At 39.1% G+C, this 576,716-nt stretch overlaps 1 protein-coding gene and 1 non-coding gene across 5 annotated transcripts; one reads left to right on the top strand and one right to left on the bottom strand.

Moving 5' to 3' along the window:
- Positions 1 to 152,626: 152,626 nt before the first annotated feature.
- Positions 152,627 to 562,146, top strand: MID1 (midline 1). Of its 4 annotated transcripts, none has more exons than XM_030934192.1 (10): positions 152,627 to 153,046; positions 429,351 to 430,066; positions 474,012 to 474,107; positions 501,553 to 501,660; positions 514,976 to 515,124; positions 522,530 to 522,657; positions 527,427 to 527,570; positions 537,531 to 537,692; positions 553,588 to 553,795; positions 557,969 to 562,146. In XM_030934192.1, the coding sequence occupies exons 2-10, from the start codon at positions 429,407 to 429,409 to the stop codon at positions 558,315 to 558,317; spliced, it is 2,004 nt and encodes a 667-aa protein (XP_030790052.1). In that variant the 5' UTR covers positions 152,627 to 153,046; positions 429,351 to 429,406; the 3' UTR covers positions 558,318 to 562,146. The 4 variants fall into 4 exon arrangements, with proteins under 4 accessions (XP_030790052.1, XP_030790054.1, XP_030790050.1 ...); XM_030934194.1 differs by lacking the exon at positions 152,627 to 153,046 and adding an exon at positions 379,152 to 379,494 and having other exon boundaries at positions 429,351 to 429,952; XM_030934190.1 differs by lacking the exon at positions 152,627 to 153,046 and adding an exon at positions 379,152 to 379,494.
- LOC115898830 lies at positions 412,176 to 412,278 on the bottom strand. Its single transcript, XR_004058495.1, has one exon. It is a non-coding gene; the product is annotated as a U6 spliceosomal RNA (small nuclear RNA).
- Positions 562,147 to 576,716: the final 14,570 nt, after the last annotated feature.

The following is a 576,716-nucleotide window of genomic DNA, read 5'->3' as shown; positions in this document are numbered from 1 at the left end:
TTTCAGCTTTGGTGAATCTGACAATTATGTGTCTTGGAGTTGCTCTTCTCGAGGAGTATCTTTGTGGCGTTCTCTGTATTTCCTGAATTTGAATGTTGACCTGCCTTACTAGGTTGGGAAAGTTCTCCTGGATGATATCCTGCAGAGTGTTTTCCAACTCTGTTCCATTTTCCCCATCACTTTCAGGCATACCAATCAGACGTAGATTTGGTCTTTTCACATAATCCCATATTTCTTGAAGGCTTTGTTCATTTCTTTTTACTCTTTTTTCTCTACAGTTCTCTTCTCACTTCATTTCATTCATTTGATCTTCAATCACTGATACTCTTTCTTCCAGTTGATCGAGTCGGTTACTGATGCTTGTGCATTTTTCATGTAGTTCTCGTGTCATGGTTTTCATCTCTATCAGTTCTTTTATGGATTTCTCTGCATTGATTATTCTAGTTATCCATTCATCCATTCTTTTTTCAAGGTTTTTAGTTTCTTTGCACTGGGTACGTAGTTCCTCCTTTAGGTCTGAGAAGTTTGATTAACTGAAGCCTTCTTCTCTCAACTCGTCAAAGTCATTCTCTGTCCAGCTTTGTTCCATTGCTGGCGATGAGCTGTGTTCCTCTGGAGGGGGAGATGCGCTCTGATTTTTTGGATTTCCAGCTTGTCTGCACTGCTTTTTCGCCATCTTTGTGGTTTTATCTGCCTTTGGTCTTTGACGATGGTGACGTACTGATGGGGTTTTGGTGTGGGTGTCCTTTCTGTTTGTTAGTTTTCCTTCTAACAGTCAGGACCCTCAGCCCTCAGCTGTAGGTCTGTTGGAGTTTGCTTGAGGTCCACTCCAGACCCTGTTTGCCTGGGTATCAGCAGCGGAGGCTGCAGAAGATAGAACATTGCTGAACAGCAAGTGTTGCTGGGAGATCTACTGCTCTCTTCAAAGCTATCAGACAGGGGCATTTACCTCTGCCGAGGTTTCTGCTGCTTTTTGTTTAGCTATGCCCTGTCACCAGAGGAGGAGTCTACAGAGGCAGGCCCACCTCCTTGATCTGCGGTGGGTTCCACCCAATTTGAGCTTCCTGGTGGCTTTGTTTACTCAAAGCCATTACTTAAGCCTCAGCAATGGCGGGCACCCCTCCCCCAGCCTCACTGCCCTCCTTGCAGTTAGATCTCAGACTGCTGTGCTAGCAATGAGGGAGGCTCCGTGGGTGTGGGACCCTCTGCGCCAGGCATGGGATATAATCTCCTGGTGTGCCGTTTGCTAAGACCCTTGGTAAAGCACAGTATTGGGGTGGGAGTTACCCGCTTTTCCAGGTGTTGTGTGTCTCAGTTTCCCTTGGCTAGGAAAAGGAATTCCCTTCCCCTTTGAGCTTCCCAGGTGAGGCGATGCCTCACCCTGCTTCAGCTCTCGCTGGTCGGGCTGCACCGGCTGACCAGCACTGACTGTTCGACACACCCAGTGAGATGAACCTGGTACCTCAGTTGAAAATGCAGAAATCACCCATCTTCTGTGTCGCTCACGCTGGGAGGTGGAGGCTAGAGCTGTTCCTATTTGGCCATCTTGGGCGCCCCCTATGAATGCATTACACTTGTTAGTTATTACTCAGCTACATTCTCTCCAACCCAAAGCTAAAAGAAAGCTAGAACTAAATTTTCTTAAGGGTCTGAGAAAAGCTTTCTGTTTTTAAGAGACTGGATAAGAAGAATCCCTCCCAGAAATCTGAAGTCTATTATTGTTTCCTGTAGTCGCACTTGCCCAAAGGAAGTTCTTGTTTGATTGACTCTGTCTGCTGCTCCATAGTGACTTTCCAGCTCTTTCCAGCTCTCAGGCCTGATCCAAGAAGCTGCTGAGTATGCCCATCAAGAGCTATGTGGGACCATGGGGGCGGGCCTGGGTTTTATGTGAAGCAATGGCTTTTCAAGCCTGGCGTGACAGTTCGCAGTCCAGCATGGCAACCAGCAGCCCAGCATGAAGGAGGCAGACAGTTGAATAGATTATTTTTATGGTTTACTTAAAGAAATAGTTTTGATGTCAAATCCATTTAGGTTTCAAATGGGAAAATCAGAGTTAACCTCTCTGTACTATTCAGAAAAATCAGCTGAAAAATACAAAAACCAAATTGGTTTGCCAACTGGTTGTCATCATGCCAGAGAGCAGTATGACCAATGCTCTCCTCTTTGCATTCCCTTCATCCCAGTTGACTAATTGTTTAGATCCAATTAACTTTCAATTGTTAGATGTTGCATAAACTGGAGTTTACAACTAGGTATAAGAAGAACAAGGAGGAAAGAGTATCTTCTTTCTATTGAATTATGTCTCATTTTTCACAAGATAGTTCATATCTCCCTTTAAATGTCATATGTGATATATACCTCTTTAAATTTTGTGATTGCTTGAAATTGTGAAAAAAATTAAAATTATTGAAATGTTAATTATTTCAGAGGATAATTTTTAGCACAATGATATTTTTTATCCTTCCTGGTGGTGGTTTTGTCAGCATAACCACATTCTCCATTTTTTTCTGTCTTAAAAAGGCAATAAAACAACAAAAATAAACAGAAATTAAAAAAAAAAAAAAAAAAAAAAAAACAAGCATCTGTTCCTATTCCTTCAAGCCTTGAACTCTTCCCCAAAATTCACTGTTCACTTAAAGCTTATATTTTGGAGGTCACCCGTAATTTCCTAGTATGAAAGTCATGGTGTTTCCTTAGTGCTCATTCAGCACTGCTGCTCCATAGCATTCAACCTTGCTGACCAAGTCTTCCTCAGAATTGTCTCCCTCCTTATTTTTGTGACACTCTGTTTTCCTTGTCTTCCTATTTCTCTGATCACTTGGTTTTTGCCTCTACTTTTTGATCCTTCTTTCTGTTACTTTAATATAGTTTAATATAGACATTTGTCAAACCTCTTTCTTTCCTGATCCCTCTCCCTGTCTCACAACAATCCTGTACTAACATGGCTTTCATTAATTGTCCTAAATGGAGAACCCCATATCTTTATTCATTACTGACCCACCTCTCCAGATCCACCTAAACCAGGATTTTTCAAACTTGGCACTATTGTCATTTGGAAGCTGGACAATTATCTGTAGAGGGGACTGTCCTGTGCCTTGTATGAAGTTCAGCAGCACCCCTGGCCTCTACCCACTAGATTGACTAGCACGCCTCCAGTTGTGACAGTCAAAAATGTCTCCAGTCATGGCCAAATGTGCCCTAGGAGGCAAAATCTCCCCTGGCTGAGAACTACTGAAATAAATATTGATCAGCAGTGGGTAGCAAGAGGTGCTTAGAAGGTCTTAGAAGAGGAGAGATGATGTTAAAAATAAGTAGATTTTACCCAACAACTAGATTAATTTGTAGGGTTTTTCTCAATATTAATTAATTTAACTTTTCCAAAAAATTAGGTAGGAAAAATATTTCTGCTTTTTCTCATAGAATGTAGTCAATTTTGAAATGTTTTTGTTTTCACACAAAGTACTTAGCTATATAGAGCTAAATGATAATAAGAGAAATGGTGTTCTTAGAACTTTCATCTTAATTCTTTATTAAAGACCACTTATTTGACCCTTTTCCCCATGTAATAACATTAAACTCTTTTAGAAACGCTCTGGAACATACCCAATACCAAAAGGAAAAACTGTATGGTTAAGGGTTAGATAAAGTGCAGAGTTAACCTTTAGACATTTCAACTAGACAAGGCAAACATTCCCCTTTAAGCCAAGTGTCTGTCTCTTTAGAGTCTATCAATTTAATTTTTATCAGTTTTAACCAACTTCTTAAGAATGAAAGAAACCATGTTTATATCCTGGAATTTTAGTATTAAGGGAAGGCTCTAGATTTAGGAGACAGAGAACATTGGGATAATAAGCCTGCCATTCAAGTTTTACTAGAAAGATTTGCTTCTCTGGGGATTTTTGTCAAAATTACAATTTTCAGACTAAAATTATTAAGCGTAGGTATGCAAAACAAAATTTAAAAACTACCATGGCCTTTTGACTGGATAAGTTATGTCACTGAGAAACTAGCCTTACTTTCAATTATCTTAGCATGGTCTGTTTGGTTTTCCACTAGCTTCCAATCTTTATTTATAATAAGAAGAAAAATAATACAGCTAGGTATGTATTAGTTTCCTATTGCTGCTGCAACATATTACCACAAATGTAGCAACTTAAAACAACACAAAATCCCACTGCCCTGTAAGTCAGAAGTCGAGTTGGCTTGGCTGGTTTCTCTGCTCAGGGTCTCACAAGGCTGAAGTCAATGTGTCAGCCAACTAGGCACTCCTCGGGAGACTGAGAAAAATCCACTTCCAAGTTCTTTGGAGTTGTTGGCCAATTCAATTCCATGCGGTTGTAGGCTTGAGGTCCCTGTGTCCTTGCTGGCTGTCAGTCAGACCACTCTGCTTCCAGCAGCTGCCTACATTCTTTCTCTTGCTTTCCCCTGGCCCCTGCAGACAGTGGTGGGTTGAGCCCCTCTTACCCTTAGAATCTCTCCAGTTTCCCCTTCCCTCTTTGCTATAAACTGAATATTTGTATACCTCCAAAATTCATATATTTAAATGTAATAACAATGTGATGGTATTTGAAGGTGGAGACTTTGAGAGGTGATTAGGTGATGAGGGCAGAGCCTCATGAATGGTGTTGGTGCCCTTATAAAAGAGATGCCAGGGAGCTTCCTCACCTCTTCCACCATATGAGGACAGAACGAGAAGGCTCTATGAACCAGTAAGCAGGCCTTCCTCAGACATCAATCAGCCAGTGCCTTGATCTTAGACTTCCTAACCTTCAGAATTTTAAGAAATAAATTTCTATTATTTATGAATTACCCAGTCTAAGGTATTGGGTTTTAGCAGCCCGAACAGACTAAAATAACTTTCTATAGGTTCTTTATACATATATAAAATATATCCTAGTTTACTTCTTTCTTTTACAAAAAGAATATGAAATTCTATTTATATAAAAAGTACAGAATAGGTAAATCCATACAGACAGAAAGTAGTGGTTGCCTAAGACTGAGGGTGGAGTGTTGTAAGGAGTAACTGCTAAAAAGTATGGGGTTTACTTTTAGAGGGATAAAAATGTTCTCAAATTAGACAGTGGTGATAGTTGCACAACATCATGAATGTACCAAAAACTACTGAACTATATAGTTTAAAAGGGCAAGTTGTATGATATATGATGTATCTTAAGAAAAAGAAATCTAGGTCTAATCCTTCCTTTTTCTGTGACATGGGCAAATGATCTGTTGAAACTGGTTGAACCCCAAATGTCTCTCTTCTGAAAATGAAGGAGGGGCTCCCAGCAGGAATGCTGGAAGGGTGAAAGTTGATGATGTTTGTGAAGCCCCTGCACATGGTCTGCCCTCTATAAATTGGGATGTGCTGACTCTTTCGCTCACTCCCCAAATCCTAGAGAGGGGCCCCATGAGGATGCTAGAGGACTGGTTGGTACCTGCAGGGGGAATGAGGAGCACCAAGGAGAAGAGGCAGGGACTGCCCAGGGTGATTAGAGTCTAACCACCCTTTCCTGATTGGGCTCTTTTTTCACGAGCTTGTTCTGGTCTTGGGAAAGCCACCTTGGAGTAAAATCAGGAATAGCTGTTGGGAAAAATAACATGTTTATCAAAGGTCAAGTGCATAAAACCTTCTGAAGCAATACAATGGCTAAAATGATGTGTTTTCCTTTTCCTTAAATTTTGGCATCTCTTTTCTTTTTAGCCACTTGATTGCCAAGCCCCATAGAAGACAGATAATTTACAAGAAACTCATAGAGACTCAAAATGTAAAGTTCTCTGAAAGAAATTGAGGTGTAGTTCTTAGGTTAAGGGAAATGATTAACTTGATTGATCTGTGAAGGTTTTTTCTCAGTGTGGAGGAAAATAGGTAATGTGCATTGCCAAGTGATTTGCAAGACATTGATTGACTTAGTAAACATTTGTTGAATATCTACTTTGTTTAAAGCATTGTGTTGGGCACTCTTGGGGGAAAATTAGATACAGTTCTTAAACAGAAGGAAGAAAAGAAATCCATGTTTTTGGAAAGGCTGTGACTCATTTAAGCTCCATAACATCGAGGATGATGAGAATTACAATATTATTATATGTAATTTTTGGTATTAATGGGATTGAACTTATGAAATAATACATAGTGAGTGATAAAGGTTCAAATCCAGGTTGAATTAGCTCAAACATGTACTTTCTTCTCAGTCCTCCATATTGCTTTTCTTATTTAAATGTCTTCATAATTTCTTTAAGATATTTTCATAAATTGGGATTTAAAATGTATTCTGGTACTATCATTGAAATGGTTTATATATTTCATATATATGTAAATTCACAGATTGAAAATATAAATTTTGAGAAGGTTAGTATATGTAATATACTTTTTAAATATAGGTCTGTGTGCTTTACATACACATGCAATTAATTTAAGTAAAAAGAAAATAGCTATATGAAAAAATCTATATCTTTTTCAAAAGGATTATATTTCTCCAAGAGCTTGGTTCTTTATTTATTTGGCTAGAATAATGTTAGACATTTTAAAATAAGCAATATTTTCCCCCCCAAATGTTGACATCTTTAACATCGACATAATGTCAGTTATTATGTATTTATATACACACACATATATATACACAACTGTTCCCTTTTATGCTTCTTTCTCTTCATCCATGGGCTTCAATTGCCAACAAAAATTTTTGGAACTATTACATGACATTTTTGAAGCCTATAACAAGCATATATCAGTGTCAGCAGTAGAAAGCACATAATTCTGTTTTCACAGTGGGAAGCCACATGGTAAAGGTTATACACTGATGAAAATATTATTTTGTAACAAATTTATGGGGACAGAGATGGAGAGATTCTTACCTGAAGGCAAATCTAGCTGTTTCGGTTAAGAGTCCAATGCCCATGATGATGAAGTTCATGAAAAATGTCCATTTCAATGAGCTGTTTTGAATATTTAATTCAATAAATATTTAGTGAGTGTCTATTACACAAAAGACACAATTCTTTAGGTATCATGGGAAGAGTGACCCTAATTTCCAAAACAAAACAAAACAAAACAAAACAAAACAAATGGATCATTTTGTATTTATGGAGACAATGGTATAGAATATTTGCAATCCACTTGATCTTAGATAATTCCTATTAATGTCATTGTGTCTATTATTTTTCCTGTGTGTCTCCAAAAGGCGAAATAATAGAATGCTCTCTTCAACTTGAGAAAGTCTCTAGATTTAAGGCAAGAAAATATGGTAAGAGGAAACAAGCTATGGATCTAGCTTTGGGGACCTTGAGAAACAACTTGAGAATGACTTTTATCTTGGATGGCTTAGGTAGTGCTTCCCTGAACCTGAGAGTGGAGCTCCCAGTGCATTAGACTCCTTATGCACCTCAGTGATTGAAGCTAATAGATGGTGTGAGACCCAGGAAGATGCAGAATGGCATGGGATCTAGGGGATATGGAGAGGACGTACATAGAACTGAGAAGGAAAAGGGGCACTGAATTTGAGACAAGAGGGAAGAAAAGAGGCAGTTAAAAGCAGAAGGAGATGTATGTGATATTTTGATACATGTATACAATGTGTAATGATCAAATCAGGGTAATTGGAATATCTATACCTCAAACATTTATCTTTTCTTTGTGTTGGGAACATTCCAATCTTCTCTTCTAACTATTTTGTGTACATCTATCAAAATATCATGTGTACTCTAAAAACATGTACAACTATTATATATCAATTAAAAAGAAAAAATAAATTATATTTTTAAAAACAGTTCTAAAAAAAAGATAGAAGAAAAGTTGAAAGGTTGTAGATTATCTAAATTTTGTCAGAGAAGGTGGGTTCATTCAAGACTGAAATGGGTGGAAGTGGATTTGGTAACCCAGACAGAGTAGAAATATTTTCAGCATCTGCTACTGAGCCACTGGTGAGAAATCTTCAAGGAAAAAGAAGGTTTATATAATTCAGAAATTCATAAATTATCCTAATTAACTAATTTAAGGTCTGCTCTAACATCACTCAAAAACGGATGTGTAGGAATGAAAAGTTCCATAATTGTAATAGAAGTCAGTTGAGAATTGGCAAGAAGAAGTCTAGGGTGAAGGGAAAAACAAATTATTGACCATTGGCTCTTTCAGAACTGAATCAAGAGGCCACTCAGCTATGGTTGTATATTAGTTTCCTATGGCTGCTGTAACAAATTACCACCTACTTGATGGCTTATACAGCACTTACTATCTTAGAGTTATGGAGGCCAGAAATCCAAAATGAGTTTCACTGGGTTGAAATCAAGGTGTCAGTGCTAGGTCTCCCCTACTTCCCCAGGATAAATCTTTCTTGCCTTTCCCAGCTTCTAAAGGCTGCTGACTTTCTTTGGTTCATAGCTGCGTACTCCAGTCTTTGCTTCCATCCTCATATCACCTTGTGTGACTTTGATCCTCCTGCCTCCCTCTTATAAGAATCCTTGTGATTACTTTGGGCTCCTGGAAAATCACCTCATCTCAAGATCCTAAACTTAATAACATCTGTAAATCCCTTTTGCCATGTAAGGTAACATATTCACAGGTTCTAGGGATTAAGATGTGGAAACCTTTGGGAGGGTCATTATTCATTGGACCACAGTTGGCAATCCACTAGAAAAGTAGGGAGGGATCCAGGAAGTGGATGCTATCATGAGGAAGGAGAAGCAGGAATCAGGATTTGAAAGCATAGGAAGTTCAAGAGGTTGTGGTCTATTAGAGGGATCTCACAGTGTGAGATCTTAGTCACATGAAATGGTCAAGTATATTGTAATGCTTCCTTAGAGGGGAAGTACCAAAGAGATGAGTTCTTAGTGCACTGAAGGACAAGAATCTGTGAACTGTGGTGTCAGAAGGGGCATCATTACGGTTGTCAGTGCCTTGGAGGATGATGTCTTTGGAAAGAAAGACAGCAGTGGATGCCTAGTGTCTTAAAAGACCTGGCAATGTGTCTCAGAATGGAACAACAATAAATGGCAAAGGAGAGATGTGTAAATATATGACAAAAGTCTTAAAACCTGGGAACAGAGCCAGGCTCAGTGCTCATGCCTATAATCCCATTACTTTGGGAGGCCAAGACAGGAGAATCTCTTGAGCCCAGGAGCTTGAGACCAACCTGGGAAATATAGTGAGACCCCATCTCTACAAAATTTACAAAATTAGCTGGGCATGTTGGTATGCACCTGTGGTCCCAGTTACTCAGGAAGCTAAGATGGGAGGATCACTTGAGCCTGGGAGATCAAAGCTGCAGTGACCCATGGTCACACCATTGTGCTCCAGTTTGGGTGACAGAGCACGACCCTGTCTCAACAAAACAAAACAACCCCCACCCCCGCAAACTAGGAACATTATAGCATGTTGATGTTGGGGCAGAAACCTAAAAGCTACAGAAGAAAGTAGGGAATATTCCATCTCCTCCTAGTCATTCTACTCCCATCCCCAAGTCATGGGAAGTATGAGAAGGAGCAATCAAACTTCCTTTGGAAAGGCTGGGAAGGGAGATAGAGCCTTGAGGATAAGGCAAGGGGCAGAGACATTAGAGAATATGAAGGCATATGGATATGTTATCAGTAGACTATGGGCTGCAAAATAGTAGGAGTAGAGTTACTTTCTTGAGAGCAGGCCTGGGATAGTTCTGAAATGTGAGAAGGAGAGTTTTCTGGAGTTCAGAGTGGGAAGACATTTGTAATTACAGCAGTGAATGCTGATACCTGAGACAGTGCTCTTTCTTCCTAGTGGGAGAAGAGGAAAGTCAGTGCATTCTTTTGCCAGATATTTTATGTCACAAAGATGCCTCTGAATAAAAATCACCTATGTGTAGCCTCTTGGCACTTACAAAGCTTCTTCACAAAACTACCATATATTTGAATCCTCCACTTGTGTAGGTATTTGTATCATTGTTTTATAGATGAGCCCAGTAGGCTCAGAGGCACAGGTCACATGTATAATAAATGATAGAGTTGAGGCCAATCCCAAATTTCCTAATTCAAGTCCAGTTTTTTGTTTTTTTCTCCTTGCCCCCTGCATTTAGAAAGAAGAGTAGCCTGAAAAATACTAGCACCATTGAAGAGAGTGTGGAAAAATAAGAGAAGTTTATTAAACCACCAGATAATTTAAAAATTGGTGTTCAACAGGAAAAGGGAGGGGGTGGTTAAGATAATTTTTCAAACTTAGAAGTTAATATGAAAATGGTACCACGAAACCTTGGAGGAAAAATTTATTGCCTTGTAAACCACCATTGTGTTGACTTGTTCATATTGTGGTGAATCCTGAAAGTGTTGGCCTACAAATTTTCCATGTGGTGTGGACACTGCAATTTTGGCTTCTGAAATGACCATATCATTTTGAAATTTCAAGTGACAGAAAGAACAAACTCCTAAGCAAAACAAAGCTGAAGTCATCCTAACAATTTCCTGAATGGGTAAAAGTACAGAGTGATTGAGTAGCATATGTGTGTTGGGGACCAGGTGGGCAGTGTGTTCCTCAGGGCTGTTTATTTTTATTTCCAACTTTGATTTTAAGTTCAGGGGTACATGTACAGGATGTGCAGGTTTGTTATATAGGTAGCTACGTGCCATGGTGGTTTGCTGCACAGATCATTCCATCACCCAGATGTTAAGCCAGCATCCAACAGCTATCCTTTCTGATGCTCTTCCTCCTCCCACCCTTCAACAGGCCCTAGTTTGTGTTGTTCCTCTCTGCCCCCACACCATGTGTCCATGTGTTCTCATCATTCAGCTACCACTTGTAAGTGAGAACACACAGTATTTGGTTTTCTGTTCCTGTGTTAGTTTGCTAAGGATAATGGCCTCCAGGTCTATCCATGTCCCTACAAAGGACATGATCTCATTCCTTTTTATGGCTGCATAATACTCCATTGTGTATATGTAACAATTTTTTTTTTAATCCAGTCGATCATTGGTGGGCATTTAGGTTGATTCCATGTCTTTGCTATTGTAAGTAGTGCTGCAATGGACATATGCATGCATGTATCTTTATAACAGAATGATTTATATTCCTTTGAGTATATACCCAGTAATGGGATTGCTGGGTTGAATGATATTTCTGCCTCTAGGTCTTTCAGGAATTGCCACACTGTCTTCCAAAATGGTTGAACTAATTTACACTCCCATCAACAGTATAAAAGCATTCCTTTTTCTCCACAACCCCCCAACATCTGTTGTTCTTGACTTTTAAGTAATAGCTATTCTGACTGGTGTGAGATGGTATCTCATTGTGGTTTTGATTTGCATTTCTCTAATGATCTGTGATGATGAGCTTTTTTCATATGATTGTTGGCTGCATATATGTCTTCTTTTGCGAAGTGTCTGTTCATGTCCTTTGCCCACTTTTTAGTGGGCTTGTCTTTTTTTTCTTGTTAATTTGTTTCAGTTCCATATAGATGCTGGACATTGGACCTTTGTCAGATGGATAGTTTGCAAAAATTTTCTCCTATTGTGTAGGTTGTCTGTTTACTCTGTTGATAGTTTCTTTTTCTGTGCAGAAACTCTTTAGTTTAATTATATCCCATTTGTCAATGTTTGCTTTTGTTTCTATTGCTTTTGTTGTCTTTGTCATGAAATCTTTGCCTGTGCCTATGTCCTGAATGGTATTGCCTAGGTTTTCCTCTAGGTTTTTTATAGTTGTGGGTTTTACATTTAAGTCTTTAATCCATCTTCAGTTGATTTTTGTATATGGTGTAAGGAAGGGGTCCAGTTTTAATTTTATGCATGTGGCTAGCCAGTTCTCCCAGCACCATTTATTAAATAAGGAATCCTTTCCCCATTACTTGTTTTTGTCAGGTTTGTCAAAGATCAGATGGTTGTAGATATGCAGTCTTATTTCTGGGTTCTCTATTCTGTTCCATTGGTCTATGTATCTGTTCTTATACCAGTGCCACACTGTTTTGGTTACTGTAGCCCTATAATATAGTTCGAAGTCAGGTAGCATGATGCCTCTAGCTTTGCTCTTTTTGCTTAGGATTGCTTGAATATTTGGGCTGTCTTTTTTGTTCCATATGAATTTTTAAATAGTTTTTTCTAATTTTGTGAAGAAGGTCAATGTCAGTTTTATGGGAATAGTATAGAATCTATAAATTGCTTTGGACAGTATGTACATTTTCACAATATTGATTCTCCCTATCCATGAACATGGAATTTTTTTCCATTTGTTTGTGTCATCTCTGATTTCTTTGAGCAGTGGTTTGTAGTTCTCCTTGAATAGGTCCTTCACTTCCCTTGTTAGCTATAGTCCCAAGTATTTTATTCTTTTTGTGGCAATTGTGAATGGGAGTTCATTTGTGATTTGGTTCTCAGATTGCCTGTTAGTGTATAAGAATGCTAGCAATTTTTGCACATTGATTTTGTATTCTGCGAATTTGCTGAATTTGCTTATCAGCTTAAGAAGCTTTTGGGCTGAGATGGGGTTTTATAGGTATAGGATTGTGTCATCTGCAAACAAAGATAGTTTGACTTTCTCTCATCCTATTTGAATATGATTTATTTCTTTCTCTTACATTATTGTCCTGGCCAGGACTTCAAATACTATGTTGAATAGGAATGGTGAGAGTGAGCAACCTTGTCTTGTGCCAGTTTTTAAGGGGAATGATTCTAGTTTTTGCCCATTCAGTATGATATTGGTTGTGGGTTTGTCATATATGGCTCTTATTACTTTGAGGTACATTCCTTCAAAACCTAGTTTATTGAGAATTTTTAACATGAAGGGATGTTGAATTTTATCAAAGGCCTTTTTCTGCATCTATTGCGATAATCATGTGGTTTTTGTCTTCATTTATGTGATGAATCACATTTATTGATTTACATATGTTGAACCAGTCTTGCATTCCAGGGATGAAGCCTACTTTATTGTGGTGAATAAGCTTTTTGATGTGCTGCTGGACTTGGTTTGTCAGCATTTTGTGCAGGATTTTTCTATCAGTGTTTATCAAGGACATTGGCCTGAAGTTTTCTTTTTTTGTTGTATCTATGCCAGGTTTTGGCCTCATAGAATGAGTTAGGGAGCAGTCCCTCCTTTTCATTTTTTTTTTTTTGGAATGGTTTCAGTAGGAATGGTACCAGCTCTTCTTTGTATCTCTAGTAGAATTCAGCTGTGAATCCATTTGGTGGTGGCTTTTTTTTTTTTTTTTTTTTTTTGGTTGGTAGGCTATTTATTACTGCCTCAATTTCAGAACTGGTTATTGCTCTATTCAGGGATTCAATTTCTTCCTAGTTCCGTCTTGAGAAAGAAAGTGTGTGTGTCTGGGAATTTATCCATTCCTTCCTTGTAAATTTTCTAGTTTATGTGCACAGAGGTGTTTATAGTATTCTCTGATGGGGGTTTGTATTTCTGTGGGGTCAGAAATCAGTGATTTCTTATTGTGTTTATTTGAATCTTCTCTCTTTTCTTTGGTATTAGTCTAGCTAGTGGTCTATCTATTTTATTAATTTTTTTCAAAAAACCAGCTCCTGGATTCATTGACTTTTTGGAAGGGTTTTTCATGTCTCTATCTCCTTCACTTCAGCTCTGATTTTGGTGATTTCTTGTCTTTTGCTAGCTTTGGGGTTTGTTTGCTGGTTCTCTAATTCTTTTAGTTGTGATGTTAGGTTGCTAACTTGAGATCTTTCTAGCTTTTTGATGTGGATATTTAGTGCTATAAATTTCCCTCTCAACACTGTGTTAGCTGTGTCCCAGAGATTCTGGTATATTGTATCTTTTTTCTCATTAGTTTCAAAGAACTTCTTGATTTTTGCCTTAATTTCATTATTTACCCAAAAGTCATTCAGGAGCAGGTTGTTCAATTTCCATATACTTGTGTGATTTTGAGTTAATTTCTTAATCTTGAGTTCTAATTTGATTGTGTTGTGATCCAAGAGACTGTTTGTTATGATTTCAGTTCTTTTGCATTTGCTGAGGAGTGTTTTACTTCCGACTGTGTGATCAATTTTAGAGTAAGTGCTGTGTGGTGATGAGAAGAATGTATATTCTGTTGTTTTTGGGTGGAGAGTTCTGTAGATATTTATCAGGTCCACTTGATACTGAGCTGAGTTCAGGTCCTGAATATCTTTGTTAATTTTTTGCCTTGATGATCTGTCTAATATTGTGGGATGTTAAAGTCTCCCACTATTATTGTGTGGGAGTCTAAGTTTCTTTGAAAATCTCTAAGAACTTGTTTTATGAATCTGGGTGTTCCTATATTGGGTGCATACATATTTAGGATAGTTAGCTCTTCTTGTTGAATTTAACCCTTTACCATTATGTAATACCCTTCTTTGTCTTTTTTGATCTTTGTTGGTTTAAAGTCTGTTTTGTCAGAATCTAAGATTGCAGCCCCTGCTTTTTTCTTTTTTCCATTCGCTTGGTGAGTTTTCCTCTATCCCCTTATTTTGAGCCTATGTGTATCTTTGCGTGTGAGGTGGGTCTCTTGAAGACAGCATACTGATGGATCTTGGTTCTTTATCCAGCTTGCCATTCTATGTCTTTTAATTGGGGCATTTAGTCCATTTACATTTAAGGTTAGTATCATTATGTGTGAATTTGGCCCTGTCATCATGATGCTAGCTGATTATTTTGCAGACTTGTTTATGTGGTTGCTTCATAGTGTCACTGGTCTGTGTACTTCAGTGTGTTTTTGTAGTGGCTGGTGAAGGTTTTTCCTTTTCATATGTAGTGCTTCCTTCAGGATCTCTTGTAAGGCAGGTCTGGTGGTAACAAATTCCCTCAGCATTTTCTTCTCTGGAAAGGATCTTATTTCTCCTTTGCTTATGAAGCTTAGTTTGGCCAGATATGAAATTCTGGGTTGGAAATTCTTTCCTTTAAGAATGTTAAATATTGGCCCCCAATCTCTTCTGGCTAGAAGGGTTTCCACTGAGAGTTTTGCTGTAAGTCTGATAGGCTTTCCTTTGTAGGTGACCTGGCCTTTCTCTCTGACTGCCCTTAACATTTTTTCTTCCATTTTGACATTGGAAAATCTGATGATTATGTGTCTTGATCTTCTCATGGAGTATCTTACTGGGGTTCTCTGCATTTCCTGACTTTGAATGTTGGCCTGTTTTGCTAGGTTGGGGAAATTCTCCTAGATGATATCCTGAAGTATGTCTTCCAAATTGGTTCCATTTTCCCTGTCTCTTTCAGGCACCCCAATCAGTCATAGATTTGGTCTCTTTACATAATCCCATATTTCTCAGAGGTTTTGTTCATCTCTTTTTATTCTTTTTTTCTCTATTCTTGTTTGCCTGTCTTATTTCTGAAAGACAGTCTTCAAGCTCTGCGATTCTTTCCTCTGCTTGCTCTTTTCTGCTATTAATACTTGTGATTACATTGTGAAGTTCTTGTAGTATGTTTTTCAGCTCTATCATGTTGGTTATGTTCCTCTCTAAACTGGCTATTTGACTGTCAGCTCCTGCACTGTTTTATCATGATTCTTAGCTTCCTTGCAGTGGCTTACAGCATGCTCCTTTAGGTCAGTGAAGTTTGATTTATCCATATTCTGAAGCCTACTTCTGTCATTTCAGCCATCTCAGCTTCAACCCAGTTCTGAGCCCTTGCTGGAGAGGTGTGGTCATTTGGAGGGAAAGGGGCACCCTGGCTTTTTGAATTTTCAGTGTTTTGGAGTTGATTCTTCCTCATCTTTGTGGGCTTATCTACCTTATATCTTTGAGGTTGCTGACCTTTGGATGGGGTTTTTATGGTTTGTTGCTGTTGTTTTTCTGCTTGTTTGATTTTCTTTTAACAGTCTGGCCACTCTTCCATAGGACTGCTGTGGTTTGCTGGGGGTCCACTCCAGACCCTAGTCACCTTGGTTTTTCCCTTACTTGGAAGTATCACCAGTGAAGTCTGCAAAACAGCAAACATGGCAGCCTGCCCCTTCCTCTGGAAACTCCATCCCAGGGGTACTGACCTGTTGCCAGCCCAAATGTACTTGTAGGAGGTGACTGGAGACCCCTGTTGGGAGGTCTCACCCAGTCAAGAGGAATGGGATCAGGGACCCACTTGAAGTAGTCTGGCTGCTTTTTTGGTAGAGCAGCTGTGCTGTGTTGGGGATCCCTTCAGCACGTAATCAGTTTTGGCTCTCCAAGGCCTACAGGCTGGACCAGCTGAGACGCCCAAACAACTGAGGTGGCAGCCTGCCCTACTGCTTGGGCATTCAGTCCCAGGGTGAAGTGAGAACTCTGTCTGCTTTAGAACATGGGCAGGGATGGCCAGACGCCCTGGCTGGGAGGACCCACCTAAGAGGAGGAGTGGACCAGGGTCCAGCTGAAAGAAGCAGTCTGGCTATGCTTAACAAAACAGCCATGTCATGCTGGGGAACTGCCTCTGCCTCTGTCAGCTTAGGCTCTCCAAAGCCCACAGGCTGGAATGGCTGAGTCTACCAAACAGCAGAGATGGTGGTCTGCCCCTCCCACTGAGGGAACTGTCCCATCTCAGGCAGACTTCATGCTGTTGCCAGTGGCAGGCTGGAATTCCAAGCCAGTGGGTCTTATCTTAGAGGTGCAGTGGAAGTGGAGTCTGCGGACTGATGCGGCTCAGCTCCCTGGATTCAGTCCCCTTCCTAGGGATATGTATGGACCTCTTGACTTGCCTGAGTTGCAGACATGTTTGTTGGGGATCCTGGACCCAGAGTATGTAAAGTTCCTGGGTCTCTGTGTGTTCCTGAGCAGTTGCCCTGCTGAGACTCCATACAGCTCTGTGTGTTGGACCCAAGGCCTTAGTGGCAGGGGATCACGAGGGGATCTCCTGATCAATGGGTTGCAAACATCTGTGGGAGAAATGGTGGTTTCCCAGGGTTGCACAATCACTCACTGCTTCCCTTGGCCGGGGGTAGGGGTTCCCTTGGCTCCGTGTCAATCCTGGGAGGGCCGTCACCCTACCCTGCTTTTCTTCATTCTCTGTGGGTAGTTGTTTCCCTGATCACTCCCAATGTGAGTGCACCTGGATATTTCAGTTGAAGGTGCTATATTCACTCGCGCCTTTCATTCTTCTCCATAAGTGCCTCACTCCATAGCTGCTTCTAATAGACCATTTTTGGCCTCTCCCTAAGGCTATTTAATTAGGAAACCAGAAATCACTATTCTCACCAAATTAATGTGCCCTGGTTACAAAGTCTTGAGGATAATCGAGTCTGTTCTTGGGTCAACTGAAAAGAAAACTCAGATGGACAAAACGGAAATGTAACACTCTCCCTTTCTAGAATTTAAACTGAGAAATTGTGAATACTGAGTATATGAATGATTTATTGTAGCCAGATCTGGAGAGACTATCAGTTAGCTAAAAGTGTAAACATTTTTCTAATGTTTTTATTCCCAGTTTCTGGTAAAGACATAGAAAGAGAAGTGAGGTAAAGAAGAGCTAAAAGAAAAGAGGATTTTACATGAAAGTGAATTTTTTGGTAATTATGAAGAAAATTAAACAACATCAGAGATTAGGGGAAAAAAAATTCCTTCAGGTGACATTTTTTGACCTTTCAACAAAATGTTTTACCTCAACTCAATTATTCTGCTGATGTTTATGTGAAGTACTGTGGAGGAATTTCAGATTTTGTTTCTGCCAGTAATTTAATTATATGTTATAAGAGTTAGTTTATTTTAGCTCAACTAGTGATGAATACTTTCAGCTTTGGAATAAATCAGAGTTAAAATATTGTGGAATGGGGGGATTACTTGGTTAGAACATTTTCAACTTTTTCCTGTGTCAGATTTAGAACATGTACCTCCAAAGGAGACCAAATGCAGTAAGCACCTGTAGTGGATTTTAAGCATGAAGAAAAATAACTCTGTGTTGCTGGAGGAAATTAGGAACCCTGTGGAATGGTTGCAAATCATATTCATGTTGTATTTTCATGTTCAGACAGAAATTCTGCTTGACAAACAACCAGAGATTATTACAAAACACTTTAAACCTGCAATTCTTAGTGAATGCATGGATATTCTCTTTAATGGAAAAATAATGCACCAATTGCCAAGAGACTGGTTTCTAGAAATACATTTTCCAATTGCTAAAGGGATGAAATGGCATATTTCATAGAAGACAAGCTGCTAGGAGGGAGGGAAGGATATCATGCTACACATTCCAAAAGGAATGTGGAACTATTACATGGGGAATAACTTTTCAGGCTTGGAAATAAGAAGACTACATAAAACATTGTCAGACACTCAAACCAATCTGAATGATAATGCTATTCTCCAACAGAGAGAGAGAGAGAGAGAGAGAGAGAGAGAGAGAGAGAGAGAGAGAGAGAGGAAGGAACGAAGGAAGGAAGGAAGGAAGGAAGGAAGGGAGGGAGGGAGGGAGGGAGGAAGGAAGGAAGGAAGGAAGGAAGGAAAAAGAAAAGAAGAGAAAAAAGAAAAGAAGAGCTTCCTCAGTTCAGTGGGTAACTGCAATGAACCCGAAAGAACTGATGCAAACTGATTGGTTCTCTTTTAGGTTTGCAAATACAGATTACAATGTCGAATAGCCTACAGTCTTGCAAACTGATCTTTTCTGCATTCTTCCTTATCTTCCCCTTGACGTCGTCATCTTAGCTCAACAAATACTGCAATTTGGCGATCTGAGCTATTCTCTTTCCTCCAGTGATATAGCTGTGGTTAGAAAAGCCCAGGTTCTAAGGGCTCCTTCTCCATGCACTATTTGTGGGAGCTTTGGCATTGTACATAAACCACTTCAGTCTCAATTTATTTTTTCTGAAAAGGCAGAAAACATTGACTCTGCAGAGTTGTCATGAGCAGAAAATGAGGTAAAGGAACGTAAACTGCCAACCATAGAGGCTAGCATATTTGATCAGTAATATCTGCTAACATTGAAATTTCAAACGCTGTCAAGAAAAACAGTCTCCCTTCTGCTTTTTTTTATGCTTGCTCTCCTTTAACATTTATGTTGAGGTTATTCCCAACACACTTATCTGCCAGTTCCTCAATCTCCAGCACTTTCTGGGCCTCCATTTTCACCTCACCCCTGATACTTGTCCCTGCCACCACCATTAGTAATCAAAGCTTTCCAAACTTCAAGATCTCCAGTTCGGAAAGACTATTTCCCTTCTTCCACCTCTCCCATATGCTACATATATTAACTTGCTTAATCCTCACAATGACACACAGGGCACTGTTGCTTTGCTGTTTTAGAAAGAAGGAAACTGAGGCACAGGAAGACGATGTGATTTGTCCAAGGTCATACAGCCTGGAAGTCACAGAGACAGAATTCCAAATCAGGTTAATGGTGGCAGAGGCTGGGATCTTAACCATGGCATCATACTTCCTCTGCTGGAGCAAGGCACTCTTGGGACGTATTCTCCATTGTTGAATGTGAATCACAGACCTGTGGTTCCCAATTTATCCCCATTCTAGGTCTCTTTCTGTCCTGACTGTCTCATTCAGTACCTTAATCTGGGCTCCACAGCCTCTTCCAAGGCCTGAGAACCTCCAAGCACATTAGTTCTTCTGTGTGGTTGCTCCCTGTCTAGTCTCTTGCCCTTCACTTTGCTCTCCTTCCCATCTGCCTTACCCCCTCAGTGATCTCTCTAAATGTGGCATCACTGACCTCCACATTTGTGTTATCCATACCCCACTGCTCCTCAAATCCAACAGAACCCCACCTAACTCCCAAAAGAAGCCAAGCGATCCTCCACATTTTTAAAAGTCACCTACTTTAAAGCCTTAACCATCTTTGCTTCCAGTATTGAATGTGTTTCCAACCGAATAGTGCTCTCATTTTCTCCTCACCTCTGCCCCAAGCCTGTCCATTCTGTTGCTATCACCTGAGATCCAATTACCTCTCCATTTCCTCATTTTCCAGGCCTCCTGGTGATTCTCCTCCACAGCAGTACCCCTGCCCGCATTTGTCCTCTTCGCTCCTCACCCGTTAATCTTCTAGAGCCAACTGTACTCAGACACGCAGATTTTCCCAGCTCCTCTCCTTCAGGAGAGACAGAATGTTGTGCTGAGGAACCATGCAGGGTATGATAGGACCTGGAATCAATTCACAGAGGTGGGCACTCAGTTCTGCTCCAGAGACAAGTGCGCCTCATGGCTTCAGAAAGAGCTCAAGAGTCAGAAATGACTCTCTCAGTGAACTATAAGCAATAGAAAGAAAAATGAATCTCCATACATATACTATTTATATAACTAGAGGTTTACTTTTTCAGATATGTATTTTAATAGGTAATCGGAAAACCAATATTTAGAATAGATGAGAGAGAAAGTCATGCATAGAGTGGGATCAGATAAAATTATTTTCGTAGCATGTGCTCAAAAACAAGTTTGTAGATATCCTATTTAAACTGGCACATGAGTGTTTTTGTATTAACATAAAATATTTTGTATTTAACATAAAATGTCAAGTAGAAATCCTTCTGGCTCAAATATGGAGTGAGTGATTCAGGAAAGCTCCAATGTATATATACAATGAATATGCTAATTTCATGACATACTAGAATATGCAAATATAATTCTTTAATGTCAGAGACAGAAAGTGGATTCAGTGATTAACTTCTCTTTGTCCTAAGGACTTGGTTCAAGGGTCCACTTTCCTTGGATGTATTTCCTTATCCTGCCCTCTAGCCCCAGACTGAATTACTTAGGCACTGTTCCCCTGGATTCCTACTTTTTAGAGCCAGATGCATCTCTTTTTGTGGTACAGATCATAGTATATCATCACCTTTGATTTTCTTGTCTGCATTACCATCTAGACTGTACTATCCAATATGGAAACCACTAGGTACATGTGACTATTTATATTAAAATTAAATTTAGTTAAACATTCTGTTCCTAAGTTGCAATAGCGACATTTTAAGTAGTCTTTAGCCACAGGTGACTAGGGCTACTGTACTGCACAGTACAGATATAGAACATTTCCATCATTGCAGAAAGGTTTACTGTACTGGACTCCGATAGCCTCTGATTCCCTTAAAGGATTGATTTTTGCCCTTTTTATTTCTATATTCTGTACACTTAGCACAAAATAGGAGCTCAATAAATATTTATGGGATGAATGAGTACAGGAAGTTCAAATGCTGAGCTAAGAGAAATAATTTATAACCTATATCATTTTAAAGCCATAAATTTAAGTTTTTCTCATTTATTTGGTTGCTCTGGTGAACATTTGATTGTACTTCGAAACGATGAATTAAAACCAAAATTTTGAGTTGTGTACAAGATTGGCAAATATGCGTGCATTCAAGTAGTCTGAACTCCAAAGACATTGCTTTCCCTAAGGATTAATGGTATTACTTCTGGATATATTGCCATCCAGCTGTGAGATTTGTCTGTAGAAATTTGTTAATAAAGAACATGTCTCTTCTAAAATCTTCAAAATGCCAGACTACTTGCATTCCTTGTGAAGCCTCAGGTTACCAAATGTAGCAAATATGCTACTCCATGCTGTACTTTGGCTTCAGGAGCATGCTTTTGGAACCAAGACATTCTCAATCAAATTGACTTGAACCAGAAGGAGAGGTATTAACTCACATAAAGAAATATCCATAGATGGAGCATGTTCAGGGTGGTTGATTGCATGACATAATGATGTCAACAAGGATCCAAGTTCTTGATACCACTTGCCCCATGGCCACCTTTATTATCAGATTAACTTTAGGCAAGATGATGGATCTTGGCATCGCCTACAGAGACAATGCTTTCCAAAGAAAGAAGAGAGGCAGTCTCTCCTGTTGCCCTCTCAAAAGAATTAGGAAACCTGTCCCAGAAGCCCTATGTGACTTCCTGTCATCTCTCATTGGCCAGAATAAGGTGACATACCCGTTTTCTATCCAATCACAAGTGAGAAGATGTACGTTATTTCTACATCAATCAGGTCCACAAGTAGAGCTGAGCATAGGTTCACCTCACATGAAACACATGATGGCCTAGGAGCAAGAAATCTCTGAATGATATAGGGATCCCTTAGCAAGCAAGGAAGGAAATGGATGTTGTACAATCAATCAATAATTCCTGCTCATATGAATTAGTATCCCAATCTTTTAGAATATGTGACATAGAAATCTTCTAAACCTCAGTGGAAAGATAGGTAGCTTGATGACCACCCTAAGATATTTTAAAAAGTCAGTAAATTCACAAATATCAGTATAAATCAATTTTATCATGTCCATTAAATCCTGAAGTCACACTTTGACTAACATGTCTCTCATATTCAATGAAAAATAATGAATTATGGTATTTAGATTCATATTTAAGCCACCAAGCCTAGGAGGATGGAGTAAACAAACCCACACCACGTGTCTCATATATCTGACTTAAAATATATATAATCTTTGCACTCTCTTCATCTTGTTTCAACTTCTGGGATGCTGGAAGACTATTCAGACTCTAGGCTGGTGATTCTCAGTTGGTGGTAACATTGGGCATGGTCATCAGAATCTCTTTGGGGAGCTTCTTCATATACCTTCTTTACCCCTCTTTCGATCCCCTTTTAAATATGTTCCTTCTCCTCTTTGATTGTGAGAGTAAATTTTAGTAAAATGTATATATTTTCCTAAGACTTCAGTTTTTTCCAATATTTTACATGAAGTGTAAAAGGGCACATCTTAAAATAATAAAAGTCTGTAGGTGGTGGAATCAGTATCAAGCAATTACCATGTGCCAACTGTGGTGCCAGGCCATTTCATCCTCATTTAACCCACATAGAAATTCCCTGTGGGGAATCTCATATCTGGGTTATTAATGAAGGCACTCAGACACAGAGGGTTTGAAGGAACTGCTTCTGCTAATAAGTGGCAGAGCTGGGACTGAAAACCATGGCTCTCTCTGTCTAAAGGCAGCCCTCTTCCCCTTAAATGATTGATATGTTATTCTGGAGCAATGTTTTAAGCTTGTTGAGAATAAAGCACAGCATGTCCAAGACAGAGAGAGAGCTGGTAGTGGGACCACAGCAGGCCAGTGGGCAGAACAGCAGGATCCTGGCCTTGATTTTGTTATTGATGAATGATGAGGTCTTTAACATCTCCAGACATCTCTTTCCATAGAAATCTTATACTAGATCAGGGGTTGGTAAACCATGGCCCTTGGGCCAAATCTGGCCCATCACCTGCTTTTGTAAATAAAATTTTATTGGAACACAGCCATGCCCATTTGTTTATATACTGTCTAAGGCTGCTTTTGCCATGGAACAGCACAGTTGAGTAGTTGTGGCAGAGACCGAATGGTCAGCAAAGACTAAAATATTTACTATCTGGCCCTTTGCAGAAAACATGTGCCAACCCTTGTACTAGATCAGTGATTCTCAACTTTGGTGGTACCTTGGAATATTTAAATATTGCCGATGTCTGAGTCCCACTCCCAGAAATTTTTATTTAATTGGTCTGGGTGAAGCCCAAGAATAGCTACATTTTTTTTAAAAAATGTACTTCAGGTATATCTCATGTCGAGCCAGAAATTTCCCAAGTGTGTTCTTTGAGTCCATGAAGATGTAGATGTTCAGAGAAAGTTCTGTCTTAAGTAGTAATAAGCCCAATGACTTAAGCTAGAATTTTACTCAGATCTACATGGCTCCAAAGCTTAGGCCCTTTACCCAATTACTTACTAGCCAACCCAGTTCACGTCTCTGAACGTCTGTTCTTTCATCTACAAAACAAGGATAGTAAAATATTTCTTGCCTGCCTCAATGATCACATTGGGATGGAGCATCCAAATGTAACTTAAAAACTGTGAAGTGCTAAATAAATGTAAATATATTCTTGGAAACATTTTCTAGAATCACTGGAAGATTTTTAAAAGAAGAGATATTAATATATTTTCTAAACTCTGGTAGGAAAATTTGGATCCAATATGTATTTTCCAAATATCATTCTATTTTATATTTTCAAATCTTCAGATAAAATGAACAGCACATACCTCTTTCTGCAGCTTGTGCAGCATTCTTACATAAATGCTTTCACGTGTCCCCTATAGTTTTCCTTTATTCCACCCTGTTTCATAGCCTGTAGCCTTTTTAATCATGCTGCAACTGTTCGCCTCCCGAGCTGCCTTTCTGGCTGCATGCTTCTGAATGCACTCCAGCAACTACGAAGGCTTTCCAATGTTTTTGGACATTTTTTTTCCATTTTCTCTTTAATGAAGTGCCTGGACCTGTCTACATTTTTCCAAGTACGATCTCATCAGCATATTCTAGAGAGAGGATCATCTTTTCACAATCATGGAGTGAAGCTCGGGAGTGTGGCCTAAACCAGGATATGGACGTTGGCATTGCTGCTATTTGGTTTTTCTTTTGTTATTCTTATTATTGTTTCATTTTTTATACATATGAATTTTCACTCCGGTGTTCTGGATTCTTTTTAACATTGATTTTTTTTTCTGTTTATTTGTTTTTACTTTTAACAGCAACTCTGATTTTCTTGGTACTAACTATGATCTACATGCTGTATTAGCATTTGGTAAACTGTGGCCTAAGGACCAAATCCAATGGCTGCTTATTATTTAAAATAAAGTTTTATTGATACAGGCACACCCATTTGTTTATGTATTATGTATTGCTGCTTTTGTGCTACAAGCACAGAGTTGAGTAATTGAGACAGAGACCATATGGCCCACAAAGCCTAAAATATTTATTTAGTGGTCCTTTACAGAAAAAAAAATGCTAACCCCTGTATTAAGTGAATTCACTGATATAGACATTAACCAGATAGTTTGGGAAAGGAAATAACTATGATATATTTGTATTTCTCTTTCATTTGATACATTTTAATAATAAAATACCTTTATAATATATCTTTCATTAATGATTTCTTCATCACCACCACATGTCATGCACAACTCTGGGGGGATAGAGAAGGGAGTAAGATATTCAAATTGCTTCTCTTGTGGGTTTACATGCTAGTGATGACACAGACAAACAAGCAAATGGAGGCAGGCATCAAGATCACTTCAGATGCTAAGTGTGGTGAAGAAAATAAGACCCAGTAATGTGATAATAAAATGTGATATTCAGACTGGTTTTGTGGTCATCAGGAAAGCACCTCTCGAGAATTTAACATTTGCATTATTTCTGAATGCATGAAAGAGCAAACCATGTGAAAATCTAGGGAAGAGCTTTTGAGACAGAGGGAAGAGCAAGTGCTAAGACCCAGAGGAGTAAATAAGCCTGGTGTGTTCCAGAAATAGAGAGATGACCAGAGTGCTTAAAGTAGAATTGAGAGAAAGAAAGGGAGTTGGAAGCTGAGGCAGTGTTCAGATCTTGTAGGGTCATGTGGGTTAGAGCAGGGGTCCCCAGTCCCTGGACCATGGACCAGTACTGGTTCCTGGCCTGTTAGGAACCTGGCCACACAGCAGGAGGTGAATGGTGGGCGGGTGAGTGAGGGAAGCTTCATCTCTATTTACAGCCATTCCCCATCGCTTGCATTAGCGCCTGAGCTCTGCCTCCTGTCAGATCAGGGGCTGGATCAGATTCTCATAGGAGTGTGAACTCTGCATGCAAAGGATCTGAGTTTCATGCTCCTTATGAGAATCTAATGCCTGATGATCTGTCACTGTCTCCCATCACCCCCAGCTGGGACCATTTAGTTGCAGAAAAACAAGCTCAGGGTGCCCACTGATTCTACATTCTGGTGAGTTGTATAATTATTTCATTATGTATTATAATGTTATAATGATAGAAATAAAGAGCACACTAAATGTAATGCGCAAGAATCATACCCACTCCCTGGTCCATGGAAAAATAGTCTTCCATGGAACTGGTCCCTGGTGCCAAAAAGGTTGGGGACCTCTGGGTTAGGCATAGGAGTCTGAGTCTGGACTTATGCTAAATGTGATGAAAAGTCTTGGGAGGATGGTGGGTATGTGACAGACCTGCTCTGATGTCTGTTTGTGAGAGATCACTCTAGCTGTTCTCTGAAGAATGGATTACCAGGGTCACGAGAAAAGGCAGCCATCCCAGTTATTAGCTATAAACACAGTACTGCCTTTGATTACAGATGAAACTTAGTAAAACTTAATGGAGCCCACACTTCCACTTGGAAAGGAAGATCCAGTTTAGCAAACTGAGAGGTAAAGATGAGGAAACTACCATCTAATCTCCAACTGAGGAGGTTAGCCAAGGAGAACATTCATATGTGTTGTCTATTCTGCTAATGATATCTCAGTTACTCGTCATTTTTCTTTTTTTTTCCCTTGCCAGCAAGAAGCTCAGAGTTAAACTTGTTTAGTGCCATCAAATATGCCGGTATACATTTTCTTTCTACTTCATTCCATGACCTCACTTCCCTATTTTTTTTTTTTTTTTTTTTGGAATTTATATACTAACTTGTAAGCCGTATCAAATCCTACTTTGAAAGAACTGGCCAACCCATAAAATAGTGATGGAATCTGTAATTTACAAGTCTACTGAAAGTTTTTTTTCCCTTTGCTCCAATGGTAGCATATTGGTTTATGCTGGCTGTGGAAAGACCTCTTCATAAGAGTTTGTTATATAAATGATGAACTGACAGTTACAGTTAGCACCAAGCTCTCAAACAATTGTCCCCGATTGTTCAAGGATGCCATGGACACTTCTCATTCCCACTGAACTCAGAGTATTTTGTAAAATTAACTCACTCTCATATATGAATATAAATATAAACATAAACAAGAAGGTCTAATTAGTTTGTTAGTGGAAAAGAACTCTGGCTGTGACAGATTTCCTTACTATTGTTACTACCCTGAGCTACATAATTAATTAAGAGAAGAATTCAGGGGGAAATAGAATGTTTGAACAACACTTTCGTTCATTGGTTCATGGAATGCTGGGCTCATGTAAGGGATACCTCTTTCTCAAAAGAAGCGCCATTCTGTTTGAAGTGCAGTTAGCTGTTAGATACTAAATACAAGGCTGAAATGCTGAATTTCTTTCTGGTAAATTTACAGTCTCAGGCTGCACTAGAGAGGCAGTAGAATAAACAACCTCAGAAAACTGAGATCTGCAGTCAGATTTGCTGGACTGGACACAACAGCACTATTCACTCATATATGTGATATAACAAAGACAACAGCTGCTTGCACAAGATTGCACTCTTAAGACAGAGTTTATTTCTTCTCACTCCCATTGTTTTCAGGTCCCAGAATGGCATGGTAGCAATGCTGAAAGGTTATTTGTTGAATCAGCGAATGAATGAATGATTCTCTAAGGATGGGGAATGTGTACCTACATAACTATGATTTAGGCTAGGATTTGTTGAATTCCCTAAGAGAGTTTTAAACAACAACCTAAGGTAACAGACAAGGCCTCATGGGACAGTGGATAGGGGAGGGTAATGGCATACTAACTGGGACTTGGAAGGTGGCCAGGATTTGGCAAATTGGAGATACTGGAAAGAGTCATCCTATGCTGGGAGTAAAGAATGGACAAATGCAGGGTCTGCACCCTACATGTAGTTCTACTTGGTCAGACCTACAAACCCCAACAATCAGGAAATAACAGAATCCTTTCATGGCCGTATATTGCTTTTCACATGCCCATAGGAATTTTAAAAATTACATAATTTTTCACAGTATAAATTAACTACTTTCAAGTAGAATTATTTAACTTTATATAAATATTTATTTTAATATTTTGATGGTTAATAACTTTTAAAATTATATATAAAGACAAATTTTGGCTTTTCCCACTTAATACCTTCTTGTTTAGCAGTCATTAACAACTTACTAACTTACTTGAAAAATACCTAAGGTCTATGGGGAAAAAAGGGGAGGGGAAAAGAGGTGATTTGTTGACACATAAATTAATAGTGGTGGGACACTGAGCTGATTGTTTACTGTTCACCACGACCTCATCTGCACACAGAGGCCATACTGCCTAGTCCATAGAACTGTCATATGCATAAAATATTAGAAGACATTTTAGCAGTTATAAGTTGCCATACAAATACAATACTGGATGGGGAGTTTGGAAACATCTCTCTACCAGTTTGAAGCCTACTGCATAGTCTAAATAAAAGAGAAAGAAGGCTGAACTAGTAGTAGTAATTTGGAGATGATCCAATGGGCATGAACATCATTTCAGAAGCAGTATGAACCCAATTCAGTGGTTAATTAAATGAGCAAAGTTCACAGGAGGAGGAGGATATGAAAATGGCTAAAATCTTGAACCTACATGATTAGCCAAGTGATGATATTAGCACACATACTCACATATAAATACACTCTCATACACACAGATATATGCATGTGTGTATATGTGTATGTGTGTGTGTATTTTTTAAAAGGTGGGAATGGAAATTAGATTCCAGAGAATGTCCTTCATCTGATTTCATGCATCAAGAAAAATCTGTTTCTTTGGTGCTTTTGCCAAGGGGTTGTGGTTGGACTTGATACATCCAGGGAAATGGCCACCATCCCTCCAGTGCCTTTTGAATGCTTGCACAAGATAGAGGGTATGATTGAGATTGAGTTTCCTAGTAGTGAAATGTAATTCAACTCCGAAACAAGGTAATAAGGAAGATTTGAAGACTCTTTTACTGGGGTTTGTAAAGATAGGGGAGCTGTCATTCATCTAACAGATGCAGCTTTCAGACTGATGACAAATAGCAGACTAGGTGCCCTCTCTGGTTTACGTATCTACAGATTCCCATGATCATATGTGAAAAGGTGATTGGAATCGTAGAGAAGATAGAAAGATAAAAACTGAGCTGAATGACCAAATCTGGTGATCACTGCTTCAATGAGTCATTCTGCAAATATTTATGGAGTGCACGCATGTGCCAGACCCTGTACCTAGTCAAGCCCAGGGCAACATCAAGGAACAACCTGACTACCATTCTTAAGGTAACCATTGTGTAGTGGAGGATGAAAGGATTGCTACTATTTGTAATTCATAAACCCTGAAAAATGCAGTTAAAATTCTGTCTGCTTTCTGCATTGCCTATTGTGTAGTTCATTATCCCTGAAATCATTGCTGTCACTCCTAGATGTGTGACAATGTGACTGTGTCACAGGGAACTCTATTATCAGACTGAAACTGGCAACCACTTGTGTGGTGGGCCCTGATATGTGCCAATAGCTCTGCTTATTTAAAAATAGCTTCCCCTGCAGCCTGCCTGTACTACTTGAGACTCATGCCACTGGGATATAGTATTAGATCTTGAAAGGTTCCTTTACACCATTAACATTAGCAGTATTTCCCAAAATGAGTTTTATGGTCTATTTTTTCTATAGGACTCTCAGGGGGAAAATAGGAAAATATTTAAACATTTTTTAAAAATCTGTACTTTGCTATCCCATCTAATATATTTAAAATGAACAATAACATGGAAACTCCTGGGCATAAAAGGTTTTGAGAAGTTCTGACTTCCTATGCTTTTAACCACGGAACCCGTCTTTTCATGGGACTCTTGCTAACAGCTGCTAAAACGCACATCTTTGGGAAATGCTGGTTCATCAGACTGGGTGGCATCAATGAGAGCAGAGAGTTGAGCCTCAAGGGAATGGAATACAAGACAAGCAAATTTAGATGGAGGAGGAGGAGGAGAAGATTCTGGACCACGTGTTCTCTCACCAGCTGTCTGCCTGCAGTGTTGGCCTTGTTCGTGCTACAAGAAATGGAGCAAAATCTCACTCGCAGTCGCCTTGTTGCTCAAGGAATTTTTAAGAGACAAGGGTGAAGGATTCCAACTGCAAACATATATACATGTGGGTGTAAGAAACATAAACAGAAGAGAGCACTTATGGGTAACAGAAGTGCCAGCTGGGACTTTAGAGCTGGGTGGTTTGTGTTTGCAAAGTTTTTTTTTTTTTTTTTTTTTTTTTTTTTTTTTTTTTTTTTTTTTTTTAGTCGAGAGTAGCTCTTAGAGTACATAATCCATATGGTGTGTTTAAAATAGACCACATAGTCCGAAAATGGAGCTCCTGAGAAATTCGCAGATAACAATCTCAACTGCTATTTTCATATGTTAAAGCTGAAATCATCTCGTAAAGATAATTCAGGATGAAATATTTTCATTTCCATTTGAATGCAGAATTATTTAGTTTTCATTGCAAAAAGCTCCAGCCAGAGCCTCCTAATAAAGTCACATGCCTGACTCCAGGCATTTTTGAAGTGTCTGTTACAATACTGTGGTATCTAGCTTGTAGGAAAAGATAAAAAGAGAAGATATGCAAAGAGAGTAAAAGATCTGGAATCAAATGTTTTAATAATTAATTCTACTAGGGAACAGGGAGTGGCAACCTGTAGAGTTATAACTGTGGAGAGTGCTTGAGTACTTGGCTTTATGATAAAAATCCCAAATCACTTTCAGTTTTATTATTTGATTTTTTTTTTATTATTTGATTTTTATTTTTTAATTCATTACTGAAGACCATGAAATAAAAAATTTTACTAATTAGATTAAATGGATACTAAATAGATAAATACGTAAGTAGATTTTGTACCTATAAATATAAATGTTATGAAGATCTATTGAGTCATTTTGTTCTGACTCGTTTTCTTTCCCAACTTCCGAATCTTTAGGAGCTCATGGTTGCATTGTATTCAGAATACACTTACAAATAGTTATAGTGCTGAAAAAAATATATACTTTGGGGGCAATATTAAGGTGTGTCTCAAAAATGTGGAAATGGCACATGTGGCCAACAGCCATCAACCAGTTTATCCTTCTTGCTTAGCTTAAAAACCAAGCAAAATCCTTTGAGTTCATTCAAGCATGGTAGACATAAAACTTGTTTCATATTACTGTATTCTCTTACTAAAAATTGTTGTGTCAAGTAAATTGGTGAAGATATCTTTGTCTAAATTAATAATGTTGACATATCACTTCTTTTCGTTTATTTAGTGTGTTTTGGGGTGAAAAAATTGACATCTGGGAAGAAAGTATTGTTCTAAAAGTGGTAGAATTCCTCAAAAGTCATTATGAGAAAAAAATCATTAACTGTACCGTATTATATATTAAGTATTATGTATCACACATTGCACTTATAAAGCTTGAATTACATAACACTTTTCAGCTCACCTCAGAGAAGAGAGCATTGTGCTGTGTGCCTAGTGGAAGATTTTCATTTCAGACAAAAGGATGGGAATAAGTAACTTACTCAGGGACTTATACCAAGTTTATAGACTCACAATAAATTAGCCAACACAACTTTATGCAGCAGTTATGGAAAGTTTGATTCCAAATAAGTTAAACAAAGAAAAATTAGCTTGTTGGAATAATCCCAGAATATTTTAACAGAAGAGGAGCTCTTGTTCAGGATTGGCCAATAACCAGCTCTGTGGCCTTGGAAAAGTCTCATATCCTCTGGGATCCTCTCCTTCCTCATTTGTAATAAAAAGGAGTGGTTGCACTAGATCTTCATTAAAGTCCATTAAGTATCCACATTCTGGGAAGCTAATGTTTTACTTAACCTCTTAAAGTAGAGAACACAATAGATGTGAGATTTTTAATTTAATATGGCCTCAGTGGTTACAGGGTTACACCTATACCTATACCTATGTTTATACATGTAATAGGGAGAGATTGATTTGAATGTTTTGAAATAAAAGCATTCTAAGTCATATCACACCATGTTCATTTATAGAAATTGTGGGACCCTATTAGACCCAAAAAGGATTTGAATGCTATATCAGGTTGATAAATGTAGGCACTAACAAATCATCCAGAAACTTGTATTTCAAACACATCCTGAACTGGAGTCAAGACATCACCAGATATTTCCCCCACACACTATATGCAATGTATTATGCTTCATGCTTCTCTATTTATCTCCAGGTTATCTGTTTGGTACCAGATCAGTGTTTCAGGAAATTAGTTGTTACTGAGTTTTTCTCATAGTAGTTCCAAAAGTCAGTTTAGTGTTACATGGGTTACTTTAAAGATGACATATGTTAATTTAAATAATATTATCTGAGATGAAAATGTAAAAGCTATGACTTCAATGAAAGGTATCAAAAGTCTGGAAACCAGAAGTCTACTTATAAAATGTAAATCTTTTAAAATTAGACTTATCTCCCATGGTCCCATGGAGAAATGGATGTTGTAACTTCAAAGCTGATTTTCTAAAACTTGACACTTGTGATATTTTGGGCCAGGTAGTTCTTTGTGATGGGAGACTGCCCTCTGCACTGTAGGATGTTTAGAACCATTCCTGGCCTCTACTCACTAGATGCCACTAGCAATCCTCCATCACCATGCAACAACCAAAAACGTGTCCAGTTATTGCCAAATGTGCCCTGGGAGACAAAATAGCCCCAAGGTGAAAATCACTGCCTTATGGAAAGATAAGTTGGCAATTATATTATATCACAATTTTGTTTTCTTAAAAATGATAGTGGTGTAATTATACATTTGGCAAGAAAAAAAATAGTTTGCGGCTACTTGAACCCTGATTTAAGTTTTTGGTGCTGTAATGCTGACCTCTGTTTGTGAGTAGGTTCAGTAGAGTTAATTTACTGTCCTTTTAAATACTTAGGCAACATGGAGCTAATTCACATATATGGAATAGAAGCTGGACAGGGTTTTAGAAGTTAGTCCATATATTAAAATGGATGGAGGAAGATTACTATCGAAATTGCACAAAGAAGAATTTGTTCCTTTCTCTTGGAGCAGACCTAAGGAACTTAATTTATGTTGATTTTTTTTTTCCTTAAGGATTGGAAACAAGGAAAATAAAGCCAGAAACAAGCACATTTGAGAGTGAATAAATTAAAGTCGTTTCTTCCATATTTATTTCATCTGAGAGTATTCTCGCCAGCTGATAATGGATACATTTCAACTTCTCCTGGAAGGTCATAATGCTTTTGCCTAAGAAATCTTTTATAATCAGAAGCAGGCTAACAGTTTGTGAAAACATCCAAAAAGACAGAGTCCTGAGGAGTTGATGTTGGGGTGTATGTGTGTGTGTGTGTGTGTGTGTGTGTCTTTTTGTGTTTTATAACCCAACTTTGGCAGAAGCAGAGAAACCAGTCAGGGGACCATTGTGATAATCCAGAAAAGAGTAACAGTAGTGTGGACCTGGGTGGTCCAAGTGGAGGTGATGAGAGCAGGTGATAGGATTTGCTAATGGATCAAATGTGAATACAGGACGAATCAAGGGTGTCTCTAAGTACTTTGGCCAAAGCATACAGATGGATGGAGTTTTCATTAACTGAGATGGGGAAGACTGGGAGAAGCAGGATTGGTAGTAAATGGTAGGTGGGAGAATATAAAAAGTATCATTTTAGACATGTTGCATTTGACATGCTTATTAAACACCCAACAATGGATGCTGAGCAGGCAGTTAAATATAAGAGTATATTTAACTGGGAGAGAGGTCTGAGCTGGAGATATACAGCATTCAGATATCACATAAAATCATGCAACGGGAGTAGATCCACTAAAGAGTGATATGGAAAGGAAAACAGAGAGAAGAGGTGGGAGGACTAAGCCCCAGAGCATGCTGATATTAACAAGTCAGGGGCAAAATAGCACAAAATTAAACAACCCAAATGTCTATCAACAGAAGAAATAAATTATGATCTATCTATACAGTAGAATAGTCTTCATTCATAAAGGAATGAAGTACTGACACATAGGACAACATGGATGTACCTTAAAAACCTTGTGCTAAGTGAAAGAAGCCAAACACAAAAGACATATGATTCTATTTATATGAATAACCAGAATAATAAAATCCATAGAAACAGAAAGCAGATTAGTGGTTACCAGGGGTTGGGTGGAGGGGAGATTCTTGAGTGACCTTTTTATGGATACAGGATCTCCTCTTGGAGTAGTAACAATGTTTTGGAACTAGATAGAGGTGGGTGGCTGGACAACATTGTGTATGTACTAAATGCCATATAATTGTTCACTTTGAAATGGTTTCTTTTGTGTTATGTGAATTTCACCTTAATTTGAAAAAAAAAGGGAACAAGAAAGGAAGAGGAGAAGGGACCAGTGAAGCAGGCTCAGGAGAAACAGGGGCAGAATGAAAACCAAGATGGTTTTCCTGTGCCTATCCTGACAGTCAAGAATAGGAAATGTTTCTTCTTTTTCTTTCTTTCTTTTTTGTTTGTTTGTTTGCTTTAGACAGAGTCTTGCTCTGTCATTCGAGTTGGAGTGCAGTGGTGTGATCTCAGCTCAGTACAGTCTTGTCCTCCCAGGCTCAAGCAATTCTCATACCTCAGTCTCCTAAGTAGCTGGGATTACAGGCACGTGCCACCATGCCTGGCTAATTTTTGTGTATTTAGTAGAGACAAGGCTTCACCATGTTGGCCAGACTGGTGGCCAGACTCGAACTCCTGGCCTCAAGTGATCCTCCTGCATCGACCTCCCAAAGTGCTGGAATCACAGGTGTGAGCCACCATGCCCAGCCTAGAAAGTGTTTCAGGGACAGTGATGAGCTTTGTAAAGTGCTGCCCATGAGCCACGCCTGATGTGGACTGAGAACTAATGTTAGATGTAGTAATGTTGAAGTAACTAGTGATCCTTCATTAAAACAGCTTTGGTGACTGCAATGACTTGAAAAGAGAAGGTTCACAAGACTGGGAGGCAGGAAAGTGGAAAGAGGAAATAGAAACAACACTTGAAAGGAATCTCCTTGTAAAAGGAAGTTGAGAAATGTGTCACTATCTGGAGAAAAATTGGGAGATGAGAGAAATAGCTGCATATTTTGAAGGTGATTTTAAAGCTTTGACTTATTCCCTCCCTACCCTATAATTACTCAAAAGTTGCTTGCAGGGCTTACTATTGGAGAGTGAATACACTTCCAAATCAATCAATCACCCTAGCCTACAGTTATCATTAAGGAAGCAACACATTCAGTGAGCATAATTATAGAAGTGCAAGATGACTAAGTGACATTTGTGTTCTTAAAGGGTACACAGCACACATATGTATACATACTCTATTTATGGGCCCTGACTAAAATGGGTGGAAACACAGTATTTTAATTGTGTGTCATGACAAGTTTTTTGGCATCATACCAGATTTGTAGATTTGTTGATAATAGAAAATGCTGCTGCCTGCAAATAATAACTGACAATAGATTAATATTTGTGCTGCAGAATGAAGTTGTAGACAGTGTTTTACTGTGATTTTATTGGCCTATTTAAGGACCCACCAAGGAAGAGCATAGCAATGAGCTAGTACAGGAAGCCAGCTTGCACTGATGCACAAGCTGATTACAGCATGGTCCTAAAATTAGAGAGTAGAGGACTGGAAAGAAAATGAAATTAGCTGAAAAACAGAGCTGATTTGTTTTATGTTTGGGAAGTTTTCATGTAAATGAGTTTTATAGTGACATAAACAAATTGAAGTAGCATAAAATGCATGGGAAAAGAGAAATTGGCTTCAGGGAGTCCAGATAATTTTTCAAAAGTTTTGTTATAAATGACAGGAAATAAAGGATGGACTAACTTGAGAGGGACAGGAATAAATATGTTTTTATTTTAAGATAGAAGACTTAGTAGGATATTTGTAAAGGTGAGATTTAAAAGTTTAACCCATTCCTATTTCTGCTCATAATTTTTCAAAAATTACTATTAATTGGTGGCTGCACTAACAAGTCAATATCCATTATCCTCACTTAATAGCACCATGTTAGGGAAACAACCTTCACCCTTTCATTTCCCCTTCATATGAAAGGTTAAAATAATTGGCATTTATTTCCCAAAAGAGTAAATAAGAACATAGCTTTAAAATCTGCATTTCACAGATTCGTAAGCTTTTTCACAATTCCTCAAATAAGAAGGGGTATACTGCTGTGTTCATTGGCTGGGACGATGGCTGGGAGAAGGGATAACCAATATGGTGGTGCCTGATGGATTCACTGGATAACCAATTAGTTTCACAGGTTTGTATAACAGCAAACTGCATGGACGTGTTGATGAGTACGTAGGCCCAGCATGTCAGGGATGTCCTGAATCCACTCCCGTCTCTCTAAGAGGAAACACACAAAGAGTGGGATGCATGGGGAGGCGACCCGCCAAACATCTGTGTTTAATTTTTCAATAGCAGTGACCACCCAGGGGGCAGCGGCTTCTTCCCAGGGAAACTCGATTACACCAGCATGAGGTGCCTTCACTTCCTGGAGGAAAAATTATACCTTTGGTCAAGCAGAAAAATCTGCTTTGGAAAGAGTTTCCTAAAGTGTTGTCCCTGCTTCGGTTTAAAAAGGAACTTTGGAAAGATTTTTAAGAAGAAAATGTTCTGAGCCCAGTAGTTTCCGCTCTCCTGTCACTGGCAAGTTTTGAAAGAGGTAGGGGAGGTGAGTAGGGGTGTGGGGGTTCACACTGGGGCAAGTCAGTCAGTCGGGAGCTGATGGGTCATGTGTTTTGTGCCCAGTCTGCCAAAGTCATTAAGGCCAGAGTGTGTGAATTGGGTATGTTCTTGGAAGAATTTGTAACTATCTTCCTTTAGTTCTTCTCTTGGTCAGCCAGAGAGCTCTTTGAGGCTGTCTTCCAGGTGCTACTATGTACTGACAACATCCTTCAACATTCCAAGAGAAGTCTTGATGTATTTTGTGGGCTCTTGTGTTTGTGATTTTAGAGACAAGGTCTTGCTCTATCACCCAGGCTGGAGTGCAGTGGTGTGATCATAGCTCACTGCAGCCTCCAACTCCTGGGTTTAAGTGATCCTCCTACCTCAACCTCTCAAGAAGCCAGGACTACAGATATGCACCACCACATCTGGCTATTTTTTTTATTTTTTGTAGAAGTGGGGGTCTCTGTATTGCCCAGGCTGGCCTTGAACTCCTGGGCTCGAGCAGCCCTCCCGCCTCTGCCTCCCAACGTGTTGGGATTACAGGCGCCTGGACCCTGAAGGATTTTGATAGAGACCCAAGTCATGTTCATAGTGCCTCCAGGTGGCATTTGCCAGCCCTGTAAGCTTGTCCTGCCTCTGCTCCATTTCACTCTTCATATCAAGTTGCGTCCCCTTTCGATTGGTATCAAATATCTCCAACTTTCTCCCATTTGCGTAATAACCTATTCTTTACGAATCTTTCCTCACTTATTCATTTTAAGATTAATTTTTGTTAGGTTCAATGCTCAGTCTAAATTTTCTTTCCATAATATTGAACAAATTTTTTTAATGGAATGTTTCCTGTTCTTACAGCATTCTCTCTTGTTAGACCTTGAGCACCCAGAAGGCAGGGTCCATGTCTTATTATTCCATTTGCATCTTAGTCAAATGGCAGCCTGCCCACTGCCCTGCCCACACCATTACCTTAAGGATAGAACTCAAGGGCCTTGTCTGTTTTATCCTCAAGTCTACTACCATCCCTGCCATATAGTAGCATTCCATGAATATGTGCTGAATGAATGAATGAACGAGTGAATAAATGAATGGAATGAACTAGCAAAGTCAGTCACGATCTCATGCATGCTCTGCGTAACTGCCTGGTAGAATTAAACTGTGTACTCTGGCTCCAGGCTGCCTGGGTTTGTATCCTAGCTTTATACTTTACTGGGCACTCTGACCTCTCTCTGCCTTAATTTCCTCATCTCTAAATAATAGTACCTATCTCCCAGGAGTTGTGAGGATTAACAACCAGTTATTAAGCAGGAAGAACTATGAGTGGCATGTAGCAAGACTATATATGGATTAGCCATTTTATATCTCTTCACTCCATGTCCCACAGTCTGTGCTCAGATCACATCTACTTTCACAGATGATGCTTTGGGGATGCCCTCCCACCTCCTGGTATGCAGTTGTCACTGTTTACTCATCATGGCCCACAACCTCCAAAATAAAATATTCCTTGGCCTCCACAGTCTGTGCAAGCTTCCTCAATCATGAGTTTGAGCAGCACCACATACTGTACCTCTATTGGAATGCCTATATTATTTTTTAACTGGCTGTTGTCTGTTCTTCCCACAAAAATGTGAGCTCCTGTGGGGCGGGGACACTCTTTCATCTGTAGATCCTCAGTGGGGGGCGTGCACAAAAAAAATGGACCTCCCAAAACGTTGGACATTGAGGAGCTCCTGGACCACAATGACATTTTTGGGGTAAGAATCTATATCCCCGTGTTTGACTACGTTTTTGAGGCATTAAATGGATAAAACACTAAAGCAGTTTTTCTCTAGGAGTAACTAGAAGATTTGAAGAATTGAAAGCTGAAAGATAATATGTGAATTACTAGGATGCAAAAGAATGTGAAAGCTAGCCAGGAACTTATCAAATTCCAAATGCAGTAAATTAAATAAAACCAGAGGCTACTACTGAGAGAGATGGTTTTGAAACTGATATGGTTTGGTCAGTGGAAGGAGATGGCAGCTGAGGCTGCACTGTGCTGTTAAACTTCTAGCAAGCTTTTCAACCTTCAAAAGTCCTCCCAGACTCAGGATGATATAATTGTGTATGGTACATTATAGAACCCCCATTCTCAGACCAGAAAAGAATCATTAAATATATCCATCATGGGGACAGGGAAAATATATCTTGTGCTCTAGGGTCAGGTTCCCAACAGAGGTTTGGAAGACAGAACATCTGAAATTTTCTGATATCAGTACTTATTTTCTTAATGCCTTTAGCCAGATTTCAAAGTCTTTGGTTCATTTCTCACCAGAGTGTTTCATTTTGGTTTTGGTCATATAGAGTACTATGTTTCGTGATTATTTTTTCAGTAATTAAGATGAATAAAGTTAAAGTTGTTTATTAGAAGAGAGTCAATATCACAGATTTTTGTTAAAGTTGTTTATTAGAATAGAGTCAATATCACACATCAGTTATAACTGAGAACTCTGGAGTTGGATGCCTGCAGTTTGAATTCTAGCTCCACCGCTTGAGGACCTTGGGCAAGGGGTTCAAACTCTCCAAGCTTTAGCATTTTCATCTATAAAATGGGGATCATGACAATCACTGTCTCAGAGGGTTATCGCAAGGTTCACAGACAATAATGTTATCTCAGAAGTTAGGAAAAGTAATGGGCCCTTACCTTCATGGATGCACACTAGGCACCAAGGGGCCTGCCGGCCTACCATAGCCTCACCATGCTTCAAAGGCAAATCTAACGCTCAAAGACATATGCATCTTTACTCTGTTAAAATATCATGTGGCCAAGAAAGGGGAAACACCTTCCCAGAGTGGTTTAGCCTGTTATTTCTCTTTATCAACAGTAGGGAGACTGACCTCAACTGAAAGGTCCATAGATCTGGAATGCATAAAGTGGAATGCTATGATTCTCCACCTTGGCTTCCCAGTAGGACCCACTCAGGGCTTTGAACAAACACCAGTGTCTAAGCCCCACCTTAGACCAATTAAATCAGAATCTTTTGCACAGGGGACACCTGGGCTTCAGGGTGTTTTCAAAGGTCTCCAAGTGCTTAGAATGTGCAACAAAGATTGAGGGAGGTTGTAATAATTGTTTGATGTGGTGGAAAGAACACAGACATATTTTGGTTCAAAACTAGGTCTGTTGGAAGTTCTCCAAAAAGTTAAACATAGAGTTACCATATGACCCAGCAATTCAACTCCTAAGGTATATAGCCAAGGGAAAGGAAAACATATATCAATACAAAAACTTGTACATGAATGTTCATAACAGCATTATTCATAAGAGCCAAAATGGTGGAAACAACCCAAATGTTTGTCAATTGATAAACAGATAATTAAAACCACTTTTACTTATGGAATATTATTAAGGCATAAACAGGAATGAAGTAGGGATTCATGCTACAACATAGATAAACCTTGAAAATGTTTATGTTAAGTGAAAGAAGCCAGATAACAAAAAACATGTATGACTCCATTTATATGAAATGTCTAAAATAGGCAAGTCCATGGAAACAGAAGGTAAATAAGTGGTTGCCAGGAGCCAAGGAAAGGGAAGAATGAGGAGTGACTAGGCAAATCCATGGAAACAGAAGGTAAATAAGTGGTTGCCAGGAGCCAAGGAAAGGGAGGAATGAGGAGTGACTGCTAAAGGGTATGGGATTTCTTTTAGGGATGATATAAATGTTCTGGAATTCGATAGGGGTGATGGTTGCATGTTATGAATATACTAAAAACCACTGAACTGTATACTTTGAAAGGGTGAATTCTCTAATATCTGAATTGTATCTTTAAGAAAAGACTAGCTCTCGTCCTTACTTTTTCTGTGACATGGGCATATGAATTATTGAAACTGGTTCAATGCCAAATGTTTCTCTTCTGAAAATGGAAGAAGTGCTCCCAGCAGGGATGTTGGAAGGGTGAAAGTTGATGTCTGTGAAGCCCCTGCACATGGTCTGCCCTCTGTACATGGGAATGTGCTGCCCCCTTCAGTTGCTCCCCAAATCCCAGAGAGAGGCCCCCATGAGGACCCTAAGGGACTGGTACCTGGGGGAATAAGGGGCACCAAGGAGAAGTAGTAGGAACTGCCCAGTTATGCTTACCTGATTGGACTCTTCTCATGAGCTGGTTCTGGTCTCAAGAAAGCCTTGTCAGATGTTATGAACCAAATGTTTTTGGCCTCCACCCCAGGTTCTCATGTTGAAGCCCTACAACCCAACAGGATGGTATTTGAGATGGCGTCCTTGGGAGATAATTAGAGTTAGGTGAGGTAGTGACAGTAGGGCCCTCGTGATGAAATCAGTGATGTTATAAGAAAGGACCTCGGAGAGATACCAGAAACCCTACTGGCCAGTGCCTTGATGTTGAACTCCCCAACCTCTAGAGCTGTGAGAAATAAATTTATGTTGTTTAAGCCACTTAGTCCATGGTATTTTGTTATGGCAGCCTGAGCAGACTAAGACACTGGAGTAAAATTGGGAATAGCTCTTTAGAGAGATGATATGTTAATCAGAGGTCAAGTATATGAAAATTTCGGCAGCAGCCGGGCACGGTGGCTCAAGCCTGTAATCCCAGCACTTTGGGAGGCCGAGACGGGTGGATCACAAGGTCAGGAGATCGAGACCATCCTGGCTAACACGGTGAAACCCCGTCTCTACTAAAAAATACAAAAAAACTAGCCGGGCGAGATGGCGGGCGCCTGTAGTCCCAGCTACTTGGGAGGCTGAGACAGGAGAATGGCGTGAACCCGAAAGGCGAAGCTTGCAGTGAGCTGAGATCCGGCCACTGCATTCCAGTTTGGGCAACAGAGCAAGACTCCGTCTCAAAAAAAAAAAGAAAAGAAAAGAAAATTTCGGCAGCAATAGCGTGGCTATAGTGGTATGTTTTTCTTTTTAGTTGTAATATCACTTTTAATTTTAGCCATGTTGTTGCCAAGCCCTATAGAGGACAAATATTTAAACTGTATTGATCTTTTCCTAAGTTGGGAAAATTCGCAATTGAAATTTGCATGGTGTAATTATTTTCCTTATTCTGAAGAAGCAGTTAAATTAGGCTCACAGCACTGAGATTAAAGTTTATGTTGGCTAAGGGGATTGAGTTCTGATCGGATAAAAGTGAAAACAGCAGTCTTATTTTAGTCATCATCCTTTCCCTAATTAATCCTGGAGAATTCCCAAGCTTTATCTCACAGTATTTCTAGTCTTCAAGACTTAGAATGAGATATTGGCATTCTTGGAAATTTCACAAATTATTCTAAGTCATATGTTATTTTTTAAATACTTCCACCATTCTTCATATCTTATTATTATGAACATTAAAATGATTTAAAAAAATAAGGAATTTTCAGTTTACAATTTTTTTTTACCAAGAATTATGTTTTATAACAAATATTCAAACACTGAAAAATGCTGACAAATATTATTGGGTAAATATAAATAACCTCACATTCAGATCTCCTAATAAAATTAACATCACGTCTCAGAGTCACATGTGGAAACTGCCAGTTAAAGGACTTATTTTGCTTCAAAAACTTGTTATTTTTTTGGAATAGCAATCATATGATTTGTATAAAGTATATTATGCATATAAACTTATTAATATTTACTTTATCTGCAACAAACACACACATATAACATGGCAGCAGCTGCAAGAAAGGCTGACTAATTAGCTCATGACCACTGTTCTGTACTCCTGTCATGGTTCTGGAAATGCCAACCTTGATCTTTGACTCCATGTCAGAGTTTCCTGCTCTTTTGACTTGTCAGTGGCTTCCATCAAACCAGTTATGTCTTTATGTTGATTGTTCAGTTTTAACTTTTTGAGGAGAATCAAAACATTTTTTCTTATTTCCTCAATGTTTCAATGATTTTTTTTCTTGTAGTTCAGGTTTTAGAAGTCCATATAAATTTCTGGAGAAATGCCAGGAAGGAATTCACACATGAAAATGCTACTCATGATAAGGCCTGACCTGGCTGTCTGTTGACTCCAGCCAGATAAAGCAGGCTAGGAGAGACTGGGACCTGAAGGTAAAACAGTATGTTTGTAGAGTGAGACTAGTACCTTGGGGTACAGACCCAGCTTTGGGTGCTGGAAGAAAGTCCAAACTGACAAGTTGTGAAGGTCATGAGCATGCACCTGGCACACCTGTGACTACAAGGGTTGTAATTGACTGAAACTCCATCTAGTGCACTCTGGAATCTATCAGTGGGTGTGTGCCAAGGTCCCTTTCCCACAGGCTGTTCTCTACCGATGGCTAAATGTGATTGGGGTTGAGGGTGTTCTGAGGCAGGTCCTTTCCTGAGAGACGCAGTACCTCTTTGATGGATGACTTTGACTAAGATGCCCTTGGTGGTTTTCCCAACCCTTCCTAAGATGGAAGGACAGTCTAGGAGCTTCCATCTTTTCCTCCTGTCTCCTTCACTGGAAGTCAATTTGCATCACAAACTGAATGCTCTCCTGGCCTACTCCATTCCCCTCCTAGTTCCTTTCATGTAGGCATGTCCCCTAATGAAATACTTGCACACTTCACCTTGTCTTGACATCCGCTTCTTGGAGAATATGAACTAATACATAGATAGATCACAGTATCCAGCCACTGTGGCTACAGAAAACAGGGGCTAGAATATCCCAGTGGAGTGTCTGACAACTGGAAGGAGCATGTTGGCAAACAATCCCAGTAGCAGGCAGGCAAAAGATTTCAGGAAGGTTCTTCCCTGGGTCTAGAAACTAGCACAAGATTGAACTTTCAGTCATGAAGAAAGACTTTTTGTAGAAATAAAACGGCTCAGTCGCAGGAGAAAATGGAGCTATTGAGGGACCTGAAGCGTGGGATAAACATTCATATGGCCTGGAAAACAGGGCCACTGATATGGTTTGGCTTTATGCCCCCGCTCAAATCTCACCTCAAACTGTAATCCCCACGTGTTGAGGGAGGGACCTGGTGGGAGGCAATTTGATCATGGGGGCAGTTTCCCCCATGATGCTCTCGTGATAGTGAATGAGTTCTCATGCGATCTGATGGTTTAAAGGTATACTACTTCCTCTCTATTTCTCCTACCACCATGTAAAATGTGCCTTGCTTCCCCGTCCATCATGATTGTAAGTTTCCTGAGGCCTCCCAGCCATGTGAACTATGAGTCGATTTAACCTGCTTTTCTTTATAAATGACCCAGTCTCAGGTATTTCTCTATAGCAGTGTGAAAACAGCCACCCACTGAAGTCACCCTGGCACAGTCACTTTACTTTAATCTCATGCTAGTTTCTAGACCCAACCTTTATCTTTGTTGGGGGTAATATAAGGAATTCTGGTTTAATACCCAGAATATCCTCTTATGCCCACCTGTCTGCCATTTTGGCTCTGATCTTGCCCCTGGTTCATATAACTGGAGTTCTTCTTTGTTCCCAGGACAGCCACCTCAATTTGTAGCGTACTGGCTCTTCTCTTGAGTTCAATCTGAATCTCAGCAAATCAGAATCAGCTCAGCCTCCTTAGGGCCATACCATCTTCATCCCTTCTAGTTTTCCTACAATGGTGGAGGGCTGTATTTTCTTGCTCCCCACCAGCTTGGGGAAGAACCTTCCTGAAATCTCTTGTCTGCCTGCTAATGGGATTGTTTGCCAATATGCTCCTTCCAGTTGTTAGACACTCCACTGGGATATTCTAGCCCCTGTTTTCTGTAGCCACAGTGACTGAATACTGTGATCAACCTGACTATTCCTAGGAGCTGGGCTGGCCTATAAGAACATAGACCTGGGGACCAGAGAGATGCCAAAAGACTGAAAATGATGAGTAGTTTGAACTGCATTTTACAATTGGAAGTATGCCATTTTAAAATTATCTAGGTGACAGTCTGGCCTTAACATATTTTGGCTGATGGATATAGAGAAATATTTATAGAACTATTCATTCTTTTCAAAAAATTCACTGGATAGCTATGCACAAAGCAAATATAGAAAGATGCTCAATTATAAAAATATTTATATCAATGTTGTAACATATCAATTATTTGTACCTGAAAAGTACATTTGTTTTTTTTTGAAAGCCTCAAGAAACCGTGAAAACTTAAGTGTTGAAATAGCCCAATATAATCCAAGATTATCAGAATTTAAAGTAATGAGAGTATATAGTAAATGTAAAGCTCTTCAATGGGCAAGTTTATTCATTTATTTGAGTATTTGTATAAGTAAAACCAAAGATTTTTGCATATTTCTCCCAAGAAATATGGGGTATTGGCAGCATTAAATCCAAATTTGTTCTCCAAAGAAATCTGGAGCCCAATATTTCTATAACTTACCCCACTGTCGTCATGGATGATCAAATTTGGCATAGCTATTCTGGAAACAGAGCTTGTCAGAAATTAAAGCAGTGCAAAAGCCAGGAGAAAATTGGAAGTAAAATCTCCTAAATACAAACTGAAAATATCAGCCAAATTATGAAAGCCCACATTTTTAGGTCACTCATCCTCCCTGCTGCTGGCAACATTGTCACTAATAAGAGAAAGAAGTGGTGTAATTGAAAGGTCAATGAGCATTTTTGCTATCAGACTTCTTAAAAATATTTAAGCTGAGTGAAATAACTTGAGAACTTTCCCCACTGTCATTGCAAACTTATCAGTGGAGATACAAAGATATTTTATGAGCTTTGAGAAAAGTCACTCCCCTGGTGTCAAGGCGGAAGTTAATCTTGTTAATGGGTTACTGGCTGGTAGTCTCTATGGTCTTCACCATATGAGGTTAAAAAAAAAAAAAAAAAAAAAAACAAACAAACAACTGCATGCACGCATCATCATGTTCTGGCTTCAACATAAACCTGCCCTTGGAACTGCAGATACATGTGGGTTATGGTGAGCACCTTCAGTGTCTCAATGATATTACCAAATGTTATGCCCAAACCGATGGCCTAATGTTGCGTTCTGGAAGGCAAGCCTGATTTACTGCCATGTCTGAAACTTTTATTGGACCAGGATACTGTGTTTTCTTTCCAATGACTGCACAAGAACTATATGCTCTCTCAGAGGTGTCTTAGCCCAAGATACCTATAAAGCTACTTTCAAGTGTTTATAAGATTGGAATCAAAACATAAGATCATGGATCTTTGGCTGCAAATATCATTATTTAAATGTGATTTTCTGTCATATTACAATATCAGGAAACCACTCTTCATGTGTTCACTAACAACACAATTGAAATCAGAAAAACCAGGCTCAAAATCTTCCCAGCTTACATGTCTGTTGGTTTCACTTAATTGAAAGGTTGGAAAAAGGAAAAAAGAATCCCAAGTCCTTATCTTATGCTGATTTATCTTGCTAGATGATAGCTTTATTATTTTCTATCAATATTTATTGGACACCTGCCACATACAAAGATAGCATAAAGGACATCGGAAACAAAGACATACTCTGTTCTTAATGAGCTCCCACAGTTGAGTGGGGAGTAAAGTACCCCATTGACTTTGGAGCAAAACATAAGATTAGAGACAAGCGTCACCAAGCAGGTGCAAAGTACACCTGTCCATGTGACTGCCTAGAGATAACATCTTCTCCAACATGACCCATGGCTTGACTCTGCCATGAGCACTAATACAGCAAGCACATTTGGCTCCAATAAAACTGGCATCAGGAAGTAGCTGATGACTCAGCACATCACACATCATTTAGTTCTTTTCATGCATAATAGTCTTTCTGGAATGTTCCCTCCTTGGCATCCCCTCCCCCTCTCCACTCCAATCATATTATTCATTTGGCATATCTAATTCCTGTTTATTTCTAATTTTTCAAAACAATGTCAATTGCTTTAAGAATCTCCCCTTACCCATTCCCAAAGGGGCTCCCTTCTCTGTGCTCCATGTCACCCTATAATTCTTATATTATAGTACCTAACATGCTTTCATCATGAATGCTTCCTTAATTCTTTGACCCTCCTAATGTTATATTAACCCCATGAGGACAGAGACTTCATTACTTTAGCTCACCAGGATCTAGCACGGAGCCTGACATATGATCAGCACCCAATAAACACTTAATTACATGAACAAATAACCCATGATAATTATATAGAAATCTTACTGTTATGTCTGTCATGAGCAGTTGAGCAGGTTGTACACTGTACAACTCCAGGGAACACTATTCACATCAAGGACTTTATGAATGACTTTTCCTGTAGTTATGCAATGTACAACTAGTATGGTCTTATATGATGGTCTTGCCTCTTATCTGCTGTGTATTGCACCCCAATTTTCCTTTGCTGATTTATTTGAAAGACAGAATTTTAGTGTGTAATAAAAGCCAGAAATTGCATTTTAGCCTGCATGTCCAATGAAACTCGATTAAAAATTCCTTAGAAAACTGCTTATGACTTACAAATCTAACATTTGCGTGGCCATTCACAAGGATTAAAGTCTTGAAATATGGTACAGCAGGAAATTGTTTGTCATTAGAGAAGGCATTTTGGTGGTGGTGAAGAAATATGTTAAAATGAAGGAAATTAGGACAACCTTGAGTGAGCCAATATTGTTCTTTATCTGCTTTATCTAGTTAAGAAACAGCGAACCCCTTCATCTCCAATCTTGGAGGAGGAGGAGTAGCAAGAAGGGGAGGAGAAGGAGGAGAGGAGAAATAAAAGGAGGGAGGAAGGAAGTATTTGCAATATCTTAGAATAGATGGACAAGAAATAAACCAAGGATGAGGATGAAAAAGTTAAAATTTAAATACTTATGTGCTTTTCAGGCTACAATGGGATTGAAGTCAACCACAAACTTAGTATTGATTTTTCTGGTTTTGCCCAGCCACAGGAGAGGTGTCCATCACACTGACCCAAGTCAATCAGCCATCGATGTGAAAGCCATTACTGCCAAGGAATAGGCTAGGAGATATCTATGGACAATATGTGGTCAGAAAGGTACTCATTTCTCACCTGATAAATGCAGCATCTTTGTACATAATTTTACCAGCTACTCTCAGTTTTATGTATTGTATCCTAAGGAATGCTTCCCTGTATTCCAAAAGTGTTCTATTTATCTATAAAGAGGGTGTTCTTCCCTTAAGGATTGCTGCTCTACCTATACTAATTAATAGCTTGATAAGTGTCACAAATGACTCATCTGTCCCCAAAGGATTGTCTATATTGTCTTCTGGTTTGGCTTCAGTCCCTTGAGTAATTCTGGTGACTTCAGGACTTGGTTTCCCTTTTATCCCATTCAGATCTCACTAATGCCTGAGTTCATTTTCCTACTCAAGGATTTAAATTGTTCTTTTGACATTTGAAGATTCAAACATGAATCATAATCAGCCATTTTGACCATAGTCACTAGTTAAGTTGCTGAAGTGGTTTGATCAACAGCACACAAATATCTGTGCCAAAGCCAGTTTATAAATCCTTTTTCTCTTGACCTCCACACTAATGCCCATTCCCTTGTACTGTCCTGCCTCCTTAAACCCACCAGCCATCTTACAGATGTCTGCATCCATAAAGAAGGTACATGCTTGATGCTGGAAGCTTCTCTCAGAGCCAACAAATACACCTGTCTGGGGATGATGCTGAAGCATCTGTATTTTTAACAAGGCAATTATATGCACAGCAAGACTAAAGACCCACACCTTATTTTATACCCCTCCCAATGTACCTATTTTTCTTATCTTGTATTATAATTATGTCCTAGTCTTACATGCTCTGTCAAATATGTCCCTGGAAAACAGGGACTATATTCTATGTATCTTTACTCTTCAGGTGGTGCTCAGGGTAGTATCTTGCCCAGAGCAAGCATCCAAGTTAACACTTGGTATGTTGAATTGTGTTGAATATATGCTTGAGAGATGTGTAGACAAACAAACCAGACCATGTGTACACTGAATTTCAGGGAAAATTCTGATTCATCAGCTAAGCAAAATTACTTGCATCCCTGGACATTAACCTTTTAGTTTTCCATATTCTGTGGATTTAGATACCCCTGGAAGGACAGGGAAAAGTACAAGTTTGATCTTAAAGTAAGTTCTATAGGAGCACCGTCCAATCCAACTTTCTATGATGATGGGAGTGTTCTAATCTGTGCTGTTTAATATGGTAGCGACATGTGGCTATAGAACAATTGAAATGTGTCTTGTGTAATGGAGGAACTGAATTTTTAATTTTATGTAATTTTAATTGATTTTAATGTAAATAGCCTCATATGACTAGCAGCTTCCTTCATGGACAGAGCAATTCTAAAGAATAAGTAGACAGCCGTTAGCATGTAAGATGGTTGGCATTTTTATTCTTCTCTTTTTTTTCCTTCTCTACGTAGTATCTGGCATTTTTCATTTGTTTATTATTTGTTTTTTGTTAACCCTAATTGACAAGTTTTTACTCTTTTTTTTCTTTCTTTGTGCTCTTCTTGTTTTTGTTTTTACTGTTGTTGTTTTACTACATTTAAAAATATATTTTCCTTCCTATGTCTTAGGTCTTTCCCATTGGTCCTAATGGTGATCCTTATGGATAAAACATAATCTAACCCAGGATACAAGACTTCCTATCTCCCTGAACTTGAAAGGAATTTAAGAATATACAACTTCCTCAGGTGAAAGAATCAGTAAATACCCACTGAAGGTTCTGGATGATTTCTACATGGCTCTTCACTGTCCTTATCCAACAGGAGGCTTTGATCTTAAGTCCCATATGGAATGGTCATACATTTTAAATGTCACTTCCTCTCCCCTTGGCCAAACCTGAGGCTTAACACCTTTGCTAATTCAACTCTCCCACAAAGTAAATTGTCATGCCAAGATAGGTACAGAGATCAACCCATCTGATTAAAAATCCAGCCATAAAGTTTAAAATGTCAGACTGTTAAAATGCAGAACTAAATGAAGCAAGTAATCCAGTGATTTCCTAGCCAGGCATACCAGATGCACACACCTGGAGACCGTTTGTAGATATTGACAGTAGTGCTCATTTGTAATCCTTTCCAGCTGAGTCCTCTTGTAATGGACTGTGTTGGACAGTCTTTAGTTTGGATGGTTAACTTGAATGACATCAAGGAGAAGGAGAACATACAGATCTCAACTTTCAGGGATGTTTAATAGATGCACCATCTCGTCTAAAATATGACTTAAGCTCTTTGCAGGGAGGGGCATTTCAAATATTATGGCAGTGGTTCTCAACTTGAGCATGCCCCAGAGGGCTTATTAAACACAGATGCTGGGCCCCTCTTCCAGAGTTTCTGAGTTGGGAGTGAAGTAGGGTGGGTTTCCCTGCTGATAATTTGCATTTCTAACAAGCTCCCAGGTGATGCTGCTGGTCCAGAGACAACACTTTGAGAAACACTCTTTTAAGAGATATATATTTACGAAGATGGCCGAATAGGAACAACTCCAGTCTCCAACTCCCAGCGCGAGCGACACAGAAGACCGGTGATTTCTGCATTTTCAACTGAGGTACTGGGGTCATCTCACTAGGGAGTGCCGGACAATCGGTGCTGGTCAGCTGCTGCAGCCTGACCAGCGAGAGCTGAAGCAGGGCGAGGCATCGCCTCACCTGGAAGCGCAAGGGGGAAGGGGATCCGTTTTCCTAGCCAGGGGAACTGAGACACACAACACCTGGAAAATCGGGTAACTCCCACCCCAATACTGCGCTGTAAGCATACAGGCATTCCAGGAGAATATATCCCACACCTGGCCGGGAGGGTCCCACGCCCACGAAGCCTCCCTCACTGCTAACACAGCAGTCTGCCGCGATCTATCCGCAAGGCAGCAGCGAGGCTGGGGGAGGGGCGCCCGCCATTGCTGAGGCTTAAGTAGGTAAACAAAGCCGCTGGGAAGCTCGAACTGGGTGGAGCTCACAGCAGCTCAAGGAAGCCTGCCTGTCTCTGTAGTCTCCACCTCTGGGGACAGCGCACAGCTGAAGACCAACAGGGGAAGTAGCGGGAGCCGGTGCAGACGCGAACGACTCTGTCTGACAGCTTTGGGGAGAGCCGCGGATCTCCCAACGCGGAGGTTGAGATCTGAGAACGGACAGACTGCCTGCTCAGGTGTGTCCCTGACCCCTGAGTAGCCTAGCTGGGAGAAATCCCCCACTAGGGGCAGTCTGACACCCCACACCTCACAGGGTGGAGTACACCCCTGAGAGGACACTTCCAAAGGAAGAATCAGACAGGTACACTCGCTGTTCAGCAATATTCTATCTTCGGCAACCTCTGCTGCTGATACCCAGGCAAACAGGGTCTGGAGTGGACCTCAAGCAATCTCCAACAGACCAACAGAGAGTCCTTCTGACTGTCAGAAGGAAAACTATCAAACAGGAAGGACACCTATACCAAAACCCCATCAGTTCGTCACCACCATCAAAGACCAGAGACAGATAAAACCACAAAGATGGGGAAGAAGCAGGGCAGAAAAGCTGGAAATTCAAAAAATAAGAGCGCATCTCCCCCTGCAAAGGAGCGCAGCCCATCACCAGCAATGGATCAAAGCTGGTCAGAGAATGACTTGGACGAGAGGAGAGAAGAAGGCTTCAGTCCATCAAACTTATCAGAGCTAAAGGAGGAATTACGTACCCAGCGCAAAGAAACTAAAAATCTTGAAAAAAGAGTGGAAGAATTGACAGCTAGACTCATTAATGCAGAGAAGATCATAAACGAAATGACAGAGATGAAAACCATGACACGAGAAATACGTGACAAATGCACAAGCTTCAGTAACCGACTCGATCAACTGGAAGAAAGAGTATCAGCGATTGAAGATCAAATGAATGAAATGAAGCGAGAAGAGAAACCAAAAGAAAAAAGAAGAAAAAGAAATGAGCAAAGCCTGCAAGAAGTATGGGATTACGTAAAAAGACCAAATCTACGTCTGATTGGGGTGCCTGAAAGTGAGGGGGAAAATGGAACCAAGTTGGAAAACACTCTTCAGGATATCATCCAGGAGAACTTCCCCAACCTAGTAGGGCAGGCCAACATTCAAATTCAGGAAATACAGAGAACGCCACAAAGATACTCCTCCAGAAGAGCAACTCCAAGACACATAATTGCCAGATTCACCAAAGTTGAAATGAAGGAAAAAATCTTAAGGGCAGCCAGAGAGAAAGGTCGGGTCACCCACAAAGGGAAGCCCATCAGACTAACAGCAGATCTCTCGGCAGAAACTCTACAAGCCAGAAGAGAGTGGGGGCCAATATTCAACGTTCTTAAAGAAAAGAATTTTAAACCCAGAATTTCATATCCAGCCAAACTAAGTTTCATAAGTGAAGGAGAAATAAAATCCTTTACAGATAAGCAAATGCTTAGAGATTTTGTCACCACCAGGCCTGCCTTACAAGAGACCCTGAAGGAAGCCCTAAACATGGAAAGGAACAACCGGTACCAGCCATCGCAAAAACTTGGCAAAATGTAAAGACCATCGAGGCTAGGAAGAAACTGCATCAACTAACGAGCAAAATAACCAGTTAATATCATAATGGCAGGATCAAGTTCACACATAACAATATTAACCTTAAATGTTAATGGACTAAATGCTCCAATTAAAAGACACAGACTGGCAAACTGGATAAAGAGTCAAGACCCATCAGTCTGCTGTATTCAGGAGACCCATCTCACATGCAGAGACACACATAGGCTCAAAATAAAGGGATGGAGGAAGATCTACCAAGCAAATGGAGAACAAAAAAAAGCAGGGGTTGCAATCCTAGTCTCTGATAAAACAGACTTTAAACCATCAAAGATCAAAAGAGACAAAGAAGGCCATTACATAATGGTAAAGGGATCAATTCAACAGGAAGAGCTAACTCTCCTAAATATATATGCACCCAATACAGGAGCACCCAGATTCATAAAGCAAGTCCTTAGAGACTTACAAAGAGACTTAGACTCCCATACAATAATAATGGGAGACTTCAACACTCCGCTGTCAACATTAGACAGATCAACGAGACAGAAAGTTAACAAGGATATCCAGGAATTGAACTCATCTCTGCACCAAGCGGACCTAATAGACATCTATAGAACTCTCCACCCCAAATCAACAGAATATACATTCTTCTCAGCACCACATCGCACTTATTCCAAAATTGACCACATAATTGGAAGTAAAGTACTCCTCAGCAAATGTAAAAGAACAGAAATTATAACAAACTGTCTCTCAGACCACAGTGCAATCAAACTAGAACTCAGGACTAAGAAACTCAATCAAAACCGCTCAACTACATGGAAACTGAACAACCTGCTCCTGAATGACTACTGGGTACATAACGAAATGAAAGCGGAAATAAAGATGTTCTTTGAAACCAATGAGAACAAAGATACAACATACCAGAATCTCTGGGACACATTTAAAGCAGTGTGTAGAGGGAAATTTATAGCACTAAATGCCCACAAGAGAAAGCAGGAAAGATCTAAAATTGACACTCTAACATCACAATTAAAAGAACTAGAGAGGCAAGAGCAATCACATTCAAAAGCTAGCAGAAGGCAAGAAATAACTAAGATCAGAGCAGAACTGAAGGAGATAGAGACACAAAAAACCCTCCAAAACATCAATGAATCCAGGAGTTGGTTTTTTGAAAAGATCAACAAAATTGACAGACCGCTAGCAAGGCTAATAAAGAAAAAAAGAGAGAGGAATCAAATAGATGCAATAAAAAATGATAAAGGGGATATCACCACTGACCCCACAGAAATACAAACTACCATCAGAGAATACTATAAACGCCTCTACGCAAATCAACTAGAAAATCTAGAAGAAATGGATAATTTCCTGGACACTTACACTCTCCCAAGGCTAAACCAGGAAGAAGTTGAATCCCTGAATAGACCAATAGCAGGCTCTGAAATTGAGGCAACAATTAATAGCCTACCCACCAAAAAAAGTCCAGGACCAGATGGATTCACAGCTGAATTCTACCAGAGGTACAAGGAGGAGCTGGTACCATTCCTTCTGAAACTATTCCAATCAATAGAAAAAGAGGGAATCCTCCCTAACTCATTTTATGAGGCCAACATCATCCTGATACCAAAGCCTGGCAGAGACACAACAAAAAAAGAGAATTTTAGACCAATATCCCTGATGAACATTGATGCAAAAATCCTCAATAAAATACTGGCAAACCGGATTCAGCAGCACATCAAAAAGCTTATCCACCATGATCAAGTGGGCTTCATCCCTGGGATGCAAGGCTGGTTCAACATTCGCAAATCAATAAACGTAATCCAGCATATAAACAGAACCAAAGACAAGAACCACATGATTGTCTCAATAGATGCAGAAAAGGCTTTTGACAAAATTCAACAGCCCTTCATGCTAAAAACGCTCAATAAATTCGGTATTGATGGAACGTACCTCAAAATAATAAGAGCTATTTATGACAAACCCACAGCTAATATCATACTGAATGGGCAAAAACTGGAAAAATTCCCTTTGAAAACTGGCACAAGACAGGGATGCCCTCTCTCACCACTCCTATTCAACATAGTGTTGGAAGTTCTGGCTAGAGCAGTCAGGCAAGAGAAAGAAATCAAGGGTATCCAGTTAGGAAAAGAAGAAGTCAAATTGTCCCTGTTTGCAGATGACATGATTGTATATTTAGAAAACCCCATCGTCTCAGCCCAAAATCTCCTTAAGCTGATAAGCAACTTCAGCAAAGTCTCAGGATACAAAATCAATGTGCAAAAATCACAAGCATTCTTATACACCAGTAACAGACAAGCAGAGAGCCAAATCAGGAATGAACTTCCATTCACAATTGCTTCAAAGAGAATAAAATATCTAGGAATCCAGCTTACAAGGGATGTAAAGGACCTCTTCAAGGAGAACTACAAACCACTGCTCAGTGAAATCAAAGAGGACACAAACAAATGGAAGAACATACCATGCTCATGGATAGGAAGAATCAATATCGTGAAAATGGCCATACTCCCCAAGGTTATTTATAGATTCAATGCCATCCCCATCAAGCTACCAATGACTTTCTTCACAGAATTGGAAAAAACTGCTTTAAAGTTCATATGGAACCAAAAAAGAGCCCGCATTGCCAAGACAATCCTAAGTCAAAAGGACAAAGCTGGAGGCGTCACGCTACCTGACTTCAAACTATACTACAAGGCTACAGTAACCAAAACAGCATGGTACTGGTACCAAAACAGAGATATAGACCAATGGAACAGAACAGAGTCCTCAGAAATAATACCGCACATCTACAGCCATCTGATCTTTGACAAACCTGAGAGAAACAAGAAATGGGGAAAGGATTCCCTATTTAATAAATGGTGCTGGGAAAATTGGCTAGCCATAAGTAGAAAGCTGAAACTGGATCCTTTCCTTACCCCTTATACGAAGATTAATTCAAGATGGATTAGAGACTTAAATGTTAGACCTAATACCATAAAAACCCTAGAAGAAAATCTAGGTAGTACCATTCAGGACATAGGCATGGGCAAGGACTTCATGTCTAAAACACCAAAAGCAACGGCAGCAAAAGCCAAAATTGACAAATGGGATCTAATTAAACTAAAGAGCTTTTGCACAGCAAAAGAAACTACCATCAGAGTGAACAGGCAACCTACAGAATGGGAGAAAATTTTTGCAACCTACTCATCTGACAAAGGGCTAATATCCAGAATCTACAAAGAACTCAAACAAATATACGAGAAAAAAACAAACAACCCCATCAAAAAGTGGGGAAAGGATATGAACAGACATTTCTCAAAAGAAGATATTCATACAGCCAACAGACACATGAAAAAATGCTCATCATCACTCGCCATCAGAGAAATGCAAATCAAAACCACAATGAGATACCATCTCACACCAGTTAGAATGGCAATCATTAAGAAGTCAGGAAACAACAGGTGTTGGAGAGGATGTGGAGAAATAGGAACACTTTTACACTGTTGGTGGGATTGTAAACTAGTTCAACCATTATGGAAAACAGTATGGCAATTCCTCAAGGATCTAGAACTAGATGTACCATATGACCCAGCCATCCCACTACTGGGTATATACCCAAAGGATTATAAATTAGTCTACTACAAAGACACATGTACACGTATGTTTATTGCGGCACTATTCACAATAGCAAAGACTTGGAATCAACCCAAATGTCCATCTGTGACAGACTGGATTAAGAAAATGTGGCACATATACACCATGGAATACTATGCAGCCATAAAAAAGGATGAGTTTGCGTCCTTTGTAGGGACATGGATGCAGCTGGAAACCATCATTCTTAGCAAACTATCACAAGAAGAGAAAACCAAACACCGCATGTTCTCACTCATAGGTGGGAACTGAACAATGAGATCACTTGGACTCGGGAAGGGGAACATCACACACTGGGGTCTATCATGGGGAGGGGGGAGGGGGGAGGAGGGAGGGATTGCATTGGGGAGTTATACATGATATAAATGATGAATTGATGGGTGCTGACGAGTTGATGGGTGCAGCACACCAACATGGCATAAGTATACATATGTAACAAACCTGCACGTTATGCACATGTACCCTAGAACTTAAAGTATAATTAAAAAAAAAAAAAAAAAAAAAAAGAGATATATATTTACTATATATAGCCAACATAAATCCTGAATTTTCCAGGATAGTTCCTATATCTTTTCATTTTATTATTTACAGTAAAGCTTATTTTTTAAAATCTGTGGCTTGATTGATGTACATTTATCAGACGTTTTATGTAAATACACAAATTAATTCATATGACAGTAATTTCCCACTGTATGCCAGACACTATACTAACTTCTGGAGATGCAGGCAAGAGCCAGACAGACCATCTCTTACTGAGATTGTAATAGTGGGTGTGGGCAAGGAGTACACCACAAAGTGAACAAGTAAATATAGTAGCGATAAGGTGCTAGGAGAGATTGAGCACATGGAGTACCTGGAACTTGGGTGCTTGAAGGTCTTCCTGAAGGAGGCGAAATTTGAGATCTAGTGAATAGTAAGTTAGGTGAACATAAGAGAAAACAGAGGAGGTGGGAGAGTGGAGAGAATAACAACGTGGAGGACGGGGGAGGAACTACATGTTGGTGCTCTGCCAGAAGTGAAGGGTTCTCCCTGTGGCTGAAGCATAGAATTTAAAGAAGAGAATGTTACATGACTAGGAGGGATAAGCAGGCTCAGGACCACACTGAGCCTTATGAGCAGTGGTAAGGAATTTGGATTCATTCTCATAGCCTCAAGCCAAGCTTTCTGTCTGCCATATCCTTCATCACATTTTTCACTGTGGAAAATATGGTCTACCCTGGAAAATAAGAAAAGATACATGTAGGTCAAATAAGCACAGCCAATGCTACAATCAAAATGTAGCTTTATTTCTTATCTGCTACATTCCTGATAAAATTTTATTTGAAAGGGTTGAATGCACCCTTCCCCAAGATGAAAAAATTTCTGTTCTTTCTCAGGTAACATGTAGGTTTTATGGTTATAGAAAGTTGCAAATAGTCTCAGCTCTCAAATCATTGTCTAATCCAAGATATAGATGAAAACAGAAAGCTTGATTTAAAGGCAGCACTTTATCCCTTTCCCAGACTTGAATCCTCCAGTGAAGAAATGGGCATGAACTTGGGTTTCTCCTCTTCCCCAACCCCCTAGCATGTTGGGCAGACCACTCAAGAGTTTGGGCATAAGGAGGAGTGGGAAAGGGAAGGGAAAGGGAATGGAGTTGGTCCCTTCTGAGTTGCCTTCATTTTCTTTATGCTTGGCAGATGTATAAAGGTGGTCCTTTGTCATGTGAACCTTTTTTGAGGGCCCCTTGGAGGATCTCTGCTTGAACTCTCTGATTTTGACCCCCTTGAACTAGGTAGGTGGTTCTCTCTTCTGCTTAGCCACTTGTGTCACCTCCTTCCACCACCCTGTGTAGCAGATACTCATGGTATCTTTTACTATGTGCTCTTACCTAACTGATCTCCCTGCATCTTGGATGGACATTCCATGCATACTGCCAACATGTCATATCTCAGTCTTGGCATATCATTGCTTAATTGCTCAGGACTTTCCCCAAAGCAGAGGGAGACCCTTTAGGCCTTGAACAGCCACTCCCCTGAAGTATGACGGGGATGTTGATGCCCCAAGAGTAACCAATGAGAAGCAATGAGAGTCAATAGATAAATGACTTCACTCCCATTTAGTTTGATGTAACAATTCTGAGATCTATTCTACTAGTTCCCCAGATGGCACTGATTGAGCTTGAGCCCCCATTGCCCACGCTATTTACCAACTTAATAACTCACTATTTTGTGACTTTTTCTCCTTTCCCTGTCTCACTGTCCTCAGTCACTCACTTCTGTTTCTGGGTATGACTTTCCAAATCAACTCCAAAGTGAGATACCCGGGCAATCCAGGTTATCTCTCATTTCTTGTTGCTGGGGTCCTTCTACCCTATAAAAAAGCTAATTAGCTAGAACCTCAAACCATGCCCCACTTACTATTTCTCCTGTGTTGCCCACATCTTAGCTAAAGGAATTACTGACACCACTTGACCTATAGAACTCTGGGAGTGTGGAAGATCCCAATCAACCAATCTTGCTCTGCCTCCATAACCCAGCCTTAGTTTTCATATCAGACAATTATTTCTTCCCAGTCCTTGTAATAAGGCTAGAAGTCTTATTCCATGCATACATTGAACTAGAGAGACTTGGGACTAGGGGTGATACCTGGTACATGTTAAGGTGAAGGTAAGGGTGAAGTGCAAGTATACATAGAAAATGATGGGAACCCCACTCTCCACTCCCACCCAATCTCCTGTCCCTGTATTGTTCTCAGAAAATCAGAGCCAAGTGGAGAATTCATGACTCATAATTGGAGCTCATCCAGTGAAGAAGCCAGTGGCCCATGCAACTGTTTTACAGGAAGCTCACTAGTTGCTCCCTGACCCACATGGAGCTTTCAGTCAGACTTCTAGTGCTTCAGTCTAAAGAAGTATCACAGCCCTGTATCATTAAGACATTGTGAAATAGCTTCCAATACACATACAAAAAGGAAATGAATGATATAAAAATCAGGAAATAATTTAAAGCTATAATTGTTATCCTCAGAGATAAGACTATTGAGTTAATCGAACATGAACTATATACTATAAAATATACTATAAAAGAAGAATCAAAGAAAATATTCTTGGAAATTAAAAAAAATATGATAGCCCTCTCCCTCTCCATCCCCCCCCCCAAAGTTTTTCAATAAGATAGTTGAAAGAAGTTATCAAATCAAACTCACCAAAAGTGGGGAAAAAAGGCCAAAGAGATGGATAGGATGTGAGAAAATGTAAGAAATTAGAATATTAATCTAGGAAGTCGAATATCTCACTGATCAACACTGCAGAAATCTGGGAACAGAGAAAGCAGTTGGTAGGATGTTTCAAAAAATATATCAGTCAGGGAACACTGACTACTATAACAAACCTTTAAACATCAGTGGCTTCACAAAGTACTTTTCTCACTCACATAACAGATGAATGCCCATGGTTACTGGCTACTAAGCTGCTTGTCTCGTTGTGATGACTAAGGGACCCATGATCCTTCTACCTTGTGGCTCTACCATCCTAGCACCTTGACATTTGCTGCATCCATCTGGCAAATGGGAAGAAAGAGAGTAGAGGAAGCCACCTACCTCTACAATGCCTTAGCTTACATGTCACTTCTCCTATTATTGGTGAGAACTTATCATCTGGCCTACCTGGATGTAAGGAGAACAGGGGTTGGGGGTGGACTCTGGAAGGAGAAAAACTAAATTCCAACGAGAAGTTTAGTTGTTCTGCCACATAATTCAAAAGGGATTTCCAGAACTCAAGTACCTGAGTCTCAAGATTGAAAAGACCTCCTGAGAGTATAATTCAAAGAATTTAGAAAACCCACATGATGGTACACAATTGTGAAACTGCAGAATACAGATGATTAGGAGAATATCATAAAATATTCCAGAGATAAAAATCAGGTCCCATATGAAAGATCAGGAATAAAAACAGTGTTTGACCTACCAACTCTAGTAGCTAGAAGAAAATAGATCAATGACTTCCAAAAATTCTAGGTGAAAATAATTTTCAACTTAGAATGCTATATCAGCCAACCTACTCGTTGAGAGTGAAAGTAAAACAATTCTTTTTTTAAAAGGTATCTCTCATGTATCTTTTCTTAGGAAGTCTCTAGAGCATAAGCCACACCACAGTAAATCCAGAAAGAAGTAGTGAGGTCCTTAGAAAGGAGATCTGACACAGGAAAGAGGAAAAGGGAATCCCCAGATTGATGGCAAAGAGAAGTTCCCAGAAGACAACTGTCAGAAGTCCAAGAAAGTAATTGGCCTTGATGGACATGAAGATGGAGAGTCAGAAAGTCAGAAAGGAGGAAAGTCAGAAAGGAGAAAAAGGTAACTGATAAATGAACTGAGATATTTGACTGCATGGAAATCTCTATTACCCATAATAAGATATGGGAAGAATTAGCCATAGATAAAAAGATAACTAACCCCAGGAAAATGAGACAGTTATGAGCACTAGGGGAATAGAAGGTTAGAAGAAAATTTAGTGATAGTACACATTTGGCTTATATTCACCCAATAATACTGAATAACAAAGTTACTTGGATGATGGGTTGATGTGAAGGGGGATGTAAGAAAACTACGTAATTATATGTCCAAATTGCTAAGAAATACATTATGTTAATGAAAAACTGGTTCTTTAATGAAGTTAACCTAGTCTGAGCTTTTTGCAGCTTGTTATGTTATATAAACTACTCCCCACAAGTGTCTCCAAAGGTGTTTAAGTAAAATTTAGACTTTCCATTAAGATAGCCCAGCAAGTTCATGTTTTGGTGCACAGTTTCTGCTCCCAACACATAGTAATGAGATATCAAAAATATTTTAAAAGCTTGTGATAGGCCAGGCACGGTGGCTCACGCCTGTAATCCCAACACTTTGGGAGGCGGAGAAGGGCTGATCATGAGGTCAAGAGATCGAGACCATCCTGGCCAACATATTGCTGTGGTCAAAAGAAAGAATAACAGAAACGTGAAACCCAGCAGCCTCTCACAACCTGAGTCTAACAGAAGACAGTTGGGCTTCAAGGTAAGCGAGACTAACATGCCCTCTGGTTCTCCATCTCCACTTCGGATGCACTGGGCCAAACTCATTGCTTAAAGCTAGGGCTGAAGTGGGGCTTCCTCTTTCCCCACCAGTGAAAACAGACTGAAAAATCTGCTGCCACTCACTGAGTTCATAGTTACCTACAGGCCAAACCAGTGGAAGAACTCAGAGATAGCTGATCCACTAGGAACTTAGCTAGGTCACCAAATGCCTTGGGGTTCAGATCTGTGATAACTGTAGCTCACTGAAAAAAAGCAAGGACCCTGAATTACATTTTAAACCTGGTTCTAGAATTGAAGTCTAGTGTCTTGAGAAAGAAATCATGAAATGACTAGAAAAAGACAATGGATCACTGAAAGAGAGAGAGAGAGAGAAATAAAGCAAAACCTCTTTCTCAAAATGCGCTTGAAAACCAAAATGCAAAATCAGGCAAAGAAATCTAATGTGAGGAACATAGCCAAAAATATTGATAATTAAATCATTATTTAAGTTCTTCCTACTTAAAAACTAATTTATAGAGGAGTCTGACAAATACTTTAAAATACATAGGCTTTGCTTCTAGGAAGATGGAGTAGACATGCTTTTTCCTATTTTTCCAGCTAAGTACCACAAAAAATCCTGAACATTAAACATAAAACAAATATAACAAGCCTCTGAAAGGTGGAGAAAAGAAGGTAGACCGGCTAGGGACCTTAGGACCTGAGGTTTTCTTTTTACATCATATATTCCAGACTGCATACCTGGAAATGCCAATAGGTACAGACAAAAAAAAAAAACCTGAGAAAAGCCAGATATCTCTAGTCAAAAAAACAGGAAAAGGGCAACTGGCAATATAAAGAACGTTTAGACGCTAACCACTCTACTCCAGTCAAACTCCACAAAAAAAAAGAAAAGAAAAGAAAAGAAAAAGAACAAATTGCAGCTGCACTTCTACCCCAGCCAGCAAAGGCAGAGTGCAGAGCTTAGACTTCCATTCTGGCCAGGCTGTAATGAGATGCCCCAAACCACCACTTTGACTGTGTTGGAGTGGCATCAGAGAAGTGGGGCACCAAGAATGGAGGAAATGACTGTTATTATAGCTGGAAAATACCTAAATTGGAGAAGACATGAGTCTTCAATTTAAAAGAATGCCCCAAGTACCAAGGAGGATAAATGGAAATAAATCCACACCTTGACACTTGTAATGAAACTACAGAACATTAAGGGTAACATACAAAAAGGGTAACATACAAAATATCTTAAGAGCTGCCAGAGAGAAAAGACAGAGAACTGAATCCTGTTGGTTATATTTCCAGTGCATTTCTTTGTAATTGGAAATGAATGCCAGAATATAATGGATTAATAACCTCAAAATGTTGACAGTAAATGCCAACACTGGATTTTGTACCGAGTTAACTATCATTCTAAAGCAAAAGCAAAGACAAGACATTTTCAGTTACTCAAAGCCAGAAACACTCACTAAAGTTACAAGGAGTGAGGGGCTTCTGAATGAAGAAATGGAAACCCAGAAGAAAATGTGGGGTACAAGAAGCAATTGGGAGCCTAAAATTAATAAAATATGTAAATAAACATAAATAACTCTGATAAAAAGGTTTTTTTTGAAAGAGATAAGAGTAAAATTATAGACATGAATAACAAGAGAATGGGAAGTTTCTTTTTTTTTTTTTTTTTTTTTTTGAGGCGGAGTCTCGCTCTGTCGCCCGGACTGGAGTGCAGTGGCCAGATCTCAGCTCACTGCAAGCTCCGCCTCCCGAGTTTACGCCATTCTCCTGCCTCAGCCTCCCGAGTAGCTGGGACTACAGGCGCCCGCCACTTCGCCCAGCTAGTTTTTGTATTTTTAGTAGAGACGGGGTTTCACCGTGTTAGCCAGGATGGTCTCGATCTCCTGACCTGGTGATCCGCCCGTCTCGGCCTCCCAAAGTGCTGGGATTACAGGCTTGAGCCACCGCGCCCGGCCGAGAATGGGAAGTTTCTATGGCTATTTAAAGCATTATAGCTCTTGCTGTGTCCTGGAGGAGGGTGGGACTACCAAATAACCTTAAAGCTGTTAGATAAATTTAAACTTGCTGTGTATGCTAACATGTATGAATACCACTAAAGTAATACAAATGCAAACCTTATCTTATTAAAAGAAGAATCGTTTAAAAAGTTATTCATCCCACAGATGTTAGAAAGGGAAAATAAAAATAGTAGCAAATCAAAAGATAATAAAGAAAAAGGAAAAAAAGACAGCATAAATAATTTTATCACGTCAGTAAAAATATACACAAAAAGATTAATAAAACCATTAAACATGGAGATTATCAGGGGCAGCTACTCGGGAGGCTGAGGCAGGAGAATGGTGTAAACCCGGGAGGCGGAGCTTGCAGTGAGCCGAGATCGCGCCACTGCACTCCAGCCTGGGCGATAGAGCGAGACTCCGTCTCAAAAAAAAAAATTAAATGTACCCATATGCTGCCCACAAGAGAAACACATAAAACAAAGTGACACGAACTGTTTTTAAATAGTTTGAGAGAGTAAAAAATATATATCCAGAGAAAGGCCAATTACCAAAACAAAACAGGTATATAAAGTAGAGAAGAATTTAAGAAAAATATATTTAAATAGAAAGAAAAGAGATACTAAAAGATTGGGTAAGAAAAAAAGTAATGATCTTATAAGATTATTAAAAAGTTTTGGTATTGGTAAAATGTGTTTGACTAGGAGATGATTGCATCAAGAATCTCTAGGATTTCTGTATATTTCAAGTATTTCATTAACAAAAGAATTTTAAAAAGAGAAAGGATCAATATCCAGATTAAGAGGCACTATTTATTTAAAAAGAGATAGTGTAGTCACTAAGTAACAAAGGATGAAGAGCATGCTTTTCTCTGTTTTACAATTTCCAGATTATCACAAAACAAGGTGATTAGGCTGGATAGTAATAATGCAGTCAGGTTTATTAAGCTGTTAGCTTCCATTTTTAATGTCTACCGATAAATACAAGTCTTCTAGAAGAAAAAAATCAATTTTCTAATTTTCTCTGAAAAAAAATTAGAATGTGTAAATATTAGAACATGGAAAGATATTTAAAAGGCTACTTACTATGTAATTGATGAGGAAATAAATGCTTATATTGTACCAATATTGAAGATTTTTATATAGATATAATTAGTTTGACCTGGGGATTGGATATATCAAGAGTCACGTTTTCAAGGGTAAGTTACAGAAAAGGTATGACAGCAAATTGACTGCATGAGTATGGATGATTGTATTAGTGATACTTTTTTTTTTTTTTTAAGAACACTGATAGTCATTCTTAAGTATTATCATACATATGCTCACTTTCCCAATCTACAGTTGTAAGTACACCTTGAAAATAACCAAGGAGAGTTGTTCTTGTTGTCACAAAATTTTTTATAACTTGTCATTTTCATATCCAAAGATTCACACATTATTAGGCCTTACACATTAATTTTGTGCAGGTTTGATTGCTTTACAAAACTCCTGTCAGTGTTAATACAGCCTCAAATGCAGATATTATCAATCCAAATGCCCCACTGAGAAAAGGATGGTTAAGTAAATTGAGGCAATGTCACTCGGTGGAATAAGCAACCTAATTTTTTTTTTATTTTTTATTTTATTATTATTATTATTATTATTATTATTATACTTTAAGTTCTAGGGTACATGTGCACAACGTGCAGGTTTGTTACATATGTATACATGTGCCATGTTGGTGTGCTGCACCCATTAACTTGTCATTTACATTAGGTATATCTCCTAATGCTATCCCTTCCCCCTACCCCTTCCCCACAATAGGACCCGGTGTGTGATGTTTGCCTTCCTGTGTCCAAGTGATCTCATTGTTCAATTCCCACCTATGAGTGAGAACATGCAGTATTTGGTTTTCTGTTCTTGTGATAGTTTGCTGAGAATGATGGTTTCCAGCTGCATCCATGTCCCTACAAAGGACACAAACTCATCCTTTTTTATGGCTGCATCGTATTCCATGGTGTATATGTGCCACATTTTCTTAATCCAGTCTGTCACTGATGGACATTTGGGTTGACTCCAAGTCTTTGCTATTGTGAATAGTGCCGCAATAAACATACGTGTGCATGTGTCTTTATAGCGGCATGCCTTATAATCCTTTGGGTATATACCCAGTAATGGGATGGCTGAGTCAGATGGTATTTCTAGTTCTAGATCCTTGAGAAATCGCCACACTGTTTTCCACAATGGTTGAACTAGTTTACAGTCCCACCAACAGTGTAAAAGTGTTCCTATTTCTCCACATCCTCTCCAGCACCTGTTGTTTCCTGATTTTTTTAATGATTGCCATTCTAACTGGTGTGAGATGGCACCACATTATGGTTTTGATTTGCATTTCCCTGATGGCCAGTGATGATGAGCATTTTTTCATGTGTCTGTTGGCTGTATGAATGTCTTCTTTTGAGAAGTGTCTGTTCATATCCTTCGCCCACTTTTTGATGGGGTTGTTTTTTTCTTGTAAATTTGATTGAGTTCTTTATAGGTGCTGGATATTAGCCCTTTGTCAGATGAGTAGATTGCAAAAATGTTCTCCCATTCTGTGGGTTGCCTGTTCACTCTGATGGTAGTTTCAATTGCTATGCAGAAGCTCTTTAGTTTAATTAGATCCCATTTGTCAATTTTGGCTTTTGTTGCCATTGTTTTTGGTGTTTTCGACATGAAGTCCTTGCCCATGCCTATGTCCTGAATGGTATTACCTAGGTTTTCTTCTAGGGCTTGATGGTTTTAGGTCTAACATTAAAGTCTCTAATCCATCTTGAATTAATTTTCATATAAGGAGTAAGGAAAGGATCCAGTTTCAGCTTTCTACGTATGACTAGCCAATTTTCCCAGCACCATTTATTAAATAGGGATTCCTTTCCCCATTTCTTGTTTTTCTCAGGTTTGTCAAAGATCAGATGGCTGTAGATGTGTGGTACTATTTCTGAGGGCTCTGTTCTGTTCCATTGGTGTATATCTCTGTTTTGGTACCAGTACCATGCTGTTCTGGTTACTGTAGCCTTGTAGTATAGTTTGAAGTCAGGTAGCGTGATGCCTCCAGCTTTGTTCTTTAGACTTAGGATTGTCTTGGCAATGCGGGCTCTTTGTTGGTTCCATATGAACTTTAAAGCAGTTTTTTCCAATTCTGTGAAGAAACTCATTGGTAGTTTGATGTGGATGGCACTGAATCTATAAATTACCTTATATTTGGGCAGTATGGCCATTTTCACGATATTGATTCTTCCTATCCATGAGCATGGTATGTTCTTCCATTTGTTTGTGTCCTCTTTTATTTCACTGAGCAGTGGTTTGTAGTTCTCCTTGAAGAGGTCCTTGACATCCCTTGTAAGTTGGATTCCTAGGTATTTTATTCTCTTTGAAGCAATTATGAATGGGAGTTCATTCATGATTTGGCTCTCTGTTTGTCTGTTACTGGTGTATAAGAATGCTTGTGATTTTGGCACATTAATTTTGTATCCTGAGACTTTGCTGAAGTTGCTTATCAGCTTAAGGAGATTTTGGGCTGAGACAATGGGGTTTTCTAAATATACAATCATGTCATCTGCAAACAGGGACAATTTGACTTCTTCTTTTCCTAACTGAATACCCTTGATTTCTTTCTCTTGCCTGATTGCCCTAGCCAGAACTTCCAACACTATGTTGAATAGGAGTGGTGAGAGAGGGCATCCCTGTCTTGTGCTGGTTTTCAAAGGGAATTTTTCCAGTTTTTGCCCATTCAGTATGATATTAGCTGTGGGTTTGTCATAAATAGCTCTTATTATTTTGAGATACGTTCCATCAATACCGAATTTTTTGAGAGTTTGAGCATGAAGGGCTGTTGAATTTTGTCAAAGGCCTTTTCTGCGTCTGTTGAAGTAATCATGTGGCTTTTGTCTTTGGTTCTGTTTACATGCTGAATTACGTTTATTGATTTGCGTATGTTGAACCAGTCTTGCATCCCAGGGATGAAGCCCACTTGATCATGGTGGATAAGCTTTTTGTGCTGCTGGATTCGGTTTGCCAGTATTTTATTGAGGATTTTTGCATCAATGTTCATCAGGGATATTGGTCTAAAATTCTCTTTTTTTGTTGTGTCTCTGCCAGGCTTTGGTATCAGGATGATGTTGGCCTCATAAAATGAGTTAGGGAGGATTCCCTCTTTTTCTATTGATTGGAATAGTTTCAGAAGGAATGGTACCAGCTCCTCCTGGTACCTCTGGTAGAATTCAGCTGTGAATCCATCTGGTCCTGGACTTTTTTTGGTGGGTAGGCTATTAATTATTGCCTCAATTTCAGAGCCTGCTATTGGTCTCTTCAGGGATTCAGCTTCTTCCTGGTTTAGTCTTGGGAGAGTGTAAGTGTCCAGGAAATTATCCATTTCTTCTAGATTTTCTAGTTGATTTGCGTAGAGGTGTTTATAGTATTCTCTGATGGTAGTTTATATTTCTGTGGGGTCGGTGGTGATATCTCCTTTATCATTTTTTATTGCGTCTGTTTGATTCTTCTCTCTTTTCTTCTTTATTAATCTTGCTGGCAGTCTATCAATTTTGTTGATCTTTTCAAAAAACCGACTCCTGGATTCATTGATTTTTTGGAGGGTTTTTTGTATCTCTATCTCCTTCAGTTCTGCTCTGATCTTAGTTATTTCTTGCCTTCTGCTAGCTTTTGAATGTGTTTGCTCTTGCTCCTCTCGTTCTTTTAATTGTGATGTTACAGTGTCAGTTTTAGATCTTTCCAGCTTTCTCTTGTGGGCATTTAGTGCTATAAATTTCCCTCTACACACTGCTTTAAATGTGTCCCAGAGATTCTGGTATGTTGTATCTTTGGTCTCATTGGTTTCAAAGAACATCTTTATTTCTGCCCTCATTTCATTAATTACCCAGTAGTCATTCAGGAGCAGGTTATTCAGTTTCCATGTAGTTGAGCGGTTTTGATTGAGTTCCTTAGTCCTGAGTTCTAGTTTGATTGCACTGTGGTCTGAGAGACAGTTTGTTATAATTTCTGTTCTTGTACATTTGCTGAGGAGTGCTTTACTTCCAATTATGTGGTCAATTTTGGAATAAGTGCAATGTGGTGGAGAGTTCTGTAGATGTCTATTAGGTCTGCTTGCTGCAGAGATGAGTTCAATTCCTGGATATCCTCGTTAACTTTCTGTCTTGTTGATCTGTCTAATGTTGACAGTGGGGTGTTGAAGTCTCCCATTATTATTGTGTGGGAGTCTACGTCTCTTTGTATGTCTCTGAGGACTTGCTTTATGAATCTGGGTGCTCCTGTATTGGGTGCATATATATTTTAGATAGTTAGCTCTTCCTGTTGAATTGATCCCTTTACCATTATGTAATGGCCTTCTTTGTCTCCTTTGATCTTTGATGGTTTAAAAAGTCTGTTTTATCAGAGACTAGGATTGCAACCCCTGCTTTTCTTTGTTCTCCATTTGCTTGGTACATCTTCCTCCATCCCTTTATTTTGAGCCTATGTATGTCTCTGCATGTGAGATGGGTCTCCTGAATACAGCAGACTGATGGGTCTTGACTCTTTATCCAGTTTGCTAGTCTGTGTCTTTTAATTGGACCATTTAGTGCATTTACATTTATGGTTAATATTGTTATGTGTGAACTTGATCCTGCCATTATGATATTAACTGGTTATTTTGCTCGTTAGATGATGCAATTTCTTCCTAGCCTCGATGGTCTTTACATTTTGACATGTTTTTGCAATGGCTGGTACTGGTTGTTCCTTTCCATGTTTAGTGCTTCCTTCAGGGTCTCTTGTAAGGCAGGCCTGGTGGTGACAAAATCTCTAAGCATTTGCTTTGTAAAGGATTTTATTTCTCCTTCAGTTATGAAATTTAGTTTGGCTGGATATGAAATTCTGGGTTTAAAATTCTTTTCTTTAAGAATGTTGAATATTGGCCCCCACTCTCTTCTGGCTTCTAGAGTTTCTGCCGACAGATCTGCTGTTAGTCTGATGGGCTTCCCTTTGTCTATAACCCAACCTTTCTCTCTTGCTGCCCTTAACATTTTTTCCTTCATTTCAACTTTGGTGAATCTGACAATTATGTTTCTTGGAGTTGCTCTTCTCGAGGAGTATCTTTGTGGTGTTCTCTGTATTTCCTGAATTTGAATGTTGGCCTGCCCTACTAGGTTGGGGAAGTTCTCCTGGATGATATCCTGAAGAGTGTTTTCCAACTTGGTTCCATTTTCCCCCTCGCTTTCAGGCACCCCAATCAGACGTAAATTTTGTCTTTTTCATAATCCCATACTTCTTGCAGGCTTTGTTCATTTCTTTTTCTTCTTTTTTCTTTTGGTTTCTCTTCTCGCTTCATTTCATTCATTTGATCCTCAATTGCTGATACTCTTTCTTCCAGTTGATCGAGTCGGTTACTGAAGCTTGTGCATTTGTCACGTATTTCTCATGTCATGGTTTTCATCTCTGTCATTTCGTTTATGGCCTTCTCTGCATTAGTTATTCTAGTTATCAATTCTTCCACTCTTTTTTCAAGATTTTTAGTTTCTTTGCGCTGGGTACGTAATTCCTCCTTTATCTCTGAGAAGTTGGATGGACTGAAGCCTTCTTCTCTCATCTCGTCAAAGTCATTCTTCGTCCAGCTTTGATCTGTTGCTGGCAATGAGCTGCGTTCCTTTGCAGGGGGAGATGCGCTCTTATTTTTTGAATTTCCAGCTTTTCTGCCCTGCTTTTTCCCCATCTTTGTGGTTTTATCTGCCTCTGATCTTTGATGATGGTGACGTACTGATGGGATTTTGGTGTGGGTGTCCTTCCTGTTTGATAGTTTTCCTTCTAACAGTCAGGACCCTCAGCTGTAGGTCTGTTGGAGATTGCTTGAGGTCCACTCCAGACGCTGTTTGCCTGGGTGTCAGCAGCAGAGGCTGCAGAAGATAGAATATTGCTGAACAGCGAGTGTACCTGTCTGATTCTTGCTTTGGAAGCTTCCTCTCAGGGGTGTACTCCACCTTGTGAGGTGTGGGGTGTCAGTCTGCCCCTAGTGGGGGATGTCTCCCAGTTAGGCTACTCAGGGATCAGGGACCCACTTGAGCAGGCAGTCTGTCCGTTCTCAGATCTCAACCTCCGTGTTGGAAGATCCACTGCTCTCTTCAAAACTGTCAGACAGGGACTTTTACATCTGCAGAGGTTTCTGCTCCTTGTTTTTGTTTTTGTTTTTGTTTTTGTTTTTGTTGTTGTTGTTATTTAGCTGTGCCCTGTCCCCAGAGATGGAGTCTACAGAGACAGGCAGGCCTCTTTGAGCTGCTGTGAGCTCCACCCAGTTCGAGCTTCCCAGCGGCTTTATTTACCTACTTAAGCCTCAGCAATTGCGGGCGCCCCTCCCCCAGCCTGGCTGCTGTCTTGCCATTAGATCGCAGACTGCTGTGCTAGCAGTGAGGGGGGCTCCGTGAGCGTGGGACCCTCCCAGCCAGGTGTGGGATGCCCGTTTTCTAAGACCCTTGGTAAAGCGCAGTATTGGGGTGGGAGTTACCTGATTTTCCAGGTGTTGTGTGTCTCAGTTCCCCTGGCTAGGAAAGGGGATTCCCTTCCCCCTTGCACTTACCAGGTGAGGCGATGCCTCGCCCTGCTTCAGCTCTCCCTGATCTGGCTGCAGCAGCTGACCAGCACCGATTGTCCGGCACTCCCTAGTGAGATGTACCCAGTACCTCAGTTGAAAATGCAGAAATCACGTGTCTTCTGTGTCACTCCCGCTGGGAGCTGGAGACTGGAGCGGTTCCTATTCAGCCATCTTGCTCCACTCCCCCACCTGGATTTCTTCCTGTGTCTTTTAATTGGACCATTTAGTCCATTTACATTTAAGGTTAATATTGTTATGTGTGAACTTGATCCTGTCATTATGATATTACCTGGTTATTTTGCTCGCTACTTGATGCAGTTTCTTCCTAGCATCAATGGACTTTACATTTTGACATATTTTTGCAATGGCTAGTACCTGTTGTTCCTTTCCATGTTTAGTGCTTCCATCAGGATCTCTTGTAGGGCAGGCCTGGTGGTGACAAAATCTCTAAGCATTCACTTGTCTGTAAAGGATTTTATTTCTCCTTCACTTATGAAATTTAGTTTGGCTGGATATGAAATACTGGGTTGAAAATTCTTTTCTTTAAGAATGTTGAATATTGGCCCCCACTCTCTTCTGGCTTGTAGAGTTTCTGTTGAGAGATCTACTGTTAGTCTGATGGGCTTCCCTTTGTGTATAACCCGACCTTTCTCTCTGGCTGCCCTTAACATTTTTTCCTTCATTTCAACTTTGGTGAATCTGACAATTATGTGTCTTGGAGTTGCTCTTCTCGAGGAGTATCTTTGTGGCGTTCTCTGTATTTCCTGAATTTGAATGTTGGCCTGCCTTGCTAGGTTGGGGAAGTTCTCCTGGATGATATCCTGAAGAGTGTTTTCCAACTTGGTTCTGTTTTCCCCATCACTTTCAGGTACACCAATCAGACATAGATTTGGTTTTTCACATAATCCCATATTTCTTGGAGACTTTGTTCATTTCTTTTTACTCTTTTTTCTCTACACTTCTCACTTCATTTCTTTCATTTGATCTTCAATCGCTGATACTCTTTCTTCCAGTTGATCGAGTCGGTTACTGATGCTTGTGCATTTTTCTTGTAGTTCTCGTGTCATGGTTTTCATCTCTATCAGTTCTTTTATGGCTTTCTCTGCATTGATTATTGTAATTATCAATTCATCCATTCTTTTTTCAAGGTTTTAGTTTCTTTGCGCTGGTTATGTAGTTCCTCCTTTAGCTCTGAGAAGTTTGATTAACTGAAGCCTTCTTCTCTCAACTCGTCAAAGTCATTCTCTGTCCAGCTTTGTTCCATTGCTGGCGATGAGCTGCGTTCCTTTGGAGGGGGAGATGCACTCTGATTTTTTGAATTTCCAGCTTTTCTGCACTGCTTTTTCCCCATCTTTGTGGTGTCATGTGCCTTTGGTCTTTGATGCTGGTGACGTACTGATGGGGTGTTCGTGTTGGTGTCCTTCCTGTTTGATAGTTTTCCTTCTAACAGTCAGGACCCTCAGCTGTAGGTCTGCTTGAGGTCCACTCCAGACACTGTTTGCTTGGATATCAGCAGCAGAGCCTGCAGAAGATAGAATATTGCTGAACAGCAAGTGTTGCTGTCTGATTCTCGCTCTGAAAGCTTCATCTCAGGGGTGTACCCCACTGTGTTAGGTGCGAGGTGTGAGGTGTCAGTCTGCACCTAGTGGGGGATGTCTCCTAGTTAGGGTACTCAGGGGTCAGGGACCCACTTGAGCAGGCAGTCTGTCTGTTCTCAGATCTCAACCTCCATGCTGGGAGATGCACTGCTCTCTTCAAACCTGTCAGAGGGGGGCATTTACCTCTGCTGAGGTATCTGCTGCTTTCTGTTTAGCTATGCCCTGTCTCCAGAGGAGGATTCTACAGAGGCAGGTGGACCTCCTTGAGCTGTGGTGGGCTCCACCCAATTCGAGCTTCCTGGTGGCTTTGTTTACCTACTTAAGCCTCTGCAATGGCGGGCGCCCCTCCCGCAGCCTCACTGCCACCTTGCAGTTAGATCTCAGACTGCTGTGCTAGCAATGAGGGAGGCTCCGTGGGTGTGGGACCCTCTGGGCCAGGTGTGGGATATAATCTCCTGGTGTGCCATTTGCTAAGACCCTTGGTAAAGCGCAGTATTAGGGTGGGAGTTACCTGATTTTCCACGTGTTGTGTGTCTCAATTTCCTTTGGCTAGGAAAAGGAATTCCCTTCCCCCTTACGCTTCCCAGGTGAGTTGATGCCTCGCCCTGCTTCAGCCCTCCCTGGTCGGGCTGCACCCGAGGACCAGCACCTACTGTCCGATATGACACACCCCAGTGAGATGAACCCAGTACCTCAGTTGAAAATGCAGAAATCACCCACCTTCTGTGTCGCTCATGCTGGGAGCTGCAGGGTGGAGCTGTTCCTATTCGGCCATCTTGGGTGCGCCCCAGCAATCTAATTATTACAAAGCAGAATTAGTGAACATGAAATCATATTGATTGGATAATGTGGCATGAAAGACATTCGGAGCAGAATTCTATGCATGCTCTGATACTATGGAAAATACAACACATATTGAAAGAGAATAAATCAGGAGCTACTGCAATTGGACAGTAAAATTATAAATGATTTTCTCATCTTTTCCAAAAATAGATTATTACTTCTATAATTAAATTATTTTGTATAAATCCAATATGAGTGTAGCTTAAATTTTTGAATAAGAGTAGAAAAAGACAATAACTTCAAGAAGCTGAAAAATATATCAAAGAAAGGAGAATGAGCACAGCATTACAAAGGATGTTCACAATCGCCCATTTGGTGGTAAAAAGAGGGAGGGAGTTTAGGCCAAGAAACAAATCAAATACCAATGTCCAGAAAAAAAGCAACACTTGACAGTTAAGCACTTCAGATTTTTTTATTAGCTCTTAGCAAATAAAGTAAGATTAAAGGAAAGCATCGGAGACAGCCAAGAAATCTTCACTCCTCACCCTCCTCTTAGTCTTGGCGGTAAGGACAAAATAACTAAATAAAGACCATATGTTTTCTTACTTTACCTGGCCAGCAGGCTTTAGGGTTTTGAAGGAAAATAAAATAAGGATACCTTCCCAGAATATTCAGGTACACAGTTCAGTTTGGGAGACTGAACTTTGCATTCACTGGAAGTAGCCACTTAAGGCAACCAAGAGTAGACAGTGCTGGAACAGAATCATGCACAACTTGATTTTTCATGGGGTGTAAGAATTCTACTCATGACTGCCTGCAGCCCTGGCTTGGCCTTTTTCTCTCTTCAAAGAATGCTATAGATACCCATCATTTACCTAACCTAATCTCCATTCTGCCTCTGAAGTTGATTTCAGATGTAGAGGAGACTGAGACCAGCCGGTATATTTCCTAAATTTGAAATGGGAGTGGAATCAGAATAGGATTTTCTAGGTAACATCCCTGACCAAGGGTTGCATTTAGTAACAGGTTCCTCAAAAACTCTGATCTGCTTTTTTGGGTTTTTTAAACTTCTAGGTTAAATATAAGTGAAAAATAAGTGCTTTGTCAGGAATGCTATGTAGAACCTATTAACTTTCCGTGTACCACCTTTCCCCAGCCCCAGGGTGGAGAGGGAGGTTCATCCCACTGACATTCACTGTCTAGCCTGCACAGGGCATGGTGAGATGGCTCATTCATCTGTTTCCAGTCCTGAGTCTCAGCTTCCTGAACTTTTCCTTTCGAGCTGGTATCCAAGAGCAGACCATGTCATTCAACTGGAATGAATAATCACATCACTTTTATTACTTAACATGGAGTCCAACCAGAGTCCAGAGGGGAAGCAACACAGTAGCAGCCAGTTAAAAGTAACTTTTAATATTGTTCTATTTAATGACATCAAATCCAAGTTGCTGTTCAAGACTTTGTCAAGGTGGAGCTAACCAGATGATGTATTGCTCCACCCCCAATTACTGTTCTCCTCTTTAGCACATTAATTTCTCTATAATGTTATTGAAATAAGGCAGAGGTCTTAGTTCCTGGGCAATCAGGAGTGCAAAATGTGCAGAGCAGCTGTGGCATCAACGTTTACAATATCTAGTCAATTTCCCATAATTCTCTTGATTCCTTGATTGCTTATGTTTAAAGAATGCAAACCATGGCACAGCTTTGCCTGTTTTTTCTCCCTGTATTGTCTTTCTCTTGCCCAAAAGTTTGGCTGGCCTATACAGTGTCCATTGAATTTAACGGGTTAACTTTTGTAGCTGATCTTGAGTCTTTCCCCCTCATCCTACACAACAGAGGCCTCTTGTTTTTGAGATGGAGTCTTGTTCTGTCGTCCAGGTTGGAGTGCAGTAGCACAATCTGGGCTCACTGCATCCTTCACCTCCTGCATTCAAGTGATTTTCCTGCCTCAGCCTCTTGAGTAGCTGAGATTACAGGCACACATAAACATGCCTGGCTAATTTTTATTTTTTGTATTTTTTTAGTACAGACAGGGTTTCACCATGTTGGCCAGGCTGGTCTCGAACTCCTGACCTCAAGTGATCCACCCTCCTTGGCCTCCCAAAGTGCTGGGATTACAAGCATGAGCCACCATGACCAACTACAACAAAGGCCTCTTGATCATTTTCACTAAACAATATTTTTTAATAAAGATTGGCATTATCTATTTAATTCTAGACTAAAGCTTGCAATTATAAGGACCCTTAAATATATTATTTGCCTCCGGCTCATTACCACAGATTTAGGAATGGCATTAGAATTTCTTCTAAAACTGCTAACCTTCTTGGTTTCAACAAGAAATTTTCTTAGTTACAACCGATAATTATCGGATTTCAATAAGCAAGATTGCTATGATCTAGAATGGGGTTGATAATTGTCATGAACTATTCATCTCTTTCTCCTCAGTGATTTCCTTGCAATCTGTGGCACTCATCACAGAAAAGCAATAAAATTACCTTTGGCAATTCTGATCACATCCAAGAAAATCCAAAGCAAAAGTGCCAGCCAAATTTGCCTGTCAGATAGTTTAGCATTTCAAAGATCTTTGCTGAGAAAGCAACTAGAGCCAAAGAAAACTCAACAACCATTATACTGTAAATTCATCATTGCTAAGTTTTTTTAGCTGGGAACCACAGACCCCATGGTCTATGGAAATATTCTTTTGAGTCTGCAAGTTCTTCTATGAAATTTTAAAATTTATTTGTTTTCATGTCAGTGACAATCTAAAAATAATATAAACTTATTCTTGATCACAAGGATGATAATATAACCAAGAATTTCTTATTCCAAATCCCTGAAAAAAGATGTATTTCAGAATTCACAGTTTTTCAAATTTTAAGAATATTACATGCTACATATACTGTGTGTCACCCACATTGAAGACTAGGGCAGCCCCAAGAGATAAATCACATGAATATTTCTGTAGTGAAACATATGAATATTCACTAAGTGTGATGAATATTGAATTTAAATAGACCATATTCTGGGCCATAAAATAAACCTCAGCAAACTGAAAAGAATTGAAAATATGCACAAATACTAGTAAATCAAATTCAACAGCACATCAAAAAGATTATATACCATGATCAAGTGAGATTTTTCTCTGGGATGCAAGGAGAGTTTGACATGTAAATCAATAAATGTGATATACCACATTTACAAAATGAAATATAAAAATCATATGAGCATCTCAACAGAGGCAGAAAAAGCATTTGACAAAATTCAACATTTTTTCATAATAAAAGCTCTCAACAAATTGGGTATAGATGTATACCTCAACATAATAAAGGCCATATATAACAAACCCACCTCTAACATTATACTCAATAGTGGGAAGCTGAATTCTTTTTCTCTAAGATCAGGAACAAGACAAGGATGCCCACTCTCACCACTTCTATTCAACATACTACTAGAAGTCCTATACAGAGCAATTAAGCAAGAAAAAGAAATAAAAGACATCCCAATCAGAAAAAGTAAGATTTTCTCTGTTTGAAGATGACACAATCTTATATCAAGAGAACCCTAAAGACTCCACCAGAAAAACTGTTAGAACTAATAAATGAATTCAATAAAGTTGCAGAATACAAAATCAACCTATGAAAAATTATTTGCATTTTTATTCATTAACAATGAATTATCTAAAAAAGAAAGAAAACAATCCTATTTATAACAGCATCAGAAACAATAAAATACTTAGGAATAAATTTAACCAAAGAGATGAAAGATCTGTAAACTGAAAACTATAACACATTGATGAAAGAAACTGAATACACACAAAAAATGGAAACATATCCTGTGCTCATAGATCAGAAGAATTAGTATTGTTAAAATATCCATGCTGCCCAAAGTGATCTTTAGACTCATTGCAACCTCTAAAAACATTCCATTGGCATTTTTCACAGAAATAGAAAAAAAATTCTAAAATTCCTATGGAACCGCAAAAGACCCAGAATAGCCAAGGCAATCTTGAGAATGTAGAAGAAAGCAGGAGGCATCACACTTCCTAATTCAAACTATATTACAAATCTTTAGTAATCAAAACAGTATGGTACTGGCATGAAAACAGACACATAGACCACTGGAAAGGAACAGAGAGGCCAGAAATAAGCCCGCACATATATGGTCAACTAATATTTGACAAGAGTGCCAAGAATACACAATGGGAAAAGGATAGTCTTTCTAATAAATGGTGGTGGGAAGCTAGTCACACGCAAAAGAACAAAATTGGGTTCCTATCTTTCACCATTCATAAAAATTATTTACTTCAATGTAAAACCTGAAACCATAAAATTCCTAGAAAACAAAACAGGGGAAAGCTCCCTAACATTTATTTTAGCAATTAGTTTTTGGATATGACGCCAAAAGCACAACCAACAAAAGCAAAAATAAACAAGTGAGACTACATCAAACGAAGCAAAGGAAACAATCAACAAAATTAAAAGGCAGTTTACAGAATGGGAGAAAATATTTGCAAACCATGTATCTGACAAAAAGTTAACATACAAAATATATAAGGAAAAAACCAAATGACTGTTCTAATCCTTTTGATATTTAAAGATATGAATAAATACTCCTAAAATTGTCAAATTAATGTCGTCCTTTAAAATCTCCCCTGATTTGTCATAGCAGCAAACCTAATCTCCATAGACAATACAAATATAATAACTAAAAACAGTTTGTGAAAAGATAGAGATGCCCAGTGGGAGACTTAAATGGAGAAACATGTCACTTGAATTGTTAAGAGGATATTATGGAAATGAAAATGTATTAAAGGTGACCAAATCACTTAATTCTTCAGACATGTTCCCTTTAGGTAGAGCTGGGAGTGTTGAATGGAAGCAGTTACTCATTCTGTTTTCATAGTAGCTGTGCTTCAGCAGATGAAGAGGGATATATTATTACAGCAAGATCTTCATATTCTACCACTTTCTAAAGTGAACTCCTCTTATGGATAACAAAGGGTAGTATTTTGTAATGAAGCTCGTTTGTTAAAAGTAGAGAAAAATGAAAAGTGTTTTAGGAAAAGCTTGAACAAGATCAGAGATCTCAGTTGTGAAAGGATGATCTTGGCAATGATTTTTTATACGTATATATGTATATATATACACACACATATATATGTATATGTATATATGCATAAAAGGCTCAGAGGGCAATGAGCTGCTAATCAGAAATCTCTTGGCATTTCCCATGGAGGCTTTCTAAATGATTAGGAGCAATGTTTAGAAGCACAGTCTTGGCAAAGACCAAGAAGATATAAACCAATTTCTGTGAAAGAGAATTTACAATATAGAACTTGGCTGGATTGCTTTAAAATGTGGCCATGTTATGCCTTTCTTTCAATATTTAATTTTTAAATATTTTCCATTTGAAAACAAAGACCCTTCTTTAGCCCCATTTCCCCCTCCAACTTTCAGGATTATATGGGTGCAGGAGCTCTGTCCCTTTTATACTCACTGTCTCCACTTCACCCTCTCCCAATCTCTCCTGCACCCATTCTAATCAGGCTTTTGTCCCCATCACTCCACTGAATTGTCTCTTGTCAGGTTATGAATAACCTCAGTGTTTTCAAATCCACTGGTTAATTGTCTGCCCATAATTGATCTGACAGCACCATTCGATACAGTTGATCACTTATTCCTTGAAACACCGTCCTGGTTTGGCTTCTAGAATATCACAATTTCCTGGTTCTCATTCCTGTCACTACATGATTCTTTTCAGTCTCCTTACTGGACATCCAAGTGTTGGGATGCCTAAGAGCTCATCCCACTAAATGTTCTTCTCTCCCCACATATCAAACACCCTAACTGTAAAATCCATCTATATGCCAGTGGCTTCTTGAGGCATATAGGGAACAAGTTGACTTATTAACACTCATTCCAAACCGTTCTAGCTCGCCTTCCAATATTACAGAAACTGCAAAGCTAAAACTGTATGTTTTTCTTATAGCTAGAGTGGAGACATGACATCAAATGTACAGGTACAAGATTTGGGCACAATTGTGACTAGGAGAGATAATAGGATTATCTAGTATGAAGGCTAAGACACCTGCTTGGTCTGAGGCAAATTGAGTACATCTCCAATTTCCAGTCCCTAAAGTCATAGTGGATAGTAGCAACAGTGGTGTTTTTACCAGAACTTTCCTATGGTGTGGCTGGATGTGTACCCTGGCTGTATTGTTTCTGACCAAATAACATCAGGTCTTGTTCCATCCTACCCAGAGATTATTGGAACTACGTAACATCCCCTTTTGATTTAAACTGGCTAGAATGGACTGTTGTCTGCAATTAAGAATCCTGTGCAATACCACCCTCAACTTTATATTTGCAGCCAAACATGTAACTTTAGATTCACGTTTCTAAGATTTATATTTATAGAGTGCTACTTGGGATCTACAGTTAGATAGCTAGCAAGTTCTCAAGGTTAACATGTTCAAAAATGAATTTTTGATATCTTCCCAAACTGGCTACTCTCCCTAAATTCCTCAGCTCAATAGTTCATGCCAGAAAACTTGGAGTCATTCTTGAGTCATCTCTTATACTAAATTTATCTACAAATTCTATTAATGTGGTCTTCACAGTGTATCCCCAATCTGACCACTTTCCGGTCTCTACCCCTGACACCTGAGTCTAATGCAGTTGGCTCCTACTTTTACCCCGCTTTACCCTGGCCCCACCACAGTCTGTTCTCTTCATAATGGTAGAGGTATCTTGTAAACAGGCACTGTTGACATTTTGGCCCAGAAAATTCTTTGCTGTGTGCGTTGGTGGTGGGAATGGGCAGTGGTAAGGGAAAGGGGTTGTCCTTTGCATTGTAGGACATTTAACAACATCGCTAATCTCTGCTCACTGGAGACCAGGAGCACTTCTCCCCAGCTGTGACAACCAAAATGTCTCCAGACATTCATTCCCCAATGTACCCTGGGGACAAAAATTATCCCTGGTTGACAACCACTGCTGGAAACTCTGAATCAGATTGTGTCATCGTCTACTCAAAACACTCTCAATTTCTTCCCATCATATTTGGGGAGAAAACCCTGATGTCCTTTCCATGGTCTACAAAGCCCTTAATAAACTAGCTCTTACTCCCTTTTGACTTCCTTTCCTTCCCCTGTCACTCATTCTGCTCCAGCCACTTGGCCTCACTGATGTTTACCTAAGGGGCAAGCACTCCTCCTTTTCAGGACCATTGCACCTGCTGTTTCGTTTGCTCAGAATAGTCTTCTCTAGTACACTGCATAGCCTGCTTCCTGCTTTCCTTCTAGTCTCCTCACATGTCACTTCACTGATCAAAAATAACATCACTGATCAAAAATAACATCTCAATCACCTTCAATCCTATTATAGTGCCATAGTTGTCTTCATTGGACTTACTACCACATGATTTATTACATAGTCATTTCTTTATATGTTTATTATCTGTCTCCCCTATTAGAATGTAAACTCCAAGAGGAAAAGAACAAGGACTTTATTTTATAAACCCCTTTATTCTCAGTGCCCAGAAAAGTGGTCTGACATATATGAGACACTCAATATTCATTTACTTAAAAATTAGTGCTTGAGATGATTCTGCACATTATATAACTACTGGAAGATTACTAATAAGGAGGATATCATTTATATAATTGGCATTTCTAAAAATACTACAATTTAAGGAAAGCTTCACTTGTCAGCCGCTTTTTTCACATTGAGGAAAGAGAAATGTGGTGAGGTGAACTGAGTGGTGAATAATGCCATGTGAGGCTTCACTTACATCATCTGGGGAGCCCAGATTTATTGATTCTGATTTCAGGCCTCTTGTATTCATATTGCATTGCTTTTTACAGCATTGTTTACATGTGATATTGTTAAAAAAGTGAATCATCCTACCTCCTGTTTGGTTGCTCTTAGTTTACAGCTAGACTTAATGTAAGAATAGAAAAGTCATAAGAATATTACTTTCAAATGAGGAAAGTTACATGAAGAATGATGGCCTCGGTATATCAGGATATCTTTTATTCATCTCAATACCTATATTTGTATTTAATGGAGAAACCACATTTTCATATCTACACATACTGAACTTGAGTCCTTTGACTCAATTTCTCTGTAATGATCATTTCCTCTTCCAAAATCTTATCTATTTTTCTTTGAAATGGCTCTCCTTTTTGATCCTTTGTTCCCCATTGACATTGCTGCTATTCTGCTACTGTACTTTACTGATCCATAGGAGGAATATAAAATCATTTTATTATCTTTTTGGCTTCATGCTGTCCCCTCTCCAAATCTTCCCAGCACCATGACACATGGATATTACTAAGTAATCAGCCATGTCATTCCCATACTAAGAGAAATTGTCTCCAAACTCTTTAGTTTGGCTGCCAAGATGCTCCAAAATAATCAACCGAACCATTCATCCAGGCAGCCAGCCAAATCCACCTTATGGAGGGTGCTAATCATTAAAAATAAGAAAATGATGAACTGTACACAATGTCTATAAACTGGGCAGTAGATAATCAATGGCACAAATCTAATACCCTGGAAGAGTTCAAAAGAGAATGGAATCACCCTGTTTGAGTGCCTACTGAGGCTACACAGGTGCTCTGATTTGGGGATTCAGGGTCAAATAGGCAGGTCATGAGCCAATGCAAGGTGTGAGTTTACAAATGGGTCCTGTCCTACACTGACCTGATTCTTGACTCTTGCCAGGGAGATGTTAAGAATGAGGTTAGATTGTGAGCTTCCTAGGCTAACTCATAAGCTTTGTGAAAACAAGCCGTGTGCAAGGATCATATCCAATAGTCCCTCATGTCTAGCACCACCCCTTACACAGAAGCCGACTGTGGAACGTATTAATTAATAAATAATTCAAAAGACTGAGGATGAGTACCTGTCTTGCTGTTTATAAAACTCGTTCTCAACAGGGGGCAGTTTTGCTCCCCATGGGGTACTTGGCATGTTTGAAGACATTTGTGGTGGTCATGACTTGCGAGGGGTTTTCTATTGGAACAGTGGGTAGAGGTCAGGGATGCTGGTAAGCATTCTATAGTGCACAAGACAGTCCCCACCTCCAACAAAGAATTGCCTAACCTTAAATGTTCATAGTAGCAAGTCACCTGATTATAAAAGATCGCTTGAAGTATCTTTGTTTCTCTCATCTGGCATTAAAAACAACAAATCTAATAGGTGGAAGGAAGCGATTACTTTGCCAACATGTGTGATCTAAGGAATTTGGCAAGTAACATGATAATCTGATTGGCTTTGGCATATAGGTGCATTATGCTAATGAAATACCTGGCATTTTCCTTCCATTGGTAAAGATCTAAAAAGACATTCTAAATATCAAAAGAAGAATTTGGCAGAAACCAAATGTAACCATGAAATAAATGCGCTGGGAGAAACCTACCATGAGCACAGAGAACTAAGTAGAAACTTAGATCTTCAGGTTCTAATGGTAACTAATTGAATCCATAAGAGGCTGGTTGTATATGCATCTCAAGTCCCCTAGTGCTTAAAATACTGTCTTCTAGAGTTGCCTTGAGAGTGAAACTACAGAATTCTTTGAAGTTGGAAGCAATATAGCGGTCTAATTTTATGAAATAGAACATAAATAAAAATGTTTACTTTTTAGCTACCATGAAAGGCGAATGTGTGGACTGCCAAATTGCACTATGGTTCAATGAGAGAGATGAGTATTCTCCATAATGCAAACCCATTGTTGCCTTCATGAAGGGGACATTCCCCATGATGACTCAGTGTTCCTAAGTACTCTGACAATTGATGGAATACATTCCAGTGTAATACATAGTCCTTTCAAGCCTCCCTTGGGTTTTCCAAGTTTTCTTTATGTCAACTTTGCCCCCGGAAATAAAACGCACATACCCTGGCTCAGGTCACTCCATAAAGGCAAAACAAAACAAAACAAAAAAACCAAAAACCCTTTTTGGAAAGGTTCCTCCTGGATCCCAAAAGCAAGGGTTGTAGAGTGAATTGGATTCAAAACCAATGCATTTTTCAGACACAAATTTAAAAGTGTACCTTTGTTCCTGCCACATAAAAGAAAAGAAAAGCTTTGTTTAATGGTTAACAATTTTTGGCAGCTACTATCTTTTAAACCACTCCAAGGCCAAGATGACTATCTGGAGAGGCAAATTACAGATCATTTATACAGGAGATTATGCCATGTTGACCTGTTCTGAAGTTTGATTTTAAACAGTGATTATATTCTTATTGTGCAGGTTACATTTACTTGAACCTTCTTATCTGTACTAAACGGTAATAGAGCAAGCAAATACATTTGTGCAAATGTTGAAAAAGAGCTCAAGGCTGTAGGAATCCATATAGGTTTGGATTGAAGAAAAAGGCTTGTTCCAATCTGGAATCTAAACTGAACCATATACTTAAAAAAATCAGAACAGAAATCACCAAGATGCTGATCTTCAAATCTAAATATTAATTACTTTTATATAACTCGGCTGTGAACTAAACCACAGTTTAAAAAGATAAAAGCAACAATGGAACAAATTCAAAATAAAGTCTTTTCTATTTACTAACTAAAGTGAAAGAAAGAAAAAATTATTTTAAACAAAATAAAACCAAAATTGTATTTGGATGAAACCTCTGGGACAACACACACACACATACACACACACACACACACACACACACACACACACACACACACCTCTTGATAGTGTTTTATCAATTCCATAGTTGTGCTAGGGGCCCACTATGAACAAACCTTATTTGTAACAATGCCAGGTGAGAGAAGTGAGCCCTTCTGTCTGTTGGCCAAATAAAGAATCCCTTCCAATTCCCCTACCACCACATTTGTCCTCTCCCCGCTACCCTAGGCTGGTAATGCCAACCCATATATTCACTGCCAACAGAATCAATTGACTGTACTGTCCATTAGTGGCAGGCATCTTTTAACTGTTTTGATCTGTGAGTTAAATGATATGCCAATTCAATGTTCTTAATATTTGCCTTATAATTCCCAATTGCTGTTGTATAACAAAAATATAATTTGAATAGATAAACTATAGCTCAGTAAAATCTGAACTGACTTCAAACTATTTCTGAAAATTGAGTGGAACCACAATTATTTGAAAAAAAGTAGGACCTTGGATTTTATAGCTTCCTCTTCATGTCATAAGCAAATTAAATGTAAACAAAGCAATTTTTTAAAGGACATGCTTGAGGAAATTGAGGATATTTGAAAATAGACTGATTATTAGGGGATATTAAAGAATCATTGCTAATTTTGTTATACATGATTACCTTTGCTTTATTTTTGAAGTTCCTCAAGGAATTCATATTGAAATATTGACTAATGAAATAAAGTATGAAATTTGCTTTAAAGGACTCCAGAAACAAACAAAATTGATGGTAGTGACTGATGAAAAGAAATGGCAAATACTGACAATCATTGAAGCTAGGTGATCAGTTCACACAGATTTATTATACTCTTCTGTCTAATTCTGCACAAGTTTTTTTTTTTTTTTTTTTTAATGCTGGGAAACCAAAAAGAAACAATAACAACAAAACAGGTTACCTGCTAGATTTTAAAAAACAAGTTTAAAAAAATACAGTCGAGGATAATTTAGGGCATCAAAACTTAAAGGGATGCAATGAGATATCACTACACAGAATGGCTAAAACTAAAAGAAACAAACCAGAAAGCCTGGCAGTATTAAATGTTAACAAGTATGCAAAACAACTGGAACTCTCATATATTGCTGATGAGAAGCCAAAACACTGGGATCGGTTTGAAGAGAGCTTAGCAGTCTCTTATAAAGTTAAACACAGAATTGTCATACAATGCTACAATCCTACTCCTAGGTAATAACCCAAGAGAAATTAAAATGTATATTCGCACAAAAACCTGTATGTGAATGTTTATAGTGGCTTTATTTATAATTGCCAAAAGCTAGAAACTACCCAAACATCGATTGGTGTGAAACTATCCAAACATACAATTGGTGAGTGAATAAACAAACAGTGGCATTTCCATTCAGTGGGATAGTATTCAACAATAAAAGGAACAGACTACAGATACATGAAACAGCTTGGATGAATCTGAAATTCATTATGCTATGTGAAAAAAGCCAGACTCAATATTCCACTTATTTGACATTCTGAAAAGGCAAAATTGTAGAGACAGAAAAGTGGTCAGTGGTTGTCTTTGGGTGGAAAGAAGAGCTAACTACACAGAGTCAGCATGAGTGAAATTTTTGGGAGTGAAGGAATTGCTGTGCCTTGATTGCTGTGGTGGTTATACAAGCTTATGTGTTTGTCAAAATTCAGAACAATACACAAAAAGGAGTTAATTTCCCTGTATGTAAATGATACCCCAACAGAATTTTTAAAAACTTAACTGGGTTTTATATGCTCCAGTAAAAATTGTTGCAATTGATTCAAACTATATCATTCTTATGTAGCATATTATAATACTTTTTTCTTCTCTTATATCTCCTTCCCTCCCTCCCTCCTTACTTCCCTCCTTTCATTTTGCATCCCCTTCCTTTTTCCTTTCGCCTTTCCTTTCCCCTTCCTTTTTCCTCCCGCTTCCTTTTTTATTTTCCTTCCCTTCTCACTCGCTTTCTCCCTTCTCCCTTCCCTTTCCCCTTCCTCCTTCCCTTCCCTTTTCCCTTTTTGAAAATAGTGGGACTAAAGGATTAAGTACATGAAATATTATGCCTATATTGCAGTGGGAAAGGGTGTGTGACAACGTAGTATTCTTCTTGGACTCACTTCTTAGCCTTACCTTAGAGCGGGGATCCCCAAACCCCAGGCGGCAGACCACTACAGGGCCACACAGCAGGAGGTGAGTGGCAGGCTTACCTCCTGAGTTCAGCCTACTGTCAGATAGTGGCATTAGATTCTTAGAGGAGCGCAAATGCTATTGTGAATTGAGCATGTGAGGGATCTAAGTTGCGCACCCCTTATGAGACTCTAATGCCTGGTGATCTGAGGTGGAACAATTTCATCCTGAAACCTATCCCCAAATCCGAGGAAAAAAATTATCTTCCAGGAAACCGGTTCTTCTTGCCAAAAAGGTTGGGGACCACTGCCGAAGAGGGATCACCACTTCCTAGGTGTCTCAATGCTGGCTGCACATTAAACCCACCTGGGAACTAAAATAATCAAATGAAATACTGATGCCCAACCTCCAACTCCTAAGAGATTCTGCTTTAATTGGTCTGTTCTGGGGTGGGACACAGGGATCATATTTTTTAAAAGCACTCTAGGTAAAATCTAATGTGCAACTAGGGTTGGGAATCTTACATTAATTCACTTAAGATATTTTTCTATGTTAATTCACTTAGGATAATGGCCTCCAGCTGCATCTATGTTGCTGCAAAGGACATGATTTCATTCTTTTTTATGGCTGCATAGTATTTTATGGTATATATGAACCACATTTTCTTTATCCAGTCCACCACTGATGGGCACTTAGGTTGTTGATTCCATGTCTTTGCTATCGTGAATAATGCCAAAGTGAACATAAAAGTATATGTGTCTTTTTGGTAGAATGATATATTTTCCTTTGAGTATATACCCAGTAATGGGATTGCTGGGTCAAATGGTACTTCTGTGTTGAGTTCTTTTAGAAGTCTCCAAACTGCTTTCCATGGTGGCTGAATTAATTTACATTCCCACCAACAGTGTATAAATGTCCCCTTTTCTCTACAGCCTTGCCAGTGTCTGCTGTTTTTTTACTTTTTACTCATAGCCATTCTGACTGGTGTGAGATGGTATCTCATTGTGGTTTTGATTTGCATTTCTCTGTTGATGAGTGATGTGGAGCATTTTTTCATGTTTGTTGGATGCTTGTATGTCTTCTTTTCAAAAGTGTCTGTTCATGTCTTTTGCCCATTTTTTGATAGGGTTATTTATTTTTTCCTCTTTCAATTGTTTAAGTTCCTTATAGGTTCTGGATATTAGACCTTTGTCTCATGTACAGTTTGCAAATATTTTCTCCCATTTTGTAGGTTGTCTGTTTACTCTGTTAATAGTTTCTTTTGCTGTGCAGCTCTTCAGTTTAATTAGGTCCCACTTGGCAATTTTTGTTTTTGTTGCAACTGGTTTTTGAGGACTTAGTTATAAATTCATTCCCAAGGTCCATGTCCAGAATGGTATTTTCCAGGGTTCTTATAGTTTTAGGTCTTACATTTAAGTTTTTAATCCATCTTGAGCTAATTTTTGTATATGGTGAAAAGTAGTGGTCCAATTTCATTCATCTGCTTATGGCTAGCCAGCTATCCCAGCACCATTTATTGAATAAGGAATCCTTTCACCTGGGGATCTTGTTAAAATGAGATTCTGATTCGATAAGACTCTCCATTTCTAAAAAGCTTCCAGGAGATGCAGTGCTAGAGATTCTCAGGAATCAACTTTGAGTTGCAAAGACTAAACCAGTGTTCCCTGAACTTGGCTAATGATTAGAATCACTTGGGAGGCTTGTTTAAATATAGAGATCTTCACCCTACTTCCCTGGAGATTCAAATTTAGTATGCCTGATTTGGGGCCCATGAATATGTCCTGTAGCAAAGGACATAGTGACTTATCTTCAGAATAATTAGGGAATATAAGAATCCTGATTTATGGATTTATAATAAGCCACTTGCTGTCTTTGGCACTGTGTTAGCTGCCTTTTTCACCCTTACTTTTCTTTTTTCTAAGTTGATCCTGTCAAAGGAAGACATTCACACAAAAACATGTCCACAAACGTTCATATTAACATTATTTATAATAGCCAAAAAATATAAACAATGCAGATGTCCATCAGCAAATGAATGATTAAAATGTAGTCCATCCACTCAATGACATATTTTTCAACTCTAAAGAGGGAAGAAGTACTGATTCCTGCTGCAACATAGATGAAACTCAAATCATTATGCTGAGTAAAACGAGTCCATCACAAAAGACTATGTATTATATAATTACATTGATATGAAATGTCCAGAATAGACAAATCCATAGAGACCAAGAGCAGATGTGTGGTCCCAGGTACTAGGGGAAGGAGGGAATAGCTAGTGACAGCTTAGAGGGTACAGAGTTTCTAATTCAGGTGATGAAAATTGAGTTAGATAGTTGTGACAATTGCACAACTCTATAAGTATACTAAAAGCCACTGAATCATTCACTTGAAAATGGCAAATTTTATGGTGCATGAATTATATCTTGATTTAAGTAAAAAGACTGAAGTTTCACCAATTAAAAAAAAGGAATACTTTCTTTTGTTTTTTATTTATTTATTTATTTATTTTTTAATTAATTTTTTTTAATTATACTTTAAGTTCTAGGGTACATGTGCATAACATGTAGGTTTGTTACATATGTATACTTGTGCCATGTTGGTGTGCTGCACCCATCAACTCGTCAGCACCCATCAGTTCATCATTTATATCAGGTATAACTCCCAATGCAATCCCTCCCCACTCCCCCCTCCCCATGATAGGCCCCAGTGTGTGATGTTCCCCTTCCCGAGTCCAAGTGATCTCATTGTTCAGTTCCCACCTATGAGTGAGAACATGCGGTGTTTGGTTTTCTGTTCTTGTGATAGTTTGCTAAGAATGATGGTTTCCAGCTGCATCCATGTCCCTACAGAGGACGCAAACTCATCCTTTTTTTATGGCTGCATAGTATTCCATGGTGTATATGTGCCACATTTTCTTAATCCAGTCTGTCACAGATGGACATTTGGGTTGATTCCAAGTCTTTGCTATTGTGAATAGTGCCGCAATAAACATACGTGTGCATGTGTCTTTATAGCAGCATGATTTATAATCCTTTGGGTATATACCCAGTAGTGGGATGGCTGGGTCATATGGTACATCTAGTTCTAGATCCTTGAGGAATTGCCATACTGTTTTCCATAATGGTTGAACTAGTTTACAATCCCACCAACAGTGTAAAAGTGTTCCTAGTTCTCCACATCCTCTCCAACACCTGTTGTTTCCTGACTTTTTAATGATTGCCATTCTAACTGGTGTGAGATGGTATCTCATTGTGGTTTTGATTTGCATTTCTCTGATGGCGAGTGATGATGAGCATTTTTTCATGTGTCTGTTGGCTGTATGAATGTCTTCTTTTGAGAAATGTCTGTTCATATCCTTTGCCCACTTTTTGATGGGGTTGTTTGTTTTTTTCTTGTATATTTGTTTGAGTTCTTTGTAGATTCTGGATATTAGCCCTTTGTCAGATGAGTAGATTGCAAAAATTTTCTCCCATTCTGTAGGTTGCCTGTTCACTCTGATGGTAGTTTCTTTTGCTGTGCAGAAGCTCTTTAGTTTAATTAGATCCCATTTGTCAATTTTGGCTTTTGCTGCCATTGCTTTTGGTGTTTTAGACATGAAGTCCTTGCCCATGCCTATGTCCTGAATGGTACTACCTAGATTTTCTTCTAGGGTTTTTATGGTATTAGGTCTAACATTTAAGTCTCTAATCCATCTTGAATTAATCTTCGTATAAGGAGTAAGGAAAGGATCCAGTTTCAGCTTTCTACTTATGGCTAGCCAATTTTCCCAGCACCATTTATTAAATAGGGAATCCTTTCCCCATTTCTTGTTTTTCTCAGGTTTGTCAAAGATCAGATGGCTGTAGATGTGTGGTATTATTTCTGAGGACTCTGTTCTGTTCCATTGGTCTATATCTCTGTTTTGGTACCAGTACCATGCTGTTTTGGTTACTGTAGCCTTGTAGTATAGTTTGAAGTCAGGTAGCGTGACGCCTCCAGCTTTGTCCTTTTGACTTAGGATTGTCTTGGCAATGCGGGCTCTTTGTTGGTTCCATATGAACTTTAAAGCAGTTTTTTCCAATTCTGTGAAGAAACTCATTGGTAGTTTGATGGGGATGGCACTGAATCTATAAATTACCTTGGGCAGTATGGCCATTTTCACGATATTGATTCTTCCTATCCATGAGCATGGTATGTTCTTCCATTTGTTTGTGTCCTCTTTTATTTCACTGAGCAGTGGTTTGTAGTTCTCCTTGAAGAGGTCCTTTACATCCCTTGTAAGCTGGATTCCTAGGTATTTTATTCTCTTTGAAGCAATTGTGAATGGAAGTTCATTCCTGATTTGGCTCTCTGCTTGTCTGTTGCTGGTGTATAAGAATGCTTGTGATTTTTGAACATTAATTTTGTATCCTGAGACTTTGCTGAAGTTGCTTATCAGCTTAAGGAGATTTTGGGCTGAGACGATGGGGTTTTCTAAATATACAATCATGTCATCTGCAAACAGGGACAATTTGACTTCTTCTTTTCCTAACTGAATACCCTTGATTTCTTTCTCTTGCCTGATTGCCCTAGCCAGAACTTCCAACACTATGTTGAATAGGAGTGGTGAGAGAGGGCATCCCTGTCTTGTGCTGGTTTTCAAAGGGAATTTTTCCAATTTTTGCCCATTCAGTATGATATTAGCTGTGGGTTTGTCATAAATAGCTCTTATTATTTTGAGGTATGTTCCATCAATACCGAATTTATTGAGCGTTTTTAGCATGAAGGGCTGTTGAATTTTGTCAAAAGCCTTTTCTGCATCTATTGAGATAATCATGTGGTTCTTGTCTTTGGTTCTGTTTATATGCTGGATTATGTTTATTGATTTGCAAATGTTGAATCAGCCTTGCATCCCAGGGATGAAGCCCACTTGATCATGGTGGATAAGCTTTTTGATGTGCTGCTGAATCCGGTTTGCCAGTATTTTATTGAGGATTTTTGCATCGATGTTCATCAGGGATATTGGTCTAAAATTCTCCTTTTTTGTTGTGGGGAATACTTTCTTTTGATTCCCATATTCTGTAGACCAAGTACCAGGTTTTTGTCTTCAAGGTAACTTGTATATGCAGTTGATCTCAGCCTTATGTGTTGATATTATTGTTCTAATTGTTGGGGTTCTGAATATTTGCTCTCACTTATACGAATTGCCTTTAGAATAACAGTCATTTGCCATTTTTTATGAAGATACAAAATTATTGATCTTTTATGTTATGAGTAGGGATCAGTGTTAATGAGCTTTGTATCCTGATGCCTGGCATGTAGAAGGATTTTATATTCATTAATGTTTACTGAATGGAACATTCTTTTAGATGAAAGCAAGTTCTGTTTAGTTTGAAGAGACTGTCAAACTTCCTTTCCTGAGTTATTCACTTCTTTTATTAAAATTTTTTCTACCTGTAGGTTCCTCCACTTTGGACTAAAAAGCCTACATTAGAACTTTTAAACCTTAAAACTATTTCCGAGTTGCATGCAACTCTGTGAATTCCTTCCAGCTAAATATTCCATCACTCTTTTGTTCGTTAAAAGAAATGTATTCCAGCAGCTCAACTTTGTAAACAACTTTGCAATAAAAAAACAAGTGTTCACATACAATGAATGAAAACAATTTTAGACAGGAAATAAGCTTCAGGTTCCAAACTCAGTGCCTATGTTCCAACTAGGAATGTGATTAGGAAAATATTGAATTGGGGATTGGGAAGTCTTTTCTCTAAATAATTAACTGAAGACTTTTCTGTTCCTTCAAAGTTGAAAGGAATAATGGATTTCAAAACGCTTCCTTTTCTGTGGTCAAGAAAGGATTCTTATATTAGGTATTTATATTAAAAAAATTTTTAAATCTCGTTATTATCCTTTATTTTGTGGAATGAGAAAAGATTTTGAAACTACTACTGTCCATTGAATACTTTCTCAGGCAGCTGATGGGGAGTGGAAATAATAAATCTGGACTAAGAAACTCTGAGTTCTCATCTCAGTTATTTTGCTTTCCTATGATGTTACCTTGGAACTTTAGCAAATTAGGATAATATTGCCTAACTGGAAAAGTCATTGTGAAGTTTAATTGATAAAAAGTAGAGGAAACACACTGTGTAGGGTCTAATAACTCCAGATGTAATCAATCAAACTAAAATGTTTATTGAGCTCCTATATTATTTACAAACTACCATACTAGTGTTGATGACACCCTGAAGGATAAATGCTTAATGTCCTTACCCTCACAGAGATTATAATCTAGTGAGAGAAAACAGACAACTTCATAGGCAATTGAAACAGTAATTTTATTCTTCCTGGTCTTCATTTATCTATATGAGTGAGTTCAGTGAGGTTTTGTGTGGTCATTTTCAAGGACACTACAAGTAAACAGGAACATTTAAAAATAAATATTGTCATGATTGGGCAACCAAAGAGTTCTGACTAATAAAACCATAAGTGATACTCTGAATATTCCACGGGAAAGTAAGTGAAAAATTGGAACATCTTAAAAGGCTCTGAGGGCTAAGTATTCCACCAACTAGGAATTATCCCCCAGGTGGGGAAACAGCACTCATTGAGGATCACTGCAATCCTGCCTTATTGTAGAGGTAGGTTTCCCTTGCAACTTTTTAGCATATTAATTTCATCAGCATTTCCTGTTTTATGGAAATGTTAGATTGTAACTCAACGAGTTTCATAATGAGTTTCACAGGTTCTAAAACCATTGAGGAAGTATGTCAGCATTTTTCAGATTTTCTTTTATTTTACAAAGAAAAATCTGGAAATACACTTTCCTCTCACAGTCAAGGAATTAGAGTGGGAAGTTTTGATCTAGATGAAAGTAGTACTGCTGGTCTGACTCAATTTTTTATTAACTCAAACCTTTGAAGCATGAGGTTGACTAATGTGTTTCTGAAGCTCCTTTGTCTCTGTTCTCGTGGGTGTCTAGGTACTTACTTGGTTCCCGTGCGTTTCAGGATTTTATGAAATTTCTCAATGTACACATGGATAATGTTATTCAAATCCACAGCCCAGGAAATGATTGTAGCTATGATATTTCCTTTAAAATCTTAGAACACTTCAATAATACCACATTTACTTGAAAATGCACATATTTTACTAATCAGAGAATATACTGTTCAAATAATTTACTCAAATATTGAGGTGATCTTTCAAAGTGAATGCCTCCCATGAAGGCTTCTAATTTTTACACCAAGAAAAGCCCCAGAATATCTTGAGGTCAACAAAAAGAAACTGAAATAGGAGTCATTGCATGTGCTGAAAACCTTTCTCAGCTCATGACTTGCAGATTTGTAAAAATACTGCAATTTGAAATATTCCTGATTCACATTGTTGCTTATGTGAGACAACTGAATATTTCTGTATCCCAAGACCAATATGATGGTAAATCTACCCATTTTCTGTTGGAAATTCCAGGTTTTTAAATCAAAACCTCAGAATGGAGTCCTCAAATTGCTTAGTGGTGAATATTTTTCAGTGGACCCGTATCTTACAACCACATCTGCTGAACCATAAGGTTTGTAAAGCTGTGGTCATTCTACAAAACTGTCCCATGGCCTACTTAATTTATACGCAAAGGAAAGCATGAATATAACAATTGGAATTTCTATAGCCCTAAAACCCAAATGATTCTATAGTCTGTCTACTGGTATGGGGGTATGAAACTATTATTTTTTTCACAAGGTAAAAGCAAATTGCTGAAAAACTTCTTAGATGAAAAATAATTTGCATATTTTAATTCCAAATGTTACAAAATAGTAGATTGTGACATGGATCCTGTATGTCTTATACCAATATTCAGTCTAGTGAAATTTAAAATGTGAAAACATCTTTTTGATATTTTACTGAAATTTATTCCTTTACTTCACATTAAATCTGTAAAGTATGACATGTGTTTGAAATTAAATTTCCAGGGAACTAATAGAACATTATGGAAACTGAAAATATTGAAAGGTAATTTTTCTTTTTATTCATCTCCCAGGTGAATGGTCATGCATTTTGTCTATCTGGCATTATATTTGTGTCCATTTAAGTTCCAAGGCTGTCAAAATTGTAAAATATCATAAAATTAAGTTAACAAAGAATTCTAAAGTGTTTTTATGCTACTTGAGAATAAATATGCAGAAGTATTTTCACAGAGATTCCAGTTATAGGGAAAGGATTTCAAAGATGCAAGAAAAGCCCAGAGGGTACAAGGAAAATAGAATTGATATCTCACTCCCAAAAGGATTCGTTTAACATTTTCTATATATTTTAACCCTCCTAGAGTGAAATGATTTGAAGTTCTCCCCTGGTTCATCCTCCTCTATTTAGTCACTATTATGCTTTAAAAGCTTATATTTCAAAGGTATAATGTTTAAGGAGAACATTAAACAAACCACCAGGCCAGAGATGAATCAAAGGATGGAGAAAATGTTAGCATTTCCTTTATTTCAACTTACTGAAATAATTCAAGGCAAGAACTTGGTTCAAATTACTCATATAATAAAATTTCAAGTTAAGAGGTCATTTAATAATAACAGTGACTTATATTCAATTTTGATTCAAAAAAAATCTCAAGAAACTTCAACATAATGTACTTCTAAACTCTAATTACCAAATAAAAGTATGTAATGTATCTAATTTGGGGAAATGTATTATAAATAACTAGCTTGGTTAATTTCCAAAGTAATGCTTACCCCTCTAAGTAAAGTAACTCATTAGCAAGATTCTCTCATTAGCAAGAATTCGTAAAATTGTTATGCCTCATTTTAAGTGACTATAGTCATTTTTTAGTTCTCTGCCCCTTGGGAAATTTTTAAGTCAAGACAGGACTGATCAAGAGGTAAATTATATAGTGCTCAAATTGCACTCTGGCTACTACTGCAAGTCAAATTTTGCCATGGCCATTCCTTTACGTAATATATATTGTCATGTTCATGTGATAGCAGCAGAGTTGAGTTGTTGAACAGAGACCATACAGCCTATAAAGCCTAAAATATTTTCTTTCTGGCCATTCACAGAGAGCAATTCTGATGATACCAGCTAATCTTTTTGTTTTCTGGGTCTATTACATTTGTCTGGATTCCCTGCTGTCATACAAAGTCCTCTGTGTTCAGTTTTAAGCCTCATGAAATTTTGGCCTATTTTCCTTATGGAATTTTGTCACTGGCCCTGCCACCTTTTGCTTGGATTCTTTTTATATTGGCTGGTGTTATAACCAAGCATCAATTGCCACTCACCTGTTCAGCCTTTTCTGCCTTTATACTCTCTGAACCTCAGAAATACTTTTGTTCCTGGCTAGTGTTTCATCTTCTTCAGATGGACACCACCAGGAACAACCCCCTCCTCATATCATCTCCACCCTGCTCCACCCTAAACCTGGAGTTTAGGTTTAAACTCCAGAACTTTTCACGTCCTGTGAATGGTTTTTTGTTGTTGTTGATTTTTTTTTTCTTTGAGACAGAGTCTCACTCTGTCACCCAGGCTAGAGTGCAGTGCACGATCTTGCCTCAGTGCAACCTCCGCCTCCTGGGTTCGAGCGATTCTCCTGCCTCAGCCTCCTGAGTAGCTGGGATTACAGCTGTACGCCACCATGCCTGGCTAATTTTGTTTTTAGTGGAGACAGAGTTCACCATGTTGGACACACTGGTCTCGAAATTCTGACCTAAAGTGATCCACCTGCCTCGGCCTCCCAAAGTGCTGGGATTGCAGGTGTGAGCAACTGTGCCCAGCCCTGTGCATGTTTTGCTTGTCTTTAGAGTAGAATACTATCAGTGGATGGTGGTCCAGTATCATATTCTTAAGATCCAATCAACTATGCATGCTGTTCTACCAGTCTACCTCAAATTATATACCCTGTTTCCATCCTTTCAATATTTTGTCTTAAATGGAGGAGAAGCAACAACTGTACCTTACAAAGAATTCCAATGAATAAAAGTAAAAAGAATGATGGAAATAAAATAATAGAACTTCTAAATTGAGTAGTTCAAAAATAGAATTAGTAAACTATAGTGGTAATTGTCTCAGGAAAAATCCACCAATGAATGTTAAAATGAGTGGGTGATAGTCTAGGCAATAACAGGATATTTGTTTAGATAGTATCTCTCCCAACATATTTAATAATTACAAAAAGAAAATGTAAGTTTATTGTAGAGAATTCTGGCAGATACCAGCTTAGCTAGATGATCTAGGAGTATTATTTCCCCAAAGGTGAAACCTCAGTCTAAACCATGAGAAAACATCAGACAAACCCAAACTGAATGACATTCTACAAAAGAAGTAACCAGTACTCCTCAAAAGTGTCAAAGTCCTAAAAGACAAGGAAAGAAAGAGAAACTCACAGAATAGGTGAGACTAAGGAAATGTGATAAGTTAATGCAATGTGGAATCCTCAATGAATGCCTGCAACAACAACAAAAAGACGTGTCTTGATTTAAAAACCTCTCAAGGGACAGGATTTCTTTTTCATCAGTGTGAAAACTGAGGAAATATGAATAAGTCCTGTACTCTGGTTAATAGTATTAGGCTAAAGTCAATGTCTTAGTTTTAATAAAAATTTGATGGTTATATAAGATGTGGAGGATAGGAAAAGCTAGGTGAAGGATATATGAGAACTCTCTGTACTATCTTTGAAACTCTTCTGTAAGTCTAAAATTTATCTCCCAGGAAAGATGAACTGTTAAGAAGAAATTGCGTCTTAAGGGGATGAGGGATAAGAGACAACAAACTGAGTTCAGTGTGTACTGCTCAGTGATGGGTGCACCAAAATCTCACAAATCACCACTAAAGAACTTACTCATGTAACCAGATACCACCTATTTCCCCACAAACCTACGGAGATATAAAAATTTTTTTTACAAATGAAATTACGTCTTAATTCCTCAGAGGTGTCTTGTTGTAGGAATCATGTTAACAAAATTAGTTCCAGAAGTTCTCTTTTAATTCTTTCTCACTTCCTTCTGCCATTTGTGCTAATTCTTCAAATGAGAGTTTCTCCGGGCTGACAATATGATTAGCTAGTTTTGTAATTGTCTTGAGATTGCCTCTTCTTTCTAGCATGAGGTGTCCAGAGTCTAATAGCTGGTGATGAGTCTCCTCCTTTACAGCAGGACTCACACATTTCCCACTCAGAAGGCCGTGTCTCCCTGTGGAGAGCTTGTTCTATATATATTCAGGCTCATGGTTGGGGGCACAAAACAGAAATGAAAATACATTGGGAAAACATATCACTAGTCAGAAAACTGCCTGGTAATGTTTGGGGAGGTATCTCATGTCCTGAAGAAAACCTATGGAGCTATTTTCCACTGTAGAAAATACTGGAAGGTAAAGTGGAATGATCACATCTTCTCAAGAAAAGCCTATTGGTCAGACCACACTGGGAAATTTTGGACGAATTCCCTGCTCTCAACTCAGCCTATTTTCAGAGAAAAGTATTTATTTTCAGGTGTTACTTTTGACATTCCTTCCTTACTCATTCAGTATGTATTTGGGCTCCTCCCATTTAGGGTGCCATGCTGGTCACTACCTCATGACCAGTATTAAGTGGTTCAATGAAAGAAACCTGGGACTTCAAATTGGAGAAGCTGGTTTCCAATTTCATCCCTAGCTGTCAGTATGTCTCTGGGGTATGGTATAGAGCTGTGGCTCCCCTCAAAAACTGACTCTGAATTTCTTAGACATTTAAAAATACAGATACCCATTCCACTTTTGGAGATTCTGATGCAGTGGGTTTTGTTTAGAATTCTAGTATTTGGGAAAAAAATAAAACATGTAATATGAAGCCAAGTTTGAATTTCCAAAAGATGCTTGATCATAAGCCTCACTAGGAGAGCATTTCAAAACACATGGCCTCCCAACTGGAGACTCTGCAGGGCTGGTGGAGCTCAAGAATCATGATTTTTCCCAAGTTCCATTGGTGATTATTATGATCCTAAAGTTTGGGAAACACTAATCAAGAAACTAAATTGTAATGCAGGCTTAAATGACTATGGAAAGCACAATACAAATAAAGGTTGTGTTATCTTGCAGTATCCACTGATGATGTGTTCAGCATAACGCACATCCAGAATAAGTGATGCCCTTGAATGAAACCAGTACTACATTCATCTTTTTAAGAATTTGATATTTCTCAGCTTATAGGTGCAGGAGGAACCTACACAGGGAGTAGTACAAGTGAAAAAAAAACACCATTCCATCCAGTAAAATCATCAGAATCAGCCCTGGGAATCAGGATACTGATGTTTTGTAGCTATCATTGCTTTATATGCAGACCACCTAAGTAGAAAAGTGACTGTGTTCTAATGAGATGGTGACCCCCACTTTCCAGGATAAAATCAGTAGATTTCAGGTCATCCCTTGAACATAGAATGTCCCAAAGTGCCTACCATGGAGCATTACTGCTGTATGAGGGTCATAGTTCTGTGAGAGAGGTAATTCCACGAAAAAGGAATTGTGTGGACAAGTAACCTGTTGGAACACAGCATTTCATTTTATATTCATCTCTTGGAGATCCACAGCACATATTAGCATTTTTATGACTGATAAGTCCTGCATGCCTGATTAGCATTAATTCAGCATTTTCAAATTAACTTTAATATGGTATTTTTAAAAATAGGGACATCTGAAGAATATGCTTCTTGGAGATATCGTGAGGAACGTTATTCTGAGGTGCTAATATTGTGCTGGGCTCCAGAAGGACTATTTATGGAATTTAATACTAATGACAAGGAACAGGTGTTTACTTTGTTCTAAGAAGATGAATTTTTAAAACTGACTACACTGGGAGAAAACATTTTTTAAAATAACTGATGAAAATAACCACATAGGAAAAAAGACAAGAAAACAATTTTGTTTTATAGGTCACCAATTATATTGTGTGACTTAGGAAATCAAACAAACAATAGAGTCCTAATTTGTAAATCAAACAACAGGTATTTAATAAATACTGTTTTTACTCTTTGCCCTGTTGCTGTGCATACTACAAAGACATATGGGGCACAGAGCTTATGATAAATTTATGATATTAATAGTGAATATCTATTGAGTCCATAATATGTGCTAGGATTCAGTCCAGTGTTTTACATGTATTAGCTCACTATACCTACAACAGCCATATATGGTAAGTACTGCCATTATGCCCATTTTGTCTGAGATCTGGTCCAGGACCTTTTCTAAGTTACACTGATAGTTGGTGGTGAAGCTGCTATCTAAGGCCAGAAGGTTTCACTCCAGAAACTCCAAGCTTGACCATTATACTACACAGCTATCAAGCTACATACATGGGTCTTCGCTAACTAGGCATGTGGTAGAGAAGATTACCAGGCTTGGGAACTCATTAAAAAATGTATCGCTTGCTGCAGCTTTACTTTAAAAATCTCAGCTTTGCTTAACTTCAAATATGTGTGTGTATGTGTGTGTGTGTACACATACATATGTGGCATGTGTTCTTTGGTTTAATCAACCAATATACGTCCATAGTATCCCATACATTTGGTTGCACATTCCTATCTCTTCAAAGAAGTTTCTATTCCCTGTTTTTGTAGGAGCTCTTTGTATTTATTAAAAAAAAAAAAAAACGGCTTGGCTGACTTCATTTTTATGATCCCACTTCAATGGCAGGCCGCATGTGAAATTTCAGTCTTGTTTGGGCTCTGCATATGGACAGATTTCATAGTCTGTCATTATTTCCCAGTGACATGGAATTAAAGGCCTTTCCTTGTGTTTGTTGGCAACTTTTGGTTCCTTGGTCATATTGGGGTACTATAAGCATGAAGCAACCCTGCTGGGTTACCAGAAATTTTAGTTTAGCATGCCAGATATTATTTCAGGCAAACCCTATTTGTTCATTTTCTTTTGGTTGACTTTGGTCTTTGGACTTCTATCTTTGGTTATTTATTTGTGCTTCTGTTGTTTTAGAATGCAAGTTTCCCTGTTCTATAGTATCCTTTCAAACTATTAAGTCGACCATGAAGACAACAAAACATCCTTATTGCACTATCTTTTCTTGTGTCGCCTTATCCCCACAGTTTCTTGGTCGGGGGCTAGGGTAAGACTTGCTACTGACTGGGTGCCAAGCTGTTCACCATATCATGTCTGTTAACTGTACACATGGTGAGAGCTCATGTGCAGGGTGAGGGGCATCCTTGGATAAGCCCTTTCCCTTCCAAATCCCTTCTAGAATGACTTTCCCATTTCCTGTCCCGCTGATCGCACCCTTGGAGGGGATTTGAAGTCTGGAGTGTCTTTGATGTTTTCTTCTGGCCATGCCAAAGCCTCTCCAGGGGACAACAGCCTCTCTCAAGCCCATGCAAAAGGGTTTTTAACTCAGAAGTGTCTGCCAAGTGGCTGCGTTTCATCCCTCTCTGTTTGATGTCCATCTAGCATCGTGCCTTGTAGGCCTCACCCAGTGCCTGGCATGTGGTGAGACCTTATTACCATTGGCTTACTACGGAAACTTGTGTAGAAAATATTTCTGGAACTCTCCCTCCTCCTATAGCAAGTTGATTTCCATATTCCCATTTCATCTCTTTCCCTCTCCCCTCTACTGTGTAGACATTTGCCAGATGTGATCAAACTTCAGTAAAATTGAAACAAAGCAAAACAAACAAATAAGTAAACCCAGGATGTAATAAGAACAGCTTCCTTTAAGTGACAGACTGCAGGGTTGGAATACATTTGAGTGTCACTTAGTGAGAATCTATGGTTTCAAGGCTTCATATCTTCCAACAAGGCTTTGGACTCATTCAATAAGCCCAGCTTACATATATTCTGTTCTTGTTCTTTCTGAGGTTTGAGAAAGGTATTTATGGCGAAGCTGATCCAAAAATGAGGTGTTAACAGATTGGACAATCCCCTTCATCACCTTTTGACACATACATGGATATCTACTGACAACTTCCACCACATTTTTAAATTTTATGCTTACTAGTTGGTTTCTAAATGAAATATTTTCTTTTTAACATGGTGAAACTAGTGAAACAAAACACAAGGGGTCACCTTTGAAGGATGATCTGTCAGGGCCGAGTGCGGTGGCTCACACCTGTAATTCCAGCACTTTGGGAGGCCGAGTCAGATCACAAGGTCAGAAGTTCGAGACCAGCCTGGCCAACATGGTGAAACCCCACCTCTACTAAAAATACAAAAATTAGCAGGGAATGGTGGCATGTGCCTGTAATCCCAGCTACTCGGGAGGCTGAAGCAGGAGAATCGCTCCTGGGAGACAGAGGTTGCAGTGGGCAGAGATCATAGCACTGAACTCCAGCCTGAGCAACAGAGCAAGACTCCGTCTCAAAAAACAAAAAAAAAAAAAAACAAAAAAAAAGGATGCTCTGTCAGATTTAGAGTTTGATAAGGCACTGATATCATTCAAAAAATACATACATATACTTCAATTCATAGACTTTTAGAACTAAAAGGACAGCAGAATTTTCCAGTGTAATTCTACCATTATACAAAGAAGTATACTGAGACGTGGAGAGGTTATAGGACTTGAGTCCATGGCCATTCATTGAGCCATTTTCCCTCTTGAGAATTTCTTTGAGCATTCTCTTCTCTTTCTTACTGACTGATAGTCAGAAATCTCTGCTGTGTTTTGGCTCATCTTGGTTGATATCTCAAACGAATGACTTGCCAATTGTAGATTAAGACTAGCCTAGCCTTGGCAGACTCTAGTCCTGGGAGTATTTCTCAAGGGGCAAGTCAGGCTGCCCTATGACCAACACAACCAACTTCCTGAGTGGAAGAAGCATTTGTCTATGATAAAAATCATAGAAAATAAGAAAGAATTAAGGAATCCATTGAACCAAATGTCCAACAAACAAAAAGTGTTGCCCTAAACACACAATTTTTCAAATTCTTTATAAGTATTTATGGAAATGTTGTAAGGTGTCTTTAATTGTTTTACATATACTGGTGTCTAAGAAATAAATGTAAGAAATTATATTTACAAACAAAGGATTTACTATTTTAAAAACAAACTCTGCATTGGGCCCACAGGTAGCATTAAACATAAATGTTGAAAGAATGCATATTGAGTTAAAATTATGTTGATCATAAGAAATAAAGAAATGCTTCATCTTCATGTAATGCCAGAACCAAATATATAAAATTATTACCACAATACCTTTGGTTTAACCCAATTTAATGTCCTTTCCTTTCTTTTCTTATGGCTTCATAGAATGAAGAAATACTTCCTGGCTGGATAGAGTTATGGAAATTATGTCCCTTTTTCATCTGTAAACATGAGACTTGTGGTTCTTTATCCTTAATAATGCACAATAGGGTTTGAAAAAATGTCATTTTTTTACCCTGGCTTGACAGTTTTAGGAAGATAAATGATAGGCTTCTTGAGCTGTGGCAGATGATATTCCAATGGCTTAAATGTTAACAAGAATCTAGGAGACACAGCAAATATTGAGTGCAGAATGGATATCATAGAAATGATACATGGCTGGGAATGTGAAAGACATGACAAGAAGCTGGAGCCTGTGGAAAGACAGTTCATGAGAAATTCCAAGATTGGGGGGTGAACAAAGTATTTTAAGGCAGAGATGCTAAAGATTCAGTTTCATATCATTTGGTATATAACAGGGTGAATGCTATCCTTTGCCTCCAGCATTCAATGAAAAACTGCTATACATAGAACTTTGTGTCATTGATACTTTGAGTGGTGTCTAGCACAGGTCAATAAGAAAAATCTGTGTGTCAATTTGGCTCCTGTAAGAAGCACATATGCAGATGGAGAAAGTGTCAGTGAAAGATAAGCAGGAGGAGTCAGGGAGAGTCATTAATCCACGATGCAACTCTGACACCTGTGAGGGGAAAGAAGAAAGGAAGGAAGATTGGGACAGAAAACTAACCTGCAGTGCAGCTCCAAGAACATCTTAGCCTGGCTAATGGGGAGCCCTTGAACAAAGCTTGCCCATTAGAGGAATCCACATCAGACAGGGGTCTGTCTCTAGTCCTCTGCTGTGCTCAGTCATTGGCTGGGAGTGACGTCAGGGCATAAATGCCACAGGGGAGCTGTATGCACAAGAGCTGGTGGCTGTCTGCTAACCATACTCCTGGCAGCAAGTTCTCATAAAGGGAGATCTGAGTGGCGCAAGCTTATGGTCACCAAAAGACAATAAACTCAGTGAGGTAAGGTGATCGAGACAACAGTCTAATTCATCAGAAGCAGAAATTTGAGTCAGAAACAACTAGAAGAAACCCAAGCCCCACCTACCTCCATGAATCCATGGAGGACCTCCATTGTATTGGGATGGAGATACTAACCAACTTAATGACAATCAAAAGGGAAAGCATGGCTCAGCTGACATCTGAGTTATACCCTGGCTCATCTTATAGAATGAAAAGGAGAAAGTTAGGCCAAGCCCCTCTTGTCTTTCGTCTGTGCATATTGTCTAGCAGTGTAATCAACTCAAAAGTAGATGGAAAAGTTCTCAACCAGAATGCTTTCCTAAACCAATGTTCTGGTCGAGAACTTGTTCACAATGGCCAGTTGTGAACAAGAGATAAGAGAGGTGTCTAGTCATTTTAAAAGCACTTAATATTTTATCTGTGAGCATAAATATCTTCTTTTCAGAGGTTTTTGCTTTACACAAAATGCATTTCAATATGGTCCCCAATTCTGGACATAGCTGAATGTAGGCAACAGTGGCAAATTCAAGTATAGCTTTTTTGGGACTTGCCACTAGAATATTAGCTGCTGGTGACTTTTTCACATAAAATGGGCATCCTATTATCTTAGAGAACTCAATGCTTATGATAATAAAAGAAGCTACTTTCTAAATTGCCTTCTTAACATAATATTGCATTTTAACCATATATAAACATTTCTTTCCCTCATGGCAAACCACTAAGTTGATGTTCATTTTAGACTTGACACTTATCTTATGGAGAGTTGGTTTTCTTTAATTGAATTTTAGAAAATGTTTTGTTTATATCAACAGCCTGACTATTCTGGAGAAATCAAACTACAAAAGGCCTTCACTATAGCCTTTTACAACATTTAAGATTTTATTGTGGTTTCAGGATTTTTTCTTCCATCTAGACACTGTGAATATTTCCAGGGATGATCTCAGTTCTGGGCACTTGAAGGACAGTCATGTGTTCCAATATCAAACTCAGATGGGTGCAATTTGTAACACCCATGACAGGTTTCCCTGCTCTATGCTAACCAACTCATTGTGGTTTGCCCAGGAAAATCCTGAGCACTGAAAGTCTCACATCTTGGGAACCTCCCCAGTCCCAAGCAAATGGAATGGTTGGTCACCCCACCATGCTCTCACTCTCAAACAAAATGGCAGAGTGGCTATGCTTGACAGACAAATTACATTCCCCTTTATTTTCAAAGGTAGTAAAAGTGTAAGACCCTTTAAACTTCTTGAATTGCTGTCATATTATTTCAAACATTTAAGAGTCACATTGATGTAGGGTGTCTAGTGGATTTACCAGAGTTACTGATTTGACAGAATATATTCTTCTTAAATTTAAATATTGAACAAACTGAAATAATACTTATTTTCCAGAAGCAGTGAAGGGATGGAAACAATTATGTTCTCAACAATCTACATATATATATTTTGTTCTCTCTCTTAAATTTGCTTTTATTCAGCTTCTCACTCCTCAGAGCTACTCTATATGAATAAATCAAATTAACAGTAAGCTCAACTGTGCATGCAACTCTTACTTTATTTTAACTTCAGTTGTGCATATGCACACACATATATAGTACATATATACATGTATACAATATATGTATAACTATATTTCTGTATTTCCTGGTACATCTTGAAAATCAGTAAATCATAAAGGAGAAAAATGCAAAAGTGGTGGTTTATTCCTCAAAGCAAATTCAGTACAACTGAATTACTATTTCAGTTCACAATGTGAAAAAGCCAATTGGAAATGTTTCAGATGTGGAAGATGTAAAAATGCCAACTTTATTAAAATGTAAGCCAACGCAAAATTACAGTCTAAAATGGAAATAGGATTGAGAAAAATGCTGATTTTTGTTTGGCATGTACTGTAAAATTCTAATTTCATGTAGGTTAAAAAAATGAAATTCCCACCGTTATATAGCCATCGAGGGAGAGATAAGCCCACAGTAAGCAGACTGTCCATAGTTCTTAGATTTTTGGGTTAATAATAATTTAAATTTTTGATAACATTTTAAGTTCAATTGATAATGGCATTGAAAGATTTCATAAACTAAAACAAATTGTTTTAGTAGAGACCACCAAAAGGGAGACAAAATTTGATCTTGGGAGACCAACTTGGCCCTACCACATATCTGTATGTATACTACAGATGGAGTCATAGAGGAGCCATATTTTTAGAAAAGATTGGAAATATGAATACAGCCTTTCCAAAAACTGAAGAAAGCCAGTGTTTTCAGTGCTTTAGGCATGATTTCTCTAGAAGGATGATCCACATATCTGTTTATAACCTATAGATGAAGCCGTAGGGAGCCACAATTTCACAAAGAAAAAATGAAGAAAGTGTCTTCTCTGTGACTTCAGGTATGATTTCCCTTAGGAAGATGATCTAAATACTGTGCACACCAATTAACTGAGAAGGCATATAATCAGTAAGGCATAAAGTACTTTGATAAATAGAAAGATTGTGAGGTTTGGAGTCAGGTGGACCTGGGTTCAAATCCCAGCATAACTTACTAGCTGGATAAACTTGGGAAAATTAATTAAGCTCTCTGGACAGCACTGTCCTCATCCACAAAATGAGGGTGATAATACCTACCTAATGGTGTTGTCTGGATAATAATTACAGGTAACATTTCTTGGGTGCTTAGTGTGTACTAGAAGAGTCGCTGTGCACTGCATGATCTTGTTCAATCATCACAATCACCTGATGACATGGGAACTCATGTTTATCCCATTTAATAGAAAAAATATTGAAGTTTATTGAGGGAAGTTAGCTCCCCCAGGGTCATCTAACGCAGGGTGTAGAGGAGCTGGGACTTGAGTCCAGAACAATCTGATTGCACTGGCCTTTCCTCTTAATACATATTTACAAAATAATAAGCATAGCGCTTTGCAAATAGTTGCTAATACTCTAATTATATCATCTGTCTTAGGCTTTTCCACTACGTGGTTCCTGGAGGGTAATGGTAAACACACAAAAAAATGTTAGTCCGATATTCTGCAAGTAAGAGAGTATGTGGGGCACAATGGCTTAAATAAGTTCAGGTTTACTTTTCTCACCTAATTAGAAGTTTAAAGCTATGTGGCTTCTGTTTTGGTGGCTCAGTGCTTCCATTATCTGTTGTGGTTCTCTTGACCTTTCCCTCTCACTGTGGCAAGATGCATACCACAGCACCAGGAACCATGTCTGCATTCAAGTCAGTAAGGAGCAAGGAGGGAGAGAGGAAGTAGTGCTGACACATCTCTTCCTGTATTAGGTAAATAAAAGCTTACCTAGATAGGTCCCAGCAGACTTTGGTTTATACCCTACTGGCTGGAACTGTGATATAATCCAACACTCATAGATACAGGGGAGACTGAGAATGTGTTAGCTTAATGCAGAGAGGCAAGAAAGAAAGGGGGTGGGAACAGACGTTGGTTTAAACAACCAACAACATTGCATCTGATACACATTTGGAGCACGATATTTATCAAAATCTACATCCCAACGGACTATATCATGTATTGGAAAAGATTTGGAGCAACTGGAACTCTCGTACACAGCTGTGAATATAAAATGGCATGATCACTTTGTAAAACCATTTGGCCGTTTATTACAAAGTTAAACACACACCCAGAAATTACGTGCCTGGGTGTTTTCCTAAGAGAAATGTACACCTGTGGCCCTGAAAGATATTTTCAAGAATATTTGTAGCAGCAATATTTGTAATAGCCCACAACAAGAAAGAATTCAAATGTCTATCAAAGATGAATGGATTAACAAATTGTGGTATATTCATACAATGGAATAGTACTCAGCAATAAAAAATAAACTATTGATAACAAAACAACATGAATGAATTTCAAAACTCTCCTGAGAAACAGAAACCAGGCACAAAACTGCGCACACTGTATGATCCCATTTGTAAAATTCTAGAACAAGCAAAAAACTATGTTGATAAAAAGCAAGTAAGTGGTTGCCTAGAGCTAGGGTTTGGGGAGGGATTTTCTGCAAACAGTTGTGAGGGAACGTCTGTGGTGATGAAATTTGTGTTAAGCATGTTTGTACCATCTGTAAATTTGATGCTTTAACATCTGCCCTGCATGCATATGCCGAACACACCTTGCTCTGGACAACCCAGTGAAATACCTAAGTCACTTTAAATACAAACCAACCAATCCAGAGTCTACATTCCCTTCTCTAACAACCAAAGGTCATTTCTCCTCCCTTGTGCTTCCTCCAGAAACCATGATAAAGCCTTAGACCCACAGTTCCTCTTTCTCTTGCCCACTGGCTTCATTACCTTACCCTCAGTGATTCCCCAGGTGACTCCCCGGTAGTGTGAAGTGTACTCCCTCTCTTGAAAACTGTGAGTATAATAAACTGTCTTTTGAATGGCAGTCATTTCCTGCTCTGTCAGCCTTTACCATACCTAAGTAATAATAAAGCCTATTAAAACACAAATATTCTATATCTGAATTGTGTTGAGGGTAACATGGACATACACAAACTGCACACTTAAAGAGGATGCATTTGATTGTATATAAAGATTATTCAAAGTAAACAAAAATATACATACCTTTTATTTCAGCACTTGATTGCTAAGACTTTATTTTTATCTTATTTTTACTTATTTATTTTTTGAGACGGAGTCACGCTCTTGTTGCCAAGGCTGGAGTGCAGTGGCATGATCTCAGCTCACTGCAACCTCCACCTCCCAGGTTCCAGCTATCCTCCTGCCTCAACCTCCCTAGTAGCTGCAACTACAGGCATGCACCACACTACACCCAGTTAATTTTTTTTTTTTTTTTTTTTTTTTTTGTATTTTGAGTAGGGACGGGGTTTCACCATGTTGGACAGACTGGTCTCAAACTCCTGACCTCGAGTGATCCACCCACCTCAGCCTTCCAAAGTGCTGTGATTACAGACGTGAGCCACCATGCCTGGCCTATTCTTTAGGTATACTTGCACATGTATACAAAGGTAGAGCAAGATCTTCGTGGCATTGTCTGCAATAGTCTCAGACTGAAAAAAAGCATAAATGTCTGTCATCTGGGGATTGTTTGTTAATGTAGCATAACTGTGCTATCAAAATGGGTATCGTGCATGCTATAATTTTGAGCCAGACCCACCTACAGCTTTCCAGCTTGGCCATCTGCACCATAAGCCAGGTCCCAAATGTACAATGAAATATTATTTAGCCATTAAAAAGAATGGATAAATCTATATAGACAAAAGAGGAGCAATGACCAAGATAACATTGTTAAGTTTTAAAACTCAAGGTTAAGTAAGCAAGGTCAAGAATACTGTGCACATTCTCTCCAATTTATGTTGATAAATATGGTAAGGGTAGGTTTTAAACATTGTACGTATCACATATTATACTTGTATATGCATATAATGTGTAATGGTAGTAAGGATTGCTTCTGGGAGGACCGGAACCTGAATGCCTGGAGTGGAAATGAAATGTGGTTATCCCTGCATATCCTTTATAAGCTTAATTATTATCTTAGTCCATTTTCTGTTGCTTATAACAAAATACCTGAAATTCAGTAATTTATTTTTTTAAAAAGGAATTTATTTCTACAGTTATGGAGGTTGAGAAGTCCCAGGTTGGGTAGCCACATCTGGTGAGGGCCTTCTTGCTGGTGGGGACTCTGCAGAGTCCCAAGGCATACTTCAAGAGGACACATTTGATTGTTTATAAAGTCACATGGCAAGGTGACTGAGCATGCTAGCTCAGGCCTCTCTTCCTCTTCTTATAAAGCCACCAGTCCCATTCCCACAAAAACCTGTTAATCAGTTAACCCTTTAATCCATTAATTCACAAATGAATTAATCCATTCATGAGGGCAGAGCCCTTGTAATCCAATCATCTCTTAAAAACCCCACCTATCAACACTGCCATGTTGGGAGTTAAGTTTCAACATGAGTTTTGAGAGGGGCAAATTTTCTAACTATAGCAATTATTATTGTAACATTGCATAAACATATTACTATTTTAATAAAAAGTGGCCATTGCTTTATAAACAAAATAATAAAATGTTAAAAATTAAAGCATTTAGAATTTGCAGAAACACAATATTTTGTTACCCTCTCAAGTTGATAAAAGAATTATCCTCTTACTGGATTAGCTGCTATTCTTAAATCAGTAAATAAGTGTAACAAGTCCATGTTTCACTACCTACTGCTGGGGCCAAATATCTCAATGGAGAAATAGCATCCAAACGGCTTTAGCATGTAACAAATGTCAGAAAATAGAAAATAGATTCCACCATCTTCCAAAGGTCTATAGTGTTCCAGACCACTCCGTTGAATGGAGTGCCTCTTTCTTTTTTCTTCTTTTTTTTTTTTTTTTATTATACTTTAAGTTCTAGGGCACATGTGCACAACATGCAGGTTTGATACATAGCTATGCAAGTGCCATGTTGGTTTGCTGCACCCATCAACTCATCGTTTACATTAGGTATTTCTCCTAATGCTATCCCTCCCCCAGCCCCCACCTCCCAACAGCCCCTGGTGTGTGATGTTCCCTGCCCTGTGTCCAAGTGATCTCATTGTTCAATTCCCACCTATGAGTGAGAACATGCAGTGTTTGGTTTTCTGTCCTTGTGATAGTTTGCTGAGAATGATGGTTTCCAGCTTCATCCATGTCCCTGCAAAGAACATGAACTCATCCTTTTTTTATGGCTACATAGTATTCTGTGGTGTATATGTGCCACATTTTCTTAATCCATTCTATCATTGATGGATATTTGGGTTGGTTCCAAGTCTTTGCTATTGTGAATAGTGCCACAATAAACATACCTGTACATGTGTCTTAATAGTAGCATGATTCATAATCCTTTGGGTGTATACCCAGTAATGGGATAGCTGGGTCAAATGGCAATTCTAGTTCTAGATCCTTGAGGAATTGCCACACTGTCTTCCACAATGGTTGAACTAATTTACACTCCCACCAACAGTGTAAAAACATTCTTATTTCTCCACATCCTCTCCAGCATCTGTTGTTTCCTGACTTTTTAATGATTACCATTCTAACTGGCATGAGATGGTATCTCGTTGTGGTTTTGATTTACATTTCTCTGATGGCCAGTGATGATGAGCATGTTTTCATGTGTCTGTTGGCTGCATAGATGTCTTCTTTTGAGAAGTGTCTGCTTATATAATTTGCCCACTTTTTGATGGGGTTGTTTGTTTTTATCTTGTAAATTTGTTTGAGTTCTTTGTAGATTCTGGATATTAGCCCTTTGTCAGATGGGTAAATTGCAAAAATATTCTCCCATTCTGTAGGTTGCCTGTTCACTCTGATGGTGGTTTCTTTTGCTGTGCAGAAGCTCTTTAGATTAATTAAATCCCATTTATCAATTTTGGCTTTTGTTGCCATTGCTTTTGGTGTTTTAGTCATGAAGTCCTTGCCCATGCCTATGTCCTGAATGGTGTTGCCTAGGTTTTCTTCTAGGGCTTTTATGGTTTTAGGTCTAACATTTAAGTCTTTAATCCATCTTGAATTAATTCTTTTGTATAAGGTGTAAGGAAGGGATCCAGTTTCAGCTTTCTACATATGGCTAGCCAGTTTTCCCAGCACCGTTTATTAAATAGGGAATCCTTTCCCCATTTCTTGTTTTTCTCAGGTTTGTCAAAGATCAGATGGTTGTAGATGTGTGGTGTTATTTCTGAGGGCTCTGTTCTGTTCCATTGGTCTATATCTCTGTTTTGGTACCAGTACCATGCTGTTTTGGTTACTGTAGCCTTGTAGTATAGTTTGAAGTCAGGTAGCATGATGCCTCCAACTTCATTCTTTTTGCTTAGGGTTGTTTTGGAAGTGTGGGCTCTCTTTTTGGTTCCATATGAACTTTAAAGTAGTTTTTTTTTTTTCCCAATTCTGTGAAGAAAGTCATTGGTAACTTGATGGGGATGGCATTGAATCTATAAATTACTTTGGGCAGTATGGCCATTTTCATGATATTGATTCTCCCTATCCATGAGCATGGAATATTCTTCCGTTTGTGTCCTCTTTTATTTCCTTGAACAATGGTTTGTCGTTCTCCTTGAGGAGGTCCTTTACATCCCTTGTAAGTTGGATTCCTAGGTATTTTATTCTCTTTGTAGAAACTGTGAACGGGAGTTCACTCCTGATTTGGCTCTCTGTTTGTCTGTTATTGGTGTATAGGAATGCTTGTTATTTTTGCACATTGATTTTATATCCTGAGACTTTGCTGAAGTTGCTTATCAGCTTAAGGAGATTTTGGGCAGAGACAATGGGGTCTTTTTAATATACAATCATGTCATCTGCAAACAGGGACAATTTGACTTCCTCTTTTCCTAATTGAATACCCTTTATTTCTTTCTCTTGCCTGATTACCCTGCACTGAACTTCCAACACTATGTTGAATAGGAGTGGTGAGAGAGGGCATCCTTGTCTTGTACCAGTTTTCAAAGGGTATGCATCCAGTTTTTGCCCATTCAGTGTGATATTGGCTGTGGGTTTGTCATAAACAGTTCTTATTATTTTGAGATACATTCCATGAAAACTTAGTTTATGGAGAGTTTTTAGCATGAAAAGTTGTTGAATTTTGTGAAAGGCCTTTTCTGCATCTATTGAGATAATAATCTGGTTTTGGTTGTTGGTTCTGTTTATGTGATGAATTACATTTATTGATTTGCATATGTTGAACCAGCCTTGCATCCCAGGGATGAAACCAACTTGATCATGGTGGATAAGGTTTTTGATGTGCTGCTGGATTTGGTTTGCCAATATTTTATTGAGGATTTTTGCATCGATGTTCACAGGGATATTGGTCTAAAATTATCTTTTTTTGTTGTGTCTCTGCCAGGCTTTGGTGTCAAGATGATGCTGGCCTCATAAAATGAGTTAAGGAGGATTCCCTCTTTTTCTATTGATTGGAATGGTTTCAGAAGGAATGGTACCAGCTCCTCTTTGTACCTCTGGTAGAATTGAGCTCTGAATTCTTCTGGTCCCGGACTTTTTTTGGTTGGTAGGCTATTAATTTTTGCCTCAATTTCAGGGCCTGTTATTGGTCTATTTAGAGATTCAACTTCTTCCTGGTTTAGTCTTGGGAGGGTATATGTGTCCAGGAATGTATCCATTTCTTCTAGATTTTCTAGTTTATTTGCATAGAGGTGTTTATAATATTCTCTGATGGTAGTTTGTATTTCTGTGGGATCAGTGATGATATCCCCTTATCATTTTTTATTGCATCTATTTGATTCTTCTCTCTTTTCTTCTTTATTAGTCTTGCTAGTGGGCTATCAATTTTGTTGATCTTTTCAAAAAACCAGCTCCTAGATTCATTGATTTTTTGAAAGGTTTTTTGTGTCTCTATCAACTTCAGTTCTTCTCTGATCTTAGTTATTTCTTGCCTTCTGCTAGCTTTTGAATTTGTTTGCTCTTGCTTCTCTAGTTCTTTAAATTGTGATGTTAGGGTGTCACTTTTAGATCTTTCCTGCTTTCTCTTTTGGGCATTTAGTGCTATAAATTTCCCTCTACACACTGCTTTAAATGTGTCCCAGAGATTCTGGTACATTATGTCTTTGTTATCATTGGTTTCAAATAACTTATTTATTCTGCTTTCATTTGTTAATTACCCAGTAGTCATTCAGGAGCAAGTTGTTTAGTTTCCATCTAATTGTGTGGTTTTGAGTGAGTTTCTTAATCCTGAGTTCTAATTTGATTGTACTGTGGTCTGAGAGACAGTTTGTTGTGATTTCTGTTCTTTTACATTTGCTGAGGAGTGCTTTACTTCCAATTATGTGATCAATTTTACAATAAGTGTGATGTGGTGCTGAGAAGAATGTATATTGTATTGATTTGGTGTGGAGAGTTCTGTAGATGTCTATTAGGTCTGCCGGTTGCAGAGCTGAGTTCAGGTCCTGGATATCCTTGTTAACCTTCTGTCTCATTGATCTGTCTAATATTGACAGTGGGGTGTTAAAGTCTCCCATTATTATTGTGTGGGAGTCTAAGTCTCTTTGTAGGTCTCTACGGACTTGCTTTATGAATTTGGGTGCTCCTGTATTGGGTGCATATATATTTAGGATAGTTATCTCTTCTTATCGAATTGATTCCTTTACTGTTATGTAATGTCCTTCTTTGTCTCTTTTGATCTTTGTTGGTTTAAAGTCTGTTTTATCAGAGACTAGGATTGCAACCCCTGCTTTTTTGTGCTTTCCATTTGCTTGGTAGATCTTCCTCCATCCCTTTGTTTTGAGCCTATGTACGTCTTTGCACATGAGATGGGTCTGCTGAATATAGCACACTGATGGTCTTGACTCTTTATCCAATTTGCCAGTCTGTGTCTTTTAATTGGGGCATTTAGCCAATTTACATTTAAGGTTAATATTGTTATGTGTGAATTTGATCCTGTCATTATGATGTTAGCTGGTTATTTTGCCCGTTAATTGATGCAGTTTCTTCCTAGCATCGATGGTCTTTACAATTTGGCCTGTTTTTGCAGTGGCTGGTACCGGTTGTTTCTTTCCATGTTTAGGGCTTCCTTCAGGAGCTCTTGTAAGGCAGGGCTGGTGGTGACAAAATCTCTCAGCATTTGCTTGTCTATAAAGGATTTTATTTCTCCTTCACTTATGAAGCTTAGTTTGGCTGGATATGAAATTCTGGGTTGAAAATACTTTTCTTTAAGAACGTTGAATATTGGCCCCAACTCTCTTCTGGATTGTAGGGTTTCTGCCGAGAGATCTGCTGTTAGTCTGATGGGCTTCCCTTTGTGGGTAGCTTGACCTTTCTCTCTGGTTGCCCTTAACACTTTTCCCTTCATTTCAACCTTCATGAATCTGACAATTATGTGTCTTGGGGTTGCTCTTCTCGAGGAGTATCTTTTTGTTGACCTGCCTTGCTATGTTGGGGAAGTTCTCCTGGATAATATCCTGAAGAGTGTTTTCCAACTTGGTTCCATTGTCCCCATCACTTTCAGGTACACCAATCAAACGTAGATTTGGTCTTTTCACATAGTCCCATATTTCTTGGAGCCATTATTCGTTTCTTTTTACTCTGTTTTCTCTAACCTTGTCTTCTCACTTTATTTCATTAATTTGATCTTCAATCACTGATAGCCTTTCTTCCGCTTGATGGAATCAGCTATTGAAGCTTGTGCATGCATCACGAAGTTCTTGTGCCATGGTTTTCAGCTCCATCCGGTCATTTAAGGTCTTCTCTACACTGTTTATTCTAGTTAACCATTTGTCTAATCTTTTTCCAAAGTTTTTAGCTTCCTTGCAATGGGTTCAAACATCCTCCTTTAGCTCGGAGCAGTTTGTTATTACCAACTTTCTGAAGCCTACTTCTGTCACCTGGTCAAAGTCATTCTCTGTCCAGCTTTGTTCCATTGCTGGTGAGTAACTGTGATCCTTTGCAGGAGAAGAAGTGCTCTGATTTTTACATTTTCAGCTTATCTGCTCTGATTTCTCCCCATCTTTGTGGTTTTATCTACCTTTGGTCTTTGATGTTGGTGACCTACAGATGGGGTTTTGGTGTAGATGACCTTTTTGTTGATGTTGATGCTATTCCTTTCTGTTTGTTAGTTTTCCTTCTAACAGTCAGATCCCTCGGCTGCAGATCTGTTGGAGATTGCTGGAGTTCCGCTGCAGACCCTGTTTACCTGGGTATCACCAGTGGAGGCTGCAGAACAGCACATATTGCAGAACAGAAAATATTGCTGCCTGATCCTTCCTCTGGAAGCTTTGTCTCAGAGGGGCAGCTGCCTATATGAGGTGTCTCTCGGCCCCTCCTGGAAGGTGTCTCCCAGTTAGGCTACACGGGGTTTAGGGACCCACTTAAGGAGGCAGTCTGTTTGTTCTCAGAGCTCAAAAACCATGCTGGGAGAACCACTGCTCTCTTCAGAGCTGTCAGACAGGGACGTTTAAGTCTGCAGAAGTTGTCTGCTGCCTTTTGTTCAGCTATGCCCTGCCCACAGAGGTGGAGTCTAGAGGCAGTAGGCCTTGTTGAGCTGTGGTGGGCTCCGCCCAGTTTGAGCTTCCCAACCACTTTGTTTACCTACTCAAGCCTCAGCAATGGCAGACACCCCTCCCCTAGCCAGGCTGCCATCTCGCAGATCGATCTCAGGCTGCCGCATTAGCAGTGAGCAAGGCTCCATGGGTGTGGGAGCCACTGAGCCAGGCACAGGAGAGAATCACCTTGTCTGCCAGTTGCTAAGACCTTGAGAAAAGCACAGTATTTGGGCGAGAGTGTCCCATTTTTCCAGGTAGTCTGTCACAGCTTCCCTTGGCTAGGTAAGGGAAATCCGCCAATCCCTCGAGCTTTCCAGGTGAGGCGATGCCCACCCTGCTTCACCTCGCCCTCCATGGGCTGCACCCACTGTCCAACCAGTCCCAATGAGATGAACCAGGTACTTCAGTTGGAAATGCAGAAATCACTCGCCTTCTGCGTCGGTCACACAGGGAGCTGCAGACTGGAGCTGTTCCTATTTGGCCATCTTGGGAAGTTCTGGAGTGCCTTTTTTCACTCCAGAACTTTATGCAAAATACACAACACTTTCCCTAATATCCTCTTAGTTATACCCAACCCCCCAACCACACATTATCATAGCCACATTGGGAAATATCACTCTTGTCTTTGTTTTACAGAGTAGCAAAAGGAAACCCAAGGCAACAGTGATTTGCTCAAGTTATAAAGAGGCATAGGAACTCTGAGTATGTATATGTTCTTATAAGTTAAATTTTAGCTAGTTGACTCTATGTCAAATAATCCTCTTTTGAGAGAGATATAAAGAAAATCATAGTAATATTTGGTTTGCTAATAGCTTTATATATTAATGTGAGACTCAGAGAGAAAAAAAAAATGAGGCTTTTGCCTCCCTTCACTAAGCATCAAATAAGCACAAAGATGCTGATGAATGTGACGTATGTGATCAAAATGATGCAGGTAGTCAAACCAGAGGACCATAGTTGAGCCAAGCTTAAAATCATGAGATGAGTCAGGTTAGTGCAGGTTAAGCTGCATTAACAATCAACACCAAAATCTTAGTCACATAACGCAGTGAAGTTTATTTTTGTATTATGCCTCATAAATAGCAGATGCCCATGAAGGGTGTTATTTTATGTTATCCTGCCTCTGGGACCTGGGTTAATAGAAATAACAACATGTGAAACATCACTGGCCATAACATCAGTGGGAAGAGTGCTGTAAGGTCTCACAATAGCGATAAAGTTTCCCAATTAGGAAATGATGCAAGTTACTTCGGCCCACAGCCTATTGACCGTTACTAGTCACATCCCTCTGTCCAATGGCAAGGGGATTGGTTAAGTATGTGTCCTCCCATAGTTCCAGGAAAGAAGAAGTCCAGATATGGGTAAACAGGCGTAGCCCCTACCACCAAAATGAAAGCAAAGGCAGTGAAGAAGAATGGTGAGCTGGGATGCTATGGCATGGCAGCCCATCTGATCTCTTCACCTGGAGTCATCTCTAGGATCTCCTAAAGGTTTGTGTCTTGGGCTAAGTTTTTGGCTAAGAGAGCAATCCTTACAAGAACTTTGGTATTCCTAGAACACTCAGACTAGACCCATAGGTTGACATAGAGCTCTATTCCTTTTCTCATACTCTGCCAAACTACAAGAAGGAAATGCATGGGAAATAAACGTGTGTAGGGGAACCAGAACCAATGATATGTATTGTGTATATCAGTTAGACTGAAAGCTTAGAGATCCTAGAGGGAGTGTAGACAGCAGTAAGGTTAAAGATGCTACACCATGGCCTTGATTTCATTATGATCATTAGGGGATCCAGAGACTACTTAGGGCAGATCCACAAGAAAACATTGACCAAGTGTAGATCTGTACTCCAAATGCAAGATGATGCCATTTCCAAGAGTGACAAGTTTAAAATAATGTGAAAGCCATAGTTTAGAACTATTATAGTGGTTGACTACAGAAGTATAAATATGATATTCATAAGTAAAATTGCCAAGCAATATTATTTGTTACCTATGACCACAAGCTGCTATCCCAAAAGGACCACATGAATGAATATAAAGAGGATTTTTTGCTTTTAAATAACTGAATGAAGACAGATATGTGCTTAGTATATGTACAGGCTACTGAAGAAGTCCATTTCTCTTGTACCAGAGTTACTGCCAAAGACCCAAAGGTCAAACTGAATGGCAGTGAAAGGAAAGACTTCTTAAAACTCTCTCCTTTATAGGAGAAATGAGAACACTAGCAAAACATCTTCAGAATCAACTTTTTTCAGAACTATGGAAATTAACCAAAAATCTTGCAGAAATCCAGAAAGCATTTATTCAAAAAAAAAATGACTGCATCTCAGTAAGAAAAGCAAGACTTGTGGCATCTTAATTTGTACTATTTCTATCCTTGCCTCCCAAGTCTGTGGTGGCCTTGAAAACCAACAGTCCATAATCGTGGTGAAAATCAGCAGCTTAGCAGCCACTGGAAGGGAAAGATCAGAGTTAGATCTCCCTCAGAGCTTCATGCCCATAGAACTGTCTACTTGACCTATCTGATGGTTCCCTGGAAGACCCCATTCACGAGACTGTCTTTATTTGACCTGACTCAGAGCTCACACCGTGCAAACAGCATTTTCCCTGGAGTGTTTGTCTAAAACAATTAGAGGTGATTGTTAAACATCTCAGCTAACTCAGGCAGTAGATAACAGTTAGGGCAAATAATAGGCTAACCAAAAAAACTTAAAAGAAAAAGCTAAAGAATGAGATATACATAGAGAGATTTGAAAGACTCTGACACACTTCTGAGAATCTGGACAGCTACACACATGTGTAAGGCTGTGTGCATGCCCAAGGCTGTGCACATGCTCAAAAAAGACATAAGAAGGCACCAAGTTCTGACCTCTGTCTAACCTTGGGGCTCTGTGCAGGCAGGAAGTAAAGGCTAAGGCCAAGTTGTAAGCTGCTTTGCTGAGTGTTGAAGGTATGACCCAACATGCACAAAATGCCCCTCAGCAAAGACTGGAAGACTTATTAATTCCAGACATTAAAAAAATCTGTCTAGTTATTAGCTGACCACTAAACTGAGCAAAGATTTTAGTGTTCATGCATGACAAAGAATACAGACTGTACATAATTAGTTCAGGAAAGTCACTAAACGAACAACAAAACAACAAGTAGCAATAACAACAAATCTTAGAGAAGAGAAAGAATCTGATTTCCAGAGTTGCCATGTTACATTATTTCAAACATCTAGTTTTCAACAAAAAATTATGGACACATTAAGAAATAATAAAGTGTGGCCCATACACTGTGGTGGGGTGGGGGTGGTAAGCAGTCAACAGAAACTGTCTGTACCTGAGGAAGCCCAGATTTGAGCCTCACTAGACAATTTCTTTGAATCAGTGATTTTGAATATATTCAAAGAATTAAAAGAAATCATGTGTAAAGAACCAAAATTTCACTAAATAGAGAACATTTAATGAAAGGATGGGAATTATTGAAAAAAAGTCAAATAGGTATTCTGAGGTTGAAAAGTACAATAACCAAAATAAAAAACTCACCAGCAGGACTCAACAGCACATTTGAGCAGATAAAGACACCCGGGTGAAAATAACAGGCGTCTTGTATTCCCACACTCTGTTCACAAACTCTGCAGAACTTGATTAGAGTTGGGAGGTCCCAAACAACTGCAATCTCCTCACCAGCTTCCTCAGCCTTTACAAGCAGAAGTCTGAAAATGCACTGGAGAATCATCAGAGAACACCTACATTTTAAGTCAAGTGATGAGAAAGTTTCAGTAATGGAGGGTGGAATGTTATTCCATAGTTAGCTGTTTGCTTACATAACAGATTTGCTGGTTTCTTCTCTGGATGTAGGGGCAAGACAATCACTGGAGAGGGAGAAGGCAGAGACCAATGAGCACACATTCTGGATGTGTCCAGGATGTTTGAGTTTCCCATGAGTCCAATGGACATAAAGAAAGGTACTTGGGTTTGGGCTATTGCCCCACCCATCATGGCTGCCTACTGGGTGAGGGGTCCCTGACAGCAAGAGGTTGTGTGGTCCACCACCAAAGACAGTCTTTGAAGTTGGATCAAACTGAAGTGCATCTTTCACATTTGAGAACTGTGTAGTGGAAAGACCCATCCCAAGGGACTTCTGAAAAAATACTTCCACGAACTGTAGGACAGAGCGGGCATTTTATTTATATATGCACAGGGCCTCCGGGGAAGAGCAGCAATAGTCAACAGAGAGTTGACTACAAAGGTACCTATTTTATCAGAGTTGTCTGCCCCCAGGCACCCCCAACCCTGTTCCCTCTCCCTAAGCCCTGACACCAAGTAAAAAGAAAGAACCTGGAAGAGAACATTGTGAAAGAAGTGGAAAAAGCTCTCTCCCTATCTAAAACCCCTCAAGCCAAGGCCTAGCACTGGAGCCCAGAGGAGTTCCTACTAAGCTGAATATGGGACCGAAGTTTTATAATGGACTGAGATGGTCAATTTCAAATAGAAAATAAGCAATCAATAGAAGGATCTGCCTGGGATATCTTTGGGGAAGAAACTGGCAGCCAGACAGAAAATGTTTGAAGGCAGAGGTTTGGAGAAAAAATAATCTTGTCATGTTCTATAAACAGGTTCCACATAGATATCATGGAAAATATTACAGTGAGTACACAGTCCAAACAATTGTTTGTGTTACTGTTTTGTATCTTAAAGATACATCCATTGTGTAACCATGAGAAATGTTGAGTTATCTTTCCTATGCCTCGGATCACTCATCCAGAAAAATGAACTGGTTTTACCAAATATTCCCTAAGAAGTAACTCAGTAACTCTTTGCTCTTTCTTCAACACAGTATGCAATCATTGTATATCAATAAGTAATTCAAGTAATCCAATTCTTACAAGTACCCTGTGAGTAGGTAGGGGAGATATTCTTGGTGCCTTTTAAGATTAGGAGGATCAGGAGGCTTACAGAGGTCAAGTGACTTGCCCAAGTTGCACCAGCTGGTGAATGGCAGGGTGAGGACCATGAATCAAGCCTCCTAACTCAACAGTATCTCCTCTTCCTAGTAAACTACAGTATTTCATGCTTAGTTAAATTCGTGTGTATGCCATCCAAAATATTTTCCAAAATGGCATTTTTATCTCTTAGTATTTTGTGTATTGTGAGGGGATTATACTTGTGAGCAAAAAAAGAACATTCTGCAAAGGCTTCCTAAGTGCTGGAACAGGTCCCTGGTCATGATAGAGGGGACAGTGCTGCATGTTTTTCCTGTCTGAAGAGCCTGAAGATGTGCATCTAGACTAGCCAAAAAAAAAAGTCAATGAGCTTCAGGAACATGAGACACCTGCAAAAGTTATCTAAGAAGTTTCCTCCAGTTGGGCTAACATCAGAGGAAAGTGAGTTGGTCGATGACCTAACAGCAAGATCAAGAAGAGAAATGCCAGAATCTTTCTTGAATTTACCTTCATAAAAAACAGCCCCTCCAGTGATTTCTAGGTTTAAATTTTGTCCACATAGATGGTGTTGGAGGATGACAGACCTCCAGGCTTTTCATGTGACAATATTTGTATAAAAGCATTTGGAATCATGTTTATTATGCTGAAAATGACATCCTGGGGGAAAGTGCATGTTTCTTTGGATTTTAGATCTACAAGCATCTACCATTATGTGAGACCAGCTCTTATTTACACAAAGGATTGCTTTCCAACCTTCTGTCCACTCAGAATTCTTGAAGCACTCCATTACATTATTTTATCATGTGGTCATGTGTTTTGGGTTACCCTCATCATAAACTGCAGCTGCATGAAAGAACTGTGTACCCATCTACTTTAAACTTAATAAAATCTTCCACATGTAAAATAAATTAAACCATCCTATTGTGGTACATGTTTATTGTAATGATAAGAGGTGGGTGGGAGTCTTGAGTTTCTGTGTTTTTAGTTTAGGACAGCAGGCTTTGGAAAATTCCTGGGAAGTTGTCCTCTCCAAAGAAAAATTTACTAGGACCTTGATATGGAAAGATTGAAATGATTAAGTGGGTCTCTGGAGAGAAGAAAGAAGAGACCAAACTGATCATGAGGCTCCATCCCCACCCTTTCCTTCCCACTGCTGATGAAATCTGCCAGGTGCCTCTCTGCACTGACTGCCTCACCCAGATAGGGGCTAGCTTGTCACTTATCCCCGAGTTGCTCAGAACTGGAAATGTTTTTATTAAAATAGATTTGGAGCTCATAGATTCCCTGAACCTTCTATCCAGGATCTACCTTTAGGGCATTTGGTAAAAATAAGAAAGGGATAGAAAAGATTTTCCAGGGAACAAATAATCAGGTCCAAATGTACAGTTTTCTTGGATCATTCAAGCCACTTTCATAAGTTTCATGTGCCTGGTATGGAACATGAGGTAGTATTTGATTAGTAATTTAAGTGGTTTCCAACCTGTCTTCTTTCCCACAGTATGGGAAAGATGGTTTTCTATGAAAGCCTATTCCTTCAACCTCTGCCAACACGCATGCACACACACACACACACACACACACACCATTACCAACAGCAACACCAACACCAACACAGATAAATGCCTGAAGCAGCGACTTCCTTAGAACGCTCCCATAAATTTATCTGTCTCCTCAGAAAGATAGGGCACCATTATCTGAGCACAGATATATTTGCCTATACAATATACTTTTATTAAAATTCTTTATGTGGCATTACACTTCAAAGAATGGCATGGTATAGATGTAGATGAACAATGGGAATGAAATGAACCAAATCTCTGAAAATGCTGATGACTGGCTGAGACTTCAGTAACTCTAGCCTGCTTGTGTTTCTGGGATGAGTCAGTCTGTGTTCTTAGAAGTGGATGTGTGTGCCTACCTGAAGAGGGGACTAAGGGAGCAGAAAGACTGAACAGGAGAAAAATCCTTTCATAGGACAGTTATTACTTTGATAAATGTGAGGTATAGGACATGGAACCTTCAGGCACCTTTGCAGCTCCCTTTTCTCCTGGGAAAGAGAAAAGCATCCCAATCTAGTCACCAGGAAATCCTTAAATGTTACCAGTTGCTATTTACCACAGACAATTGATAACATGAAAGCATCTGAAAATTTGCTGCATTGAATGCCTATACTTAAGGACAAACAAAATTGAAAATTATTTCATCAATGCCACTTAGAGTAAAATATATACACATACTTTAAAATACATTTAACTCTTAATTATATTCATAGTCAGCATTCTAGATTTTCTTGGCTATAGACCAAAGAAAGTTAACAACCACTTTTTTACAAAATAGTTTATCCAATGTTAAAATAAGACAAATATCAAAACACCTCAAAGGTGATGAAATCACAAGGAGCCCAAGGGAAGACTGGTTGGTGTCACTTTGGTGTATGTTTGTGCCTGCATGCAGGCACACATACACACTCGCTCATACAAAATTTGCTGATGATGGGACCTGTATAGACTCATGGAACTCTTATTTCTGGGGGACAAATATGCAGAGAAATCTTGACCCTCACCATATATATGAACTAAAGACACAGAAATTACAGCATTGCCTTAGGGATTAGCACAGATGCCTTGAAGCTTCTAGTTGGAATTAGAATGTGCCTTCCAAAGCACCAGGAAATTGCCACTTCACCTAGATTCTGTTGGATTATGTGATTTTTGGCACCTTAATTATGCTGAAAACTTCATACCATCTTTGAAAATCAGTTTCAGAATTCAGAGATGGGTTGCCCTATATATAGTTGCTGAGAGTCTTTGACAAGGGCTGTAGCTATCAAATAGTTTAGAGCAACGATTGAAAAGTATATTTGATTATGCATGTGTAGAAGTAACAATAAATGCACATGTATTCTAAATATGTATATATATATATATATATTTATAAATTACATACATGAACCAGACACCAATGCATGTTGTGTCTTATAAAACGTACATAATGGAATAAAGATGACGTAAATAGATAATATTTTGAAACGTGATGCTCACCATGATAACATCATCCTATGGGAAGGCACAATTCCCTCTTAGGGTACAGTTTGTATAGAATGGAAGTAATTGTTAATACATGCTGTATATTAATTTCTTGATAATACTAAATATTTGTGACTGAGTTATCTTCGACTCTGAATAAGGAGTCATAATGTGGCTGATGATGGCCTACTTGGAGTAGGAAAAGAGTTGCTTCTGACATTTTCTTATCACTGAATTAAGATTGCAATAGTAGTACTTCCTCAACCTGTGGCTTCCTTATAGAAAACTTTCAAAGCCCTTGGTCCATTATGTGAGGGTTATTCAAGTTAAAATTAGATAATATAACAGTGCAATACATTGCAATACTCCAGAGTGGGGGTGACTATCTGATACATGGGCCACATATAGAGTTTCAATGTAAAAATGTAAATATTAGTGATGGGGTTCAGGACACACTACCCCAAAATATGGCACCTTGAAATTTGGAAAAACAGCAGAAACAGGGAGGACACTCTCATCTTCCCTTCACAGTTCTCCCGTGAAGCAAGTTGTAAGACCCTAGTGTGAGAGGTTTCCTCCCTGTAGGAAAGGAACTATACCTGAAGGAAAGGAACATCCTTTTATCTGAAGACACAGGGATGCAGAGAAAAATCTGAACAAACAAGTCTTGCTAAATTCCCCCCAGTTTATTACCATTAGATCATATCCTTTCATCCTCCAATCATACTTCTCCGTGACTATCCATTCTTTATCAATCTTAAGTATACAAATATGCAAGTTTACCTATTCTGAGCCTTCATTTCTGAAGGCCCCTGTGTTAAATAAAACTTATATTAAATAAATTTCTATGTTTTTTCTTGTTAATAATCTAGTTTTTGTTATAGAAAACTGGCCACAAACCTAGTGATGGAAATTTTTTCCTTCCCTATGTTAGCAAAGTTTAATTTCTTTCTTGTTTTCTAAATAAAAATAAATACAAACAGAGGTTCTCATCTTTTTTCCCGAAACTCCAGTAGATTCTTTTGCTTGCCTTTGGTAGTGCACATACTCCATTTTGGAGATCAGGGATTTGGGTTTTTAAGGACTTACAGGATGTGCTGTTTATCATCAAATGACAGCTCAAATGTCCACTCCCCAGAGACATTTTCCCTTACAGTAGCCTCCCCTCTGGCACAGACACAACCTAGCATATCACTATCACTATAACATTTCCCATTCTCTGGATTTACATTGTTTGTATATTGGCTCACCTTCCTATTGGTGTATTGTTTCTCTCTCATTCGCCATTAGAATGTAAGTACCACAAAAGCAGGTGCCTTATCTGTCTGTGTCACCCCTGTTCCTTGACCTGACAGGTAGTTATCTTTTTGATTACTGTACGTTTTGTTGGCGGCCATTTACTTCATTGTCCTCGGTAGAGTGGCATGGTGATGACACTGTATGATGCTAAGAAGTACAACCTGGATGTCTTCAAACTTTGCAATTATCTTCTCAGTTGCTGAAATGAAGAATCATACATCATAGTTGGCTTGTGAATTAGGGGGAGAATTCCTAGCTTCCACCACAGAAACCAAAAATTTTTCTAGTTCCTATCTTGTAAAGAACCAAACCCAAAGCTACTTAAGTAAAAAATATACATAGGTTAAAAAATGTGTTTGCTCTTTATTAATTTTGAAGATGAGATGATATGAACTATGAAATTATTTCATAGAGCTTTCCAAATCACAAAACGACATCTGAAACCTAAACAATTATAATCATTACTACTGAAATATTCCTTTTGCTTAACTTAGGGAAAATAATATGTATTACAAAATGGTATGCAATGAATAGAGGACTATTTTTGAGCACATTCTCTACTTCAGTAATTTTACCTGTATTAGCCATTTTAAATTCAAAAAATTTAAGTCCTTTGAAGTGCTTGTGTTTATTTCCATTTAAAGACATCAAGGTAACAATGTTTCTCAGTTTTTTTATGGCCTCAGGAGAAAATTGAAAACACCCATAGAATGCTTTTTAGTTTTTAGTTTTTATTTCCATCATTTTTAATTATTTATAACAGCAAAGACAAAGGTTTTTAATTTTTTTTTTTTTTTTTTTTGAGACAGAGTCTCGCTCTGTCGCCCAGGCTGGAGTGCATTGGCCAGATCTCAGCTCACTGCAAGCTCCGCCTCCCGGGTTTACGCCATTCTCCTGCCTCAGCCTCCGGAGTAGCTGGGACTACAGGCGCCCGCCATCTCACCCGGCTAATTTTTTTTTTGTATTTTTTAGTAGAGACAGGGTTTCACCGTGTTAGCCATGATGGTCTCGATCTCCTGACCTCGTGATCCACCCGTCTCGGCCTCCCAAAGTGCTGGGATTACAGGCTTGAGCCACCGCGCCCAGCCAGGTTTTTAAATTTTTAAATAATTATTTAATAGGTGTGGTAGGTAGAATAATGGCCCCCAAAGATTGGAGTAGGCCCAAATAAAGGCCTCCCATCCTGATCTCTGAAGCTTATGATTATGTTACTTTACATGGCAAAAAGGAATTTGAAGATGTGATTTAGTTAAGGATTTTGAGATGGGGAAGTTATCCTGGATTATCCAGGTGGGCATGGTATAATTAAAAGGGTCCTTGTAAGTGAAAGAGGGAGACAAGATAGTCAGAGGCAGCAGTATGAGGATGGAAGCAGTGTCAAAGTGATGCAGTGTGAGAAAGACTCAACCAGCATTGCTGGCTTTGAAGATGGAGGAAGGGGCCATGAGTCAAGGAATGTGGGCAGCCTCAAGCAGCTGGAAGAGCTGAGGAAACTGATTATCCCCTAGTACTTCCTGAAAGTGCACAGCCCTGCTGACATGTTGATTTTAGCCCAGTGACATCCATTTGAACTTGTGACCTCCATAGTTATAAAATAATAAATTTGCTTTGTTTAAGCCACTAAATTTGTGGTAACTTCTTACAACAGCTATAGGACACAAATATAACCATAATTTTAGAATATGTACTTTAAAAAACCCATCAATTCCTCAGTATAGCCTCTCACATTTAGCTCTAGACAAATTTTAATGGCTACAAAGTAATCGAGTTAGAACTCTTGAAATCTGAGCTTTACTAATCAAAGAATCATTTTAAATTATGCAAACTGGATAATAATGCCAAGGCCTTGTGTGTGCTGTTTATAACTCCAAGTTCATATGCAAGAAGACCACCTATTTGACACAAAGCAATAGTTATATCATAAAATACCTGAAGGGTCAGTTCAAGCCTCCTGTCTCTTGGAAACTAAGCAAATAGGATCAGGCTCTGTAAGGAGTGTGTGCTTGATAAACGTCAACAGACTAACACAAGAGACATAGATATCCAGGAGGTGGTCTTTGAACCTATATGTCTTTCCTGGTTTCAGAGTCTGATGCTTGGCTGTCTGAAACCTATTCCTGTAATGAAAATTATGAGCTCACATATCCAGCATTGTTTCTCAAATAGAACTAGAAATAATAGCCTAAGAAATGTACCATCAGCTGGAACTGGAAAGAATTGTGATACCTGAAGAGACTTAGCACTTGGTGGACTATGATTTTCTATCAATCAAGTCAAGCACTGCTACCAAGTCTTCACTACAGAGTGCACCGGAAAGAATGATCCAACAGTAAAATGCTTTATGAACTATCCATATGGAAACCATTGGCAATAACATATCCTGGCATATGGCAAGTGACGTATATACACATAAAAATAAGAACTGTAAACATTGCAAGCTATTTAATAGTGAAATCATATTCTACCCCACCGCTGTCTCTCCAACAAAACTCACAAAGAGTTCCCCCACTCTCTGCCACCTGAGACCCCTAGCAGGAATGGCTATGCTCAGTGATTGTTATTATTCAGGGTCTCAAAACAAAGCAGATGGCACACTCAAATGAGTTTACATGGAGAGAGAATAGTGAACTTTTTACAGGTGGTTGGACAGGGCTAAAAGACTGATGAGGAATGGTAGAGCACCATGGGATTAGCAATAACAGGAAGCTGCAGCTGCCACTCCTAGGTCTGAGTGGGCAAGAGAAGGGAATGTCTGTAATGGCACCAGAAAGAGCTAGAACTCTGGAAGTGGGATGTCTTAACAGGAGCCATAGCTATAGCAGAATGCAGTCACTGGCAGAATCACAGCAGGGAGGAGGTGGAAAGGATAATTACCATGACCTCTTCCTCAGCCCACTCATCTATCTCTTGCCAGAGCTTCCTCTTGGCCAAACCCAACCTAACTATTTACCATAGCTGATATGTAGTCTAGATGATACATTTCATGTAGGTATCTCTGAGAGAGACAATTGGGCAAAGGTGGGTGGGAATGAATGGAACACAGAGACTATCTAATACAGTTTTTCTCAATTTAGCAAATATTTTAATGAGCATTTATTGTGAGCCATGCTCTCTGTTAGATGCTGAAGACGGAAGTACTCTGGTTTGCCTTACAAAACTCAGAGACTACCAGGAGAAGATGGATAAGTAAACTGGCAATAACAATATGACACAACAAGAACAGAGTATTATGGAAACACTGAAAGGAGCTAGCCCATACTTAAGGTTTCTAGAAGAAAGTTAAATCTAAGCCAAAAAAAAATGAAGAATTCATTGGCCATCACTAACTTGTATTGAGGACTGTTTAAAACGCTTTGCACATTGTAACACATTTCATCCTTCCAAGGATCCTATGAGTCAAGATCTGTTATTAATCCTCGATTTAAAGATGGGGAATTTGACATACAGAGACATGACTTGCCCAAAGTCATATGGCTTTTCATTGGTGAATTCAGGTGTCTAACTCCAGAGCTGCCCTTTTAACCACTACCCTAAAGGGAAGGAGATTTCTAGATAGAGGGAACAGCCCAAGATAAGGCCTTAAAGGAGCACAGTCTGTACCGAAAACTAGAATTTAGTCTGATTGATACAGAGAAGATTAAGGAGCCAGGTGAAGTGGAGGAATAAGATTAGAGGCTGCAGAATGAAAACAGATCATACAAGGCCCCGCAAACAGTGTTGCAAAGTTTTGATTTTAACTCGAGGACAATAGGAAGCCCCTGGAACATTTTTAAGCAGGCAAAATGACATGGGAATTTTCAGTTTCAAAAGATCATTTTACAATGTGTAATGAAAAAATCAGGACAGTCACATGCATCAAAATATCACTCTGTACCCCCATACATATGTATAATTATTATGTGGCCATTACAATAATTTTTTAAAAAGAAGTATGAAAGATCATACCTTAGGAATAAAGACATTTCAACAAGAAAAAAAGACCATTCTAGCCACAGTAAGAAGAAGGTCTTGAAGTGGGCCCAGATGTGAGACAAGTAGAAGAGTTCAGAGACTGTGACATAAATCTACATGACCCAGCAATTCTAATCCTAAAGTGAAACATTGAAAAGATTTGTATGTGTGTATTCACACCAACATTAGTCATAATAGCCAAAAAATGAAAACAACCCCAAATGTCCAGTGGGTAAACTGATAAATAAAATGTGGTCCATCCATACAATGGAGTATTATTCAGGCATAAAGAGGAATGAAGTACTGATTCATGCTGTAACGTGGATGAACCTTGAAAACATTATGTTACATGAAAAAAAGCCAGTCACAAAAGGTCACATATTATATGATTCCATTTACATGAAATATCTAAAAAGGCAAATCTAGAGAGACAGAAAGTAGATTAGTGACTGCCTGCAGCCTGAGGAAGGGAGAAATGGAGATTAACTGTAAATGGACATGAGAAATCTCTTTGAAGGTGCGCAAATGTTCTAAAACTGGATTAAGGTGATAGTTGTACAAGTCAGTGAATTTACTAAAAATCATTGAAATGTACACATAGAGGGGGTAAACCTTATGATATGTAAATCACACCCCAACAACCTTTACCAAAACAAAAACAAGACAAAAACAAAAAGGCTATTGCAGTACTGTAGGGAAGACAGGATGGTAGCTTGAACCAAAGAAAGGGCAATAGAGATGAAAAGTAAAGAAGTGATTGAAACTGGTAATGCCACTTGTGTTTGTAATAATCACTAAAATATTTCCCACCTTGACCAAGAGGCTTTGAGAAAAGGACTGTGGTTCTTTGCCATTCTGGTGTTGGATGTTTGTTTCGTTGGAAGACAGATTTCCGCCTTTGGAAGAGAGGTTATTCCAGCAGGCAATGACTTCAGATTGAGCAGTGGCATTCTGCTGATGATAATGCATAGAATTCTTGCATAAATATTTTCTGGCATCAGAAGGGAGGCTTTGAGAATTAGCTCAATATTTTGTACTAAACTTTAAGAAGGCGCTAAGAACAAGTGTAGCATGATATTTATGTCAAATATGACTGTCTTCATATTTGTCAATCAATTTTCCAAAACAAGAATAAGAATATCTGGGTTCTTGAGTTAATATGCTTTTCCACATCAAGTACAGTGATATTTGGTATCCCTTGAGGAATGTCTGGGTTGCAAGGTTCCCCTAAGGTAGCTTTGGAGCCAAGAAAATGTCAATGATCTTTCTGCTTTCCCCTCGAGCCACAATAAAATCCAGGCTCTGATTAGTTGTTTGGGTGACACCTAGTCTTGTTTTGATGGAGTTTGGTAAAACAAGTAAGAAGATCCGTTTTTCCCAGGCCCGTGAAATGCATGCAGTGGTAAGAAAATTGTGTTAGACTGTGTTTCCCCTGCCAGGACATAGAGTTCTCCATGTAGTTTGATATCCCCTAAGGGATGGTCGAACCTTTCAGCATATGGTTAGTTAATCTATCTTATGCTAGGTTATCAGTGGGGCAGCTGAAAGGTCAGAAGCCACAACAAGAACACGAGAAGTCTGAGCTTGGAGCCCTGAATTGTAGGGTGACTGTTAAGAATTTGGGACGGGGGTGAGACACGTCTTGGGGACAGTAAAAAGGGGAACACTCCTAAGATATTTTTCTTCCCTGCTCTATTTTGGCAGCTTTTCTCTTTGTCTGCCTGTGTCAGAATTATCTGCCTTTCTGATATAAAATTCACTCTGTGTACTTACATTTCTGCCACCTGGTAGGCAGATGTAGTGGAGTACTGTCCCTAAGAAATGTTCTCAGTACATCACCAATTTTAAACTGAGACCTGGGACAATTGATTTAAAGCGAGATATTTCTTCTGGTTAAAATATCGTGAGCCAACAATCTAAGCTAAGAATTTTGTATAGAGAGGAACAAATATTTGCCAGCACTCTAATATAGTTTAGCTATGAGGCTTAATAACACAGGCAAGTTGGGGCGGCAAGAAAGAAGCTTTTGCATCAACTGCTGATCAACACATCCTCTCGGTCGCGTCGCATGATATTCCTGTACCCTTCAGAGTCATCCATGGAGCACCTGAGAAAATTCCTTATTTATGAAAGTTGTTTTAAGTTCTACTTTCAATATTTTGTATTGAAAACAGTCATATTCTGTTGCCCTTTAAATAAAGAAAACTGAGAGATGACATATTAAATTTAATAGAGCCTCATTTTCTTTCTTATCCTTTTAATTCCTTATAAGTCTTCATATGGCATTGTTTTCTTTGACAATAACAAGACATATTTTTAGCCCGGGCACTTGGGAATCAAATGAGCAAACTGAATTCCGTACCTCCTGATAGAGCACTGAGTTGAATGCAAACTAAAATTGGATTACTGGATTGTTATTAAGAGAAAAGAATTAAGAGGCAGATGGGAGCCAACCCAGATTTCTCATGCTGGGTTTGAAGACCTTGCAGCTTGAAATAACATATCTTGGTTCCAAATAAACCTATTAGGAAATTACCAAGAGTAGATAAGCATAAAATGTTATGTTCAGAGGACTTTGTCGACAACAACATTTGAAAATTTGGACACAGGAACTTACAGAAACTTGAATCACAATGAGGAAGCACTTGAGAGTGACTTGGAGAACTCTTCTGTTTGTGTAGAGGCATAATTACTTATATTCCTTTGTTTAAACGATGACTGCCCATTTACTACATAATGCATTTACTTTATGGAATTTCAGACATGATTTAACTAACAGGGAGCATCAGTGAAAATATATTTTTGGTAGCAAATTCAGGAGTAGACTCTATTTGTTTCAAAGGATAAGAGAGGTTCTTCATTTTAACTCTGGGCTGAAACACTAACCTTTAGTGTTTGTAATTAACTGCTTTTCTTAAACAGTAGGATGTTTGTGGAAGCCTAATTTTTCCTGAGGAAAAATGATTGATTCCTATAGTAATGAAAATAAAAGGTAAATATTGCTGCAAATTTTATGGAGATCTTAATGAAATATTATTAAAACTTCATCTAAGTATAGACAAAAGAGATTGTTTACTTGAGAAATTCTGTTGAGAAAGAAGATACATGTAAACATGTATGCTAGTCAGATTATTTTTTAATAGCTGTCAGATGTCAGCAAAGTGAAATGCATGAAGTTTAATATCTGTTCCTGTCTAAATAATTTTAAAAGTAGCCTATATAAGAGCACATTCTTTTTGAAGTAGATCTGCTAGATCCCAAGAGAGTTTAGTGAGAATTGAACTTTAAACTTTAGTTATTCTGATGGAGGGAAATAGTTCTAGCCACATGGCCAGAATTTAAACTGGATGGAGAAATTGGACAAGGTCATTGGTTAGTTTCAGGATACCTTCTAAAGAAGAGGCCCAGAGCCAACTAAGAATCAAAAGGAAAGTCAACATCCTGAATCTCACCGAGATAAAAGTTGAAAGCTGCAACGGAGTCCAGATCATGGGTTACAGTTCCCTGCTGAAGGCCCTGATCTCTCAAATGTGCTCCTGCATTTTCTACACTAGTGGTTCTATACTAGGGGTGATTGGGCCCCCCAGGGGACACGTGGCAATGAATGGAGACATTTTCAGTTGTCACAATTAAGGCAGAGACTACTGGCATCTGGTGGATAGAGTCCAGGGATGCTGCTCAGCAAAGAATGATCCTGCTCCAAATGTCAATAATGCCAAGGTTGAGAAATCCTGTTACATAACCAAGAACATGAGGGGCTTGTGAGTGATATGGCATCAGTATAACGAAATTCTAGAAATGTAACGAAAGTGTTGTTTAGAAAATTGAAAGTCAAATCAAGACCTCATTATTTACCCCCTAAGCTGGGAAATATGCAACCATGACCCATACAGAATTTAATTCATAATATCAACCAAACTGCCAAGATGTTTATCATCAGTTAACTGATGTGACATTGTGTAACTTAACAATCACCTCATATGTGTGGAAAATGGTGTTGTGTAATATATCTTGTTTTAGTTTTACTCTGGAAAATCCATGGTATATACTTCATAGCCTTAATTATCATACAGGTTTAATAATGTGCATTCTCATATCAGTAATTCATTCATTTGTTCATTCATTCATTCAGTAAATAAGTTATCATTAGTTGAATACCAGCTAAGAAAATGTTCTGCCCAAGTCCTGACTATTTTTACCAAATTTTTTATAGCTGGTTTAGGAGATGATATTCCAAAGCTTTATATATATATATATACACACACATATATATATGTATATATATGTATATATGTATATATATGTATGTATATGTATGTATATATATGTATATATGTGTGTGTATATATATGTATATATGTGTGTGTATATATATGTATATATGTATATATATATACACACACACACACATATGTGCATGCCAAGTTAAAGATATTTTTAAACTATATAAAAAACCTTAAGAACTGTACTTTAAAATATTATTGTACATATTGCATAAATCCCACAGACTGAATTTGTTATATGAGATGGCATGAATTTTTTTTAAAAGCAGGCATTTCAAATACAGCATTATAATGAATTCTAGAAATAATTATTAATATTATTTTATAAACCACAGCACAACCTCATCTTATATAGTCTGTTGGCTTTTTCTATTGGCATGATGTGGAAAGTGTATATTTCTAGCCCTTTGCAAAACATTTCAAATATGTACTGTACTGAATTTATTAGAAGCTACCCTGAAAGAAGTTAACATCTAGAACTTCGAGCAGACCAACTTTCATAGATTTGTGAAGCCAGAATGGGTTTCCACCTCTGTCACTGGCTTTGTGTCCTTGGCCAAGTCAATATATCTCCTTGAAAACTCTATTCCTTACACACACACACATGCACACAAATACATGGTTTAAACCCTATTCAGTGCATACACATATACATACATACATGGTTTACATTCTATTAAATGCACATACACATGTACGTATAAACATTGTTGACAGTCTATTATATGCATACAGCACGTGCATAAATATATATGGTTTAAATTCTCAACTCTCAAGCACTTGTGGTTTAAAGTCTATTCATTATACATACATATGTATACATGGTTTAAATACTATTCAATGCACATGTATATTTCTATATGTTTTAAAATCTATTCATTATACACACGCGCGCACACACACACACACACACACAACTTAATAGTATTGCCTTTGGAATTAAACTTGCCTCCTAATCCCAGTTCTCCCCACATATTAGCTGTGTGGAAGCTTACTACGCTGAGATTCATTTTTGTCATCAGCGCATGTCAACATAATCCAGATACTTTACCTCAGACATTTAAATAAAAGTACATAAAACATGATGTATGATGAGTACAGGGCCTCACACATATTAAATGACATTTTTTCCCCTTTTAAAAATGAAAGTCTTGGAGTTTTGCAAAAGACAGGCTGGTACCTTAATGGCACAGGTTAGTGTATTAATGTAGAAATAAGAAAATGTTTGAGTAGTCCCCGAACTCTCAAGGGGAAGCTAGCGTTCCACTACAGGGTGTCTAAATAGTGTAACCAACCTATGCTTGGACCAGGCTGGCATCAGGATGAAGACTCTGTAGTCTAGTGGGATGGGGCACAGGTTGTCAGCAGGTGGTCATCATTTCAATTTAGATTGGTGGGAGTGTGGCAATTCAGGGCAAGCCGTCCCCTTAGAATCAGTGTCTGAGTCAGAATAGTGGGCCTGGCCTGTCATACAGACTCACTGAGAAAGAGCTCAATTTCCACAGATAGAGAATTGACATCTAGAATGATCCATACTAATGTATAGTTTAGAGAAAAAGAACACAAAGGGAATATGCACATCAACATCACCCCTATGAACTATACTATTACATGTCCCTCTACACTAAGCATGTGACTTCCATTCTGCAGAAGAAAACAACACAACTGTTACTTAGGGTAATGTCAGCTGCTGTAATGAATAGTGACATCACAGCACAATTGTTCATTTCTTGCTCACATTTCACTCCTGTGCAGTTGGCCAATAAGAGTGGAGGAGAAGTCCACATAGTTGCCTGGGGCCCCAGGCTCCTTCAGTTCAGAGACTCCTTTAGTCCTGTGCCATCACGAGGGCCTCAGAGGCCTTTTCTGTGTTCTCAAACATCCAGCCAAGGATGAGTGAAGAGAGAGTTTCAGGGACCATGAGGGAGGCTTCAGCAGCCAGGCCACTTGCCACAAGCTGACTCTATTCCCTGGCCTCACTTAACTGCAAGGGGCTGGGAAATGTTTAGTGTTGTGCCCAGGAGGGCTTGGCAAGTACATGCCAATGTTTCTGCCAGAATAACGTTTCAATATCTGAGGAAAATGTGATGGAGCTTGAAATAGGATAGTATTTAAAATCAGCTGTGTAAATTGTGAAATGGATTCTCTTTATATTGTGATAGGGCAAAATTTACATTTTTTGAGAAGAAACTAAAAATAATCAGAACTCATGAATTCCACAGAGACCCACTCTTACCATGCCAATTTACCCTCCCTCTTTCCTACCAACTTTTCCCACAAAGTGGCTCCCCTGAGATGTTGAGGTCAACTTGGGGATAGGGAGCAATTGACTAGAGGCAGAGAGGGCCCTGAAAGTAGTGATAATGGCTATCTCCAAGTTCCAGACACTATGCTAACTTACAGCATTTGTTATGAAAAGGACACAACGGAGACATCACCAGAGCCCACAGTCTTGAATTGTTTCACATCCATTTCCTGTCAAAAACCCAGCTGGAATGGTTGATTCCTTCTATTAATTATTATCCTAAGTTAGTACTTCACAACTTGGTCATACACAAAAATCATCTGGGATGCTGTTAGGTCAATTAGAAGCAACCTAACAGCATCCCAGATAATGATTCCCATTGATCTCTTCCTCCTAGTATTCTCTCCATTGTGTAATCCCTTCCTTTGAATGTGAATGGGATCTATGACTTGCTTCTAACCAATAGAATATAGCAAAGGTAATGGCATACACTTCCCTGATTACATTATTAAGATTGTAAGCCCTATCTTGCTAGTAGACTCTCTCTTGCTGGCTTTGATAAGGCAAGCTACCATGTTGGAGAGACTCACCTGATAAGGAACTAAAGACAGTCTCCAACCACTAACCAGCCAGGAACCTAGGCCCTCAGTCAAAAAGCCTTTAAATAAGAGGGGTAAAAGACAACAAATATGGTGCAGTATATACGGCTCAGTTGATGGGTGTACCAAAGTTTCACAAATGAACACTTAAGAACTTACTCATGTAACCAAATACCACCTGTACCCCAATAACCTATGGAAAAATAAAAAAAATAGAAAGAGGGAAAAAGCCCTTAAATAACTGAATTCTACCAACAACATGAATGAGCTTAGTAGGAGATCCTTCCCCAGCTAAACCTTCAGATGAGACTCTAGCCCCAACTGGCTACTTAACTGTAGCATTATAAGATCCTGAAGCAGAGGAACCAGCTAAGGTTTGCCTAGATTTCTGACCCACAGAAACTGAAATAATAAATGTATGTGTTTCAAGCTATTACATTTGTGGTAATTTGTATACAGAAATGATAACTATTACACCTGCTTGTTAAAAATCCAGATTCCTGGGTCCTAGCCACAGAGTCTGTTTAGCAGGACTGGAGAAGGACTTGGGGATCTGAATTGTTCACCATCTCTTCAGATAATTCTCATGTACCGGGTTTCTTACATCTAGACAGCCTTGCCAGAACATTACATAAATCAGCCATATTATTTTTAGTCCCAACAGAAGTGATCTAAGTTATATTTTAGTGATTTTTTTCTTAGTCTATTATAAAACAGATCTATATTTGTTTTCTCTTGCTGCTATAACAAAGTATCACAAATCTAGTGGCTTAAAACAACATAAATTTTTTATCTGATAATTCTGGAGGTCAGAATTCTGAAAATGGTTCTCACTAGGCTAAAATCAAGGTTTCGGCAAGGCTGATTCTTTCTGGAGACTCTAGGGAAGAATCTGTTTCCTTGCCTTTCTCAGCTTTTAGAGGCTGCCCATCTTGCCTGGCTCATGGTCCCCTTCCAGCAATCATCTGCTTCTATCATCATGTCTCCTTCTCTGACTCTGACCCTCCTGCCTATTTCTTTCCTATGCAAAGACTCTTGTGATTACGTTGGGCCCACCATGATAATTTAAGATCATCTTTCCATCTCAAGATCCTTAACTTGATAATATTTGCAAAGTCCCTTTTGTCATGTGAGGAAACATTCCCACAGATCTGGTGATTAGGACATCTTTGGGGGAGGGGGAAAGCATTCTTCTGCCTACCACATGACCCATTGAATAAAATACCTGTATTTTTAAATTTTTTTAAGAGACAGGGTCTCACTATATTACCCAACTTGGACTTGAAGCGCTGGGTTCAATGATCCTTCCACCTCAGCCTCCCGAGTAGCTAGGACTACAGACATGGACCATCGTGCTTGGCTAAAATATCTATCTCTTGGTGCTAGTAAAATGGTTTCCTCTTTCTTTGTATCATGCAAACTATGTAATTAGTCTCGTTTTTCTTCCTGCCTTGGCTCCCATGGCTCCTGCAGCTAATCATTGTGTTCAGTTCTAATGACTCTGCTGTACTTGCTTTCTAAGCAACTGCTTCTCTCTTGGTTTATTATGTTGTTCTTACTTTTTTATCCTTATTTTAGTGGTTCTGTTTAGTTTGTGTCACTTATTATAAATTGATTTTGAAACATAACTAGAATATACAAATCCCCACATTTAGGCTTAACCCCTAAGTCCCTGATTCCTAATCTCTTACTTTCCAAGGCTGCTTGTCAATGAAACATTTTCTCCACTTGGTACCTGGACTTCCTTTCTTCTATATTTCACTCTACCTCTCCTTCTCTGTCCTTCTCACAACCATCCCTAGCCCTACAAGCCATTCAGTCATTCACCAATCTAGTTGTCAATTTCCCTCAAGGGACTGTGGGTGAGGAGTTCACCTTCCACCCATTGGGTAGATTCTGCTAAGGTCTCTTATGCTGTGATGGAGAAACTGGTCTCTGAACCCTTGGTCAGCCTGCCCATGGAAGAAAGATCTTCTGAACTGATTTCAAATACACTGGGCTTATTAAAGTACTTAAACAAATTGCCCTAGAAACTCCCATAGTAGCCACACAGTTCAGGGAGACAAACAATATTATCCATATGTTAAAAGAAAAATACTGACCGAGTCAAAGAACACAGAGAGAGAGCTATAGATTATATTTCTCTGAGAAAATTATCTTAGTTTTGGGGTTTTAGATGACTTAGATGGATGAATCCGAATCCTGGCTTTCCGTTTCATCAGTACACCCCAATTATTGTTAGAAGTGGTTTGACAAAATAATTTTGTTAACCTAATTAAAATATATATTTCAGATGCCACATTTTGGAATGGTCAGAGGAGCAGAGAATGTAGTACAAAGTTAAGAAACATGATGATTAAAGTGCCTGTCAACATTTTTTTAAGTTAAGCATATATGTGTAGTTTAACAAATTTTTATGAAATGAATAACTGTATTGGCACTCTCTCCTTATACCCAAATATTATCTGTGCCCAAAAACCACCTCACATGCCCTTCAGCAAAGATTTGCATGAGCCCCTTATCTGTCATCTTTTTTCATCAAATTCTAAAAACATCTGAGTTGGATTCTTCTTATGTCATTTATCATCTGTATTACATATATACACTTGTACACCACACATACATATATATAATTGAATATTAGTAGTACAAGCAGGCATCTAAATGTAATACATTTGTAGCATTAGTTATCTGTGTGTAATTATTTTCTTCCTTCCCCTTCAGGCTCTGAGATGTGTAAAGGCACAGTGAATTCCTGAATCATCCTTTGATCATCCACAAGACTCAGTATCACTGATTAACTACAATTTGAATATAGTTCATCACTGAAGGAATGAGTGAGTGAATGAGAAAGTCAGCAAATGAGGCCATGGAGGTCACTTAAACCCGGGATCAGGTTCATAGAGGTCACGCAACACAAGATGGAATAGTCAAGTAAACCAAGTTTAGGGAGTTAGATAAAATTTCATAAGGCAAGGTCAACAAAGGCAGCTCTGACAAACTGTTCAGTCCTGACTGTAGGCTGATGCTGGTCTCCACTCTGTCTGCCTCCTGAGAGTAGGTGGCCTGGGAGCCCTTAAATAATTGCTAGTGTTAAAAGAGAGTTCAATATTTTCAAGTATACCCAGCTCCTGTTTGAAGAGATACAGGGTAGAAGAATTACTTGGAAGGGGTAGGGCACACACTGCCACCTCCATTGCTGTAATGTTTTACTCTTGTCAACAGACTTTCACATATATGCTCTTGAGTCAAGCACAGGAAGAAATAAATTTTGCTACTGAATTTGAAGCCATTGGCTATGGAAGCCAGTCTCCAGGGGCATTAAAACAAATGCCTAACAAAAGTTTATTGTAAGGCACTTGCTCTGACTGAACTCATTTCATCCTCAGAAAAAGCCTAAGAAGTAAAAATTAATATGTTTTCCTTTTTACAAGATGATGGAATCAAAGAGCCTTAACAAGTTTTAATGGCCTGCCCAGGGTCATTTGTCAACTTCTGAGTCTAATGTCTATGTTCTACTCATGACACGGCAGTTGTGGTATAGAGGGGTCTGATACATCACGAAAATATAAACCCACAGATTTTGATTCTAAGAAACTGACCCAAGTTGTGCTCATTATGGTTTTGCTTAAAATTAAATTGAAATGATACCAGTTATATGTTCTTAAAAACCTGCCACGATTTACTTTAGATGATAATGATTGAGGACCTACTGCGTGCAAGCCACTGGGATGAACATTTTATATATAGTTTTTTATTTCATCCCTGTAGTTATCCTAGAGACAGGCATGATTCCCTTCTTCTTACAAGCGAAGAAGCTAAGGCTCAGAAGCATTGAGTGACTTGCTCCAAATCATAAAATGAGTGGTGGAGAGAAAATTTAAAGACAGGTTATCTGGTTCTGGAATCTACACTTTTACTAACTGCTCTCAATGGCCTCTCCTTAGTATTTGTGCCTTCATTCAACAAAATGCTTTGAAAACTTCCAGTGTACCAAGTACTCTTTTAGGTGCTGAAGATATAAATATAAAAATGTGAGTCATCTTTTGAATATGTTATTCTTCAACATTTTTGGACTTAGCTATTTTAATAAGTTCTATGCTTGTAGGAAGTTTAAAACTTACAGTCACATCATTAAGAAGCAAAAGTACATTATATCTCTATAACTAAACTCAATTGAAGCCACTGTTTCCACTTAGCGTAAGAATTCTTTGTTAATTCAATGAAAAAGGTCACTTCTGGTTCGAAGTGTGGTTTATTCAGAGCTTAAATCCAGCCAGCTTGAGAATTTCTCTTCTACTGGCCTCTGTAGTTATCCTAGGAAGGGTAGTCTGAGTGTGGGGAGGCAGTGAGGGAAGGCTATTTCATTGGCAAAGCATGGGTAGAGGTGGGGTAGACAACACACTTGATCTTCATCCCTGCTAATTTGTTTCCCACCCAGGCCCTGCAATTCAGCCTCATCCTTTCACTGGCCCCAGACTGAAATGTCCCACTCATAGCAGCCTCTGGGATGGGACCCTTTGTCTAGAGTAACACTACACACACCTCTTAGCAGGTTCCCAGCTCTCAAGTGCCAACCACTCTATCCACACCACTTATTGTGACACATGAACACCTCCAATTACCTTCTCATCAAGGAGTAGCCATGGAAAACTTGGAGCCAGCCAGCTAAGACCTTTTCTTCATTTCTGCTCTGGTCTGGCTGCACCCTATAGGGGCAGGGCATCCCACAAAGCTATCTCTTCCCAGTCTTCCAGTTGGGACATAGAGCACAATTCTCTTTGCTTTCAGAAACCAAATCTTGTTGGTCCATTTTTTAAAATTCCTAAATCAGCTGGGGTTCTGACTGTTGATATTTAAAGAAACACTTTTTAAATTCAAGAAAATCCCATTTCTCCCTCAAAAAATCCTACTTCTTGTATACCAAACAAGTTTTAGTTTTGGGATTATTATGATCTGCTATGGATTTACTGACTTAATTCAGTGAAACAATTAAATGTTGTCTGTTAATTTATGACATATTCTAAGCAGTATCTGAAAGCAGTGTTCACAGAAAAAGTTGGTTGTCACCAAGGATAATAGGTAGAAGACATATTCTCCCCTAGAGAATATGTATTTATTACATATTATTATAGTTTATTATTATGTTATACATACTGCTATAGGTAATGAATGCTACCAGCATCTAGTGGGTAGTAGTGAGAGTCCAGGGATGCTGCTTAGCATCCTACAGTACACAGGGCAGCCCCCACCCCCTCACGCAAACACACACAACAAAGAATTATCTAAAATGTCAGTAGTGCTGAGGTTGGGAAAATTTGAGATAGTTAAATGATAAATATACATGGATAGGTGATAGATACATAGATGCATAAAAATAAAGCTAGATATGGTCTAAGTCTCAAACACAGTGATAGGCAGAAAATAACCAGGGCATCCCTCATTGACAGTTTAACTTAACCTAAAGTCATTATGTGTCTTCAAAACTCAAAATTTCAGCCCTGTTTTCAGCCTATGTGCAAACCCAATTCTTTATCAGGAAAAATGAGGTTTGGCTTCTCCCAGGATTTATTGCTTTTCTAGCCAGCCTGCTTTTTTTTTGTGGGGGCGAGGGGTGGTGTAAAACCACCAAAACATGCATTTCTAGGTGAAGTTAATTTTCTGGACAGAATACATAGTTCCTAGCACTGATAACAAATTCAGCAAGCTTAATCAGATTCAGATTTGGTATGCTGTTTCAGTGGAAAAGGAAAACAAATCTAAGAGGGCACTTTAGACCTTTGGCTCTTATTAAAGAGTTTATGTAATTTGCCACATTAAAGTTTAAATACAAGCTCATGAGAACTTCACATTTAAGATATGAAACTAATTCAAGAGGAAATATGCATCCCCCTGAGATGTCTTCCAGATCTATCTCCCTACTCTCCCAGTTCCAACCCAACAACCATTATCAAAATCTCAATCAGTTTCTAAATAGAGATTTCTTTCCTGTAATATAGTATGTGGATTCTCTGATAAATATCAATAAAAGATTTTGAGACCTGGGTATAAGTATCCCATCCATGAAGTACATATTTGGACTGACTTAGAGCACACACTAATCAAATATCTTTGATTGGCTGTTAGTACCTCATATGTAGTTAATAGTGTTTCAAGTCACTTTTTCGAAAACACCATAGAAAATGTAAGTGAGTACGCACTGTCTGCAGAAATGCCTAGCATATGTTAATTGCAGTTAACTGTGGGGTTCAATGATCAGGGAATCTTCTGTGAAATACTGGGACTCCTTTCAAGAGGAGACCTTCTGAAGATTTTATATATACAACTGTGAAAACTTAAACTAAACCTTACAGATTTTTTTTTAGAGTTAAGTAAAATAGACTATCCTTTTACTCTTTTTTTTTTTTTTTTTTTTTTTATACTTCAAGTTCTAGGGTACATGTGCACAACGCGCAGGTTTTTTACATATGTATACTTGTGCCATGTTGGTGTGCTGCACCCATCAACTCGTCAGCACCCATCAACTTGTCATTTACATCAGGTATAACTCCCAATGCCATCCCTCCCCCTGCCCCCTCCCCATGATAGGCCCCGGTGTGTGATGTTCCCCTTCCAGAGTCCAAGTGATCTCATTGTTCAATTCCCACCTATGAGTGAGAACATGCGGTGTTTGGTTTTCTGTTCTTGCGATAGGTTGCTGAGAATGATGGTTTCCAGCTGCGTCCATGTCCCTACGAAGGACACGAACTCATCCTTTTTTATGGCCGCATAGTATTCCATGGTGTATATGTGCCACATTTTCTTAATCCAGTCTGTCACTGATGGACATTTGGGTTGATTCCAAGTCTTTTTATTGTGGCACTATGCACAATAACCTTACAGATTTTTAAAACAATTTTTTAATTTGCTTCCCATTATATCTATTCCAAGGTAGACCAAAAACTAGATTGATTTCTAAACAGAAGTGTCTATTAGGAAGAAATCAAGGCCAATTCTAAATGTATCCTTCTGGCATTGGGACACTAGACAGTATGGGTTTCTCAAATAACAACTCCATAGCACATGATAGCTTTCTGTGTCAAAAGTTTGGTGGTCAGTCTTTGCCAAGGCTCCTGAAAAACTTGCTAACCCAAAGCTATTCATTTACACATGCACAAACCCTTCCGAATCACATAGAAAAAAATACCTGACATTTAAAAATATAAAAAGGCAGAAAAGTTTCTATACTCTAATGTATGTTTCCAACGTATGTCAAGTTTCTGATTTCTTTTAAAGAATCATCCTTTTCTCTGATTTCTATAGCCTGAGAGAATAGCAGTCACATAACAAGGCCATTGAGCTCTAACACCTTCCTGGAAACCTCCAGTCTATTTCTGCATCTGTCTGTTTCTTTTTGCAGGTCCCTGTCTCTGTGCCTCTGTCCTTGCTTTCAATGTGTCTTTTCTCCATCTTATTTTTCTTTATCTTGCCACAAGGTAAAACTAACGTGGTATACTGTTTGGTTGTTCTTGTGGGATTTTTTTTAATAACCTTTTAATTTTTGAATAATTTTAGGTTAATGAAAAAGTTACAAAGAAAATACCGAGAGATCCTGCATACCTTCAATTGACTACCCTTAGCTTACATTATGTGGTACATTGGTCACCTTAAGATAGAACTTCAATACATTACATTAAAAACTCCAGACTTTATTTGGATTTCTCCAGTTTTTTCCATAAATGCCCTCTCTTTCCCTTCCTTCCTTCCTTCCTTCCTTCCTTCCTTCCTTCCTTCCTTCCTTCCTTCCTTCCTTCCTTCCTTCCTTCCTTCCTTCCTTCCTTCCTTTCTTTCTTCTTTCTTTCTTTCTTTCTTTCTTTCTTTCTTTCTTTCTTTCTTTCTTTCTTTCTTTCTTTCTTTCTTTCTTTCTTTCTTTCTTTCTTTCTTTCTCTCTCTTTCTTTCTTTCTTCCTTTTTTATTTCGTGTGTGTGACACAAAATGTCACTTTGTCTCCCAGGCTGGAGTGCAGTAGCACAATCACAGCTTACTGCAGCCTCTACCTCCTGGGCTCAAGGCATTCTCCCACCTCAGCCTATCCAGTAGCTGGGACTACAGGCACGTGCCACCATGCTTAGCTAATTTTTGTATTTTTTGTAGCGATGAAGTGCTGGGATTATAGACATGAGCCACCGTGCCCAGCATGCAAATGTCCTTTTTCTGTTCTAAGATTTCATCAAAGGTACCACATTGCATTTAGTTATCATGTCTCCTTAGGCTCCCCCTGAGATGTGACAGTTTCTTTGTCTTTTCATTTTCAAGACTTTGGCAGTTTTGAGGAGGAATAGTCAGGTATTTTGTAGAATTTCCCTCCGATGCAGGTTAATCTGTTGTTTTCACATGATTAAACTGAAGGTATAGGTTTGAGACAAAAAAAACTGGTGGCGAAGGGCCCTTCTCATCACATCTAACAAGGGTATATGCTACCAACATCACTTATCACTGGTGATGTGTTCTTGTTTTTTAGTATCACTAAATGCCATTGTTTTTAATTTTAAAATGAGGCCAGGTGCGGTGGTTCACGCTGTAATCCTAGCACTTTGGGAAGGCAGGGCAGGCAGATCACTTGAGCTCAGGAGTTCAAGACCAGCCTGGGCAACATGGCAAAACCCCGTTTCTACAAAAAGGTACAAAAATTAGCAGGGAGTATTAGCACACATCTGTATCCCCAGCTACTAAAGAGGCTGAGGTGGGATGATTGATTGCTTGAGTCTGGGAGGTCAAGGCTGCAGTAAGCCGTGATCGTACCACTGCACTGACACCAGTGCGGGTAACAGAGTTGGAGCTTGTCTCAAAAAAAAAGAGAAAGTGGAATGTTTTCTATGTTTCACTAAAACATAAATTTGAAACTCTTCCAACTTTTAAGTAAGTTGCTTTTATCTACTCTAATATATGAATGTGTCTCTGACACATAGAATTTACCCAGTATTATTTGTTGAATGAATATCTCTATATCTGTCTCCATCCTCATCTATACCATGGATCAAGCAGAGTCCATGAGTGGGAAACAGAAATTGTAGGCTGCCTAGGTGATAAACCATTTGAGAGTCCAACCACTGTTATCAATTTGGGCTTTAAAAAGTTCATTGAAAATAACTTTGGAAAACTGCAATATATTTTCATCTTCCTAAAAGACCATTCTAAGTTTTCATTTGGTTTTGATATTCAACTCTGATGTTTTAAACAGTTCTAATGAAGTGAGAAGTAAGCATGTAAGAGTTAATAAATACAGACCGTGGGAAACGGGGTGGTGCTTTGGAATTATTATTGGAAAATTGCTCATTTTCATTGCTCTTTGAAGATTTTTTGACCACGTGGTTATGTGCCATCTCATTAAATAAGAAACGCCCAACGACATCATCTTAGGCCATTTGGCCTAGCCAAATGGAAAGAGGCAGCCATTTAGGAGATTTGTTTTATTTTCTCTGTATCTTGATGAGTTTTCATGCTTTACCCAAAGCAGTGAGTTTTACATTGCTGACAGACACAATTCAAAGATGCAAAGTAAAGTGAACTGTTTAAAAATTCAACTTGCTTTATTTTGCAGAATGTGCATTCATTCAAAGCTAAGTGTAAAAGGCCAAAATAATTGCTAGCCTGTGCCGATGGCACTGGCGGCTTTGAGAGTGTTGTGCAGGTAAGTCAGCCTTTCTTGTGCCACTCATACAGAAAACGTATTGGCCACTGCAGGGAGATGAGGGAATCAAGGCTGACCTGAGGGAATAAGAATTTCTTTTACTTTCTATTTCTTCTACATTATTGTTAATTATTTTAAACTATGTGGGCATTTTGCTAGTAATTAAAGGCCAAAAATCCCTTTTGGGGGATTTTGCCTTTTTTTGTGGAGAAAGAGGGAAAATCTGTAATGCTAGTCTTTTGTTTTGAGAACTAACGTTCTTCCCTAAAAAGGTACAAAATACCTTCTCTCCAAGGCTGACAATGGGTCCAGAATACAGATAATAGGTCTGTGAGGGAAATATGAACAATTTCTTGCCTTTGCTCCTCTTTGGGTTCAAAAAGATATTAAGAAAACCGTGACATGAAGGGCTTTTGCAAGGAATCAAACACCTAAAAATCACTGTAAAATAGCATTTCAAAAATAAACTCCTCAGGACAATTCAGATACTAAAGCAGATTTGGTGTTTGGGTTCTTGCACACTGAATTGCAAAGGAAAGGTTTCTTAAGATAAGCATTTGTGTTTCGAATTTCCCCCACTTGGCTCTTTATGATAACAGCTTTCGTAAATAGCATAGCAGTTGAAACATTTATTATTGGAACAGAAATGCAATTACATGCAGATGTTGTCCTGTGATTCATTGCTTTGTGCTACATACATTTTCAAGCTGGAGAAAGAACAAGCAGGTCATCAAGTAAATGCTGTAGGCTGAGCTCCACTTATTCTCCTGACTTGAGTTATCTAATCTCTTTTGTGAGTGTTGCCACAATCTAGGCCTCCGTGGCCCTCCTTGGCAGCCTGTTTCATTGTGCAATTACTCCAACTACCGTCAAAAATTTCTTTTCATCCAACACAAATGTTCTTTACTTAATCCAAACCTGGTTCTTCCTCCAACATTCCTGATCCAAGGCGTATAAAATGACTGCCACATTTGTTTTGTTTTTCAAGTTTGTCATTGTTTTCTACTTTTCATCTAGGTGAAATTTGGCTGTTTGGTTTTGTTTTTTTTTTTGGCAATAAATGAACTCTGTTAGTGCCAGATAGTGATAAGAGCTATGAAGGAAGTAAAATGGGTAAAGTGATGTGGAACTACTGCAGGTGGGATGGATGGCGAGGTCAGCAATGTCAGTCATGGTTGTCACGGGCAGCCTCCTACCAGAGAAGACGTTTGCATAGACTCTGAGGACTGAGGCACTAGCAGTGAAGATAGCAGGTATATTTGTTTTCTATGGCTGTTGTAAAAAATTGTCACAAATTTGGTGGCCTAAAACAGGCCCAATTTATTTTCTTACTGTTTTGGGGGTCAGAAGTACAACACAAGCCTAACTGAGCTAAAATCAAACTGTTAGCAGGGCTATGTTTTTTCTGGAGGTTCCAGGAGAGATTCTGATCCCTTTCATTTACCAGTTTCTAAAGGTGGTCCACATTCCTTAGATCATGGCCCCTTCCTCTATCTTCAAAGCCAGCAATGGCTGCTGGAGTCTTTCTCATATCACATCACTCTGAAACTGATTCTTCTGCCCGTTCCCCTTCTACATTGTAACAACCTTGTGATGACATTGGGACCCCACAGATAATCCGGTATAATCTTCTTATGAAGTCAGTTTATTAGCAACCTTAATTCCATCTACAACCTTAATTTACCATTGCCATGTAACATTACATATTCACAGGGTCCAGGGATTAGAATATGGACACCTTTGGGAGGTAATGATTCTACCTACCACACCAGGGAGAGCATTTCAGGCAGTGGGAAGGACATGTGCAAAGGTCCTGCTGTCTGAACAAAATGGTTATGTTGGAGACAGAGAAGGAAGGTGGTGGCTGGACACAGTGCTATAAGATTAGTTTGGAGGGGCTGGCAGAGGTCAGATTATGGGGAGCTTTCTGGGCAATGGGAAGAAAACTAGATTACATTCTAATTGTAGGAGGATACCACTCAAGGTTTTAGCAAAGAAGTAGCATGATCTAATAAATATTTATTTATTTATTTTTATTTTAATAGGTTTTTCGGGAGCAGGTGGTGTTTGGTTACATGAATAAGTTCTTTAGTGGTGATTTCTGAGATTGTGGTGCACCCATCACCCAAGAAGTGTACGCTGTACTCAATGTGTGCTCTTTTATCCCTCACTTTTCTCCCACCCTTCCCCACCGAGTCCCCAGAGTACATTGTATCATTCTTATGCCTTTGTCTCCCTATAGCTTAGCTCCCACTTATGAGTGAGAACATATGATGTCTGGCTTTCCATTCCTGAGTTACTTCACTTAGAATAATAGTCTCCAACTCCATCCAGGTTGCTGTGAATGCCATTATTTCTTTCTTTTTTATGGCTGAATAGTATTCCATGGTGTGTGTGTGTGTGTGTGTGTGTGTGTGTGTGTGTGTGTGTGTATCACATGATAAATAGTTTTTAAAGGTGACTTTGGCAGTTCTGTGAAGAATAGACTGTAGCAAGGCAAAAGCAGAAGTAGGGAAGACAATTAAAAAGCTATTGTAGCAATCCAGCTCATAAGTTCTCACTCAGAGTCGATTTTGACCACTAGGGGACATTGGGCAATGTCTGAAGATAACTTTTGGTTGTCTCAACTTTAGGTGGGGGTATAATTGGATTGTTATCTAGTGAGTAGAGACCAGGGATGCTGCTAAGCATACTACAATGCACAGGACAGCAACCCCCACAACAGAGAATGATCCATTCTAACACAGTTGAGGTTAAGAAACTTGTCTAGGCAGGAGTCGATGCTATCTTGGACTAGGATGGGGTGGAGGTGATGATAAGTGGTTGGAATCAAGATTCAGGAGCATTTGGACCAACTCACCCATAACTATGATTCAGCTTTCTGACCTTTATCTAAGGAGGGAGATGCTATGGGATTGGCTGCAAACCAGATTGGATTGGAGAATGTAAGGCTATGGGAACACCTGGGGAAGGGAAGGAGAAATGACATATAGAGTGCTGGGCTTTCCTTGAGGCAATCCAAAAGACACACCACAGGACTTCCATGTATGGGCTATGATATTGTGTTTGTTACTCCATTCATCCTTACTTTTCTAACGAATACCTCCAGGCATTGCATTCCTGTGTGCTTCTTTTTCCCAGCTCCTTTGTACTTTGTGTTTGTCATGACCTAGGACTGTGAACGCCAGGAACCTGGGTCCTATTTTCTTCTCCATCACCACTAGCTTGGTGACATTACAGAATTGACCTAACCTTTCGTCTTTTTCATTTTTACCTATGTCTAATGAAGGCAACATTTGCTTTATTGACTTCGGCTAGTATTGTGACTTTTCTTCCCTTTAATTTCATTATTGTAATTATTCTCTAGGTTCTATTATATTTTTTTCATCATTAATATATTTCCCAAAAAGACAATATAGTTGAGAAATATTTGAAAAATTGAGATGGTAAGTTATGTTTCAGATGTATTTCCATGACATTTTCAAGAAGTACATATTCCAATTCTTTTGGAATATTTAATAAGGAGACTGGTGTATTAACATTTTTTGTTAATTTAATTTAATTTCATTCACTACTTTATTCACCAGCACCTGTGTGGAAACAATATTAAAGGAATCTGAGCAATAGAAAAATGACCAAAATAAGGCCTTTCCTGCCTTCTAGGCAGTTTCAGTCAGTTTGAGTCCCTTACCATTCTGAGACACTTTGTATAATGTAGAGAGCAGGGGTCTGCAAAGGATGGCCCAGGTCAGCTGTTTAGTTTGATAAAGTTTTATTGGAATACAGCCATCCCCATTCATGTATGCATTGTTTATGGGTGCTTTGGATCACAACAGCAGAGTTGAACAGCTGCAACAAAGACATAATGACTGGCAAAGTTGAAAATATTTACTCTCTGGCCCTTTGCAGAAAAAGTTTGCTGACCCCTGATCTAGAGCACTTAGTCTTTAGGAAAATTCTCTTTTCACTTCTGAATGTGCTCTGATTTCTTATTTCTTAAAATGTGGATCCCCAATGAAGCAGTATTCTGAGAAGCACCTATTTTCCAGTGCATCCAAGATTAAGACCACCATATTTTAAAATATATCCCGACAGCCTTTATAAGTAAAAGTGCTAAACTGCCAGCCTATATTCAACTTGCAGGCTGTTACCTCAATATAGTTATTTTCTTCTAACATATATTTTCTATACTTTTAATTCCAACCCTTTATTTATCTCTGTTGAACATAAGCTCCTTTCTTAATGTCATTTTAATCCTACTCTTCAAGGTCATTTTGAATTATAATAGAATCCTCTGAGGTGTTAGTTATCCAATTTGGCACCGTCTGCAAATTAAATCAACTTGTCTTTTATTTCATCACCCAAGTCACTAACAGAAAGGGTCAATTAAGCAGGCAGACTCAATACCCCTTATGGCATAATGACTGGCATTTTAAGTTCAGAAATGACTGATTAGATCCAATTTCCCTAAGAGCAGAGACCTAAAGGTGGACTCAAAGATTATCAGTGGTTCTGATGGAATCTTGAAGGAAATAGTAATATTCAGAAAGGATGTCCTGGACAGCCCACTTTGGGCTAGACTTTGCAGAACCTTGCTCTCTCTTGACATTATAAGTGTCCCAGAAGAGTAAGGTACTCAAATTGACTGTAAGGCCCTTTTATAGTGCTTTCCACACAGGTGCTAGTGGATAAATTGGTGAAATAAAATTAACTTAGCCAAAATGTTACTCTTCTTCAGCTGGCTGATTTGTCATAGCTGTCAGGTAATCATTTGTCATGTATATTGATTCTCCTGTCTTTCTCTGAAGTTAAGCAGAGCCAGAGGACTTGCTTTGGCCAACAAGAGGATAGTGGATGTTTAAGGGTCACTTATGGGGTAAAGTTTTGAAAATCCAGCACATGATTCACCAAATCCCTGTTTCCTGTATCAGCAACAGTGAAAGTACATGTTAAAAAGAACCTTCAGCAGCCTGGGTTCCTGAGTGGCTATGGATAGGTGCGCCCTCCCTGTTGGCCTATGTAAACATGCGGCATGAGCGACAGATTCACTTTTGTTCTAAGCCACTGAGATTTGGAGCTTGCTTGTTACCAGAGCATATCCTTATTTATTCTGACTGACACAGCTACTGGACATTGGAACATTTTTTCTAGAAAGCATTTTTATTAAAGCCAGGGATCATTCTTTATCTCCGTGTATCTTTTTCTATGTCTATCTTGCACAGAACCTCATTCATAGTATGACCAATTAAATGTTTCTTGCACAGAAGTGAATTAACAATAGATTGACTATCTGATAACTGATTACAATATTTAGGAAATTTTTCTTATGCTTTTCCGTCACTTCTTTATGTGCAGAATTAATAATAAAAATCACTCCATTGTCCATCCGGCTTCCTGAGCATCTTCAAGATGCTTTCAAGTTGCATGTAATTGTCCTCCTCAATTGTTAGATAAAAGGACATTGTCATGATATGGCTGATGCATCAAGTTTTACTTTTCCCCAGTATTTATCTGATTTGGCTCAGCCCAGGTCTACCCAGTCTAATCATGGTAAGGTCCACCTCAGGTTAGTAAGAGTAACTTGCACTAACTACAGTGAAAGCTGTTGCTTGGACAACATTCATTTATTAATATTGCTTATTTATATGGAACTTCAGCTAGACATTCTTGTGTTGTGAGAAATTTAGGGAAACATTTGATTTTCACATCCCATAATATAGATATACACAGTCTTTTCTGTAAGACTGTAAGCTCCCTGAGGGTGGGGAACATGCCAAGCTTGTTTATGGCTTTACTCTTAGGATGTAGCAGAATGCCTGGACCATAAGCAACGTCAACAGATATATGAAGAATGATTGAAAAGAAATCTCCTTAGGTACTTTCAGTAATCTAATATGTTGAGCCATTTTCACTTCCACTTTGGAGGTGAAGCTCAGAAGCATGTATCCAAGGTCACACATCCAACTGGAATTGAAATATCTTTGGACTCTAAGGCATCTGCTCTTTTTTGGCTACTGTGGTACACTCGGGGTGTGTAGAAATAGTAAGCTTTCTGGAGTCTGATGGAGTGAGCTTTAAATTGTAGCTCAACTACTCATTAGTTATATATCATTAGGAATTTCTAAACTCTATCCCCTGATGTTTTCTTTAAACCACAATGATATTTTCTCTCCTTCAAATAAGTCTTGTATTTTATTTAGTTTTCCGTAAGTGCTATTTTTTGGCATGGTGTAATTATTTAGCTGTAAGTACTCTTTCACTAGGGTCCTCTATGGTTAGGTTGAATTCATGTTGCTTCAGTGATCCAGACTTTCCCAAACCATTTCTTGAGGCCTCTAAAATGCATTTAGCCAAGGATTGTATTTCCTCTTTGAAATATGCTATTTTGAGATCCAAATTTCATTTTAACCTTCCAATTCAACAATTATAGCCTATGATATTTTGTGTTTAAAGCCTAAATGATTTGCTTAGAATTATAAGAACAGGCCAGGCGCAGTGGCTCATGCCTGTAATCCCAGCACTTTGGTAGGCCGAGGCGGGAGGATCACCTGAGGTCAGGAGTTTGAGACCAGCCTGGCCAACACGGTGAAACCCCATCTCTACTAAAAATACAAAAAGTAGCTGGGTGTTGTGGCAGGTGCCTGTAATAACAGCTACTAGGGAGGCTGAGGCAGGAGAATTGCTTGACCCCAGGAGGCAGAGGTTGCTATGAGCCGAGATCATGCCACTGCACTCCAGCCTGAATGACAGAGCAAGATTCCATCTCAAAAAAAAAAAAAAAAAAAAAAAAAGAAAAAGAAAAAGAATTCTAAGAACAAATTTGGAGACCAGCTTAAGGCATTTAGAGGTTTAGCCTGTCCTGGGGAAAAAAAAAAATGCATTCTTTGTCTTGCAACAACATGTTAATAAAGTCTAAAGTTTCTACATAAACAGAACTTGCTTCAGTGGGAATTATGAGGACACAAAGGGTGCAGATCATAAATGGACTATATTAGTGAAAGCCATTTACCTAGCATGGTACAGAGTTTCATTTAAGATTAATGAAAACCCAGTAAGTAGAAAACACTGATATTCTTTCCAGTGGAGGAATCAGGATGAGTCTTAACTTGATACAATAGAAATGTGAGTACTGTGAACAGAAAAATGTGTGCAATATTTGCCAAGTTATATTTTCATAATATTTTATAACCCAAATTTATATTCAATAAAAATACACTCTCTATCTCATTTTATGATCTTTCTGGAGACATTTAAAGGGAGTCATGTTAGCAGTAAGTTATGACTTTATAAAAAGTATTTTAATAAGTTTGTATATTGCATTTAAATTCTCTGGACATATGATTATTAAAAATTATATTTGAACATGGAAAATTGCCATTTTAATGTTCTTCTGTCTCTTAAAGTTGATTCTATTTTGGGAAATGCTATTGGAGTTAAATTCTTTATCTGGGGTTTTGGATTTGCCAAAAACTGATCATGAGACTTTGGACCAATCACTTTATCTCTGTAAGCCAACTTTATTATTGTGAAGAGGAAATACTACACACTTCACAGTGTTCCTACAGAGATAAGAAGAGAAATTGTATGCACAAGTCTTTGCCCAGTGGAAATTGCTATTCAAAAATAGTTACCCTTCCTGGCAGTGCAATTTTTGTTCCTTACTCATCTCAGCAGAAGCTCTTTGACATTGGTTTGTGTTGGTGCTCGCTGAGGTGGCATCTGAAGATTCATTCTCTCGCTTGTCCTAAGCAGAGACCTAAAACAGCCTTGAGCTATTTTTAATAATGTTGTCACTACTCAAGGAGCAGTCAACCCATGGACGAAATAAAAACAAGTGTTTTGTTTTGAGATAGGTCCTTTTTAGCAGACAATCTTCATCTCCAGTACATAGGAAAGTCTCAAGTCTCTATATTGTCTTCAGTGGAATTGGCTAGAATTTTTTAAAATTATTACTTTACTAGGTGGTAGTATGTAAAATGTAAGGGGAAGAGCTATAGAGTTCTTTTAAAGATATATTTTCTTGTCTTCTTAAATCAAGGAAGTTGTTTAAAAATGTTTACATCCAAGTATGCAAATTCGCAAGTCTTAGATTTCTTTCCTGAAACCATCAAATAACACATCAGCATGTGGGCTTAGGAGGGTTGTTACTGGAATAGATGTCATTATCTATCATTTTGCCCATCAAAAAATACAGTAGCGATTACTGCATTGTAAAGGGAGAAAACTCAAAATGATTGTTTTGCATTATCCACCAAAGGCCTGGGAAAGTTGAATAACTGTTCGTTACTATGCTCAAATAAGGCATTTGAGCCTTACTTGATGGAGGTTTATTCACATTCTCTTTCTGTCACATGTTCTATTCACTTCTTTGAAAATAATCTCAAGTTCAATTACTCTGGTTTTAAAAACATGAAAGACAACTTATAAAATGCTACACTTTTTTCCCCTACAATGCCTTCAGATAATATAAGGCTGGTCACAGCCCATGATATAAAATACTAGCTGTTGACTCACAGTTACACTACAAGGGCCAATTTTACAGACTGCCAGGATAAAGATGATTTTAATTAAATTGCACAAATCCTTTTGTACTGCAACCAAACCCCTACGCAGGCTGACCGACTCTGAGCCATTCTGGCGTGTGTAGAGTTAACCAGGTTACCAGGATTCCTAGTTAACTTCTTTCACCAGGAATGCAATTCATGTTTACCTATATAAGGAAACCTGTTAGACTGACCTGAGTTTGGCGGATTTTTGCGCTGACTGAGAGGCGTGTAAGCACACACCCTGGAGAGGGGGAGTGATTCTGAGCTGGACAGAGCAAGCTTCCTGAACGCCCCAGCCATTCAGCTGATCCGAGGCAAAGAGCCGGCACTTGCCCCAGACCAGCCTGCTTGGAGGACCTACAGGTTTGTCTCTTCCAGATCACAGAGGAACAAAAACCCCCGTCCTGGGAAAAATGGGGAAGCCGGTGAGTCTTACCACTCTCTCTCTGCTTGTTTCTGCTAAGTGGCACGCCTGTCTGCTCTCACCCAGGAAGCAAAGTAAGAGGCGTTGCTCAGCCTCTAACCCCACAACTCCTTCCTGAACAAATACAATGCTTTGCGAATACCTCCAGACAACTTTTTCTGCCTGTTTTGCACACCAAGAATCCACAGAGGGAATGATTTTTAGCACTTTAGACATTCCAGAGAGTGTTTTTCCTAGGCAAGCGTTTCTATACTATCGTGATGAGCAAACTTTCTCATCTTTGTTACACTCTAAAACAGTGGAAATTAGCCTTGGGGTGCTTTGTGAGGAAGGCTGAGTCCCCATGGAAGTGATAGTAAATCTGAATGGGGTTCTTAAAACCACAGGCAGTATGATGGTCTGCAAAAGCCTAATTTGTCACTAAAAAGGCAGTCTGAAGGTATAATTTTTCATTCACACAGCAGCAAAATCCTTGTGTCCTGCATATGTAATAAAGGACACCTTCTGAGACACTGAGGAAAAATAGAAGCCGAGCTGGCCTCTTTGTTCTAGACAATGTAAAGAAGCTCGCTCTTGTGTTTTGACAAGGAGCGTATGTCTATTTTTATATATGGCAAGAACGGTGTATAAAGGCTTTATGTCAAAGGTATTGTGGTCAGTTGAGTCAAAATCTGGCTATATTCTCTATGTGTACAAAAATCTCAATCTGAATGTAATTAAACACGGAAATGTGAAATTGTTTGACAGACTTGCAGGGAAATTTTAGTTATATTTGGGAATAGCCAATGATAAGAGATAACTGGGAAAGGAAAAAAATTGTTTCAACTGAGTTCTGGGGCATAGGTAAAACTTTTGCAAAGAAAGTCAATTTTTTGTAGCTGTCAAAAGTGATTTGGAATCAGGTAAAAGTTTTTATTTTTATTTTTTCATGGTGATGTTTTTTGAGTTGAATTAACTTGGATAATTGTGTTGAATGATTTGACTGCTCGTCTTTCAAAGGAATACTGTTGTTTTCTGTCATATACGGACTTAATCCTGAGTTTGGGGAGCAGGTTTGTGCTACTGACTGCAACAAGTGGCACAAAGACTCAATTTCAGATTTCTGATATTATGAAATTAATTACTTAAGTTAATTTAAAGAAAAGTAATCAGTGCAAATAAGCAGATTTGAGAAAATGACCACCTTTTTAAAAAATGCAAGTGATAGTCCATTCCCTAGTGAGACTATTGATTTCATACAGGCATTGGCAACTGCCTAGTCATAGGGACAAAAGCTATGGCCAATTTTCTCTAGGATCTTTGACTCTAGAAAGCATAACTTTCGCAAGGACACAGTTTAAATGAAACTTCTTCACTTCCGTGAGAATGAAACATAGAAAAGCACCGTGTATAATACAATGGACATTTTAGTAAATAAAATTCTTAACAGCACAAGCAGCAGAACAGAAGGGACAATGCAAATGTTTTAAAGTTTATCTCCTCAGTGCTGCTCACAAAAATATGAGTCTTGACATTCTGTTGCTGTCAATGAGAGTCAGCAACCCAGGAGACACAAAACACTATTTTAGAATATACAGTTAATAACAGATGGTTTAATACCAGGTTGTCTCACCCTGCCGATGAGATGGCCCCAAGCCAAATCAGCCAGCACGTCTGCCGTTTTTCCTGTGAGTTGATATGTACATAGTTATTATACACTAATTACACTAACAGCCAAGGGAATATATAACCAGAAAGACAGATAAGTCTCCTGAGGTAGGGAGAGCAAGGGGGCGGTGTATGCATAGGGTTTTTAGATCTCATGTTTAGAATTATCCTTGCCAGTGGCCTATGAATTATTGCAGATGACTGGGAGTCTCACGGCTAGAATCTACTCATCCCTGGCTCCTCAGCAGCCTGTTTGGGGGTAATAATATTGTTTATGGTATTTAACACTTTAGTGTTAACAAAGTTCCAGGAGGATTCCTTCTTAAAGATTAAAGTTTTTCCAGTGTCTGAACTAATCCTCCAATTAAAGACAGTTAGGACCTATATTGTTGCATTGACCCTTTTCGAGTCACAGTACTGTGTGCTTGCATGGAAGGTTTAACGATTCAGCAGCCTCCTTAGATCTGCAAGATGTTATTAGGTGCCCTGGTTAAAAGAGGTTGGAAAATACTGGAGAAAAAAAAAACAAACAATGGGAAATAGGTCTTCTCAGAGCCTTAATATGTTCATTTACTAATATGTGTTTTGACTCCCTGAGAAAAGTATAGTGTGCACCATATGAAATATGGTTTGCTGCAAACTTACTTGACGGCTCGTTTCTAGGGTGATCATTCTGAGAAATGATCTGATATTATGAAATTAATTAGCTTCTCAATGTATGGACCATAGAGCACTGGTAAATGATGAGTGGGTTGCAGACATACCCAGTTGTTGACCCCTCTTGGCACATGGGCCATCAGGCTGTGGCTGGCCTGAGCTGATCCCTGGAAGGTTATTTCTGGATCACATAGCTTCCTCAGTTTACCTCCATATATGGTGCAGATTGCATCAATTTCTCTGTCATGATGTTTTAAAGTTAGGAAACTGCCTTTGACAATCTAGGTCCAGAATATTGATCAAACCAATCAAAATACCTCAACACTGTATTAACTTGGGCCTGGGGGCTCAATGAAAGGAAAAATATCGTAATGTTTATCACCTTTCATGCAATCACGAGAGTGTTAGGACCCTCTGCATATTATCCAGTTTGTCCTCTTTATTTTATAAAGAATTTAATGATGTGTTCTATAGTGTGTGTATGTGTATGTGTATGTGTATGTGTATGTGTATGTGTGTGTGCTATTCTATTCTTAGAGGTTTCCTGAACAACTGATGACAAAGTGCTTCACAGAATCCTTTCTAACATTTGGTTATTGTTTATACTTCCCTTTCTCAAACTGCTGTCAGGGTTTGTTTGGCTGGGATTCTCCCACCACTAATATGGCTTAGTCCAGGGGTGATGGACATAAAAGAACCTGGCTTTAAAGGTTATTTGTTAAATGCAAATCCTTTTTTTTGGGCATTGTACCAAATTGTACGCAGCATTTCTATCACTGGTGAACTTTCTCTGGCTTCCTCTGCCTACCATTTGACATCAATTATCTTTCAAAAACATTTTTTTGCGTTATTAATTCCTGTTACATTCATTCAGCAAATATTTATTGAATGCCTTTTGAAGTCCTATGCTAAACACTCTGGAGGAAAAGCGGGTATATAAGAGACAGATGAATTTAAACCAAGTCTTCATGCAATGGGTAGCATTTCTGCAAAGAGAAATCTCATTACCTGAATGGTGCAGGATGTGAAACATGATTTGCTGCAAACTTACTTGATCACTCACTCCTTTGTTAATCATTCTCTAAATCAGAGCTTCCCAACTGGTGGCCACAAAACACTGGTGGGCAGTGAACAAGTAACTGATATGTCAAGATATTCATGCTTTCACTGACCAGATGATTTCCATGTCAGATAATGGCAGGTGGATGCCAATAAACTTGGTGTGCTTATAGAGGAAAGACCACTTGATTCTCCCTGCAGTGCATCTATAAATAACTGAGAGTTGGATGATGCCACTTTATATTTTGTTAACGTAATTTTCAAAACCACTCCCTTTGGGGTTGTCAAGTTTTCCTGGGGTGCCACATGGATAAGAGCTATTTCCAGAGTTCTAGGTAACTTGAGAGCTTTTATAATGGCTTATAATCACTGGAAATTATTAACGTACAAGTTTCAGTAACAATTCTTATAAAGCAGGCAAGAGCAGCTGCCATTACTTCTAAGGTCATACGTGTAAGGCTTAGAATTGGGGACTATGAATTAATAATTAGTTTGCACCAGTAGGATTTTCCAAATACCTAGGGCATTAGTAAAACCAATTTAAAATATATTTATATTTGAGGAAAGGTTAGCTGGTGAGGTGATAGTCAGGACTATGACTTCTAGTTAAATGTAAAAGTACGTTTACATTTTTAAATTAATTGCTTGCAATCACATATAAGGGAATCTTCTGTGAACGAACCTTTCAAAGACATTGAATTACTATAAATATTAATGTCAATGGTTCATTTAATGTTATTTTTATTTTAAAAGAAAATAAAAATGGATTGCTGTGCTTTGGGGAATATAGCATTCTCAGAAATGCATGGTACGTGATAGCTGAAGCTGCATAAAGAATGGTTCTAACTGTGTGAGTTGAGTGTACTCACACTCTCTTGTGAGTTGCTCTTCACTTGTCTAAACTTGAGACAAAATTGAAATTAAGCAGAACCTCCTCAAATTGACAGTTTGAGTTTTAACATGTGACAGAATTGGAATTTTGGTCAAAGAGCTTGAGCCAGAAAAGGCTGAATTATTTATAGCTATTGTTCTGCAACAGAGGCCTTGATTATTTTAACCAAAATTATTTCTCCCCCTGAGTATCTAATTGTGCAGTTATTTATATCTATAGTGACACACTCATCATGTATTGCCTTGGGGGAACAAAACAGCATATAAACTACCAGAGAACAGATAACAAGTTTACTCAAACTGATATCCTTGGCTCAAAGTTAAGAAACAAAAGAATGGTAGTGCTTCCCAAGTTTCTTCCAGAGCAATGAATGGTGGGTTTGGCCAAGACATTTTAAACTTCTAGGGGATTCAATTTCCTCATCTATCGATGGAGACATAAATACACACTTCATTGGACGGTTAATGAGTATTGAAAATGGTCCTGTCTGTGAACGCACCTGGCACAATGCTGGGCATGAGGCCAATCAATAAATATTGGCTAGATCTGAAATGGGTGGAGATAAGTTAGGCACACTGTCAAGTAAACAATTCAGGTGTTGAAGAAGTAGAAGCAGATGCACACTGGTGGCCCTTATGTAATTTTGCCCACTCAATGATTTAAAATTTGTGTTTCAATGAAGCATGATATACCTTCTAATGTCTTACAGCATGTCCTCTTTGCTTATTGGTGTTACCTGTTTGTCCCTTGTAGGTTTTTGTGTTTGACACCCTTGTTCTAAAGACTTCTTTCTTCTGTAGCAATCTACATCTTCTCAATGTAGATTTTCCCCTTTTAAGGTGTTTTTTTTTTTGAAAGTACCGTGTTTTATAAAGCAAAAAATACTCACTTCATACTTATTAATTTAACAGCTTGAAATCTTTTTCACCAGCAATGGTGGGAGGAACTGGGCTAGCAAATTCATTGATAAAAGCCACTTGCCCCCCTGGATTACCCTCAGACCCCAGTCTTTTTCTCTAATTCCACATCCTCCAACACCCCACCCCAGCAGAATGTAACACTTAATCTGATGTGGCACCCAAGATGTGGAGAGAATGTATCCCATGCGGTAACATGTCTTGGCAAGAGTTCACTCTTTGCTAAGGCAAGTGGGGGCCATATGGTGTTTGTGTAATGAGGAAGCAGCACAGCTTTATCAAAGTGTAGATCAAATGGCTCTCTATTTCTGACTTATTTTTATTGAATCTCATATATGATCGATTATAAGATTCACCGCTAAGAAAGAAAGAATTCTTCCAATTAATCGATAACACAATGTTTTCTTAGCACTTAAGTATTTTATGCTAAATTTATTGAAATAACTCTCTAACAGAGAGTTATTCTCTTTTAGAGAGAAATAACTCTCTAACAGAGAGTTATTCTCTTTTAGAGAGAAATAACTCTCTAACAGAGAGTTATTCACTTTTAGAGAGAAATAACTCTCTAAAAGAAAGTTATTGGCTGATTCTTATTTAGACTGATTATTTAAAACTCATATGTCTCCCCCCTGTGCATAAGTAATATGGAAGATATAGGTGAGATAAACTTTTAAAAAGCTTTAACTTTTCAACTGAGTCGTCGTATCTGTGCTTTTCTGCATCATGCCAACATACTTTGGGCCAAAATGCAGCATTTTTAAATAAAGAACTTCTCGCTCTGCATTTCTACTAGAAGGTGATGATCAAGACTATATTCTTTCCACAAATGGGCCTACAAGAGAATGCAGTTGTCCATTCATAACCCAAGGAATGCCCATCAAGTTGCTACACATCTCAGTGAGCTAATTATTTAATGCTTTAAACATATGCCTACAAATGCATTAAGATCTAGCATGCTTGGTGGGGTCCATAAGTCTCTTGGGTCCAGACAACTTTCTGCCAGTACTACCTGAGCCTTGAAAGGATCTCTCTCTCTCTCTTTCTCTCTCTTGGACTGGCGGGGGTGGGGGGGGGGGAAATCTTTCCTCCTTCCTTTTTCTTTGAGTGGTTTTGCCAGGTGTGCAACTTCTCTTCTCCTAACAGGCAAAGCTTGTTTTAAAATAATGCCTATAGCTCAAGTGAACTGACAACAGTAAGAACTGCTATGATCAAGACAGTTCATGGGCAGGCATTGACAATTATATCACAACTGCAGCCTGAGCAGCTACAAATGTATGATACCTCCCAATATCAACTGGGTTAAACTGGGAAAGCATTTCCCCGGAGAACTCATGAAATAGGGTGTATCTTCCCCATCTCATGAGAACAGCTAAAACATCAGCTTTAGAGAATTATTTTGTTGTCTTTTAAGGCATCAAGAGTGTCCTAGTTGAAATTAAATGGCTTTAGGGAGAACAACATTTGTAGTTGCCATATTTACTGCTTTGGCACAGATTTCTTTTCAATGAAGACTAAGTAAGAGAGCAAAGTCCCATGAAGATGGGACAGGAAAGGAATAAGGATGAGAGTAGAGGAATGGAGAGAGGGCAGGCAAAAGAGAAAAAGAAGAAAGAGAAGCTCTACATTTGTTCAATAATATTTGTCAAATGCTTTCTCTGAACCAGGCATCACCCTATGTACTAAGGCTAAAGTGGAACCTGCATTCAAGTAACAGTCAAGTGTAGGAGGCAAACATTGATGAAATATCACACAGACATGAGTAAAAGTTCACCTGGAATAAAAGCTATAAAATGGAGATATATGTTGCCATGAGATTGTACTGGGAAGATGTAGCTGATCTGCTACAGAGGAAGGCAGAGAAAGGCAGAGGGCATTGCTTGAGCTGAGAGCTAGATGGAAAGGACTTGAGGCAGTGTGTTTGCAGGGGTAGGAAATGGCCAGACTCTATGAGGGAGTTTTCAGCAAGCGGTGACAGTGGTCTTTTGAAAAGTTCATATTGGCAGCAACCTGGAAAATATTAGGTTGTTGCAAAAGTAATTGCGTATTTTGCAATTAAAAGTAATTACAAAAACCATGATTACTTTTGCATCAACATAGTAGATCAGATTGGAGGGCCATCAGAGTCAATGTAGGTGAACCAAACAGGAGCCTTGGAAAGCAAAAATAATATCTGCTTGTACGAATATCATGGTGGTAGAGATGAAGAGAAGTGGATGGATTTCATTTCTATTTTAGAGAGGTGAAATCAAAAGGAGTGGATGATGCGTGGGGCAAGGGAAATGATGAGGGACTAGGAGGTGTAAAAGCAGACTCTCAGGAATTTGATTCACATATCTAGAAGGATGGCGGTGTAGGGGACAATGAAAGTTGGCCTGGTTTAGCGGAAGGGAGTAACCTGATTGAGTGGAAAAATGCATGAGCTTTGAGGCGGAAAGTCATGGTGTGAGTTCAAGTCTTAGCTCATCCATTTAGTAGCTGTGTGATACTAAGTTTTTCTGAACCTTAGTTTCCTCATCTTTAAAAATTAGGTAATAAACATTAACCTCAAGAATTTTGGGGACAATCAGATGAGGTCTGCATGAATGAAAATCACTTCATGCATGGTCACATGTCCTACATGTGAGATACTATTATAACCCACAAATTCACCAGCAATAAAGCCTGGAGGGAGAAGAACTTTTTCAATAACTTCCTGGAGTGGGATATGAGGGTCTTGACAGCCAAGATCTCAACACTCTGTAAGTTTACCTAAGTGAAGTTTTCTCCTTGTTGATAATGTACAGGACAGCTATTAACTTCAGTTGTCTGGTGAATTCTTTCTATTTCATTCCAACCCCCTTACCCCCTCCCCTCAACCTGGATTAAGGGATCCCAAATAGGAATAAGCTACATTGCTTTTCTCAGCTGAGATCCCTTATCATTTGTAAGAGGACTATAGGATTTAGAAAACTGTAACCTGAGAGTTTTCACTAACAGATGAGCACACTCCATTAACTCCACGCTCCCAATAGGGTTTGGGTGAAGGTTTTGCCATTCTGTTTTTCTAGCATCAATTTAGCAAGAGCATTTTATGTGACATGTGTAATTCCACTACCCTTGAGTGACCTCAGCGAATTCCTTTCTGGCTTCCAAATAGTCTCCCATTAAGGGGAGTCATTAGGCAGTGAAAGCTGCAGCCATAGGGTTAGGAAAACCTTGGAATGGGCAGGTGATGGGGAGGAAGAGGTTAAACCTTGTGGAATCAAGGTATTAGCTTCCCATTGTTCAGGTGTTGTTGCATTGTAGGATCTAAGTCACTACCAAAATTTATATCTCCTTGCATTGTTCCATTTCTTTCCATTTGTTCTTGGCACACATTATGTAAGTCTCTTTATTTTAGAACTGAACTGTATATCTACGGTTTGAGCATATGTATGTATTAATAAAACCACATTTATCTTTCACTGAATTCTTAAGAAGCTTAAATTTCCCATCAAGATCCTATTCAGTTATCCAAACGCTTATGTTCCTATAGAAAAACATGTGGAAGAGAGTGGGAGGCATCCCATTTTGTCATTTCACTTGTGTAATATTTGGGTGGAAGACTGAGAAGCGTTTGTATGAACTTTCAGATAACTAGATTGCACTTGCTTCTTAATGTGCATATTTAAGATTTTACTGTGTGTACCCAGATTGGGATTTGGGTATATGGGAGGAGTGAGGATGGAAGTGGAGTGGAAGCTGTTATCTGAAAAAAAAAAAAAAAAAAAAAAAAAAAAATCCTAGCCATGTAAAGACCTTTCTCTTTTCATTGCCTTCGTAATTTTTCCTCTACATGACCCATGTTAGCACAAATGGATTTCAAGACAGAAGTGCAATTTTTTTAAAGTCCATTTTAAATCTGAATAGTATCTCCCAAAGGGACTGCCATTTTCACTGTGGCTTTGCTGAGTTCAAAGCAGGAGCACTCCATAGAAACTTCTGGTTAATATGTGCAATAGTAGTTGCTGCAAGCGTGGGTATTTTTGGAGTCACAGTGCAATAGAAGAAAGTGAGAGCTACAGTGTCAAACCAGAGAATGAGTTCACTTTGTCTATGAATATAGTTACCTGTCAATAAATCATTTGCCAATAGTTTGAAGATAATGAAGGAACCTGGCAGAATGATCCAGAGTGAAGGTCTCAGCAAAGAAAAAACACATCAAACATTACAATCAATGGAAAATGGTGAGAATTTCTGTTTGCAGACCCCCAAATAAAGCTCTTGCAGAGATAAAGATGTGAGATTTGCACACCATCAAGCCTTCTGGTCTGTTTTTCCTGTTCAGAAAGACTGAAATTAGGGAGGAGGAAGGCCTCTGCCAACAGACTGTAGGTCATAAATTAGTTAATAAAATCTGTCCTGTGTTATCTCTAAAAGAGTCTATTTTATATATACTTGTCCATTTGTTTTATTTGTTTCTCTGCTTACCTAGGCTGTATTTTGGTAGCATAAGTTAATATATGAGTTTTAGACTATGCAAAAGTTTATTTATAAATGACCTGCCTGTGAATAAAATAATAGGGTGTGTATATGTGTGTGTTGCATATAATGTATTGCTGTTGATCAATGTTAAATTTAAATTTAAATACATAATACTAATGAATCCAATGAAATGTTTATATTGCTATATTCCAAAATAAAAGAATTAATCTGTGTTGATGCTTCCAAGACCATTTCAGGGCTTGTGTAGTTCTAGTAGGTTATTTCCACGTATTGACGTTAGTACAGCCAGTTCTTGTTTTATTTACTAGGGTCACTATCAATGATAAAGCAACACTGTACGTATTTATATACATTTCTATGTACATTTTATTTATATATTATGTATGTATTATACACACACACACATACACACACACACAACTGTATGTGTCCATTTGAACGTTTTTCTATTTTAAGGAGGGTAAGCTTTAATTCGTTTTTACTCTTTTCAAAGTTAGATGAAAGATATAAGAAAATAAAATGTCATTTTTTTTTATCTTTAATTTTTATTTGAAGTTCAGGGGTATATGTGCAGGATGTGCAGGTTTGTTACTAGGTAAACATGTGCCATAATGGTTTGCTACACAGATCAACCCATCACCTAGGTATTAAGCCCAGCATGCATCAGCTATTCTTCTTGATGCTCTCCATCCCCCCACCTCCCCAACAGGCCCCAGTGTGTGTTGTTCCCACCCATATGTCCATGTGTTCTCATCATTTAGCTCCCATGTATAAGTGAAAACATGCAGTGTTTGGTTTTCTGTTCCTGCATTAGTTTGCTGAGGATAATGGCTTCCAGCTCCATCCATGTCCCTGCAAAGGACATGATCTCATTCCTTTTTATGGCTGCATAGTATTCTATGGTGTATATGTACCACATTTTCTTTATCTAGTCTCTCATTGATGGGCATTTGAATTGACTCCATGTCTTTTCCATGTGAATAGTGCTGCAATGAACATAAGCGTGCACGTATCTTTGTAACAGAATTATTTATATTCCTTTGGTTATATACCCAATAATGGGATTGCCGGCTCAAATGGTATTTCTGCCTCTAGATCTTTGAGGAATTGCCACACTGTCTTCCATGATGGTTGAACTAATTTACACTCCTACCAACAGTGTAAAAGTGTTCTTTTTTCTCTACAACCTCGCCAGCATCTGTTGTTCTTTGACTTTTTAATAGTTGTCATTCTGACTGGCATGAGATGATATCTCATTATGGTTTTAATATGCATTTCTCTATTGATTAGTGATGTTGAGCTTTTTTTCATATGTTTGTTGGCCACATGTATGTCTTTTTTTGAGAAGTGTCTATTCATGTCCTTTGCTTACTTTGTTTTTTTCTTGTAAATTTGTTTAAGTTCCTTGTAGACTCTGAGTATTAGACCTTTGTAGGATGGGCAGAATGCACAAATTTTCTCTTATTCTGTAGGCTGTCTGTTCACTCTGATGATAGATTCTTTTGCTGTGCAGAAGTTCTTTAATTGGATGTCATTTGTCAATTTTTGCTTTTGTTACAATTGCTTTTGTCATCTTCATCATGAAATCTTTGCCCGTTCCTATTTCCTGAATGGTATTGCCTAGATTTTCTTCTAGAGTTTTTATAGTTTTGAGATTTACATTTAAGTCTTTAATTCATCTTGAGTTGATTTTTGTACAAGATATAAGGAAGGGGTCCAGTTTCAGTTTTCTGCATATGGCTAGCCAGTTCTCCCAGCACCATTTATTAAATAGAAAATCCTTTCCCCATTGCTTGTTTTTGTCAGGTTTGTGAAAGATCAGATGATTGCAGGTGTGTGGCCTTATTTCCGAGTTCTCTATTGTGTTCCATTGGTCTATGTGTCTGTTTTTGTACCAGTGCCATGCTGTTTTGGTTACTGTGAAAATGTCATAATTTTTTAAGACCAAGTATAATGATTTACAAGATCAGTGGAAGACCAGAGAGGTTGGGGGGAAAAGAAAGGAAAAAAATGAGAAAAGAAAAGATCAGCAAGAGATGTTAGAGGAAGGGAGGTCCCAAAGCAACAAAAACCTACTGCCTTCTCCAGCCAAGCCCATCCCCCATATATAAACAAAAGCCCAGCAAACAAACAGATGCAGGACTAAGGGATCAAGAAGAGGCAAGCCACACATTGCTGGAAAATACTGGAGACCAAAAAAGAGAAAGAGAGAGAAAGGAAGAAAACAAAAGAAAGGGTGAGAAATATTTATGGGGAAATGCTTGCAAGTTAAAGAAATCAGCAAAAAGGGTAAATAAAGAAGAAAAGTAAGAAATGAAAAGTTAACATTAACAAATCAAGAAATAAGAAATGAGACAAACACGGGCATTGTGTTTGAGCTGGTGGATGCTTAAAATATATTGTTCTCTAGGTATCTTTATGAAAGGAGGAGCAAACAGCACAGAAATGAAAGTGGGCAATTAGAAGAAAGCAAGAATAAGACAAAGGGAGTGTTGTTAGTCCACATGCCAAAACAGCCAGCCAAGGGTTGAGTGACTTAGTACTAGTGTCCTGGTAGGGTCCATCCCAGTGGAACTAACCCCTGAAGATGACAAGGCTGTTCTAATCTTTGTGATTAGTCCTATTCTGCAATAGTAGTGCAAATGCAATTTTCTTTTTAAATGTTCCCACTTGAAAAGGCTTAATTGGCAAGAATCTGGGGCTTCTAAGCTGTGAGATGTTCCAGAGGAGACTGGCTCTTCCTACCTTAATAAAGATTATTCTTAGGCAGTGAATGATAGCTTGGTGGCCTAAAGAGTTAATCCCCCAAATGTCTTCTATACTCCCAGGAGTCATTTATTGAATGAGCAGTATCTGGCTTAGTATTTATAAAAATGCTTTAAATTTCTGCAGAAGAAAAAGTAAAAGGCTGTAGTATCTGGATCCATTCCTACTGTTAAGCTTTACAGAGTACCCAGCACTTGACTTGGTAACTGCCAGGCTTACAGCCTACACTTGAAATTTCAAATCCAGTCTCTTATGAGTTTGGTCTTGCTCATTTATTTTTACTGTAATTTTGCTCATAATAACTTATGTTTACCATTCAGCAACACGAGGAATTGTTTTTATGGCCAATTTTCATGTTACAGTCAATCACACATTTCAGGCCCATTTCAGAAAATGGGTTTGACACGGCATGTTAGTGATGAATTATTAATTCTTACCTGCAGCAAAGAATGATGCTCAGAGTGGTCGGGGAATGCTTACCAGTTGTTGACTCAAAGTTATACCGCTGTATTTAAAACTCCAGTGGGCAATTCTGAAGATGGCAAACTTTACTTTGATACAGTGCCATAGCACCTCCATTAGTGCCCTGGTTAAAATGCAACCATCTACTTGCTTTTATTGTCCATGTGTTACTTAAGATGGTCTGTTTCTTTATGACGTAAATCATTGGAATCTACTGACTATTTTTTAAGTCTCTTTTAGTGTTTCCCTGAAATGATCACTTTATATGATTGTTTAATAGATAATTGACCCTGTAGGTACACAAAAATTATAAAGATCATATTTTCTGCTTTCCTGACCTTTTCCATAGATGACATTATAACAGAAGTTCCTGGGCCTGCTGCAAAACTTGTTGTCTTTTGGGACTGTGTGAATCATAGGTTCACATTAACACATTAGGTCAAAAGAAACTTCACATTTCCAGTGACTGAATATGAGACTGCTGTTGTTTGTTCACTGGCTGTAGCTTTATGGATTTGCCCAGTTCGGTTTGTCGTGCCAGGGTCTGCTCATTCCTTCACTGCCTATTTATCTCTCCCCGGCAAGCTGCTGAGCAATCCGTTTGCCCTCCAGGCTGTGTACGTGTCCAGCACAGATAAGCTTTAGAACAGCAAAGACTATCACTTTAATTCCAATGGACTGCATTTTAGGACTCCTTGATGGGTGATATTATCTTACTGTTAGGGTAAGTAAGGGCTTGAGGCCAATGGGGCTGCTCAAGAACATGAGAGCCATGAAACAAAAGCTCGACCTATGGAAAAAAGAAAACCCATCAATTATGATCCCAGATTTGAGAAGGGATTGGCATATGGTATAATGAATAGAACAATGGCTCTCCTTAGCCCACTGATTAGAAAGGCTTGGGGGGACATGCCTATATATACTGAGTCCCCTGTAACTTACGGAATGTTACAAAATAAGCCATCTGGAAGATTACTCTCATAGTCTACAAAATATGGCTCTTATTCAGGTGCTAGGATTGCATATTGGCAGGAAGTTTCCAGGGAACTCCCAAGAGAAGAATATTGGAAGATGATAATTTGAAGATTGTGAGGGTTCCTGAAATTTGCCAGAAAATTAGGAGAATAACTAATTGGGAGACTTTGAGACCAGAAAGAACAAATATGGAAGTGTCAGGAAGTAATGTTTTCATTCCACATAACATCTATTTGTTTCTTGCTCTCTCTAGGTACTGACTATTGAATTTATGAAAATTGAAGGAAGTAGTGTGTACCAAAGGGAAACAATTAGGGGGAGGTGAGGATAAAGAACATCCACTGCCTCATGACTGAGGAGATAAAAATATGCAATAGAGAAATGTGATGTCATTGGTTGCAATAAATTTAACAATTGCAATGCAGCAATTAAGAATATAGTCTTTCTTAAGTTGCAAATAGATGGGTATGCATAAGGGAGATAAGTGATAATACAAATTAATTTCATTTAATTAGTAGAAGAGACTAGATGAGTGGTCTTCAAACTTTTAATACTTCTAAGTATTATTTCTCTCTCTCTCTCTCTCTCTCTCTCTCTCTCTCTCTCTCACTGTCTCTGTCTTTCTCACACATATGCACAGAGAGAAAGAGAGACACACACAGAAAGAGGGAGGAGGGAGAGAGGGAGGGAGACAGAGAGAGAGAGAGAGAGAGAGAGAGAGAGAGAGAGAGAGTACACATGCACACACAATGCAAATTATCCCTTCATAAATAAACCAAAATAAAATCAATGTATATGTGTGTTGCTTCCCATCCTAGCTAAGGAAAGGTATAGAAAAGAACTCTGGTTTTCACACCCCTCAATTTGCCATGGCCACCATCACTAGCTATTGAATGCCCTGTGATGACCTGCAGAATGGCACAGAGGTTAGGAGGATAAACTTTTGAGCTACACAGATCTAACTTAGAATCTCTGCCGTGTCACTTGTTAGCTGTACTTCCTACTCCTAACACTTAAACTTCCTAGCCTTGGTTTCTTTCACCACCTGCCTCCCAGAGTCATTTGATAAGACTAAATTAGAAGAAGTATGTGTAGTATTCTAAACAGAGGAAGCACTCAATAAATGCTGGCTAATATCATCCCCTCCAAGCTCTTTGAGGGTGATGGCCTAGTATTTGATAAACCTGTGAACCATGGAACTGTCACTCTGAAGGACAAATCTGGCAAAACACACCACCTCTAGGAGAGACGATGCCCACCAAAAGGCTTTTGAATTTGTTGCCTAGTACTGCTTCTACTCCAAATCACTCAAAGTTGTTTAGACTTCCTTCAGAGGCCTGTGGACTTAGGCAGGACTTCAGATGTCTTTGTTAATACAGCTAATGAAAAACACTGAAAGCATGTAGAAACAATGACCTGCCAGAGTTGAAGGTAGACATTTACTTTCCATCACCTTGTCCATTTAGTTCACAATTGACAGCTTTATGCCTTCAAAGAATCATTCTGAGACTGGATGAGTCTGAAGCTTTGCATGTGAAATACTGCGCAAATGAATTTGAATTAACAATACTGAAATATTTAGTCATTTCAGGCAACCATTGTAACATGTGTTGACTCAAAACTAACTTTTAAGAGTTTTGTCTGGAGACAAATTCTGTGAAAAATGCTTAAACAAATTAAACACAAAGTTAACATTTATTTGGAAGATAATGTTATGCTCAGTCCAGTTTTGGATGTCCTCTTGGATCAGAAGCATGTTAGTCATTTAAGAAATATACATGTCCTGAAGGTGTTATTATTTCAATAGAGCAAAAACCCTAATCAACAACAAAATCTTATTCTTATAAATATACAAAAATAGCAGCAATATAGAATGAAAGAAATTAATATTCATAGCCATTTTCTCTTCTTGTCATTCTTAAGGAAATGTCATTTTGATGGAAATGAAAATCATGTTGGCCAGGTGTGGTGACTCATGCCTGTTATCCCAGCACTTTGGGAGGCCAAGGCAGGCAAATCACCTGAGGTCAGGAGTTCGAGACCAGCCTGGCCAACATGGTGGAACCCCCGTCTCTACTAAAACTACAAAAATAGCCAGGCATAGTGGTGCACGCCTGTATTCCCAGCTACTCAGGCTACTGAAGCTCGAGAATCACTTTAACCCAGGAGGCAGAGGTAGCAGTGAGCCAAGATCACACCACTGGACTCCAGTCTGGATGACGAAGTGAGACTCTGTCAAAAAAAAAAAAAAAAAAAAGAGAGAGAGAGAGAGCGAGAAAGAAAGAAAATCATGTTGAAGTCATCCTAGGGTTGACTGTAGGGGTTTTCCAAACTCCTACTTCATTGCTGAAGTCTACCTATCATGAACATACCTAATTTTGCTTTATGTTCCTCTTAGATTCCAAAGCACAGACAAATGATTTATTTGTTTGTTTTACTGAAAGGTAGATTATAAAACTTGTATCCCTCTGTAATGTTTTATAACTAAGACCACTGAGGAAAACACTTAGCATTTCCCATCCTTCATATGGTATATATAAAAATTAAAGAGCACAGATCATCCTTGCTAAGTTATATTTGGTTCTTGAGCACAGACACTGTGTTTTTCCTTCACACATATCTAATCCTTCAAAGGTGCTTATTTGTCATTTCCACCTTTCTGTGGAAGTGCCAGATACTCTCATTCATAGAGAATAACTAACAAGGCAGATAAACCTAAAAGTTCAACATCAAAGGGCTTGAAATATCCTACCTTAATGTTGGAATTTGGATCATCTAGTGAGCCTGTGTAGTTTGGTTTCTTAGCTAGAAAATTTCAGTAAAAAAGCTGGGGCCCCCTGGCTCACCTGGCTGAGTATCATTGCCTCTTTTCTAATTCATTGTTCCATGACAAACCCTTTCGGAAGGAGGTACGTCTGTCACAGTTACCTTTGTTCACCCACAAATCTCCCCAAGCATGCTCTCAAGCTCCATTTTATAGGTAATGATGTTTCTTAAACAGTATTCAAAATGGCACATACTAAATTAATTTTTCCCACATGTACATGGAAATAATGTCCATAGTAAAATTATTTGGAGTCTATGCAGTAACACTAAAGGTGCAATTTAGTTGGTTGTTGTTGTACATCCAACAACTTTTGTGAACCTATTGTATTCAGAGAAGTCAGCTACATACGTAGGAATAGTGAGAAAATCATCGAGAATCCAGCACAAACAAAACCCTCGTCTTCTCCAACCTGTAAGTGCACTGTTTAGTGGAGGGCAAAGCAACTGTAATATAAAACACAATCCATTCATTTGTTAAACAACCATTTATTAGACACCTATTTATTAGGCTATGGAGACACACGTTTCCTGCCTTCGAGGAAATTACAGTTTGATAAAGAATTTTAAATAGGTGCTAAGTAGAAGCACAAACTGAGCATTTTCATTAGAAACAACTTAAACAGTGCATGCGTGAAGAAAGTTACAATCTGCTGAATGTCAGAAATAACAACTCTGGTTTATGCTTATATCAATATTGACCTCATAAAGACTGTGTAATTGACAGAAAGGGGCTGGAACTATTTTGTTGGTTGAGCCTTTATTATTTATTTATTTAAAAGCTATGACTTATATTTCTGTTGTATACTTGAAATTAATTGTAAACTGGTTTAGTGGGCTTCAGAATCTCCGAGTGAGAGCTAGGAAAACATATTGGTGGGCCTCAGTCACAGAAATTCATTCAACCATTCTGAGGATGAAGCCTGAGAGTCTGCACATCTAATAAGTCAGCAGGTGATGCTGATGCTGCTGATCCACAGACCACACTCTCCTGCATTGGTTAAAGATATGGACGGATTGTTGTAATGGCTCCTAGATTCTGAGGAGAGAGTGAAAGATGGTAGGATTCCTGCACTTCTTGCTCATGGCCAGTAGACTGAAGAAACTAATTGCTAAGTCTAATGTAGAAATGAAATAAACTCTTCTTTGGACCATTCAGGAAATGTGTCAGGAAAGGCTTTAGATTTGAGGAATTGTAATTTATCAATACTAGTTCAACCCTCTCTAATCAGTATAGTCAACTTGTTAACCACACAGCTGCATAACCCCCAGGGGCCTGATGAAAAGTGTCACAGAGCTTTAGGGTTTCCAGTTCCCATAGTCACACTGGAGAAATATTAAACATTGTTTGCATGTTTGCACTTTGCTATTCCTCATCACTTGCCCATGCTGTGAGGCAGTCTCAAGTTTTGAGTGAAGAAGCCACCAGAAGCCACAATGGAGTCTGTGGACTCCATTGAGGAAGGCTGTAGCTAGGACAGGCCATTGGATGTGAGCTCATGACATCCCTAAGAGCCAAGTAAACCATTTTCTTTCTTCCATAATGAGAAACACCATGTGGTTGGCTGCTTCTGTCTGTAATTTCACTGGTGCAGCATGTTTAGATGTCAGCACCAATGGGAGACAAGGAAGAAGTTATTTCTTGTCCTGGCTCAGCTTGCACTGACCATTCTGTGACTTATGACTGACCCTTTGGGGTCAGTTAAGTTCTCTAGTGTTGAGTTTCTGCGTCTATAAAATGAGAATGCAAGATGGCAGGGAATTTTTAAAGAGCTGTTACCACGGTGTCATGTGTTATGGGGTATGTTTTTGTAGTAATGTTAAAAAGGCATATTTTAAAATATGTGCAAAAGGAATATTTAAAAAGTAACAAGTATGAAAGTACCATATAGACCAGAAATTGCACTTTTGGGCATTTATCTCAGAGACATGAAATGTTCACACAAAAACCTGCACACAAACATTCAGAGATGCTTTATTCATGTTAGCCTGAACCTAGAAACAATCCAAATGTCCTTCAGCAAACGAAGGATTAAACAAACAGCGGTAATTTTTACCATGGAATGCTATGCAGGAATAAAAAGGAATTAACTTCTGATACATGCAACAACCTGGATGAATCTCCAGGGGAATATTCTGAATGAAAAGTCAATCTCAAAAAGTTACATACTGTATGATTCCATTTGTGTAGCATTCTTGAAATGACCAAATTTTAGAAATAAAGAACAGATTAGTGGTTGCCAGGAGCTAGGGATAGGGAGGCAGGAGGAGGTGGATATAGTTATGAAAGGGCAACACAGGGATCTTTGCAGTGATATAACTAAATATGTGCATGCATGCGCACACACACACACCAGTACAAGCAAAACTGAAGAAATCTGGACAAAATTGGTAGATCATTTTGTAAAATGTTACCATAGGGGGAACCTGGGTGAAGGGTGCAAGGGGCCTCTATATATTATTTCTTACAAGTGCGTATGAATCTACAATTATTTCAAATAAAATTTCAATTGAAAGGAAGGTTTTTAAAAAAAGTAATAAGGAATTTTGTTTACTGTGAGTCATCCTGGTGGCCAAAAATTGGTGTTAATAGGATTTAAAATGTCAAGCTATATTCAGTAGTTTTTCACTAATTAATTATCAACAGATCTACTTGTCTACTTTTGTAAACCTTCTGAGAGTAAACCATCTAACATATGGGGAAAAATAAAATAAAATATGATCCTCTGGAGCAGGGATTGGCAAACTATGGCCTGTGGGCTAAATCCACACTGCCCACCTCTTTTGTATGGCCTGTGAGCTACGAATGGTTTTTACATGTTTAAATTTGAAAAAATTTTTAGAAGGAAATAACATTTTGTGACAAGTGAAAATTATACAAAATTCAAGCTTGAGTGACCTTAAAGGTTTATTGGAGCACAGCCACACTCATTCATTTATGAATTATTGTCTGCAGCAGCTTTTGAGCTACAACAGCAGAGTTGAGTAGTTGCAACAGAGATTTTTCTGACTCATGAAGCCAAAAACATTGACTATCTGACACTTTAAAGAAAAAGTTTGCCAACCTGTGCATGAGAGGGGTAATTTCCCAGAATTTTCTAGGTTAAGAGAGTCTCCCTTGCCACTTGGGCTTCCTAAGGTAGTTCTGATGAGCAATTATCTTGGTTTCCAGGCATTCCCTGAGAAAAATGAGAAAATGATGCTAGTAGGTCCAGCATAAACTCCACAGGAAAACGCCCTGAGTACCACTGCCTGGATCAATAGCATGTGTCTTGGGTTATTCTGCTTGTATACTCTGCACTTCTAGCAGAGGCATCGATCACACTTACAAACTCAGCCTTTGGAGCACAGGAAAGGATGTGGTCTCAGAGTGAGACAGACTTGGGTTCAGGTTCAAATTATCACTTGGGTATTTGCCAGCTATATGACCTGGGCCAAGTTACCCATCTTTCTGGACTTTGTTTTCTCTTCTTTAGAAAAATAGAGATAATTATACCTATTTGCAGTGACATTGAGAAGATGTAATGAACTCCTATGTCAAGTGCCTGGCATGTAGTAGGCAGGGCCCAGCAAATGCAAGTTACAGGATGGGAGCCCAATCATTACACTATTTTTGTGTCTGGGCTCTCCATATTTCACATCCCTCAATCTACCTCAGGAATCTGCAAAGAGGCATTGGAATTCTTTCATAAACATCACTCAGGCTCCATTTTTGCACTTTCTCTATGGAGCATTTTTTTTTTCAAAATTCCAGTGTGTTTTTTTCAAAACTCCAGTATGGAGCTCCAGTGTCTATGGAGCATTTTTTTTTCAAAACTAGACCATCTCCCTGCTGCCTAGACCTCTCCTCCGAGAGACCTGAGTGGAGGCTCTGACACAATGGAGTATAAATCAAATTATTTTCCAATTATAGGATGAAATATGTCTTCAGTGCTGGGAAAAACCTGCAGATTGATGTTATCCCAATAGACTCAGCACTAGTCTCCGAGAATAGGCCAATTCAGGTTTCAAAATGTTTCTAGGTCTTCAGGTTCTAAGACAACCTTTGCACTGAAATCATGCAGTCTGAAGGGAAACACACAGGGAGAGTGGCTTGCCAGTTTATCATAGATGAACGTTCAACCCAAAGTGCCCTAACTTGTGATTAGCTCTCCACATTGGTTCGGTGGAGACTTGTGCATGCTTCTCATCCAACTTCTCTCAGGCCAAGTCAGACTGGCAGCCAGAAGGACAGTATTTCATGCTGTACACTCTCTGGAACGGACATAAAATCCAGTCTCAGATGTCTTCTCAGTCTGGGTCAGGCAGAGCAAGAATGGAATGACTAGAATGCTGATGAAGACATGTGTCCCTGAACATGACTTTGATCCCTCATAAAGATGCTTGGATTTTTAGGATGCTGATGTTCATCTAGTTTCTGATCTAGGAGGATGTCATGACTGAAAGAGAGAGAGAGACCAAGGGAGAGAGAAAGAGAGAGAGGAAAAGTGATGAATACTTTTTTCATCAGGTTGAGTGGGTAATTTTAGAGTCTGTCAATCTTTTTGCTTAACAACCTTGGCGTAAATTAGTTTCTTTGTCATTTCTCCTTCCTTTCCAGCTGTCTTAAATATGTGGCAGCCTATCAACCAGCAGAACATAAGCACATTTATGTAATGAGTTAATACGTTTTTTTCTGTGTGGCCACCCAAGTTTTGTTGCCTAGAGGTAAATGAGACTTATGCATCCCCACCATAGCCTGCCTCCCACCGCATCACCCTGCCAAAACTTCCCCCAAATAATGTGGCTGATGACCTCCTCATGGCCAAATCTATTCAGCACTTTAGCTCTTACTGTACTTGACCTCTCACTGATATTTTATATTGCTTTGTTCTGACATTTCTTATGGCATTGATTCCCAGATTTTCAAATTTCGGGGACTAATGTTATTTTTTAATGGCAGAAGTTAATATGGGTTGCCAACTTTACATTAACCATTAATGACATAACAAAAAACCTTCTTACCTCCAAAATATCAAAAGAATGTACATTTTGCCATCAAAAAATAAAGAAAGATGTAATCTTGGAACAAAGGACAACCTTTGTAAATTAATTTAGCTTTATGAAAAAAGCATATAAAATTGCCTACGTTTTCTTCATTTCACTACACCTTGTTGGAAATTTCATCATGAATCAGTCCTACTCTGATCTTACATGATTCTGAAGCCCAATCCTGGCAAGGCTTTCCTTCTCCATCCAGCTCTTGTCTACCTTCTCAGCCATATTTCTCACTACTCACCTTCATGAATCCTGGGCATCAGAATCACTATCAATGAACATTTCTCTCTTCTTCTGGACCTGACTCATTAATAAGCACAAGAACTGTATCTTTGTCTTGTACCCAGCATATGGTCAATCTTCAAAAAACATTTGTTGACCTTTCAACTCAGTGCTTGAGAAACAGACAGCCTGAGTTTGAATCCCAGCTTCTCTACTTACACACTGTGTTACCAGACAGAAGTGTCTTAACTTCTCTGGTTTCAATTCTTCATCCGTAAAACAGGAATTAAATGGAGTCAATGTGTTAGTATTTATGCAATGCTTACAACAGTCTTTGGCTCACAGCAACTACTATAAAAAGTGATGGTTAAATAAAAAAGCAAAAATGAGTGTAAAACCAAATTATGCAGTTAAAGGCAGCAACCCAAACTGCACTCAGTAATTTTTTCATGGACTATGCCACTGGCCATGGAGAAGGACAGATATAGAAGGTGTCTGAACGAGTCAATACAAATATATCTCAGATGCTGGAAGAACAGCTCAAAGCCACACTGAAAAGATGATGACATTGTTGTCATAAGCTAGAGTCATAAGTGACCTCAGAAATCTCTTTAACAGCAACCCTGACTGCTGGCCATCTTGCCTTTGTTTGAATGCCCTCAGGAAAGGGAGCTCATCCCAGAAGGATAGCTCATTCTACTGATAGGGGGACCATACAGGAGGCAAAAACGCAGAGGGGCATTACAACAAGGGGAATAGAGAGGGTCATCATAGAGAGGAGCACCACTGACAGGGACACCATAGAGAGGGTCGGTATTACAAAAAATAATAATAATAGAGAGGGATACCAAACAGGAGTGTCAGAGAGCAGTGCATCATAGACAGGAACATCACAGAGAAAAGCATCTTAAAGAATGGCTTCCAAACAAGCCCACAATGAGCTACCACTTCACATCCATTGGCATGGCTATTATCAAACACACACACACACATAGAAAACAGCAAGCATTGGTGAGAACATGAAGTAATTAGAACCCTCATGCATTGATTGTGGGAATATAAAATGGTACAGCCACTATGGAAAACAGTTTTGTGGTTCTTCAAAATGTAAATATAAAATTACCAGATAATCCAGCAATTCCACTCCTAGGTACACACCCAAAAGAATAGAAAGCAGGGAGCAGAGACTCAAACATACACTTGTACACCACTGTTCACAGCAACATTATTCACAATAGAAAAAAAGTGAAAGCAACCCAAGTGTCCATTGACATATAAATGGATAAATAAAATGTGGTATACCCATACAATGGAATTGTATTCAGGGCTTTTAAAAGAAATGAAAGTCTGACACATGCTACAACATGCTATAAAACTTGAAGACATTATGCTAAGTGAAAGAAGTCAGACAGAAAAGGACAAATACTGTACGATTCCACTTATAAAAGGTCCCTAGAATAGGCAAATTCATAGAGACAGAAAGTAGAACAGAGATTACCAGGAGCTGGGGGAAGGAAGAATGGGAAGTTCTTGTCTAATGAATACAGAGTTTCTGTTTGGGATGACAAGAAACTTCCAGAAATACCTAATGATGGTTATACAACATTGTGAATGTACTTAATGTCATTGAATTGTACACTTTAAAAGGGCTAAATGGTAAATTTTACGTTATGAATATTTTACCACAACTTTAAAAATACCTAAAGAAAAAGATTGAGAGGAGTTTCTTAAAGCCAGCCTCTTAGAGGATGGCTTCCTAGAGATAGATATAATGAAAAGGAGCACCATAGGGAGGTGTGCCATAGAGAGGGGTGCCATAGGGAGGTGTGCCATAGAGAGGGGTGCCATAGAGAGGAGCACCATAGAGAGAGGCACCAGAGAGACAGGCGCCATAGAAAGGAGTGCCATAATGAGGAGCACCACAGAGAGGGGTGCTAGAGAGACAAGTGCCATAGAGGGGGACAGCATAGACAGAGGCATCACAGATTAAATGCATCATAGGCTCATCACAGATAAGGGCATCATACAAAGGGGCATCATAGAGGACCATTACAGAGAGGAACATCATAGGAGGAGATTCGATGGTTATCATATATCATTTAATCATGGAGAAGGACAGCATAGGATCATCCTAGAGAAGTCTATCAGACAGGGACATCTTAGAGGCTTTCACCTCGGCCTCTCCTGTCTGGACATGAGATTGTGAGCTCCCTGAGAACAGAAATGGGTCTTATTTATCTTTGTATTTCCAACATCTGACACACGTGTTGGCACCTGACAGGAACCCAGTCTTGTTTGTGGAGTGAATGCATGTATAAGCATTTCTTCTACATGCAGTCTTTGAAGAATGTAGAACCTGTTACCCCTTTCTTCTGTTCTGCAGACTGAAGCACCCTAGTTCTTGTTAAAGTGTCCAATGTCCTGAATGTTTCTGGCTTCTCCCTATCCTAAGAGACCGGGATACCCACTGGTAGTAGGCAGAAGTTCTGGGATATCCCTCCAAAGATGTTCCACCTGAATCCCTGGAACCTTTGAATGTTATGAGATAGTACTCCCATGATTATGTTAAGGTATACAGCACAGTTGACCTTAAAATAGGGAGATTATCTGGTTAGATACGATCTGGTCTCGAGAGCCCGTAAAAGCAGAGAACATTCTCTGGCTGATGGCAGAAGGGGAAGTCATAGAGATTCAAAGCATGAGAAAGATTTGATGTACCATTTCTGGCTTTGAAAGTGGAAGGTGTCATGTGCAAGGATCGAAAAGCAACCTGCAGGAGCTGAGCAACCCTCCACAAACAGAAACAAGGAAATGAAGACCTCAGTCCTACACCTCAAGGAGCTAAATTTAGTCAAAAACCTGAGTGATCTTGGAAGTGGATTCTTTCCCAGAGCCTCCAGGTAAGAGCCCAGGATGATCAATATTTTAATTTTAGCCTTGTGAAACCCTCAGCATAGAACCCAGTTGAGCCTATCCAGACTTCAAGCCTATAGAACTGTGAGCTAATAGAAAGTGTTTTATTTTGCTAAATTTGTTATTCAGCAACAGAAAACCAACATACTATTTGTCATTGTCTTTATTTAAGAGTTCCCAGAACTATTTTTTTTTTTTTTTTTTTTTTTTTTTTTTTTTTTTTTTTTTTTTTGAAACAGAGAATTGCTCTGTCACCCAGGCTGGAGTGCAATATCATGATCTCCACTCACTGCAACCTCTGCCTCCAAGATTCAAGCAATTCTCCTGCCTCAGCCTCCAAAGTAACTGGGATTACAGGTGCCTGCCACCATGCCCAGCTAATTTTTTTGTATTTTTAATAGAGACAGTGTTTCGCCATGTTGGCCAGGCTAGTCTCGAACTCCTGACCTCAGGTGATCCACTCACCTTGGCCTCCCAAAGTGCTGGGATTACAGGCGTGAGCTACCACACCTGGCCTTCAGAACTAATGTTTTAAATGAGTATTCTAATTGAATGGTTTTTTTCCAATTCTGAATAGGAAAATAATTCCCTCCCCATCTTCCCTTTAATTTGAGGAAATTTTACTTTCTGATTTTAGCTCATTAATTGCCATTCAATTACTTGAAAGGAATATTTGCCAATGAACTGTAGTAATGTTCATAGTTACCAGAAAGGAGTAGTTGTTTATATGTTTCTAAATTGTTTCATACAATAATATCTGATTGATAATGTGAAAAACTTAAGTGCCATTATAGAAACACATTGGGACAATTGGAGCTCTATAACTCTAGATTTATAGATGTTTCTAGTTGAGAAGAGTGTAACTTATTCATAAATTTAAAATATAGTAACATCAGAAACATCTGGTTTTCATTCCAAAATGTAAAGAGTGTGGCAGTCATCACACCTGCCTTCTTAACAAGAAAAAGGCAGAACAAACTGAAAACCAATGACTTGTCTTAGATCCTTCAGAGAATTGAGGTCATAGGACAAACTGCCACCCCAGAAACTGGACAGGCAAGCAAATCCAGAGAATATAGATCAGTTTACCTGGAGCAGAAGCCATTGGGCCTAATAGCAGTAGGAACACTTAAATAGTAACTTTGATGAATTTCCGGTGACTAAGTATGGACTAGCTTTAGTAAGTAGTTAAAAACTACTGGGAGCCCAATTTCAATGGGATCCCAACATTTTCATGGGTTTTACCTCTAGGATTCCCCCCACAAAGTTCTCACGGTAAAGATTAGAAAAAATTTACCTAGTGCTTGGCCAGAGCAAGGAGGAAAAGTAACACTTTGGAAATGTGAAAGTAACCATTTTGAAATAAGCCCAGAGCATTGTTTACAAAAGAAAGAGTCAGTAACAAGGAAAAAGAATTTACCAGAGCCTTATCTGATTTGGTAGAAGAAAAATTACCTTATTCTAGCCCTCTCTAGCTTTCCTGTCCCACCTAAGAGGAAAAATAAAAGCTGAGAGTCACTTGTGAAGGTCACAGCCCAGGGGCAAAAGCCCAGTAAAAGATTAAGACCCAATTATAGGATTATAGAATGCTTCCCCTCCCCCTACAACCTATAACCACATCAACAGTGCTCCTGTATAATGACAGTGAATTATAAGCAAAATAACTGAAATACTCAAACTCGATTTAAGGAGTTTCTAGGGAAACATAAAGATACAATGGGTGAGGGAGGACAAAGATAATTGAGGAAATCGAAGCCTCTGACAACTACAGCTATAGCAAACAGTAAACATGCATAGCTCCTAGCCAGATCAACATAAAACTTCACACTACAGGTTTATTTATGTACCTCAGTTTCTGTTACCCAATACATCATGCCCAGCTTTCAACACAAAATTATAAGGCATTCTAAAGGGCAAGAAAAACTACAATCTGAAGAGATAAAGCAAGCATTAGAACCAGATTCAGATATGGTAGACATTTTTTAAATTATCAGACTGGGAATTTAAACTAATTATGATTAATATGCTAATCATAAATTTTCTGTTGAAAAATATAGACAATGTGCAAAAACAGATGGATAATGTAAACAGAGAAATGGACATTCTAAGAAAGAATCAAAAGGAAATGCTATTATAGAAGCCACAAACACTGTAACAGAAATGAAGAATGTCTTTGATGGGTTCATCCACAGACTGTACATGGCCAAGGAAAGAATCCATGAGCTGAAAGATATGCCAATAGAAACTTCCCAAATGGAAATGCAAACAAAAAAAAGAGAATTAAAAAAAGGAACAGAATATTGAAGAACTACGAGACAATTACAAACACAAAAGGTATAACATACACATAATGGGAATACTAGAAGAATAAAAAAAGAAAGGAGTAGAAAAATTACTTGAATATTTGAATATTTGAAGTAATAATGACTGAGAATTTTCCAAAACTATTAACAGGGACGAAACCACAAATCCAGGGAGTTCAGAGAACATGAAGCAGAATAAATACCAAAAGTCTACACCTAACCATATCGTATTCAAACTACAGAAAATTAAAGACAATACCAAAATCTTGAAAATATAGTAACAGCTGTTATTATGTATGAAGCATAATATAAGCATCTTATGTCACTTGATTTATGTATAAATCTCTATCTCAAGGACGTTATTTATATTTTTGCTTTCTAAAATATCCCTATGGTTGTTTTATTTTTATTTTTATTTTTATAATTTCAACTTTTAGATTCAGGGAGTACATGTGCAGGTTCGTTACATGGGTTTATTATGTGACACTGAGATTTGGGGTACAAATGATCCCATCATTCAGATAGTGAGCATAGTATCCAGCAGGGATATTTTCAGCCCTTGCCCCCATCCCTCTCTCTCCCGTATAATAGTACCCAGTGTCTATTGTTCCCGTCTTTATGTATATGTGAACCCAATGTTTAGCTCCCATTTACAAGTGAGAACATGTGGTATTTGGTTTTCTGTTCCTGTGTTAATTAACTTAGGATGATGGCCTCCAGCTGCATCCATGTTGCTGCAAAGGACATAATTCCATTCTTTTTTATGGCTGCATAGTATTTCATGGTGTAAATGTACCACATTTTCTTTATCCAGTCCACCATTGATAGGCACTTAGGTTTATACTATGTCTTTGCTATTGTGAATAATGCTGCATTGAACATACATATCCACGTGTCTTTTTTGTAGGATGGTTTCCTTTCCCTGGGATATATAACCAGTAATGGGATTGCTGGGTCAAATGGTAGTTCTCTCTTAAATTCTTTGAAAAATCTCTAAACTGCTTTCCACAGTGGCTGAACTAATTTACACTCCCACCAACAACCAACAGTGTATAAACATCCCCTTTTCTCTGCAGCCTTACCAGTATCTGTTGTGTTTTGCCTTTTAATAATGGCCATTCTGACTGGTGTGAGATGATATCTCATTGTGGTTTTGATTTGCATTTCTCTGATGGAGCATGTTTTCACGTTTGTTAGCCGCTTGTATGTCTTCTTTTCAGAAGTGTCTGTTCATGTCTTTTGTCCTTTTTTTTTTTTTTTTTTGAGACAGAGTCTCGCTCTGTTGCCCAGGCTGGAGTGCAGTGGCCAGATCTCAGCTCACTGCAAGCTCTGCCTCCCAGGTTTACGCCATTCTCCTGCCTCAGCCTCCCGAGTAGCTGGGAATACAGGCACCCGCCACCTCGCCCAGCTAGTTTTTTGTATTTTTGTTTTTAGTATAGATGGGGTTTCATCATGTTAGCCAGGACGGTCTCGATCTCCTGACCTCGTGGTCCGCCCATCTCGGCCTCCCAAAGTGCTTGGATTACAGGCTTGAGCCACCGTGCCCAGTCCCTTTGTCCATTTTTTGATGGGGTTATTTCTTTTTTACATGTTCAGTTGTTTAAGTTCCTTATGGATTCTGGATATTAGGCCTTTGTCAGATGCATAGTTTGTGAATATTTTCTCCCATTTTGTCAGTTTGTTTACTCAGTTGATAGTTTTGGTTTTTGTTGTTGTTGTTGTTTTGTTTGTTTGTTTTGTTTTGTTTTCTTGAGACAGAGTCTTGCTCTTTCACCAGACTGGAGTGCAGTGGCGTGATCTCAGCTCACTGCCACCTCCACCTCCCGGGTTCAAGCAATTCCCCTGCCTCAGCCTCCCAAGTAGCTGGGACTACAGGCGTGCACCACCATGCCTGGCTAATTTTTTGTGTTTTAGTAGAGACGGGGTTTCACCATGTTGGCCAGGATGGTCTCAATCTCCTGACCTCATGATCCGCCCACCTCAGTCCCCCAAAGTGCTGGGATTACAAGCATGAGCCACCGCACTGGCCTTGGTTGATAGTTTCTTTTGCTGTACAGAAGCTCTTTAGTTTAATTAAGTCCCACTTGTCAATTTTTGTTTTTGTTGCAATTGCTTTTGAAGACTTAGCCATAAATTATTTGCCAAAGCTGATGTCAAGAAGGGTATTTCCTAGGTTTTCTTATACAATTTGTAGAGTTTGAGGTCTTACATTTAAATCTTTATTCCATCTTGAGTTAATTTTTGTGTATGGTGAAAGGTAGGGGTCCAGTTTCATTATTTTGCATATGGCTAGCCAGCTGTCCCAGCACCATTTATTGACTATGGAGTCCTTTTCCCATTTTTTGTTTTTTGAAGGACTTTATATTTGTCCCCATTTATAGATTATAAAACAGAGAATCAGGAAGGTTAAGTCTACCTGGTGAGTAAGTGAATTGACCAGAATTCCCAAACTCAGGGCTACTTAACCCCAAAGGCTTCATTGTGATTACTGAGAAGTAGTGCTGATGGCACCTCACTTAGTATAGTGAATAAGTATTGACCTCAGAACACAAAGTTATAAATCTCTGTATTTTGTTTATGAAGTTTAAAGCTGTGATTTCTATTAGTACGGAAATTGTCAAACAGTGTCATTTCTATCTGATATTTATATAATGAAATTGATATTGAACACAAAGGTCAATCCGTAAATGAAGAAAGAAAGAAAAATCAAACAAATAGAAGTATTTTTTTTACTTCCACATAAGCTTTGAGTAATTTTTAAAGCCAAGGGAAATAACATAATTTCTTGTACTACTAATGTAATTGGGCCAGAATTTTTTTTTTGAATCTGAGTCCTGACTATCCATTCATCAAAAAATAAAAGCACTGTAAAAATAGAAACTTCCTAACTCAAAGAACTATTCCTGATGATGTAGCTAAGTCAAATAGAGCTCCCCTAACCAGCCAGAATACCAAAATGGTTCCTGAGGGGATAACTCAGTCATCTTCTAGTTTTACATCTCTATTTAGGCTGAAATTCTCTCTAACCCCAGCCTGGCTAAATCAAATTATTTCTAAAACTCCTGTCACTCAGTATGTACTTGCTCTTTGTTCATTTATACTAATTTATTATATCTACATATTAGCTCACTGTTTCTCTGCCTGGTGGTAACACTCTGTCTGTTTTATGCTTCTAACACAGAAATTAAGCAATGGAATTAGGCCCAGGGAACAGTGTGTTCGCCGGTATTGTTTTTAGCCAATTTTCTGTATGATGTAGTGGGAGAGTTGAAGTATCTGTCACCTCGAAAACTAGCATCATTATCTTCCATGGGTCTCACACTGGTGGCTACATGTGGCAAGACAATTGCCTTCTTGTGGGGTCATTTTATTAGTTGTCTACTGCTGCAAAATGAATTGTCCCAGAATTTAGAGGCTTAAAATATCACACATTTATTATCTGCCAGGTTTTGTGGGTAGGGAATCTGGTCACAACTTAACTGTGTCTTCTGCTCAGGGTCTCACTAGGCTGTGATCCAGATATCCACTAAACCTGGGATCTCATCTGGAGGCCTGACTGGGGAATAATGCTTATGAGCTTACTCATGTAATTGTTGGCAGACTCAGTTCATTGGGGGCTGTCAGGCTGAGGGCTCTATTTCCTCACTGACTGTCACCCAGAGACCACCCTCAATTCCTTGCCATGTGGGCCTCTCCAACATGCCACCTTGCTTTATCACAGCCAGCTAGGGTGAGAGTCTGCTAGTAAGATGAATGTCACGATATCTTTTGATGAATTATGGAAATGACTTCCCCTCAATGTTGCCATGTCCTATTAGTTAGAAGCAAGTTACTTAAGGGGAGGGAAATACCAAGTTGTGAATACTAGGGAGATAGGGGCCATTTGGTGCCATCTTGGAGATATCTACCACAGCATTTATAGTGGTCTGAAGGGTAGTAGAATTAGGGAATTTTGTGTCTTGTTAATAAAAAGAAAAAGACTAGGAAATCAAAAATATTTCTAGAGCCAGAAATGAGTTTAAATCGCAGCTTGGCTACTTCTAATAAGTCTAGTTTCGGGTAAGTTTCTTGACTTCTTTAGGTCTCCTTTGGGAAATTTCTTCTTTGGGAAATATGGCAATAAAAATATTATATATACAGTTGTAAGTATATAGGAAAAGTACCTGTTAGTCTCCCACATGGTGGGTGTGAGTGTCTACTGCATGTTAATATCCCTTCACCTCCCTTAAGGCTACATTTAGATCAGCCTGTTAGGTATCTCAACCTTGCCATAAATCTCCTGGAAGTTCTAGAAATATGTTAAGTTGTCATGATTTTTGTAATATCTCACCAGAACCACATATTGATTAGCCCACCATTCATTACATGATTAATGGTTTCCAATCATGATATTTTCATAAAATAAACCAAAAGATTCAGATCTGGCCTTGTAGTGTCAAGATTTTTCTGCTCTCCTCATGCCATGGCCTATGTGCGCAAATAGAAATCTAAGTTGCCTTCCAACTCTAAAATATTTGTTGTCCCTCATTACATTCTGTGTACTATACAGTAATTGATTACTTTGTCTAAACTCAGTACTACTTCCTTTAAAACAATTTTTGAGGACCATTATGTGATTAAAAGACATTCTAGCCTGCTTGTCAATTATTTGCTTGAGGTGAAAAAAAGGGAAGGACAAGTGAAATTCATGTTTGAGCTGTCTGCAGAAACCAAAGTAGCACCAGCCACATATGACTAATATTAGCACTGGTGGCCTGCCTGGTGAGGAGGGACGAAAAAGGGTTGTCTCTGAAATGAGTGTTGATCTGATGCCATCAACTCCGTGCTGCTTTCTAATATTATACATTTTAGAAGGCTGATTATAACACCAATAAGAACTAGACATAATAAGAATTTATACGTAAAAATTCCAATGACAGTCAACATGAAGAAGAAAAAAAATTCACCCACAAATATCATCATGGTGACAAAGAATCAACTATCCGTTTTCTCTTACCCCAATATGCGGTGTGTCTTCTATTTCGCCCCAGGATGGACTGAGAAACACAAAAATGGATAGCTATCATCTAATAAATGCCTGTTAAATGATGGTGCTTACAAAAGACAGTCTCAGGGGGGCGGAGGAACATGGCCAAATAGGAACAACTCCAGTCTCCAACTCCCACCATGAGCGACACAGAAGACGAGTGATTTCTGCATTTTCAACTGAGGTACTGGGGTCATCTCACTAGGGAGTGCCAGACAATCAGTGCTGGTCAGCTGCTGCAGCCCGACCAGCGAGAGCTGAAGCAGGGCGAGGCATCGCCTCACCTAGGAAGCGCAAGGGGGAAGGGAATCCCTTTTCCTAGCCAGGGGAACTGAGACACACAACACCTGGAAAATCGGGTAACTCCCACCCCAATACTGCACTTTAAGCAAACAGGCACACCAGGAGAATATATCCCACACCTGGCCGGGAGGGTCCCACGCCCACGGAGCCTCCCTCATTGCTAACACAGCAGTCTGTGATCTAACCTCAAGGCAGCAGCGAGGCTGGGGAGGGGCGCCCGCCATTGCTGAGGCTTAAGTAGGTAAACAAAGCCACTGGGAAGCTCGAACTGGGTGGAGCTCACAGCAGCTCAAGGAAACCTGCCTATCTCTGTAGACTCCACCTCTGGGGACAGGGCACAGATAAAAAACAACAACAAAAAAGCAGCAGAACCTCTGCAGACGCAAACGACTCTGTCTGACAGCTTTGAAGAGAGCAGTGGATCTCCCAACACGGAGGTTGAGATCTGAGAAGGGACAGACTGCCTGCTCAGGTGGGTCCCTGACCCCTGAGTAGCCTAACTGGGAGACATCCCCCACCAGGGGCAGTCTGACACCCCACACCTCACAGGGTGGAGTACACCCCTGAGAGGAAGCTTCCAAAGTAAGAATCAGATAGGTACACTCGCTGTTCAGCAATATTCTATCTTCTGCAACCTCTGCTGCTGATACCCAGGCAAACAGGGTCTGGAGTGGACCTCAAGCAATCTCCAACAGACCTACAGCTGAGGGTCCTGACTGTCAGAAGGAAAACTATCAAACAGGAAGGACACCTATACCAAAACCCCATCAGTACGTCACCATCATCAAAGACCAGAGGCAGATAAAACCACAAAGATGGGGAAAAAGCAGGGCAGAAAAGCTGGAAATTCAAAAAATAAGAGCGCATCTCCCCCTGCAAAGGAGCACAGCCCATCACCAGCAACGGATCAAAGCTGGTCAGAGAATGACTTTGACGAGATGAGAGAAGAAGGCTTCAGTCCATCAAACTTCTCAGAGCTAAAGGAGGAATTACGTACCCAGCGCAAAGAAACTAACAATCTTGAAAAAAGAGTGGAAGAATTGACAGCTAGACTAATTAATGCAGAGAAGGTCATAAACGAAATGACAGAGATGAAAACCATGACACGAGAAATACATGACAAATGCACAAGCTTCAGTAACCGACTCGATCAACTGGAAGAAAGAGTATCAGCGACTGAGGATCAAATGAATGAAATGAAGCGAGAAGAGAAACCAAAAAAAAAAAAAGAAGAAAAAGAAATGAACAAAGCCTGCAAGAAGTATGGGATTATGTAAAAAGACCAAATCTACGTCTGATTGGGGTGCCTGAAAGTGAGGGGGAAAATGGAACCAAGTTGGAAAACACTCTTCAGGATATCATCCAGGAGAAATTCCCCAACCTAGTAGGGCAGGCCAACATTCAAATTCAGGAAATACAGAGAACGCGACAAAGATACTCCTCGAGAAGAGCAACTCCAAGACACATAATTGCCAGATTCACCAAAGTTGAAATGAAGGAAAAAATCTTAAGGGCAGCCAGAGAGAAAGGTCGGGTTACCCACAAAGGGAAGCCCATCAGACTAACAGCAGATCTGTCGGCAGAAACTCTACAAGCCAGAAGAGAGTGGGGGCCAATATTCAACGTTTTTTTTTCTTTTTTTTTTTTTTTTTTGAGACGGAGTCTCGCTCTGCCGCCCAGGCTGGAGTGCTGTGGCCAGATCTCAGCTCACTGCAAGCTCCGCCTCCCTGGTACACGCCATTCTCCTGCCTCAGCCTCCCGAGTAGCTGGGACTACAGGCGCCCACCACCTCGCCCGGCTAATTTTTTTGTATTTTTTTAGTAGAGACGGGGTTTCACCGTATTCGCCAGGATGGTCTCGATCTCCTGACCTCGTGATCAGCCCGTCTCGGCCTCCCAAAGTGCTGGGATTACAGGCTTGAGCCACCGCGCCCGGCTCAACGTTCTTAAAGAAAAGAATTTTCAACCCAGAATTTCATATCCAGCCAAACTAAGTTTCATAAGTGAAGGAGAAATAAAATCCTTTACAGATAAGCAAATGCTTAGAGATTTTGTCACCACCAGGCCTGCCTTACAAGAGACCCTGAAGGAAGCACTAAACATGGAAAGGAACAACCGGTACCAGCCATTGCAAAAACATGCCAAAATGTAAAGACCATCGAGGCTAGGAAGAAACTACATCAACTAACGAGCAAAATAACCAGTTGATATTATAATGGCAGGATCAAGTTCACACATAACAATATTAACCTTAAATGAAAATGGACTAAATGCTCCAATTAAAAGACACAGACTGGCAAACTGGATAAAGAGTCAAGACCCATCAGTCTGCTGTATTCAGGAGACCCATCTCACATGCAGAGACATACATAGGCTCAAAATAAAGGGATGGAGGAAGATCTACCAAGCAAATGGAGAACAAAAAAAAGCAGGGGTTGCAATCCTAGTCTCTGATAAAACAGACTTTAAACCATCAAAGATCAAAAGAGACAAAGAAGGCCATTACATAATGGTAAAGGGATCCACTCAACAGGAAGAGCTAACTCTCCTAAATATATATGCACCCAATACAGGAGCACCCAGATTCATAAAGCAAGTCCTTAGAGACTTACAAAGAGACTTAGACTCCCATACAATAATAATGGGAGACTTCAACACTCCACTGTCAACATTAGACAGATCAACGAGACAGAAAGTTAACAAGGATATCCAGGAATTGAACTCATCTCTGCACCAAGTGGACCTAATAGACATCTATAGAACTCTCCACCCCAAATCAACAGAATATACATTCTTCTCAGCACCACATGGCACTTATTCCAAAATTGACCACATAATTGGAAGTAAAGCACTCCTCAGCAAATGTAAAAGAACAGAAATTATAACCAACTGTCTCTCAGACCACAGTGCAATCAAACTAGAACTCAGGACTAAGAAACTCAATCAAAACCGCTCAACTACATGGAAACTGAACAACCTGCTCCTGAATGACTACTGGGTACATAACGAAATGAAGGCAGAAATAAAGATGTTCTTTGAAACCAATGAGAACAAAGATACAACATACCAGAATCTCTGGGACACATTTAAAGCAGTGTGTAGAGGGAAATTTATAGCACTAAATGCCCACAAGAGAAAGCAGGAAAGATCTAAAATTGACACTCTAACATAACAATTAAAAGAACTAGAGAGGCAAGAGCAAACACATTCAAAAGCTAGCAGAAGGCAAGAAATAACTAAGATCAGAGCAGAACTGAAGGAGATAGAGACACAAAAAACCCTCCAAAAAAATCAATGAATCCAGGAGTTGGTTTTTTGAAAAGATCAACAAAATTGACAGACCGCTAGCAAGACTAATAAAGAAGAAAAGAGAGAGGAATCAAATAGACTCAATAAAAAATGATAAAGGGAATATCACCACCGACCCCACAGAAATACAAACTACCATCAGAGAATACTATAAACACCTCTATGCAAATCAACTAGAAAATCTAGAAAAAATGGATAATTTCCTGGACACTTACACTCTCCCAAGACTAAACCAGGAAGAAGTTGAATCCCTGAATAGACCAATAGCAGGCTCTGAAATTGAGGCAATAATTAATAGCCTACCCACCAAAAAAAGTCCAGGACAAGATGGATTCACAGCTGAATTCTACCAGAGGTACAAGGAGGAGCTGGTACCATTCCTTCTGAAACTATTCCAATCAATAGAAAAAGAGGGAATCCTCCCTAACTCATTTTATGAGGCCAACATCATCCTGATACCAAAGCCTGGCAGAGACACAACAAAAAAAGAGAATTTTAGACCAATATCCCTGATGAACATCGATGCAAAAATCCTCAATAAAATACTGGCAAACCAGATTCAGCAGCACATCAAGAAGCTTATCCACCATGATCAAGTGGGCTTCATCCCTGGGATGCAAGGCTGGTTCAACATTCACAAATCAATAAACGTAATCCAGCATATAAACAGAACCAAAGACAAGAACCACATGATTATCTCAATAGATGCAGAAAAGGCTTTTGACAAAATTCAACAGCCCTTCATTCTAAAAACGCTCAATAAATTCGGTATTGATGGAACGTACCTCAAAATAATAAGAGCTATTTATGACAAACCCACAGCTAATATCATACTGAATGGGCAAAAACTGGAAAAATTCCCTTTGAAAACTGGCACAAGACAGGGATGCCCTCACTCACCACTCCTATTCAACATAGTGTTGGAAGTTCTGGCTAGGGCAATCAGGCAAGAGAAAGAAATCAAGGGTATTCGGTTAGGAAAAGAAGAAGTCAAATTGTCCCTGTTTGCAGATGACATGATTGTATATTTAGAAAACCCCATCGTCTCAGCCCAAAATCTCCTTAACCTGATAAGCAACTTCAGCAAAGTCTCAGGATACCAAATTAATGTGCAAAAATCACAAGCATTCTTATACACCAGTAACAGACAAACAGAGAGCCAAATCATGAATGAACTTCCATTCACAATTGCTTCAAAGAGAATCAAATACCTAGGAATCCAACTTACAAGGGATGTCAAGGACCTCTTCAAGGAGAACTACAAACCACTGCTCAGTGAAATCAAAGAGGACACTAACAAATGGAAGAACATACCATGCTCATGGATAGGAAGAATCAATATCGTGAAAATGGCCATACTGCTCAAGGTTATTTATAGATTCAATGCCATCCCCATCAAGCTACCAATGAGTTTCTTCACAGAATTGGAAAAAACTGCCTTTAAGTTCATATGGAACCAACAAAGAGCCCGCATTGCCAAGACAATCCTAAGTCAAAAGGACAAAGCTGGAGGCGTCACGCTACCTGACTTCAAACTATACTACAAGGCTACAGTAACCAAAACAGCATGGTACTGGTACCAAAACAGAGATATAGACCAATGGAACAGAACAGAGTCCTCAGAAATAATACCACACATCTACAGCCATCTGATCTTTGACAAACCTGACAAAAACAAGAAATGGGGAAAGGATTCCCTATTTAATAAATGGTGCTGGGAAAATTGGCTAGCCATAAGTAGAAAGCTGAAACTGGATCCTTTCCTTACTCCTTATACGAAGATTAATTCAAGATGGATTAGAGACTTAAATGTTAGACCTAATACCGTAAAAACCCTAGAAGAAAATCTAGGTAGTACCATTCAGGACATAGGCATGGGCAAGGACTTCATGTCTAAAACACCAAAAGCAACGGCAGCAAAAGCCAAAATTGACAAATGGGATCTAATTAAACTAAAGAGCTTCTGCACAGCAAAAGAAACTACCATCAGAGTGAACAGGCAACCTACAGAATGGGAGAAAATTTTTGCAATCTACTCATCTGACAAAGGGCTAATATCCAGAATCTACAAAGAACTCAAACAAATATACAAGAAAAAAACAAACAACCCCATCAAAAAGTGGGCAAAGGATATGAACAGACATTTCTCAAAAGAAGACATTCATACAGCCAACAGACACATGAAAAAATGCTCATCATCACTCGCCATCAGAGAAATGCAAATCAAAACCACAATGAGATACCATCTCACACCAGTCAGAACGATTATCATTAAAAAGTCAGGAAACAACAGGTGTTGGAGAGGTTGTGGAGAAATAGGAACACTTTTACACTGTTGGTGGGATTGTAAACTAGTTCAACCATTATGGAAAACCATATGGCAATCCCTCAAGGATCTAGAACTAGATGTACCATATGACCCAGCCATCCCACTACTGGGTATATACCCAAAGGATTATAAATTATTCTACTACAAAGACACATGCACACGTATGTTTATTGCGGCACTATTCACAATAGCAAAGACTTGGAATCAACCCAAATGTCCATCTGTGACAGACTGGATTAAGAAAATGTGGCACATAGGCCGGGCGCAGTGGCTCAAGCCTGTAATCCCAACACTTTGGGACGCCGAGGCGGGTGGATCACGAGGTCAGGAGATCGAGACCCTCCTGGCTAACACAGTGAAACCCAGTCTCTACTAAAAATACAAAAAACTAGCCGGGCGCGGTGGCGGGCGCCTGTAGTCCCAGCTACTCGGAGGCTGAGGTGGGAGAATGGTGGGAACCCGGGAGGTGGAGCTTGCAGTGAGCCGAGATCGCGCCACTGCACTCCAGCCTGGGCGACACAGTGAGACTCCGTCTCAAAAAAAAAAAAAAAAAGAAAAGAAAATGTGGCACATATACACCACGGAATACTATGCAGCCATAAAAAAGGATGAGTTTGCATCCTTTGTGGGGACATGGATGCAGCTGGAAACCATCATTCTTAGCAAACTCTCACAAGAACTGAAAACCAAACACCGCATGTTCTCACTCATAGGTGGGAATTGAACAATGAGATCACTTGGACTCGGGAAGGGGAACATCACACACTGGGGCCTATAATGGGTGGGGCGGGGGAGGAGGGAGGGATTGCACTGGGAGTTATACATGACATAAATAATGAATTGATGGGTGCTGACGAGTTGATGGGTGCAGCACACCAACATGGCACAAGTATACATATGTAACAAACCTGCATGTTATGCACATGTACCCTAGAACTTAAAGTATAATAAAAAAATAAAATAAAATAGAATATACTACAATGCTTTATAAAAAACAAAAAACAAAACAAAACAAAACAAAAACAAAAGACAGTCTCTAAAATTCCTATAACAGGCATACAATACAGACGCTCTTCCTTTCTTTTTCTCCTTCCTTCCCTTCTTTTCTTTCCTACCTTCTCTTCCCTTCTCTTCTCCTCCCACTCCCTCTCCTTAGAAATATAAATGAGGGGACTGATGAGCTCAGAGTGGGTAAAGATGCCCATTGCCACACAGCTGGCTAGTGACTTCACAGCCCAGAATTTTTCTTCTTCATCTTTCCGACTTGAAGTAGAAATTTATGGAAAAATAAATTTAATAACAAGCAAAATGGACTGAGAAATCAAAGTGTTAAATTACTGTCACAAAACTGGATAGAGACTTGAGTCAATAACATTTAAAGGATTCTGATGAGACATTTCATAGGAATAAAGCAAACTAGGAGAGAGGAGGGGAGCATCAATACTTGCCAGACGCAGTTTCCAGACCCTTAGGCAATCCAAAATAATGAGCAACATATCTGCTTTTGATAGGCTCCCAGTCACATGGACAAGGCAGAGTAGTCAAAAGATGTTTTAATGCAATGTGACAAGTACTATAGCAAAGATATGAACCTAGTGAGGAACAGAGCAGAGAGAGGAATCCTTCAGGGGCACATTTTGGGGAGGAGAGCTTTGGAGAATAATTGCTTTGAAAGGAGAACATGAGAAACCCTACAGGTCACAGACACAGTTTGCAAGGCCCCATCAGCAATGCCCCACTGCAAATGCAGCAACCTGCCATGCCCGCTGTGGTCTAAGCATTGATAACAAAATGGAATTACTGTTTCAGAATGGCAACAGCTGAGTGTGCAGCTCTGTGACTGTACTTGAAGTCACTTTCAAAGCCAGCCCCCTACTCAGTGCCTGCTCTCTGTTCATTTAAATAACAGAGATAATAAAGAACAGCTGATGGGCAAAAGAAAACAGGATTGACTGGACTGCACTGGGGAGATTTTTAAGAAGTAACAGTGCATTGAACATGGGTTTTGGCATGTTTGCTTGTCTCATGGAGGGACATATAAGAACTATACTTAGTAACAAGCACTACTATTGACTCATGATTTCCTTAATGCCTTAGTATCTATCATGTATACATCTACTTTGACATCGGGGTATGGAAAGTTCTATTCAACAATTCCTGGGTCTAATTTCAGTGGTTCCATTCTCTGTGACCTCACAATGGGAGCCAGCAGCCCTCCATCTTGTGATGGTGACTTGCTCTTCTAGGTGGAGCGGGAGGAGCACCAACTATGTGCTGGGACAGGGCTGGCTTCAAGGTCTGCTTCAGCCCCTTGCTGGCTGCATGACTCCAGCAATCACTTAACCTCTCAGCAAAATGGGAGATGTTGCACCTGCTTTCCTTGTAAGGTGAGCAGAGGACTGAATAAAATAATGCACATACTGGCATTCGTTGTAGAACTTCTATTCTGGTGGTGATAGTCAATTGGTTCTTTATGCAAACGGAGGTGATATAAACACTGAAGATTCTGAGTGAATTGTTAAACTCTGGTGAATTGCTCTGTGAGGGGTTAGGCAAAACTGAAAAAGACTGCTCCACTGGACAGGCCCAATTTATTAGGCCCCACTCTAAATATGACTTTTATCCCCATACTTTTTAAATAATTAGCTTTTGAACTATTTTACATCTGAAAATAAAAGACAGAATATGGTAAATATCTGGCTTTCCCAGACATTCAATATGTAGTACTTTGAATGGATTAATTTATGTTAGGTCACTTTAAAATCAGCACCCAAATTTTTGCAAAAAGAGTATGTTGATAGATGTATCTTTGTTTAAATGGGGGCCCAGGGTCAGGGGTAGAGATAACAGCACACTTTATTCAAGTATTCAAATCATTAATCTTCGTGACTTATAACTATAAGATACTCATTATTTATGATCAATTATTTTAGAAATCACATGAAGGTTATTTGGAAGCATTTAGACACCTTCTCCTAAACTAAGTTCGTAATGTCAACCTGCCCCCCAAGCAATTGTTGAATTCGTTGATGGAAGATCTATAGAAAAGAAATGTGTTTAAATTGTCATTAATAAAACCTCAAAAGGTCCCTTCAAGCATAGAAAGGGGGACCCAGACTTTCCACACACTCCACCCTCCACACTTGTGGTGAACCATATTGTTCTTAGAGAAGAATGCTAGCTACACACCTACTGTCTCTGATGAAGCATGTTATTTCTGGCCAGTCACCCTGAACAAGGCCTAATTTGGGTTTTGTTAATAAGAAAGGCAAGATGTTAAATAGATCACAAGGTGCAAGCTACTAGTAGAGGGTATAAAGCAAAACCACAAATCAGATTAATGGACTATGGTGACTGTTTTTCTCTTTGGCCCAAACAAAAATGTGGGGCTTACACAAAGCACTTCACTAATCCATCAGAAAAGAAAAAAAAAAATCATTAAAAAATCAACTGAATTTTCTTCTTTCTGTAAACAGCCTTTTAAAAATTATGCCATTCATGCCAAATACATATCTGGTGTAAAATCAATAACCGTAAAATACCATACAAGAAAATTTTGAAAGCAAACAAAATCACATTATACTGTGACTATGCCATACAAATGTGTCACATTGGCCAGTTTCCTGTACAATGTCAAATAACCCATGCACAATTGTTGACAGCTTTTAAAATGCACTTTTTCAATTAGAATAAAATTATTCCTGGGCAAATAATAAAGTTTACGAAGAACAAACTTTTTCTAAATCCATGTCAGCTTTACACAAGAAGGCTGATGAAGATTTATGGCAGATTTCTTGCTTATTCTTTCTTCCCACCAAGTGCCTCTTGGTGAGCAAACTTACAGCCTCATTCTTCCATGGGAAAAACAGTGTATAGAGATTTGGTTGCTGGCCTGTACCAAGTAAAGGCAGATAAGAAGTTTTATGGGTCACAAGATTTAGACTTGGAGGATTTGCTCTTGGATTATAACCAAGGCAAGGGAATGAGGCAGTTGGAACACATTTTTTTAAGTTGTCTTTATAGATTGTTTGCTGATTAATGGCCTTTTCAGAGTTGTAAAATCTTCTAAGGCCAATGCCAGGGCTAGTTCTGCTCTTGCTTTTGCTATTCTAAATACATTGTCATTAAAGTTAGTTATTTTAGCGAAAGGCAGACAAACGACTTGTTTTTTCACTGATTTCAAACTAAAACCAGCTCTCTTCTTTCTCTTTAAAGAACTCTTCATACAAATATTATGATCTTTAAATGTCTGGTTGGAAACCAGTTTTAAGATTGCTCCACCAACTGAAAATAATGTCGAGTCTCAGAGGCAATTATTTACGGGCCCTGGTTGTTTTTTAAAGAAGTATAATCTTGGCATGCAATGCTGGATGAAAGCATAAAATTCTATGATGAATGTCAGGGAGTCGTCCTACAAGAGGAATCCTGGCCTTGTGGCATTTTAGCAAGACACTGAGCAACATCCACCACTCAAACACAGCAACAAATGCTAAAAGGACAATAAGTGTTCATTCTGGGTTGATAAGTTTATAGTGTCCAAAAAATAAAACGTGGCAGAATATGTTGAAATACAAAAATAATTAGAGTATAACCTGATATTTTTTCTTAGTTTTTCATATTACAATGTTTTGAACAGTGGTTTTCAACCTGAGGTAGTTTTGCTTTCCAAGGGACATTTTGCAATGTCTGCAGGCATTTTTGATTGTCACAGCTTGGGGGAAGAAGGTGCGATGCTCCTGGCATCCAGTGGGTGGAGGCCAGGGATAATACTGCTCAACATCCTACAATGCACAGGACAGCCCAGACACAGAGAATTATCTGATCCAATATAACAATAGTGCCTAGGCTGAGAAATCCTACTCTGGAGTCATTACTGAGTCCATAGAAAATACTAATTATGAGGAGATGGAGTGTGGATATGTTTTCATTGGCTCAGTATATTCGTAAATTAAGAAAAGGTCAGAAGCTTGACATTTTTCACCTCCCAGTCTCTTAATGGATCAACTGTTATTTTAGAGATTAAAAAGGAAAAAAACACCCTAGGTAAGTAATGAATTTATAATGCAGTCATGTCCTTTCTTGTTCCTTGATCTGCTTCCAAAGAGAAAAGAAAGGAAATCGTCCACAAACTGAAGTTAACACTTATTTTGTGCTTGGGTTAATTAAACAGAAAAACAATGGCAGTCACCATTTGGGGAAGGTAGTATCCATGTCTTAATTATAGATTTCCTTAAAATGCATAGTGCTCCGGGCAGTATTGGTTGCTCTAAGGTACTGGTGCAAACTGTCATCACACTTTGTGATTTATAGGGTGTGTCACCTTCAGTCACTCAGTTCAAGTTCCTTAGCTGTGTGCTTGCTCACTGGTTTCTATGTGATGGTTGATCTTGTGTTGTGAGCAGCTGGTTTCTCTTAAATGCCTGTGTCTATGTTTGCTACATTTCTATGACAATGTGTTCACACCAATATAATTACGACTGCATTAGCACTTGCCCTGTAAACCACATGATTCAGGGGTTTATGAGTAGGTAATAAAAACTCACTTCAGGCTGAAACTTGTCTCAGACATGGAACCTTGGGGGTGGGGACAGTTGTAAATGGTCGGTGCTGGTTAGGGCCTTCTGAAGTTTGTGGTCATTAGTCTCATTTATTGTTACCCCTCTGCAGAGTCAAGACTATGTGCTGTGGGATTTATATCTTTCATCATTTAGCAAAACACAGGACCTTTGCCAAGTTTCATCAGCATTCATTAATTCTTTCAACAAATATTTGAGTGCCTATAATAGGCCAGGGGCAGGTGAACAGCCCAGAGTTCATGTTCTCATACAGCTTCTATTCTAGTGGACAGAGAAGTGGCAGGGAAGGAGGGAGTGAGAGAAGGAGAAAGGGAGCAAGGCAAGAAGGGGAGGAGGAAAGAAGAGAAGAGGAAGGGAGGATGGGATGGAAGGAAGAATATCAGATGGTCAGAGCTTTACAAAGAATTAAAATAGAGTGAATTGTGGCTACTTTAGAATAGTAGACAAGGACAGTCTGTGGAGGTGACCTGAATGACAAGTCAGCCATGTGAAGGGCATGCCAGGCAGAGGCATGAGCTAGGATGCTCCTCCGAGGCTTGATGGACAGGAAGGCCCATAGGCTGGTGCAAAAAGGGCAAGGGCAAGATATGGTCCATGTGATAGCCAGTGGAGGTGGGGCCTCTAAACCCTTCTAAACAGGGGTTAGGAGCTTGGCTTTTTAAGAAGGCGAGGGGCATGGGCTGATTTCAGTTTTAAATAGATCCCTCTAGCAAATGTGGGCAGGAAAGGGAGCAGGGAGACCAGTTGGGAGGCTATGGCTGAAATCGTGATGGTGACATTGTGACCTTGCTTACAGGGCCTCATTTGCAATCCCCTTTCAGAGAACAGAAAACAGCTGAGGAATGTCCAAGGAGTGAAGTACAGGCTGATCTCCTCCCCCTGCTAGAAGCACCATCTACATGAGATCCCTGAGATCAGAAGGGATGCATGGACTTTGCCAATCAGTTTGCTCATCTGTAAAATGGGCTTTATAATGCATAATCTGCAAAACTGTGGCAAGGATCAGCAATGTATGAAAAGCTCCTAGTCCACACCCAGCAATAATCATTTGATGTCCAGGCAAATCTGTTGTTAACTCCTATAAGCAGATCAGGTATCCATGACTATTTTCCACAGATGTGGGAAGGCAAAATGTTACCTTTTAGTTGCTCTCAAGACGTAATAGAACCCATTTTGTATTAGAATTGATGTATATGGAGCTATTGCAGTTGCTAAAATAATTTATTTTTCGGCTGCTCTTCAGTTTCCAAATCCTCTTAGCTCCTATTTCTCTCTTGCTTCCCCCATTTGTAGGACTTTTAATATGTACTGCTTCAAACTGCCTTCCAGAAAGATAGTGTCAAATTGTATGAGAATGTCCTACTCCTTTTTTTTTAGTTGAGATGTAATTCACATACCATTAATTCATCCTTTCAAAGTGTACAATTCAGTGGTTGTCTAGTATATTCACAGAGTTCTTAACTATCACCACTAATTAATTCAGAATATTTTCATCACCCTATAAAGAAATTCTGTGCCCATCAGCAATCACTCCCCACTTCCCCCTCCCTACAGCCCCTGGCAACCATTAAGCTGCTTTTTATCTCTATGGATTTGCCTCTTCTGGACATTTCATATAGATGGAATCATACAATATGTGGCCTTTTCCATCTGGCTTCTTCCATTTAGCATGTTTTCAAGGTTCATTCGTGTTGTAATTAGTGCCTATTTTTGAGCTATATATTTATTTATATATTTCAAAATAGGAATTTGTTTGCATAGTAGTGATAGTAAGTAGAACATTCTACCAATATATTTTATTTTATCACAAGGGAGAAATATGTGTTCATTCAGTCAGAGCTTATTGATTTATTCTCATTACCTTATTGGATCTTACAACTATAATATTCTCTTTTAGGTACCACTGCAGTATTACCATCAATGGTTTTCTTTTTCCCATTTGTTTTGGAGCCGTCTCCCTTGTTCTTAGTTCATTTTTTTCCTTTCCTTCTTTGTAGTCTGGTGCAGGGCTGGCATACTGCAGCCCACAGTTCAAATCTGACTTGCCACCTATTTTTGTAACCAAAGTTTTATTGGAACATGGCCATCCCCATTCATTTACATATTGTCTATGTCTGGTTTTACATTAAAACAATAATGTTGACTTGTCGCAACATAGATCATATGGCTCACAAAGCTTAAAATACTTATAACAAGTTTGCTGACCCCTGGTCTAATGTCTGACTGAGGATAGGACCTCAGTGTTTATTTGGTTTTAATCAGAATGATTGTGTCTCATCCTGACTTCTCTGGGCTGGGGCAACTCACAGACAGAACCATGAAGATGATAAAAGCATTTGTTAAAATAGCAGTTTTCCTCTATGTGAGAGGGTAAAAAATATTATTTCAATGAAAAAAAGTTAGAATATTTTTAATATTCCAAGACTCTTGGTGAATGTAACTGTTACCTGAAGTATTGCAAATGTCATATCGTAAGCACACACACACACACACACACACATGCATACCACCCAATGACACATGTATGTGTATCAAACTTCATGGTGGGTAAATTAATTAAACCTTCCTAAACTCAGAAATTGCTGGGTTCCAGGAGCTCCAGCTACAGGCTTTGGTGATTGTCCCACTTGGGCTCCCATTATGATCAGGACCCACATGTCTGGATTCTTGTAGTAACAACTAGTCAGTTTTTGCTATTGCCTCTTCTGCTTTTCTGCTGGTGCCAACTCCCCCCTTTTATCTGGGCAGAGACGTTACCTCAAAGCAACCTATTTGGCTTGGATGCTGCTTCCTTCCTTTCCTCTTCAAATTTGCGGGACAACAAAGACTTTATGGTCATATTAGCCATCGTGTTTTCTAAACAAACTTGAAACATGGTCTTGTTTAATTTTTTTCTATTTCCAGATGGCTCCCTTGTAAACCTTCCCCCTTTGATAGCAACCGCTGTATTGACCTCCTTGTAGCCCTGGCTCATGTCTCCCATGTGCCCCATTCTCTTTACATTCTCATCTTCCCCACCAGTCTTTGAGCTTCTGAGGAAAAAGACTGTTTTCTTTTCATGTCTTTGCTCCCAATTTCTAATGTAAGTGTGTGGTACTCACAAGGTTCTGAACAAATGTCAGTTGAATGCCTGCATGCATGCACTTAAAGCTTCAAGAATTTTCCTTCATATATGCTGTTGTATTCACCTATAACTTCCTTATATTAATATTGCTTTTTAACAATAATTTATTTTATGAAAGATTCAGATGTCTATCTTCAGCAAGAATATTGCCTACCCTTTCATCCATCCATTCAACTGTCATTAGCAAAACAACTATGTTCCCTGTAAAATACACAAAATTGTGCCAGGTCGGGTGACAGATACTACACCAAGAATCAAAATACAAACACATATATATACATTTATAAAATATGATAAGAGCTCAGAGGAAAAATGATTTGGTGTTATGGAAGAATCTATATGAAGAAAAACTGTTTTAAATTGAGGAATGTGAATGTTAGGGTGTTGACTGGAAAAGAAAGTTCACTTTAGATGGTTCGAATGAAAATGTGTTGATGAAGGGGCTACTTTCAGAGGTGGGGCAGTGTTAAGGGAACACAGGAGAGATGCTGACTTGCCCAGAGACTTGCATCAGCTGTAGGAACAAGGGGACAGAATGGGCCACCAGGGCTTACTGAGAGCTGGAGTTCTAGTACTAGTGGGAAGAACTCACTCCCAGAATGGCACCCAAGTGGGAAAGGGGATGAAAATACCTGGATGTCCATTACCTGTAGCCTTCGGATTTTTTTACCAGTGCTGCCTAATGGCCAAATCCAACCCAGAGCCAGCCAGCAAGGGTGCTGGAGTCACACTGACACATGGGGATGGTGCACACAGCAGGGGAGAGAGGGGTGGAAAATGGATAAGGAAGCAGAGCACAGCCTGGGCAACATCGTGAGACCCCATCTCTACAAAAAATTAAAAATAAAAAAAAATTAGCTGGGCGTGGTGGGACCCATAGTCCCAGCTACTTGGGAGGCTAAGTCTGGGAGGTTGATATGTGATTGAGCCCCTGCACGCCTGCCTGGGTGACAGAGTGAGTCCCCATCTCAAAAGAAAAGAACAAAACAAACAAAAAAAGCAGAGCAGGAAAGGAAATGGGAAGTTAAGGAAAGCCTTTTTAGGGTATGATATTTAGTTCATGATATGAAGCATAAGAGTTTAGTGGTAGGAGGAGGATATTTCCAGTTAGAGGGAACAGATTGTGTGGAATCTCTGTGCAGGAAAAATGATTTGGGGATCATTGTGGCTAACGCAGGGTGAACAAGGTGAGAGGATGAGGTAGGCAGGGTCTAGGTCATCGATGCCTTGTAGTTGTTGAAGCAAGTTTGATTGTTATCCCCAGAGGAGTGGGGATCTGTTAAAGAGGACTGAACAGGAGACAATCTGATCCTGGTGTGCAGCAGTCTGGAGAGAAAGAGACAGTGAGGGCTCAGTCAAGGGTGGGGCAGAAGAATTGTGAACTCATTCCCCTATAATGTGGAATCCCCCACCCTACCTACTTAGGTATTATTAGGCCACTTCCAGAAAGATTGCAGAGTCATGTGTCACTTCACGACGAGACCATGTTCTGAGAAATGCATCATTAGGCAATTCTACGATTGTGCGAACATAGAGTGAACTTACACAAACCTAGATGGTGCAGCCTGCTACACACCTAGGCTGTATGGTAGAGCCTATTGCTCCTAGGATACAAACCTGCACAGCATGTGACTGTACTGAATACTGCAGGCAACTGTAACACAATGGTATTTGTGTATCTAAACATAGAAAAGATACAGTGCGAATATGGTACAAAAGATTAAAAATGGTACACCTGTAAAGGGCAGCTCTGTTATATACTTATGGGATCATGTCATATATGCAGTCCCTCATTGATCAAAACGTTGTTATGTGGTGCCTGACTGCACTTTGTCTTAATTTCACTGACAGATGTAAAATAAGATAAGAGCATTTATTCAAGAGTAGATTACTTACATTTTTAATCTATTCGTTGTCACAGAATTGTAAATTCCTCTGTAGTTTAGCCAGCATAAACTTTATTTATTTATTTATTTAGACAGGGTCTTGCTCTGTCACCCAGGCTGGAGTGCAGTAGTGCAATTATGGCTCACTGCAGCTCTGACCCCTAAGGCTGAGGCAATCCTTCCACCTCAGCCTCCCAAATAGCTGGGACCACAGGCACGCACCACCACACACCACGCCCGGCTGATTTTTTTTTGTTTGTTTGTTGTTTGTTTTCGTTTTTTTCTTTTGGTAGAGACAAGGTTTCACCGTGTTGCCCAGGTTGATCTCAAACTCCTGGACTCAAGTGATCCTCCCACCTCGGCCTCCCAAAATACTGAGATTACGGGTGTAAGCTACCACGTCCAGCTGAACTTCTTTATTTAAAATCTGGAAAGGATGATACCCTTAGCAAACGATTTCTAAACCTTGGCACTACTGGCATTTGGGGCCTGATAATTCTCTGTTGTGGGCTGTCCTTTGCCCTCTAGGTGTTTAGCAGCATTCCTGGCCTCTACCCATTACATGCCAGTAACATCCACTCCCCAAACTATGACAACCAAAATGTCTCCAGGTATTACTGAAAATCCCTGGGTGGCACGGTCCCTCACCCTCACCCCAGTTGGGAACCACTGCAGTTTGGCACATACAATGGTGTTGATCTTCTTTTTGCCACATGGGTTTATTATTTTGCACCAGTTTTCCCAGGGATTTGGAATTCCCTGAAAACAGAGATGGTTCTTCATTCTTCTCCCTGATTGCATTTCCTATGCACAAAATAAGCAACATATTAGGAGATTAATACATATTTGCAGGAAAAGTGAATGAACAATGAATAGATCTTAAAGGTGACACAACCATGAACATGGGATTAGGATTCAAGGAAACTTAAGTCATTCTCTCACTGGTGTTTACTCTAATTAAGGATAAGATCACTAGAAAGAGTATGGAGGGAAGTTATTAGAGACTTCCCAAGCTGTATAAAATATTACTGTTTTATACATAATTTAAATAAATCCATTACACTTTACAAAGTCATTAATTGTCTGGATTAATTTCTCTAGTCAGATTCAGCTAGCTAATCAGTTTCTCTGATCTGTATCTCCTTGAATTGAGGAAATGTGACAGCTGACATCTGAGATTTTGAATCAAAATTTGGATCAAATTCTGGCAGCCTGGGTGGTATCAGCCAAAAAGTGTAACATGCCTGAATTTCAGTTTCCTCATGTGTAAAATGATGATGGTGATACCTATTTCACCATTAAATTAAGAACTGTGATATGAATGTAAAGGGCAAATTCTAAACTGTAAGGTATTATATAAACATTTTTTATCATTAATAAGAGTTAATCAGAGGTCATTAGGGAGTCCTGTTTGATTTTTATGTTTTCCTTAAAAAGTTGTTTATTTTTTAAGTTATTTAACTTGCATTTATACATTTTAGGGGGAAAAATTCCTGTTAGGAAGGAAAGTGATTTTTTGCCTTTCTTTAGATAGAAGTGGTTTTTGGGCCGGGTGCAATGGCTCAGACCTGTAATTCCAGCACTTTGGGAGGCTTAGCCGAGAGGATTGTTTGAGCCCTGGAGACTAGCCTGGGCAATATAGTGAGATCTTGTCTCTATTTGAAAAAGAAAAGAAGGAAAAGAAAAAAAGAAAAGAGAAGAGAAAAGAAAAGAGAATGGTTTTAATTTTCTTAAAATAATTATTTTGGTTATGCAAGTAGTACATGGAAACATTTTTATACAAGATTCAAATTTAAAAATATATATAAAGTAGATTCATTTAAAAAAAAATAGATCCCTCATTACCCCCACTATTACTACTCACTCAAGGGAAACCAGTTTTAGCAGTTTAGTGTTTCAGTTAATTTTCTATGCTTTAACATACCTTCGTTTTTAACATAACTGGATTGTATATTTTCTACTGTGGTATCTTTTTTCAGTCTTAGAAAATTGTGCCATCATGTTCTAATAAATGGTAGATTATTGAGATAAATATAGTCTCTTTTTAGACTTACCAGCCTATTCCTTGTCTAAGTTAACTGTCCACAATAAACCTGTATCTTTTCCTACTGTCTTAGAACAGTTTGAGAACATCAAATGTGTTGTGTGGACTCTGGGAGCTTGTTGAATTACACTTGTGTTTTTCACAACGGCACCATCAGACAACCTAAAAATTTTGAAAATACAATTCGTAAGTCAGGCACAGTGGCTCACACCTGTAATCCCAGCACTTTGGGTGGTCGAGGTGGGTGGATTGCCTGAGGTCAGGAGTTTGAGACCAGCCTGGTCAACATGGTGAAACCCCATCTCTACTAAAAATACAAAAATTAGCCAGGCATGGTGGCATGTGCCTGTAATCCCAGCTACTAGGAAGGCTGAGGCGGGAGAATTGCTTGAGCTCAGGAGGCGGAGGTTGCAGTGAGCCGAGATCGTCCCACTGCACTCCAGCCTGACTGACAGAGCGAGACTCTGTCTCAAAAAAAAAAGAAAGAAAGAAAGAAAGAGAAGAAAAATACACCTTATAAGAGGAGTTGGCATTGATGTTAGTTGGTGAGTTCCCATAATGAAAGGCACATAGAAAACCGTCAATTGTATTTGACATTCAGGTTTTCAAATCTCATATGAATGTTGCCATTGCCCATTGTTGGAAGTAACATACGTTTCCCATTCACTTTTGTGTGAAGGCATTGTGAAGTGTAAGTTCTTTGAAGTGCTATATTTGTGAGTCAGTGTGGGTATGTAATCCCTATAAAAATCTAATGAGGTTTATTACATTGATGGCAGAATATACTTAATTATTAACCACTTTCACATTTGGTTTGGTGTGGTTGCTTTCATGTATTTTAATTTTATAGCTATGTAAAAACAGGATAAAGTAGAGAACTCTGAAATAAAGCAGAATGAATTGTATTTTATTCTTTTATATAAAAATACATATTTTTATTTGTAGCAAAATATTGATCTATTTTGAAGTCGAAGATTTTTCATAAAATTAGTGGGAAAACTGCTTTTATATTAGCAAGAATATCTTTCTGCCAATAGGAGTGCCATTTTTTCAAAAAAAAAAAAAGAGCTACAAGTCTGTTTTTAATCTCACATTTAGTTAAGGAGCAATTCTGATGGAGGTAGAGGATTGCCAAAGGAAAATGCTTTCCTGCTGCTAAAGAAATGATGAAGCAGGCACTGTGTTTATTTTTATAACAATGTATTTTGATCCTGTGACAAATGTTTCACCATAGCTTTAACATTTTTCCTATTCTAAGCTAAATTGTGTATGTTAACATTCTGATCTGTCTCAACTTCTAAGAACACTAGGATGTATTGTTGGTGTTGAGGACTTTTCTTTCTGGTTTCCTGTACATTTAATTCGATTACATGGTTGTTGAGTGTCTCCCATTTGCAAAGTACCAGCTAGATGCTGTTGCATGATAGAAGGACAATTTAGCCAACAGCTCTCCATCTGGGGGAGGGCAAACTCATCCCCAAGTAATTTAGGTATAAAGAAGAGGGTAATAAGTTCTATAAGAGAGTTAGGAAACAAAGGTGGTGAGGAAAACAAGGAGGGAAGTAAATTTAAATAAGGATGGTCCTGCAGGTCTTCTTGGAAGAGGTGAAATAGAGATTTACATTAAAAGATGGATAAATTTAATAGATTGGTATGAAAGTGCTAGGGTTGGAGAACAAATATTCCTAGATAAACTGAAAATCTTGAAATATGGCATCAAGATGACACTGTGGCTGTCTATTTAAGAATATAGTAACGGGAACAGTCTTCCCATTACAGTACTGGCCAGTACAGCCAGCCATTAGCTGTCCAGTATGGCTATTCAAATTTGAGTTAAATTAAATACAGCTAAAAATTTAGTTTCTCAGTCATGCTAGCCACATTTCAAGTGCTTAATACCCATCAGGGGCTAGGGAGTGTCCAAGAAGTGGTGGAAAGATTGTTAATCAGTGTATCTCAAACTTTAGCATGCACCTGGAGAGTTTGTTAAAACACCAAGTGCTGGGACCTACCCCCAGAAATTCTATGTATGTAGTTCTGGGGTAGAACTTGCAATTCTACTTGTCTAACAAGCTCCCAAGTGATGTTGATGCTGCTGGGCCGGGGCCACACTTTGAGGAGTGCTGTTGTAGAACAGTGCTTCCCAAACGAATACTGTTTAAAATTTTTGATTGATCATATACTGATACATATATTTTTCAGCAGTAAAAGTAAATTACTAGAAAACGTATAAAAATTTTTTTAAAGCTACAAAATTTTAAAACTATATTAGTAGATTCAACAGATGCATAATTATATCTCAATAATATAATCAGAACAAATGTGGGGAAAAAAGAAAAGAATGCCTAGGAAATTTTCTTAATGACTACTCCCAATTTCTCTATGTATATCCATCATGAACCATACCTAGGGCTTCACTGACCACACTGGCCCATGGGCTACACTGTTGTAATCTGAATATCAGCTTGAAGATCCTGCACTTCATGCTGTTGGTAATAGAAATTCCTTGCATCTTTTGAGGAAGAAAATGATGTAATCTAAATCATAGGAAGAGAAACGAGGTGGCAATGGAGAGAAGTAATGAAGAAAGGATGCTGCCCAAGCCAGGGAGACCAATTTCAAGGCCATGACAAAATCCAGGCAGAAGGAACTAAGGGCGGCAGACAGGAAGGGTCAGATGCCAAACACATTGAGGTCATAGAATCAACAGGATTGGGCAGCTAATTGGATGTGGGGTGTGAGGAAGAAAAGAGATTTCATGATTACTTGGAGGTTTCAATCCTGAGCAATTGAAAGGGTGGCAATGGCATTAACCAAAATATGAAATTCAAGAAGCACTTGAATCACTTTACACTGAGGTGCAGATGCAAATTCTTTTGTTATCCCTGAGGTCAAATTTATGCTTCGTTCACCTGTGTGAACTCGTGTTTCAGAGGTGTACTTTATAAGTCATTGTTGCATACACAAAAAAGCATCTGATGGGTGAGTGACTCATACACAGATTATTTGCATGTGAGATGGACATTTAAAATGGCAAAGATAAATGATTTTTGAGCCATCCAGTGTACTGTATTAGGAAAAGTACTGTACTACTTGCAGATATAGGAGTGGTCCAGACTTCTTAAAACACCTTGAGAGCTTTATAAAACAACTTAATCTTTTGATATTTTGAAAATGTACTATTGCTTTACATATGGAAAATTATATCTCCAAGAACAACTAATAACACTAATCAAACATATTGGAATGTATTACCAAACATATTGGAATGTATTACCAATGATCCAAAAGATCATCCTAAATACCACTTCTTTACATGTAGAGGTGTAGTGATGGAAGTCATTAGAGAGCTACTATTTTAAACCCACAAAAGCAAATGTGGGTTTGAAATTACCTTTGAACTTGACAAGAGTTATAGAATATTTGGGGACTTCATCAACAGCGAATTAATGTCATATGATGCACTAGAAAGACTGAGAAATATTCTCAGGTCACTAAAAGGAATTTGCTGTTTTTCTTTCTTGTTCAATATCCATAACACATTTATCAAATTTAAACCTACAAACAGCAATGTGAGCCCTCTTTCTTTGAGGTCGCCATCTTGAGAATATTATTTTCAAGAAGGCTGCACATCACAAGGTATACTCTGGGGATATCAATTCCCTAGGTGTTTAAGGCAAATTCCCATGAAGCTAGGAAAGGAGATTTTATTTTCATATATAACTCTTGCTCCTTACACTTTTTTAAAGGTGGAAAGTGCATTCATTGTTCATTTCCATCACTGAAAACCCATATGTTCACAAACTAAAGGAGATTTGATATTTTAGAACATCATTTTGATTAACTCAGGCAAAAGCATGATTTTTTTTTCCCCTTTGACTTATTTAGGCCATTTCAATTCTTAATTCTCAGCTTAAACTGTAAACCAGGGGTCCCCAACCCCCAGTACCGGTCCATGGCCTGTTAGGAACTGAGTCACACAGCAGGATGTGAGTGGCAGTCCAGCAAGCATTACCAACTGAGCCCTGCCTCCTGTCAGATTAGCTGCAGCATTAGATTCTTATAGAAGTGTGAACCCTATTGTGAACTGCGCACAAGAGAGATCTAGGTTAGGCACTCCTTATGAGAATCTAACTAATGCCTGATGATCTGAGGTGGAACAGTTTCATCCTCAAACCATCCCCCCACCACCACATCTATGGAAAAATTGTATTCCACAAAACTGGTCCCTGGTGCCAAAAAGGTTGGGGACTGCGGCTGTAAACACACAATCTGGTGTAAAGGAACTCAGAAATTCACTGTCACTTCTTTCCTCTGTGTTTCTTTGAGTCTGGTTGGAGTCATTGCTTCTCTTTTTCCCAACTCTATTTAAAAATATACTCCTGGCTGAAATTAATGTTTCAACAATTAGTTTAGCTAAACTCCCAAAACAATTTAAAAGATTTATCTCTCTATTTAGGACTAAGTGCCTAGATTAAGCTTTTTACTTCTTTCTGATGCTCCCTGCAATGTATACAAATACAACCCCTACTTTCAATTCTCCACATCCCTCCCACCATCAGAGCCCTGGTGATGGATAGAAATTAATGAGATAAATTGTGAAAGCCACAGGATGGAGAGGCTATCTAATTTTCTCAGCTAATGAACACTTGAAAGACTATTAGGAGCTGGGCTAATGTTATGAGTACATGAATAAAGAAGGGCTCTCTGGCCTGGTGTGGTGTCCATAATCCCAGCACTTTGGGAGGCTGACACGCTCAGATCACCTAAGGTCGGGAGTTCAAGACCAGCCTGGCCAACATGGTGAAACCCCGTGTCTATTAAAAATACAAAAGTTAGCTGGGTGTGGTGGCGTGCACCTGTAGTCCAAGCTACTCAGGAGGCTGAGGCAGGAGAATTGCTTGAACCTGGGAACCTGGGAGGCAAAGGATGTAGTGAGTCAAGATCATACCACTGCCCTCCAGCCTGGGCAACAGAGCAAGACTCCATCTCAAAAAAAAAAAAAAAAAAAAAAAGAAAAGAAAAATAGGACTATCTAGAAATTGTTGCTCTTAAAGTTGAGGCTTCCCAAGAACCCAGTCTTGATCCACCATTCCCTGCTCCTCACATTTTACTATCTTTACCCCTGAGCCTACAACATGCTCCAATAACCTCCAACTTCAAAAATAAGCAAGCAAGCAAGTACTCATATACCTCCTCCTCAATCCTTCCAGCTTCAGCCCTGTTGCTCACCCAGCTTTCAAGAGAAGTCTGGTTGCATTCTAGAAATTATGGAATGTCATTGTCTCCACTTCCCCCACCTTCCATTCACTCTTCTACCTTATCTGGCTTTTATCCCACAGCTTTACTAGAGCTACTTTTGCCCACATTATTGAAAACCTGTCATATTGTCCAATCCAATGTCCTCTTCTCTGAGCTTTTCCCAACTGGCCTCAAAATAAACTTAACTTTTCTGACAATTCCTTTCTATCTACCTCACTCAAGTTTTTATGATATGGCCTTCTCAAAGTTTCCTACCTGGCCAGGCATGGTGGTTCATGCCTGTAATCCCAGCACTTTGGGAGGTCAAGGCAGGAGGATTACTTGAGCCCAGGAGTTCAAAACCAACCTGGACAACATGGTGAGACCTCGTGTCCACAAAAAGTTATCCAGGTGTGGTAGTGCATGCCTGTAGTCCCAGCTACTCGGGAAGCTGAGGTGAGAGGATCCACTGAGCCTGGGAGGTTGAGGCTGCAGAGAGCCATGATCACACTACTCCAGCCTGGGTGACAGAGTGAGACCTTGTCTAAAAAAACTTAAAAATTCCTTCCATCTCTTGGACTGCTCTTTCTCATTTCTTTTGCTTATCTGTTTTCCTTTGTGAAATTATTTAAGGTTGCTGTTTTCCAGGGTGTGACCCCAGCTGCTTTCTAGTTCTTGCTAGAACTAGATGGAAGGTGATAACCACTTCCATCCCCTTGGCATCTGCCATGACCTATATGCTGCACACTCTCAATTCAGTATGCTTTACTCTAGTTTGGTTTGAATTCCAAGTGGGTACACCACAAGCATTCAAACTCAACATGTAAAACTTAATTCTTTATTTCTCTGTTTGCTATTTGTTTTCCTATTGACACTGTTACAGATTAATACAAATTTAGTGGCTTAAAACGTAACAAGAAATCCAAAATGGCTTGGCACTACTGCCTTCCTCTGGAGGCTCTAGGGGAGAATCTCTTTCCTGGCCTCTTCCAGCTTCTAGTGGTCACCTGTATTCCTTGGTTCTTGGTCCCTTCCTCCATCTTCAAGACCAACACTAAGGTGTCTTTAAATCTCTCTCTCTAACTACTGCTTCTGTCATCATATCTCTTTCTCTACCCCTGACCTTCCTGCCTCACCCTTAAAACACCTTTCTGATAACATTGGGCCCGCCTGAATAATCCAGGATCATCTCTCTATCTCAAGAGCCTTAACTTAATTACATATGCAAAGACCTTTTTGCAATGTAAGGTAATGTAGGGAAGAGAAATAAATCTCTTTTCCTTCTACTCTTTTAGATTCCAGGCTGGGACCCTGTTACAAGACACACATTAACAGGAGACAAACAAACATATTTATTAATATATATCTCATATATACGGTCATGTACCACATAATGACGTTTTGGTCAACAATGGACCACATATACGATGGTGGTCCCATAAGATTATAATGGAGCTGAAAAATTCCTATCACCTACTGACCTCATGGCTGCCATAATGTCATAGCTCAACACATTCCTCATGTGTCTGTGGTAATGCTGGGTTAAACAAACCTGCTGTACTGCCAGTCGTATAGAAGTCTAGCACATACAATTACGTATAGTACATAATACTTCATAATGGTAAGAAATTATGTTACCAGTTTGTGTATATATTATACTATGCTTTTTTATTTTAAAGTATACATCTTCTACTTATTAAAAAAAATTAAAAAGTTAACTGTAAAACAGCCTTAGGCAGGTCCTTCAGGAAATATTTCGGAAGAGGGCATTGTTATCATAGGAGATGGCAGCTCCACGCATGTTATTGCCTCTGAAGATCTTCCAGTGGAACAAGATGTAAAGGTGAAACACAGTGATATTGATGTTCCTAACCCTGTGTAGGCCTAGGCTAATGTGCATGTTTGTCTTCATTTTTAACCAAAAAGAGTTTAAAAAGTAAAAAAAAAAAAAAAAAAATAGAAAGATTTGGGAAGCTGAGGCGGGTGGATCACAAGGTCAGGAGTTCAACACCAGCCTGACCAACATGGTGAAACCTCGTCTCTACTAAAAATACAAAAATTAGCCAGACATGGTGGCATGCGCCTGTAATCCCAGCTACTCAGGAGGCTGAGGCTGGAGAATCACTTGAACCTGGGAGGCGGAGGTTGCAGTGAGCTGAGATAGCGCCACCACACTCCAGCCTGGGCAACGAGAGTGAAACTCCGTCTAAACAAGAAAGAAAGAAAGAAAAGGAAGAAAAGAAAAGAAAAAAGAGAAAAAGAAAAGAAAGAAAGAGAAGGAAGGAAGGAAGGAGGAAGGAAGGAAGGAAGGAAGGAAGGAAGGAAGGAAGGAAAAGGAGAAAGAAAAAGAAAGAGAAAGAAAAGAAAGAAGGAAAAAAAAAAAAGAAGAAAGAAAGAAAGAAAGAAAAAAAAAAGAAAGAGAAAGAAAGAAGAAAAAAAAGAAAAAAAGAAAGAAAACGAGAAATAAAAAAGAAAGAAAGAAAAAAGAAAAAAAGAAAGAAAAATCAAGAAAAAAGACGGAAAATAAATAATTGCGGGCGGGAGGGTTTAGGAGATCTTATAGCATAAGGATATAAAGAAAAAAAAGGTCGGGTGCAGTGGCTCACACCTGTAATCCCAGCACTTTGGGAGGCAGAGGCGGGCAGATCATGAGGTAAGGAGATTGAGACCATCCTGGCTAACGTGGTGAAACCCCGTCTTTACTAAAAATACAAAAAAATTAGGCGAGCGTGGTGGCAGGCACCTATAGTCCCGCCTACTCGGGAGGCTGAGGCAGGAGAATGGCGTGAATGGCGTGAACCCAGGAGGCGGAGCTTGCAGTGAGCCAAGATCACCCCACTGCACTCCACACTCCAGCCTGCGCGACACAGCCAGACTCCGTCTCAAAAAAAAAAAAAGAAAAGAAAATATTTTTGTACAGCTGTAAAATGTGTCTATGTTTTAAGCTTAGTGTTTTTACAAAAGAATCAAAAAGTTAAAAAAATTGAAAAGTTTAAAAAGTAAGAGTTATTGTAACCTAAGTTTAATTTATTATTGAAGAAAAACTATTTTAATGAATTTAGTGTAACCTAAGTGTACAGTGTTTATAAAGTCTACAGTAGTGTACAGTAATGTCCTAGGCTTTCACATTCTGTCACTGCTCACTCACTGACTCACCCAGAGCAAATTCCAGTCCTGCAAGCTCCATTCATGGTAAGTGCCCTATGCAGGTGTGCCTTTTTTTTCTTTTATACTGTATTTTTATTGTACCTTTTCTATGTTTTGATACAACAAATACTTACCATTATGGTACAGTTGCCTACAATATTCAGTACAGTATCATGCTGTACAGGTTTATATCCCAGGAGCAATAGGCTGTACTGTATAAGCTAGGTGTGTATTAAGCTGCACCATCTAGGTACAATGACAAAAGCACCTAGTGATACATTTCTCAAAACATATTTGTATCATTAAGTGATGCATGACTGTACATGGGAGGAACTCAGGGAAATGAGTAGCTTAAAGAGGTGGCTTAGAATTTGGATTTAACAGGACTTTTTCAAAGGTTTTTCAGAAACTTTGGAACTGGCAGATGACATGGCCATTGATATTCCCCATATTTGGTTGTACCTTGCTGAACTGGTGACCCCCATGTTAAAAGAAGGCGGAATCTCCATGAGATAACTTACCACAGAATTTAGCAAACCTTTACTTCCTGTTGGAAGAGCTGGGGTCTTGCTTTCTGAAATATTACACCTACTATGCAAACAAATGAGCCATAAGAAAGTGGGAGCCTTATGGAGGGAGGCTGACCTCAGCTGGAAGGACTTTTTACCAGAAGGAGAAGATGTACATAATTTTCTTTTGGAGCAGAAGTTGGACTTCATAGAGTCTGACAGTCCCTGTTCCTCTGAAGCACTTTCAAAGAAAGAATTGTCTGCCGAAGAGCTATATAAGCAACTCGAGAAACTCATTATTGAGGACAAAGCGAATGATGAACAGATCTTTGATTGGGTAGAGGCTAATCTAGACGAAAGCCAGATGAGTTCACCTACATTCCTTAGAGCTTTAATGACTGCTGTTTGTAAAGCGCTATTATAGCCGACTCTTCTACCTTCAGAGTGGACACTTGCTGTTATCAAGCAGAGAGTGCCGATCTTACTCAAGTACCTAGACTCAGATACAGAGAAGGAACTGCAAGCACTTTATGCACTACAAGCATCGATAGTAAAACTCGATCAACCTGCCAATTTGCTGCGGATGTTTTTTGATTGCCTGTATGATGAGGAGGTGATCTCTGAGGATGCCTTCTACAAATGGGAGAGCAGCAAGGACCCTGCAGAGCAGAATGGGAAGGGCGTGGCCCTGAAATCTGTCACGGCATTCTTCACGTGGCTGCGGGAAGCAGAAGAGGAGTCTGAGGATAACTAAAACTTCAAATACACAAAACGAAACAAAAGAAACAATTTAAGTATTTTTTTAAAAAGTTTCACGTCTTCGCCAATCACAGTGCAGCAAGGCCAATTCTCGCAGAAACCCCCACGTGTGCACGAGTGGGAGGGGGAAAGAGAAAAAAAGGTGATCATGGAGGAAAAAGGTACTGGAAAAAAGTAAACTTCAAACCTTAGGGCGGGAGCACTAAAACCAAAATACATGTATTATTTATAGAAAATATTTTCTGTTTTGCCGGGCGCGGTGGCTCAAGCCTGTAATCCCAGCACTTTGGGAGGCCGAGACGGGCGGATCACGAGGTCAGGAGATCAAGTCCATCCTGGCTAACACGGTGAAACCCCGTCTCTACTAAAAAATACAAAAAACTAGCCGGGCGATGTGGCGGGCGCCTGTAGTCCCAGCTACGTGGGAGGCTGAGGCAGGAGAATGGCGTGAACCCAGGAGGCGGAGCTTGCAGTGAGCTGAGATCCGGCCACTGCACTCCAGTCTGGGCGACAGAGCAAGACTCCGTCTCAAAAAAAAAAAAAAAAGAAAATATTTTCTGTTTTAATCTTTTCTTTTTAAACAAGGACTAAAAAAAAAAAATGTTTAGCAAAAAAAAAAAAAAAGTTGAGAACTTTTAATTTATTTTAAGGACTGCAAATGCCAGTGTAATTTTTTAATTTGCAGTTTCTGTAAACAACTTGTATAATAGAAAAGCAGAGAAATAAATTTCCCTCCCCTTCAAGATGCACCTCATGTTTGTTTTAAGGTATAGCATTTAGTCCAGATTTGAGAAAGTTTGGGGTGAACAAGGTAAGAAAGATTTTTTTTTTTTTTTTTTTGGCATCAAATCTTTCTGCCTGCCTCTCAGCTTGCTTCAGAAAATTTAAAAAATCACAATAGTAATCAAAACATACATAACATTGAAACAGAAGGAAATGCTGTGGACCACAGAACTCGAAGAATTGTTTTTTTAAAAAAAAAGTGCTACCCTGAGAAAAGTACTCTTAATACTCTTGAAATCTTTAGAGCAACTTTAAGGCTTGTAAATACATAGAACAAATATTTAAAAAAACAAAAAGAAATTGACTCAATACTATTTCTTTTCACTTTGAAAATATAAAGAACAAAATAAAGACAAACATTGCAAGTTTAGAAAAAAAGAATTTGGATTTAAATACCATTTTTGCTAAAACAAAAGAAGAAGGGTATGGCGGACGCAAGTTATAGGAAGGTGACCAGGAAAGGGACAGTAAACAAGGAAAGTTTGTTATGCAGTTTTAAGTGGGTACATTCACCACTGATAAGGATTTTTTTGTGATTTAAAGTCGTCCTTTATCTTCCTGGTACAGAGAGGGAGACCCCTTACTAATGGAGATTTCCTTTGTAGATGTAAATTTCCCTTACAAAAAAAAAAAGGTAACTTAGGCTGTTTTCAGAGTTTCTCCTGTGTCCACTATTTCTTGAAACAATCAGCTCAAAATAATTCCTGTGCCAAAAAGGCATATCTGTGGTGGCAAGTTCTGGTCTCCTACAGTCATATTTTGAGATGGCATATTCTGATCTCCCATAGTAACATATTCACAGTTTTCAGGGATTACTGTGTAGACATCTTTGGAGACCCTTATTCTGCCTGCCACACCCCTGAATCACTCCTCTCTGTCTCTCAGCAGATGTTTCTCCATCCACTCAGACAACAAAGCTGGAAACTTCCAAGTCATCTTCCACTCCTCCCTTTCTCTCACACTTTACACTGAAAGTTTTTAAGGTTACATATATTTTACATGTGAACCTTCTTATAAGTATACAATCTCTTCACCTTATTCATCACTGCCTCTGTTTATCTTTTTATTTTTTTATAGATTTAGGGGGTACAAGTGCAGTTTTGTTACATGGCATATTGCATAGTAGCGAAGCTTGGGCTTTTAGTGTAGCCATCACCTGAATATTGAATATTGTATCCATTAAGTCATTTCTCATCCCTTATCCCCACTGCCCTCCCACCCTTCTAAGTCTCCATTGTCTGTTATTCCACTCTCTGTGTCCATGTGTACACATTATTTAGCCCCTACTTATAAGTGGGAACATGCAGTATTTGCCTTTCTGTTTCTGATTTATTTCACTTAAAATAATAGCCTCCAGTTTCACCCGTGTTGCTGCAAAATACATGATTTTCATTCTTTTTATGGCTAAATAGTACTCCATTGTGTATATGTACCACATTTTCTTTATCCATTCATCTGTTGATGGATGCTTAGGTTGATTCTATATCTTTGCTGTTGTGAATAGTGCTACCACCTCTACCTAAACCCTTTGGTTTTTTTTTTTTTTTTTTTTTTTTTCCTGGATTCATACAACACCATCCAAATTTGCTTTACTGCCTCCTTTCCTGTTCTTCTATTCTGTCAAATCAGATTCTCTGTTTCCAAACTCTATGCCTCGCTGTTTCCCAATCCCAATCACCACGCTCATTCATGCTTTTGTGACTTTGCTTATATGCCTGGAGTGGCTTTCTCCCTTCTCTACCTCATAGACTTTTGTTCATGATCCAAGGGCCAGCTCTGTTCTCAGCACTGCCGCACTTCTTCACAGAGGGAGTTACTAGAGGATGTGCCAACACAACACTTCATGTTTATAAGCACAGCGGCACTTATCACAGTTCTCTGTTTATATGGCTGTTGCTCTGGCTAAGTGATAAGTTCTTCAAGGGCGAGAAAACATCTTATGTAATTTCTCCAGGCAGATTTCTCCTCAGTGAAACCTTGCCTCACTCCCCAGGTAGACTTGATAACTCCTTTCTCTGTGATCCTGTTGCTCCTTGTGTGTACATTTTTTTGCCCTAGAGATAACCTCATTGCAAAGCCTTTGGCTATTTCCATATGTATTTTTTCCTAGAGATTTTGGAGAGAAGGAATCATGTACCTTTCCATCTATGCATTCCCGGCACAGAGGAGTACAGTACATGGCAGATAGTAGCTGCTTAATATATATGTAGAAAGAGAGTAAATCATTGGAAGTAAGCAAATAAGCTGGTATACCAGTTTCCACATTCGTCATCTGGAAAACTTAACTCATTTAACTGTTTATTTTCCTGTTTTCTTTTTTTTTAATTTTAAAATTTTTTTTAGAAACTGGGTCGTGCACTGTCACCCAGCCTGGGACAACAGGAGGGCACCACCATGCCCAGCTAGTTTTTAAATTTTTTGTAGACACAGGGATCTCGCCATGTTGCCCAGCCTGGTCTTGAACTCATGGACTCAAGTGATCCTCCCACCTGAGCCTCCCAAAGTGCCAGGATTACAGACATGAGTCACCACACCTGACCTCTTTTACTGTTTTCTTATCTCTCAGTCTGGACAATAAACTTAAAGTTAAGGACTGTGTCTAGTTTATTGTGAAGTAACCCCAAAGTAGCATTTAGAACACTTTAGGTGAGCCATAATTGTGTGTGGTTAAATTGGATGCCTTTTTTCATCACTGTTGCAAGAACTTAATTCAAATAAAATGAAATAAAAATTTAATTCCGATGGGAAGCCTGATATTGGATATTCTGATTGTCCTGAATACTGGAATAGGCATCAAGCCTTCTCACTCTGTCTGAATTCTGTAACTAAGTTGCTCAGAATGACCTTAGATTAACCACTTAATGTTTTAAAATTTTGTGACTTTATTTTAGAAACCTGCCTGCCCCTACCTTGGAATATTATCAAGATCAAACAGAATAGTGGTATTATCAAGATCAAACAGACAAAAAGGCACAAACATCTACAAAAGAGCAATTTATGGTTATGATTTTGCTTTGAACAAAATGGTGAATTGCTTTTTTTGTGGGTTAAGACTCTTAGAAATCTCTCTTCATGCTGATGGAGCAGGAATAGAGGGCAAGCCTTAATACCTTTTTATGATCTGGATAGTGCCTATAGGAATTCAATCTCTTCTGTCCAACTGATGCTTGTAATTCATGGCTAAGTATTCAAAAGAGAATAGGCTCCCTCCATTATCTACCTGGCAGGTACTGTTTGTGTAGGAAACCGAGGTTTAAAAGCCTTTGAAACTATTACTGATTAAATTAGTAAAAGAAATGCCTTTCTCCCTGAGGTCACCTGGTTTTCAATCAACCTTAATATATATGCTGACATTCTTGGGTCTCATTACCCACAGCAAAGAATCCATAGGATTGCTGGTCTTCAGGAAGGCCAAGGCTAACTTGTAGGGTCCCATTTGTTACAATCCCTTGACAGGTAGAAAGAATCTTACAATATCTCTGTCTGATGCAGGGGCTTCATTAATGTCTGTGTTATTCTATTTTATAATGCTTAATGCTATGCTTCCATTATGAGGTTTCTCAATGTGATATCTGAAAACAAATAATGCATTCATGACTCAATTAATGAACATTGGATTTGACCGGTACATAAAAATACATGGTTGCCCACTGTTTCCTTTCCCCTCCTCTCTCCAATGCCAAGAAGCAGCTAAAACTCACCTGAGTTGTTTGGTCTTTGGTGTCCAATGTGGAGCAGTGTCCAATGTGAGGTTTCTTGGCCCATCTTCCCCTTTCTTTCCAATCCGTCTTGCTTTTCCCTTCCCACCCAATTAACCCTTCTTGCAGCCCAGTTAATTATAGACAATTGCTTCTCATATGCATCCTTTCCAATCCCATTCCTTTCATTCTTTCTCATTTCCAACTCTTTTCTGGTGACCTTTAGTAAAAAACCTTTATTTGTGCACACTCTTGCACCCTCTCCCCCTCCATCTCCCCTCCCCCTCCTCCCTCTCCCCTCCTTTATCCCTCCTCCTTCTTTTTCATTCTCCTACCATACTCATCCCCTGCTTTACTGCCCAATGCCACTCAGGATCTCCAAGAAACCCACTGATTTTATAATTTGCTTCTTATTACAAAACAAAGCATTCTAGAACTGGAGAAAAACTTTACGATTATCCACATCAAACAGAAGAGGAGTTCAAATCACTTTATCAAAGAAAATAAATGCCATTGAGATTTGAAGTGGACTTAGATATAATAAAAAGCCAAGAATGCCAATCTCGAAAACTCTCGAAAGTGCTTAGAAGCTCCCTTCAGAATTTGATGAAAGACTTTGACTACTCCATATTTTCTTCTGATAAAAGATGCTTTTCCTGGAGTACCTGAAATCAAAGTACATTAATTTTATAAAGTATTCCTGATATATTTTATTCTGCTGTTTTTCACAATGTTGCTTTTTATTTTCTCACAGCAATGGCTAATTTTATTGTTACCTGTAAACTGGCTGTGAAGGAACGTTTTTAAATAATCATCTATAAAATATATATTAGGATATACTACAGCATCTCTGTGTAGTGGCATGGGAATACAAGTGCCATATCAGTTTGGTTAGCATAATCAATATTTATTAGCTATGAGTTATTTGTTAAACATAGGGTTAGGGTCCTAGGTTTCTCTATAAGAAGTTAGGTTAGAGTCCCAGACAAGCAGAATTTGGGTTAGAGGTCTGGGCTTCTTTGTTAGAAAGGTACCTGCAGGACTGGAAGATTTTTCATGGCTGTTTCTTTTGAGTAGGAATTTACTTCCTGGCTACCTGGGCTGAAAATTTTTTTCTGGCACTTTGTGAGGTCTCTCTGTTTTCTTTATTTGATCCTTCATCTCCCATGGGAGCTTCTCAATTGACTGAACCCCCCTTCTTGAACCCCTGGTCACTATATGCTCCACCAACTCTGTCCACCTCCTTCTTGTTGGTATGATTTTGCTGAGGGTAATTTGGAACTTCAATAGCCTCTTTGGGAAACTTAAGATCTCCTCAAATTAGCACCTCTAAGACCTCTTCTTTCTTGTTACTTCTGTTCCTCCTTCTCAAGGAACTTTTAAGAGTGAATCTGAAACTCTTGAACAAGTTTAGCTTAATTAGAACTTACATTTGGCCGGGCGCGGTGGCTCAAGCCTGTAATCCCAGCACTTTGGGAGGCCGAGACGGGCGGATCACGAGGTCAGGAGATCGAGACCATCCTGGCTAACATGGTGAAACCCCGTCTCTACTAAAAATACAAAAAACTAGCCGGGCGACCTGGCGGGCGCCTGTAGTCCCAGCTACTCGGGAGGCTGAGGCAGGAGAATGGCGTGAACCCGGGAGGCGGAGCTTGCAGTGAGCTGAGATCCGGCCACTGCACTCCAGCCTGGGCGACAGAGCGAGACTCCGTCTCAAAAAAAAAAAAAAAAAAAAAAAAAAAGAACTTACATTTAAGCTTCCAAGATGGATCTTCCCAAAGACGAATGCTCATTTAGATGTGGAGGTTCCAGAGTGTACATTAATAATCACTCTTGAAGTTCTGTATCTTCTTTATTATTTTCATTTCATGCAACATGTGTTCCCTGTTACTACCAACAAACTTAAACCTCTACTCTTGGCCTGTATGTGAGCTAGACCTTCTTATAGCCTATATCAACTTGACTCTTCTTTTTTATTTATTTTTGCAGTGGACTAAGGTAGAAGCCACATCCTTGATTTGACAAGAGGTTTCCAATAAAGCAGAACAGACTTAACTAATACATAACAAACAATACAACATAATGTACAAAACAAGATAAAATGTAACTAGGGAAAAAAATCTAGTACTTAAGTTCAAAAAAAGATCAGCTGCACAACAGCAGAATCAGAGAAATTTGGATTAACTTTAGTTCTAGTGAAAAATATGTGGCAGTGTCCATGGACTGAAAGCTAAGATAAGACACATGTCACTTGGGAACCAAACAGGGGCTGCGTTAACAGAATTATAGCACTAAAATGGAAAATACTAAATCTACTCTTCTCTTCATTAGTCAGAACACAATAGTTAAGGGAAGAGAGGTAAGAAATAGCCAGATTTAAAACACACACACTCACACATGCACACACACATAATGGCTCTGTCAATTCATCAAAGACAATACATACATTTTCTGATTTATTTTTAAAATGGCATTCAGAGTGTTCCAAGGACTATTTAAACAGCTTTAACAGCTATTCCACCTTAGTATCTGATAATAGGTTACATGTACATTTCCTATACAATCTAATAATTAATAAAGCACATTAAATACACTTAGAACTACATATTTCATTATCAATAATTGTAACATCAGAATTATTTTTCAGTTTAAATTTTCAAAATATTTTAAATGTACTTTTGTTTATAGTTATCTTTCAGCATTTTTAGAAGTTTTAACCAATTATTTTAATCCTTCAAGTCCAATTACATATTTACAGTTAATATATTTTAAAGATGAGCTACCACTCATTTAACCCTTCATATGTCCCTTCTGGCCTTCCAAACTCCCTTTTTACGCCTTTATATGATTTTACCTCTCATGTCAAATCATTCAACATATCTCATCTACATATGTATTATGCATATACATATATTTTATTTATACATATATGTACAGATATGTAATCAAATCATATGATGGATTTGTTTTAGCAATTTGTTATTTTTTGCTTTTGAATTTAAATTTAAATATTTAATTTAAATTTTAACTCAATTGTTATTTAAATTCTTATTTATTTGATCTGTTTTTGAATTTGTATTTAAAATTTTACTTGTGCTTATTTAAGTTTAATTTAATTTAATTTCTATTTAATTTTTTTCATTATTTTTAAATTTTTTATTTTCATGAGTTATTGAGGAAACAGGTGATGTTTAGTTACATGAGTAAGTTCTCAAGTGGTGATTTGTGAGGTTTCAGTGCACCCATCACCCAAGCAGTACACCCTGCACCCAATTTGTAGTCTTTTATCCCTCACCCCCTTCCCACCCTTTACCCCTGAGTCCCCAAAGTCCATTGTGTCATTCTTATGCTTTTCAATCCTCATAGCTTAGCTCCCATTTATGAGTGAGAGCATACAATGTTTGGTTTTCCATTCCTGAGTTACTTCACTTACAATAATGGTCTTCAATCTCATCCAGGTTGCTGCAAATGCCATTAATTCATTCCTTTTTGTGGTTGAGTAGTATTCCATCATCTATACAATGAAATATATATATATGCACACACACCCCCCACAGTTTATTTATCCACTGCTTGATTGATGGCCATTTGGGTTGATTCCACATTTTTGCAATTGCAAATTGTGCTGCTATAAACATGAGTGTGCAAATATCTTTTTCATATAATGACTTATTTTCCTCTGGGTAGATACCCAGTAGTGGGATTGCTGGATCAAATGGTAGTTCTACTTTTAGTTATTTAAGGAATCTCCATAGTGGTTGTATTATACATTCCCACCAGCAATTTTTATTTCATTTAAACATTTAAGTTTTAAATTTTTTGGATTGCTTAATATACTAGGAAATGACTAATAATCAATTAAAAATAGATAAATGTGGCCGGGCGCGGTGGCTCATGCCTGTAATCCCAGCACTTTGGGAGGCCCAGGCAGGCAGATCACCTGAGGTCAGGAGTTCAAGACCAGCCTAGCCAACATGGTGAAACCTCATCTCTACTAAAAATACAAAAAAAAAAAAAAAAAAAATTAGCCAGGCGTGGTGTCAGGTGCCTGTAATCTCAGCTACTAGAGAGGCTGAGGCAGGAGAATTGCTAAAACATGGGAGGTGGAGGTTGCAGTAAGCTGAGATTGCACCACTGTACTCCAGCCTGGGAGACAAGAATGAAACTCCATCAAAAAAAAAAAAAAAAAACAGATAAATGTGAAAAAATAGAAAGTGTCATTTAAAATCATCCAGACAACAACAGAAGAAATTGAAAAAATCCTGTTACATATAAATACCAATTTGGGGAGATGCAAAAATAGTTTTCCATATGAAAGGTTTATACTTCTCTTTTGCCAGACTTTTAGCGTTTTTAGGATTCTTCTACTCTTAGTTTACTTAATTTTGAGAGAATATATATTAGTCACTAAAACACAACATTCCACTTAAAACAATTAAACCTGCAATAGGTAGACTCAGTGAATTTGGCTTCTTGGAAAATTTGCGTTTGTCCAATTGGCCTCTTTGCCTGAAAGCTAGGTAGAAATCCTACTCTAAGGTTTTCTTTTTCTTTTTCTTTTTTTTTTTTTTTTTTTTTTTTTTTTTTTTTTTTTGAGACGGAGTCTCGCTCTATCGCCCAGGCTGGAGTGCAGTGGCCGGATCTCAGCTCACTGCAAGCTCTGCCTCCCAGGTTTACGCCATTCTCCTGCCTCAGCCTCCCGAGTAGCTGGGACTATAGGCGCCCGCCACCTCGCCCGGCTAGTTTTTTGTATTTTTTAGTAGAGACGGGGTTTCACGGTGTTAGCCAGGATGGTCTCCATCTCCTGACCTCGTGATCCACCCGTCTCGGCCTCCCAAAGTGCTGGGATTACAGGCTTGAGCCACCGCGCCCGGCAAGGTTTTCAAGTATAAAAAGAATCTTTTTTTTTTTTTTCCTTGAGACAGAGTCTCTCTCTGTTGCCCAGGCTGGAGTGCAGTGGCACAATCTTAGCTCACTGCAAGCTCCGCCTCCCAGGTTCATGCCATTCTACTGCCTCAGCCTCCCAAGTAGCTGGGGCTACAGGCGCCCACCACCATGCCTGGCTAATTTTTTGTATTTTTAGTAGAGACAGAGTTTCACCGTGTTAGCCAGGATGGTCTCGATCTCCTGACCTCGTGATCTGCCTGCCTCAGCCTCCCAAAGTGCTGGCATTACAGGTGTGAGCCACCGTACCCGGCCAAGTATAAAAAGAATCTTAAGGAAGATAGTTCTGAGCCACTTTCCACAATTTTAAGAATAGATCAAAATAAACAGTTAATTATAATAAAATGAAGGATTTAGAGAAGGTGTGCAGATTAATTTCCCTCATAAGGAGCGCGAATATGAGGCACATGATTGATGAAAGGGACTTTTCTCCTGGGTCTTAAAACTAATTGACTGCCTACATAAACACTAGCCTTGATGAGTTTAGTCGGAAAACTATAACATATTTTTCAATAGGTGATCTCCCAGTGAATATATAAATTTTTGCATGCCTTCTTAAGATGGTAAAATTAGTTCCCTGGTATATACACTGGACTCACCTTCTGCGTTGCATCACCTCTCTGAGATTTGCCCAATTTAGGGTCCAAAGTGCAAATGATCTCAGTCACCTCCCAGAACAAAGGGCTCAACAACTTGGCATCCCTCTGAAAGCACAGAGTGCGGAGCCAGTGAGTGAAGCCATTGTGTGAAGCAGGTCCTCAGAGACTAATTCAATCTGAAGAAAGAAAATTAAAAACAGGATAGAGTGTTACACGAATGTGATCAACCTTAAGATCCTTCTTCATAACCCAAATCTCACTGTTTTTAGTGTGTTCTCCACATTAATTCATATAGCAATGGCAACGTGCAGTTTGCAGTCTGAGGGAAGAGATGAGGGTGGACCCTGGCTGACATGTTGCCATAGAGATGACATTTGAGCTTCTTTGGAGTGGTGAATCTGATTAGTCAGTTCAGTGTTTCCCCTCATTTCACTTCATTACACAGGAAAAGAAACTCCCAGAAAGACTGTTTCATGTGTATTTGTATTTGATTAAAATATAAATATTTTTCCTGCCAATTCATGTAGGGAAATGGTAGGACAGTCAAAAGCTCAGCAGTATCATCTCAGCTAAGAGCCTACACAAAAATCCATTTGCCCTGATACCACAATGAATTGAAACATGAAACCAACAAGCAGAAACAAACAGCATACTTCATGCTAGAGTAGTCGTCACTCAATTATCCTTGCCTCCTTCTATCCAGGCGGTATGAAGCCTCAGTGCGGGATTCAAAGTCTCCAGATATCTGCCTTGATTTGTTGGCCAGCTTGTAGTTAATCTTTTTATTGAAAAGAATAGGAGTGGGAAAAGAAAAGGAGGGAGTTAAATGTAATCTTTTCTTAGAAATGTGTTTGTTGATGGCCAAGCCAAATTGAAGGTATTTTTCAGTTCTTATGTGTTTCTTTGAAGAAAAGAAAGAAAAAAATGGGTCCCAGTGGAAATGGGAAATGCTTTCTCATAGAAGGAGCTTTGCTATCTCTGTGTTTCCGAGGGCATACAACAGTCTCAAGGCACAGAGGAAAAAGTGAGGACAGAGCTTGCTTCTCCCTTGTCTCCCATCTAATGCCTTTGTTTGGTGGCCCTGACTGAATAACACGTATTAGTAAACAGCCAGTAGATGGCACTATATGGTTTAGTGCCACACAGAGAGCCTACTGGGCTTTTTTGTTTGTTTGTTTGGGGTTTTTTGTTTTTTGTTTTGTTTTGTTTAAGGCAGTAGGATAAAGAGGGTTTAGCTCTTATTTTCAGCTTACTAGCCTAAGAGCTATCTGACTATCAATTCTGGCTGTTAAAAAGTGCCATCATGCATTATTTGGATACATTTTCTAAATAGGCAGAGCAGGAAAGAAAAAAGTAAAGTAATATGCCTCTTTTAACAATTGCATGTCTTGATATTTTGTAGCATAGTCTTGGTATCATTTTCAAGTTTTTGTAAACAATAGAAAATTAGACAAAAAAAGTAGATACCACTCTTTCCTGTCCCCTCCTACATGTGTGCACACCCATTCACACATCACTGTTGGACAGTTCTCAGAAGTTTGTTGTCTTCATATACTTTGTTTTGTGGCACCCCGTTACTCATTTGTTCAAACAGAAAAGGAATTCATGGAGGTTTGGAGCCGTTGTTATATAAAAACTGGCAAATATGGTGGAATATACCCTAAGAAACTAACAGGGGGAAGAATGTGTAAATAACCCTGCCGGAAATGTCCTCCAAAGTTTATGCCCTGGATGGAGAGGGTTAATTAACTCTGCAGTGTTGGCCATTTCACCACTGGGAAAAGGGTTCTTTCTCTAGAAGTGAGGAGGAAAGTGAGGGTCCTTTCGGAACTAATATTCTTGCATTCTGCTGAATGGTAACTGAGCTCCCATAGTCTTATCTGCCCAGAGTCATAAAATCCTTTGTCCTAGAGGTAAATGAGGCATGCAGAGTTGGCTCCAGAAATCATGTGACTTTGGAACCAGTGACACATGATGATAAGATAGGGACTGATTCTATAGCCTCAGCATCCTACTGCACATTGAAAGTGACACGCCTTTCTGACACATCACCTTTGTTTAATGAGAACATTATTTTTTGATTGCCAAAATACAAATTTAGCTGTTATTCATAATTTTTTAAATGTCTAAGACTGACATTTTTCTTTTCTTGTTCTTTTTTTTGATTTAGAAAGGACTGTTTATTGTTACGTAGGCTTTAAATCTATATTAATTTATTACGATTATAAAATCAAGATTTTCCTCAAGCTTTTAAGTTCAACTTACAAGTCTTATTTTTCTGCTTATATTAATAATACCAGTATTTTGTATATATAATAAAAACTCGTTTCACAGAGGGTTTTGATTAGAGTTAAATTTGAACTGAACAATTTAAATTCAAACAATTGCTCTCATTTATAAACTTAATTAGCAAAAATTCTTTATACATGTTAATGTGCATTTATAAAGTCAATATATTCAGTTTTCTGTTTAACCATTCAAGTATCTATCTAGCTGGGCAAACGTACAACCCACACAAGCAAACTCTTTCTAGAAACTTAAACAACTTTTATAAATCTAATAAATGCATTCATTTATTCAGTTAATGTGTACACTTAATTTCATTACTATTTAAACATTAAATATTTCAATTTATTGCCATTAAAACTCTTAAATATTTAGATTTTGCCATTTAAACTTTTAAGTCTTTTAGCTTATTAAATGTTTTAAATATTCATACTTATTGAGAGAATTGAAAGGTCACTTAAATCGTCCAGTATTATTTACTAAACAGTAAAATCCTGTTATATTTTTCAACTTACAATCACAAGCCTAAAATCAATTTCACATTTAAAATTGAAATCAAGGCCAGGCGCAGTGGCTCATGCCTGTAATACGAGCACTTTGGGAGGCCAAAGTGGGTGGATCACGAGGTCACGAGATTGAGACCATCCTGGCTAACATAGTGAAACCCCGTCTCTACTAAAACTACAAAAACTTAGCCGTGCGTGGTGGCGGGCGCCTGTAGTCCCAGCTACTTGAGAGATAAGGCAGGAGAATGAGGCGGAGCTTGCAGGGAACCAAGACCGCACCATTGCACTCTAGCCTGGGCGACAGAGCGAGACTCCATCTCAAAAAAAAAAAAAAAAAGGAAGAAATCAAAAGGCTAATACAGTTAATCATTTATTTGACAAATATTTATTGACTGGACGAATATGCCCATTTTCTAATGTGCCAAAATCTCTTAAACATTAAAAATGTTTTCAATCACATACCCAGTTTGTCCCTATGATTACTAAATGTCTTTCTAAATTTAAAACAAAAGAGTTAGCTCTATGAAATTCGTTTATTGCCTCCATTGAATTTCCATTACAGGCTGACTGAGGATGCTAACATGGAGCCTTCTGGGTTAGATGCTTAACCTAAAATGTGGGACATAGAGGCTGCTCTCACCCAGGTTGTGTGCCCTGAGCCCCAAAGGACATCTGTGTTTTAGCGTCACTGTGTCAACATGTGACTCCAAATCCAATTCTTTACCCAACTCTTTTTTTTTTTTTTTTTTTTTTTTTTTTTTTTTTTTTTTGAGACAGAGTCTTGCTCTGTCACCCAGGCTAGAGTGCAGTGGCACGATCATGGCTCACTGCAGCCTTGACCTGCTGGGCTCAAGCAGTCCTCCCACCTCAGCCTCCTGACTCAGGTGCATGCTACCACACCCGGCTAAGTTTTATACTTTTTATGGAGACGGGGTTTCACCATGTTGCCCAGGCTGGTCTCAAGGTCCTGGCCTCAAATGATCCTCCAACTTCTGCCTCCCAAAATGGTGGGATTATAGGTGACAGCCACCATGCCCAGCCCTACCCAGTTCTTTAATCTGATTTGGGTTGAAATAAGTCAGCTTTCTTCTTATTGTGTTTCTGGCAAAATATTTTAAGATACTTTGATTCTTCTCATCTGCCTGTAAATATAATTTGAAGTCATCCCATTGTATTCTGAAGAAGTCTCAGGTCCTTGTTTGGTTTGGTTCTGTGTCTGCATGGAACGTTCCCACATGACCACGTCAGCTAGAACCTTGGAGATGTTGCTCCTCTAGGGAGGCTTGTGCTCTCCAGTTCACCATAGACCACCACCCCCAGCCCCACTTTCCAGGCCAGGCTTGGTGATTATCCTGTGCATTGTAGGCTGCAGGATCTGTAGTAGTCCCCTACATATCCTCTACCCACTAGATGATAGTAGCACACCTTCTCCAGGTGTGACAAAAATTTTGCTCCTGGTGAGCTTGATATGACCAACTGTCTGCCCAAGACAGAGGCAGAGCCGATGGGGCCTTTGTGGCACGATTGTTGGTCTTTTTCTTATGTCCCATCAGTACCCTCAGGGCTGCCCCCTGCCTGTCTCCTCTTGGGTGTTTGAGTGTATTCTCCCTGCTCAGACCCTAAGGCAAGAGGTTCTGCTTCTGAGATTTGAGCTTCATTTTGTTTTTGGTCTATTTTTTTCTTCCTTCTTTCTTTCTTTCTTTCTTTCTTTCTTTCTTTCTTTCTTTCTTTCTTTCTTTCTTTCTTTCTCTTTATCTTTCTTTCTTTTTATTTATTTCTCTCTCTTTCTTTCTTTCTTCTTTTTTTTGTCTTTTAGCATCCATGATATTAGACAGCATACTTCCTAGATGAAAGAGTTTTGTGTCCGCTTTTAGCTTTTTATTAACAATTGTTACACAAATTCTGCTTTTAAAAGCATCCGTTTATTTTCATATGGTATTGGGAAGTGAGCTTTTAAAAACACTGATGTTTCTGCACATGCTTATTGTTCAAACCAGGACTCCAGTTTCACATGAATTTTTTGACTCACTCTTCACATTAACAGTGATAAACTAGAATTTTTAAAAAGCCCACATTGGCAACATTTTTGGCTATAATGGTTTGAAATCAAAAATAATAAAAATATTGGCAGTAAAAGAAAAGAGCCTTAAAAACTGAACACAGACAAGCTAAGAGATGAAAGGAAATCCTATGACTTGATCAAATAGCATGTTACATGATAAATCATTTCTTCTGGAAGACAGAAGGAACCTGCATTGTGCCTCACAAGAGGAATATACTGCAAAGTCTAGCTTTATCTCTGAATACCACCCTTTGAAATTAAGTACAGATTAAATTACACGATAAAATCAATGTCACACTGTGAGATTGCTGAAACCCATCTTGGTAAATGAAACCTTTTTAATGATGAAAACCTGGAAAAAATTCATCTTGAGCTAGTTCACTCTGAAGCAGGCTTGATGCTATCATGGAGGTCTTCACAAACCATTCTCCAACATCTGCACACCAAACTGAGCTCACACATGAATACTTCTTTAGTATGTCTGGGCAACTGGGTGAGTGTGAACCCGGAGAATGTGCGTTCCTTTCCCTAATATATTTCTTATGGGCTGAGCGTGTTAGTTAGCCAGTCTCCACAAGAATGAACCACAGTAATTACTGGGTTTGTGCGAGAGCCTGTTAACATGATGAGGGCTAAATAAAAATGGTGTTTGAGTATGCCTTCATTATAAGGTTTCAGAAGCCAAGGAGTGGTTCTACATAAAAGTCCGTGGGAAAAATATATATTACCATTGATATTCCTGTTGACTATTATTTAGAAAGCAAAAAGTGTATTGTCCAATATGGCCACCAACAAAACAGGATGGCATAACATGCAAATAGGTGGAAATACCATTACATGGATGCCACATAGACCCAATGTTGAGATATGTAGAAATAGCAGAATGAAAGTCCTACACAGAACAATTAGAGAGAAATTGAATTAAACCAGCCTGCCAGGCAGAATTTGTGCTAAGAAATTCTGTTCTATAAATGTTGAGAAACTTCAGACCATGAGGATAGATACAATAAGTAAAATCTAACCTTATGATTATCATACACAGAGCTTTAAAAAAAATTACAAAGTTTAAAAGATAAACCCAAGAAATATTTACATACAATGTAGGTATTATATTAGGAACATATTTGAACTTTAGTGTTGCTAATTTTATATTAATATCATCATTATTTTTGTCTTAGAGTTTATTGTTTATACTAGCTGTCTGAATTATAGCCCATCTGTTTTTGTATACAAAGTGTTATTAGAAAACAACCATGTAACTAGTCATATGTAGAAAGCTGAAACTGGATCCCTTCCTTACACCTTATACAAAAATTCATTCAAGATGGATTAAAGACTTAAATGTAAGACCTAAAACCATAAAAACACTAGAAGAAAACCTAGGCAATACCATTCAGGACATAGGCATGGTGAAGGACTTCATGACTAAAACACCAAAAGCAATGGCAACAAAAGCCAAAATTGACACATGGGATTTTATTAAACTAAAGGCTTCTGCACAGCAAAAGAAACTGCCATCAGAGTGAACAGGCAAACTACAGAATGGGAGACAATTTTTACAATCTACCCATCTGACAAAGGGCTAACATCCAGAATCTACAAAGAACTTAAACAAATTTACAAGAAAAAATCAAACAACCCCATCAAAAAATGGGCAAAGGATATGAACAGACACTTCTCAAAAGAAGACATTTATGCAGCCAACAGACACATGAAAAAATGCTCATCATCGCTGGCCATCAGCAAAATGCAAATCAAAACCACAATGAGATACCATCTCACACCAATTAGAATGGCGATCATTAAAAAGTCAGGAAACAACAGGTGCTGGAGAGGATATGGAGAAATAAGAGCACTTTTACACTGTTGGTGGGACTGTAAACTAGTTCAACCATTGTGGAAGACAGTGTGGTGATTCCTGTAGGATCTAGAACCAGAAATACCATTTGACCCAGCCATCCCATTACTGGGTGATATACCCAAAGGATTATAAATCATGCTGCTGTAAAGACACATGCACACGTATGTTTATTGTGGCACTATTCACAATAGCAAAGACTTGGAACCAACCCAGATGTCCATCAACAATAGACCAGATTAAGAAAATATGGCACATATACACCATGGAATACTATGCAGCCATAAAAAAGGATGAGTTCATGTCCTTTGTAGGGACATGGATGAAGCTGGAAGCCATCATTCTCAACAAACTATCGCAAGGACAGAAAACCAAACACCATATGTTCTCACTCATAGGTGGGAACTGAACAATGAGAACACTTGGACACAGGGTGGGGAACATCACACACCAGGGCCTGACGTGGGGTGGGGGGAGGGAGGAGGGATAGCATTAGGAGCTATACCTAATGTAAATGACGAGTTAATGGGTGCAGCACACCAACATGGCACATGTATACATATGTAACAAACCTGCACATTGTGCATATGTACCCTAGAACTTAAAATATAATAAAAAATAAAGAAAGGAAGAAAAAGAGCAAAAATAACAAAACAAAACAAAAAAACAGCCTTGTAAATTTCTATACATATTGTCTATGGTTGCTTGCATGTTACAATGGCAGAGCTGCATATTTGCAATAGAGACCATGTGACTCACAAAGTGGAAAATATGTACTATCTGACCATTTTCAGAAAAAGTTTGCCCACTCTTGACAAAATCATTTGACAAGCCTATCTAAACTGAGATCACTTCTGTGGCTACAACATAAAGGAAAGTAAACATCTTGCTATTGTCATTGCTTCCTACACAGTGGATCATGGGTTTAAATTAGGAAGCATCTCGCTTATATCTGATACTTATTTGCGGGATTTTATGGAGGATAGGGGAGGAAAGAGAACATATTTAAGGAATATGTTTAGTGATCTGCTCTGCTTGATTTTCTTTCAAAATAACTTCATGTTTGGAGGCCAGGCACGGTGTTTCACACCTGTAATCCTACTACTTTGGGAGGCCAAGGCGGGTGGATTACTTGAGCTCAGGAGTTTGAGACCAGCCTGGGCAACATGGCAAAACTCGCCTCTACAAAAGATACAAAAAATTAGCCAGGCGTGGTGGCATGTGCCTGTGATCCCAAATACTTGGCGGGCTGAGGAGGGAGGATCACTTGAGCCCAGGAGGTCGAAGCTGCAGTGAGCCCATACTGAAAAAAAAAACAACAGAAAACTTTGTGTTTGTGTTTGGAAATGTATCCATAACATGAAACTTGTCCAGAGTAGTATAAATAACTCAGTGGGTCTTTCCATTTTGGGTAAATCATCCTTTTGGACCCTGGGCAGAAAGAATGGTAGACTTTATACTTGAATTTTTAAGAAGGCAAGGAAAAGAAAAGCGTTATATAAGTAAAACCGGAAGAAAAGGAGTAAAACATTAAAAGAAGTAAAGGAAAAAGAAATACAAATAATGACCCAATTATTAATAGACTTTCTCTCACAGATTGTACTGAATAAAAATAATAGCTAACATTTATTTGTTGTTAAATCATTTATTTGTTGTTAAATCATTTGTTGTTGCTGGGTAAATCACATACTTTATCCATGGATTCCTACTCTTCGAGGTAAATATTGTAGTTATTGTTTTACAGATGCACAAACACTGAAGTTCTGAAAGATAAGGGAATTTTTCCTCTCTATGAATATAGAGTCATCTTACTCTGTAGGAAATTAAAGCCAATCTATTTCTATTGCGATTCTCCTAAGATTATACTAATATTAACGTATCATTATATCAAATTTAAAACTAAGCTAATCAAATGAATCACTACCAATCAGTGCTGTAAACCAAACCCGCCTCATGGCAACTTAATGATATATCAGTTACCTAATTCCCCATAACAAACCACCTTCTTACATAGTGGCTTAGAATAACTATCACTTATTATGTCTCCCAAGTCTGCCAATCAACTGGGGATTGGCTAACCTGGGCTTGGCGTGGGGAGAGCTGTACTCTAAGTGCTTGTCATCCTCCTCTTTGTACAGACAGACTAGCCCAGGCATGTCCTTCTTATGGCAATAGCAGAGTTGAAAGAGAACAAGTGGAAACACATAAGACCTCTTGAAGCCTTGGCTTAGGATGGGTACACTGTCACTTCTGCTTCATTCCATGGGCCAAAACAAGTCATGTGACCAAGACAAGGGGCAGAGAAGTACACCCTGCCCACAATGTACTGTGGCAAAGGGCTGAGATACAGAGAGCGGTGAAGGATTAGAGCCAATCTTCCAGCACTCCAGTGTACCTGGTCAGAGAACAAAACTTTATTGGTACCTAGTTGAATACTGCATCATTGATTAAATAAAAAAAGATATAAACAATTGAGGAAAGCAGCATATTCTTCACCTATAGAAAATTTGTTAGTGCACAGATGTGTGTGTGTGTGTGTGTATAAAATGAAGGCACTGAACGTGGGATCTACATAGTTAGACTCTCTAAACAATTTACTTAAATGTATTATTAGCCTTACATTTTGGTAAAAGGAATCATCTCCTTGCTGGTTGATATCAGCTGTGTGGTAAGAAAATAACTTCCCTCTGTTCTCAGGCACTCATACAGTCACTAATAGAAAATAAAGTAATAGCATAGAAAATAACATGATAGCAAAGTTTAGACAATTCGTTTCAAGGCAGGAGGTATTGATTGGTTTAAATATGCTATAGATTCTGCCCAGCTGGAAGAGCAAGCAAGACAATTACGGACTTGTCACAATGATTAACAGACACTACGGCAATGATGGGGTTTTTCTGTTTAGTTTTTGTTTTTGTTTTTGTTTTGTTTTGTTTTTAGAGGCAGGGTTTCACTCTGTCGTTCAGGCTGGAGTGCAATGACATGGTGTAATCACAGCTCACTGCAGCATGGAACTACTAGGCTCAAGCAATCCTCCTGCCTCAGCCTTCTGAATAACTGGGACTATAGGCAGGCATCATAACATCCAGCTAATTTTTTATTTTTGGTAGAGATGGGGTCTCCCTATGTTGCCCAGGCTGGTCTCAAACTCCTGGCCTCAAATGATCCTCCAACTTCCGCCTCCCAAAGTGCTAGGATTATAGGCAAGAGCCACTACACCCCGACCTTGTTTTGTTTTTTGATAAGACAAAGACAACTCCATATTAATACTTCCCCTCCCAAGTTATACCTGTGCAAAAGCATGTTTATGAGATGCTTGTGGGGACAGTGTTAAAAGGAAATGTAAAATTTTCATTTTCTTTGCTCTCTGAGACATATCCAAGGAAACAAAAGCCATTTTACAGTTTTGGAATAAAGAATGTAAGTGATATTACATTCTTATATCTTTAGAGAGAGGGGGATTCAATTAAGCAAACCAGCAGAAGAATGAAAAGAGAAACGTGAGCAGTATTTGCAGTAACCATTGCAGAAATGGCACAATTGTAGATTTATAAAAGGCAGTGTGCTCTCTTACTTCCCGCCTGAGTGAAAGCCTTCACCTGCCCTTGACTGACTATCCAGGACATTGTCAGGCACTGAGCATTGATCTATCACAGATGTAATTTGTGATCGACTTGATGCAATGTGTTCAACTCCAAAATCAGATTGGTTGGAAAAAATGCTTCTCAGAACGGTATGAGGATTTCATCAACAAAGTTCGTGTGTACCTGGAAGAGAGGCTTGTGCAAAACCAGCAGCGACTATGTGAGAGAGTCCGCTAGGAGAAGACCAGCGTCCTCAGGAGTCAGAGGACAACTCCAACCCAGATTCCCACTTGGCCTCTTCTTGCCTAACATATCAAGCAACGGAATTCACTGGCTTAGAAAATTTTTTGTATCTGTTTGTAAATTGTGCTTTACAAACCACACAGGCTTTTCTTATGCTAGAGAACTTGAGTGCTGAATTGTCCCTGAAAAGAAGAGTTGAGAATGGGAACTTGTGCAAATGAAATGGGTGCAGATTCCTGTATGGGGCAGGCAACACAGTGATGTAAATGACAGAGGTGGCTAAGAAACAGATGGGGTTGGGGGAGTGGTGGAGGGCGGGGTCAGAGGAAGTCCAAGGAGGCAGTGAAGAAACATCAGGGCACTCCCTCCCCATTGCCTAGGGAGGGAGAAGTCACAGGCGCTCCAGGTGAGCAGAGGAAGAAGCATCCTGCTGAAAGTGGCATCACAAAGGGGAAGGAAGGAAGGTTATCTCACCAGTCGCTGGCATAGATCACCAGAAGCATTTCTCATGTCACTTCACTTTGGGAACCAGATTTGTGCGCCTATGTGATCCTCTTTCCAACTCCTTCCCACTGCAGGAGAAAGTTCTGAAAATAATTAGAACCACTTGGCCCACTACCAAGAGGCCCCACATCAAAGTTGTGCCTCAGCCCTGCGTGGCCAGCATTTCCTCGATCTCCTTCAAATGTGAAACTGTTACACAAAATGGAGTAACAGCATTCGCTTAGGACTAAATGTCTTCAAAGTCTCATTCTATGGCAATACCTTATCACAAATCTCCAAAGTGAAATTACTAGCAAGATTGCGTGATTTCAGCTATACCTTCATCAGTGCGTAATAAGAATAGCATACATGCGTGTTGTCAATGTCCATTGAAAAAGGAGTATTTTCTATTTGGGACCTCCTGAGAAAGGAATTAGTGTTTTACAGGATAAAAGACTCAAAATAGGCACGGTTACATTGTGGGAACATAATCATTTGCCTGCCAGTGAAAAAGCAACAAACTGTGTTCAGATTTTAAATTGTTTGCTTCATTTGCTTGTTAAATGGATATAATTTCTAATTTGCATTCTTTACATTTTTGCAGCTTTTCTTGAAGCTTACAAACAAGACGTTAAATCCCTTTTAGTTAAATTTGGAGGAGAGCAACATAGAGAAAGTACTATTTAAAGACCGGTTTCAAGAAAACATGGAGTCATTTGGAGACTTGACAAAACTCTTTGTCAGTGGCCTACAGATTCAGATGAGGGTAATAAGGAGAATAAATAAACCTATTTAGAACAAGGACACTTTCTGTCTTGATAGATAAACTGGTTTTAATGCAGAATATAAAGTGAATTATGAGGCCAGGTGCAGTAGCTTACAGCTGAAATCCCAGCACTTTGGGAGGCCGAGACGGGCAGATTGCTTGAGCTCAGGAGTTCCAGACGAGCCTGGGCAACATGGCAAAACCTCATCTCTACAAAAAATACAAAAAAAAAAAGAAAAAAATAGCAGGGCATGCTGGCATGTGCCTGTAGTCCCAGCTACTTGGGAGGCTGAGGTGGAAGGATCACTTGAGCCTAGGAGGTGGAGGCTGCAAAGCCGAGATCACGCCACTGCACTCCAGACTGGGTGACAGAGTAAGACCCTGTCTCAAAAATAAATAAATAAATAAAGTGACTTATGAGACCAATTCATGTGCACTAATATGGTTTAAAACCATTATTAGGATTCATAAAATTTTGAGTTGCCTTCAAATCTGTATTTAAATTATTAATTTTTTCTGGTACATATTGAGTTAGTAAAAATAGAAACCCCCTTTTATATATAACTACATTGTTCAGAACAGCACATGTAAGCAGAATATTTATTTCCTTATTTTGATAGAGTTCCATTTCCTGTTGAAAAGTAAAATCCAATAAAAAGAACATCCAGCTTAAACCATGTAATACTTTAAAAAGTAAGAGTTCAGATGCAAAGTTTCAATAATGAAAAAGTTCTTTTCTAATGAGATAGTTTCAGAAATACTTAATTTAATCCAAAAAATGACTTTTAAAAATTCTCCAAACTTCTTGGAACTGCATGCATAAACCTCAGCAATTGCAGCAAGTATTCATTTTCGTTTTCATCGATGAGACAACTTTTCAAAAGATCTTCCATCCCATTGATCTTGCACATGGAGATCATTTAAACCCCCCTTTGGAAAATTTTCCTAATGATGCTTGTCAATATTTTCCTGATGGCAATGCTAGAAATCTCACATTTTGCCACCATCTGCAGGTGACAGATGCACACATCCATTATTGTGGTCCAATAAAAGAGAATCATTTTCTTTTTTTTTTTTTTTTTTTTTTTTGAGACGGAGTCTGGCTCTGTCTCCCAGGCTGGAGTGCAGTGGCCGGATCTCAGCTCACTGCAAGCTCCGCCTCCCGGGTTCACGCCATTCTCCTGCCTCAGCCTCCCGAGTAGCTGGGACTACAGGCGCCCGCCACCTCGCCCGGCTAGTTTTTTGTATCTTTTAGTAGAGACGGGGTTTCACCGTATTAGCCAGGATGGTCTCGATCTCCTGAACTTGTGATCCGCCCGTCTCGGCCTCCCAAAGTGCTGGGATTACAGGCTTGAGCCACCGTGCCCGGCCAAGAGAATCATTTTCATCCATCAACTCGGTAATCCAATTTCAGCAAACCTGAACCGTGCTAGTGCAGTGTGCTGGATCGCAGCAGCAGCAGCAGCACAACCTGGACACTTGTTAGAAATGCAGATTCTCAGGCCCCACCCAGACTTACTGAGTCAGGAATTCTGACGGGGTCAAACCCAACAATCTGTTTTAGCAAGCCCTCCAGCTGAGGCTGATGCCCAAGTTCAAGGACCACCATGCTAAGTTGTCTGGATGCATGCAGGGAGCAATGAAAATGGCTATGGAGACTGAGATCTAGTGCTCCTGGTATTCATGTCATAGAGGTGATTTTAATCTGGGGGATTTTCAAACATAGTGAGAGCACCTTCAATTTCTTAGGACAACAGATAGGTAACATGACAATGCAACTTGGGTCCAATGCCCGGGAAACTGCTGGCAGCCTTTGCAAGTGAATTCTGCACACTTGTCACTTTTAGCTTATCTGGAAATCTATATATGCCCCTGAGCTTTCAGCCCATAACAGAAAGGCCTGACCTTACATCTGATGAATCCCTCTTCTCTGTAAAACCTATATGTTTTCTTCCAGGAGAGTACATTGCCACAAGTGCATGCTGCATTGTTTTTCATGTTCTTTCTCTGTGTGTTTGAGTGTGTGTCTATCTCCCCCTTCTGATGCACACATAAGTGACTGGACACATACCCTTGACCCAAGCTTGTATGTGTGACTTCACGTGGTAGGAATGTCTGTGATCTCAGGCTCCTGTCTGTGAAGGAGGGAGTTGGACTGGAGACTCCCAAAGGTCCTCCCTGCTTGGAAATGCTACAAGTCCACACGCCCTACGCGATTGTACTTGTCTTTCTTTGTTCACTGTGATTTAGCATATTAATTAGATAAAGTCAATTCAAATACCCCATTCGAAATGCTCTCAGAATTAAAAGCTCCTTATGAAATTGCCTACTTTGCTCCTAACCTGCAATGTCTTTATTTCTAATTTCACTGCTCGTTTGTGTATGATTACATTACACTTATCAAATAGTCAGAGAAACTTATTTGAAAACACTTGCATAAATAAGTAGCATGGGATTTTTTTCTCTTTCCAAAGGAGCTTAATCTATATGAACTATAGAAATGTCCTATGTCATAAATGGCTGTATGCTATATGCTCTTAATTTTGCATGTCCATATGAAGCTGTATGTGTGCATATACAGAGAAATGTGATTATATCCCGGATCTCTTGTTCATTTCATTTCTTAAGGTGGTGTCATGTCACCAAGAAAATTAGTGACAGATTCACATCACAGAGTGGAATTCTATTCATTAGATATTTTTTGCAAAGTGCAGCTTCTTTTCTTGCTTCCTCATAAGCTGTGAGCATGTGGGCGGGCAAGCACAGGAAAGCATTTAGCAACAGAAAACAGAAGCAAACTGTCTCCTTTCCACCAGTTTCCCCACCTCAATTTTGTTCTCATATTTCTTTACTTCAGTGGACCATCTCTGACATTCTAAACTTTCTGGAACTCTTTCTCAGTTCCCCGGGCTGTTCTTCATGTGCCTCTGTTTCTCTGAAGGCTATAAAGAGATGTGCTCACAACAGGCTCCCAGGCGTCCATGGGGAAATTGTTGACATTCTTTCCCGCTGAACTAGTTTGGCTCACTCCACATTTCTTAGTTCATCTGGAATTCCACAGCTGCCACCTGAGCTTTTATGCTGTCGATAACGACCCCTGACTTGCGGGGTGGTGAGATTCTGTTTTAGCCATGCTGTAGTCTGCCTTTTACCAAATGTCTTTGCCATGAAGTAGTGGGTAAATCTGTTATTTTTCTTATGCTTCTCGAGAAATGACAGATAATTCCCTTTGCTACATGAAAGCATCATCTGACATTTAATTTGTTTGGTTTTCACAGTTAATTTTTCCATTCTCATTGTCAGGTTAGTTACTATCTCCCATCAGCAACTCTTGAACAACAACAACAACAAAATCTATATACTAGACAATGAAAATGTTTCAATATTCTTCAGTTTTTCTACTTTTGTTACTGTTCTAGGGAGGGAGGTAGATTTTCGTTTTCTACAGTCTTCTCCATGAATCATTTTTACTGCTCTATGTCTTAATGGGGGACATATTTGAATTTGCATTTGCTTTTTGCTTATTTTTCCAAAGCATCTCTGTTTAAATCATCAATCTACAAACAAAGTTCAACCACAGTCCAACTTGTAACTAGCTAAATAGGATTTACACTAGCGTTTTCATGCTTATCCCCTTATATCAATGTCACTTTAGGGTCAAACTTTTCCTGCAAGTTCTCTGGAGTTGCACTGTTGGTATGAGCAACAGCCTGGTAAAAATCACATGTCTTAGAATCAAACTTATACAAAAACGTATTTTAAGGGTAATATAAAACCCAACATTTTCATATGTTTGGTGACAACTTTGAATTTAGCTACCTAGCAAAACAATAAAAATAAGAATTATGTTTAATATATTTTGCAACTAAATAATTACTGTTTCTGAATAATGAGATTTTCATCTGAGATAATGTGAACTTTCCAAGGGAAAGGTTCCCTAGACCCTAGACTGATCGTGGAGATTACAGGGCCATAGAAAATGGCCCTCTGGTCCCACACACCCGGCTAATCACATTGCCATCATGCAGTGCACCTCGCTCACTCGGGAAATGAAAATGAGATAAAGCAGGAGGGAAGGCTTAATTGATCTGAGTCTTTCTCTGTTTGGGAAGTGTTTATTTTAAAAGATAAAATTTCATTCCAGAGGGTCTTATGAGATAAAATTCAAATAGAAAAATTTTCTTCATTGCTTCAACAGTTATGTTAAGTTATTTACAACAGCAATTTTTCTTATAAAATATAGCAGGGTACATTTTTTAGAGAGAAAAGCTAACATTTGAACCCACAACGTCTGAAGGTATTCTGTACATTTTATCTCTGGTGGCAGCTGATGTACCAGCAGGCTGACAGATGACAGAAAAAGAAACTCTCTTGTCTATTCTTTTCTAATAAGACAACTCAGTGGAAATAACAGAGAACTCACCTGATCCAAAAATGTCTTCAGTTCAACAATATCTCTCTTTAGGAATTCAGCACTCAGGCAAATGTTTTATTTGCCCTCATAACAAAACAAAAACAAAAACTAAACCAACCACTCTGTTCTTCCAAACTTTTGCTAACTTAAATATCTCTTTCAAACCTTCTCTATCTGGTTATTCACATTAAGCTAGAAGTACACCATTTGTATAGCTTTTCAGGAGATTTGTGATGGGTCTGAAAAGAATTTGATTTTTTTACGTGGACTTTTGACAACTCCCACTACAGAAGATATTGTCCAGGTTATGTGGCTTAGTAGCCTAAAACTTCAAAGGGCTTTGCTAAGTCAAAATTACTTAAATAGCCTATTTTAGTATTTTTATAATTGTAGCTTTTAAAGAAGATTAATATCAATTTTCGACATGCTTTTTAGCATCCAGTTTGCTACCTACCAATACATGCATCACTATTTTCTAGATGTGGATATTTTGGGGACACAATATAAAAATATTTTACAACTTTTTTGAATTTCCCCCAAAGTTCATTTTCAAACTCCAGGCAGAGAGAAATGTTTCCGACTTAGTCATTTTTAAAATTTTTTTGAGCAAGCTTATCTTTTCCCAACATTGCATTGTTTTGTATCCTGTGAGATTTTAAACACCTTTCATTTAAATGTTTTTTTTTCAAGTGAGCACTGCATGTGTCTAATGAACAGTCCTTGAAAACAGAGTCACCTTATTTATAAATTCAATTCTCTTTCCATTCATATGAGGAACTTTATCCTTCCTCAGGGCATATATTTAATAACTATTAATGAAATCTGAAATTATATATGAGCACTGAGACCTGAATTTGCTACTCATTTTTTTTTTCCAGTGGAAATTTCATAAGGGTTTTGGCATGGGAACACAGCAGGCATTTAAGGCAGATGGAATAATATGGTTGGCCACAATGGCTCCGAAGGAATCATAACAGTTTATAATCAATAATTTGCTTACTAGGGAAGACAGTCTTTTCAGCCAAACCAGCACATAGCTTACCGTTCATCCTTCCAGTTAGACAGCTGACTACTGCCACCATTCTGCAAGCCTTCGATTCCCATGGATTTACATGTGCAAGCTGGGGGCTCAGCGCTCATTTGTTTTGTCTTTTAAGATTTCAGTTTCCACCCTCCCCTTTTCACATGTCTTATTCCCACTTCCTCTTAAAACTACAGAAGCCATTTGAGCGAACAGGGCCACAGGGACCAGATTCAGCAGGCACCTACTTTCAGAAAGAGGCAGGACTTCCCAAGGAGGAGGGTCCATCTCAACTGGTTTTAGGCCAGAGACTAGAGGGAAGGGGATTTGCACGACAGGTGGGGCAGTGCCTTTAGAATTTCAGATGCGTTATAACTGGGCAAGTTAATTTCAGATGTGTTATAACTTGAAATTAGAAAAGTCATCTCAAGAATTTTTTTAAGAGAAAACCATAGTAGGGTCAAGACTCTGAGAGATGAGGTAAGCGAGAGAGGCAGAAAAACCTGTTCTCACCTAATAGGCTACACCACAGAGCAACATCACTACTTGAGTACCAGTTTCCCCCCAGGGGATGGAGAAATCTGGAAATTAAGGAGGCCAAGAAAAAAGGTATCTAGCAGTTGGCTTCCATGGGCTCTTGCAGGATTCTAGGCAAAGAGGTTATTTGGGGCTATCTACCAGATTGGCAATGCTTTATCTACCAGAAAGATGGCCCTGCATTTTCTCACTTAATCCTCTCAACAGTTCTGTGACGCAGGTATTATGATTATCCCATTTTTTAGATACCAATGTGGGGCACAGGAACTCTGGGTAACCTGCCTAAGGTGTCACAGCTTTTAAGAATCAAGTAGGATTCGAAGTAGGTAGACTGACGCAAGAATTCACATGCTTGCCTCCTGCACTATACTTCTTACCTTGGCATCTTTGGAGTAAAGAAAACTATTTTCAAACTCTGTTGGCATGTGAAGCAAGTTTCTTTATAAGAGAAGCTCCCAGGCTTCCTATGACTTGAGGAGAGGAGTGGACACTGTGGAGAGGTGAGCATGTTAGTCTGTTTGCATTGCTCTAACGGAATACCTGAGACTAGGTAATTTATAGGGAAAATAAGTATATTTAGGCTTATGGTTCTACAGGCTATACAGGAAGTATGGTGCCAGCATCTGCTTCCAGTGAGGGCCTGAGGAAGCTTACAGTCATGGTGGAAGAGGAAGGGAGAGTAGGCATGTCACATGGCAAGAGAAGGAGCAAGAGAGAGAAGGGGGAGGTCCCAGACTCTTTTAAACAACCAGATCTCATGTGAACTAACTGAGCAAGGAGTCGCTTATCACCAAGGAGATAGTGCTAAGCCATTCTTGAGTGATCCACCCACATGATCCACCTCCCACTGGGCCCCTCCAACACTGGGGATCACATTTCAGCATGAGATTTGGAAGGGGCAATATCTAAACCGTATCAGTGGATGTTTCTTCTGAAACCTCAAGAGGTACCAAAGAGGGCAAATGCTGACAGTTAACCAAAAATGGGGCTTGAAATTTCCTTTTTATTTCAGACAATAAAGACCCTTTTGTGGTTTGGTTGATTGGTGTTGTTGTTGTTTGTCGACAAGGTCTCCTCTGTCACCCAAGCTGGAGTGCAGTGGCATGATCTTAGCTCACTGAAGGCTCAACCTCTCAGGCTCAAGCGATCCTCCCATGTCAGCCTCCTGAGTAACTGGAACCACAAGCATGCCCAGCTAACTTTTGTATTTTTTCATACAGACAGGGTTTTGTCATGTTGCCCAGGCTGGTCTTGAACTCCTGGGTGCAAGTGACCTGCCCGCCTCGACCTCCCAAAGTATTAGGATTACAGGCATGAGACACCATGCCTGGCCAAGACCCTTGTTTTAAGAAATATCTAAGTGAAACAATGTACCCTACATTGATATTTTATAATTTTTTTCTTTCTTTTTAATTTTTAATTTTTATTTTTTGATATGGAGTCTTGTTCTGTCACCCAGGCTGGAGTGCAGTGGTGCAATCTCGGCTCACTGCAATCTCCACCTCCTGGGTTCAAGCGATTCTCCCACCTCGGCCTCCCGAGTAGCTGGAATTACTGGGTGCACCAACACGCCCAGCTAGTTTTTGTATTTTTGGTAGATACGGGGTTTTGCCATGTTGGCCAAGCTGGTTTCGAACTCCTGACCCCAAGTGATCCGCCTGTCTCAGCCTCCCGAAGTGCTGGGATTATAGGAATGAGCCACCAGAACCGGCCAGATATTTTTATAATTTTCTGATAAGATCAAGCACTATTGTGATACTGAGGATACAACACTCTGCCCACCCCACATTCTAAATCATTTTACTTTCCCCTCAACAAATATGTGTTCACAAATATGCTTCTAAATAAAGACTCACACCTCATTAGCTGTCTTGGATTACTCTAGTCAGGGCAACACCAAATGTAGGTCTGTAACTTCAGATTTTCATGGGTAACAAATCTGAAAATGGCCATAGATTTGAGACTGTTACTAGATTAATCAGGAATCACATCCTGATATTGATGGCCAGGAATTTATTTTATTTTTATTTTTTATATTTTGAAACAGAGTCTCACTCCATCACCCAGGCTAGAGTGCAGTGGCATGATCTCAGCTCACTGCAACCTCCACCTCCCGGGTTCCAGCGATTCTCGTGCCTCAGCCTCCCAAGTAGGTGGGATTACAGGCACGTCCCACCATGCCCAGCTAATTTTTGTATTTTTAGTAGAGATGGGTTTCACCATGTTGGCCAGGCTGGTCTCAAACTCCTGACCTCAAGTGATCCTCCTGCCTTAGCCTCCCAGAGGGCTGGGATTACAGGCATGAGCCACCATGCCTGGGATGGCCAGGAATTTATAATGGTGGCTTAGAACCAGCAGCAGTTCCTTCCATGACTCATCTCCTTCTGATTTTTGTATATCAAGGTCTTTTTTTTTTTTCTAATCTCACAGAGGATTGAAAACTTCTGTGACCACTCAGGAGGCTGAAGAGTAGCTAGTTGGGACATAGAGTGATCTGTAAAAGATTCAAATACCAGCCAGTTACAGGAAAATCCCCCAGGTGCTTGTTAAAAATGGAGATTCTCGGGCCCCTCTTCAGATCGGTGAAATATGAATCTCTGGGGTGTAATCTTGAAATGTACAGTTGTAAGCAATGAATCAGATGGTCAGACTGCTTTGGGAGCCAGTGGGTAGAATATTGCTCCAGAAGAGTCTTTGGCAAAGTAGCTTGTTTATCTTTGATATAGTTTGGATATGTGTCTCCACCCAAATCTCATGTTGGATTCTAATCCCCAGTATTAGAGGTGGGGACTGGTTGGATGTGACCAGATCATGAGGGTGGATTTCTCATGAATGGTTTAGCACCATCCCTTTGGTGCTGTCCTTGCGATAGTGACTTCTCTCAAGAGTTGGCTGTTTAAAAGTGTATGGCTGGCCGGGCGCGGTGGCTCAAGCCTCTAATCCCAGCACTTTGGGAGGCCGAGGTGGGTGGATCACGAGGTCAGGAGATCAAGACCATCCTGGCTAACATGGTGAAACCCCGTCTCTACTAAAAATACAAAAAACTAGCCAGGTGAGGTGGCGTGCGCCTGTAGTCCCAGCTACTCGGAGGCTGAGGCGGGAGAATGGCGTGAACCCGGGAGGCGGAGCTTGTAGTGAGCCAAGATCGCACCACTGCACTCCAGCCTAGGCGACACAGCGAGACTCCGTCTCAAAAAAAAAAAGTGTATGGCATCTCCCTGCCTCTCTCTCTCTCTCTCTCTCTCTCACTCTCACTCCTGCTTTAGCCAAGTGACGTGCTTCTTCCCCTTTGCTTTCCATCATGACTGTAAGCTTCCTGAAGCCACCCGAGAGGTTGCACAGACATGGGCACCATGCTTTCTGTACAGCCAGCAGGACCATGAGCCAATTAAACCTCTTGTCTTTATAAATTACCCAGCCTTGGGTATTTCTTTATAGCAGTGCAAAAACGGCCTAATACAATCTTCAATCATCTCTTGGGTCATCTTGGCCTGGCCATCTGTGTTCCTAACAGTGCTGCCCCTCTTCCTTCAAGGTGAGTACTAAATTTCATGTGCACATAAATCATCCTGTTAAAAGGCACGCTCTGACTCAGCAGGGTGGGGCTTGAGGTTCTGTGTTTCTACCAAGCTCCCGGGAGATGCTGATGCTGTTTGTCCATGGGCTATATTTTGAGTAGCAACAGGCTGGTCTTCTCCTCAGGCTCACTCCTTTCTAGTGATGACATCTCTGCTTGGCCCATTTGTGCCTTCCTCTTCCATGTAGTGTCTGCAGTTTATGAGTATCTTGGAAACAAAACTCTTTCAGGTCTTGTCAAATATCGGGGAAGAACCTCCTTGATGGAAATTTCAGACAATGTTGGAAGAGAGGATAGGGAGGTAGTGGACTATTAACAAAGGCATTTCTGGCAATTAAGGTATACAAAACACTCCACACTATGCAATGCAGCTATGCACAAAGATGGCCTTAGAACCTTCCAGAAATAATATACCCTGAAGAGATGAGAAATATACATCATTCCAGAGCTGGCTGCAGAGAAGCAGTAGAAAGGAGGGATCCTGAAAATAGCAGTACCAAATACTATCTTGCCTTATGACAGCATCTGTGTGTGTTCCCCCACCCATGATACTAACATGCTTTCATAGGTTTCTCTGGCACAGATTTAATTAATGGGGTTTAAAGTACTAGAGGTCAGACCCCTGCTTAGCTTACAACTCCTTATCTACTGCACACAGTAGATGAAGTTATACTTTGGGATGACATCGCATACATGCTACACAATCACCAATGCATATATTGATAACCTTGAAATTAGTTTTACATCTCCCCGAACCCTACATTGTCTTCCATTCAATGACTTTATCATAATGATTATAGTTCCCAGTAGCTTTCGGGGTCAGACTGATTCATAACAATAAATTTCTCAGGTGATGACTATTCAACATTATAGTTAATTCATATAACTTAAGAGAAAAGTTTACCTCAATGCAAAGACATTAATAACCTATAAATATGCACTTATCCATAGCTCAGACCTTTTCCTGAGTTGGTTGGAATTGTATATAAATCTTTAATGTGAGCAATATAGACTTGAACTATCTCGACTTGTTTCATTTCGGACTCCACAAAGTATACCTAATAAATCAAAGGTGAGTTTTCACATTTAATTGTTCTCTGTCCTGTGGAAGAGTGCTGGGAATTGAATCTAGCCCTGCTGCTGCTGACTCTGTGTCTGAGCATCATGACAGCCTGCTAGATGGGCTGGGGCCTGAGAACAGTAGGGTTGCTTGGAGGGAGGCCCCAGGGACAATAAACAGGAGAAAGGCCAGCTGGGTGGGAGAAGCTGGAGCCAGTTGTCAACAAAAATATATTAGTCCCATGACAGCAAGACTATATAAGCTCCTAATGATTTGAGCTGCTAGAATCTCATGAACCATTATCATCTCCAGCTCACTAAATGGATCCCAGAAGCTTGAAAATTGACATGCCTAGAAAAAAAAAAGAAAGAAAGAAGAAAAAAGAAATCTCTCTTATTTCCCCTGTATGATCAGACCTAGTGTTTGTAGCTTATGGTTTTGAAGGAGCATAGATATTATGTGAGGAATTTTTAGAAGGCGTGTGCAATCTTAAATGCATAAGCATATCTTTTCTTAAAATAATTTTCACAAATTTGGGGTTGGAAGGAAGGAACACATTATGAGTGGATTCTAAATACACACAACAGGGAAGTTAATGAGATAGGAAGACTTCCATTCAGAAATGAGTTTAAGGCATAGGAGAAAATTTTTAAAAACATACAACACAAATTGTCATTTATTAGGTAAATGGAAAGATATGTCTGCAGTAAATTAATAGGCTATGACAAAGATGAATTTGAGATCACAAAAAGACCTAAGAAAGTTTTAGTGACTGTCTCAAATAGTCAAACCAGATAGACTTCTAAAAAATTAAAACGTGTGAAATAATATTCAAAATTGATTTCAAAAGTCACCAGCCATTGATTAAGTTTATTACTCATATGCCTTCCCCTGATTAAAAAAATGTGTGTATCACTTAAATGAGCACATGAAGCTGTAACTTTGGAAGGGTTGCTCTCCCTTGAAATTCACAAATATTTGAATTGAAAATGAGCTGTGAATGTCATAGATTTCTATAGAACTCATTTTCCAGCTGCCACAGCATGAGCTCTCACTGTCATGCTAATCTTCATCAATTCTGTCCTCAACTATTATGATGGCCTCAGACTGCTTTTCTCTCAGACTGCTCTTCCTTCGTCTAGTCTCTCCCCCTCACATCCAGTCTTCAACCTGTCTTCTCATTGACCCCATGAACACATGAATTGAATGCCAAACTCCCAAGTTCCAAAACTTTCAATGGCTCCCCTCCCTCTGCGCAGCTGCGTATCAACAGCATTGGCTGTGCAACCACGACTCTCTCCCAAGCCATTTCTTCCTTCCATCACCTCTCACCTTCTCCGTAGCAACTCACACTATTTTCATTTAGTAAATTTTGCCTTGTCTGTGGAGTGATGGAAAACTTGTCATTACCTTTGTAGGTATCAGAATTCTTATTACAGAAGCATTTTTAATAAGCTGCCATAGGGTGGACAGTGAGATCCAAAATGCCTGTTCAAACAACAAAAATCCATTTCTAAACCACTGGGCCTGAGACAAGTGGAGGAACAGGTTTTGCCCCTAGATGGACGGAGGATAATTCCTCTCTGCCTCACACAGAAAAGAAGAATTTGGATTCCCAAAGGACTCTATAATGGGAAACCAGGGAGTGCAGCAAGGAAAATGGTGGAAGGCTGCAATTTGACAGACCAAAATCTTCAGAAAAGACTCCTAAACTCAGGAATGTGAGTTAAGGTATGTGAATGATTCTATTGGGATAGAAATTGAAGGTGCAGAATTTCAGGCAAAAATCAAAAAGGCAATGGTCAATGTGCATGATCCAGAGAGCTGAACAACCTTGGAAATAGTAACCCACTAGAAATTCCCAGAAATCTTGGTTTTGGATTTGCACAAGCCTAAAAATTGGTAGTGGGTGTGGTCGTAAGGTATCGAGTCAATTATACTGAGATCTCGAGAAGTACAACTGCCCTGAGCTATGTCTGTTCCAGAAGAAGGTTAAGGCTGCTACGTCAATACATTCAATACATCTTGTGTTTTAGTCACAAGCCACGTTGTCTCTCTGGCTCTTCCCAAGCATACTCTGCACTTTCCCACCACCTTGACTCCTTGAGCATAATTATCTCTGCTCAGGAATGCCTCCTCTTCCCTACCCACTGAACAGTCAAAACCCATATCAAATATTAGCTCTTTCGTATCTCCTTCCCTGACCTCCTCCCAGACTTAAGTCATTGTTTCTTCTTCTAGGATTTCATTGCTCTCTTAGTTCTCATCTCTGGGTCTGTTTCAGTGAACAGACTCTGAACATCACAAGAACAGTGGTTGTAACACAACCAAGTGTAACACACAGAAGATGCTCAATATGTTAATTGATGGGCTAAATCTTTGATTCAACCCTCTTCTTTACATGTATAGAAATGTCCCCAGTCACAACACCAATTCTTCTCTGCCCCTCTAGGAAAATAATAACAGTTCTTCATACATTCTCAAGGTCTCTGCAGTTCACACATGTCAAAAGATGTGATCTTCTCAAAAGTGCTGTAAACACACAGGGAAAACTCCATTTCTATCACTTCTTAAAGGGCTGCTACAAACGTAATGAGAAAGGCAGACTTTAACTTACAAGTGGCAGAAGCAGGGCCAGAACCTCATCTTTGTAATGCTTCTTTCGAGCCCTTCTCTTTTTGCTGCTTGCATTTAATTTGGTAAAACCTTGGAATTCTTTACTGCTAGGAATGAGTCCATTTGGAGGCTGGAACATCTGGGTAATTGAAGCAACTTACTTCTGTGAGTCAGGTGGTAGGATAGGGTGATGTCTGCTTGTCAGCAAGGCCACTCTGCTGCAGGTCACCACTCTGCAGTCACACTGTGCCCCCTTTCCTGCATCCTGGGCATGCCACTTTCTGTGGGGCTTAGTTAACAAATAGGGTGGGGAGAAGTAGCTCTTCCAAGAACTTTTTCATCCAAGTCTGAGAGAGGAGGAACGATTCTTCCCCACTCAATAGTAATAATTTAAACATTTATTAAATCCTCTGTACCGGTCACTGTACTGCATTTACATGCATTTTCTCATCTAAATATCATCTAGATCTTCGCAAGGTGAGAACCAGGATGGTCCTGGAGAACTCAGGAACTGAAGTCAGGTATTCAAATGACCTTAAGAGTTTCATTCTTCCATTTTTGCATGTGTTTACTTATCAATGTGATTCTCTTCCTCTGTAGTCCAGCTTTATCCACTGATAGGAAATGTGGTTAACAGTAGCTCTAGCAGCTTCACCACTGGGAAAAAAGTGCTTCCCCTGGTCATACTTGAACTTTTATTTCAATCTAGTTTTTAAATCCCAATGGCAGGATTCTGATCAGCCTGGCCTGAGTCATTGTCACCCATTGGACCAATTACTGTAGCTGAAGTGGAGTGGGTTTTGGCGAGAGTGTTTGGATTCTCATTGGCAAACCCCTCTGGAAACATATGTTGGCTAGGGATTTCCCTAAAATTAAGAGAGGGAAGTCTGTTGCTAGTAGACAGGGAAAAGTGGCATCGGGCTGAAAATAAGCATGCATGGAGGTTATATTATTCTGCCCCTATTAAACACATTGAGGACTCCAAGCCTTAAGGAGTGTATGTAACTCACCCAAGGTCACCAACTAGAAAGATTAGGACTTGTACCCAGACCCCAGAGGCTGCACTATGGACTTCTGGGCTGTGCTGATCATGTCAGTGGCATAATATGTCTGTATTATGGCTATTGGGGGCTAGTTAGCTCACTTGGTCAGAGCTAAAGTCCATTTGTCCTTTTGTTGAGGCTCATTAAGTCAAGAACAGGGGTTGACTCATTGAGTCCTGATAAATGAATTCACAGGACCCAGGTCTTTCAAAGAAATGCTGTCAGCTACCAGGTGAGCAAGTAGCAGCATGTGAATCATTCCTAATCCCATCCACCTTCATTACTAGTAGAAAATAACACAAAGCATGCCTTTTCCCTCAGGGCACCTGTAGCACCATCTCAGTGTGGGAAGAGCCTCAGGCTTTCATTTCCCTTTGCAGGTCTTCTTACATTTTCCCTAACAAGATTGCCTTCCTTTTCATTTTACCCACAGCAGTGGCCCCTGCTGGGCCAGGAGGCAGAGCTATCATGGCCAATGTTATCACAGCTCACATCCCCTCTGGTCATTATTAAGGGGCAGCCTGTGTTCAGTTGCATGTTTCTTAGCAACCACCATGCACCATGTCCTCTCCTTTCATTTGCGTCTTCCTTCTCTAACCTAGGGGGCAAATTTGCTAAGAAATGAACCCCTGCCTTCTCAGATTTCTAAGCCATGGAAACCAGAAAATTGACAATGATTGCATTTTCAGTCTCAAAATGATGACCGATTTCAAGGGTTGGTGGGGTGCAGGGCAGGGGTGGAGCAGAATACTTTTCTTACATACTGGCAATAGCTTTGCAAAGCATGTGTGATTTATAGCATATGTAAACTCATCTTTAGGGAAATTGATTTAAACTGAGATTCTTCATAAGATCAAACATCTCTACTGCGTTGTAGCTTGCTGAAAGGCTAGACATGCTTTTAAGGCTAAACATTTAAAAACATGAAGACTGCTTTCTTACAAATTTCTGTAACAGCATTTCCCTATCCTATTTGCTTTCATATGGTATGCACTCAGTACAGCTCTGTTTGAGAGGAAGCTTCCCAAGACAGATGCTTAATTCTTATAAGCAGCCAACTGCTTGTTCCCATTCCATGTACATGTGAATAAATAACTCCACACTCCCTGCCCTAAACACAGTTGTTAAGATCCTGGAACATGGAACAAAGGCTAGAATTCTTTATCCCATAAAGCATAGACTCTTGGCTTTAATTTATATTAATCTGGTTTTGTTTGTTTGCTTTTATTTTGCATTTTTAACGCCGCTGTTTCATATTTATCTTTGGCCGATGTGTTTTTCCCCCCTCGCCACCACATTGCCATAATTCAATCTTGTTTTGTTTATGGCTATAGCCATTGAGGTTGTTCATACCTACACACATTTGGGAAGCTGCAAAATAGTTTATCACATGGTGTTCCCAACGCAGATCGTACAAACAGCCACCCAGCCCAAGAAGCAGCCGCTGTAACGCATCGTGTTCCTTCTAAGCCACAGTGGTATTCTTCTGTCTAGACGCAGTCTGTTCTCTCGAACAGATGACTGTAATTGAATATGTCAGTTTGCAGGGAAGACTTGCTTCTAATAAGCTTTTAATTTCAAGTAACAAAATTTAGCAAAATGCGAAGATAGCATATTGTTTAAAGGAAGTCTTTTGAAATGAATGTTTTTGGCTTGGCTCTAATAAGCTGTTGTGCAACCTTTCCCCTGAATGTAGTCTGAAAGAACCAGAAAAGTCGAGTCTACCTCATTTGTTTGAATGCCCCCAATAGGCTTATCTGTAGACCAAATATTCAAACACACTCAGTTTTAGTTCATTTGATAGGTTGGAGTTAATGCATTAGTCATGGAGACTGCCAAAGTCAACCAATTGCTCCAATGACTGGATATTTGAAATGCAACAGGGCCACTTACATTAGGATGTTATGTAGGCTGTCTCATAGACTTGTGAAGAAAATGAGTCTAATTTTTCTACTGAGAATTATTTGTAAATATTTGAAGAAATCAAAAAGTTGAGGATAAAGTATCTTGCCCTCTGGATGTTTAAACCACAAGAAATTTCTCTTTTACCATTTAAAGTGTTTTTAAGATATTAACAAAGAAAAACCATATTAAGATATTGCAGAGAATTGTCTTTCTTTGCTGTTTGAGAAAAGCAGATTTCACTTGCTTGGTTGTTAGAAGGGCTAAATTCTACCTTCTGAAGTAAGCACATAGTAGCCTTGGTGCAAATATATAGAAAAGGGATTTTTTTTTAATGTAGTATGTTTTCATTAAGACCCTTTTGTTGATCCTTTCTTCCTCAAACTCCCTTTCCTCCATATTCCCACTTTCTGGCCACAGTCCTGAATGTCATGTGAAATCATTACTTTAGCATTAATCTTTGATCTTTATTAAAATGCAATTCTGGAAATGGGGAGGTAAAACATGATCATCTCATAGCAGTTTTTATAACTCTAGGTGCTGGAGTTTCAGACTCCTATCTGAGATTGGGAATTAATGAATACAGAAGGCAGAAGGAATATGAGGGCATTGAGCCACAGGGAGCGGTGGGGCGAGGGAGGGGCTGTGGTAGCAACATGAATAGAAAAGGATAAAAAGGACCTGAGTTTGAAAATTGAGGTCTCCATATCAAATTACTACTATTTCAAAATGTTTCCTAGATTTGCTTATTCCTACTGATTTTTATTACCGAGAGCTTTATAGAAACATAATATACTTTTTTATTACTTTAAGTACTAGCCACTTATACCTCCAGACATGCCACTCAACTGTGACCTTGAGTATCATTTATTCATAAAGTAATTGATTAGAATGACGAAGCATCTACATCTCCTAAATTACATATCACTAGTTATTTTTCTTGAGACATCACTTTATACAACTCATTTTACAAATTTACAAGTTGCTTCTTTACTAGAATGTTTCCCCGTCCCCAATAGTGGAATTAGTCTTCTACTTGGTTTAATTTTATGGTGTTCATGCTGCAAGCTCAGCAAATTATGAACAGTTGTCTCCTTTCCCCAGTGGACAGGCATGGGACAATTGCCTTTCTCCTCTAGGTTCTTAATAAGTGGGGAAAAAAAAAAAAAAAAAAAAAAAGATTGTTTTCAAAGACTGAAATCTCCTTTCTTTTAACCTAAGAAGGAAAGAATGTATTTGGGAGAAAAAAAAAAGAGAGAGGAATGAAAAGAAAGCATGCCCTCGTACTATGTTGTTATCACTTACTTAATTCAGGGTTCAGCTGAGAGCCCAAGGCTACTGTCTTGATCTGCACTTCCTGTCTACACACAGATCCCTGGTGTATAGGCCTCTCACGATCTTAAAACATTTCCAAAATTTCTCCTTGCTCTGACCCTCTTAGTGTTGAAAGTGGTAGCCTTAATTTATTTCTAAAGTCTATCTTTTCTCTCCAAATTAAATAACAGTGTCATGAAATGCTTCATCTTCTAATGTCCTATCAGCAAAATCCTAGCTTTAATAGTCCAAGGTTATCTCCTGGGCTTTAGAAATGTAAAGGCATTACACGAAATTGATGTTGACAAAGCACAGATACTCCTTTGCACGATCACAATGAACATTTTCTCTTTTTTGCACATTTCCTGCAAGCCAAGCTACATCAGTTGCTAATATGTTTGGTTCTATATGTCACACTTGATTTCTGATCCTTTTATCCACTTCTCAAAAATAGTTAGGAAATATTTATATGGAATTTCTTTGGCTAGACTTTAAGATAAATTACTTTTTGGTGAAGTTCTTAATCCTTTCTTTTTCAAAGTGCCTGATCTCTTAGAGCAAGCTTACAAACAAAAGCCCACAAGCAACATCCTAGACTAATGTGCAAGTTAACACTGAAGAAGAGTTAGAATCCACGCCTTGATACAATAATAATAATAAGTGTAGGTGGGGAATTGTCTATAATAAGAACTTTATATATATGAATATATTCAATCCTCACAACAGCCTTGAAGAAAATATTATTATTAAACCCATTTTACAGTTCAAAAAAACTAAGGCTGAGAAAGGAAAGAAACTGGTCCAAAGTCATACTGCAAGTAAATGATGGAGCAGGGATTTGATGCCACTCAGTAATTAATCACTGTGGTGCAATTCTTTCCCCCTTTTCATTAGGCTCTGTAACTTGTCTGGGGACAAATTAAGGTTGTAAAGATCAGTTTACTTTCTGTCAGTCATAGGGCATCACCAAGACACCTCTGGTGGAGTGACAAAAGCATGGAAGTTTAACATCAGAACCCCTGACACTGGTCCCTAGCTGGATCTTAACTTCTTTAGTTCCTGTTTCCTTACCTGAAAAATGTTATTAATATTCCTACCTCATAGCAATGTTGGGAAAATTCCACGTGGACGTGTAGCCAACCCCAAGTCATATGTAAAGTCTGAAGTACCACGTAAATGTAAAGTAACATCTGTTCATGTATTGGATTTTCTTCATTTATCTTTCCCCAGATGCTATATTGCATCCCAGTTCTTAAAAAAGAAAAACAAAAAAAAATGTGATGGTGCTTTGGTTCTAGAATATCTTTAACTTATGTGCCAAGGGCACAGAAGATTTATTTTCACATATATAAGCACTTGTATAAACATTTTCTAGATCAATATATCTTCTTGGGTTGCAGTTTGGAGCCCTGTCTGACAGGAGGTCAATGCCTACACTTGGGGCATTGAAAGTATTCAAAACAGATGCAGCCCATTCTCTAAGGCCTAGCCTCTGGCTAATTCTTTTCTGAGTTCTAAAATGTTGTGGCTACATGCTCACAAAAGAGAGTCTACATTTTGGAGAGGGGGGACAGCACACATTACACTCCACCTTAAACAATGCCCCCATTCGAATTGAATTGGTTTTCTGTTTCTCCATAGTGTCAGAACACTCTTTTCCCAGTTATTTTTAAAATTTTCATCACTTTATATTTTCACTCTTCCACTGATACATTTCCATAATTTTATCCTATTGTAACCTCCACATTCCACTCAACCCATTGGCACTTCACCAAGAGATGACTGAATAATTCCAAAGCCCAGGTAGTGCCCTGATATTCTCTGAGAATATCTGCTGGAAAGTGTAAAATTTTAGCCTAATCATTTTCTTTCATTCCCAAGTTTCCTGTGCTAATTCCTTCTGAGAGCAGATAGGAGACATTCTACAAAATGATGAAGCTCTATGATAGTTTTTCCACTGGACTAGAGAAAAGGCTCTTAATACACATGGGCCCATTTTTAAAATCAATACCAGAAAAAGGTTTAAGTTAGATGGGATCTTGGATATCATTTGTTCTCACTTCTCACTTACCATTCCTCAAGGAAGGCAGTGATATAGCTCCTTTCAAATGCTTTCGGAGACAGGGGATCCATGCCACCCACACACAGGACACACACAGGAACAGGATATCTAATTGTGCCATCTCATCTCCCCAACTGCCCCTCCCCAATCTTCTTTCTGCTCTCTGGATCTTCACTCAACAATTTATTAAACCAATTGACCCACTTCTCAACACACACCAGGTTTTCTGTTTTTCAAAGAAGCAAATGGTTTACTTTTCCTCCTAACAAATACTACTTGAATCAAGGAAGGTGCTAGTATGAAAGCAAAATAAAACAAAATAAACCTTGGTACACAGGACGAGAGTTTAGGGTTTTTTCTTTCTTTCTTTCTTTTCTTTTAGTAGAAAATTGCTATGCTGTGAGGATGAAATCCTAGTATCCACCATTAACCAATAGATAGAAAAAGGGTGGATGAAATAATGAAATTAGTAAAAATAAGTTAGAAAAATATCTTAGGGGGAAAAACAGACCTGAAACTATGTCTGCCAGATAAAATATAGGGCACCAAGTTCAATTTGTGTTTCAAATAAACAAATAACTGTAGTATCAGTATGTCCCAGAGATTGCATTTGTCTCTGCCACTCTGTCTCTCCTACCCCTTCTTATTTTACAACCCCCCTCTTTTTAGAGTCTCTCCCTTCCTCTCTTTGCATGGGATATACTTATCCTAAAACAGTATTTCTTCTACTAAAACTTTATTCATGATTTATCTAAAATTCAAATTGAAGTGGGCATCTGTATGTGTATTTGCTAAACCTGATAATTCTAGTTGAAATGCCCACAGGGTGCGTAGAGAAAAAAGACCCCAGACGAAGAGTCCCGATCTCAGGGCTGTTGTCATTTGTTTTTCATGATTAGGTCTTATTCCTTCCTGGGCAGGACCTCCTTCTGCTTACCAAAAGGAGATGATGTGACTGTGACCTTAGGAAAGGCAGTGAGAATTGCTGTGAGTGGCTCTGCTTTAGGATTACAACCTCTACTTCCCACCCACGACTTCCCTGGCTTTACTGGAGCATTTCCTGTTATGTGTTTGTTCCTTCTTCTGGAAACCTGAGCCCCAACAGAAGAAAAAAAAAAAAAAAAAAACAGAATGTTTTTTACAATTCCTCAGGGGTGCAAGAGGACCCTTGTGCAGAGATCAGAAAGGCAGCCTGGTGATTAGGGGGATGACCCCTAACTGTCTGAGCCTGACCCTCTGAGATTTGCATTTCTTGAGAGGACCAGCCCCCGGGACTGATGACAGGGATACCCAATCTCACAGTACTGGCCATGTCAATGCTGCTCTGGGATGCTGCCCTGGGCAGCTGGCTAAGCTGCTAGCAGGGTCCACACAGATGCACACAGCCTCCCTCTTTCTCCTCTTTTCTATCCCTCCTTGGTCTCTGTCATTCTGCAACTCTCCTCCTCTTTTTGCATCTCCCTCTTCTTTAAGAGTATCCTTGTCTCCCCATCCCTCTCTTAATTTTATTTCTGTCTCTCTGGTCCCTTTCTACTTCTGCTTTCTTGCATCACTCTTCTCCCACCTTTTTGCCAACCCTTTCCCTCCTTTTTCTTCTCCAGCATTCACTTTCCTCCCGAGTCTCTGACACCCTTCCCTCCACTCTATCCCCCTTCTTCTCTCTTCTCTTTCCTTCTCTCCCCTGCCTTCTTTCTTTAGTCCTCTGCCCCCAACCCCCTTTCACTTTCTTCTTTTCTCCCTCTCTTTCCCACCTGTCTCATGCATTCCCATTATGCATCCCATGTAGTGAATACTACAGAGGTGGCATTTCTGAAACTGTGGCATAGACCTTCTGTGATATTTGCTCTTCCAGGCTCTGGCATTGGCCACAACCAGCATGTTTCAGCATGCGGTTGGCCCAAATCTATGAATCACATGTGGTAACTTGGGCAACAAGATCCATCCAAAGGGAAAGAGATTTGAGGATACAAAGTACTGAGTCTTTGCTAGCATCCCTTGAGCATCAATAGTGCCTTGTTTTACAGGGACCTGGTGTATATATCTGATGCATAGGCTTGGTTCTGCAGAAACCAGTTTTGCAAGAATTGAGAAAATGTATCAAATCACTGTCATCCTTGGAGCTTATGTTTGTTCCTAAGCATATTTTTGAAGGGATCAAAGTAAGCTCATTCATTAGCTCTTTCTAACTTCTTGGTTGAGAATGAAAAGCAATATTCTAAGACTATTTCCCAAACCTTAAGAGGAAATACAGAGAGTTTTTATAAGAATGTGCATATGGATTTGTGTGAGAATACACACACACACACAATGTAAATATAATAACTCTATAAATGTACTTCCACAAAAATATATCTTATATATATAAAGTATATGTAAGTGTGAATCTATATTGTGCACATACACATACAAATCCTTAAAAGCCTGTGGTTGTATATCAATACCTAATTATACAAAGAGAATGTTTAGGATGTTATCATGAACCATGGTTAGGGATAAAAAAATGAGGAATTTGAGCACTTCCAATTTTATTTAAAGATACTGTGCCACCTCTTGGTTTAGGCTTAAGTTAGATTTAAGCACTTTCATTAAAAGTAGCTCTCACAAATAAGTGAAAAAGGCAATAAGCCATACCTCAAAGAATCCTTTAGTCAGTATCAAGGAAAGGAAGGTAGGCCTAGCAAAAGCAAGAAAACTCACAATCTAGAAGTTTGTAAGTTCTTGTCATGAATGGACTAAGTCTACATGTCAACATGTCTCTTCAACTGTCTGTCATGTATCCAAGGGCTGAAGACAGCCTAGTGGCCTTGAAAATAACGCTCCCCTCATCATCAGACCCAGACAAGTATAAACAGCCGTATGTTTGAGTCTCTTTGAGGCAGGGGAGCTGCAGTATTGAACAACAACAACAACAAATGGCATATGAACATGATGGACAAAATGTTTCTTTGCGCTTTGCAAATAAAATCTCAATAATAGAGATATTGTGAAGTGTTGCTTCTAAAGCAACCCTTCCCATCTACTCCCCCGAAACCCTCAGATTTCAAACTCAGTGTGAGAATAGTAGTTAAAGATAACAATTTTACTCACGTCTGTAATCCCAGCACTTTGGGAGGCCAAAGCAGGCGGATCACGAGGTCAGGAGATCGAGACCATCCTGGCTGACACGGTGAAACCCCGTCTCTACTAAAAAATACAAAAAATTAGCCAGGCGCGGTGGCAGGCGCCTGTAGTCCCAGCTACTGGGGAGGCTAAGGCAGGAAAAAAAAATAACAATTTTAGATTAAAGATATCTTAACTAACTATTTGACAACTGATTTGAATTAATATACGATATTACTCCATGGTAGTGGCTAGGAAAATGTTAGAAGTTAACACACTCTGACAATGTACCTTCAAAATTATAAATAACTATATAGGCTGGTGCAGTGGCTCATGCCTGTAATTCCAGCACTTTGGGAGAGCGAGGCAGGGGAAAAGATTTTAGAAACTTAACCAGGATGTGGTGGCACATGCCTGTAGTCCCAGCTACTCGGGAGGCTGAGAGGGGAGGATCACTTGAGCCTAGGAGGCTGAGGCTGCAGTGAGCCATGATCACACCATTGCACCCCAACCTGGGTGACAGAGCAAGACCCTGTCTCAAAATAAATAAATAAATAAAAATACACATATAGAAGTATATGCAGGGATTCTTTGTTTTTGAAGGCAAAATATTTTGAAGTTAGAAGAATAAGAAATTTAAATAAAACTTCAACTTGATACTCACTTATACATAAAATTCAACACAAATTCCCTAACCTTGTTTAGAGAATGAGATAGAAAGCCCCTAAGGGAAAAATTCTAAACATACATGCATGTGACCACCCCCCGGGCTTACACAAACAACTTATCTAGAAAACCCCTAGCCGTTTCAGGTTGCAACATACATGCATGTGACCACCCCCCGGGCTTACACAAACAACTTATCTGGAAAACCCCCAGCCGTTTGAGGTTGCGAAAAAGGCGGGAACCAGCCAGAAACTGCCGAATGTTCAACTTTAAATGTTAACCAATAATAAGCTTGTAACTACTGTTTCTCTGTGACTTGTTTGTACCTCGCTATAAAAGAAACCCTAAAACAGCAGCCGGGGCCTCTCTCTTTACCTACCATTGTATAAAGCGGAGAGGTCCGGGTTCGAACTCGTAATAAAGCGACCCCGGCTATTTGGCTTTGACTCTGGACTCTGGTGGTCACTTACTGGGGTCTCGCGACTTCGGGCACAACAGAGAAAACAGGTAAAAGATTTCTTTTACTATAAGAAAAAAGGCATACAACACAAACAACAAGAACAAATTAAGAAAGAAGTAAACTACGTTGGGTTAAAGGCTACTACCTTACTGTGTTTAAAAATCCCTATAGGCCAGGCACGATGACTCACGCCTGTAATCCCAGCACCTTGGGAGGCTGAGGCAGGCAGATCACCTGAGGTCGGGAGTTTGAGACCAGCCTGGGCAACATAGAGAAACCCTGTCTCTACTAATAATACAAAATTAGCCAGATATAGTGGTGCATGCCTGTAATCCCAACTTCTCGGGAGGCTGAGGCAGGAGAATTGCTTGAACCCGGGAGATGGAGGTTGCGGTGAGTCGAGATTGTGCCATTGCTCTCCAGCCTGGGCAACAAGAGTGAAACTCCGTCTCAAAAAATAAAAAAATAAAAATACCTATTATGTCTAATGTACTCTTGGTAGAAAATGGGAGGGAAGAGATACTGAAGGGAAGTCACTTTTGTTAGCAATTGATTCCTGAGCTTCCTCTGTTGAATTTCAAATAACCAGGCAGTGACTGACAATTCACCACGATGAGAAAGATGCAGCCAAAGCCACCCCTGAGCTCAGAAGAACAGTCTAGGAATCACCAAAACATATTGAGGGAAAATTGACATAAGATGAAATGCACAGATACTAAGTGCACAATTTTATGAGTTTTAAAGAATGCATATGCCCATGTACCGAGAGCCTCAGCTAGTAGGACATTGTTATAACCCCAGAAAACTAAAACTTTCTTTGTGTCCCTTCCTTTTCACTTTCACCACCATAGACATGGACTCATACCTATCTACTCTTCGTGTCTGGCATCTTTGGCTTCGTGTGATATTTTGAGATTCGTATGTGTTGTTGCCTGAACCTGTTGTTTCCTCCTTTTTATGGCTCAATAGTATTCTGCTGTATAAAACTACCACAACTGGTTTAGCCATTCACCTTTTTTTTTCTTTTTAACTTTTATTTTAGATTCAGGGATATATGTTTGTTACATAGGTAAACACGTGTCATGGGGGGTTGTTGTACATATTATTTCATCACCCAGGTATTAAGCCCAATACCCAATAGTTATCTTTTCTGCTCCTGTCCCTCCCCCCACCCTTCCCCCTCAAGTGGATCCCAGTATCTGTTGCTTCCTTCTTTACATTCATGAGTTCTCATCATTTAGCTCCCACTTATAAGTGAGAACATGTGGTATTTGGTTTTCTGTTCCTGCATTAGTTTGTTAAGAATAATAGCCTACAGCTCCATCCATGTTCCCGCAAAATATATGATCTCATTCTTTTTTATACCTGCATAGTATTCCATGGTGTGTATGTACCACATGTTCTTTATCCAATCTACTATTGGTGGGGATTTAAAATGATTCCATGTCTTTGCTAGTGTGAATAGTGCTGCAAAGAACATTCGTGTGCACATGTCTTTTCCATTCACCTTTTGATGGACGTTTGGGCAGTATACAGTTTGGGGCTATTATGAGTAAAGGTACTCTATACATTTGTATACAAATCTTCGTGAGGACGTATATTTTTACTTCATTTAGGTAAATACCTAGGAGTGGAATTTTTAGATCACAGCATAGGCATGCATTTGAATACAGCAAAACTATAAAACCATTTTCCAATCTACTTGTACCATTTTACACTCTCACCAGCAATGTATGCAACTTATTTTGGTTGCTCCATATCCTCACCAACATTTGGTGATATCAGTCTTTTTAATTTTTGCTATTCCAGTGAATATGAAATGATATTTTCTGTGGCTTTAATTTCTATTTCCCTGTGCTTATTGGTAATTCGTATGCCTTCCATTAAGAAGTTTCTGTTCGCATGTCTGCTCATTTTTAGAGTTGTCTTTTAATTATTGAATTTTAAGGGTACTTTATATATTCTATATCCAAGCCCTGTGTCAGACATATGTGTGTGTATGTGTGTGTGTATCGTATTCTTCCCAATATTCTTTTCAATGTATAGCTTGCCTTTTCATTTTTCAAGTGTATTTTGATAAGCAGAACTTTTGAATTTATAATAAATATAATTTTTATTTTTCTTTCATATTTATTACTTTTTGAACCCTGTCTAAAAAAATATTTTCCTGTCCTATGGTTGTGAGATGTTTGCCTCTGATTTTTTCTAGAAGTTTTCTAGTTTTTGCTTTTAAGTTTAGGTTTATGATGTATCTCAAATTAATGACTGTGTGTAGTGTGACGTAGAGGTCAGGGTTCATTTTTTTCTCAAATGATTATCTAGATATTCTAGCACCATTTATTGAAATGATGATTCTTTTCTCCATCTAGTCACCTTGGCCTCTTTGTTGAAAATCAACTTACCATGTACGTGAAAATGTGTTTCTGGACTCTCTATTTTGTTTCCTTGGTCTCAATCTGTCCTTAAGCCAAAAATAAATGGTGTCAGCTACTGGTATTTTATAGTTAGTTTTTAAATAGAGTAGGATGGGTTCTTTAATTTTGTTATTCTGTTAAGGATTGTTTGGCTGTTCAAATGCAAAATCTTTTGCATTTTCACATAAATGTTGGAATCAACTTGTCAGTTTCTACAAAACAACTTGTAAAGCTTTTAATTGAAGTTGTATGACTCTATAGATCAATTAGGCAAGAATTGACATTTTAACAATATTGAATTTTATAATCCCTAATCATGGTATATTCCTCCATTTATTTCTACCTTTTAAATTTTCTCTTAGCAATATTTTATAGTTTTCAATCTACATTTTGCATATCTTTAGTTAAATCAATTCCCCAGTATTTCATGCTGCTACAATTATATAGAAATACAAGTGATTTTTATATTAATCTTGCATGCTGATGTGTTAAAATGTCATTATTAGTGTGAGTAGTTGTTTAGTAGATGCCTTAGAATTTTTCACATAAACAATTACGCAATTGTTTTTAAAAAGGTTAAGCTTATTTCCTTTTAAGTCTTTTTATTTATCACTTATTTTGCTTGCTTTATTGCACTGGCTATGGTATATAATGTTGAACAGCAGTGGTTAGAGCAGACATTCTTGCCTTGTTCCTGACCTTGGAAGAAAGTATTCAATATCTCATAATAAAATATGATATGAGCTGTAGGTTTTCCATAGCTGTCCTTTACTAGGTTGTTAAAATTGACTTCAATTCCTAATTTACAGAGAGTTTTATATCATTAAATGGATGTTTAATTTTTTTGTTTGTTTGTTTGAGATGGATTCTCTCTCTGTTGCCCAGGACAGAGTGTAGAGTGCAGTGGCACTATCTCGGCTCACTGCAACCTCTCCCTCCCAGGTTCAAGCGATTCTCCTGCCTCAGCCTCTTGAGTAGCTTGGATTTCAGGCATGCGCCACCACGCCCAGCTAATTTTTGTATTTTTAGTAGAGACAATGTTTCGCCATGTCGGCCAGGCTGGTTGTGAACTCCTGACCTCAGGTGATCTGCCTGCCTCAGGCCTCCCAAAGTGCTAGGATTACAGGCATGAGCAACCACGCCCAGCCCTAATTTAGTCTTTATAATTAGGTACCTAAGGTGTAAACTTAGATCATTGATTTTAAACTTTCCTTCTTTTATAATCATTTAACTCTACAAATTTCCCTCTAAGAAGTGTTTTAAGCTACATCTCACAAATTTCGATATACTGAGCTTTCTTTTTCATTCAGTTCAAAGTATTTTCTAATTTCCCTTGTGATTTGTTTCTGCCGATATTCATTGACTACCTTACTTGACATTAATACAGCCTGCTAATTTTCTCATGCTGGGTATTTGCATGATACCTTTTTCTATCTTCTTTTATTTAACCTATTTTTATCTTTATACTTTAAGTCCATCTCTTGTACACAGCACAAAATTAAGTTTTATTTTGCTTCACTTTGCTTTTTATCCAGTCTGACACTCTCTACCTTTTCAGTGGAGTGCTTAGTTTCTTTGTATTTAATGTAATTGTTAGCATTCTTAGGATTAGACCTACTGCTTGGCAATTTGTTTTCCATGTGTCCCCTCTGTTTCCGATGATTTTTACCCCTTTATTGTTTTCTTGGGAAAATAACAGACAGTCACAAATAATTACAAATATTCTTTTCATCTCAAATATTTTCAAGATTTAAACTCAATATTTTTTCTGTGCTGCTGCAAGCTTGAGACATTATATACATTAAAGTTATTTTAATCATATGTAGATAACACAAATTTCCATATTAAGGAATAATAATAATTATAAATTGTTATTCTGATTTTAGTCAGATTTAAATTATCTAATTTCCAATAAGATGTGATTTCTTTGAAAGTATCTGATCTGAAAGGTTGGTTGTGGTACGATTTGAGTGATGGGGTGCTATTTGAGTGATGGTTACACTAAAAGCCCAGACTTCACCACTACACAATATATCCAAAACTACACTTGTACCTCTTAAATTTATACAAATTTTTAAAATACAATGTTAGTTTGTCAGAAACATTTTCAATCTTCTTGATCTGGGCATCACATACTTTGATTTGATGCTTTTTTCTTATAAAAGGATTACTGGGTATATACCCAAAGGATTACAAATCATGCTGCTATAAAGACACATGCACACGTATGTTTATTGTGGCACTATTCACAATAGCAAAGACTTGGAATCAACCCAAATGTCCATCTGTGACAGACTGGATTAAGAAAATGTGGCACATATACACCATGGAATACTATGCAGCCATAAAAAAGGATGAGTTTCAGTCCTTTGTAGGGACATGGATGCAGCTGGAAACCATCATTCTCAGCAAACTATCGCAAGAACAGAAAACCAAACACCGCATGTTCTCACTCATAGGTGGGAACTGAACAATGAGATGACTTGGACTCGGGAAGGGGAACATCACATACCGGGGCCTATCACAGGGAGGGGAGAGGGGGGAGGGATTGCATTGGGAGTTATACCGGATGTAAATGACGAATTGATGGGTGCTGACGAGTTGACGGGTGCAGCACACCAACATGGCACAAGTATACATATGTAACAAACCTGCACATTATGCACATGTACCCTAGAACTTAAAGTATAATAAAAATAAATAAAAATAAATAGATAAATAAATAAATAAATAAATAATATGGACACGGTCAAAAAATAAAATAAAATAAAAAAATAAAATTAGATCTTGATTTTTATTTCGACACACTTACATATCCCCATATTCTTCTTGTCATTTACAGATCATGTAATTTAAATATTCAAAAATTGGGCATCCAGATTTGTATTCAAATCTATGCTCCACATAACAAATACATCTACTAGGTTAATTGTATTATATTGTGTTAACTGTAAAATGTAAGAATTTTTTAAATCTTTAGAAACATCTAGAGTCTGTAAAGTACCATTTCTAGAAATGAAAGAAGTCCTACTCTAAAATCTATTTTGATTATTTTAATGAGTTCATGTCTAAGTTCTATAACATTAATAGAGAGTACTGCTTTGAAATTAGCATTTTGAAATGACCAGTTGAGTGTTTTAGAAAAGTCCATTATTTTATTAATAATCACAGATACCTTTTTCCAAGAAGGATTCAAGTAGCATCTGGATGAGGCTTCATTATTATAGCTTCATTTATAAAATTAAAGGATTAAATATTTAATTTTTAAGTGTATTTTTTTCCTTTGCAGAAAGTCATAGAATGTATATATTTGGATAGATATGTGATTGCTTTAATTTTTGAATAAATTTTCAGTGTATTTTCCCTTTATAATCATGACTTAAGTAAGGATTAGCATTTGGTAGCCAAGGTTTAAGAATGCACTGTTGATTTACCATGGCAGACACGGTTTTGGAATTTAATTTGGTCAGCCTCTGCTTTAGCAGGACAAAGAAAGAGGAAGGTGATAGCATGCCTTGCTTTAGCTGTTGTTGGAAATGTGACCCTCTCCTTTAGAACGGTTCCCAGTTTGTCTACAGGAGCAAGCCCCTATGACACAGGAGAGCAGTCAGGAAAGGACAGTGAGTGAGCATGGATGACAGAAGTGTCTGTGCCACCCATTCATTAGGGACTCACAAAGGGGCATAGAAATTCTGGGCTTTTGTGGGGATTGAGAAGTTCCTATCGAATGTCTGTCGGGTAATTTAATTACATGGGCATGGTAGGAATGACACAGTGGTTACATTAATAAACTGAAGCATTAAAGAATAATAGCCCAGTTATTGCTGAATTATGGGAAACACGCTGCCTATTCATTGCTGGTGATATTAGAAGGGAGAAGGTGGGGGCTTCCTACTTTACACTCGCAATGCATAAAGAAACAGTTTCTTGCCTTTCCAGACCTGTGGAAAACCGGGTAGAGGGGAAGGCCCAAAGTCACGCCCAATAGCATAAATCTTGCTTTGTTTAAGATGTTTAAAATATCATAAGCTAACTCTGTTTTTATGGTGCTAAATAAAATTGACTTGGGCCAGACATAGTAATGAGCATGTGCTGCACAAACATCTCCAAATAGCCTTACCAACAGATCTCATTCCTGATAATTTCCATTCGTTGTCCTGCTCTTCTTGTTAATGGAAGCCATTTTATAGGATCACAGGCTACTAGCTTAGTAGTTTTTAAAAAGTAGCCTATTAGTATAATAGAAGCAAACATTATTTTTCATTCTCACTCATCTGTCTGGCAGACTGGAACAAAATACCTTTTTCCCTCCTGCAGGAGCAGGGGGAAAAGGAGCACACATTTGATTTCATATTATTTTTCAATAAACGTTCATTGAACTGTGTCAACACTGTTCCAAGAAGTGTGATGTGGAAGGAGGGGGAAGAGATGAAGATGATCTCCTGCTTTCAGACTCCAAGAGAGGAAGTCACAGCTCAGCAGCTGGCCACCCACTCCCATGGAACTCAGGAAGATCTTTCTGTCTAAACTCTTGTAGGTGCCATCTTGCCGCCTATGTTTTTTCCTGGGGGAAAATACAAAAAAAAAGTTGATGAGTTTTAAAGATCCATCCACCTCTAAAATTCTTTGAGCCTATGAAATATTTATTTCTAGGAGACAATAAACACTTCACTTACACAGAAACACTTCACTTTCACAGAAACATTTCACTTACACAGAAACCAGTTACCATGTGCAGAAGATGGTCCAAAGAACCACTCAATAATACAAATTATATTTTGTGCTTTGGGGTTTTAAGAAAATATTTGGGAATTCAAGTTTGAACAAGTCAAATAATATAATTTGAGGTAGCAGATCACTTATTTCCTTCAACTAAACTAGAGTGTTACGATTTCATGGGCAAAATACAAAGTTGAAGTGTCCCTAGTAGCAAATAGCAAGCTGCACATTTCCCAGGAAAGGCCAGCACTGCTTATTCTCACAGAAGTCACCCCTGCAAGGGTTCTTTAGATCAATGGTTCTCAAATTGAGCATTCAAGAGCATCCCATGGAAGGCTTATTAAAATACAGGTTGCTGGCCTCAGAGCTCGGATTCAGTAGGAGTCAGTCAGAGTCTGGGAATCTGTATTTCTATTCATCCTTTCTCCCTCTCCCTCCCCATCCTGCTGCTATTGCTGGTTCAGGGACCACACTTTGAGAATTACTGCTTTGGATATTAGAATGATGATTCTCTCAAGTCTTGAAAAAAAATTGCAAAGTTCCCTCTAATTTAGCAGAGTTAAGACAAATTTTCATTTAATTTGCATCTATACATAGCTCTGATGAACTAGTCCTTTATAATTCAAAGGGAAGAATTTAAAAATCATAATGATGAGGCTGGGCACAGTGGCTCATGCCTGTCATCCCAGCACTTTGGGAGGCAAAGGCGGGAGGATCACTTGAGGTCAGGAGTTTGAGACCAGCCTGGCCAACATGGTGAAACTCCATCTCTACTGAAAGAAAATACAAAAATTAGCCAGGCATGGTGGCAGGCGCCTGTGATCCCAGCTACTTGGGAGGCTGAGGCAAGAGAATCACTTGAACCCGGGAGGTGGAGGTTGTGGTGAGCCGAGACGGTGCCATTGCACTCCAGCCTAGGCAACAAGAGTGAAACTCCATCTCAAAAAACTAAAAATAAAAAAATAAAAATCATAATGATGAGATAGGAACAGCATGGGTCTTCATTCTGCCACATAACAGAGACATTACATAAATGAAGATTTGACTGCAGACTTTGTTCTTTGCTTCAGCTCTTCAGAGCATTCCATCTGCATCAAGAAAGTAGTCTTGGAATGTTTGCTAACTGTAGCCCTTCCCAGTCCCACTTTGTCATACGCTACAGGCAGAAAAGAGGAATGCAATCTTTGCCCACTGATTCCTGTGTAGCCACAAGCTTCAGAAAGAGTTTAGTCAGCAGTTCATGGCTCCTTGGCCCACACTTACCACAGTTTGGCCACCAAAAATGTGGGTCAGCGAGTTGCCAGAATGCTGAAGTATAGTGGTTACAAGGACCAGGAGGCTCAAGTTGGAAACATGTGATACCACCACATTTCTTAAGATGGGAAATGAGGGCAAAGGCAAACCCTGCTGTTCTTGGACTTGGTTCTGTTATGCCATCCTTTTCTAAAGCCAACTGCCACTTACACAATTTTATTTTGCTGTCATAAATTCTGCCAGACAGTAGTTTCATTCAACCAGGACTAGCTATAATTTTTAGTCAGATGTGTCTCCTATTCTGTTCTTTTTTCTCAGAGAAAGAAACACTCAACTAAATTTTATGCTACAGACTGAATACCTAAAATCCCCAACCTTTTATCTTAACCTGAGTCATAAAACCTGTCAGAAATGCCTCCTTTTCTGTTTTGATTTTCTCACAAAGCGCGTGTAAATAATTTAGATTAAATGTTTACTGCTTTACCCTCCCAGAGATTTAGATCATTAGCTTCTGAAAATAATAAAAGAAATTGTTGTTAGTTATATCATACAGAGTGTGCCAAAATTATCAATTTGTAAAGAATGACAAATCCTGCTTAGTTGATATCCAGAGTGTGTCTACTTACTGGGTCTGATGTAAATATCCAGTGAGAAATCTGGGTTAGATAAAATAAGGGTAAAAGAAAAATCTCTGAACATATAATTTACTGTATGTCTTACTTACACGGCCTTATCTACCATCAGACACTTAAAATACATAGCGGCTTTTAAAAGAAAAAAACTTCTACCTTGTTCCATTAGAATTGAGGAGGCTTAGGTCAAGAAATATAGAACATCTTAAGAGTAACTATGAGACAGTGAAGGAAAGAAAACATTTGGGTACTCAGTCAAGTTTATTGTCTGCATTATTTCTTTCATGTAACAAGTTCTTTTTCTTTCTTTCTTTCTTTCTTTCTTTCTTTCTTTCTTTCTTTCTTTCTTTCTTTCTTTCTTTTTTTTTTTTTTTTTTTTGAAAGAATCTGACTCTATCACCCAGGCTGGAGCGCAGTGGCACAATCTCAGCTCACTGCAACCTCCACCTCCCAGGTTCAAGTGATTCTCCTGCCTCAGCCTCCCAAGTAGCTGGGATTACAGGTGCACCCCACCACACCCAGCTAATTTTTGTATTTTCAGTAGCGATGGGGTTTCACTATGTTGGCCAGGCTGGCCTCAAACTCCTAACCTCAGGTGATCTGCCTGCTTTGGCCTCCCAAAGTCCTGGGATTACAGGCGTGAGCCACCACGCCAGGACTTTTTTCTAAGCATATTGACCCTAAGTATGTATTGTGGTTATGTTCACTAATGTACACAGATATTTTTAAATTTACTAATCTTTTAATATAGAATGTGTAACATGGCCAATATCTTTTAAAAATCAATTTTTTTCCTCTTGAGAAAAATATATTTATAATTTTTACATTGTATCTTAGAGAATACTATTGTGTTCTCTTTTCTTTCATCAAAACCGAATCTTTGAAGGGGAGTGTTTACTGGGAAAGCCCTCGGGGAAATTGAGAGATGCAATCTTGACCTAGGGGTACAAAGAAGTATAGCTTTTGACTGGCACCTGATTTTATTCACTGAGCTTTAGTGCTCTGAAGTGAACACAGTTGGATTTCTAGATAGGAATTTGCTAGTCTCAGTGTCACAGTGACATCATTCCTGGGAGGAAAAAAAAGTGCTGTTTTCTTCTGTACTCCAATGACATGATTGTCCCCCTTTGCAGGAAAATGTGCGGTGCTACAGGTTTGGAGTTCAGACCCATTGTTCTGAACTGATAACTATAAGGCTAGAACATAATGGAACAACTCTTTTGAAAGATAGTACCCCCACGGGTTTCATCTGACATCTTGAATGAGGCTTGCAGAGAGACACACAAATTGAACCTGTCCCCAATTTTAAAAAATTCGCCCTCATTCTTTAGGATCTAAAGTATTGCAGAATACAGTGTACAAATCAATCCCCAAACAAATTGTTTTCTCCATAATGAGTAAAAGAGCATTGGAATCCTGTGATTAAAACCTCAAAATCAACCAAAGTAACTAAGATAAAACAGTAAAACCACAAGGTGGGACAGATGGCAAAAAGGAAAAGTTCGTCTATTTATTTTTTCTATTTTTCAAAAGAGAAATAAGTATTTAAAAATCTACTTGAAAGTCCCAGCTCAAGTGACACCCCATCCAATAGGCATTTAGAGTTTTTCCCAGCTGGGAAAGATCTTGCCATCATCCTCAGAACTACAGAGAATCTGGGTCTCTTTTATTAAATTACTATAGTCGGCTGCATATGCTATAATCAATTCTCATCATTCCCATACAAGTCTTCTCTCCTTCCTTAGATTATAAGCTCCTTCGAGATGAACATCATACTTTAGATAGACATCACTGGCTTCCCTGGAAAGCCCAGCATCTTACTCTGACAACACTCAAAAACAACATGCTGAGGCCCAATGGCTCACACCCATAATTCCAACATTTTTGGAGGCCGAGGCAGGTAGATCACTTGAGCCCAGGAGTTTGAGACCAGCCTGGGCAACAAGGTGAAATCCCGTCTCTACAAAATACAGAAAATTACCGGGTGTGGTGGTGCATGCCTATAGCCCCAGCTTCTCGGGAAACTGAGGTGGCTGATGCTTGAACCCAGTAGGTTGAGGCTGCAGTGAGCCAAGATAATGCCACTGCACTCCAGCCTGGGCAACAGAGAGAGACCCTGTCTCAACAAAATAAAGGGATAACAATAAACAGATGTTTCCCTAATATCTTACAGGGTAGTAGACGCCACTGAAGATGGTCCAGCCAACAGTATGCTTTTGACTAGAAGTACAATTAGCATGCAATACATGGCTACAGTCTCCTTTTACTGTCCTTTAGTTACTTTTTAGCTACTTTAAGTTACAGATGGTTTAAATATTTCGGCTGCGGATCCAGAACTGGAAAATGAAGTAAGGAAACTACACTTTTAGTGAAATAGTGCAGTTTTCCTGAACTTCCTTAAATGACTTTTTAAAAATCGGTTTTTGGTCTTACTATGCATTTCTGAGGAGCCAAGGAATGTCAATGTGATGTGTACTTTTTGTGACAAATTCCTTTTATGATTCTTCATAGCAAAATTACAGAATGTCATATAGGAGCTCAGCCTCATAGCATCTTTCATTCTTGAGTGAGGCTTGCTTATGCAAATCTGCAAGAGGGGAGCTCTACAAAAGGAAAATGGGAAGGCAAAGTCGGCCCTGGAAAAATTCAGCCTCTGGAAATGTGGTCTTGTCCAGATAGTGAGAAAATAATTGTCTCCAGGTTTGATGAAGGGTTTATAGCGCTAACATTTTAGGATGAAATACAGCTGGTTTCAGATTCCACTGTCAACTCAGAATCAAGCTAATTTCATGTGGTTTGGGGTTTTGTAACTACTTTTTTGCAGAGTACTTCTCGGAACTTTTTGTTCCAGAAACACCCCTCCACCAGCACCTAAAATTACTTCAGGCCCAGTAGAAAACTCACTGGGCAACATTACTGACTCTTCCCAGCAGAGGGCACCATTATACCTCCATCAGTACTGGACGTACCCGTAACTTCAGCAAAGAGGTTCTTTAAATTCTCAACCAGGACACAATCTCTCTGATAAGAGAAAATTGTAATAATAACAAACCTAGCAAGAAAAAGATACTTAAACTTTCTAGAGGCAGCAGCTTCTGCAGTTCTGACCGGGACTCCCAGTGTCAGCAATTGCAACAGAGGATTCTGCCCGGAAACCTAAATTCCAGGACGTGATTTGGGCTGGGTTTCTGATGGCCTTGTCTCCCTTTGTTCTTGTCCATTTCCTGAGCTAGTTCTTCAGTCATCTCAGAAATTTCTGCTGATATACATACATACACACATACATAAACTAGTGTGATAAAATACATTTCAATTTTCCTCTTGAAGGCCGATATTCATTAACCCAGCAATTTAAATGACGGGATGTTTCTCAACCAGGGAAGGTATTTTTTGTAGCTTTCATCACTGATTTGGTTGGGGAAAAACGATCGACTAATTCCTATTTGTCTTAGATTTTTGTTTTCCTCCACTGGAATGGCCATTTGTGCCCTTGGGGACTGTTTAAAGATGTAATATCTCTAGATGATTTATAACAAGTAAGTAGGCAGCATTGCTAAATATCCAGGCACATCACACATCCTTAGACGCATTTTTGAGACTCAAATTTCAATAATTTGCTGTGTATTTATAATATCAACATGCACACCAGTAGAATAAGGTAGTGAGGGAGATTGTTTTACACATAAAAAGAAAATATTAGAACTAGAAGGAGCTTTAGAGAAATTTATGTCTCCTGTCTCCCAACCTCTGGATAAGTAGCATCATCTACTATGTGATTTTTTGTGCAGCCATATGCACAAAAAAATATACTTGGCATAGGATAACATAAAAATGCTTTTTCTAATCACACATTCATTCAGAGATATAAGAAGATGGCCAAAGAACTATGTTGGTGGCAGTTTGGAAATATTTCTATACATAATCTCTTAAAAAGCAAGCCTGTGCCCTGCAGAAGAAGGTAGTTATCTTCTATCTTTTCTTCTCTTTTTGTAGTGACGGTAATCTCCCTATGTTGCCCAGCCTGGTCTTAAACTCCTGGCCTTGAGCGATCCTCCCACCTCAGCCTCTCAAAGATCTGGGATTATAGGCACAAGCCACCATGCTCGGCTGTATTCTTCTTTATTGAGTGCAAAACTGATGATATAGCTTTAATTTTCAATTTTTTTTAAATTATTATACTTTAAGTTCTAGGGTACATGTGCATAACGTGCAGGTTTGTTACATATGTATACTTGTGCCATGTTGGTGTGCTGCACCCATCAACTCGTCAGCACCCATCAATTCGTCATTTATATCAGGTATAACTCCCAATGCAATCCCTACCCCTTCCCCCCTCCCCATGATAGGCCCCGGTGTGTGATGTTCCCCTTCCTGAGTCCAAGTCATCTCATTGTTCAGTTCCCACCTATGAGTGAGAACATGCGGTGTTTGGTTTTCTGTTCTTGTGATAGTTTGCTAAGAATGATGGTTTCCAGCTGCATCCATGTCCCTACAAAGGACACAAACTCATCCTTTTTTATGGCTGCATAGTATTCCATGGTGTATATGTGCCACATTTTCTTAATCCAGTCTGTCACAGATGGACATGTGGGTTGATTCCAAGTCTTTCCTATTGTGAATAGTGCCGCAATAAACATACGTGTGCATGTGTCTTTATAGCAGCATGATCTATAATCCTTTGGGTATATACCCAGTAATGGGATGGCTGGGTCATATGGTACATCTAGTTCTAGATCCTTGAGGAATTGCCATACTGTTTTCCATAATGGTTGAACTAGTTTACAATCCGACCAACAGTGTAAAAGTGTTCCTATTTCTCCACATCCTCTCCAGCATCTGTTGTTTCCTGACTTTTTAATGATTGGCATTCTAACTGGTGTGAGATGGTATCTCATTGTGGTTTTGATTTGCATTTCTCTGATGGCGAGTGATGATGAGCATTTTTTCATGTGTCTGTTGGCTGTATGAATGTCTTCTTTTGAGAACTGTCTGTTCATATCCTTTGCCCACTTTTTGATGGGGTTGTTTGTTTTTTTCTTGTAAATTTGTTTGAGTTCTTTGTAGATTCTGGATATTAGCCCTTTGTCAGATGAGTAGATTGCAAAAATTGTTTCCCATTCTGTAGGTTGCCTGTTCACTCTGATGGTAGTTTCTTTTGCTGTGCAGAAGCTCCTTAGTTTAATTAGATCCCATTTGTCAATTTTGGCTTTTGCTGCCATTGCTTTTGGTGTTTTCGACATGAAGTCCTTGCCCATGCCCGTGTCCTGAATGGTACTACCTAGGTTTTCTTCTACGGTTTTTATGGTATTAGGTCTAACATTTAAGTATCTAATCCATCTTGAACTAATCTTCATAAAAGGAGTAAGGAAAGGATCCAGTTTCAGCTTTCTACTTATGGCTAGCCAATTTTCCCAGCACCATTTATTAAATAGGGAATCCTTTCCCCATTTCTTGTTTCTCTCAGGTTTGTCAAAGATCAGATGTCTGTAGATGTGTGGTATTATTTCTGAGGACTCTGTTCTGTTCCATTAGTCTATATCTCTGTTTTGGTACCAGTACCATGCTGTTTTGGTTACTGTAGCCTTGTAGTATAGTTTGAAGTCAGGTAGCGTGACGCCTCCAGCTTTGTCCTTTTGACTTAGGATTGTCTTGGCAATGTGGGCTCTTTTTTGATTCCATATGAACTTTAAAGCAGTTTTTTCCAATTCTGTGAAGAAACTCATTGGTAGCTTGATGGGGATGGCATTGAATCTATAAATAACCTTGAGCAGTATGGCCATTTTCACGATATTGATTCTTCCTATCCATGAGCATGGTATGTTCTTCCATTTGTTAGTGTCCTCTTTGATTTCACTGAGCAGTGGTTTGTAGTTCTCCTTGAAGAGGTCCTTGACATCCCTTGTAAGTTGGATTCCTAGGTATTTTATTCTCTTTGAAGCTATTGTGAATGGAAGTTCATTCCTGATTTGGCTCTCTGTTTGTCTGTTACTGGTGTATAAGAATGCTTGTGATTTTTGCACATTAATTTGGTATCCTGAGACTTTGCTGAAGTTGCTTATCAGCTTAAGGAGATTTTGGACTGAGACAATGGGGTTTTCTAAATATACAATCATGTCATCTGCAAACAGGGACAATTTGACTTCTTCTTTTCCTAAGTGAATACCCTTGATTTCTTTCTCTTGCCTGATTGCCCTAGCCAGAACTTCCAACACTATGTTGAATAGGAGTGGTGAGAGAGGGCATCCCTGTCTTGTGCCAGTTTTCAAAGGGAATTTTTCCAGTTTCTGCCCATTCAGAATGATATTAGCTGTGGGTTTGTCATAAATAGCTCTTATTATTTTGAGGTACGTTCCATCAATACCGAATTTATTGAGCGTTTTTAGCATGAAGGGCTGTTGAATTTTGTCAAAAGCCTTTTCTGCATCTATTGAGATAATCATGTGGTTCTTGTCTTTGGTTCTGTTTATATGCTGGATTACGTTTATTGATTTGCATATGTTGAACCAGCCTTGCATCCCAGGGATGAAGCCCACTTGATCATGGTGGATAAGCTTTTTGATGTGCTGCTGAATCTGGTTTGCCAGTATTTTATTGAGGATTTTTCCATCGATGTTCATCAGGGATATTGGTCTAAAATTCTCTTTTTTTGTTGTGTCTCTGCCAGGCTTTGGTATCAGGATGATGTTGGCCTCATAAAATGAGTTAGGGAGGATTCCCTCTTTTTCTATTGATTGGAATAGTTTCAGAAGGAATGGTACCAGTTCCTCCTTGTACCTCTGGTAGAATTCAGCTGTGAATCAATCTGGTCCTGGACTTTTTTTGGTGGGTAGGCTATTAATTGTTGCCTCAATTTCAGAGCCTGCTATTGGTCTATTCAGGGATTCAACTTCTTCCTGGTTTAGTCTTGGGAGAGTGTAAGTGTCCAGGAAATTATCCATTTCTTCTAGATTTTCTAGTTGTTTTGTGTAGAGGTGTTTATAGTATTCTCTGATGGTAGTTTGTATTTCTGTGGGGTCGGTGGTGATATCCCCTTTATCATTTTTTATTGCATCTATTTGATTCCTCTGTCTTTTCTTCTTTATTAGTCTTGCTAGCGGTCTGTCAATTTTGTTGATCTTTTCAAAAAACCAACTCCTGGATTCATTGATTTTTTTGGAGGGTTTTTTGTGTCTCTATCTCCTTCATTTCTGCTCTGATCTTAGTTATTTCTTGCCTTCTGCTAGCTTTTGAATGTGTTTGCTCTTGCCTCTCTAGTTCTTTTAATTGTGATGTTAGAGTGTCAAATTTAGATCTTTCCTGCTTTCTCTTGTGGGCATTTAGTGCTATAAATTTCCCTCTACACACTGCTTTAAATGTGTCCCAGAGATTCTGGTATGTTGTATCTTTGTTCTCATTGGTTTCAAAGAACATCTTTATTTCTGCCTTCATTTCGTTATGTACCCAGTAGTCATTCAGGAGCAGGTTGTTCAGTTTCCATGTAGTTGAGCGGTTTTGATTGAGTTTCTTAGTCCTGAGTTCTAGTTTGATTGCACTGTGGTCTGAGAGACAGTTTGTTATAATTTCTGTTCTTTTACATTTGCTGAGGAGTGCTTTACTTCCAATTATGTGGTCAATTTTGGAATAAGTGCCATGTGGTGCTGAGAAGAATGTATATTCTGTTGATTTGGGGTGGAGAGTTCTATAGATGTCTATTAGGTCCGCTTGGTGCAGAGATGAGTTCAATTCCTGGATATCCTTGTTAACTTTCTGTCTCGTTGATCTGTCTAATGTTGACAGTGGAGTGTTGAAGTCTCCCATTATTATTGTATGGGAGTCTAAGTCTCTTTGTAAGTCTCTAAGGACTTGCTTTATGAATCTGGGTGCTCCTGTATTGGGTGCATATATATTTAGGATAGTTAGCTCTTCCTGTTGAATTGATCCCTTTACCATTATGTAATGGCCTTCTTTGTCTCTTTTGATCTTTGATGGTTTAAAGTTTGTTTTATCAGAGACTAGGATTGCAACACCTGCTTTTTTTTTGTTCTCCATTTGCTTGGTAGATCTTCCTCCATCCCTTTATTTTGAGCCTATGTATGTCTCTGCATGTGAGATGGTCTCCTGAATACAGCAGACTGATGGGTCTTGACTCTTTATCCAGTTTGCCAGTCTGTGTCTTTTAATTGGAGCATTTAGTCCATTTACATTTAAGGTTAATATGGTTATGTGTGAACTTGATCCTGCCATTATGATATTAACTGGTTATTTTGCTCGTTAGTTGATGCGGTTTCTTCCTAGCCTCGATGGTCTTTACATTTTGGCATGTTTTTGCAATGGCTGGTACCGCTTGTTCCTTTCCATGTTTAGGGCTTCCTTCAGGGTCTCTTGTAAGGCAGGCCTGGTGGTGACAAAATCTCTAAGCATTTGCTTATCTGTAAAGGATTTTATTTCTCCTTCACTTATGAAACTTAGTTTGGCTGGATATGAAATTCTGGGTTGAAAATTCTTTTCTTTAAGAATGTTGAATATTGGCCCCCACTTTATTCTGGCTTGTAGAGTTTCTGCCGAGAGATCTGCTGTTAGTCTGATGGGCTTCCCTTTGTGTATAACCCGACCTTTCTCTCTGGCTGCCCTTAAGATTCTTTCCTTTATTTCAACTTTGGTGAATCTGGCAATTATGTGTCTTGGAGTTGCTCTTCTCGAGGAGTATCTTTGTGGCGTTCTCTGTATTTCCTGAATTTGAATGTTGGCCTGTCCTACTAGGTTGGGGAAGTTCTCCTGGATGATATCCTGAAGAGTGTTTTCCAACTTGGTTCCATTTTCCCCCTCACTTTCAGGCACCCCAATCAGACGTAGATTTGGTCTTTTTACATAATCCCATACTTCTTGCAAGCTTTGTTCATTTCTTTTTCTTCTTTTTTCTTTTGGTTTCTCTTCTCGCTTCATTTCATTCATTTGATCCTCAATCGCTGATACTCTTTCTTCCAGTTGATCGAGTTGGTTACTGAAGCTTGTGTATTTGTCACGTATTTCTCGTGTCATGGTTTTCATCTCTGTCATTTCGTTTATGACCTTCTCTGCATTAATTAGTCTAGCTGTCAATTCTTCCACTCTTTTTTCAAGATTTTTAGTTTCTTTGCGCTGGGTATGTAATTCCTCCTTTAGCTCTGAGAGGTTTGATGGACTGAAGCCTTCTTCTCTCATCTCATCAAAGTCATTCTCTGACCAGCTTTGATCCATTGCTGGTGATGAGCTATGCTCCTTTGCAGGGGGAGATGCACTCTTATTTTTTGAATTTCCAGCTTTTCTGCCCTGCTTTTTCCCCATCTTTGTGGTTTTATCTGCCTCTGGTCTTTGATGATGGTGACGTACTGATGGGGTTTTGGTATAGGTGTCCTTCCTGTTTGATAGTTTTCCTTCTGACAGTCAGGACCCTCAGCTGTAGGTCTGTTGGAGATTGCTTGAGGTCCACTCCAGACCCTGTTTGCCTGGGTATCAACAGCAGAGGTTGCAGAAAGAATATTGCTGAACAGCGAGTGTACCTGTCTGATTCTTACTTTGGAAGCTTCCTCTCAGGGGTGTACTCCACCCTGTGAGGTGTGGGGTGTCAGACTGCCCCAGTGGGGGATGTCTCCCAGTTAGGCTACTCAGGGGTCAGGGACCCACTTGAGCAGGCAGTCTGTCCCTTCTCAGATCTCAACCTAGGTGTTGGGAGATCCACTGCTCTCTTCAAAGCTGTCAGACAGAGTCGTTTACGTCTGCAGAGGTTCCTGCTGCTTTTTTTGTTGTTGTTCTTTAGCTGTGCCCTGTCCCCAGAGGTGGAGTCTACAGAGACAGGCAGGTTTCCTTGAGGTGCTGTGAGCTCCACCCAGTTTGAGCTTCCCAGCAGCTTTGTTTACCTACTTAAGCCTCAGCAATGGCGGGCGCCCCTCCCCAGCCTCGCTGCTGCCTTGAGGTTAGATCACAGACTGCTGTGTTAGCAATGAGGGAGGCTCCGTGGGTGTGGGACCCTCCTGGCCAGGTGTGGGATATATTCTCCTGGTGTGCCCGTTTGCTTAAAGCGCAGTATTGGGGTGGGAGTCACCCGATTTTCCAGGTGTTGTGTGTCTCAGTTCCCCTGGCTAGGAAAAGGGATTCCCTTCCCCCTTGAGCTTCCCAGGTGAGGCGATGCCTTGCCCTGCTTCAGCTCTCGCTGGTCGGGCTGCAGCAGCTAACCAGCACCGATTGTCCGGCACTCCCTAGTGAGATGACCCCAGTACCTCAGTTGAAAATGCAGAAATCACCGGTCTTCTGTGTTGCTCGCGCTGGGAGTTGGAGACTGGAGCTGTTCCTATTCGGCCATCTTGCTCCTAGCTTTAATTTTCGGAAATTTTTTTTTTTTTAGATTTAAATCCCCTTGCCCGAGAAAACAATTACTGGTTTTTGGTAGCATCATTTGTTAAGCAAGTTTTTTGCCCCCACAATCCTTACGTTCCAGATTATACTGTAGGTGGGAGAAATTTGATTCTGTGTTTTGGGCACAGAATGACCATAGAAAATACTTATTGATAGTAGAATGTTACTGAAACATTAGCAAAGAATGCTGTGTCTTTAGATCTGATAAGCGAGAAACCCACAAAGTTACACTTTATATGAATTTATCTCTGAGTTTGAAACATCCAAACCTCTTAAATCTGTTATTCCTCAGCTTCTTTGGTCCTTTGGAACCCAAAGGAAAAGGACCCAAAAGATACGGTATTCTATTAATTACTCTTTAATTCACACTAGAGAAAGCTGACCTTTAGTTCTGACTACGTACAGAGAAATGTATCTATTCACATACAAACATATGTATGGAAAATATTCTATTTAACACAAGAAAATCCCTTAACACCCAACTTCATTTGTAAGAAGAGAATAACTTTCTATTGCATGCCAATTAAATTATTTCTTTAAAAACTGCAAAATGTACAGTATACAAAAGGAAATATGTCTTGATTGGAATGAAATTAGAACAATAAACACTTTTTGAAATTGTCATATGTTAGTGGTAGAATTTTATTTTTTTAAACAAAGCTTGGCATTCTACATATTGTCACTAGTTGCTTTAGTAGTTATTTTTTCTTTTGTCTGATGATATTGTTCCCTTATGTTAACATTTTGGCAGACTCCTTGGATATAAAATATTTTCAAACCCTACCAGACGTTGCTTCATTTTCATTCTCTTTTCATTGTGTTTGGAGTATTATCAAATGAGACGATTGGCATGCTACATGTGACTTACTTTTATCCATGGCTATCAGTAAGCATGAGCTACAGTTAAATAAGCAATACTGCTAATACAATTGAAATGCAAACCATGTTAGAATGTTTCAGATTCAATTAACAAAAGTAGATCTCACAAGAATTTTAAAGAGGCTCTGTTAGTGCTACACAAGATCAGCAACTGTCAAATATGAATCTTTTAGAAGAGGAATTCTTGATTTTGGCACACAGGCCACAGTGAGCTATATAAGTTTCCAGGCTCAACAGCCACAGGATTTAGGGCTCCTTTTGTAATTGAGGGTCCTACATACTCTCTCCCACTCAACTTTAACTCAGGCTTCGCTCTAAGCTGTGCCTCCAGGAAAGCATGCTTCTTCCAGGGGCCGGAGCTGCTGGCATGCTAATGAACATTTCTGATTGTTTGGGTTCCAAAGGACAGCACAAAGAAGGCTTTCTCCCCACCTTTCAATTGTATTTTTGTTTTCTTTTAAGAATAGTTTTTTGAACATGCAAAGGGAAAGCATCTTGCTATGGAGCCTATAAGAGGAAATCCTGCCAAAGTGTAAAATTCCAAGTGTTCTGAATACGGTTGAAGAATGGATGATTAAAGCAGAGGTGCTTTAATGGTGCTGCAATGGTAACTGGAAACAGGACATTTGCTTTCCTCCATGTTCTCAGTCCCACTGTCATAGGGCACATAAATGCCAACATACATGATGATGTTTCTTCAAAGCTTGAGATTGAGATAAATTTGGAGGTGATAGGAAGAATTAACTATGGCCCTCTTTATCATGAAAAGAGTAAACATGCCCAGAGTGCTTCATCAAGAGAGGATGCTCCATCTCTCCCTGGCCTGGCACTTACTACATGACAACACTTAGGTTCTGAACCTCTGAACCATCTCAACTAGTGGACTTGAACTCTACACATCTGTGAGACTCAGAGTGAAACTCCAACCCAAACTTTATATCTTTAATTAAAGTTGTTGAGGTTAAAGGGTTATCTTGGTTTGTTGTTGAGTAATGCAAACCTAGAACTTCCTTTAAAAATTCTCTTTCAGGCACAGTGGCTCACACCTGTAATCCCAGAACTTTGGGAGGCCAAGGTGGGAGGATTGCTTGAGCCCAGGAGTTCAAGACCAGCCTGGGCAATATGTCAAAACCCTGTCTCTACAGATTTTTTTAAAAAATTAGCTGGGTATTGTAGTGCATGCCTGCAGTTCCAGCTACTTGGGAGGCTGAGGTGGGAGGATCGCCTGAGTGCTGGAGGTCTAGGCCGCAGTGACCCCTGATGGTGCCACTGCACGCTAACCTGGACAACAGAGCAAGACCCTGTCTCAAAAAAAAAAAAAAAATCTCCTTCTCTATTTCTCTGTGTCGCTCTCTATCTCTCTACCACTTTTTAACTAAAGCAGTGGTTTTGAACTTGGGCATGTTATCAGCATCACCTGGAAGATTTAAAGCACAGTGAACTAGGCCGGGTGTGGTTCTCAAAGTTGAGCATGCATTAGCATCACCTAGATGACTTGTTAAATCACACATTGCTGGCCGGGTGCAGTGGCTCACACCTGTAATCCCAGCACTTTGGGAGGCCGAGGTGGGCGGAGCACAAGGTCAGGAGATTGAGACCAGCCTGGCCAACATAGTGAAACCCCCATCTCTGCCAAAAATACAAAAATTAGCCGGGTGTGGTGGCACGTGCCTTTAATCCCAGCTACTCAAGAGGCTGAGGCAGGAGAATCGCTTAAACCTGGGAGGCAGAGGTTGTGGTGAGCCGAGATCATGCCACTGCACTCCAGCTTGGGCAACAGAGCAAGACTCCATCTCAAAAAATAAAAAATAAAGAAAGAAAAATAATAACTAAAGCACAGTGAACATAAATATACCCTAGAGTTTCTGATTCTGTATGTCTGGAGTAGGGCTCCAGAATCTGTATTTCTAACAGTTTCCCAATTGATGCTCCTGCTGAGTACATTTTGAGAGCAGGAATGAAAGTTTACAGATTTTAGAGCAGGAATGAAAGGAAGCAAAGTACACTTGGAAGAGGGCCAAGCGGGTGACTCGAGAGATCCAAGTGCCCCATTTGGCCCTTGACTTGGGGTTTTATACATTGGCTTGGTTCCAGGGTTTGTATTTCTTCTCCTCTGATTCTTCCCTTGGAGTGGGGTGTCTGCGTGCAGGGTGACCTGCTAGCGCTTAGGAGGGACCATATACGCAGTGTGTTTGCTGAAGTTGTGCAAATGCTCACTTGAGGTGTTCTTCCCTTACCAGTCCCGCATTCCTAGAGGAAGTTCGTATACCCATTAAACTCCACCATTTTGCCTCTTGCTGTGCATGCTTGAGCCCACTTGCCCACCTCCTGAGATCTTATCGGGAAGCGCTGATCATCAGCCTTAGGTGTTTTCTATCTATTGGGAGACAGTCTTTCCCCGCTGCCAGTTGTGACCAATTATCATTTTAGAGACAGTTAACAACTGCCTGACCATCACCTGATGGTCACCTGACATTCCTGGGGGGTGAAGGGGACCCTCTCCCACCCTACGCATGTCGGACTACCTACTTTTAACAGTCACTGCTGATAATGCTTGAAATAAGTATTAAAATATGAACTTTGAATCCAACAAACTGAATTGAAAGTACATAAATCAGAATTTCTCAAACTTGGCATTATTGATAATTGGGGCCGGTAATTCTTTAGTGTAGGAGGCTGTCCTGCATATTGTGTAGCAGCATTTCTGTCCTCTACCCACTAGATGCCAGTAACACTCTTCTCCCACTGAGTTGTGGTAACCAAAAATGTTCTAGACATTGCCAGATGTCCTTTGCAGGGAAAAAATAGCCCCTTGTTGAGATCCACTGCATTAAATCATTCACAGGTCACTAAAATGTAGAAAAGCATTAGAAGATACATTCGTAAGAACATGCCACTATAATGCACTTGAGCTTCACTTTCAACAGTTGGTCACTGTAAACCTTCATACACCGCCTATTGTATCTTGATTCTTTAGTTCATCAACTTGATGATCCGAACATTTGCTCCTTCTCTTTTTTTCTAAGAGGGGAAAATCATGAAAAGAGATGAAAACCACAATTGAAATACAGTGTAATTTTACTTTGGGCTACTTGAAAGAGGCATGGCCAGAATTCCTAAACTGTTACTATTGTATATGGGGTCAATATGGCTGGGAGTGTTTTAATCATGTTTCATGTCATGTACACCTCAATGTGTTTTATTAACTTATAATTATTGGAGCAGTTTGCTTGACTTTAGTAGACACTGTAAAAGCCTAAAAGTTATAGGGGCCTGAAAGAGGTCCATTAATAATTTGAAACTTGTCAGAGTATTCTAGAACGAGGGTGAGCTCTGAAGTTCCTCTCACTAATTGAAAAGCTATTTGGAGGCTTTCCTACTTAAAACAATACAGAAAACCTTCATTAATTGACTGTCACTTTCCTTGACAAGAAGGTCATTGTTCATTCTGGCTTCTTAAAGCACTATGACAATAGCTCATTAATACAATACAGAGTATGAAGTAAGGGAGGAAGGGTACTAAAAGGTTCCACTGCATAACCCATGCACTCTTGTCTCTTCCATTTCTAAACCTGAGGCTGGGGGGCAGGGACGTGGAGAGGAGGCACCACAGTACCGTCATTGAGGAGGAGAAAAGATGAAGAGCCGTTTAATGAGTGTGGCAGTGAGGCTAAAGACAAGACATGGCCGGTTTCTGTCTCCCACAGTTATGGTGACAATATTTCCAGAGCAAAATTGAGGAGCGTGGTCTGACACAAGAATTTGTGTGACTTCCAGATGTGAAAAGCATCTGGGAAAGGGGGATTGGAAGTCAGCATGTTAGAATTTTCTGTGATATTTATATGGATTATGTAAGAAGACAAAATAAGAGAACATATGAAACTTTTACTCTCCCACACATGCTGACTTAATGTGATTGAAGACTTTGTGTCCAGTGCTTGAATGTGATCAGTCAATGTTTGTCAGCGAGATGGAGGGATAAAAGAAGAAAGGAAAGAAGGAAGGAATTTGGGCAATATGCCCTGCTCCTCCAAAGTAAGAGTGGCCTGGCTGGAATCTCTCAAAACAAGCTAATAACTCTCATTTGGTTGGTGGGATTACAAATAGGTACAAGTTTTTTAAAAAGTAATTTCTCCATCCATCCATATATATATATATATATATATATATACACACACACATATATATATATATATTTTTTTTTTTTTTTGAGACGGAGTCTCACTCTGTTGCCAGGCTGGAATGCAATGGCGCGGTGTTGGCTCACTGCAACCTCTGCCTCCCGGGTTCAAGCGGTTCTCCTGCCTCAGCCTCCTGAGTAGCTGGGACTATAGGCACGTGCCACCATGCCCAGCTAATTTTTATATTTTTAGTAGAGACGCGGTTTCACCATGTTGTCCAGGATGGTCTCGATTTCCTGACCTCGTGATCCGCCTGCCTTGTCCTCCCAAAATTCTGGGATTACAGGCTTGAGCCAACGTGCCCGGCCTTCTCCATCCATATTTTAAAAACCCCAAAACCATATTCTATAACTAATCAATCCCACTTTCAGGAATTTATCCTAAGGGAATAATTTGACAAATCTGCTAACGTGAGTATAAAATGATGTTGATAACAATCTTTATTCAAGTCAAAAGACTGTAAACAATTTAAAGAACCAACAAAGGTGGATTGGCTAAAATAATACATGGTACAGCCATATGCTGGAATATTATTCAGTAGTTCAAAATGATAATAATATAAAAAAGGAAGATCCTGGAGTGATATAGACAGAATATTCCCACTTTACACACACACACAAACATATATATATGTATGTATGTATATGTATACATATATACATAATGTTCTATTTATGTTGTAAACAGTCTGGAGGTTTACACAATAAATTGTGGAAGGTGAGTTAGCTCATAAGTTGTTTTGATTCACTTCTCTGGATTTTCTAACAGTTCAACAATGACCATGAATCACTAGAGTAATTTTTAAAGAAGAAAAAGTATAAATAATTCATTGTGTATCCACCTCACCCATTTATCCTGATCATTAACAGCCTTTCTCAAAAATTATCCTAAACGTCTAATGCATTTGTTAGATATATCATTTCATTACAGAGAAGTTTTGTTTGCAAAGGCAGAATTGTTGCCCAATAACTAATGTACTTATTAATTTATGTAACTTATTGATTATGTGATTATGTAATATATGTAACTTATTAATTACTATAATTCAGTATAAGCTAATTTGTCTATAAAGAAAATATTGGCTGCTTATTTCAGTGTAACTGCTGGGCAAAATAAAGTCAATGGATACATGAAATAGGCCATGCATTTCTATAGAGAAATAATGGATTGTGGCATCCTTCTAAACTACAGAGCAGAAAATACTAGCTCCAGTGGCTACCTAAACCTATTACTGGCATAAGGCTTTGGCTGCCTCCCGACCACCCCATCAGTAAACCAACCCCCATCTGAATTTCCTGCCCTAGGAATTCTCTCATTGCCAGCAACAAGTTCCCACACCTGTAATAACAATTGACCGTGAATGTTGGACCGCCAGGTAGCTTCTTTCCCCAGACAACCCCAGACACATAATCTTCCCCCAATGGTCAGACCCATAAATTCGTGGCAGTTAAAATGAGCTGTCTTATTTAGAAGTGAATAATTCCTTTAAAAAAGAAGAAGAATCTGCTGTCTTTCTCTCTCCCCACATCCTACACACACTCCCTCTTCCAACCTTCTCCAGACTTTCTGACTTTTTCACTTCCTTTCCTGAAGTTTGTCTTTTGAATCAAAATCGTCATTGCAGTTAAAGTTGGGTATACTGAGTTAGAACAAAACAAGAAAGTTTTAGCTGACTCCTATAACCTGTCACAAGAGGATTACAACTACCAAAATATCATGCCATCCAAAAATGTACAGCGTTCAGAAAAAAGGACCCAGTGATAGTTAATAAATAGCATGTGAATTCTGTACCATGTAAGTGAATCCACTTGTATAAATTTGGACTCAAGTTTCAATTTCAGTGGATGACAACTATGATGGTGGTCAGAATTTGCTAACTGCCTCTGGCTGCATTCACTCAAGTAATATTCATCTACTTCTAGAAACTCGTCAAGTCACCAAATTCTTTCTTAGACAAATGAGCCAGAAAGGGCAAAACTCGCCTAACCCGCCTGAAGCCTGCTGTTCTGTCTCTCCCAGATATTAAAAGACCCGGAACTCTATAATAACAACCATGCAGTTCATTGCACACGTGATATTTCTAACAGTGGAAAAGGAAAGATACCATCAGCCAACAACTTCTTGTTCTTTTTTGAAGCCAATGGCTGATCTACCTTTTTGGTTATTGCTGTTGTTGAAAATTGGCACAATCACTTAATGATTGGACATTGTCAGCTTTTAGGTTAAAAACTTCTTGGCCGGGCGCGGTGGCTCAAGCCTGTAATCCCAGCACTTTGGGAGGCCGAGACGGGTGGATCACGAGGTCAGGAGATCGAGACCATCCTGGCTAACACGGTGAAACCCCGTCTCTGCTAAAAAATACAAAATATTAGCCGGGCGAGGTGGCAGTCGCCTGTAGTCCCAGCTACTCGGGAGGCTGAGGCAGGAGAATGGTGTGAACCTGGGAGGCGGAGCTTGCAGTGAGCTGAGATCCGGCCACAGCACTCCAGCCTGGGCAGCAGAGCGAGACTCCATCTCAAAAAAAAAAAAAAAACAAACAAACAAACAAACAAACAAACAAAAACTTCTTGAGCACTCATACCAAAGAGAGTTGGAAGTCAGAGTATTGGAGATTTTTGAACCTTGAACTAATACCCTTTGAATTATTTTACACCATTAAAATGTCTCCCCATCAGATGTATTGTAGGTTTCTCAGCAGGACACATCTTACTTTATACAAAGGATATATTCCTAGAAAGCTAGATCCTAAGGTTAACCTTAAGAAACTGCCATTTTTGCCAGTCACGAATGATCAGATATCCACAATTCCATGTGGTTCAACCTAAATATGTGACAATAATTTTTGTAAGGCAAAATGTTTTTTGTTGGCTCCAGGGAAAATTCACTATACATTCATTTTATAGTGAATGTCTGGGTAAGGAGTGGAATCCCTTTGTAAATTTGGTAATAATCAAATAATGTATTCCTCTGGTTCCATGCTCTGGTTGTTTAAAGCAGGACATACCCATTGTTTCTGAGAACTAACTAAATAGAGAAGAGGAAAGCCAGTGTTGACCCTCTGTTTCAAGTGAGGCTTGCAGGCTCTCACTCCCCATATGCCCTCAAGGTTGCTTTGGAAGAGTCCATCCCTTTAGTTGCACTCTTGTCTTGTTTCTCCCAGGAATTTCTGTTTCCTCTAATAGGAGTCAGAATTCCAGTGATGCAGCCTAAGAAGCTAACCAATGTGTGGCTTAACTCAGAGACCCTAGACTTTCCTCATTTCCCCTTTCCTTTTTGCCCTGGTAACCATCCTCCTCTGCTCTGAACTTCCATCAAGACTGGAAGGAATTGATTTGTATTCTGAATTATGCAGAATGCACCCTGACTGCTTAAGAGCAGGAGTTATTTTGTTACCATTCAGTTAATTCTTTTTTACTTAACTGGTTTAAAAAATCATGAATTATATATACCTGTCTGAACTACCAGCCCATATTTCACTTCCCCAAAATAAAATGTTTCATAGAATATACATTTTAAATAACTAATAAATGTTAATGTGTGGTATACAATGTCCAGACATTCATTTTTATGATTTGAATAAACACCAGAAAAACAGAACCTAATATAGTCTTCTATATCAGGAAAATGACTAGATAATTTTTACTAACCATTTTCCTTTTAGCTGATTTATGATAATATCTCTTTATACAATAGTAAGGTCTTGACATTGAAGATTCATTCACATGGCTCTACCAACATGGTGCATTTATTTAAACCACACTTGACTAGTGGTATATAAATAATCTCCCCCAAATCATATTGATTTCCCGAAGGGAATATTAAATGCTAAATAACTTCACAGATTGGAAGCAGCCCTGTCTCTGCCTTCATATTTGATATAATCAAAAATGATGACATTGTAGCTAGCTTATTTTTAATAATTCACACATTGAGAGCAAAAGAAAATATTACACCAGTGCTGGGGGACATGAACTCTGGACTGCAAAGCACATTCTCCTTTCTTTAACGAATGATAACAGATTGACTACATCATGATGTCTGCCATGGATTAAAACTGTGTCTATTCATAATGGAGCTATAAATTAGCATAGTGTATTATTCTCCAGATATCAGATACATACATAGCACAAGGTCTTTGGGAAGAATGTAAGTTATATATCTTTCATGAGTCCTCACAGAATATTTCTGATTTTATAAATCCTGATTTTATAAATCTAAAAATTAGATAAGGTAAGGCTTTTCGGCAATGAAAATGATTTTGATCATATTGGAAAGTATAGCTGGATGTTCACCAAACATTTCTCCCTTCTCTTCTAGACACACATCTGGACTCCATTTTCCAGCCTCCCTTGTATTTAGCGGTAGTCATGTGACTGAGTTTTAAGCCAATGGAATATCAGAATTCTAGTCATGGTCTGTAAAAATTCCATTGCAGTCCCCATATTCTTTCTTCCCTTTCCGTGGTGAAGGCAAGAACTCCAACTACCTAAAGAAAGGCAGAGCCATAAGAATTGTTGAAGTCCAGGTCTCTGAGTTGCTGTGTAGAGGGAAGCCTCTCAGAAGACCTGAAAAACCAGGATCATCCATGTGGGACTATTGCATGAACAAGAAATAAAATTTTTGTGTGTAAATTTTAGATCACAAGAGTTAACCTGCCAGAGGTAACAACATCATCAAGCTGAAAACACTGTGATAAACCTGGACATATTGAACCTAGCAATCCTTCATTCTAGCCTTCTCAAATTGCATGCTTTCCTCATCTACACAATTATAATGCTATAGTTAGACCCAATTATGAGTCACTATGTCTTTATAATCCTTGATTTTCTTTTTTTTCTATCTAAATTAGTTTTTTTTAATTATTATTATTATACTTTAAGTTCTAGGGTACATGTGCATAACGTGCAGGTTTGTTACATATGTATACTTGTGCCATGTTGGTGTGCTGCACCCATCAACTCGTCAGCACCCATCAACTCGTCATTTACATCAGGTATAACTCCCAATGCAATGCCTCCCCCCTCCCCCCTCCCCATGATAGGCCCCGGTGTGTGATGTTCCCCTTCCCGAGTCCAAGTGATCTCATTGTTCAGTTCCCACCTATGAGTGAGAACATGCGGTGTTTGGTTTTCTGTTCTTGTGATAGTTTGCTAAGAATGATGGTCTCCAGCTGCATCCATGTCCCTACAAAGGACACAAACTCATCCTTTTTTATGGCTGCATAGTATTCCATGGTGTATATGTGCCACATTTTCTTAATCCAGTCTGTCACAGATGGACATTTGGGTTGATTCCAAGTCTTTGCTATTGTGAATAGTGCTGCAATAAACATACGTGTGCGTGTGTCTTTATAGCAGCATGATTTATAATCCTTTGGGTATATATCCAGTAATGGGGTGGCTGGGTCATATGGTACATCTAGTTCTAGATCCTTGAGGAATTGCCATACTGTTTTCCACAATGGTTGAACTAGTTTACAATCCCACCAACAGTGTAAAAGTGTTCCTAGTTCTCCACATCCTCTCCAGCACCTGTTGTTTCCTGACTTTTTAATGATTGGCATTCTAACTGGTGTGAGATGGTATCTCATTGTGGTTTTGATTTGCATTTCTCTGATGGCGAGTGATGATGAGCATTTTTTCATGTGTCTGTTGGCTGTATGAATGTCTTCTTTTGAGAACTGTCTGTTCATATCCTTTGCCCGCTTTTTGATGGGGTTGTTTGTTTTTTTCTTGTAAATTTGTTTGAGTTCTTTGTAGATTCTGGATATTAGCCCTTCGTCAGATGAGTAGATTACAAAAATGTTCTCCCATTCTGTAGGTTGCCTCTTCACTCTGATGGTAGTTTCTTTTGCTGTGCAGAAGCTCTTTAGTTTAATTAGATCCCATTTGTCAATTTTGGCTTTTGCTGCCATTGCTTTTGGTGTTTTCGACATGAAGTCCTTGCCCATGCCTATTTCCTGAATGGTACTACCTAGGTTTTCTTCTAAGGTTTTTATGGTATTAGGTCTAACATTTAAGTCTCTAATCCATCTTGAATTAATCTTCGTATAAGGAGTAAGGAAAGGATCCAGTTTCAGCTTTCTACTTATGGCTAGCCAATTTTCCCAGCACCATTTATTAAATAGGGAATCCTTTCCCCATTTCTTGTTTTTGTCAGGTTTGTCAAAGATCAGATGGCTGTAGATGTGTGGTATTATTTCTGAGGACTCTGTTTTGTTCCATTAGTCTATATCTCTGTTTTGGTACCAGTACCATGCTGTTTTGGTTACTATAGCCTTGTAGTATAGTTTGAAGTCAGGTAGCGTGATGCCTCCAGCTTTGTTCTTTTGACTTAGGATTGTCTTGGCAATGCGGGCTCTTTTCTGGTTCCATATGAACTTTAAAGCAGTTTTTTCCAATTCTGTGAAGAAACTCATTGGTAGCTCGATGGGGATGGCATTGAATCTATAAATAACCTTGAGCAGTATGGCCATTTTCACAATATTGATTCTTCCTATCCATTAGCATGGTATGTTCTTCCATTTGTTAGTGTCCTCTTTTATTTCACTGAGCAGTGGTTTGTAGTTCTCCTTGAAGAGGTCTTTTACATCCCTTGTAAGTTGGATTCAACAGCCCTTCATGCTAAAAACGCTCAATAAATTCGGTATTGATGGAACGTACCTCAAAATAATAAGAGCTATTTATGACAAACCCACAGCCAATATCATACTGAATGGGCAAAAACTGGAAAAATTCCCTTTGAAAACTGGCACAAGACAGGGATGCCCTCTCTCACCACTCCTATTCAACATAGTGTTGGAAGTTCTGGCTAGGGCAATCAGGCAAGAGAAAGAAATCGAGGGTATTCAGTTAGGAAAAGAAGAAGTCAAATTGTCCCTATTTAGAAAACCCCATTGTCTCAGCCCAAAATCTCCTTAAGCTGATAAGCAACTTCAGCAAAGTCTCAGGATACCAAATTAATGTGCAAAAATCACAAGCATTCTTATACACCAGTAACAGACAAACAGAGAGCCAAATCATGAATGAACTTCCATTCACAATTGCTTCAAAGAGAATCAAATCCTTGATTTTCTTTTGAAAACATAGTAATGCATGGTACACCCTGTTTTGGATAAGTTGACTATAAAACATATTTCTATCGAGCAAATTTGATTGGCTTCCTTTTCTAAGCTAGAGGTAGTTTTAGAAAAGTTTTCAATAAAATAATGTGAAACCTTTTTGTGAGGTGGTGGTTGTATGTCACACTCTACATTATGGTATATGACCATTGTATTAGTCCGTCCTCATGCTGCTAATAAAGACATACCCAAGATGGGGTAATTTATAAAGGAAAGAGGTTTAATTGACTCACAGTTCAGCATAGCTGGGGAGGCCTCAGGAAACTTACTATCATGGTGGAAAGGGAAGCAAACACATCTTTCTTCACCTGGCAGCAGCAAGGAGAAATGCCAAGCAAAAGGGGAAAAACGCCTTATAAAACCATCAGATCTCGTGAGAATTGACTATCATGAGAACAGCAGCATGGGTGTAACTGCCCCCATGATTCAATTTCCTCCCACCAGGTCCCTCCCATGACATGTGCGGATTATGGGAGCTACAATTCAAGATGAGATTTGGGTAGGGACACAGCCAAACCATATCAACTATTATTATTTTTACTTTTCTAGAAAGACACTGTATTTTAGAAGAGACCCTAGATTTCCCTTGCTTCCCCAGGCTGAGTAGAGGTTCCCTAATTTTTTAGGCACAAGCCTCTTAATATTTAATATTGTATTAACAATATTAAGCAGTGATTCTCACTTCACCCTCATCCCTTCCCCAGGAAGAATTTGACAATGTCTGCAGACATTTTTTATTGTCACAACTTGGAGTGGGAAAGGTGTTGCTCTTAACATCTAGTGGGTGGAAACCAGAGATGCTGCTAAACATCCTACGATGCATAGGACAGCAGTCCCCATAACAAGGAATTGTCCAGCCCCAAATGTCAATAGCATCAAAGTTGAAAAACCCTGGGCGAGGTTGTGAGTTCCATGAGGATGAAAGTCATGTTTGCTTTATTCATCATTGCTTCTTCAGCAATTCATAAAGTACCTAAAACATAGTATGTACCCAATAATGTTTGTTCAATGAATAAGTGGACTGAGCCCCTCCTAATTAGCAGATTGGCCAGTGGGGCTATACTTAGGTGATGGGTAAGGCAGGATTTGGAGTTAAAACCTTAGTTCTACAGCTTAGCTCAAATGCATTCTTAAGCAAGTGACTCAGTCTTTCTAGGCTGCAGTCTTCTCATTTGTAAGTTGGAGATAATAAGTACCAACTTCATGGAGCTGTTGTAAGGTTAAATGTTATGAAGCATGTAGAATGCTCAGTGTAGTGGCTGACGGCCTCAATAAATATTCTTTTATTATTACTAAGAAGAAAGGAACCAACGTTTCCTGGGTTTTTATCATGTGCCAGGCACAGAGTTAAAGATGCTCATGGTCTCATTTAATCTTCTCAGCAATATTTATGGAGTAGGACTTTTGAAACAAAATATGAAACTGGGTTTTAGAGATCTCAAGCAACCTGCTCAAGATGATGTAGCCTTTTGGAGGTAGGAGCTGCTGTAGGCATACTGGGAGAAATCAAGTTCACTCACCTAGATACAGTTTTCATAGTTGTCTCAATTTTTAAGATGCAAAAAGTTAATCCCAGAATACCATAAAACTTACATTGACTTCATAGTAACAAAGGGATTTAATAAAGTCTCAAATTTCCTATTGAAGTTTATCCAACAGCCACCTACTGCTTAACAAGGTTTAGCAAATTAAATGTAACAATGTTTTGAGAATCAGAGCATAATACAATCATAAAAGAAAAAAGACTAGGTGATTATTATCTTCTTTTTTCTTTCTTTCTCTGTCATTCTTTAAGTTTAATATTTGTCATCTCAGCTGGGTGCGGTGGCTCATGCCTGTAATCCCAGCACTTTGGGAGGCCAAGGCGGGTGGATCATGAGGTCAGGAGTTCAAGACCAGCCTGGCCAAGATGGCGAAACCTGGTCTCTACTAAAAATACAAAAAATTAGCCGGGCGTGGTGGCATGTGCCTGTAATCCCAGCTACTTGAGAGGCTGAGGCAGAGAAATGCTTAAACTGGGAGGCAGAGGTTGGAGTGAGCGGAGATCACACCACTGCACTCCAGCCTGGGTGGCAGAGTGAGACTCCATCTCAAAAATAATAATAATAATAATAATAAATATATATATATATATGCACACACACATATATATATATTTCTTGACTCATCTCCTTTTACAATAATACCATCATATTTGTTGATGCAATGACATTTGGATTCTGTTGTAACTTTTGCTATTATTTCACATGATATAGCAGCTCAATGGAGTTTTGCTGGCTTCAAAAAAGCAAACCACAACAACATTTAGAAGACTCTGGAGGCCCATAAAGGCTGGGAGGCAGAGCTACTGGTGACAAGAGGAGTGGGAGGCCATTTTGAATGTGGCTATTCCCTTTGATGTGTTACTAACAATCACCACACAGTAGCAACACAGTAGTCCCTGAGCTCTCATTAAACTGTGTTTTTCTTAAGGAAAAAAAAGTCATAAGAAAATGTTGACCTGCTAATGACATAATAAGTGAGGCTTAAAGCTAAATGTACCTTTAAAATGTCACAATTAAGTAGAAGCTTTAAAGTATAAATAGGAAGAGTTTATAACCACTTTAAAAAGTAAGGTGACTGACAGGTTATTGTGCCTATTGGACAAGGCACTGGATAAGGAGAGGGGTTGGGCTAAGTACTTCATTATTCATTGGTTTTAAAACATTCATTTACATCTTCTTTTCCTGTGAAACTAACATCATATGGTTTTGGTACAATAGGCAATAATTAGTCTATCAAAAAAAGTTATGTTATAACAACTCTCCAAGAGATGTTTTAGCAATAGATTTGTTTTAGGTATTTATATTAGGATAAACCTCATTTCATTTATCAGACACTGGAGATGAAATGGAATTGGCATTAGTCAGTATGTATTGATTTTCAAAGAAAAAGAAACTATTTTGAACTTTTTCATCCCATCCACTATTTGGTCTTTCTTGTTTTTAAAATGAGAAAATTACATTGGAAAAAAGGATTCAAAGCACCTCTAAAATTCTTCAATCACATCTTACTTTGTTTACGAATTCTCTATTGCCTTTATTTTTGTGTACAAAAAGAATGTATTAAACATTGCCTTCAAGGCTAAAAATCTGTCTTTAGATATAATAAACTTCTTTTTAAAACAGACTCTCACTCTGTCACCCAGGCTGGAGTCCAATGACATGATCTCAGCTCACTGCAACCTCCACCTCCTGGGTTCAAGCGATTCTCCTGCCTCAGCCTCCCAAGTAGCTGGGACTATGGGTGCGCACCACCACACCCAGCTAATATTTTGTATTTTTAGTAGTGATGGGGTTTCACTATGTTGGCCAGGCTGGTCTTGAACTCCTGGCCTCAAGTGGTCCTCCCACCTCAGCCTCCCAAATTGCTTGGATTACAGGCATAAGCCACTGCACTCAGCCTGATATAATAAACTTAACAACTATCTGCTTATATTTTGCAGTTACTTAGTGACATGTATAAGTTGGTAGCTAAATACCACATTTAGTTGTGTGGATTTTGCAAACTATAACATTTTAGTAAGAAATAGTAATAATACTTAAAGATTAAAGATGCTGATGGCATGATTTGGGGTTACTTTTTCTTCTTGAATCTCAGCATACTTTTTGTTTGCTCCTGAAACCCTAATGTAGTGACAGGTTACTAACTAAAATATATATCTAATAATAAATTATGTTGTTCATTGTATTGGTCATCTTGGAATGCCATAACACAATACTACAGACTGGATGGCTTAAACAGCAGACATTTTTTCACAGTTCTGGAGGCTGGAAAGTCCAAGATCAAGATGTCCACAGATTCCATTTCTGGTGAGGAGTCACTTCCTGGCTCACTGCAGCCTCACATGACCTTTCCACAGTGTGTCCTCGTGGAGAGAGAACAAGTTTTCTGGTGTCTCTTTTTATAAGGAAACTAATCCTGTTGGATCAGAGCCTCACCCTTATGACTTCATTTAACCTTAATTACTTCATAAAAGCTCCAACTCCAATACAACCCCATTGGGGATTAAGGCTTCAACATACGAATTTGTGGAAGACACAAACATTTAGTCCATAACATTAATTATTTGTAGAAAAGAGTAAACCGTCCAATAGAGTTTTTGATAGCTGTCAACTAACTTTCCTAGTGGTTAAATGAACATTGAGAAATAATTTGTATTGGTGCAAATGTGAGTTTGTCTTCAAAAAAAAAAAAAACAGCAATATTTATTCGATTTGCTCATAGACTCTGATAAGGATGTGTAATTAAAGACAAATAAATAAGATAACTAAAATATGTCTTGGTGTATATGTGATTTAAATTTTTTAAGGAACTTTTCACATAGATCTTCTTCACTTTGTATAATAAAACTATTCATCAGACTCAGTTTAAAGAAGATATATCTTTCTGAACAGGTTCTCCACGATTTTTGAAGACATACTATAATAAACGTTCTTCTCACAAAAACAAATTCAACCTAGGACTCTTGACAGCTTCATTTTCAGGCCAGTGAGCTAGCATGAAAATTGAGCTGCCCAAAGAGAGTTGGCGAAATAGTTTACTCGCTGTAATTAAAAAAAGGGAAATTTCGAAACCACAGTCGTCTTCAATGCTAATGTGAACAACCAAATGTTATTTCCAGTGGATTTTGTATTTCCTTATTCTTGGCAAGTTGGTACAGCTCTGTGCAGTTGGGAATTAGACAGTTTTTCCTTAAGATAGAAATATCGTTTGTGTTAAATGCAGAGTGGTATAATTATCTTATATGTTCACTGCACACATTCAGTGCAGAAACATGATTTCAATAATTTTGAATTTGAATGCTTAGCTTTACACCTTTCATTTTTAAAACTAGTAGCAAATATGTACTTCTGGCAGAATATTCCTTGTGGTCAATGTTATTTACTTATGCAATTGGAAAATGACTTGATTGCAACCACGTTGAAAATCTTTGCCAAGGTATGAACTTTTCTTACGTTGGAGTTTTCTTTATGAGAATAGGTAACTTTATTTTGTGATTTTATTTGGTTCTGCTCAATGACTCAATCTGGCTTAGGAGACATACTTGACAGATTTTGATCCAGGGAAAAATGAATACAAATATTTGCATATAAGCTGCTATAATAAACAACCAATGTCCAGTTGACTACAATATTAAAATTAGTATATCACCTTGGTATTGGGCACACAAATAAGCAAGTATTAATAACTTCCAGATGTTTTACTCTTTTAACTGCTGCCGCATCTCCTCTAATTCCACCTTCTTCTTTAAATAGAACAAAGTTTAAATTTTGAGCTTCCCAAAGAAACTTTTCCAAGTGCTCCATTTCTCATTTACCAGCCATGGAATGGCATCATTGTGTATTTGGGAAGAGACAATGGGGGTCACAGGGGAAGCTGGGAAACTGGGGGAGGCCAGCTCCCTATTTTTGTCTTTCTAAGCATGCTAAAGGGGTGTTTGAGCAGATTTTGGCCACTGTCTATTGTGAATATGTCAAAGTTTTTTGAATGGCTTCACCACTTTTGCACATCCTCATGGGTCCTATTTACCAGCCTTGAGATGCAGTTGGAAGTAAAATCCTAAATCTGTTCTGGTTGAGATGTAAGAACTAAGGAAGGGATAACACTTCAGCACTAATGGGATTCACACTTTGTTAGAAAACAGCCGTGTTGCTCTAACCTTTGCTTGCATCAACAGCGGCTGCTTTAGAGTGAGTATTTACTTTTCCTCTTGCCTGTAAGGTTATATTAATTTCTTTTTCCAGCTTGATGGTTTGCCTGTTCTGGATTTTACATTAAAAAAAAAAAAAGAAAGTAAATTTTTCATCACTACATTCTCAGTGGTTTGTGTCCAGGCTTGTAAACTGCTCTTTAGTTACCTAAATAAATGACTTTTTGTCTTCATAATTCAACATAGTTTGTTTGTAGATGGCATTTTTAAAAGTAATGCTAAAGTCTCCAAATTCATTTTTCCCACGATGTCACAAAAGAACATTATCATTGCACATGTAGACTCCACATCATCATAGAGTAGGAGAGACCTGGTCTTTTTTCCAAACAGTCAAAAATTTGATTCTCCTTTAATTGTATCTATTGAAAGCAAATTTAGCTTTTTCCTAAGATGTCTTCCCCTTTTCTCTGCCCCAGTATTACATAAGATTGTGCACCTTAATCTATCATTTGAAGTCATGCTCTCCTAAATGTAAAGAACTTTTTGGAAACTTCTTTTTATTCTATCATCCTCTTTTTCCTTTTTTTTGAGACAGGGTCTCACTGTGTTGCCCAGGCTGAGTACAGTGGTGCCATCATAGCTCACTGTAGCCTCGACCTCCCAGAGCTCAGGTGATCCTCCCCCCTCAGCCTCCTGAGTAGCTAAGACTAGAGGTGCATGCCACCATGCCAGGCTAACTTTTATATTCTTTGTAGAGATGGGGATTCACCATGTTGCCTAAGCTGGTTTTGAACTCCTGGGTTCAAGTGATTCTCCTGCCTCTGCCTCCCAAAGTGTTGAAATTACAGGCATCATGCCTGGCTACCCTATCTTCTATACTCATATTTTACATAGTTCATAAGATATAAAATACATTAAATATAAGGAAAATTAGAACAGGTTTTTGCTATGTTGCAGGATAACTTTACCTTCCAACTATATTACAGCAAAACTTTATTAAAAGTATTGAGGTAGCCAGGCGCAGTGGTTCACGCCTGTAATCCCAGCACTTTGGGAGGCCAAGGCAGGCGGATCACCTGAGGTCGGGAGTTCCAGACCAGCCTGACCAACATGGGACAACCCCGTCTCTACTAAAAATGCAAAATTAGCTGGGCGTGGTGGCGCATGTCTGTAATCCCAGCTACTCGGGAGGCTGAGGCAGGAAAATCACTTGAACCCAGGAGGCAGAGGTTACAGTGAGCCGAGATCACCCCATTGCACTCCAGTCTGGGCAACAAGAGCAAAACTCCATCTCAGAAAAAAAAAAAAAAGTATTGAGCTAGCCGCTTTTCCTAATCTACATGCAAGTGTCTAGCTAAAAACTGCACACCGTAAAAAGATCTAGGCAGTTCTTTAGCATATTTGAAGACTATATTTGTGATTATCTGACTCAATTTGTAGACTCTGTGATGTCCAGAAATTTATTTTGCCTCACAGAGACTAAGGGTGACACCAGCGAGAAGTACAACATAATTACTCAGGAAAAAGGGGCAAGCTCAAGTAACTGCTCCAGGGAAAGATCAGCCCCTTGTATCAATACAGGGCCACAGAAAACAAGTGATGAGTCCAATGTGAGCCTCCAAACAAATTTTACAGGGTCAAAGCTCCAAACTGCAGCCTTCAGTTTACAAAGGAATGGTTTCTCAAAAGGACAACTCCTTATAGAAAATAAGGGGAGAGCTGCCCAGAGATTTAGTTATTTAATGATGGTTAAAAGTGTTGAGGCCAGATGGTGAAATAAAAGTGTTATAACATTTTCCCTAGATAGAAGATATCAGTCCCATTTATTTTCCCAACTGCAGCACGTTTTGTCAATTCAGTCTGTTGTGCATCCACCTTGGTGGCCCCTTCCTAGGGCCAGCGTCATGTTGAGAAGGAAAAAATCATTTTTCCTCTAACCTCTTAGATTCAGTGACTGGAGCCTTGGAAACTAAACTTGAAAAAAGACAGATTAAAAGGAAAATGGAGTTTATTTCATATGAGTATTGGGGGTCTCACAGAAATGAAGTGAAAACCCCAAAGAAGTAGTTAGAGCCAGGGTCTTATATACCATTTTAGCAAAGGGAAATAAATGTATGAAAAATTAACAAGACAAAGGAAAGGGTTTGGGGTTGCTAGGGAAAGTACATTGTAGGAAGGTAGATATATGGAGGAAACTAATGGAAGACAAGGGTTATTTTAGTAAGGTTTATTTGTTTATGCAGATTTAAATTCTTGTGATCTCCAATAATAGAAGTTGTGTCCTCTTTCTGGTGCAAGAAAAAAGGAGAGGGGACACTTTCACAAAGGAAAATGTATTCCCTGCATTCCCTGCCTTTACGGGGAAGGAGGAAGGGAGGAAACTGTGGTGTTTTTTTTTTTTTTTTTTTTCTCTTCTTCTTCTTTTTTTGCATCTGCTGTTTCTCAATTGCCTTCAGCTCAAAATAATCCTTATGGCAAAGTAGCATATTTTGTGGTGGCATATTCTGCTACCTTTCAATGGGGATATGATTGTACAAGTGAGAAGTGGGAGCACTGAGGATATTGATTCCTTGGCTATAAAATGGTTCTCCATTACCCTTTCTGAATCACCCTTAGTACAACATTCAGAATAGCATGCCCATATAAATTCAGCCTACCTTACTATAAAATGTGAACTGGCTGCCCAGAACCATGTGCATAAGACATAAGCTGTGCATAAGATATTAGCTGTGCATAAGACATAACTATGTATATAAGACATAAGCTGTGCATTTAAATGAGATCCATTTTTTTAAAAACTAAGGCAGATCATAATTTACATTTAATTCAAGGGCGAGCACAAGTTGGTGTTATGAGGCTATTTCATTTCTCTGTTTCTTCTGGATGGTTGCAGGGATGGGGGGCAGGTGTCACCACATCAGAATGTCAACATGTGACCAGAGTAAATTGTCCTTCCAGACCATGGCTCAAATTTAGCCTGCCTGATGAGGTCATGGCTCAATGGAAAACATGTCTCTCCATCATTGTCCAACTTACTAGAAAGATTTTAGAAACACACAAATAAAGATATGCATCATAGCACTGAGGGATAAGAAATAATTGGGGAAACCCACATCAATACTTTGAAGTCTATGCCTCTCTACATACTATATTTCAAGGGGTTACATCAGCGGTTCTCAACAGAGTGAGAGTGGGGGTGATTCTTTCCCCCAGGGGACATTAGGCAAATTATAGAGACATTTTTGATGGTCACAACTGAGATGTGGGGGATGCTGCTGGCATCCGGTGGGCAGAGGCTAGGGATGCTGCTAAACATTCTATAATGCACAGGACAGTCCAAAATGTCTATAGTACTGTCATGGAGAAACCCTGTTTTCAATCACCATACACCACATGTCAGTGCACAGCCACCCCCTACTGCCCAACCACAGCTCCAAAAACAAACCACCACTGGCAGGACACCCGCAGACACCATGCCAGATATTTAGAAAGAGACCAAAACCTTCAATCAATTCGTAAAAGTCATATGTGCTTTTAAACAACCACACTGAATCATGAGTAAAGATATTTGAGCTTTTTTTTATTAGCCTCATTAGAGCAGATTTTTCATGGAAAAAAGTCATCAGTGATGAATGCACACAGGCAATCATGAATAAATCATCTTCTCTCCTTATTCTGAAGATTCCTGCTAATTCAGAGACAATTCTCATCCCTCAATTGCCCTATTCCAAGCTTCTTTTGGTTTCTCGCAATATTTCTTTTGGTTTTGTTTGGACGAATATGAATTTGGGGAACAGCCTCTGAGGCATTCTGAGATCCAGTCCTTTCAGTGTTGGTCCTTGGACAGATCATTAAAAAGCCATTAAGAGCTGGCAGTGGTGTCCTTTTGTAGAATACAGTCAGCATTTTCACCCACTGAGAGTAGCCCTGTGAATCCTTTGTTTCTACTTCTTGGAGGGAGTAGCAGATTTTTGTAACTAAAAAGCAAAACCACCTGGTAGATTTCTGAATTAAAGGGATCTCCAATCTCTCAACTTTTTCATAAAATGGGAGAAATGATATTGGAGTCTTAGAGGTGTTCCTATACCCTATGCCTCTTGAAATGGAGGCAGGAGGGTAGCCAATATATAACAAAGTAAAGATTTCTCACTGAGATTGGAATTGCACTAGTAATGACTTTTTAAAAACATAGATTATGGACAAGGTCAGCCTCCTGTTTGTTCCAAACAAGGTGTTCATTAGCCAGGATATAGTTGAGTGAAAATTGTTGATAGGGACCACTTACGGTCAATGTTATTTTTGGATACATCATTGTTCTACAAACAAGTCCTAACTTAGCTTGCCAGGTGCTTCCTGGTCTACAGCAGTGCTGTCCAATTGAAATATAATGTCAGCCACATATGTATTAAAATTTTTCAGGTAGCAACACTAAAACAATTAAAATTAATTGTCATAATATATTTTATTTAACCTAATATATTCAAGTTATTATCATTTCAACATGTAATTGTCAGCAGCAGTGAATCCGTACAGGTTTGCAGCAACCTCAATTCTTGCCGCCTCAGAAGAAAGACTTAGACCAAGGGGGTATACGGGAGTGTGAGAGACTGAGGTGAGTTGTAGAGCAGGAGTGAAAGTTTATTAAGATGTTTTAGAGCAGGAATGAAAGGAAGTAAAGTACACTTGGAAGAGGGTGAAGCAGGTGACTTGAGAGATTCAAGTACATTGTTTGACCTTTGACTTGGGGTTTTATATATTGGCATGCTTCAGTGTTGCATCTCTTCTCCCCTGCTTCTTCCCTTGGGGAGGGCTGTCCACATGCCCAGTGGCCTACTAGCATTTGGGAGTTGCTGCATGCATAGTGTGTTTACTGAAGTGATGCACATGCTCACTTGAGGCATTTTTCCCTTTACTAGTTGAGTGATCCTAGATGAAGGTCATATACCAGTTAAATTCTGCCATTTTCCCTCTTAGTGTCCATGCTTGAACCCACTCGCCCAACTCCTGAGATCTTATTGGGAAGCTGCTGATGATCAGTTTTAGCTGTTTTCTATGTATTGGGAGATTGCCTTTCCCTGGCACTGGGTGTAACCAATTATTATTTTAGAGAGACAGTTAACAACCACCTGACCATCACCTGATGGTTGCCTGGCATTCCTCATTGTGTGTGTGTGGCGGGGGCTCTCCTGCCCTGCTTATGTCTATGTCTGACTAACCACCTACCATAAAATAATCAACATTTAAAAATTTACTAAGGAGATATTTTGCTTTTTTTCATACTAAGTTTTTGAACTCTGGTGTGCATTTTTATATTTACATCCCTTCTCAATTCAGACTCACTGCATTTCAAATGATCAATAGCTACTTGGAGCTGTTGGCTACTGTATTGGATAGCACAGTCTAGCCCCTGCCTATTTCTTCAACTCTGTAATTGCCCGATGGGTTCTTCTTGCCTGCTGCACAGACAAAAATCAATCCACTAAGACTATGGCATTGCAGTAAAGAAAGAGTTTGATTGACAAGGCCAGCCACACCATGTGGGAAATGGAGTTATTACTCAAAATCAAACTCCCTGAAAATTTAGAGGCTAGGGTTTTTCAAAGATACTTTGGTGGGCAGGGGGCTAGGGTATAGGTGCTGCTGATGGGCTGTGAATGCAATCATAAGGATGTGGAAAATGGGCATTCAATAGTCAGAAATGCAAAAGCCTGAAAAGATATCTCAAAAGGTCAATCTTAGGCTGGGCATGGTGGCTCACACCTATAATCTCAGCACTTTGGGAGGCCAAGGCAGGCGGGTCGTTCAAGCCCAGGAATTTGAGACCAGCCTGGGCAACATAGTGAAAACCCATCTCTACAAAAAATACAGAAAAAATCAATGGACATGGTGGTGTGTGCCTATAGTCCCAGCTATTCGGACGGCTGAGGTAGAAGGATTGCTTGAGCCCAGGAGGTGGCGACTGCAGTGAGCCGTGACTGCACCACTGCACTGCCGCCTGAACAACAGTGAGAGCCTGTCTCAAAAAGGAAAAGGGCCAACCTTAGGTTCTATAGTAGTAATGTTAATTACAGGAGTAATTGGGGAAGTTGTAAATCTTGTGGCCCCCCAAATAATGGCTGATAATCATTTAACTACCTTACATCTTAGCAGACTTCAGGCCCCCCTCATCCTCCTAACCTGGTGGCCTTTCATTAGTTTTACAAGGGCAGTTTCATTTTGGGGAGGGGCTATTATCATTTAAACTATAAACTAAGTTTCTCCCAAAGGTAGCTTGGCCCAAGTCCAGGAATGACCAAGGGCCATTTGGAGGACCAAAGGCAGTTTAAGAGCAATATGGAGTCAATTATGTCAGGTTTCTCTTAGTGTCATAATTTTCGCACTGTTATAATTTTTGCAAAGGCATTTTTCAACTCCATCTGTTTTTTCATCATGCTTTGTAAAATTCACAATCCAGCATTGGTGAACATCTCTCAAGTCCTTTGCCCTAAGTGTTCATCTCTCTTATTTCTTCGTCTTTGTACAAGTATTTTCCTGGAACACCTTCTCCACCATCCCTCCCACCCAACTAGGCTAATTCCAACTTATCCTTTGCAACAGTTGATTCCTCTGGAAAAAAATGGTTGGAGAGGAAAAACTTTTCCCCTACACTCTTAGGTTTGGTGTCTGGGGACTTGCAAATTTAAAATGACAAAACAGATTACCAAGAGAAAAGACAGAATTTATTTACACATGCATTGTGTATGCAGGAGTGCTCAGTGATGTATACCTCAGAGGGGTGGTTAGAATTTGGGGCTTATATACCTAGCTTGTTAGGGGAAATGAAGAATGGAGAAAAGGCTTCTATGGAAAGAACAAATAGGCTTCTTTAAAAGACACAAACGGCTTTTTAGGAAAACCAACAGGAGATAAGAAAGTTTGTGATAATGTTTGTTTATATAAGTGAGACTGGTGTTTCCATCTTCTTTGTGACCATGAAACACCCCCAGAGAGGGAATTTATGATAGGTTTACTCTTTGTCTCTCTCCTGGGAGTACAGGCTGCCCCAAAGAAAGAATCTGTGGCAGTCCTCATTACTCAGAAGTTTCTGCTTTCAGTCAGGTAAAGGAAGCTCCACAAAGACTTCTTTTCGCATCTGTTGACTCTCGAATGACTTCAGGTTAAAATAATCTTTATGCCAACTCTTGGGTTCTGAGTGAGTCCCCAAGGAACCATAGAAGAGGTTAGGTTTTGCTACTTCATTCTCTAATGCTACTTGTACCTCCCATTCCAAGGTTCTCATTCACTTCACTGTCCTCGCAAGTTTAGTGTCTGTTTTTCCAAATAAACTATAACAGGCAGGAAGAGCTCTGACTTTCTGTTTATTAGTGTGAAGTCATCATCTAGAACAGTAGACTAGTACATAGTAAATACTTGATAAATATTTGTGGAAGGAATCAACCAAATATAAGTACTCTACAAGCACACAGACATACATACATGGTAATACTCATTCAGATTTTAAATATCTATATGTCTAGTCCTAAAAATAGATGTACTCAAGCCATGTATATTTGATGGTCATTTAGCTTCTCTGAATATAAATTTCTTTCTCCAAAGCTAGAACTGTTAATATCCATCATCCCTATTTTAAAGGATTCCTCTGGATGTCAGAAAATAATAATGTGAAAGTTAAGGGCCAGGCGCAGTGGCTCACGCTTGTAATTCCAGCACTTTGGGAAGCCAAGGCGGGAGAATTACTTGAGCCAACAAGTTCAAGACAAGCCTGGGCAACATAGTGAGACCCCGTCTCCAAAAAAAAAAAAAAATTAACCAAGTGCAGTGGTGTGCACCTGTGGTCCCAGCTACTCAGAAGGGTGAGGTAAGAGGATCACTTGAGCCCAAGAGGTCGAGGCTGCAGTGAGCCACTGCACTCCAGCTTGGGCAACAGAGCCAGCCCTCATCTCAAAAAAAAATAAGTTGAAACACCTTAAATTAATTAGAGTATATATTGTGTTTAGTCAAACTTACTGCAGCCTTCTTACAAAATTTATTTTTTATAAACAAATTGATCAGAGGGGGCATCATAGAAATTTAAGGGCAGGAAAATAATGTAATATGTAAACTACTTGAAACAGGATAGTTAGAGATTAGGAAGTCAGGCTGGAGGAAGGGTTGTTGGGAAGGAATAGTGAATTCAGTTTCTACTCATCGTTGGGGCAGAAGTGTTGATTCACTTACTCTTGAACTATCCTTTTGTTTCATTCAACTAAAGACTGAAGGGGAAGGAAATATGAAGCTCTGGGAAAAAGCATGTTGAAGGTGAGCCATGTAAAAACCACCGTAAGATGCCTCAAGCTACACTCTTTTCTGAATTATAATTCTAGACTTGACCTGTTCAATATGGTAGCCACTAGCTACACATAACTATAGGGTATGTGAAATATAGTGAATTCAATGTGATATGTGCTGTAAGTGTGAAATACACACCAGATTTCAAAGACTTACTCTAAAAAAAGAATGTAAAGTGCCTCATGAATTTTTTTTTCTTTTTTTTTTTTTTGAGACGGAGTTTCATTCTTGTTGCCCAGGCTGGAGTTCAATGGCATGGTCTTGGTTCTCTGCAGCCTCCACCTCCTGGGTTCAAGTGATTCTCATGCCTCAGTCTCCCAAGTAGCTGGGATTATAGGCACCTGCTACCACATCCAGCTAATTTTTTTATATTTTTAGTAGAGACAGGGTTTCACCATGTTGGCCAGGCTGGTCTCCATTGGGGGAAGCAGCCCCCAATATTTCAACATAGATTCTTTTCTATTTTCCCTAAGTGTCGGCTGGTCTGAGAAATAAAGAGAAAGAGTACAAAGAGAAGAATTTTACAGTTGGGCCTCCAGGGGTGCCATCATATATCGGTAGGACCATGATGGTGACCTCGAGCTGCAAAACCGCAAGTTTTTATTAGGGATTTTGAAAGGGGATGGTGTGTATGAACAGGGAGTAAGTCACAAAGATCACATGCTTCAAAGGGCAATAAAAGATCACAAGGCAAGGACAAAATTAGAATTACTGATGAGGGTCCATGTCCACTGTGCATGCATTGTCTTGATAAACATCTTAACAGGAAACAGGGTTTGAGGGCAGACAACTGGTCTGACTAGAATTCACCAGGCTGGAATTTCCCAATCCTAGCAAGCCTGAGGTCACTGCAGGAGACCAGGGCGTATTTCAGTCCTTATCTCAACCACATAAGATGGACACTCCCAGAGCGGCCGTTCATAGATCTCCCCCCCAGGAATGCATTCCTTCCCCAGGGTATCAATTATTAATATTCCTTGCTGGGAAAAGAATTCAGCAATATTTCTTCTACTCACACATCTGTCTATAGGCTTTCTGTGAGAAGAAAAATAAGGCTCCATTCTGCCTGACCCTGCAGGTAGTCAGACCTTATGGTTATCTTTCCTTGTTCCCTGAAAATTGCTGTTATTTTGTTCTTTTTCAGGGTGCACTGATTTCATATTGTTTAAATACACATATTTTACAATCAATTTGTACAGTAGTGATCTTGAGGTGACATACATTCTCAGCTTATGAAGATAACAGGATTAAGAGTTTAAAGTAAAGACGGGCATAAGAAATTATAAGAGTATTGATTGGGGAAGTGATAAATGTCCATGAAATCTTCACAATTTATGTTCAGAGATTGCAGTAAAGACAGGCATAAGAAATTATAAGAGTATTAATTTTAGAAACTGATAAATGTCCATGAAATCTTCACAATTTATGTTCTTCTGCCTCAGCTCCAGCTGGTCCCTCCATTCGGGGTCCCTGACTTCCCACAACAGGTCTCGAACTCCTGACCTCAGGTGATCTGCCTGCCTCGGCCTCTCAAAGCACTGGGATTACAGGTGTGAACCACTGCTCCTGGCCCATGAATAATTTTTATATTGATTATATGTTGGAATTATTGTGTTATGGATATATATTGAGTTAAAATAAAATACCCTATTAAATTAATTTCATGTTTCTTCCTACTTTTATAATGTGGCCACTAGAAAATTTGAAATGCTGTATGTGGCTCACATTTTATTTCTATTAGACAGCAGTGAGCTAAAATATTGTGTTAGAAGACTGCCAGAATGTAGTTCGCACACTCCTGAGGATCCTGGGCCTGTGAGTTAAATCACAGGGAGACAGTGGTACAAATTTCAGTAAAAGCCATCACAAATAAAGATGCCATCCACTATCACCATCATTTCAAAGCACTAAAAAGAATGCCTAACAACACAAAAGTGTAACTGGTACAATCCCAGAATAAAAGAGAGTCCTTTCCATTGAATAAATTGCCTCCCAAGAACACCTCTGTATATGGTTCTTATTTTGCCCATTTCGATTTAGACCAGGGAATCCTTTGACATGGAGCAGTACTTGGGAAAACTGCCTTACAGATCTCTAGTCCCTCCCTCTGAGTATGCAGGTGAGGAAACTGAGGCACCAAGAGGTACAGTGATTCACCCAAGATCATACAGGACCTGAACGCAAAGAGAGACTTCACATCAAATGTAGTAAGTGGTTTGAGGGGGAAACCTGACTGAATGCTTGGTAACCACATACTTTAGGACTGAAGTCGGTGGTGAGCACTGGTCATTAAGATTTCAATTATACAAGCAGTAGGAATATGATGTTGCTAAAGTAGCCACCATTATACCTAGTTTCTTGAATTCATGTTTTAGAAAGATAATGCCAACAGCCTTATCATCACAAAGTGCAAATCTCCTCTTACAATTCTCTTCTTATAATCTTTCAATGGCTTGTTTTTGCATACATGATGTATTGGAATCGTTTTAGCCCGATTTGGAAATACTGCTTTTTGAAGTCAGGCTGAATTGAATTGTAATATTGACTCTACTACTTGCTAGCCAAGAGATCTCTAGCCAGCTACTTAACACCTCAAAGCCCAAGTCTATGAGGTCAAATGGAGTTGCAAATCGTGTTGACCTCATAGACATTTGGGAAGGATTAACTGAGGTAATGCTTGAACAACTCTCAGCATCTTGATTACAGTTAGCTGAAAGTCTAACTGAAGGTTGTCATTGTTGTTGTTATTGTCATAACTTGCCTCCCACCCACCCTGCCCCTCATTTCCTGTCACTCCTTAGACATGAATCCAAGAGTTAACAAGCACTCCACATTTCCTGTTTTCTGGACACTCCAAGTTTTTACACGTTATTTTCTCTGTCTATAAAGACTACTTGTCTTTTAGGATTTAGCCCAGTTCTCTAATTAAATTCTGTTGAAGCAATTTCAATGAAGTTCTTTCCAGATATTGACAAAATGATCCTAAAGTTAGGCCAAAAGAATTAACATGAAAGCACAGCCAATAAAAGTGGGAAAAAAAAGTGTAAGGAGAAAGAAATTGGCCCTACCACATGAAGAGGCACTGTAAATCTACATTTGTAAGGGGAGAGGAAGAGGCAAAAAAAAAAAAAAAAAACTACAACATTTGAAACATGGTGATATCACAAGTCTAGAATACAAAGCCCAGAAAAAAAGACTAGACAGGTGGATAGAGATTTAGGTATAGATATGGATATATAGGTGTGGACATAAGTTTTGGTGTGGGTATAGATATAAATGTAGGTATAAATATACATAGATATAGATATTGATATGATCTGACTTTGTGTCCCCACCCAAATCTCATGTCAAATTGTAATCCCCACATGTCAGAGGAGAAAGCTGGTGGGAGGTGAGGTGGATCATGGGGTGGATTTCCCCTGTGCTGTTCTTGTAATAGTAAGTGAGTTTTTATGAGATCTGATGGTTTTAAAGTGTGGCACTTCTCCCTTCGCCCTCTCTCTCTCTCCTGCTCCAACGTATGATGAAGGTGCTTGCTTCCCCTTTGCCTTACACCATGATTATAAGTTTCCTGAGGCCTCCCCAGCCATGCAGAACTGTGAGTCAATTAAACCTCTTTTCTTTGTAATTACCCAGTCTCAGGTTGTTCTTTATAGCAGTGTGAGAACGAACTATACAGATACAGATAATTGACACATGTAAAGTCTGAACACCTCAGTGGTATAACATGATCTAATCACAATCCAGTGAGGTCATTAGAGGACTTTGTTCCATTCTGTCAGATGGGGCACACATTCCCTCCATCTAGTGGCTCAGTATCCTGCTAGATCCTCAAAATCCTCTGCTGGATACTCAACATCCATCCACCAAATAAGATAGTGAAATAAATACAGACTAGGCCAGGGGTTAACAAGCTTTTTCAGACAAAAGCCAGAGGATAGGTATTTTTGTGATACAAAGAACAATGTATAGCCTGATAAATTTTGCAGACCTCACATAGCTCAGACTGTTCTGAACTTTTTCTTTTCTCAATTCATATGTGCCCAGGTGGGAAGGAGACAGGGATTTGCTTAACATATGGCATTGTCTCTCCTATAATACAGTATATGAATTTAACATATACCATCAGATTACTCAACATATGGGCATGAAGAAAATTGTCTGTTTGAGAAAAAAAATTGAATCTCACCTCATGCCACAAACTAATTAAAGATGAATTCAATAATCAAGTGAAAAAAAGCAAAACTATTTTTAAAAGACAAAAATTGATTTGTACATTTCTTTGGTCACTAAATATGGAAGGATGGTCTAGGTGTGAGTACAGTAGACAAAATAAAATAGTTGATGCTATATTTGTGAACATAATTTTCTGCCTTCTGAAAGATAAAAAATAGTACAAATGAAACTAAAAAGCAAGTAACAAAAAGGAGGAAAACATTTGTCAGAAATAGGACAGAAGTAATATCCTTTTATAAAGAGCTCAAACTGATAAGAAAAGTATCAAAATGCTGGTTACAAAAATGGGAAAAAATACTTTTGAATAGATAATTTAGAGAAAAGGAAATAAAAATATTTTAAAACCTCATAAATTATCAAAATGTATACATTTAAGAATACAATATGATTCTATCCTCTTTTTCCTAATAAAAGAGATTTTTAAAAAGTGTTTAGCCAACACGTGCCTCACACCTGTAATCCCAGCTACTTAAGAGGTTGAAGTAGGAAGATCACTTAAGGTCAAAAGTTTGAGGCCAGCCTAGGCAATATAGAAAGATCTCATCTCAAAAAGAAAAAAATATATATATTGGCTGGGAGCAGTGGCTCATACCTGTAATCCTAGCACTCTGGGGAACCGATGGGAGGAGGATCACTTGAATCCAGGAGTTCAACCACCATGGGCACCATAAGGAGACCCCATCTCTACAAAAAATAGAAAAAAAAAATAGCCAGGCATAGTGGCAAGCACCTGTTGTCCCAGCTACTCAGAAAGCTGAGGTGAGAGGATTGCTTGAGCCCAGGAGGTCAAGGCTGAAACGAGCCGAGCCATGATTATGCCACTGCACTCCAGACTGGGTGACAGAACAAGACACTGTCTTTTTAAAAAATGTTTAATGTTGGCATAATTCAGTAAGAAGATATCATGTCCTACTGATTAAAATAAAATATGTAAAACCCTCCTGTAAAGCTTTTGCAATAGGCACAAAGAACTTTAAAAATATTTTGACTCACCATTCTCACTTGGACTCAATCTGAAAGAAATAATCACAAATACACATCTACTGTATGTGCTAACATATCTAACATACTCTTCCAGACAAGACTACATTTGGCTGCATGTAACAGAAACCCTACCATACTGAATTAAACAAAAGGAGGTGAAGGTGGAGATGGGGGGTATTTTTCTCATGCAAGAAGAAGCCAGGCATTTGGCAGTCCCAAGCCGATATAGTTGTTTGAGAAAATCATCCAGGTAGCTTCTTGCCCTGCCTTCTTTAGGCTGACTTTTGTCTTCATTGTCTCAAGTTCCAGGAAGGAAAAAGGGAGAAATTTAAGAGACAAAAGACTCATCCTTGGGAGATTTTGTCTTTTTTGTTGATACAATTATCTTGGCTAGATAAAATTATCTAGAAATGTATGGCTCTATCTATTTGGCCCAACTATGTTATTTGGTCCTTCCTACCTTTGAAGGAGGCCAGGGCAGAGAATATGTAAAACACCAGAGCTGCAAATGAAATTTGGGTGTTCTGTTAGTCAAAATAAAGGTAACAGTGGATATTAGATGGCCAACTCCAAGGGTTGGGCAAACACAAAGATGCACTGCCAAGATCCCCTTCCAAGAAAGGACTTGCTATCTCGCTCCTGGAATGCGGTCCATAGACACCTCCACCCATAAGGTCACAGCTCAAAGGCTGCCCAATTATAGACAGCCACTTCACCCAATGTCCCCTTCTTCCCAGAGCAGCCTGCATCTGATGCCTGAGAAAGACAGGGACTTAAAAATGCAACCATCTATATCCCACATGAGACAATTCTGATCTCTAACGCTTGTTCCAGAGCTCTCAGCCAGGTTGTCCAAGGATTTGTAGGGCCTGGATTGCAGTTTGGCTGCTTTCTCTGCCCAATCTTGCTTCTTCCCCCTTCTCTTTACTGATGTGGATCTCTAGTAAGTATCTTCACCCCAAATTCCACCTCAGCATGTGTTTCTGGAGAACTCAATCTGCAACAACAAAGTATTGTTTATAATAGTGTCAGGACTAAGGGAAAGCTTTCCCCTTGCTCTGTGGAGGTTTGCTGAAAATTTCAGACAAGAGGCAGATTAATAGGAGAAAAGGCATATAATTGTATTTGATCATAGTTTTACATCTGTGGGGGCCGTGTTGTGGGCATAAGAAAAGTAGTCAATGTATGTGGGAAGTTGCTGGTCTCAGTCAACCTGGAAGTGAGTCATCAATGTTGACCAACACTAGATCTATGCAGAAGATATTGGTGATGATGAAGCCTAGCCTCTTGGACATATAAGAGATGAAAAAGATAGAACCTAATCCATTGACCCTCAACCCCTTAGACACAGCCCCTGCCCAGCCAACACACCCGAGCCTTAAGGGTTGACGGTGACACCAAACCCCCTTCCCCAGAGGGATGGTCAGCACCACCATCAGCTCTCAAGATCACAGACTCTGCGCTACAGTGATGATAGTGACTCACACCCCAATGCCCCAGACCCACAGGATCAGAGTCTTCACATTAACCAGATTCCCAGATGGCTCACATTCTCATGAAACTGTGAGAGGCACAGACACATCCTTGTTAAACACAAACCTTCCCATCCACTGGTCCACTGGATAGAAACCTAATTTTGGATTTGTGTCTCTGCATCCCACCCTTTTTCTTTCCATCTTGTACTACACAGGTAGGGGTGAGTGTGTGTGTGTGTGTGTGTGTGTGTGTGTGTGTGTGTGTGTGTATGTACAAGTGTGTGGGGTATAGGGGCCGAGGGGTCCCCTGAAGTTTCACTGAAAAAAATCAACTCACAAAAGACAGATTAATTGGAGAAAAGGCACACAAAGTTATTTGACGTGTACAAATAGGAGTCTTCAGAATGAAGGCCCAAAGATACAGGGGAAATTATCCATTTTTACGCTTAGGTTCAACAAAGTATGGACAGCATGTAGAAACAGGAGTGGACAAAAAGGGCCTGATCTAAAGCTAATGGACTGAGTGGGGAAACCCAGCAATGCCTGTCTGTCTAGATTCTTCTTGGCCTCTCTGAGCAGCATTCCTTCCTTCTGTGTGTAAGGCAAGACCCTCTCTGGAAGGGGGGTGTTATGACCTACAGTCAAACAAGGTATGTCAGGGAATTTCATTATGGCCAGTTTTTACATAGATAAGGTGGAGGGAAAGTTAGAGTGATATTTTTAGATTTTATGGCTGGCTTTGGGGAAAAGCAGTTCTGGTTTCTATGATCCGTCTTGGGGAAGACAGATTCTAGTTTCTACGGCTAGCCTCAAGGGAGAATGGGACTGAGACAGAAGGGCAGGAGAAGGTCAGAGAGAAACTTCTGCTTCTGAGGCCTTCATTTTGGGGTATTGTTTTCTGAGTCCCTATGATAGTAAATATACAGCAATAGAAAAAATTAATAATTTTTGGTATAATGAACTATTACGGCCATTGAAATGGGAATTTACGTGAAATTTTAACAACATAAAATATCCATGACATAATATTTAGTTTTAAAAAGATAGAAATTGTGGTCTATGTATATAATAGAATACTATGTAGCAACAAACACTAAAGGAGTACATGCAACATGATACATGTTACAACATGGATGAAGTTCAAAAACACTTTATTTAGTGAAAGAAGGCAAACACAAAAGACTATGATTCCACTTACATGAAATGTCCAGAAAAACAGATCTATAGAGACAGGAAGGAGTTGCCTGGGGGTTGGGGTGGGAACAGGAATTAACTGTATATAGGCATAAGAGGTCTTACTGGGTGTTAAAAATCTGAATTTTGATGATGGTACATAACTTGTCAAATTTACTAAAAGTTATTTTAATGGGTGAATTTTATAATATGCACATTTTACCACAATAAAGTTGTTAAAGATTCCAAAGTAATGACACTTAGAAAAAGACACAATTGGCCAGGTGCGGTGGCTCACACCTGTAATCCCAGCACTTTGGGAGGCTGAGGTGGGCAGATCATGAGGTCCGAAGATCAAAACCATCCTGGCTAACACGGTGAAACCCTGTCTCTACTAAAAAAATACAAATATATATATATATACACACACACACACATACATACATATATATATAGCCAGCGTGGTGTCACACACCTGTAGTCCCAGCTGCTCAGGAGGCTGAGGCAGGAGAATCACTTAAACCCGGGAGGTGGAGGTTGCAGTGAGCCGAGATCACACCACTGCACTCCAGCCTGGGTGACAGAGCGAGACTCCTTTCCAAAAAAAAAAAGAAGAAGATAAAGAAAAGAAAAGAAAGAGAAAGAAAGAAAAGAGAGAGAGAGAGAAAGAAAAGAAAGAAGAAAGAAAAAGAAAGAAAAAGAAAGAGAAAGAAAGAAGAAAGAAAAAGAAAGAAACAAACAGAGAAGAAAGAAAAAAGAAAGAAAGTGGCACAATTAAAAAATATATACACATCCACTATACACCCAACTAGTTGAATTTTATCTCTGTCTATCTGCCTGTATGTGTATCAAACTGTTAATAGTGACTATCACTTCATTTTTTAGTTATGGGTGATTTTTATTCTTAGATAGATCTTTTAATATCCACATTTTCTACATTGAGCATTTATTACTTAAAGCAGTTAACTTATAAACAAACAAACGAAAAGCCAAAACGAAACAAAATCTTTTTTAAAGGATGAAGTGCTGCCAGGCACGGTGGCTTACGCCTGTAATCCCAGCATTTTGGGAAGCCGAAGCGGATGGATCACTTGAAGTCAAGAGTTTGAGACCAGCCTGGCCAAGATGGTGAAACCCCATCTCTACTAAAAATACAAAAAGTAGCCAGGCGTCATGGCACATGCCTGTAGTCTCAGCTACTCATGAGGCTGAGGCAGGAGAATTGCTCGAACCAGGGAGGCAGAGGTTGCAGTGAGCCAACATCGTGCCACTGTACTCCAGCCTGAGACCCTGTCTTTAAAAAAAAAAAAAAAAGGTAAAAGAAAAAAAAACAAAAGATGACATACAATTCCTTCTCTGCAGATCATCTCTTACCCTTCCAGAATGGCTGGAACTTAGTCTTCAACTCCTACAAGCACATGTTAAATCACAGAGTACTTGCTTGTGAGGGAGAAAGTTTTCAATTGAGTGATTGACTCTTTAGATGAGTCAAATCTACTATGTGTGTTTATGTGTCTGTGCACGTAATATTTAATTGAATAATGAGAGAAGGTCCAAATCCAAAGAGGAGGACCAAAGACAGCAGTTTCCAGAAACAAGAGGTACGGTGTTTATTTGGGATGTTATTCATTCTTTTTCTTTTCTTTTCTTTTAAATCAAGTTCTCACTGTGCTGCCCAGCCTAGAGAGAAGCAGAACAATCATACCTCACTGCAGCCTTGACCTCCTGAGCTCAAGCGATCCTCCCACCTTAGTCTCCCAAGTAGCTGCGACTACAGGTGCATGCCACACTCAGCTAATTTTTAAATTTTTGTAGAGACAGGGCTCACTATATTGCCAGACTGGTATCAAACTCCTGGCCTCAAGCGATCCTCCTGCCTTAGCCTCCCAAAGTGCTGGGATTACAGGTGTGAGCCACCATGCCAGGCCAGATGTTAATGATTCTGTCACTGAGAGTTGATAGAAACATTTGAAGTGAAACTTTTTATTTCTAGAGAATCAGGGCTGAGTTCATCTAAGCATTCTTTCAGAAGACTGACCTTTCAAGGGTTGAAATAAGAGCTCTCACGTAAAGTATTAGAGATTTCAGTTGAGATCAAGGAAGAGAAAATGACTACAATTGAGCACAGTATGCCAAAGTTGACTAAAAGCTGGATACTGTTAAACTAGTCTATAAGTTCAGTTAAAACTATACTCTCCTTCTACTGTCACACAAATGACTCTCATTGTTTCAGGACTGTGTGTTTAATCAACCTCCACCCAATGCCCCAGACCTGACACTCTGCCTGTGGATTGCTCTCTTACCAGAGAGGTAATCTGACATTCAAATTTGTCCATATATCACTTCTAGAAGCTGGTTACAAAGCACTTTCAAAGTATTGTTATATGGTAAGTTAGCAATTGTGCTTCCAAAATAAGTTGCATTTTAATATATTTTTAAAAATATTAATGATTAGGGAAAAGGTAGAGTGCAGCATAGAACATTACATGAACATCACGCTTTTTCTTTTCTGCTAATTCACTGATTTAAATGTGAATTTATTATTCTCACTGAGGTACGACTAATTTGGAGTCAAATTATATTTATTTTAATGAGCTATCTTTTTTAATGCATTTTATGTTGCTGGTGCTCTTGTGTTACACAAATAAAAAGAAAATTTTTATTTTTACATCCCTTAAATACTTTGCAGCAATTAAATGCTTACAGATAGCTGAACAATAAATTCTTCCTACAAGCAGAAAAAAGAAAAAGTGCTTTGCCAGGGAGCATTCTAATCTAATTAGGTTTCAATTATCTACAAAAGAAAAAAAAAAGATAAAAAGAAAGGAAAAGAAAAGAAATTAGGTCAAACTTTCCGACAATCAACTCAGGTTATTGTCCTCTGAGGTTCATTTTGAAATACAGTTTAATTTTCTATGCACATTTATTATAAGAATATTATAAACTCACAATCTTAAAAAAAATGAAATTGCAATCCCATCACAGAAATATAACCAATACTAACATTATTTTTGAGAAAGGGTCTTACTATGTTGCTCAGGCTGGTTTTGAACTCCTGGGCTCAAGTGATCCTCCCACCTCCACTTACCAAAGTGCTGGGATTACAGGCATGAGCCACCGTGCCCAACCAATATTAACATTTTGATGTAGCTTCTCACAGAATGTTTTCACTATTGGAACAAACAAAAAATATTATTTGTTTTTACACGAAGGTTTATTCAACAAATGTTTATTGAGTGTCTATTAAGTGCCAGTGTTATTTCTCCTGAATGACACCATAGCTACACTGCTAACTCATCATTCACTATCATTTGAATGTCCTTTCATGTGAATAAATTTGGATGTGCTATATCATTTTAATGACTGTATAATTACAAATGATTGTACTTTCCAAAATGACAACAGCAACCTTTCCATTCACCCCCTATACTTTCTGAACCTCACCATGCCCCACCAAGGGGTAGAATACATGGCCCCTTACCTTGAACATGGGTGAAGTTTTATGACTGCCTCAGTCAAGCAGAAGTAACACCATGTGATTTCCAAGAGAGATTATAAAAGGTGATATGACTTCTGCCTAGCCTCCTCTTAGAACATTCACCCTTGGAACCCAGACAGTATGTTGTGAGGGAGCCCGAGCCACATGGAGAAGCTGTATATATATGTTCCAGCTGACAGCTCCCACTGAGGTCTCAGGCAACAGCCAGCATCAACTGTCAGCCACGCAATGAGTGAGTCTCCAGATGACTGCAGCCTCTAGCCTTCAAGCCACAGCAGCTATTGCCAAATACGACAGAGGTGGCTGTACCCACTGAGCCCTTCCAAAATCACAGACTTGTGAGCAAAATACATGTGCCTTGTTTTAAGCCACTAAGTGTCCAGGTGGTTTGTTATGCAGCAGTAGATAACAGCAATAGAGATAGGCATTTGGATGACCATACCACAATTTTTGTAACCAATTCCTTAATTTTAGACATTTGTATTGTCACAAAGTGTTTTGATGTTGCTGTTGTTGTTGCCTTTAATACAAACATCACATATATATATATATATATATATATATCTGTGAACACAACAGTGTGTGTGTAGCATTATTATTATTGTTGTTGTTGTTGTTATTATTATTATTATTATTATTATTATTATTATTGAGACAGGGTCTGGCTCTGTCACCCAGGCTGAAGTGCAGTGGCACAATCTCAGCTCACTGCAACCTCCACCTCCCGGACTCAAGCCATCTTTCCACCTCAGCCTACTAAGTACAGGCCGCGCCACCATGCCCAGTGAATTTATTTTTATTTTTATTTTTGGTAGTGATGGGGTTTCACCATGTTGTTGTCTAGGCTTATCTTGAACTCCCGAGTTCAAGCAATCGGATCACCTTAGCCTCTCAAAGTGCTAGGATTATAGACGTGAGCCACCGTGCCCAGCCGCCTTATTTCCTCAATATTATTTCCCAGAAGTAGAAGCGCAGGCCAAAGGATATGAATATTTTAAGGGACTTTGATGTGAGCTTTTGGCAGTTCAATTTAACGTAGTTTAGCAGTTCACAAATATGTATGGCTTAAAAATAGTTAAACCTGAAATGCTATGGCAAAATCAATCACTACAAATTCCATGACTGAAAAGGAAAGATCACTGAGTATAGAAAGAAAACAAAAAACGAAAAACTGGTAATTCTATCATAAAGAAGTTCTGGCTTTTAAGTTAAAGATAATACATTCAAACATTTACATTTTTAAAAAGTGATTATGCAAACATGAATTTTGAGGGTGAAAGTCTTACTGAAGTCTGCTTCCATATTTGTCAAATATAATCCCCAGATGGTTCCCAAATACCCTTGGTCACTAATATACCCCTCTTCATGGTAAGATAACTTTATCTGATGAATTTTAACTTCAAGAACATAAAACGTATCTTCAAGCCTAGAATTTTTTTCTTGAGCTTTCTGAAGGCTAAATAATTCTACTGCAGTCTGAAGACCTTGCCCTGAGTAGGGTTTTACCTCTGAATCAGTGTTGTCAGATGAGCAGATACAATGGCTTAACTGGTTGTGGAGAATAGGAAGAGCTGAATTACCATGTGACCATAGCTGATACAATTGTTGCTTTAAAATGTAGAGGCAAGTTTCAAGGTAATGCTTTTGCATTAAGTGCTGCAAAGTTTTTAAGTGCCATGGCTATTCTAATTCTTTACTAATTACATGTGTATTACCTGTCACCTTCTCATAAAAAATAGTAATAATAATAATATCTGAGGTTTGTATAATAGTTCACAAGGTGCTTTCACATTTGTTTTCATTGTTTCATTTAATCTTCATAACAAAACCAAGGGGTCAGCATTACCTTCATCACTTTGCAGGTGAAGAAAGCAAGTCCAAGAAAGCTAAGTAACGAGGCAGAGACAGCCAGGACTCAACTTAAGATCTTTTAAAGTAGAAACCACGGAAGTCTATCCCATCTTTTTCAGTTTGTCTCTTGACTTACGCTAAAACTCATTACACAGCAATAGGGGTCAACAAACTTTTTGTGGAAAGAGCTGGAGAGTAAACATTTTCAGCTCTGTGGACCAAGCAGTTCAATACTGCAACTACTCAACAGTGCCATTGTTGCACAAACACAGCCATGGACAATATGCAAATGAATGGACATGGCTGTGTTCTAATACACCTTTATTTATACAAACAGGCAAAGGATCTATTTGGCCCTCAGACCATAGTTTGCCCACCCCTGACATAAGAGAATGAGTAAACACACAGGAATCTCATGTCTATTTCTGCCCTTTTAACCACAATCCTTCCCTTCCCCTATAAGAAACTATCTCTATTAGATTCTTATTGATCCTTCCAGAGTTCCTGTTTTCGCAAATACAAGCCTATGCATATATGGACTTTTCATCCTCCCATTGCACCTCTCATTTCCCTCAGCCCCATGCCCTCTTCAGCACTTTGTTTTCATTGCCTGGGCATCTGTCTATATTAGTACACAGAGATCTGACATTCCATTTTGCCATTATATAGTACTTCACTATACAGATATGCCACAGATTAGTCAATCTACTGCTGCACATTTGTGTGGTTTCCTTGTATTGCTTGAAAATATGACTTTCTTGCTTTCTCTGGTGATTGTGTAGAATAGGTGCCTAGAAGTGGGATTGCTGGAAGGAAGGGTCCATGCATCTATAAATTTGTTAGATTGCCAAATCTCTCCCCCAACTCCAGATTGGTGGTGGTATATTATACTCCCAGCAGCAACCTGTGAAAGTGCCCATTTCCCCAGAACCTCATCAATGGTGTATGAGCCAAACCTTTGAATTTAGTCCACTCTGACAGGCAAGAAATTATACTTCAGTGTAGTTTTAATTTACATTGATTTTATTGCAAGTGAGAAAGAACACTTTTCCATGCATTTAAAGACCGATTATATGTCTCCTTTTGTTTCATAACCTTTGCCCATTTTTCTTTTGGGTGGTAGGTTTTTCTCTTTTCCAAGTTTAGGCATTCATTAAACATGAAGGAGATGGGCCCTCTGTCCCAGTTCATTATTTCTTTTGACTTGATATATGCTGTTTTATTTTGCCATGCAAAAGGTTTTTAAAATTTTTATGTAGATGGATTTATTGATCATAGAGATATATAGGTGTAGCTGTAGATACAGACATAAATATATCTTCTAGATTTTTTACTCTCCTTGTACTGGACATCTGAGATGAAAGTAAGTGAAAACGATAGAGGTGATGGTGAGAATCAGAAAGATATTAGAGCTTTTATTTACAAGTAAGTTTGTATCCAAAATTCAAATGGATTATCCAGGTATTACTTTAAATATTAAGACCAGTGGCAGGTACTGGTACAGAGAACAACTGAGAATAGAGCAAAATGGCCAAGGAAAAGGAGGAAAAGGAAACTATTTTAGATCAAGAAAATTATGATACTAAATGAGTTCTAGTAAGGCTGAAACTCATGATATAGACACTTTAAATATTTTTGTTGTTGCTTACATATAATTTTATGGCAAAATGTCTTAAATTGCATATAACAAAGACATTAGTATTATTAAGCTAGTGTTTAGCAGTGTTCCTTTTGAAGGTTATTATTCTGCTCTCAGGTTACAAACTTTTTAGAATATTGAGTTCTGTGCTTTTGTTTGGTTTTGTCTGAATTCTCTGCCTAGTATATTCATCTCATCCTACTCCCATTACTCCAGCAAAGGGGAATCAGAAAACTGAAGTTAAGAAAGACAGGTAAGTTATAGCATTTGCTATGCACCTCGACTCATTTTTGCTATTGAGATAGCATTGTCACCAAGCAGAGGCAATTTTTTTCTGGAGAGGAGAGGCAAGACAGGGGCCTGGGTGGGGGGTGCGGTCAGAACTGTGATGTCACAGATTGCATTGTCTCTTGGGAAACTCATCCATCAAACCGTCACCTCTGATTCTATGCAGGGACACTACGAAAGAGGCAGTATGCCCCAGTTTGGGTATTCTGAAGTGTTAGTATGTAGTGGAGCTGGTGGTGTGAAGCCGATTCATTTTGTTTCAAAGCCCCAAATGGCATGCTGCCGAACACAGACACAAGCACAGCAGCGTCTCCTTAGAAATAATGTCTCCAAGGCAAACAGCCCTCATTGCAAAATGTAGAAGTCTGCCATCTGCTTGTCTCCACTGTGATTTATTCGTTTCAGGGTTTTAAATGACGTAATAAAAAGGTAAGTCTTCTTTTTAAAAACTGGAGGGTAAGTGGGAATTCCAGATTGATTATAGCATATCTGGAATGTATGTAAGATATTTGTCTTAAGTTACAAGAGGATTTAAATTTATAAAGTGTGAATATTATTTTCAAATGCAAGTGTAAATCCTGTCCTGGGAAGATAAGGTAAAATCCATATCTTTAAAAAAGAAGGTCATGCTTTACAATTTAACAATTTTATTTGGTATTTTTAAAAAAGTGATTTTTTAAAAAATGAATTTTCATAAAGACAGTAATTTTCTGGATGTTTGATAGTACGTATCGATCACTTTTTCATATTTGATATTCCACCTTTTCTTGATGTTTTCAATCTATTTTCAGCTTTTGGATGAGTTAAAAACTAGCAGCTGCTATAAATTGTCAAGCGCTCTTAAAATGAGGTGCCAGATAGATTTGGGAAGCATCTAGCTGATTTCTACATAACTCGTTGGGAATTACTCTGTTTTGGGAGGGAGTGTAAAGGGTCATAAGACTCAGATGAAGTTTGAAGCTGAGGCATCCCCTCTACCATCCCTGAGGGATAGTGACCAGGGTTTGGAGATACAGGAAGAAGCAAATGCACACCTCCGTGCCTCGCCACAACCTATCGTATTCCAGTTGATGAGGAGTCCAGAGGGCTGAGATCCATGACTCTCTGAGGATTCGCCTGGCAGGAATGAATGCCAGCAAACACCCCCCTTCCATCCCCTCCCCTCCTCGCTCCCCAGGAGAGGCGCTTCTGCAGAAGTCATTTGGTGTGTGCACTGGTTTTCCTTGTGAGAGGATTAGAGAATAGGGAAGTGCTTTGTGAGAAAAATCCTGGGAGAGGTTGCTGGGAAGAAATCAAACAGAGGGAAGGAAGACTTCAGCTTTCAGAGTCCCCTCAGTCAAGTAAGTCTGAGACCCAGTTGCCTGGCCTAGAGCAGCTGAGGGGTTGTCTCCTTTCGTCCACACTAGGAGAAACTGGTAAGGCTCATTTTATTCTCTACTGCTCTGGGATGCTACTGTAACTGCTTTATTGAAGCGCAGGAGTCAGAAGGGAGGGAAGTTGGTTAGTGACTCTGGGGACATCCTGCATCGTCTCTGTCTGGTGTATGAGGACGGCGCTGCTTCTGGCACAAAGGGCTGGTAGTCACAGAACAATTTTACTTTTCCCAAACTTGATTAGCATCACTTCTGAGCAAATGACTTAAGCAAACCGCATGCCCACGCAGAATCTATACCCCATAGAGGAATGCACTTATCTATCAGATACTCGGATTTTTAAAGCATTTCTATCTAAATTTGATTAGTTTTGGGGGTACAACTTCAGGAGAGTGAGGTCCTTCTGGAAATTTTTCAATTGTCTGTTTCCTGTGAGAATGTATTTTTGCCATTGTATGTATCACCTGTTTTGTAAAAAGAGCTGTTCAGACCCAAGCCACTGTTAAAAATTCAAGTAGTACCTAGCGCAAGTTCAAGACACTGTGAAAGGAGGGGCAAGTGTTCACATTCAAGTGAGGAAAATGGAACTTGAATAACTTTATATTCTCTATCTGTATGCAGAGGTGTTGTAACTGGAAAGAAGAAATGAGGAACCTGCCCTAGAGTCAGAAAGAATAGGTACACGTTTCCTTCAGCATTTTCAAAGAATCAGCTCATGCACACAGCCTTCTTGGGCAGATATTGCTTCTTACTCCCTAATTCCATTCTGTTATTTCCAAAGCTGACTTTCATACTTGTGTGAAGATATATATATATATATATATATATATATATATATATATATATGTATATATATATATATATAGAGAGAGAGAGAGAGAGAGAGAATACATTATTTATATTACTTATATATTTAAAAGTTTTATATGTACACACACACATACAAATATATCCTTTTATCATATCCTGGCAAACTTGAGCCTGAAGAGTTTAGAAATATATTGATTCAGTCTGAAGCAAATTATCCCTTAAGCAAGCTACAAAAGTCCTTCTGAGAGGCGTGTTTGGAGTTGGGGGCTGTGTGGAGAAGACAGAAGTGGCAGATAGCTGTTGTTTCTGTGATGGACAAGTCCAGAAGCCTTTCCTCATAGCTGAGAACCAAATTCCTAAAAACTCTGCCCACCCCTCCCCCATCCCCAAGACAGGGTGGTAATCTTTGTTGTTGTTTTTGCCCTGAGAAAATTTGAGTGCTGCCTAATTGAGTGGGCTCTCTGCATTTTTTCCTCCTCATTAAAATAAAACTAGAAACCTTGCTAAATGCAAAGTTCTGATGATGGATGTTTCGTTTCTAAACTTAACATATGCCAATACACTTATTATCATTTCGGTTGAATCTGCCTATCATGAAAACACTGATCAAGTAAAATGATTCAACACAAATTACTCAAGTCTGCAACTGTTACTTCAGTTTACTTAATTCTACAGTCTTAAGATGATGTGATTATTAGAATATTCAAAAATTGAAAATGCATGCCATTTATTTCATTAATAGCAACCAGGTTACTTAAACTATAGGTTATAAACTGTAGGTTTCAACTATAGGTTATAAACTATTTAAATACAGTTTCTTTGCATGCACATTGATATGAAAGCCTGAAAAAATATATGCTTTTCCTTTTAAAATGAAATAATTATTTGCCTGAGATACCCTTTGCCAAAAAATGAAAGTCAATTCCCTTTCAATTTCAGCTTTTTATTCTTTTCTCAACTGAAAATGCTAATTCAACCAAACGGTGTTATCTTTGGCTTTAGGAATTGTTTACGGAATGCTGGCAGTCAGTTTGGGAGTTCTGAGTGTGAGATAACAGTTAATCAATTTATCTGTGAACTGTGAAGTTTTCAGGTTTTGAACAACATTATTCACTATTCTCTGCCCCATGTTCATTCTGGTTATAAATACTATTTACCTTCATTGTTATATTTGAACCTGAGCGCATCGAGTTCATTAGAATTGATTTTCTTTCCAGGTTGATCTTCTGAAATACTTTGGCCATTTTTCACTACTACCTTATGAGGTTTTCATTCATCTGCCATATATTTATTGAGTGCATGGGTGTCACTAATATGGCCCACGTTTGCTCTTAGAGATGAAAGCTATGTTTTGTGGAGTTTATTGCAGAGGTAACCAAGGCTAGAAGGGAAAGACCAACTTATGCTGTTCTAACAATTGTTTGCCAGCTCCCGTGGTTTAATTGCAAATGTGGTTTCAGCAACGATGAAAAACTCTAATTCTTCTGAATTCTTGATACGTTAAAATATACTACTGGCTACTTGGAACCTGTGAGCTGAGTTAATCAATAATCCTCTCACATTGCACAAGATCCGCTGTGTGTTATTCTCATCACTGGACATTTAAATAGTTCAAAAGAAAGGTTTCTCGTTAATTAACCTTGCCATTGCACAAATTGGAAAAATACAGAACAAAATATTCCAGCATCCTTAATTTTTAGAGCTTATAAATTACTGTTCCTTCTCATTTTTTTTGATATATTAGTTTTTTCTGTTAGATGACTTTTGTTAAATGTTTTGATATATCATAACAATACACATAATTTGCAATAATTCCAATAAGAAAAAGGAATCATAGGAAAGAAATGAACATGTCTTGAATCCACCGTATACCAGACACTGCCCTGGCCCCTTTACAAGCGTGTTATCATTTACTCTTCTCAACAATACTGCAAAATAGGTATTATTGTGCCCGTTTTAAAGATAAGGGAATGAAGGACCAGAGAATTTAAGAATAAAATCATGCCACACTACTAAGGTAGCAAACCCAAATCTGTTCCCTGCTCCACAAAAGCACTTTTTAGCACACTTCTATATTGCTCTCTTACCATCCATGTCTTTCTTCCCGGATCTCGTATAAATTGAGAACTCCCTACAGCTTACCTTAATGCTTCCAGCGAATCTGCCTTGATAGCTTCTGCCTATTCCCTGTCTTCCTTTATGATCAGAGAGCCAACATATATAACTATGGATTGGACAGGCACCATACGTATTTACATGTAAAAATGGTTTCTGAAACATCAAGGTAGAAACATCATATTAGGTTAAAATACAGAATACAGTATTTTAGATTTGCTCAGTTAAGAGAAATGACAAACTTGGTTTAGTTTGGTTTCTGGCCATACCTGCCCTGGTTTCCACCAGGTATCCAGTAGGGAGCCCTGGTCTGCACGTACACTGTGACATATTTGTTTGTATAGAGATCCCAGGCTGTAGTGCAGTGGTGCAAACATGGCTCACTGCAGCCTCAACTTCCTGTGGCCAAGTGATCCTCCCACCTCAGCCTCCTGAGTAGCTGGGACTACAGGCATACACCACCACACTCAGCTAATTTTTGTATTTTTTGTAGAGATGGGGTTTCACCATGTTGCCCAGGCTGGTCTGTAACTCTTAGGTTCAAGCAGTCCACCTGCCACAGCCTCCCAAAGTGCTGGGGTTACAGGTGTGAGCCACCATGCCCAGACACAAATTTCTTTATATTGACTTGATATGTATTTATTCCATGATCTTGTAGGCAGTAGGGAGCCATGGAAATATTTCAAGTGGAGAGATGAAATGAAAATGATCAGGTTTCCATGTTAGAAAGCTCACTGAGAGAGCCCTGTGGAGATGGAGGCCCAACTAGGCTGCCTATTGGAATGCAGGAGAGAGAGGTCAAGAACATGACTTCTGATAGAATCTGTAGAGAAAACGACAAGAAGTTTGAGAAATACTAAGGACCGTGCATTGACAGGACAGCTGAGAGGAAGAGGTTTGTGACTTGGATATCTCAGGTAGATGATGGGGAGGTAGAGAGGATGGGGAACTCTGAGAAGATATGTGTATACTGCACTAGGACCTGGGGATAGAACTCTGGCCAGAAACACCTTTTCTCCTAAGTAGCTAAAAGCCCATCTGTGAAGACACCAGTAATAATAGGAATAACTCATATTCATTGAGTGCTTTAGCTTCTTCTAAGCACACTACATTTAATTTTCATATCAACCCTTTTTGGTAGACACTAGTAACATTATCATCCCAGTTTTCTGATGAAGAAACTGAAGTAAGGAGACTTTATGTAATTTGCCCAACCTTATGCAATTAGTAAGGAGAGAGAAGGGAGTTGAAGTCAAGTAGTCTGGCTCCAGAATCCATGGTTTTAATTCTTACACTCTACTGCCTTGCTTAACAACCAATTATAATTTTGTGAGATATTTAGTATGAGAGCTAGCTGTACATTTCATGGGGGCGGGAGTGAACCACAGAGTTAGCAATTACTGCTATCAAGATGAACTGTGAATTTTTCTGAGGCACATTTCTGTAGACTCCTGGCTATCAGTAGGGTGTGATCCATGACAAAATAAAACATTGATGTGGAGCATTAGCCTGGACATCAGGGCAAAACTGGAGAAAGTTCTTATTTCCCTGCTCTCTAAGAATTTATAACCACACTAAGAAAACCATATTGCAATAATAAAAAATAGATGACCAAAAATTAAATGGTTCCAAGGCCCTCTGGATAAATATGAAGTGAGAACATAGTTCTTTTCTAAAAGAGAGTGGGAAAGAACAAGGCAATAAGAAGGTCAAGATGATGGGATGCAGAGACATTGTGTACATTCATTGAACGACTTAATGTCTTATGCACTTGCATTCTCCCATTTCCAACAACACTGTAAAATAATGGCAGAGTGAAATTTGAATCCCAAAGTGTCTCACTCTGCTATGTGTGTGTTTAAAGAATGTGGGACAGAGCTCCCTTTGAATAAAATTTTTAAATGCCTTAGGAATCCTAAAATGATGCTTACATTTTGTAAGGTCTTGATACTTTGATGTAGTTTTTCTTCATTATCATTATCATTGACTAGTTTTTGGGTGGAGCTGCCCTTGATGTGTGAAGATTTCAGTATCACTCAATATAGGTGGGTCTTTAAAAGAAGATCATGCCAAGAAAGATATATGTAAATGTATTTTTTACATTCTCTTTTATTTTCTTTAATATTCTGTATCTTTGTAGAAGCTACAATATGGAATTATAGACTATTTACTTATGGGCTTTAAAAAGCACTGTTGTAATCATTAGCTAATAAATTTCTTACCAAGAGATATTACTGAAAGGAATGTGGTTTTTATTCTTTTATAGCCAGATCACCAGGAAGATATGAGACTGTGCCATTTAAGTTTGCTTTTAATTTATGTAACAGAAAGATTTAGATTTGTTTAACCTTTCCTACTAGACATGTACTTAACAAACAAGTACAAACAATTATTTAGTATCTACTATGTGAAAGGCACACATTTTATTCCATTTGTTCCTTGTGATTCTTGTTAGGAAAGACCCTCTTTACAGTGGAAGAAGGAAAATCTCAGAGAATGGCCCAGCCAGACTTAAACTCCCGTCTTCTGTCTCAGCCCAGAAGACTTGCTCCCATGTCCTTTAACCTACTTAGATAAGACAGATATTCAAAGCCATTGAGGAAGAACTCCATATTTCTTCATTTGGAACAGCAAACTAGGAGAGTTTTGTTATATCCCCATGACCAACGGTAGGTATATTTTGGGGCAATTATCTCTATGCTAAAATCAATATTGCTATTTATCAAGATAATCTGCAGCTTGCCTTAAAGATAGAGAGGGGATTTCAAAGTCCATTTGTTGAAAAGATTACTCTCTGGAATTGTATAATTTGCTTCAAAGTGAGACTTGCAAAAATTCTGAGATTCATCCCATAGCTCTCTACCCAATCCCTGAAAGACTTACATTCAAGGTGACATCTGTTCAGGCTTACACACTGCTTACCTATGTGTTGGTGAAACACTTTCTGTGAACCTTCTAAATATTCTCACCCCACTCTGACTTCACCCAATACTCATGACAAGAAGAGGACAAAGCTAGAATTATTATACCAGAGTATCTGACCCTGGGTTCAACGCTGAGAGTTGGTCACAATTAGTTTTAATAGAAAATAACATATAATTACTGACAGGTGCCTTGGGGCATGGGAAAATAGCATTTAAAAGAATGTTTTTAGTGATATATTGCCTACAGGATGACATCATGCAAGCTTAATGGCAATGCTTGGAGGTGAGAACTGACTATCATATTGAAAGGGAAAGTTTGTTCAGATTTATTCATCCACCATCAGGGAATCAAACGTGTCCTAGATTTCTAAGACTAATGAAACAAGAAACTAAAATCTACTATTGAAACCTAAATAAATATAGTTATCAATATGCTGGTAAGATCTGCAAAGACTAATAGCATAAGCCCTTAATGAAAAATTATTTTATTCAATGACTTTCCAACACAAAGGTTAGATATTCTTACATCAAAGTAATACTGTATTATTCTTCCCTATAGTTCTGTACCACAAGGAAAAATTAGTGCTTTATTTTTGCTAATTCACAAATTTGTTAAAGTGATCAACAAATTTAATTTCCATATACATGTGTAACTTCAAATGTACAGAGGCGTGAAGCTACTGCAAACACAAGCTTGCTCACTAAATTTTATTTGATATCTATTGCCTTGCTGTATAACAGCAAGAGCAAACATTCTAAAACTTCTAAGTAAAAGGAAATCATCCATCTTTTTAAATTATGTGAACTTTGCCTTATTTGTAAAGCACTGTATAGAACCAAGAAAAGTGTGGGAAATTGGAACATAATAGACATTTAAGCCTTATATTTTCATAACAAAATTGTCTGAAATTAAAATAAAAATGATATGCAAATAGGATTTGTTTATCCAAATGTGGGCAGAAGGGCTGTAAAGATACTAGTATGTATTAGAACGACATGAATAATTTATTTTATAATGCAAAACCTAATAAAGATTTAATGATCACCCATAAGCCTTTAAAATTATGTGAGTCATAGCACTATGGCAGGCAAATACAGACAGCTATTACAGCTCTACCAAAACTCTGTTTATAACTCTTCGTATGTTACTTTTTGGAAAGGGTGGGTCACAGAATGACGTAATAAATGGTTGCAAAGAAGTTTCTGTCCCAAGATGCCTATTCAGTGAATTCTAGAGCTCAAGCTGCTTTTCTCTAAAACCATTCAATACATGCCCTTGCTTCAGGACTGGACTAACCATTTTCTGATTTATAAATTTAATGATTTCAATATTATGGAGTAACTTCAGTGAAGAAAAATTGTTTTAGGGACTTACTTTCCTACAACTATTGTTGCCCTGTTGCTTTTAATTCCATTTGAATGCATGCTATGGAGTAGTTGAGTTAAATCCATGGCATCTTGGTTTTTCTTCATGGATGAGTTCCAGTTCTTTGGGTGATACAACTAAAAGCTCACAAGATGCTGTGTATCGGCAATGAAACAATTAGTCTTTGAGCTTTGGGGAAATTACTCAAGCAGCGAATTAATCATTGCGATTCTGGTCCCCCTCCACAAATGCTAGGTCTCCGAAAAGACTCTCCCCACACACCCCTCTTCCTGGTGCTCTTATTAAAGGTGTAAAATTTCATAAACCTTTAGTAAAACATTATGAATTCTCTTTTTGTGCAATACAGCTGGTATTTTTTTCCAGACGTATATTTCCATAATTAAACATCCTAAAATACAAATCCCATTATTATTTGTTATGTCTAGTCAGTAATTAGACCTCAGCTGGTAGGGCAATTTCAGAACAGAGTTTACCAATTTACATACTAATCCAGCAGAGTCTGGTGGGACATGATTAGCATAGATTCAGTCAACATCTTAATTAGCCCTAATCCCAGCATGCACTCCGAGGTGCCTTTACCCCACCCCCACTCGTGTGGGTCTTGTTTAGCTGACTATGTTCCTTCAACAAATTCCAACTCTTCCAAACATATTTTCCAGTGCTCTTTTTCACAGAGGAGATGATTACATCTCAAAGTGGTATGCCAGGGAGGACATTTTGTGTAAAGCAGGGGAAATGTGAGACATTGGGCCAGGCGAGTGGTACATACACAAATCTGAAGCAAAATCAAGGCACCAGAATCTGTTCTTCTAGAGTGCTAGAGTATACCCACTCCCCTGTCCCACTCCCAACTCTGGGTAACAAGATCTGTAAACCATTCCAAACCTGTGAGAATTTTACCTATTTTGTAAGAAGAATATTCCTTATTCCTGTCCATGATCAGGAGCCCTTTTCATCATTTACCAGCTTTCATGTCAGGAAATTCCTTATACCTAACTGAAATCCCCCATATTGCATATTTAAGCCCCCTACCTTTCTGTCCATCCATAGTGGAAACGGAGAACAGGTGGCCACCTATGAAAAGCTCGTTTTATAGCTGAGGACCATAATTAAATTATCTCCTTTACCTTCTCTTCTTCAGGTTGGATTTTTAAAGCTCCTCGACTTTCCTCTGAGCTCCCTTTTCTTCACCTCTTTGATCTTTGCGGTTTTCCTCTGAACTCTTTCCAAGTTCCCCACACCCCCTTTAATTGTGCTCAGAACTAGGCCGAGTATCTTTGAAATCATTTGAATGGCCAGATTTCCTCAGGATAAATACCAACACTTGAGTGTACCTCCATATCCAATTTACTTCTAGAATCAGTGCCTGCTGTTAGTTAGCTGGCTAGTTTCACTTATTCCTCTTCCATTTTTCAAAAAAAAAAAAAAATCATTTGGTGTGCTATTGCATAACCTAGAGGGGATTTCTTCTATTTGCTTTTTTATTTTTTTATTTTTTTATTTTTTTGCAGTTTATCAAGGGCACTTTGAGTTTCAATTTCAATTTGCAAAGATATAAACTACCAGTATCTCCTGCTAAGGTTTGAAGTCATTTGCAAATTCAATTTGAACATTACCAATAAATTATTTTTTTTTTTATTATACTTTAAGTTCTAGGGTACATGTGCATAACATGCAGGTTTGTTACATATGTATACTTGTGCCATGTTGGTGTGCTGCACCCATCAACTCGTCAGCACCCATCAATTCATTATTTATATCATGTATAACTCCCAATGCAATCCCTCCCCCCTCCCCCCACCCCATGATAGGCCCCAGTGTGTGATGTTCCCCTTCCCGAGTCCAAGTGATCTCATTGTTCAATTCCCACCTATGAGTGAGAATATGCGGTGTTTGGTTTTCAGTTCTTGTGACAGTTTGCTAAGAATGATGGTTTCCAGCTGCATCCATGTCCCTACAAAGGACGCAAACTCATCCTTTTTTTATGGCTGCATAGTATTCCATGGTGTATATGTGCCACATTTTCTTAATCCAGTCTGTCACAGATGGACATTTGGGTTGATTCCAAGTCTTTGCTATTGTGAATAGTGCTGCAATAAACATACGTGTGCATGTGTCTTTGTAGTAGAATAATTTATAATCCTTTGGGTATATACCCAGTAGTGGGATGGCTGGGTCATATGGTACATCTAGTTCTAGATCCTTGAGGAATTGCCATACTGTTTTCCATAATGGTTGAACTAGTTTACAATCCCACCAACAGTGTAAAAGTGTTCCTAGTTCTCCACATCCTCTCCAACACCTGTTGTTTCCTGACTTTTTAATGATTGCCATTCTAACTGGTGTGAGATGATATCTCATTGTGGTTTTGATTTGTATTTCTCTGATGGCGAGTGATGATGAGCATTTTTTCATGTGTCTGTTGGCTGTATGAATGTCTTCTTTTGAGAAATGTCTGTTCATATCCTTTGCCCGCTTTTTGATGGGGTTGTTTGTTTTTTTCTTGTATATTTGTTTGAGTTCTTTGTAGATTCTGGATATTAGCCCTTTGTCAGATGAGTAGATTGCAAAAATTTTCTCCCATTCTATAGGTTGCCTGTTAACTCTGATGGTAGTTTCTTTTGCTGTGCAGAAGCTCTTTAGTTTAATTAGATCCCATTTGTCAATTTTGGCTTTTGCTGCCATTGCTTTTGGTGTTTTAGACATGAAGTCCTTGCCCATGCCTATTTCCTGAATGGTACTACCTAGATTTTCTTCTAGGATTTTTATGGTATTAGGTCTAACATTTAAGTCTCTAATCCATCTTGAATTAATCTTCGTAAAAGGAGTAAGGAAAGGATCCAGTTTCAGCTTTCTACTTATGGCTAGCCAATTTTCCCAGCACCATTTATTAAATAGGGAATCCTTTCCCCATTTCTTGTTTCTCTCAGGTTTGTCAAAGATCAGATGTCTGTAGATGTGTGGTATTATTTCTGAGGACTCTGTTCTGTTCCATTAGTCTATATCTCTGTTTTGGTACCAGTACCATGCTGTTTTGGTTACTGTAGCCTTGTAGTATAGTTTGAAGTCAGGTAGCGTGACGCCTCCAGCTTTGTCCTTTTGACTTAGGATTGTCTTGGCAATGTGGGCTCTTTTTTGATTCCATATGAACTTTAAAGCAGTTTTTTCCAATTCTGTGAAGAAACTCATTGGTAGCTTGATGGGGATGGCATTGAATCTATAAATAACCTTGGGCAGTATGGCCATTTTCACGATATTGATTCTTCCTATCCATGAGCATGGTATGTTCTTCCATTTGTTAGTGTCCTCTTTGATTTCACTGAGCAGTGGTTTGTAGTTCTCCTTGAAGAGGTCCCTTACATCCCTTGTAAGTTGGATTCCTAGGTATTTGATTCTCTTTGAAGCAATTGTGAATGGAAGTTCATTCATGATTTGGCTCTCTGTTTGTCTGTTACTGGTGTATAAGAATGCTTGTGATTTTTGCACATTAATTTTGTATCCTGAGACTTTGCTGAAGTTGCTTATCAGCTTAAGGAGATTTTGGGCTGAGACAATGGGGTTTTCTAAATATACAATCATGTCATCTGCAAACAGGGACAATTTGACTTCTTCTTTTCCTAAGTGAATACCCTTGATTTCTTTCTCTTGCCTGATTGCCCTAGCCAGAACTTCCAACACTATGTTGAATAGGAGTGGTGAGAGAGGGCATCCCTGTCTTGTGCCAGTTTTCAAAGGGAATTTTTCCAGTTTTTGCCCATTTGGTATGATATTAGCTGTGGGTTTGTCATAAATAGCTCTTATTATTTTGAGGTACGTTCCATCAATACCGAATTTATTGAGCGTTTTTAGCATGAAGGGCTGTTGAATTTTGTCAAAAGCCTTTTCTGCATCTATTGAGATAATCATGTGGTTCTTGTCTTTGGTTCTGTTTATATGCTGGATTACGTTTATTGATTTGCGAATGTTGAACCAGCCTTGCATCCCAGGGATGAAGCCCACTTGATCATGGTGGATAAGCTTTTTGATGTGCTGCTGAATCTGGTTTGCCAGTATTTTATTGAGGATTTTTGCATCGATGTTCATCAGGGATATTGGTCTAAAAACCAATAAATTATTGCACAATCCTAGGGGAAAGACCTCAATAGGGACTGAGAAGATCCCAGGAGATTATCACTTGCTAACACCTTCATCTCAGGATTCTTCTCTCTGCTCTCTGTGTTCTCTGCCACTCTTTCCCACTTTGACCTTTGTCTTATGACATAGCCTTTCCCTATTTCACTCTTTTTTCTCTCTCTCTTTTTTGTTTTTTCTTATTCTTTCTCTCTCATCGTATCTTGCATTTTCACTCAACACTTTCCAGCTATCCCCTGCTTGAGATTGTTCCCCATCCAGAAAATGTGTCCAGTCATAGGGAAGAGACAATGGAATAAGAGAAACATCCCAAACAATTTTCCTTTTTGGCTTTGTACTGACCTAGCTGAAATCAGGTCATGTGGGTCACAGAAAAAAGCAAGTCAAATGTGCTGACTGATGGATGTAATAAACATCAGGGCAAAGAAGTGAAGATGGCTACTTGGCCAGGCGGGGTGGCTCACGCCTATAATCCCAGCACTTTGGGAGGCCGAGGTGGGTGGATCACTTGAGCCCAGGAGTTTGAGACCAGCCCGAGCAACGTGGCGAGACCTCGTCTCTACAGAAAATACAAAAATTATCTGGGTGTGGTGGCGTGTGCCTGTAGTCCCATCTACTCCGGAGACTGAGGTGGGAGGATTGCTTGAGCCCGGGAGATGAAGGCTGCAGTGAGCTAGGATGGCACCACTACATTCCAGCCTGGGCGACAAAGCAAGAATCTGTCTCAAAAAAAAAAAAAAAAAAAAAAAAAAAAAAAGATAAAGTGACTACTTGAGTCTAGTAGCGACAGGTCAGGAACCATTTGCAGCCTCGAAGCCTCAAGACCTTTCTGGCCACACAAAAAGAGTTAGTCAGAGTGTTGCAAAGTTCATGTGTAAAAGAACCAGCCAAGTTCACCTCCAGACTCTAGCTTGATTTGTCAGGGGCCAAGCATGTGTTTTGAATTCCAGAAAGTGTTCCAGCTTGCTTTAAAAGGCAGGGTCTGTATCAATCTCTATCTAGAGGCTTAAGAATCCTTAAGATTATAAAAGGTTTATTCATATGGCTTTGGAGATTTTTTTTTAAATAGTTGTACATCTGTGGGCAAGAAGCAGGTGTGAAGGCTTTGACCTAGATGTCTTCATAGCCAAAAATATTTCTTGCTATTAAGAACTACAAAAACGGCTGGGCGAGGTGGCTCAAGCCTGTAATCCCAGCACTTTGGGAGGCCGAGGCGGGCGGATCACAAGGTCAGGAGATCGAGACCATCCTGGCTAACACGGTGAAACCCCGTCTCTACTAAAAAATACAAAAAACTAGCCAGGCGAGGTGGCGGGCGCCTGTAGTCCCAGCTACTCGGGAGGCTGAGGCAGGAGAATGGCGTAAACCCAGGAGGCGGAGCTTGCAGTGAGCTGAGATTCGGCCACTGCACTCCAGTCTGGGCGACAGAGCAAGACTCTGTCTCAAGAAAAAAAAAAAAAAAAAAAAAAAAAAAAAGAACTACAAAAACAGTTCAAATATCTCATATTGTTGTACTACTTCTTCAGGGGCTACGGATGGAAGATCAAATGCCAAGGATGATGTTGGGAGTCTTTGTTTGATTGGTTGGTTGATTTGGTTTGTTTTTTATTTTTGTATGGCCGCTTGAATTGTGTGTATTTGATGCAACTTAAAGTTTTAAATTTCCTCACCAATAGGTAGCTTACATTCTAGATGTTTAATTAATATGCATATCCTTAATCTCCTTGTTTCCCATTCTAATTTCTGATGGCTTTTCTGGAATCATGTGAGGCAAATACACTCTCCCACTTTTCACCTGACCAGACCCGGAAGTGTATGCAAGAAAGGACTTTGAAGTTTAGTTTAGTAACTGCCAATAGCCATCACAGAGGCTTTATCAGCTCGAGTTAAGAAAGGGATTATTAGTGGAAATGAAATATGGTGCAGTCACTTTGGAAATGGTTTGGCAGTTCCTCAAAAAGTTAAACATAGGGTTACCATATGATCCAACAAGTGTACTTCTAGGTATATATCCAAGAGAAATGAAAACGTATGTTCACACAACAACATGTATATGAATGTTCATAGCAGCATTATTTATAATAACCAAAAAGTGGAAACAGCCCAAATGTTTATCAATGGATGAATGGATAAATAAAACGTAGCATATTGCTGGATGCGGTGGCTCATGCCAATAATCCCAGCACTTTGGGAGGCCGAGGCAAGTGGATCATTTGAGGTCAGGAGTTTGAGACCAGCCTGGCCAACATGGTGAAACCACCATCTCTACTAAAAAATAAAATAAAATAAAAATAAATTAAAAAAAAAAAAGCTGGACGTGGGGTACATGCCTGTAATCCTAGCTTCTTGGGAGGCTGAGGCAGGAGAATCACTTGAACCTGGGAGGTGGAGGTTGTAGTGAGCCAAGATTGCACCACTACACTCCAGCCTGGGTGACAGAGTGAGACTCCATCTCAAGCACACAAACAAACAAAAAACAAACAAAAGAAACAAATGTAGCCTATCCATGCATATCCATGCAACCGGATAGTATTTAACTCTAAAAAGTATTATTCAGCTGCTGATACATGCTACATCATGCTCAAAGAAGGCAATCACAGAGGATCACATATTGTAGGATTCCATTTATGTGAAATGTCCAGAATAGGCAAATCCATAGAGATAGAAAGTCAATTAGTGCTTGCAATGGGCTAGAGGTGAAGGGTAGGGGGAAAGGGAGTGACTGCTAATGGGCACAGTGTTTCTTTTATTGGGGAGTGAAGCTGTTCTAAAATTAGACTGTGGCGATGGTTGCAGGACACTGGGAATATACTTTAAAACATTAAATTGTCCACATTAGATGGGTACATTGTGTGGTATGTGAATTGTATCTCAACTAAACTTTAAGAAAAACGAAAAGAAAAGAGAAAGGGGTTATGATACAGAGCCGAGTGTTCCTAGGTCACTCACAAAATGCTTTTGTTACAGTTTAAAAAGAATTAAATAATTCCTATTATCATTTTAATACAACTCTCCCTCCAACATGCACTGTTTCAGATATTATAAAAGACAGTGTAGACAGTGTATTTAGACAGTTGTAGCTTTAGGGATTGTGGGCCAGAATGAAGTACTCTGAGCAAGGATGTGGAATCTGGATTTTAATCCTCAACCTTACCATTAGCATGCCGTGTAAGACTGAGCCAAAGCTGGACCTCTTTGGAATTAGCTGCCCATTTTCTCAGTAGAATAATAATAATGCCCTCTAGCAAGCTCATAAAATTATGTTAGGATAAAATTAAATGTGTGCTATGATAGCCTCTTAAAGAAGGCCATGGGAATGTGAAGAATTATTGCACAATCAGCAGTATATATTATAAATATCAAACCTATGTATATTGAATATGTTAATATTGAGCTTGAATTAGAAGATTCCTATAGTCCTGTTGATCCTAACATTGTATGAGTACACACCCATCCTCCCTACACCCCCATATACATGCCACAAATACACAATCACAGCCAAATGAAATATGAATGGACATTTATATTAGATGTAGCTTTGGTTTGTGAGAGTCCTATATTACTTTTTTAAATCTCAACTTCACTCATGACAGCTAGGAATGCAAAACTATGGTTTTAACTATGGAGTTAAAAGAGGGTTTTTTGGTTTGTTTGCTTGTTTTGTGTGTGTATGTGTGGTATTCGTTTGTTTGTTTGTTTGTTTGGAGACAGAGTTTGGCTCTTATTGCCCAGGCTGGAGTGAAATGGTATGATCTCGGCTCACCGCAACCTCTGCCTCCCCGGTTCAAGCGATTCTCCTGCCTCAGCCTCCCAAGTAGCTGGAATTATAGGCATGTGCCACTATGCCCGGCTGATTTTGTATTTTTAGTAGAGATGGGGTTTCTCCATGTTGGTCAGGCTGGTCTCAAACTCCTGACCTCAGGTGATCCACCCACCTTGGCCTCCCAAAGTTCTGGGATTACAAGCGTGAGCCACCGCACCCTGCTGAAAGAGTTTTTAAAAAGAGCAAAAAAGGCAAAGGAAATGAGATCCACTTATGCCTCCAGATTTATGAAAATTGTAAGCACTGTTTTAATAACTTCTAGAAGAGCATCTGAAGCAGTAAAAGTAAGTGGATTTCTCATTCATAACTGTTTTCAGAATTCTTTTCTAAACAATTTGAAAATTCGAGGTAAATAGATTTTCTTTGAGAAAGTTAACTCATTGTCCAAAATTCCCTTGAGTCCAGATGCCAAGACAAATGTTGAGAGGAATGTCATATGGTTCTGTAATGGTAATAATCTAAGCTCTACTGAGGCAGCATATTCTTCTACAAGTAGGAAAAATATATTTTTATTAGGTATGAAAAATAGATTTTTAAAATAACTTTCTTTATTTTGAAATAGTTGGAGACGCACGGCTGGGCACAGTGGCTCACGCCTGTAATCCCAGCACTTTGGGAGGCCAAGATGGGCGGATCACGAGGTCAGGAGATCGAGACCATCCTGGCTAACATGGTGTAACCCCGTCTTTACTAAATATGTAAAAAATTAGCCGGGCGTTGTGTTGGGTGCCTGTAGTCCCAGCTACTCGGGAGGCTGAGGCAGGAGAATGGCGTGAACCCGGGAGGTGGAGCTTGCAGTGAGCCGAGATCGTGCCACTGCACTCCAGCCTGGGCAACTAAGTGAGACTCTGTCTCAAAAAAAAAAAAAAAAAAAAAAAAAAAAAAGAAATGAAAAGAAATAGTTGGAGACACACAAGAGGTTGCAAAACTAATGCAAAGAGTTCCCCCGTACCATTCATGTGGCTTCCCCCAATGATAACATCTTTCATAACCACAGTAATGTCAAAACCAGGACATTGACTTTGACACAGTACTGTCAAAAATAGATTTTCATAGTGGCAAAATTTCCCTTAGAAATTGGACTACAAATTATCACATCATTTCAAGTCTCAAGTGTCACAGTTGGATCAAGCTTTTATTATTAAAGGGTGTAATTTGATTCTTTATGTAAACAAGTGTTGCCCTAAGTGTTTTTTTTTAATTACATGCATTGAAACCTGAATGATAGTTCATTTCAACTTACATTTGTATCTAAAAATACTAATAAGCTCCACTTCAAAATATATAGTACTATTTTTTAAAACTCTGTGTCGCTTTCAACCTTTAGATGATTAAATTAGATCCTCATTGTTCCCTCAGAGGTGACAGGCATTATTAAAATGTATTCTGCATATTTTGTTTCTGTAATTATGTCTAATCAGTGTGAATTGATGCTGTGGAAAATACTTAATTAAAAACACATATTTGAGCTATAAGTGGGAAACAAAGGAGAAACTCTCATAGTTTGACTCTAAATGTTAAAAACTGATAGAAAGTTGAAATATTAGACGAGACCAGCAGCCCAGAAAAAAAAATGTGTTAATAGGTAGAAAATGCAAAATGTCTATAGAAATATCCCGGCCTTAAAACAAAAGGAAGGGCTTTGTCATTGTGAATTCTTTTTCCCCTGCAGAATCGATTCTGAAAGATGTGGAGATCTCATAAACGTCTCCAAAGAACAGTTCACAGCACCCAGGGAGTGAGGCTTTCTGAAAGAAATGCCTTCCCATGCCGTGTAAATGGCATGTGTCAAGGGGGAAAGTCTCCAGTGCTGTGGTGATTGAGCAGGGGCTGCTGTGGGCAGCTTCCTTTGTGTCCTGATCATTTACATGACTTAAACACAACAATGTGCTCCATCGTCAATAACACAAGACGCTTTGCCATAGCAACAGTTTCAGAATGTGGCACAGTCTCGGTGGTGCCCCTGAAACAGAAAAGTTCCCTAAAGAAACACTTCTTATGAATATGTTCAGAGATTTCTTTATGCTACTAGGACTTGTTTCAAATTCCATTGGGTTTAGGTTTTATTTGCACAGCCCATCTTTCCTTTGCTCTATGAAAACCAGCTTTGGGGAGAAGTTGGGAGAGACACAACTGTGGGGTCAGAGGGTGGGAATACATACGTGACTGCGATAGAAATGGAATTTTTGAGAACATTCTCAGAAAACTGTTAATGCTATCCAGAAAGTCATGTAAAACTCAGGAATGTAACATACATCCCAAAGTCATTGTTGGTTTCCTTGAAGGTCTGTAATAAATGGCCGTTTTAGTGTTTGTACATTTTGCTTCTTTCCATCACAACATGTGCATATACTGTGACACACTTTAGACAATCGTAAGGGCATGAACTCCACACTCAATGGCATTGTCCAAAAGACACAGCACATATGTTATCAAAGCTGTGATTAAACTCCAATACCTTCCTCTTATTTCAAGGTCATTTTCTGGCAAGGCACAATTTTCCCGTTAAGATAGTACCCATCCTCCCCCACTCCCCCTGTTTTGAGCAATAGCACTTTCTACAAGTTTGAATCTAATAAAGTTATTCTAGTGAAACTTTCACTTAAGACAGCATAAAAGAGAAGAAAAACGTAAATAATTTTAATGATAAGTGATAACAGTTGAATTATATTTGGCTATGTAACATACAGTGGTGTTTTACCTTTAGGAGATAGTTAGAGCACTTTATAGTTTGTCTGCCTCCATGAGAAGGAAATTGTTTACCTTGATATGTTTGTGTTTCTGAAAGATGTGCCTTCTGTGGCATATGTGCCATGTTGCCCCCTTTCCTCATCTGTTCCCCTTCGTTGATTTCTGGGAAGTAGCCATCCCTTAACACTGGAGCTGCCTATAGTGATAGATGATACTCTGAATTTGTGCACCTGACTCCATAGTAATCTATAAATTAGTGATGAGCTGGTAATAAAAAATCCTAAATGTTCCTGCTTCTCAGGGAGCCACAGACCCCAGGGGTTGCCAAGCAATGAAAGATCAAACTGGACTCACCAGTGAAAACACAATTAATTATTTACACACATCAGCATTTGACATTGGTATCATTTGAATCAGGAGATCCTTTGTTTGCTACATTGCCACATTGATTTGTGCTCTGAAGACTGTAAGTTTGGATGCACCCTTGTTCAGGCAAAGGGAGATGAGTAGATAGTGAGTGATGAAAGGTGAGCACTGAGTGTCAAATTTTATGCACCTGTTAATATAAAGAAATTGATGTCATATATTATAGTGATATTTTAAGGAGTTTTGAAAACACAAAGATTGTGTGTGGGTGCAAAGTGAAAAGGAAGGGGGATAGAGAAGCAATTATAATTCTCTTATCTCAGTCCAGTAAAGCCAAATTAATTTAACCAGAGCTGGGGAGAAGTCTCAAGAGAAAGGCCTTCTGAATAAGACCCCACTGGAGAAACTTAAGCAACACCAGCGAGGAGTAGCTCCCTCTCATGTCTCTTGGTTGCTCTGCTGTCCTCTAAAATGATTTCATGAGCGCAGCAGGGCTGGTGAGTTTCATTGCAGAAACTTCGGGTCCTCTATCATAGGCATTTTATGCACTAAATTGTGCGAGTAAAACACGTCCTCCTGAGTTGGAGTGCCTCTAATATTTAGCCTACTCAAAAGGCTGAGCAGGTTCAGTTCTTTCTGTGAACCTGGGGAAGAGAAATAAAAACCTTTATTTTTGTATGTTCCGTAACCTTCAAGGCTTTTTTTTGTTTGTTTTTTAATAGTCGAAGGTCTGCCATTTTAATGCTGTGGATTTCGTGGGCCGCTGCTCAACAATAGGAAAATTTCATTAAGCTGAGCCAAAGCTAATTTTGAAGCAGTTCTGAGACATTCCCTATTAAGTAGAGAAAGGATTTGATTCCTTATCCTTCCTTTCATGCTTGAGGGATCTCAGAACCCTTGACAAAGCAATAACTGCAGTACTGACTGAAAGTAAAGGAGGCCCTATTCAAATGGTTAGCATTGCCTCCCAGTTGCCAAAATTCCCAATTTTTTAAGAAAGTTCATCATTCAGAACTATTAAGAATTTTTCCACTCTTTGGTAGAAGAATAATAGGTCATAGATTTATAGAGAGGTCTTTCTTCAATCAGTTCAGACGCCTCAATTGCTCACTGTCTCAAAAGATGGAGAGTAAACATGTGTAATATTTAATTTTTATGTACAAGCAAAGACTCATAATTTTCTGGACCACACAGAATCTCTGTACACGTTTTGGATCTAATCTTTGCTTCTGTACTAATTCCAAAAAAGTCAATGAAGTCTGAAGGCATTTGGCAATAGAACTAACCAATTAAAACTGTGTGCTTTAGCCTACAAAACCAAAGTCAGTATTTCATAAATATTTGAACATAGCTATTGGAACTTGCCCTGGTTATCTTTTAAGTTGTACTTTGGTTTAGACGAAGAACCGTATCAGAGTATCATTCTCCCATAAAAATCTGTAAAACAATGTTTAAATAGTCCCACATTACAAAAAATTAAATTCCACAAGTTTATTGCCCTATGGATATAGGGCAAAGTGACTGATGCCCACATTATGGATTAATCAGGTTATAACCAAAAATTCCCCTTACATTCATCCTTGGTTCACATACTCTACTATCAGGAAGGTCACCCAAGACTAAGATAGAGGGCAAATGGGGCCTGGTAGCAACATTGATTTTGTTCACCATCTAAGTGGCTGGTTCTGATCATCATCATATTATTATGCTGTTTTTCCTTCTAAATTGTTACCTCCTCCATAGATCCAACTTCTGTCCTGTAGAGTACTCAGTTACTGGGTGGGTTATTGTCTTGGTTTGGGTTCTCTTGGATGCAGACCTTGAGACAAAATTTCAAGGGCATGTAATTTATTTGGGGGAGAGAGACAAGGAAGAGAGGAAAACCAATAAAGAATGGGATATCAGGTAAGTTACCACTACGGGCAACTGAAGCTTAATCTTATTGGGGAGCTCTGAGATCCAGTGGAAAATATACTCCTCATAGGTATCCTATCAGGGACATGGCAGCGGGGGTATTAATACACCAATTCTGGTCAGTCACTGCATGAGGACTGCACAGGGGTAGAAATGGGAGACATTAATTCTCCAGCACTTCTGGGCCACCATATGCAAGCAAAGTTGGCTCCCGCACCAGAGAAAGCTCTCTGGTAAAAAATTGTAGAGACTGGCAATTGGATGCCAGGCTACTGGGCATAGAAATGGAAAGGCCTAAGGGAATATGAGCAGAGAATTGATCTATCTGGTTGATATTGAGAATCAATTTCATTGTCTACAACCCCAAAGGCAATAAACAGACTTCACAGGTCCCTGCAACAGCCTTGTCAATATTCTTCCACTAGGAAGATAATAGTTTTCCCATGACTTGTTTTTTTTTTTTTTTTTTTTTTTTTTTTTTTTTTTTTTTTTGAGGCGGAGTCTTGCTCTGTCGCCCGGACTGGAGTGCAGTGGCCAGATCTCAGCTCACTGCAAGCTCTGCCTCCCGGGTTTACGCCATTCTCCTGCCTCAGCCTCCCGAGTAGCTGGGACTACAGGCGCCCGCCACCTCGCCCGGCTAGTTTTTGTATTTTTAGTAGAGACGGGGTTTCACCGTGTTAGCCAGGATGGTCTCGATCTCCTGACCTCGTGATCCGCCCGTCTCGGCCTCCCAAAGTGCTGGGATTACAGGCTTGAGCCACCGCGCCTGGCCTGTTTTTTTGTTGTTGTTGTTGTTTTTTTTTTTTTTTTTTTTTTATCACCATCTACTTCTACTGTATGTGATTTGTCATCTGAATATGAGAGTTGAAAGAGATTCACTTACCCTCCCAGACCCAGTTCTAACTCATACAGAGGATAAACTGGAAAAGTAAGGGTATGGGAATCTGAATCTAATGAAACAGAATAGGCCAGAAAGGGTTCAAATCTAGGCTAGAAACTGACTGTTGGCATTTGGCAGGTGGATAGCTCTCCTATTTGCAGGAGGGAGTGAAGTCTGCACAGATAAGTGAAGAGGGATGACAGTAGGTCCAGCAATTAGTGACAGATGGAGAGTCACATTGTCAAGCTGTTGGCATTGAAGAGCCAACAGGAAGTGGCAGGTACAGACCCTTAGCAAAAGGCCATAGGAAGAGGGCCAACATGTCAGGTGGTGGTATGAATAGGAGAAAGGAGAAGGTTCTTTTGTAGTTTGTTTATCCACAAACAGTAGTGTCTTTATCCTGGACAAAGCACAAGTGGATAATGTCAACATTGAGATTGGAAGGAGAAGCTTGGAATTCAGGAGCACAGTTCAAGTCACAGAATAACTAAATTAATGAACAGGGCACCAAGTCAATGACACAAACACAAGAAGCTCTATGATTTTAGTTAGAACTTCTTTTGATTGTAAATGGCAAAAAAATTGTTTTACTTTAAGAAAAAATAGAAAGTGTGTGTAGTGTGTGTGTGTGTGTGTGTGTGTAGAGTGTATCAGTTATCCAATGCTGCATAACAAACCATCATAAAATTTAGTGGCTTAAAACAACAATCTTTAGCCATGATTCTGTGGGTCAGCAATTAGCTGGATTCAGCTGGACAATTCTTCTGCTTGGCTCATTTCGGGTCACTCATGTGTCTGCAGTCAGCTGGCAGGTAATGAGAGGGCTGGTGGATCTAGAAAACACCAGCTGAGATGCTTCCATATGATCTACATGATCAATCTCTGCTCCACCTCATCTCTCATCCTCCAGGTGGCCAGTCTGGCCCACTTTATATGTTAATGAAAGGTTCCCAGTAGCCAGCAAGCACAAGCCCCAAACCACAAACACTTTTTAGACTCTGCTTGCTTCATGTTTGCTAATGTCCCATTGACCAATAAGAGTCATGTGTCCACACCCAGATTCAAAGAGTGGGTAGATTTCACTTGTTGACCTAATTTGTGACCAATTAATGTGCTCTACTATCAGAGGGCAGTTGAAGCTGCACAGAAACAGGAATACAATGGTAGAATGACCTCTCTGCTTCTTCCTGTTTCTATTCTTTCTCTCTACCAACTTCAGTCTCATGGGCGAGTTGTCTTGACAAGGAAGAAGCTCTGGGTCACTCTGAGCTCTTGGGATCACATCCTCACTGCATCATAACCTGAGAGGAAAGTACTCTCTTCTGTCAGGCCCAATTTAGAAAATCCTGCAACTAAAACTGATTGGCCTGGCTTGCATACTGGGGGATGATACTGGTGGCTCATATTCAACCCAGATGATGGGAGAGGAAGGGGGAAGAACTGTTCCTCCCGTGTTTTCTTTGCCTTTCTGTGGCTTAATTCTTGTGTTTCCTAGATTCCATTTTTCTCTTTCTTGGTTTTCTCTTTCATTTTTTTCTGGAACACATACTGGAAAATGTTACATGGAAGGCAACTTTTTTGAGGTCTTGCATCTCCATTCTTTCACAGTCCAACTTGAAGGAAAATTTGATCTATTTCTCCATAGGCCTCATCCTCTAAGATATTATATAATTTCCTTGTTTGTTGTGTTTCTTGTCTGTCATTTTTATATCCTGCTATGCAAGCACATCAAAGGCAGAGTTTTTTTTCAGTTTATTTCACTTATGTGTCTCAAGCATCTAGACCAGTGTATACAGCAGGCACTCAATCAATATTTGTGGAATTAATGAATGAATCAGGCTGAGTTTTCTGTAGCACATGCTCCTATTGTCACCCTTTGTCCCTCTAGTCCCCACTGCACTGTGGGTTTTTGAGGATTTTGTGCATTTTCACATCTCCAGTGCCTTACCCACTCTGGCATGTGTGGGAGTCCCATGAATCAGGGGCCCCCAAACCCCCAGGCCGTGGACTAGTACCAGTCCAAGTCTGTGGCTTGTTAGGAATCAGGCTACACAGTAGAAGGTGAGTGGCAGGTGAGTGAGCATTATCGTCTGAGGTCTGCCTCTTGTCAGATCAGTGGTGGCATTAGACTCTCATAGGAGCACAAACCCTATTGTGAACTGTGCATGCAAGGGATCTAGGTTGCCCACTCCTTATGGTAATCTAACGCTTGATGATCTGAAGTGGAATCGTTTCATCCTGAGACCACCCTCCCCCCACCCACCCTGGATTCATGGAAAAATTGTCTTCCATGAAACCAGTCCCTGGCGCCAAAATGGTTGGAGGATCACTGCCATAAATTGTTCTTGAATGAATAACTGAATTACCAGGGAAAGCAAAACTAGCTAATGCTATTTGGAGGGAAAGTTCTTCTCAGGACAGAAGTGTTTTCTGTAATATTTAAATTATATTCTCAAGGTAGAGGAAGTACATGAATAAACTTATTATATAGAATAAAACCAAATTTATTTTGCTTGCTGCTATATTTACATATAACTATAACTATATTAGTGTCTCTATATCTAGATGCCCTAGTTAAAGATTCAGTTGACCCAGCTGTAATTCCATCTTTGCCAGAACTGTCTCTGCTGTGAGAAATCTTCTCTTTTCAAATCCTGTGTATAAAGCAAGCTGCCTATAAATATTTGTTGTCTGAATAACCATAGCAATGATGCATAGGTCTTTCTAATGTTTCACAGAGGGGTTTAGTTAACTGAAGCAAAAGAACAGTTCTATTAAAATCTTGGTAGAATTTGGCAGGGACAAATTATACAATGTAATCTTTTGGCAATTTTCTTTTGCATTCCTGTGAAGCACAGCCTTTAAAGGTATTGCTGGGAAGAGTTTTGTTTTCCAAAAGTGATGATAGATTTCGGCAAAAGGCCATAAAACTTATCAATGTTTTCTAACCTCCACCAACAAAATAATTAAATTTTGTTATGTTTCCAAATTTGAGGAGATTTTTATTTTTCATATTTCAACTATTTGAGTTTTCATTAGAAAAGCAATGTTTTCCTTGTTTTAAGAAATACAGGTTTTTGTTTCTACCTTGTTGATCAATGATGTATAGGAAAGTTTAAGGAGGCACAGACCTCATACCCAATTATTAAGAGCAGATGTTTTCTGAGAAATGTGCTGTGGATGATTTTAGCATTAACAACACCCAATGCAGACAATATTGTCTTGGAGAGAACTTTTGGTTACTGCACCAGAGTTGATTTCTAAGTCGAGAGGCAGAAATACAAGACATGGGAATTGCTGAACTGGTTTTGCCCAAGTTAACTTAGAGTCTAAACTAGTTCATGCCTTAATGAAGCTACATTTTACTCATCAATTTACACATTTGAAGGGTAATACATAAAGCTAGGAGAACAGCTAATACTTTGAAATACAAATTTAGGAACCAGGGGGTGATCTGTCTGTGCAAAGAGCATAGGAAGCTACGGGGAAGTGTATGAAGCTGGGGGAAGCAGGAAGCTGGGGACAGTAAAGCATCTGTGCCTTCTTCAGCCAATCTTTATTGAGCACCAACAGCACATCTAGTGCTATTCTGGATGCCAAGGCCACAAAAGTCAATTAAATGAGTCCCTGCCCTTGTTCAGGTTATATTCTAATGGAGGGAGATGGACAATAAACCAATCAGTGTCAGCTAGTGAGGGGTGCTACAAATACAAATAAAGCAGGGTATACAGGAACCAAGGCCCTCCACAAAGGAGAGGAACAAGGAGGTTACCCTTTCGTATAAGGTGTCTAGGAAGGCCTTTTGGGAAAGAGAAGAATTGAGCAGACACCTGAAGAAACTAAGAGTGCAAATCATGCTGACATCCTGGAGGCAAAAACTATAGGCAGAAAGAACAGCAAGTGCAAAGGCCTGAGATGGGAACCTGTGGTGTCTGTGAAGAACTGACGGGGCCTCAGAGTGGTGAGAGCAGCGGGAGTCAGGGGCAACTGGGAGAGGACTAGGTCACAGGGAGGACAGCCTCTTAGAGCTTTGGGAGCATTGTGTGGGCTTTGTCTTTTACTCTTGTGAGATGGGAGCCAATGAAGAATCTTGAGCAGAAGAGTTCAAAAGAATGACAGCTTTGAAATAGGCTGGGAAGGAGTGCAGGGGAATGCAAGGTAGGAGCAGGCACCCAGAAGAGGCTCCAGCAGTAATGCAATCAAAATATAAAGCAGAAGGACAGGAAGAGAGGCTATCAGGTTCTGGGTGTATTTTCAAGGTGAAGTCAACAGGATTTTCTTATGGATTGGATGCTGCATCTGAGAGACAGAAAAAACAATAACAACAACAACAACAACAACAAAAACCATGGATAACTACAAAGATTCTGGTCGTCCTTACAGCTGGCTCTTAAATGTCCTCTCTTTTAGTTATAGTCACATCTGTTTACAGGACCAGAGATGGGACAGACACGAGCCAAAGTATTATAATTCAGCTAGTCATGGTATTCAAATTCAACAAAATGAAATGAAGAAAATATCAAGACTTCCAGTAATAAACTAAGTGCAAAAAGGAAGAAAATGTAGCTTAGCCGCCAAATTAGCTAAGTCAATTAGAAGGAGGAAGTTCAATATGAATTAACAGAACCTAACATGATGGTAATTTGCAGTAATAAATTTACAATATCTCAAGCTGGGGTCACTATTGGAGTATCTCATTCAGTTTTCATTCAAACTATAAAGCAATTGGAGCTTAGGAAAACAAAAAATGACCTGGCACAGTAGCTCACGCCTGTAATCCCAGTACATTGGGAGGCAGAAGTGGGAGGATTATTTGAGCCCAGGAGTGCAAGACTAACCTGGGCAACATGGTGAGACCCCACCTTTACTGAAAAAAAAATTTAATTAGCTGGATGTGGTGGCATGTGCCTATAGCCCCAGCTACTCAGGAGGCTGAGATGGGAGGATCGCTTGAACCCAGAAGCTGGGGGCTGCAGTGAGCCATTATGCCAATGCACTCCAGCCTGGACAACAGAGCGAGACCCTGTCTCAAAAAACAAACAAGGCTGGGCACGGTGGCTCAAGCCTGTAATCCCAGCCCTTTGGGAGGCCGAGACGGGCGGATCACGAGGTCAGGAGATCGAGACCATCCTGGCTAACCCGGTGAAACCCCGTCTCTACTAAAAAAATACAAAAAACTAGCTGGGCGCGGTGGCAGGTGCCTGTAGTCCCAGCTACTTGGGAGGCTGAGGCGGGAGAATGGCGTAAACCCGGGAGGCGGAGCTTGCAGTGAGCTGAGATCCAGCCACTGCACTCCAGCCTGGGCAACAGAGCGAGACTCCATCTCAAAAACAAACAAACAAATCATGAGGGGATGTGAAAGCCGATGATATGAGAACAAGTTGACTAATTGGATGAACAGCCCAGAAGCAAGTGGACTGTCTTCAAATATCTGTGGGGCTGTCATATGAAAGTAGAATTAAACTTGGTCAATGTGACCCAAAGTTAAGCTGGGTTCTATAGGTAGAAACTACTGCAAGAAACACCTTAGCTCAATGGAAGGACAGTTTTCCATAACAGACACTGCTAGTACTCTCTAACATCTGTGAACTCATCTCCATCTTGAGAACCCTGATATTCTATATATTGTAACCCCTTGCTATCTAAGTGGGGCCATGTGCATATGTCAGTCAAGCCAATAAAGTATGGGTGAGCTTGGTATATGCTACTTCCAGGCCTGACCTCTAAAGCCCCCTCTGAGCTCTTCCACACATTCTCTGTTCCCCTGCTGCTAGCCAGATGCAGAGGGTCCTGGGGAGGATTCTGAGGTTCTGTAAGATGGTAGGTGAAAGAAGTCAAGATCTGTGAAAAGAGCCAGCTGAACAGGAACTGTCTGGTGCCTTGTGATATGAACATGAAATGAACCCTTATTGTATCAAGCCATGTAGATTTGGGGGATCTTTTCTTGTGCAGCTAGATTCACTTACCCTGACTAACACATCTACTAACTTTTAGAGCTGTCCAGCTGTAGAAGGGGATTGCAAGGGAGAGAATGACTTTTCTGTCCCTGGATGTGTTCAAGAACACCCACTTAGACATGAAACTCTCAAAGTTGTAGGGGCAAATGGAAAGCTTTCCCTTCCCCTTGGAAGGTTTGTTGAAAAATCAACTCACAAAAAGGGAGATTAAGAGAAAAGTCATATAAATGTATTACTACCGTGAGCAGGGGGACAATCACAGACTGAATGCCCAATATCCCAACAGGGCACAGATGCTTATAAACCCTGCTTCTTAGGAGAGAAGGAGACGGGGAAGTGTGTATGATTTTAGGGATTAGTAAATTATTTTTAGGAAGATTCAACGGGCTTGAAGAACATACAATGGTCTGGGACAAAGTTTGTTGGGCCTACAGAGCAGACAATGGTTTGTGACAAAGGTCTGTCCAGGTTTGTTAATAGACTTCAGCCTTCCTTCCTGCAATAATGAAAACTCAGGGAAGGGATCAGAGGTAATTGTTTTCTTCTTTGTTAGGTCAGGGCTTTAGGCCGGAACTTTAGAGAACAACTTCAGCCTGTGTTTTGGGAGAGATAGAGGATTCAGAGATGGGAGGGGCAAGTTGGGGGGAGGTAGAAGTAATTGTTCTTCTTGGTGGGTCTGTCCAGTCTTTATGTAGATGGCGGGAGGGGGGAGCTCTCTTCTTTTATCTATTGATTTCTAAAGGCCTTTAATTCGAAATACTCATTATACCAGGGAGCCATATTTTGGGGAAGTTCCTTGTGCTCCAAGGTTAAAATCAAGCTAGAGATAAGTGACCTGACCAAATAATTCGAACAGTACTTTTAAAACCTTTCCACTAAGGTTCCCTTATCAACAGAGAGATATGGCTTTTTATCCCCAAGTGACAGGAGTTATATGTCTCCTGTGAATTTTCTTTGAACTCTTTTGTTTTCACAATCTTATCTTAAATATGAATGCAGTTTCTGTGTTCTTATCTACAACGTATCAGTTTATTTTCATATACTTTTTAAAGTTATAAAGTACATACTATTACTGAACAAGACTTTTTCTTTTAAATATTACAGTCAGGTTGACACGTTAAGTGTTCAAAAATTAATATTTTCAAAGTTAAGCTATGCCAAAATCAATAAATTCATATGTGAGCACTGTTTCAAGTGAAATATAAGATCAGAATTCAAATGAGCACATACATTATTTTTCAACAAGCTAAAGTTTGAAGATCATTCCCCATGCCAAGTCAACAGTATTCCACATTGCACGGTTCACATTAAAAATTATAATGGCAGCTAGGGTCCTTTGAAAAACGCTAGAGATTTCTTTATCTTCTAGGTTTCTTTTATAGAAACGATTTTCATTGCTTATTTTCTTACTTAGATGGATACAAATTGCAATTCTGTTATTGTGCCTGCTTACAAAAAGAAGAGGTTGCTATAAACATGAAATGATTCACAAAATGAAAACCATACTGACATTAGTGGGCACACACGTTTTACTTGCTCACATGTTGTAATGTGATCCAACTAGAAGGAGAGGTAGATTTCTCCTTCAGCATTTTCTCACATCTCCCCTTCAACCAGCCCTGCCAGATGGAATGGAAGTGCAGAGATTGTATTAAAAGCTGCAGGAGAAGATAAGATGTCTAGGCTGTACTTGAAAAAGGGAAAAAATGTAGGTGCCTCCAGACATCATTTTCTTAATGGCCTTTCTCTTTAGTAGATGTTTAGGCATATATAATGCCCACTTACATGCACCTACTTAGAGGGGCCTCATTTGTACTGCTAGGAGTAGCTGCTTTGCTCCTATGGAGAAAATTTGCCCATAGATTTTGTAAACTTCATCTGATATTTTAAAGTCATTTCACCATACTTATTTTATATAGGTTTTGAACTAGCTTTCCTAATTATTAATTTATGTTTCCTTTTTAAAGGGAAAGTAGGAAGCATGTGTGAAAAAGCGTGAACAAAGTTGTGAACTTAAGGAAATCTTCAATATTTTAATAAAATAAAACTACTCAATGTCCATCTAGTGGCCAATATGAAGGCTTGATCTCCTTGTAGTGGTTAGACCTTCATATTCAAATGTAATAGTAACATGACACCAGGAAAGAAGGCAGAGGATCATGTGCAACAGTAATAAAAACCAGGCCACATGTGGCTTTCATCACCTTTTCCCACAACTCAGATCTCAGTCACATGATCACAGACTAACAACATGGGAAGCTGGGAAATAATGGTCTTCCCGTGTGCCCAGGAAGAAAAACAAAATGTAACAGGAGTTACTGGACATATAACATTGTCTCTGCCACACTTTCTAATGCAAAATAAAATAGTTGAATAATGAATCCTTACTATGGACTTACGATCTCAATGAGGTAGGTATATCTTAGATTCTATTTAGCAAATGAAGAAATGGAAGATCATATATGTTAAGGAGTTTTTCTCTCCTGGCATCACTTATCTTATTATTTTATTGGTCTGGAATAAATTTGCTTTCTCACAATATTGTTTGACTTGTGAACGCGTTAAAAAATATTTCAAAGTATCATAATGCAGAGTTTTGGATTGCATGTTTTAGTTAGTTGATTATAGTGGCTTTAACAATACAGATTTCCTTAAAACACACACACACGCACTCAGAGAGAGACACACAAATTCAAACACAGTTAGTTCCACGGTTGATTAGTTCTTTGGCATAATAATGTCATCAAGAATCTGGTGTGTCTCTGCTTTCCACTCTGCCATCCTCAGCAAGACTTATCCAAGTTCACAGTCACTGGGGCATTGTAACAACACCATAGCTACGAAAATAAATACTAAAATATACAGATAGAGGAAAGCTTCGTGGAAATCTTTCTTGCTGTTGGTGTTCGTGTGTACATATATGAAATCCGTGAAAACTGGATTTATGGCAGTGGAATCTCATATTTCTCTGCCGGGGTGATGGTTTTAAAAAGTCAGAACTGAACAGATGGAGCCTGTGGCTGGAGATTATTGAGGAATTTTATGTATTCCTTTTTCATAAAGATGGTAGTCGGCCGGGCGCGGTGGCTCAAGCCTGTAATCCCAGCACTTTGGGAGGCCGAGACGGGCGGATCACAAGGTCAGGAGATCGAGACCATCCTGGCTAACACGGTGAAAGCCCGTCTCTACTAAAAAATACAAAAAACTAGCCGGGCGAGGTGGCGGGCGCCTGTAGTCCCAGCTACTGGGGAGGCTGAGGCAGGAGAATGGCGTAAACCCAGGAGGCGGAGCTTGCAGTGAGCTGAGATCCGGCCACTGCACTCCAGCCTGGGCGACAGAGCGAGACTCCGTCTCAAAAAAAAGAAAAAAAAAAAGATGGTAGTCATACAGTGATGTGTATAAGATGAAAGCAAAGTTTAATTCTGATACCTGGAGGAAATGCCTCAAATAAGAAATGAAAATTTCTTATTCTGGGTAATATGTGGTATTTCTGCTCCTCTTTTACCTACGTATATGACTATTTGGACGCTCAGAGATTTCACCCTAAACCACACTTGAATGGCGATGACTGCATTTTCCATGCTTTCCCACACAAAGGGCTGGTATTGTTCTGAGTGGGCTCACTACATGCTAGGCACACGTGGAATCGGGTACATCTCAAGCCCACTACTAACCCCCAAATAGATAACTTACTTATTTGTGGCACCATGAGCAGAATATGCCTTTTATTCTTCCATTTTCAAAATATCATGTTATCTTTTCATGGTTTTTTATTTTTAATTTTTAGCACTCTTTAGTATCAACCCTTCTAGAGTCTAATTCTCCATCTGAAGTTAGAGTTGAAAGGCACACAATACTCTTAATAGTTTTCTGGCAGTGATGTTCACCCTTCTCAAGCTCATATATTTCATTTTGTGGCAGTAGTATTGGGGAAAGATCAAATCACGACTAGAAATAAAAAGCAATGCCCCTTCTATAGAATGGGACGCTAAGTAAACAAACTAATAAAAATGTCAAAATATAGATGTGGTGGTGGTAACAATGCTGGATCGGGAACTAGAAGACATGGATCTGATTTCCTGGCTCTGCTTCCTCTATCACTTAAATATAGGTGAACACTGAACTGTTTTCTCTATCAAAGAGTAAAGGTTCCTGTTACACCTACCTCCTGGATGGTTGTGTAGCTTGAGAGGTGTGGGTGAGATGCAGCAATGCCATATATACCCTAATTCACCACGCAAAGATTGTGTCATTTGTATATCTTATACACAAGGACTGTATCAGGATCATACTGAGAGAAGCAGCCTTGAGTGTTTACCTATTACATCCTCCAATTAAGATATTGTTCAAATCAAGCAAAAACGACAGCCTTCTTTTCATTTCTGTGATATAATTAGAAAAATTCCTGTTCCATGCCTTCTTGTTCTGCAAAATGGCCTGTGGAAAAAATGGTTAGGTCAGAAAATGAATTAGGTAAATGCTGTTTCTCAGCCTCCCTCTCAAAGAATCACAGTATATGTTAATATTCTCAAGGCTCAGAGAAAACTTGTCACTTGTTTTAAAAAAGAGATTACTTGACTCATTTTCCAAACCTAATTGACAAAGAATACTCTTTTTCCCCCTAACCATTATTAATGTCCCTTGGCTGTGTTCTAAAGGGAGAAATGGCACACTTCCCTCATTTGGGGCAACATGAAAAAATGTGCTTCTTAGACATTTTTCTCCTGAACTTTAAAACTTCTTTATTGAGCAGAAATGGAGGTGAAAATTTCCTTCCCCTATGGTTTTCCTTAACATCAGGGGGTGGAAAGAGAGAAGAACAGTTTTGGGGTCTTTCTCATTGGCCTATTTCTGTTTAAATTACTCTCTGTTATACCTCCTTTCCACTTATATTAGGTTGCTGTGTGATATAGCCAAATATATCCTGGGCCTACACCAGAGTCTTATACCCGGTGGCCTCTTGAGGTCAGGCAAAAAGCTGGAAGTAATTTTCAGTTATCCTGGCCACTCAGCTTCTTCCCAGTCTGTTCTTATTACAAGGACCACTGGGCAGAATTGAACTCTGCCAGCAAGCAATTGCAAACCCATCAACATTTAAAGCAGGAAAGGATGAAAATGTCTGATATGGAGTAGGTGCTTGTCTTAGCCTGTGTCTGCCCACAGCAGATCTTGAAGCAAGGCTTCCTTAGAGGAAGTTTGTATGAGAAGTGGTCTCAGGGAGCGGCAGTGTGGTCTAGGGGGTGGTGGCAAGGAGAGTAAAACACAGCTGTAAAGCCCAGACAAGGGCATTACCAACTTGGCTTCTCCTATGGACAACTGAAGTTCATCCCAGGGAGTGTTCTGAAGGAAAAGAGGCTCCTGTGCCCCATCCATCTTGGGTGGCCCCATGAAAATCAACTCCCTGTACTTCTGGGTTGCCAATCCAGGAGAGCTGAGGGATGGGTTTCCTTTGCCCCATCAGAAAAGCCTCAAGGTAGGAATCAAGTGGTCCTTGGTACAACCAGGGGCAAGACACTGTCAGACTGCACCCAAGGGAAACTGGTTAAAGCCAGCATAGAAACTGTCACCATAGCAGTGGCTGGAGGAAGAGGTGGCAACTAGAAGTCTTGATGTGGGTAGTACTTAAGAGGTGTCCAATAGGGTGCTTAGTAAACCCTAGTGGTTTATCCGCACAAAGCCCAGCCCCTCACTACTGTTAAATCAAGTTTAGCTTAAAGCTGCCTCCTTACATATTTTAAGCTCTACCTAAAGATTTCTCTGTATGTCATGAACTATCACCTAAATGGAGTTGTAAACAGACTGTAGTCTACTCTTGTGCCAATCACTGAGTTTTGGCCAATCAAAGGTGACCAACTGTTCAAACCATGTTCAAATAAGGCAAACACTGAGCTGTAACCAATTCCGCTGTTTCTGTACGTCATTTCCATTTTCTGTACATCACTTTCCTTTTTCTGTCCATAAATCTTCTACACGTGGCTGCACTGGAGTCTCTGACCATCAGGAGGCTACCTGATTTGAGAATCATCCTTTGCTCAATTAAACTCTTAAATTTAATTCAGCTAAAGTTTTTCTTTTAACACTACCCACCTCAGGAATTGGAGACCCTGAGAAGTACATAGGTTGCCCCAGGACACAAAGCTTACTGGTGACAGAGAAAATTGAAGACATCCCTCCTGACTCCCTGTTCACTTGGACTTTCAGCCACATTGCACTGCCTCGGCTCAACTTACTGTACCACCACTGTGGTAGAAAAGCTTGAGAACAAAGTGCCATGCTGTCGCACCTACAACATTTAGGAAGAAGTTCGAAAGATGTCTGACTTCAATCATGGCAATGACAAAGCAGCAAAAGCGAGAGAGAACAGGATCAATAACTGAATGAGTGATACAGGGAAAGTCCCAGTGGAATTAAAAAGAAGACAATAGAGGTTTAAAAGGAAACTGGGCTTTGGATATGTACTCTTTCTGCTTGTAATCTGTGCTTCTTACACTTTCTGAGTTTGAAAAGGAGTAATGTTTTTGTGTCACACTTGGAAATTTTGCCACATGACTGTCATCATTGGAACTTTGGACCCTGTTCTGGAGCTAAGAATAGCTGAGATACTAATTAGGTTGCTAGAAAAGTGCTAAAGGACTGATCAAGTCCAGAGAATTCACAATGGAACTTCATGGCCAGACTGAGGTCTGTTCTAACTAGGATTCTTGTGTTGCCATCAGCACATCAACTGCCCCTTGCTTTTCCATATGAAAAAATAATACCTGTAATGATCTCAAAATTCAAATATTTGAGTATCAGAATAATTATTCTGATACTCAAACATATGAATAATGAAAAAGAAACGTCATGGTGGCAATCAATAAAGACAGGGTTTGGAGGGGCCAAAGATCCTAGGGACGGATGAAATAGGGAGATGGCTGAGAAGAAGGAGGAATGAAGGTCTCCTACTGAAATTTAAGCACCACACTTCTGGATATTTTTTCTTATGAATTGGTTCTTTTTATTCATGAGAACAGGTAATAATATTCCTTTATCAATGCATTTAAAGGGCACCATTTAATTTAGTTTCTGTAGTTAAGGTGTGTGGTTAAGTGCCTGGTACATAACAAACAACAGTGATTCATAACCTACTTATTATTATTATTGTACTTTAAGTTCTAGGGTACATGTGCACAATGTGCAGGTTTGTTACATATGTATACATGTGCCATGGTGGTGTGTTGTACCCATTAACTCGTCATTTACATTAGGTATATCTCCTAATGCTATTCCTCCTCCCTCCCCCGACCCCATGACAGGCTCCAGTGTGTGATGTTACCCACCCTGTGTAGAAGTGTTCTCATTGTTCAATTCCCACCTATGAGTGAGAACATGTGGTGTTTGGTTTTCTGTCCTTGTGATAGTTTGCTCAGACTGATGGTTTCCAGCTTCATCCATGTCCCTACAAAGGACATGAACTCATCCTTTTCTATGGCTGCATAGTATTCCATGATGTTTATGTGCCACATTTTCTTAATCCAGTCTGTCATGGATGGACATTTGGGTTGGTTCCAAGTCTGCTATTGTGAATAGTGCCTCAATAAACATACATGTGCATGTGTCTTTATGGCAGCATGATGTATAATCCTTTGGGTATATGCCCAGTAATGGGATGCCTGGGTCAAATGGTATTTCTAGTTCTAGACCCTTGAGGAATCGCCACACTGTCTCCCACAATGGTTGAACTAGTTTACAGTCCCACCAACAGTGTAAAAGCATTCCTGTTTCTCCACATCCTCTCCAGTCAGTCGTTTCCTGACTTTTTAATGATTGCTATTCTAACTGGTGTGAGATGGTATCTCATTGTGGTTTTGGTTTGCATTTCTCTGATGGCCAGTGATGATGAGCATTTTTTCATGTGTCTGTTGGTGCATGAATGTTTTCTTTTGAGAAGTGTCTCTTCATATCCTTTGCGCACTTTTTATTGGGGTTGTTTGATTTTTTTTCTTGTAAATTTATTTAAGTTATTTGTGGATTCTGGATATTAGCTCTTTGTCAGATAGGTAGATTGTAAAAATTTTCTCCCATTCTGTAGGTTGCCTGTTCACTCTGATGGTAGTTTCTTTCACTGTGCAGAAGCTCTTAAGTTTAATTAGATCCCATTTGTCAATTTTGGCTTTTGTTGCCATTGCTTTTGGTGTTTCAGTCATGAAGTCCTTGGCCATGCCTATGTCCTGAATGGTATTGCCTAGGTTTTCTTCTAGGGTTTTTAGTCTAACATTTAAGTCTTTAATCCATCTTCAATTAATTTTTGTATAAGATGTAAGGAAGGGATCCAGTTTCAGCTTTTTACATATGGATAGCCAGTTTTCCCAGCACCATTTATTAAATAGGGAATCCTTTCCCCCATTTCTTGCTTTTGTCAGGTTTGTCAAAGATCAGATGGTTGTAGATGTGTGGTATTATTTATGGGGGCTCTATTCTATTCCATTGGTCTATATATCTGTTTTGGTACCGGTACCCTGCTGTTTTGGTTACTGTAGCCTTATAGTGTAGTTTAAAGTCAGGTAGCGTGGTGCCTCCAGCTTTGTTCTTTTGGCTTAGGATTGTCTTGGCAATGTGGGCTCTTTTTTGGTTCCATATGAACTTTAAAAGTAGTTTTTCCAATCCTGTGAAGAAAGTCAATGGTAGCTTGATGGGGACGACATTGAATCTATAAATTACCTTGGGCAGTATGGCCATTTTCACAATATTGATTCTTCCTATCCATGAGCATGGAATGTTCTTCCATTTGTTTGTGGCCTCTTTTATTTTGTAGAGCAGTGGTTTGTAGTTCTTGACCTTGAAGAGGTCCTTCACATCCCTTGTAAGTCGGATTCCTAGGTATTTTATTCTCTTTGAAGCTATTGTGAATGGGAGTTCATTCATGATTTGGCTCTCTGTTTGTCTGTTATTGGTGTATAGGAATGCTTGTGATTTTTGCACATTGATTTTGTATCCTGAGACTTTGCTGAAGTTCCTTATCAGCTTACGGAGATTTTGGGCTAAGACCATGGGATTTTCTAAATACACAATCATGTCATCTGCAAACGGGGACAATTTGACTTCCTCTTTTCCTAATTGAATGCCCTTTATTTCTTTATCTTGCCTGATTGCCCTGGCCAGAACTTCCAATACTATGTTGAATAGGAGTGGTGTGAGAGGGCATCCCTGTCTTGTGCCAGTTTTCAAAGGGGATGCTTCCAGTTTTTGCCCATTCAGTATAACATTGGCTGTGGGTTTGTCATAAATAGTTCTTATTATTTTGAGATAAGTCCCATCAATACCTAGTTTATTGAGAGTTTTTAGCATGAAGGGCTGCTGAATTTTGTTGAAGGTCTTTTCTGCATCTATTGAGATAATCATGTTGATTTTGTCTTTGGTTCTGTTTATATGCTGGATTACATTTATTGATTTGCATATGTTGAACCAGCCTTGCATCCCAGGGATGAAGCCAACTTGATTGTGGTGGATAAGCTTTTTGATGTGCTGCTGGATTCGGTTTGCCAGTATTTTATTGAGGATTTTTACATCGATGTTCATCAGGGATATTGATCTAAATTCTCTTTTTTTGTTGTGTCTCTGCCAGGCTTTGGTATCAGGATGATCTTGGCCTCATAAAATGAATTAGGGAGGATTCCTTCTTTTTCTATTGATTGGAATAGTTTCAGAAGGAATGGTACCAGCTCCTCTTTGTACCTCTGGTAGAATTTGGCTGTGAATCCGTCTGGTCCTGGACTTTTTTTGGTTGGTAGGCTATTAATTATTGCCTCAATTTCAGAACCTGTTATTGGTTTATTCAGGGATTCAACTTCTTCCTGGTTTAGTCTTGGGAGGGTGTATGAGTTCAGGAATTTATCCATTTCTTCTAGATTTTCTAGTTTATTTGCGTAGAGGTGTTTATAATATTCTCTGATGGTAGTTTGTATTTCTGTGGGGTCTGTGGTGATATCCCCTTTATCATTTTTTATTGTGTCTATTTGATTCTTCTCTCTTTTCTTCTTTATTATTCTTGCTAGTGGTCTATCAATTTTGCTGATCTTTTCAAAAAACAGCTTCTGGATTTATTGATTTTTTGAAGAGTTTTTTTTTTGTGTGTCTTTATCTCCTTCAGTTCTGCTCTGGTCTTAGTTATTTCTTGCCTTCTTAGAAGCTAGCTTTTGAATGTGTTTGCTCTTGCTTCTCTAGTTCTTTTAATTGTCATGTTAGGGTATCAATTTTAGATCTCTCCTGCTTTCTCTTGTGGGCATTTAGTGCTATAAATTTCCCTCTACACACTGCTTTAAATGTGTCCCAGAGATTCTGTTATATTGTGTCTTTGTTCTCATTGGTTTCAAAGAACATCTTTATTTCTGCCTTCAGTTGGTTATGTACCCAGTAGTCATTCAGGAGCAGGTTGTTCAGTTTCCTTGTAGTTGAGCAGTTTTCAGTGAGTTTCTTAATCCTGAGTTCTAGTTTGATTGCACTGTGGTCTGAGAGACAGTTTGTTATAATTTCTGTACCTTTACATTTGTCGAGGAGTGCTTTACTTCCAACTATGTGGTCAATTTTGGAATAAGTGTTATGTGGTACTAAGAAGAATGTATATTCTGTTGATTTGGGGTGGAGAGTTCTGTAGATGTCTATTAGATCTGCTTGGTGCAGAGTTGAGTTCAATTCCTGGACATCCTTGTTAATTTTCTGTCTTGTTGATCTGTCTAACGTTGACAGTGGGGTGTTAACATCTCCCATTATTATTGTATGGGAGTCTAAGTCTCCTCGTAGGTCTCTAAGGACTTGCTTTATGAATCTTAGTGCTCCTGTATTGGGTGCATATATATTTATGATAGTTAGCTTTGCTTGTTGAATTGATCCCTTTACCATTATGTAATGGCCTTCTTTGTCTCTTTTGATTTTGGTTGGTTTAAAATCTGTTTTATCAGAGACTAGGATTGCAACCCCTGCTTTTTTTTTGTTTTCCATTTGCTTGGTAGATCTTCCTCCATCCCTTTATTTTGAGCCTATGTGTGTCTCTGCACATGAGATGGGTCTCCTGAATACAGCACACAGATGGGTCTTGACTCTTTATCCAATTTGCCAGTCTGTGTCTTTTAATTGGAGCATTTAGCCCATTTACATTTAAGGTTAATAGTGTTATGTGTGAATTTGATCCTGTCATTATGATGTTAGCTGGTTATTTTGCTTGTTAGTTGATGCAGTTTCTTCCTAGCATCGATGGTCTTTACAATTTGGCATGTTTTTGCAGTGGCTGGTACTGGTTGTTCCTTTCCATGTTTAGTGCTTCCTTCAGGAGCTCTTGTAGGGCAGGCCTGGTGGTGACATAATCTCTCAGCACTTGCTTATCTGTAAAGGATTTTATTTCTCCTTCACTTACGAAGCTTAGTTTGGCTGGATATGAAATTCTGGGTTAAAAATTCTTTTCTTTAAGAATGTTGAATATTGGCCCCCACTCTCTTCTGGCTTGTAGAGTTTCTGCCGAGAGATCCACTGTTAGTCTGATGGGCTTCCCTTTGTGGGTAACCCGACCTTTCTCTCTGGTTGCCCTTAACGTTTTTTCCTTCATTTCAACCTTGGTGAATCTGACAATTATGTATCTTGAAACTGCTTTTTTCGAGGAGTGTCTTTGTGGCGTTCTCTGTATTTCCTGAATTTGAATGTTGGCCAGCCTTTGCTAGTTTGGGGAAGTTCTCCTGGATAATATCCTGAAGAGTGTTTTCCAACTTGGTTCCATTCTTCTCATCACTTTCAGGTACACCAATCAGACGTAGATTTGGTCTTTTCACATAGTCCCATAATTCTTGGAGGCTTTGTTCATTTCTTTTTGCTCTTTTTTCTCTAAACTTCTCTTCTCGCTTCATTTCATTCATTTGATCTTCAATCACTGATACCTTTTCTTCCACTTGATCAAATCAGCTACTAAAGCTTGTGCATGCATCATGTAGTTCTTGTGCCATGGTTTTCAGCTCCATCAGGTCATTTAAGGACTTCTCTACACTGGTTATTCTAGTTAGCCATTTGTCTAATCTTTCTTCAAGGTTTTTAGCTTCTTTGCGATGGATTCGAACATCCTCCTTTAGCTCAGAGAAGTTTGTTATTACTGATGGTTTGAAGCCTTCTTCTCTCAACTCGTCAAAGTCATTCTCCATCCAGCTTTGTTCTGTTGCTGGTGAGGAGCTGCATTCCTTTGGAGGAAAAGAGCCACTCTGATTTTTAGAATTATCAGCTTTTCTACTCTGGTTTCTCCCTATCTTTGTGGTTTTATCTACCTTTGGTCTTTGATGATGGTGACGTGCAGATGGGGTTTTGGTATGGATGTCCTTTCTGTTTGTTAGTTTTCCTTCTAACAGTCAGGACCCTCAGCTGCAGGTCTCTTGGAGTTTGCTGGAGGTTCACTCCAGACCCTGTTTGCCTGGGTATCACCAGCGGAGACTGCAGAACAGCAAATATCACAGAACAGCAAATGTTGCTGTCTGATCCTTCCTCTGGAAGCTTCATCTCAGAGGGGCACCTGGCTGTATGAGGTGTCAGTTGGCCCCTACTGGGAGGTGTCTCCCAGTTAGGCTATTCGGGGGTCAGGGACCCACTTGAGGAAGCAGTCTGTCCGTTCTCAGATCTCAAACTCTGTGTTGGGAGAAGCACTACTCTCTTCAAAGCTGTCAGACAGGGATGTTTAAGTCTGCAGGAGTTTCTGTTGCCTTTTGTTCAACTATGCCCTTCCCCCAGAGGTGGAGTCTACAGAGGCAGGCAGGCCTCCTTGAGCTGCAGTGGGCTACACCCAGTTTGAGCTTCCCTGCTGCTTTGTTTACCTACTCAAGCCTCAACAATGGTGGACTCTGCACCCCCACCTTGCAGACTGCTGTGCTAGCAGTGAGCAAGGCTCCGTGGGCGTGGGACCCTCTAGCCAGGCACAGGATATAATCTCCTGGTGTGCTGTTTGTTAAGGCTGTTGGAAAAGCGCAGTATTAGGGTATGAGTGTCCCGATTTTCTAGGTACCATCTGTCACGGCTTCCCTTTGCTAGGAAAGGGAATTCCCCAACCCCTTGCGCTTCTTGGGTGAGGCGATGCCCCACCCTGCTCCGTGGGCTGCACCCACTGTCTGACAAGCCCCAGTGAGATGAACTTGGTACTTAAGTTGGAATATGCTGGGAGCTGCAGACTGGAGCTCTTCCTATTCAGCCATCTTGGATGACAAGACCAATATCCTACTGTTATTAAACTTTTCTTCTGCCAGAGAACTTTGTTTATCTTTTCCCACTTCCCCTGAGTGTATTTGCCGATATTACTCTCTGTACTTTTTTTAAAAAAGAAACTCTTGATTTTGGAACATTTTAAGATTTACAGAAATTTGCAAAGGTAGTACAGAGAGTTCCTGCATGCCTTTCCCCCAGCCTCCCCTGATGTGAACATCTTACCTAACGATGGCACATTTGTCCAGACTAAGAAGTTCATTCGTATATTACCATTAATTCCTTGTACTTCCAATAGCTGCTGTCTCTTTCAGGCATTAATTAGGAGCCCAAATCATTCTACTGTTGATATTTGATTGAACCAGGATATTTCCTTGTGAATAAGAAGTAGGCTCTATAAATTCAACATTGTACACACAAATTACCATAGGTCTTTCTTTCTTCCTTTCTTTTTTTCTTTTTTTTTTTTAAGATGGAGTCTTGCTCTGTCGCCCAGGCTGGAGTACAGTGGTGCGATCTCAGCTCACTGCAACCTCCACCTCCCAGGTTCAAGTGATTCTCCTGCTTCAGCCTCCTGATTAGCTGGGATTACAGGCATGTGCCACCATGCCTGGTTAATTTTTGTATTTTTAGTAGAGATGGAGTTTCAGCATGTTGGTCAGGCTAGTCTTGAACTCCTGATACCATAGATTTTTGTAGGGTCCATGTGGTCCTACCAAAATTCCATCACCTCTGGCAGGCCCAGAGAACTGCTGGTTAATTACTAAAAAAAATAAATAAAGCAGACTCCTATTGAAACCAATTTAAAATATGTGTTTGAGTATTCACAAACTTACCCTCAGTATGTTTGAAACCTTCAAGTTTTTTTTCGGTGAACACAGAATATCTGTTTTTGAACAAAACATTCTAACCTGATGTGTAAATGTGATATGCTCATAAAAAGGGAGCTGAAGATTGCAGCACTCTTTTGGACATGATGTTTGATACAGGTGAGATTATAAGACTCAAGATTTTGAAAAGGGCCCCTTGGAAACTTCCCAGATGAGATAGCTCAATGGGGAACCTACCAGATGGAATTTATAGGCCTCTGTCCTAAACAGATGTTGTACAGCTGGGAAAGCTGTGACAAGAAAATACACCCCAAATGCTTCTAATGGACAGATCTCTGTGCACACGTGCAGACACACACACACACACACACACACACACACACACACAGCATTTTAAGAATCAGAATATTCAGATTGCTTAAAAATTAGAATTTCAGGTGTCAGTTACCACTGGTTCATCATTTGTTTGAGATACTTGGACAGTTGGAGATAATTTTGTATTTAACACTGTTTAACTGATGAGCAAATATACATATATATACATACACACACACATATACTTCTCCCCATTGTTGGAACGGCCCAGTTTGTCAGCATCAAATCCACAGTCCATCCGTGATTGCCCTTGAAACTGATGAATTCACTTCAATTCCAACCTAATCAATTCTGAACTAGTGCCTTGAAGTCGTTTAAATAGTAACTTCCTTTGCACAAAATCTTAAGACCGTGGAGAGTGAAGGTCAAGAGAACACCAGTAAGGTGGCCTCTGACTTCTTGAGCTTTTGACATTCAGCCACCAGAGGCTGCTCTGAGACCATTATCCTCTTTTCACTCCGGGTCCAAATCCCAACGGTGAAACCTGTAAGGACTGATTTTGTTTCCATTGCTTTGAATTTTCCTTCCTCAATGCAGTTCCCTGGTGGTCTGCTGTTTGGAGAAGATGATTAATTATAGTTAAAGAGGAACTGCTGAAAGAAGAAAAAAACTACAGATTACAGTTTTGCCCTCCTCTCTATTTTTAAACTCTTAATCTTGTTCTGTTTCTTTTAAATAAAAGAGAATTGGTCAGGGTGGAAAGAGAAAGTGCTTTCTTACTGGTACTGGCTAATTTTTCTTCATTTTTCCCCTCTGTGTTGCTGGATTTTCAAAGAACATTTCTGAAGGGTTTTAAATCTTTATTCCACAATACTTACTTCCACATGGTTTCTATTCTTCCACATTTTGCCAGCATTTTATAGTTGCTTTCATGCTGTTCCCTCTGCTTTATGTTTTTAAATCTTTGCCTTTCTCCTTTAAGTCTTTCTCTTTATCTAACAAAGCAAATCCAAAATTAAATGGAATATCTATATTTAGGTAAGAAGGATTAAAAATGGTTTTGTTGCCTCTAATATATTTTGTAGTCTGGGGCAACTAAGCACTGATTTAAATTGTTAACTGAAGAATGAAACCAGTTTCTTCATGTGACATTGCTTTCAATCTTCACGAGTGAAGATATGACTGTGACAGACAATGACCAGCCTGTCAAAAACAAGTGTTCTTATGTTATTGTTACATACACCACCCTAATTATTATACTTCCATATTTATGAAAGTAAGTTACTATGTAAAGAACTTAAGTTCTAAAGCCATGGCAAATACTAAATTAATAGTTTTGCAGCAAAGTAACCAATGTGTAAATAACCTGGAGAATTTCAGCATCACAATTCTTTCATTCTAGACTTATTCTTTTTTTCTTAGTAAAATTCCGTGTCTGATTGGAAAAGGTGTAATTTAAATGTATGCCTTCCTATAGAAGGCATATAGAAAACATGCTTCATTTTCTACAGATTACAGAAAAATCAATTGAGTTGCAAGGAAAATGAATACTTATTTTATTAATTTCTATTTGTAGTAAAAAAAAGATGGAAATGTAAAGATTTCTTTTTGCTCTGAAAAGAAATTCTTGAGGTACCATGAAACATTCCTAAGTGTTTGGTATCATATTCATAGAGCAGAATTATCATTAGAAGCATTTGAAATGTTTGGTATTTCACCTCAAGTGTAATCATAACGGTAAAGATTCTTAATATTGGTGACTAAAGTAGGATACATGTTGGTTTATATTTTCAGGTAGAATACTGGCAGCTATAGTATGTAAATTGGAGCATATTTCACCAAATGCATTGACAAAGATGGAATGCCAATGAAATTGCTAGATCTCTTCTCTGGGGCAGGTTATGCTTTTCAACTTGCCCCTACTAAGGAGAGTACCAGAAGCCATTTGCCCATGAGTAATGCCTTATTAAACCGTCATGATTTAATGTGGCATATTTTTCTCTCAATTTGCATACCTGACAGTCGACTTCCTGAATATCACATTCAAGCTGAGCCACAGAAGAAAAATAGACCCACTGAAGTAGCATTAGGTCAGCTTCGCAGGATGCATTAGCAACCTATCTGAACAAAGACGAGGGACTCAGGTGCAGAAAATCATAACGTGGCCCCAGGCCCTGGGAGGTGGCCCCATTGCCTTGCAAATGCATCGCATGACTCATTATTAAACACACCAAGAACAGACGAATTCCAGGCAAGTGAAGCATCCACTGATTCAATTGCAGTTACGTGGGTTGTACAATTTTCGTCTTACTTGCTTTTCCTTAAAGAACACCCACGCCACCTCTTACGCTCTTGAACACCTCACATCAAATGCATGAAGCAACTGTATTAAGATAAAAATTGTTAGGATTAAAGACAGGCACTTAAATTAGTATAACCCTCTGGCCAGATATAGTGCACTAAATTGCATAGGCTTTAAAATACCAGCACTCAATTAAAAAAAAAAAAATGTATCCATAGCAACCTCTTTGTTAAGGGAATAGTTACTGGGAAGGATACACATCCTTCCTGAGAATCAGAGAAAAACCATATTAGTTGACTGGATGATATTACTTGGATTTAAATTTAACTAGAGGCATGATTCAGGAGAAGGGGCTTTTAAAAAACTTTACAACTTATGTGCTTATTTCCAGTAAAATGTGTTTTCATATTTTCTTATTACCAAAAGATTCTTACATATGGGACTTTTATTAAAATACCATGGAATAACTTCGGGTTTCAGATATTTACAAATAAATATCAACCATCCTGTTCTTCCTGCCCACAGCGTGCCTATCATTTTTTTTCTTAGAGTTTTCATTTAGCATACACAGTAGGTATTATTCTGCAATTTTTGCTCTATATGCATCTTTGATGGTCCTTTCATGGATATTTTTTACCAGAAAGGGCACAGGGTCTTGTAATAACCTACAATCCTTCTATTGTGAGGTCATCTGACTTAAGTCATCCTGTTTCTAAGAGACTCTCTCTCTGTCTAATGGAGTGGCCTTTCTTGCAGTTATGTCATGTGATGTGGGCTGTGGGGGAGGGGGAAATGGGGGATGACTAACAGTGAGGTGAAGAGCCTGCAAATAACAATGTCTCACATTTCTTAGGCAACGAGTACTGGGGAGGAAATCTTTTCATCTACCTTCTTCTGTTCAGTCCCTGGGGGCCTGCAAACTAAACTAACAAAAGATAGATTAACAGGAGAAAAGGCACACAATTTTGATCAATATTTACATGCACAAGGCTGTGTTTGGAGGCTCAAGCCTGTAATTCCAACACTTTGGGAGGCCAAGGCGGGAGGATTGCCTGAGCCCAGGAGTTTGAGACCAGCCTGAGCAACATAGGGAGACCCCGCCTCTACAAAAAAAAAATTAGCCAGGCATGGTGGTGTGCACCTGCAGTCTCAGCTACTCGGGAGGTTGAGGTAGGAGGATTGCTTGGGCCTGGGAGGTTGATTGAGGCTGCAGTGAGCCATAATCACATCACTGCACTCTAGCCTGGGCAACAGAGAGAGACCCTGTCTCAAAAAAAGAAAAAAAAAAGTACATATACCAGAGTCCACACAAAAGGAGCAAAATGCAAAGAAGCAGCTAGACTCAGGGGCTTTTAACATACCCTTTTAACAAAGGAAAGAGGGTTTGGGCTTCAAGGGATAAGAAATTAATGGGAAAATGACTAGGAAATATATAGGGGAACTAATGAACAATAAGGACTGAGGTCTATACAAACTCTTCTTGGTATCGACTCCCCATCATCAATGATAAAAATCACTCATCTCTCTCTGGTACAGGGGGCACCTTCTTCAAAGGGAAATGTATGTTCTGCTTTTAGGTAGATAGAGGGAGGGCAGAGAACTCTTCCAACAGCTGTTGATTTTCATTTGACTTTAGCTCAAAATAATTATTATGGCAAAGAGGCATATTTGGGGTTGGCATATTCTGATCCCCTTCAGGAGGTAAACACATCAAGCTTGGAGCTTAAATTAGTCAATGTCCGTCAGGGCCAGCTTCTTGGGCATACAACCTGTGCAGTTACATGAGGTCCCACACTTGGTTTAATGGTAGACTGAATGGGCATGGCTGCGTTCCAATAAAACTTTATCTATGGGTACTGAAATTTTAATTTCACATACTTTTCATATGTCATGAAATATAATTCTTTTGATTCTTTCAGCTATTTGAAAATGTTAAAAACAATTCCCAACTTGTGGACCATACAAAAACAGGTGGTGGGCAGGCTTGGGCTGGAGTGCCTGAGTTTGCCAACGCCTGATATAGAGAAGCATTTCCAAAACCAACAGCATCGGCCCTACCTGGGAACTTGTCAGAAATGCAAATTTTTAGGCCCCACCCCAGACTGCTGAATCAGAAACTCTGGGGTGGGGCCCTGTAACCTGTGTTTTAACAAGCCCTCTAGGGGATTCTGATGCCCCGTCCAATTTGAGAACCACCGATCTAGACCTGTGGTTCTCAACGTTGGCTACTCATCAAAATTCCCTAAGGTAGCTTTTAAAAACTCTCTGCTCCAAGGCCCAGCCCAGATCAATTAAATCAGAGTTTCTGGGGGTGGGACTCAGGTGCCAGTATCTTTTAAATCTCCTCCAGGTGATTTCAATGGGCAGCCAAAGCAACTAATGGTTCCATTGTACAAATAATAGAACTGTACCTCAGAGAGTTTAAGTGACTTGCCCAAGATGCACAACAAGAAGAAACAGGCACAGCATAGCTCATTTACATTTGTTTTTTTAGACACATGAGGGTTAAAATAGTACATTTGGTAATGGAAGGTATTTGCTAGAAGCTTCAGGGGTCAGGTTATCTTTTATTTAGCACCAATTAATTTAACACATCTGAAAACATGCCCTAAATAAAATGAAAACTAGCTTTGGAAACTTATTAGGCCAGACAATGCAAGCGTAATTGAAAGAAATAAGGTGCAGAGGCTCAGTAAGGTCCCATCTGAAAGCACTTTGGGGCTGAAGGGTGAGCTCCATGATTCAAAGGAAAGACAAATCTGGAGAGCTAATATCAGACATTGTTGCCTGCCCTGGAGGTACTTAGAAGTGTGTCTGAACAATTGCTTCCTGTTCCGTATCTGCGACATAGGTAAATATGTTACAGTCCTAAATGACATTAATGACAGAAAAAAAAAATTTCCATGCTTATGATGGATTTTATGACTCTTAAGGATTCCTGTGCCTCAGGCATTTTTAAAGCGAACTTTCAAATGATAAATATTTTGTTCTGATTTTCTCAGCAAAGACTTCATCATATCAAGGAAGGAAGAAGATGGGCTATATACCCAAAATAGAGCTGGAGAAAGCAATGCACACTGGAAACTGAGTCATGCAATGATTACAAGTGGAGTCATATAAACATACAACTGACTCTTTGACGTTTTTGTTTTATGAATTACCTGATCATAATACAAGCTACTATTTTTGAGTATTTACTATGTGCTGTGTTCTCCTCATAGTTCTATGGTTAAGAGCATGTTTTCAGGAACTGGTCAGCCTGAGTGCACAAACTAGTATCTATGTCCTCCTAGCTTTGTGACCTTGGCAAGTTACTTTGCCTCTCTGTGCCTCAGTTTTCTCCTCTGGAAAATGATGATAATATTAGTACTTTTCTCATAGGGTGAAGGAAGATAAAACATGCTCACAACAGTGTCTGGTGTCTAATAGGCATTCAATAAATGTTAAATAACATTATTTTTAAACAAATCACCTCAATTCTCACAATAACTTTGTGGGATATCAAGCAGATGGGCCATGTTATCACAACCATTAAGTGACAGGTTTAATATTTGGACTAAGGCTGTTTCCAGCATCAGTGCTGCCAGCCACAGTGCTCTACTGCATTGATTGGGAATAATAAATCAAGTATTTATGTTCAGTTTTTTCCACATATAGTATAAACTTTTGGGCATAATCCAAATATCCCTAGACCTTCTTGTTATTTGGATGATTTTACAAAGCCTCCAGACTGCCCGTCCCACAGGACACTGAAGCAAGGTGGTGGTCCCTCCTATCAACTGCTTCTCCTGCAGTTGTCCCCAGCTCAGTAAACAATGACTTCATTCTCCCAGCTGTCCCAGGAAAGAACCTGGAAACCTCGTTCTGCTCTTTATCTGACACATACAGTCCCTCAGCAAGCCACACTCATTGTACCATCAAAATCTATCCGGGAACTCCCCAAGTCACCCCACCTCCAGTGCCACCCCTGTCCCAATCCACCATCATCTCTTAACATCTCCTGCCTTGCAGGCTGCTCCCTGTCTAGCCGTCAGACTGAGCTCTATAATGTCAATTGGATATTATCACTCCTGAGCTCTGAAACCTTCCCATCTCCAAGGAAAACCCAAGTCCTTCTAGTGATCTACTAGACCCTACAGGATCTGCAAACGCTGCCTCACCAACACCCACCCACAACCACTGCCGCCCATCACACACACACACTCAGACACATTCCTGAGCCTTCAGCTGCTACTACTGTAGTGCTTACACCCTCTGCTCCAACCTCCACAGGCTTCCTGCGTTGATTGAGTTCACCCTGGCCTCACAGCTTCTGCAATCACTGTTTCCTTTGCCTGGATAACTCTGCCCCATCCATCACTGTAGTTGAAAGTCTTGCTTCCTCACTTCCTTAGGATTCTGCTAAAATATCACCCTATAAAAAATATAAACTCCTCACCCCATTGACACTCCTTTCCCCACATACAATAGCCCCTATCACCATCAGACCTATTTTCTACTTATTTGTTGATGTGTTTGTCTATCTCCCTTCACTAGAAGGTATGCTCATGACAGCAGCACTTAACCTATTTGTACCTCTCTGTATCGTCAGCACCTAGGACAATGTCTGGCACATAGTAGACACCCAATAAATACTTACTGACATGATCAGGCATGTTCAAGGTGTTATAGCTGTAGTCCATAAATACTTACTGAATACCTATGACCGTTCTGGCATAAGGAAGGTATACCATCTTTATTAGCGTATGATTAAGGCATGAGAGTCTCTCCAATTCTTTTTCTTATATGAAGCACTTGTCTCTATGCTTGAGATCTTTGGATTCCCTGGGAGTGATGAAAATCAATTCATAGAGATGTACAGATATCCATCTACATGTTGCTAATGAAATCGATGGCTAGAACATCGATGCACCAATTAGCTCCAAATAAAGAAAAGTGCTCCAAGGCTGCATTCCTAACTGTGGCAATGAATCACACAAATGTGTTCCACTAGGAACATCATTGAGCAATTCTGAATGGAAAAGGAAAACCTCATTCACAGTCCTAGAGAAAGAGCCCTAAAATCCAAATCCTCCTCTGCATAGCACAACACCAACATCTTTTTCCATGAGGGTTACTCCCTTAACAGACAAATGCATTGTTTTTTCCTACCTATGGTTGATTGGATGAACACAGCCCAAATTTGGAGAACCATTTAAGGTAAATAAAAATCATTACAGTGCTGGCCAGGCTCAGTGGCTCATGCCTGTAATCCCAGCACTTTGGGAGGCCAAGACTGGTAGATCACTTGAGGCCAGGAGTTTGAGACCAGCCTGGCCAATATGGCGAGACCCTGTTTCTACTAAAAATACAACAACAACAACAACAACAACAAAGCCAGGCCTGGTGGCACTCACCTGTAATCCCAGCCACTCGAGTGGCTGAGGCTGGAGAATAGCTTGAACTCAGGAAGCAGAGGTTGCAGTGAGCCGAGATCATGCCACTGCACTCCAGTCTGGACGACAGAGCAAGACTGTCTCAAAAAAAAAAAAAAAAAAAATCACTAAAGTGCTTCAGTTTGCTTCCAAATGTAATGGCAAATTCCTGACTCATCTTGAAGGTGCAATATGAGAGACTTTGGAGGTAGATTGTGGCTGGGGATTTTAGAACCATCTAAGTGGTAAATCCCATCACCCCCATATGAGGCACAGGAGGTGAAGGAGTGTTTGTGATGAGTCATGGGCATACTGCGTTTTGAGCCTCATTCCAAAGACCTGCATCTGAACTAGGGTGGCAGCACCACATGCTGGAAAGAGTACAGGTTCTTGAGTTTGAGAGATGGATTCCAATGTCCCATATACCAACTGTACACTTCCTGCATGTCCAAAGAGTGCCTGATGTATAACTGGTCCATGATAGATACGGGATTTTTTTCAATTGCCTGCCTTTTAATTCAGCACAAATACCTCCTGGTGGGTTATATTATATTGTATTATATTGTATTGTGCATCTCTCTAATGTAGGTGCTCGTATTTTTATCTCATTAGACCTCTCAGTGTGTGGTGTATCAGCTGATTTTGAATTCCCTTAATTGGGCTAAATTAATTTGCGCAGTTGAAGAAAAGTCCACCTATCTGCGAACTGGTTGGTTTCTAAAGATGGCCATAACAAAATTGTCTTTTTTTTCCCACACAGATATAGTTTAGGACAAATACCACTAGGGCATTGTGGTACAACTTAAATAATGCTATGAATAAGAATAGTTATTTTGTTCATTGTATGATACTATTTAAATCACTCACATTAAAATAACATTAAATAGCATTGCTATTTATAAGATAATGTAGACAGGCAATATAAGCCCTTCCTTTGGTAAATTAATAATTCAAAGGAGAAATAAAATGAAGCCTCATTTGAATGCAGTTTCTCAGACATTTAGATTTCTTTAATAAATATGGGAAAAGCTGAGGGACTGATACCCATGTTTGCATTTTTTTCTTGCCATGACTAACTATGTTTATTTTGCATCAGGGGAATAATATAAGAAAGGCTATCTCAGTACGTGCTGATTTTCATAAGTGGTTCTCAACAGAAAAAAAAAAAAAAACTCATGACAAGTTACCTAGTTATAAGGAAATAAGGGTAAATATTTCCCTGGCCATTAAAAATGTTAAAAAACCACCATGATCTGTGTGTAACAAAGGAAAGAGACACATAAACCATGATTCCTAAGTAGGTTTTATTTTTACTACCATCTTAGATCCAGGTATGTGTGAAGTGGGAGAGGATTTTCACCAATCAGAAATAACACAACCATCCTGGCAATCTTTCTGTTCATTTAAGTACCAATCTAAAAGATAAAACATTGACTTTTTATAAGCAAGGAGCGCAAATCCTGTTCAAAGCTTCTTTTGATTAAAATTTTTATTCCCCTCCTTATGTCCACATGCTTATCAATGATCCAGTCTGATTTGCTTGTTTCTAACATACAAAAAAAGAGATGATTCATAAAAGTTAATATTTTTAATCTCTAAGACTAATTTAAATATCAGCTTTGTGCATTAAAATATTAAAGGTTTGAGGGACTAATCTTTCTCACATATAAGAAAAGTGAGATAAAAGAAAAAGGATAAGAAGTAAAATGGTTAAATATGAAGGACAGTAAACAGCTATTCCTAGTCATACAAAGACCCACAAAAAATGGATTTAAATCAAGAATGATGCCAATTAGGAATAAGAACAAAAGGTGATTTTTGATTACTCTAATGAATTATTAAGGTGTCTCGGATATAGAATATTCATTCCTGGAGATCTAAAAGAATGTCCAAAACAATTTGGATCAGAACCATCTATACGTATTTCTGGTTACATGTGGCAGAACAATCATAAACCTTGAACAAATTAAAGCTGAAATGGTGGAAACAGGAAATGCTAATCAGGTCATATGTGTATGATGTGATCACATTACACTTGGGGTTCAGAATGGGCCATTAGGCATGTAATTTATCTGAAGCTCTATCATGACTCTTTGGTCATCTATGGGCCAGATGATAATAAAACACTGCTAGTTCATAGGAAGTGACTTTAAGGACAAGAAATCGATTTTATAACCAGAGAGTATCTTTTTGTTTATTTTAAACTAATTTTAATTTTATCAAAGTAATACATGTTCCACATACAAATGTATGAAAGACTCTTAATGAAAAACGGTGATCCCTGTCCCATCCCACTCCACCCAAGGGACAATCACTTTCAACTGGCAAATATCTCTTCTGGTATGTATCTCCATATTTCCCATAATATGTCTTTACTGCTCTTTCCTGGTTTATGAATTTTGGACATTATTCTTAACATTCTACATATGATCAAAAAGGAATTAGCCCTCCTCGTCCCAATCCTACATTATTCCAATATAATGGTGTCAGAAATTATGTTCACCTAGTAACACAGATCCCAAAACATTGGCTCAAACAAAATAGCAATTTATTTTTCCATAGAACATGAAGCTTAGGGCTCATTTGGAGGCTCCAAGATGTCATCAGAAATCCAAGATCCTTCTATCTTTTCTGTTATCCAGCTTTACTAGGTGTTCTGTCCTCGTCATGGTTACAGAAAGGCCCTAGTCCCTCAGACATTGCAACCATTCCTGGTGGAGAAATCCAGGAAGGGCAAAGAGCAAACAGTGTGTATTCCCTTTAAATAGCTTTCCCAAAAGCCCTACATAGCACACAGCAGCTTCTATTAAAATTTCATAGGCCTACCAGATATGGTGGTATGAGCTTGTAGTCCCAGCTGCTTGGGAGGCTAAGGCAGGAGGATGGCTTGAGCCCAGGAGTTGGAGGCTGTAGTGCAATATGAGTGTGCCTGTGACTAGCCACTGCACTCCAGCCTGGGCAACACAGTGAGACCTAGTCTCTAAAAATAATAATAATAATAGTTTCATATGATCACTTATACCTGCAAAGGAGGCTGGGAAATATTCTTCAGCTGGGCACATTTTTGCCCCAAGTAAATTGAGGTTCTGTTGAAAAGAAGCAAAGGGAAGATGGATACTGGATTGGCTACCAGTAGTCTCTGCCATAATATCTATATCAGAAATCACTGCCAAGTTAAGGACTGTTCTATAACAATGCTTCATTCTTTTGTGCATTCTTTTGTTTTGCCTGGAGTTAATAATAGTCTCACATATTGCTTATATTTATGTGTACCTGTTTGCCTTCAAATGTTAACTATAGTATCATTTTTCTCTCAGAGTCCTAACTCCAGGAGTCCTCCATCCTCATGCTACAATTTAGACGGGACCTTTCTAAGATGCTGCACACAACTGCATGATAATTATGTAGTTATCATCCTGGACTTTCCTTACTTCTTTTTATGTTGGTTCCTCTATTTTCTGGGTCCCATTGACTTATCTTTCTTAGTTTAACACTCTCATTTTGCTAAAACACATCTTTGAGTGGTTTCCAAAGAAAGAGTACATGGGATGCAAAAATGTTGAGCCTTGGTATGAAAATAATTGCATTATATTCTGACATTTGATTGATAGTATGATTTGGTAAAGAAGTGTCAGCTAGAAAACATTTAATCTCAAAATTAAGTAAAATAGAGCTCTTAATTTCCAGTGTTGCAGTTGATAAGTACATAATAAATCGGTTAGCAAAATTTTATTATTGATAAAGAAGATGACCTTCTACTAATGGAGACTTTAAAATTATTACTATTATTATTAGTCACAACAACTCAGTAAACATTTATTGACTGACCATATACTCTGTGCTTGTTGTTGCAATGGATATACAAATGTTTGGGCATGGGCCTTGTGGTGGTTTATGTGTTAACTTGGCTAGGTTGTGGTACCCAGTTATTCAACCAAATGTTAATCAAGGTGTTGCCATGAAGGTATATTGAAGATATATGGTTAATATCTACAATCGGTTGACAATAAAGGAGATTATCCTTGATAATGTAGGTGGACCACACCCCATTCGTTAAAGCCTTTACAGCAAAACTGAGGTTTCCCTGAGGAAGGAGAAATTCTGCTTCATGTCTACAAGAGTCTGCACCTGCCAACCTGCCCTATGGATGTCAGACTTGCCAGACCCCACAGTTACATAAGCCTGTTTTATGTTTCTCTGAAGAGCCCTGACTGATATAGGCAATCACTTAAAAAACAATTCAAATAATTTTCCTCTTCAAATTTAATACAAAATTATAGTAAAAAAAATAGATGACAGAAATTGAAGAATTATTCTTGGGAAGTACGATATTATTTTATTTTATTTTATTTTTATTTTTTTGAGACAGAGTCTCGCTCTGTTGCCTGGGCTGGAGTGCAGTGGTGCGATCTCGGCTCAGTGCAAGCTCCGCCTCCCGGGTTTACGCCATTCTGCTGCCTTAGCCTCCGGAGTAGCTGGGACTACAGGCGCCCACCACCACGCCCGGCTAATTTTTTGTATTTTTAGTAGAGACTGGGTTTCACCGTGTTAGCCAGGATGGTCTTGATCTCCTGACCTCGTGATCCGCCCACCTCAGCCTCCCAAAGTGCTGGGATTACAGGCATGAGCCACCGTGCCCGCCTGATATTATTGTATTGAAATGAAGTAGAAAGTTCAATTGGGAGTGGAGATTTTGACCACAGGAGGAGGATATAAGAAGCCCTTGGTAAATTCATGCATATACCATTTTTGGAGGCTGAAGCAGGAGGATCACTTGAGCCCAGGAGTTCAAGACCAGCCTGGGCAACATAGCAAGACCCCCATCTCTCCAAATAGTAAAAAAATTAGCCAGGCATGGTGACACACACCTGTGGTGCCAGCTACTCAGGAGGCTGAGGTGGGAGAATCACTTGAGTCCAGACGGTTGAGGCTGCAGTGAGCCGAGATTATGCCACTGCACTCCAGCCTAGGCAGCAGAGTGAGACCCTGTTTCAAAAAATGTTTTTAAAAGTAATAAAGTTAAATGAAATAAAATAAAAATATTAAAAATTCATGCATAAACCATTTACCAGATTACTCAAGGGCAGATAATGAAGAATCCACTATATTTAATCTTAACACAAACTAGATATTGTTAAAATATTTCGGCTTTGAAAGCATAGAATTATTAAATAGTAAGGTTTAATTAAAATTTAAAATGACATGATTTGCTTTGATTCCTTAATTTTCTAGTGAGGAAACAACAAGCTTAGGGTACATTTCTGACATCATAGATTTTTTCACTTCTTTCCAGTGTTGCTCATCCAACACATTTACACAACAAGCAATAGCGATTGCACTGGGCACACTTACCAATATATGAATTTATTCAGTCTGTGCAATTGTCCCCTAAGAAATCTTGGGCTTAGAATATCAATTGGCTTATCTGAGGTCTATTAGCCGGTTAGTGACCAAGTCAGCACAGAAAACTGATTCCAAGTCTTATTTGGCCCATCCTTGTGGTATACCACATTGTTTCCCTTAACCAACTGAAAGAAACCAATTTAAGGAGTACCTGTACACAGGGAGTACCTGCTTCTCTTTTTGTGACTTTCTATAAGAATTATAGATGAGTTTTTTTTTCTAAGTGGGGACTCATGTTGTTAACTTAAATTGCCTTTACTAATCACCTCAAACACAGCATTCCATAAATTTCCCTCTGTCCCCATAATTAAACAACTGGATTTCTGAAACCTCTGAGGGAGAATAAATATGCTGTTTTCATAGCTCCCAAAGTCTGTGCACTTGTACTGGGCACTCTCCAGGTGGCTGCATAGACAACTTCAGCTTGATTTTCATTGACTTTTGATATGTCCTGACACACATTAAAATAATCTATGTGAAATTGCTGATATTCAGCCATTTTTTACTTACACAAACATTCACTCCATGTTCTTTGATCTACGAGATCACTGAGAGAGGTGGCACAAGTACTGTTAGGTAGGTATCGTCCAAGGGCACCACACCAAAGCCTATCCATTTCTGAGTAGTGCCGCCTGTCCAGGACTATCCACCTAGAACCTATGTTAGGTTTGCTACAAGGTCTGTTAATAACCAAACCCACACATAACTAACAAGATTATCAACTAAGCTGCTTTTTTTGAAGAAGAGTTTTCAAAACTTCCAACATCCCTTCAGCTAACATTAGCAAACATTGTTAATCACAGATTTGGGAACAGAACATCTGTTCATTTGGTAGAGCAAGCTCCTTTACTCACTTCACTTTTCTTTTCTTTCTTTTCTTTTCTTTTATTTTCTTTCTTCTTTCTTTCTTTTCCTTTCTTTCTTTCTTTTTCTCCTTTTTTCAGGGTCTTACTTGTCACCCAGGCTGGAGTGCAGTGGCATAACCTAGGCTCACTGTAGCCTCGACCTCCTGGGTTCAAGTGATCTTCCTATCTTAGCCCCCCAAGTACCTGAGAATACATGCACACACCACCATGCCCAGCTATTTTTTTTTTTTGTAGAGACACGGTTTCACCATGTTGCCCAGGCTGGTCTCAAATTCCTGAGCTCACGCGATCATCCGCCCTCCTCGGTCTTCACAAGTTCTAGGATTACAGGTGTAGAGCCACCACACTGGGCCTCACTGTTTCTAATAGGTGGATCAAATCCTCACTCAATGAACATCCTCCAAAGGACCATTTATTTCATTCAGAATTTTAAAAATTTCCATTTGCTTATTTGTAAATGAAAAAGCAGACTTTGTGTATCTCCACCATTCATTTTTTTAAAGGTTTTCTGAATCAAGGAGGCAGCGTATTTTATGGCACTGTGTTAGTTCAGGCTGCTATAACAAAATACTGTACCTTAGACTGGGCCATTTATAAACAACAGACAATTATTGCTCATAGTTCTGGAGGCAGGTAAGTCCAAGATCAAGGTACCAGCAGATTTGGTGTCTGGTGAGGGCTGTCTGCTTCATCGGTGGCGCCTTGTTGCTGTGTCCTCACATGGCAGAAGGGGCAAATAGGCTCTCTGAAACCTCTTTTATAAGGGTATTTTGCTTTAAGGGCATAGAAGATGGAAAGGATTAATTTTTCTTGGGGCATTTGGGGAAACCACGAATGAGTGGTGACATTTGAGATTGTCGGATAGTTGGTGAGTGAGTCAAAGGAGAATAAAAATGGAAGTAACATTAAAAGGGCACAGTCCTTGAGAGAGGAAATCCCAGCTCATATTTACCTTTGAGGTGATGAAAGCAGAAGGCAGACGCAGTTGTAGCGTCTACTGAAGGTGGTAAACAGATGTGCCATGGGATTAAACTCCAGCGGTATTTAATGGCAGGAGCCCTGGTAGCTTCCTGTGTCCTGTGGCTGGGGCATACCTAGGGCAGGGATAGACTCAATATTTCTCAAAGTGAATCAGAGTCCTTTGTCAGTGGGATAAAATGCTGATTCTCAGGCTCCTCAGCAAACCTACTGAATCAGATTCTTTTGGTGCAGGGGCCTGGAGATTTGCATTTTTAACAACCTCCCCAGAGGTTTCCTTGCACCCTCAAGTTTGAGAACCACCCTTTCAAAGTGTGATTTCATCACCCAGGAGACATTTGGTAATGTCTGGAGACATTATTGGTCATCACGATTGTGGGGGTGCTACTGGCATCTAGTGTGCAGTATTCAGGGACGCTGCTACACATCTTACAGTGCACAAGACAGCCCTCATGACAGAATTATCCTGCCCAAAATGTCAGTAGTGCTGAGACTGAGAAATCCTGAACTCCATCATATGAAGGGCTCTCAAGGAAAAGTACAAGAAGTGGACTGAAGTCAGTTTGTGTCACTAGGTGGCTCCTTAGGCTACTCAGGCAGGGGGCGAAGGTTATGGGCTTCCAGGCCCAGTTATCGGGCCACTAAATTTTCATAGAACTGGGCAGAGCTCACATGTGTTGAACCCATGCAGATGACACTCCTGAAGTCACCAATTCATTATTTGCTAAGTTTTTTTTTCCCCTGATACCAAAACATTTAAAATCTTTATTGAATTATCGTCACAAAATTGCGGTCATTTCTTGGGGGAAAAATATGGAACTGGTTCTACACAAAGTACTCTTTGCTCAACTTGCACTTTCTTGAAATCCAAAAGGTAGGTTTACATTAAAATCATGTTGGCTAAGAGTTGAAAAAAGTTATTGCTTATATGGAGTTAAAAAAGCAAACTTTGGAAATTTTTTTTGAGTCTGAGTTTGTTTCTAAGAATCCAACTACTTCTCCAGCTCTCCTGCAATCCTGCCAAGGTGATGTCCAGCTTGTCCCTGTTCATAAGTTCAACAGATCAACCCTGTAGGGAAGCCAAACCATAGAGAAAGGGGTATGCATTTACTAAGTTTTTTTTTTTTTTTTTTCTGAACAAAATGTCATTGTGTATTGTTCTATGACAACAGTGATATTTGAAATTATGCCTCGGGCCGTCAGTAGGTAAAGATTCTTGTTCATTTACTGCATTTCAAAAAATTTGTATGCACGTTCCCATTAAGATTTATTTTTCTTAGATTGAATATACAGTTAATCTATATAGAGATGAGGTAGGTAACAACCTCCCTTCTGGATTGTTCGTTTTAGTTAAGGTGTTACTCATAACAGTTTGGTTTCCTTTCCAGTCTTTTGCAAAAATAGGGCTTCAGTGCAAGATACCCTTTTAAAAATACCCTCGGGTCCTGAGTGTTGAACTTTTCTGGCTGAAATAATTTTGCACTTTCCAAATGTTTTAACGCTGTTAGGGAACTCTTAAAATGCAAGGATTTAAGGCCCTTAGCTAGTTAAGCTTTTAGCAGAAGTAGAGCTGTTAGATAAGAATAGAATTCATCCTTTACTTTTGGAGCTTTGGACTCTGTTTCCAGCTGCTTCCAGTCATTTGAATCCTGAAAGCTCCCCTAATCCTCGCGGAGGCAGCCGTTCTGGCTCCCAGGACCCACCCCCTTACTTCTGATTGGCGAAGCTCCTCCGCGGCCCAAGCCAGCCACCTACGACGTCTCTGAGAACTGATTTGAAATAAGAGCCAGGCGGTCCTCGCTTCCCTGCGACCGACTTTTCATAGGCTGGGGGAGAAAAGGTTGAGAAACTTGACATTGTCTCGGGCGGAGTGCGTGTAGCAACAGATCAAAGAAAAAGAGGACGAAAACGTGCTCTTTGCTGCCCGTAGATTTCGCCGGGTTGCTTTTGTCTTGCGGGCTCCTGTTGGGTTCGGTGTTTCCGCTCTGAAGACTGCGGCGCGGGCTCCGATGCAGCTCGCTCCCTGCCGGATGGGTCATGGGATTCTAAACATGAGGCAGGTAAGCTCAGGCGGCTGCGCTGGCGGCGGAGGGGGCGGGCGCCGCCCGGGACCCCTGCGACCTGTTACTCCGGAGAGCTTGCTTGGTTAGCAGGCGCCTGGCCATAGTCGATGCGTTTGGCGGAAAGACGGGGCTGCATTTTCCTAAGACAACCAAAGAAGCACATTACCTGAGCCACCCCGGTCTGGCCCTCGCCAGCCGCCCCCACTTTTGCTTCTAATTGTGGTTGATGTCAGGCAGTCGTTGTAAAGGGCTTACAAGCAGTTTGTAGAATATATGTAAATCAATTCCAGTTTGCGGTCGCTGAAATGTATCGTGCAGGATGTGTCTCGAGCTTTTAGTGCCTCTACCCTATGCTTTGGGCTAGAATAAAGACAGCTGAATGTCCTGAAAAAGAATTTCACGGGGCCGCTTATCTCATTTTGGTTTCGCATTCTGAGCACTTACTGTGTTTCTGGCGAAGAAGGCGGAACCAGCTTGAAATGAGCACAGGCAGTCCTTCCAGAAAAATGCAAATTTGTTTTTCTGTTCTAGCAGTTTGGAAACTGTATTGCTTCTGGACGTGAGAAGACAGCCCTGAAAACAGCGGAGAAAGGGCTGGGGGATTACTTAAACGAGTCTTTGAAAAGAATTCTAAACCAACAGCCTCTTCCGTGGCTCTGGGGCATGATGATAAAATTCCTTATCAGTCCAGGAAGAGGTTTATAGCTTTGCTGTTAAGCAAGAAAAGGAAAGAAAAAGTTGATGTAGGAAGCCAAGGAGAGGGTGTGATTTACAACTCAATCAAAGTTATGGAAAAATCTTATGTCAATATTTAAATATCAAGAGCAATACTCATATAAGGAGAAAACAAGGCCGGAAAAACATGCCAATAGGCTGGAAGGGCAGGGATTTCAAGAGGAATGCTATTGCTTTTTACCAGCCCTGAATAATCTGAGTGGGAAAGTTAGCATCTGTATCGCAACCGGAAAAGCTCTTCACTTTTTCTTCTAAGTGGGTTGGGCGCTCGCCACCCTGCACACTTTGGGGGAAGTGAGCTTTCCATTTAGGAGCGCAGGCGAGGGATTTAGAACTTTCTGTCCCTTTCACACAGCCTTGGGAGATGAAGCAGAGCCCCCTTCGAATGGTCGAATGGTCAGCGCAAACCCTCCGCCTTCTGGCCCCCTCACTTGTTCGCTCAGCAAGCATGCTTGGCAAGTTTCAGGGAGTGCAGAAAAATACTTGCGGAGGAGCAAGTGCCCTCTGCTTGCAACGAATTGCCCTTGCCTTGCTGGGGACTGTGGGGCTGACGCTCGTTTTCTTTAAGTTCTGCAGACTCACAGTCCAACCTCATACTTTTAATGTCTACTAAAGTGGGAGGAGGAAAAGGAAGGAGAAGGTTAATTGGAAAGGATTGAAAAGGAAAAAGAGGAACGCAAAACATTTTTGACATAGGTCCTTAGCTGGAACAAAGAAGTTATTTGATCCTGTGCAGAGCCACCTGTCCTCTCCTCAGTGGTGTCTGAGCTCAATTTCCAGAATCCCTGTTCCCACACAATTCCTCAGGAACCATGGCAGTCTCCGTTCCTTTTGCCCAAGGCTTGCTTCCCCCAGCTTGGGATGGTTTTTCCCATGCCTAGTTTGTTGTGGCATTTACGTGAAGTTGGAAAACAGCCTAGTATTGAAGTTTTAGGGGCACAAGTAGCGAACTCCCTAGTTATTTAATGAATGGACAACTTTTCATCTCGCCGCTATGTATGTCTACTAATTTTTTTTTGGCCGTTCAGAACTTGGAAAGAGGGTGGGATGGAACAGGGGAGGAGGTGAAGGAGAGAGACAGGATCATTGTTCATCCAAAGAACAAGGACAGTTTCCAGAATCTAGCAAGTTGTTTCACTGCAGTCAGAACAAGAATGTAGGGAGGAATGAGATGGCGGTGTTATTGGCATGGATTAATCCCTACTTTGAGTTTCTCTTGGGGAAACTTGACTGTAGAATCCAGGCAGGGTGAATCGCACCCATCAGCCAATTTGTCATCTCAGCCCGGCAGCTCCAGCTGGATTTACAGTGTTAACTATCAAACAGACCTGTGTATCATCAGCTCAGCAATGAAATTCAGTCTCTTTGCTGATGAGTGATCTGTCCCTAGGGCTGCACAAATGCCATACACTGGTGTGGCAGCCCAGAAGAGACCCCTGCCTGCCATTGATAGCCAGAAATTCTGGGTAGCCAAAAATTGCCAGCAGAATTAGAAAGCTGTTTGCCTAGCTATAAGATTCAGAGGGGTTTGGGCTTCTGCCAGGTTGGCAGAAAAGGAACACACCTGAAGCCACCACTTCAGGTGTAGAAGGATAGTATTCTTTGAGGGTTCCTAAGGCTACGGCTGAGTTAGGCCAAAGAAAAGTGTAAATCTGACTCACCTTGATCAGGAAGTAATTTTAAAATATGTGCCAACCTGTCTCTGCACTCTGATCATAAACGGGAAACTTTTATGTACCTTCCTTGAGAAGGAATTTGCTCTGTTCCCAGGCAAAAGGAAAAGCATGGCCACCTGTTCTAGAAGCCTGGCCAAAAACAACAGGTTTGCCTGTGGCATTCCTACAACTGCAAATCCTCCCCACATGGCAATCCACCCATTGTCCCTACACACAAGAAGAACAAATAGTTCATTCTTGACCAGGGGTGTGTGTGGGCGGGGGGGGGGGGGGAATCAGATTCTCTAGGCAAAATTGCCTGCTAGACATAATTTGTGTTTCTAACATCCTGGTAACTTTAGAAAAAAACTCTAAGGGAAGAAGGTGCATGATGTATTTCTGATCTACTAAAACAAAATGAGTCACGTAGCTGCTAAATTCTTGCAAAGCTAGGATGCCGCTGTTTCAGGAAAGCTGTGATCTGTTTGATTAGCTCGTTCTGCATTCTTTAGATTGGAATTAAAATGCCCAAGGACATCTGGCTTAATAACGAAAGTCTTCGTATTAATCTTTCCTCTGAGGATTAGAAAATCCTTTACAAACACGATCTATTTATTCTCTGCCACATCCCCAGGAGAGAACGAGGTGGCAATTTGATCCTCATTGAACAAATGGTGAGACGAAGGCAGAGAAAGGTTAAGTATAAAGAGACACAGCAAGTTAGGGGCAAGTCTGGGGATGAATACTCACCCACCCAGAAAGACTACCTGTGCAGGTTTAGGATCTCAAATGGCATTCTAGGGATTAAAACAGAATCTCTCTTACAGCATTCTTTTTCTTATTCTGTAACTGGCAAGTATATTGTGTCCCAAGTATGTTGTATGGTTTCCTTCATTTGAAAGTACAGGATCTTAACAGTTCAAAATGCAGTTCTGTTCTCATTTCTCCCAACATTGAGATCAGGCAGCTTTTATGAAATCTAATAGAAAGATACAGTAACTAACCGGAATTTTAAATATGCATCTGAGAAATGTTCCCTTTCAACAGATGTTTTAAGTTTTTGCACATGGTTTAGAGAGCTCAATGTCTTCAACATATGTTAAAATTTTAATTTCTTCCCTACTATCTCTCTTTCAGCAAATGTTATAATCATAAGACTTGCTGTCAGTTTAAAGATCCTTGTTGGTCATTTTGAAATAATTTTTTTGAGTCATGTTTGTAGTTTGCTTGGCTATAGACCACATAGGCTACAAGCAAATCTGTTAATTGGTAGTTGCATGTTATCCACAGACATTCCAGCAAGTTTTAAGGCAAAGTGCATATATGGATGTCTCCTGGCTTTGATCGTTTGTGTGGTAAATAGACATCCAAGGTAGCTATGGCAACCTGGGCTGTGCCTTGGTGAAAGGAGGGGATTTGGTTACTGGACAAAGAGTAATTTGTTTGATTAGAAAAAGGTAGGGGCAAATCAGGACATTTTTAACCCACGTGATTTGAGGATCCCAGTTAAATCAAATCATTTGGATTTTTCTCGATAGGCAAAAAGAAGTAATGGCTAACCACACCAGAGTATCTTGCAGACGTAATTTAAGTTCTTTTTAAACAAGTGGTTGCTACTTTCCAAAAGCAATGTATACAATGAAAAGGAAGTACAATATTTCATATAAATGTCATCAATATCCCTGTTGTAGTAAGTGTGAACGTTTATATTTTCAGAACTTGATGGGACTTTGAAAGACCAGGATCTGATTAGAGGTGTATATTTCAGTTATCTACCTGCAGGGGTCAGGCTTGAAGTTCCTGTGGTCAGAAGATCAGGCAGCGGACGTCACTGCAGGGAGCCCGAGGCAGAGTTAGAGAGAATTGCTCTGCTTATTTGGAACAATTAGTTAGCGATTCTTTAATCTTGTGACCAAAGCTACTATGAAAATGAGTTCATTCAAGGAAGAGAATATCAAATACGCTGTGATTAAAGAAAGGGCGATAAAGCCAGGTCAAACAGCAATCTAATCTCCGTTTACATATAAGGCAGTTTATCGGGAAGATTCTGGCTCATTATCAACTCCTTTGATTTCACACAAAAGTGAGCTCAGGGGTTTTGTTCTAGAAACTTGTTTGCCCAGTTTTATGAGCTGGCATGTTATAAAAATTTCTTTAAACTAAAAAGGACACAATATTAGGGAGCCATCTGGATCTGAAATATTTTTCCCCCTCTGGAGGAAAATATTCCATTGACACAAGATCAGGATGGTTAATGGCCTCCAGGAGGTCAGGTGATAGTAGAAGCACAGAAAATTGAGGCACAGAAGAAAAAGCCAAGAGGGGACTTCCCTGAAAAAAACAAACCAGACCAAAGAAAATAACTTACCTGCTTTGTGCTATGAAGGAGGGGTTCTGAGTAAACATGAAAGAGGTGCTGATCATTTGTAGTACAAGTGGATGTTGAAGGTCTTATATTCAGTCCAGTGTTTATGATGAATATAATATAAAGGCTATCCTTCCTTTCTTATATCATTCAATGACATTTACTGAGCACTCACAGAATTAATGTATTCTGCCACATTATACGTGATTATTAATGTGCCGGGACACTTTCTAGGTTCCAAACATGATTTTGGTAAGGTCCCTGCCCTCAAAGAACTTTTGATCTGGTGTACAATTTATCGTACCAGTAGCACAGTGCAGGTTTTTCCGTGGTCAAAATGGCTTCTCATTAATATCTATATTCGTGTGGATAGGGATCCACTTGAAAAATTGATGGTATCCAAAACCTTGCTGAACTTAGGAGACTTGAGAAGTGATTTGTAATTGTGAAATTTAGTTGATTTTTAGCCCACATGTCCATTTGTAGAAATTTATGACTTCTTACATAAAGCAGATTTATCATAATTATTAAATAGTAATTGATTTTTCTCAATAGAGAAAAGTAACTCATAGGTAGTCCCCAATCTAGGAATACTTTATGTTTTAAGAGTTTGTTGTTTGAAACCCAGAACATTTTCCAGCAAAAAATAATCAATCTGATTAATGTGAGATCAAGTTCTGAGTTTTGAGGACATGCCCCTGTGTTATACAGGATGGAAACAGAAGGAGAAAGAATTGTCATACGTTTGGTAATAGGCCAGTCATGGCAATATTTGAAATATGAAGTTTGTACTAGTTTTCACCTTTCTTTCTCCATCCTTCTGATGTCTTCTGGTCTCACTGGGGCATCTCCCCCAGGCCTGTCCTAATATATAGTGAATTCATAATTGTTCATCTTCCCACCCTTCCCTTCCCCACCTCCAAACCACTCTCCTGTTTCCTCTAGTCAATGGTCTCTACCACATGGCAGGAGAGAAGTAATATGGGTGAGCCAAAGCTCATGACTCTTAGCCCTTTAACCCTTAGGATGAATCTTTAATTGGGGATATTTTAAGCAGTGGAGCCTGGAGCTACAAAACACATGATTTTCTTTTCAGGGACAATATTTGGGGTCAGGGCCATGCCTTTGGCAGACAGAACTTGCTGGTGTGTCTGCCTGTGGGTCAGACCTCTTCATTTCATCCTGCCTGAACTTCTGGACCCACTAGGGTCTTTGTGAGTAACAGCCAGGGAGCCACAGGCCCCCAATTGAGAGGGAATTATGGCGTTTGTAGGTATGGGTTGTTTGTAAGTGTGCTCTTTGTATGCTGAGCACTGTCTACTTGTATTAGAATAAGTGGAAAGAAAATAGCTGTAGCATCCTCTTATCCACGTGAGTATTTGAGTTGGTGTATGTATTTCTACTCGTTTGTCTGCTTATCTTGGGACTGAGTTACTCCAGAGCAAGAGTCACATCTTAATTACCTTTGAATCCCCAGACCCAAGCCCAGTGTCTGGCACACAATAAGAATTATTAAGTGTTCTACAGGCGCATGCTGGATGAATTTTAGTAAAAAAGAGAATGGAAAATGCTCCTTAAAATCAGAAGGGATATGAAGAAGAAAGGGCATTAGAAAGGTCTGGGAAACAGCAAGGACTAAATAGATCAGTAGTAGAGAAAATTAACATAGGTTATGATTACTGAACCATATGTATATGGTTTTATATAGAGAGAGAGTCCATTTATATATGCATAAATAGTCTCTCTCTCTCTCTCTCTCTCTCTCTCTCTATATATATATATATATATATATATACGTATATATATATATTCCATTCAATTGTGTTCTGGGCAAGAACACAACCCAAAACATGGTAAGCACCTTAGAGTTTATCGTTCTGCAGAAATGATTACGAAATGGGTCATGCCCTTCAATAGCTCAAAGCCTAATCGCCAAGATAGAATCTGCTGCTTGCTCTCATTGAACCCAGCCTGATAGTTTAGGCCTTAGGTCCATGTGCAGTTATTTACTTTTGCAGGTGAGTGGCATGCCCAAGGTTACTCCACAACTGAGATAGCGTGTCTGAGAGAAGACTGAAGCCTTATCCATGTAGATGGTGACCACATTTTTCATAGTGAAGTTCAAGATTTGTGCTGGACAAAGCATTTTCATTGCCGGTAGGTGTAAAGACCAAGAGTTACAGTTAAAATGACAAAATAGAAATTTCAGGGACATTTAATAGTTTATGGAAACAACAGGACTAATACATTACCAAAGGGTCTATGCAGTAGACCATGTTATCTGTCCTATGTCAAGTTTTGGAGTGTTGCTTTGGTTGTGTGTATTTAGAAGTGGTCTTCCCCAAACAATTAGGAGGAAGCGGGTTGTTACTGGGAAAATGGATTCATTGAATGCCCTGCTGAGTTAATAATAAGTAGATGAATGGCCAAATAAAGCAATATATAGATGGACAGCACCACCAAATATTATTAATAGAGATTTATTTACTTACATAGGATCAATCTTCTGTAGGAAATACATTAGGAATCCAGACTAAGAATACCAGTTAAGGAAACCATCATTCTTAGCAAACTATCACAAGAAGAGAAAACCAAACACCGCATGTTCTCACTCATAGGTGGGAACTGAACAATGAGATCACTTGGACTCGGGAAGGGGAACATCACACACAAGGGCCTATCATGGGGAGGGGGGACGGGGGAGGGATTGCCTTGGGGAGTTATACATGATATAAATGATGAATTGATGGGTGCTGACGAGTTGATGGGTGCAGCACACCAACATGGCACAAATATACATATGTAACAAACCTGCACGTTATGCACATGTACCCTAGAACTTAAAGTATAATAAAAAAGAAAAAAAAAAAAGAATACCAGTTAAAGTTTAACATTTCTGGGTTGACATTTTGGCACAAGAAACACTTTATCCTCCATCTGGGAGCAAGGTATGACTCCCCATCTCATTCTCTTTTGTGACTGCACATGCCTTCTACTAAGATATAATTTGGATGTTTTCAGGTCATGTGCTGTAATTCAATATGCTAATAAATTCCAAGGCAATTTGAATGGAATGATGGTTTATAATGAGGCAACTCAGGAACGACTACATCATCTTTAGTGGAAAATACTATCCAAAACATCCAAATAGTTAAATGATCTTATATTTGGGTTTTGTGCTTCTTTTATGTATATATTTTTTGCTCTGATTTTAGTTAAGTATGAAAATGTCAGACAGTAAAAACTAGGAGAATTATATTTATACAGAAGAAAGTTTAGGGAATGAGATGAGTCATTTAGCCCATGAATTAATCAGCTGTGCTTTGAGGAAATAGTGCAGGAAGGTAAAATGGAACAAATAGAAGAGAGAAGAAAGCGTGACTTCTTTTAGTCATCGTATGATGGGGAAAGTGGTAGAGAAAAATTGGCTATTTGGTGAGTGATTCAGTTGAGTTCCTTGTCAGTGGTCGATGTTTAAAGTGAAATTCTAATGAGATTGATGCTGCCCTTTTTTGTATGGTTCTGAGTAAAAAAGGGAAAATAGTAATAATAATTAATTGAGAGGGGTATGACTTTCTGAGTAGCTAAAAACATGATAGTAGACTGTTAGATAATGAATATTTATTGTTTGATTCTTCTCAGTCTGGAAGAGACACTTTCTGAATATTTCTCCTCTTTCTAACATTTCAGCTGTCAGAATTGAATGGTTCACATGTAAACTACATTGTTTTGGTTTAACTAACAAAGAGTGATAAGACATGAATTGTTTGTGACAGCCCCGAACATTGATAACAGAAGACATTAATGCCTGCAGACATAGCCTACATGGTAAAAATCTGGAAACAAAAATGCGTATTATGTTAGGCCAACGTGCTTTGACCTAGTTTTGCTTTTCTGCTTGGAAATTATGTCAATATTAGTTACATCATCCCTTCGGATGAGCAATTCCACATTCTTGTTTATTTCAGTGTCATATTATTAGTTTTGTATATTTAGTTCTGACCTCTGAGGAGTCAAACTAATCCTCATTGACTTGCATTTTCCCTTTGAAATGAGACTTTTGCATGATAAAGAGAGAGGATTTTATGTATTAACAAAACAATCTAAGATACCTCTTCAAAGGCATTCACTTCTCCTTGATCTGGAGCTACTGCCCTCTTGAAGGTTCCTAGAGGCCATCCAGTTTTCTGCTGATCAGAATTAGTCTTTTTTTCTTTGTCTTATGGGGATGGAATAGATTACTGGGCCTAGAACTGCCGTAGTTGAATAACAAAAAGTAAAACTGTGAGCCTGACGGGACATTTCCCAGCCCATCATCCTTAAATTTGCCCTTTTCATGTTTCTGCTTTACTTCTTCATCCAGCAGAAACTGGCTTAGCATATTTTTCCTATTTAACATTTTTATTGAATAGTTTTCAAAATGAATTATTTCCTCAGTTGATTTCGAACACATTTTTTTCTGTCATTTAATACTTTATATCACTAGAGGAAAGAACCATTTAATTCTTTCATACATTTATGAATTCTAATCTTCAAAGAGTGTGAGTTATTCAAGTGATCAACTTACATCAAATTTACAAGTATAATTTACTACCAAAAGACCTTGAATGCTTTTTGGTGCACATGTTTTGGCATTCCTTATTAACAAATGTAATCAGGCAAAAGCCCACACGAACATGTATTCCTGGTTCCTCTTTAAAAATGTACCATTTGCTCTTGTTTTCTAATTAAGGCTTTGAAGGTTAAAAATCCCTTTGTTGTTAGCTCCTTTACAAGACTCCTGCCTGAGTGCAGAAAACATAAGAAGGGAGTGTCCTCCTCAAAGCATAATCAAACCAACTAAATTTTAACCAGGTAAATTGTTGATTAGCATTGGATCATTTAAAGAAACAGTATGAAAGTAATTGGGATAGTCACAACTCCTAATTGTGTGATCCTGGGGGGTTTCAAACATTGTTTGAAACATTCACCTCAGGTATTATGTTCCATGTCTGATCCTTATGCTAATTTGAATACAAGGATCCTGAAGAAAAACTTTATAGGATTTCTTGAGTCCCTAATTGATATGTAAACATTGTCATTCCCAAGCTGCCTACAGTTGTGAATTACAGTATACCACGTGTCTCCTGTTGTGATAGCAATTTTTCTGATTGTTGTAGGCAAATGTAAATATATTTCCCTCCTCTTACACAAATAGTGGCCTTTCACATACATTATTCTGCACCCTGGCTTTTTTTCTGCTTTACAATATACCCTAGAGATCTTCCCATAGCAGTCCATGGAGAGCTTCCTCTTTAAAAACATAACAAAACTGTGTATCATTGCACTATGACAACGTACCGTAATTGATTTGACCCTTCCCCTACTAGTCATGTGGAATGTGTCCAATCTTTTGCCATTAAAGCAGTGTGCACTGAAAAACGTTGTGTTCATCAGTTTGTATGGGGCGGATGTATCTGTATTAAAAATCCCCAGAAGTGGGATTGCTGGGCCAAAGGGCAAATGCAGTTTCTAATTTTGATAAATAAGTAACATTGTCTAACCAGCCTGTGTGAGAGCACTGCCCCAGAGCCTCATCAATAGAGAGCATTGTCCGACTTGTGCACCTTTGCGTATCTGATATCTGAAAAGTGGCATCTCTGTGTAGCTTTGCATTCTCTTCTGAGTGATGTTGTCTTTGCATATGTTGAAGGTCTATTTGCATTTCTTGTGCAATGTCTGCTCATATCCTCTGTTTAGGAAAAGTAAAAGAAGGCAGGGCGCAGTGGCTCATGCCTGTAATCCCAGCACATTGGGAAGCCGAGGCGGGCGGATCATGAGATCAGGAGATCAAGACCATCCTGGCTAACACGGTGAAACCCCGTCTCTACTAAAAATACACACAAAAAATTAGCCGGGCATGGTGGTGGGTGCCTGTAGTCCCAGCTACTCCGGAGGCTAAGGCAGGAGAATGGTGTGAACCCGGGAGGCGGAGCTCGCAGTGAGCCGAGATCGTGCCACTGCACTCCAAAGTGCGAGACTCTGTCTCAAAAAATAAATAAATAAATAAATAAAAGAAAAAGAAAATGCCAGGTCTAGTACAATGATGTTTGATGTTCTTTTAACAATGATGAAACCACTATTTAGTGAGAGAATCACTCCAGGCAGTAGACTTAGAAGCACAATATCAGAGTCCCTTGAGTAAAGACCCTAATGTGCCACATCTTAACTCTGTGACCTTGGGTTGATTCCTTAAACTTTCCAAGTTTCCTCACCATAAAATTGAAATGATGTAGACAACCCACAGGGTTTATATAATAATCACTAAATGAAGGATTATATATAAAAATGGTATATAAAGCACTTAACAGAGTATTGGTTACATACTAGGCACTTAAGAAATGTTAGGTTAACTTCTCTTTTTTTAGATACAAGCTTAAGGTTTTAGAGAAGGCTGGGTTTATGGACATTTCTACCTCTTACCCTCTGAATGAATACACATCCACCCACACAGAAGCATGTAAATATACACATATGTACACATGACGGAATAATGTCTGAAATGATTCAAAATCATCTCTTTAGACAAATGCGTGTGTATGTGTGTGTGTATGCATGTGTGCATGTATATGTATAAATATCCCTGTAATGTAAGAAAACTAATTTGTTGCTAAAAGTATACCCTTTTAGGACAAATTCTCCTAATATGCTAAAACAACACCAAATAGCATTAAATGGACATGGTCACTTATCACTACCTTTCATATTATAATCCAAAACAGCGTTTTTTTCTTCATCTATCTTATTCTTTACAACAATTAAACTCTTTTACAATGTTATGCACCTTATACTTAAAGCTACACCTAGAAATAAAATTACACTTATACTCACAGCAGTAAATACAAAAGGTAGAAATGGAAAAAAATGCATTTTAGAGGGCATGGTGCTAAGGTTTGCCACTACTGAGGGCTGAGAATATAACACTGACCAACTCTACAACTGTGAATGAGACCATTTGGGTGATCTTGTTTCCCAGGGCTCTGTTGTTACAGAAATATAATTTTAAAAATTGTCATTTTGAAATTACAGATCCATAGGAAGTTGCAAGAAAATGTACTGGGCAGTCTGTACCCTTTACCCACCCCTTACTCCATCCCTAACCCCCAGAAACCAGTAATCATTTGTTCTCCATCTCTATAATTGTGCTACCTCAAGAATATAATATAAATGTGATCATACAGTTTGCAATTTTTTGAGATTGACATTTTTCCCAGCTCACTTAATTTTCTAGAGGTTTATCCAAGTTGTTGATGTATCAGTTGTTTTTTCCTTTTTATTGCTGAGTAATGTTCCTTGGTGTGGATATATGACAGTTTAATCATCAACTTGTTTAAGGACATTTGGGTTGTTTCTACTTTGGAGCTATTACAAAGGTGCTATGAGTGTTTGTGTGCAGGATTTTGTGTGACTGTAAGTTTCTATTTCTCTGGGATAAATGCCCAGGAGTGCAATTGCTGGGTCATATGGCAAGTGCACATTCAGTTTTGTAAGAAACTGCCAAAGCGTATTGCAGAGTGGCTGAATCATTTTACAGTCCCACCAGAAATGTATCAGTGACCCAGCTTTCTCTGCATCCTCCCCAGCATTTGATGTTGTCCCTGTTTTCATTTTAGCCATTCTGGTAGGTGTGTAGTGGTGTCTCATTTGTATTGGTTTTTAAAAAGTGCAGAAGATACTTCATAATCCAGTTTGGGTGTGTCCAGTACCTCCCAGGTAAAATTCTCACACGTAATATGGGTCTATCTTGGTACATGACTGAATTGTCAAAAATATCTATGATTGCTGCATTTTTGGTTGAATCTTAACTGAAATACTGAGAGCAAAAAAGAAGCTGTGTTGTGCAAAATATATCTGAACATTAGACTGGGCTTCAATTTATACTCTGAGACACTCAGATAATTGATACTTGCTCAAGACATGGCAGATGCATGCCCCAACACCTAACTTCACTTTAGGAATAGACACATGAGGTATCAGGAAAAATTGCTAAGACTATTTAAATTCCTCCCCCCTTTTCCAACATTATTCCATTGCCTTTGCATTTGCATAAGTTAAATAGGGGCATGATCTATCTTCATTGTCAATATACATGTAGATGTGTGTAAATCTACAAACATACATATACATAGACATACACAGGCTCTGTGGGTGTCAATCCCAGATGTTCCCCAACCTCCAGTCTAGATTCTCCCAGGTCAGGATTTCTCAACTTTGGCATTATTGCCATTTGGGGTTTAATAATTATTTGTGGGGCTGTCCTGTGCACTGTAGGATGTTTAGCTGTATCCCTGGCCTTAAGCCACTGTATGCCGGTAACACTCCCATGTCCCAAAGTGTGACGACCAAAAATGTCTCAGCACATTGCAAAATGTCTACCAGGGCAAAATAAACCTCCCTTTGAGAATCACTGGGGTAGGTAGAAGAGAAGGAGAATCTCAGGCTTTAGGTTACTTCACTGGGTTTGCTGAAACTTGGTAAGAATCTCCTTACCAGCAGGGATCAGGTTTTGGTGCCCACCTGGTCACTTCTGATAACTACCAATCTCTAAATTTGTTTCTGCACGTTATGGCTGAAGATTAGTGGTTGACGGAGAAAGATATCAGCCTTTGTTTCTTAAAGAGCTTGTACTCAATGCTTAAAAATACAAATTGGATCTGGCACTGTTGTGGTTCACGCCTGTAACTCCAGCACTTTGGGAGGCTAAGGTGGGAGGATTGCTTGAGCCAGAGAGTTTGAGACCAGCCTGGGCAATATACTGAGACCCCATCTCTACAAAAAAATTAAAAACTTAGCCAGGCCTGGTGGTGCAAACCTGTAGTCGCAGCTACTTGGGAGGCTGAGATGGGCAGATCGCTTGAGCCTGGGAGGTCAATTCTGCAGTGAGCTAAGATGGTGCCACTGCACTCCAGCCTGGGACCTTGTCTCAAAAACAAAACAAAACAAAATAAAATAAAATACAAATTGAACACACATAATTGAAAACAAAACTTCATGCACACCTGGTTTTATTTTACTTGGTAATGATGTTTTATCACATATTAGATACCATGATTATTTTAAAAGATATAAAATTTAATAGGTAATAAAATATCTCATAAAATAGGGTATATCTCCATATGCATAGAGAATTTTATAGAGAAATTGGCACAATTCCTGGATCTTGCTCTGATTCAATGTGTTTATCTTTGAATTCTAGTAAGAGGTTTTAAAAGACATTTAAGGAATTGCAAAACAGGCAAAAGAAAATATGATGGTGTTTTATAATTTAAATTATGTTTACCTGGCAACAATAATTATTTTATTATATAAATTACAGAAAATGTTATGTATTTTTTAACTTTATAAATGTACCTCTACTTGATAAATAATATATTTTGTATTTATTACATTTGATATATAAATATATTCCTACTTTAGAATTAAAATAAGGTGAAAATAGTTATTGTTTGAAATACTGTTAAGTTGTATATTCTTATCTGTATTAGAATTAAAATGTGTATCTTGTATATAAATTACAAATTACCTGAAAAAAGAATAAATTATAACCTCATGTAAAACTAAATATTTCTGTATCAGTTGTGCAATTTAAATTCTGCTTTTAGTTTTCATTCTTTAAGTTGTTACATTTGGAAGATTTGGATAGTAGTTATCATGAACTCACTGTTATCTGTGGCTGTGACAGTAAAATACGCCATTGAGTTGTACTGTAATATGAATCTCCCAGGAACGCTAAGCCAATTCAGAATGAGGCATTCCTTTCTCAGGAACAGAGATTTATAAAGTGACTGGAGGTATCACTATTTCTAGAGGAAGGTGTACCTTGAAGTATTCTCATTCTTTTCTATGCATTTATGATCCCAGCCTACTAAACTCAAGTGACACTTCAATACAGCAAAGCCTCTTGGAAGTATATGAGTTTAATAAGAAAATTTATGAAGAAAAAATACACTGAAATGCAGACTGACTCCCAAAATAATAGGATACTTTTTTAAAAAGTATTAGTTTCATAGCATGACAAATAATACTCAAAAATACTTTGAAAGTGTGCATTTAAAAAATGCCCAAAGGGTTTAGTAGATTATGTTGAGAGAAGGCATTGGAGGAAGAAACATTATAGCCATAAAAGCCAGGAAAATGATCCTCCTTTGTTTATAGGATTACATAGAGGAATTTTAACTTCTAAAGTGAAAATACAAATTACTTGTGTAAGCTAAAATCACCCTTCTTAGAGGATATGGTACAAATTTTCTTCATATAATTTATGTTCCTCCAGAAAGTCTCTATGAAGTGATAACATTATAACTACATGCATTCTCCTGGTAACTTCATTTAAAGTCTGTGATGTAGTAACATCATGCATACTTCCCTTTCCTACAGAGCCCTTATATTCTCTATAGACCAAGAGGTTAATTAATTTTTGGAGTTATATAGCAAAGAGTTGCCAGAACCCCAAATAACATATCTCTAATTTCCAAAATTGCCTGACAAACTCTATATTTTAAAGAAACCGTGTTATTCTTAGGATAAACCTAATAATGTCACTTTAGTCCCCAGTCATGCTCATCTTTGCCTTTCTTCCAATATGTGCAAGGAATATATAAGGAGACCTTTTAAGGTTACAGTATCTTCTTACAAATTAGAATTGATTCGCTGAGGTTATAACAGCAGCTGAGCATCTCAAAAGCTACAACTTGAGCTGACAGGCAGATTAGCAAGTACATAAAATGTCAGTAGAGAAAAAAATAGACTTCAATTTTTTTGGCAATCCTGTTAAACAACTCTGTGAATAAGTATTTGAAACTTGTACAGTGGACAGTTTGAATTTTCCTCAATGCCTACCACAAAACTTACCTATCTGTTGCATATATGCATCACTAAATTAATTAATGGAAAGTAAAATTTTAAAATGTAACCTTGATTATTTAGGATAAAATGGCACTTCCATGTAATGGAATGTCATAACTGAACTTGTAGGGATTTTCAGATACTCTAGCTGGTACTAAATCTCATCAGAGCCCTTCAAGTTATAACGTAAGATAGCATATTCAATATGAGAAAATATTTAATTGTCAGCCTTAAAAATGTATATAGCAGAGGCAATCCATTTTTTTCCAGACAACAAAGCCTTCTAAAAGCTTTTCAAACTATACAGCTTTGAGATTTATAACTTTGAATCAATAAAACATAATTTCAAGAAATGAAGAGAACTTCTGATTAATTCTAGTCTAAGGCAATGAAGTCCTAGATTTTGAAGTATTATGTTCTTCATAATTAATATCAAGATAGTTTCTTCCCTGTGGCTCGTTATTTTCTTGTAAAAAGTACATACTGCCTGTGTTTTTAAATTTCAGATTTTCTCATGCAGCTCTTGTCTAATGATCCAGCAAGTTCAGGCATATAATACATTTTAAGAATCTATATTTAAAGACTTAATTATTTATGCGTGTGTGTCTATGTATTTTGAAATATATATATTTCAAAAGACTATTTTTAGCCTTTGGCTCAAATATATTTTTTTAGAGGAATATAATATTGAATATCTGGACAGGTTAAAAATCTCCCACATTTGGCAGGGCGCGGTGGCTCACGCCTGTAATCCCAGCACTTTGGGAGGCCGAGGCGGGCGGATCACAAGGTCAGGAGATCGAGACCATGGTGAAACCCCGTCTCTACTAAAAATACAAAAAAAATTAGCCGGGCGCGGTGGCGGGCGCCTGTAGTCCCAGCTACTCAGGAGGCTGAGGCGGGAGAATGGCGTGAACCCGGGAGGCGGAGCTTGCAGTGAGCCGAGATCGCGCCACTGCACTCCAGCCTGGGCGACAGAGCGAGACTCCGCCTCAAAAAAAAAAAAAAAAAAAAAAAAAAAAATCTCCCACATTTAACTATAAATGTTAACTAATGCTTTCCTTTTCATTTGTTAAATTGCTGCATAAATGCTTTAAAAAGTATGTTACCCTTGGCATTAAGACATCATCTCTTTCACTTACAAAAGTGTACCAATCCTTGGGATTGAACCATTGTAGCTGCTTTAAGCCAAAATTCTCCCCAGCCGGGTTCCTTATCATCACCCTTGCCACAGAATCTACATCATTGGGAGTTAAAGATCTTTGGTCTCAAACCTTATCCTGGTTGAATTCCTATCATATCACCAGGAACCCCTTTCTAATGGCCCCCAGAAATGCTAGCACAACAGGAGATTTTCAGGAGGCTCACTCCAATGAGGGACATCATTTGCAGTGACGAAGTTTGTCCTTAGAGGAAATCTGTATCTCTCTCTATATACCTTTTACCCCTATTTGGCCCCCTCTCTACAACACAGAACACGTGCAGTTACTCTGTTCTCTGACAGCTCTTCAAAGACAAAGCTAACATGGCCTTCTGGGGGCAGTTTTTCCAGGTTAAATATGCCCAGATGTGCTTGATTTGGACTCTATCCCTTAGGATCAAGCAATGTTAGTAAGTACAAATGTCCAACATTTAGAAGAACTGTTCATAAGAGAGACTCACCTGATTAGAGGAAAGAGATACCATTCAGTTTCTAATACACAGTGACCTTAATGCTCTGTCTGCCTGGATTGTAGAGACTTTGCCTAGTTTACCTCTGGAATAGAAATTCTGAACCTTTGCTAGTGAGTGAGCAATAACAATGATGACAGACATCTAGCTAGATACTAAGAAAAAAAAATCATGAATGACCAAAGTGTGAATTTTGTTTCTTTGCTTGTCTGATACCCCATAGCTATTTGCAATATCTTATTGTCATATGCTAAAGAATTTAGGATATTAATCAAAGAGAAAAGGGTTCTAAGATGGAAGAAAAGACAAAAATGTGGGCAGATAAGTAGGAAAAGAAGGGGATGAGGACTCAGGAGATTTTTCCAGGTACTTGGAAAGTTAAAGGCAACTTAAATCGTTTTTAATAATGTAAGAGATGATATCATTTTTCATTTTTATATAAAAGACTCAAAGTCTGGAAAATATATAGGTAGGTACAGTGTGTTGGCAATATGCTGTTTACAGGCTGGCAAAACAAGCCAGTGTCTAATGAAAAGGAAGGTTGTGAAGAGCTTAGATCTGAAACTCAGAGGCATGTCTTGTTCCACACCTCAAGAAGCACTTGGCATATACCAGGTGCTCTGTAAATATTTGCTTAGTAAATGATAGACTGAGCATGTGGTGGCAGAATGATGCCTTACATGGCATTACTCAGACTCATAGTCATTCCTAGGGACTGTGAGAAAAGTTTGTGGGCCTTTTTCAGCGTTTTGAAAAACCCAGAGGATATTGTACAATTACTTTTTCAATGATTGTTTTATCAAATACTTATAAACCCGAGGATTTATGAAGTTAAAAGTGAAAAGGTTTTTAAAAAATGTTATGCCAAATGAGAGAAGCCAGTCACAAAGGGCTACATATTGTATGATCTATTTATATAAAATGTCCAGAAGAGGCAAATTCATAGATTCAGAAAGTAGATTCGTGGCTGCCAATGGATAGGGGAGGGGAGAATGGGGAGTGACTGCTAATGGGTATGGGGTTTCTTCTGGGGGTGATGAAAATGCTCTGGAATTAGGTAGTGGTGATGGTTGCAAAACTCTGAATATACTAAAAACCACTGAATTATATACTTGAAATGGATGTTTGTAATGTGTGAATTGTATCTCAATGAAGCTGTTTTTAAAAATGATAAGCATAGCATCCAAGCATTTAGAATTTTTTTTTAAAGTGGTCATTGGTGGTTAAAAAAAAAAAAAAAAGAAAGCAGAAACCGTTTGCTTAATTGTTACAAATATTTTATCCCAGATTAAAATACTCCAATTCCACACTTTGGGAGGCCAGGGCGGGCGGATCATGAGGTCAGGAGATTGAGACCATCCTGGCTAATATCGTGAAACCCCGTCTCTACTAAAAAAAATATAAAAATTTAGTCAGGCCTGGTGGCGGACGCCTGTAAGCTACTCTGGAGGCTGAGGCAGGAGAATGGCGTGAATCCGGGAGGCGGAGTTTGCAGTGAGTCGAGACTGCGCCGCTGCACTCCAGACTGGGCGACAGAGCGAGACTCCGTCTCAAAGCAAAACAAAACAAAAACCAATACTCCAATTCCATGTCGCCAAAGGGAACAAGCAGAATATTCCCACAACCCTAGGGAACAGGGGTAGGCTTGGCTATTAGTCATTCTCCTTCTTCCCCATTCCCAATAATTAGAAAAAAAAGTGTGCACATGTACATGTGTGTGTATGTATATGTCTGTGTGCATATGTGACAAGGGCAGTAGTCAGAGCAGGATCATGTGATTACCAGGATCTATGGACAACCCCACGCTATTAGGAGAGAAAGTGTCAAGCTATTTGTACCATTCTCATACAGCATGAATCTAGGCCAGGGGTCAGCACCCTTGTTCATAAAGGACCAGACAGTAAGTATTTTGGGTTTTGTGGCCATGCAGTCTCTGTCCAAACCCCGCAGCTCGATATAGACTATATAAAGCAATTGGAGGTAAGTGTGTTCCAAAAAAGCTTTATTTATAGACACTGAAATTTGAATTTCACATAATTTTCACAAGTCACAAAATAATATTTAAAAAATTTTTTTCTCAACCACTTAAAAATGTAAGAACCATTCTTAGCTTGTGGGCCACACAAAAACAGGCAGAGGCCTGGATTTGGTACATAGGCGTTCTGTGGTCTATAGTTTGCAGAACCCTGTTCTAGGGTAATGACTTAGAAAGAGACTCTACTAATAAGCAGGTTGTTGTGAAGCATGTTACTTATCTCAAGCCAGTATACAACTTAAAGCAGTAATGCTACATTATGTCTAAAGGCTAAGCTAGTGAGAGGCTAAATTATAACACTCAACTTTTTTAGCAAATAATTATGAAGAATCAGCTAATAAGACCTTTTCTAAAGAGTATTCAGAGTATAATAATGCTACCTTGTGTGGTTTGGGGATTTTTATTTTAAGTCAGGGAAGCTATGAATATCTTGAACTTTGTCCATTAAGAAGTCTGCCAAGGCTGTGAATTTTAAAGCCATGGGAATTTTTCATTGCCCTTGGCTGCTGAATTTTAACAGCAAAGTTATTCATTAAGTCCACATTTTTTAAAAAACTATCAACAATGCTTCTTTATACTTTATCTGCATTTGATACACTTCCAGATAGATGATCTTTAATTTGACTAATGAGTGCATCCTTTGTTATTTTAATGACAAGTAATTTACAGAAAGAGAAAAGCTCGTCAGCACACAAGTCTCTTAAATCTGGAATTTAAAGTCCCTGATGTTCAGAAGCAGGAAGCAAAAGTTGGTGTAAGACAGGGCCATTAGGACACTGGAAATGCATCCTGGGTAATGAACCAGAAATACAAAAGGAAGAAAACAGTTGGAAATATGTTGACCATTTTATATGACACTTTCTGGGTTTATTTTCAGGTTGGAGCACAAGTCAGAAGCTGAAGAACTTGAAGATCTGGGGGAGCATATGTCCCACTCTCCCCAACCCCCAAATATCCAAATATCCCCTTTGGTTCTATTAGAGAAGTATTAAGATTTATTAATTAGAAGAAAAAGTTATAAATGTTCACTAGGAATATAAGAGAATTCAAAAAAATAAAATGTTGAGCTCACCACAGTTTTCAGCATAAATTTTACTCTTTTTTTGTTTTCTTTGTTGAGATGGGATCTCACTATGTTGCTCAGGCTGGCCTCGAACTCCTGGGCTCAAGCAATCCACCTGCCTCAGCCACCCAAAGTGCTGAGACTACAGGCGTGCCACTGTGCCCAGCTAAATTTTACTCTTTAACTGATTTTTCAATGCATAAATAAATGAATAAGTGGGTCAGTACTTACTGAGGACACAGTTTTCAACCAAACCCTGTAGATACTCAGGATGAATTAAGCATGGGCCCTGCCTTCATGGGGCTTAGGGTTTACTCAACTTTACAGAAAACCCAGAAATATCCTAACAAATGTGGCAACTGAAGAACTTTATTCCTAATCCTAAAACTCACTTTCTTTATTCTCAGAGTAATGGATACAGCATTCTAATGTCAAATTATTGTTTCCATATTATACAATACTCTAATTGTCAAGGCTAAAGTCTTCCTTAAGGAAGGGTAACAATGGCTTTGTTCTTATGATAATAGAAGAGATAAAAAGATTATTTACAAAGCTACAGACTGAAAAATTGGAAGTAGTTTATACAAACAACCACCTCAATTCTTCTCACAGTGAAATTTGTTTGTGCATGCTGGTTTCTGTTATATGGGTCTTTACCATTTTCATTCCTCCTTGCAGCTCTGTGAGTTAAGTATTACTATTATTTTTTACAAATGAGGAGCGTGAGGCCTAGAAAAATTTAAAAAACATGCAGAGGTGATAAAATACTGAGAAAGTTTCACATTCAACCATGTCTGATGCTTAATCCTTTTCCTTCTCTTTCCACCATAGCATATGATCATGGCATATCATCACTGTTTCTGTTTCTCCTATAGAAAATTCAGCAAAATTAACACATGGAAGGGTATTCAGACTTTCACTTTTCTTCTTACATAATCTTTGAGCAGCCCATTATAGGAAAATGAAGACTGGAGATTTGAAGAGGCAGAATGAACACGTTCTAGATGTAGAAAGAAAAGTTCTAAGCAGGTAAAAGACAACCAGAGTGAAATACACCAGATGGATGCTTGACTTGGAGAAGATGCTAAGCACTAAATAAGCCAGGTGGTAGAGGCTCTGAAAGCGGAGAGCCTTGAGAAATTGATCATTAAGCGGAAGGTGATTAAAATCTTCCTAAGGGACAATTGGGCAGAGCAGAGGTCAAGAGCTAGGACTTGTCTGGCAAGATTTAGTGTGGATTCTTGAAGGGTTAAGTCAGTTAGAGGCCAGGGATTGGATACTGTATTTGAACTCATTGTCACTCACCAGAATCTGTGATCTATGAGACAGACATTGCCAGGATGCCCCCCATTAGGATGGTTATAGAGAAGGGAAGGTGTGTTCATTTACTATTGCCACATAGCAAATTAGCACAAATGTACAGATTAAACCAACACCCCTTTATTAGCTCGTGGTTCTATAGGTTGCAAGTCTGGGTGGCCCAGCTGTGTTCTCTGCTCAGGGTCTCACAAGACTGAAATCGAGCTGTTGGCCAGACGAAGCTCTTATCTGGAGGCCCTAGGGAAGAATTTGCTGCCAAGCTCGCTCTGGTTGTTGGCAGAATTCACTTTCTGGCAGCTGTAAGACTGAACTCCTTGATACCTATAAGCTGTGGTCCACTCTTTCTAAGGGACATCTGCATTCCTTCTTAAGTGGCCATCTCCAACCTCAAAGCAACAGCACATTGAGTCCTTCACACACATAGAATCTCTCTAAATTCCTCTTTCATCAGTCAGGAAAAGTTCTCAGCAGTTAAGGGTTCATGCGATTAAGTCAGGCCCACCTGCATCATCTCCCTTTCTAACATCAACTGTGCTCTGTAACACAACACAATCCAAGGAGTGATATCATATTCACAAGTTCCAGGGATTCAGGTGGACATCTTTGGGCTGCCATTTTAGAAAGTCTGCCTATCACAGAAGGTGATGAAGATTCTCAGCTCCTGCCTTGCTCCTTGGTGAGCTGTGTGGCCTGTAATAACAGCAGCTTTGTGGAAAATTGGCCCACCCTCTCCTAGGGTTAAAGGGCAAAAGGGAAGTTTTGTGACTTTTTCTTCCTCTTCTGACACTGGCTTCTTCCTATAAGGAAATCTGCATCTTTTGGTGTTCTCTTCTTCCTTGACCATCTCCTAGGTGTTGGTGCCAAGAAGCACTGGAGGGCAGGTGGTCCATTAATTTAGGGCAACTGAAGGTTTTGAGATCAAGGCATACTGGAGGCCCAGACATCACAAGAGGGCAGCACAGAGCAAGAGCTGATAAATGTTGAGATGCAGACTTAGCAGGCCCTAGGCCTTTCTGAGATGATGTGTTCACCTGCCCTCAAAACATCCTTTTACTTAACATGTGCCTCCTAACCCAGACCCCAAGGAGTCTTTCATAAGAACATGGCAGATATCACATGTGCTGACCATGGGCATATCACAAAACATTAACTCTCCAAAGGTCTGCTTTTTGGAAACTTGGTGTCTGTACCTAAGAAATGAGTTAAAAATTTATTCGAGGTTGAGAAATTTAAAATGGAAAAAATCGTCTTCTGAATTCTAGCAATGTGAAGGCCACCTTTTACAAATCTGATGCTGTAGTGCAGTGTTTACAACCTATTTTCATTTTCAGCCCCCTGTCACAAGGAGCCTTTTGAAACATTTTTTGCTAATTGCTCCTTGCATGAAATTTTAATACCACAAATATATGTCTATTTATGTATATCTGTGCTTTGTGCATAAAAAGAGTAAGGGTTTTTTTTTTTTTTTTTTTTTTTTTTTTGGTTTTTTTGTTTGTTTGTTTGTTTGTTTTTTTGCCACTGAGAACTAGTTTTCTCCCTCTTGGGGGCAATATCGCCCCTATTGACAGTGCATGTTATAATGGGGAAAAATTGCTCACATTTTAATATTTAGTAAGTCTTCAGCTTATATAGTCTATTTGATTTGGAAAGTGGCTGTAATACTTTAGTTGTACTAAAAGGTACTTAAGATTAATCTTGAGAAGTCAGAAGAGTCTTTAAACATGAAAAATCACCCAATATATTATATTTAAAATAGCAACTTACAAAACAAAATGTAAAGTCTGATCCCATTTTTGTGGCTAAGAGGTACAGAAAATGACTAGAAAGATCAACCTGTGGAATGTTGCTTCTTTGCGGTTAGACCCTTCTATAGGTGTTTTGCTCTTTGGGAATGTTATAAATATTCACCAAAATACATTATACATATGTATAATAAATACATATTATATTCATGTCAAGAAAAATACTATTTAAAAAGTTAGCCATTCTCTCTCTCTCTCTCTTTTTTTTTTTTTTTTTTTTTTTGCCTTCAACATTTAGGATTAATGGGCAGTATAAATTCAATCATTCACATGTAGCAAAAGGAGAAATATTTCACATGGCCCCATTCATGACTCCTTTAGATCTCTAGAGGGCTTCAAGCCTCAAAGTTTATTGTTGCATTCTTCTTAATTCTGGTTGAATGCATGTACATTATTTTCTGCAAAGAAATACCACCCACTAAAGACTGTTCCTTCTCTTCTAACAGGGCTTTGGTGTCCCCAGGGCTCCCTTAGTCCTGTTTACTTTGGATATTTCAGGAGTTACTGTAGGTTTAACTATGGTGAGTCCTTAAGCCCTCTTTTTAAATTCATAAACGGTCTCTAATCTTAGCAAAATGTCAGGTTACACTTTTGAGAGGTTTGGGAACTTGACATTTTGTAGCCCAGTTGGGGTGTAGGCTGCTTCCATTCTGAGCACCTTGTTCCAATTTATGTCAGGAGGAATTATATACAGGTCAGGGCTGGGAGCAGGTTATAATTAATGGGGTGGACAAGTGGATTTTTAGTGTTTCATAAAATAAAATGGAAATCACATGTGCTTGGAACTGTTGTATGTTTTAAAATATTTACATTTATTCTAGTAAACATTAATTACAACTGATGTATTTTTCCTGTGAACTCGCTAACTGTGAGGTCACAAGCCATTGTTCACTGAGTGGAAAGAATGGATGACAAGCTAGTTATAAGAAAAAAGACAGTACTTGGGCAGATACTGGTGAGTGAACTCGTGGAAGTAATCTAGTCTTAGGTCTTTCTCCTAATTTTCTCTTATGTTTAAAGCACCCCCTTGCCAATATGATCCAGATGTCAGTCCTTCTAAGACAGAACTGGAAGGGTTTAGCTTGTGAAATTACTGAATAGCTCCTGGTGAAAAAGGAACACGTGACCAATGCTTCACTATTCGTCTTTTCAAAATTAAAGTTTAGAAGTAGTTGAAATACTGCCAGAATCTACAGCATCCACATTTTATTCATATTTGTATATCAAAAATTTCCAATTCCTTGAGGCTGTAGCAGCAATATGTTGCTGAGGAAAGAATTGTTTTTTAAAAAAATAAGTATTTGTAATTTGACACCTAATAATTGTACATATTTATGGGGTACAATGTGATGTTTCAGTACATGGATACACAGTATAATTATCAAATCGGGGTAATTACCACATCCATCATTTTAAACATTTATTTGTTTGTAGTGACAACAGTCAAAATATTCTCTTCTAGCTGCCTTGAATATAGATTACATTGTTATTTGCTGTAGTCATCCTACTATGTAATAGCACATGAAAACTTACTCTTCTTGTCTAACTTTGTGTACCTAGTGACCAATCTCTACCCATTCCTCCCCTCCCCCATACCCTCAGCAGCCTCTAGGAACCACTATTCTACTCTGTACTGCTATGAAATTGACTTCTTTAGGTTCCACATATGAGTGAGATCATGTGGTATATATCTTTTTTAATGTTTTTAAAATTTATTTTATTTATAATTTGAATTTTTATTTTAGATTCAAGGGGTAAATGTGCAGGTTTGTTACATGTAGTAATTGTCTTCTGTGCCTGACTTATTCCACCTAATATAATGTCCTCCAGGCTCATCCATGTTGCCAAAAATGACAGGATTTCATCCTTTTTATGGCTGAACGGTATTCCATTGTCCTAATCATCCCCATAAAGAAATGTATTTTCTTTATCCTTTCGCCTATAGATGGGCACTTAGGCTGATTCCATATCTTGACTATTGTGAAGAATGCTGCAATAAACATGAATATGCAGATGTGTCTTCAACATAGTAATTTCACTTCCAGCAAGAGATCTTTAAGAGTCAGAAAAACCCAGATTCTAAACTGGTCTCTGCCATGTGCCAGTTGTGTGGCCCTGGAGAAGATGCTTTAACTCTGTGTCTCAGTTTCCTCATCTGCAGAAGGGGGAAAATGATACCCACTATTTAGGGATTGGGTAGGGATTAGACCCAATTTGTATAAAGTGCCTGGCATATTGTAGATATTTTTTTAAATGCCAGTTATGGATATATGAAGGAAAGCTCCAAAAAATGAAATTCAAAGAAGCCTTATGTAAATTGCATCACATGTCAACCATTTGGGTGTTAGGAATATTGATGCACTCTTTATTTTGCCTAGAATTCGCCACTCCCTAAATAAATATTATTTCCATTAAGTCACCAAATGTTGTATATATCCTTTGTTTTGTATGGTGAAGAATTAATACAAGTGCGCTACTCTATGAGGATATAACAGTTACCTAAGTAATATATCATGATACCTTTTCGCCCTTTTCTAAGGAAAATAAGTATTTATTGGAAGGACAAGTTCACATAGAGTCAGCAGGTAATAATCCGCAGTACTTCCTGATGCTGCTTCCATGGGTTGGAAGAGTGTTTGGTGGTTCTAAATGGCACAGGGCTACTTGTCCATACCCTTGACCCAAGGATGTCAGGTGCACCCAATCAACCTAGAAATCACTGTGGTGACAGAAGTTGGGGCCCAATCACCCTCAGGGCCTTGACACTGATTTGGAGTGTACCAGTTTGGAAAGTCTCTGCAGAATTCCCCAAGACATTAAGTTTATAATATCGCTTGAGGGGTCCTTAGAAAGAAAGAGTACCTATGTTTTAGTGTCATTCTCGTTTTTCAGGGCAAGGGTTGATGAAAAGATACTGAGAGAAGACAGTACAGATAGAGGACAAAGTGAACAAAAATAAGGACCCACTGATTTTGTCTTTGCAAGGTCTAAACTGAGTTACAGATTGAGCTGTAAAATATATACTCAATATATGTATCCTCAAAATATTCTTGACACATTTGTGCCCAAGACATACTAGTTGATAATATTAATACATAAATATATATACAAACACATATATATGCCTTACAATAGAGTCCTATTTTTAGTATGTAACAACTATACTATTTTCAAAATAGTCATTGGCACAAACACCAGTACCATGGCTAAATCTGACATCATTGATCTTTTCTCCCTATAAGAATATCTTTTGTAGGCCCATAAGTGAGAGATGGCGCATCCCCTCAGCTTCATTCAGTCCTTTATGGAAATATTTATGAAAACCTTACTGTGTGCTTGGTAGCTATCAGAGTTCTTGGCATATAAAAGATTTCAAAATAAATTTGCGTAGTATTGCTTTGGGGGATGAGGGCTTGGTGATGTCTTCCTCTCCCCAAAAGAAAAAGTGTGTGTGTGTGTGTGTGTGTGTGTGTGTCAGAGGGACAAAGACAGAGGTAGAGAGACAGAGTGTGAGAGTGTGTGGGTATTCAGAGAGAGAACATGAGTCCCAGTCTTATCCTATCTTCCCACATACAATGCAAGCTATTTGGAATTGTAGAGCTAAAAGTGACCTTAGCTAACATTTTCCCAATCTCCTACCCAATACAGGAGCTTCTTCTACAATAACCTTCATCAAAGGGTGGAACCCTAAAATATAAGACTAGAAGTCTCTTTTTGTTGGGCAATAATTTGATTCAAAATGGTATCATTATTTGGTAACTCAAGTGGCACAGTATAAATTTCTGTGGGAAATTGGAACGGGGAGCCCAAGCTGGACTGGTCGTGACTGCACCATGGAAGGAGGACATTTGGGACCAGTCTTGAGCTGCCATTATGTTCCACTGAGAAACTAAACACTAGTGCTTTCTCAATTCATTTATATATTTCTCGAAGTGTTCCATAGTCTTTAATTTGTGCTAACAAAATTCATCAGAAGTACTATATTAAAATTACCATTCTTTTTTATACTTACTGAACAGCAGTAAGAAAAGCAGGAATCTTTGTCATTTTGTTTAGCATGTAAATGCACAAAAACCTCAGCTTACCTGAACTTTGCTAAAATATCAACACTTAATTAACCACAAGTTTTCTGCATTATACTTTTCCTAAAGATTTGTGAAATACAAGGAAGAAGGTGATATTATGAATTACTGTAAAAATGCATGGTCATGGATGCAATTATACGTTCAAATCAATCTCCTATGTCATCTCTATTTATGATCAAATGAAAAAAGGTCTTTTTAATGATCATCTCAAGGAAAAATAAGATTTGAAATTACCTGAAATCTTTCAATTAGATCCAATATGTGATTTGTAGTTATGCAAGTAAAGTGGACTCAAGCATTGTAGAAATATTTCAATTAGGATTTTTTTTTAAGTTTTCTATTTGGGGTTCAGTTAACCAGAAAATTGAATTAACCAGAACTCTCTCATTTCCACAGAATTTCAGTTAATTGAGATTTGATTGTACTTTTATTGTCATCTTTGTTCCGACGTGGAAATTAATTCCATTTCAGACTTATTTCTTGGAGGGTATTTAGTATAGTTATCACCTTAAATGAGTAGAATAGGGTGCGTAGGGTGGCTTTTCATTTTTGGATTTTAATTATTACTATATATGTGTGTGTATATATATAGTGTATATATATAGAGAGAGTATATATATATGAAAAAGAAAGAGCTTGCCTCGGCAGAAGTGTTTAAAGAAACATAAGTAGTTAATGCCCTCACTGTGATTTGACTTTCATCTTCCTTTTTTTAAGCACATTTTTCATTTTTTCCCCCTTTAAACCTACCATTTAGAACTGAAAAGTATTTTTCAAGAAATGGAGCAATGCTTTCTATGCCATTTATTAAAGTAATGTGCAGAAGGAAATGCACCGTGGTAAAAACAATTTATACGAGAAATGATAATGTTTTGCTAAAGATAACCAGGAAGTGAGGAGGAGAAAAAAACCTCTCAAATAGCAGACAGAGGCCAGATGGTCTTTTTTTTTTCTTCTTTTTTTTTTTAATCCAGTCACTAAGCAGGAAATTTTGTTTGATTAAGAAGACACTGGTCTTGATTTTCATTCAGCAGTTTTGAGGAACTTTTTTTAATGGACACACACACACACACACACACCACAAGCCATTTTCATTCAGCCAAATGATCATTTGTGCTATTGTGAGCAAGATTCTGCTGATGAAAATGTGAAGTCTTAATGATAAAGAAGAAAACGAGTTCCCAAGTCTCAGTTATGAAAGAATTTGGAATTTACCCACTACCCTAAAGACCCTCGATCATTACCATATCCATCATATTGTTGTAAGGTCTGGTGTTTTGTTTTGTTTTCTTTTGATAGCCTGGAATAGAAGAAAGGCTGTGTACCACAGTGGCTAACTAGGGTTTTGTGAGATACAGGGTAGACCAGGGGGAAAAAATAGAGGTTTTGGAGTTCAACACCCCAGGGGGCTAATGTGCATAAAGCGACTGCTCCAAAGGACCTGAGTTTAATCCTTGGAGCTGCCAGTCAGGATCAGGATGAAGAAGCACCCATGCAAAGAATTGCTTCTGGATGCTGATAGGCAGGAAGGTGGATGTGAGGGGGGGGTAGGAAGGGGGAACGGAGCACCCCTCTTTGGACTGTGATGTTTTGGCAGTCAATGCTCGGAGGAGGGTAGCTGGCAGTGGCTCCAGCACAACAAAACTCTCTTCGGTGAAGTCACCAGCACTCTTGCCATCGTCTGGCACCCTTTGCCCAGCACCCCAGGAGTGAGCAGTTTCCAGTCTGTATTCTAAGGATGAAAATGACTAAAGTTGTGAAACTAAGTATTTGCATCTGTTTCAAAGAGAGAGTCACTTGGAATTTGGAATGGGAAGAATAGATTTAGACAACTGGCAAAATTGTTTGGAATGATGCCCTGAATCAAGAGACCCTGTTGACTTAAATAAGGACAAGCTAAAGGAGCTACGTAAAAGAGATAAACGACATATCTTTACCATCAAGATGACAAATCAGGCATTCAAATTTGTTATTTCAAAAATGAAATGTGTTCTCATATAGTTGTGTGATACTTTCTCCAATTAGTATTCATATTTATAGTCAAAATAAGTATAACTTCACTTTAATATAGCTTAGCCACCTTGAAAGCTCACTGTTCTTAAAGCTAGATTTTTTTTTTTGTAAGTGAATTTTTAGGCCCTATATTGCATCTTAAGTACTGAGTTCTTTTGATTTTTTTTATGTTTAAAAAATGGCTTTTTTAAATGTTTAAAAGCCAGCTTCTTGTCTAATTTGATTCAATGGGTAAAATGTACAGGATGAAACTCACACTTAAAATGCATTTCAATGAGAATTAAATTGTTTAAAATGAAACTTTTTTCCTTTAAATTTTAAACAAACAATAAGATACAAAGCAAAATAACAAGAAAAAACTCTTTTTTTTTTTTTTTTTTTGAGACGGAGTCTCGCTCTGTCGCCCAGGCTGGAGTGCAGTGGCCGGATCTCAGCTCACTGCAAGCTCCGCCTCCCGGGTTTAAGCCATTCTCCTGCCTCAGCCTCCCGAGTAGCTGGGGCTACAGGCGCCCGCCACCTCGCCCGGCTAGTTTTTTGTATTTTTTAGTAGAGACGGGCTTTCACCGTGTTAGCCAGGATGGTCTCGATCTCCTGACCTCGTGATCCGCCCGCCTCGGCCTCCCAAAGTGCTGGGATTACAGGCTTGAGCCACCGTGCCTGGCCAAGAAAAAACTCTTAAGTCAACTCCCTAAGGTCATACCTTTTGATATTAACTCCAAATTCGTGCCTTGTATTCATGTTTTACAAATGACATTTATAATTTATCTCAAAGATAACAAGGAAGCATACTTTGATAATGTAAGGAGAATCTCTCAGACTTTAGCCTACCTTGAGAATATGTTTTAAAAGCCATTAGGAGCTTCATAGCATTTATGGGATTTGTTCTTATACAGAGTACATTTTTTTACATATATTTTGGGCAAAATTCTCAAGTCTCCAAATAAACAACTTAAATCTTGGTTTTTAGGCCAAAAAGTCTTTGGGTTGGGAATAACTCACCCTCAGAAGACTACTTGCTTTATAACCCCTCCCCTGGACCCCTGCGACCCTGTCCTCCCACAAACCTTATTTGCTTCACTGTGGAAGAGTGGCACAGGGCACCCACCACCCAGACTTCCCAAGCTCTTCTCTTGGTCTCTGCTGTAGCTACAATAACAACTCTTTATTCTCCTACAACAATTGCCTCTGAGACTATTTTCTTTCTAACCCTTTCTTAAAGAGATGGGCTCTAAAAATCATGATCCAGCTGCTATTGTAATATTACCTAGCCAGTGAATTTATTTACTTTGAAATGCTTTTTGATATTATTGTCATTGTCATTGTCAAATGACATTATGACATGTCAAAAGACATTGGCTGTCAGCCAGTGGGATCTAGTCTTAACTCATCTTTGGTGCTCACCAGTCATAAAGCTGTAGTCACATGTGTTTATTTCCCCCAGCACTCTTCCCTCATTTACTTCCTTTCCTTCATGAAATTTCCTTTTCTAGTGGTGCAAAAGCTGGTGAGTAAGTACAGACAAAACCAATGCCTCTTCCAATGTCTCTATTCATTTCCTTCCTGTCCATCCCTATAACCTTAACTGTACATCCATGGTTATTTTCAACTTTGAGTTAACATCCTAGAATCAAACACTTAAGATATTCAGGTAATTCTGAATACCATAGGCTACGGTTTCAATGTGTCGCCCAAAATTTATTTGTTGGAAATTTAATCCCCATTGCAGCAGTACTGGGATGTGGGGCTTAACGGTAAAGCCCTTACGAATGGATTAATGCCGCTATTAAAAGGGTTTGTGGAAGTGGGTTCTTCCTCTCCTGCTCTTTTGCCACATGAGGACATAGCATTCCTCCCTTCCAGAGGACACAGCCTTCAAGATGCCATCTTGGAAACAGAGAGACCGGGCCTTGACCTGCTCTCTGTTTTTTTTTTTTTTTTTTTTAGATGGAGTCTCTGTCACCCAGGCTAGAGTGCAGTGGTGTGATCTCTGCTCACTGCAACCTCTGCTGCCCGGGTTCAAGCAATTTTCCTGCCTCACCTTCCCTAGTAGCTGGGATTACAGGCGTCTGCCACTGCGCCCAGCTAATTTTTGTATTTTTAGTAGAGACAGGGTTTCACCATCTCGGCCAGGCTGGTCTTGAACTCCTGATCTCGTGATCCACCCACCTCAGCCTCCCAAAGTGCTAGGATTACAGGTGTGAGCCACCGCACCCGGCCTAAATCGTTGTTCTTTATAAATTACTTAGTCTCAGGAATTCTGTTATAGCAGCACAAAATGGACTAAAACATCGTGGTTCCTGCTTTTTTGGCTCACTAAGTGTTCATGACTTTTCTCTTTCAAAATTTTATTGCTAAAATAAATAAAGATGTCACTATTTTACAATAATTCATCACATTGCATTTTCCTGTAAGAAATAGTAAAAGTTGGATTTTTATGCCCTTGAAAAAGAACTCTATCCTTGAGGCAATCTGAAGCTAAACATTTAACAACTTGAAAAATTAAATCACAGCTCTCTGACCAAACACCGGAAAGTTTTATACTGAAATTCAGATACTCTTTGCTTGTTTATTGGCAGGGAAAAAGGCAAGATGTCAAGAAAGCCAGCACAAATATGAGTAGTAATATCCCCTTAGCTAACATAGATTTGCACCACCCATCTACCTTCTATCATGTCATCCTTTTTATTTCTTTCATTTTCATGCATGAGTCTTTGAAATGTTTGTGTTTTTAAAAACCTTTTTTTTTTATTTCCTTCATTAAAATGTAAGCTCTCCAAGGGCAGGACTTTGCGCTCATATTTACCACCAATTTGCTGCTGCTTAGAGCAGCTCCTGGCACACAGAATGACCTCAAAGAATACCATGGGAATGAAAGAGTAGTGAAAGAAATGACTCTTCTGATTTTACTCCAAAATAAGTAGTTCTAATTTTTTTTAATGCTTAAAGAAAGCCAAATGGATGTACATATAGGATTTCTAATGTCATAAAAGTAACAAAATTAGCTTACTCTTCCAAACTCTTTTATTTTATTCATATTTTTTGAATAATAAAAAATTATAGAATGCTTCATGAATTTGTCCTCCTTGCACTGGGGCCATGCTAATCTTCTCTGTATCATTCCAATTTTAGTCTATGTGCTGCTGAAACAAGCACCAAACTCTTAAAATTAGCTTAGGTTCAGAGCGAAGAGCTGAAGTTGCAGACCAGACCCAAGCTGTTTTTGGGACTATGAAGGACATTAAGGGCACTGTTTAGTTGAGCAAAATCTATGGGTGAGACTTACCTGCCTTCTGCCAATTTTCCTGGTACAACAGCTGATGTCAGAGGGTGGTCGGATAAGGAGCTTGGAGCTGTTGGTAAGGAAGTTCTCATCACTTTCTTGCAGGCTCCTTTTACCTCTAGTCTTCTATGACTCAAGGGTCATTCAATGCCAAATAAAATTCTGCCTCTATGGTAACTGCTAGAAAGCCCAGTGATGATCTGATTTCTAGTAACAACTGTTGGCCATATCCCCAGGAGGAGATAGGAGTTGTGTCTATTAGGAAATAATTTTCTATGGATCTATCACCTTTTTGTACCTCTTGTGAGCTGGAGCACTGAATGCTTTTATTCCATACTATTTCCCAGGATGTTTGTATAGCAGTCTTGGGAGATAGAGGTAGTATCTTGCTCCAGAGGAGAAGGCAGGTTTGTTTGTTGTTCATTATATTAAAGACAACGTCTTCCTCCAGGGCAAAAGTTGGGCAGGCTAACTCGCAGTCCATTATAAAAGATTCAGATTCCCTAAGCTTGGGGTTGCTCAGGTATGATGCAAATCTCTTGAGTGTGCAAACATGGACCTAGGATGCTCCATAGGACTTCAAGGACAAGGGGAACCAACAGAACATGAAACACATACCATTTGAGTAAAAGCCTTTATCTTTGATTCAGGTGTCTTCTGCCAGCATTCATGAAACGAAACTGGCAAATAGCAAAAATCTGAAACATTTCACTGTTCTTGATAGTTTCACATGCTCCATCCATGCCAGGGTACCTTATTTCCTGCAAAATAAAAAATTCTGACAAAGAGTGCATATGGGACAGGGTGACCTTCAGTGGGAAGCAGAAGTGAAGCCCCAAGTTCATGGTGAGAGATCAGTGGAGGATCTCTCTATGACAGAGGTATGTCATAGTGTAGGAAATAGATGAAATTGCCAATGTGAAGATAAGTCATTCGTGTTAAGAATAAAAATGCTAGTTCATTTCGCATTCACATACTGTTTGTTCATATAAGATGCTCCATGAATGTTATTGAATAAATGGATTTATATCCTTCTTGCTTGCAAAAATGGTATGAAGTGGTTTCCGGTAAAAAACACAGATAATGAATCTATTCAAAGAAGAGTGGGAAGAGGCGATTCAGGACAACAAGGGAAGAAGGAACCCAACCCCGCAACCCCTACCACCCTGTCCTTCCATAAGAGCGAGAATTTTGTCAGGCACTTGATAAAGTTCACCTCACTAATCCTCAAAGGACCCTTAAGATTGCTCTCATCGTCCACGTTTTACAGATAAGGAAACTACGTAGAAGATAGGAAGAGCATCTGTGAGTACAGTATCTGGCTCCAATGTACAGTATCTGGCTCCAATCTGCCTTTGCAAGGAAATGGCAGAGCCAGGATTTGAACTCAGGTTTTTCTGACTTCAAGGTACTATATGGTTTTGTTTGTTTGTTTTTTGTTTTTGTTTTGTTTCATTTTGTTTTGTTTTTTGAGACTGAGTTTTTTTACTCTTATCACCCAGGCTGGAGTGCAGTGGTGTGATCTCAGCTCACTGCAACCTCTGTCTCCCAGGTTCAAGTGATTCTCTTGCCTCAGCCTCCCAAGTAGCTGGGATTGTAGGCACCCGCCACCACGACCAGCTAATTTTTGTATTTTTAGTACAGACGAGGTTTCACTACGTTGACCAGTCTGATCTCGAACTCCTGACCTGCCCGCCTCGGCCTCCCAAAGTGCTGGGATTACAGGCATGAGCCACTGCACCCAGCCTCTACATGTTTTTTTTTACAGGACACCACATCGACAGTGTCAGCCCACAACTAGACCAAGAACTCTTGGGCCCACTGAGCTCAGGGCTTAGCCCAAAGTTTTCAGAAAGCATGCCAGAGGGAAAGCTGGATGAAATGCTTTAGTAAAGAAGAAATCACATCAGCTCATCACTCATCTGACAATGGAAAGGACTGATCAGGAAGGAGGGGAAAGGAGAGTAGTGGCAGAACATAGAAAAGAGAAAAAAAAAGACTGAAATTTTTAATGGAGTGCAAAATCAGACATATTTTTTACTTTTGTGAACCTCTTTAGAGACTACAATAATAATTCTTATGTGATAAGTCCAGTAAACTATGATGATGTTTTATTAAATATACCATCATACTAGCAGCTTTTGTGGAATTTGCGTCAGAAGAAAAGTATAAGATACTACCAACATGACTTGGCAAAACCAGTGTACTATATTAATGTTAGCCGCTTAGTTGCTGTAATTGTTTCTCAATGTAATACCCACTGCATAGTTTCCCTGGGAGTTCTTGAAAGCTCTATTTAAAGGTTATATTTAAAGTGTAAGTTAGAGTGTGCTGTGAATGGAGAGAAAATTGTTTTTCTTTTTGTAGAAAATTCACTTTCCTTGGGACTATATACTAAGTTAGCTCAGTTATTTGACAGAACCAGTATCTTGTTTTACAAAGGGAAAAACAGAGATCTAGAAATTTCAAGAAGTGGATCACTGGTTGAAAGGGCAGGGAGTGTGACTGAATGTGATTTGAAAGCAGTTTTAATTTTATGACACTTTACAGTGTGTGTGTGTGTGTGTGTGTGTGTGTGTGTATGTGTTTTAATGATAACCTAATTTTATTGCCCCAGACTTAAAGATCTGTATGCCACCTGGAGAAACTATAGTTCATCCATTAGCATGTAAATGTGTTAAGAGTATTTTTGCTTGAATTTCTCCCGAGAAGCCTCCCGGCTTTGTTCTGTACAGACACACAGTCTCAACGCTGTTCTTAATATCCTGTTTTCATTTGTCAGCGCTGTTGTCCTTTTCGTTGCCATGTTCCCATCATTCCTCTTCTTTCATGTGGTGCTTTACAATAACATTCAGAACAAAAGAGTCACTCCTCTTTCTGTTGCCTTGAAAAAAAAAAAAAAAAAAGACTTCTTCCCCTGACTGTAGAGCTTCAATGATCAGGGGAAATGTTTAAAGCATGTTATTCGTAATAGTTAACCAGGAATTGTGAATAAGGGTTAGTTTTCCTTACTTTTTAAGATCACGAGGTGGCTTCAGGGTATTGTGAGCAAAAGGTTTTTGTGTGTGGCTGACTTTGAAGTTGAGGGAAAAAGCGATTTTCTTTGAGAAAAGGAGCCATCATATTTGAGAGAATTTCCCAATCTGCTCACACAATGGGAATCAGTTACTCTATAACATCGTCATTACCTCCATGAGTCACGAGACTAGTATTTGTTCTTGTCTTTGAACTTAAGCTTTCCAGTGTTCAGAGAACAATTGTGAAATGTCGCATTGGCCATCACCAATAACTATTTTGCTCCTAGTTGGTAATAATTGGGAAGGGGAGGGTGTGTACTTTCTCTGCCTTCTAGGAGAGTATTATATAAATAAAGTAAGAAAAAGTTTCCCCAAGCAGCAAGCTTTTCTCCAGGGCACAATCTATTATACTTGCTGCAAAAATCCCACTTGACTGGTCTTTCAGAGAATAGATCACTTGTGTCATTTTGCTCATTTCCAGGTAACCTTTTGCAGATATGAGCAGGCAGTTGTTGTTTTTCAATAAACATTATCTACAGGTTTCTGTTTTTGCACTGAGGAAGGAATGTTTCTGTAATGCAGAAGGGATGCTATAACTGAGGGGTTTGTGAAGAGTGAATTCTAAGCAGTCTCAAATAATTTTGAAAAGGTGCTTTTGTATATGTATATGTGTACTTATGTATACATACACATTATATATAACTACAAAAACTAATTCCATTATGGACATATGTAGGACTTTATACAGACATATAAATAGTTCTATGAATATTTATATAGAAATGCCTAGCAAACTATACATACATTTGAGAAAGCATTCAGGGACGGTAGTGTTAAACACTTTTCATCTGTGGCTGGTTTCACAGAAATTAGTAACTTCCATTTCTGCTACCACCACGCTGTTGGTCCATTCACCAGGAGGATTGATTTAGACTTCTGCCAGGAGACTAGGCATGACCAGCTCTCACCCTCTTCCTCTCTGTCCAATCTGCTATCATTGCCTTCAGAACCAAATTCTTGCATGATACCCGGTACAGCATAGACCTGGAAAACATCGGTCATTTTCAATATAATGTAAAACAGGTTCTGTGTGCCTTTAAAACTAAATGCTTTATTTCTTAAACTGTAAAAGACATGAAATGTCTGAGACATTCAGATAGCGGGAAATTTCATCTGCAAGTTGTCAGATTATGCCCTTTAAAAGATTATAATTTTTTTGTTGTTTATCATTTTCTCTTGAGGGGTGGAGTAAATATTTCTTTCCTGATGTTTCAACTTCAGATGTTCAGGCTAATTTTCCACTACAGTGCCAAAATAGGGAAAAGTTAGGCCTGTAGAATTTTGACAATTTAAATGTTGTTTTAACAAAAGGCATGTCTTGATGAAAAGTTCTTTAGAATTCTACTTGATGATCTATGTGTGTCTCTTCCGAGGACAATGAGAATTTCTTAAGGAAGTCATCTGTATGTGAAATTGAGTAATCCTTTTATTCATTGTTAAAAGACAAATGAAGTTATAATTTGGAGAGACATATGCCAAAAAAATCTATGTTTGCATTTTTATGTCCTAACATGTGAAGCATGCTTTGATTTACTGTGAAGTGTTGCAATGGCAATAAAATAGATGTTGAGACGTGCAAACTGGGCGCCCGAGGAAGCAGTTCTTGCCTCTGCATCCCCTTTATCATGAATGTTCCTTAAACACCTTTGGTGGAGTCTAAGTGTCTGGATTATGAATTGAATTGTGCAAGATTCTTTTTTTAAACACTTTCCTGATGATGTACTTTACTTGCAGTTTCTTGTCTTGCATAGTGATAAGCAACATCCTTCAAAGAACTGCAGTGCAGGACTTTTTTTTTTTTTTTTTTTTTTTTTTTTTGCTTTTAGGAAGACTACTTCCCCTTCCTCCTTTAGTCAATCAAATTTTAAAAGATTACTTTCTATTCTCAGTTCACCCTTTCTTTGCCATTCTGGAGATTGAAATTTTGGACACCCATCACAGATTTGCTATTATATATATACCGTGTATGTAATATTCAATATGTATATACACATGTTATTTTTATATATGTTTGTACATAATGTATGCATATGTGTGTGTGTATGTGAAACCTGTGTGTGTGTGTATATATATGTATATTTTATACATATATTTAAAATTGTTTATCAGGATGATAGATTGCTATTTAGGTCACTATTTTTGGAAGAAATAAATGACTGTTTTATTGTGTCTGTACTGGAGACTGTTCTTCCCGATGTAACGTTGAAGAAAACTTCTTCCAAACATTATACATGAATTCAGAAGATAAAGGCACAAAATAATGTGTATATTATTTTTTTAAATGAACAAGCCAGCATCCAGAGCATAATGTGATCATGTGCTCAGTAGGACATTGAAAGGCCCCAAAGGCAAATGAGTCTAGTGCCTGTTCCCAACCCCAGAAGTTGGACAGGATGGCTCCTGTTGGTGGCATGGAAAGCTAGCATTCAGCCTTCTGCCACAGGACACTGTCTCAGTCGGCCAAGCTGCTGCTGGTCCCTGTAAGGAATGAGAGTACAGATCCTGTTGCCAAGTCATCATTTTTTTGGACCAGGCAGTGGGTGTTGAGCTGACCTGAGCTAACTTTTCATTTGGGTTCAGTTGAACATTGAGTAGGCCAGAGGATAGGGAAGTCGTGGCGGGGGCCATGGAAAAGGCAGTTGATTCTTCAACTCAGGCAACCCTGGCGGAGTGGATGAGGTGGAGCTGGCCTTCCTGGAATTGTTGGACCGATTTTCCTGTTGTGTTTCACTGTTGACGCACTCTCAGACACACAGGACCGCTCCAGCACTGCCTGCCACCCACCATCTGGTCTCGGTGGCCTGTCTGTCATTTCGTGGGTCCCCATCCTCTGCCTACGGCGATGTTTCTTCAAAAAGAACTAGTGTGCAGTCCATTGGTGGGTATTCAAGGTGATCTGTTTGTCAGAATCTAGAGAGGTGCTCAAAGAACTATTAAGGACCAATGTGCTAGTTCCTGTTTTTAACCTGTTTATCAGTCTTTCAATTGAACAAATTGGATTTCTGAAACTGTTGAGGGGCTTTCTGCACTATTAAGACAGAACAGGATAGGGTGGTTGTTCCTCCAGGAATCTGGGTTGTTCTTTTGCATTGCCATTTGTCTTTGTGCTTGTCTGCTTGTATAAATGAACCTCGAGAAGGAGTGTTTGTATTCTATTAAGTAAATTTGGAAGACTAGGTTTCAATTAAAATAACCAGACTGTGTGACCCAGCTTCCATTTCCCCTAATTTTGACCATTAAAGCCTTCATATCCCTACAGACATCTGCCATGCTTTGAAGTGATTCTTTTCAGGAATGTTCATTCATTATTAATCAGGTTGCATGGTCAGGCGAGTATGTGATTATTTTAAAGAATGTCCTAGAGATCCAGTTACTAAGAATGAGGATGTTATAGGCAGATGTGAAAGCACAGAAAAGATTTGGTTAACAGTTTAATCTGATTTGCATGAATTCCACCAGGTGGGTGTTTGGTGAAATTAAAAGTCTTCCCTGGTTCTCACTTCAGGTATGAGGTAAAAACAATAATAATAATAACGTCAGCACTTCTTAAAGAAGAAATGACAAGTTATTCAAAATATCTATTGTATTAATTATTTTAAAACTTGAGGCTAGCATCTCAGTGCTCATCTGCTTGTCACTTTTTCTTTTTTCCAAACAGTCCCTCTGGTCCCCTGCAATTTGCTTGGCAGAAATTCTTAGTTGTCTTTTACTAGTTGAGCAAATGAATTTGAGTGTGCTGACATTTGGAGGCTAAATGCAGTGATAGTTCAGAGTAACATTCTTTACCTATAAAATGTTACTGGATCACATTTTTCATCTATTCTTACTTGATGTATTATTTACATTGTTGTTTTTAAGAACCACTTTGCATTTTTACTGAAACAGCCTACATTATGCTATCAATTTCCAGTCTTTCAGAATGCAGTTAAATCCAATTGGATCCCCTTCTCCCCTTTTTCCATCAGTTCATGGCCCTGTTTTATTGTGCCTTTACTAACCCACCTGCTTCTCAAATCGGCCAGAGTACTAATCAGTAAAGTAGCATTTGGATAGTGTCTTTATTTGGTGGTCTTTATCACTCAAAGTCAAATACTAAACTGCATGATTGAATATGCAGATGCTGAGTGCTTGTATTATGTTATTCAAAATACCGTATGATGAATTCATCTTGGATGTAGCAGCCAGTTTTTATTGAGTTTGTGTTAGAGAAGTTTTTGAGTTGAGAAATTATGCTTAAGATGAGAGCAAGTCCCTTCTGAGTTGGGTCCCCATTGCAATCTGCCTCCCAAACTCAGGTTCATTTCCAGTGTTTCACACTTCAGTAATTTTGAGTCCTCTGAAAGTCTGTATTTCTGCTGGTCCAAGGTAGAAACATCATTCTGCAGTCTTTAAAAAAATATTTCACCTATAGTTCTATAATAAGGATAATCTCATAGCAAAAATCCAAGCAAGAATAAGTCAACTAAATCTTAATTACCCAGGTGAACAGGGGTTAAGAGGAGTGGATAATCGAGTAAACTGTCTTGATTTCGTTTCTGAAATTTAGCACTCTCAAATAATTCATTTGTTCATTTTTAATGCTGTTTGTTGTTTGAAATACTTATAGGAGCTTCCTGTTCTGAAACCATTTTCGTGTAGCTTGGTGTAACATTATGCAATTTTAACAGTATGTTTGTCATCTCAGTTATGTTTTGGTAAATTTAACAATAAACTTAGTCTCTATAGTCCAGAGGATATTTGGAAAAGAACTAGAGGAAGTGCCCTGGGAATCATCTGGGCAGTGGCTGAGAGCCACCTGATATTAACAGTTAATCACAGGCCACCCAGTGTTGGCATCCAAGTTTATTCCTTGGTCTAGTGACTCACTAATTTCCCTGGTAGTGAAGGCTTTAGAGTTGTACAAAGTGAGGGCCTGAAAGTAAAATTATTGATAGAATTGATAGAATTGCATGTTCTTTTTCCTATACTCCAAGTTAGAAAAATAATTGTATTTCATGGAGTATGCAGACATAACCTAGAATACTTGTAGGAAAGCATTGAGAGGTGGGTTTACCTTATGATTAAAAATGTCAATACCTCCATTAAGGGAAATTTGGGATAAAAAATTATGGATGATGTGCTGATGATGGGCAATCTCCTTATTCTAATGGATAAGTGAACTCACAGAATGCATTTGGTCTGGAGACTCCTAATTCTTGGTCAGTTCTTGAATATACAAGTGAAACTTCTATATCCTTGGCATTCTGAACCAGAAGACCTGCCCATTGAATTTGGCTATGGATTAAACTGGTAATGCATTCTATCTTCACGGGATCCTAGGTGCTCCTTCAAGGTGCAGGTTATCTTGATTTTGTCATAGCAGGGGTCAGGAGAGACTACAAAGAATAAAATTGTGAAATTCTAAATAAAAAAGAATAAGCTAGCCAGCAGGATGGTGGCAAGGGTTGTGACAGTGTAAGCTGGAGATTAAATGCTATGTCTGAATGGACTCGCCAGGTCAGTATTTTTGCCTCTTACTTCAGAGGAGGGAGCAAAGAATCTAACAGACATGAACCCATTTAACTTCTATGCCCTTGGTCTGCAACAATAATTCATAAGAGCACCTATCCTGAGTTCCCCATCTCCCTTCTTTTTTTTTTTTTTTTTTTTTTTTTTTTTTTTTTTTGAGACGGAGTCTTGCTCTGTCGCCCAGGCTAGAGTGCAGTGGCTGGATCTCAGCTCACTTCAAGCTCCGCCTCCCGGGTTTACGCCATTCTCCTGCCTCAGCCTCCGGAGTAGCTGGGACTACAGGCGCCCGCCACCTCGCCCGGCTAGTTTTTTGTATTTTTAGTAGAGACGGGGTTTCACCATGTTAGCCAGGATGGTCTCGATCTCCTGACCTTGTGATCCGCCCGTCTCGGCCTCCCAAAGTGCTGGGATTACAGGCTTGAGCCACCGCGCCCGGCCCCATCTCCCTTCTTAAGCCCAAACCCTAAAACTGAGGAAGTCCCTAGGTCCTAGGTCCTAGTTCCTTCCTCTTCCACTGGGAATTTTCTCCTTCAAGATGTTTCCTCTCATATCCTGTACCTTGGACAAAAGAGCACCTTCCTCTCTCCAGGAAAGTCCTCCTCCTGGGATGAGTGTTTTCTCAGGATGAAGACACCGGGAGCCTAGAGGGAGCAAGGGGCCACCTGCTCAGGCAGCTGGATCAGCCAGATCATCTTAGCCATTACCTGGGTACCAAGGTCCCATCATTCTTACAGCCCTCACTGTTAGCTTTCCATCTTTCTGTTGATTAATTTTCCTTAACCCCAAAGGCACATGCCTCTTACATCCAGTTTTTATCATGGGGAGTTTCAAGGGAGTTGGTCATTTGTCTCAGGCCACACATTCATGACTAGCCTCAAATTTAGACTGTGAATGTTTTATCTCCATATGAGATTTGTGTTTGTGTGTCTGCCTGCACACGTGCATGTCTGTTCCTGTATCAACTCCAGAGTGAATCCAACCATTTTGAAAGAATGAGATTAATCACATAACTTTAAACCCTAGGTCCTATTACTAACTATTCTGTTGTGTACTAGAAAATAATATTTTAAAATAAAAATTTTAGTTATTTTGTACATAGGAGAATTATATCACTTTGTGTTTCTCAGTTAAAAGGGTTAAATGTAAAAATTTAAGATACGTCACACTTTTAGAACCATCTTTTAAAATAATTCCTCTTTGTTGAATATGAAGTCACCAAATCCAACAGTGGCCAGACTATCTGGGCCTCCTAGGAGGTTCTACTCTCATCTTAAACAAAGAAACACACACACACACATACACACACACACACACACAGAAAACAAAGAATCCAAACATGAAACCAGAAACATATAGGAAAAATTATTTGTTCTAGGAAGCAAAACAAAGGCAATTGCTAAGAGCATCAAATGATCCCATTTACTGAGTCCCTGGTATAGGCCACGAATGATTGGGAATAAGATTGAAGGCACAGTTTGGGAGAAGCTAGAGCAAGGCTTTTAAAGGAGAAAAGGTGACCAGATTCATACTTTGAGCAGCAGGGAGCTGCTCAATGCTTTGTGCCTTTGAGAGGAGTGACAGGAAAAAGCAGTGGTGCCAAAAGCATGTTGCAAACATTCAGCTGAAGGAAGAAAGACTAGAGGTGAGAATCAAATTAGGAGGATTTTTTGGTAATGGTGTAGGAATGCAGCAAGGAGAGTCTGGATCAACACAGAGGCAGTGGGAACAGAGGGAAGGAAAACAGTGCAAAGGGCTCCTGAGGATTGACACATATATGTCTTAGCTAATGATTTGGATTTGGGGGATAGCAGGTATGTTCATTTCCTACTGATGCTGTAACAAGTTAGCACAAACCTGATGGTGTTAAACAATGCAAATTCATTATCTTACATTTCTAGAGTCAGAAGTCTGACACAGGTCTCACTGGGCTAAGAGTAAGATATCTTTAGGGCTGCATTCCTTTTGGGGGCCCTTGGGGATAATTCATGTCCTTGCCTTTTCCAGCTTCTAGCCTGCATTCCTTGGCTTGTGGCCCCTTCCTCCATCTTCAAGGCCAGGCATGACTGGTCAAGTCTTTGTCATATCTCATCATTCTGACTCTGATTCTTCTTCCTGCCACTTCCACATTTAAAGAGCCTCGTGATTCCTTTGGGTCCACCTAGATGATCCATGCTACTCTCCCCATCTCAAGGTCAGCTACTTAGCAATCTTAATTACATCAGCAACAATCAGTCCCCTTTGCTCTATAACCTAAAATATTCAGAAGCTCTGAGGAGGAGGCTGTGTATATCTTTGGGGGCCATAATTGTGCCTCCCCCAAAGAGGGAGGAGTAGAAACTGTGGTGTCTGCCGTCTGGTGACCAGGAGGGTAGAAGCGCTGTGAGGAGACACCAGAAACCCTGTAGAAAAGACAAAGACAGGCTCATGAGGGAAGAGGATAAATCCCACGTGATGTGCATTCCAAGTCTGAGGCACTTGCAGTACATGAAGCAAAAAACTGTCAGTGCTAAACTGGGTTCCAGAAAGGGATGGCATCTTGGGATACAAGCCTAGCAGTCATTCTCAGAGAGGCAGTACATGAAACAAACAAAAAACTGGATGGCCCTGTCGTTATTTTTATAAAGCAAAGTTCCTTCTCTTGAGCAGATGCTACTACCATGTTTCTTGTACTTCCCAGCCTGTGGAGCCAAGAGCTAAATAAACCTCCTTTCTTTATAAATCACCCAGCCTTAAGTATTCTGTTATAGCAACACAAAATGGACTAAGATACACATCATGAGAGAGGAAAGGAAAGGAAGAAGAGGGAGGTGTGAAAACATTTACTTCATTATTTTCCATCAAAACATCTGTTTATTAATTTTCCATTTTAAAGAAGTACTTTCCTCATAAGTCTTGAATCTATAAGAAAGTTTCTTCAAAAGATGTATCCAATGCCTCCCACAATGTGGGGCTTCACTGTAATCTGTCACTAAAGACTCTCCTGCCTAGGAGAGTGATTAGAGTGAGTGCTAGAGGGACTGTAGGGAACATCTGTGGACACTCACCCATGGATACGCAGACAGCTAATAAGTAGCAAAACTGCAGAATGTCTTAGATTGTCCAGTCACCTGTCTGTCTCTCTCCCCTTTCATTCATTATTCTGTGCTCTGTTCTAGATGTCCGAACTATGGACAGGCAGAGGTGTGAGCTGTGATTTGTTGCCATTCCCAGTTTGTTGCAAGGGACTCTCAAGATTATCTAGATCCTCTTCTCAATGAGGACCAATCTGCCCATTCACAAAAATGTTAAGCTGTAGGATTTCCCGACAATATGCATGTGTGATTTCCTTTTATTGAAGTAAAAACAAAGAAGCTTTTTTTTTTTTTTCCCCGAGGCATGGAAATTACATTATGACAGTTAAGAAGAGGCAAAAGCTGCTGTTTTATGATATTGGGTTTTTTTTGTTGTTTTTTGTTTGTTTGTTTGTTTGTTTTGTTTTGAGATGGAGTCTCGCTCTGTTGCCCAGGCTGGAGTGCAGTGGCATGATTTCAGCTCAGTGCAACCTCTACCTCCTGGGTTCAAGTGATTCTCCTGCCTCAGCCTCCCGAGTAGATCAAATCACAGGTGCACACCACCACACCCAGCTAATTTTTTGTGTTTTTAGTAGAGACGGGGGTTTCACCATGTTGGACAGGCTGGTCTCGAACTCCTGACCTCAAGCAATTCACCCACCTTGGCCTCCCAAAGTGCTGGGATTACAGGTGTGAGCCACCGTGCCTGGCCTGATATTGTTATTTATGATATAAATAACAATATAAGCTATATATTTGTGTGTGTGTGTGTGTGTGTAGTCAAAAGAAAGATAACATTTTGCATAAAATTCCCACCCATGTACCACTATCTGCTTGGTGAATCCCTGTTCATCTTTTAAAACCCACTTCGTATTTTACCTCCTTCAGGAAGCTTCTCCCTGTCTCCTGTTCCCCTACATAGCGTTGATTATTCCCTGTCTGTCTTTGGCATGCATCTTTTTTATATTGCATTACAGCTTATTCATTTTTTTTTCTTGAGATGGGCTCGCTCTGTTGCCCAGGCTGTAGTGCATTGGCATGATCATGGTTCATTGCAGCCTCAGCCTTCCAGGCTCAAGCCTCGGCCTCCCAAGTAGCTGGGACCACAGGCATGTGCCACCACTCTTGGCTAATTTTTTTATTTTTATTTTTTGGTAGAGATAGGGTCTCACTATGTTGCCCAGGCTGGTCTCAAACTCCTGGGATCAAGCGATCATCCCACTTCAGCCTCCCAAAGTGCTGGGATTACAGGCATGAGCCACCACACCTGGACTTGTTCATATTTTCTCTCTCAGAATGAACCATAAGATCATGGAGACAGGGGCCAGGTGTTACCAGTACTTGTCTCAGGACCACGTACATAGATGAACTTAAATATTTGGTGAAAGAATGAATAGCAAAAAAAAAAAAAAAAAAAAGGAATGAATGGCATTTTAATTTCTCCAAAAAGATATTTTAAAGAAAGCTAGAAAATAAACCATACTAAGTTTCTTTTAGAAGAAGGAATGGAATGAGTACAAATAAGATACTGTTGAGTCATGTAACAAAAATGATATCTATACCATTGTAAAACCTTGGTAAAAGTGGAAGAAGTGGGATGCACTATAGATATCAAACCAAAACCCCTTCCTTTTTGGTAGCATACAGGCAAAAGATTTAGAAAATTGGCTGAACTTCACTTACTACATCTGAGTATTTTGTCTTCACCTAACACAATTAGCCATTTACAGTGTAGACACTTGCATAAAGCACTATGCCAGGTGCTATGGCAATAAAAGAAAATATCTAGTTTTGAGCAGCTACTATTAAATCATTCTTACATGAGTTTCCCCTAAGCACTCGAGTCACATAATTTCCATTGATGTCAGGTTGAAAGCCTGTTGCATATCATTTCCCGTTAGCACTGGAAACGTGTGCTTGTCCAAGTCTTGCTCTACCATCCTTGCTGCTGTTGCCCACACAGCATTTTATTCATACCTCTCTGAGAATGATTTTCATTTACATTCTGGTTATCTATATATGCCTCTATCTTCTAATACATGGCTCAACAAAATAAGATCTGCAGGCCAATGCTGGCCTGTGACCTGTTTTTCCAAATATGGTTATGTTGGAACACAGCCATACTCATTCCTTTATGTATTGTGTATGATTGCTTTTGCACTACAGTGGTAGATCGAGTAGTTGCAGCAGGGCGGTTTTGGACCACAAAGCCAAAAATGTCTACTGTTTTACCCTTAATAGAAAAAGTTTGCTGATCTCTGTTCTAATATATTGAGAGATCCTTAAAGTCAAGGGCTATGTTTGATTCTTTTTGGTTTTAGCTGAAAAGTCAGTACATTTAATGGAATCAATGAATGTTTGAGTCCTTTTGTGTGCTGGGTGCTGTTCTAGGTGTTGGTGGTACATTCTTCAAACAGCAAAGCAAAATCTCTGCTTTCACAGAGCTTATATTCTAGTGTTGAGGACAGTGGGGACAGAAGGAGCAATAAGCAAACTAAAAGAATATGTCAGTAATAAATATTATAAAGAAAAATAAACCGAGATGGGGGAAGAATTGCCACGATGGGTAGGTGGTATAGTGGTAGAAGGGGAATTGGTTTTATATGGGTTCAGAGAGAAAGCGGCACTGGAGCAGAGAGTCATGTGGATTCTGAAGAACTTGCAGGGGTGAGCAGGGGATTGATGTGCTTGGCATGTTTGAGGAGTCAGAACGAGGCCATGTGCCCAGAGCAGAGAGAGGAGTGGGTAGCATGGGAGGAAGTGAGCTCACTGTCTGAGTCATTGTTTTCTGGGGCTAGTTTATTCTGGTGAATTTCTCTCTGGGTGAAATGGGAAGCCCTTACAGGGCAGAGCAAGAGGAGAGGCATGTTCTGTCATGTTTTAACAACAGGCTCTCTGGCTTCTGAGTGGAGGATAGACTATAGAGGGAAAGGTAGGAGTGAACAGAAGCCAAGAGATCGTTTAGAAAGGTCTTATGATAGTCCACATAAGAGATGATGCTAGCTTGGCCTGTGATAATAGAGATGAGGTGATGTGAACCCCAGATTCTGGCTTATTCAGCTAACTCAGTGCCTGGCACACAGTAAACATCTGTTGAAGGAATGAATAAAATGTCAGTATTTCCACTGAGGTCTCTCCAGTGGAATCCTTTCTAGAAATTCTCATCACAACTCTATGGGATGGAATCCTGGCACCTGCATTAAAAATACAGTCATCATAGTTCTCCAGACATAATTTGATGCTCATCCTTCTATTGAGATTCATTGGTAGGCATTCTTGTTTTATCCGAGAACAAAGCAGACCAAAAGGGCTATATTTTTCCTTTAATTTATATGCTTTTGATGAGAAGGTAGAAGAACTTTGATTTAAAGATAATTCTACATTTTTTTCTATGATTAACCAAAATAATTATTAATAGGTAAAAAAGTTTCCATTTCTTCTGAGCCATCTATAGGAACAGGTAACTGAGACCAAGTGGGGTTGATATATTTCTTACAACAGCAACCCTAGGGTTTCCATTGCAGGTTATAGAAAGATGTACAAGCTTTAATATTTCAAGTCACAGTTGCTCTTTTATTCTTTCCTATGTAGTAAATACTAGTGAATGGTTGAAGATTTTTTAAGATACCAGACTTTTATGAAGCCAGTAGCTATTTAATTTTTAACAGGCTCAGGACATACTTTATACTTTTAATGATCAGTTACCATTCAGTTGGTAGCAAGATGAGCATTAATTTCACCAAAGCACCATACGGTATTTCTGAGGGATGCTATTTCAGAAGGGGTCAGGGTATTCTAGAAACCGTAAATTTTGTAAATAAGCAGAGGTATGAATACAAACAATTGATTGTCAGAATCACTAAACATAGCTTTGGATGTGAAGCCTTCCCATAAATCCGGCTGAGAACGTTCTCCCCACCACCCCCGTGGGTGATTTGAACCTCCCGACCACTGGGTGAACTGCACTATTCTCCCACAGCCTGCAGTGGGCTGCATCTAATATTCCCATCACTGGTCTGCAGACCTTTGCTAATGGTCTTGAAAGGGAGAAGGTTCAAAGCGGCTTGGTTCCCAGGCCTGCTAATGAGCATGAGGCCTCTTCACCCTTAATGAACTGGGGTTTGTATGGAATTCCTTCCACTACCCTTTTTGATGGGAAGGCAGATGAGAGTTCACAAAAGCACTCAGGTCTTTATGGCAAGGGGAGCAGGCAGCTGGGCCACCCTTGGGTGGCCTGGAGGGGAGCAACAAAGCTGGCAGAGGTCGTACCCAGGCCAACACAGCTCTAAGTGTGAGGCTGGACCTCCCGCCAGCCTGACCTGTTGCTGGCAACAGTGACAAGCCCATGATGGGAGTTTTTTGGCCAAAAGGGTCCCTCAGCAGTTTTGTAAGCCTCCTTAAATTGTAATCGTTATCATTGTCATACTGTAATCGTTATCATTGTCGTAACATAACTTATCAAATGAATATGATAACCACTGAAATCCTTATTCTAATTAACTAAATTGTTGCTCTAAATATTAGTCATTGGTACTCAAACTTACTGCAGCCACCAAAAAAGCCCCCAGATATTTTTCTCTGCTTCGTTCTGCCTACCCACGTCCCACTGCCAGATTATACAATAGAATTATTCAGAAGCATAATGAACACATGCCAAAAATATTGCCTCTATCACAATCATCTTTGTGAAAGTCAATGTTTTTTCTCGGGAATATATTTTGGAAAATGACATCCCACACTTAAACACGATCATCTCTGCTGAAATCCCTGCATTCGATTTCATATATATTTCATGTCCATTTCTATAGTTACTGCCTTCCCACTGTTCTGAAACCTGGTTTGGTATTGCAGAGTAAAAGTCCTTAAATCTCATATACATTAATATGTAAGTTTATAAATTCAAATTTATAAAAGACTCTATTGATGAATATTTCTACATTTTAATTTTCTGTGCAAGGTTAAACCTGACTCTGACACAATAAGATTATTCTGATTAAATACAAATTATGGAAATTACAGTTTCAATTACTTTCCAGTTTTGAATAAGGCCTTTTAAAAAACAAAATTGCAAAAACAAAATTGCAAACTTTCAGTTACTGAACTTCGAGAAAATATTAACTGGTATATGATGGCTCAGGATGCTTTTTCCTCCTTTTTTCCCCAGTGAATAGAAAGAGAATTATTTGGAATGTACACACACTTACCCTTTCATGACCTGTGTTTGGAATTATTCTGAGATGCATTCAAAGCTGACACCCCCCCATGGTTGGCCTCCCTGTGCCTAATCAGATCTTACATTCTTGTTTCCAGATAGCTGATCAGCTTCCTTGGGTTTTGCTGATGACACAAGAGAGCTTTGCCTGAAGATGGAAACACTGGAGTCAGAACTGACCTGCCCTATTTGTCTGGAGCTCTTTGAGGACCCTCTTCTACTGCCCTGCGCACACAGCCTCTGCTTCAACTGCGCCCACCGCATCCTAGTATCACACTGTGCCACCAACGAGTCCGTGGAGTCCATCACCGCCTTCCAGTGCCCCACCTGCCGGCATGTCATCACCCTCAGCCAGCGAGGTCTAGACGGTCTCAAGCGCAACGTCACCTTACAGAACATCATCGACAGGTTCCAGAAAGCATCAGTGAGCGGGCCCAACTCTCCCAGTGAGACCCGTCGGGAGCGGGCCTTTGACGCCAACACCATGACCTCCGCCGAGAAGGTCCTCTGCCAGTTTTGTGACCAGGATCCTGCCCAGGACGCTGTGAAGACCTGTGTCACTTGCGAAGTATCCTACTGTGACGAGTGCCTGAAAGCCACTCACCCGAATAAGAAGCCCTTTACAGGCCATCGTCTGATTGAGCCAATTCCAGACTCACACATCCGGGGGCTGATGTGCTTGGAGCATGAGGATGAGAAGGTGAATATGTACTGCGTGACCGATGACCAGTTAATCTGTGCCTTGTGTAAACTGGTTGGGCGGCACCGCGATCATCAGGTGGCAGCTTTGAGTGAGCGCTATGACAAATTGAAGGTTAGTGCGATCCGCCTTAAGCCAACCCCTTTCTGCCAGAAAATGTCATGGAAATAAAAAGTGTATTCACTGCTAGCTACATGACAGGTGAAGGTTTTCTCCTCACCTTTGTTATCTGATTAGTTTTAGCATGTTTTTGGCAGCCTATAAATGTTACACAATAAGGGTATCTTGTAAAAGTTGACTGCTGCTTGTAATTTTAGTGTTGTCAAGGTGAGGGCAAATTTTAAAAATCTGGATCATTTTCAATTCGTGCAGTTTTTCTGGATCATTTTCAATCCTTAAGTTCTTCCAAAGAGAGTGCTTCCTCTCTCTGAGAGAGAGAGAGAGAGAGAGAGAGAGAGAGAGAGAGAGAGAGAGAGAGAGAATGACAGAAAATCTGGCTTTGGGCATTTGGGGAACATTTACTTTTCTCACTCATCTGGGAAAACTAATTCACTCTCATTGTACCTGTATCTAGTTACTGCACAAACAAAAGAATAGAAAGAAGAATGTCTGTAGCAAATGTGGGATTTTAGAGGACACGTGACCTTTTATTCCTTGTGTAAATGATATCCAGCTTATTGGTGACACGCAGTGCTCTGACAATCTCAGGTTTCACGAAAGAATTCCTTTTCGTGTAGACTCTTTATTCAGTAAGGTTACAGTCAAGACTATTTGAACTTCATTTTTTACATGAAATTATTAACCTAACTCCAGCTTGGGGAATAATAATTAATATGACTATACGTGAAATAAAAGGATCACTTTCTAGGCAGGGCATGGTGGCTTATGCCTATAATGCCAGCACTTTGGGAGGCCGAGGCAGGCGGATCACTTGAGGTCAGGAGTTCAAAATCAGCCTGGCCAACATGGTGGAACCCCATCTCTACTAAAAATACAAAAATTAACCAGGTGTGTTGGTGGGTGCCTGTAATCCCAGCTACTTGGGAGGCTGAGGCAGGAGAATCACTTGAACCTGGGAGGTGGATGTTGCAGTGAGCTAAGATTGCGCCACTGCACTCCAGCCTGGGTGAAAGAGCGAGACTCTGTCTCAATAAAAAAAAAAACAAAAATTATTCTCTAGGTATGGATGGAAAGCACCAGGGAAGAAATAAAAAGCCAAGTCTCCAGATGTTTGTTCAATTTCAGGTAACAGTGGGTCTGATTATTGAAAACTCAGCTGAGAGAGTTTGAGTGAGATACTATGTTCACCAGCTAATTTTAGATCACAAGACACCAATTTAAAAAAAGGAAGTATAAATTAAAAGCTCTAAGTAAATATATATTGAAGTCCTTCCTCTCGGGATAAACACATACCATGTTGTTGAGCAAACAAAATGAATCACATGATCAAAAGAGTGTTATCACTTAGAAAACAGTGTCACCTTTAACAAATGTTTTCTATCACCTCTCCTTAGCACTAATGGGTGGTTGTGTTTACTGGGACCACATAGTTTATTATGCGACAGTGGGATTAACGGACTACATCTGGGATTTGGCTTTGCTATTTCTTGACATGTTGAGGGAAACCGATATGCTGAAGTGAATTCCTGCTTCTCAATGTCACTTGGGCAACAAAAGCATCACCTGGGCAGCATGTTTCACTTCAAATATCCAAAGAATTACTGGTGCAAATCCATCTTTAAACCATGTAGAGGAAGTCAAGCACAAGGACTCAGGTGACACAGACAACAGAAGACAAACGATGACAGGCTTTCCAGAACAGTGCGTGGCAGCACCGGAGAAAAGTACCACCAAAGTTAATCATAGTAAAGGCAATGCATGTATGAGCTGTGCCTCTAGAGCAAATTCTGCAGAAATTGATAAGGCTATTAATTTTTACAAACCAAGGTAATCTTTTTTTGTTGGTGGTGGAGCTGAAGGGAGAATATTTAGGATAACTGAACAGAGATGTTTAATTTTTGTTTTCCAAAATGTAAACATGCCAGATCTTTGTTTCTTTATCAAAAATGTTCCTTTGATTGGATTTGCACTACCTTTTAATGATTGTTTGTTGAAACACCACAATCATAATGATGTTCAATATTTAACAACTCCCAGGCTTGATATTTATTTAAATCTTGTAGTCAAGTTCTGCTCAGTACTCGTGGCCTGTCACAGCAGAGTTATTAAATATTTACATAACATCTCCAAATTTGTGAAGAAATCCTGTCATGAAAACGAAACTCTTCAGGTACAAGCCCTGCACACTTTAATTGAGCCAGTGGCTTATCGGTTGTTGTACTGTCACATGGAGGGCCTGACAATTAATGATGTGGTTTCTTTTTATTTCCTAGTTACAGAAATATAAGCATATAAACAGCATCCAATGCACCAAAACACATTTACAGCCATTCAACAAGATATACTTATGAGCATTTGAACAAATAGCTTACCAACATAGCATGTTTGTTTTAAAACATGCCACTTATGTTAGAATTTTAAAAATAATAACAGTTATGACATTTGGATGTCTGATATTTCAGTTATCACATACTTATGAACATATGTACCTCTTTGTTTTATTTAAAACCTAAGGACAATATAAATGTTGATTTTTGAAGGAAGTAATAGCATACCAAGAGGACCAAAACGAAGGAAGTATGTTTCTGTTAATTACTACTTTGGTCTGAAATGTACTCTGAACATGCATTTTTCTGTAGCTCTAAGATCTCATATAGATGTGGATTTGTGATGATGTGGGAACACAGATAAAGCATGGAGGAATTTGAGGATGCTTTCATTGATAAGACAATAAACTTGCTTTATTAATTTGCGTATGTAAGGACCCCAGTGTCTTTGGAAACATTTTTGTCCTTCTGTTAGTAAAAGTCCATTATTTGAAGAAGGGAATTCTGTAATTATTGTGAAGAATAATTTCTTGTAATAATACTAAACTTTGGGGGACATATTTTACTCATTAGATCTCAGTATAAGAGATGTGTGTTTATATAAAAAAAATCGGAATATCATTTTGTACATTACAATCTTTTTCCAAGTGTAAAAGAAGAAAAGATAAAAATTCCAACATGTAGAACTCGTACAAATAAAATCATCCACATCATGTAAAATAGCATCATGTCAGTAATCTAACACTTTTGGAGACTATGCATTGAGAGGCACTCATGAAATATTGAAGCAAGGCAAAAATTAAGGTAGCATTTCCTAAACTCTACTAAGATAAAAAGAGAAAAGTATTCCTGCCAAGTGCAAAGGTCTCTAAGTGGAGCGTATCCATAATGTGGACATATCTTTACATCATTTTAATTGAATTTTTAAGAAGCCTCTCAGTCCTTCAAACTTGGAGGAAAAATTTGATTTGTGAACCACATAACATATAAGAGAATTTAATATAATTAATGCATTCCAGAGTTTTCAAGGAATTAAAATTCAGTAGTTCCTCTTTTTCTGTTCCAACATACAAGGTTGGAGCTCTTGTTTCTTTTCTCTAATTACACCTATAAAAATATACAAATTGAAAAAAACTGACCTTTCCTTGCCTTTCAGTTTCAGCATAGCCCCTTCAAATTAGCTGAAGCTAAAGTTCCAAACTATTGTTTTGCTATTCTTATTCTAAAGGCTGGCTGAGGAAGTTTGTTTGTATAATGCATGTGTCAATGGATCATCCCATTATACTTTTTTAATAGTTTGATTTAAAAATTCCAACTAAAGCTCAGCATTTCTATGTAGCACTTTTTATCTGGAAGTGAAGACATGAGATTTCATTCTTGGGTTTAATTTATAGATTGTAAGGTTCTATGTTTGAAAAATCTTTCCCAGTTTGCAACTAGGAAAGTTGTAAGTGTATATTGAGCTAGACTTTTTTTTATTAGAATTTCTGTAACTTGTTTCTTCTTTGCAAACCAGTAGCAGGCATAGTGCAGGTTCTAGTGCTATGGTGTGTGATGCACACACATATTTGCATATACATATACATACATGCATTTATTTAATATTATAATCTTCCTGAATCTAAATTGGAGACAAATTCAAGTGACCAGTATTTTCATTAGGGATATTTCATTCTGCAGGCAAGAGATGACAACAAACATAGCAATAATAACTATATTCCAGTCACTCAAAATATTTTATCTATTCCTTGAATGTTTGGTAGATGGGTGCAAGTCAACTTTGAACTTGGTATATTTTTTGTGGGAAGAGTCTTATCTTGAAGGGTTTTTTTTTGAAGTTACAAATATGTGTATTTTTTAAAATGTGTCTTTCTGTTTATTGATTTCTAGTTTAAATCCCTTAAGATCAGGGCTCAAGATAATTGCATATGGTCTCACTTATGGATGCAGTATCCCTTAATAAATATTAGAATAATTTTATTTTATCTTCAAAATTTCCATAAGCTCGTTAATGTTTTCAGTCTGTGTAATCAATTAATGACTAGGAGAGGTGCACTTAGGCCTTCCACTTGGAGAGTGAAATTTTCTTTTTTTTTTTTAACTTTAAGTTCTGGGATACATGTGCAGATTTATTACATAGGTATACATGTGCCATGATGGTTTGCTGTACCTATCAACCCATCATCTAGGTTTTACTCCCCACATGCATTAGGTATTTGCCCTAATGCTCTCCCTCCCCTTGCCCCACACCCCCGACAGGCCCCAGTGTGTGATGTTCCCCTCCCTGTGTCCATGTGTTCTCATTGTTCAACTTCCACTTATGACAGAGGTCATGCAGTGTTTGGTTTTATGTTTCTGTTTCAGTTTGCTGAGAATGATGGATTCCAGCTTCGTCCGTGTCCCTGCAAAGGACATGAACTCATTCTTTTTTATGGCTGCATAGTATTCCATGGTGTATATGTGCCACATTTTCTTTATCCAGTCTATCATTGATGGGCATTTGGGTTGGTTCCAAGTCTTTGCTATTGTAAATAGTGCTGCAATAAATATATGTGTGCATGTGTCTTTATAGCAGAATGCTTTATAATCCTTTGGGTATCTATCCAGTAATGGGATTGCTGGATCAAATGGTATTTCTGGTTCTAGATTTTTGAGGAATTGCCACACTGTCTTCCACAATGGTTGAACTAATTTACACTCCCACCAACAGTGTAAAAACATTCTGATTTCTCCACAGCCTCGCCAGCATCTGTTGTTTCCTGACTTTTTAATAATTGCCATTCTAACTGGCTTGAGATGGTATCTCATTGTGGTTTTGATTTGCATTTCCCTAATGACCAGTGATGATGAGCTTTTTTTTTTTCCATATGTTTGTTGGCTGCATAAATGTCTTCTTTTGAGAAGTGTCTGTTCATATCCTTCACCCACTTTTTGATGGGGTTGTTTTTTTCTTGTAAATTTGTTTAAGTTCCTTGTAGATTCTGGATATTAGACCTTTGTCAGATGGGTAGCTTGCAAAAATGTTCTCCCATTCTGTAGGTTGTTGTTGCCTGTTCACTCTGATGATAGTTTCTTTTGCTGTGCAGAAGCTGTTTAGTTTGATTAGATCCCATTTGTCAATTTTGACTTTTGTTGCAATTGCTTTTGATGTTTTAGTCATGAAGTCTTTGCCCATGCCTATGTCCTGAATGGTATTACCTAGGTTTTCTTCTAGGGTTTTTGTGATTTGGGGTTTTACATTTAAGTCTTTAATTCATCTTGAGTTAATTTTTGTATAAGATGTAATGAAGGGGTTCAGTTTCTGTTTTCTGCATATGGCTAGCCAGTTTTCCCAGCACCATTTATTAAATAGGGAATCCTTTCCCCATTGCTTGTTTTTGTCAGGTTTGTCGAAGATCAGATGGTTGTAGATGTGTGTTGTTATTTCTGAGGTCTCTGTTCTGTTCCATTGGTCTATATATCTGTTTTAGTACCAGTACCATGCTGTTTTGGTTACTGTAGCCTTGTAGTATAGTTTGAAGTCAGGCAGTGTGATGCCTCCAGGTTTGTTCTTTTTGCTTAGGATTCTCTTGGCTATATGGGCTCTTTTTTGGTTCCATATTAAATTTAAAGTAGCTTTTCTAATTCTGTGAAGAAAGTCAATGGTAGCTTGATGGGGGTAGCATTGAATCTATAAATTACTTTGGGCAGTGTGGCCATTTTCACAGTATTCATTCTTCCTATCCATGGGCATGGAATTATTTTCCATTTGTTTGTGTCCTCTCTTATTTCCTTGAGCAGTTGTTGGTAGTTCTCCTTGAAGAGGTCCTTCGCATCCCTTGTAAGTTGGATTCCTATGTATTTTATTCTCTTTGTAGCAATTGTGAATGGGAGTTCACTCATGATTTGGCTCTCTGCTTGTCTTTTATTGGTGTATATGAAGGCTTGTGATTTTTGTACATTGATTTTGTATCCTGAGACTTTGCTGAAGTTGCTTATCAGCTTAAGGAGTTTTGGGGCTGAGATGATGGGGTTTTCTAAATATACAATCATGTCATATGCAAACAGAAACGATTTGACTTCCTGTGTCCTGTTCGAATACCCATTATTTCTTTCTCTTGCCTGATTGCCCTGGTCAGAATTTCCAATACTATGTTGAATCAGAATGGTGAGAGAGGGCATCCTTGTCTTGTGCCGGTTTCAAAGGGAATGCTTCCAGCTTTTTTTTTTGCTGAGAGTGAAATTTTCAAGTCCTCTTCATAGGTCTGTCATTTTGCTTGCTTTAGGCCTTTTGAACCTATGTTATTAAGAACAATATGGTTGGGCATGGGGGCTCACACCTGTAGTCCCAGCACTTTGGGAGGCCAAAAAGGAGCATTGCTTGAGCTCAGTTGTTTGAGACCAGCTTGGACAACATAATAAGACCCTGTCTCTACTAAAAATAAAAACAAAAATAAAAATAAAAATTCAGCTGGGCATGGTGGCAGGTACCTGTGGTTCCAGTTACTCTGGAGACTGAGGTGAGAGGATCACTTGAGCCTGGGAGATCAGGGCTGCAGTGAGCAGTGATTACACCACCACACCACTACACTCCAACCTGGGTGACAGAGCAAAGACCCTGTCTCAAAAAAAAAAAAAAAAGAACAATGAAAGTTAATATAGGTTTTTTGAGAGGTCATAAAACATTAAGTTAATATGTGTTTAATAAATTAAGGTAATATGAACAGTAACAGTCTCTGCCTTCATGGAGCTTATAGTCTAGTAGGGAATTCCAACAGCTACTAAATACTTTCTCTGTTGATGGTGGTGGGAAGCACATTGTGCCCAAAGCAAAGGTACTGACCCCAGCCCTGAGAGATGGAGAAAGGCTTCCCAGAAAAGGGACCACTGCACCTACCATTTCCAAGCCTTGTATTAGAAAACAATATTGAATTTACTAGATGTCTGTAAAATCCCTGTTATCAGTCATTCCTTTTTAACTTTTTACCATGTATGATGTTCTTTGTGTAACCCTATATAGTTTTTCAAACTTGTTCACAATAATTCCCAGTTGATTTTAATCTAAAATACAGATACACTATATGATGTTTCACCATGTGGTATGTGAATAACTCAGACGCATGTCTTCTAAAATGTTATAATTATATGGAGTTTCACCAGTTCCAACTGACTCCAATATGCAATTCTGTTTGTACTAATTTCATGGCAGCATTTGTTTAGTCTGCAATATAGATATGTATTTTTTCTTTTATTTTTAGTTAGACAATAATTGCACATATTTATGAGATAGTCTGATATTTCCATACATGTATACAATGTGTTGCAATGTATATTTTTAATAGTTTCCATGTGATTAAAATAAGATTTCCAAATATTAGTAAAATATATTAAAACTATATTTTAATATTGTTAGTTTGGTACAAGGATATTTATGATAGATAGAATAAAAGAAAGCATCTCCAGGCATATGTTCTTAATGGGAAATTCAAGACAGCTTCCTTTTCCCCCTCCTCACCTGTCTATTTTCTGAATGAGTCTTCTCTCAACTCCTTCACCTGCAGAGAGCAAGGTATTATTGCCTAGTGATTTTTTATTGTCGGAATCATTCTTGGTAAGCTCAGAGAGTTTGAAAAATGCACAAACAAGTACACATGGTACCTCTTCATCATGTGGCTGTGTAAACGTAATTCTTGGGCACCTTGTTAACGTTCCTGTGCTATATTTTACTCATCTATAAAACAGGGCTAATACATAGTACTTACTTTCGCAGAAAATTGGGAGAGCAAAATAAAGTGTTTCATGTAAACCCTTAGCATTGTGCCTGGCCTACAGAAAGCCTGCAACACATGTCAGAACGACTGTTAGAAACTAGGAGGCAGAATGTGTAATGGTTAAGTGTGTGGACATTGGATGTAGACTGCCAAATATTTTTTAACCACCGCTTGTGTTATGTGTATGTGAGATAAGAGTCTATATTGTTGCTTTAATGTGTCTTATAGTTCTGTTTCTGAAGCACCTGCCAAAGGGCAGACGTGACAATTAATAAACACTTGTTGATGGACATGTGCAGAATTGATGCGTTAGGCGAGTGTTTTGGGATTCGGAGGAGGAAGAGATGAATCTGCTTTTGAGTAGACAATAAACCTTGCTTCAGGGTGGTGGGATTTAAGCTGCTTTGACAGATCTGTGGATTAAGCATCAAAGAAGAGTGAGGTGCTCTGTGGGAGTGAGACCAGCAGAGACCTGTCGGCAGGAATAGGCAAGACAGCTTTGGAAGTTTAGACAATCCTAGCTAGAGCACAGGGTGCCAGGTGGGGAGCCAGGAAAGAGGATGTTGGAAGAGTCACCTAGAGGGAAGGTCTTGAAAGTCTTTAAATGCAAGGTTAAGGGTTTAGGCCATTTTTACTATTTTCTATAGAGTAATAGTGAAGTCTTTTTTAATTTTAATTTTAATTATTTTTAGAGAGAGAGAGAAGTTAATATATATTTTCTGAAATAAATTTCATGTGAGAATATAAGAATGGATAGGGTTACTGTGTTCATGGAAGAAATAAAAGGGGGAAGAGACATTCACATTACTTTAGATTTTGTAGTCTCCTTTTTAATTGGCAAAAAGAAGTAGTATCACAGGTCAAAAACTACCACCCTGTCAACAGAAACATGTAAAAGTGTGAGATTCAGGGTCTTGCTCCTTAAAACTAGGAAGAAATAGGAGGTGTCGTTGCTGATTGGCTCTTAGATCCAGACACAAATGTGATTCTTTTCCTGCTTCTCTAGGGCAGTAAGACACAGTGGCGACAATGCATGGTTATTTCTTCTGGCTTTTTGATTCACAATAAGGAGAATGCTGTTCAAACCTCCGAATGCCCACTATAAACCAAAATAATGTTTTAGAGCCAGAAGCAACCTTGGAACTCATGTCATTCCATCCTTATTCTGCAGATGAGGAAAGTAGGGCTGAGAGTAGTAAAGGAAGTTTTCCGCAATTGCCTGGTGGGTTAGTGACTCTGAACTAGGACTAGAGCACAGTTCCCTGCTGTCCAGTTTTGTGTCTTTCCTGCTACTTCCTACTGCGGTTAACAGTGCCAGCCAGCACAGGCAGGATTGCCTTTTCAGTGGTTCTGAAATTTCTGACATCTCTTCTGATGTTTTCAGGAGTAAACACAATGATTTTATGGTAATTTTTAAAAACCCACTTGGCCTGGCAATAAACCACCATCATGGGTGTAGGATGATGCCTTACCATGCTGTCTGGGAATTATTGCAGAGATGTGGCTTTGGAGTGATGCCTCCAGGGCCACCAAAATAAGTTGCCTAGAAGATGTTCCCATGCTGACATTTTCTATAGCTGAGCCAGTGTAGATTTGGTTGTCTTAAAGGGCCAGACTTCATGCCTGGAGCTGTGTTCATGTACATGGACCCAGACAACCTCGGGGACACTGCAAAAGAAAGCAGAGTTAGGACAGTGATGTCAATGAGGAAACAAAGGAATCGTGGTTGCAACTTAATGGGCTCACTAATTCCCTTCTTAGGATAATTGTTTTCCTGAATGTCTTAATATATACATTATTCTTAGACTGGTAAATTTTTTGACATCGCCATAAAGTGGGCATAAGTAGTCTGAGAAAGTGAATGTGGCTAAAGATTTGATTTATTTTCAGTATGTGGCATAAACATTCTGGAAAAATCTGATACAAATGCAATTGCAAAAATTCACTTAAAACGTAATCACTTTATATTCTGGACTTTTGGGTATGATACAATGTTATTGCGTACCCATGAGGTATGGCCTTTAAGCTGACAAAGGAAAACACGTTTTGCATGTCTCATCAAAAAGGAAAATGCTTGTAAAGTGCCGAGCATGGTGACTGGCACATAGTAAGTGTTGGATGTACATGAGGTATTATTTTATCTGGGCATTTACTGTTACAATAAAACCTTCATTGGTGTAATCCAATCGTGGATTTCTTGACAGTATCATAAATTACTCAGTGGTTATAGGGTTGATATGTGTTTCTGGTGGCCATGGGAAACTTTGAACAACTCTCAAAGGAATTATAATTGGGTGGAAACTTTGATTTGTCCTTTCTAAACCAAGCTAAGTAGTAAAATGAACTTTTAAGAAGCAGTGAGTGGTGAATTGAAAGAAATGGCTTTAAAAACAAGGCCCAATTTGAAGTCTGGGGATGCGGGTGGCAGGGGCGGAGGGGAGCAGCTCTTTCATGTTTCTGGTTAATCTGATTGGATCAGCACCACAGGTGCTGTCAGAGCACCTACAGCTGTTTCCAAGAAAAGAAAAGCTGGCATTTGGGTTTATACTATGGCTGTCACATTTATACACATCTAGACAGATGAGGAAAAGATGGTTGACATGATACACAGGAGCCTAGACTAGTCAGACGAGCTCAGGGGGCTAGCTTTCTTTTTTATTGTAGGGTTTCCTTTGGTATGTGAGTAAATGATGAAGCAAGTTGGGCTGTTTGTTAGCAGCTGTCTCAGAATAGGAAGCGGGAGGAACTTCATTATCGACTGGGACTGGAGGAGGAGGAAAGCGCTGAAGTGAAGGAGTTGTGGAAGAAGGCAGCTTCCAGCCCCTCCACGGTAGGGACCCTGGGGTGTTTTGTTCTCTGTGCTCTCTTCTGTGCCAGTTGTGCAGAGTGCCTAGAATAGCGGTATCATAATCTGCCTCCTCCCTTGTATCTCTTTTGCTATTTATTGAGGGGGAAAATCCGGAAAATATGGTTTTTATTTACATTGGGATAGACTAGGTTCTTATTACTGAAACAATATGGAAATCATGAGCAGCTTCTATTCCTTTTGTGCCTTTATAAATATTCTTTTCCCTAACTGCTTTATCAGATCCTGCTTTTTAAAAAAAGAAAGAAAGAAAAAACCTTATTTGTTTACTCAGGGAATATTTTATGTAGGTACTATGAGATAAACACTGAGTAAACTCTGGGAATGCAGAAATGAATAACAAAGCTAAGTTGTTGCTTCCATGGTCTAGAGCTCATTATAACATGTAATAAGATTATATAGATAGGATATGAAAAGAGCTCCATGGAGCTCAATCAATGAGATAATTTTTAATGTGAGTAATAATAACCACTGACTTTGGTGTTGATATCTGGAAATTGCCTAATTCCAAAAGCTGAAGTGAAAATGCATTTCAATGAAAAGCAACATTTACAGAAAGCAAACAGTGACATTCACACTGTTCAGTCCTTTGGAGTTGCAAGTAAGGGCAAAATATGAAGACTCCAATCCATGAAAAAAATCCAGCTGGACGCTTTCTTATGAAAGGTCTACTGTTCACGGGTTGGACTGCTAGCCCTTCTCACGTGCTCTCCTCAGAGGTCTCCATTTCCTTCCTGAACAGGGCTAATAGGTCAGATAAATATCCAGGCTCACAAGCAGTTTATGTCATTTCCACTCTGAAAGGATCCATCCCTAGGAAGATATTATGAGAGGCAAACTTGCGGAAGTGCTATTGTGTTAACCAAGCCAGCTGGTGGGTTTGCTTTATCGGTTATGGAATTTTTACCAACTTAGGTGTTAGGATGAATATCCTGACCTGGTAGAGTGTTTATTTCCCCCTTCTTTGACCCTTGACACAGCTGTTTAGAGCTCAATCACTCTCGGTTGACATGGTCAGATTCAAAGCCAAGAAGAGTGAAATGGGCAGGCTTTTAGACTCACACACTGAGTATGGCCTGCGTGAGTGAGTCTGAAAGATCTAGGAGACACGGGGAAGCCGTATGCACTTCACTTAAGGGGCTTGGAGGGAGATGCTATTTTTGCCTCTGGATTGCTGATTTAAGCTCTAGAGGGTCCCAGCAAACAAGGGCCTCACTTATTTATAGTGTCCAGCTTGTTAACTGGTTCTAGTAGCTCTTTCATTGTAAATACCCTGACGTGATCATTACAAATTCTATGCATGTAACAAAATATCACATGTATCCCATAAATATGTACAAATATTATGTATCAATAAAACGTTCATCTGATAACATATTAGGCAAGGCCGTAGGGCTGCCTCCATACCACTAGAAAACTGTCTTGTAGGTCAGGGCTGAGTGGTAGTACAGGAAGGTGGAGTAATCTGTCAAGATGCTGCTTTACGTTGTTTTGAGATGTGGTTCAAGGGTGTTTGTTGATCAAACACCAAGAACCAGCTATTACCAAGAATAATAACTAGCATTTGTAAATCTCCAGATTGACAGTTTGCAAAGCACTTTCAAGTATTATTTGATCCTTGGAACAACCATGTATCTCCTACAAAAATATGGGAATGATAATAACTGCTCATTAGGGATCTTGGGAGGATTAAATGAGATAATATAGGTCCAAGTGTCTAGCCTAGCATTTAGTGAGTGGGAGCAGCTGGGTAAATAGGAACCATTTTTAACAATGCAGAACATGAGGCCATGGAAAATTCAAAAGCATAACTACAGTCAGATGACTACGTTTTGGAGCTCAGACCCAGGGACCCCATTTTGCCCCTGACTAATCATCACCTATGATTAAAGCAGAAACAACTATGGTCCAAACATAGCACCCTTAAAAAATTAGCGAGAAAGAAAGAAAGAGAGTTAGAGTATGGAGACACGAAGTATTTTTGCCTTCACTTTTGACACACAGGCTCCCTGGACTGAGCAAAGAAGTATCCTTTGAAGTGGTGACTATGATTGAAGATGATCTAGTTTCCATTCTAATATAAATAAGTAAAAATACAAAGTTGAAATATGGAAATCCATATGGAATCATTTTATTTACTTACAGTAATATTGAATTATCCAATACTCAATAGTTTCTCTGTGCCTAAGTGTTAACATAAATGAATGAATCTCTGATGATCCATAAAATCATTTCATCACTAGAAATGTGGTTATTTGCCCTGGCTAAAAATGTAAATTTATAGTCTTGGTCTATGAGTTCAACATTTCAAATGTCTTAAGAGACCAAAACGAGTTAATATTCATATTTAGTTATTCATGCCAAAGCGTGGATACATATAAAAATGGTCACCAAACTTTTCAATCTGTTATCCATTCCTCTTTCTTGGATCGCTAATCAGTCAGAATTGTAGATTTAAACTGGTTTCTAAAACAAAGATATCTCAAATATGGTTGTGCACAAAACCACTCAGGGTTCATACGTACATATATGTCTGTGTGTATATATAAATATATATATATATAAATATTTTGTTTGTTTGTGTTAGAGTCTCACTGCATAGCCCAGGCTGGAGTCCAGTGGCATGATCTCAGCTCACTGCAACCTCCACCTCCCACATTCAAGCGATTCTCCTGCCTCAGGCTCCTGAGAAGCTGGGATTACAGGCACACGCCACCACGCCCGGCTAATTTTTGTATTTTTAGTAGAGACGGGCTTTCACCAGGTTGGCCAGGCTGGTCTCAAACACCTGACCTCAGGTAATCTGCCCACCTTGGCCTCCCAAAGTGCTGGGATTACATGATGAGCCACCATTTATAAGATTCAGCAGATCTGAGGCAAGTTTAGAGTCTGATTTCAACTTGTGTCCTGGCCTTGCCATTTTAGAACTGTGCGAACTTAAGGGAAAAAAGCAAAGCTAATTTTTCAAGCCTCAATTCCTCATCAGTAAAACAGAGGTAATAATTCAGTAATAACTCCATAATGCTTGTCTCCTGGGAAGCCCTGGACAAAGCATAGTGCTTCCTCTTTCCATTACTATTGTTATTCCTTGAATGCTTCTATCTTTCCCCCGTTATTCTAAATTTTAAGCCTTTTCTGTAGTTATATGGACAACACAGTTGGCCCTCCATATTTGTGGGTTCTGCATCCAAGGATTCAACCAATCATAAATCAAAAATATTTGGGAAAAAAACAATTAAAAAAATAATAAAAATACAAATAAAAAACACACTATAACAACTATTTACGTACCATTACATTGTATTAATTATTATAAGTAACCTAGAGATTATTTAAAGTGTTGCAGGATATGGGTAGATTATATGCAAACATTATACCATTTTATATCAGGGAGTTGAACATCCCATGGATTTTAGTATCTGTGGGAAGGTCCTGAAACCAATCCCCTGCAGATATTGAGGGATGACTGTATATGTTCTTATACAAAGTCAAACAATACAGTTTATGTAAGTGAATCCTCAATCCTTCCGGCTCTTCCTCTACCAACTCTTGATTATTCTTAAAGGACCAACTCAAACCTCATGGAGGGACTACTCTAATTTAACTTTTAATAAAATTATCTAATCTCCAACATTCCCTATTTTTTTAACCACTCCTTCATAATTACTTGCTGTTTGTGTGTTATTTAATATTCTTTGGGCCAGGTGCAGTGGCTTACGTTTGTAATCCCAGAACCTTCGGAGGCTGAGGCGGGAGAATTGCTTGAGCCCAGGAGTTCAACACCAGCCTGGGCAACATAGTGAAACCTTGTCTCTACAAAAAAATGTAAACAAAAAAAAAATTCCAGGCATGATGGCACACACCTATGGTCCCAGCTACTATGGAGGCTGAGGCAGGAGGATCGCTTGAGCCCAGAGTTTGAGGCTTTAGTGAGCCATGATCACACCACTACACTCCAGCCTGGATGACAGAGAAAGACCCTGTCTCTAAAACATATTAAAAATTTAAAAATAAACATATTTTGGGCATAAGTCTTCCCTCCCCAGTTGTGTTTCAATTTCTCAAGCCCAGTGACTGTATTTTGTAGTTCTTTCATGTCTGATTACTCATTTTTCAATGACTAGAGCATTCTGAAAAGCTATAAGGTATTTTATCAGTAGTAAATAGTTGTTGAAACAAGTGGAAAAGCCTGTAATAATTTAATTAGATTATAGTCTGTATTGTGTAGGTAGAAGTTGCCCATCAGATAAAACAAAGGAAAATCCTAGCCCACCAGCCATTCTTTCAAATTTTAAATACATAGTCAAGCAAAATAATGTCTTTCAGGTCTCTGCACTCCTTTCTGAATCTACAAGTTCCTTCTCAATGATTTCTTTCAAGAAAGTCTTATAAAGAGACCATTTGAATTTTTAAAACTTTAGTTCAGGCAGCAGTGATCAAATATTTGTGATTCACAAATGATAGGATAAAATAATACCATGTACTTAAACAATTGGCCCTCCATATCTGTGGATTTTACATCTGTGTATTCTACCACCCGAGGACTGAAAATATTCAAAACAAAAATAACAAATGGTTGCATTTGTTTGTACTGAACATGTACAGACTTTTAAAAAAATCTCTAAACAATACAATGTAACAACTATTTACTAAGCTTTTACATTGTATTTGGGATTATAATTAATCTAGAGATGATTTAAAGTGTATGGGAGGATATACATAGGTTATATGCAAATACTATGCCATTTTATATAAGGGACCTGAGCATCTGTGGATTTTTATATTCATAGGGGTCCTGGAACCAATCCCCTACAGGTACCTCGGGACGACTGTATATATTTTGTGTGTATATTTTGTTCCTTACTACCTCAGAATAGAGCTTAATTCCACTTTGAGACAGGATGGTAAGGAATCATGAGGACCATAGGGTAAACTTAGCAATATACAATTGCTTAGTTTTCAAAACTTGGGAGAGAAAGGGGCTGCCACTGGCACACAGTGGGTCAAGGCCAGGGATGCTGCTAAACATCCTGAATGCACAGGACAGCCCCCCAAAACAGATAATCATCCAGCCCCAAATGTCAATGGTGCTGAAGCCGAGACACCCTGAGTCGAAGCAAAGCGTCTTTGTTAATGACATTAAGAGAAATGCTCAGTTTTACTCTTAGAGGCATTTACTTGCTTGTGTGACCCCCAAACCAAATCTATTTTGAGATGTAGAGAGCTGAGACTTTGCAGAGCTCCCCTCCCGCCATCTGCAGATGCCCTGAGTGGCAGCCTGGCAGCCTGGCAGCCTGGAAGCAGCCCCAGAGTTTTGTGCACAGCGGGCTTCTCTCACCCATGCCCCCAGCCCGACTCTGAGCAGTCTGGGCCCGCACATGCCAGCCTTCAGGCTGTTTCAACAATATTTAAACCTCCAAAGGCTTATGAAATATTCTTTAATCCCTTCCCAAAACATGATTTAGGTGTATTTGATATTATCTGCTATCCCCCAGATTTCCTAGTGTTTGCAGCTCATTTTCAGGACTACCTTCCAGGTGTAGCCATCTGTGTCAGAGACAGGAGAGCCTGAGGCTTTCCTCCAAGTGGGGAGTCTGCAGAGAACAGGCTGGCAGCTGAGATTTTCACCCAAATGGCTTGTATTTGATGTATAATAGTTTTAATTGTGATATATTAAAAGTGAATTATTTCCATAGATCAAAAGTTAACTCATTAAATCTGTTAGTCTATTTTAAGTTGGTCTTCCAAAGGAACCATTTATATTTATATAGCATTGCGTCTTTATCCTTGCAAAACTGTGGATTCTAAATTCCTCAAGTCAGATACTTGGAATAGCATAAATCAGATGTGAGTCTTCACTGCTGAGGCTGAATTTATTCAGTCATAATTTCCAAGTGTTTGTTCCTGCTGGAAGGTACTACTTGTTTCACAAAAAGTTCGTGTTATAAAAGTGCTGAGCTCGAAGGGCCATCATGCATATCTAGTTCAGTGGTTCTCAACCTGGCTACACAGGGATCACCTTGGGCAGGAGCCCAGCCCAATGGGACAAGATCTTCTGGGGTGCAGCTCAGGCATTGGGGTTCCCCAAAACTCCCCCAAGTGATTCTAGTGTGCAAACTTGGTGGAAAAAATTTATTCTTTCCCAGTCCCTCAGTTACAATGCATAAACTGAGGGTCAGATTAATTCGTAAAGGCAGAAGTCAGCAAACACTGTAAAGGACTAGCTACTAAATCTTTCTGGCATTGCAGGCCGTATGGTTCCTGTGGGAACTGCTCAAAAGCAGCCATAGGCAATTCAGAAACAAATGGATGTGGCAGGCTGCCAGTGAAATTCTATAAAAACAGGTGACTGGCCGGATTTGACCCATGGGCCATAGTTTGCCAGCCCCTGGTTTAGATCTCACAGTTGGTTAGTAGAAACCATATGCTAGGCCACAGATAGACCAACCTTCAACAAATGATCTTCCTTCTACTAGATGGAGTTTTCCTGTTTGAAGTAGTGTATATAACATACCCAGTTTCTGTAGAGGTTAAATAATAAATACCTTTATGTAAGTTAAGGCAAATATCTTAGCATAGGTACTCATGGTCTAGAGTGCAGACATTTTCATTATCTGTGTCTTTATGAGAAATCTGCATTTTGATGGTATTCACCAAATTTAAAGTAATAATCACAGTATATGTGTTTTACTAAAGTAATAACCCAGACAATAATATTCCTATCCAAGAAATTTTTTCAGCTAGAAAGTCGGAAAATGAGACAGTGTGATCAGACCACCAAAGCAAGGAAGAAAAAAAAAATCAACTAAGGAAAATGGAGATCTGATTTTCTTTTCACCCAGTAAAGGAATCAGTTGAAAATCTCTTAATTCTTCCTTATTGTGCTGATGACTCATGGGGAGATATTTTATCTCAGATTTCTTTTGAATGCATCTTAGTAAATTTGAATATGAATTATATCTAATAGCTAGAGATGCTTCCTACAAGTCCTTGGGAAATAGCATGGACTGAGGCTGAAGAAGTAGAAAGCCATCACAATTAATGTGGAGAGTTATGTGTTTGGTACTTATGACACCTTGGGTATTTTTCACCGTTTGTATAGCCTTTCTTCCAAAGTACACTCATAAAAATAGGGTTCCTGACATGTTCAAAAGCCACTGGATCTGGTCATTTCATTTTCCTTGGAGATTAATTTATCTCTATTTGGCAGTTACTTCATATCTATGTGTTTCAGAGAAAGTTACTCTACCTCTTCCCTTTTATATCTAAATAACACATTCAATAAAAGTGTTTCCTGTCCTGAAGAAAAAAAAAAACACTGTTATTTGCAATTATAAAATGGTGTTCAATCAGTGATTTCCCTGAGGGGATAAACACTAGAGATGGAAAAACAAAATCAATTTGTTTTTCACAAATTGACATCCCTCTGTATGATGCCATCATTGAACTGGAGTTATTGAAAGGGGCATTATAGAGAGGAGTACCATAGAGGGAAATCATAGACAATAACATCATAGAGAGGGGTATCATAGAGATAATAACTGCATAGACAGGAGCCTCATGGAGAGGGACCTTTGAGAGGGGACATGGAAGACACAGTGGTAGGTTAAAATAATCCAGTAATCAATTTGGCCACATAAATAATAGTGATTATAATTTATGAGTGTTTCTCATACTAGTTAAAATATGTGTAATAATGACAGGTCATTTTCATAATTGTACATTTAAGTCATGCTATTTTTTTCTCTTCTTGCCTAATTCTATGATATGTGTGATCATGGCCTTACAACGTTTAGAAGATACTGGCAAATGTGGTTGCAGTGAACTGTTTTTCCCTGAAGCTTTCTGCAGTAATCCTCCTGGCATTATTAAGGTTTCCTTAATCATATTTGGTTAGAGGTGATTTGCAGTCCTACCAACCTTAATTTGAATTTTCTCTCTGCCTCAGATAAGCTTGACTCTGAGGAGGTTTCTGAACATCTTTAACTTTGAGTTCCCAAATTATTAAGTGGGTTCAGCAATAACTGCTTTTCATGGCTTATTTGAGAATATATGCGATTGTGCTTTAAAGTAGAATGCCTGGTTTGTTCATTAGTTCTTTTCTTTTTTCTTTTCTTTTCTTTCTCTTTCCTTCCTTCTTTCTTTTTCTTCCTTTCTTTTCCTTTCCTCCCTCCCTCCCTTCCTTCCTTTTTTTTTTTTTTGAGACAGAGTCTCACCCTTGTTTCCCAGGCTGGAGTACAATGATGTGATCTCGGCTCACCGCAACCTCTGCCTCCTGGGTTCAAGCGATTCTCCTGCCTCAGCCTTCCCAAGTAGCTGGGATTACAGGCATGAGCCAACATGCCCGGCTAATTTTGTATTTTTAGTAGAGACAGGGTTTCTCCATGTTGGTCAGGCTGGTCTCAAACTCCCGACCTCAAGTGATCTGCCACCTTGGCCTCCCAAAGTGCTGGGATTACAGGCGTGAGCCACTGTGCCTGGCCTCCTTTCTTTTTTGAGACAACGTCTTGCTCTGTCTCCCAGGCTAGAGTGCAGTAGTGCAGTCATGGCTCACTGCAGCCTTGGCCTCCCCGGCTCAGCCTCCAGAGTAGCTGGAACTACAGGCATGTGCCACCATGCCCAGCTGATTTTTGTATTTTTTTGTAGAGATGGAGTTTTGCCATGTTGCCTGGACTGGTCTCAAACTTCTGGGCTCAAGCGATCTTCCCACTTCAACCTCCCAAAGTGCTGGGATTATAGGCGTGAACCACTGCACCTGGCCCCCAAAACTTTCAATGATGGCAAATTATTCCCTGTATTAATATTACTATTAATTCTACCCTTTGGCATGACATAGCCTAGGCTGCACGTTCTGTCTTCATCAAGGAAGTGTCTATGGTTAGGAGAAATACAAGAGGGAGGAACATCTTGGCGGTTGATTTTATCTCCCACATATGTGAGGACAGCAATACCTAAGTTTGCTCACTCCACCCTAGTAAAACTTCACTACTGGCTTAATCCTTGATTCTTGAGTCTCAGGGCGGGGAGTCATTTTCTAGTACTGTTGAGAGTTATATAGCCCTAAGGGATTTTATGAAATAAAGTGTTCCAAAGGAGTGATCTAGAAGATGAGTGATAGGAGTTAATACCAAGTGTTTCTTCTGGCAGGGAGTGTTAGGTGATAAGACAATTGCTGAAGGTTGAACTGATCTTTATCCAGGGAAGTTCTGCACTTGAGGTTGTCTTTATAGGACAGGCAACAGGCATAGAAAGTGCTATAAAAATAGGTTTGTTTGTTTCACAGTATCATTGAGAAAACAGCTATAAAGAAGATATATAAAAATATATAAATCTATCATGTGGTCATTAAATGCCATTGAATTATTGAACGATGATTTATAAATGGCTGAAATTCAAAGAATTTTCATGGAACCAAACCAAAGCATTTCAGAACATCTTTTGTTCTTTCAAAATTGAATCAACTCTTCTTCATTTTACAGTTTCTAAATATTGTTTGTGTGTGTTTTTTCTGCTGTTGCACAGGAAATATTTTTTACCTTAAAATATTAAACATTTTTTTCTAAATAATAAACTCCGTGCAGTAAAAGGCAACAATCAGAGAGTGTAATGCTGCAACATTTCAGGCGTGCCCAAAATGCCCATGGCAGGATGAAGGAGGCAACCTCATGGGGCCCAACCATTTGTCTTGTAAAGTCTTAAACTACCATAGGAAATCCCTGTAGGATGTTCTATTGTGTGAGAGTTCCATTTAAAATACATTGGCAATATCCTTTAAAAAAAAAAAAAAAAAGCAGTGAAAATCTAAACTATGGCTTATAGCTTATTCAAATCTATTATTTATCTACTGCAGCAGCCAACACTGCTGCATAGAGCTAAAGAAGAAAAAAATGAAGACAAAATAAGCATGAGAATCCTGACTACTATGAACTGATAAATAAAAGTTTTTAAAAAGCAATAAAACAAACCGCCAGCTTGTTATTCGGCTTTCAGATAGGTATGTTTCCTCCTCCTCCTGCTCCTTCTCCTCCTCCTTCATTCAGAAGCAATCATCATACCACCACAAGCAAACAAACCATTTTGAAGATGTTTACCAGGAATGTTTCCCTCCCTTTTAATTTTGTGACCTGAGTATTGGTACAATTTTTTCTTTCATCCTTTTCACAGGCAAAGGGGTTACTGGATGTGCTAAAGGAAAATATGACTGTAGAGTGGGAAAAAGAGTGAAGAACAATGTTTTATCTTCTTATGTCAATTATGCAGGACAAAAGACACAGGTTCCCAAAAATACCTTCAGAGTTTGTCATCCTGGATCATAATAGCCTACAATATGTTGAAAGTCTCGCTCATCAGGGCTCAAGATCCCACACTTAAAGAAAGAAAGGCTGAAATTTCCCATAATGTTCTTTACTTTGGGTTTTATAAAAACACTTATATCCAGATATTTTTTCTTGTTGAAATTCTGAAGTAAGTCAAGGTGTACACGTGTAATTTAAAACTTAGCTTTGAGGCCGGGCGTGGTGGCTCATGCCTGTAATCTCAGCACTTTGGAAGGCCGAGGTGGACGAATCACCTGAGGTCAGGAGTTCGAGACCAGCCTGGTCAACATGGCGAAACCTCGTCTCTACTGAAAATCAAAAATTAGCCAACGTGGTGTCATGTGCCTGTAGTCACAGGTACTGGGAAGGCTGAGACAGGAGAATCACTTGAACCTGGTAGGTGGAGGTTGCAGTGAGCTGAGATCACACCACTGCACTCCAGCCTGGGCGAGACAGCGAGACTCCGTCTCAAAAAAAAAAAAAAAAAAAAAAAAAAAAAAAAAAAAAAAAAAAAAAAAAAACCCTTAGCTTTGAAAGGAAACAGCCTATGTTTCCACAAATTAGAATTCATAATTATGTTGCATTTTTACTATATAGGACAGCAACATTTTTCACCTGATCTGAGCTCATCTATTAGCCTTTCCTTACAAATTTGAATCAAAACTTTCGCCAGGCTGTAAATATCCCTATAATTGGTAGAGAGCTAGATAAGAATTATCCCATAATAAGAGTTTGGGAGAACCCTGTGGTATTAAAAGGATGCTGACATGGAATACTGTATATATTTCTACTCTTAAATTAGATGCAGTCCTAATACTGTTTGTGAAACTAAATTAGGTCAATGACTCAGAGCTGGTTTTATTTAGAGTGAGTTATACATTAAAATGTAGCAATATTTCCTTTCTTCTGAAAAGCCTTCTGGTAAAGATTTCAATTCATTGTAGAAAAACATTTCCCAAATTAAGGTATTTTAATTGAGTCCTGGTAAGAAATTCCAAGCATGCTTCCCCCTGCTCAAAAGAGGCCTTCCACATTGTGCATTTAATGTTTACTAAGATTTCAAATCCCTTTGGTTCTAACCAGTATCACTTATATAACAAATCTCACTTTTTTTTCTCCCTTAAGTGTAACCTGGGAAATCCCAACTTTCCCTTTGATGCACTAAGTCTTTGACATCTCAATCTGTAAAACCAGTGCAACAATCATAACAGGCATTTTCCAGAGATGTTACAAGGGATGAAAAAAAAAATGAATGAAATGAGTTGACTTTTTAAAGAATGATGCCATAAGAAGCAAGACATAAATTTGCACCAGAAGTCAAATGCTGTGTGGGGAGAAAAGGCTTTGGAATCAAATGGAACTGGCTTGGAGGCCCAGCGTGAGCATCACTAGCCATGTAACCCTGGGAAACAGCCTGGGTGTTTTGTTTGTTTTGTTTGTTTGTTTGTTTGTTTGTTTGTTTGTTTGTGTTTTTGAAACGGAATCTCACTCTGTTGCCCAGGCTGGAGTGCAGTGTCACGATCTCAGCTCACTGCAACCTCCGCCTCCTGGGTTCAAGTGATTCTCCTGCCTCAGCCTCCCTAGTAGCTATGATTACAGGTGCACGCCAACACACCTGGCTAATTTTTTTTTTTTTTTTAAACAGAGTCTCACTCTGTCACCCAGGCTGGAGTGCAATGGCATAATCTCAGCTCACTGCAGTCTTCGCCTCCTGGGTTCCGGTGATTCTCCTGCTTCAGCCTCCTGAGTGGTTGGGATTACAGATGTGCACCACCATGCCCAGCTAATTTTTCTATTTTTAGTAGAGACTGGGTTTCACCATGTTGGCCAGGCTGGTCTCAAACTCCTGAGCTCAGGTAATCCACCTGCCTCAGCCTCCCAAAGTGCTTGGATTACAGGTGTGAACCACCACACCCAGCTCTGAGTGCATTTCTCCATCACTAGAAATCAGGGTAATCATACATTCCTTATCATATTATTAAGAGGACTAGAGATAGAATATGCAGAATACTCGGCATGTAGTATATGTTCAATAAATGGTAGCTGCTATTGTTACTACTACTACTACAGCTGCTACTACTAAATCGCTGCTATTATCATTGTTACTATTATGACTCCTACTATTATTTCTACTGCCAAACGAGGATTGTAGAAAAAGAAGTCACTTTATCCAGTTCTAAACAAATGAGTTCTTACCTCACTGTAGCCCACCTTTCTAGCAGGGATAGGAGAATGACCAAGTGTTTTGGAATCAGATAAACCCAAGAGTAACTTAAGGAGAATGATAGGACCATCGTGGATAGGAGAGCCTGAGTATATTCCCAGTGCTGTACTTGTGCGGCTGTGAAAATTATTTTTCCGAAATTGAATATTGTCAAAGGTGTTGAGATTTATCTCATGGTCAATATTTGATCTTTCAAAGCTGACATTTACCTAACACACTTCAAATTGGTTCAATGTATGTAGTCTTTGTTACGTGGATATTATTGTGAGCACTTATATGCCAGGGAATGTGTCATGAGGAAGAGTCATTATGTGTTTGGTATATAGTCATTGAATTAAGACTTCTATATAATGAACTGGAATGGAATTGCATTAGAAATTCTTTTTTCATCCAAAATAAAAGTAAACTCAAATATAATTATGATGATGCCTTCTAATGTGACCTGATTGCCATATCTTTGTAATGTTCTGTTACTCCTGCCAACCTAATATCAGTGTGTACTCCAATTCAGCAAATATTTATTGATCCTAGTCAGGGGTGGGAAGACACTAAGATTAGCACAAAGATACCTTTGTCATTAGTAAGTTACTATCCAGTAAATCTGGGTAGTATATTAAATTTATGGTCTTTTTTTACATTTTACTTTTCATTCTAAACATGTAAAATAATAATTTTAAACAAGTAAGTATTTAGAACAGTAAAGGTTCAAGTCAACCCCTTTTTTTCCCTCACCTTTTTGTTTAGACACTATTTCTGATGTTGATTACCACATTAATTGGGTCTTAAGTTCCCCTTCCAGTCCTCATTATGACTTCCACATTTCTTACAACTGGCAGACCTTGCTAAGTCATAAACCATAACTTTTTTTTTAAAGGTTTGGAGCATTTAGTCCAGCAGCACAAATTACCCTATGGAGACACTGTATACACTAATAGCAATGAGCAAATGTTTCTTTTATTTTTATAATTGTTTTAGAAAACCATATGATTGCCAAAGACAGCCTACACATTGTCAAGTTGGATTCATCCCAGCCTTAAAAAGTCTGCGAAACACATTAATACTTGTGATGTATAGAGCTGAGGGATGTTTTGGTTTGTTTTAACATGCCTCTTATGTGTACATTGGTAATGTTTAATTTAGGTTAAAATTCTATGAATGATTTAATTGATATTATCCAGGTCAAATTGTTAACCATTTTAAGTGGCCGTTGATTTTGCCAAATTCCATTCTATGCCATTAGAATGCTGTCCACACTAAGTTCCATTAATGTGGGTAAAACTCCCATGATTTATTTGACTCTTAAGTGTGGTAAAATAGCTGTCTAGAAATAAATGAACCAGAGTCCTGGAAAATCCAGTGGAGATACCTGGCAATGGGGGTCTCCAAAGACTTCAGCATAAAGTGCTTATCCCTTGAAGCCCTCACCCTCCCACTCTTCCTCTATTTGTCTCTTAATTGTACATTGTTGTTCAGAAAATTCACACTTGGGATTTTTATGTTTTGTGATTTGAACTTATTTTTGCAATTTCCTTTTACATTTCTAGAGAGCTGCTTGAAATGGATACTAAACTACAATTCCAGCCTTATGTGTTAGGAAATACTTTTTCTCTACTACAAATGGCAAAGAATTTGAAACTACTTTAGTAGAGTTTTCATTTAAAAAACCCCTATTGTACTTCAGTACTGGAGGAAAGAATATGCTTGTCAATCAACAACCTTGTGTTTTTCAGTCTTGATATATGTAATTGATATATGATATATCAATTATATGTAGTATCAAAAGAGATGATGTGCACATAGCCTGCCTCAGAGTATATTGAATAATATTTTCTTCAGATATTCATTTTAAAGTTAGTGATTTCAGATATGGAGAAGTTGTAGTCACCAGCTGTGAGTTACTGGGGGGTGGTGGGAGGGCAGGGGGACCTATTGCTGGCACCTGAACTGGTGATTTCTGTTTGCCTGTAATCCAAAAATAAGTGTCTGCTAATTTCACCTGCTAACATGTGACAGCATCTTTCCAGGCAAAGAGTAGAGGTAGCCCTGAGAGTGAGGCCTTTCTTTTCAGCTCATGTACGGGAGAGAATTGTGGTTTTTAGCAGAGAAGGAGACAGCTTAGGCCTATTGCGTTTGGTACCTTCTGTAGAATGTCAGTATGCCAAGTAATTGGACTCTTCCAGACAGATCTCAAGAGAACCTGAGTGCCCATTCAAGAGAACTTGAAAAACTTTCAACTCCCAGGCAGCACCCGCATAGCTCTGAAATTTGAGAGCACTCTGCACTCTCTAAATTCATTCTCAGGATTTGGAACTAAAATGCCGAATTGTTTTCTCAAACTTTGTAGGAACCCTTATCCATCTACTCACCCGTCTACCTGCCCATTTCTTTAGCAAGTATTTGATGAGACTACTATGCAGCGAATACTGTGTTCGATGCTTTGAATCCAATGGGGAGGAAGAGCAACCTGGGTCTTGTCCTAAGGATGCTTTCCTTCTAAGGGAATTCACGAATCTTTAACTACAGTTAGTCATTGTCTAACTGTAAGAAGAGGCAGGGAGAATCTCAGTATGTGTTACTAGAGAACATTGGCACTAGTCGATTTAATTTTCACCAAATTGACTATTTGGGTGAGATCCTCATTATGCACGGTGCACATCCAACTTAGATGGAACCATCTGAATTGGAATAATAGACCTTTGTGATCTGTGACTCCACGGATGAGATATTGGGTCTCAGACAATCAAAGACAGACTGACTCTCTCACTTTGAAGCAATGCATCAGGCTTTATAATTAAACTAGTTTAGTCGCGAACTTCTTACTATGAACCTCAGGACATTCTGCAGGTAACAACTAGAATTATTTGTGTGGAATACTAACAGCCCAGGAAACAGATTAAAGTCACAGGCAGAATTCTTTAGCCTTATTAAGTACTTGGTGTTAGGAGGAATATGGACATTTCCCAGATCTTGAAACATTGTAAAGGCCCTGGGATATACTATCTAAAGGCCTGTAGGCAGTATCCAGAAGTCTTCCATGATCCCTTTTTTTTGTTTTGTTTTTCCATATTGAGATGGAGTCTCACTGTGTCACCCAGTGTGGAATGTGGTAGCAAAAACTTGGCTCACTGCAACCTCCGCCTCCCAGGTTCAAGCAATTCTCATGCCTCAGCCTCCTGAGTAGCTGGGATCACAGGCATGTGCAACCACAGCCAGTTAACTTTTATATTTTTAAAAGAGATGGGGTTTCACCATGTTGGCCAGGCTGGGTTCGAACTCCTGACCTCAAGCGATCTGCCCGCCTCCACCTCCCAAAGTGCTAGGATTACAGGCGTGAAATACCGCACCCAGCCCAGGTGTCTTCCACAAAAATTAGCCAGGCATGGTGGCACCTACCGGTGGTCCCAGTTAGGAGGCTGAGGTGGGAGGATCACTTGAGCCAGGGAGGTGGAGGCTGCAGTGAACTGTAATCACACCACTGTACTCCAGCCTGGGTGACAGAGTGAGACTCTGTCTCAAAGAACAGAAAGAGAAAAGAGAAAGAAAGGGAAAGGAAGGGAAGGGAAGGGAAGGGAGTTAGATTTTTTGGCTATTGAGGAAACTATAGCTGTAAATAGTGTTAATTCTCAGAAAACCAGTTAAATGGTAAAATTCAGGAGATCATTATAATCAACTTGAATCATGAAGAGATAGTTACAAATGTGGCTCAGTTTCTTTTTTTGTTTGTTTGGTTTTGTTCTTGTTGTTTTGAATTCAGAAGCAACTTTATTTTAAGAATCTCAGTTTATAGTGAAGTCTCAATTTCTTTAGTCATCATTATGTAAAATAGAATAACATTGCAAAGAAAAATCAAATAAGATTGAAAATCCTAGGGCTAGCACATGATTGAAGCAATATTGAAGGTCACAGGTAGTATAAATTCTCTGATTATTAACAGAGGTGAGCTTTGTTATAGGGAAATGGATCATTATTAAGTCATCTGTCTGATCTAGAGCCAGCAGCACGATCTAATGATTTCATTCTTGGATTATTTTTAATATGTAGAATTAGAGATGTTTGGGAAGTGTTTGCTATTATCTTGATAGTACAGTTTCCTCCTAAATTACTTTTGTTAAGTAAAATAATGTTGCATTGGAAGAAAGTGTGTATTTCTTAGTAATGCTTCACAATTCCTCATCCTACAATTCAATAAATCATCTTATACCTGTCAGCACATGTAGTCTAAGATTTATTGCATGATCCATTGTGAAGCAGATAGTTCCTTGGCCAGAGAGCAATTTCTGAAACTAATTTAATCAAAGTGTTTGTATAATACAGTGAACTATGGCTTGATGTCTTAAATATGCATTGATGTCTTCAGAACCATATGATTTAATTCTATCCAATTTTGAAATGGAATTAAGATTTGGCTTCATATGACTTCTTTTATAGTCAGGAAATCTTTGATTGCATTAATATTATTTATGTACTGTTACTGAGCAAACATTCATTAGTGCCTCTATTTGCACAGCCAACCCACTAGATGCTGAGATGTTATAGGGGAACAACAACAACAAAATACTAGTTCAGTAGAAAGATGTAACTGAGAGCTTGGAAGGAGCAGTAGACATGGCACTTATTGGCCAAAAAGGAATCCAGTTTTGCTGAATTTGAATGTTCATTTTGCAGAGTGGTGGTAATTATAGCTGCCTTCTACTAGGAGAGTTTTAAACCTATAGTTTTGATGACTTTGCACGCCAACTCAGGAGTTTGAACTTGATCCTTTAAGAGTTGAAAAATGTTGGAGTTTTGAGAGTGACATAAGCTTACTGGGAAGATTACATTGATGGCCATGTGTGGACCCAACTGGACAGAAATTAGAGGGATGAAAACCAGTGATTCGTGGAAGATTGTTAAGAGTGGAAACCTTGGGAAGAAAAGGGAAAACTGAAGTCAAGGAGTCTTTTAAAAAAAACAACTTCCCAAGATCTTTAGAGAGTGATTAGATAGAAGACATGAAGAGCATAGTGATATCTTTTGTAAAGATGAAGGCCAGGCATGGTGGCTCATGCCTGTGATCCTAGCACTTTGGGAGGCCAAGGTGGGTGGATTGCTTAAGCCCAGGAGTTCAAGACCAGCCTGGGCAACATGGCGAAACCCCGTCTCTACCAAAAATGCAAAAATTAGACTGGCATGGTGGCACATGCCTATAGTCCCAACTACTTGGGGGGCTGAGGCAGGAGGATTGTTTGAACCTGGGAGGTCAAGACTGCAGTGAGCTGAGATCGCACCACAGTACTACAGCCTGGGTGACAAAGTGAGACCCTGTCTCAATAAAAATAAATAAATAAATAATGGGAAGGTGGGGATAAATTTCAAAGGAACAGATGATGCAGTTAAGAAAGTTGAGTTTAAAATAACAGGGGACTAGCAAAACTGAAAGTTGGTATCGAACTGGTAGTGAGAGACCAAAGATTAAGTCAGAGTTGAGATCTGAGATCAAAATCTGAATCGTATCAGGACAGAGGATGGAGTTAAAGCTGTGAAAAAGAATGCCATTGCTGATGGAATATGTACGTATGAAGCCACTGTTTTATTATAATTGTTTGGATAGAACATGTTCTGGTGGAAAACTCACTTGCAGTCAAAATTGCGCAGTGCTGAAGTCTGCCTTTAATTATAGTGAATGCTTTCAATTTGAAAATTTGTTCATTACCTGTATCAGTGACACTTTATTCAAATAAAAACAGCACACTGGAGAAAGATAACAGTTGTGGGAGGCCAAAAGTCTTCTCTATGATTTACTATCACCATTTAATTATTGAGCTGTCTCTGATGTCATCTGACACTGCCTCCCCAGAGTGTCCTATCACAGTGATGGACCAAGGTCACAGATATTTGGAAATCAAATGATAAAAGTCACACTAAAAAGTCCTGAGAGCAAAGTTTAACGTGTTTGCTTTCAGCTTTGTATATTTCGTGTCAACTGAATTTTGAATTTTGAAGAGGTACACTGACTCCAACCAGTGGTTGGGGGGGCATTATTTTTTCATCGTAAACAGATGAGTCTGGGTCCTCTGCTGGCTGGTTGCCCTCTCCCCCTTTCAACACCACTTAATTTTTTTTTTTAAGAACAACATTTATAAGTAATCAAGAATACATTGGTAGCAACTTCAGCATGACTGTGTTTTTGTGTGTGAGAGAGGAGCACATTGTGAACATCTGAGTTCTGTCTTCATTTTTATTAGAAAAAGCAATTTAGAACTGCCAGTCAGATGGGTTAAAAAGCATGGCTGATCAAGGTGCAGCATCCATGCCTGAACCTTCTGTGTGGCATGACATTGGCTCATAACCCCCTTATACCTTCTCTAGCTCTCTCTTCAATTCTGCTTCCTGTTCCCCAGTAGAGACTGAAGGAACTCAGGAAAGGCCCAAGAATGGGACCTGATTACAAAGCCTGAGCAAGTAATAAGATCACAAAGTGTCCACAAGAAAGGGAAGATGGGGAGAGAAGCAGAGCAATTGCTTACTTCCTACTTAGCTTCTCCTCTCTTTCTCTTTTCCCAGGGGAAGGTGCCCAACAATTTGTATTTTTAACCAGCTCCCCAGGTGACTGCTGTGGCTGGGCCAAGCTACATTTTGAGAACTCCTGGTCTACTTTCTAGATTCTACAGAAAAGACGAGACTTTGCAATTTGTAATTGTTATAACTGGCAAGTCTCCTTCTACTTCTCTGAGTATTGGACAGTTTTCTCTCACTGGGTTAAAAGCAAATGGCTTGGTTTTTAAAATTTTTTGAAAGTAACATTTATTATTTGACTTCTGCTTTAGCAACACATTGTATATGTAAACTCAAATATAGTTCAGGGAACTGAGAGCTAGTTCACTTCCAAAATACAGTGACCCATAAATTGTCTTTAGTCATGTATAAACAAATGAATGCTAGTGGGAAAATTCCTTAGTAAATATTTTTGTAAAACACAGCAAATTAAATCACTTTCTAGAAGTGATTTAATTTGATTTAATTTCTTTTTTTTTTTTTTTTTTTTTTTCCAGGCAGGTGGCCATCAATCAAAGTAGCAGAATACTAGGTGTGGTTTTCTTTGTTTTTGTTTTGTTTTATTTTATTTGAGGCAGTGTCTCCCTCTGTTGCCCAGGCTGGAGTGCAGTGGCACGATCATGGCTCATTGCAGCCTTGACCTCCTGGACTCTGGCAATCCTCCTGCCTCAGCCCCCGGAGTTGCTGGGACTACAGGTGCATGCCACCACGGCCAGCTAATTTAAAATTTTTGTGTGTGTGTGACAGGGTCTCCCTATGTTGCCCAGGCTGGTCTCAAACTCCTGGACTCAAGTGATCCTCCAGCCTTGGCCTCCGAAAGTGCTGGGACAGGTGTGTGTCACTGTGCCCAGCCTCAGAATACTTTATCACTTTGGTTTCCAAATATTGGGAATATTTTGCAATTTACCTTTTGGACTAAACAAGGCTTCAGAGCAATGCTCTTGCCTGAGTTGACCTTTGAAAGTGAGTAGAGGAGTAAATCTATTCTTTTGTCATCAGAATTTGTTTTTAATGTTTTTCCTATATATTTAATTTCATGTGTAAAAATATTGTTGAATTATGAACATCTGTAGTGCACTTCTGTTGTGTTTCTGGTGAAAGTAACTACTGTTAAGAGCAACAGACCAAATTTGTGTACAAATGCTTTGGCAAATTAGAAATTGAGGTGACCATTCAGTAGTTCTTTTTAGGCATTGGGAATACTTGAATGCAAGAAAGCACTCCCTTATATTTTCAAGTATAAAAAGTCCTCTAAATTCCTTAACAGCAACAATCAGTGTTTCCCTGCTAAGCACTGTTTTAATAAAGTTCCTGAGATTTTTCTATGATAAAATCACATAATTTATACTTCTACATACATCTATATATAATTTCATTCCTGTACTTGTTATATACATATAAGCTGCATTACAAATATATTTTATTCTGAATAAATCCTAAAGTATAAAAGTAGTAAATTGAATAAATTATTAATTTGCCTTCACTGTATCACAGAACCTGTTTCTCCATTTTGAGCAATGGTTCTCGAACTTGGATGCACATTGGAATCTCCTGGGTAGCTTTCACAAATCCTACTCCCTGGACCTCACTCAGGCGAAGTTATTTATACTCTCTGGTTAGGAAGGGAGGATAGATCCAGGTGATTGTCATGTGTAGGCCAGAATGGGAACTACTCCCCTAGTAGACGCTCCTCATCTTCTTTCCTTCCATGATTTCCACATTTCTTTCAACTCAATCAAAATCATCTTGAATAGACAAAGGCAGTGTCAGTCCTACTGAAGGTTGAGGAAATGACTGAGTAAAGATGAAGAAGTCAGGGACAAAGGATTCAATGAATTTTAAGAATTTGAGATTCAAACTTCCTAAAACTTAGGCAAGGATCTGTTTTTGAAGGTTACTCAGAGCTGAAAAACAATGGCATACTTTCGTATTCTTCTTTAATTCTGTAGGATGTCCCAAATGGGGAATTCTCTTACATAATATTGATTTTTGTAAATTCCTAACAGATCGTACCCATTTTGGATGGAATGGAATTTTAATCTATTTTTTGAGCCAAAGAGTGTGACCTCCCTTGGCCTTAAATTTTTTTTGTACCACACTTGTGGGGATATGAGTATTGTGAACACTACGAACCTTTCCTGTGAACACTGCAAATTCAAGAACAAATCTGATCATGTATTGAATTTTAATAATCATTTTCAGCAGCTGGTCCAGAAAAGAGCATTTTCCTCTAAAACCTAAAAAATTCGGAAGATAAATTCCTATAGAAACAAAGCAAATCATACTTATCTATTCAAAATTATTAGATCAAGGACTTTCAACTATTTTAGCTTCAAATATGTTTAATATATTCAGTTTAACTGACATGAAGTACCTGCAGAATGTGTGGTGGTGGCTTAGAAAAAGATTTGGTTCCCACAGTATCTGAAAAACAAAAATGTATTTTCCTCCATCCAAGGCTAAGCATCCACTATGAGACTAATTTGACATTCAGGTCTGGTAAAAATGGTTGATGGTATCAGTTAAAACCCTGTTGAAGTAGGAAGACCAGAACATGTTCATTAATGAGTATCTGGCAATGTTATCATCTACTTAAGGTGGAAGAAAGGGGATAAGATCAAAATTGTTCAATCCCTGAGTAATGGAGGAAGTAAAGCTTGAAGGGACCTATACAGACAGCATGTATGACATCCATCAATATCAGGGGATTTTATAGACATTAATTATCCAGTGCTCTACCCCCTCCCTGCCTGCTTTTTAAGGTGTATTTTATGATTGAGGGGTAAAAAAAAGACCAGGAAAATAGAATTGAGGGAGATAGCAATCAATGAGTAATTCCATATCCAATTGACACTTAAAACTCAGTGCTTTATATATTTATTTGCAGAGTGGAAGGAACTAACTAATCCTCGTGCTGTGCCTTCCTTACTCACTTTTGACCATGTTTTTGCTATAGCAACCTTGATCCAATTGAAGATTGTCATTTCTTACTCTTCCTCAGTTTGAAGCTTCTGCTTTCCTGGACAAAAGACACAAATAAAACAGGAATTTATTCAATCATTGCATTTTATCCATAATTTAAGTCATCTTATCTATAATTTTTTTTCTGAGTTAAAATTTATTTTGTTAGTTAACAAAAAGAGTCTTTAGAATTTTGAGTACCTGAAGGATTGGAATTTGAGGCATCCTCCTACACTCCGATAGTAGGTGTTGAAAATCTTAAGTGAATTGAATTATATTGAAATTTTTTTTTTTTTTTTTTTTTTTTTTTTTTGAGACGAAGTCTTGCTCTGTTGCCTGGGCTGGAGTGCAGTGGCCAGATCTCAGCTCACTGCAAGCTCCGCCTCCCGGGTGCACGCCATTCTCCTGCCTCAGCCTCCCGAGTAGCTGGGACTACAGGCGCCCGCCACCTCGCCCGGCTAGTTTTTTGTATTTTTTAGTAGAGACGGGTTTTCACCGTGTTAGCCAGGATGGTCTCGATCTCCTGACCTCGTGATCCGCCCGTCTCTCGGCCTCCCAAAGTGCTGGGATTACAGGCTTGAGCCACCGCGCCCGGCCTTATATTGAAATTTTTAAATGACTTGGAGCAACAGGAAAAAAAATGTATAAATTAATTAAAAAGTATTTGGACTTTTTTTTTTTTTTTTTTTTTTTTTTGCCATTCCCATGGATACCAGGGATTTCTTTTCTTTTCTTTTCTTTTCTTTTCTTTTCTTTTCTTTTCTTTTCTTTTCTTTTCTTTCTTCCTTCCTTCCTTCCTTCCTTCCTTCCTTCCTTCCTTCCTTCCTTCCTTCCGTCTTTCTTTTTTGGATTATTAAAAAAAGAAGGTTGTTTTTTAAATAAGGAAAACAATTTTCTACAAATGGCCAGATAGCAGATATTTTGGTCTTTGTAGGTTCAAGTCCTCAACTTTCTCATTGTACTGTGAAAGCAACAGTAAACAATAATTTATGGCTACAAAAATGTGAGTTTTGTATACTTTTCATGTGTCACAAAATGTTATTTTTTTTATTTTTAAAAAATTATTTAAAAATGTAAAAACGAGGCCGGGCATGGTGGCTCACACCTGTAATCCCAGCACTTTGGGAGGCCGAGGCGGGTGGATCACCTGAGGCAGGAATTCAAGACCAGCCTGAGCAACATGGAGAAACCCCGTCTCTGCTAAAAAATATGAAAATTAGCTGGGCATGGTGGCACATGCCTGTAATCCCAGCTACTCGGGAGGCTGAGGTCAGAGAATCGCTTGAACCCAGGAGATGGAGGTTGCGGTGAGCCGAGATCACCCCATTGCACTCCAGCCTGGGAAACAAGAGCGAAACTCCATCCCCCCCCCAAAAAAGGAAAAACCATTCTTAGCTAGCAAGCCACACAAAAACAGGCAGCAGGCAAGATATGACCTGTGGACCAACCATAGTTTGCCAACCTCTGGTTTAGGACATTGAATATCTTCCTGATTTGAAAGTTTTCACTTGAGCAAAAATAATTAACTACTATTAGTCTGTTTTACAATATTCTCTTCACCATGTAATTCTTAACTGGCAAGTAGATTGCCTCTTTTGTTTTATTTATTTATTTATTTTATTATTTTTTTAAGAGACAGGGCCTCTCTCTGTCCCCCAGGCTGGAGTCCAGTGGTGCAATCATAACTCACTGAAGTAGTGAACTCCCAGGTCAAGCAACCCTCCCTCCTCAGCCTCCTGAGTAACTGGGATTACAGATGTGCACCAGCTGTAGTCTACAAATTTAACCTGTATCCAATCCTTGGCTTAATATTAATTTTTAATTTTTAAAAACGTTTTTGTAGAGATGGAGTCTCACTATGTTGCCCAGGCTGGCCTTGAACTCCTGGCTTCAAGCAATCCTCCCGCCTTGGCATCCCAAAGTGTTGGGATTACAGGCATGAACCACAGTGCCCTGCCTGTTCCCTCTTTTGATATTGCTATTGCAGCCTAGAGTACTGTGTTGAGAAGGATTCAGAAGTTGAACAGGGGCAAATGAGCAGAGAGGGCAGATGGAGAGTTGCCCAAATGGACCACCACAGCTCTTCTACCTATGTTATAGTCTTACAAAATGCTTCCTTTATGTCCTGCTGATAAAAGTTATAGACTTATTCTTAGAAGCATTTTTCTGCAGGCATAAATTTTCCAACTGAGATCATTGTTTTTAAGTTAGAGAATTTGAAAGGATTCTAGTAGTACAGCTTCATGTGATATCCATTCTCAAAACCAACAAATGTATTTATTGGTTATTTGCTCAACTCTCTTATTATAGGCAGAAATGGGGCTGGGGAGGAGGAGTGAACAAAAAAGGCCATTCACATCTCTCTAATACTTGGAAATAAGTAGTCGTCATTGGATCTGCTAAAATTATAACTAAATGAATAGAACTATACTAAGATATCTATTTATCTCCATTAAAATAAAAGCTCTTCTAGACCATACACAGTATTTAAAAGTTATTCTCTGTATGTTATTGACTACCAGGTTAGAAAAATAAACACTGAACTCCTAATGATGGAATTTATAAATATATGGAACAGATTCTGTGGTGTTAATATAGAAATTTCAAATAAAACCTGACAAGGTAAATACTGTATCACATATCAAAATGGCTTAAATTGTAGTCCATGGAATACTAGACTTAAATTTATATGCAGATTGTATTTTATTAGGTTTTTGAAGTTCCCTGGGCGGCCTGTCTTGCCAGGGCATTTGGAAATGGTAGCTATTATAACCAATGAAAAAAAAGCATTAAAAAATTAAAACAACCTAAATTACATGTATTTGTGGTCTGTCGAGTCAAACCTGAAGATAGACTCTTGCAGTGTAATTAAAACATCTTTAAAATTTAGTTACGTATAAAGAATTTATGCTTTTATACGGGTGGCATGTGTTAATACGGGTGTGTTTTCATATTAACTATTGTGAGTAAAGTTTCTTAGAAGAAAATATATGGCTTGTGGCACTTGACGTGTCCATATCCTGATCACGCTGGAGTCGTGGTGTTGGGTGCCAAGGCTCCAAACACAGTTGCTGAATGTCACTCTGAATATTGTGGAATGAAACAAGCCAGATCTGTGTTTGCCTTGAAAGGTATCCAGACCTAATATTATACTTTAAAGACATTCTGAAGTATTGACTTCGGAATAAGAGCAAGCATTCTTTAAGTCCTGGGCAAACCCAAAAGGAATTACTGAAATCTCATGTTTCAAGCATACATTTTAATAGTAGTACTCAATGACAAGTCATTAATTCCCTGCAACCTGACTCTTAGGTTCGGGTCTCTGAAGGCTAAAATTAGGGGCATCTGTCTGCTTCCCTTGCTGTTTGATTGGATATCACTGTATGTAGAAGTACAAAGCTCATCTGTTAAGTTGGACTTACTATTCTCTGCTGGTGTCCATATCCATGCCTAAAGGCTCATATCGAGATTGGTGTAAAATCAGCTGTCCCAACATGAATCGTTCAATTATCAGCTCAAATAAGCCTTACTAAAAACTACCTAACATGAAGGAGGTTGACTGTGGCTCTGTGAAGATGCATCCAAAATGTGTGCATTAAAAATAAAAACGGTAAGATAAATTAATCACCCTTTTTGCATAAAGTAGGTAAGGAAGTCTCATTCTTTAAGCAACTCATGTTTTATAACTTTGCCTTCCACAAATTTGACCTATACCCAATCTTTGGCTTAATATTAAAACAAAATCTGCCCACTGGTATCCTTGCCTTTTATAAGGACCATTTTGAATTATTTGTATTTCTTTTCTTTGGTGGTGGTGGTGGGAGGGTAGTATTGAATGCCACCAAGTCGTAACACATTTGCTAAAACCTCACAGAATAAGGGCACTATGAAAAAAATCACTTGGGGAAAAGGTAATGAATTAAGGCTGGGAGCAACTTGACTTTGGGTTTGGATAGAAGTTGAAATTGATGTGTTAGTGATAATTGCTGTATCATTGCTCTATTTTTATAAATCCCGGTTTGTAAAAATTTGTTTGATAATGTTATATTTGCCTTCACAGAAGTCCTGTGGTCTGGACAGGGTTATATAACATTCCTCAAAAATTCTTCTAAACTCTCAAGGCCCTCTTCTTGGGGTCAGACTCAACTGTACCAATGACAAAAGCCTGAAAGCGTGGAAGACTTCTATTGTTTAGCAAAGCTGAGAGAAGACATTGTCTTAACAATCTATACTAGTTGTTAAATTAACTAATTAGTTGATTTACTACATTGGATTTCAGAAGGGTTGTCCAATGAATATCCAGTTTTCCATACTAATTGGAAATATCATTGAATATTTAAGTGTGTACAGTGGGAAGGGACTAAGCAATGATGGGTATACAGCAAGTACTCAATAGATACTATGGTTTTATTATACTCTTTTTTTACTGGTAGAATTTTCTGCTATGCACATCCATTCCAGGCAAAGGGAAGAGACTGCGCCCAGGCCCAGACCCAGAAACAAGCCTGGATCCCTAAAACAGCTTGTTCACAATGGCAGGAGCCCAGCACAGGAGTGGGGAAAGTAGAGGAAAAGAGGTATGAGTAATACTGACCACTAAAGGAAAGGGACTTACCCATTCAAACTAACAGATGAGAAGGGCTTCATGGGCGAGATGACAACAAATAGTAGCATTAGCATTCGTTGATATTTAGGACATTACACAACACTTAGTCTAAAACAGGGACCCGCAGTCCAGATGGGAATTCTGACAATAATCACATCATGAGAAGGCTGAGCAAATTGGATTCAGTGTTTTTGGAAAATGTAATCTTAGGGGGAAATATATTCTTGTAGCTGTGTACTACTAAACTGAAAATCTACGGAAGAATTCATTTATGAAATGTGTGGGCATGCTTTTAATTTGCTGGTGGTTTAAATATTTTATTAACTGTATGCGCATGCTTTTAATTTGGTTGTGGTATAAGTGTTACAAATTAAGCTTTTTTAAAAATCAGTCTAAACTCCAAACTTGAAAAACAAGTTTTTTATTTTATTTAACAAGCACCGGTACAACACATCGTGAGCCAGGTGCTCCTCCTAGGGCTTGCACATATCTCCTCCTCTAATCATCTTGACGGCCCCATGAGGAAACTAAGGCACAGAGGTTAAGAACTTGTTGAAGGTCTCAGAGCTAGGATTTCAAACCAGGCAGACTGGCACCAGGTTCTGTGTACTTAACCATTATGCTCCTTAAATTAGAATATCTACGAGTCAAAATGCTGTTTAATTTTCTTCAGATTATTGTGGATTCTGTCAAGCTAAGCTTTCTGGCCATAAGTGAAAGTGCTCTTAGCATCTTGTACAGAAAAAATTCTTTCTGGAGGTTCATGGAGTAGCATCTATTTCAGACTTACACAAAAGGTTTGGAACAAATGTTAGTGTTTAACAGAAGCAGATGTTTATCAGTGGCCCAGACAATGTTATTTTGATTTTTACCTTCTAGACTGGTGGCGTGGCAAACAACAGTTATGGGTCAAATTTCACTCACCACTTGTTTTGGTAAATAAAATTTCATTGAATACAGTCCTGCCCACTCATTTACATATTATCTATGGCTGCGCTCATGCTAAAACAGCAGCAGAATTGAGTCACTGTGTCCAAGAACATATGGCCAATAAAGCCTAAAATATTTACTACATGATGTTTTATAGCAAGTTTGCCACCCCCTGTTCTAGACCAGTGAGGTAGCCACCAGCCAGATGTAGCTCCCAAGTGTTTGAAATGGGGCTGGTTTTGAGTTGAGATGTGTCATAAGTGTAAAACATATCAGATTCCAAAGACTTAGTAAAAAGAAAGAAAAAAAGAATGTAAAATACCTCATCAGTTTTCAAATATTGATTGCAGGTGGAAATGACAATTTTATTAAAATTAACTTTACTTGGTTCTACTTTGTTAATGTGACTACTAGAAAATTTTGAAATGTGACTCACATTTGTGGCTCACATTAGGTTTCTATTGACACTGCTGATCTACAGCCTGGAATTTGGAGGATATGTGACCTCTAGAAAAAGCAGAAAGAGGAAAGATGGGGGGAAGAGAGAAAACAACCTCTTGTGTTTTCAAATGTCTTTCTAAAGTAATATAATCTTTTCTGATTGGCTCTTCCTCATAGGAAGGCATACTCAAAAATGGGTTAGGTGGTCTATGGAAATGATCGTAGATGAGTTCTCCCAGAAGCAGACTCTGAGAATTTGAATTGGGAGGTGATCCAGGAAGCACCTGGAGGGAGAGGGGATGCAAACAGGAAAGAGAACGAAGAGGAAAGAGGGTTAATGAGCAGGTTGTTGCTGTGGACCCATGTGCTGCCTCCCAATGGCGCCCTGTGGGAGATTTTGTAGACAGAGGCTCAGAGTGGTTCCACCAAGGAGGTGAAAAAGCTGGGCAGTGTATCCACCAATTGCCAGTAATTGCCACTTGAGGGCTGCTCCTAGGGGCATCAGCTTCTTCTTACTCTCCCCAGCACCTGCCTTGCCTGAAGCCAGGTAAGACCCTGGGGTGAAAAGGCACAGGTACTTGCAGGAAAAAGCCATGAGCAAGCTGGAGAATAGTACCTGCCAGAGGCACAGGGTTGGGCCCTTCTAGTGTCTGGAACTGTGTCAAAACTAAATGTTCCATCTTATAATTCATAATTTCAACAAACATTCATGTAGTTCTCTGATGAGTGTGTTCATTTTCTCATTCGATCTTAACAATTGTATAGATAGGTAGATTTATCATTATCCATACATTATGGATGGGAAAACTGAGCCCAAGACACTTCCGGTCATTTGCCCAAGAGAGTGCAGCTGGGATGGTAGCCCCAGTCTTCTCCCTCTGCATATGTGGTCACTCATGCCTGACTCCTTGAATTTCTACACAACTTGGCTTGATTAAGGAGATGTCAATATATTGATGTTTTCAAGGTGATAACAGGAAACTAAAACCAAGTTTTCTTGTGGTCTGTAGAATTTTTTTAGATATCCATAGGGCAGTGTAGAAACTGGTATCTACTTAATCCCATGACTTTTATATGGAAAAGTATGATCTCTGTTTTGCACAAATCTCAATCAAAATCAAGAGGTTATGGAGCCTGCTGATCACTACCACACAGGATGTTAGTGATAGAGTTAATTTCCAGAAAATCTTCAGAGAAGTCCCTGTAGTGGAACCTTATGGGTGCCTGGCTCATTAAGGACTGGATTTTGTTACCTTCCCATTACCCAGGTTCCCTTCAAAAGTGTTGTCAGCCCCTTTGGTACCACTTGGAAACAAGTCTCTCTCCCAGCTTAATTTCCCTTTATTATGCTTCTAACTGACTCAGTAATTCTTTGCAGACTTCAGTAACACTTGTACTATTTAAATTTGAATAACCCCAAAGGATCTGGATAGGTCAATGTGTTTAAACCACAGGCTTTAGTCTATGTATTAACTGATTAAAAACAGATTTGATGCATGATGTATACTTAATAAAGGGAGGGGGAAGCAAGCAGATGTTTGTAAAATCTCAATGTGTTGGATTGCATTTCTTTGACCCTCTTTTGCTGACTAGCTTTAGAAAAGTCATACTTATGACAATTGAATTGTAAACAGTTAGATGATGTATTTCCCTAGAAATTTCCTGCTGTGAAGGGTCAGCCAAAAAGAAAAGTATCCCCTAGTATTAACATACCAAAAAAGTTGACAAATATACCTTATAATAGTTATGTCTATATCAAGGACATTGAAGAATGGGATGCTTCAAAATCATCCTCTAGTCTCTGACCATAAAGTGATTAGCAGTTGCAATTCATTTAATCCAAACAGTTAAAAAAAAAACTTTGGCTTTTGTTGTTATTGTTATTAAAAGCAAGTTTTTCTTTGATGCAAGCATAAGATCAAGTTGTACATAGATCACTGTGTCTAGTTCATTCTCTGACTCTTCAGCCTCTTGTATCCCATTCTTTAAGTGAAAAAGTTATTTTTCTCCTTTAAAATTGTCACATTTGAAATGTTTTGAGTATTTCCAAGACAGAATTGAAGGTTTCTTGTTGGTTTTCCAGTCCAGATGAAACGTGCACAAAGCCTTCCTCTGAATTTTGAACACATGAGAATTACAGAGAAAATATTTTAAAATGTATTTTAATGAATACATAACCAAGCGTAAACATATGTGAAAAGCCTCCAAGGACCGGAAATGAAAGAAAGTGTAAAGTGGTGAGGGAAGACTGACACTGGGCTACTCCCAAGAAGTGGAGATGACATGGGGCAATGGTGACTTCAGTAGACACATCGGGAAGTGAACATCACATGTGGCAAGAGCCTTGAACACCTGGAGGCCAAGACCCCACCCATGCATACACTGGACTCAAAGGGAACCTGACATCTTATCTGGAATTGAAGTCACACACAGAACTCTCATGGAGGGAAGCAGAGGCATTGAGTCAAAGTAGGATCTGTGCCTCTGTTGCACATGAGTGCCTTGTGGGAGCGTCCTCTTTGGGAAAAGAACGTCACGCCCTAACCTCAGAATATGCTTCTCATCTGGCTGGACTATGTCAATCCCCAAATCACAGCACAGGGAGCAAAGTTTACATTGTATGAGCTGTCAGACAAAAATTACGAGACAAAGATAAAATCAGATCCTTGAGAAATATTCAACAAGCACAGGGAAATACAGAATTGCCTTTTCTCGAAAGAGCTTAAGAATAAGTAAGTTTAGTTGTCTTGAGATTATGGAGAAGAGAATTGTGTTTTTGTAATAGGAACAGAAAGAAATTCAATAAGAAAAGGGAGATGTGATAAAGAACCTACTAGAAATGCAAATGCATTCGTTAAAAAATTTTAAAAACAGTCAACACCAGATTAATAAGTTTAACTTGTTTTAAAAATAACCAGAAAGTTCTGCTTTTGACATATGCATTTTAAGCCTTAGATAAAAGTGGTTCTTTTCCTTAATACACTTTTCTCAATAAAAAATTTAGGGAAGTAGAATGAGCTAAAATTTTCATAAATAAGTTTTACAGCATAATGAAATATTGACATCTTTATGAACTTGTTAGTTTTCAAAATCCCTCAAACTCTTTCAAAATCCTGTTTCTCGGATGACATTATAAATTTGAGGTCTGTTTTCTTTTCCATGAAATTTCCTGTTGTTCCATATCTTTGCCATACTTGTGGAACTGTCTATATGCTAAAACACAGTTTCCCTGATCTTTTGCCCTCTCAACCTCTCTGATGTTGGCATGTGACATTGTTCTATTCCCTGCCCATGGAAGATTCTTCTTTCCAAGAAGTTTCCACTGTTGTGCAACAAAAAACCCCTGGACATCCTTTAAGCCTCAGCTGCAAGACTTGGCCCTCTTGGAAACCTTTAACCAGCAGCCATCAACTCTTCCCCTTCTCTTGTTTGTAGCATCTTTCTCCCAGTTTGTATAGCCATCTGTTTCCTTGTGGACAGGGAGTAGATATCAATATTTTTATTTTATTTCCCCACTGTCTCTTTCAGAGTCTGGCATATTATAGAAGCTTAATAAGTACTTGTTGTGTGAACACATAAGTAAATGAATGAATGGTAGGAACACATAAGTAAATGAATGAATGGTGTAAATCAAGCTTGTCCAACACGCGGCCAGCAAGGCCATCTGCAGCCCAGAAGTGCTTTGAATGCAGCCCAACACAAATTCATAAACTTTCTTAAAACATTATGAGATTGTTTTGTGATTTTTTTTTTTTTTTTTTTTTTTTTTTTTTTTAGCTTGTCAGCTGTCATTAGTGTTAGTTATTTTATGTGTGGCCCAAGACAATTCTTCTTCCAGCGTGGTCCAGGGAAGCCAAAAGATTGGACACCCATGGCAATCAAGAGTATGTGAATGAGAAGGAACAGAAATCTTAGTGTGTCTTACCCAGAATAGAGTTATTGTGTTTGAAAATAGGATTAAATAGTCAATCCAGAGAACTTTAAGTTTGATGCTCTAAAGGAATAGGGAATAATTCTAGAGTCTTATGCAGGATAATGAGTGGTAAATATAGTGTTCAAAGAAATTTGATCTGGCATTAATGGACAAAGAATAGAAGCGTGAACAATAAAATGTACAATTGTGTGTTGGTATCCATAAGGGATTAATTTCAGGGTCTCTCATAGATACTAAAATCATGGATGCTCAAATCCCTGATATAAAATGGCCTGTTATTTGCATATAACCCAATCACATCCTCCTGCATACTTTAAGTCATCTCTAGATAACGTATATTACCTAATACAATGTAAATGCTATGCAAATAGTTGTTATATTCTATTGTTTAGGGAATAATGACAAGAAAAAAGTCTGTACATGTTCAGTACAGATGCAGTCATCCATTTTTTTCCAAATATTTTTGATCTGCAACTGGTTGAATCCAGGTATGTGGAACCCAGTGGATACGGAGAGTCAACTCCACCACAACTGACCAAATGTGTGTGTGACGAGGACTTATCATAAATGTCTATAAATGACCTTACTGTCAGCAAGAGCTAAACAATTCAAACCTTCCTCCAAGGGATTAGCCTCAGCCTGCCCATAAAAGGATAAATCTGAAAAATCCAATGGTAGTTGATTTGATGTGGAAATATATTCCTTATATTATTGCCAGCTCTGATTTAAATAAAGGGATAGAAATCCAATTACCTCCTTTCTCCCTAGGTCATGACCTAGAGAAAACCTATAACTAATTATTCTGTTAAATATCCCTGGTTAGTGCAAGAAGCAGGAAGAAAAAGAATAAAGTCTGAGCACGTCTAAAAGGTTCTTTTAAATGCAACTTTTGAAAATCCAATTTAAATCTATAAATACTTGAAATTATGTTGATTTCACTAAGGTTTCTGAAAAATGTATCAGTTTTTCCTGAGTATGAGTAATTTTGTGTATCTGAAGTATAAAAGTATGCAGAATAATATTTTTCCCTTTTTTTTTTTTTTTGAACAGCAAAACTTAGAGAGTAACCTCACCAACCTTATTAAGAGGAACACAGAACTGGAGACCCTTTTGGCTAAACTCATCCAAACCTGTCAACATGTTGAGGTGAGTATCTCTGTATTTCTGTATGGTATGTTTCGTATGAAAACTGCCAGATCAAGGTTTTGATATCCTCATGCTTTATAATTTTAAAACAAGAATCTTTCTTAAAATTAAATATTTTGCAAAAGCCAAAATAAAAGATGGATGAAATTAAAAGGAATCAGAACTTCAGAGAATCTCTCCCATCCAGGGCTGCCTCCCATTCCCATTATAGCTCTCCCTGATCTAGCATTACATAGCAGTCCTAATGTTGTAGATTTTAATTGCCCTTACAAAGAACAGTCAAAAAAGGTATTGTAATAGTGTACTAGGGCTGCCATAACAAATTACCACAAACTGGGAAAGCATAAAACAAGAGTAATTTATTCTCTCAGTTTTGGAGGCTAGAAGTCTGAAATCAAGATTTTGGCAGGGCCATGCTCCCTCCTAATGTTCTAGGGGAGGATCCTTCCTTGCCTCTTCCCATTTTCTGGTAGTTGCAGGCAATTCTTGGAGTTCCTTGGTTTGCAGCTACAGCACTCTCAGCTCTGCCTCTGTTGTCACATTCTCCTGCTGTGTCTCTGACTTTGCGTCCAAATTTCCGTATTGTTATAAAGAGCACACCCTACTCCAGCCTTACCTCACTTTAACTTGATTACACCTGCGAAGACTATTTTCAGGTCAGGCATGGTGGTTCACACCCTGTAATCCCAGCACTTTGGGAGGCTAAGGCAGGAGGATCGCTTGAGCTCAGGAGGCCAGCCTGGGCAACATGGCGAAAACCCATCTCTACTAAAAAATACAAAAAAATTAGCCAGGCGTGGGAGCACACACCTGTGGTCCCAGCTACTTGGGAGGCTGAGGTGGAAGGATAACCCAAGTCTGGGAAATCGAGGCTGCAATGAGCTGAGATTGCACTACTGCACTCCAGCCTAGGTGACAGAGTGAGACCTTGTCTCAAAAAAGAAAAAAAAAGAGTCTATTTTCAAATAAGGTCCCATTTACAGGTACCAGGGGTTAGGACTTGAACATATCTTTTTTTACGGACACAATTTAACCCACTGCAGGTGTATATTAATGCATCTTAGTTGTCAGATGTGTTTCCATGAAATAAACCACAATTGCAACAATAGCAGAACCTGCAATGACTCTACACTGCATAAGGAAAAAATAGATGCCACTTCCTTTATGTATGTGATTTTCAAAGTCCTCTTCCATCTTCTCCCAAACTGTCTTTTTTACCACTCCACCCCATGAACTGAAACTAAACAATTGCCATTCACTACACTTTTAAGCCTTCTGGCCCTTAACCAAGCAGTTCCCTCTGCCTGGTAGGCCAATCCCTCCAACCCATGTCTATTTGTCAGAATGCTTCCTGTGTACCCTCCAAGTCCTAAGTCAAGGGGCACTTCAGTTGTGAATGTTTCTGTGGTTCCCGGGACCAGAGTCATCGCCTCTTTCTCTGAATCACATAACATTTTATGATGTCGTATATGTGATTCAGAGAAAGGAGAGATGTCCCCACCCCAATCTCATGTCGAATTGTAATCCCCAGTGCTAGAGGTGGGGCTTGGTGGGAGGTGTTTGGGTCATGGGGGCAGATCCTTCATGGCTTGGTGCTGACTCCATGATGAGTGAGTTCTCACAAGATCTAGCTGTTTAAAAGTGTGTGACACTCCCCCCTCCCAACTCTCTCTTGCTCCTAATTTCGCCATTTGACGTGCCAGCTCTGGCTTTGCCTTCTACCATGTGTAAAAGCTTCCTGAGGCCTCATCAGAAGCTGAGCATATACCTGGTGCCCTGCTTCCTGTATAGCGCCCTGCAGCACCCGTGAACCAATTAAACCGCTTTTCTTTGTAAATTACCCAGTCTCAGGTATTTCTTTACAGCAATGCAAGAATAGTAATAATCTTCTCATGGCTTTATCATTCTTTCATGTAGCAGTTCCATTTTTCCAACCAGAATGTGAAGTCTTAGAGGATGGAAATCAAATCTAATTCGTCTTTGTATCTCATAGACTCTAATGCATTGATTTTCACACAGTAGGAGCTCAGTGAATTTGTTTTAGATGAATTTGCTTGATGACTCTCCAAATGGCAAATTTTGAACACTATTTGAATGCTTGCAAGTTCAGCTCCCCCAAAATATCTAAAGTTGGAGAAGCAAATTATTTTGAGCATGCATTTAAAATTTTTGACAGTAACTCCATTTTTGCAATAAGAGTTTCTTGAAGTCCCTTTGATCATCTAAGCAGTAATTATAAGTTTATAGCCTCCTATGTGCCTATAACTGTGAGTAGATGCACAATGTAGCAAATAATAATAAAGATTACAATATGTTAGAGAACAATGTACACACATATAACAACATATTTAAAGAACAGTAGAGTAGCCAATCAGGTGCCAAGCTAGTAGAATATTGCATTTATGGATTCTAAGATTAGCAGTTTTTTTACAGACTAATATCGCTGAAATTGAGCTGCAACTTAAATGAATGGTGAGACAGTTTAATGGACAACATTTGTTTGTTCCTACTGGCATACAAAATATAGATGAGACAGTTGCTGGTATCTTAGATTAGATGGAGTATAGTTTGAGAAGGGGGGATTAAAAGAGAAAAAAATGTGAGTACAATTTTTCTGAAACTTTATGGAAGAGTCAGGACTTGAGCCAGTTACTATAGATTTCACAACTATTATTTTTCAGTACCCTAGGTATTGAGGTGTCAGCTTATTTATTCAACATAATGGTGTTTGTTGGTGATACATTTCTCAGCATAGCAGAAATTAGCAAAGATTGCTTTCAGAAAGATCCTATCAGTGTAAAAGCATGTCTACTGTGCAAACACTGGTGCTTTGGTGGAAGGCTTAAAATACTTTGTGTTTGTAAAGTCTGCGCTTTTACTTACAAGTGCTCCCCTTGTGATCAGAAATATAAAACTGGTTACTAAGAGAAACACATGAGTTAGCAACTTTTTCCAACTCCAAATTTGTTGTGTTTTCCAAAGATAATATCCAGGGAGATAGAAATCAGGGATGTTCTCATCTCCTACCTAAGCCATCTACTCCAGCTGTTCATCATTTGAGGTGCTGATGGAGTTTATGATAGGTGGAAGAGGGCAAGGCATACAAAAGGAAAGAAAAGGAGGAATTAGAGCAAAACACAGGTGAGAGAGCAGATTAGGACTGTCCAGTGAGCTCATTGGTTCACTTAGTAGACCCTCTTGCTTTAAAAGCTACATGATTGTCAGGGTAGAATCAGTTTTTCATCATGTTGAGATGAAGTTGAGAGTGTGAAGGCAGCAGCAGTGGCAGCAGTGTGTTGCAGAATCCAGACCTTTTGAACCCTCTGCTTAGACTGGATTCTCTTTTGGCAAACATCTTGCCAGGGAACATGTTGAGCCTTGTTGATTAAACAACATTGGAAATAATAGTGAACAAGCATAATGTTTTCATTATTATAGGGTAAAGTGAATATGTATTATATGAATAAATGGATGAACAAAATGGAATAATCTGTGTGCCATATTTTATTTTTATGATGTGATAGCATTTGATGTTTAGGACAATAAGAAAGAATTATTTCTCTTCAGTAAAAAGAAAAATTACCTGAGCTTTATGGTAAATCTTATAAATGCTTTATGGATTGGGTGATTATTTCATTCAATTTCAGCTAGTTACTCCTTAAAGCATTAATGTCTGGTTTCCATTATGACTTGTTGTGATTTCAGAACAAATGCATTGCTCCTAATGCAATATTATTATGGCTTGAATTTACAAGACGCTATTCATCCTAACATGATGTAAAATTACATTCTAAGATGTTCAGTAATTTCAAATGATAGATAAATTGAAGAAATTTACAAGGAGATTTTAGTTTTATTTTAATAGATCAGATATGATTTTAGTCGCAATACAGGCTTTTCAAATAAAGCTATTACTGAATTGACTGTAGCAGAGTTGCAAATAGACACATACATGCCATTAGAGGTAATTCTAAACAAGAAGTAAAGAATATTCATTTTTTTCTTTGTTGTTTTTGTATAAATCCTTTGGAATGGAAACACATGTTTATGGGTGAGTAAGTTTGGTATTTGGGAAATTTATTATAGATAAAAATTAAAGAAAATTATGAGTAGAAAAATAATGATACTTACAGTACTTATTTTTACATTTGTTTTTATTCCTAATTATTAGTATTCTGAAAGTATAATTTTCAAAAGTTGAACACCCATTTCTCATATAATGATTGAGTCAGTCCACATCAAAGATTTATTTAACTTCTTAATGAAGGAACCAGCAAGATGATAAAGCTGCTTCCAAGGAGGATACCAGAAACGGATATATATAAATGTGGGGAAGGGGGTAGCAGGGGGAAAAGAATGCCAGACTAGCATAGCTAATTTGGATACAAAACTGGTTAGTGACCTACAGGGCAATAAGGCTAAAACATTTGGACAAAATAAGTTGCATATTATTGGGTTTCTCTAAGTTAACGTCTAACTTTGCAGAGTCTAAGCCCTAACCACTAGTAAATAGAAAGTCAGACTCTGCTACATCCCAGTCTGGAGAGTCAGATGACCCTGACTTACGCTGACTTCATGGAATATGCTCTCGTGGGACTTTGGCAGGGCTCACAGTCTTCTCTTTCTCTTTTTTCCAAGTTTTCGATAATTTCGCTTAACATGACTTTTTGTTCTAGAGACTTGATCTAGGAACAGTGTTTGCTAAACAAATATTTCTGGGAGGGGGTGTACATTTTTGCCTGTGGACAGTTACTTTAATTTGTTACAGTGTCTTGCTAGTTTGTTCATTTTGGTAGTGCGGATGGAGTACCAACTGTGTTAGGTGCCAAAGGACCCTGCCCACAGGAAGTTTACTATCTTCACTAAGACAGAAGAGCACTTATAACACAAAATAAAGTAGAAAGTCATAATTACCATAAAGAAGGTGTGGATTATCTACTTCAAAATTTCAGAGAAGCCAGAAATTGCTTCTAGCTGGGGACTGGGGAAGGTAGCGCAAGATCTGAGCCTGCCTTCAAGGGTAGGTAACATTTGAGTTTATGGAATCAGGGAGACAGCACTGCTTGCCAGGCAAATAAAGGCATGGGGATAGAAAGACAAAGAGTGTATGTACACAAAGCAAGTAGTTCATTCTGGAGAAATGGAAAGTGTGGAAGAAGGAAGGATCCGGAGGAACCAGTTTGGGAGAGATGAGAGCTGGAAAGGCTTTCATGTTGCATCTGAATTTGAACTTTGGTTTTGAAGGTTTAGTGAGGGTTCAAGGAACACATAGACCTGTGTGAGTTTCACAGTGACAATTGGCATTTCTAACTCTTTTTCAGGAAATGATACTTTTGGTTATTGAGAAAATAATATGGATATTGTCTTGCAAAACTATCTCATGTCCAAGGGAAACCTTCACAGCACTAGGAAACTCCAAAAAGGCCATGGAGTTTGTTAGGCGCTAGAATGCTATTCTTTTAAATCAGTGCAGTGGAAAAGAATTTCCTGGTTCACATCCTTGGTTCCTAGATGGTACTTCTTCCTTTTCCTTTTCCTGAAGGTGTCCTTGTATTTGGGCATGAGCATTCCCCGGGAAAATAATTCCCATGCCAGCTGGAGCTAAAAAAACTCACAACACAGAGGCACCTCCTAATTGTTGTAAATTAAATCAATGAATTCCTTCCCACGACCCATGAGGAAGTGCCACATCCTTATAAGTCCACATCTCCTCCCAGGGATTTACCTCTGCTTTTCTTGAGAATGGAAAACAGTTTGAAGGTTCCCCTTCAGCCACCCAATTCTCCCCGCCCCCACCACATTGTTTTCATAACTTGTTTTTTAAATGAGGGTAAAGCAAATGAATGGCTTTTTTATTGTAAGTGCCAAATATTTTTAAAACGGTGGAGAACAGAGAATGGCATGCGGTGGCTCATGCCTGTAATCCCAGCATACTTTGGGAGGCCAAGGCAGGAGGATCACTTGAGCCCAAGGATTCAATAACAGCCTGGGCAATATAGTGAGACCTCGTCTCTACAAAAAAATGTAAAAAACTAGACAGGTGTGGTGGTGTGCACCTGTAATCCCAGTAACAAAGGAGGCCAAGACTGGAGGATTGCTTGAGCCTGGGAGGTCGAGGCTACAGTGACCTATGGAGTGAAGCTGCACTCCAGCCTGAGCGACAGAGTGAGACCCTGTCTCTTGCACACACACACACACACACACACACACACACACACAAGCAGAGTATGAAGGCCAAGACGGTGTGGGATTCAGGAGGCAGAGACATTGAAAGAGCAACTTCAGGTAGACTCCTAAGAAATGTTTGTCTAGGACTGTAAAAACTAATGGATTTTCAACTACTCTGTTTTGTCTTCTTCAGGAGAGAAATAAGGTAGAATGGATGAGTTTGTAGTTATACTAGACAAGTTTGGAGTTAATCATATATGGAGTGAAAGACAAGCTTATGAGAAATGATCAAAATTTGGGTCACCCGCAGAACTTCACTTTTGTAGGTCAGATAAGGACTATATCTTTTCATCACATTCCTCTTCCCATGTACTTTGAAAAATCAGAAGACATAGTTTATTAGCTAAGCAAACACTTAGAATCACCAATGTGTACCAAATTTTCTGCACATTCCGATAATCAAGTTCTTTTACAGCAAATACAACACCTTGACACTTAATAGATGTGCATTTTGCGAATGATAGGTGACTGTGACTCTAAAGATGATGGCCAAGAAAAACTGGGAAAGGGTGGCTGGGAAAGGGTGGCCAATTGCCATAATGGTTTCAAGAAGATAAAGGCTCAGCAGTCCTTACCATTCTTGCCCAAGGTCATCCTTGAAGGGGATTTTCTAATCCAACATCCCTTCAAAGTTCCAGCACTGGCGTCTTTGGTTTAACTTGCCTTGTTTGTAATCACTTCTTAAAATTCTTTTTCCATTATTTTTCTCACTAAGTTGTTAATCTATTTTTGTTGTTGTTTTATTTTAATGGAAAGTTTACTCTCTTACGGCTTTCTCTGAGTTTCTCCAGTGCTAGTTGTCATGTAAAGTGACAAGGTTCTTGTGGAGGAATTAAGGCTGTTTAATTAGATTTCTGCTCAGATGATGAGTTCTGTAAATTGAAAGGGATGAGAGTGAGGTGTTACTTGGGTGATATGTAGTTTGTAAGAAATTGTAGGAAATCACTTGGCAAAACAGATGGGAGTCTGTAGAAGACTTTTCCAGTAATTCATCAAGCCCTAAAAGCATTCATTTGTAAACTTTGAAATAATGAAAAATCATTGGGTTAAAAAGAAAGATGAACCATTTGTTTAATTTTGTTGTGCAGTTTTGTAATGCCAAAGCATTCTCTCTCCATAGAAAACTTGGCAATGGCTTCATCCGGAGTCATTGGATGAAGACCAGCATGCAAACACCAAACGAGCTATTTGTGTCTTGTGAACGTGTGTCTGATTTTGGATGAAGTATATCCTGCTGAGGGCCGACATGAATGTCCAAAGTTATAATCCATTGTCACTTGCAGATGAGGATCAGATTCCCACCCAATCTGACCCCCTGTGAGAATGCTTTTAAGGTATAATTAGAGTCAGATTCTGGGCCTCATTAAACCACATCATACAACCCACAGTCAGCTCTTGCTCTCCATGTAATCAGCTCTAGAATTATGATAATGTGATAGTGCAAATATGGTGGCTTTCAGAAACTGGATTATCATGAGCCACTATAATAATGGTTGATTTCCCAGGTTCAGGTCTTAGGATTCCCATGACAAAGGAGAAAAGAACTGTTGGTCTGCACAGAAATTTATCATCTCTGGAGAAGATTTTTTTTTTACTATTGCATATGAATAATGGCTATGTATCCAGTTTACTCTACCAAGTTTACTAAAATTGACAACTCATGAAGCAAATTTAATTTTTCTTGGTAGAGGTTAAATTTAATTATTAAAGTATCTAACACATATTTGAATGTCTCCCTTTGGATTCAGTGCCCTTGACTTAGAAAAAATTGATTCATAACAGGCATTGGATCCTGTTTCTTTCTTGGGTATATTCATGAGGAATAATGAGAAGATATCAGCAAAAATCTTTGAGTATTTTGGAATGAGATTAATCTTATGAATAAATGAATATAAGGCTTAGTAAGCTGGTATTACTTTTAGAATGACATTCCCAAGTTTCAGTTTTGAAACTTTATACAAAACATTATCCAAACCTTTCATCATCTGCTAATCTTTCTAATTTGGGTAGTGTGACCTATTGCATCATATACAGAATCCTACTTAGTGGCTCAGATTGGAGTATGAACACTTGTACGTGCCTCTGAAGAACAAACCCTCTAATGTTTGAATTTGATAGTGCAGATTTCCAAGGTTAATACTTAAATGTGAAGTAATAGGCCTAAATTGGAGGCCCAAAGGCTGAGCATTAGGAAGTTAAAGTGTGTTTTGTTTTTTCTGATATATCTTATTGTGCTCCCTTCACACAATACAAGAATTGCTTATCCTGTCTCCCTTACAGTATTCCACACACACAACCTTCTTTGCCTGGAAATATTTACGTGCATGAATGACTAGAGCAGCAGAAATGTTTCTGGCATGATATAAAGAATAATAGGAACAGGTTGTGATACATTTTTTAAAATAGCCATTGTTGGCCAGGCACAGTGGCTCACGCCTGTAATCCCAGCACTTTGGGAGGCCAAGGTGGGTGTATCACCTGAGGTCAGGAGTTCGAGACCAGCCTAGCCAACATGGTAAAACCCCATCTCTATTTAAAATACAAAAATTAGCTGGGTGTGGTGGTGGGCACCTGTAATCCCAGCTACTCGAGAGACTGGGGCAGGAAATCACTTGAACCTGGGAGGCAGAGGTTGCAGTGAGCTGAGATCGCGCCGCTGTGCTCCAGCCTGGGCAACAGAGCCAGACTCTGTCTCAAATAAAATAAAATAAAATAAAATAAAATAAAATAGCCATTGTTAGTTCTAACTCAACTTTTACATGAGATGGTCTTCGCTGGATGGTTTCAGATGAAAGAGTCAGAGGGGAATGGAATGATTCCAGGTGAGAAGGTGACTCTCAGGTAAAAGCTTTGGTTCCCTTATTGCTCCCATTCATGCCATTCAGAAACAAGAATAATCCTAGCAATCAATCCATCATTTTGTTACTGAACCAACCTTTTACTTCTGGGTCTAATATCTAGTTTAAATTATTTTTCTCAATAAATGAACATAAAATTGTCTTCTAATGACAATCAAGCTGAAATTATCTCTGTGTATAAAATAATTAGAGATTATGAAAGAAGCTGGACATATCATTTTTTACCTGATTCCATTGACTTCTATTTTTAATTTGCTAAATTAAATGTTGTAGGAAAAACTGAAGAGCTTTGTTCTAACTTTGAAATTCCACTGCAAAATAATTGAGTCATGCACATAACATGTCCGTTAACAAGAACACAGTTGTAGTACTGGTTATTTTTGTTTGAAATAGAAATATGAAATTTTAAATTCAGCTATTTAAAATGCCCGAGGCTACCATGGAATGTACAAGGCTCTTAGTGAGAAGCAACACAAATAAAGATTTTTACAACCAAGTGAGGTAACTTCTTGGCCTAGGAATTTATGATAGAGCTTTTACTATGCTTTTAAAAGTATTTTCACTAGATATAACATCAAGTTCATATATGTAAAGTGATGAAAACTATCATAGTGGTCTAATTCTCTGACACGGCAAGCTTGGTATTGAGATGTGGTAAGTTCATTCAAGGAAGCCTTCTGTCAATTTCCATAGGATTGGGAAGGTGGTGCCTTGTCCATCTTTGCAGGTGTTGGAAGGGGAGCATTATTGCATAGATCTGTTCCAGTTTCACAGCAACATACAGACTGTAGTGTAAAGAAAGAAAAAGTGAAAAAGTGATAGGACTTATATGCACTACAAACAGTTATGACCACTGACCAGCTCTTACTGTCACTTCCTGATTTAATTATCCCAATAGTCTTTCAACGTAAATGTTATTCAGATAACCATAGATACGTGGCCTGAAGCCAGATATAACAAGAATCAGCCAGTAAAGAAATGGGTTGAAGGTAACCAAGTAATAAGTGACTGGAGTGGTTACTGAACCCAAATCAGGTGATTAGAAAGTTAGATTCCCAGGGGAATTCTCATTACAAGAAACATCAGGTAATTGGAAGCCCTGTTAAACCCACCATAACAAAGGCTCAGCAAGTGTACATCTGCAGTGCCAGTACAATCAGTGAGTCTTCAGGTCTTATGCACTTTCTAAAATCTTTTATTATTAACCATTGACCCTCTAACCTCAACTTCTTTGAGATGATAAATTTGTTTCCTTTAGTAAATAAGTAAATTCCTTTTTACCCTCCTTCCCAGGAATTTTGAGATTCATGTATAAAGATGAAGACCTAAATAATACTGGCTGAGCCACCCTAATTTGAAAATCCAAAATCTGAAATGCTCTAAAATCCAAAACTTTTTCAGCACTGACATGACGCAAGAAGAGGAAAATTCCACACATAAGTACTTAACACAAACTTTGTTTCATGCACAAAATTATTGAAAATATTGTATAAAATTACCTTCAAGCTTATGTATATAAGGTGTATGTGGAATGTAAGTGAATTCAGTGGTCAGACTTGGGTCCTATCCCCAAGATATCTCATTATGTATGTGCAAATATTCCAAAATCCAAAACACTTCTGGTTCTAAGCATTTAGGATAAGGGATACTCAACCTGTAGCATAAAATCAATATTTTGGGTTATAGCTGGGTGCAGTGACTCACACCTATAATCCCAGCACTTTGGGAGGCCAAAGTGGGAGGATTGCTTGAGGCCAAGAGTTTGAAACCAATCTGGGCAACATAGTAAGACCCTGTCTCTACTAATTAATTATTTAATTAACTAACTGGGAGTGGATGTTCTCGCCTGTAGTCCTAGCTACTCTGGAGGCTGAAGCAGGAGGATCACTGGAACCCAGAAGTTGGAGGTTACAGTGAACTATGATTGTACCACTGGACTCCAGCCTGAATGACAGAGACAGAGACCCTGAACTTAAAAAAATGTATATGTTACAACTTGGGACTGAAATATTTGTTTGTATGTTAATAGTTGGTAGCATTTAAGATCATATGACATATTACAGAAATTTGACAGATTTGCTTTGAAATGCTAATTTGAAACATGTAGGTTTTTTTTTTTTTTTTTTTTTGAGATGGAATGCACTGGTGTGATCTCGGCTCACTGCAACCTCCATCTCCTGGGGTTCAAGTGATTCTCCTACCTCAGCCTCCTGAGTAGCTGGGATCACAGGTGCCCACCACCATGCCCAGCTAATTTTTGCATTTTTACTAGAGATGGGGTTTCACCATGTTGGCCAGCCTGGTCACGAACTCCTGATGGGGTTTCACCATGTTGGCCAGCCTGGTCACGAACTCCTGACCTGAAGTGATCTGCCCACCTTGGCCTCCCAAAGTGCTGGGATTATAGGCATGAGCCACCACGACACCCAGCCTAACATATAATTTCTTTTAGAACTGTTATTTTAAGTTAGATCTGTAAGATAGTTTAAGTTTCAAAACAATATTGCGATGTTCAAAAAAACTTGGGTTTCAGCATTTTTTTTTTTTTTTTTCGGAGACGGAGTCTCGCTCTGTCGCCAGGTTGGAGTGCAGTGGCGCAATCTCGACTCACCGCAACCTCCGCCTCCCGGGTTCAAGCGATTCTCCTGCCTCAGCCTCCCAAGTAGCTAGGATTACAAGTGTGCACCACCATACCCAGCTAATTTTTGTATTTGTAGTAGAGACCAGGATTTCACCATGATCTTGATCTCCTGACCTTGTGATCTGCCCACCTTGGCCTCCCAAAGTGCTGGGATTACAGACATGAGCCACCACAGCTGGCCCAGGTTTCAGCATATTTTTAAGTTTAGTTTATTAGATTTATAAGAGCTACTTAAGGACTTGGGAAGGTATAACATGTTAGGGTATTAATTTTATCCTGTTAGGCATTTGAAGTGCTTATAAAGTAAATTGAATATGTTAAATTGATAAATGCAGTTTAAAGTATTACAGGAGTAATCTGAACAATGATTCCCCATAGGGGTGAGGATTGACCTGAAGAGGGGCTCAAGGGTACTTTCTAGGGTGATAGAAATGTTTTATCTCTTGATTGAGCTGTTGGTTATCAAAATCCATTAAACTGTCCCTTAAGATCTATGCATTTCTTTGCATGTAAATTTTACCACAATTTAAAAATATGTGTATAGGAACTTAATCAACTAATTTATAGACAGAATTGATTGTTTAATGGAGTTGAGTCTATTCAACTTGAGATAATCAAACATTGATTCAAGGACCCCCTGAGAGTGATTATTCTTGGTTTCATAAAATTTATTAGACATATGAATAGAATAATGAGATCATAATTTGAATTTAAAAGCTTAAGGGAAACTACATAGTGAATTGTTGACATAGATGCAGTTCTCGAACAAAAATCTTGATGGTCTGTAAGTCCATGTCTATTCCTTCTCCTAGTTGGTTGGACTCCTGGGGAAGTAGGACAGTCTTCCTAGTATGCTGCATTTAGCATGCAGCACTTGACTATTGGTGAGTGAATGGAATACCTCTAGAGGCCAACTACATCATCCTTCTGTCTTCCTTGTAGCACTAGTTCATTTGCATAGATCAGCATATCCGATAAACTCACACCTTGAAGGGCAGAAAGGACCCTTCTTGACAAGACTGTACACAGGACAGTGTTTCTATGACAGCAAACCTCGGTAGCCACAAATCCCTGGAGGATCAGTAATGCTAGTGCACACAAGGAGCTCCCTCCCAGCCTGAGGGCTCTGCCACCCAGGTAGGGCTAAGAGGATGGAGTTGACAAAGGGAAGTCAAAAATGGGAGAGCTGTCCATCAGGGGTGTTGCTGAGCCCTGAATAGAGATAGAGGTGGATCTGTCTCTCCCCCTCATTATAAACCTGTACCTTTCCTTTTATTCTCTCGGATACCTTCTCTGTCTTTTCTGGTTTGCAAAAGAAAAAAATCGTTAGATAGCCACTTTGAATCAGGCTTGGAAAAACACTTATAAATAATAATTCCACACATGTAAGATGGCTAATCAACCTAGGTCTGAAAATGACTTAACAGGAAAACATTTTCAATATCAATCTCTCATGATTCCCAAACACACACACACACACTCACAAACTCACCACAACTTCAAAATTAGCAACCAAAAGACATCTAAATGCTGTGATCTTTCCTTTTCTCTTCCAGATCAGATTAGCTTTGCTCTTCACTGTCCTTTTGTCAAAGCCCCTATTGTACAGCTCTCCAGTGTCCTTCCTGCCTGCCCTTCTACTGCCATTGTAACTTTTACCAGTCCCACTACCGTTTCAGAAGAAAACTCCAGGAAAGCAAGTAAGCATGGATAGTTTTAAAGATCAATGCTGAAGGCCCACTAAGACTGGGATACAAAGGGAGTCAATTAGAAAAAGGTGGGGGTCAAGGAAGAACTCCCCACTCCCAAGTTAAACTCCTCAATTTGCTGTTTTGTTTTAGCCAGACTCTATGGGAGCTCAGTCATGGCCAACTCTCTGCAGATGGCCCCCAAAAGGCTTTTCACAAGGGGCAGTAAGATATAACTGGCTTCGGTATTTCTGTCTCCCCATTCCCAGATAACCAATTCAAGATGCATGCCCACTGTACCCTGCATGTTGTTGAATAAAATTTTAATTTCCTCCTCTGTCTTGCAAAAATGTTCTTTTGCCTCTCTTCCCTGGTGTCTTTTCTCATCTTCCTCACCCCTGGGTTTCCTAACTCTGTCTTGCCTACTCTGATCTCCAAAGACAAGTCCCTCCTTCATATTTGGCATGAAACCTTCCTCAGCTACTCACACAGTAATTGCCTCATTTCTCAAACTCTCTAGAGTCACATCATCCAATCAAAGTACTGTGTAATGTGAGCCACATATGTAATTGAAAAATTTTCAAGTAATCACATTTTTTAAGTAAAAATAATCAGGTAAAATTAATTGTACTAATACATTTTATTTGATCCGATATATTTCAAATGTTATGTCAACATGTAATCAATATAAAAATGATTAATGTATGTAGTTCATATTCACAGCACATCTCAATTCATACTAACCATATTTCAAGTGCTCAAAACCGCAAGTGGCTAGTGGTGGCCATATTGAACCACAGAGCTCTAGAACTTCTGTAGCCCATGGTTTAGCAGTTAATTATGTGTGCACTTGGCATGTTCGCTGCTTATTCTCTAGTGAAGTCATTCTCTCTAGCAGGCCAAGTTTTGTTTCTACCACAGGTCCTAGCATGGTGCTTTGCACATTGGGGGCACTCAACAACTCCCTAAGATTTGCTTCATAAATGATCCCTATACACTGATAGCATCTTCCTCATTCATGGAATAACAAGAATGACCTCATCTCTTCTCACTTTCATTCCTTAGCTACTAACACTGTTGCAAAGATCTCTGGAAACCAGAAACTTTGGTCACCTATACCTTAAATGGAGAGAGAAGTAAAACTTGCTGCTGAGAAGCAAGGACTGCATAGAAGGTTTAGTTTGCTGGCAGAGTCAAAATAAGCACTGAATGAAGATGTGTGTGGTTCCCAGTTTTATAAATAGGTTTTACAAGAGGAGAGTGTTTGCTTCTTTGTTTTTGATGCCAAACATTTCTTCTTTTAGCATGTTATCTGAAAGTAATGATGCCAAAGGGATGATATGCCAGAAAAAGATGGTTTGTGTCCAGTTCTTTCATATGTCAGGCATAACCTCCAATTAATCTGAATGAAAGAGTGGGTGCCCATGCAGACAATGCCAGCAAATGCCCCTGTAGAGAGGACACATACAGATGCCAACCTGAAATCGGGCACTGGATACTGAAACAAAGGATTGCTTTAATTTTTGTGGAATAAACTATTTTTTCCCTCTGCTTTTCATGAAGTGGCCCTAAAGAATTCCTCTTGTTTGTGGTCTCGAAAAAATTAGAACTATGCCAATGAGGCCTGCCTTTAAGGGTTCTATTAAACAATAAGAAGGCTTTGTTCTTGGCAATAAAATTAAAGCAAGCAGTGTTTCCATTACCTGGCGTGCTGCCCTCTCCCTTCCCACAACCCCAACCCTGATCCTGACAAACCTCAACAGACCATCCTGTTTCCCAGGTAGGAAGGTTAGATGGCAACATCTGTCAGGTTTGTGTACAGAAATATAGTTGACCTTAATGATAATGTATAAAGAGCAAGAGACGCCGCGGGGGGAGGGGGGGGAGAAAAAAAGGAGGTGGGGAGAGAGAGGGATGCTTCTCCAAATAATCTTTAACTCAAGCTTTAAAAATGTCAAGTTTATTGCAGAGGCTTCAAGTTCTCAAACCATTGTTCCAGAAAGACAATAATTTCACAATGAGGGCCGGGCGCGGTAGCTCGAGCCTGTAATCCCAGCACTTTGGGAGGCCTAGACGGGCGGATCACGAGGTCAGGAGATCGAGACCATCCTGGCTAACATGGTGAAACCCCGTCTCTACTAAAAAATACAAAAAACTAGCCGGGCGAGGTGGCGGGCGCCTGTAGTCCCAGCTACTCAGGAGGCTGAGGCAGGAGAATGGCGTGAACCCGGGAGGCGGAGCTTGCAGTGAGCTGAGATCCGGCCACTGCACTCCAGCCTGGGCGACAGAGCGAGACTCCATCTCAAAAAATAATAATAATAATAATTTCACAATGAGTTGAAATGATGGAAGTGAGGGGTCACTAGATAAGGAAATATACATTTTAGTCTGACACGCTAGATGTCATGTGTTTTCTTTTTCAGGGAACTTTGCCTACCATTGCTCAAACTTAGACCCACTTATAGTCAGTTGCAAATGAATGCTTGTAGGTAGATTGTGGCCCTGAAGTCAGGAATGACCAAGGCTAGTACAGAAAGCACTGTCAGATGCAAATTCTGTTTAGCCTCACAGTTAGTCAAAAGTCATTGGAACTGAAAACTTGGATGACTGTGATGCCAGCTCTCTCTGTCCTCCATGAGAGCTCAAAATGGTCATATTGTAGTCTCCTCTAGTGTAAGAGCTCCTTCCTACAGCTGTCGAGGCCATACCCATATAGCACTCACAGGTCCTATCTCCCTGGCCTGGGAGCTTTTTCTGCCCCTCCCAGGACCAACTAATTCCAAAGGGGAGTTAATGCCTACCTTCCCCCAACAGCTTTCAACCAGCTCCTGATGGGAGATGTTAGATGAATACTCTGCTTCTTCCCCATTAGCTGGAATGTTCTATACTGTTTTCCAGAGTTGCCCACTGGAATTAATCTCCAGTTGCCCAAGGTGGTCTTGGTAAGTCACACTTTACTGGCTTCATAGTTGTCCCTGTTTCACTTCCTACCCGGTACTGGTGTTTTCTGGCAACAATTTGACCATCCATTCTTGTCTCATATCCTTCTCAGGGAGGATAGAACTGCCAACCATGTCTAAAATGAAATGATAGCACAAGTCTCTTTTTCTAGTCATGGCTATAGCTCACATGTTCAATTTCTCTAAACTTAAATCTCTTTCATTATATTTGAGTAAACATACATATGAAACACCGGACATCAAAAATATTTAAAAATCAGTCTACTCACCTCCTGATATTCTAGAATGACAACAACAGGGCAAGATATTTCATAGATATCACTTGTGGATGCATCATGAAGGCAGAACAAAGCTTAACATTTTCCAGTTGTACCTCCCAGTTAAGTTCTATCAGTGGCGTAGTCATGTGTATTTCACTCACTGTATGGAATACCAAAGAGCAGAAACCCAATCTTCATCTTCCAGAACTTTGCAGGAGCAGATGGCTTCTATACCTGAGTAACTGAAGCCTGAAAAGGGGTCCAACTCAGTATTTTTCCAGTACATCACTTTTCAGGAATCATGGCACAACAACTAAAAGGAATGCCACTTAATGAGAAATAACATGTAAGATTGAAAGTGATTAAGGTAAAGTCATAGGGTAGAAGTTTCCTCTTTCCATTAGAAATAACTTCCCTTCCCTGAAACACGTCACCTCCATCTTTCCTGGCACTCCATTAATGGTCATCTTCTAAAAGTTATTGTCTACCCTCCGACCACAACATCAAATGCCAAACACATTTGTTGAAAATTATTTAATAGAAATTGCTACTTTTCAGAAACTTTATGAAAAAGATGTGATAGAGACAAACACCCATGGCAGGTTAGTAGATTTCTTTTCATTCAGTGTGCCCAGCCCAAACGGAAGGGTGTGAAGCGTTTGTTTTATAAAGTGTGTAATTAATAAGAGAAAGGAAGGGAGGAGTTTATTGTTTTCCAATGAATTATGAGCAACCCCTTCCATTCTGCTTCTTCATTTTGGAACTGCTTCTAACAAAAAAACACAAAAAGAAAAGACTGTGATATTGATGCCAAGAATATAAGATTGAAGTCAGTTGAGTGTAGCTTAGGAAAAACATTACAGAAAGAGTAACATTTATTATAATTGTGACAGAAGTCAGCAGGACATCATGGGGAAAGTAAAAACCATACCGCAAGTATTTTGTCATTTTCAAACTGAAATTCCATTAATTTAGTACTTGTAGCTATTCATGCTTTAAAAGAAGAAAACTAATATTTATTGAGCATCTACTATGTACCAGATTGTTTACAGATATTTTCATCAAAAGTATGCAAATGAGGAAACCTTCTCACAGAAATTTAACATATTTTTCATACCTGCAGTCCTTTGAATATAAAGTCCATGATTTTTCCTTTATGCCAGAGGTCAGCAAACTGTGATGCTCATGCTAAATCTCACTGTTTTTGTAAGTAAAGTTTTATTGGAACACAGCCATGTCCATTTGCATCCATATTGTCTATGGCTGCTTTCACACTACAACAGCAGAGTTGAGTAGCTGCAACAGAGACCGTCTGGCCCACAATGCTAAAATAATTACTATCTAGGCCTTTACAAAAAAAAAAAAAAAGTTTCCCAATTCCTGCTCTGTACCATGGAAGAATGTTCTCTACCCTTCTTTCCCCATCCAATTGCATCAGGAAGCGGCCTTCAAGGAACCTAGTTGGGATTTTGGGATTTAGAAGTAGCTTCAAAAATTCTGGAGTTAGGCCTCATGTTATAGCTTCCAAAGCTATTATTTTGATGATGTAGATGCATCAAAGTTTTGATTCATGCTAGAAAGTCCTCAGGTAACCAGCACAGGCTGACTGGTCCTAGAACCTCTAGTTTTAATTCTCTATGGACATTCCAGATAAAAAGAGTTTGTTAGCAATAGTGATCATTCACATTTATGTAGTAATTACTACATGCCAAGCATTTGTCAAGGGCTTTTCATGTATTCACTCATTTAGTTCTCACCACAGTCTAACCCAGGGGTTCTCAATCTTGGCACTAGTGGGATTTGGGTATGGACCTCTCACTGTTGTGGGGGCTGTCTTATGTGTTGTAGGATGTTTAGCAGCATCGCACCTGGTCTGCCAGGTAACAAGTGTTATTTTCCTCATTTTATGCAGGTAGGGAACTTGAGATGTAGATAGTTGAAGTAAATGCCCAATAACATACAACTAATAAGCAATAAAAACCTGGTGTTTCAATCCCAGGAAGACTTCCTCAAGTCTCTGAGCCCCAAACCACTGCCTCCATTAGCCCTTGCTCCCTCTAAATTATTTTACGTGTTTGAAGATTTTGCTTTACTGAAAAACTAACAGCGACATCAACAACATCGTGAATGGCCACGTTCTGTATGCTGCTATTGCAAGTAAAACTCCTTTATGTGAAGTTTCAAAGTTTTAGGCGTTAGCAATGGCATTTTTTGCTGGGCAGTTTTATTGCCTTATTACAGTTGTATTTCATTTATAAGGAAGAATTTAATTGCTCTACTAACCACAGTGTGTTGCCATTTTTGATGATGTCTTGCTATCTTGTCCAGCACTCAAACTTCATAATCTTAGAAACCTCAAGAAAAGAGGATTTATCATGAGGTTCCTGGGAGCTATTTTTTTTAGTCCCATAGCAAATTCCTGTCTGGATAGTTAATCAATATGTAGAATTGATCTCCTCTGGTCCAAATTATTTTCCACCATGTCACTGTGCTAAAGCCTGGATTACATGTAGCTTCTAGTTGTATCACTATATCACTACTATTATTTCCCACCAAAGCACTTTATGAAAGGATTCCATTTTTAATTTTTCTGAAAAGCCTTTCTTGGAGTTTAAAAAGTTTTGATCAAAAATGTTAAATATTAAATTAACACATTAAACATTAAAAATACTGTCCTGTACTCTGGTCTGTCCTCCAAAGACAGAGACCTCAGGAGCCAGGCCATTCTCTCTCTCTCATTCACTTGAGCCAGGTCCACAAGTATTTGACTTTGGTGTGAAAGAGTTTCAGGGTGAAGATTACATATAAACATATCAGATGAATTACAGTAATACTGTCTGCTGTTACTCAATTCTCCTTGGCTCGGTTTTATATACAGACTGAAGTATTAGAATCCCTTTCATTGTTCCTCTGGCAGCTCTAACTTTTGCCCCAGAGTCTGGAATGTTCATCACAGCTGTCTTTGGCAGTAAAACCCAAAGCACCCTCATATCCTCATATTTCTTTTTGCACCTGGTCAGTGGTACACAGTTGGGTGTAGAGCCCACTTGCATACAGTTTTCTCCCTGTACCCTCATCCACAGGTCAAATATCAGCTTATATAAAGCTCTGTTTTGTTTCTGTTGCTTCAGCCTTGGGCAAATTGGAATTAACTCCTCCAATGTTTTTCCTTTGGAGTGAGATGGGATGGTTATGCCACATTATGTAGTACCACTAACCCCTTCAAATTTGGATGCAGACTCAAAATTACATATTCTTAGTCATAGAGAAAAGTCCTTCTGAGTCTAAACAATAACAAGAATGTCAACCTAGCATCATATATAAAAATGTTTCAGCCTTTCTCAAGGTCACCTTAATTCGTGACCTTGGAATGGAAGGTCACATTTATTCACTGTGGCATGAAACAGCTTTTGTTTTTGCCATGAGGCTGAATCTAGGCAAACTGGTAAATTAGATATTTGTCTTTTAAACTCCCAATCTCCTTGGTAATGGTTTCAAAGATGGCAAGGTTCAGAATCTTAAACTAAAGGGGTCACGGTTTGATGGTGCAATTTCAAGAGTGCAGTAATGGTGGGCCAGGGTGGGAGAGGCATCTGGATTGCACAACTCAAGGGGTCTACCATTCTTGCGGAATTCAAAGTGAATAGTAGCCTCCGGATTTGTGCAATGCAGCAACGCTCTTCTCAATACCCAGAAATAGAATATCCTGTCTCCAACACATTGGGGTTATCCTGTCCCAAGCTTACTTCAGTGTTTCCGTCTGTGTACGAATACGAAGTGATATATCAAGTCAGTGTGTCATTTTCACAACAGGAATTATAAGGCTGTATTCTGAAAGTCTATGGATGGCTAACTTATTTCAATAAAGCACTGCAAAATGAGAAAATGAGGGTTTCTAAAATGCATGCTAGTTCAATTTCACCTGTGAGAACTGACCAGATATTTTTTTTCCTTCACTGATGCTCCATCCTAAGAGTTCCAAATATTTCTAAAGATTTCAAGCCCACACATGTCTGAAATCTAATGATGTTTATACTCTGCACTGAACATCTCATTTTGCAGTTGAATACAAGTCAAATTAAAAGAGCCAGTTTTTAGAAATAATACTTAAATACCACTTACAGACTGCTAAAGAACATTTCACAGACACCTAGTCCAATTTCTAGTATATGTATGTAACTAAATCCCTTTAATGTTTATACGTATTTGACAAGGAAAAAAATAATTGTCCTCTTTACCCCACCCGTTCCTCAAAACAGTGTAACACTATTACACCATAAAACTTAGCAGGGAGACTTTGGGCGTTGCTAACCAAGTGCTCTTGAGAAAATAGCTAATCCATTTATGTCATCATTAACTAATCTGGGGAATGATTATGCGTAACTGCATTTCTAGAAAGGGAAGGTAAACTGTGCATCCAGTGGCAACTTACATGGGACTACAACTGATTATTGGTGCCAGATATGAGCATTAATGAAGCCGGGTGACCCTCAATGCTGAATTCCATCTCAGGATTAGGCAGGCCAGATATGATTGTTTTGCTTCTACATTCACATCATTATTCAACTTTGTAATGTCTCTTTCATTAGACTGTAAAGGATCAGAAAGTCATTGTCAGAGAGAAGCAGCAATATTACCCTAGGAATAGGAGAAAGTAGGTCAGCAAGTCCCTACAGGCAAAACTGATGGGGAGAAGATGCATTTCAAGATGCGAAAGAAAACTGTGACTCTAAATGTAGAGAAGGTGTGTGCTGAGCAGATGGGTAAGGCCAAAAATGAGGTGAAAATGACTGAGTTTCTCATACTGGTGGGCTGATGTGATATTTGCTTATGAGTGTACTTGAGGTGAGAAAAAACCATAGTATCAAGGAGCCTGGCCTGAGATCTTGGTTCACTGCAACCTCCGACTCCTGGGTTCAAGCGATTCTCCTGCCTCAGCCTCCCAAGTAGCTGGGATTATAGGCATGCACCACCACACCCAACTAATTTTTGTATTTTTAGTAGAGTCGGGGTTTCATCATGTTGGCCAGGATAGTTTCAATCTCCTGACCTCGTGACCCGCTGGCGTTGGCCTCCCAAAGTGCTGGGATTACAGGCATGAGCCACCGCGCCCGGACAGGAAGGCCTAATTTTAAACTGTATTTTGTCCTGAGAAGTCAAGTGCCCCATTTCCAGTGTGGTCCAAAGGCAGGAGACAATAATTACCCACCACTGGGCATCATTCCTAATGATCTTCATCTCACTCTTCCCCTTAGTTTAGGGGCCAAGGAGGAGACTGATGGCACAAAAGTGGAAGTGTGAGTACTGGAAAGAAGAGTTTGAACTTGTTTTCTGCATTCTTAGATTGGCGCTCCTCAGAGCACTTCCATCAGCCACAGCGATTTCTGAATCAAAAGATGTGAATCAGAAATGAAAGCAAAAATCATAACCAGGAGCTGTTAGCTTCCAAACCAAACCTGGGAACTAGAAACACCAGAACATAACTGCAAGTAACCAATAAACCCTGCCATATTTGAACTAATAGAAATTAATGAGAAAGTCCAATCAAATCATTAATTCTTTGTTTAAATGACACATGAAACAGCAAAACTGTGGAAAACTTCTTTGTAGTAGAAAAATCTTTGAAATATAGAATAGTATTTAACTTGTTTTATTGTACCTTTTGGAATATAAGAATACTAGAGTTACAAGAATTTGGAAATTCATGAAAGTAGAAAACAAGATTCAACTTCCCTGGTTTCAAAAGGAAAGCTAAATCTGTATTCTCTGAAAGATCTAGGAAAAATACTTGGCCTAAAATGAATAAATCCTGTTCCCAAATTTCTAGGATTTTACATTTTGGGGTGATGGTGATTGTGATATCAGTGTTCTCAAAACACATTTGCCTCAACAAAGAGGATTTCAGCCCACTTTTTTGGTAAAGCAAACCTATCCATTCTGTAAATCAGATAGTCAAAATTTGGATTAAATTGAGCCCCACATTACAGTGGCAACTGGGATACTTTTTCTACCATGCAGTAACTCAAATCCCAATGATTGTGAGAGTGAAATGGATCCTAAACTAAATCATAATCTGTTTACAAAATGCCTTCTTAATGCAGACAACAGTACCTCAGATTTGTCAATGGCTTCATAAGTTTAGGTGTTTCTTCATATATTATTTCATGTATTCACCGCAATAATTCCACATGGCTGAGAGAGCAGATCATTCAGCTCATTTTATAAATAGGAAAACTCACAAATAGAGATAGCCTAAGATTTTCCTAATGTCACCATGTGGGTATATTACACACCAAATTTCATCTCACAGTCCCTACTCTAAAATTAGCAGTGGGGTCTCACTGGACTTAGTCAAAGTCGGAAGAGCTTGAAGTGTGGAATATGTTAGTGACAATAGTAAAACTTGAGGACCTCACAATGTGGTCAGTTGATTTTCGACAAAGGTTCTCAGACACTTCAATGAAAGAAAGAATAGTCTTTCAAAAAATTGTGCTGAGACAACTGGCTATCCAAAGCAAAAGAATAAAGTCAGAAGCCTACCCCCACACCATACACAAAACTGACCTCAAAATGGCTCATAGACCTAAATATAAAATATAAAACTTATAGAGGAAAACAGAACAGTAAGTCTTCATGACCTTGGGATAGGCAATGGTTTCTTAGGTACAACAACAAAAGCACAAGCAACAATAGAAAAGTAGATAAATTGAACTTCATTAAAATTTAAAAATGTTTTGTGCTTTAAAGGGTGTCATAAAGAAAATGCAAAGATAACCCACAAAACAGGAGGTAATATTTGCAAATCAGATATTTGATAAGGGACTTGTATTCTGAATATGTAAAGAAATAATACAATCTAGTAATTAAAAGACAAATGACCCAATTACAAAAGGAGCAAAAGATCCAAATAGTCGTATCTCCAACGTAGATACACAGCTGTCCAGTAAGTACATGAAAAGATGGTCAGCATCATTAGCCGTCAGGAAAATGTAAGTCAAAACCACAGTGAGATACTACTTTACACCCACTAGGATGAATAAAATTAAAAAGACAGACAGTAACAAGCATTAACAAGGATGTGGAGAAATTGGAACCCTCATGTATTTCTGATGGGAATATAAAATAGTGCAGCCACTTTGAACAATAGCTCGGTAGTTCCTTAAAACATTAAACAGTTATGCGACCCAGCAATTCTACCCCTATATCAAAGAAAAATGAATATATATTGGCACACAAAAACTTGTACATAAATGTTCATATCAATATTATTTATAGCAAACCAAAACTAGAAACATCAGTGTGCATCTATTAAAGAATAGATAAACAAAAAGTGGTCTATTCATACAATGAAATATTATTTGGCATAGAAGGGAATGAAGTACTGATAAATGCTACCACATAGATGAACCTTGAAAACATTATGCTAAGTGAAAGAAGCGAAACAAAAAGGATTATGTATTATTATTTTTGTTGTTGTTGTTGAGACGGAGTCTCGCTCTGTTGCCCAGGCTGGAGTGCAGTGGCCGGATCTCAGCTCACTGCAAGCTCCGCCTCCCGGGTTCACGCCATTCTCCTGTCTCAGCCTCCCAAGTAGCTGGGACTACAGGCGCCCGCCACCTCGCCCGGCTAGTTTTTTGTATTTTTAGTAGAGACGGGGTTTCACCGTGTTAGCCAGGATGGTCTCGATCTCCTGACCTCGTGATCCGCCCGTCTTGGCCTCCCGAAGTGCTGGGATTACAGGCTTGAGCCACCGCGCCCGGCCAGGATTATGTATTATTTTATTCCATTTGTATGAAATGTCCAGAACAGGCAAATCCATAAAGAGACAGAAAGTAGACTAGTGGTTGCCTCGGGCTGGAGCTGGGGCAGGTAGGGAAAATGTGGAGTGACTGCACACATTATGGGTTTCTTTTCTGGGCACTGAAAATGTTTTAGGCTTAGATTATGATGAGAGTTGCACATGAAATCATCTGTGAATACACGAAAAACCACAAAACTGCACATTTTAAATGGACACATTTTATGATATGTGAAATATATTCCAATAAGGCAGTTTTAAAAAATCAATTCCTGGCCAGGTGTGGTGGCATACACCTGTAATCCCAGCACTTTTAAGAGGCCAAGGTGGGAGGATCACTTGAGCCCAGGAGTTTGAGACTAGCCTGGCAACATAGCAAGACCTTGTCTCTACAAAAAAAATACATTTTTTAAAAATTTAGCCGGGAGTCATGGCATATGCCTGTAGTCCCAGCTATTCAGCTATTCAGGAGACTGAAGGGGGAGGATTGCTTGAGCCCGAGAGGTCGAGGATGCAGTGAGCCGTGATGGCACCAGTGCACTCCAGCCTGGGTGACAGAGAACGAGCAAGACCCTGTCTCAAAAAAAATCAACTCCTTTCCTCCCTCCCCCTCAAATAAAACAATCCTTAGGACATAATTCTGTGTCTATACAGTCCTTGGAAACCCATCCATTACCTGCATATCGAGTGGTTACTAGTAATAACTACTTGCTTCGTTACGTTTTTGCCCTGTCTCTTCTTGGAAGGTCATTTTCCCTATTTATTTATTCAACAAATATTTTTTGAATGCCTATTTTGTGCCAGACATAGCACCAGGTGCTTGGGATAGATACCTTATTTAATACAACAGCTGAAGATCCCTGCGCATATGGAGTTTACATTCTATCAGATTTACCTGGTATTCTCAAGTACAACTTAGCTCTTCGGGTTTATTTCTAGTAGATACTTTTCAAGTCTGGGGTCTGACAAAGAAAAACCAGAGCTGGACAGTACTTAAAGCTGTAAAAACAGATTTTATTCAGGACTATTGTAGTAAGGGGAAAGAGACCTCAGTATAGAATGGGACTCAACTCCCAGTGTCATGTGGACCAGTGGAGATTTACAGCCAAGGAGCAGGGTGGTGGTAAGTGGATGGAAAATTACTAAGAGGAAACATCAGGGGTAAGGGGGATTCTGGTTAAACCGATCTAAAAGGATTCTTGCTGAAGGTAGGCCAAGTTGATCAGACATTCCCCGGGGCATGGTGAAGGATGAAGAACACAATCAGATACTGAGAGTGATCAGATATGGAGATGGAGTATTCTGGCTAAACCAACTCAGCAGGGTTCTTGCTAAAACTGGTTTACAAGGAAGTGCACAGAAGGGCCCAGGAGAAAGTTCAAGACTAAAGTTTGGTCAAGCAAAGAAGCTTTGTCAGTGCTACTTTCTAGAAATTTTACTTCCTCCATCATAATGTGCTCATGTTATCAATATGGTCCCATCCTTTTCATAACTCAGTTGTAGTTAGTTATTAAATTCAGTCAGAGGTCAAAAGGAAACACAAGAAATTTACTGAGTGTAAGTTTCAAGAAAATATGTCAATAGACAGCTAAATTTATTTGAGAAACCTCAAGGGGAACTAGAAATGATGACATAAAAGAACGATAAGAGAAATGAAGCCTAATGATTATCCTCCTTGAAATATTAGCCTGAGTTCTACATTTGTACTTCTCAGTCAATGCATTTTTAATTTTTTTCTTTGTTCATTAAACAAATACTTAGCAAATAACTCTGTCTGCTAAACTGATGCAGGACGTAATCTCATGGTTTACTGCAAATGGCCAATGACCATCATCTTCTCAATAAGATGTCTTGAGTAATCTCTATGTTGTGTCTGAACAATGATCACAAATAAAATTCAAGGAATCCTGGGCCTCTGGAAACAGGACATGGTTTCTGTGAACAGCCATCAGTGGATTTTTATCTTGAACTCATGACCCTACTTCCAGTTTATCTCATTCATAGAGAATGAAATTACTCCAGTTAAAGTCTTCCAAATCAAAAAGGCTAGGGACTGGGCCATGTCTCCTCCCTGAGATATGCTAGAATAATCAATGCCATTGTCATTCTTTGTAACATTGCAACTTCTCCTGCGGCTGTGTTAAAATAATAAACCTCATGCCTGCTATCTCCATCTCACACAGCTGTGGTTTCTGGGTTTCTGTTTGTGAATAAGCATTTCAGAATTGTCATGAGATGGAGGAAATAGCATGTGCAGAGTATTTCCCAGGCCTAGTTGCCAAGAATGAGCTAATTGTAAGCCTCCCTTGCATACGAGTCACAAAAACTTCAAATACAAGCCACTCTGTAATGATCCACCTTTCCACGTGAATGGTATTCTTTCATTGTAGAACCTTGGTCTTTCAGAAGTATACTGGGAGTATAATTTTAAATTATGTCATAAGATTAATAAACTATTGAACCATCTTTTGGTCCTTTTTATGTTTTATAATGATTAGATACAAAATTGATGTTTGTATTTGAAAGAAATGTTAAATAAATGGATACAGGCTTGCTACATTGCTTATGGAAAATTTGTCTAAAAGAGATTGATAGTAATCTGTCCTCCATAAAAGAATAATATTGGTTGTTTTTTTAACTTACATTTTTTATGTTTAACAGGAAAAATTTGATACTTTTTTAAAGTATGAAAGCAGGAATTGCAAATATATTTTACATGACACATCAGTTTCCAACTAATTGGTAATGGCCATGTACATGTTATGTTAAAGATTCTGCAGCTGAGTCTGGCTTAGTACAAAAGACTGCTGTCACTGGATAATAATGTTTTCCAAGGATGCAAGATAGGAAGTGGCCATGTAAGTCCTATATTTGCCATCCCTGCATAATCAAAGAGTTAACATTTAAAATATCTTTTCAGAGATTACTAGAAACATCCTAGTGTACATTAAAAATAGCATTTAACTGAAAACAAAGGCCAAATTAACACTTACCATTGTACTTATCCTGTAGGTCAATGCATCACGTCAAGAAGCCAAATTGACAGAGGAGTGTGATCTTCTCATTGAGATCATTCAGCAAAGACGACAAATTATTGGAACCAAGATCAAAGAAGGGAAGGTATGATTTCTAGGGCAGAAGATTGCATATTCCATACCTAGAGAAAATAAATCCTAATATATTCCAGGGGCTTTGGAAATGTTGAGAACCCTCTTTTTCTATACATTCTATAATTCCCTCTTAAGTCTTTACGACTTAGTTAAAAGGCCTTTGCTTGGCGGTTTTTCCTCCATCCTTTTCTTTGTACTGTGGTCTCCTGTGAAGACCTGTGATACAAGGGCTGCTCCATTGCCCAGCACCAGGAGGTAGCATAATGGTCTTGTCTATCATAGCCATTGTTTTCTATCTCACTTGTCTATGAGAAGGTGGGTTCTGTGGAGGCAGAGTTCATTTTGTATTCATTGTGATATCCTTGCAACTAGCATAACATTACATAAATTAAAAATGAATCTGACTTTATGTATAGAAATTATGAAGTACTTTCCCATGTTTTTGAGGAAATGTATACAGATATAACTTCATGGTCCCAAAACCCCTGTGGTTTCACTATATCATATACTCCTTTGCGGATATAGTGATAGTAGTACTTCTTTTCTAATGTTTCTGTGTTTTAATTTCCTATTGTTCCATAGCAAACTATATTTTTAAGAGAAATTGACATACATTCTTTATAGCCAGTTTCCTATTTATTCAAAATTCATTCACAAACTGTTGGTCACTTTAGAACCCATCAATTTATTCTATTTTAAAATTAGTCATGTTTTTATTGAAATACTTATGATCCTTTTTATTTTACCCAATTCTCTGCCACATTCAAGGATAATTTTTTTCTTTCTTTCTTTCTTTCCTTCCTTCCTTTCTTTCTTCCTTCCTTCCTTCCTTCCTTCCTTCTTTCTTTCATTCATTCTTTCTTTCTTTCTTTTTTGACAGTCTTTATCTGTCACCCAGGCTGGAGTGCACTGGCGCAATCATGGCTCACTGCAACTGCCGCCTCCCAGACTCAAACAATCCTCCTGCCTTAGCCTCCTGAGTAGCTGGGACTACAGGCATGTGCCACCACACCTGGCTAATTTTTGTATTTTTTGTAGAGACAGGGTTTCGCCATGTTGCCTGGGCTGGTCTCGAACTCCTGGGCTCAAGCAAGCCACCTGCCTCTGCCTCCTAAAATGCTGGGATGACAGGCACGAGCTACTGTGCCTGGCCAAGGGTAATTTTTCTAAGGATTTTTAAAAATAGAAGCATTTATTTATGATCCAATAAATTCATGCATTTCTATCATTGTTCATAGCTGTACTTTAAAACAAAATATGTATAATTACAACATACTAGCAAGTTTTAAGTGAAACACAGAGATAGCCATGGCTAACGTAAGTGGTTTTCTCTGTTTTCCACAAAATTTAACAGGTACCTTTTAATACTGTACAATGTTTTAGATTACTCTGTCTATATAGATTACAAAATATTTATACACATAAATTATTAAAATGATCTGAAAAAATAGTGAAATCAAATAGTTATTGATGCTGGTATGGTAGATTAACAGATTAACATGAAATTATTCCCTGGCCAAGGACTCACATGTGCTGAAAAGCTACTTTTCCCCACATACTAATTGTCCAATTTAGAAGAGCACTAAGTGTCCATCTGGAATCCTTACAGGATATATTTCCTCTTCCATCACCATCGTGCATCACATGTGCACATCTCTTAATTCCAGAAATATTCCAGGTTCTCAGACACATGGCCACCTGAAGTACAGTCAGAAGTAATTATTCATATGCATACAGAAGGTAATTTGCTGTCTTTACATGGTTGCATGCAGAGATTAGCTCTCAATACACATATTAGTTTATTTTCATTTTTAATTTTAAATTGACCAACAGTTATATATATTTATGGGGTACAAAGTGATATTACAATTTATGGATGAAATATGGAATAACTAAATCAAGCTAATTAACATATCCATTATCTCAAAGCCATTTTTTGTGGTGAGAACATTTGAAATTTACTTGCTTAGTGATTTTGAACTGTACAATAAGTTATCATTTATTTGCTGTTTTCACCATGCCATGCAATAGATCTCAAAGTAAAAAATAAATAAATAAATAAATAAATAAATAAATAAATAACTTTTTTTTAAAAAAGCACTTCCTCTTCCTCTCTAATTGAGGTTTTGCACCTTACCCTTATTAGTTTCTTATGGCTGCAATAACAAATAACCATAAACTTGGTGGCTTGAGACAACATAGATTTATTATCTTAGTGTGCTGAAATTCGGAAATCCAAAAATCGATCTCACTGGGTTAAACAAAATTGACAGTCAAGGTTTTGGCAGTGCTGTTTCTTTCTGGAAGCTTTAGGGGAAAATCCATTTTTTCTTGCCTTTTCTAGCTCTTACAGGTAGCCTGCATTCTTTGGCTCATGGTCTCTTTGCATCAATCTGACCTCTCTTCCCATCCTCATGTCTTCTCTGACATAGGCCTTCCTGCCTTCCTCTTATAAGGACCCTTGTGACTACATTGGGATTACCTGGATATTTCAGGGTAACATCCCTATCTCATGATCCTTAATCATGTCTGTAAAGTCCCTTTTGCCATGTAAGTAACATATTCAAAGATTCCTGAGATTAGGAGGTGGGCAGCATTGAGGGTCCTTATTCAGCCTACAAGGGCACTCCACCACAACTTCCTGGCTAGCTTGCCTTCCCTTCTCTTACTTAGCTTGGACTTCCCACTACCAGGGTTTCTCTCATGAGCTAGATCAGAGTAGTGCAGGTGTCCCCAAATTCCAGCCATAGTAATGCATGGAGTTTATGCTTTGGTGCACTTGTTCTACTCCAAATACATGTCAGTAATAAAGAACATAATAAAATGCAAAAGCAAAGAGATATAGCTGGACCAAAAACAAGATGAACATCTCCACAGGCCAGAAATGAGACAAAACTGAAAAGCCATGACTGTGGCTGAGGATACAGGCTACTGGGATTTGGTCTGGAAGAGGCCAAAGTAGCTTCGGCTTCAACTCCTGGGGATAAATAGTTCTTGAAGCTTTGGGGAAAGGACCTAGAAGTGCTCCAGATGGGATGAGGAATGGAAATCAGGCTCATTATTTGAAGCCATGGGCTGTAGAAGGCTTCATGCTTCAGTCAAAAAGTATTGCCAACCTCTCCCTCGTATCATAGCTTTTAGCAAAGTCACATTGTTAGCTTAAAGCCCGTGTTCGCACTGTTTCTGATACCCACACAGAATAGGAGCACAGAGATAAGGATGGAATTCCTGAATAATGACCTCAAGGGCCAGGTGAAGGCAACTGGAAAATTATCAGAGCAGGGTAGGCTGAGCAAGGAGGGTGAGAGAGGAAAGAATTAGAAATTACTTCCCTTTAAAACTGAAACTCTTAAGTTTAATTTCAAAGTATATAAAGAAATCTTAAATTTCTAAACGTTCAGCCAGCAAAATCAGCAGACAACATTATCTTACCCCAGATAAAATTAACTTTGTAGGAAAATAAGAAAAAGACTTTAAAAGAAGTAGTCTTAAGATGTTCAAAGAAAGAAATGAAGGAATAACTTCTCTTTCAAAAGAGCAAAAAAAGTGAAGCTACAAAAGAAGGAAATGAAATAAGAAAAAATATATAGGAAAGCAACAAATTAGCAGATTGGGAGGGAAAAATGTAGATATTGAAATTAGAAAGAAAACTCAGCTGCAGTGGAAATTTGGAAACTGAGTTTTGGTCACCACCTTGGGAATGCCACAAAAGGCATTCTTTTATGTCTGAGTGACATGAAAGTTTGGCAAATGCCCACTGAGTTTGAACTCAAAAAATAGGAAAGTATATATGAAAACTTATGCATGGGGCATTTTTAAAATAATAATCATACCCTTGGTTGAAAGCAAGTATTTCAGCAAATTTCAAAAACTGAATACCATAGAACCCTGCCTCTAAGACCACACACTGTATCTCATTAGATATTATCAACAATAAAATAATAGTTTCTATAGTTTTTGGAAACTAAAATCTATTCATATATAAATATATCTTCACAGTAATATTTTTTAAATGTAGAAGTAAACCACAGTGAAAGAACTATAATGTATCATAAGTAGTAAGCAACAAAAAAGTATTTGAAGGCAAACTTACAGGCTTTAATTCTTTTGAAAAAGAGGCTGGGCACAGTAGCTCACACCTGTAGTCCCAACACTTTGGGAGGCCGAGGCAGGAGGGGATTGATTGAGTCCAGGAGTTCAAGACCAGCCGGGGCAACGCGGCGAGACCCTGTCCCCCGCCACCCAAAAAAAGATAATACTAAAAGTAAAAAATTAGCCTTCAAATAAAGCTAGAAAAAACACAACCAGATAAACCCAATAAAAGCAGAGGAAAGAAATAAAGGAAGAAAAGTAAATGAAAGAAAAACAGGAAACAAACAAGAACAGCTGTCAGCAAAGAACAACTCGCAGCCTAGTTTTGAAACATCTGTGAGTAAAAAAGTGCCTTTACCCCCATTTTTAAAAGGTTGTTAAAAAAGTAAAGAAAAACAAACAATATATGTATGACAGAGACAGTATGTGGTCTTCAAAGCCTGAAATATTGACTATCTGGTCCTCTACAGGAAAAGTTTGCCAGCCCTTAATCAGGAAGAGTTTTACTTGTAAAAAATAATTAAAAAGACCAATCTGTAGTTAAGGTCAATGAAGGAAAAGAGTGTGGGGCCACATAAACAAATACGTCATAAATACAATACAGACTTTTTAAAACATAAGAAAATTGTGTAAATGTCTTCATGCCAATAATTTGAAAACTTAGGTAAAGAAGTAGTAGAAAACTTGAATAAACCAAAAATTTAAAAGCAGAAGACATTTAATCATTCATTAAAAGTGTCCCTCAACTTGCATTTCTGTCCCAAAATGGCACCAGCCCCCCATAGTTCTATAGCTTACTTTAACAGAAGTTCCAGGAACTAATAATCTCATTCTCATATAAACTACTTCAGAAAATAGAAAAAGACATTTTATGTAGAGTGTATGTTCTTGATACCAAATACATACAACATTAAAAAATCGAGAGTGAGAGAATATCACTCATGAATATAGACACAAAAATATTTTTTAAAATATGTTAAAATGTAATCCATCAGTGTTTTATTAAACACATTAAAATAGCCTTTATTCCTATAACACAAGGATGGCTCAACTACAGAATATCTGTTAACAGAACCACGTTAACAGAAAACACACATATGATCCCAGAGTAGGAGGGATTTTTTTTTTAGACCAAACATTTTTAAAAAAAAAGAACCATAAAGCAAAGACTGAAACATTTGACATAGAATAAGATCACAATACAAAAATAAATTTCATTTCAATATATTAGTAACAGTTGAAAATTGAAATTTTAAAAAAGAAATTCCATTTAAAACAGCTTCACGAATATGAAATACTTAATGATAAATCTAACAAAAGATGGGTGAGACTTGAAAGACCTTGAAAACTATAAAATATTGCTGAGAGAAATTAAAGATGACTAAAAAATGAAGCTATGTATCATGTTATGGGATAAAGACTCAGAACAGTTATGATTTCTGTTCTTTCCACATCAACCTGTAGAGTCAACATAATCTCAATGAAAATTCCAGCAGGTTATTTTATAGAAATTGACAAGCTGATTCTAAAGTTCATATTGGAATACAAAGAATATAGCATAATCATTTAAAACTTTGAAAAATAGGCCGGGTGCGGTGGCTCACGCCTATAATCCCAGCACTTTGGGAAGCCGAGGCGGGCGGATCACGAGGTCAGGAGATTGAGATCATCCTGGCTAACATGGTAAAACTCATCTCTACTAAAAATACAAAAAATAAGCCAGGCACGGTGGCGGGTGCCTGTAGTCCCAGCTACTCGGGAGGCTGAGGCAGGAGAATGGCGTGAACCCGGGAGATGGAGCTTGCAGTGAGCCGAGATCGCGCCACTGCACTCCAGCCTGGGCGACAGAGAGAGACTCTGTCTCAAAAAAATGAATAAATAAATAAATAAAATAAACTTTGAAAATAATAACAAAGTTGGAGAACTAACATCAGCTGATTTCAAGATTTATTATAAGGCTTCAGAAATCAATATAATGTGGTATTTGCATGAAGATAGACAAATAGATCAAAGGCTCAGCAAAAAGACTTGAGAAATAGATTCATACATATATGGACAAATGATTTTCAACAAAGATGCAAAGGCAATTTCAGTGGAGAAAGGATTGTCTTTTTAGTAACTGGTGCTGGAGCAATTGGATATCTATATGTAAGAATATGAAGTTTGATCCATACTTCACATTATTTACAAAACTTAACTCAAAATTGATTATATATCTAAATGTAAAAGGTAAAAGCTGTAAAACTTCTAGAAGGAAACGTGGAGGAAATCTTGACCTTGGGTTAGGCAAAAATTCTTTACACACAAATGACAAAAGCATTATCCATAAAATAAAATAGTTATATGTTAGGTTTCATCAAAATTAAAAGCCTCTTCAAAATGCACTGTTAAGAGAATGAAAAGACCAGCCACGAACTAGGAGAAAATATTTACAAATTATTTATTTTAATAAAGGATTGTATCCAGAATATATAACAAATTCTCAAAACTCACTAATAAGAAAACAAACAAGCCTTTCACCAAAATGCATAAAAGATTTGAATACTTTACCAAAGAAGAGGTGTGGATGGTGTATTACTCAGGGTTCTCTAGAGGGACAGAACTAATAGGATATATATATATAGAGAGAGAGAGAGAGGAGTTTATTAAGTATTAACTTACACGATCACAAGGTCCCACAATAGGCCATCTGCAAGCTAGAGGAGCAAGGAGAGCCCATCTGAGTCTCAAAACTGAAGAACTTGGAGTCCAATGTTCGAAGGCAGGAAGCATCCAGCATGGGAGAAAGATGTAGACTGGGAGGCCAAGCCAGTCTTGCCTTTTCATATTTCTCTGCCTGCTTATATTCGCTGGCAGCTGATTAGATGGTGCCCACCCTATTAAAGGTGGGTCTGCCTTCCCCAGCCCACTGACTCAAGTGTTAATGTCCTTTGGCAACACCCTCACAGACACACCCAGGATCAATACTTGCATCCTTCAGTCCAATCAAGTTGACACTCAGTATTAACCATCACAGATAGTAGATAAGCACATGAAAAGATGGTTCAGTATCATTAGTCATTAATGAAATGCAAAATAAATTTCAATGAGATACTGCTACCTACCTACTAGAATGATTAAAATTCAAAAGATGGTGCATACCAAGTCTTGGCAAGAATGTGACAGAACCAGAGCTCTCACAAACTGCTGGTGGTGGGAATTAAAGTAGTACATGCTGGAAAGCTGGCAGTTTCTTAAGTAAGCATACACTTACCATATGATCCAGCCATTTAGGTATTTACCAAGAGAAAGGAAAGCTATGTCCATACAAAACTTGTAGGTGAGACTGGGCACGGTGGCTCACACCTGTAATCCCAGCACTTTGGGAGGCCGAGGCAGGCAGATTGCTTTGAGCTCAGGAGTTTGAGACCAGCGTGGGCAACATGGTGAAACCCTATCTCTACAAAAAATACAAAAATTAGCCAGGTGTTGGTGGCTCACTCCTGTAATCCCAGCTACACAGGAGGCTGAGGCTGGAGAATCGCTTGAGCCCATGAAGCAGAGGTTGCAGTGAGCCGAAATGGTGCCACTACACTCCAGCCTGGGTGATAGAGTGAGACCCTGTCCAAAAAAGAAAAAAAAAAAAAGACTTGTAGGTGAAATTTCATGTTAATTTTACTTGTGATAGCCCCAAACTGGAAATGACCCAAATGTCCATCAACAGATGAATGGGTAAACAATTTGTGTCATAATCATACAATGAAATACTCTTTGTCAATAAAAAGGAATGAACTAGTTACACTAGGTATAAATGCAACAACATGGATGGATCTCAGTATAATTAGGGTGCGTGAAAGAAGTCGGACAGAAAGTAGTATATTCTGTATGAGTACATTCATATGAAATTCGAGAAACGGCACTTTCTACTAATCTACAGTGACAAAAAGCAAATCAATGATTGCTTTTAGGGATGGGATGACAGGAAAGGATGGGCATAGTTAATTACAAAGGGGCAGGAGGAAATTGTGGGGCATGATATATATGTTTATTGTCTTGACTGTGGTGACTGTTTCATGGGTGCATACATATTTGAAAAATTATCAAATTTGCACTTTATGTACTGTTTATTATATGTAAATTCTATCTCAATTCACCTGTTTATTAGACATATAAATTGTGTATTACATAATGAAAAAGTCTTCAGAAATTAAAAGTAATGAACTAGGGTGATACATATTAGCATGGACAAATCACAAAAACAGAAGCAAGTTTTATAATTATTTGTATGTAATGATAAGCATTATATAAAATGTAACAAACTACCAAAAAATCCCATACATTGTTTAGGTATGTGTACATAAACATGTTTGGGAGTGATTAGCTCTGAATTCAAGAAGGTCTTTTCTTCTGGAGAGAGACATGAGTGAGATTACAAAGTGCCACACAGGGGCTTTAATGCTATCAATAATATTTTACCACCAGGTGTGGTGGCTCATGCCTATAATCCCAGCACTTTGGGAGGCCAAGGTGAGAGGTTTACTTGTGGTCTCAGTTAGTCAGGAGGCTGAGGCGGGAGGATTGCTTGAGCCTGGAAGGTCAAAGCTGCAGTGATCCGTAATCATGCCACTACACTCCAGCCTGGGTGACAGAGCAAGACCCTCTCTCAAAAAAAAAAAAAAAAAAAAAAAATATTTTTTTACTTCCTTTTGAAAACTCTGAAGCTCATATGATGAAAATACTGAGATTTAGTAAACCTGGTACTATGTACAGGACAGTTCATTATGTTCTTAAATTTTTTGTATGTATGGAATGCTTCACTTTTTAAAAAGTACGCGTTTGCTCAGCAACATTATCTCAGAAGGCAATCTTAGAAAGTTGATGTTACTTGGGAAAGATGAGAGCCCACTCCTTTTCTCTTGAGTTAGTACTTTGGCACATGACCAAGGAGTAGTTGATTCCAAACCCTGAAACTCACAGTGACTCGAGTCCCTAGCCAGGGCATATTGTGTCAGAGGGCTGTTTTTTGTTGTTGTTGTTGTTGTTATTGTTGTTGTTGTTGTTGTTTTGAGACGGAGTCTCGCTCTGTCACCCAGGCTGGAGTGCAGTGGCCGGATCTCAGCTCACTGCAAGCTCCGCCTCCCGGGTTCACGCCATTCTCCTGCCTCAGCCTCCCGAGTAGCTGGGACTACAGGCGCCGCCACCTCGCCCGGCTAGCTTTTTTTGTATTTTTAGTAGAGACGGGGTTTCACCGTGTTAGCCAGAGATGCTCTCGATCTCCTGACCTCGTGATCCGCCCGTCTCGGCCTCCCAAAGTGCTGGGATTACAGGCTTGAGCCACCGCGCCCGGCCCAGAGGGCTGTTTTTAAGAGGAAGGTTGTGAATGCCAACCCGTGGAAATCTGAGGTGCCAGACAGGGAGGGCAAGTGTGGACTTGGGCTTCACTGGGGGACTTGGGTCCCTGCACCCCAGGGTTGCAGTGGCAACTGAAGGCATTGAGTCTAAAGAAGGGATGGTGCGGCCTTCTGACAAGCAATTGGAAGTGGGCAGGTGGAGCAAGAACCAGGCAGAATTGTGGAGACCACAAAAGTGAGTTTCATCAACTGCCTTATTTTGCCCCTGTCTATCTCTGACACTAGTCACCCAGCTGTCAAACTCACCTCAAATTCTGCAATTGAGGAGGTCACCAAGCAGGTGATGTTATTACGCATTAGTACCTACTGATGATTCCTGCTCTTGGACCATTGTACATTCTCTGAAACAAATGAACTCAACAGCCTTTATAGGTGGATGGACTGGAGAGTCTTAAGCCATGAGGCTCCCTGGGAAAGAATTTTCTTCTTTTTTTCAGTAGTCAGGGATAAGTTTTATGTCAACACACAAAGAGCTAACTCCAGATTGAATTCATTCATTTAATGTTCAGACATAGAGATCTATGGTAGACTTCTGAAGGCCAAAACTCAACAAAATAAGGGTCCCTTTTCTTCACTGCCTTTTATGTACACTAAATCTTCAAAGTTTAAGAGAATTAACTTGGACTAAATGTTGAGCTCTCCATGGCCTTAAAGAGATGGTGAGAACAGGGCTCATCTTCAGTTCAGATACTTGTGTGAATTGAGGATGCATTGTTTGGACCTAGTTGTTTTGGAGTGTGTATCCTACATACATATAAAAAGCATTTATATAAAAATAAGTGTTTAAAATGCATTTCGAGCAAAATAAAGTGGCTTTTAAAAGAATGTGTAAGGTATAATAAACAGCAAATAAAATGATATAAACATGCCTGTGTCCCTGCTAAAAGGAGATTCCAGCAGGCAAACTATTTCCATGATGAGTACAGAGTGAATTCCAAAAGTTACAATGTGGTAATCTCACTTCCCAAAGGAAAAATGAAGAGTTGACTGGAAAACATTTCCCCTGCAGCATTAAGGCAGACATATACAGAATCTTTTTATGTGTCAGTATCTAATATTTTTTAAACATCAAATTTTATTCACCTTGTCAGCTTTTAAAAATAATACATTAAAAAGTGTTGTCTAATGGAAAACTAAGTACTTCGCTCCATGCTGGGTGTCTGAGTTTGAAGTGCTGTGACAAGTAGGACAGTATTTCAGAGTGTGCTGCAAATCAGGGCCATCTGACTGTAATCATTTAAGCCGGGGTCAGCACACTTTTCTGTCAAGGGCCAGATAATAAATATTTTAGGCTTTGCCATACGGTCTCTGTTGCAGCAACTCACTTCTGCACAACATTGTAACAAGAAAGCAGCCATAGATTATGTGTAACCAGTAAGTGTGGTAGTGTGCCAATAAAGCTTTATTTACACAAACAGGCTGTATGCTGATTTGGCCCACACATCACAGCCTATGAATACCTAACTTAGAGCAGTGTTTTTCTTTTTTCTTTTTTTTACTGTAACCCACAGTAAGAAATACATATGACATCACAATACAGCGTGCACGCATGCACACACACAAAAGGTTTTACAAAACCCAACTTGCCTTTTTTACCAGGAATGCACTCTGCTATTTGCTTTTCTCCTCTTCTATTTGGTTTTTTAAAGGCTAGTCCTGACTGTCCTAATGATTCATCACCTGCAGGCTTAAAAACATTTGTTGCTTGTTGAAATGCAAATTCCTCCTGCTCTGTGAATTACAACTCCTTAACTCAAATATTGGAGAATAACCCAAACATCTACTGTTTTTCTTTCAAAATGATCCCCAGCTGATTCTTTTACACACTAGGTTTGCAAAGCTCAAATCAGGTGTATCAGATGAAATTGTCCACTAACCTATAACTAAAATTATGCCCAAAATTGTTCTCTGTAGAACATTCCAGTATTTTCACAGGAGACTCTCATTTTGTCTTGCTTTAATTTTTGCATGATTTAGAGCTCTTTTATTCTTTTTCCTGTTATGTCACTTTTAATGTTCAATATCATGATAGAAAAAGAAAAGAAACTGAAGTTCAAGCATCATCGCATTTGAAATGTGTGTGGTCTTTAATAGGCACATCTAAAGGATAAGTAGTTGTCATGAAGTTATTCTAAAGGAATATTTTGACCTTATTTTCTTTTGTTGGAATTGTATTAAACATCTGCAATTCTGCCATGTAATTTAAATGATTCTTTATGCTATGTGATTAAATATTCCATTCACTTGGTTTGTTCTATGGACTGTAAATTAGTTTTCCTTCTGGAATTTTCCTTCCTCTCACAGTTTCTTATGAACATGTTCTAATATCCTGCACTGCACTGGATGCCTTCCTTAGCTTTGCCTCCAGATAGAATGATGCCAGAGGCTAAATTCTATTTGGTGTAAAATAAGTGTTATTTTATTCCACTAATGAATACAGTTAATCCACTGGGGACAGTAACTATAATTACAATGCATTAAGTCTTTTACCAGGCTCACAATCATATATTATTTGCCCCAAAGTTTTGACACTTCATTCTGTGACTCTTGCAGGAATTTTTCTCACCCTTGCCTGAAATTTTGTACCTGCTGCCTCTAATTCAGTATGAATTTCCTTTGTTTGCTATAGTACATACTTGGAATTGGATGTTCCTTAGAGGCCTCAAGTTCTGACATCTCCTTCCTTCCTTTTCTTAGATTAGAGTTATACAGGGATAGTAATGACGACTTGGAGAAAGAAGGAATTTCTTGGAATTAGCAGGAATTCTGGAGGGGGCCTTGAGCCAGCTTTGTCAGTAAGACAGATTAACTGGCCTCCTCCATACCCTTTCACCCAGGGCTATTTTCCATTCCAGAATTATCATAAAGCCGGCTGAAACTTGTCCCTGGGTGTGTGGTTGGGGGCACTAGGCACACGGCAATTTCAATTAGCTGTCTAATTTTAACTTGGCTTCTGGCCAGAGGACTTCATCTCACAGCACATTTCAAACACCAGAGCGAACGGTCAAGTGGGTTACCTTGGACTTATCTTGGCCTGCCCCGGAGGTTATGGTCAATTATGTTTGAGGGACATTTTCAAGCAAGACAGAATCAGGAATTGGAATGGAGGTTGTGAAGCAATCATGCGTTTTTATCCCAACTGGGAAATGCTTATCAAAATAGTTCCTAGTTATCAAGTAAGCACAAAGTGCCTGGAAATGACGTTCCCAGTGAGGGGAAATGGCCCAGCTGTGCTTTTTTTGGCTTTCTCTCATCTGCTCAACAGGAAAAATATTAATCAATGGGAAAAGTGCTCCCTTTCTGTTAGTTTAACACATGAGTTTTAGGTAGTGTGGGAAATAGTAACACCTAATGCTTTTCATTCCCGATTTTATTACACAAATTGCAAAAAACTTTTTAGAAAATGGTTTTTACTTAAACCATAGATTCACCACCTATAAAGATATTTTATCTTCTTGATGAAAAGAAGATAAACCTGAGATAGAGAAAGTTCCAGGGTTCCCTACGGTCTTGCAGTCATTGTGTGGAATAGTCCAGGGAAGAGGTCTGGTGACCCTTTGTAAGTTGCCACTGGGCAACACCTTTTTTTCCCATCAACAGGGAAGCAATTCACAATTCAGTGTTTCCTCATAAAACAAATTAGCAACACTTCTCCAATGAGATAAAGAATATCTAAATCAGAGTCCCAAAAATGGAGCTTTCCATATTTTGATACATCTCTATGCCTACTTTTTGAACTTTTATGGAAGGATAACACAGTAAAATGAAGGATCCAGCCTGATGCCTTTTCACTAAGCAAGACCACCCATGTAACCATCTCTCTCCATGCCTCTTTTGTTCAAGGTGATGAGGCTTCGCAAACTGGCTCAACAGATTGCAAACTGCAAACAGTGCATTGAGCGGTCGGCATCACTCATCTCCCAAGCGGAACACTCTCTGAAGGAGAATGATCATGCGCGTTTCCTACAGACTGCTAAGAATATCACCGAGAGGTGAGTGCAGGGGCCCCTGGGAACTTCTCCGGCTGCTGGGCTCTTGTATCTGTGGTGTAATTGGTTGGTCTTGCCCTCGCCTTGCTTTTATTTTCATTTTCAAGGCTCAGTACCAGAGAGAATAGAGTCTTTGAGCTGTTTTGTTCCAGCTAAAGATGCTTCCTTTTGACATGTCAAAGCCCTTTCAGTAACAGGCTGGAGTCTGGAGTTCAAGGCCTTTGAAACAAGAGTCCACCAGTTAGAAAGAATAAAATCAACCTGCTTTTGGACGAGGGGGAGCTTATGATGCCACAAAAACAGCATTTATTGTGACTCTCAGATGTGATGTTATTGTACACTTGATAACAAAGAGTCAAAATGAAGGCAAAAACATTAAAGGGAATCTTTTCTTCCATCACAGGGCTCATCTATTTTTTTAAAAAATCACACAGGTGTTGTTCTCTGTTAGGCCCATTTTCATTTGGTTGAGGAGCTTGGCCTCACCTGAAAAGGTCAAGGCCGACTCACGCAGGAGAGAAAGGACCAAACTGTCAACCTCATACGGCCTTCTTTTAAAATACTCTTTATTCTCAGGTAGGGAGCTGTAACATGATGTTATCTGAACGGTTGGCTCAGCAGTAAAACTGGCAGGGATAAGTATTTCTTCAGCACACATACTTGATTGGCATAAAAATTACTCATCTTCACTGACACAAACACCTATAGCAATTCTAATGGATCCAGAGAGAAGCACTAGGCTGGGCCAGGTACAGCCAATGCCACATAAATGACATCTCTAACTGATGCTAATGGTCTTGACTTCATTCATTTTAATTTTCAGAGTCAACTGCCCTTTATCCAAAGCAATAATAGAATCCTATCTCTAGGAGACCTCAGAGAGCTCATCCATGCTGATCTTCATCCTAGAGCAGAGATCAGCAGACTTTTTCTATAAAGGGTCATCAAGTAAATATTTTTCTGCTTGGCAGGTTGTAAGGTCTTGGTCACAGCTACTCAACTCTGCCATTGTAGCTAGCTCTAAAGCAGACATAGATAATATAGAAACAAATGGGTGTGGCTGTGTGCCAAGAAAACCATTACAAAAACAGGCAGTAGACCGTACTTTGCCAACCCCTGGTCTAGGGAAAAAAAGTACTCGCCATCTTTTGACTCAAATTTATTCAAAGAAAGAGAAAGGAAACTAACATTTATTGAGTGCTTGCTTGTTTCGGAAACTTGTGCTAATTCTCAAAATATCGCATAGAGGAGGTAATCATTGACATCTCCATTTTCACTCTTCTTAAAGAGTAATGTACGGTGTTTTTACAACTCTGGTCTACTATCCAACCAGCTTGACTGTATTCTTTCTTATATTGGAGGAAAATTCCTTTTGTAGCTGATTAGATACTTATCTCTTCTAAAAGACATGGATAACAGCTGGCTATCATCCCTGTTATGTACTTAAGGTGCTCTCCTCCTTACTCTGAGAGGCCCATTTCTTTCCTCCTGACTCCTTGGTTTCAGGTGTTTATTTTCCCTGGGCCATATCCAGTCGCTCAATATCCACCCTAAAGTTAAAAACTGCAAATAGCACTAATACTCCTGTGTACCCAGGACACTAATAGATAGCGTTTACACTTAGGTCATGGTTTCCAACTGGAATCCAAGAGTACTTTTCTCCATCTATGAACTTTGAGATGTCCAGATGAAATGGCTATTATGAACTGCATTCCTCATCAATCCCTAAAGATTCGACCAAGTGTCATATGAATAAATTCTTACCTAGTGACCAGAGACGATATGACCCCATAATAGTTATTGCTGAAAGAAGATATGCATCTGAAGTATAGCACAGGTGTGGGAATGCCCACATACAATCTTCCTCAGTTCCAGTGGCATGTATCTGCTCCCATTCAGCTCTCTCTGTAACAAGCCCAACTCATCAAGAGCAGGAACATGACTTTGATTTCTCTTTCTACAAAGAATGTGCTTCTGTCAAGTTTGAATTCACAGAGCCTGTAAAAATTTGCCAAGAGCCTTGTCTCTGTTTCTACAATCCCCTCTCCTCCCATCACTATTTGTCAATCCTCTTGGTTAATTCCTGAGCCTTTCTATCCTTCCAGCAGCTAGGATATAGAAAAAGGACACTGGGCTTAGACTAGAAGTTGGCAGACCTGGGTTCCAATCCTAGCACTGCCACTTTTTAACTAAGGTTCTTTGAGCTATTTTCTACTTAGAAAATTGGATTCAGGAACAGTTTGGAGGTTCCTTAAAAAAACAAAACTTAAGCTACCGTATAATCCAGCAATCCTACTGCTAGGTACACACCAAAAATAAACGAAATCAGTATGTAGAAGAGATATCTTCACTCCTGTGTTTGTTGCAGCACTTTTACAATAGCTAAGATTTGGAAGCAACCTAAGTGTCCATCAACAGATGAATGAATATACACAATGGTACATATACACAATGGAGTACTATTCAACCATAAAAAAGGATGAGATCTAGTTATTTGCAACAACATGGATGGAACTGCAGATCATTAAGTGAAATAAGCCAGGCACAGAAAGACAAACATTGCATGCTCTCACTTATTTGTGAAATCTAAAAATCAAAATGATTGAACTCATGGACATAGAGAGTAGAAAGACGGTTACCAGAGGCTGGGAAGTGTAGTAGGGGGTTGTGGGAGTGGGGGTGGGTGGGGATGGTTAATGGGAAAAAAAGAAAGAATGAATAAGACCTACTATTTGGTAGCACAATAGGGTGACTATAGTCAATAATAATCATATGTTTAAAAAAAACTTAAAAATGTAACTGGATTGTTTGTAACCCAAAGGATAAATGCTTGAGGGTATTGTTACCTTATTCACTATGATGTGCTTATTTCACATTGCATGCCTGTATCAGAATATCTCATATACTCCATAAATATATACACCAACTATGTACCCACAAAAGAATTATTTTTACTAATAAAAAAATTATTTAAAAAAAATTGGTTTCAGAAGAGCTGTCACTGTTGTGATAACATTGCTTTAAGTTCCTACTCCATGAGTGTTAGTTGCATCTCTGTGTTCACGTTTCAGGTTTCAACATGTGAGTCTAGCCCGCCTTGTGTGTCTTTTTTCCGGTGCTACTCTCTGTCTACCTGCCCCTGTTCATCAACCTGTCACTTAACATTCTTCTCTAGGACATGACTTCTTTCTTCTGTCTCCTATTGTGCCTGCCTTGGGCTTTGGCTCCTGTATACTTCCAAACAATCTTTATTCTTCAATTCAGGTGTGAATCCCAGAACAAACTTTTAATCCTGCAGGCATTCTTGAAGTGAGACTTAGATGAGATTTTCTGCATCATTAAGTCACTTAAAGTGGATATATCCTCCTACAAGCTGAATCAAAACTGTAAAAAAAATTTTTCATTTCAGAAACATCAAACAACTCCAAAAGGGGAGAGAGCCTCAAGTTTTACATTGTAGGAGATGCTTTTGCTTTGGAACCGATTGTTTGGCTCTGTGCTAATTGCTTAGTAATTATAGATAGCATTGAGGCTGCTCATTAACATTGGCTAATTTTGCTCATATACTCCAAGTAGGCAGGTACCCTAGTCACCTTGTTTTTACCATTATAGCCCCAGCACATTGTAAGCTGCCTGACATGAATGAATGAGTGAATGAATGAATGAATCCATAAATCTATAAAACAGGACCAATTATTCCTACGTAAGATGGTTATTGTGGGGATAAAATGCAATAATGTAGTAGAAACATTAGCCTAGTTTCTGTCACACGGTGAACATGCAACAAATACTAATTCTCCTTCCCACTCACTAGATGAATGCAAATGTATAATGTACTGTCTCCTCAAGCTACACTAGTAGATAGGTCTTTGGTGTGATTGTATATGCACCTTTATAGCATTATGTTAAATAAGCAAAACTATTCACTAAGTCCAGGCATAAGAAAGTTGGTCTACTGCTTATGAAGAATCTAGAATTAAAATCACTTTTAGCAGTAACTTACCTGTATCAAGAAGGTGATAAAAAAGAAAATTCCCTCTGAATAGTACCTATTGTTCAAAGCACCTAGGAGGTTCTCAGACTTCTCAAGGTGATTCTTCTGTTCCTCACTACCATAGGCAGTTCAAGGATCTTTTCCAGAATACAAAGCCAAGAACTCCAGTTGTCAATTCTGAAAAGATGTTGCTTGGTTCTAAGAATTAGAACATATCTAATAAGTGGTTTTGGAAGTATGTCTGCAGGGTGTTCACAGGCATTAAGATAACTGCACGTTTTCAAGGCCAAATGTGTTTGGGAATTCCTGGGCTGACAAAAGTAAACCTATCTTGTTCCTATGAGGCCTCACTGGGTTTTACTTTGGTGATGCACATTGTTTGGCAGAAGCCTTGTGAGCAGCATAGCTCTAGACACGTCCACCTTCTGGAAAACTGGCCCCATGTGTCCCAGACATGGCTGTAAAGCAAGAAGTTGAGAAAGTGGCATAGCACTAACAGCCCTAGTGGATTTTGGCAACTTATCCAAAAGGCCAGAAGATGGGCAATAAGGATTTGGGAAATAAAAACATGGCCTAAAATGTTGAGTTTGGCAGATTTTCCCTTGCCTGTCACTCCAGTTAGGAATTTGAAGTTGTAGCCAAAGATAGGTATCTTTCCTTCCATCAAAAAACAAATGTGTAGTTGTTAAAAACTACAGTAATCTCCACTGATTCTTGCTGTCAGCCTTTGCCTCCCAGGCTAGGAACTTTGATCCTTTTGGTTCCCATGTAACAAAGTTCCTACCATCAAGATGGTAGACATTATTAACAGTGTCACTCGATTTAAAATGTTTTATTTAATTGTTTGTAGACCATGGAACCAGGAGAAAATTGGGAACAAAATCTGTTTTGGATGAGCCTGAATAAAGAGGCTTCTGCCAGTGGGCAGGGGAACTGCTAAAGCCAGGGAAATGCAATTGCAAGTTTAGTGCTTGTTTCCCAGTAGCTCAGAGCAGTTCTCCCTGCCGGACATTATGACAGAGAATTAATTGGCGTTTCACTTTGCAATATCTTTTAAGAGTTCAAATGGCACCTTAGCATTTCTTTTAACTTTTCTGCATCGATGCATATGTTCTGGGCTCTTTGGTATGTAGCATAGTTTAAGGACTTCATAAATATGTGTTGAGAATGATCCTAGGACCTCTATGAAGTTTAAGGACTTTTTGTGTTCATGGGTCATAAGGAAAGCATTTTAAAAGTATAACTTGACCATCAATCAAAAATGCCTAGCAACCATCTCTGTATCCATCAGTCTAAATTAGCAGCTGTTTGTAACACTAATTAGCCCAATTTTCCAGGGTGCAATATTTAGTCAACAAAAGCACTCAACTCTGCTATTCACTACTTGTTGGTTAAAGGGTCAGGAGATGCAGTTAGATTCTCTACCCTCATTCAAACACTTGAAACTCTTGTTTCCAGAGCTTATGCCTCTTCACTTGCATCTTTCAATCCCAGTATCATTACGTTTATGACGTTTATGGCATTGTTGGTTAGCCTTTCTCCTTCCCTCCTGTATAACACTGAAAATCTGCCAGAAATACAACTCTAGAAACTGTATTTCTATGAATTTTGAGCATTTTAAAGGTATATTCTTTTTTAGCTGGGTGAAATTTACACAACATAAAATTAACCATTTTAAGGCTGGGTGTGGTGGCTCATACCTGTAATCCCAGCACTTTGGGAAGCCAAGGCCTCCCAAATAGTGATCGTTTGGACCCAGGAGTTCAAGACCAACCTGGGCAACATAGTGAGACTCCACTTCTAAAAAAACAACCATTTTGAAATGCACGATTCCGTGGCATTTAGAACATTCACATTGTTGTGTAGCCACCACCTCTATCAAGTTCCAAAACACTTCCATCATACCAAAAGTAAGCCTTATACTCATTAAGCAGTTACTCCCCATCTCCCCTCCCCTCTTAACCCCTAGCAACCATCAATCTACTCCCTGTCTTTATGAATTTTTGCCTTTTTTGGACATTTCATACAAATGGATCATACAATATGTGGCCTTTTTGATAGCTTCTTTCACAGAGCATAATGTTTTTAGGCTTCATCCACATTGTAGCATGTGTCAGTGTTTCATCCCTTTTTGTGGCTGAATAATATTCCCTTGTATAGATATACCCACAGGTGTAATTTTTAGAGCTAAGATATTTTATATTTGTAAATCCAAAGCTTTAAGAGCCATTAAGAGACTCAAAAGGATGTATAACCCTTGGAGTAACTGGCCTGAAATGTTTCTAGATGAAATAGAAGAGTATGGATCTGAAATTCTCCTCCTTGCTGCTGCCAGCTAGCTTTGTGGCCTTGTGTAAATGAGCATCAATTTTCTTAATTAGAAAATAAGTAACTAGATTTAGTACTAAATTGTTTCAAGGTTGTTTCTTTGCTCAAAAATTCCCAGCACCCTACACAATACTCTGCATATAATAGCTCTTAAGAGTATTGTTTATGGAACTTAACGAAATACCAAACTCAACAAGACTACTAGTCCAGCATCATTTGCTATGCTCAGAAATGGTATGCTTCATGCCACAATTCTCTTGTTTTTAAGAGAATCACTTGCATTTTTGAATCAAAGTGTTCATTATTAATAACTGAACCGTCCAGATCAACCTGAGAGTACATAGAAGGAGATTGAGACACACCAGTGCCTTGCTTTTTAGTTTATACATGAGAACTCTAACCAGAAAACCTAAATGAAGAAGAGAAATAGTACATCCAGTGGGGGAATTTGTGAGAAAGCTCATGAATATTTTCCACAGCATCTGCTGGGAATATGGTGCAAGAAAATGAATACAAAGAGAAAGAAAATGAGCCAGACAAAAAACTCCCTTTTTAATGTTTATTTTAGAGAGGGGCTAGTAATTGATTTAACTAATCCAATATCTGGAAACATTCTTTTTTAATATTCACTTTGCCTTTTATGCAGTTTGAAATTTTGGAGACTCCCCTTTGAAGTGGAGCAGGGTTGTGTCTGAAAGGAACAAACAGTTTCCCAGACAGATGTGTGAAGAAATGCCTGGAGCTACGCGCTTCTTGCTGGGGTTAGATGTGACCGGGCCAGACTGTTAAATACACAGCAACATGATATATGAATATTCTTTTGCTTTCACAGGGAATTTTTTTTTCTGATAGTAAAAAGGAAGAGGGCAAGCAAGTCTGTTGTTTTCTCCAATTCCTTCACTTTTTTTTAAAGCTTGCATTCATTTGTTTTATGTTACTGTGTTGTGACATTTTGAGATGCCTCTTAAAACTCATGTGTAAGAAAGCACTTTTTAAGAGAGATTTCTTTTCCTTTTTTTCATTTCTGTGCAGTGATGTTGAAAGTCATCTTGACATTTCTAAAACATTGTTTTGTTTACATTACAGAGTCTCCATGGCAACTGCATCCTCCCAGGTTCTAATTCCTGAAATCAACCTCAATGACACATTTGACACCTTTGCCTTAGATTTTTCCCGAGAGAAGAAATTGCTAGAATGTCTGGATTACCTTACAGGTATTGTCTTTTATGTTCTCTTTAATATTGTTCACATAAACACTTTGCCACCAGATCAGTTATTCCCCAATCACCAGAGGAATGGGCTTTTGACCTAGGAATGGCACTAATATTTCCATAAACAATTTCTGTGCACTTCCCTTTGTTTTTAACCAAAACAACACAGCCCATGACTAAACTGGGGACAGGAGAAAAAGGAGGATCTCAATCATTAAAAGCGTACTTACCACTGTTTCCCTCACTCTCAAGGTGTGGGTGCTAAAAATAATATCTCTCTTTGGTATTTTTCATATCATGGTAGTAAGGCAACTCACAATACATTAGCAGAGAAAAAATTGGCAGCTAACAGATTGGTTGCCTGCACTGCTTCATCTCCTTGTATTTGTGATCTTTTAATTTGCACAACATCAAGTTGAGGTAAAGCATTATAATCCCCATTTTGCAAATGACAGAGATCAGCCATCTTGCTGGAAATCAGATAACTAGGGAGTGACAGAATTAGAATTTGGGGGGGACCTGTACAAACTCCAAAAACTTCTGCTCTTTCTAGTAAAAGACTGAATTTCATCTTGGCAAAGTCACCATGGCAAAGGTCTCAAATTCACACTGGAATTCCTAGTGCTGTGTTTCAGTGTGCTTCCTGGTTGGTGTTTTGTTCTGTTTTGTTTCTCCCTTGGTTGAGCTTAAGAAACAAAAACAACAACAAAAAAACAAAAACCTCAGGCCACTCCTATTCCTAACCATGCTTCTAAATTTTTCTTTGCTGTCAACTTCTAAAGCAGGAACTGAGAACATACACTGATAGAATTTGGACTGTTTAGACAACCTTATTTGTGTTAGCCAAAGCCACCAGTGCCTGTGACTTCAGGAAAGCACAATGTACACAGTGAAGCCAGATGTGCACTGCACTTAAGACCTACAGCCTTCAAGAGACTACATCCCTAACTTAGCGTGACATGAGCTTCTCAATTCCAATTCTGTGTGTACATGTTTGTGGGAAAGCAATTGAACAAGGTGGAGCAGGAGAGAGGGAATATTGTGTGATGTTTGTTTTTACAGTCTGTGGATAGAAGGTTAGGAGTTCTGTATTCAGGGAGCATTATACCCAGAAGATGAGCATTTTTTCTTTGCTAGGACCAATGTGCTGTTTTTAGCCTTTCTGCACTGTCAAGCAAGGCAGGCATTCCACAAACTTCTTATCTTATGTAACTCTCTCTTTCAAACATACCGCTCCTATTAAGGAAGAAAGAAATTGACTAAAAAAGCATTTACCGTATGGAACTAAACTTGGTTTCAAATACTTGTGTACATAATGCCCTCCTATGTAAGCTTTTAACTCTGAGATTTATTTAAACTGACACTATCCAATAAAACTTTCTATGATGATAGATATGTTCTATATCTGTACTATCCAGTGTTAGCTGAATCCCACATGGGGCTATTGAAAACTCGAAATGTGTCTAGTGAATTTTTACTTTTATTTAACTTTAACTAAATTTAATTGAAATTTAAAACACCACATGTAGCTCATGGGTATTGTATTGAACAGTGCAGATCTAGACTTTCTCCAGCTAAGCTGTTTTTTACAATGGCATCCTGTTAAAAATCTCCTTTTTCTTATATCATTTGGGAATGAGTCAAGTTGCAACAAAAAATCCAACTAGCAGTGAATAAAACCATCAAGGAGTGTTTGTATTACAGACACAGAAGAGAAGCCTGTGTTCCAGGGCTGAGCAGTGGTTCAGTGATGACCTCAGACCCCAGGCTCTTTCTTTTTTCCTCCTCTGCCACCTTCATTGTGTTGCCTTTCTGACACATGATCACAGCATGACTACTCCACCTCCAAGTGTTGTGCTCAAGCTCTAGGCAAAAAGAAAGGGATGGAGGGGAAACAATGGACAAAATGCTGTGCCAGTGAAGTTTGTTTATCAGAAAAACGAAAAACTTGATCAGAAGACCCACCTAGCAAACTTCCACTTATGTCTGGTGGGCCATATCTGTGTTACAAGGTCATGTCCAAGGGCAGAAAAGACTGGAAAATTAAGTATTTGCCTAGGCACATGGTCATTCTGCCCAGAATCAGTCTTATTGACAAGAATGTGCCCTTGCCATTTCCCAATAATTATTTCACAGTATTTCAACAACATATGCCCATTTTAATCTCTATAGGAATGCAAAAGTATTGATTAAAGGGGAAATTGTGAAAGTAGTTTGGACTGAATTGTAACATACACCATATTTCATCCCGATGGCTGTTTATTTCAAACTAAAGGCCATATGGGGTACCTGCTATTATGTCTTCTGAGCTGTCAACCCCAAGTACAAATTCAGTCCATTTCTAGACATAACATCGATCCTGACCATAACATATGATGCTTGGCTGATACTGCCAAGTCCAAATAGTTTATGCCATTTGTAAGCAGGAAATGAAGTGTTTGTGGAGTATTAGCCCACCATTCCTTGGGTGGTGTTTGTGACAGAGACAAGAAAATAACACTTCTGGTACCGATTCCATGAGTATTGAAATTGGCAGCATGCTGCTGTTCTCATTTACACTAAATTGAGTATTGACTTCTCAGGACAAACTCATTGGGTTTACAGTCAAAATAAGGTTAGCCTGTCTCATTGTAAAAACAAGATTTTTTTTTTCCTATGACATGCCTCTAAGTGGTATGTCAAGTTAATAACCCATAGAGGTGACATTTCCTTCCTGATTATGGCTACTACCATGTGTCTTACAGGTACTTGCCTATTTTGAACATACGTTTTCTTTCTATTTAATCATATATTGCAATACAGAAAGAACAAAATTTTTCTACAGTGGTTGATGGAGAAATAATTCAATGAACTGTCTAAATTGTGGGAGAGTAAATATTTCTTTACTGATCCATGCAGGAGTGATCCCACACCAACAGGGACTACACAGACAATAATAAGCACATTTTACGATGCAGCTGGACCTCCTCCATGGAATGCATATCCTGATTTGTGTCACTGATTCATGCGCATCCAAGTCATACCACATGACACCGAATCTCACATGTGAATACTTCAGGAGACAGATGTACAAATACATATTCAATAGAGAATGCTTTAAAGGTTATGTAGAGCCCTTCTATCTTAATGCACAATTTAATGCCATGCCTGTCACGTTGGAGGTGCTCAACAGTGTTTCTGGAATTCAGAACCAATAGATAAAGCTAAGCTAATTGACTTAATACCGTAGACTTGCTTCTATGATATTTGTCCTAGAGATATATTCAAAAAGCAAAGTGAAGACTAGTAACACAGAGTTCAGATTTACAGTTTTTATATAAACTTTTCTTCCTCTTTGGGTTTGCTTAGGACTCATCAATTCTAATCATAATTTAGAACAGGAAAGAACTCTAAAATAGTATAAGCAAAGGTTGCTCCTAATTTGTAGAATGCAGGTATGTTTCTCCTTTTGAAGCTAGATTCTAATAGATAGCAGAGTGGAAGTAAAGGCCCTGGATCAATTCTCTAAACCAGGGGTCAGCAAATTTTGACTGCAAACCACCAGGTGGTAGACATTTTAGGCTTTGCAGGCCATATGGCCACAACTACTCAACTTTGCTGTTGCTCCAAAGCAGCCATAGACAATACATAAATGAATGAATCCGGCTGTGTTCCAATAAAACTTTATTTACAAAAACAGGCAGTGGACCAGACTTGGCTCACAGTCACAGTTTGCCAACCCCTCCCTCTTAAATATTATTTACAATGCAAAGCACTCATTTTCTCATATTTTCCTTGCTCACATACTCTTCTCATAAAACCAGTTACTGAAATCAATTCAGTAGAAGTCATTTTAAACTCATTATTTTGGTAGGACTTAGACTTCTCTGCTCCAGAATGTGTTAAAGAAATAAAACAGCAGCCTTCTACAATGATAAATTAACCAAATGCCAAAAAAAAAAGTTTTTTCCTTGGGGAAGGAAAATGTACCCTTTAGATATGATTAACTATTAATCATGGTCTTCTTAATTTGAAATATCGCATGAGTTGAGAAATCAGAAGAAAATAGGGCTGGACTAATAAGTTCTTTTTTTATATATAAGTCATCAAAACATCTAATGAAAGAAAAATTCAAATAATTATGTGACTGATTTTTTGTAGGATAACAAAAGATAAGTATTTTTTCAGTTGGATGCCTAAATATATAAGTATCTGGCACCGTGTATTAATAGATCAGGGGTTGGTGAATTTTAGGTTACAACCCAAATCTGACCCTCCACCTATATTTGTAAATAAAGTTTTATTGGAACCTGGCCATGCCCACATGTATAAGTTGTAACTGTTTTCATGCCACAATGGCAGAGTTGACCAGTTGCGACAGAGACTGTATGGCCCACAAAGCTGGAAACATTTACCATCAAGGCCTTTACTGAAAAAGTTAGCCAACCTCCCAAAGTGAATGCAACTATGAAACTTTATCTTGTTTACTTTTTATTTGACATGTTTTCCTTCATGCACAAGAAAGTATTGTTTGTTTAACCTCCCAAACATATTCTCATGATCTCACGATAAACACAGAAAGTCCATACTGACTGACTGTAGTCACACTCCTTATTAAAAACAAAAGCAATAACCAGCCAATCAAATATTCTTTAGATTGGGGTCACCATCTCTAGAATAGTAGTCCTCATGGACCTATTGAGAAAGACCTGCTTAACTGTCAAACATCTCCTCCGAAATGGTATCCCAGTGGTGTGTGCTTTTCCACTGATAAGCATTCTTGACCCCCACAGCTCCCAACCCTCCCACAATTAGAGAAGAGCTCTGCACAGCTTCATATGACACCATCACTGTGCATTGGACCTCCGATGATGAATTCAGTGTGGTCTCCTACGAGCTCCAGTACACCATATTCACCGGACAAGCCAACGTCGTTAGTGAGTATCTCATGGCCTATTTATTTCTCTCTTTGGTGGCTTTCTTCAGATTTACTGCATTCCTGAATTTAAACGTCAAAGGAAGACAAGGAAGGAAAGAACACACAATATTTATTGACTTGTCTTCCTTGAACAAGAAAGTGATAGCACTCACTTTTACTACACTAGTAAAAACAGCTGGCTAAATATTGATGAAAATTAATGACCTCTAGCAAACCACATGGATGATTCTCACAAATATATTGTTAAGGGAAAGAAGCCAGAAACAAGTATATATATATATATATATATATATATATATATATATATATATATATATGGTATTAATCCACATATAGGTTCATAACTTAAAGATCAAAATAAACTATTTTGCTTAAAGAAACATTCGTAGGTGTTAAAACTATAAACCCTGGGCAACCTAGTGAAACCCCATCTCTACAAAAAATACAAAAAAATACAAAACTTAGCAGGGTGTGGTGACACACACCTGTAGTCCCAACTACCCAGGAGGCTGAGGCAGGAGGATGGCTTGAGCCCAAGAAGTAGAGGTTGCAGTGGGCAGAGATCACACCACTGCACTCCAGACAGGGCAACAGAGTGAAAATGCTGTCTCAAAAAAATAAAAATAAAAAGTCAGGATGATGGCTACCTCCAGGATTAAAGGGAAAATGGCACCACTGGAATGAAATATATGGGGGTTCTTGGAGTTAATGGCAATTTCTAGGTGAAAGTTACATGCTTTAGTCATTATATCATACATTTAGTTTTATGTACTTTCCTGAGTGTTACTTCACATATTTTAAAAGAAAGGATTTAAGAAAATAAATAGCCAAAGAATGTTAAATACCTGGTCCCATTCAGAGGAGACCTGGGCCCATCACTTAAAATGTTAGTAACTGGCTCCACCTGGGAAGAATTTCTAACCTTACCTGAAACATTAGAGGTGCCCCCTCTCACTGAGGCCTATTTGATATCTGGCATCAGAGATAACTTGGTAATTTCAAATAGCAGTAGTAGCTGGCCACAGAGATGATAATAGAGGAAGCAGTCCTCCAACCCACAGAGTTATTTAAATTGAACTGAGCAAATGGCAATGAACCAGAAGACATAGCTTTTCACGGGAGTAAGTTTGCAACTTCTTTAACAAAGAAAAATACAATATGTCAAAGTAGAACAGAATAGAATAGCGATCATGTTTCAACAAAGAGATGTTTTGAATAAATTCATATCAATTTAATGTGCTTTTATTATAGAAACCTTTTCTCTCTTAACTACAAACTGTTCTTTCCTAGCACAAGTAATTCTGAGTCATACGATGCTTAACATAGAAATTTGATTTAGGATTAATTGAAAGAGTGATGCAGAAATTACACCAAGTTCTATGGGACTAAAGTATAAATGACCCATACCAACAAATGGCTCCCCCTACCTTCCTTATATCCACTCTCCCCAACTTCTCCAACTTCCTCTCCTCAACTCCCTCACCTTCTACCCTATAATTGGCCTGCCTTGGAAGCTTTTATTAAAATCTTGCCATTTACCAAGAATGTGTAATTTTTTTAATGAAAGTGGAGAAAGTCATGAAATGTCAAGAACAGCTCTGGCAAGCTGCTTGAGTAGGTAGGGAATATAGAAAGGTCAGAAATGGTGAGTGGCACAAAAATGTCTTGGGGGAAGTTGTGGTTAAACTAAGTCTTGAAAAAAAGCAGGTGCATTTTAGCAAGTTAAGGCTGTACCAGACAGCTATGTCATCATAAGCAAACCTATCAAGATGTAACGTAGCAGGGTATATTGGGAGATCTTGTCTAATTAAGCCTGTCTGGTAAGTGAGGAAAGGGAGACAGTGAGAAATGAAGACAGAGAAATAGAACCAGGGCTCAAACCCATATTGGCCTAGCTCCAAAAAGCACATGTTCTTAATCCTTAATCCTCAGTCACTTAATCCTAATTCACAGGCAAGAGCTAGATTGCAGAGGGCTATCCAGGCCATACCATGTTTGGATTTTGCCCTGTGGGCTTGAGAGTCATGCAGGAGAGTAGTGTGATCAGAGATATAATTAGAAGGTGACTCAGGAGCACTGTGGAGAGTGGAGAGGAACAGGGCAGGACTAGAAGCAGAGACATCAGCTGGGAAGTTTCATAGTAATTCACCGAGGCAGAAATAGCCAGGACCTGCTAATGGCACCAGCATCAGAGATGGAAAGGAAAAGATAATTCCAGGAAGGCTTCTCTGTATCTGGCCCATTTCCCTGGGAAAAAATCATCACTGTCCTCAGATATTTGAAGTGCTTTTTGGGGCAAGTCGGAGAAGCACTGTATAGCAATGGTTTAGTAACATTTTGCTCTCCTTCTACGATTTTGAATTCTTCTGGTATCATTCCTCATTCCTGACTCTATATGCCCTACTGCAAATCATAAAGAAATACTAATTCTCTAAAATATTTTTCTATATGTGCATATCATACATAATTCTTTACCTTGTTTTTTTCAATCAATATTATGTCTGAGATATCATTCCATTTCAGCACAAATAAAGAACTGCCTCATTCCTTTTTGAGGCAGTATCATATCCTATTGTAAAGATATACTCTAATTTATTTATCTCATCTTCTATAGATGTGTATTTAGCTTGTTTCCAATCTTTGGCCCTTACAAACAATGCCCCAGTATCTCCAAGGATGTTCAAGATATCCTTGTCTATCTCTCCTTCCACACATGGGAAATTATATCTGTAGTATAATCTCTTGAGGTGTAATTTCTAGGAAAAGATTATTTGCATTTTAATTTTACTTGACATTGCCAAATTGCACTTCAGAGAGATGACATGATTTTTAAATGCATTTTTCCAGCTGTACGAGCTTATATTTCACTGATCTTGGCTGCATATACCATAAACTTAACATGGAATTAAAGTCTAGTATAATTTTAAACCTTGATTGTGCTTCACCATAAACCTGAAACACAAGTTAATCTATGATCACTAATATCATACCAAATAGTCACTCCTTCATATAAGCAGTGATTCTCAACAGGGATATTTGCCCCCTAAGGGACATTTGACAACGTCTCTAGAGACTTTGGGTTCTCAAAATCTGGGAGGAGAGGGTGCTATTGGCATCTAGTGGGTAGAAGTGAAGGATGATGGGAAATCTCCCACAATGCATAAGAAATCCCCCAACAACAAAGAACTATCTGGCCCAAAATGTCAGTAATGTCGAAGTTGAGAAACCCTAATTTAAAGCAAGGTAAATGTATAATATCTACATGATTACATGCCAAATACTGAGACCATAACACACTGATCCACACACACACTACTATACTATGTAGTATGGAAGGAAAAACACAACACAAAGGGGGGAATATAATTAATGTATTTTGTCTTCACTTAAGGAATTGTTTTCTCAATATTTTGTGATTAATATCACTAGCATATTTGGGATAAACTGAACCGGGGATTGTATCAAACTTGAAGAAGATGAAATTCAAAAGATGATCAGAAATTTCAAGATGAGAGAAAAGAAGCACGTGAAGGTCTGAGAAGAGCAGGTAGAAAATGGAGAAATGATTCATTGCAAAACACCGAGGGAAGGTTCTCTGAAAATACATAGAGGACTGATAGAACCGATGTCTGTTGATGAGTGAATAGTCTAACCAGAAAAAGAAAACATTTAGAGTCATTTTACACCAAAAGAGTGGTTCTTGGCCCATGTGAGAAATGCTGTATTTCTCTTAAATCATTTTTGTCTGATTCAGGAAAAGTGCTAACAGTTTTCTATTGCTGCGAAACAAATTTCCAAAAACTTAGCAGTTTAAAACAATACCCACTTATTTTTTCAGTTTCCATGGGTTAGGATTCTGGGCATAGTTGAGCTGGGTCTTCTTCTTAGGGTGTCACAGTCTGAAATTAAGGTGTTGACTAGGCTGCATTCATCTGGAGACTCAACTTAGGAAGACTCTACTTCTTAGCTCCCTCCATTTGTTGACAAATTTGTTTCGTTGTGGTTGTGGAATTCATGACAGCTTGCTTCATCAAGGCCAGCAAGGGAGAGAGTGTGCTACTTTAAACCTCCCACCTCCAAACCTGCCTTTAAAGGGCTCACTTGATTAGGTCAGACCCACCCAGAATAATCTGCCATTTGATTAACTCCAAATCAAATGATTAGGGACCTTAATTATATCTGTAAACTCCCTTTGCCTTCACCTTTATCATATAGTGTAATATAATCACAGGAGTAATAAAAGTGATAGACCTTTGTCCTTTGCCATATTCTGTTGGTTAGAAGCAGGTGACAGGTCCTGTTTACACTAGGGAGAGAATATTACACAGTTACGAATACCAGGGAGTTGGAATCCTGGGGACCATCCTGGGGCATGTCTTCCTCAGATAGTTATGTCTCTCCTGAAATTTCTTTTTTTTCTTTTATTCTTATATATATATTTATCTCAGACAGTCTTGCTCTGCTGCCCAGGCTGGAGTGCAGTGTCATGATCTCGGCTCACTGCAACCTCCACCCCCAGAGTTCAAATGATTCTCGTGCCTCAGCCTCCCGAGTAGCTGGGATTACAGGCATGTGCTACCACACCTGGCTAATTTTTGTATTTTTAGTAGAGATGGGATTTCACCACGTTGGCCAGGCTGGTCTCAACTCCTGGCCTCAAGTGATCCACCCACCTTGGCCTCCCAAAGTGTTGGGATTATAGGCGTGAGCCACTACACCCAGCCCTCTCCTGAAATTTCTTAAATCAAATCGTCATGGGCATTTTGGGAGTACATGTAGCCTTGGCCTTGACTGACGGGCTCTGTATCCATTGGCTTTTGCTGAATAGCCAACAACCACAGTGCCTAAGTAGAATTTAACAACAACTTATTGCTTATGCATCTGGAGTCAACTGAGTGTCAACTAGGAAACCCTGCTGATCTTGGCTCCCTCACATGGCAGGCTGGTAACTGTGGCAACCTGACTGCTGCACATCTCTCTCATCCTCCTGCAATCCAGCTCAAGTCTGTTCTCCCCCTGATTGCAGAGATGAAGGAGTAAAGGCAGGCTCAATTACACACATTCTTTTTAAGCCCCTGTCTGTGTCACATTAGCTAACATGCCGTTTGTCAAAGAAGTCCCCTGGGTGAGCCCAGAGTGAGGATACAAAGATATACAAAGACCTGCAAAATTACAAGGAAGGAGCAAGGAATTGGGGCCAAAAGGCCCTAATTCAATACCAGAGCTTCACCTCATCCCCAAAATGAAAGGAAGATATTTATTGCTTGAAACTTAGGGTTTCTCACTTGGCTAAACTGTGACCAACTTGATTTCTGTGCTATTTGCATCGAAAATAATACCAAACATGATGCATTAATAGAATAGATGATGCAAAAAGGTCATGCATAAAACAATTCAAAAAGAGCAAAACTACTGAGTATAATGAACTCAGAACTTTATGTTGGGTGATTCCAGAGATGTTTTATTCCCAGAAATCAGTTGCCATAAAAAGAGAAATGCAAATGGCTTAGTGAAGATTATCAACCTTTAATGCATAGATGCCAGAAAGGCCCATTCTCCCAGGATGGAAGAAAAACAGTGAAACTGCTGGTGCTGACCAAACTTGGATACTCTCATCGGGTTGTTTGTATCAGGATGTGTTCCTCCCTTTATGCCCATTAAACCAGAATAGTAAGTCCTAATGCCTACAGGATCAATTTGCGACAAAGAAAGAATTCGTTCAGATAAAAAGCTAACTGAGATGCAAACATTTTCAAATTATTTTCTTCTTAAATATTTTTCACATTTGTAGTGACCAAGGGAGACCTGGATTTGAATCTTGACTTTGGACCTCACTAGCTCTGCAGTCTTGAGCAAATTATTTAATGTTCTCCTAATCTGTTTCCTCATCTGTAAGAATGGATAGTGTTTTAGCTTCACATGGTTGAGATAATAAAAGTAAAGACCTTAGTCTTGTGTTTGCCACAGTGGTAACACATAGATATTCAAAGTTATTATTCCTACAAAAATGCAAACTGTACTCGCCCATAATTGCATTTTAAAAGAAAGACCAATTTTGCAATTTTCCAGGAGTATCTGCATGATAGCATTTTACACAATCATTATGTGAAAGGCTTTCCTTGAATGTTGTTAAATAATCTGTCCTATTATTTGGAGAAATATCCTTTGCAGATGTTGTATTGCATGACAAGATCTAATGCTAAAACTCTACTGAAAATGAGAAGATATAATGCTCAAAACCTGGCTGTAGCTCCTTATGTCACTAGAAAATCTTTTACTGTCTCTAGGTCATGGTTCCTTCACTCATCCTAATAAATTGTAGTTAATTGTCTTCAACTGGCGTTAGTGAAGGAGACTTAGATAATATCTATGGAGCTTTTTCAATCTTATGAAAAGGCCCTCACTAATGAAATACATACATTCAAGTGCAAAAGTAATGACATTAATTTTTATTTTTTATTTTTATTAATAGAGTTATGACTATAGATGTTAATGAATTGCTTATCAATAACTAGATATTTATTTAATTTTACAACGTTTTCCACATTTTTTCTAAAACTACTTTTGATGCGTCATTTTAAGTCTTAAATTGGGTCCTTTCCCCAGCAGCCTATTCTTATTCTTAGCAGAAATCAAAAGCTGCATTTTTTTCAAGCCTTAATGGCTAAGTAGTTATCTGCTTTTAATTTATTGTAGTCACTTAGAAAACATTCATCAAAGTTATTAAACATATACTATTTTTACAGAGAAGAAGGAAAGGAATGTTCACTTTTGTCCAGTCTGTTGGAAGAGACAAAGGATGTTAGAAACCAGTGTGCAGCCTCTCCTAAGACTGTCCACATCTTGTGACATTTTTACACATAATTTTTTGTGGCAAGATGACAGGTGCCATACAAGGCTCTGAAGTCCCAGATGTAATTAAGATTTTATAATGAGCCACATTATGTAGGGAAATGCTTCTAACCCATTGTGAATGAAAAAAAAAAAGTATAAAATCAAAAAACTCAATTAGGTTTCATTGTGGACAAATTATTTTCCAAGCTCCATTGTTATTTTAAACTGAGTCTGAGGAGGTGAATGTTGGAACACCCTCAGAGATGATTGAAAATGAGTTTGGAGAAAAGTGAAATTTCAATCAGGATGGTTGTGTGGGTGTTTCATAAAGAGATGAATAAAACCTGGTCAAGAGTCCTAACACAGTGGGGTGTCAAGGCAGAGAAGTCTTGCTTAAGCAAACTCAGTGTCATATGCAAGAAGTTAGGTGGTGCTGGCGTAAGACCAACACGAGTAATGCTGCACTCCAAGTCACCCCACTTACTCCAGCCCCCAAAAGAAAATTGTCAGTGTTGCTTTCCTGGCATTTTTAATCAACTTCTCAATTATTATCTTGGCAATAATAATAACATAAAGGTAAACCTAAACAGTAATAGTTGTTAGTATTCATGAAAGTAGATTGTCCCAGTGTAAAGCTAACCAATGAAATTTTACTACTTCATAAACATTTTGTTCTTTTAATATTCGAGGAAAAAAATAGGGACCTCTTCAAAATAATCAGGATAGTCAGAGTCCCTTTTTGTCTGGAAAAGGTTTCTGAAACATAAAATCTTTGTTGGGCTAAGACTTTGGACTTTAGGCCAAGTTACAGTTTGCAGCAATTTCAGACATCTGCTTTATGATGTTGCTGAAAGCGTTCCCCCACCACATTAAACCCAGCTTTTGGGTTGTACAGTGATGTAAAGTTTATTGAAACATTTTTACACTTGCTTTCTTTGACCACAATAGTCATTTTATTGTAACATATTCAATTAAACAGGAACAGTGTAAAAGCAGTGAAATTGATAGGATTCTCATTTGAATCTACTGGATGCCTTAATTTTTCTCATTTGTGGCTGACTGCCGTTGACAAAGATCTAGGAATATGGGTAGACTATCCTACATAATAGAAAAGCTACTTTTTTGTTTTATTACTATTGTAATAATATTAAGTACCTAAAGAGAGTTATAGGCCTCTTGGGGCCCAGAACTCAGAGTTCAAAATGACCCTTCTTTGATTGGATCAAAATCTAATATTTGGCTGTGGCATTATCCAGAAGTATGGAGTTTATTATAGCTATGTTCAAGGAAAAGGTAAGGTGAAGGAAGATCAGAAGGGATATATAGTAAGGAAATTCCCAAGTTACTAAACTATTTGTGGATGTTTTCCTGCATCTTATACAAATGAGAATTGGTAGGAAAACAGAGGGCTAAGAGTTAGAGAAAATACATTTGGGGAGGAGGGGTGGATTGTGCCTCTTTTTGCTCTGCTGAATCTCCAAATATACACACACACTCAAACCCTTCTATGAGTCCTAAATTACATTCTTGCTTCAAGCTGGCTTTTTCAAATCTGGCAGTCCACTGGCAAAAATGTTTGCAGGTAGAAAAAAAAAAGAGGCAACAGAAAATTCACAAGACCAAATATATGTGAGTGTGTGTGTGTGTGTATATCTTTAGACATATATATATATTTAATTCACTGATGTGTACTTGAAAATACTATGCACCCAAGATGGAAATCATATAAGGTGAATTTTCACAATTGACAAAATACTTTTAACTTTTTTTCAACTGTGACAATACCATGAATACTTTTTAACTCAAAAGATGGAGAAAGTATTCAGTAAGATTCAAAGACAGGCTTCAGGAGCCTGTGACTACCTTGAAACGCTATGCAAATGTTTGTGGTTTGGTATGTATATGCATTTGTGAATTTCTTTCTACAGAAAGGTTTTATTAGATTCTCAAAGAGGTGAGACCAAAAAAAAGAGTAAGGGACTGCTTTTGAGAGTCTGGTAAAGTATAAGTTGCCTCAAGATCAAAGGAACTAACCCTTTGACTTGCAAATCAACTGAAAGAAGAGTGGGGTGGTGGCTTTGGAGTCCTCTGTAAGTGGAGGAGGCCCAGCCCTCTCCCAGGGACCACTGAAGGAATTCAACAGAGTTGGGAAGCTTCTTGACAGCCTGGTCACCAGGGGTTTGGAAAAAGGTACTATTGGAGTGGAGATTGATGGATGGGAAAAGGAGAGAGGGGAATTGGACCTGATACCAAAAAGATGTTTTCAGCCGTCAACCAGCTGCAAAACAAAATGGGCTTCCTTTTCCTACATATTCTTCCAAGCATTATAAATCCTCGGTCTGCTCCCCAACCCACATCCTACAGGATGCAGCCAGAGCAACAGCCCCACTCCACTCTGGAACCAGTCATCCTAGGGATGCAGCTGGTCAAAAATCCCTGTGGACGCTTTCCCAAGATCTGCACCAGACCCTGAGCTGCCCAGGTGTTGCTGCTCCAGAGTTCTCTTAGGAATATGTCTCCTACATCAGTTAGTTACAGCCACACTAATACAGAATCACAAACGATCCTGATGATCATTTCTTAGCTTCCCTGTTGGAGGTTGGTTGGTGTTGGCTGATCTCTGCTTGGTTCACTACTGCACTGGCTGGGCGTTGGCTGTGTGGTAAAGCTGTTCCCTGTCTCATCCTGTTGGGATGAACAGAGTATCCTAGGAATATTTTCTCCAGAGCAGTGGCAGACACAAAGCATCAACAGAAACCCTCAAGGCTTTGTCATGCCTACTCTTGCAACTAGCACATTGTCATTTCAGCCTCATCCTATTGACCAAAGTAAGTCACTTGACCAAATTCAAAGCTGTGTGACAGGGAAATATATTGCACCTCTTTAGAAGGAGCACCTGCAAAGTCATTTGGGCCTGGATATATAGGGCAGGGAGAATTTTGGAGACAAAAATGCAATCTGCCACATCTATATTAGTGAAGTCAGTTTTTCATACATGGCTATCAGAACAAAGCACTTCACTTACCAACTCTATTCAAATAAATTGAAATTATTCAACTTAAAATTATGCAAGCATTGCTCCCCTTGTGCCAAAGAACTGCACCGTGTCTGATTGGCTTTGCAGGTCTGTGTAACTCGGCTGATAGCTGGATGATAGTACCCAACATCAAGCAGAACCACTACACCGTGCACGGTCTGCAGAGCGGCACCAAGTACATCTTCATGGTCAAGGCCATCAACCAGGCGGGCAGCCGCAGCAGTGAGCCTGGGAAGTTGAAGACAAACAGTAAGTGCTGTGAACTCAACAGAGCTGTCATGTCTTATCTGCTCTTCTTTCAGCTGACTCTGTCCCCCTTTCTTTTCTTTTTCTCTCTCTTGGGTATCATTGACAGCCCCCCAAAATAAGTAAAAAGCTTGTGTGGAATAATGGAATTTGCATCAGATACCTCTAGGTTCCAAAACTGATTTCTATTCCTTCACAGCCATGAGACCATTACTCTCTCTGCACTTGAGTCTTCTCATTTTTTTTTTAAATTATACTTTAAGTTCTAGGGTACATGTGCACAATGTGCAGGTTTGTTCCATATGTATACATGTGCCATGTTAGTGTGCTGCACCCATTAACTCGTCATTTACATTAGGTATATCGCCTAATGCTATCCCTCTCCCCTACCCCCTACGCACAATAGGACCCAGTGTGTGATGATCCCTTTCCTGTGTCCAAGTGATCTCATTGTTCAGTTCCCACTTATGAGTGAGAACATGTGGTATTTGGTTTTCTGTTCTTCTGATAGTTTGCTGAGAATGATGGTTTCCAGCTGCATCCATGTCCCTACAAAGGACACGAACTCATCCTTTTTTATGGCCTCATCGTATTCCATGGTGTATATGTGCCACATTTTCTTAATCCAGTCTGTCACTGATGGACATTTGGGTTGATTCCAAGTCTTTGCTATTGTGAATAGTGCTGCAGTAAACATACATGTGCATGTGTCTTTATAGCGGCATGACTTATAATCCTTTGGGTATATCCCCAGTAATGGGATGGCTGGGTCAAATGGTATTTCTAGTTCTAGATCCTTGAGGAATCGCCACACTGTTTTCCACAATGGTTGAACTAGTTTACAGTCCCACTAACAGTATAAAAGTGTTCCTATTTCTCCACATCCTCTCCAGCACCTGTTGTTTCCTGATTTTTTAATGATTGCTATTCTAACTGGTGTGAGATGGTATCTCATTGTGGTTTTGATTTGCATTTCTCTGATGGCAAGTGATGATGAGCATTTTTTCATGTGTCTGTTGGCTGTATGAATGTCTTCTTTTGAGAGGTATCTGTTCATATCCTTTGCCCACTTTTTGATGGGGTTGTTTGTGTTTTTTTTTTTTTTTTTTTTTTTATACTTTAAGTTCTAGGGTACATGTGCATAACGTGCAGGTTTGTTACATATGTATATTTGTGCCATGTTGGTGTGCTGCACCCATCAACTCGTCAGCACCCCTCAATTCATCATTTATATCATGTATAACTCCCCAATGCAATCCCTTCCCCCTCCCCCCTCCCCATGATAGGCCCCAGTGTGTGATGTTCCCCTTCCCGAGTCCAAGTGATCTCATTGTTCAGTTCCCACCTATGAGTGAGAACATGCGGTGTTTGGTTTTCTCTTCTTGTGATAGTTTGCTAAGAATGATGGTTTCCAGCTGCATCCATGTCCCTACAAAGGACGCAAACTCATCCTTTTTTATGGCTGCATAGTATTCCATGGTGTATATGTGCCACATTTTCTTAATCCAGTCTGTCACAGATGGACATTTGGGTTGATTCCAAGTCTTTGCTATTGTGAATAGTGCTGCAATAAACATACGTGTGCATGTGTCTTTGTAGTAGAATAATTTATAATCCTTTGGGTATATACCCAGTAGTGGGATGGCTGGGTCATATGGTACATCTAGTTCTAGATCCTTGAGGAATTGCCATACTGTTTTCCATAATGGTTGAACTAGTTTACAATCCCACCAACAGTGTAAAAGTGTTCCTATTTCTCCACATCCTATCCAACAACTGTTGTTTCCTGATTTTTTAATGATTGCCATTCTAACTGGTGTGAGATGGTATCTCATTGTGGTTTTGATTTGCATTTCTCTGATGGCAAGTGATGATGAGCATTTTTTCATGTGTCTGTTGGCTGTATGAATGTCTTCTTTTGAGAAATGTCTGTTCATATCCTTTCCCCACTTTTTGATGGGGTTGTTTTTTTCTTGTATATTTGTTTGAGTTCTTTGTAGATTCTGGATATTAGCCCTTTGTCAGATGAGTAGATTGCAAAAATTTTCTCCCATTCTGTAGGTTGCCTGTTCACTCTGATGGTAGTTTCTTTTGCTGTGCAGAAGTTTAATTAGATCCCATTTGTCAATTTTTGCTTTTGCTGCCGTTGCTTTTGGTGTTTTAGACATGAAGTCTTTGCCCATGCCTATGTCCTGAATGGTACTACCTAGATTTTCTTCTAGGGTTTTTATGGTATTAGGTCTAACATTTAAGTCTCTAATCCATCTTGAATTAATCTTCGTATAAGGAGTAAGGAAAGGATCCAGTTTCAGCTTTCTACTTATGGCTAGCCAATTTTCCCAGCACCATTTATTAAATAGGGAATCCTTTCCCCATTTCTTGTTTCTCTCAGGTTTGTCAAAGATCAGATGGCTGTAGATGTGTGGTATTATTTCTGAGGACTCTGTTCTGTTCCATTGGTCTATATCTCTGTTTTGGTACCAGTACCATGCTGTTTTGGTTACTGTAGCCTTGTAGTATAGTTTGAAGTCAGGTAGCGTGACGCCTCCAGCTTTGTCCTTTTGACTTAGGATTGTCTTGGCAATGCGAGCTCTTTTTTGGTTCCATATGAACTTTAAAGCAGGTTTTTCCAATTCTGTGAAGAAACTCATTGGTAGCTTGATGGGGATGGCATTGGATCTATAAATAACCTTTGGCAGTATGGCCATTTTCACGATATTGATTCTTCCTATCCATGAGCATGGTATGTTCTTCCATTTGTTAGTGTCCTCTTTGATTTCACTGAGCAGTGGTTTGTAGTTCTCCTTGAAGAGGTCCTTTACATCCCTTGTAAGTTGGATTCCTAGGTATTTTATTCTCTTTGAAGCAATTGTGAATGGAAGTTCATTCCTGATTTGGCTCTCTGTTTGTCTGTTATTGGTGTATAGGAATGCTTGTGATTTTTGCACATTAATTTTGTATCTTGAGACTTTGCTGAAGTTGCTTATCAGCTTAAGGAGATTTTGGGCTGAGACAATGGGGTTTTCTAAATATACAATCATGTCATCTGCAAACAGGGACAATTTGACTTCTTCTTTTCCTAACTGAATAGCCTTGATTTCTTTCTCTTGCCTGATTGCCCTAGCCAGAACTTCCAACACTATGTTGAATAGGAGTGGTGAGAGAGGGCATCCCTGTCTTGTACCAGTTTTCAAAGGGAATTTTTTCCAGTTTTTGCCCATTCAGTATGATATTAGCTGTGGGTTTTTCATGAATACCTCTTATTATTTTGAGGTACGTTCCATCAATACCGAATTTATTGAGCGTTTTTAGCATGAAGGGCTGTTGAATTTTGTCAAAGGCCTTTTCTGCATCTATTGAGATAATCATGTGGTTCTTGACTTTGGTTCAGTTTATATGCTGGATTATGTTTATTGATTTGCGAATGTTGAACCAGCCTTGCATCCCAGGGATGAAGCCCACTTGATCATGGTGGATAAGCTTTTTGATGTGCTGCTGAATCCGGTTTGCCAGTATTTTATTGAGGATTTTTGCATTGATGTTCATCAGGGATATTGGTCTAAAATTTTCTTTTTTTGTTGTGTCTCTGCCAGGCTTTGGTATCAGGATGATGTTGGCCTCATAAAATGAGTTAGGGAGGATTCCCTCTTTTTCTATTGATTGGAATAGTTTCAGAAGGAATGGTACCAGCTCCTCGTTGTACCTCCGGTAGAATTCAGCTGTGAATCCATCTGGTCCGGGACTTTTTGTGGTGGGTAGGCTATTAATTGTTGCCTCAATTTCAGAGCCTGCTATTGGTCTATTCAGGGATTCAACTTCTTCCTGGTTTAGTCTTGGGAGAGTGTAAGTGTCCAGGAAATTATCCATTTCTTCTAGATTTTCTAGTTGATTTGCGTAGAGGTGTTTATAGTATTCTCTGATGGTAGTTTGTATTTCTGTGGGGTCGGTGGTGATATCCCCTTTATCATTTTTTATTGCATCTATTTGATTCTTCTCTCTTTTCTTCTTTATTAGTCTTGCTAGCGGTCTGTCAATTTTGTTGATCTTTTCAAAAAACCAACTCCTGGATTCATTGATTTTTTGAAGGGTTTTTTGTGTCTCTATCTCCTTCAGCTCTGCTCTGATCTTAGTCATTTCTTGCCTTCTGCTAGCTTTTGAATGTGTTTGCTCTTGCTTCTCTAGTTCTTTTAATTGTGATGTTAGGGTGTCAATTTTAGATCTTTCCTGCTTTCTCTTGTGGGCATTTAGTGCTATAAATTTCCCTCTACACACTGCTTTAAATGTGTCCCAGAGATTCTGGTATGTTGTATCTTTGTTCTCATTGGTTTCAAAGAACATCTTTATTTCTGCCTTCATTTCATTATGTACCCAGTAATCATTCAGGAGTAGGTTGTTCAGTTTCCATGTAGTTGAGCGGTTTTGATTGAGTTTCTTAGTCCTGAGTTCTAGTTTGATTGCACTGTGGTCTGAGAGACAGTTTGTTATAATTTCTGTTCTTTTACATTTGCTGAGGAGTGCTTTACTTCCAACTATGTGGTCAATGTTGGAATAAGTGCGATGTGGTGCTGAGAAGAATGTATATTCTGTTGATTTGGGGTGGAGAGTTCTGTAGATGTTTATTAGGTCTGCTTGGTGCAGAGTTGAGTTCAATTCCTGGATATCTTTGTTAACTTTCTGTCTCGTTGATCTGTCTAATGTTGACAGTGGAGTGTTGAAGTCTCCCATTATTATTGTATGGGAGTCTAAGTCTCTTTGTAAGTCTCTAAGGACTTGCTTTATGAATCTGGGTGCTCCTGTATTGGGTGCATATATATTTAGGATAGTTAGCTCTTCCTGTTGAATTGATCCCTTTACCATTATGTAATGGCCTTCCTTGTCTCTTTTGATCTTTGATGGTTTAAAGTCTGTTTTATCAGAGACTAGGATTGCAACCCCTGCTTTTTTTTGTTCTCCATTTGCTTGGTAGATCTTCCTCCATCCCTTTATTTTGAGCCTATGTATGTCTCTGCATGTGAGATGGGTCTCCTGAATACAGCACACTGATGGGTCTTGACTCTTTATCCAGTTTGCCAGTCTGTGTCTTTTAATTGGAGCATTTAGTCCATTTTCATTTAAGGTTAATATTGTTATGTGTGAACTTGATCCTGCCATTATGATATTAAGTGGTTATTTTGCTCGTTAGTTGATGCAGTTTCTTCCTAGCCTCGATGGTCTTTACATTTTGGCATGTTTTTGCAATGGCTGGTACCAGTTGTCCTTTCCATGTTTAGGGCTTCCTTCAGGGTCTCTTGTAAGGCAGGCCTGGTGGTGACAAAATCTCTAAGCATTTGCTTATCTGTAAAGGATTTTATTTCTCCTTCACTGATGAAACTTAGTTTGGCTGGATATGAAATTCTGGGTTTAAAATTCTTTTCTTTAAGAATGTTGAATATTGGCCCCTACTCTCTTCTGGCTTGTAGAGTTTCTGCCGAGAGATCTGCTGTTAGTCTGATGGGCTTCCCTTTGTGGGTAACCCGACCTTTCTCTCTGGCTGCCCTTAAGATTTTTTCCTTCATTTCAACTTTGGTGAATCTGGCAATTATGTGTCTTGGAGTTGCTCTTCTGGAGGAGTATCTTTGTGGCGTTCTCTGTATTTCCTGAATTTGAATGTTGGCCTGCCCTACTAGGTTGGGGAAGTTCTCCTGGATGATATCCTGCAGAGTGTTTTCCAACTTGGTTCCATTTTCCCCCTCACTTTCAGGCACCCCAATCAGACGTAGATTTGGTCTTTTTACATAATCCCATACTTCTTGCAGGCTTTGTTCATTTCTTTTTCTTCTTTTTTCTTTTGGTTTCTCTTGTCACTTCATTTCATTCATTTGATCCTCAATCGCTGATACTCTTTCTTCCAGTTGATCGAGTCGGTTACTGAAGCTTGTGCATTTGTCACGTATTTCTCGTGTCATGGTTTTCATCTCTGTCATTTCGTGTATGACCTTCTCTGCATTAATTAGTCTAGCTGTCAATTCTTCCACTCTTTTTTCAAGATTTTTAGTTTCTTTGCGCTGGGTACGTAATTCCTCCTTTAGCTCTGAGAAGTTTCATGGACTGAAGCCTTCTTCTCTCATCTCGTCAAAGTCATTCTCTGACCAGCTTCGATCCGTTGCTGGCGATGGGCTGTGCTCCTTTGCAGGGGGAGATGCGCTCTTATTTTTTGAATTTCCAGGTTTTCTGCCCTGCTTTTTCCCCATCTTTGTGGTTTTATCTGTCTCTGGTCTTTGATGATGGTGACGTACTGATGGGGTTTTGGTATAGGTGTCCTTCCTGTTTGATAGTTTTCCTTCTGACAGTCAGGACCCTCAGCTATAGGTCTGTTGGAGATTGCTTGAGGTCCACTCCAGACCCTGTTTGCCTGGGTATCAGCAGCAGAGGTTGCAGAAGATAGAATACTGCTGAACAGCGAGTGTACCTGTCTGATTCTTACTTTGGAAGCTTCCTCTCAGGGGTGTACTCCACCCTGTGAGGTGTGGGGTGTCAGACTGCCCCTAGTGGGGGATGTCTCCCAGTTAGGCTACTCAGGGGTCAGTGACCCACTTGAGCAGGCAGTCTGTCCGTTCTCAGATCTCAACCTCCGTGTTGGGAGATCCACTGCTCTCTTCAAAGCTGTCAGACAGAGTTGTTCGTGTCTGCTCAGGCCTCTGCTGCTTCCCCTGTTGTTTTTTTAGCTGAGCCCTGCCCCCAGAGGTGGAGTCTATAGAGACAGGCAGGTTTCCTTGAGCTGCTGTGAGCTCCACCCAGTTCGAGCTTCCCAGCGGCTTTGTTTACCTACTTAAGCCTCAGAAATGGCGGGCGCCCCTCCCCCAGCCTCACTGCTGCCTTGCGGTTAGATCGCCACAGACTGCTGTGTTAACAATGAGGGAGGCTCCGTGGGCGTGGGACCCTCCCGGCCAGGTGAGGGATATATTCTTCTGGTGTGCCCGTTTGCTTAAAGCGCAGTATTGGGGTGGGAGTTACCCAATTTTCCAGGTGTTGTGTGTCTCAGTTCCCCTGGCTAGGAAAAGGGATTCCCTTCCCCCTTGCGCTTCCAGGTGAGGCGATGCCTCGCCCTGCTTCAGCTCTCGTTGGTCAGGCTGCAGCAGCTGACCAGCACTGATTGTCCAGCACTCCCTAGTGAGATGACCCCAGTACCTCAGTTAAAAATGCAGAAATCACCAGTCTTCTGTGTCGCTCACGATGGGAGTTGGAGACTGGAGCTGTTCATATTCGGCCATCTTGCTCCGCCACCTGTTTGTGTTTTTCTTGTAAATTTGATTGAGTTCTTTATAGGTTCTGGATATTAGCCCTTTGTCAGATGAGTAGATTGCAAAAATGTTCTCCCATTCTGTAGGTTGCCTGTTCACTCTGATGGTAGTTTCTTTTGCTGTGCAGAAGCTCTTTAGTTAGATCCCATTTGTCATGGGATCTTGATCTGGTGGATAAGCTTTTGATGTACTGCTGGATTCGGTTTGCCAGTATTTTACTGAGGATTTTTGCATCAATGTTCATCAGGGATATTAGTCTAAAATTCTCCTTTTTTGTTGTATCTCTGTCAGGCTTTGGTATCAGGATGATGTTGGCCTTCTAAAATGAGTTAGGGAGGATTCCCTCTTTTTCTATTGATTGGAATAGTTTCAGAAGGAATAGTACCAGCTCCTCCTTGTACCTCTGGTAGAAGTTGGCTATGAATCTGTCTGGTCCTGGACTTTTTTTGGTTGGTAGGCTATTAATTATTGTCTCAATTTCAGAGCCTGCTATTGGTCTATTCAGGGATTCAACTTCTTCCTGGTTTAGTCTTGGGAGAGTGTAAGTGTCCAGGAAATTATCCATTTCTTCTAGGTTTTCTAGTTTATTTGCGTAGAGGTGTTTATAATATTCTCTGATGGTAGTTTGTATTTCTGTGGGGTTGGGGGTGATATCCACTTTATCATTTTTTATTGCATCTGTTTGATTCTTCTCTCTTTTCTTCTTTATTAGTCTTGCTAGCAGTCTATCAATTTTGTCAATCTTTTCAAAAAACCAGCTCCTGGATTCACTGATTTTTTGAAGGGTTTTTTGTGTCTCTATCTCCTTCAGTTCTGCTCTGATCTTAGTTATTTCTTGCCTTCTGCTAGCTTTTGAATGTGTTTGCTCTTGCTTCTCTAGTTCTTTTAATTGTGATGTTAGGGTGTCAATTTTAGATCTTTCCTGCTTTCTCTTGTGGGCAGTTAGTGCTTTAAATTTCCCTCTACACACTGCTTTAAATGTGTCCCAGAGATTCTGGTATGTTGTATCTTTGTTCTCATTGGTTTCAAAGAACATCTTTATTTCTGCCTTCATTTCATTATGTACCCAGTAATCATTCAGGAGTAGGTTGTTCAGTTTCCATGTAGTTGAGCGGTTTTGATTGAGTTTCTTAGTCCTGAGTTCTAGTTTGATTGCACTGTGGTCTGAGAGACAGTTTGTTATAATTTCTGTTCTTTTACATTTGCTGAGGAGTGCTTTACTTCCAACTATGTGGTCAATGTTGGAATAAGTGCGATGTGGTGCTGAGAAGAATGTATATTCTGTTGATTTGGGGTGGAGAGTTCTGTAGATGTTTATTAGGTCTGCTTGGTGCAGAGTTGAGTTCAATTCCTGGATATCTTTGTTGACTTTCTGTCTCGTTGATCTGTCTAATGTTGATAGTGGAGTGTTAAAGTCTCCCATTATTATTGTATGGGAGTCTAAGTCTCTTTGTAAGTCTCTAAGGACTTGCTTTATGAATCTGCATGCTCCTGTATTGGGTGCATATATATTTAGGATAGTTAGCTCTTTCTGATGAATTGATCCCTTTACCATTATGTAATGGCCTTCTTTGTCTCTTTTGATCTTTGATGGTTTAAAGTCTGTTTTATCAGAGACTAGGATTGCAACCCCTGCTTTTTTTTTGTTTTCCATTTGCTTGGTAGATCTTCCTCCATCCCTTTATTTTGAGCCTATGTGTGTCTCTGCATGAGATGGGTCTCCTGAATACAGCAAACTGATGGGTCTTGACTCTATCCAATTTGCCAGTCTGTGTCTTTTAATTGGAGCATTTAGCCCATTTACATTTAAGGTTAATATTGTTATGTGTGAACTTGATCCTGTCATTATGATATTAGCTGGTTATTTTGCTCGCTAGTTGATGCAGTTTCTTCCTAGCCTTGATGGTCTTTACATTGCATGTTTTTGTAATGAAAAACATTGCATGTTTTTGCAATGGCTGGTACCTCTTGTTCCTTTCCATGTTTAGTGCTTCCTTCAGGATCTCTTGTAGGGCAGGCCTGGTGATGACAAAATCTCTAAGCATTTGCTTGTCTGTAAAGGATTTTATTTCTCCTTCACTTATGAAACTTAGTTTGGCTGTATATGAAATTCTGGGTTTAAAATTCTTTTCTTTAAGAATGTTGAATATTGGCCCCCACTCTCTTCTGGCTTGTAGAGTTTCTGCCAAGAGATCTGCTCTTAATCTGATGGGCTTCCCTTTGTGTGTAACCCGACCTTTCTCTCTGGCTGCCCTTAACATTTTTTCCTTCATTTCAACTTTGGTGAATCCGACAATTATGTGTCTTGGAGTTGCTCTTCTCGAGGAGTATCTTTGTGGTGTTCTCTGTATTTCCTGAATTTGAATGTTGGCCTGCCTTACTAGGTTGGGGAAGTTCTCCTGGATGATATCCTGCAGAGTGTTTTCCAACTTGGTTCCATTTTCCCCATCATTTTCAGGCACACCAATCAGACGTAGATTTGGTCTTTTCACATAATCCCATATTTCTTGGAGGCTTTGTTCATTTCTTTTTACTCTTTTTTCTCTACACTTCTCTTCTCACTTCATTTCATTCGTTTGACTTTTAATCGCTGATACTCTTTCTTCCAATTGATCGAGTCGGTTACTGATGCTTGTGCATCTTTCATGTAGTTCTTGTGTCATGGTTTTCATCTCTGTCAGTTCTTTTATGGCTTTCTCTGCATTGATTATTCTAGTTATCCATTCATCCATTCTTTTTTCAAGGTTTTAGTTTCTTTGCGCTGGTTACATAGTTCCTCCTGTAGCTCTGAGAAGTTTGATTAACTGAAGCCTTCTTCTCTCAACTCGTCAAAGTCATTCTCTGTCCAGCTTTGCTCCGTTGCTGGTGATGAGCTGCGTTCCTTTGGAGGGGGAGATGCGCTGTGATTTTTTGGATTTCCAGCTTTTCTGCACTGCTTTTTCCCCATCTTTGTGGTTTTATCTGCCTTTGGTCTTTGATGATGGTGACGTACTGATGGGATTTTGCTGTGGGTGTTCTTTCTGTTTGTTAGTTTTCCTTCTAACAGTCAGGACCCTCAGCTGTAGGTCTGTTGGAGTTTGCTTGAGGTCCACTCCCAGCCCTGTTTGCCTGGATATCAGCAGCAGAGGCTGCAGAAGATAGAATATTGCTGAACAGCAAGTGTTGCTATCTGATTCTCACTCTGGAAGCTTCGTCTCAGGGGTGTACCCCACCATGTGAGGTGTGAAGTGTCAGTCTGCACCTAATGCGGGATGTCTCCTAGTTAGGCCACTCAGGGGTCAGGGACCCACTTGAGCAGGCAGTCTGTCCGTTCTCAGATCGCAACCTCCATGCTGGGAGATCCACTGCTTTCTTCAAAGCTGTCAGACAGGGGCATTTACCTCTGCTGAGGTTTCTGCTGCTTTCTGTTTAGCTATGCCCTGTCCGCAGAGGAGGAGTCTACAGAGGCAGGTGGGCCTCTTTGAGCTGTGGTGGGCTCCACCCAATTCGAGCTTCCTGGTGGCTTTGTTTACCTACCTAAGCCTCTGCAATGGTGGGCACCCCTCCCGCAGCCTCGCTGCCACCTTGCAGTTAGATCTCAGACTGCTGTGCTAGCAATGAGGGAGGCTCCGTGGGCATGGGACCCTCTGGGCCAGGTGTGGGATATAATCTCCTGGTGTGCCATTTGCTAAGACCCTTGGTAAAGCGCAGTATCAGGGTGGGAGTTACCCGATTTTCCAGGTGTTGTGTGTCTCAGTTTCCCTTGGCTAGGAAAAGGGATTCCCGTCCCCCTTGCACTTCCCAGGTGATGCGATGCCTTGCCCTGCTTCAGCTCTCGCTTGTTGTCCTGCACCAGCTGACCAGCACCAACTCTCCAACATGCCCCAGTGAGATGAACCTGGTACCTCAGGTGAAAATGCAGAAATCACCCGTCTGCTGTGTTGCTCACGCCGGGAGCTGGAGGCTGGAGCTGTTCCTATTTGGCCATCTTGGGCGCGCCCCCTGAGTCTTCTCATTTTTAAAATAAATATTCCTGGAGGCATTCTTGTGAGAAGTGGAAGATGTATATATAAGACCTGACACACAGTAGGGACTCTGAACATGGTGGATAGTGTTATTTTTCATAGCAGAATAGCTAACTAATCACTCTTCAGAAATTCTTTCTTTTATTCTACAAAACAGTCTGAGTCTGTGGTTCTCAATCCGGGACACTTCTTCCTTCCCCTCCACCCCACCCTACCAGGACATTTAGTAATATCTGGAAGAGGTTTTTAGTTGTCACATCTGGAGTGGACGCTACTGGCATGTAGTGAGTAGAGGCCAGGGATGATGGGAAACATCCCCAATACACAGGACAGTGCCCATCACGGAGAATGATCTGGCCTATATGTGTGTTTCATGATACTGTCATCTCCCTCTGTCTCTGTCCACATGTGTTTTGTTTTATCCTGTCTTCTTTCTTTATATCCTTTTGATCTAAGAATATTATGTTACGTAACATGGTGTTTATTTGCATAAGACCCCCCCAAGAGAAAGCAAATTGGAGTGTGTTGGTGGGGAACCCTCATTTAACCTATATTCTTGTTTCTCAGTGTAAGTGTTGTATCCTAGAGGAATGTGTTGGATCCTAGAGGAAGAGCAAGGGATTTAAAGAGAGCACTGAATTAAGAATGGGAAGACTGGCTTTCCCACTTGGTACCCATATAGCTATGTGGCTAGTTTCTTCATATTTTTAAATAGACTTTTTATTTTGGAATAACTGTAGATTTATAGGAAATCCATAGATAATACAGACAGTTCTGTATACCCTTAACCCAGTTTGCCCAAATGTTAATATCTTATGTAACCTTGGTACAGTTGTCATAACTAAGAAATTAACATTGATGCATTACTCATAACTAAACTACAGACTTTATTCAGATTTTACCAGCTTTCCACTAATGTGCTTTTCCTATTCCAGGACCCAGTCCAGGATCCCACAATGCATTTAGTGTTCCTTCACTTTTAAAATGGGAATATTTTAACAACTTGAGGGTTGTTATGAGTTGTCAAAAAGACCATCTCAAAGTAATTCTAAGTACATAAGAAAATATAACATGATGATATGTTTCTTTACAGTCATACAACAAATGGCACAATACCTGTGCACACTTAGATCAGCAGTATTTGATTTGCATTTGAACATGTAAATATTTGTTCCTTCAAAAGATATGTTTGAGCATCGAGTGTGTTTGGGATGCTATGCAAGATGCCAAGGATATTATGAATATCTTCAACTCCCTAAGGTGTGCTTCTCTCAAAAAGGTTATAGACTATTGAGGAATAAAGCACATTAATCCTAATTAACATTCAGTTTGTGAAGTCTCTGACTGGAGTAACCATGAGAGGTTCTAAGTTGACAATGCCAGGGTGCCCCAGCACAAACTTGAGAGGCTTTCCAAGGTAGGTTATGAGCAGGAGAGGTGAGGACACAGTGTTCCATGCAGAAGGAACAGCATGTGCAAAAGCCCAGAGACAAGGAGAATATATTTATGGAACAGAAAATTGATCAGTGTGGTTAAAGTGTGTCTTAGGTTGGGAGGATAGGTGAGCCAGGAAGCTGGAGACAAGAACAGATTGCAAAACCCTCCTGGGCCACACCAGGGAGTTTCTTTGTATACCAATGATTGGTGAAGGAGAGACTGAAGAGTTTAAATAAAACAGGCAGGATGAAAATTTCCATGAAATAAAGCGCTCTTGCACTATGATGTGGTGAGTGGATTACAAGGAAGGAAGACTGGCTGCTGGGTACAGTATCAAAAGATTATTGGAAGAGTTGTCCATATAAGTAAACAATGGCCTGAATAAGAGTCGTGTCCCATACAAATATTATAATGAATTGAATTATTTAGTAAAGTAAGCTATTAATCTCTTTCCTGAACTAATTTGTCTTCACTGAAGCAAAAGCCTTGAATTTGGGCAGAGTAGGTAGTGGTTTATTTGGGAAACACATCTGAGGCACGGGCAGAATTTGCTCACCAAGATTACATGATTCTGCTCCACACGAGTGGGTGAGGGTGTGAGCCAAGGCGGGCAGGATGTTTGAGGCAGTATCTCACCACAAGTCTGGTCTTTCCAATGGCTCTGACATTCTGATATATCTCACTGGAAGGAGGCCGAGCAGAACTTAACCTTCATTGTAAATGATGGGCGCCACCTGCTCTGCCCATTAGTATCCTATCATTTTTAATCCATATTCTACCTTCCACCTTTAAAAATTGAAATATTTTAAGCAAAACTGTCTTCATACTCTTCTTGTCTTAGTTCATAGTTTATTTCTGATAGTTGCTGACATGATCATTCCTAAGGACTTTTTTTTACAAGTCAAAATTTAAACTACACATGTAATCCAATAGATCTTATGGCCTCTGAGAATGTCCAATCCCTGCTCAGCACTTGAGAGTTTTCTCTGCTCTCCCTTTAAAGCTTTTCTTTTCATTTTTATTGTTTTTGTTTGTTTGTTTGTTTTTGGTTTTTTGTTTGTTTTTGGTTTTTTGTTTTTTTTTGAGATGGTGTCTCGCTCTGTTGCCCAGGCTGGAGCACAGTGGCACAATCTTGGCTCACTGCAACCTCCGCCTCCCGGGTTCAAGTGATACTCGTGCCTCAGCCTCCCGAGTAGCTGAAATTACAGGTGTCCACCACCACACCCAGCTAATTTTTATATTTTTAGTAGAGATGGGGTTTTACCATGTTGGTCAAGCTGGTCTTGGAACTCCTGACCTCAAGTGATCCACCTGCCTTGACCTCTCAAAGTGCAGGGATTATAGGCATGAGCCACCAGCCCAGCCTAAGCTTTTCTTTGATATGTACAGAAATAGATTTCTAAAACAAAAGCCAGCAAACTATAGCACAACGGCCAAATCTGGCTGCCTGATTTTGTAAATAAAGTTTTATTAGCATATAGCCACACCCATTCATTTACCTATTGTTACAGACAATAGGTAAATGTCATTTACTATAGCAGAAGAGTTGAATAGTCACAAAAGAGACCACATGGCCTGGCCTGCATAGCCAAAAATATTTACTGTCAGGCCCTTTGCAGAAAAAGTATGCTGGTCCCTGACCTAAAAAGAAAGGATTAAGGCCGGGCGCGGTGGCTCAAGCCTGTAATCCCAGCACTTTGGGAGGCCGAGACGGGCGGATCACGAGGTCAGGAGATCGAGACCATCCTGGCTAACACAGTGAAACCCCGTCTCTACTAAAATTACAAAAAAAACTAGCCGGGCAAGGTGGCGGCGCCTGTAGTCCCAGCTACTCGGGAGGCTGAGGCAGGAGAATGGCGTGAACCCGGGAGGCGGAGCTTGCAGTGAGCTGAGGTCTGGCCACTGCACTCCAGCCTGGGTGACAGAGCGAGACTCCGTCTCAAAAAAAATAAAAATAAAAATAAAAAATAAAAAAAAAAAAAGAAAGGATTTTAGAGGTGCTGGTGTTGTGTTTGTATCCAAGAGGCAACTGGAAATCCTTTGACCTACCCACATGTGACAACACACACTGTCCCATACTCACTGGGTCAGTTTCTTGCCCAGCATCGTGTTTTGCCAGAGTTGAATTTACCAAACCTTTTCCTGTAATTGTTTGAGAGCTGTATACTGGACAGAAGGAAGCTGCCAACTGCAACAGTGGCTGTTGAGTTTGGACACCATGGCATTTGCATCAGGTTGTAACTCATTTCCTGCCTTTAAATGCCTTGTACCCAATGCAGTGTTGAATGACAGGCAGTACTCCAAACCAATATTGAATTGTCAAAGAAGTAACAACTATGACAAAATGTCCAGGTGTGACTCTGCCAAGATTTTTTAATACTTAAATCTTTAAGATACAAATGTGAGTAATGACATAGAGAAGGCCTTATTATATATAAATAATTTCATGAGTAGAAAACTCAGGCATTACTATCACAGTTTTACCTAATTTTGTGGCCTGAAAATTGTATTCTCATCCTAAATTCCTAAGAGTAGTGCTTTAATTTTTAATAATCTCAGAATAATATAAACCTCTAGAGTATTCTATATGTTAAGACCTAAGATCTTGACTTGTTTGGCTTCTGGTCTGAAGTCTATTGAGCATGAATGCATCTTATGCTGGATAGAACACTGCAGTGGTTGAAAATGGAGTCTTCATTCATTCCTCCTTTTTAGGATGCTATCCAGCCGGTATGTACCTGTGCTGCTTGTGTACACCTGGAATCCATGAAGCTAGCTCACACTATGTGTTCTGGCTAAGCCTTGTCCATGCTGTTGTTGAATAGTTGGCATACCACCACTGGATCCCTATCTTAGAACTGGTAGACCGAAAGCTTATGAAGGCAGGCACATGTTCTTATTCACTCCTATTGTGTACTATACTTTACACAGAGTTGCTGCTCTCTATTGTCTTTTGAATATTATGAAAACTTTGCAAGCAAATGTCTTTGAAAGTTGCATATAACGTTTAAATTACTATTAAAATATAAGATACCACTTTGTGATAGGAGGCGTGTCTCAGGGAGGGCTGACTTGTTCCTGTCTTTTAAATCTGATTTTGAAAATATGCTATTGGTTATAATAAAATAAACAATCCTCTTCCTCTTCCTTTTTTCTGTTTTGTGAACTTGTTTTCAGGCCAACCATTTAAACTGGATCCCAAATCTGCTCATCGAAAACTGAAGGTGTCCCATGACAATTTGACAGTAGAACGTGATGAATCATCATCCAAGAAGAGTCACACGCCTGAACGCTTCACCAGCCAGGGGAGCTATGGAGTAGCTGGAAATGTGTTTATTGATAGTGGCCGGCATTATTGGGAAGTGGTCATAAGTGGAAGCACATGGTAGGTAACTTATATCCATTGTCCTGCAGTTATAAAAAGGCACATCTCATTCTGTACTTAGTCAACCCATACTGAAATGCATCTTAAAGAATAAAATGCAGAAAAGTTGTATTAGTCAGCTATTGCTAGGTAATGGTGCATAACAAACACCACTAAACTCAGCAGATTGAAACAATGACCATATATTACTAATAACCACATCTGTGGGTTCTCTGTTCAAGATTATAGAGCTCTGGTCATTGGAAGAGCTATACCATGCTAACACTGCTCTTTCATGCCATAAACCATGGGTCAGCAAACCACAGCCCATGAGCCAAACCTGGCCTGCTACCTGGTTTTGTAAATAAAGTTTTATGGGAATACAGCCAGGTCCATTTTTTTACATGTAGTCTATGGCTGCCTTTCAGCCACAACAGCAGAATCAAGTAGTTAAGAGAGAATCATATGGTCTATGAAGCCAAAAATATTTACTTCCTGGTCCTTTCAAGAAAAAGTTTGCCATTCCCTACTTTAAAACATCACTCTTCATCATTATACAAAACTAATTTATGTTGCCTTGTATGTTTTATGATTCTAGACTGGACCAATTAGTGCAAATAGCTGAGGGCTGAATGGTGGGGGTGAAGCAGTGATCATAGGCTGGGAATAATTTCAAAAGGCCTGTTAGATCCAGCCCAGTAACTTTAGCCCAGTGGGTTCTCTAAGAATAAGGGCAAAGGTCAGGACACAATTACACTGGAATTAGTTAACCTCACAAAGTTAACCTTGCCTAATCCACAACCACAAACTGCACCCCTTACTTTGACCGTCTGTCTCACAAATGCCTGCTTGCTATTGATCAAAAAGGGAGCTATTTTATTTTTATTTAGTAGGCCCTCATATGGTCCAAGTATGTGCCAGGCACTGGTCTAAGCATTTTACAGATGTCAACTCATTTATTCAGGCTTACAGCCCTACAAAGGTAGGTGTTAATATTATCCACTTTACTGATGAGGTGACTGAGGTATATGCTGAAGATCACAGGGTTACAAAGCTCACAGGTGGCAGAGTCAGCAAGTCTGCAGTCAAGGGTCAGGCTCTTAACCAGCAGTCCACAAACATTATCTGTAAAGGGCCAGAGATTCAATATTTCTGGTTTTGCACACCAAATGATTTTTGTCACTAATACTCAACCCTTCTGTTGTAGTGGGAAAGCAGCCACAGACAACACCTACACAAATGGATATGGCTGCATTCCAATAAAACTTCATTTATAAAAACAGGCAGAGGGCCAGAGTTGGCCCCTGGGTAGTAGTTTGCTGTTCCCTGCTCTTAACCACCATGCTATGCTGCTATTCACAAAAGGGTGGTATATTTTTGAAATGCTGTAATTACTCTCTAGGGCTTACAATAGTGTACTTAATGAGTGATAGCTAAATCCTTGCTTTAAAAAAAAAATCAACATTCAAAATTGCATAGCCTGAAGATGGTGAGTATAACAGTGTTTCAATATAAGCATGATAAAACACTTCTTATTTATATATTTAAAAAAGTTCAATTCAAACCTATGCAAATAATGTGAGATGTCTGAATCCCTTATATTGTAGGTAGAAATTAGCCAAAAATCTAAGAAGTGAATTGTAAGCTTCCCATCTCTCCCAATAATGGTACATACTATATTGGCTGAGCGAGTAGGTTTTCCTTTGTTGTTATCCTCATTCTCTTTGCCTAGAAGATTTTTCTGTTCCAATATCCTGCCAGAGGATGGAAGACAAATCCTTCACCCCACTAGGCTCTGGGCTAGATTGGCATTTGCCATTTTTAGCTGCGATGGGACAAAATTAAAGCACAAAGGAAAACACAATGAATGCAGGTACAAAAAAGCAAATGTTTCTAGCTAATTAATATGCTGTATTAATCTGGGATAGAATCCAGGGTCTAAATGATTATTACTCTATTAATAATTATTTATGATAAATGAAACCTGATCATTATGATCTCATTGCCATTGATGAATAGTTTGCAAAATTCCATCAGACCACTTCAGTTATATAAACACAGATCAGCATTACCTTGAAAACACACTCCAGATGTCAAAACTAACTCATAAGGGGGAAAAGAAATTCTAAAATTAATTGCTACACAATTAATCTTTACAAACCTGACCGTGTCAATTTCAGAAAAATCTTCATGTAGAAAGTCACTTTACATTTCCTGGGGGGTATTAGCAAGGAAGGGGTGCCCCCTACAATTAAATGCCTGTGACATCTTGATTTGCAACAGCTAATGACATATATTTGCTTGTCAAATATAGTCCTGACTTTAAATTAATGTGTACATTATGATCTGTGCAATGGGGCATGTTAACATTGCCCTGAGAGACATAATTTTTATACTTTGAATTCTCCGTGTCTCACTGCGTAACTTAATGGAACATTACATTCTGCCTGCACCTTTCAAGCTCAATGGAAATATGTACCTAGTTTCACAGATTAATGATACTATAATGATATTTTCCTTTGCTTAATGGACTATACACTTAGTTATTTTCTTACTCTCTAATGCTAATGTGCACTTGGTGTTTTATGAAATGGTGTTAACTAAACGAGTAATAACGGGTTCATGCAAAGATTATTAGACCAGAAGGGGTGGGGGCAGCATACAACTCTGGATTTTGCTCCCAATTTTAATCTTCTGTTTCTCCTCATAAGCAGGAGAGGATGGATGGGAGGGAAGAGAGGATGCAACACTGATGACAGACAGGCCTGCACACTGGGCTTGGCAGCTTATCAATTCCATCCTCCTTTTGGATTTAATGATGGCATGTTGTATTAATTTTCTTTTTAAACACATCACTCTTAAAGTGATTGTATTTTAAGTCCAGTGTGATTTTTTTTAAAGAATGTCATTTTATTAAAGATCCATGAAATTTTTCTCTCTGCATTGGGTAAGGTACCATGTGTTAATATCCAGTTAGACTGGTTTCTGCTATAACATGTTAAAAGTTCACCTGTGAGTCATTTACTGTTTATTAAGAGTGATGAGTTTTATTTATCTTAATAACTGAAATACTATGAATATTACAGAGGCATGCTTCAGAGGGGTAAAAAGAGACTAAGAAGCTTAGAACATTGTAGAAAGCATTCTTTGGATTTTATTTTTGAGCAGCGAGAGAACATTTAGAATAACCAGAAGATCGTCTGCTCAAACACGTTCAGAATTTTTTTCAGTGTAGTAGGAAATATAATCAGAAAGGCTCTTGGCAGTGATGGACTGCACAATTTCTGGTTACGGATGGCATTGTAGAATGTAGTTCGTGTTTGTGGGTTTTGAGTCATCCTAAGTTCAAATTCTGATTCTGGTACTTATTGTTAATATGTGCCATCAGGCAATAATAATAAAATAGCAGTTACTGAATATTGCATGCCAGGTCCTGTGCCTAGGACTTAACACGTATTCTCTCCTTTACTCCTTAAAATAACACTGCAAGATGGAGACTGTCATTGTCCCTGTGGTATACATGAGAAAACTGGGGCTGAGTAATGACAAAGGACTTATCCCCACAAATGGAAATCATCTTCTGTGCTTGCCCTTGGCAAAATGCTTTCAGAATCAGAAAATGACATAGTGTTAAATTAAAAATTATAAGAAGGTCAAAAGGAGAAGTCTAGGGTTGTGCTGTCCAGTATGGTAGCTATGAGCCACATGCAGCTATTTAAATCATTTAACTTAATAAAAATTAAATAAATTTAAAGTTCAGTTCCTCAGTCTCACCAGCCACAGCTAAAGTGCCCGGTAGCCCTATGTGGCTTGTGGTTACCATATCGAGGAGAGCAGGACATTTCAATCATTGAAGAAAGTTCTTTTGGTCAGCACTGGTCTAGCGAATTCATTGTGTAGATTTTTATAAAAGTGAAAAAAAGCAGCAAAATACAAAGTTCAAATTCTCTGTAGTGTTTGAGTTGAAAACAGAAATGTGAGTAAATACGATGCTTCTTTCCACCCACTATATGTTTGTGAGGGAAGGAGATGAGGAACACAGATGTTGGGGTTCTTGCCAAGCTTTCACTTAAAGAAAACGAACAGGGACAACAAATGATCATGTTTTCATAACCCCTGAGGACCATAGAACGGATTTAATGTGCATGTGCAACATGGCTCATTGTTTTTGTTGTTGCTGTTTTGTTTCTGCAGGTATGCTATTGGTCTTGCTTATAAATCAGCCCCAAAGCATGAATGGATTGGGAAGAACTCTGCTTCCTGGGCGCTCTGCCGCTGCAACAATAACTGGGTGGTGAGACACAATAGCAAGGAAATCCCCATTGAGCCTGCTCCCCACCTCCGGCGCGTGGGCATCCTGCTGGACTATGATAACGGCTCTATCGCCTTTTATGATGCTTTGAACTCCATCCACCTCTACACCTTCGACGTCGCATTTGCGCAGCCTGTGTGCCCCACCTTCACCGTGTGGAACAAGTGTCTGACGATTATCACTGGGCTTCCTATCCCAGACCATTTGGACTGCACAGAGCAGCTACCGTGAGCGTCTGGCCACATGGAGCAGCTTTCTGGGGAACAAAAAGGTTCAGGCCACTATTTAGGGGACTGAGAAAGCACAGGCTTCATGAGTGTAATGAAATCTCACCAAAAGTGTCCAGAAATCGGCTCAGATAGGGCTCAAAACAGGAGATTCCTCTCCTTTTACTGTGTCTTGTATTAAGTACGGGCTTTAATAATTTCTTTAATTTTTTTTGTATTTAGAGGAAAATCTATAGATTATTTATAAGAGAAACATAATCGGGATTACAACTTTTAGGAATTACTTGGTTTTGCACATTAAGAGGCCCATAAGTTTATCAGCTATTTACAACCTTTATTTCATCACAATCTATGGGCTTGCAAAAAAACAAAAAAAAAAAAAAACTTTTGTAATTTTATATGTTTATTCACCTTCTCACCTAACATCTCATAATGATCCCATGATAAGTCTTCTCACCTCGATGGTGCATAACAGGAAGTGTCTGAACCTAGTAGGGGAGTAAACAGGCTTTCTTACTCTCGTTTAATATGAAGTGTTTTAATTGTGGTGTCAAAAACTTGTATCAGATCAACTAAAATGGAGAGCAAGACAGAGAATGAAAAGAATTGATTTTGGACCTTGGACCTTGCCGTGGCTAAATCTTTACCCTCTGATAGCTGATGAGATAATGTTGGAAAAAAAGGTTCTGAATCCTTTGGCCGAATTTTGCCCTGCTTCTCTCAGGGTTAAGGGTTCTGGAAGAACATTAAGGATGAGATTGCAATTGAAAATAGTCATTTTGAATCCTATTGATTATTCAAAACTTCAGGCTGATTTGTCTTTTTCAGAGTTAGGATTCTGTTTTATGGTATAAAATCTACTTTATCCTTCCTTTTAATAGTTTCTTTAGACCTGTGAAATCTCTTCACTACGTTTAATAGTTATCCTATTTCCCTCTCCTCCATATCAATTTTCCTTTTGTCTCTGGGGCTGAGTAAATAAACATGTTCTGTCACAAATAGCAGCACCACTTTAGATTGATTTTGCTCTCCAGGACATCAGCACATGGCCCTGATCACCACTACCACATCCAAACATAAGTCACTGAAAAACACTTAATATTTATGAGTTGGTAATGACAAGGGACATTGCATAAAGTACTATTTACTAGATACATGCCTCAAAAGTTATTATAAACAGACCTTTATTAAACACATCTTGAAATATGTAGAAGTCCCTCTATAGTCTAGTATAGTTTACAATAGAGTTGTAAGACCAAAAAAAAAAAAAAAAAAAAAAAAAAAAATTCAAACTCGTTATTCAGGAACCTGCTTATAAAATGTCAGCTGGGATTCTTTGCATGCCAATCTGATGCGTTGGAATGGTCCATGAATTAAGGCTTTCTTGAGCAGTTCTTGGACCAGAACTCTGGCATTGGTTCTACTTTGATGAAGGGCGTGACCTCTATAAATGGTTTCAATTGCTAAAATATTTACCTGGGATACTGGGTCAGCCATTTTGACTGAACAGACTAGTGGATTTAGACATTGTTTTAGTTATTTTGTTTTTAACCAAATCAACCAACTGCCTCCCTGAAATAAGTCAATGAACTCGTTTCAGCATCACGTGGCCAAAGCTCATGTGATTGCAAATCTGGGTTTCAAGGGAGGCCAAGCCAGCTTCCTGGGTCCTTCCATCCTCTTCCCTAGCAGACACTCTCCTTTTTCTTAACAGATAGATTCTATATATTTACTATATTATTTATACCCGGATGAATATTTTGATAGATACCTAAGACAATTTCACATCTAAAAGATGGACACCTCAATGGAAAAAAAAAAAATCTTTCTCTGGAAACCTTATGGGTTTTTCTTTTTATTACAGTATAAAAGCAATGTGTGTTTGCCTTCTCTGAATAAACTGAAAGGGTTGTCTCAGTAATTTTTACATACATTTTGGGTAACTGGATAATGGATATTTTAATGCACTTTGTACACTAACAGGTTCTAAATAAAAGGGTCTAAAACTCAGCTTCTGAGTTTTTAAAATCATGGTCTCCAGGTACCAATAAATGCTACAGTTTGCCTTATGATGTTAACATAAAACACTTAGTAGAAGGACAATATTTCCATGAAAATAATGTTTTTCAATATTAAGAAGTTACTACTCAAATTTTCACAGTAAGCCATTTAGGGTATGTTTTGGCTATTTTTATAAGGACATGAGAGATTATGTCATAATTTTGTTGTGGAAGTCTCACTCTTGGCTAACTTAAAAGCATTGTGGATAGTAGCAGTTACTAGTTCCAGGTTGTCGTATTTACAGGAAAATATGTATATGGTGAAAGGCCACCATGTTTAATTACTATAATGATGTGGAAAAGATTCCCATGTGATTTTTTTTGAAAGTCTAAAATATGTATGCTGTAAAAATTTGCTGCAGTGTAATTTTGCATTCTCTTTAAACTGATTGAGGTCACAGTATTTTATTATTTGAGGTCCTCACCACAGGACACACTGCGATACAGGGGCAAAAGAGATGGCAGTGCCAATTAAATTAATACAACAAAATCAATGCAGCACCAACCAAGACTGCCAGGTCTGGTGTCATGGGGATGCCCAGAGCCCAGGAGTTCAGAAGGGCCCTAAGCTTGATTTTAATGCTCTGCTGTTGCTGTCTTGAAATTCTTAATAATTTTTGAACAAGGAGCCTGCATTTTCACTTTGCACTGGGCCTTGCAAATTATGTAGCGAATGCTCATAAAAGAACTCAGAAATGTGGTACCTCTCTTCCTGGTGGATACAAATAAAGAAATCTGGATCCAAAGTTGAAAGTTGCTGGCGATATCATTCAAGTAGGACTCTAAATAGTGGATTAAGATGAGGGTGGGCCTGGGTGAAGATTCTTTCCAGCTTTAAAAGAAAGTGACTTCAAAAATTGACTGCAAATATTGACGATGGTTTCTGCTGGAGGAAAAGAAACAGCTTGAATACAGACAGGCTTTTTTATTACGGTACTGATATATTGACCTTAAACTTGCTGAGGAACTGAGCTAACGTCCTCCAGTGACCATGGAATTCCATCTCAGCTCCAGGAACATGCAGATACCTGCAAAGAGACACGCATATATGCTGGCATACATGTGCATTTGGTGTTGGGAAGTTGACCATCTGGTCTACCTTAATAAAATGGTAAAAAGCACACAAAGACAATGATGGGGGCAGGAGGATGTTTTTGAAAACAGCGCTTCTCAACCAGGGCTCGATTTTGCCCCCCAGGAGACATTTGGCAATGCAATGGCAACTTTTGGTTGTCGCCGCCGGGGAAGGGAAGCTACCAGCATCTAGTGCGTAGAGGTCATGGACGCCATTAAACATCCTACAGTGCAAGTGCAGCCTCCGACCACAAAGAGTTGTCTTGCTCAAATATCAACAGTGCTGCAGTGCAGAACTTGATCGGTGGTTTTCTGTTAATGCAAAACTCTCATAAAAACCTTTCACTTTTCCTGTCATTGACTATATGCTTGATACACCCAAAAAGAAAAGGGGAGGGGTACCAATTCACCTACACTGCAGTGGCTCCTTCACCTTTAAAAATATTTATAAAATAGTTACAAAAATCTGATATCTGCAAAGCAATCCAAGCCTGTGTAAATGGGAATCACTGATAAGTATCATCATCTGTATAAGCTTGGCTTAGACATGAAAAATTGATTCTCTTTATGTCACTCCTTGCACCTGGACAAATTCAATCCCCGGTACTTAAGTCACACTGCCAAGCCCTCGGCCCTGACTATTGTCTTGATTGCTGTTGCTTTCTGGTTCAAAATAAAATCATTTTTGTGGCACCAAGACCCTCTGTCTCTGCCTGTCTCTGTTGCCTTCTCATCATTTTGTGTTTTTGCAGTTATGATGTTGACAAATATTTATTCAACATCTACCATTTTTTCATACTGTTTTATGACATATAATTCATTTTCTTTTACTGTCTCTCATCCACCATTTGCCTTTCCATATTAAAAATACAATTCTTTTACAACACTCAAAATATTCTCCAGGGAATTTTTAAAACACAATAAAGCCTATATAGAAGTGGAAAACAACAAGGTTTGCTTGATTTCAAGTCTTATAGATGGGATGAGGAAGAGAAGAGCAATGATTATTTGAACAGAGGACTGGGAGTCTTTACAGTGTGATCTAGGAGAATCCTAGCAGTTGGTCCATACATAGATCCCCAACCCCATCCCATGGACCTGATGGACCTGACTTTCTCTCACTAGAGATGCAAGCCTTTGGTCTTCGTCAGTGCTATGCAAAGTGTGGTCCAGGAATCTGCAGATGCTGCAGTGCTATGCAAAGTGTGGTCCAGGAATCTGCAGCATCTGCATCACCTGCGAGCTTAGAAATGCCCGTTCTCCTGCCTTCCCCGAGACCTGCTGATCAGAATCTTTGGGGTGGGACTAGCAGTCACCCCAGGGGATTTTGATACTAGTGAAAGTGTGTGAAGCACTGCCCTGGGGAGCTACTTCCAGTCTGATAGCCCATATAGAAAGGGACTTACCAACTGAGATGTGTTTTCAAGGCAATGTGCTTTAGAGAGAGCAGGATGTAATGCAGTGATTCTTAATGTGACTGAGCATTTAAACCGCCTCTTCTGCAAATGAGGATTCCTGGATCCCATCCTGAAAGATTAGGGATGAGAAGATCAAGAGCATGGCTCAGCAGCCTGTACTTTTCCTTTCTTTCCTTTTTTTTTTTAAGCAATTCTGAAATGCAACCAGGATTGGCAGCCAATGCAAGTCACAGGGCTCGGCATTTTTTTCTATGAAGAGTCAGATAGTGAATACTTAAAGTTTGCAGCCCATACTATCTCTATGACAACTACTGAACTACTCCTCAACTCTGTGGCTATAGAGAAAAAGCAGCCATAAAGGAAATGTCAATGAAGGGATGTGGTTGTGTTCCATTAAAGATTTATTTTCAAAAACAGGCATTGAGCTGGATTTGGCCTGTGGACTGTAGTTTGCCGACCCCGACTGTAGTGGACACAGTACTGAACTGGCAGCTCAAAGCCCTCAGGGCATTCTCTATCCCCTTACACACTGAGGGCCCAGCCATGTCCCTTCTTGTCTGGGCCTCTGTAAGCTCCTAAAGGTCCTTTCAACAATGACTTACCATCAATTCTGTGAAATCACAGAACTCCTAGAAAAGTAGTAATGCAGTGCTTAAGACAGGGCCACTCAAGGGGTATTAGAAGATTGGTTTGTTCAACAGACCAGGGTGGGAGCACCAGCATTCTAATGATTAGCTTTACCTCCTTCCTAATTTTGACTCAAATCAGCCTTTCTCACGAGTGACAGGTGTGTAAAATATATTCCCTTTGATAAGAGTTTTGAAGGATATTTAATTTGAACTTTTGAAACTGAACAGACACTACCATAATTAATTACCTTTCAAAGTCAACTTGAAGGGCATGTCATACACTCCACAGGGTAGCCCACATCTTGCCTTTAAAAAAAAAATACACAAGTGAAATATGTTGAAGAAGGTAGTTGTTCACAATTATAATAGGAGGACAAAAAGGGAGACGTGGGACTAACAAAATCCCTTTTCCTGAGTACCATGCTCACTATGGAATGCACATTCAAAAATGTAAAATAAAAATGGGGTTAAGGACTTATAGAACAACCTTTCTTGTAATTGTTCTTAGTAATGGGCAATTTATGGAAAGGAATTAGGGCCTCTCTTTGGGTCTTTTTCAGCCATGTTCTCCTAAGAGAATCATTAAAGCATGATTAAATAGGAAGCAGAGCAATTAACGAACAAATATGTCATGGCCGAAAACCAATTACCAATTAAGGAGTAGCACAGAAAAACTGATTTAATGAACACTGGTTCTTTTGCACAGTCTATTTATTCTCAAAGCTCAATTTTTATTATGGTCATTAAAAGCTGTTCATTTTCACTAAAGCATTTCAAATAATAATGTTTATCTTACCCCTTCACCAATCTTATTTTCACTCCAACTGCTGCCCTCCCTTACCTCCTCTTCTCTGTCAAGCTTCTCAAAGGGCTGTTCAGACCCGCTGCTTCTGATTCTCACCCATCGTTGTGAAGAATCAACTCCCCCACACTCTATTGGGAGTTCTGTGTCTTCACTCTACCAAAATAGTGCTCACTGAAATAAAAAATGGCATCTACATCAATACGTATTCTGATAGCTGTTTTGTTGGCCTCATCTTGACACACAGCAGTTTTTAAGGCGTTGACCATTTCAGTTTTTTTTTAATCCTTGCTTAGACAATGCCATTCATGCCATCACTCAATCACCATTTTGTGCAGAAGCCTCCAAATTCAAATCTCTAGGTCTGGTTTCTCCACTGAGTTCAGCCCTACACATTGACCTATTTTTTGCAGTAATCATTTTTGGGTGCCTAAAGGCCATCTCAAGTTCGACATATGCAAAACTGCATTCACAATCTCTTCTTAAAACCTTGTCCTGGCCAATCACGTTCATGAACCAAAAACCAAAGGTTCAGGTTTGACGTCTCCCTCACCCTCCATGTCCAGTTCATCACCAAGTCCTGTTGATTTTATTTCTTAAATATTTATTTAACTGGCCAATTTCTCTCTACTTCTGCACTCAACCTCCAAGTATGAGCTTTCATATATCACACATCTACAGATTAAATAGATGAAATAACCTGCTAACTGGTCTAGCTGTAATCTACACTACATATTCTCCTTTAATTCCTCTCCTAGAGCAGCCAAGGTAATCTCCAAATCACATCACATCTGCACACTTCGGAACACTCTTTCCATCATTTTCATCCCACTCCCTACCCCCATAACTGACTAAAAGTCCTTCCAAGTTTCTGACCTACCTTCCATGAAACTCTTCCATGGTGCTGATAAGCCCCTCCATGATCTTGTGCTTGCATATCTCCTCAGCATCATCTTGGACCATTCTCCTCTTTTCCCCTGCACTCTGGCCACACTGGCTGTTGTAGCCATGCTCTGGTCAGCCACAAACCTCCACTTGGACCACTCATCCCTCACCTTCCTAACTAGGGCCAATATTTCAGATGACCTCTCAACCACCATTTCCTGATCTCCCTGCCTAAGCCAAATTCCCCTAATACTGATCCAAAAAGCAACCTGTGCCTCCCTTCATAGCTTTGTCACTGTTGCAACCTAGCATTTGTGTAAATTTTGTTTACCATTTCTGTTTATTTGCCCCCATTAGACTGTAATATCCCTGAAATTTAAGATCAGGACAGGCTTAGCCCAATATTTGCCATATAGTAGGTGGTCTATAAAAATTTAGAGTGAAATTCTAATTTCTCATGAATGAGTTTTATGTGTAACCTTCTCTTAAGCCCACAGCATCCACCATTCTCTTTTTAAAAGACTTGTGTTTATAAAAAGTGCTTCATATTTGCAGCAATCTTATATTTTACAAAATAACAAATAATATTAAAATAAAAGCTAGAACATCTACCTTCTAGCAAATTCTATCCTCTCTTTATAGTGGCTGCAGGTCATCTGATAAAGATAAAACCTTGAATTTGGTCAAGTAAGCCTGCCCATTAGTGTATTTTATCATCTTCTACTTGGCTTCTGTCAGTAAATTCTAAGTTGGAAATCACACTTACATAATTCCTACTTGCTAGCTCAGCTCACCCTACAAGGTATCACTATCTGCTTTTGTCTTGGAGAAGTTTCCCTCCGACCTTGGTGCCCTACCTCCTTGGTAGCTCCACCCAGTTTTCCAGAAAACAAACTCCCTATTCTTCATTGCAGTATCACAATCTCAACCTCCTTCTTTAATTCCCCTCAGTAGCTGGGTTCTCTGACCTTGAACTCCTTCTGACTTGATATCCAGAGTGACCTCTGGATTTTCCAGGCAGAAGTGGATTTCTACTTGGAACTGCACTCAATGCCTATCTCAGATTACCAACTCAATGCTACTGCCCTGCTTCTTTGCATGGGCCAATTTCTGTGTCCTTCATCACTGCAGAACCTGTTACCATGTTCCCAGGGTTATTGCTTTTCAGCCCCTTTAAATGAATTAGTCACATCTACATTTCCCAAAGACCCAGTAACTCAAGAACAACTCCAGGCTATTTGCAATATATAAGAAATTCAATTTAAATAATGAAGGCATAGATGGGTTAAAAGTAATAGGCTAGCAAAAGATGTAACATCCAAACACTAATTAAAAGAAAGCTGGAGTGGCAATATGAGAGCAAAGTAAGCTTCCAAAAAATGGACATTTCCAGGGATAAAGAGAGACATCACGTAATAAAGAGGTCAATTCACCAAGAAAAGCTATCAACTCTAAAGTGTATGCTTCTAAAAACAGACCTTGTGCTATGGTTTGAATGTGTCCTGCAAAAAGCATATGTTGGAAGCTGAATCTCAAATACAACAGTACTGGGAGGTGGGACTTAATGAGAGATGATTAGACCACAAGGGTTCCTCCCTCATGAATGGATTGATGCCATTACCATGGAAGTGGGCTTGTTATTAAAGGGTGAGTTCAGTCTCATTCTTTCTCCCTCTGTCTCTCTCTTTCTCTCATATGTGTGCATGTATGTGTGCATGCCTTCCACTATGTGATAACATAGCAAGAATGTCCTCACCAGATGTCAGCCTCCAGATCATGGATGTCCCAGCTTCCACAGTTGTAAGCCAATAAATTCCTATTCTTTATAAATTACCCAGCCTCAAATATTTTGTTATAGCAGCATAAAATGGACTGAGCCACCTTCAGAATTCATGAAGCAAAAAAATGATATATTTGAAAAAATAGATTGGGAACAGTGGCTCATGTCTGTAATGCCAGTACTTTGGAAGGCCAGAGTGGGTAGATCATTTGAGGTCAGGAGTTCGAGACCAGCCTGGCCAAGATGGTAAAACCCCACCTCTACTAAAAATACAAAAATTAGCCAGGTGTGGTGGCAGGCACCTGTAATCCCAGCTACTTGGGAGGCTGAGGCATGAGAATCGCTTGAACCCAGAAGGTGGAAGTTGCAGTGAGCAGAGACTGTGTCACTGCACTGCAGCCTACACAACAGAGGGGAGTAAATGTCAAAAAGAAGGAGGAGGAAAAGAAGAAGGGGAAGAAGGAGACGAGGAAGAGGAAGAGGAAGAGGAGGAGGAGGAAGATGAAGAAGAAGAAGAAGAAGAAGAAGAAGAAGAAGAAGAAGAAGAAGAAGAAGAAGAAGAAGAATCATCATCATCATCATCATCCGAGGGTGGTTCCAAGATGGCCAAATAAGAACAGCTCCAGTCTACAGCTCCCAGCATGAGCAACACAGAAGATGGGTGATGTCTGCATTTCCAACTGAGGTACTGGGTTCATCTCATAGTGCTTGTTGGACAGTGGGTGCAGGACAGTGGGTGCAGCCCACTGAGTGTGAGCCGAAGGAGGGCAAGCCATCACCTCACCCAGGAAGTGCAAGGGGTCAGGAAATTCACTTTCCTAGCCAAGGGAAGCTGTGACAGATGGCACATGGAAAATCAGGTCACTCCCACCCTAATGCTGCACTTTTCCAACAGTCTTAGCAAATGGCACACCAGGAGATTATATCCCGTGCCTGGCTCGGAGGGTCCCATGCCCACGGAGCCTCACTCATTGCTAGCACAGCAGTCTGAGATCTAACTGCAAGGTGGCAGTGAGCCTGGGAGAGGGGCAACCGCCATTGCAGAGGCTTGAGTAGGTAAATAAAGTGGCCTGGAAGTTCAAGGAGGCCTGCCTGCCCTTGTAGACTCCACCTCTGGGAGTAGGGTATAGCCAAACAAAAGGTAGCAGAAACCTCTGCAGACTTAAATGACCCTGTCTGACAGCTTTGAAGAGAGTAGTGGTTCTCCCACCATGGAGTTTGAGATCTGAGAATGGACAGACTGCCTCCTCAAGTGGGGTCCCTGACCCCCGAGTAGCCTAACTGGGAGGCAACCCCCAATAGGGACAAACTGACACCCTACACAGCCGAGTACCCCTCTAAAATGAAGCTTTCAGAGGAATGATCAGGCAGCAACATTTGCTGTTCAGCAATATTCGCTGTTCTGTAGCGCCGCTGCTGATACCCAGGCAAACAGGGTCTGGAGTGGACCTCCAGCAAACTCCAAGAGACCTGCAGCTGAGGGTCCTGACTATTAGAAGGAAAACTAACAAACAGAAAGGACATCCACACCAAAACCCCATCTGCACATCACCATCATCAAAGACCAAAGGTAGATAAAACCACAAAGACCAAAGGTAGATAAAACCATGGGGAAAAAACAGAGCAGAAAAGCTGAAAATTCTATAAATCAGAGCACCTCTCCCCTGCAAAGGAATGCAGCTCCTCACCAGCAATGGAACAAAGCTGGATGGAGAATGACTTTGACAAGTTGACAGAAGAAGGCTTCAGACCATCAGTAATAACAAACTTCTCTGAGCTAAAGGAGGATGTTCGAACCCATCGCAAAGAAGCTAAAAACCTTGAAAAAAGACGAATGACTAACTAGAATAACCAGTGTAGAGAAGTCCTTAAATGACCTGATGGAGCTAAAAACCATGGCATGAGAACTACATGATGAATGCACAAGCTTCAGTAGCAGATTCAATCAACTGGAAGAAAGGGTATCAGTGATTGAAGACCAAATGAATGAAATGAAGGGAGAAGAGAAGTTTAGAGAAAAAAGAGTAAAAAGAAATGAACAAAGCCTCCAAGAATTATGGGACTATGTGAAAAGAACAAATCTACATCTGATTGGTGTACCTGAAAGTGACAGGGCGAATGGAACCAAGTTGGAAAACACCTTCAGGATATTATCCAGGAGAACTTCCCCAACCTAGCAAGGTAGGCCAACATTCAAATTCGGGAAATACAGAGACCACCACAAAGATACTCCTCAAGAAGAGCAACTCTAAGACACATAATTGTCAGATTCACCAAAGTTGAAATGAAGGAAAAAATGTTAAGGGCAGCCAAAGAGAAATGTCAGGTTACCCACAAAGAGAAGCCCATCAGACTAACAGTGGATCTCCCGGCAGAAACTCTACAAGCCAGAAGAGAGTGGGGGCCAATATTCAACATTCTTAAAGAAAAGAATTTTCAACCCAGAATTTCACATCCAGCCAAACTAAGTTTCATAAGTGAAGGAGAAATAAAATCCTTTACAGATAAGCAGATGCTGAGAGATTATGTCACCACCAGGTCTGCCCTATAAGAGCTCCTGAAGGAAGCACTAAACATGCAAAGGAATAACCAGTACCAGTCACTGCAAAAACATACCAAATTGTAAATACCATCGATGCTAGGAAGAAACTAATCAACTAATGAGCAAAATAACCAGCTAACATCGTAATGACAGGATCAAATTCAAATATAACAATATTAACCTTAAATGTAAATGGGCTAAATGCTCCAATTAAAAGACACAGACTGGCAAATTGGATAAAGAGTCAAGACCCCTCAGTGTGCTGTATTCAGGAGACCCATCTCACATGCAGAGACACATATAGGCTCAAAATAAAGGGATGGAGGAAGATCTACCAAGCAAATGGAAAACAAAAAAAAGGCAGGGGTTGCAAACCCCGTCTCTGATAAAACAGACTTTAAACCAACAAAGATCAAAAGAGACAAAGAAGGCCATTACATAATGGTAAAGGGATCAATTCAACAAGAAGAGCTAACTATCCTAAATACATATGCACCCAATACAGGAGCACCTAGATTCATAAAGCAAGTTCTTAGAGACCTACAAAGAGACTTAGACTTCCACACAATAATAATGGGAGACATTAACACCCCACTGTCAACATTAGACAGATCGACAAGACAGAAAGTTAACAAGGATATCTAGGAATTGAACTCAGCTCTGCACCAAGTGGACCTAATAGACATCTACAGAACTCTCCACCCCAAATCAACAGAATATACATTCTTCTCAGCACCACATGGCACTTATTCCAAAACTGACCACATAGTTGGAAGTAAAGCACTCCTCAGCAAATGTAAAAGAACAGAAATTATAACAAACTGTCTCTCTGACCACAGTGCAATCAAACTAGAACTCAGGATTAAGAAACTCACTCAAAACTGCTCAACTACATGGAAACTGAACAACCTGCTCCTGGGTTGATGACTACTGTGTAGATAACAAAATGAAGGCAGAAATAAAGATGTTCTTTGAAACCAATGAGAACAAAGACACAACATAACAGAATCTCTGGGACACATTTAAAGCAGTGTGTAGAGAGAAATTTACAGCATTAAATGCCCACAAGAGAAAGCAGGAAAGATCTAAAATTGACACCCTAACATCACAATTAAAAGAACTAGAGAAGCAAGAGCAAACACATTCAAAAGCTAGCAGAAGGCAAGAAATAACTAAGATCAGAGCAGAACTGAAGGAGATAGAGACACAAAAATCCTTCCAAAAAATCAATGAATTCAGGAGCTGGTTTTTTGAAAAGATCAGCAAAATTGATAGACCGCTAGCAAGACTAATAAAGAAGAAAAGAGAGAAGAATCAAACAGATGCAATAAAAAATGATAAAGGGGTTAACACCACTGATCCTGCAGAAATACAAACTACCATCAGATAATACTATAAACACCTCTACACAAATAAACTAGAAAATCTAGAAGAAATGGATAAATTCCTGGATACATACACCCTTTCAAGACTAAACCAGGAAGAAGTTGAATCCCTGAATAGACCAACAACAGGCTCTGAAATTGAGGCAATAATTAATAGCCTACCAACCAAAAAAAGTCCAGGACCAGATGGATTCACAGCTGAATTCTACCAGAGGTACAAGGAGGAGCTGGTACCATTCCTTCTGAAACTATTCCAATCAATAGAAAAAGAGGGAATCCTCCCTAACTCATTTTATGAGGCCAGCATCATCCTGATACCAAAGCCTGGCAGAGACACAACAACAAAAAAAGAGAATTTTAGACCAATATCCCTGATGAACATCGATGCAAAAATCTTCAATAAAATACTGGCAAACTGAATCCAGCAGCACATCAAAAAGCTTATCCACCATGATCAAGTGGGCTTCATCCCTGGGATGCAAGGCTGGTTCAACATTCGCAAATCAATAAATGTAATCCAGCATATAAACAGAACCAAAGACAAAAACCACATGATTATCTCAATAGATGCAGAAAAGGCCTTTGACAAAATTCAACAGCCCTTCATGCTAAAAACTCTCAATAAATTAGGTATTGATGGGACGTATCTCAAAATAATAAGAGCTATTTATGACAAACCCACAACGAATATCATACCAAATGGGCAAAAACTGGAAGCATTCCCTTTGAAAACTGGCACAAGACAGGGATGCCTTCTCTCACCACTCCTATTCAACATAGTGTTGGAAGTTCCGGCCGGGGCAATCAGGCAGGAGAAAGAAATAAAGGATATTCAGTTAGGAAAAGAGGAAGTCAAATTGTCTCTGTTTGCACGTGACGTGATTGTATATTTAGAAAACCCCATCATCTCAGCCCAAAATCTCCTTAAGCTGATAAGCAACTTCAGCAAAGTCTCAGGATACCAAAATCAATGTGCAAAAATCACAAGCATTCCTATACACCAATAACAGACAAACAGAGAGCCAAATCATGAATGAACTCCCATTCACAATAGCTTCAAAGAGAATGAAATACCTAGGAATCTGACTTACAAGGGATGTGAAGGACCTCTTCAAGGAGAACTACAAACCACTGCTCAACAAAATGAAAGAGGCCACAAACAAATGGAAGAACATTCCATGCTCATGGATAGGAAGAATCAATATTGTGAAAATGGCCATACTGCCCAAGGTAATTTATAGATTCAATGTCATCCCCATCAAGCTACCATTGACTTTCTTCACAGGATTGGAAAAGACTACTTTAAAGTTCATATGGAACCAAAAAAGAGCCCACATTGTCAAGACAATTGTAAGTCAAAAGAACAAAGCTGGAAGCATCACGCTACCTGACTTCAAACTATACTACAAGGCTACAGTAACCAAAACAGCATGGTACTGGTACCAAAACAGAGATATACACCAATGGAACAGAACAGAGCCCTCAGAAATAATACCACACATCTACAGCCATCTGATCTTTGACAAACCTGACAAAAGCAAGAAATGGGGAAAGGATTCCCTATTTAATAAATGGTGCTGGGAAAACTGGCTAGCCATATATAGAAAGTTAAAACTGGATCCCTTACTTACACCTTATACAAAAATTAATTCAAGATGGATTAAAGACTTACATGTTAGACCAAAAAACCATAAAAACCCTAGAAGAAAACCTAAGCAATACCATTCAGGACATAGGCATGAGCAAGGACTTCATGTCTAAAACACCAAAAGCAATGGCAACAAAAGCCAAAATTGACAAATGGGATCTAATTAAACTAAAGAGCTTCTGCACAGCAAAAGAAACTACCATCAGAGGGAACAGGCAACCTACAGAACGGGAGACAATTTTTGCAATCTACTCTTCTGACAAAGGGCTAATATCCAGAATCTACAAATAACTCAAACAAACTTACAAGAAAAAAACAAACAACCCCATCAAAAAGTGGGCAAAGGATATGAACAGACACTCCTCAAAAGAAGACATTTATGCAGCCAACAGACACATGAAAAAATGCTCATCATCACTCACCATCAGAGAAATGCAAATCAAAACTACAATGAGATACCATCTCATACCAGTTAGAATGGCAATCATTAAAAAGTCAGGAAACAACAAGTGCTGGAGAGGATGTGGAGAAATAGGAACACTTTTACACTGTTGGTGGGACTGTAAACTAGTTCAACCATTGTGGAAGACAGTGTGGCAATTCCTCAAGGATCTAGAACTAGAAATACCATTTGACCCAGCCATCCCATTACTGGGTATATACCCAAAGGATTATAAATCATGCTGCTATAAAGACACATGCACACGTATGTTTATTGTGGCACTATTCACAATAGCAAAGACTTGGAACCAAACCAAATGTCCATCAATGATAGACTGGATTAAGAAAATATGGAACATACACACCATGAAATACTATGCAGCCATAAAAAAGGATGAGCTCATGTCCTTTGTAGGGACATGGATGAAGCTGGAAACCATCATTCTCAGCAAACTGTTGCAAGGACAAAAAACCAAACACCACACATTCTCACTTGTAGGTGGGAGCTGAACAATGAGAACACTTGGACACAGGAAGGGGAACATCACACACAGGGGCCTGTCGTGGGGTGGGGGTAGGGGGGAGGGATAGAATTAGGAGATATACCTAATGTAAATGATGAGTTAATGGATGCAGCACACCAGTATGGCACATGTATACATATGTAACAAACCTGCACGTTGTGCACATGTACCCTAGAACTTAAAGTATAATAAAAAAAAGAAAAAGATAAATCAAATCCACAGTCATGTTTGGCGATGTCAACATTCTTCACTTAATAATCAATAGAGCAAGTAGACAAAAATATCATCAGGAACTGACCAACATTTCCAACAAACTTGACCTAATTAACATTATAGATAGCTGCAGAATACTTTCTTTTTAAGTAATCATTGAATATTCAGAAAGTTAGACTATATTCTGGGCCATAGAACAAACCCATATGAATTTTTAAAAATGTGAAATTGTACTAAGTGTACACCTTAATGAGAATAGAATTAAATTAGAAATCAATAATATGAAGATATATGTAAATCCCCAAATATTTGGAAATAAAAAACATTTCTAAATAACCCCTGGGTCATATAAGAAGTCAGAATGGAAATTAGAAAACATTTTGAATTGAACAAAAATTAAAATATAACATGTCAAATTGTATGGGATGCAGTTAAATTGGCATATTAAATGATCCTATTGAAGAAAAAGAAGTGTTTCAATTGTCTAAGCCTCCGCCATAAGTGATTAGAAAAAGAAGAGAAAATTAAAAGCAAAGCAAGCAGAGGGAAGGAAATATTAAGAGTAAGTACAGAAATCATACGAATTTTTTAAAAATAGAGAAAATCAGTGTCACAAAAATCTGAGTTTTGAAAATTTCAATATAATTGATAATCTTCTAGAGAGACTAACAGGAAAAAAAGGAAAGGAAACAAACATTAACAACAGCAGATATGAGAGGACATCTCAAGAAATCCTATAGACATTAAAAAGATAAGAAGACAATATTAAAATCTTGACAACTTAGATGAATGGACAAGTCTCTTGAAAGATACAAACTTTGGCCAGGCGCGGCGGCTCACGCCTGTAATCCCAGCACTTTGAGAGGCCCAGGCAGGCGGATTATGAGGTCAGGATTTCGAGACCAGCCTGACCAACATGATGAAACCCCACCTCTACTAAAAATACAAAAAGTAGCCGGGCGTGGTAGTGCACGCCTGTAATCCCAGCTACTCAGGAGGCTGAGGCAGGAGAATCGCTTGAACCCAGGAGGCAGAGGTTGCAGTGAGCCAAGATCACACCATTGCACTCCAGCCTGGGCGACAGAGTGAGACTCCATCTCAGAATAAAAGAAAGATACAAACTGCAAATTTCACTCAATAAGAAATAGATAACATGGGCTGGGTGCAGTGGCTCATGCCTGTAATCCCAGAACTTTGGGAGGCCAAGGCAGGCAGATCACCTGAGGTTGGGAGTTTGAGACCAGCCTGGGCAACATGGTGAAACACCATCTCTACTAAAAATACAAAAATTAGCTGGATGTGGTGGCTCATGTCTGTAAATCCAGCTACTCGGGAGGCTAAGGGAGGAGAATTGCTTGAACCTGGGAGGCGGAGGTTGCTGTGAGCAGGGATAGCGCCATTGCACTCCAGCCTGGGCGACAGAGTGAAACTCTCTCAAAAACAGCAAAAAGTAGATAACATGGAAAGTCTTACATCAAATAAATAAAGACACAAGTAAAGCAATAAAAAGGAAGATACTACTCATATGTGTCTGAACTCAAACACATTATGCTCAGTAAAATCCACATCCTCTATAATTCCATTTACATGTCATTCTGCAAAAAGCAAAATTATGGAGACACAGAATAGATCAGTGATTGCCAGGGGTTGCCAGTGGGGCTAGTGGTTCATTACAAATGGGCCTAAGGGAACTTTTGAGGGTGTCAGAAATGTTATCTTCATTATGGTGATAGTTACACAACTGTACGCATTTGCCAAAACTCACTGAATTGTGTTCTTAAAAAGGCAAATTTTACTGTATATAAAGTATACCTCAATAATCTTGACTCTTAAAAAACAAAATAGATGAGTTCCGCTCAAGAAAAATATTCCATATTTTTTGTCAGGAATGAAAATGGACACGTAACCATAGAAATGGAAGTTTTTCTATAAAGAGGACATTGTGCGACTCAATGACAATTGAAAAGCGAAAGTATTTAAAGGGAAATTATAATTTCCTGGCAAAATATGAATTACCAAAATTGGCCAGAAAAGTGCAGAAAATATGAAAAAGGTAAAACGATAGTCATAGATGATATTGAAAAAGTAATTGGCAATGATCTAACAGTTATACATCAGGCCATAATAGTCTTAGAGCTAAATTCCACCAAGCATTTAAAAAACGGGTGCTTGCTATGTATTTAAATAGTTTCAAAAGATACAAAATATGAAACATTCCCAATGAACTTTATGAATCTGGCATAAGCTTTATTCTAAACCCTGATAAAGATGGAACTAGAAATCCATATAGCAATTTCATCATTAGAAAATCAGGCCCAGCATTATTTTAAAATGATTGAGAGAGAGAGTAAGAGAGAGATAAAACGCCATTACCAGCTAGGGTTGATTCTAGGCATGGAAGGATATTCCAATAGTAGGAAACTTAACAACATAATTACTTTTTTAAAAAAGAAAAATATATAAAATATTAATAGATTTTCCGAAAGAAATCTGATAAATTTCAACAACCACTTATAATAAAAATTTTATTTAAATAGGAATAATGGAAATTATTTGGAGAAAACAGACCTTACTTCTACAAGTCAATAGCAAGCATGATTTTAAATGAAGCAATTCCAAAATATTCTCTTTCAAATCAGGGGTGAAACAAGCAATGCTCAATTTTATCAGTACCATTCAACATTGTTCTATAGGTTACTGTTAATGAAACAAATGGAATAATCTAAAGAACAGATAAAAAGCAAGATTCAAAATCATACTCATATGTGAGAATAACTAAAGTGATGTTAAGGTTCATTTAGAAAATTGAATTCTTAAGAGGAGTCAATAGTAATCAAAAAAGAGAGCAGAGAGGGAGAACTTGCTATATGATATTTTAACATGTATTGGAAAGACCCTCTCATTAAAATAGTGAGGCAGTGGTACAGGAACCATCAAATAGATCAGTCAAATCATTTTAAAAAGTAAAATAAATTTTAGAAGAAAGTTTGCATAAATAAGGG

Source organism: Rhinopithecus roxellana, chromosome 7 (genome assembly GCF_007565055.1).
Source record: "Rhinopithecus roxellana isolate Shanxi Qingling chromosome 7, ASM756505v1, whole genome shotgun sequence".
Taxonomy (NCBI): Eukaryota; Metazoa; Chordata; class Mammalia; order Primates; family Cercopithecidae; genus Rhinopithecus; species Rhinopithecus roxellana.
Note: the sequence above shows the minus strand (reverse complement) of the source record. Positions and strands in the feature narration are given on the sequence as shown.

Coding starts and splice junctions, on each gene's coding strand:
- MID1 (XM_030934192.1), top strand. CDS start 429,407: ATGGAAACACTGGAGTCAGAACTGACCTGCCCTATTTGTCTGGAGCTC. Junction 515,125..522,529: donor GCTAAGAATATCACCGAGAG/GTGAGTGCAGGG, acceptor TTTACATTACAG/AGTCTCCATGGCAACTGCAT. Junction 537,693..553,587: donor TGGGAAGTTGAAGACAAACA/GTAAGTGCTGTG, acceptor ACTTGTTTTCAG/GCCAACCATTTAAACTGGAT.